Source organism: Lissotriton vulgaris, chromosome 4_1, assembly GCF_964263255.1.
Source record: "Lissotriton vulgaris chromosome 4_1, aLisVul1.2, whole genome shotgun sequence".
Taxonomy (NCBI): Eukaryota; Metazoa; Chordata; class Amphibia; order Caudata; family Salamandridae; genus Lissotriton; species Lissotriton vulgaris.
Window position 1 is genome coordinate 761,611,760 of NC_141691.1, and position 576,716 is coordinate 762,188,475.

General features: G+C 44.0%; 2 protein-coding genes and 1 long non-coding RNA gene across 5 annotated transcripts; 2 read left to right on the forward strand and 1 right to left on the reverse strand.

Annotated features, from left to right (window-relative positions):
* Positions 1-2,153: 2,153 nt before the first annotated feature.
* LOC147722549 (serpin B6-like) lies at positions 2,154-327,864 on the reverse strand. 3 transcript variants are annotated; one of them, XM_086965075.1, is made up of 7 exons: positions 327,771-327,864; positions 314,558-314,735; positions 295,019-295,156; positions 247,130-247,247; positions 241,990-242,132; positions 186,279-186,446; positions 2,154-7,381 (listed from the first exon to the last, which is right to left on the reverse strand). In XM_086965075.1, the coding sequence occupies exons 2-7, from the start codon at positions 314,723-314,725 to the stop codon at positions 6,977-6,979; spliced, it is 1,140 nt and encodes a 379-aa protein (XP_086821201.1). In that variant the 5' UTR covers positions 314,726-314,735; positions 327,771-327,864; the 3' UTR covers positions 2,154-6,976. The 3 variants fall into 3 exon arrangements, with proteins under 3 accessions (XP_086821201.1, XP_086821202.1, XP_086821203.1); XM_086965076.1 differs by lacking the exon at positions 2,154-7,381 and adding an exon at positions 45,336-45,783; XM_086965077.1 differs by lacking the exon at positions 2,154-7,381 and adding an exon at positions 124,402-124,518.
* Positions 327,865-361,846: 33,982 nt separating this feature from the next.
* Positions 361,847-366,348, forward strand: LOC147722550 (uncharacterized). Its single transcript, XR_015310036.1, has 3 exons — positions 361,847-361,984; positions 365,307-365,418; positions 366,262-366,348. It is a non-coding gene; the product is annotated as an uncharacterized LOC147722550 (long non-coding RNA).
* On the forward strand, positions 366,342-368,804 carry LOC147722551 (zinc finger MYM-type protein 1-like). Its single transcript, XM_086966859.1, has 2 exons — positions 366,342-366,373; positions 366,496-368,804. The coding sequence occupies exon 2, from the start codon at positions 366,519-366,521 to the stop codon at positions 368,628-368,630; it is 2,112 nt and encodes a 703-aa protein (XP_086822985.1). The 5' UTR covers positions 366,342-366,373; positions 366,496-366,518; the 3' UTR covers positions 368,631-368,804.
* Positions 368,805-576,716: the final 207,912 nt, after the last annotated feature.

Below are 576,716 nucleotides of genomic sequence, written 5' to 3' on the forward strand. Positions count from 1 at the left end.
CTAGGTAGTTTCTCTCTACCTACATATGCCACCATGTCTCCCCTCGCCTGTTGCGAGGTTTCTGCTGGATTCTCTGGTTCTTCCTCATCTGAGGTTTCTTTATCGTCTGACCCAGAATGCCTTTCAGATTCTTGTCGGGCATGTATTGCTACTATTTCTTTACGGATCTTTCTAATCATAGCATGTATACATTTCTCTCTAGCATGTTTACCCTCTGCAATATTCTGACTCCATTTTGACAATCTCTCCATCTCTTCTTGTGGAAAGCTGGGCTGGTCTTGTTCCCTTATCAAACAATTAATCAAAAATCGCATTATTAAACCTTGTGTCTCAACTTTCTGATGTGCCATGGCTTCACTAATACACTCCGGTCTTTCTCCTGTTCTAATAAAATGATATATATTGTCTAGATGGTCTGGCATTTCTGGTAATAACATCAAGTAATCTGTAACACGTCTTAAACGTAGGGATGCTAACATCATGGGTCCTGTTTTTCCAGGCACTGTATCATATCTGCAATCTGTAAGCTGTTCTTTAAGCTTTTCGGCTGGGGCTGCTTTAGGTGTACGCTGCATTGCTAATTCTCTCATTGTCATTCGTTGTAAATGTGGCGGGGTGCGATAACCTCCTGTAGCACCTCCCGAGGCGGAGGCGTGAGCATAACCTGGCTGTAGGGTCGGTATCTGTAACGGAGTTGGACCCTGAGCAGCGCCAGGCCCAAAGGGATTAAGCAGATGAATACCAGGGAGAACAATAGGGGAAGTGACAACAGGTGCGGGAAGCGGTGCGGGAGGGGTCTGCTGTTGCGGACCTGGGAGCGGATGATCAGCAGGTGGTACAGGTGGTACGGGTGCAGGTGGTACGGGTACATTGATGGGTACGTTGGTATATGCGGGAGCTACGTCGTCTAAATAGGAAGAAAGGAAAATGTCTGCTGCTGTCTTATGACGTAATTGAGTCGGAACCAATGGAGGGGGCAGGTCTTTCGGTATTTCCGGGGTCGCCTTGGGCAGGCCCTCAGCCAGGACTGGATACAGTCCTGTCATGATTGCGTTGCTCTGTCTTTCGTGTTGTTCTATTCTGACTCGCTGTCCTTCTTCTAGTAGTTCTTTTTTTTTAGCTTTTTCGGAATCCTCTCTACTTTTCTGAGCGCCTTCTCTGTCCGTCTATGTGATTCTTTACGCCATAATTCAATGGCGTCTTTCTGTGATTGTCTGGCTTTCTTTTTCCATAACGCTTCCTCTACTCTCATGATGCACTCGGCATCCCATGTCCCTGTAACGGGCCATCTCTGATTCTCTGCTAAGTCTTTCGTATAATCCACCCACAAGTCTAGGTATAATATGGCATCTAAGCCGTGCTTGTGGTACATAAAATGCCCAGGAGTGACCCTGGGTGGGATGGGAACTGCTTCTTCGAGTATCCCTTTCCTAGTTCCTATCTGTCGTAACTTCGAAAATAAAGGCATAGCTACCTCGGTCTAGACACAATAAACACAGTAAGAAAATGCAAACAATCACTCATACCACGACATTAAAACACATTGAAACATTTCAAAACGAACACCAATAACTGGATAACTGAATACTAGATGCACTGCTAAACAGTACAGATACACTGCTAAAACAGTGCAGACCGGATCTGTGTACCCAAACCCGTCTAGACCGGACACAAATTAATGCACCCGTCTTGATGCGTCCCCAGCAACGGTACTCACCGGGAAGCACGGAACGGAAGGCCTCGGAAACTCGACTGGACTGGACCACTACGACGTCACTGCTGCTGCTGCGCACTACGCATGTGCCTCGACACTACTGGTGGGCCTCTCGATACCTCGGACACTGCTCTCTCGGCTGGGCTCTGGTCAGGATCCTCCGCACTCCTCACCGCCTCGTCTGGATGTCGACCGCAGTCTCCGTCACCTCCGTAGGCCTGAGGGAGATACAGGAAAACCTGCAGATGCGCATGGGGTCCGTCACAGCTGTAGTCGGGGGCAAAGCCTGCGACGCATCACCGGCGCGTGAGGTGGGGGAGGTGTCCCTATTCGGGCGCCAAATTATGTGGTAAATATTTTACCGTATACAAGTTTGCCAGATAATTTCGGACAAGTAAAGAAATAGCTCAATCAAATGAGAGGCAGAGTCCGTGGTGTCTGAGTCATAAGGGCTTTAATCATAAATGATGACTCGAGCCATGGAAATCTATTCCATCAATACAAGGGTTCGGGTATGCAATGATGGCAGGAAAGATGTCAACGATTTATTAACAGTACATGACATATATAGTAAAATGACACAGTAGCATTGAATACAGTAGGCGTGACAAGTGAAATGTATATGATAAGAACACATGTGCGTAGCAAAAAGGCGTGAACAAGGGTGTGCACATAGGCGTGTACTAGAAACGTCACAGAAAAGTGTCACAAGTGGGTGGATGCTTAGAGAAATCTTGCAGTCAGCTGAAACCTGTGGCCTGAATGCGCGTGCAGCTAATATGACGTGTGATTGACGTACATCTAGAGGAAGCTAAGGGTCTGACTTGTAGCACTAGTAGAGGAGACAGAAGTCTGGCATGTCAGATCGACCTGTCCCTATAACATATCTGATATCTAGTATTTGGAGGATGTTTAATCTAGAGTAAAAGGTCTCTTGGGCAGAGGCTACTCTATACTGAGTGTTAGTGCGTGTATAGGTGTCTATGTGTCTACGTGCAGGGCCATGGGCCTACTCTGGCAATGGGAACTGTAAATTACTTGCACGGAGACAGGAAGACTTGCTCTTTTTCTCTGCAGCCGGGGATATGTTTACCTAAATCACTAGAGAGGAATGTGTTTTCAAGGAGCTGAGCTGGCTACGCTGATAACTTGAAGGTAAAATACTGTTTTTGGCAAGCAGACCAGGCCGAGCCGGGCACCGCTCGCTTGGCAGGAAGTAAGGCAGAGGTCAGGGATGCATCTCCATGCTGCAACTTTCAGAGGCAGAGACAGACGTGGCTTGAAGACAGAAATCAGGGCCTAGCTCGGCAGAGCCAGGAAAAACGTGAAAGTGCACCATGTAAAGACGGTGGCACGGCATACTTAGGAACCGAATTATCGATCCATTCATGGTGGATCTGATAGAGGACATGTTAACATTGGACGCAAATGTATTTGCGTCTTCAGATTCGGTCGTGGAGGGAAATTACATGTACTTGAAACTCGTACATGGAGCCGTTGGGGTACACGTTAGGGGACACAATTGACCATAAAAATTTCAATTACCTCAATTCTCTGGACTGCTGCTGCAGGATGTGCCGGCGTTGGACTCCTTTTGGTCTGCTACGCCGGGAGAGGAGAGGGCCCACAGACTTCGGTTGATTGGAAAACCCGAGTTCCGCGTTTCTTCGCTGCGTGGGATTCATCATCAAACTTTTGGATCACTCTTGCCAAGCGGGTTACTAACTCTCCGCATTTCTGCCTTACCCCTATGCGTTCTGTGACTGACATCTTAGCGGCCTGCTTGGTTGCCGTCCCTGCCTCCACTGAAACGTTGCGGCACATTTTCAATATATCGAGTGCCCGAACCAATATTATTCTGGGCGATTTCGCGGCCCACGAATTTTGCCCTTTGTGTACTGTTCTTTCAGACTCCATTACCCCGATTCATTCCCGAATTACTACCTACAATATCACGCAGGGTGATTTATGGTAAAAATAATATGACATGCAAACGTATCTTAGTTGCTCCTAGCCATTACCGTACGATGTTGTTGCCCTCTGGTTGGTTATTTTCCTGCGGGAATTCCTCCTGGCCCTATATTCCTGCAAATATTTCCGGCGGTCCATGTGCTATCACCAGACTGAGTTTATTGATGTTTTCTTCACATCCCAATACCCATTCCCGTGTAGTCCGTGATTCTATGATGTTACATGAAGACTGTGATTCTTCCCTTCATCTTTATTCTAAATCTGAATATCTAAGTTTAGCTATTTCCATTATTGGTGTCCCGGCGTTGGCAGTTTATAACGCCAAGTCCATTGGTAAAATGGCCTGTTGGATGGTAAAATCGATTAATCAAACCTCTACCATTCTATCTGACATGTTATTAGATGCCCAGGGTGAACACAGAGCCATTCTGCAGAACCGCGCAGCCATCGACTTCCTCTTGTTAAAGCATGGACATGATTGTTCTGACTTTGAGGGTCTTTGCTGCTTCAACTTATCCGACCACACCAAATCTGTTCAAGCCCATATTGATAAACTTCACGACTTGACTGCAGAAGTTAGAAAACATATTGATCAGGGTTGGTTTGACTGGCTCTTCAATTGGTTACCTGACTTACATTCTCTACGACAGATATTAGGGGGTATTGTGATTTCTATTTGTATTTTAGTAGCTATTTGCTGATTTATTCAGTGCATTCCTTCTCTACTCCATTATTGTAGATTTGGCAAGAGAAATAGATCAGTTAATTTTGTTTCTTATTATTGTTCCACAGATGTTAGTTCCATATAGAACATGGTTAATAGACTGGAGTCAAGGGTGAAGTGTTCTGACCGACTTTTTCGGCCCTCTTTGGAGGGAGAATGATGGAAGATGCCTCCAGCCTATTACCCTTCTAGTACAGGGATTAGAACTATAAACAGGACTTATCCATAAGGCACAGTAGTGCATTTTCGTACCCTTTTTCTTAGATCAGGGCTTATAAACTTAAGTTAGGGGATAGATTCATTAGTATTAGTGATGATCCGTCCTTTTGCAAGAGTGTTAGTATACCTTCTATGGAGTTATGCTTATTTCGGGCCTTGTAGGCCTCAAACGGGAGAAACTCCATCTTGATTTCTGCCCGGCAGCTTGAGAGGCTTTCTAGGTCAAGTGTAATGTTTTAGTTTCGAAGTGTTGTTCGCTTGGAGAGAACCGGCTCAGGCTGGCCCTTATTGAAAGACTGCATTTTTCTCCACTCCGAAGACACAACTTCAGGCCGGCCGGCCGGCTGGGAACATGTCCTTGGTACGGGGAGGTACAAGAATTTGGTGGGCGGCAGGTTACTGGCCGTAACTTTCCATGAAAGGACAAGCTTCCATATTAGCGAAAGTGTTAGGCAGTGAGTCAGGCAGACCGTAGGCGGCAGCTAGCCGTTAGCATCTATGCCATTAATTATTTCCAGGCAGACAGTCGCCATTTTGAAGTCTGAGACAGATCATGAAACGGAGACTCTCTGAGAAAGACTGAAGGAGAAGGAGAAGTAGCGCAGAGCGATCAGAGACAGAGAGAGACATCAGTTAATAACGAGAGAGGTTCCAGTGACTTGGAGGGAAGCAGAGGCGATCGAGCATAGCGGTGCAGACGTGTACTCGTGACTGCTAAGGTGTGACCCAAGACGAGCCAAGGCACAGAGACGAGAAGGGAACCTAGATGACTGCCGAACCCCGACTTCACGTTAATAAGGTGACCTCCGCCCTTTCCCCTATAGTGTGCACATTCTAACCTTTCACTTTTCTTTGCAGAATATATATATATTATCGTATAGTATCGTGTTTATAATCATTGTAATAAAATACCCCAGTTCTTAGTGAACCGACATGTGCCTTGTATTCTTGTTCAATCAGGGTAACCTGGTCTTCTAGTCAGACATTGTTTGCATGAACGGATGTAAATCCCGGTCAGGTAAGAGGTGACTGAGCAATGAGGGAGAAGGGGAACGTTTGATGCCAAGAGCAGAAGGTACATATTTCAATTTGGAAAGCCGCACTAACTTTTATTATTGTAGTATTATCCTGAGTAGACAATGAGAGATCTCTTCCATAGGTGTTCATAGGAAAGTGATCGTCGTTGGTACGCGGCGTTAATGAGAGCACCGGGAGGACACGGTGTGTAGATCCGCCGGATTGTGGATCGTGTTGGAAGTGAGTGAGAGCACAGGGAGGACACGGTGTGTAGGTCCGCCAGATTGTGGACCGGATGAGAGAGAGAGCACTGGGACTGCAGGCCCGTGTGTAGACACGCCGGATTGCGTGTCGAGTGAGCACTGAGAGTGATCAGTGTGTAATGGTACATAATCAGACCTGCCCTAGGGTAGATTAGTCTGGGCCTAAGTGGCCGTGAGACTAGTTGGTATGAATAGGATATTGTAGAAAAACCTATGCATGTTTATTGCTATTTTCCCCATCCTTAGGTACGAGATGTACATACATATATCTATACCCATTGTAAATACGTTCTAAGGAGGGAAGTGAGTACGTTCCGACTGGGTTAGAGGGGCTCCTAGGAGCTGATTCCATCTGGTCCGAAAATCCGGTCGTTACACCTAGCCATGCTTGAAAGAGAGGAACAAACACGTGGCATGATTTAAACACTGTGGTTGTGCGTGGATTTTTGGAGAAATATTTTTGGTGAACAAATGGCATGCACAGATCTCGAGATCCACTTCAAAATGAGCAGAAAAAGAGCAACTGACATCAGTACTCAGTGGTGATGCCTACATGAGAGTCCATGTTGTGTGCTACGGAGGCAGGATGGAGTCATGACTTAGGCCTATAGCACCACCTCAGCATGCAAGAGATATTGTGTTTCCTGTTCCATTCTGGCACCTAGGAGGAATTCACAAAGTGAGGAATCTGCAGATAGAAGTATCTATCAGAAATAATTTTTTCAGGCATATATATTTTAGTTTACATTCAGTAGCAGTTACTCCTGAAAGACACCCATACAACACTAAATAGCATTGAAATGCATCAACACAAAACAACCCATGCCTTGCTCCAAAAAAATCCCTGGATGTCAGCATGTAACAATGAATAATAACAGTCAAATGTTGCATTGCAAAGGGTTTCTCAGTAATTTTGTTGAAGATTTACGTGATGCCAATGACTATATTACAAATCTAATTTGACTAGATGGTATGTCCTATCAGTCAAGACAAAACCCACCAATCAGTCAGGAGTGAAACATAATATTTTCTGGAATGGAAGTAGTCATGTTTATGGCATTTTTCCTTTTATGGAGAGCAGAAGCGGCCACAGAAAAGGAGGTTGCGTGTCTTATTGTGTCTGATAAAAAACAGGAAAGGATGATCTACCATGAATCTTTTCACAATGATTAGACATTCCACCATCATGAAAGCAGCAGTTGTAGCAGCAGCTTCTGTGCCTTCCTCGTTCACATCCACAAATGCCTTGTTAACCACCTTGGACAGGACCAGATCATTACTCTCAGACATTCCAGAAAAATCAGAATTGACCACATCAAATGCATCCCTCATTCTCAAACTTTTGAGGGATGATTTCAGATCATCATTCTCCTCCAGCTTAAATCGGTGTAGATATAGCTTCACCTCATCAGTCTTCATCATTTCTGGGTTTGTCCAATCTGCAAATTTCTCATATATAAGTTGTTGTTCAAGCTGAAAAAAAAACAAGAACTGATTTGCAAAAGAGTATAAATTGCTTAGTCAAACGCATTCTTCTGATTTTAACAACTTTATACCTTTCTAAATGCCAACATTTTCAATAATATGTAGACTCAGAAATGCAAAAGCTCTTACTTTGTAATACGGCTGTGTTAGCTACAAAATCCCTTAAATTGACAAAAAGCAGTATAAGATAGGATGATAACATTTAAGTCAGAACTACATAGATTAGCAAAAGCTTTCACAAGATTAGAACAGATTGAAAACCGGATTTATTTAAATATGTCACATAGGTAGCACCCAGTATTTACTAGAAACAAATACTCTTATATGTGGTCTTCCTCCTCAAAAAACACAACAGACACTAATTGGCTTGAGAAAATATGAAGCGTCCAAAATTTCCTCAAACCAGTGCAACCTGTATTGCAAGACAACACATTATATCAAAATGTGTATTATCTTCTAAGCCTTCCAGGCCTAAGCTTCTACTTCTATCACACACTGTCTCAGAAGATACAATCTTTGTCTTTCTTCGTTCTTCCACAGCCAACCTACAAGAGGTACCAACATTCATCAAAAACAATTAGTGGCTACAGCTTCGTAGTATACTTGGCCAAGCTATGCCACTCTCTTTTGGAAGCAATCAGACATGAATCTACCATCCTTTAATTTAGATGTTCTGTCAAAACCTGGCTGACTTTTTTTTTTTTTGCAAGCTTGTCTATCATCTCAAATACTGCTAGCACTGCCTGCTCTTACATGTCTAGCACCAAGAAACCAGGGGTTAACATATACTTTAAATAACAAAATAATATACCCTTAACAAGGACTAGTTCATCAGGGTTGCTAGTGTTATGGCTTTACTTATGGATGGTGTGGAATGGGATCCACAATTGAAATCAGAACAATTTAGGAATGTTGAAAATAATATTGCGGACCTGAAAAGCATACACAATATTCAATACATACACCATGAGTTACAAAAATATGTATTTTTTATTCTTATTTTATATATTAGTCATATTTTTATGTAGTTTAAGAACAAGAGAAACAAAATATGCTTGAGGGAATGATGTGCTCTGTAAAAGTGTATCATATTTACACATTTAGTTACATCAATAGTTCTAGACCGAGGATACAGTGATTTCTATTGTATCTGAAATTCATTCAACATTTGTCAAGATATTTTACAAATTCTTATTCGATGTTGTAATTAGGAACACAAATTCATTTTGGGCATGGCTCTGGAAATTTTTAGATCATACGCACATTTCGGCTTGGAACCTTCATCAGGACGCTATGTACATATATCATATAAAACCTAAACAGGGTATATGTAAACAAAAACATATATCCATGTTGCGTATAGGTCCTGTTTACAAAATGTGACCCCAAAGTGGGGTATTCACAAAGGCTTTTTACTGAATTAACATATCATTTTAAAAACACTAGTCACAAAAGAGCACAAACATTTCGAAAAAGGAACATTTAATATGTGCAACTTCTCTATATATTTTTGTGACTTAAACACCTCATAACCTCATAACCATCACCAAGTGCAAAATTCCATAACATGAAACTTAGAAGTGTGACTTAGACTAAGTATTCAAGATACAATGTGTCAAGAGAGAAGAAGAAAAGTTATTAAGAAATATATAACAAGAAATATATAATCTGGCCCAATGCTTATTTATAGAATTCAGACTTTGTTATTGAGATAGGTTGGATGTGGAGTTAGACTAAACGAAGACAGGTGATTACCTCTTTATTTTATAGTAGGTGCTTTGACCTCTGGGAAAGTTTAAATACGGTAGGAGTCTAGTATGTGAAATGCTGTAAATCCTCAATTCCTACGTGAAGATCTGTAAATCATAAAAAAGTGTGATATTGAGCATATAAGAATAGGTATGGAAGAGATACGAAATTATGGACCTAAATGTCCTATCATTACCTTGAATCAATATCTATTATCAAGAGCGCAATTATAATGATGTCCTTTTTGATGTCCGATAATTCCTGTCTGTATGTTTAATCAGCAAGTCACAATGTGTGCACTATAAAAACAGAGACATAAAGAACATAAATGAAGGACGTGTTTTAAACATGAAAACTATGGATTTTTCAACTAGAATATGTAAAAAGGTTGTGCTAATGGTTAAATTCTAAAGCGTTTACACAACTCTAAGTATTAAGGGAATTCTAGTTGAATATACTTTCTCTATTTAAATTATCTCAGAGCCGAAGAGAAACTTTAAATTCTTTATAATAGCTGAATAGGAAGAACGGCTGGAATGACATGGTCCGGCTGTTTCTAAACAAACAGAGGCCATGATCATGCCTCTACGATCCACATTCACTATCAGTGGGCTATGGCTAACCCATCAAATCTCGTTAATTGTTTATATATGGAATGCCCCCTTCAAAGACAAGCTTTTAAATATATTGGCTTAAGAATTGAAATATTGTGGAGGGGTATCATACAAAAGATATTAAATAATTTGAAAGATACCTGCTATTAAAGGTGCCAATGTCAATAATGACAATATCTGATACGACAATGCACAGTCCAAAACAGCTATTGTTAAAAAGACAGACATGCTGAATAATCTATGTAATGTTAAAAGAGGACAGATGTAAATTGACATGCAAATGCTTACCCACTATGGAAACATAACGTGTGAATATTGTTTTAATTCCGTGGGATGGGATCCATATAACTAGTATCTAAAGGTCTGGCTTTAGCGATGGTGGCCCCCAGTGCGCAACTCTTTGGTGGCAATTCCCAATGACCTCCTTCTCCAATGATTCCCTTGCAACCACACTTAGCAGTGCTAGTCATCTCTCCATAGCCCCTCTCTTATATGTATATTATTTGTTTTTATAGCACTACTCCTACCAGTGTACAGAGCACTTTACTTCACAGACACACACACACATTATACAGAGAAAATGAATCATGTGTGTAAATCAGTGTGTAGGAAATGTTACATAAGACAATGAGAGAAAGAAAGTGTAGGAATCACACATCATCCATAATAGCAGGCAGTATATTTTAAGGGTGCTTGGTCTGGATAAGAACAAATTCAGGATTTAAAATTTAGCACAGGGGTTGAAGTTGGCTTCAATAAGAGTTTACTTCTACCCAAGGGAACCCTTTTTAGCAACATTAGGACAATGAAAGACTAGGTGAAAAAACAATGTTTAACCTATACTTTGCAGTTTGTATGCAGCTGTTTGAGCACAGATCTTAGCTTACTGTTCTATATTAGGATTATAATTTATGAACTACAAGTAACAAAAAGGTACCTGTGACAAAGGCAGAAAACAACTGAGCTATCCACATAAAATACAGTTCTGTGATGTGCATAGTACACGTTCTTTGCAGCAGGCATACTAACCCCTTGTGCGGCTTTATTTACGAGTCAAAACTTCCACTGGATAAAACTCTGATCTATCCCCAGCAGGACCATTAATCACCAGAGTTATCTTGACACGTACTGCTGCCTGAAAATTGCTGGACAAACAACAAATCTGCAACAGGTACATTTAAACCTATCAAAGATTTCAAAACACAGCGCTCCCCAAGCTCTGCGCACAGTGAGATGGTATCGGTTGCACCGCTCGGAGTATCTACTAATCTATGGCAGAGAAATATGTCAAAACACAAATGTCTTTCAGCAAGTTGCACAGGAATACACGTTTTGTAAAACAGTATACATGGGTCTCATAAAATGTAGGGTCTGGGTTCAGCGCAGTGCACATACATGGTAAATGAGTGGGGTCGGTACATAAAAGATGTAAGCAACTTTGGCGATTCAGAGCCTGCCAGGAACTCTAGGTTTAAGAAGTTATGTTTTATTGAAACGTATCCTGCCCTAATCCTGGAAGAAAATATTATTGAGCAGTATCCGGTCCTAATCCTGCAATAAATTAAACAAAATACAACACGGGATTGGGCAGTAAATTATTCCAGATGACCATGTTCTGGGCTTCGTGAACTTTCTCCTAAAGACAATGCCACAGAGATGTTGCTGGAAGTGCCTACTCTTTTAGGCTCCCATGCAAGGCAGACGAGAAATAAATTAGAATTTTCCTTGACGAGATGGACAAGTGCTTCTTTTATGAACATGTTAATTGGGGGTTTAACTAGGACATGACAGTGGCAACTGTGCTAAGAAAGCTACAAAAACAAACTACTAACAAATAAACATCGCCGATTCTTTTGGTTTCTTAATTACTCTGCCTTTTGAAGTAATAATCTCTATCACATAAGTTTCTTGAACAGTATCCAAAAGTTCTTGTTCAACTGCAATATTTTCTGGGACCAGACTCTCTGAAATATGATTTTTGTGGTCTAACCACCAATAGTGGTTAGCTTTAGTTTTCTCTACTTTACCATCACTAACTATATTTCTTAGCAAGGCAAGGCAACTCAAATGCCATACTTTATCCATACTTTGTTTGGATAAGTTATTTTCTGAAGATGCTTCTGGCTTTAGAGTTGGATGAAATGAGCCGCATTTTATTGGGGGCAGTCAACCCAAGAAAAACACAGGAAGTTTTCAGTGCAGAAAGAGCACATGAATATGTGCCCTGTCTTCGATCCCAGGTTCTCCACGGTATGCTGGATCAGAATGTACTTTGAACATTTTGAATTTTAGTTTGAAGATGTCAAGTTTGTATGTCAGAAGGTGCATCCATGCTAAAAATCCTTTGTCCCTCCAATTAGTCTTTATCACAGTTACAGTTTGGTGCTTTTAACTAAAAAGAACTGCTACAAGTACGGTGCATGAGATCTGGAATGATGTGCTTGCATTACCCCAAAAATGTTTTAAATGTTTTCATAAGAACACTTAAATGCACAATTCCTACATTGCTTGTAATGGCCAAGTGTGTTCTTTCCAAAGACATACCTTGTATGTATCATACTATGTGCTTTATAATTCTAATATAATACTATTTAATTTGGAATGTTCCTGTAAAGGAGATGAGAGTATTTATGCATATGTTTACACATGTTCCAGACTTTGGTGTAGAAGAGGCCTTGTGAGGTCACAAAAAATGAGCATGTGCTACTTGTGGGGAAAGGACTGGAAAATGTAATACGCTGATCAATTTGCCATGAAAAATTATTTGTTAAAAACTGGGAACTCAGACAGTTTTCCAATTCAAATGATTTACCTTAGCCAATTGTATGCTCTCCTTGAGAGTCTTGTTTACTCTCTCGACAGCCCCCTTGGTTTCTGGATGATAAACTGAACTTCTTTTAGGATAATGCCACAAACCTTGAGGTGCATAAGCCAACGGAAATTGTATCAAATAAACAGCAGCAACCTCCTAATTTGTATGACTTTATTTCGCCCTGAACTTAATAAAAATAATTTAAAAAAAACAAAAAACTGGGAGCTCATTTATGATATGATATGCATTACATTGACTTTTTTTTAGCCCTAAAGCCACCAGTGGGTGTAAATCTTCCTACTATTTTAAGAACTTCAACAAAGTAGGTTTTAGTAGTAGGATTAAGATCTGTAGATAACAGAAATTATTTGTGTACACCATAAATATATTCACTAATTATGAGTTTATGAAGTAAGGAATGTTATAATTAGTGCATTATGATTTTAAAAGTTGTGAATTCTTTTTTAAAGTAATTTAACTGAGTTTATTTAAAACCATGACAATAGAATAAATAGAAGATACTTCCAACAGTAACAATTGAGAAACAAGTATATACCTAAATTAAATAAAGAAAAAGATGTATGAACCCTAGGCCCAGTGCTCATTAAAGAAAGTAAAATATATGTTATTTGGAGGTCGTAGGAAAAGAGCCTATTTTTATATAGCCATTCGGGTATTAAAACAATTGCAAAAATACATTAATTAAAAGCCAGTATGCGAGTCTTAGCCCTAACCTCAATGCAAAATTGAGGAATGTATTAGTCACAGGGCTCTGAAGGAAATCTAAAAATGTCTGTTATTTAATTATGATACAGTGCATTATATAATTGTAAAAAAATTAACCAGACCAGCAATTAGCATGCCATCTTCGCCTTTAAAAATAGCCTGAATGGTACTGGAAATTCCTGGAGGCCAGCAGCGGCTCCTCCACTAAGGCAGAGGAGCGTCTCCTCACTGCTTTTCAGCAGTGAAAAATCAAAATTAAAATGATAATAACAAAGGTTATCATTTCATCTTCCTCGCTCACTTCTTTCAGTTCGAAGGCAGGGAGGGGCTGTCCATTTTCATACAGCTGCAGGAAGGAGTGGTTGCACTGCTTCAAGTGCGCATGGCAGTTTGGCCGGCCGTCAAAAGCTGGCCAAACCGTTGGGTGCACTTTGAGCTCTCCACCCGAGCTGTGCTGTACAGCCAGGTGGCAAGCAAGTACAGGGTCGGAGACCCTTAGTGAGCGTCTAAATAGGGTTCTCACACCAATCACAGAGCTGCTTTCATGTTGGGTAAAACCAGCGTGAGACAAGCATCTGCATTGGTATAAGGGAGCCAGTGGAATTCCGGGAGTCACGGAGCAGAGGCCAGAAGAGCACAGATGCTGCAGATGGCAGGTAAGCATTTGTTTAATTCTTTTACCCACTCTGTGCCCCCCACCCCGCGCTGCCCCAAAAGCCACCCCTGCTAAGCTTTGGAGCCAATGATTGGGCCTGGCTGCCTGGGAAGCACCAAGGGAAATTGATGCTCTCAAACAATAACAAAAGCGACATCTAATGCTGTGACTGTTATATTTGCCTTAGTTCTCCCACATCAAAAGATGTATAGCTGCATAAATACCACTTTTACCTGCACGATGTTGCGTATACTTAATATGGCTGGCAGGCTATTGGCAGGAACCAGTACTAATAAATGAAGGCCAATTATCAACTTTATTTGTGTTGTATTTGCCCAGATAGAAGTCATTTGGCAGATCGACAGGAGATCGTACTGTATATATTTTAAGACAGCATGCACTAGTAGTGGTTGTGCACATATGTATCATTCAATTACCGGACTGTCATAACTCGCGCTTCTTTGGAAAAATAACATGTGATAATTGCTCTGCAAGGTACAGGAGCAGGATAAATTATACACCCACCAACTAATGCCAATTATTGTTGTCAACAGCTTGTACTACAAAGTCAAGTGCATGGCTTTCTAATCCCTGGGATTTCTCGTTAGCATGTAGTTGTAATCACCAGCTCTGCTATAAAACTGCTTGGTGCTGCTGTTCATTCAATGTTGTTCAAAATCTGGCTATTCTCGTCAATGCTGAATAATGCAAATTTGTCGCATTGTGTCAATTATTGTTGTCAAAAGTATTTGTTGCATAGGGTGACCAAATTTTCAGAACAAAAAAAACGGATAGCATTTGACATAGAAATAAGACTAAATGTTGGCAATATCAGGGCAGTCTCAAGATTTTGCCTTATTTCTAGGTCAATGGCTCCTCCAATAAATAAATATATTCCATTTTGACGTACTCCAATTGGGGCACCCTTTGGAACTACTGTTGCACCACAGGATGCATGCACTTGCATGATTTATGATTCACCTGATAGACTGTTTTAAAATGACGTTTTCTTCTTTTTGGCTCAATTTGGTTATTTTTTTTCAATCAGTTTTATTTGTATAACACATGAATTCCAATGTTTCCATTTAATTTAGGCGACAAAACTTTTTTTCTTTGTTATGTTGTTTGACATGTGAAGTCTTCTTTTGAATCTGAGCGGTACTACTCTTTTTAAGAGCACCTAAAGTGTTTTACCCATGTTTATCATTCAAGTAACAGTGTCTGTCTGGCTTATAGAGAACACTTCTACAACGTTTATCCAGCTTTGATAAAGATCGCAAGGTCAAAACACGTCAGCGATAATAAACTGCTTTTTGGACTATACCTGGTGTGCGGACTTCCTTGCAGCAGCGTCAACGTCAACAAGGGATTGTGAGAATATATCAGGACAGCCATATGGAACACACTGCAGCATGGCCAAGGAAGTCTTTAACTTTCATGCTACAGAAACACACACCTCTATAGCATGAAAATTAAAGACTTCCTATGCCATGCTGGTATGTGTGTTGCAAAGGGGCACTTTGTGATTCTAGCCTGAGGTCATGGGCTCTGAAGGGCTTGATTCACCCCAGCACCCCCAATAAATCCTACTGTCTTGCCTGAATTAAGTCAGGCATCACACTAGGAGATTTTTTTTTAAACAAAACTCTGTCCCCTAATGTAATGAGAGGGTGGGTGTGAACGTGAGCATTCTGAGCACAGCAAAAATTGTGCATGCTCACCAGACCCCCTCTCAAAACCGGGACATTTACCTATTGTTGTAACAAGTGTCAGAACACCGGGACAATCATCAAAAAACCAGGACTGTCTGGCCACCCTAGTGCTGCAGTCACATACACGTTTTTACTAAATTCCCGGAATTGCTCATAGGCATAGAATTATGGTGGCCAGCTCTGCTGATGTATTATTTGTACTTCTGTTTCCTTTCAGCATTTCTCACGGTTTAAGGGCAGTTGTTGGTTTGGCGTTTCGCACTAGCAGCTTGTGCTATACCATCAGATGTAGGTCTCGCATATACCTGAGACTCCTTAATATGCCATTCTGATAACAGCACTCCTATGAAGGTATGTGATAATTCAGTACCATTCAATATTAATCTCTACTTATGAATACTGAGTAATCAACATTGTAAATCTTTCCAAACACAAATAAAATGCACAAAACAGAACAATTCAATGCTTCTCTGTTTCAATGTTAGTGGTTCCCTCTTTTGATTTTGTATTCACCTCAATGAGTGCTCACAATTAAATGTATGTGCTAAAATCAAAATGTCCTTGTAGTAATCCTCCCAGAATAACTCCACCCTCGAAGGTCCGATAAAGTATCTTCTTTATTCCACATCAAAGATAAGTCTTTCCTCAGCGTCCCAACCAGCAACATTCCTAACCACACTTAATATAACTACAATTAAGATTGAACAATAACAAAATGAAGACTGCAGCAGATGGGCATTGAAATATACACACTAAGCAAATGTAATAGTAAATAATTGAAAACTCCCCTTCTTTTTAAGATTGTTTTTACAACTGTGCAAATAAAGCTACAAAAACAAACTACTAACAAATAAACATCACCAATCTTTTTGGTTTCTTAATTACTCTGCCGTTTGAAGTATTAATCTTTTTCACATAAGTTTCCTAACATTATCCAAAAGTTCTTTTCAACTGCAAGGTGTGTTATCTTTACACCCAACTGTAACATTTTGATTACTTTCAACAGCACAATTTTCTGGGACCAGACTCTCTGAAATAAGATTTTTGTGGTCTAACCAGGGCCGGACTGTGAACCAAAACCGGGCCTGGCAAAGTGGTCTGCCGGCCACCCGGGGAGTAGGGGCTGTGGCCATGCTGTGTGTGCAGGGTCGATTTCAGCTTATTTTGTTATAGGAGGCGATGCTGAAAAAACAGCCCTGTAACAAAATTAGACCCCAGGGGTCCACTGGGGAAATGCCCAGTGCCCGCTACAGCTAGTCCAGCACTGGGCCTAACTACCAATAGTGGATAGCTTTAGTTTTCTTTGCTTTATTATCGCCAACCCTATTTCTTGGCACGGCGACTCAAATGCCATACTTCAACCTTGTCTAACGCAGCAGTGTTGTTCATTACTTTTGTCACTCTCTTAGGTTCATTGAATTTACTTTCACCTTTTGCTACTTGCTCCCATTGATCGGCACTTAATTATACTTGTATTGTACCATGTGTACAATCATAGTAGGACTTGTTCCTGCTGTGGGACTCTATGGTAAATGTCTTTACATTCTGGATATCACACTCTACCATTTCACTTTTCCTCATACTACCAGGATTGATTATAGAGTACAGTACTCTACTTCTCATCAATGAAAATAGATCCTCACCAATTGAACTGTGGCAGGTAGTCCTGGATGCCCCCACCATTTTCTTAATTTCATCTTCCCAAGACATGTTGCTATTATTAGAAAGTTGCAAAATACCTTTGATGCTTCTATTCACCCTTTCTACCATACCATTCCCACTTGGGTGATATAGAGCAGAAAACGTTTGTTCCACGCCTGATGCTTTTGAATATTCCTTTCAACTGAACGCCATTGTCGGACAGTATAACTGCAGCAAATCTTCCCTCTAAAACACTTTATTTCAAACATTCTATCACCGTGGTGGTGTTCACCTTATCCACAATTCCCACTTCTAACCAATGTGAGAACATGTCCACTAGAACTACAATGCATTTGCACGTACCATCCTGAAGATTAACAGGTCCCATAATGTCCAAGGCCAGCTCCTCCCGAGGTAATCTATGACACTTAATGGGGATTGAACATTTTTGGAGATATATCAGTGCTTTGACATTTAGCACACAACCTGACAAATCTTTTAACTTCTAAATCTACTTTGGGCCGCCAATACAACTTTTTCAATTTTTTTTGTTTGAGTAATCCCTGAATGACCTTCATGACAAAGGTTGATTATCTTTTCTCTCAAACCTTTGGGAGGAATTATTATTTTCCCATGTAATACAAACGGTTCCTCAAAACTAAGTCAGTCTCCGACTTCCCAAAATCCTCTGTTTTCATCATTCACACTTTTGTTTTTCAAAACACTCCATCTATTTCCTATTTTACCCTTAATTTCACTCTAAACCTCATCCTTACTCTCAGCTTCAACCATTCCTTGCTGTCATAGATGTTCCGAAGTACATCATCTCGTGAAATATTAGCTACTGAAAATTGATTCCATGATGTCTTGTCCATTTCCATGAAGGTAACAACATTCTGCTAAAAAACCAAAAAAACATTGGCTGTGAAATCTTTTACACCCGGAACATACTAAATGTCTTACCTGTAACCTTGCAGTTGCATGGAGACCCTCGCAATTCTAGAAGTGGCCCTCAAAATTCCATCTGTTGTCAATAGCTTTGTCAAAGGTTTGTGGTCACTATGTAGTGTAAATTCCTTCCCCATAAAAATGTTCAAGCGCCCACACGCATGCCAATGTTTCTCATTCCTTGACTGAGAACCTCTCTTCTATGGGAGTATGTGAATGGGAAGCAAACATTACTACAACCTCATTTCCTTCCACCACAACTTGTGTAAGCACGCTGCCTAACCCTTTACCACTGGCATCAGTAGTAACAACTGAACTTGCCTTAGGATCAAACCCTTGAAGGTGTGGTGCTCTGCTAATGGCGTTCATGATTTCCACATATGATTGTTGACAGTCAACATTCTAAACAAATTGTACATTGTTGTTTAGTAGTGTTCTCATAGCATGATTTTTTTCAGAACATTTACTCACAAACTTTGCGTAACACTCTGCCAATCATAAGAATGACCCAAGATCGTCCTTAGAGTTAAGGGAAGGTGCATCCACAATAGCTCTCACCAACTTTTCCTCAGGTTAAATCCTAATTTTATGAGTCATCTTCCTTTCAGCAAATTTACATTTCGAGGTCTCTGCAGTTGAACCTTTTTCTGGTAGTACACTCATGGCCTTTCTCAATCTGTTATTATGCATTGCTTTGTCACTGCTCATAACCAAGATATCATTCTGGAATCACACAACTCTGGGCATATCACCAAATAGCTTTGTTAAGTCTCTTAAACACAGAAGCAGCAGACGCTAGTCCAAAAGACATTCGATGGAACCGAAAACAGACAAAGTTTGGTGAGGTCCAATGAGGAAAACCACAGAGAATTCCTAGTCAAAGAAAGCATTTTGTCACTTCTTGGCAATGGACACTGATCTACAAGTACGTGGTCATTAAAATACCTGCGGTAAACACAGATTCAAATTTTTCCATTGGCACGTCTGGAGACATCCTTTCAAAAGCTTCAACAGGCTCAATTATGCCTGCATCCAACAGCTTCTTGAGTTCAGACTTAACTTCATCCTTAACAATTAGAGGTATGTTGCATAATTTGTATATCCTTGGGGCAGCCAATGTTTTTAGTCTGATTTTGTGAGTGAACCCTTTGAGTTTCCCAATTTAGCTACTAAACTTGTCAGGAAATTCTTTCAGCACCCAACTCTTTGTTTATTCATCCTCACATGCAACCAAAACCTGTTCAGGACTGTTGAGATGATCTAGAAGAACATGGAAAGCTCTATGGTCCTTCCAGCCTAACACCGATGGGCTGCCACATACAGCTTACACTTGACCCTCCTGCTTTTGAATTAAAAAATCAGTACTATAAAACCTAATATATTGATTATTTCACCTGTGAAGCACTATGGTTTAATATGTGTGTCTTCTAAATGAGAGCCAATAACCTTAACAAAGTTGTCTTCCCATACAGAGCAGGGTGTAATGATGAAAGGAGACCCTGAATATGTGCCACCTGTAAAGGAATACCACCAAAAGTAATAACACATATATAGGCGTGTTACAATCACTACTGTTCAATTTTCGGACAACACTTCTATTGCTACTACTACTTTTTTGCATCCAAATCATCTGTGACATCATTTGACTCATAAGAGTCAGAAGCACTTGCAGCAGGACAAGCATTTGACGATTTGATCTCTTATCAACTCATCATGTAAATTTCCGAACCTGCATTTGATAGCCTGATTTTTAAGGCAGAAACATAATCCATCACAGTTTCTTTTTTTATTAATCTTTTTATTAAGCCAGCTCATTACACTTCACAAGGCTGAAAGTGTTTACATGTACATCACTAGGTTGAGTTTGATAACAATAATCCATATTATGGCATCATACAATTATAATCATTATGGGAACAATCAGCATATTCACTTGTGCAGTTCTACCTTGCATGGGGGATGGGTCGCATCTGGCCTACTTTCTTTCATTCTGAGGCGAGTATAAGCATATGTCGGGGGCTCAAGGTCCTTCTATATACCCCTTTAGTTCCGCCATGTAGACCATATCTTTTCCCACTTCTTTAGGTACCCGCTGCTTTGGTATACTACTTCCTCCGCTCGTTGGCACCAGCCTAGATCAATCTCCCATTCTGCCACTGATGGGGGAGGCACGCCTCCCAACGTCTCACTATATTGCGCTTTGCCACTCCTGCAGACAATGTCAGCCAAAGCCCGCTATGTCGAGGTCAGTCTTCCACACCCTTGATCATCAGTAGGAGCCACCTGGCATCAATCGTCACCTCTATCTCCAACACCCTTGACATAATCCGCCACAGATTTGTTATGCTCTTGTTTCGGTTGAAAGAAGGCACATCTAGTGACAGTGACACATACAAAAAGTGAGTAATGTTCATCAAGTTCTAAAATAGCATTCTTAAATGCATCTGAGTCGCCCACTCTTTCAGGTCATCTGGCTATATACTCTGAGACCCTCTGGACCCAAACAGTTTAATAGTATTCTTTTTTTCCTGTCAGTTGACATAACACAACCATTAACTTCCAAAGTTGCGATGTAATTAACAAAGTACTCTTTCCATTTGACATTCCTTGGAAAAGTATGCCCACATTAGAAGTAACACCTGAACATGAACTTGAGCTACCTTCCATGACACTGTATTCGCTCTGGTTGTATGAGGAAAAGAAACCAGTTATACAGTAATATCAAAACACCAGAAAAGTTTGTTACTAAGGCATGAAGGTTGCTTTCCCAAATTCATAGGGTGATGTGAAATGCTCAGTACAATTTCAGCAGTTAAAATGTGGAACGCAAATTAACTAATAAACTACAAAGCTGATAGCGTATGAAGTTGAAGCAGAATGGCAACCATGCAAGTCATGTAGCATAGCCTTTCGTGCAGATGTGCTATAAGAACAAGAGATTCGAAGAGAGGTTCACATTGCCGCACAATGGAAGCAGCTGACTCTTTGTACGAGTGAGGATTTCTGAAGAACAGGTCACACTGCTGCACGGGATCTCACAATGGAAGTACTCGTGCACAAACAATCTCCTGGAACGTGCAGGCTACTTCGCAGATAAACACAACTTTTGTGTTAAGTAAAGGGAAGAAATTGTAAAAAATAGTACCATACCTAAAACGATTCCCAGTAAGATGCATACGCCAATTTTCACACTGTATGGCGCCTGCAAAGTGTCTCCAGACAGAAAGATACGTTTGCTGATTTTTCCCACAAAGCTTATGGGTTGATCGTGTGGATCCCATGAGGTTCTGAAAGTATGCAAATCTGAGCAAGACAGATACACCAATTGTCATCAATTTGTGTAGTAATACTCCCAGAATAACTCCACATGTTCTTGACTAAGGCTTGCTTGAATGGCCTCAGAAAACCCAGTAGCATGCATCCATGCGTGGGTTGAAGGCATGGTGACCATAGCCCAGGCAGCAAAATCCATGTTGGTAGGGCCCAACTGTAAAATATATTTTGCCATGTCCTTGCCATCCTGTACTGTCTGCACAAAGGAGTTTTGTAAGAGTTCTGACAAAGCAGGTGCAACCACACCCACCATGTCCCAACAGGCATGAGTGTAGTAACACACGTGAAAATCAGCATCATGTATAAAGGCACTAGGCTAGTTGAAGAAACTCTCTCTTGACCATAGGATCTCTTCAATTTGAATCTTGGTCTGTGAAGCAGCAAAAAAATAATTTGTATTGACCTTGCTCTGTAATACTAGGCTCGCACGATTAAGATGCTGTGTTAGGAAAATCAGATCACCTTGCACAGGCATGTGTCATCTTAATAAGGTGACTTAATGAGAGGGTCTAGGTGAGCTTAGAGCAGGCCCCCAAGACTAACTCAGTCAAGACCTGCTTCGATTGTTAAATGACGGTAAGGATTATGAAGTCACAGGCCGGGGCTGCAAACTTTCCATCAAGGGGATGATCTTAGCCTTTCATGCACTCTTTTCCATTGAGGGAATTCAGTTCCATTTCTGCTGAAGAATCCAAGGGTCTAAAATTTGGGACTTCAAGATACAAGCCTGCGTCAATATAATGAGAAGGGAGCAAGCAGTCAGCCTCCTCATCATCATTTTCATTAGCTGAACAAGTTCAAGACCTTTACGAGCATCCAGATCAAAGACCAAGAGGACCTCCATTCTCCTAAAATATTGCCTCCAATGCAATGGAACAGAAGGAAAGTCTTTCTTAAACTGAGGTTGCGTTTTGTTTATCATATATCAAAACAATTGGAGAGGAGTCTGTAACAAGTGCCTCTGAAACCAGCGCCATCTCCAATAAGGGAACTGTTTGACCCTGTGGAAAAGGACTCGAGGCACCAACTGGCACCAGAGGTAGAATGGCCTCAATTTGTTTGGGTCAGTTCGGGGAGGACCTAATGACAGGAACTCTTCTTGAGACCCTGCCTGAGTTGTGCGGCCCACAAGAACACCAAAAGGTATCCGAAACAGCCTTCAAGAGCTGCAGTACCACCTCCTTGAATGCTGTTATTTGCTGCGGTTTCAACTGCATCAGCTCCTTAACCCCTTCCATGCGGCCGCGATTCCCTGGTGTGCTGTAAACAGCACGAACAGGGGCGGGCCGTGACGAACCCCAGCCGTCATCAGCACACGAGCACCGTAGTGCATGACGGCTGGGGTTCGTCATCAGCATGGAAGGGGTTAACTGGAAACGAATCAGAATCAGATGTCAAAGCCAGAATCAGGACTAGAGCACTGATTATGAGGCCTCTCCTTGAAGCAGGAGCATTGAAAAATCCAAGGACCTGATTTAGATCCCATCTGCCGAAATATAAATCCCATAGGATATAATGATATTTACATTTTCGCAGACGGGATATCTGTCACTGTTATGGCTGAGTAACCCATCGTCCAACATCAAAATAAGGCCCTAAGAGTTTTGCGTGGACTTCTTGTGTTTTCTATTCAACATCTGTCCCCAATGTGTTTTAGATATACCTGAAGAGGGTGAATGCGACAGGGTAGGGCCTACGACTTGGTGTGGAATTGACAAACTTTTCCTATATTTGGCTATGTAGAGTACTTTTTTTGCTTTTTGATGGCCTTTAGATGCATCAAGGATCATTTGACACAGGACTTAGTCATGCTTGAAGCATAGGAACCAACACCCTAAGCGTGGAAGGGTATTCTCAGATGTGAGACCCTTGCTCATTGCACCATCAGGATTCAAGCAAACCGGGCCGAAGACGGCTGTAATGCCAGAAACCGGTCCCCGGGAGCTTGTTTCCTTCCCAGTGTAAGAATTGGCTTTTGTAGTTTGGTTTGCCCTGTTCCCATCATGCACTGGGACAGGAACAGACTAATTTGCATACAGCCAGGTTCTGAAACTGGGATGGTGCAGTGAGCTAAAAAACGGTGTTGGATCTAGCCCTGATCTCTTGACTGGGTGAGAGCTTTCTGCTTAATTCAGAGACTCTGTCCCTCACCACCCCTTGTTGTAAATATAGGAACCAACACATGGCATGGTTTGAACACTGTGGCTGTGTGAGGATTTTGAGAAATATTTTTGGTGAACATATGGCATGGGCAGACCTCCAGATCCACTTCAAAGTGTGCAGAAAAAGAGGAACTGATATAAGTGGTTATGCCTATATGTGGCTCTGTCTCAACTTCCGGAGGCAGGATGGAGTCACAACTGAGGCATATAGTACCACCTCTAAGCATGCCAGAGATATTGGGTTTCCTGTTCAAGTATGGCACCTGGGAGGGATTCACAAGTTGAATAATGTGTGGACGAAGTATCTATCAGAATTAATTTTTCCAGGTGTTTGTATGTATATTATATATATATCCGCATAGTCCAATTCTTCCGACCATATGGGCGCCTCTGTGGTGGTGCGTTTCTGAATACCCCAGGACCAAGCTTTTTCCAATTGCCACACTTTACCGCAAGGGGTTACCTCACCACACTCACAGCTCCGCGTATTTCCAGATTTCAAATTCAATTAATCACAATCACATTCGTATGCTGTAGCTCAAGGGTATTTAATATCAAAAGCTTGCCAACACACCCAAAGCATTTCGATCTCGTCCAAGATCTTGTTCACAGGGGTTACCTTGTGGGGGAGCTATGTTTAGCTGGTGCACGCAGCGAGGCGAGGGCAGGTTCTCGCAAAATATTATCCACAATAAGATAAAACACGCAGCACTCCTCTTGGCTGATAAGATTGATTTATTCAAGCTGTATCTCTCCTGTTCCTATGTGTTCCGAACTCCTAGTTCCTGGTCACGTTTCGAACTCCTAGTTCCTGGTCACGGTAGTTAAACAGAGTCCTTCTTTACTTTCTGCTATATATACTCTCACCCATATTAGCCTATATTGAGGCATTATGGGGGTAGTAGTTCTTCAAATACAATCATACCGATTGCGACTGTTATATTCGACTTGCTCCACGCAGCGATCCCAATGCCCACTCGGCACTATGAATATTATATCACCTAATTGAGCATGTTAGTTCTGTGCACTATATCAGTTATAGAAAGTTGCACAGTTAATAGTGCTTCAAGCGTTGTGACAAATTGCCAAGTACCCAGACAATAGTTGTCACGGGTATCGTGCAATTTGTTCCTAATGCTCTTCGATAGACTGAGTGTCATAATAATTAATATATACCTGGTTGAGTGCCCTAGTTCATAGCTCAAATGTGCCACCGGGTGCCCTGCCGGCATACAGCCTACGTAACAAACAAATTACCGTCCCTATTACACAATTTGTTTCTCTTCTACTCAACATCAGTTCTCAATTATAATTAGTACTGCCAGTACAAATAAGAATCCAATTATCAAATCAAATTCCAATGTTGCTTATAAAAAAAGGGTTATTTGAGGTTCATGAGATACTAATAGTTCTTATTATTTCAGTCTTACAAATGCACATACATCTCTTCATCCCCTTTTAATCCATGGGGCATCCTTGTTTTGACCCTTATTATGAGTCTGGATTCCAATCATCTCAGTTTGTGTTCTATTACCTCCCCTTTCATGTGGCAGTATGGTGGCTAGTCCAGAAAACTTCATGTCCAGCCATGTATTTCCCTCGTGCATGCACAAGTGTTTTGTAATGGTATAGGTATGATCACAGTTCTGTATCGCTCTAATATGTTCAAGTAATTGTTTTTTTTAAAGGACAGATGGTGCTTCCTAAGTATCTTCTTCCACAAAAACATTCTAACATATACACTGCATAGGTCGATTCGCAAGAAATGGTTTCTCTAATTTCAAAGACTTTCCCTCTAGGATCATCCAATGATTTCAATTTTTTCAATATTTCAAGCCTTGCAGGGGGAACATTTATTGAAACCTTTTCATCCTAATTGTAGCCACGATTCTGTTTTTTTCTCTTCAAAGTGACTATTTACTGAAGAGTCAGATAATGCAGGTGCTTTTCTGTATGACACTAGAGGATGATTTCCAATTTTTCTACCTATGTCAGGATCCTTTCGTAAGACATTCCAATACTTGACTAGAATCCTAAAGCTTTCTTTGCTGTAGGTCAATATTAGACGTGGTGGTCTTTCGTTTGACTTCACTTAATCCTTCCCTTTTGTTTTTTTCTTGTCCACCAGGGTCTGTGCTCTCGTTTTCTGCCTTGCTTTCTCTTCACCACGTTTTAGATCTGTAAACTTGTATCCTCTTTTTATAAAATGTGACTTGGTTTTCTCAAATTCTCTCCATCTCTTTTTGTTCTGAGCAGTTTCTTTTCATTCTCAAGAACTCCCCGTAGGGTATACTTCTTTTTGATGATTGGGGATGGAAACTTGACCCATGAAGCAGGCTATTGGTCGCAGTTTCGTTTTCAGTTGAGTGTATTTGGCTGGATTTAATGTAGACCTTGGTTTCCTGGAAGTCTATTTCTCGAATTGATGTTATGAGTAAATCTTAATCCAACTTGATTATCTTTAAAAACCGCTAGATATGCCAGAAATCCTGCCTCAGTCCCCTTCCATAGGAGAAAGAGGTTGTCAATGAACCGTAGGCAAACAGCTACATTCATTGTGTATTGGTCGTTCTCCTCTCTCCAAGCTATGCTCCTCTCCCACCACCCCATCACAAGATTTGATAGCTTGGAGAGAGCAAAACTCCCATCCCGGTTCCACAACTTTGAGAGTAGATCTTCTTATTAAACAGAAAGATGTTGTTCTTCAAACATAGATCGATCATGTCTATCGACATGTTGGTATGTTGAAGTTCAGTTATAGGTCTTTGTTGACGGAAATACATGATGGCATTTTTTCCCATTTCATGATTGATTGAGGTGTACAGCGACACCACGTCGATTCTCACAAGCAGATAGTCATGTTGCCAATGGGTGCCAATTAGTATTCTGAGGAAGTTGCTAGTGTCCTTGATATACAAACTCAGAGTAGGGACAATTGGTGCCAAGAAGACGTCCACATGTGAGGCTACATTTTCATACAAACCCCCACAACTAGATATGATTGGGCGTCCTGGAGGCTTGTTCAGAGCCTTATGAACTTTTGGTAAAAAGTCAAATATCCACCATTAAAAAACTTTTTTCTTCTCCAGTTAGGAGGCCTTTCTCAAAACCAGATCTCCAATAGATTCTTTAAATCATTAGTCAAATTATTAATGGGGTTTTTATTCAAAACCTTATAGTTCTTTCCTCACATAGTTGGCACATTGCTTCATCTACATAGCTTTGTTTATCCATGACAACTATATTTCCGCCTTTAATCGGCAGGCTTTATTTCAATTAAGTTGTTGCATTTCAGTGTATTGAATGCTTCACGTTCCTTCTTCGATACATTTTTCTTTTTGTCATGGTTTTTGACATTCTTCATTACGTCTAGTTCAGCCATCACTAGATGATAAAAAGTGTCAATTCAATTTCATGGATGAAGTGCTGGGCAAAATTCAGATTGTTTCTTGAATTGAGTTGGAACACATTTGGCCACTTTGACACCCATTTCTTCAGGGATTTGTGTATCCGTTAGCTGTGTTGCATTTACTACATTTGCTAGTTCTTAGGCTTGGAGCCTCTGAAATTGAGTAAGTTTCCTGCTGCTCGGATGTTATTATATTGCCAATTCTTGATGGTATCCTGGCAAAATATTTCTTTAATTTCAATTTTCTGATGTATTTAATACATCGATCTTCCTCTCCACAAAGTCTTGATGCTTCTCTGGGCAGAATGTCAAACCTCTATTTAAGAGGCTGCATTCTGCTTCTGTCAAAGTGTATTTTGATAGATTAATGATTACATTTTATGTCTCCAATGGTTGTTTTACAGGGTTCACTTCCTCATTACTGTTAGATTCCTCAATCGATAACCTTAGTTTCTTTCTGGTGCCTCTTCTGGTCTTCCGTCGTATTCTCTGTTGGAGAATATTCCCCTTCCTCTCGCTCTGGTTCTTCCTGATCCCCGTCCTCTTGTTCTGTTCTTTGGGGTTTTCTGCTCTTGATAGAGCAGCTTCATTTCCTCTAAAAAAAAAAAAAAAAAAGAGAGTTGGCGTGTTCCACTTGATTTTGATTCCCCCTTACTGAGATCTGATTCGCTCTGAGTTGTTTTAGGGGATTCGCATACATTTGCTTTCTTGGTGTCTAGTTGTTGCCTTAAGAACTCAAATTTTTGAAATGTAAAGATGGTTCCATATTCATAGTCCTATTGATCCCTGCAGAACTTACGTTGCTTGCATTCTTGTACCTCATTCTCGTGTGTCAAGGTTTCGCTCCATGTCTGCTCTTAGTTTTCTCAGAGTCTCACCATCTTCATTAGATGTCTTAATTTGGGACTCTATTTCTGTTATTTTGAGATTTAAGTCTTCTACATCTTTTCTTCCATATTTGATGATAATTAACATCATATTGCGCGAGCAGTCCATGTTGTTCCTACCCCACTCCTTGAGCATCTCTGGTTTTGTATCTGGGTGACTGGGTAGGGTTAATATGAGCAGGCCCCTCCCGCAATCTACATACTTCTCTAATGTAATTATCACCCAGCTTCTCGAAATTTCCTTACGCAGCAATCTTTCCAATTGGATAAAGATCACGGCGACTTCTTGGGCCACGCCCCCCTGCCAGCGATCACATAACAAGCGCCAAATAACCGAGCGCCTCACAGTCCTGAGACACACTCCGCAGACAACACGCCGGGAGCGTTTTTAGCAACTTTTTAAAAATTATTGAACTACTTGTGATTAACTCTGTGTACCGAATACTAGCATCCTACCTTCCACTTTAAACAGCCGAGAACGCTCCTCAGCGCCGGCTGCAACGAACGATCACGGCGATTTCTTGGGCCACGCCCACCTCGCAGGCCACGCCCCCTTGCCAGCGATCACATAAAAAGCGCCAAATAACCGAGCGCCTCACAGTCCTGAGACACACTCCGCAGGCAACACGCCGGGAGCGTTTTTAGCAACTTTTTAAAAATTATTGAACTGCTTGTGATTAACTCTGTGTACCGAATACTAGCATCCTACCTTCCACTTTAAAAAGCCGAGAACGCTCCTCAGCGCTGGCTGCAACGAACGATCACGGCGACTTCTTGGGCCACGCCCACCTCACAGGCCACGCCCCCTTGCCAGCGATCACATAAAAAGCGCCAAATAACCGAGCGCCTCACAGTCCTGAGACACACTCCACAGGCAACACGCCGGGAGCGTTTTTAGCAACTTTTTAAAAATTATTGAACTGCTTGTGATTAACTCTGTGTACCGAATACTAGCATCCTACCTTCCACTTTAAACAGCCGAGAACGCTCCTCAGTGCCGGCTGCAACGAACGATCACGGCGACTTCTTGGGCCACGCCCACCTCGCAGGCCACGCCTCCTTTGCCGCCTACATCATGTGCTGTCACCGGAAGCGCAGCGGACGAGCGCAGCGGGAGCGCCGTTTGCGCGCCGAAGGCGCACCTAAGGCAAGCCCGTCTGCGCCCGTCCACGCCAAGACCGCGCCAGGCGCAGGAACCCCTGCCCGAATCCTTCCTATCATCAGGTATGCTCCCAACGACCTTCACCAACTCCGAGGCGGATTCAGCTGCCCCTGTAAGTTTGATCTATCAAAAGTACTCGGCTCCACCACTTGCAATAAATGTCGCTGGACACTCAATTTCGATTCTGAGCAGCCAATCTCACACAAAACCCAGCGACCCTTCTTTACAGGTGGCCTGATAAACGCCAGGTCGATGTGCAAACATAGTCAGGACATCCACGACCTTATCACCGACCATGACCTTGATTGCCTCATGATCACGGAGACTTGGCTCACTGAAGACAGTAACCCCGTCATAGCCATTGCCCTCCCCTTGCGCTACTCCTTCCATAGGCAGGATAGACAGAAAGGTAGAGGAGGAGGTGTTGCAATCATTCTGAGGAACACCTTTAGCTGCCACACCTTCTGCCTCGACCCCCTCACTGACACAGAGGGACTAGGTTTTTCCATCAAACTCAGTCAAGCTCTCTCCCTCTCCGGTGGCCTGATCTACCGCCCTCCCGGTAATGCTACCAAATTCCTCGACTCCCTTAACGATGCTCTTGGACACTTCTTACTCCGTTACCCACACTTTACCCTCCTGGGTGATTTCAACCTGCACCTCGAGACCTCAGTCGACTCTCACACTAGGAACTTCCTAGAGACATTGGATATCTTTAATCTACAACAAAGCGTCAAGCTGCCTACCCACTCCCTTGGCCATACCTTGGACGGTGTTTGCTCCAACTTCCCGTCCATCACCACCCGGCCCCCCATACCTCTGATCTGGACTGATCACTGTCTGATCCCCTTCCATATTTCTAGCTGTCACCCCCCTACCAGCAAAAAACGCACTCTTCAACACGCCCACTCCATAAATTGGAACACTGTCCAGAAAAATCTTATTCTTCATCCCTTTTTCCCAACCAATGCCCCCTCTCTTTCCGGTAACATCGACAGAGATGCAGTTCACCTCAACAACTGGCTCTCACAAGAAATCACCAAACGATGCCCACCCAATCAACAGGACAGTACTTTGAAGAAAACTAAAATCAAAGCCCCCTGGTATAAGCCTGACCTAGCAGCCGCTCATCTACTCTGCAGGAAAGCGGAACGCAAATGGCGCAGATCCTACGATAATAGCGACCGTAATAATTATATTCTACAGAGGAAAAACTATCTCTCCACCATCAAATTAGCTAAGAGAATTTATTACGTAAACGTCATTAAAGAAGCCAGCCAAAAGCAAAAAACCCTTTTCACAATAGTAAAAACCTTCATCAACCCCAAAGCTCTCCAACCTGAAATCCCCCCATCTCAAGAGCTATGTGACAAAATTTCCGACTACTTCGACGATAAAATCACTTCCATTCAAAAAAACTTCCCCCCCCCCCCCCCCTCCAGCACACTCAACCCCGGATCCGGACCAACTGTGCCTGACCGCTAACAGTCTCAAAAACTTCACCCCGGTAACTCTGACTCAGACCAGAGAAGCGATCCTTTCCTGTAAATCAGGCTCACCTTCCGACCCCTGTCCCCCCAAGATTCTCCACCTTATCATTGATGAAGTCAACCCCATCATCAATGAAATAATCAACCTTTCCCTCAATTCCGGCCTTGTCCCCCTCTCTTGGAAAAAAGGTGTGGTTAAGCCACTTATGAAAAAGGCGAACAAACCCCCAACGGACTTGACCAACCTCCGTCCCATCACCCTGTTACCCGCCCTGGGTAAAATAACAGAACAGTTAGTTCACAAAGAGCTCAAGACCTTTCTGGATTCCCACAACCTACTTCATCCCCAGCAATCTGGGTTCCGGTCTAAACACTCAACCGAAACCGCCCTGATCGAGCTGACCGATTCCATCAAAACCCTTCAAGATCAAAGGAGGAAGGCTATTCTGATCCTCCTTGACCTCACGGCAGCATTTGATACCATTTCCCACTCCATCCTGATAAATAGACTTATGGACATCGGCATCACCAACTCAGCCCTATCATGGATTAGATCGTTTCTCAGCGATAGGTACCAAACCGTCACCCTTGGCTCCTTCCAATCCAATGAGAAAAAGGTGTCCTCCGGAGTTCCTCAAGGTTCCATCCTAAGTCCCCTCCTCTTCAACATTTATCTGATCCCTCTTCTTACCCTTATAGAATCGTTCGGCATAACCGTCACCTCTTATGCCGACGATACTCAGCTTATCATCCCCCTAGATGACAATTCCAACAAGGCAGAGCTCAATCTTAAACACTGCCTAACAGCTGTCTTTCAATGGATGGATGCTAACCACCTCCGCTGCAACTCAAATAAAACCGAGATCCTCCCCATTGGAAAGAATGCTTCTTTTTGCCCTGCCCTGTGGTGGCCTGACAACTCTGCAGCTCCTCCTCAAACAGTTTCATCGGCCAGAAACCTCGGGGTCCTCTTCGATTCCGAACTCTCTTTCGATCTCCACGTCTCGACCGTAGCAGGAAAATGCTTCGGCATAATTAAGTCCTTGAGAAAGTTTTTTGACTTTCTCCCTCTTGACTCCAGAAAGACTGTTGCGGTAGCCCTTATACTCTCACGAGTGGACTACTGCAATGGCCTTCTGGCAGGGACCAAAAAGTCCACCCTCTCGAAACTGCAAAGTGTTCTGCATACTGCTGCCCGCCTTGTCCTAAAACTGCCACGCAAATCATCAATTTCTGCAGCCCTTAAAACCTTACATTGGCTCCCCTTGCACAAAAGAATACTCTTCAAGATTCTCACCATAGCCTTCCGAGCCTTTAACAAATCTGGCCCGTCCTACTTATCCAGACGCTTCCCTCATTACAATCCGTGTAGCTCCCTCAGATCCTCACAAGAAAACTTCATGACCCCCTCCAAATTTAATCTGAAGTCTAAAGGTGGAAAAACCCTCAGCACTCTGGCTATTAGAGCCTGGAACACCATGCCTAGGCATCTCAGACTTCAGACTCTTGAGAAGCCTTTTAGGAAGCTCCTCAAAACGTGGATTTTTAATCTCCCCGATGACTGGACAAAAGCGGCTATCTAGCCCCCTCTTCCTTTCACTCTGCGATCTGGTTTCTAGGACTTACAGCGCCATGATGCTCCTTCCGGAGCAAACGCTGCGCTTTATAAATACCCCTCCAAATATCCAAATAAATAGGTGTTTGATCATTGTGACATTAGTTTTAATTGCTCTTCCTCCCTCAGTTGTTTCCTTAGAGGTTCCCTTCTGGAACATGCTTTCTGCTTTGAATGGGCATCTAGCAGCTCTCTCCTCCATATTTCAGATTAATCACAGTTCTTATTATGACTCAATTCACTACTATGTTTTTTCAAATGTAAAAAAAAAGTTGTTATTGGATTGCAGGACTTGTACTTTCTTGGACTTGGAGAGTGTTTCTGTTACATGGGGGCTGAATGACTAGCCCAATTACAGTCTTTTTAATCTGCCAAGAGAGTTTGTGACTATTATCGTCAAAAAAACCCACCTGCAGTCAAGTGGCTGTGTAGGTGGGCTTCCTCGCTACAGCACAGGCGATCTTAACCACAAAGAAATACTGAGAACGCTCTTACCTGGGAGACTCTGTTTAACTACTCTGACCAGGAACTAGGAGTTTGAAACGAGTAGGAACAGAAGAGATACGGCTTGAATAAATCAATCTTATCAGCCAAGATGAGTGCTGTGGGTTTTATCTTATTGTGGAATATATATTATATATATGTTATGTATTCACTGAAAAAACCATAGGTTTCACACCAGTTATAGTTAGCTGGAAATTTTACTGACATAAAACCATTGAAATTCCACGTTATAGTTAGTTGGACTCACTATAACTTGCGCGCCTGCAATGCACTGCTGATGACGTCACATATTACATCACTCATGACATGGTCAGTGACATCACTCATGACATCACTGATGACACCATCCAGTGAATGTGTGTCTTTCTGAAAAATAAATATGTTTTATATATGTATTTGTAAAGGTCGATCGAAGAATAATGTTGAAATAAGTGTGTAAATGGATGTTTTTTAAATGAAAAATTGATTGGTTAACTGGCTTATTAAGTGTATCTTAGTGAATACATATATTAGCAAGTAATTTTTAAATATTTAAATATATGCATCAGTGTTTCACTGTGTATAAGTGGCTGCATGGGTTGGTGACTGACTCACTGTATGTGTTTTGAAGACAGCATATGTGCAGGACTGTATGGGTGGATGAGTGTGTATATAAGTGTGTTAGTGAGTGAATGCCTGCCTCACTAGTGTCTTTGAGTAACTACATATGTTTTAATCTAGTATATGCGAGTATTGATGTTTATAAGTGAGTATATGTGAGAGTGAGAGATTGTAAGAGTTCCTGTTTAAATAAGTATGTCTTTCTTATAAGTGATTGTTTAAGAGAGTAAGTACGTGTAAGTTTCCTTAGAAGTAATGTGCTAGTGTGTGTATAGCTGTATATGCAAATAAATGAATGTTCAATAGTTTATTTGCATGTGTGAGTATGTGTGTGAGTAACTTTTGGAAGACTGTCGGTGTGTAACAGGATGTATATATGTATCACTACATATGATGAGTGAGTATATGTATGAGTGACTATATAGAACTGTTGAGTGGATGTGTATATAGATGGTGGTATTACTGGATTGGTTGTTGTAACTGGTATGGGTATCTCTATTTATATGAAAATTTTAGTTTCTATTTTTGAATATGTGTTTCAAGGGTTACATTACACTGAAAGGAGGTCTGTCACTCTGTCACAAGGATGGTGTCATCAGTGATGTCATGAGTGATGTCACTGACCATGTCATGAGTGATGTAATATGTGACGTCATCAGCAGTGCATTGCAGGCGCGCAAGTTATAGTGAGTCCAACTAACTATAGTGTGGAATTTCAATGGTTTTATGTCAGTAAAATTTCCAGCTAACTATAACTGGTGTGAAACCTATGGTTTTTTCAGTGAATTTCAAAGGCTTTTTAAAAGCTAATTCCTTTCTATATCTAGTTTCTAACCTACAATTTTTTTATAAATTTGCTGTTTTGTGTAAGTATTATTTATTATTTTTTATAATAATATTTACATTTTTTTTTTAAAATAAAATTTTTTCCTGGAGCGCTCTGGGTGCGCGCACCGGTAAGCTCTCCGGAAAGCGCACTCAGAGCGCTACTTGCGTTCGTGAAAAAAAATATGAATGAAAAGTAAATATTAACGCAAGACATTTAGTACCATACATATAAAAGCAGTTTTTTTGAATAAGGAAATGAAAATGATTTTGCATTTCCGTGACACTATCAAAACGTCACTTAGGCGCGCCGCATAAGCGCCCCCGGAAGCGCCTTCGTTCGCACTGCGTATGCGCCCACGGAAGCGCCTACGTTCTCGCCGCGTTACCGCCCCCGGAAGCACTTCGGTGCGCGCAGCGTAAGCGCGTCAAGTCATGTGACCTTACAATAACACTTTTCATTGGTTGCTAACAGTTTTTTTTTTTTTACAAAGAATGAAATCCCCACCCATTTCCTTCACTTCTTCTTTCACTTTTGTGACTGAAAGACCTGCCTTTTTGCTCTCGGTTCTTTGTTTGATATCTTGGATTATCATGGCTGCCAGACCATCCAGCAGTGAAGATGACTAATTATTTCATTGATGAAGAGCCTCCTCAGCCGAAGGTCAAAGAACATTTCATCTGGAATTTTTTTTCCATACCTGATGACCAGAAGAAGGTAAATGCTCCAAAAGTGGAGTGCAGGATCTGTCACACAGTCCTGTCACTGGGTGACCCCACTAAAAAATATTCTTTTGGGAACTCCACAATGATTCGCCATGTGGAGAAGAGGCACCCCCAGAATTTTCTCAGTGATGGGGCCGCTACATCAACCGGAGGACCAACAACATCAGTGAGGGGGAGATCACAAGAGCTGGTTCCGAACATTAAGCCTGCATTTAACAAAGGCGTCCTTAAAAGCAGATACTGTGATCATCTACTTTGCTTTGGGGAGCAAAGTGTTCTGCTCATGGTTCGATCATTGGAGAACCATCGCTGCCGTTCCCAGCCCTAATTTTTTTTATTTTTTTTCTCCTGTTGAGCAGTTTCCATTCCCTGTTTTTGTTTAAAAAAAAGAAAAAAGAAGAAAAAAAAAAGTTCTTTTAAGAACTACCTCCAATTCTCATCAAAGAGCTATATTCTTAAAAAAATGAAAAAGAGTAAGTGAAGTGGAGTGCATTGATAAAGGAAAGGAAAATGAGTAAGAAAGAACAGAAAGGTATGAGAGGAGAAAGGAAGTGAAGTAGGGGGACTGAAAGAAGGTGAGTGTTGGGAAGGAAAGTAAGGAGAAGGAGAGTGAACATGGGGAATGTAGATATTCAAAGAAAATGTAGAAAAGGAACAGGGGTGTGGAAGGGTAAGAAAAGATGCATTGCTGGAGTTGCATCATTTTTGTGACGCACTCCAGCAATGCATCACTTTTGCGCTTACAGATACATCTGAAATACTGACGTATCTGTAAGTACTTGCGACATAATATGTCATATATTTAATATGACGCATGAGTAGAAGACTGAAGGCCTCATTTATGAGGCCATGCGTCACTTTTACGCCACCGGTACGTCACTTTTTGTGACGCACCAGTGCTGTTAAAAATGCACCTTATTGAGTCATATTTACAAAGTGATGCATCTAGGTAGATGCGTCACTTTGTAAACCCCTGCGCCACATTATACCTACGTAAGATGTAATGTATGCAAAAGGGATGTATTGACGCAAGAAAGGGTTGTAGAGGTGACGCAGTGAAATCTACGAGATATCTCTGCGTCACTTATGACGCTGTTGCGTCCAAATCTTGCGCCTGTTTCACATCAGGCGTAAGACTGATGCAGGCCCTTTCACATGGGCCTGGCCCCATGAGAAAGGATGCATTGCTGGAGTTGCATCATTTTTGTGACACACTCCAGCAATGCATCACTTTTGCGCTTACAGATACGTCTGAAAACGGGACGTATCTGTAAGTACTTGCGACATAATACGTCATATATTTAATATGACGCATGAGTAGAAGACTGAAGGCCTCATTTATAAGGCCATGCGTCACTTTTACGCCACGGTACGTCACTTTTTGTGACGCACCAGTGCTGTTAAAAATGCACCTTATTGAGTCATATTTACAAAGTGATGCATCTAGGTAGATGCGTCACTTTGTACTTTTACGCCACCGGTACGTCACTTTTTGTGACGCATCAGCAGCGTAAAACATGCACCTTATTGAGTTATATTTACAAAGTGACCATCTAGGTAGATGCGTCACTTTGTAAACCCTTGCGCCACATTATACCTACGTCCGGTGTAATGTATGTAAAAGGGGCGTATTGACGCAAAAAAAGGGTTGTAGAGGTGACGCAGTGAATAAACTGGGTTTTCCCCATGCTACGCTCCCCGGTCCGCTCCCCGGTGCTCGTACCGGGCGCTCCCCCCGCGAAAATCGATTTTTTTTCTCCCACGGAGCCCTTTTATAGCCCCCACATCAAACCTAGGGGGTTAGGGGGGGGTCTACTCTGCCCCCTTATGGTCATTTCCCCCTTTGTTTTTACCACCTCTTGTGTCTCGATCTTACCGAGACATAAGTTGGCGGCCGCTCCGGACTGTTTCGAATGCTTACAGACACCCGAGAGCCAATCAGCTTTCCGCTCGCAAGTCGTGTAGCGCTCCCCGGAGCAGCCATAGATATATATATTTTTTTGAAACTAAATTACTCAAAAACCACTGGAGCACATATCTTGAGACATAGCAAAGGCACATCGGGCTACCAGTCCCTACAATTTTGCCAAGTTTGGTGGAAATCCATTCAGCCGTTCGGGCTAAAAGTGAGGTGACCGCCCTATGGAAATTAACATGGGGAAAACACGTTTTGGGACCCCCCTTTTATCTTGGCCCCTGCTTGACGAATCCCCCCTAAACTTTCAGGGAAGGACCGGAGCGCCGCGAGGCAAATTTGAGGAAATTTTCAGGCAGATTCCTCAACCGGCGCCAAAGTTATTCCCAATTGAATGTTGCAATTTTGCATTGAAAATAATCCTAACTATAACTACCTATATATATTATCTCCCAACTTAATGATCTGAACTGCTATAGACATAGTGACATTTCGTTGGTCAAAAAAGCTCAGGAGGACTTCCATTCCTTGCTCATGGGGTGGAGATCCTTTGGTCTCCTGAGTATGGATGAGTTGAAATACCTTAAGAACAATCATCCAATCATGCCAGTCCTTTACCTAATCCCAAAAATCCACAAAAATCCTAACAAGCCCCCGGGAAGACCAATAATTGCAGCATGTGGGGGCTTGTTAGAGAAGACCACTATCTACGTGGATTCTTTCTTACAGGAATTTGTACAGGAGTTACCTTCATATGTACAGGATTCCAATGACTTTGTAAGAAAGATACAGGGAATAGAGTGGGGTAGGAACATGTGGCTCATCACACTAGACGTCACGTCTTTGTATACCAGCATCAATCACCAAGACGGACTTAGAGCCATAGAATTCTACCTAGGACTGAGACCCATCATCATGGCTGATCACAACCGCATGTTACTGTCTATGATTTCTTTTTGTCTGCACCACAATTTTTTCTTGTTTAACAATAGATATTACCAACAGGTCAGGGGCGTAGCTATGGGGGCCTGCTTCTCTCCCAGTTATGCCTGTCTGCATATGGGCTACTGGGAGAGGCAGGTTCTCCATGGCACGCACGCCGACATTTCCAGTCAATCTATTGTTAGGTGGTATCGTTATATTGACGACGTGTTCCTTGTCTGGAAGGGCACTCGTCAGGAGGCTGAACACTTTGTTGACACCATCAATGAGAATGACTATAATCTGCACTTTACCTCTAATATCAGCAGGGATCAGGTGCACTTTTTGGACATGACAATTACACCAGGAGCTACTAGTCTTGAAACTAGGCTATACCGTAAGGAAACGGCAGGAAACACGATCCTCCATGCCAGCAGCCATCATCCTGCTCATCTTATACGTAGTATACCGTATGGAGAAATGCTGCGTATAAGACGCTTAAGTAGTACAGAAGTCCAGTGCCAACGGGCACAACAAGCCAGCAGGTCCAGATTCTTGGCCAGGGGATACCAGGCAGCAACGGTGGATAAAGCCATAGCTAGAGCGAATTCCATCCCACGCAGTCAGGCCCTGGAGCCCAAGGTCCATACCAAACCAACCACCTCCAATGATCAACCAGTTAGATTGATTTGGGCCTTTAATAGGCAACAGGCCGCGCTGGGGAAGATAATTTCTAAACACTGGAGCCTTGTAAAATGTGACCCAGTGATAGGGGACAAAATACCCAGGACCCCCTCCATCACATATAGGCGAGCGTACTCCATGCAGAATGCCCTAGTCAAGTCTAGCCCGGAAATGTTAACCAGTAAAAATTGGCTAGGAAAAAGCAGGGGCTTTAGAAAGTGTTCATCCTGCAAGGCTTGCCAGCATGGATTGAACAAAACAGAGTACACTATCCCATTCACTCCTGAGCCACGGAAGATCAAACAACAGCTCACCTGTAAGAGTGAATATGTGGTGTATGTGCTGGAGTGTCCGTGTGCCCTGCGTTACGTTGGTAGTACCAAACTGCAGGTGCACAAGAGGATACTCCAGCACATCAGGGCCATCAACACCAGTGACCCGGCATACCCGGTGGCCCGTCACTTCAAGGAACATCATAACAACAACAGTTCCCTTTTGCGCTATTATGCGATTGATTGTGTTAGTCCCAATAGGAGAGGAGGTGATAGGGACGGGGCCCTTAGAAAACTGGAAACCAGGTATATCCTGGATATGGACTGTCGAGCTCCGGGGGGACTGAACTCGACAGAAGATTTTTACACATGTTTATGACAATTCCATACTGTCATACACGGTCTTCTGTCTCTCCTGTTGAGCAGTAGCTGCTTCGGTATTGCTTCTATATTGTGATTTATTTGTCTGTCCTCCTACTGTGATTGGTGTCGTCAACACGGTATAGAACAGAGGGTTGGATGGTTCCAAACAGTGGGGTGCAGCCTAGGCTTAGGCTGCACTAAGATGTACCAAGAACTTTGCTCACTGGTTAAGAACTTATCAGCCCGATTTATTGTATATGAATAGGAGAAAACAATATCACAAAGTCACAGAAAAAAGTATTGAAAAAAACATCACATAAAAAAAGTGCACTTGATTATTTTTCTTGTTATTCACTATTCACTGTGGTACAGCTATCTCTGAGTTGTGGTTGCATTGGGAAATTCATGAGTATAGTGGATGGGAGTCGGGCAGTGGCTGCGAGGGTTTCCTCTCTTTTCCTCTCTCTCTTTTGGGAGGGGTCAACTTCTCCTCTGCCCGTCATCTATCCAGCTCAGTGCACGTGTAGACAATATTGTGCATTTCAATATGGGATGCTGCGATCTGAGTATTTACACATCTATATTATTAGACTGATCCTCTAGACTATAGATCTCATCCCAAATTAAAGGTGTCGTGCTTATCTGCATTTTTACTCATAGTTGGATTGAAAGGTCATGGTTTTAAATATATTTATATATTTATGATATATATTTTTGTATTTATTAACTTATTATGATGTTTAATATGACCCTGTGTACAGAACACATATTGTATATAGTATACATCTGTGAAGTATGATCTTCTAGTAGCGCCTTGCACTTTTTACAATGTTTGGCTATTTGCTATGTCGTATACAGTATACATCTGTGAAGTAGGATCTTCAGGCAGCACTATGCACTTTGTACACCGTTTGCTATTTGCACAAGTGGATTTATCCAGTAATTTTTGTTTACTTTACGTGTCTTCATGAATTTGCATGTTTTCACCTTACTGACATAATTTCCATCAGCGCAACATGATTCAAGCCAAGGGATTATCCCGAGATGTGGTTATGATTATAAAGTCTGTTGTCAGTATCCATGCTCATGTACATCATGTGACCATAAACTCACCAATAGGAATGTATCCCCACTCAACACTAGCACTTTAAATATTGCCTTTCCCCAGCGTGCGTCATGTGATCAAGGCCTCTGTGTAGGCCGAAACGTCATGCTGTGTGCCGCTTCCTCGAGGGTACAATAAATATGATAATTGCTCACTGCACCTGAGGTCTCCGTCTTCCTTCCTGCGCATTGGGTTCCTGCATTGGGCTCCGAGCGAGAGGTTGCTGAGGATTGTTTTATATATATATATATATATACACTGAAAAAACCATAGGTTATAGACCATGTATAGTTAGAGATTAGCATTTACAAAACCTTATTTTACTCGCACAAAACCATTGAAATTCGCATATATAGTTAGTTGCACTAACTATATGTCGCGCACCCGCAATCCACTGCTGATGATGTCACATATTACATCATTCATGACATGGTCAGTGACATCACTGATGACATCACTGATGACAACTCAAATGACATCACTGATGACATCATCCAGTGACTATGTTTCTGTAAAGTTAAAATATGTTTTACATATTGAAGAATGAGTGGATGTATAAGTGTCTGGGTGAAGGATTTAGTAGATGCATTACAGACTGTATGAGAGAGTGATTAAATGTGTCTCACTGAGTGCATGGGTTAGTGACTAAACTGTCCTAATTTGTGCATCATTATGTCTGTTGTTCTGTAAACTGCTGCATGTGTTGATCAGTAGCTATATGAGTAACTATATGGGTTATTGATTGGTTGCCCAAGTATTTGTATGGGAGAGTGAGTGTGTGTGTGTGGGTGGCTGGGAGGTGTGTGACTCTGTGCATAAATGTGTGAACAGTTGATTCACTAAATGTATGGGTTCAAAACTGCATGTGGAAACAGCTGTATGGGTGGTTGACTGTGTGCATGAGTGTATTGGTGAGTGAATGGATATCTCAGTGCTACATGTCAAAGTAAGTACATATATAAAACACAGTACATGTGAGAGTTGACATATATAAATTACTGTGTATAATAGCTAGTGAATGTGTGAGTGGCTGCATGGATCATTGAAAACTAGTATCAGTGATTGTATAAGAGAGTAAATATGTGTTAGAATAAGTTTCAATAAGTAAGGTGTGTATAACTGTATAGTTGAGGAAATGGAGGTGTGATTGATTCTTTGCATGACTGACTAGGTGTATGAGTAACTATGGATGAGTGACAATCTGTGAGTGTCTGTTTACACTGAGTGTATCTAAGGTTATATTAGAGTCTGAAGAGGTTAATCGTATAATCACATGAATGACGTCATCAGTGATGTTGTCAGTGATGTCATTTGAGTTGTCATCAGTGATGTCATCAGTGATGTCACTGACCATGTCATGAATGATGTAATATGTGACATCAGCAGTGGATTGCGGGTGCACGATATATAGTTAGTGCAACTAACTATATATGCGAATTTCAATGGTTTTGTGCGAGTAAATAAGGTTTTGTAAATGCTAATTCCTAACTATATATGGTCTATATCCTATGGTTTTTTTCAGTGAATTTCAATGGTTTTTTAATAGTAAATATTATTGCGTTACAACATTCAAGACATCTACAGAAGAGATGGTGTGCACTTCCCCGATGAAGGGAATAGAATATTCGTCCTTTATTTAAAAGTGTGCATTGGAACATACTTGTAGGTACCTAAATTAGCGACAGAACCCAATAGCTCTTTTCGGAGCTACCTTACCTCTGATTATTCAAAAAGTTTATCTTTTTCTTACTTTTTTTTTTTTCACCATAGTACGCTCCCCGGTTCGCTTACTGGTGCGCGTACCGGGCGCTCCCCCGCATGAGCATGAGAGCACTACCATCTCGTAGCTCCGTCGTGGCCATTTCACGAGCAGACATGGCAGCCACTCCCCACCAGAAGCCTGCGGGAGTCGGGGGCCCCCAAGACTTTTGTAGAATCTTCAAGGCTGAGGGGACGCTTTCGAGAATGGGACCCAAGCCCTATCAGGGAAGCGTCCGAGTTCCAAGGTGTCCCAGGGCCATTTTAGTGGACCAGGCCTAAAACCGAAGAGCCGGCCGCCATTTTGAGAGTCCTGTGGCAGCCGCCTGTCGCTGCACCGCAAGAGCGGGAGCAACTTAACTACATGGTGAGCGAGACGCTGTAGTCGCAAGAGCGGGCGGTAAACAGCTGAATGGCGGAAGAGGCACAGTGTAGCAAAAGCGGGCGGAATGGCAACTAAAACGGTAAAGAGGCGCCCCACTACAGCGTGTCTTCAGGTCAAACGGATTGTGGGACAAAGTCCAGAATAGAAGAGTCATCAAAAGGCAAAAAGTTCCGCCGGACCCCGGGAGCCGGCCGCCTATGTCGGGGGCGATCTCAGGCTACACCAGTGCTATAAGACTTGGGGAGGGGGTCGGAGCCAAGCGTCTTCTCTGAGTCCGTGCCATCACACCGCCCCTCGGGGGCCTCCGTCAAGCGGTTTAGGGAGGTACCATATAGCATTGTTTTCAAATGCAGTCAGGTCCACAAACGACCCTCACTTACTTTGAGAATAGTGAAGCTGCAGTAGGTGGAAATAAGCTTCAGACAGTCTTACAAGCACTGCTTTTGTAAACATTTTTTGATTTTTTTGTATTTTTGCACAGTTTTATATATTTTTTTGTTTTTGATGGAGGGGAAACAACAAAGCACAGGCATTGAAAAAGGCTCAAACTCCGAACTCTGAACTATGGCACCCAACATCCAGGACTTTCCATCCGGATCTTGGCGCCTTGTGCTACTTCCGACCTATTCACACATCGGTCCACTACTGACATCATCTTATAAACCAACGTTATGTAAATAGTTATTTAATAAAATGTTTTACCCTGTTTCTTTGCTGGTGTGTTGTCTATATTTTTAATATTTGCATAGGGTTTGTCGTTATTTTGGGCGGGATGGGTGACGGAGCCGAGCTGTCTTGCAGCCCTCATGGTGTGGAGCTCAGTTCATCTCACTATTTTCGTATTTCTCATGAAGGGTTGTTCCTAATATTTCTATTTTAGCGAGGTCAAAAAGAGATCCAATTAGTGGCCTACTGATTTTGCTCGATTACTTTTATTTTTTTACACGATTTTTCACTATCTGCAAAGACTAAACAGAGTATTGCGAGTTTGTGCTTGTTTGTAAATAGAGAATGAACTAAAGAGAATCAATTCTAAAACAGTAAATGCTTGGACAACAATCAATCAAATGGAGAGACAAGCAGGCACGACGGATTACAACGGGGGCAAAGGCCTGCGTTAACTACTGTTCAGTATCTGCAAAGAGAGAGTACTACTAAGAGAAAAGAGGGGAGGGGGGGGGCAGCGTTCAAAGCACATCAGCGTGCATAAATACGAAAATGTTTTTATCTATCACGTACTTGACATTTTAAAGCTTTTCATATTTGCTATTAAAAAACCAATGAAATTCACAGAAAAAACCATAGGTTATAGTGGATATATAGTTAGGAATTTGCACTTACAAAACCTTGAAAATTCAATGAAAAAACCATTGGTTTTAGGCCATATATAGTTAGGGATTTGCATTTACAAAACCTTATTTTACTCGCATAAAACCATTGAAATTCCATATATAGTTATAAGCGCTAACTATATATCGCGCACCCGCAATCCACTGCTGATGATGTCACATATTACATCATTCATGACATGGTTAGTGACATCACTGATGACATCACTGATGACATCTCAAATGACATCACTGATGACATCACTGAAAACATCTCATTTGACATGACTGATAACATCACTGATGATATCATTCATGTGATAATACCATGAACCTCTTCAGACTCTAATATAACCTTAGATACAATCAGTGTAAACAGACAGTCACAGACTGTCACTCATCCATGGAGTTACTCACACACCTAGTCAGTTATGCCAAAAATCAATCACACCTCCATTTTCTCAACTATACAGTTATACACACCTTACTTATTCAAACATATACTAACACATATTTACTTTACTCTCTTATACAATCTCTGATACATGTTCTCAATGATCCATACAGCCACTCACACATTCACTGGCTCTTATGCACAGTTATTTATAGATGTCAACTCTCACATGTACTGTGTTTTACATATGTACTTAATTTGATATGTAGCACTGACATATCCATTCACTCACTAATACACTCATGCACAGTCAACCGCCTATACAGCTGTTTCCACATACACTTTTGAATCCATACATATAGTGAATCAACTACTCACACATCTATGTACAGTCACACACCTCCCAGCCACCCATACACACACACTCAGTTTCCCATACAAATACTTGGACAACCAATGAATAACCCATACAGTTACTCATATAGCTACTGATCAACACATGCAGCAGTTTACAGAACAACAGACATAATGATGCACAAATTAAAACAGTTTAGTCACTAACCCATGCACTCAGTGAGACACATTTAATCACTCACTCATACAGTCAGTCATGCACCTACTAAATCCTTCATCCAGACACTTATACATCCACTCATTCTTCAATATGTAAGACATATTTTAACTTTACAGAAACATACAGTCACTGGATGTTGTCATCAGTGATGTCATCAGTGATGTCACTAACCATGTCATGAATGATGTAATATGTGACATCATCAGCAGTGGATTGCGGGTGCGCGATATATAGTTAGCGGTTATAACTATATATGGAATTTCAATGGTTTTATGCGAGTAAAATAAGGTTTTGTAAATGCAAATCCCTAACTATATATGGCCTAAAACCAATGGTTTTTTCATTGAATATATATATATATATATATATATATATAAGTTTACATTCTGTAGCAGTTCCTATAGAAAGGCCAACCATACAACACTATATGGAAATGCATCAACGAAATAGAACCCATGCTTGCTCCAACAAAAGTACTGGCATGACAGTATTTAACAATGAACAACAAGATGGTGTGTCCCAAAATATCATCTTAACAGTCAAATGTTGAATTGCAAAAGGTTCCTCAATATCTTTGTTAAAGATTTACTTGAGGCCAATGACTATATTACACATTTCTTTCAGACTAGGAGATATGCCTTAGCAGTCAAAGACAAAACACACGCATCACTTAGCAGTGAAAGATAATATTTATTGGAATCGAAGTAGGCATGTTTATGACATTGTTCCTTTCACGGAGAGCAGAATCGGCCACAGAACAGGAGGTTGCGGGTCTTATTGTGTCTGATATAAAACAGGAAAGGATGGTCTACCATGATATCAAGTGCTCGAAAATAGTTCTGGTCAACTGCAGGAGCAGCTTCTGTGCCTTCCTCGTTCACTTCCACAAATGCCTTGTGAACCACCTTGGACAGGGCCAGGTAATTTTTATCTGACATTCCAGAGAAATCAGAATTGACCACATTAAATGCATTCCTCATTCCCAAACTTTTGAGGGATGATTTCAGATCATAATTCTCCTCCAGCTTAAATCGGGGTAGATATATCTCCACGTCATAAAACTCCATAAATTCTGGGTCTGTCCAATTTGCAAATTTCGGATAGGTAAGTTGCTGTTCAAGCTGAAAAAAAGACATGAACTGATTTCAAAAGAGCATAAATTGCTTAGTCAAACCATTCTACTGATTTAACTTTATATTTTGTTCTACATACCAACGTTTTCAATAACATGTAGACTCAGAAATGCAAAAGCTCTTACTTTGTAATACAGCAGTATTAGCCCCAAAAAATCCCATAAAATGACAAAAAGTAGTATGACATAGGATGAGAATATTTAAATCAAAAATACCTACATTAACAAAAGCAGATTAAAAGCCAGATTTATTTAAATATGTCACATAGGTAGCAGCCTGTATTTACTAGGAACAAATATTCTAATATGTGTTGTTCATCCTCATAAAATACAACATACACCGATTGCCTTGAGAAAACATGAGGCGTCCAAGATTTGATCTAACCAGTGCAAACAGTATTGCAAGACAAGACATTTATATCAAAATGTGTATTATCTTCTAATCCCTCGAGGCCTAAGCTTCTACTTCCATCATACGCTGTGTGAGAAGATACCATCTTTGTCATTTTCTTCGTTCATCCACCGCTAACCCCAAGAGCTACGAAAATTCATCAAAAACAGAATTAGTGGGCACAGCTTCGCAGTATACTCGGCCAAGCTATGGCAGTCTCTTCCAGCAGCATTCCAACATGAATCTACCATCCTTTAATTTAAATGTTATGTAAAAATGTTATGTAAAAAACTGGCTGTTTTATTTTTTTTTTCAAGCTTGTCTATCATCTCTGATACTGCTAGCACTGCCTGCTCTTACATGCCCAGCACCAAGAAATCAGGAGTGAACATATACTTTAAAAATATAAAAATATGCCCTTAACAAGGACTTGTTGATCAGGGTAGCTAGTTAAAGGCTTTCTTTATGAATGGTGTGGGATGGATTCCACACAACTAGGATCTACAGGTCCGGCTCTAGCGATGGTGGCGTGCGGTGCGCCAATCTTTGGTGACTCCTCCCAATGACCTTCTCCACTGATCCCCTCGCTACCGCCCTCTAGCAGTGCCCGTCATCTCTCCATAGCCCCTCTCCTATATGTATATAATTTGTTTCTATAGCACTACCCACGCCAGTGTATGGTGTGAGAGCACTTTACAACACACACACGCACACACGCACACATGCACACACATTATACAGAGACAATGAATCATATGTGTGTTAATCAGTGTATAGGAAATGTTACTTAGGACAATTGGGAAAAGAAGTGTTGGAATCACATCATTCATACTAGAAGGCAGTATATTTTAAGAGAGCTTGGTCTGGAGAAGCACAAATTCAGGATTTAAAACTTAGCACAAGTTGGCTTTAATATTAAGAGTTTATTTCTACCCAAAGAAAAAACAATGTTTAATCTATACTTTGCCGTTTGCATGCAGCTGTTTGAAGATAGTTCATAGCTCACTGTGCTATATTAGGATTATAATTTATGAACTACAAGTAACAAAAGGGTCCTTGTGACAAAGGCAGTAAACAACTGAGCTATCCACATAAAATACAGTTCTGTGATGTGCATAGTACACGCTATTTGTAGCAGGCATACTCTTGTGCAGCTTTGTTTATAAATCAAAACTCCCACTAGGAAAAAAAACACGGATATATCCCCTGCAGTTATCTTGACACTTATGGTTGCCTGAATATTGCTGGACACACAACAACGCTGCAGCAGGTACCTCTAAACCCATAAAAGATATCAAAACACAGCACTCTTCAAGCTCCACGCACTGTGCAATGGCATTGGTTGCACGGCCTGGAGTATCTACAAGACTATGGCAGAGAAAAACGTCAAAAATAAATGTCTTTATGCAAATTGCAAGAAAAATACTTTTGTTGTAAAACCGTATGCATGGGTCTCATAAAATGAAGGGTCTGGGAACAGCGCAGTGCACATACAAGGTAAATGAGTGGGGTCGGTATATAAAAGGTTTGGCGATTCAGAGCCTGCCAGGAACTCTAGGTTGAAGAAGTTATGTTTTATTGAGCAGTATTCCTGCCCTAATCCTGCAAGAAAATGTTATTGAGCAGTATCCTGTCCTAATCCTGCAATAAATTAAACAATAGACAACAGGGGATTGGGCAGTAAACTATTTCAGATGACCAGGTTCTGGGCTTCGTGATTTGCCATGGAGATGTTGCTGGAAGTCCCTACTCTTTTAGGCTCTCGTGCAGGACAGACGAGAAATAAATTAGAATTTTCCTTGAAGAGATGGAAGCGTCCTTTTATGAACATGTGAATTGGGGGTTTAACTAGGAAATGGCAGTGGCAAAAACTATCCTTTTTTTGGGAAAGTTATTTTCCTAAGATGGTTCTGGGCTAAGAGGTGGATGAAATGAGCCACATTTTGTTGGGAGTAGTCAAGCCAAGAAAAACACAGGAAGTTTTCAGTGCAGATAGAGCAAATGAATATGTGCCCTATCTGCGATCCCAGGTTCTCTAAGATATGCTGCATCAGAATGCACTTTGAACATTTTGAATTTATTTAAAGATGTAAAAGTTGCATGTCAGAAGGTGCTTGCATGCTAAAACTCCTTTGTGCTTCCAACTATCGTATTCAGTGTCTGTGTCTGTGTCCCTCCTGAGGCGGAAGCCGGGAGATTTTGTAGCTCTTTGTGACTGCACTTTTAATCTCATTTGTAACAAGCGAAATACGGCTTGAAATCTGTGTTTTTAAATTTACTCGCAAGGTTGCTGTAACTGCTTGACTTAATGAGGTTTTGCCTTCCCTTTCCTTTCCACTGCCCTAGGGCCACTCCCAGCCGAGTATTGACGCTGTGGAGTTGGTCCCAGGCACAGAACAACGGTGTCATCTTGAGTCGGTTGCAATTATTCGCGCTCTAGCTGCTGATAAAAAGGACGGACATGTCTCCGCGCAGCGGACGCGATCAGCGGCCGCACCGGATCTGCGCCGGAGTCGTGCCAGAGTCCTGCCCGTCTGCGCCCATCCGCGGTCGTACGGGTCCAGGGGTCAGGAATGCTGCCACTTCTCTTACCTACTCTCCCTCCGCCCTCATGAATCTACAATCTGCACATTGCGTTTTATCTCCGGCAAGCCTAGATTGTGTTTCATCACTCTGCATTGCACGCAAAGTATCTCTCCCACGCTCTAGCTACAAGTCCTCAGCCTGCCCCAGTACCAGCGAAACATGCATTCGTGTATTCTACCTAAACACACGTTCATTTGTAAAACACCAAGCTGATCTCTTTCTTCTTCTCACCGATGAAAGCCCCGATATCCTTTTAATCACTGAGACCTGGCTGACCGATGATTATCTCCCTGACATCCTGGCAGCATTGCCCCCAGACTACTACATGCTCAATATGAACCCACCACCTGGTCGCGCTGGTGGTGGGGTGGCAGCTGTCATACGAAAGAAGTTCAAATTCATCTCCATGTCTTCTTTCACCCTCGCTGATGTGGACAACCTCATCATCAGCCTGGAAACTGCAGAGGGAGCTCTTAACCCTTATGGTTCTCTATCCTCCCCCCACTCTATGCCTCTCAGCGAACAGCTAGCCAACCTGATTACTTCATCTGCCCGAGTCGCTATCCTTGGCGACTTTAACTACTGGTACAATGATAGCGACGCTGGCCCCCATGCGGCCGAACTGTTTGAAGTTCTTTCCAACCTCAACATGACCCAACTTGTCACTTCTCCCACCCACACCAGAGGCCATATTCTAGATCATATTTGGACCCACAACCTCACGCTCTCCTGTCCTGTAGTCACTCCTTGCATCTGGTCGGATCATCATATTATCGACACTGTGATTACAGTCAGGGGTTGTGTAAAGGTTCCTCATCTGGCAGGTGGGGTCGCTCGTAAATGGAGTGCCCTTGATTCTCAAGGTTCTCTTTCCTTCCTGGCTGAGTCTCGCCCCCCCCCCCCCACGCTGCGCTGTATCGCGACTGTCCATACTCTGGAGGATGATTTCTTCAGCTGGATCACCAAAACCAGCAACCATTTCACCCCCCTCTCCAGATTCCCTTGCTCCCGGCACAGTAAATCACACAGGTGGTTCAATACCACCCTGAAAACTCAGCAACTTGAACTGCGCCAGACGGAACGCAGGTGGAGACGTAATTACTAGCCAACCGATAGAGAGCCATACGTCGCTGCACGGATAAAATATAAAAGTGCAATTATAGCAGCAAAATCCTCACATATTTCTGAAAGGCTCCTCATTGCCCCTAATAAGTCTAAGGAGATCTTCAGAATCATGAGCGAGCTTACGTCTGACGCTAGAACCCTCCCTTCTCAGGCTCCCACCCAAGAATCCTGCAATGCCTTAAATAGTTTTTTCATTGAAAAAATTACTAAGATTAAGAATACTATCCCTCCTGCCTCTTACGCGGCTTCATTAGCTTCCTCTCTTGGAAACCCACTCTCACTATCACATTTCCCCGTCCTTGATCCTATCACTCTGGCCAAACTCCCTGTCCGAGTCAAATCCAGCTCGCCCAATCATTGTTGTCCCCCCTCCGTTTTCCACGATATTTGCCTGGCTCTGCCGGATTGCATCCTGCCTCTGTTAAACACCTCCCTTGAGACGGACACAGTACCAAACTCCTTTAAGGAGGCTGTTTTGGCGCCCCTGCTGAAAAAAACCCGGAGCCGATCTGGAGGACCTTGCCAGCTATCGGCCTATTTCCCTTCTGCCTTACCTATCCAAACTCTTGGAGGCACACGTCACCACTTGCCTCTCCCAATTTATCGAGTGTTCCAACTACCTCGAGCCCAACCAAGCCAGTTTTAGACCAGCCCACTCCACCGAGGCTGTGATCCTAGCAGTTATGGATTCTTTAAGGGGCAATGCCGATAAAGGGGCACCTAAGGCGCTCGTCTTATTGGATTTGTCGGCGGCATTCGACATGGTTGACCATAAAATCCTTCTCCACCGTGTCGAGCAGGCCGGCATTCGGGGCCTGGCCTCTGCCTGGATCAAATCTTTGTCGGGTAGAGCTCAGGCGGTCCGTTTAGGCCCTTTTACGGCTGCTAAGGAACTATCCACCTGCGGAGTGCCCCAGGGATCATCCCTGTCCCCTCAGCTTTTCAATCTTTACCTCCAACCGCTCATCCATTCTTTGAAGAGGTGGGACATCACTGTCTTCAATTATGCAGACGATCAGCAAATTATTTTTCCCCTCGACACTCCCAATGCAGCTCTTGATTGTCAAGCGGTTATGTTACACATCCAGCAACGGATGAATCTGAACCAGCTCAAGCTGAACACGGGGAAAACAGAGCTAATCCTCCCGAGCAACAGCCCCACTTATTGGGGTCCACAGTTCTGGCCAGTGGAGCTTGGCCCCCCGCCTGCTCCAGTTAAGTCAGCAAAGAGTCTCGGGGTTATCATTGACACAGATCTTTCTCTCAAGCCTCAGGTGGGTGCTGTTGTGTCATCATGCATGTTCCAGCTAAGGAAAATTAGGAAAGTTTCCCATCTCCTCACACCTGAGGCTCTGATACAAGTTCGGATTGCCCTGGTGCTCTCTCGCCTGGATATTTCAAATTCTCTGTACCATGGTCTACCCAAATTCCTTCTCCACAGGCTCCAAATGGTGCAGAAACAGGCAGCCAGATTGGCCTATAAAATCCCGAAGTGGCAGTCTGTGAAACCATTACTTCGCAAACTCCACTGGCTGCCGGTTGAACAGAGGGCTGCGTTAAAGTTCGGCTGCTTGACATTCATAGCTGTGCCTGGGACTTCTCCTGCCTTCCTTAAATCCTTGGTCACTCCCTACTGCCCGGTACGTAACCTACGGTCCTCTCATAGTCGGCTCTTAGTCGCCCCCCCAATCAAGCTCAAAAAATTTGGCGGCCGCAGGTTTGCTCATTTGGCTCCCAAACTCTGGAACCCGCTGTCTCTCCCGCTTAAATCTTCCAACTCCCTGCTGGATTTCAGAAAACTCCTGAAAACTAGTCTCTTCACACAGTCTGGCTAGATCTCCTCCTTTACAGCTCTCAGTACCCAATTAGCGCCAGGAAACTTACGGTGTCAGAGCGCTATAGAAAACCCCCTTAAGATAAGATAAGAACTAGTCCTTATCGCAGTTCCAGTTTGGTACTTTTAACTAAAAAGAACATCTACAAGTATGTTGCATCAGATCTGGATTGATGTAGGTTTGCATTACCCTAAAAAAAATTTTCATAAGAACACTTAAATACAAAATTCTTACATTGCCTAGAATGGCCAAAGGGTCTTCTTTCCAAGAACATACCTTGTATGTATTATATACTATGTGCTTTATAACTCTATTATAATACTATTAAATGTGGAATGTTCCTGTAAAGGAGATGCGATTGTGAGTGTGTTTACACCTGTTCCAGACTTTGTTGTAGAAGAGGCCTTGTGAGGTCACAAAAATGAGCATGTGCTGCTTGCGGGGAAAGGACTGGAAAATGTAACACGCTGATCAATTTGCCATGATAAATTCTTTGTTAAAAAACTGGGAACCCGTTGATATGATATGCATTAAATTGCCTTTTTAGACCTAAAAACACCAAAATCTTCCTACCATTTTAAGAACTTCGACAACAAAGTAGGTTTTAGTAGTAGGATGAAGATTTGTAGATTACAAAAATGATTTGGGTAGGCCATAAATATATTAACTTATTGCGACTTTATGGAATAAGGAATGTTATAATTAGTGCATTATGATTTAAAAAGTTGTGAATTTTCTTTAAATACATTTTTCTGAGATTATTTAAAACCATGTCAATAGAATAAATATAAGATACCTCCAACAGTAACAATTGAGAAACAAGTATACACATAAATTAAAAGAATAAAGAGGCAGGAAACCTAGGCCTGTACTCATTAAAGAAAGTAAAATATATGTTATTTGGAGGGCATGCGATTCTTAGCCCTGGACCTCAATGAAAAAGTGTGGAATGTATTAGTCACGGGGCTTGGAAGGAAATCTAACCAGAATTGGTAAATGCATTAGGGTTCGCCCATGTGATTAATGAGCTGATTTAAGTTGTAGCTGGCTGATTAGTTTCACAATATAAATTACAGAAAGTCTGTTAAAGTGGTATGACTTGTTTATGTACAAAAAGACAATATATTGTGCTGTTACTAGTGGTATAGTGCGGATAAGTAATAGCAAAATTCCGAAAAATGAAATGAAAGAGGGATGTAATAGAATTAATTTCTATAATAGAAATATTATGTGTTTAGAGTAGTTCTGACAAATGTTGGGCCTGGGGCCACTGTACCGGCTGCACCATTCAAATTATGCTCCTATTACATGTAAGGTAACTGCACTTGTGATTGCCTGTTTACTAGTAAAATATTGCAATATTTGGTGTTTGGAGGGGTTCTTAGAGCTTAGGGTCCCGAGTCCCTGCACCTACAGCACCATTGAAATCATGATCCTAGTGCCTGCAAGGTAACTACACTTGTGACTGCTTATTTCGCAGTTGAATATAGCAATATTTGGTGTTTAGAGGAGTTCTGGCAACTTTTGGGCCCACTGCTACTGCACCTACAGCACCATTGAATTCATGGCCCTAGTGCCTGCTAGATACTGCACTTTTGACTGCCTGTTTAGTAGTAATAGTTAGCAATATTCTGTGTTTAGTGGGGTTCCCATCGCTTTTGGCCCAGGTGCCACTGCACCTGCTGTACCATTCAAATCAAGCCTCTTAACTGCAAGATAACTGCATCTGCCTGTATAGTAGTAAATTATAGCAATATTGGGTGTTTCGAGGAGGTCATGACAAATTCTGGGCCCAGTGCCACTGCACCATTCAAATCATAACCCTGTTATCTGCAAGGTAACTGCACTTGTGACTACCTGTTTAGTAGTAAAATATAGCAATATTAGGTGTTTAGTGGGGCGTCTAGAGCTTTTGGTCCGGGTGTTACTCCACCTGCAACACCATTCAAATCATGACCCTATTGGTTGCTAGATAAATGCACTTGTGACTGTCTTGTTTAGTACAAAATTTTTGCAATAATATAGGTTTAATGGGGTCCCGAGAACTTTACGCTCACGAGCCCCTGCACCTGCTGCACCAGTCCCTTTTAACTGCAAGATAACTGCAATTGGGACTGCCTGTTTAGTAGGCAAATATAGAAATATTTGGCGTTTAGTGGAGTAATGACAACTTTTGGTCCCAGTGCCACTGCACCTGCTGCACCATTTAAATCAAGCCCCTTTCAACTACAAGGCGACTAATTGTGACTGCCTGTTCAGCAGTAAAATATAGCAATATTAGGTGTTTAGAGGGGGTCTGACCACTTTTAGGCCAAGCGCCACTGCGCCTGTTGCACCATTCAAATGACCCTGTTGTTTGCAAGGTAGCTGCGCTTGTGCCTGCCTGTTTAGTCATAAAACATAGCATAGCTCTTGTATATTAACTTTATTTTTAACGTGCAATGTTTATTACAACATGATCATAATGACCAAATGGATAAAGTTGAAAAAAAACATTAGAAAGTGCTAAGAAAAGTACTGAGGCATGATCGGGAAATGCCACAAATGTTCTAAAGCTAAACCATCTGCTTTACAGAACTAAGGGCCTGATTACGATGTCGTTTAGAAGGACTCCGAATCAGATTTTGCTTTCCTGGATCAGATGCATAGTCCTTGTTTCTGACCGAATCGTACACAGTTCCGAACAACCAAGTATGATGCGAACATTGCGTATGCGTCAACCGAATCGTTTTGGAACCCGAACCGGTCCATAGGACTTATTTGTAGCTGGAGCCGAATTCCAACCTAGCGAGTACGATGCACAATTTGGACATCCGCTTTGCCTTGGTCTCAGCGAGATGAAACAGCTGTCGGAATCATACTTTAGGGTGGGGGCCATAGCCAGCCCCATGACCCGGGGCCCTCTGAATCTGTCACGAGGGTGTGCCCGTGGGTACCCCGATCTAGGCATGCACAGTGTGGCGGGCAGCAAGGGGTCCCCGCTACAGGATATACGCTTTCCCCCACCCACCCCTTTACTGCTATGGGAGCCTGTGTACGCATCTGTACACAGGCTCCGAGCGAACCGAGTACATAAGCATATGGCTGCATGGTACTCGCTCAGACTCCCGGAGCACGTTTCGCCCGGAAAGCCCTCCGGATCCAAGTCATATGGAGGGCTTTCCTCGCGAGATCGTAATCGGGCCCTAAATGATAAAAAGCAAGTGGGAAGAGATTTTAACTTGAAAGTGAATGAGACTGAAGTACAAGCATTGTAAATGCATGCATCCAGGGGAAGTTAATGAAAAAAAAAGTTTCACACAAGGCGAACAAACACAGAAATTCGGCAATGGGACCTGATAAGAGGCACCTTTTAAGATATATTAAATACAAGAGATTTCACGAGCACAGTGCAAGATAAACCTAAATAAAAATGTGTATGATTGTGATTTAATTGCGATATAGTACTGTATACAATTATCAAAAATGTTACCAAATCAGCAATTAGGATGCCATCTTCACCTTTAAACATAGGCTGAATGGTACTGGAAATGCCTTGCAGTTCACCCTGCTACGGATGGAGCTAAGTATGGTGGCCTGGCTGACAACCATGAGAAATAGGTACTCTCAAACAATTACAAAAGAGGCGTTAATCAACCAAAGTCATAGCTGCATAAATATCACTCCTACCCACCTCCAAGTTGCGTTTACTGAATACGGCTGGCAAGCTATTGGCATTACTCGGCCATGTGTTGCTCCAGTAACCAGTACCAATAAATGAATGTCAGCTATCGACCTTATTGATGTTGTATTTGCCCAGATAGATGTCATTTTGCAGATGGACAGGAGATCGTACTGTATACATTTTAAGACAGCATGCACTAGTAGTGGTTGTGCAAATATGTATCATTCAATTCCCTCACTGTCATAACTCACGCCGTTTATAACAAAAAAAATTGATAATCGTTCTGCATGGTACAGAAGCAGAATAATTTATACACTGTCCAAATAATGCTAACTATCGTTGCAATAAGAGAAAGGGGGGGGGGTTTGGCCCTGTGGGAAAAAGGGTAGGTTGGGCCTATTGAAGTACCAAAGGGGGGAATTTTACCTATGCCTCTATTAGCAATTGTGGAAAAAACAATTAATGCTGAACAAAGGGAAAACCATTATTAATTAGTTCACCCAGACATTTAATTTATGTCATTTACTTTTTTTTTAAATTGTGTATTTAAACATTTAAAGACAGGGAGAGTACACTATCAACTTCACATTGAGCCAACCATCATCATTTGAAAGAAAAAAGAAGAAGAACAATGTATACAATTAATGTGTAGAAACAAATAAACATACAATACAAATGTGCATTTAAAAATTTTCCAGTTGTCATTAAACAGTTGCCAGAAAAACAGTACACAAAAACACTGTCATTAACCCATACATTGAGTTTCAGGGGGTAAACCTTATTCAATACCACCCAACATTCCTGTGACAATGTTACTAAAGTTCATAATATTTGACATCAGGAATGGAATAAATGCCGATGGCAAAATTTGCACAAGTATAATAACTTCATGCCGACGCGTTTCGAATCCCAATGTCTTAATCATCGGATTCTCATCAGGGCGGGAAGTTTATCCGCGGGAACTGTTTAAAGAGAAGAAGGGGAATTATTTAGAGAGAGTCCACCTCTCTTGAAAGTGAAATAACTTTTTCAAATGAACGCATACCTTGTGTGACCAAAGGTTTTTTGGTCTTAAAGACTCTTTATTGGAATGTCATCAACAACTGTGGGTGTCAACCTGCAGGAGAGTGAGATTGTTGTAATCACTTATTAAATCACGAGTAAAAGCTGCCACAACTGCGTGGGCGGAGTGCAAATGTGGTGGATTTACCTTCAAATTTGGTACATCCACACGGAACTCGAGAAACAAAAAGAAGAGTTGTGGTCCCAATGTCATGTCCTCTTTATAAATCTACGAAAGAAATTTTTGAATAGTCTTAAAAACGGGGACTACCTTGATAAATAAAAGAAGCCACTGCTAGAAACGGGAAATGGTTTACTTGTTTGTTGACTTGATTTAAGGAAGAGATGATTATTTCTCTCAAGTGTCCTGTGAAGGAAAAACAAGGAAAACCAGTGATTTTCGGTGTTTTTAAACATAAGTGTACTAACAGAGACAAGTGTAACTTGTTAGGGAACCGCTGAGCGTCTTACCGGTAATTGTGACACTTGATGCGGTGTATTTTTGTTTTGACGCCAAGTTCGGAGAAAATAACTTCAATTTGAATTCCAGGATTCAGTCCTGAAACAAACCAACGCAAGTGAGTCAGTTACTTGGCTCATTATTTAAAACGAAAAATGCGTCTGTGTTAGCGATACGGAGACAAGTCTTACCGTTAGTTAAACATCTTAACGCGGTGTCAGCCGACAGCGGTATGAAGCAACAGAGTGCATGCGCGAGTGTACTGAAAGAGGTTCACCATTCCATCACATGGTATCGCGAGCCAATCAGGCATACCAGAAGCATGGACTGTGGCGACAATGAATTATGGGAGTTGTAGTTTGCGTTTAGAAAAAACATTTTATAAACGGACGACATTGGGATTTAGTGAATTCTGCAAGGAAATTATATCCTATTTACTTCACTCAACACGTTCAAGCCATTATTTACACTATTGAATCTCATGATAAGACATGCCTCTTTACGCAAAAGTGCAGCCTCAATGTTTTGTGATTGGTGTTTGGGGTCAACCCATGCAAGTACTGTCCACTTGAAGTCATTTTCCCCATGGTTGTTACCCACAAAATTTTCAACCATGGGTGCAGATACCACTTTTTTCTTTATTCTTGAGCGGTGTTGCGTAATTCGTCCATTCACTGGTTGACAAGTTTTGCCAATGTACACTCTATTGCAGGGACATACCACGGCATAGATGACATTCTTGGTCCTGCAATTTGTGAACATCTCATGCTTCCATTCGACCCCGTCATGGTCAAACACGTTTCCTTCCACTGTAGTTGAACATGATACACAATTGCCACACTTGTGGTGCCCGCATATAGGTTTTAGATTCCACTGTGCTATCAAATCACTCCTCTGTTTGGGAATGTAGCGGTCTGCTTTTAACAATTGTTGCCAATGCTCATATTTTTTTAACGGATGTTCTAAATTTTCCAATAAGTGCCAATTATTCAAAATGATGCGTTTGAACTGGTTTGTGTGTGACCCAAAAGTTGTGACACAAACCAATTCATTGAATTCACCTTTTTCTTTTTTCTGAAGGAGATTTTCCCTCGGGGTGAATCTCGCACGTTTCTTTGAATGGTTTAAGAGTTTTTTTGGGTAACCCCTTTTCGCCATTTCAGCACAAAAATGTGTTGCATGATGTTCATAGTCTGCCAAATCCGTGCAGTTTCGCCTTATTCCTAACATTTGTCCTAAAGGAAGATTTTCTTTTAAGCACCGTGGGTGCGAGCTTTTATAATGGAAGATGGTATTCCTATCAGTTGCTTTTTTGTGTAAGGTTGTTGTTAGAATGTCATCGCGGATGCCTACTGTGATGTCGAGGAAAGTCATTTCGCTTTTACTAGACTCTATTGAGAAACTGATGTCAATATGTCTTGAGTTTAGCCAATTATAGAACTGGTCGAGTTCGGTCTGGCTCCCCTGCCACTTGCAAAGTTCACTAAATCCCAATGCGTCCGTTTATAAAATATGTTTTTTCTAAAAGCAAACTACAACTCCCATAATTCATAGTCGCCACAGTCCATGCTTCTGGTATGCCTGATTGGCTCGCGATACCATGTGATGGAACGGTGAACCTCTTTCAGTACACTCGCGGCTGCACTCTGTTGCTCCATACCGCTGTCGGCTGACACCGCGTTAAGATGTTTAACTAACGGTAAGACTTGTCTCCGTATCGCTAACACAGACGCATTTTTCGTTTTAAATAATGAGCCAAGTAACTGACTCACTTGCGTTGGTCTGTTTCAGGACTGAATCCTGGAATTCAAATTGAAGTTATTTTCTCCGAACTTGGCGTCAAAACAAAAATACACCGCATCAAGTGTCACAAATACCGGTAAGACGCTCAGCGGTTCCCTGACAAGTTACACTTGTCTCCGTTAGTACACTTCTGTTTAAAAACACCGAAAATCACTGGTTTTCCTCGTTTTTCCTTCACAGGACACTTGAGAGAAATATTCATCTCTTCCTTAAATCAAGTCAACAAACAAGTAAGCCATTTCCCGTTTCTAGCAGTGGCTTCTTTTATTTATCAAGGTAGTCCCCGTTTTTAAGACTATTCAAAAATTTCTTTCGTAGATTTATAAAGAGGACATGACATTGGGACCACAACTCTTCTTTTTGTTTCTCGAGTTCCGTGTGGATGTACCAAATTTGAAGGTAAATCAACCACATTTGCACTCCGCCCACGCAGTTGTGGCAGCTTTTACTCGTGATTTAAAAAGTGATTACAACAATCTCACTCTCCTGCAGGTTGACACCCACGGTTGTTGATGACATTCCAATAAAGAGTCTTTAAGACCAAAAAACCTTTGGTCACACAAGGTATGCTGCATCTTCGGATGCGTTCATTTGAAAAAGTTATTTCACTTTCAAGAGAGGTGGACTCTCTCTAAATAATTCCCCTTCTCTTTAAACAGTTCCCGCGGATAAACTTCCCGCCCTGATGAGAATCCGATGATTAAGACATTGGGATTCGAAACTCGTCGGCATTAAGTTATTTTACTTGTGAAAATGTTGCCATCGGCATTTATTCCATTCCTGATGTCAAATAATATGAACTTTAGTAACATTGTCACAGGAATGTTGGGTGGTATTGAATAAGGTTTACCCCCTGAAACTCAATGTATGGGTTAATGACAGTGTTTTTGTGTACTGTTTTTCTGGCAACTGTTTAATGACAACTGGAAAATTTTTAAATGCACATTTGTATTGTATGTTTATTTGTTTCTACACATTAATTGTATACATCGTTCTTTTTTCTTTCAAATAATGATGGTTGGCTCAATGTGAAGTTGATAGCGTACTCTCCCTGTCTTTAAATGTTTAAATATACAATAAAAAAAAAAGTAAATGACATAAATTAAATGTCTGGGTGAACTAATTAATAGTGGTTTTCCCTTTGTTCAGCATTAATTGTTTTTTCCACAATTGCTAATAGAGGCATAGGTAAAATTCCCCCCTTTTGTAACTATCGTTGCAGACAGCACGTACTGCCAAATCGAGTGCACAGCTTTGCAGTGCCTGGGATCTCTCTAGTTGGTATGTTATTGTAATCCTAAGAGCTGCTATAAAATTACTTGCTAAGTAATGCTAATTTGACGTGTTGCGCCAATGATTGTCAACAATCTGTGCTGCATTCAGTGACTGCATTTTCAGGGGAAAAGAACGGGATAGCCATTGACATAGAAATAGAACTTAATGGTACTGGTCAGTGCAGTGTCAACATTTATTCCTATTTCTATGTAAGTGGATATGCCGATAGATATATTGCCAAGGAAGTATTTAATGTTCATGCTGCAGAAACACATATCTGTAGCATGAAAATTAAAGCCTTCCTCTGCCAACCTGGGGTGTGTTGCAAGGGGTGCTTCGTGATTCTGGCCTGAAATGATAGTCTTTGAAGGGGTTGATTCACCCCTCATTAAATCATACTGTGCTGCCTGAATTAAATCAGGAAGCACAGTAGGAGACACTTTAAACAAAACTGTTCTCTGGTGTCATGAGAGGTCTGGTGTGAACGTGAGCCTCCAGAGCACAGTGACAAATGTGCGTGCTCACCCGATCAACTCCCAAAACTGGGACATTTATCTATTTTGTAGTAAGCGTAGGAACGCCAGGACAATCATTAAAAAAGCGGGAATATCCAGGCAAATCTGAGACATTTTCTGGAACAGAGGGAAGAATGGTTACATGTGTCATCATATAGAATGATGGATATTTTGGTACGAAACTCTGAATGTAAAGTAAAAAAGATCAGAGATGACAAAATTATTGACACTAATCTGTCGGATGCTATACAAAAAAAAAAAAAATATGACATTATTAAGAAAGAGCTAGCCAATCATCACGTCTATTTTAAAGGCATGAAACAGCAAAAGATACATAGAGATCAGAAGGATTATGAAAGGGGACGCATCTTTACTATCGCTAGGAAGTATGCTGATATCATTGGGAAATCTACATCTGGTTCCTCAAGTGAGATGAGGGCCCCCAAGCATATCTACTAGCAGTACCTCCATTTCTTCTATCGAAAGTGACCCAGGTGAAGGCCCTAGTACAGACATGATTGTGTTCGCGATTGGAACCTATTAGTGTCCCAGACCACATATACCAAGAGGTTAATTAAGAAATTTACACAGGAGAAGAGAGGGAAATAAAGTGCAGTAAGAAAAGAAAAAATTTACCCATCAGCCCACACAATAGTGGAACTTCGTCATCTGGGGTTTTTTTAACAGCTGGTGTCTAGTTAGCTCTTCCACAGGAGAAATCCTGAGGCTAGCTGAACTTAGACCCACAGGTTGTACCATCAACCGAAACCGATGAGAGTTTTGAAGGCTGAAAGGGCAAGTTGCAGTGCTCGAAAGTAGTGAAAAAAATGAAAGAAAAGAGTAATCTTAGTGATTAAAAATACCTGTCTTCATGTCTAAGAAACTTTATTAGGTGCGCCCATCAAGACGGTATGATTAAAAGCAGAGTGAAAATAGTATGGAAGGAATTACTATTCACCATGAATGATATTTGGTCCAAATATCATTCATGGTGAATAGTAATTCCTTTTACTACTTTCGAGCACTGCAACTTGCCCTTTCAGCCTTCAAAACTCATCGGTTTCGGTTGATGGTACAACCTGTGGGTCTAAGTTCAGCTAGCCTCAGTGTTTCTCCTGTGGAACAGCTAACTAGACACCAGCAGTTAAAAAAAACCCAGATGACGAAGTTCCACTATTGTGTGGGCTGATGGGTACATTTTTTCTTTTCTTACTGCACTTTATTTCCCTCTCTTCTCCTGTGTAAATTTCTTAATTAACCTCTTGGTATATGTGGTCTGGGACACTAATAGGTTCCAATCGCGAACACAATCAGAAAGACCCTTGGTATCTCTCGTGTGGTTTATTGTCTAGTTGGGGGACAAGATACAAGCAGGTCTATAAAAACATTTTCCCCTAGGGCCCCCCTCCACCCTTTGTTTTTCGCCCTAGTACAGACATGACAAATCACGACCCACCTTCAGTTTTTTTACGGTAGGTACAACTGTACCGTTTGGGAAACAAAAAGAAAACCTTTGGTGAAGAACAAGGAGGGTGGTGGCAAAAAACACGCGGACAGGCACAAAAGCAAGAACGGATAACAAACAGGATATGAAGTAGATGAGGTTATGCACCACCATGTGGACAGCATTGGTGATGAGTCTACGACTAATGCAGTGAATGTTGTGAATTTGTCCTCTAGAACTTTGAGCAAACAGGAGACAATGGTCCTTTGGAAAGGACTACATTTTTGTCTAACAGAATAACCAGTTTTTGAAAATGTACATCTGGACTTATTTAAGTTTGTAGGCAAGCTAAAATTAATAAACAATTTTTCTGAACATCCATCTGTCATCCAACTATTACTGCACCACGCGACTCTGAATTTACATTAATGTGTTGCACTTGATTGCTACCTTGCATGATGAAGAATCTTTGGCAGATTTAGTTGAATATGCACGTAACCTAAAGGTAGCACAGGATGTGAGGTTTGATAGTGGGTTGCGGAGCACCTCCAAATTCATTCCCCCAAGTGACACCAAGTCTGTGATTGATGAGTTTGCATCCAGGGTTACTCAGGATTTGTACTGTCTGAAAGAACAGTCATGTCAACAATAAGAAATGTTTACACCATCCAAACATTAGATTGGAGAAAATGTCTCTCTTCTCTGCTATACGAGATGATTCTAGTTTGGTAATCTACAAAGCGGATAAAGGCGGCTATATTATGTTGATGTATTACTCTGACTATGCAGCAGAAATCGACCGCCAATTAGCCCAGACCAACTGTTATGCCAAATTGAACTCCAACCCCTACTATGACAATTGAAAATAACATCAATGCTAGACTAATGGAATGGCATGAGTCTAACTCGAATATAAATATCTGTTTGCACAAAATTCAAGACATCCCTGTATCTACGTAGTAGCCCTGAAGAAGTCCGCATGAGGATGAAACGCATTAGCGATCTTGAATTTTAAGAATTTGAAAAAAGAATAAAGAATTTATTCACCTACAATCAAAATCTATCAGTGTTTTTGGGAAGATCTTGACATATTGTTTATTTGTTTTATTGTAATTGTGGATAAGTAAGCTCCATCCATACATAATTTACATACTTGAGTGCTGGGCCACCCTTTGCTAAATCTGAGACATCTGGCCACCCTAGTACATCAGAGTCACATACACGTCTTTACTAATGTCTGGATCTGCTCATAGGCATACAATTGCCATGCCCAACACTGTGGATGTAATATTCTTGTTTGTTTTCTGCATTTGTCGCTGTTTATAAGCACTGTTGATGGGGTCTCACATATACACGAGACTTCGTATCAGTATGCCATTGTGATAACAGCACTCCAATGAAGGTATTGGATAATTCAGTACCATTCAATATTAATCTCTGCTTATGAATACTGAATAATCAATGTAGAAAATCGTCCAGAAAATGCAAAAAACAGAACAATTGGATATGCAGGGCTACACAGTTTCTAGGTCAGTAGTTCCCACTTTTGATATTTTATTCACCCCAATGAGTGTTCACAGTTAATGGTTTGTGCTAAAATTAAAATGTCTTTGTGTGGTTTACTTATGGCTGAGCACTGGACAGTGTTCCTGAGAAGCAGCCAGTACCAGTTATTAGTGCTGGCTTAAGATTAATTGAATAGCATTGCAATTATGTTGCTAATTATTTTGATATGCCACAACATTTTCTGAAAAAGTTGCTCTTCAAATGACATCATTCAGCACTAAGACAGTTTTGCTAGTATGTCTTTGCTGTTCATGAACCATGACGTGAAGATCAATGGGAAATAGAGCACTTTTCAATTACTTTGAGGAAAGATTCTGTGAAGCTGAACATGTTCTATTGAGCACAAACAAATCTATGAAACTGAATTGATGTGCCGCTCTTTGCCTTGCTGCGCTGTTCATAAGGAAGCAGGAACTGTGATTTATGTTGGAAAGAGGCCATGGACTATCACAGGCACCGGCAACGCCAGGCCGTACAACAGCGCAACCTCGGTTACAACATTCGAAGAGGCACAGTGATCTTTGTTGCCAACATCCCGATATCTGAGCTTTCTCAACGCAAAGCTCCACCCCACTTTCAATGAAGGAGGAAGTTATGGTGCCGCTGCTGCTTACCCAGATGAGACGCAAAAGTAGTCCATGAATACTTTGGTCATTTGGTAGCATTAGTCAGCTATTTGGTGGGAGTTTTAGCATCTACAAGATCAAGCTCACATTTTAAAAACAAGTACTGTCCTTTTATGTTGTATTTTAATTTGTAAAGTGTCTAGGCAGCTCTGACACCGCTTCCAAATGCAGCTGCTCAGGAGAATTGAAAAAAGTCAGGAAAAAAAGTGTCTATAACAATGATGTATAGTCACACCTGTATTTTAATATGCTGACACAATAAAAGAGTGATTAGCTTGTAAATGCTTGCGTTACAAGATATGGCTTCACTGCCTTCCTGACATTTCCCGGTTAGATACTTCAGCTAGGTATGGTTCCTGTGCATTCCAATGGAGAAAGGCATATGGGGAAATAGATAAATCACAAAATATTAGCTTCAGATAAGTATAGCTAGATATTTGGAAACTAGTGCTTGTTAACAGTTGTCTTGTAAGACGTTAATTGGTAACACACAATCGGATACACAGTAGTCATTAATTCTATTCCAGGATTTCCTGTCGAAGGTTCTTGTGTTCCCCTTCTCTAAATCTCAGGAAGGATCTAATGTGCTTGCTTCTCGAAGTACTGACATTTTATTATATCGATATCAGAATTATGCATCACTCAAAAACAAGGATTCCTTATTTCATAAAGTTTATCACCAAACATGTTTTTCTATGGGTTTATAAAAACAGGTGTTATCAAAAAGGGATGTGCGTATACTGGGTAACACACTACTTAAATAGAAATATTGTCAACAACAACTATACAATGTCACAAAAAAGATACAGTAATCATGTTTATATTGAATCTTTAACATTAATGTTTTTGAATTCACAGTAAGTAATAACTATTCACAAAGAAGCAAATAAGAAAAAAATACTTTAGTTCTAAATCTAAACTCAAATTATGATTCAACATAAAAAAATGTGTAAACCAACAATTAATGCAGTAGAATCATAGGGCAAATGCATATGAAATAAAGACTAAACGCCGATTTTCCATTGACTTCGTTGAACTCCATTGAGCACATGCTAATGATACTGCTTCTTTGCAAGTAGTCTATTACAGACAGTGCCCACACGCTGTGTCGTATTACAGAAGGAGCAGCAGACGCTTGTGCGCACCCTTCAGTAACATAATGGTACTGGTATTGCCAGTACTATCTTGTGCTATCTTCAGAGGGTGTTTCCTCATTGGCACAGGTGTGTGGCAAACAGGAGGTACACTGAGTGACCACAAAAAGGTGGTGAACTATCAGTGCACCCCCTTGAAGGCATCCAACTGGAGGGGGAGAAGAGTTATGTTATATATACGAATGTCAAACAGAATGTCAAGAACCAGCAAATCAGGAAGGAAAAAACCTCAGTGGACTGGCGGGAGAAACAAGACTGCTGTTGACTGCTGCGAGATTTAGACAAGCTCCTGCTATGCCGAACAAGAATACCATCTTAAATTAATTAATAAGTGTGTACCCATGTATGTGCAGAAACTTTTCCTGGTTTTGGTTTTGAAAATGAATGGGCACACAGCGTAACATAGTGAGTCAAGCATAAGAAAGGCAGACGCTAGGTGCTGTGCACACTGGACTGGTTGAAGATCCATGCAGGGCACCTGGACATGGTTAATATTTGCTTTGATTGATAGTTTAGCACTTTGCAGAAGTACTAAAATAAATGCCATATATTTCATGTTGAAGAATTGTCATTGAGCTATTCTGTTCAAGCAGCTCATATTCTGGGATGCTTAGAGCGCACCCCTTATGCTCTAACCCTAGACATGCTTTTAAAAAGACTAATTGTCCTGGACCTATAAAAGGTGATGGCTTGGACAAATACCAATATCCTCACTAGCCACTATACTGAATTCTGACAGGAGTCTGATGGAAGACTATCCGTTCCTTTTTAAGGGCTTTCAAGTACTTTAGTAGTTCGGGACAACTCAGGAGGCTTGGTTGAAGGGGCGCTTTCATAGCTTTGCCAACCCCTCTACCACAAAGGTTCTGTAGGTTCAATGTTGCCTTCTGCTCAATTCCTAATCTTCTATGTAGAGGCTTTTTTTCCAAATGTGTGCTTGTGGGAGTTGACTAGCCTGCAGTGGAGTAATTTTTGCTTTTGTTCATATAAAGGAGCAACGTTTAGATGAACCAGACCTCAAAACTCTAGATCAGTAAACCTCCAGCACGCCGGTGTCCTGGGTGGACTGCAGTAATCTGTCTAGTGTTTTCCCACCAACTTCTTTTTTCCTCTTATTAAGATAAATCAATTTGTGACTAATGAAAAGGTAACAGTTAATTGGATTTTTAATTAACATAATTTAATAGTTAACTGGATCAGCAAATGTAAAATGTTCAGAGCATTATAATGTTTTGCTAAATAAAAAACACTAGTTTAAGAAACATATTACCATAAGGCAAATATTAATTTTGCATAAGATCTTTATTTAGATTGTATGGAGAAAGAGGACAAGCAAGGCAGCCATTTGTTATATAAGGACACTTTATATTGAAACTATAGTCATCTCTGTAAAATTAAAATATGGTTATTGCTTTGGAGGCTTACTGAGTGCAGTTCAAATGCGATCACTAAATCAACTTAAAGTTAATTCTTGGAATGTTGTTTTTTCAATTCACAAGTCCAGCAGTCTACAATATATTGAGGTTTCTCCAGAAAGGCATACTAAGCAACATTACCCTGCATGAAAATGCTGAATTTATACAACTCCGGCATTGCTTTTATAAGAACGCTTACATGTCCTTAGCGCCAAGAGACCGCTAGGTAAAAGAGCGCTTTATAAGTGTTTTTAAATTCAAAATGTCATCATGATCATGTTTTTGTGTAACATACCTAAACAAGCATTTACAATGCAACGGTCTCACCTTTGCAAAAGTTAGAGCTATTGGCATTGTAAATGACAACATTTTTATGCATGTGTTGGTTTTGAAAACAGATAAATAAATAGCATTGTCATTTACAATACCAATAGCTTAATCTCTCGCAAATGCCACACACAAACATACAGCCCCAAACACACACACAGCCCCACCCCCACACACAGCCCCACCCCCACACACACACAGCCCCCCCACACACACACACAAAGTCCCATAAAGACACAGAGCCCTACCCACACACACAGAGCCCTACCCACACACACAGAGCCCTACCCACACACACAGAGCCCTACCCACACACACAGATCCCCACCCACACACAGATCCCCACCCACACACAGAGCTACACACACACACACACAGAGCCACACACACACACACAGAGCCACACACACAGAGCCACACACACAGAGAGCCAAAACAATGTGCCCTCTGATTCCTCAGGGGCAGAACGCTAAAAGTTTCAAACCAAATCCTTTTCGTCCCTGCCCACCCTCGAGAGTTATCTCCCTGCGAGTAACAAGCACCAGTGTATTAAATAATTGCAATCACATGTGAAAATGTAACAGTCCGCGTGAAAGGCAAAAGAAAAAAAAAGCATTTGCAATGCAATAGGTCTCGCATTAGGAAAGTGTGAGCTATTAGTATTGTAAATGACCATTTTTTTTTAATGTGTTGGCCTTGAAAATATTTAAATTAATAGCATTGTTATTCACAAAGCCAATAGCTTACACTTTCCTAATGAGAGTCCTATTGGCTATGGCAATGCTTGTTGGTAGCAAGAAAGGCCAGTGCTATTGTGGTGCTGAGTGATGATGTGTCTGGGCTGAGTGATGATGTGGCTGGGCTGAGTGATGTGGTGGTGTCCCAGAGTGATGTGACACCCAGATTGTCTACAAACAATGGGAAGTGCACGTGTTGCTTTGGGTAAATGTGCAGCACAATAGTTGCATAAGAAAAACACGTACACAGATTTGAACAATTAGAGTGCAAGGGAAAAAAGACACAGATGTGCAAATCTACAGCTGTAAGCAGGCAAGCAAACCCAATTCAAACATGTATGCAATTTCCCAGTGTGCCTTTACTGAACACTAAATCCAGTTGCGTTCCAGTTTGACTTCCAGTACAACAGATCTATTGACAACTACAAAGACATTTCACAAGTATCAAGTGACTGGATTCACAAATGTGGGTGTAGCTTTACAATGGAGACCCACAGATGACGGATCCAGACACCACTTGTACAGTTAAAGCTCAACTTACCACATATCCACTCAAGACAGTTTCACATGCAATTACAGATCTACTGCATTCTGAAGAGCCACTCCACTACCCGTAAGTGGCTTTTTCTTTCCACTACAGGGTCCCTTTTCCTACCCAGCACTTCAATGCTTTATAGAGAGAAGCACTATACATAATAACACTTATACGGATGAGACTTTCTACTGTATGTTTCTGCATGCAACAGAGCCACAGATGTGTACAAGTGTGTATCACAAATTCCTCATATAACAGATACACACGTGTACACCTTTATGCCAGGCACACATGTAACAAACAGATCTGTGGATAAGGGTACAACCTAATATTTCCCAAGCAACATCCAAAAACAATTTCACAACTCTATAACAGAAGTTACACAGGTGACACCCACAAACAATAATACACCTGTATAATGCGAGCTACATATGTAACCGGTCCACAATCAAGTATACAACTTTTATATTATAATTTACAAATGAATACATCCAGTTGCACACTTCATAATTCCAGATGCACATACAGATCCGAAGAAGTACCTTATGCTCGTTCTAGAAGCACGAACAACAGGAACGTGTGCAATTTTACAATTAAGGCTACTATTTTTCCTTTTTTACTGATTTTTAAAATACTTACTGAAAACTGTTTTATGCAAGTTCTTATGTTTTTAAATATGGCTAAAAACGTACTTTTTTTATATATAACCAATTCCAAATACTGTCAGACATGACTGCGAGGCCAATGCTGAAAGGTAACAAAGTTTAAAAAAACAAGAAGCAAGATGAAAGGGAGATCTTGGGCACGTAAACACATCTTTCCATTGTGGCAAATTATTTCTGAGCAAATGAGGAATACACTTTTTCAGAAATAACCACCACCTATCTTTCTACATGGGATAGGTAATTTGTTTTATTTAGAAGTGCGCGCACAAACTGAGCTGGTAAGCAATACTTACATGAAACAGGTCATTATTACCCCAGCAACACAGTAATCCTTTTACCAACCTGAAACATATGACCTGCTGCATCAAGGGCTCTATGCGCACATGACATAACTAACAACCTTTCTTACCCAGCTGTGGCGCACATTGTCAAATCACCACTGAGCTTCTCTTAAAGCTCATAACGCCTGTAGACACATTTTCCATCCAGTGAGCATTTGGGATGGCATCGCACTCCAGACACAATTTCGAAGTCATTCTATCAAACGCGTCCATAACTCACTAAGGCCTGCGCTGGGTACTGGGCATGGGTCACCTCATACACATTATTAGAAACTGGTGTCTTCAAAGTAAAAGCTGCCCCAATTCCCATCACAATCATGATGGCACCGGACAAATAGCATGACCCTTCACCTGACTGGCATCCTTGGAGCAGAAAGAAGACCGACTAATAAAAAAACAAGGACTACACTTCGGAAAGAAAAAAAACGTACCATTTGTATTAAAAATACATAAAAAAGTACAAGCTCATGCCTGTGACTTAACAAATGTTACTTATTTATGTATTTACAGAACAGCATATCGGTGTAACACTTACTGTTCCACCTTATCCTCTGCTCCTGTTTCAGTTTGTGAAGCGCTTAGGAATGTGCAAGCAAAACAGAAAGCAGCTTGACATCCGGCCCGCGGAGGAGACCTGGGACAGCAAGGGCTGCCCGCGCATGCGCTGTCCTGCAACTTTTGCGTGCCCTGCGGCTCGCACAGGCAGCGGCTGGCCCCTTCCATGGCTCCCGTTCTAAAAGAGAGCCCCGTCGCCAGAGAGGAAGTGCGGGGGCTGAAGTCCCGGGTCCCAGGAGGGGACCCAGGTGAAGAGCAGGATATAGCAGTGCGGCGGGTGAAGAGCAGGATATAGCAGTGCGGGGCTCCCATGCCGATGGAGAGCCCCGCGTTGTGCAGCAGGAACGGTAGAAAAACTTGTTTAGGAGCGCCTCCCCCCCCTGCGCAGACCGGGTGAGTCAATGGCCCGAAAGTTACACTGTTTGGGTAGCCGGACAGGAAATGTGCGCATGGCTGTACGAGCGAAAGTGAAAGTGAATGCTGGCTTGCAAGTAAAAGCGGGAAAGGGGATGTGCGCGTGGCTGGACGTGCGCGTCTACAGACCACAATCAACGTGTGCCCCGGTCTGTCTCCCTTGGGAGGCATCACGCTGTCAATAAGTCTCGCTGGCGACAGCGCTTTTGTGCTGCAACTCCAGGCGAGACCTAAAAACAATAAAATACACCATCCAGCAATCAAAGACAAATCTGGTAACACACACAGATGCAAAAACATCCCGAAAACATTTCACACTTTCTATTGTAAACTCTATTATCCCAAAAGAAAACACAGAAGACTGTCAGGAATACCCCAACAACTTAAAACTCCCATCTCGGCTTGAAAAAAAACATACAATATCAAATAAAGAAAGTTAAAAAAAAATCTGAACCTTACTATCCCTTTATAAAATACAAATCTGTGATCTGCATGGTACACCTTGAAGTAAACATGTAAATCCTCTATGGTACTTTATAAGTCAAAAACTGTGTGGGGACAAAATACAGAACTCTCCCAGAGTTAATTTACTGCTATTATACCCCCTCAAAATTGCTGGGCATCCAGGTATCTCTGCTGGAGATGTCTTAACCCTGTACAAAATTTTAAAATGAAGCCTCTTTGCTGCCACTTAAGTAGCTGGAACAGATTTACTGTCTCATGTGTCAATATCAAAGATCAATGTGGAGGGAAGGGAGGAATTTGTGATCCGACCAATTTCCTATAGTTATATACTCTGATCAAAAGGGGAAGGATCACTTGTCCTGCATAACGTCTGGTATGCCGGAACGGTTCTGACTAATCCCAATACAAAACCCTCATGCATGTGTTGGGTGAGTTTTGCGATGTTAAGCAGTATATCTTGGTTCTCCGCTGTCCCTAACACGTGTCTGCATAATCATAGGGTTTAGTTGTTTATGCAACCTCCATCCAGGAGGGGATACCCTCAGTTAAATACAGTAGTGATCAGTGATAGTGACTGACGTGATAATGGTAAAAATGTCTCTCTCATCCAAAAGAATTTCTTTTATTAATTCTGATTTTCGGAGGCAAAGTTTTTTTAAAAATGTTACCGGTGAATAAGAGTGATTATGACTCTTTCACACTACAGTTATGGTATAGGTCGACATGTTTCAGCCCTAGAATTGCCAAAAGGTCGTGGGGGCTTTAATCAGGACCACGGTGCAAAGTGTATAGAGACCTCTCAAGTCTCTACATGTGAAAGGAAAATTTGATTCTAAAGGAACATGTCGTTATGCTGCTCCTAATAAGGTATATATTGTACCTGTAAAGAAAAAAAAATACATACTAGACAAGGGGAAGGGTATGGGAATAAATAAGGAAGGGAGTTAGAGGGTTATTAGCTAGGCTCGCCCTCCAGGAATTAAGTCAAACAAAGAAGGTTTCTGTTTCCAGATACCTAAGAGCCTTGCTAGAAAAAACAGCCAGCACACACTGGGGTTGACTGTAGGAATTGTGTATAATATATATAAAAAGGAAAAATGGTTCCTTTTTTAGGTGTCCCCTCACTCACCGGGGTTGCCCCACAGTGACATGCTTCATCATTGGGGCCATCCCAGTCCTCTACGGGCTGGGGCGTGCTACGACTTGCGAAGTTACGTAGGAGCACTTTTATGGACTATGTGTGGTGCATGTGTATTTGTGGGGAGTGGACTATGTGATGTGGGTTAAAAATACCTGCCCAGTAGGTTTTCAATAAGATGTATTCTGACCTCTAGGTGGTAATATTAAAAACGGGGTGGGGAGATAGGCTGCCCTAAACTTAATGTGTCCAGATGTACCTATCAACTCCTAAGTCGACATGTTTCGTGCATACCCCAAGCACTTCTTCGGGACTACACAGGGACCAGCCCTGTGTTCGCCACTCCTTAGCTCTTTCACTGAGATATTTATAGAAAAAGACTTTCAACTGCAGCAAACTCTACTAAGTGCATGCAATAATACCTACGTATTTTGTTCCAAAAAACACGTAGTTCCTGAAAGATAAAAAACAACTTGAAAGGTCACGGGGTGATTAACCCCATATGTTATCACACACAGTTTTTTGGCAGAAAATGTGATGGTTTTCTGTGATCAGAAAGCGGACTTGTTGGCCGTGGTTGTTTTCATGCACAAAAACGTGATTCATTTCGTGCATTTTTGAACGTGATTAAAAAACACACCTCGCTCTGTGACACACCCAAGCATTCATCAGTCATACACACTCATACATACTTTTCACGAGACCTAACTGGGCCCCATGGAGTCGGAGGGGTATCGGTATCCTAGCAACTCTAGTGGGAGAGAAACAAAGTTGGTAAATCACCCAACAATGCGCGCTTCTTGGCGATGTTATAATAACCCATTGGCGGTCCTTGGTGCCCTGTTCTCACTTACTTGTGCTCCGGTTACCTCCTGCATTCAGGCACCTACTTGTCTCCCTCCGGTCCGGATGTTATCGGACTGGGGGTTTCAGTGGTGTTTTTAAGGAGATGCCGTTCGCGGTTTGTTTGCGCTGGCGTGGGAACGCCCTCACGCGAACTAGAGCGTGTGGTTCCATACTGTATCATGCATTCGTGGCGGCCATCTTGGGGGTACCGATTGCGTCCTCTGTTATGAGAAGGTACTCAGTTGGGACTTAACGGGCTTAAGCACACCTCTAAAATAATTTGGGGTGTTGTATATGGAATTCAGCGTATTATCAGGGTACATGTTGGCCTGGTCATTTTAAAGGGGATAAACTCGAAAAAATTATCTGACGCACCAGGTTCACCAATAATGCCCTCTGGGTTACTTATAATCTCTCACATCCATGAAGTCATTAGCTATGAATGGCAGAAAAAACCTTGATACCCCATCATGGTTCATGCAACAGTTCGAGTAGGTGGTAGTATTTATGTATGTGAAACTCTATGAGTTTTTTACACTATGGATCTGTTCTCGTGTAGCACATGTTTACCCTTTAGGTAAACTGTCCCCAGGGAATATCGTCATTTAATCCCACAATGTGCGAGCGGAGTCTCAACACCCAACGTTGCTCTTTTTCCAGTAGTTTCTTTTCCATGTCAGCATGGGGTTGCTGAATTTCCAGCACTACCCAACGCATATCATTGGGTGTGTGTGCCTTTTCCAGGAAGTGTGTTGTCATTTTTGTATTTGAGTGTTTGCACCTAAAGTTACTGCGATGTTCAACCATTCTTGTGTTTACCTTTCTGGTTGTCATTCCTATGTAGTGCAAATTGCACACACATGTGATCATGTAAACGACCCCTGATGTATTGCAGTTTAAGAAGTTTTTCAAATCCCATACGAGGTCTGTGTTACATGTCACCTGTTTGGTGGTTTCAGTAAGGTGGCACACACTACAATTGGAACACGGGTGGTGTCCAGCTGGCAGAGGGTGTAAACGTCGGATAGGGCCTTCCATATTCCGTGGACGTGTATGTACCACTAAATCCTTCAGATTTTTCCCTTTCCGATGACTGAACATCGGTTGGGTGATGTTCAGACCTCCACTGTTCAGTGTTCTCCAATGTTTCTTTACGATTTTTGTCACCTGCTGTGAAGCTACCGTGTAGGTAGTAATACAGATAGGTCTTCTTTCAGAGGTGTCTGATGGTGGTTCCTTGAGTTTTGACTCCAAGAGTGCATCCCTGTTATTATTGGATGCTCTTTTCTTTGCTTTTTGGACAATCCTTTTGGATACTGTCTTTGGTGTAGTTTGTCGCACAGTTCCTTGGCCTGCACTTCATAGTCACATTTCTCAGAACAGTTCCTCCTTAGTCTTAGAAACTGTCCAAATGGCAGATTTTCACGAAGTTGACGCGGGTGGAAGCTCTCAAAACTAAGTAGGCAATTCCTTGATGTTGGTTTAAAATGTGTTGTGGTTGTTAGTATCCCTCTTTCAGCCTTAATGTTTAGATCCAGAAAGAACAGTTGTTCACAACTCATTGTTGAGGTGAACTTTAGAAAAGGGTCCTGTAGATTTAGCCAATTAAGGAAATCATTTGCCTCCTGCTCATTTCCATTCCAGATGAGGATGACGTCATCGATGTAACGTCTCCACATCTGGATTTTGGTGGAGTAGGGGTTGTCTGTACTCAAGATCTTCTTTATCTCCAGCCAGTGCACATACAATCCCGCCACGCTCGGCGCGAATGTGCTTCCCATGCTGGTTCCATGGGTTTGTTTATATATGGTTTGCTGGAAGAGAAAGAAATTCTCGGTTAATGCGAGGCGACAACATTCTAGCACTACATGCCTTGGTGTTTTGTAATCCCACTGGTTTTCAAATAGGATGTCCTCCAGAATTTGTAGTGTCTCTCTGTGTGGCAAGCTTATATAGAGGCTCTCTACGTCGAGACCAATTAGTATCTGTGTGGAGGGGTCAAAAGTAAGGTCCTTTATGAGGCACAGTACTGATTTCGTGTCCTGTAGGTATGTCTCTGTTTTTTGTACTAGTGGTCTCAAGAAAGCGTCTGCAAACTTGGACAGGGGCTCTAGTATTGATCCTATGCCTGAGACGATTGGTCTCCCGGGTGGTTTTTCCAATCTTTTGTGGATCTTAGGGATCGTATAAAAATACGGAGTCCTTGGGTGTTTATTATCCAGAAAATCTGCTTCCTTTTTAGTTAACCAGTCATTGACCAGACATTCTTCCACCATCCCTGCGATCTCAATTCTCAGACGTTCTGTAGGGTCCGCCCTCAAAACCTCATAATTCCTTTGGTCAGCTAGTAATCTCAGACATTCATTCTCATAATATGCTGAATTCTGTATCACAATAGCCCCGCCCTTATCGGCTGGCTTTATTGTAATCGTCGTGTCATTAGCTAGTTCATAGATGGCTTCCTTTTCAGCTCTACTGGTGTTATGAAATGTTTTCAAAGACCCAGTGTCCAAATCCATTACATCCTTGAGGATTGCCTTTGCAAATGCCAGTAGTTCTACTGGTAAGCTATTGGTAGGGGGGGTGAAAGATGATTTTTTCTTTAGTCCTGTGTCACTCACAGTTCCCACTGGTTGTGGTTTATCTTTAAAATAAACCTGTAATTTAATGCTGCGAACAAATTCCTTTAGTTCACAGTACAGCTTGAATTTATCCAAAGTTGTAGTGGGGACAAATCCTAAGCCTTTTTCCAACACTCTATTTTTAACCGGTGTCAAAACTTTGTCAGAGAGGTTTACCACTAGGCTTAGATGTTGCTGGTTGATGGTGTTGTTACCGGTCCCTGGCTCCTTGTGTGCGTTCTGCTGGTTTCCAGAGGTTGGGCCCATTGTACTTGCTGTCCTCTGGTTTTGCCTCGGCCTGGTCTTTTGCCCCTCCCTAAAAAAGGCTGTTGTGGTATTCCGGACATCTGGGAATTGTCCCAAAATGGGAAAGGTTGTTGTGGGTATGGTTGTTGGAAAGGGGGATGTCCGTAGAAGAACTGCGGTGGAGGTCCTTGGTAGGGTTGCCAAGGGTTTCCCCTGTTCATTCTCCTCCCCGCTCTGCCTCGTCTATTTCGTGGTTGGTTACGATTGTAACTGCTGTCAGAAGAATCTGATCCTGTGTCCGAAGCCCCGCTGTCACTGTTGTAGCCTGGGTTCCTACCAGAAAGTACATACTCAGCTTTAATGTACAGGTATACCTTTTCATGAGAGAAGGTTTTTTTATCTTTATAGAATTTAGCATATTTCGTATCTTTCAATGATACCTCGAATTCAGTCATTGACTTGTTCAGTTCGTCCAGTCTTTTCTTGAGTTCAGCTGGTGATTGGTACGATTTCAATTTAACTTCCAAATCCTGAATCTGCACCTTCAGTGCCTCAGCTCTGCGTGCCGCGGTTTTAACAATAAGGACTAGCCAGTCCCTGGTGCAGTGCCAGCTGATCAGTGACCAGTCTTTTTTAAAAATGAGATCGTCTTGGAAGATAAATGGTTCGTTATTCACTATTAGGCCGCGCGGTGCTGCGTTGGCCCTGTGATACTCACTCATCATTATCCCATGAATTATGGTTTTAACTAGGTTGCGCTTGAGTTCTGTTACTTCATCCCAGCTCTGTTGGGACTCACTAGTGTCTTTGTAGGTAGTGCTAGAATGTGGGAGCATGGAGGCTATTATCCTATCTGCCTCATCTTCTGTGAAGGAGAGCCCTGTGATCCCAGCCATTCTGATCTTTCTTCAGTTTGTACTCGTGTTTAGACTAGAAAGTGGGTGTGTGTCACTATGTAGGTGTCTTGATAGACTCCGGCAGCTGCGCGCTGCAACGTGTCAATAAATAAGGAAGGGAGTTAGAGGGTTATTAGCTAGGCTCGCCCTCCAGGAATTAAGTCAAACAAAGAAGGTTTCTGTTTCCAGATACCTAAGAGCCTTGCTAGAAAAAACAGCCAGCACACACTGGGGTTGACTGTAGGAATTGTGTATAATGTATATAAAAAGGAAAAATTGTTCCTTTTTTAGGTGTCCCCTCACTCACCGGGGTTGCCCCACAGTGACATGCTTCATCATTGGGGCCATCCCAGTCCTCTACGGGCTGGGGCGTGCTACGACTTGCGAAGTTACGTAGGAGCACTTTTATGGACTATGTGTGGTGCATGTGTATTTGTGGGGAGTGGACTATGTGATGTGGGTTAAAAATACCTGCCCAGTAGGTTTTCAATAAAATTTATTCTGACCTCTAGGTGGTAATATTAAAAACGGGGTGGGGAGATAGGCTGCCCTAAACTTAATGTGTCCAGATGTACCTATCAACTCCTAAGTCGACATGTTTCGTGCATACCCCAAGCACTTCTTCGGGACTACACAGGGACCAGCCCTGTGTTCGCCACTCTTTAGCTCTTTCACTGAGATATTTATAGAAAAAGACTTTCAACTGCAGCAAACTCTACTAAGTGCATGCAATAATACCTACGTATTTTGTTCCAAAAAACACGTGGTTCCTGAAAGATAAAAAACAACTTGAAAGGTCACGGGGTGATTAACCCCATATGTTATCACACACAGTTTTTAGGCAGAAAATGTTTTCTGTGATCAGAAAGCGGACCTGTTGGCCGTGGTTGTTTTCATGCACAAAAACGTGATTCATTTCGCGCATTTTTGAACGTGAATAAAAAACACACCTCGCTCTGTGACACACCCAAGCATTCATCAGTCATACACACTCATACATACTTTTCACGAGACCTAACTGGGCCCCATGGAGTCGGAGGGGTATCGGTATCCTAGCAACTCTAGTGGGAGAGAAACAAAGTTGGTAAATCACCCAACAATGCGCGCTTCTTGGCGATGTTATAATAACCCAATGGCGGTCCTTGGTGCCCTGTTCTCACTTACTTGTGCTCCGGTTACCTCCTGCATTCAGGCACCTACTTGTCTCCCACCTCCCCCGAGCGCTCCCATCCGTAATGGGTGACGCCCCCCCATAGGGATCTTCCAATTACTGCTCACCGATCATGACCTTACCGCCACAGGCCGGATAGTTGACCAGCTATCCGGACCCCCCACTCCTGCCTAAAGGTCATGTTTCAAACCCTTCAACCAAGCTATGAGGTCTCCTATGAGTAACTCATTCCCCACCCGGGACAAATGAACCCCGTCCCCCAAATACATACTGTCCCCTTTGATACAACCATGCGAAACAGAATGCAGTGTACTTGAACGAAACAGTCTACTCACTTTGTTATTTATTTTCCTTACTGAATGATTCAGAGCAGAAACCGAAATAGCCCCCCGCCACACTTTCCGTGGGATCATATGGGACCATGCAATCGTGCACCCTGGAACTCTTCTAGCCAACCAACTTACTGTGGAAAGCATTGCCTCAAGAAGAAGTCGTCTACCAGTTGCCACCAAATCGTTGCCCCCAAGATGGACTATGATTATAGACGGCGGTGACCTTGTCCGCCCTAATAAACCCTCGAAAAAGGATTGAAACTGGTCAATACAGAGCCCGCCCTTTCCGTAGAAGGACACCCTGTACCCGTATTCCCCAGCCACGTGAAACATATCACCTGCATTGAATACGTCCGCGGCACGCCTCACGTATGAGTGGCCCACGACCCACACCTCCTTTTTCGCAGTCGGTGATTTCTGACCGCTGGTCCCCAGGTGCCGGGTCGACTGCACAGTCCGCCCCGCTTCGTAAGCTTGCGCAACTAAAACCAAACAAAAAACAAGAAGCGTGAGTATATCATTACAGCTTCACAACATGTGCAACCGCACATACCTTTTATAACAGTTCGAGGACCAACGCCCCACACGTTTTACTTCCTCTACACTCAGACCCTTGGCTGTAGCCTCAGTAGCAGCCCCTATCCGAAAGGAATGGGTCCCGAACTCGCCGGGGTTCAAGCCCGCGGCCGAAAGTGACATCGCAAGCACCCTCTGGAACTGAAACCTCGTCAGTGGGGTGGCGTCAGCGTGTCGCAACAAGGTCCCCCCCCATGCTGCCACCCTCTGCGCTAAGCATTGCTCTACGCACACCACAGGGCACATGGAAGAACCGGGGATCCTCTGAATGATTACGCAGTCCCCGATTGCACCCTGATCGGATTTGGACCTAACAAAAGAGACCGTCATCGTCTCCCCCCTGACCTGAATGTGCTCCCGGCACAGTCCCCCCATCGTATCCCGCTTGTTCTTCGCCACTAATTCACTTACCCGCATAGCCCCATGGAATGCTAATGCAAATGCGGCTTGGAACAACACTGCTTCGTACTGGGATGAACACGTTGCCGGGAGTACGGACCATAACAGGGTCAGCCTATCCAGACCTATCGGGTGCCTCTCATCTACTCTGCGACCCTCAAGGCGTTGCCACCCACGTAGCGCTTTCTGCACAACGAAAGACGCTGTCGGGTCCTGGATCCCATGAGCCTTTGCCATAAAGGAAATGGCGGCCCAATGCCTCTGGGCCGTAGCTACTGATTTGCCTGCCTGATGTAAAGAGCAGAAATTTCACTACAGACTCTTCCTGACCCCAAAGTTCCCCCCTAGCAGTACCCAAAAAGGCCCAATAGGAACGGAACGCCCCTTCATATGCCTTCCTCGTCCTGGGTGCTAAACTCTCTCCCACGAGGTTTTGTAGTTCGGGGCACCGAGAGACCAGAGAGCTTCGGGAAAGGGTGCCGCCACCGGGTCCGCTGTGGGCAGAAAACCCCAGAAGGCCTGCATACGGAAACGAGAAAGCGCATCAGCCGCTTGGTTCATCACCCCCGGCACATGTCTTGCCCTAAACAGTACATTCAGTTGCATGCATAACAACACAATTTCCTTGAGCAGTCTCAGAATCAATTTGCATCGTGCTGCCTGACTATTGATACACTCAACCACGGTCATGTTATCAGACCAGAACACCACAGAGTGATCACGGAACCCCTCGGGCCAAGTTTTTAGTGCCACCAAAATAGGGAAAAGTTCGAGAAAAGCAATGTTACTTGTCAACCCGCACTCGTGCCACCATGACGGCCATTTTTGAGCCGACCATTGTGCACCAAATATGGCACCAAAACCTATACTCCCCGCCGAATCTGTCCACAGCCCCAGCTCCTCGGAGGACACTGCCGGCCTGTTCCAGACAACTCGACCATTGAAATCCGCCAGGAATGCCAACCAAATGCGCATGTCCTGGCGAACCTCTGCCGAGAGCCTCGTGCGATGATGGCCTTCCTTCAGGCCGACCATGGCTTGTCCAATCGAGTGGGAAAAGGGGCGCGCCATTGGCATCACTCTCAGGGCAAAATTCAACTGACCCACCACCTGTTGCAATTGATGCAGGTTTACTTTTGTTGCACGAATACATATCTCAAGGGATAACCTGAATTTTAACACTTTTTCCTTGGGTAATCGAAAACAACCTTCTACCGAGTCGAGCTCGATCCCCAGAAACTCGAGCAAGGTCGAGGGCCCCACAGTCTTACCTGGTGCCAATGGCACACCGAATTGGTTCATTAAGACACGAAATTCATGCAAAGCCTGCCCACACTCAGGATCCCCAGCTGCCCCCAAAAACAGAAAGTCATCGAGATAGTGCATAACATGTTGAAAACCTGTCTTCCTTGTGATTACCCATTGCAGAAAACAACTGAACTTCTCGAAATAGGTACAGGAAATCGAGCACCCCATTGGCATACATTTATCCATGTAATAGCGACCCTGAAACTGAAAACCAAGGAGACGCTGATCGTCTGGGTGTACCTGGAGCAACCGGAACGCTGACTCGATGTCCGATTTTGCCATCAGCGTCCCGGGCCCCAGGCGATTCAACATGGCAACGGCCTCATCGAAAGATGCGTACCGCACCGAACACACTTCCGGGTCTATCGCGTCATTCACGGAAAGACCACGTGGGGTCGATAAGTTATGTATCAGCCGAAACTCACCCGGGTCCCTCTTGGGGACCACCCCTAGAGGGGAACAAACAAAGTTAGCAACCGGTGGCAAATCGAATGGACCGGCGACGCGACCTCGAGTCATCTCCTTCCCAATCTTTACCTGTACCACCGCCGTGTGCTGCAAGACCGACAGTTGATTCTTACAATTTGCTACACCCCGAAAATCCCCCACTGGGATGCGGAAACCATATGAAAACCCGTTTCGCAACACCCCAGCGGAAGCATGACCCGGGTATTCGTTGAGCCAAGGAATCATTGCCATGGTATCAATCGGGGTAGGTAAAGGCGCCCCTCGGACTAGATCAGACCTGTTTGGCGCCTCCCTTGCCACCGTTATCACCCGTTTTGGCTCTGCACATGGACTCAGGATGGGATGGCTGCCCACACCCCCCACACTCATGTCTGAATTTGCATGACCCCTGGGGCCTCGTACATTTCCCTCTGTTAAAATTCCAACAGATCCCCCTTTTACCTGTGTTGCCACTCGGCTTCGAGTGGTACTCGTTACCTGCACCCGTCCGAAAGGGTGTCCCAGAGTTCTGGCGGGAAGATTCCCCCCCGCTACTCCCTAACAATGGTACCTTCAACATTCCTGTACTCTCCATTTTTTGCCATGACACGGAGTCGTAACAATCCCAAGTCAAAAATGGGTCGTGTTCCTTAGCTTTTCTAAAAAGAGTGTCATAGCAGAACCACTGATTGCCCCCATATGCTACGGAATACTCCATGATACGTGATTGATAAATTGGCAACTCGGTCAACAACTCGGGCCTGCGCTCGCCCATGATGGAGGTAAAAATGCCCCACGCTCTGCCCCAAGTACCAATGTTTTCGTCAACCTTAAAGGCGGCCATTTTTGCGCGCCAAACACTCGGATGCATGAGCTCCTTTTGGCTCTTTACGTGCTCCATCTCGTAATGATCGGTAAGCAAAGAAAAAATGTTCACATACTTATTCGCCCAAATCTTTTCCTTAACTTCCAGTGGAACATGCTGAGCCACCTTTTCCCTTCGTGAAGGTACAGACCCCTCCCCCGCAATCGGCAATGGTCGCTTACCTGAACCAGACGCTGCATCTGCCACCGGACCTGGGCCTGATGCGTTAACCGAAGATGGTGCCTTCGCAGCCTCCCTAGATTCCCGCAGTTGCCTCATTACTGCGCGGGCGTCGTCAGCCGTGGTGCCCTCGCTATCTTTTCCCAACCACGCTGCCAATTGCGCCGCTAACTCAGGAGGCATATCCTCCCCGTTCACGGGGGTGACCACCACGGGGATCGGATTCCCTCCTTTCGGCACTGGGGTTGGCTCCTCAAGTGGGGTATCGGGAATCGGGGTTTCCCCCCCTCCCGAGTGCCCCCCTTCTGGACCTTTTGCCTCTTCCACCGGGGACTACTCCCGGCAAAGGCCGTTTCGGTCCTCCCTCCCCGTCCTTAGCCGCCATCTGCTTCTTCAAATCGGCTACCTCTTTCATGAGCATGCGAAGCATCTGATCCGTACTGACCCGCTTCCCGACTTTCTTGGGCATTCTCAGACGGAATATCTGTAAGCCAAAAGAAAGATTACAACGTTCAAAATTGGCTCTTCGTTCCGTCTCGAGCTCACGTGCAGCGGGGAGGTGCAGCTTCAGAACACAGGAACAAGAGGATGCTTCCTTGGCTTCTTGCTCCTTTTATCCGTCTTCAGGGCGGGCGTAAACCCGCCCCCGCCTGCCTCCGAGGGCGTGGCCGGCCGTGTCAGTGTCTAGGACAACCCACTCTAGGGCGGGAAAAAGGCGCGCCCCGGCTACGCCGCTTCGGGCATACCAGCCGAGACTCGCTTCCCGCCCAAGATGGCTTCCCGGGGGGATCGTGGTACTCCACCATACGTTCGGGGGGACCGAATGGTCGCCCCTTTCCAAAAGTGCTCCTACGTAACTTCGCAAGTCGTAGCACGCCCCAGCCCGTAGAGGACTGGGATGGCCCCGATGAAGCATGTCACTGTGGGGCAACCCCGGTGAGTGAGGGGACACCTAAAAAAAGGAACAATTTTTCCTTTTTATATACATTATACACAATTCCTACAGTCAACCCCAGTGTGTGCTGGCTGTTTTTTCTAGCAAGGCTCTTAGGTATCTGGAAACAGAAACCTTCTTTGTTTGACTTAATTCCTGGAGGGCGAGCCTAGCTAATAACCCTCTAACTCCCTTCCTTATTTATTGACACGTTGCAGCGCGCAGCTGCGGGAGTCTATCAAGACACCTACATAGTGACACACACCCACTTTCTAGTCTAAACACGAGTACAAACTGAAGAAAGATCAGAATGGCTGAGATCACAGGGCTCTCCTTCACAGAAGATGAGGCAGATAGGATAATAGCCTCCATGCTCCCACATTCTAGCACTACCTACAAAGACACTAGTGAGTCCCAACAGAGCTGGGATGAAGTAACAGAACTCAAGCGCAACCTAGTTAAAACCATAATTCATGGGATAATGATGAGTGAGTATCACAGGGCCAACGCAGCACCGCGCGGCCTTATAGTGAATAACGAACCATTTATCTTCCAAGACGATCTCATTTTTAAAAAAGACTGGTCACTGATCAGCTGGCACTGCACCAGGGACTGGCTAGTCCTTATTGTTAAAACCGCGGCACGCAGAGCTGAGGCACTGAAGGTGCAGATTCAGGATTTGGAAGTTAAATTGAAATCGTACCAATCACCAGCTGAACTCAAGAAAAGACTGGACGAACTGAACAAGTCAATGACTGAATTCGAGGTATCATTGAAAGATACGAAATATGCTAAATTCTATAAAGATAAAAAAACCTTCTCTCATGAAAAGGTATACCCGTACATTAAAGCTGAGTATGTACTTTCTGGTAGGAACCCAGGCTACAACAGTGACAGCGGGGCTTCGGACACAGGATCAGATTCTTCTGACAGCAGTTACAATCGTAACCAACCACGAAATAGACGAGGCAGAGCGGGGAGGAGAATGAACAGGGGAAACCCTTGGCAACCCTACCAAGGACCTCCACCACAGTTCTTCTACGGACATCCCCCTTTCCAACAACCATACCCACAACAACCTTTCCCATTTTGGGACAATTCCCAGATGTCAGGAATACCACAACAGCCTTTTTTAGGGAGGGGCAAAAGACCAGGCCGAGGCAAAACCAGAGGACAGCAAGTACAATGGGCCCAACCTCTGGAAACCAGCAGAACGCACACAAGGAGCCAGGGACCGGTAACAACACCATCAACCAGCAACATCAAAGCCTAGTGGTAAACCTCTCTGACAAAGTTTTGACACCGGTTCAAAATAGAGTGTTGGAAAAAGGCTTAGGATTTGTCCCCACTACAACTTTGGATAAATTCAAGCTGTACTGTGAACTAAAGGAATTTGTTCGCAGCATTAAATTGCAGGTTTATTTTAAAGATAAACCACAACCAGTGGGAACTGTGAGTGACACAGGACTAAAGAAAAAATCATCTTTCATCGCCCCTACCAAAATCGTACCAGTAGAACTACTGGCATTTGAAAAGGCAATCCTCAAGGATGTAATGGATTTGGACACTGGGTCTTTGAAAACATTTCATAACACCAGTAGAGCTGAAAAGGAAGCCATCTATGAACTAGCTAATGACACGACGATTACAATAAAGCCAGCCGATAAGGGCGGGGCTTTTGTGATACAGAATTCAGCAGATTATGAGAATGAATGTCTGAGATTACTAGCTGACCAAAGGAATTATGAGGTTTTGAGGGCGGACCCGACAGAACGTCTGAGAATTGAGATCGCAGGGATGGTGGAAGAATGTCTGGTCAATGACTGGTTAACTAAAAAGGAAGCAGATTTTCTGGATAATAAACACCCAAGGACTCCGTATTTTTATACGATCCCTAAGATCCACAAAAGATTGGAAAAACCACCCGGGAGACCAATCGTCTCAGGCATAGGATCAATACTAGAGCCCCTGTCCAAGAGTTGCAGACGCTTTCTTGAGACCACTAGTACAAAAAACAGAGACATACCTACAGGACACGAAATCAGTACTGTGCCTCATAAAGGACCTTACTTTTGACCCCTCCACACAGATACTAATTGGTCTCGACGTAGAGAGCCTCTATACAAGCTTGCCACACAGAGAGACACTACAAATTCTAGAGGACATCCTATTTGAAAACCAGTGGGATTACAAAACACCAAGGCATGTAGTGCTAGAATGTTGTCGCCTCGCATTAACCGAGAATTTCTCTCTTCCAGCAAACCATATATAAACAAACCCATGGAACCAGCATGGGAAGCACATTCGCGCCGAGCGTGGCGGGATTGTATGTGCACTGGCTGGAGACAAAGAAGATCTTGAGTACAGACAACCCCTACTCCACCAAAATCCAGATGTGGAGACGTTACATCGATGACGTCATCCTCATCTGGAATGGAAATGAGCAGGAGGCAAATGATTTCCTTAATTGGCTAAATCTACAGGACCCTTTTCTAAAGTTCACCTCAACAATGAGTCGTGAACAACTGGTCTTTCTGGATCTAAACATTAAGGCTGAAAGAGGGATACTAACAACCACAACACATTTTAAACCAACATCAAGGAATTGCCTACTTAGTTTTGAGAGCTTCCACCCGCGTCAACTTCGTGAAAATCTGCCATTTGGACAGTTTCTAAGACTAAGGAGGAACTGTTCTGAGAAATGTGACTATGAAGTGCAGGCCAAGGAACTGTGCGACAAACTACACCAAAGACAGTATCCCAAAAGGATTGTCCAAAAAGCAAAGAAAAGAGCATCCAATAATAACAGGGATGCACTCTTGGAGTCAAAACCCAAGGAACCACCATCAGACACCTCTGAAAGAAGACCTATCTGTATTACTACCTACACGGTAGCTTCACAGCAGGTGACAAAATTCGTAAAGAAACATTGAAGAACACTGAACAGTGGAGGTCTGAACATCACCCAACCGATGTTCAGTCATCGGAAAGGGAAAAATCTGAAGGATTTAGTGGTACATACACGTCCACGGAATATGGAAGGCCCTATCCGACGTTTACACCCTTTGCCAGCTGGACACCACCCGTGTTCCAATTGTAGTGTGTGCCACCTTACTGAAACCACCAAACAGGTGACATGTAACACAGGCCTCGTATGGGATTTGAAAAACTTCTCAAACTGCAATACATCAGGGGTCGTTTACATGATCACATGTGTGTGCAATTTGCACTACATAGGAATGACAACCAGAAAGGTAAACACAAGATTGGTTGAACATCGCAGTAACTTTAGGTGCAAACACTCAAATACAAAAATGACAACACACTTCCTGGAAAAGGCACACACACCCAATGATATGCGTTGGGTAGTGCTGGAAATTCAGCAACCCCATGCTGACATGGAAAAGAAACTACTGGAAAAAGAGCAACGTTGGGTGTTGAGACTCCGCTCGCACAATGTGGGATTAAATGACGATATTCCCTGGGGACAGTTTACCTAAAGGGTAAACATGTGCTACACGAGAACAGATCCATAGTGTAAAAAACTCATAGAGTTTCACATACATAAATACTACCACCTACTCGAACTGTTGCATGAACCATGATGGGGTATCAAGGTTTTTTCTGCCATTCATAGCTAATGACTTCGTGGATGTGAGAGATTATAAGTAACCCAGAGGGCATTATTGGTGAACCTGGTGCGTCAGATAATTTTTTCGAGTTTATCCCCTTTAAAATGACCAGGCCAACATGTACCCTGATAATACGCTGAATTCCATATACAACACCCCAAATTATTTTAGAGGTGTGCTTAAGCCCGTTAAGTCCCAACTGAGTACCTTCTCATAACAGAGGACGCAATCGGTACCCCCAAGATGGCCGCCACGAATGCATGATACAGTATGGAACCACACGCTCTAGTTCGCGTGAGGGCGTTCCCACGCCAGCGCAAACAAACCGCGAACGGCATCTCCTTAAAAACACCACTGAAACCCCCAGTCCGATAACATCCGGACCGGAGGGAGACAAGTAGGTGCCTGAATGCAGGAGGTAACCGGAGCACAAGTAAGTGAGAACAGGGCACCAAGGACCGCCAATGGGTTATTATAACATCGCCAAGAAGCGCGCATTGTTGGGTGATTTACCAACTTTGTTTCTCTCCCACTAGAGTTGCTAGGATACCGATACCCCTCCGACTCCATGGGGCCCAGTTAGGTCTCGTGAAAAGTATGTATGAGTGTGTATGACTGATGAATGCTTGGGTGTGTCACAGAGCGAGGTGTGTTTTTTAATCACGTTCAAAAATGCACGAAATGAATCACGTTTTTGTGCATGAAAACAACCACGGCCAACAAGTCCGCTTTCTGATCACAGAAAACCATCACATTTTCTGCCTAAAAACTGTGTGTGATAACATATGGGGTTAATCACCCCGTGACCTTTCAAGTTGTTTTTTATCTTTCAGGAACTACGTGTTTTTTGGAACAAAATACGTAGGTATTATTGCATGCACTTAGTAGAGTTTGCTGCAGTTGAAAGTCTTTTTCTATAAATATCTCAGTGAAAGAGCTAAGGAGTGGCGAACACAGGGCTGGTCCCTGTGTAGTCCCGAAGAAGTGCTTGGGGTATGCACGAAACATGTCGACTTAGGAGTTGATAGGTACATCTGGACACATTAAGTTTAGGGCAGCCTATCTCCCCACCCCGTTTTTAATATTACCACCTAGAGGTCAGAATAAATTTTATTGAAAACCTACTGGGCAGGTATTTTTAACCCACATCACATAGTCCACTCCCCACAAATACACATGCACCACACATAGTCCATAAAAGTGCTCCTACGTAACTTCGCAAGTCGTAGCACGCCCCAGCCCGTAGAGGACTGGGATGGCCCCAATGATGAAGCATGTCACTGTGGGGCAACTCCGGTGAGTGAGGGGACACCTAAAAAAGGAACAATTTTTCCCTTTTTTATACATTATACACAATTCCTACAGTCAACCCCAGTGTGTGCTGGCTGTTTTTTCTAGCAAGGCTCTTAGGTATCTGGAAACAGAAACCTTCTTTGTTTGAAGGGTATGGGAAAACATTAAAGACTAGTCTACTGGTTTAAATTACCAGGAACATATATAACGCACAATGGCGTCGCAACTAAAAAATGGCAATACTTCCATCTGACTACCCTCAGCCTAGAGTAGGGTCAACTCTCTAATTGTTAGCGTTTCAACATTATGAATTGTTATTAAGTGGATTGGAACTTGGTGGTAAGTCTAGGAATTTAAAATGTGTTCCAGATAAATATCCACTTTATTGTGCATGTTGCTAATCGATTTTCTCTCAAGAATGTGGAAATTCAATCAATTATGGGATGGCCGAATTGTGCGCTTTTGTTGTATCTCATACTTAATTTGTTTTGCTTAGCGAGTAATAATCTCTTAGAAATTCACGTGTACAGCTTTAACACATATCATTCTCATTCATCTGTGTCACTCATCAAAGTGCCTTCGTTAATGAATATATTGTACCCTATAGGCATCTGGAAACGTGGCGTATTTAGATCTTAAGAATGATTCCCTTGCATACATCGTTCTCATTCAACTATCTAATTCACAAACGTACCTTCGTTGTTGACAAGGTAACCCATCGCTGCGTGTAACCGCCCTGCTGAATGCGTTGTGATTTCTTTTAACTTCCCGTTTTTGTATTTGATTTAAAAATAATTTACAGTAACCCGGTTTTTAAATAACCTCTCCACACACTTGCACCGTAAATTGTGCCCTCACCGCGATTTAGCGAGTCTCCTGCGCGTTCCTCGTTACCCTCCACGCCATCTTAGGGGTTAGAAAGGGACGCTGGAGGCCATTGCAGGTTAGCGCTCCAGCAGTCAGGTTGACTGGTCTGAGGCAAGCGCGAAGTGCATTTAAGGCCAGAACTTAGGTAAGGTCAGCATTGACAAGGTAACCCATCACTGCGTGTAACCGCCCTGCTGAATGCGCTGTGATTTCTTTTAACTTCCCGTTTTTGTATTTGATTTAAAAATAATTTACAGTAACCCTGTTTTTAAATAACCTCTCCACACACTTGCATCGTAAATTGTGCCCTCACCGCGATTTAGCGGGTCTCCTGCGCGTTCCTCGTTACCCTCCACGCCATCTTAGGGGTTAGAAAGGGACGCTGGAGGCCATTGCAGGTTAGCGCTCCAGCAGTCAGGTTGACTAGCCTGAGCCCTATTTTAAGACAAGGATGCTAGCGCACGGCGCATGCGCACGGCGTATGTGCCGCAGTAACGCCGGAGTCACGCCAGAGTCCAGCCATTCTGCGCCCGTCCGCGCGACGGACGAGCTGGACGAGGGGGCGCCTAGTGACAATGAAACTGGCCTTAGTCGACCTAGGAATCTCTATCAGGTCTTGTTAGATCTGAGACCTGCTCGACTATCCTGTCATAACAAGCTTACCCCAGAGGCTCTGCATTCATCTCCCATTTGTAGTTGCTCTAGGTCCTATCGTCCTGCCCATGCGTCTTCTCCACCGCTTTCTAATGTAATTCCTTTACTTAATCCCCCAAAACCCTTAACCAGAGAGCATGGCTATCTGATTAATGCTAGATCTTTAATCAAGAATAACGTTTCCTTTAAAGACTTTGTTGTGGTAAATAAACCCTCCTGGGTCTTCATAACGGAAACATGGACCAAAGACTCCTCCGGGCAAGATCTTGTGGAGGCAGTCCCAGATGGCTACACTTTAGTCAGGTTAGACAGAGTGGGTCGTATTGGTGGAGGGCTTGGCATTTTACAAAAGGACTCCCACTCGTGTCATACGATACCTTTATCAGCTCAGCATGAAGCCATCCAGGCCCTGCATTTCTCTATTAATGCATCCTATACCAGCCCGTTTAAGGGCGTGCTCATGTACAGACCGCCAGGGCCTAGAGTGGATTTTATTCAGCATTTGCTTAGTACTTTAGAACCCTATTATAGCTAGGAGTCCGTCACAGTTCTGGGAGACATAAATTTTCATTTAGAAAACTTAGAGGCTAAAGATACTCTTTGTCTCCTTGACACTTTATCTGCATGCGGTCTGCAGCAATTAGTTAAGGGTGCTACCCATCAGGCAGGCCACACACTAGATGGGGTCTTTTCAAACGATAGACGTCTGTCAGTTGATGTCCCCGTGCACTTTCTTGGTCAGATTATGCCATCCCGCTGCAATTGGATACCACCTCTACCATTAATATTCCGGGGGGTCCCAGTAAAATGGAACTCAGGCGGAACCTGAGGAAGGTTACCAATGCTTCACTGGCCCCATTTATTTCCTCCTTGGTAATCTCAAAGGACGAGGATGTATTTTCTGCGTTAGAGGTTTGAAGATGTTACCTCTGCTGCAGTGGATGAGCTCACACCTCCCACTTTGCGTTACACTGCTAGAAAAAGGCCATCGGCCCCTTGGTATGCCGAGTCCTTAAGGCTACTAAGACAAGCCTGCAGAAAGCAGGAACGTTGTTGGAGATCTAGTGGGAACTTGCAAGACAGGCTAACTCATAAATCCCTTTTGAGAGAATATAGGGCGGAAGTCATAAGAACTAAGCAGGAATATTTTTCAAATCTCACTGGGGCCCTCACCTCACCGAAAGAGCTTTTTAACATCGTGGACTCAGTTCACAACAGCTTTGTGATAACATAGCCAAATTCTTACACGATAAAATTGCTGGGATTGTCTCGGCCCTCGAGCTCCAAAGGATCTCAGCACCCTCCCCTACCTCTTCCACTTCTCAGATTCCTTTCATTTTAGGGTCTGTTAGACCTATAAATTCGATCACGCTGTCTAGCTTTCCTCGGCTCTTCTTACAGGAACTCAAAGCCCTCTTGGCTAAGACCAAGTCTGGTTCACCTCTTGACCCTTGTCCCCTCCATCTTCTTAAACAATGTAAGGAAATGCTTTTGCCCCCGCTACTTCAGATCATGAATAAGGCCCTGAAGGATGGCATCTTTCCTTCCCAATGGAAGAAAGCAGTGGTGAAGCCGCTCTTGAAGAAGCCGTCGCTGGACCCAGAGGTGCTTAAAAATTTCCGTCCCATCTCGCTGCTTCCAGCCCCAGCAAAGATGCTGGAAATCCATCTACACCAGCATCTTTCTTCCTTTCTGGAATCCTCTGGTCTTCTGGATCATTCGCAGCATGGCTTCCGGAAGGGGCGCAGCACGGAATCCGCCCTGACTGTGGTGCTCGATAACATCCGCACCACAGTCGACAGGGGTGATAGTACGTTGCTGGTCATTCTGGACCTTTCTGCTGCATTTGATACCCTGTCTCCCCTTGTTTTAACATCTCGTCTAAGGGAGATAGGGGTGGAGGGGCACGCATTAAGCTTGTTGGCTTCTTTCCTGGACCAGAGGGAACAGAGATTGAAGCTGGGAGATTTCCTATCTCCATCCCTGCCGCTGAAGTGGGGGGGTTCCACAGGGGTCGGCGTTAAGCCCGACCCTGTTTAACATCTACGTAACCCCCCTGGCCAGGCTTATAAGATCTTTTGGGATGGAGGTAGTGTTGTACGCCGATGACACGCAGATCTTGCTGTCCCTCACCCAGCCTGTCAGCTCTTCTGCCTCCAAGTTTAGACTCTGTATGGAGGCAGTCGCCCATTGGATGATCAACAATTCATTGCGACTAAATGGCGAAAAGACAGAGATCCTTGTGTTCGGCGAGAAGGAAAACATCTGGACGGCGTAATGGTGGCCCGAATCCCTTGGGACCTGTCCGGCTCCCACCCTTGCAGCACGAAACCTGGGGGTTATGATTGACCCTGCCCTTGACATGGCCCTCCAAGTAAAGCGGACTATATCCACCTGTTGGGGCATTATCGCAATCTTGAGGAAAATCAAGCACTACCTGTCCGTGCAAGCCCGGAAACCAACTGTGGTAGCTTTGATAACATCTCAGCTTGATTATTGTAATGCCCTATACGCGGGAGCCAACAAAGGCCTGCTGCAAGCTCTTCAATCGGTGCAAAATGCAGCGGCGAAGTTTGTACTGGACCTTCCTAAAAGGTCGTCAGCCACCGCTGCCAGAAAATCTTTGCACTGGCTTCCCATCGACGCCAGGATTTCATTTAAAGTGTGATGCTTGGTGTTCTGTGCTCAAAACAGGAAAGAGAATGGAGGTGTAAAAGATCTGATCCCTTATGCTCCGGTTAGGAACCTTCGTTCCTCCTCGAAATTGCTCCTCACTGCTCCTCGAGTGCGTAGAGCTAAATGGGGAGGTAGAGCCTTTTCAAATTTGGCTCCAAGATGGTGGAACACTGTCCCCTTAGAAATCAGGAGGCAACCCTCAATACAAACCTTCAGAAAGGCCCTTAAAACATGGCTCTTTGGCAAAGCTTAACCTTAGCTTTTGGTTCTGCCTTCTCACTTTTTCATTTTTTTTGTAGGCGCCTTGATGCCTGCGGGCAAAGTTGCGCGTTTATAAGTTTTATTTTTATTTATAAGTTTTATTTCATTCATTCATTCATTCATTCATTCATTCATTAATAGCTATGATGATGAATAAGGGTTCAGTTGGAGGTCAAAATTATACAAATACGTTACGGTTTCGCCGTGTTCTGCTCTTCGCGCTACCTCTGCCACTCCGTTAGTTACTTGTTCTGACACTGCCAACGCTGGTCCCGGAAACAGGTTGTTGTTCCGGGAATGCGTATTTGATGTCGTGAACAGAAGAGATGGAAAACAGACTTCCGGGTGTCACGTTTTAGTCTGTTTTTTGATCCATTTTTTGATCTAGTACAAAATTGTATGGAATTAATTGCCAAATAAGATAGTTATAAGAGTGTTGTTATTTCTACACTCAGTATTACTGCATTGATCCTAATAGATTAGCAAAGTTAATGGTAATGGTCTAGGTTAACTTATGCACACAAAATAGATGGAAAACAGACTATTACTGAAAATTGGCAATGTTACTGTGGCCGATCTGATTAATCCAAATGTTCTTAGATGCAGTTAATTATTTACAAGTCAACTGCGCTCGTGTCGCCAGTTTGACATTACTTGAATTAGTATAGGACAGTTCATGTAAAGAGCAGTAAGGTACAAACTTGTAGGGTGTATATTGCGGATGGGTCCCTTGACAGATCTATTGGATCAGTGATTAATATCTAGATTCAGCCGCATGGTATTGATTGTGAGCAATTACAGAGTCATGGTGATTGACATAATTCCGGGGTATCTTCTCAGTTAATTTCAGATATTGTTCTCATGTATTTTGCTTCTTGCTGCTTGTAACCAGGCGTGTTACCATCATCTGTAAATGTTGCTCCATGGTATGTTATCATTTAATCCATTCTGGTCAGTGCCAAGTCTGTGTACCCAGCGTTGCTCTTTTTCAAAGAGAATTCTTTCTGCATTATGGTCTTTCTTTTGTAATGTTTCAAAAACTATCCACTTCAGATCATTGACAGTATGCCCTGCTGCTAAATAGTGGTTGGACATCTTTGTTGTAATTTTTTGCACTTAACGTTGCTTCGATGTTCACACAAACGTTGTTTGATCTTTCTGCTTGTCATTCCTATGTAGCTTTTGTTACATGGGCATGTGATCATATAGATCACATGACTCTTATTGCAGTTCGTGTGGTTAAGAAGTCTCCATTTGAAATCAGGCAGTAATTGAATCTCTTTTGTGGCTTTTGTCAAAGGGCAAACTGAACATGACCCGCATGGGTAATGGCCAGTTACAGGGCTCATGTCCCATGGTGAATTCGTGAAGTAGTGTGGCTCACTGGTTAGAGGCGGCAGACCCGAGAGCAGAGGACGGCCCGGGACCAGGGTTAGATTCCCGGCGCGGCAGGTTTCTGGACCAGGGTCAGCGGACTCGATAATTCTCTCGCCTCGGTGCCCACTCTGATCAGCAATCACACTCGGCAACTCTGGGCATTAGCTTGCCTCATCTTCACTAACGGCCCCACCAGACCGCCGGGGATGCCTGGTCTCACCCTGGAGATACCCATTAAGGGACCATCTCTCAGGGAAGCCAGGAAGGGTTTCGCAGCGGTCGAAGCGCCTTGGGACCCTACGGGTAAGTAGTGCGCTATATAAATGCCTATACATACATACATACATTCGTGATTGCCAATGGTTTCTTGGGAGGGGGTCTTGTGTGGACCAAAATATCTTTAAGGTTGCAGGTTCTCTTACTTGCAAACCTTAGTTTGGGCTATTGGATGTTGGCTGAAGTCAGGATCCTCCAATTTTTGTTTACAATCTTTTTCAGTTTGTTGCTTGCAGGGCCATATGTTGTTACACAGTAGTCACATCTGGTTCTGGTTCCCTTAGTGTGGTTTCAAGGAGACCGTCCCTATGTTGATTGCGAGCTCTTTTTTTGCATTTATCGATGATTCTTTTAGGGTAGTACCTTTCTTCAAGTTTTCCACTCAGATCGTTGGCTTGTTGTCTGTATTCTGTTAGTTTGCTACAATTTCTTCGCAGCCTCAGAAATTGGCTATAAGGGCGATTCTCCCTTAATGGTCTGGGGTGAAAGCTATGAAAAGAAAGTAGGCTGTTTTTTGACGTAGGTTTGGAGTACGTCTTTGTTTGTAAAGTCTGACCTTCTGCGTAGATAGTGATGTCTAAAAAATCAATTTGTTTATTGTTGGCTGTATAGGTGAATTTGAGCAATTCAAAGGGTATTGACCCAGGTGTGAAAGTTGATGAGACTTTCCAGATCTCCTTTCCAGATGAGAATGACATCATCGATATAGCGAATAATATTTGTTCATGGTAAGGATTCCTGGGATTGTTGATGTGTTCCTCTTCAAAATTTCTTACGTATAGCCCGGCTACGCTGGGCGCAAATGTACTTCCCATGGAAGTTCCATGGCATTGTTGAAACATGGTGTTGTATTTGAAATAGTTTTCAGTAAAAGCCATTCTGCAACATTCTAGAACAAAATGTCTGGGTGTCTTATGGTCCCAATCCATATTGTAGATTATGTTCTCAAGAGTCTCCAGTGTCTTTTGTTGGGGCAGACTGGTGTAGAGATTCTCTACATCGAGTCCTACTAGAATCATGTTCTCCTCTGAATAGTTGAAGATCTTTAGGAGGTTGAGAAGGTCCCTGGCGTCCTTCAGATAGGTTGGAGCTTTTTGAACTATAGGCTTGAGATATTGGTCAGCAAATTGTGATAATGGTTCAAGGACCGAACCGATACCAGACACAATTGGCCTCCCTGGAAGTGGTAAGCGAGGTTTATGTGTTTTGGGTAAGGAGTAAAAGTAGGGTATCCGTGGGTTAGTAGTCTCCAGTAATTCAGCCTCTTTTTTTTTTTTAGAGATCCAGTCATTCGTTTCGGCTTCAGTTATCATCAATGTAATAGTCCTCTGTAATCTTGGTTGGTCGTTGGGTCCACGTTTATTTCCTTGTAGAATTTTTGATCCGAGAGTAGATCTAAGCATTGTTGATCATAGCCTTCTCTAGAGAGGAGAACTACTCCTCCCCTTTGTCTGCTAATTTTATGATGATGTTTTCATCATTATTCAAAGCCTGTAATTCTGCTAGGGAAAAGTTCTGAAAAGGTTTGTTGGTATTGTCTGTTAAGCCATCTATTTCCTTCATAATGGCTTGCTCGAACGCAACTATCTCAATTGGTACCTGCGTGTTCAGAGGGCAAAACGTGGACTTTTTACGCAGATTGGTATCTCTATCAGGTGGCTGGGGAGTTTAATTGTTAAAGAAGGCTTTAAGCTTGAGCTTCCTACAGAATTCAGCGATCTCACATTTCATTTTGAAGGTGTAGAGACTCGGTGTAGGGGCATAACCAAGACCCTTGTTGAGAACTTCTTCGTGATCTTTCGTCAATATTTTGTCTGTAAGGTTCACGAGGGAGTTGTGCTTGTTCCTGCTTTTCCTCTGGTCACGCTCCTGGTTTGGACCTGGCGTGCTTGATCCTGCCAGGTTGCACCTTTTTGTTTTGATCCTCGATTGTTCTGGCCTCTCCCTAAAAAAGGCGATCCTTGTTGGTAGTTGCCTCTCATAGGTTGTTGCATTTTGTGGCTCATCTGGGGGGGGACCCTGGTAGTATGGATCTACCCAACTTTGAAAATGAGGGTTAAAGGGAGGAAACAGGATCATTGGTGGGTTCATGGAGTATTGAGGTGTTCCCCAGTAGTTGCGACCTCGTCGCTTGCCTCTCCTGTTACGATTCCTACCTCTATGGTTGTTAGTAAAATCGTCTCCACTCCAATCAGAGCCATCCGTGGAAGACCCGCTATTTGAGCTATTGTTGGACGCATTGTCATTGGGATTATAATCCTTATGGCTGTAAGGGTGTATCCATTCCAGAGAGAATTTTCCTAAGTTCCTTTCCTAATTTTTGTAATTTCTGCTGGGGCAGGAATTCTTGGGATAGACTCATCTCTTTGTTTATTTCTTCCAGTCGTTGTTTGTATATGGTCACATGGACCATGTTATTCAGTTTGGTCTCTATGATTTGGATCTTTATGGTTAGCTCATCAGTGATCTTGATGGCAGTCTTTATTATTAGTACTAGGTAGTCCCTTGTACAGTTCCAGGATATTGCTGACCAATCCTTGCGGAACGCCAGATCTTTTAGGAAGATACGTGGTGCATTAGTCACCCATAGGCCTTTAGGCGCTGCATTGACTCCAAGATATTCTATCATGATTATACCATGTACAGCTGTCCTTACATGCTCTTTTTTGAGCTCAGAAAGTTCATCCCATTCATCGTTCACCAAGGTATGAGAGAGGTCCTTGTCTAGAAGTAGTGGTGGTCGAGCGAGTATCTCATCAATTTCTGCTGTTGAGTAGCTCAATCCAAGGTTGTCTGCCATGCTGGAACCCCTTCTTTGTTTAAAGGGGATTGCAAGTCGCAACCAGTTTTTCCCACAGCTGCATGCTGCTAAAGTCAAAGATCAATGTGGAATAAAGGAAGGAATTTATGATCCGACCAATTTCCTATAGTTATATACTCAGATCAAAAGGGGAAGGATCACTTGTCCTGCATAACGTTGGGTATGCCGGAACGGTTCTGACTAATTGTGGAGCGGGGGTTAGGGCGGGCCGGAATAACAGGCGTGAAGGCCGTATGAAGTGCGCTATGATTAGCGAGAACTTTATTGGTTACAAATAAAACTTAGTTCAGGAGGTACGGTGATCCGGGTGGAAGTCCAGGTATGGGTGTAGGGACGAGGTTCCGGGAAGATGTCGTCGGGATGTCCGCCGCTGGGCTGAGGTCGTCGTTCCGTGGTGTAGGTAACGGTGAGCCCCTCGGAGGTAAAAAGAACGAGACAGGGCGGTTAGTCCAGAGGACAACGAATGTTGTAATACTGTCACCAGCACCGGGAAGTGAGAGGGGTTGAAATGGTCGTGAGGGAGGGTGGTATGGTAGACAGAGATGAGGGAAAAATGGGTAACGGGAAGAGAGTGCGACCGGGAGGGGAAAACAGTGCGCAATTCTATACAGTGTCGGTGCACGTTTATACAGTGAGTGTGGTTCGGGAGACTATTTACGCTATGTACACTGCTACAAGGGGGAAACACGGAGAAAGGTAACATGGTACTCACGTGCCCCGCCGTAACTCTCCTCCGAGTTACGGCCGCTCTCCAGCCACCTCCTGAGGACGCCACAAGTCCTCACACCAAACGTCTTCTTCGTCTTCTTCTTTTCGGCTCTTCGTTTCTTCTTCGCTTTCCGCTGCTGGTTCTCCGCGTTCTGCTAACTCCTGCCACAAGTCTGCTGCTGGGAACCCAGAGTCCTCCAAGTCGCCGGCTTTTCTACCATCCAGCCGGAATCCAGTAGAACGACTTCCGGGGTCAGGTGTGGTCACTTCCGGTCCTTCACTACCCTCCACACTTCCGGGGTCACGGAAGGTCGTTTCCGGTCCGCCATGTACCGGGGTTACCGACGGCGCCTGTGGGGAGACAGAGAGGAGTAGTTCCGAAGGTATGAGAGTCCACATCAGTCCGCTGCCCCCTCGAGGTAAGGGTCGACCCTTCACATTCCCTTTCCCTAGGAGTGTTTCTTGTAGGGTTTGTGGGTGGCGGATACCGGGAGAGGTAGTCCGCATTGCCCTGCTCTAGTCCTTTCAGGTGCAATGTTCGGAAGCGAAAGGGTTGGAGAGAGAGGAACCACCTAAGCACCCGATCATTATGTCCTCTGTTGCGAGCCATTCATTCAAGTGGAGCGTGATCGGTATACAAAAGGAATTCCCGACCCTCAAGGTAGTAATGAAGGCTTTCCACCGCCCATTTTATAGCGAGTGCTTCCTTTTCAACAACAGAATAGTTGGTCTCTCTGGGAAAAAGCTTTCTGCTAAGGTAAAGGATGGGCTTTTCTGCTCCTTCTGAATCTTTTTGGGACAGTACTGCCCCCAAGCCTTGATCCGACGCGTCGGTTTGTAGAATGAAAGGCTGGGTATAATCAGGACTCATTAGCACAGGTTCAGAAGTCAGGGCTTTTTGAGGAGGTTAAAGGCACGCAAGAGTACAGGAGACGGTTGTTTGAGGATCTCCTCTGTTTTTGCCGACTTCTTTAGGAGGTCAGTTAGGGGAGCTGCAGTATGTGAAAAGTTGGGGATGAACCTCCTATAATAACCCAACATACCCAGAAAGGCACGGAGGTCTTTTCGTGTTTGGGGAAAGGGTATTGCTTGTATTGTCTTTACCTTGCTCTCTTGAGGACGAATGTGTCCTTCACCCAACAAGTAACCTAGGTATTTTACACTCTGGGCCGCTAAAGTGGTCTTTGACGGATTGATGGTGAAGCCGTATTTGCCCAGGGAGGAGACAACAGATCGCAAATGGGAAAGGTGCTGTTCCCAGGTATCGCTGTATATGACTATGTCATCAAGATAAGCGCCTGAGTACTGTGCATGAGGTCGTAAAACCAGGTTCATGGCCCTCTGAAAGGTCGCGGGGGCCCCATGTAGCCCGAAGGGCATCACTTTAAACTGGAACAAGCCTTCTGGGGTGGAGAAGGAGGTCTTATGTTTGTCTTCTACTTTCAATGGGATCTGCCAATAGCCCTTGCACAGATCAAGGGTGCTGATGTACCGTGCCTTGCCTATGCGCTCTACCATCTCGTCAACACGAGGTAGGGGATACGAATCGAAGGCAGAGATCTTGTTCACCTCCCTAAAATCGATGCAGAATCTGGTAGAGCCATCGGGCTTAGGGACTAAAACAATGGGCGAGTTCCAGCTACTGCTGGAGGGCTCTATGATGCCCATTTTTAACATCTGGTTTGTTTCCTCTTGGATGACGGCTCTACGGGCTTCAGGGATGCGGTATGGGCGTTGTCTTACTGTCTTTCCGGGTTCTGTGTGAATGGCATGTTCCACCACATTAGTATGTCCCGGTAACGAGGAGAAGACTGCTTGTAAGGATGACAAGGACCAGCAGAGATCCTTTCTCTTGCACTCTGGTAGGTCTGCATCGAAACATCCCTCAAACGGGAAGGGGGCACTACCGGATAGGACAGGACGCGGACCCTTCCATTTCTTTAGGAGGTTGATATGATAGATTTGATTACTTCCTCGGCTGGCATCCGTTTCAATTTCGTATGTGACCGGAGTCACTTGCTTTACAACAGTAAACCGACCCTGCCACTGTCCTAGTAGCTTATGATCCGAAGATGGGATGAGCAATAGAACCTGGTCTCCGGGAACAAAGGACCGTACTTTGGTTCCTTTGTCCTATTGGGTTTTCTGGGTAGACTGAGCTGCCAAGAGATTCTGTCTCACGATCTCCCTGATTTCTCCTAAGTGTGTCTTGAGATTATCTATGTATTCGGGAAGAGGACGGGTTCGGTCAGGCTCTGCTTCCCAAGCTTCGCAAGCCATGTCCAACAGTGTCCTGGGTGCTCGGCCATATAACAGTTCGTATGGTGAGTAGCCAGTACTGCTTTGTACCTTGCAGCGGATGGCAAAAAGGGTGAGGGGGAGCATTTCCTCCCATCGTTTACTCTCAAGTCCCAACAGTTTTTTTAGGGTAGTTTTCAAGGTTGCGTTATACCGTTCTACTAACCCGTCTGTTTGGGGGTGGTAAGCGGAGGTTCTTATTTGCTTGATCCCCAGAGTAGAACAGACTTGGCGCATGAGAGAGGAGACAAAGGGTGTACCCTGATCGGTTAATATCTATCGGGGAAATCCTACTCTAGAAAAGATGGAAATGAGGGCTTTGGCTATGTTCTGAGTGGTGGGTTGACGGAGAGGTACTGCTTCAGGGAACCGGGTGGCATAGTCCACTAACACTAGAGCATACCTACATCCACTCTTGGATGGTAAGAGAGGACCTATAAGGTCCATTCCTACTCTAGAAAAGGGGACATCTATGAGAGGGAGGGGTTGGAGGGGAACCCTTGGAGGCCTATATCGACTGGTTTTCCGGCACACCGGGCACTCCCGGCAGTAACGTTTAATCTGTGCGTATACTGCTGGCTAGTAAAACTTCTCCAATATTGCTTCACCAGTCTTTTCATCGCTGAAATGTCCACCCAGTAGGTGACTGTGGGCCAGAAAGAGTACCTTCTCCCGAAATAGTCCAGGAATAACTAGCTGGGCGTTTGTCTGGGGTCCTCCCTTCCTATATAGGAGTCCATTCTTTGTGAAAAAATAAGGACATACTTGCAATGGATCCTCATTGGGGAGAGCACGCCCCCATGCGTCTTGGAGAACCGGATCTTCTTGCTGTGCAGCACGAAACTCTTGATCTGTTTCCCATGGATGTGGGTCTACCTGAGCAGGGTAAGCCAGGGCGAAGTCTATTTTTTCCTTTTTTTTTTTGAGTTTTGGACTTCAATGGTTTGGGGGAGTAGTCTGAAGCAGAGGAGTCACGCAAAAAAGGAGCTTCAGCCCACCATTTCTTCAGTGAGTCAGTAGTGTCCTGTAGGAGATGGGGCAGACCACTATAGTCGCTACCCAGGATGGCTTGTTCGGGTAGATTGGGTACCAGTCCGACTGTTAGGGGGCTCCCTTTATTGCTGGGGTGTTGTACATATACTCTGGCGGTCGGGTAGCATTTTGTATCGCCGTGGACACACTTGATGGCCACGGTTCCTGTCACAGGTTCCAAAGAGTGGGGTAGATCTTGTGGTCGCAGGACACTATGTCGGCATCCTGTGTCGGCAAGGGCCATCATCTGATGTCCGTCAATCTGTACGGGACAGCGGAAGGGTGGAGGGGTGGATTCTGTAGTGAGCCACACATAGTTCTTAGCCAGGCCTATTTCCATCGGTTCCTCCTTCTGTGGGCAAATGCGTGCTATGTGTCCATATCCCCCACAATGATAACATTGTGGACCGGGTTGCGGTGGTCTAGGCATGACGGGGTATGGCATCAAGGGTACTGTGTCGGGTTTTCGGACCACTGGAGGAGGTCTTGGTGGCCGCGTTGGGACTCGCTAAGCAAAACAAATTAAGTATGAGATACAACAAAAGCGCACAATTCGGCCATCCCATAATTGATTGAATTTCCACATTCTTGAGAGAAAATCGATTAGCAACATGCACAATAAAGTGGATATTTATCTGGAACACATTTTAAATTCCTAGACTTACCACCAAGTTCCAATCCACGTAATAACAATTCATAATGTTGAAATGCTAACAATGAGAGAGTTGACCCTACTCTAGGCTGAGGGTAGTCAGTTCGAAGTATTGCCATTTTTTAGTTGCGACGCCATTGTGCGTTATATATGTTCCTGGTAATTTAAACTAGTAGACTAGTATTTAATGTTTTCCCATACCCTTCCCCTTGTCTAGTATGTCTTTTTTTCTTTACAGGTACAATATATACCTTATTAGGAGCAGCAAAACGACATGTTCCTTCAGAATCAAATTTTCCTTTCACATGTAGAGACGTGAGAGGTCTCTACACACTTTGCACCGTGGTCCTGATGAAAGCCCCCATGAACTTTTGGCGATTCTAGGGCTGAAACATGTCTACCTATACCACAACTGTAGTGTGAAAGAGTCATAATCACTCTTATTCACCGGTAACATTTAAAAAAAAAAAAACTTTGCCTCCGAAAATCAGAATTAATAAAAGAAATTCTTCTGGATGAGAGAGACATTTTTACCATTATCACGTCAGTCACTATCACTGATCACTACTGTTTTTAACTGAGGGTATCACCTCCTGGATGGAGGTTGCATAAACAACTAAACTCTATGATTATGTAGACACGTGTGAGGGACAGCCGAGAACCAAGATATACCGCTTAACATCGCAAAACTCACCAACACGTGCATGAGGGTTTTTTATTGGGATTAGTCAGAACCGTTTCGGCATACCCGACGTCATGTGTCAATATGCCAAAGGTATTTACAGCAGTTTTATTTTTTAAATAAATGTATAAGTCTTCAAGCTCCACCACTTTTTTTTTGTAAACAGATTTTATTGTTGTCCACATTCGAAAAAAATATGCAGGGCACAAACCGCCAACAGGCCCACGCAGGGGCCCATAAGACAAGGAGCATTGCATTCAAAGCTTAGCCAGGTTAAGGGGTCGATAATTAACCACGACTCAAGACACCCCTGGTCCATGCACAGTAAGTCTATAACAGTCATCGCTCGGGCTGCCAGGGTCGAGTCTCAGCAAAGTCCAGAAGGAAGAGTCCGCCAGGACCATGACGCATCACAATACTCCTGTGTAGGGCAGGCCCTTCCAACCACAACCCTCCAGCCATACCAGTGAGAGCCTTTGCCCTTCTCGCGTTCCCAGAGCGCCAGGACCGCTAAAGGTGGACATTTTACCCTCAACACATGAACCCCAGAACCCTCAACTACCCTCCCCCCCTCCCCCAAACGCCCTCTCCCACCCCCCAGTGGTGAAAGTGCCCTACAGTGTCGCATCATCCCTCGAGGCCTGTGTACTGTTTCTAAAACTGGAACAAGTGTAAGGCCCTGATTGTAGAGGGGCATACCGCAGATGGGAGGCCCTTAGAGAGGAACGAGACCAGTGGCCCCCAGCGATAATCTAAGTTCTTGAAGTCCTCACGGGAAATGTCGGACATGCGTTCCAGGCTGAGCAGTTGCCACAGGCGGGAGTGCCACAGGGACATCGCTGGTGCCCCCTTTTGTTTCCAGGCTTTTGCAATGGCTAGCTTAGCTGCCCCCAAGCATAACCACATAATCCTTTTATCTGCCCTGGTTTGGTGCTCTAACTGGGGGTGCCGAAGGCCCAGAAGTGCTTCTGCCATCGTGGTCGGGACCGGATACCCTAAAATGGATTTTACCTGAGCAAGGATCTCCTCCCAGAACGGCCTAATGGAGGGGCAGTCCCACCATATGTGTTGGAAGTCGCCCAGTAGTCCGCACCCCCTCCAACACCTATCAGATGTCCTCGGGAAGATCTTAGCCAGTCTAGTCAGGTACAGGTACCAGTCTGCCATTACCTTTATGTGTGCCTCCCTCAGTTTCGTGGAGCGATTAAAGCGAAATATATCTGCCCATAGGTGCTTCCAATCCTCCTCCCCAATGTCCCGCTGCGCCAAATCCTCCCACCACGACATATAGCGTGGCCGTGGTGCAGTCTCGGTAGAGAGTAGGAGCTTATACAATGCCGAGATTGCCCCCTTCATGGACTTGGCCTTGAGCAGGAATAACTCGAGTGAGGTAAGAGGTCTGGTGGCACCATCCCTAACCTGCGGACTCAGGGCCCAGTGAAGGAGTTGTGCGTGGTGATACCGCTCCCTGTCCCCCACCCCATAATCCCTCTTGCAGCTGTCAAAAGTAAGTGGGTCGTAGTTGTGGAACAGGTGAGTGAGTGCGAGACAGCCCCCTTTCCTCCAGGCATCACAAGGCCCCTCTCGGAGTGCCGGAGGAAAGGAAGAGGTGAAATGGATCGGGGTGAGAGGCGATGGGAAGGACGTCCAGCCCTCCCTTTCAGCCACAGTGTCCAACACTTTTAGGGTAGTGCGTGTTGGGGTGCTGATGTACGCATTGAGGGGCCTGCCTTTCTTAGCGCGCCATATCAGATCCCAGATTGTTCTGCCCGCTACGCTGCGGTCCATATGGAGCCAGTGTTTTTCCGACTCCATCTGTGCCCATTCAACCAGGATGCGCAATTGAGCTGCCTTATAGTAGAGACGAAGGTCTGGAAGCCCTGCAAGCCCTGCCCCCCTCACGCTGCGGACGCCTTAGCATGTAAAAGGAGAAACGCGCCCTCCCCCCCTGCCATACAAACTTCAGGAGCATGGTCTTGAGACGTGTGAAGAAGTCCTCTTCCAGCTCTATAGGAAGTGCTTGGAACAAATAGAGTAATTTAGGTAGGAGGGTCATTTTGATGGCGTGTATGCAACCCAGCCAGGAGAGGAAGAGCGGCTTCCAACGGGAGAGTTCTCGTTGGAGTCGGGTGATGAGCTCGGGGTAGTTGGCCGAATATAATTGGTTGAGCTTGGGAGTCAATTGGACCCCCAGATACTGTAACGAGGAGGGCGCCCAGTTGAGTGGAGCTAGCGCTCTAAGCTGCGAGGCCTCAGCTGGAGAAAGAGTCAGGTTGAGAATGGAGGACTTGGTCAGGTTGACCCTAAAGCCTGCTACCCCCTCAAAGGAGACGAGCACCTCCTGTAAATGTGGGAGGGAACCCAGCGGATTGGACAGAGAAAGGAGGACATCATCCGTGAAGAGCGAGATTTTGTGGGCCTCACCAGTGAAGGGTAGACCCTCTATTCCCTGGTGTTCCCGGATAGCTAAAGCCAGGGGTTCTATGCTAAGGGCGAAGAGTAAGGGGGACAGAGGGCAACCCTGCCTCGTCCCCCTGGAGTGGCCAAAGGGGGCCGATTGCACCCCATTGATTGAGACCCTAGAGCGCGGGTACAAGATAATAGAGAGGCGCACTCGATGAAGTCAATAGCACAAAAAGTTCATTAAATGTGTGAATCTTCTGTTCTTTTCTTTAATGTATTCTTTATTTTCCTTTTAAAATACAACGGCACAGCCAACGCGTTTCATTCCCTTTCGTGCCTAGAGAATTTCATCAAGGCATATAATAGATAGTCAAGTAGGTACGGTAGTCCTAGTAGTAGGTACACCTAGGAAGCTGATGTAGAAGAATGATCACAATTGACCTCAAAGTATTCCTGAATAAACTTGGCCCTCAATTCCAAATGGAATGATGGTTCGAATCCCCCAAGTTAGCTGCGATGTCAGGTTGAGAAAGTCGAGAAGTATATATATCCTGGACCCCTTAAAGGAACGGCAAGGCGGAGGGGGGTCAGCATGCTCAGGATAATAACTGGCGTTTAAAATAGTTACGATAGAGTTCGTATGGTACGGTACCTATGATAAGGTCTCCGTAGTCCACTGCTCCTCCCCATGGATTACTGGAAGCCTAGAGCGCGGGTGCCTATAGTTGGCCTAGAGCATGGTAATAAAGTGAGGGGAGAATCCAAACCACTGCAAGGTGGACCACAGGAAGTTCCAATCCACTCGGTCGAACGCTTTTTCAGCATCCAGACCGATCAACACTGCGGGGATTTTGAATCTATTGGCCTTCTCTATTAAATGGATGATGCGCCTAGTGTTGTTGTGGGTTTGCCTCCCTTTGATGAAGCCAGACTGGTCAGGGTGGATGATAAGGGGCATAAGGTCGCCCAGTCTTGTGGCCAGGATAGAGGAGTAAAGTTTGGCATCCACGTTAAGGAGGGCAATTGGCCTATATGAGGCGCAGTGGGAGGGATCCTTGCCTGGCTTGGGGATGACCGAGATCCCCGACTCGCACATGGAGGCCACTGAATTGCCCTCCGTGGCCATGCAATTGAAAAGGCGGACCAGGTGGGGCGCAATCTCGGTGGTAAAGGCTTTATAGAAGACTGCTGTGTACCCATCTGTCCCCAGTGCTTTATGAGCCTTGAGGGATTTGATCGCCGCTAGGACTTCCTCTAGTGTGATAGGGGCTACGAGGATGTCGTTCCACTCCGGGGACACCAGAGGGACGGGCAGGTCCCTCAAGAAGGCGCCCTGACTGTCTGAGTCTGGGGTGTCCGCTGTATACAGGGACGCATAGAACTCCCCAAAGAGATCAGCCTTGTCCTCATACCTGTGCTGTAGGTCCCCTGCACTATCTCGTATGCCCCCGATATATTCCCTCTCTCTCTTATCCTTCAACTGTCTGGCCAGATGTTTACCCACCTTGTCCCCCTGTTGATATAGGCTAGGCTGCGCAATTTGAGGAGGGTGAACTCCGCCCTATTGTTGTATATGGCTCGTAATTTACCTCTAAGGGCCGTGAGTGCTCTCTGCGTCTGCCTGGTGGGGGTCTGCTTGTGTGTTTGTTCGGCCTTCGATTGCTCCTGTTCCAGGCCTTCCCTCTCTTTAGCGCGCTGTTTATTAAGGGCCGAGTTAAGCGCAGTGCATTTACCCCTAATAACCGCCTTGAACGTGTCCCATGTGTTATATTCAGAGGTCTCCTCCGGGTTATTGAAGGAGAAGAACTCCCCGATGGCCTCCCTCAGTTGAATGCACAATTCCTTGTCTCTCACTAACGCTTCCGGGAAGTACCACTGCGCTGGTTTCGGGGCACAACCCAGCCAGGTCAAACAGATAGTGTACATCCCATGGTCCGAAACAGAGATGGGGAGGATCTTTGCGTCTTGTAAGGAACCCCGGAGGGACTGGCTGAAGAAGATGTATTCTAGGCGGGAGTAGGTTTGGTGTACATGGGAGTAGAATGAAAAGTCTCGAGTGTTCGGGTGCGCCACTCGCCAGCTATCTAGGAGCCCCATGTCCTCCATCAGCGCCTGGGTAGAGTCCGGGAATATGCCCATGTCAGCTCTTCTAGTGTGTGTTCTATCTAGTGTTGGGTGCCAAACTAGGTTGAAGTCTCCCAAAAGTAGAACAGGCCCCTCTGCAAAATCTGTCACTTTACCCAGAAGTGTAAGCAAAAAACTCTTTTGGCCAGTATTGGGGGCATAAATTGACACCAGAGTGCACACTTTACCTTTCAAACGACCCTTGACCATGAGCCATCTCCCTTCTTTGTCACTCTGAGTGCACATAGGTTCAAACTGTGCGGCCGGACTAAACAGCAGCGCTACCCCTTTCTGCTTAGTGGTCGCGGAGGCTTTATATATAAGGGGGTATTTCTTGTGTTTGAGGCGATGGTCTTCCGACTTCAGGAGATGTGTTTCCTGCAACGCAACAATGTCTAAGTGTTGGTCTAGCACATATTTCCACACTTTCTGGCGCTTCTGCGGGGAGTTTAGGCCCTTAACATTTCATGTCCCGATCGTTATAGGCATTTAGGGACAGATCCGGACCAATCCGCTATAGGTGCCCTCCCCTGCCCCGCTCTCCCAAACCAGGGCATCTCTACAATCCTCGCGTCCCGTCCCCACAACCCACCATGGCCAGCGGAGGCGCCGGGATAGCCCTCCAGGGTCACTATTTCAATTCCGCCCCTGCACGGGCCCCTGTCCACCCCCACTCCACAGATATCAGAAGGCCCCGGGAACCACAATGCAGCAGCACCTCATCACATAATTTCCCCCCAACCCTCCCCCCAACAAAAGAACAGAACGACAAACCCCAACTGGAGATCCAAAGTCCGGGCCAGAACTTCTGACCCCATCTTTCCAGTTCAGAACTGCCGTCAAGAAAGTACTTGTAGTGGGTATTTGGCAGTGGCGGCTCGACGGTTCGAGACTCCCCGCCCTACTCCCCATCCCTCGAGCTGCAGGTTTCCATGTATAACCCCCCTTACCGGGCCTCATGTACCAGCACCTGTGTCTCTGGAGACTTCTTGAATCGCTGCTGCCTTCTCCTGCTCCATAGTCTTTAGGTCAGGCTTGAGCGGTTTCCTCGATGAGCGGCCGCGTCGTACCTTCTGCCAGCCGTCGCTCGTCGCTTGTGAGGATGTGGCCGGAGACCCCGTAGCGCCGCCAGTCCCATCAAGGCCGAGTTGGGGCTCCTCGTACGAGATCCCCAGCACTGAGCAAGTGTCTTTCAAGGAGCACAATTGATGGAGGGTTCCATTCCAGCGAAAGATCAGTCTAAAGGGGTGACCCCAGGAATACTGGACCCCTTCGTTGCGCAGGAACGTGGTTGCGGGTTTGAAGGCTCTTCTCTTTTGCAGTGTGATCACTGAGAGGTCCTGAAAGAGCTCCAGTGCGTGGCCCTGGTATTGAATGGGCTGTTTGAGGCGTGCCGCCTTCAAGATGCGTTCTTTTAAGGCGTAGTCGGGCAGAAAAGCCAGGATGTCAGGGGGAGGCCCCTGGGATCTACGGGCAGGGCCCACCCGATGTGCCCTATCGATGCAGATCTCGAAGTCGTCACCCACCTAGGGGACTGCCCGGAACAGACCCTGGAGATAGCATGCAACATCTCCCCCCTCCGCCGAGGAGGGCACGGTCCGAACCCTGATGTTGTTCCGCCTGGAACGATTCTCTAGGTCCTCCGTATGGAACTGGAGGTCGGTCTGCTGATCATTAAGCCGGACAATTTCCTGTCGGAGGAATTCCACTTCTTCGCTCCTAGCTTGTCCAGAAAGCTCATTAGCTGCCACTCGTTCCCCTAGGTCATCCACATCGCGGCGCAGCTCCCTGTACTCCCCCGCCATGTCCTGTCGGAGGGATTGAATGTCCTCCTTGAGAGAGTTGAAGAGCGTCTCCATGAAAGCTTTGGTCGCCGGGGCTTCTCCCCCGTCTCGATCGGCGCCCTTAGCTGGGGGCCCTTGAGCCTGCTTGTCCGGGCTTTAATCGGATTTGGGATTCCCTTTCGACAACAGGTCCGTGATGGTGCGGTTCCCCTTGCGGTTGTTGGCCGCCATCTTCCCGCACTCCAGCCACCACCGCCCGGGTCTCCGCTTGCTCGTCGGGAGTGCAGACGATCTGTCTGGGGCTAAGGACGTGTCAGGAGCCCAGCACGATCAGAAAATCCAGCGAGCCCTCAGTGCGTCACGGCTCCCAGTCCAGCGCCCTCCTCTGTGGCCCCTTCAGTGGCTCCTGGGCCGCAGTGTCCCCCCTGCTGCCGCCGCTCTCCTGAAGGCAGGAGGTCACCCCTCAAAGTGCGGAGCAGGGGTTATCGTCGACTCGTGGTTGCTTCCCTGTTCCGCGATTCCGCTGCAGGCCCCCTCACCTCGACCGTTGGGGCCCCGGTCTCGTCGTGGGTACTGGGGAGTGATCCAAGCCCCCCCGTCTTCACACGATGTCGCAGGGGTGTTCACCCGGAGTTCAGCCGCCCAGCTCCAAGATGCCAGAGCAATGGGGTGCCCGATGTCGTCGAGGGGGGCCCCCTCCTGTCGCAATGCTAGCAATGTCCCCGTTCAGCCCTTTCAGCGTCTCTCCGTAGAGGCGATGGTCCCCACAGGGGTCAACCGCGGGGCCCAGCCTCCCCCTCACTCACCGGATGCCCCCGGCGGTGCAGCTCCTTCGCTCCCTCCTTCATGGACGGCCTCGCCGCAGGCCACCAGGCCACGTGTCCCCCTCTCTACAGTCCCGGGCTTGTGGTCTCCCTGCGGTTAGGCCGCAGCCGGGGCCTTTCCTGGCGGCTCTCGCCGGGTCCCGCAGTGCCTCTTTCTGCCCTCAGCTCACCTGGGGTCTCGGAGCCGGGCCGGCCCCCTTCAGCTCCTGAGCACTCCGCTAGCACTCCCCAGGCAGTAGGAGCGCCGCCGTCCCTCCAGGCCGCACTGAAGGACGGGGGCGGGCGGCTCTCCCCTCCGGTCGCAGGGCCGCAGCCGGGGCCTTTCCTAGCCGCCCCCGGCCGGGTAGCCCGACGCCCGCTTGTGCGGGCCTCTTCCTCAATCCCCGGGCTCAGCTCTGGTGTCCACTCACGGCGGGCCCCCCAGGGCGCCCAAGGCAGCTCCGACACCCTCCTCTGGAGCTGTACGGCCGCCGCCGACCTCCCGGTCCAGTTTGCTGCACGGGAAACGGTCCGCCCCCTGTCTCTCTCGGGCCGACGCCGCTTGCTGGGTCTTCAGAGGCTCTTCACCGTCGGTTGGCAGCCGAGATGCCGTCCGTGTGCTGTCCCCTACTCCCGGTTCCAAAGCTCCGGGTCTGGCTGCAGGGTAGTTAGTGGCTTAGGTAGGACCTGGGGGCTCAGGACGGGGAGCCTCCGGATAACACGTCCTCCTAAGCCGCCATCTTGGCCACGCCAAGCTCCACCACTTTCGTCTCCATCCCTTTCCTCTGCCACACCTTGACCCAATATATGGGTTCCAGAAGTATTTTTCCAATTCCAGCACTGACTAAAATCCATAAAGTGTCCTAAAATTTAAAAACAAGAAAATCTGAATGTATTAAAACGATGTGGCCTTATTTCGGATTTCTCCCCCTTTGAAAATCAAACACTTCATTACAGGTCAATTAGGATATTGATACATTTCCCCGATTCACTTGCCTAAACCTGGGGCATTGGCGTGTATGCTCAAGGCGTCACATACGATACGCAGCAACTTACATCCTTCAAAACATATTTGAAAAGTGTACTGCAAACGGAACTAACTCGCAGCAATTTTTTTCTAGAAATAGGAAACCGCTGCCAACGCGCACCTGGCGTTAAAAATTAGAACAAAAAAACAATACTACAGTTCCCCGATATTGATAAGGAAATACTAGCGCTAGCCCGGCTCTGTACACATCCCTACGCTTTCATCAGAAAAGCTAGTAGTCGTCAACTTTGTCGCCATCCCTTTGCGGTTCTTTAAAGGCTCTGCCGCGAGAAGGCCCTAACTAGCAATGTTAGCCCCAAAAAGCCTTCTTCCAAGCTCAAAGTTCCAAGACAACCTCCAGTCCAGCTCGGCTCCGTACACCTGCCACTACCAGTCCCTCGCACAACTTCACCTCCAATAACGTAGTGTCCCACACACGCTGCAATGACAGAGCGTCGTAGCTCCTATTTCGATTGGTTAATGTTTGCCAGTTATGAAATGCCACGCCTGTGAATGGCCAGGGTGACTGCCCATCAAATGTTCAATGAGAGGGCGGGCCATTGTCACAAATAATACTACCCCTGTGTCTAACGACGTACGTCGCGCTTTTTGTCTTGTAACGTGACTGTGCTGGTGGCTGGGCTGTTACGAAACTTCACTAGCCACGAAGTGAAAATAAACCTCCCAGGGGGGGTCCGCTGCCGAGACAGCGCAGAGAGCTGCGAGGGCCATGAAGGCCAAGGACACCGAGCTCTGAGAGAGCCTCATCCTGTGGGTGAGTGACGGGACGGGCAGGGGGCGCTGTGTTGAGGTTGGGGGCGAAAAATACACTGTTTGGGAAGCTGGACAGGAAATGTGCACGTGGCTGTACGCGCGAAAGTGAAACCATATTCTGGCTTGCCAGCAAAAGCTGGACAGGTGATGTGCGCGTGCCTGGAAGTGCGGGTCCACAGACCACAATCTGCACGTGCATGTCTGTCTCCCTTGGGAGGCATCACGCGGACAATAAGTCTTGCTGGCGACAGCACTTTCAAGCTGCAACGCCAGGCTTGACCTAAAAAGACGTGTTAATTTGTGGTCTGTTACCCTGAAATTTAAAGTTTGTTCACCATTTTCACAGCTTTGAAGGGATGAAAAGTAAAACGGTTGACTCAGTATTGTGCATTATAGTTCTATATAGTTATCAAAGTCCATTATGAATTTTACAGCTATGCGCTAGCACCATTGCGGTTCTGGGTTGATCCAACAAGAAATTACGTAACTTGCTGGGAGGTGTTATGGTATGATTATTAATGGTCATGGGGTAATAAGAGCGCAGTATGTGATTGTATGCTGAGGAATAAAGAAGTACAATTCAGTGCTCCTTGTGTGGTGTATTCCATTGCGCTCCCGGGGCTAGGGAGGACGTTACAACTGTTACATCAAACCTAATTTCTTTGAAGGTGTGCGATTTCTGAAATCAAATCTGGACGATAAGAAACCAAATTGCTTTCCTGCTGACTGATCAGTAAAGAAGTGAAAATGGAACAGGGTGACTTTCATAATTTCTTGTGAAACGTAGCAGTTTAACATTGTTGCGCTTAGTGCATTTCTCTTAATTAACCGTGGCCATACCCTGACAGAAATGGCTGTTTGAGACAGTTTTGCTTCAGTAAAGCACGAGCACGTCGAACATTAATCTAGAAAGTAAATCTTCGTTCCAACGACGTCCGTTAAACCGCTTTATGACTTAAGTACATCTTCTTCCAATATTCCAATAATGGAAAAATCGAATCGATTTCTGTGATCCAGATTGTTTAGGTTTAATGTGGTTTTGTGGGTGTGGTCTTATTGGTTTGATTTTTTCTTACAAACTTGATGTGCTCTTTGACATGTGTTGGAGCTTCGTTTCGTAGGAAATTATGGCAACAGTAAATCATGCGTATTCAAGCCATCCAACATTTAAATGTAAACTTTGCCTGCTGGTTCAGGATACGCCTGCGCAATGCCATTGGCTGACGAGGGTAGTTTTCGGTTGAGTTTACCAATCAGGAGCCTCGTGTCGATATATTTCCTGTGCAGACCGGAAACGGACAAAAATTTCGCAATTGCGCTATATTGTATACTCTGAACTCCACAGCTGTCGGGGTACAGTCGTTGACCGTCTGTGGAACAGGGATCATGGTGGATGGAGACAACCGTAGCAGCAACCTGCTGGTAAGCAACGAATGGGAGGGCGTTAGTTCACTGATCCTATACGTAGATTGCCTTAAGAGCTCAGTAACTAAGGGTGAGTAAGCAGTTTTCTGGGCTAGCTCAGAAGGAAGGGAAAATCGAGTGCTATTGACTGAGGCTGTTAATTTATAAGAGCGGCTTACGTGGCTCTGTATGAGGAGATGGGCACGGTGTAGTCTCCGAGCTGAAGTCCGTGAAGGGATCCGGACTTTTGTGGCCCTTTTAGAATAATTAAAGCGAACGCCATAAGGGGACTGACTGGGGTTGCAATAGAAGGATTACAGCGCTACAAAGGGGAACCTACTCTACGGGGCATTGGGTTAAGGAGAAGTGGACTGTTCTATGAAGAAAGCGGGTTTGGGGAGTAAGTGAGACAAGGCTGTTAGGCTCTGGGCTGCCGGAACAAATGTTCGAAGTTATCGGACGTTTTACAGATTGGGGGGGTGGTGTAGCGTAAAGGGCAGAGATGCCTACTTTGGAAACGGGGGAGGGGCGAAAGTTACTGTTTGGGAAGCCGGACAGGCGGCGTGGGCGTGGCTGTATGCACGAAAGTGAAACTGTATGCTGGCTTGCCAGCGAAAGCGGGACAGGCGATGTGCGCGTGGCTGGACGTGCGCGTCCACAGACCACAATCTGCGCATGCCCCGGCCTGTCTCCATTGGGAGGCATCACGCGGACAATAAGTCTTGCTGGCGACAGTGCGTTCACGCTGCAACACCAGGCGAGACCTAAAAATTACTGCTTTCATACAGGAAATATTTTTCTTCATTTACCAATGAAGAACAAAATGAAGTGTGTTCTGCATTCTGACCATAGCGGTTAAAAAGTGCACCGTAAAGGCAATTAGATTTATAAACTTTTGCAACATTTACAATTTTCTTTGTAAAATGTATGTGAAGCCAATCACATTATTACAAACTACTGTGAAATTAAGGTTTACTTCTTGGAGTCCAAGACAACATCCACATATCAGTTAGGAACAAAACATATTTTGAGGAGGTGCAGAGGGTCGTTTTATAGTATTTTTCCATTTATGGAGAGCAGAATCGGCCACAGAAAAGGATGTTGCGTGTCTTGTTGTGCCTGATAAAGAACAGGAAAGGATGGCCTGCCATGAACCTTGGAACTCTGATCATTGCACAGCGCAACATCATGACTGCTGCGGTGGCAGCAGCCGCTTCTGTGCCTTCCTCATTGACATCAACAAATGCCTTGTGAACCACCTTTGACAGCACCAGATCATTGCTATCTGATATTCCAGAGAAGTCAGATTTCACTACATCAAATGCATCCAGCATTCCCAGGCTGGTGAGAAATGTTTTCAAATCCTAATTCTCGTCCAGGTTAAACCGGGGTAAAAATAGCTCAACCTCATTTGTGTCCATCATTTCTGGGTTTGTCCAGTCTGCAAATTTCTCATAGGTAACTTCTCTTTCAAGCTGAAAAGGGAGACAAGAATGGTTTTTCCAATACAAAAAAATATATAACTTAGTTTGTCAAAGGCAGTTTAAAGGCCTTTAAAACGTCATGACTTTTCTAAATATACAGGCACCAAAGTTTTCAATAATTTCAGGGACCAGACCCAATGCCCTCATTGTGCAACCTAGTTGTACTTCACTGTCACAAAATTCCCTCTGTTACAGTTAATCAAAAAGAGTGACACAGAATGAAAATGTTGACATCAGTAAAACTAGCCTAAAGCTCCTTCTACTATATTAAAATAAAAGGGATTCCATAAAGGTAATGGCAAGAAATATAAATTTCCAAGGACAAAATTAAACACAGGATATGGATTACAACCTGAACATGCCATAAACACATGTGGTTATGTGTTCTTCACCCTATAAAAACGCAAGGACCTTGTCTGCCTTAAGGAAATATAAGTATTCCAAAACTAGGTCAACATTTTAGAAGTACGAGACAAAGGATTCCACATTGTTAGGATAAAATGTGTGTACATGTATATTTGTTACACAGAGCAAATCTAACCACATAGTAACGAAGCACTGTATATGATCGGGTTGACAAAATAATGTTCTATAAGTGTGTAGTGAAAAATCAAACAGAGTATGTCAGTAAAGTAGTAAATGACATATGTTAATTAAAACAAAGGGATTCCAAAGAGCAAATCATTTCAGCAACGGGGTACAGATTTTCAGTAATCCTATTGCACTTTTATGGTTTTCCTTATATATTGTGCTTGGTGCCATTCCAACAACTATTATGCACGTGGTTATAACAAAGTCAAACAGCAAAGCAAATGTCATTCAGCAATTTGTATATAAATATATTTTTCCGCAACATACTATGATTAAGAAGAATGTAAAATAAGGGGGTTGTGAATAGCACAGTGCAAATACATGGTAAATGAGTGAGGGTGGTACATAAAAAGTGTAAACAACTTTGACAAGTAAGTGACTGTCAGAAACAGACAATTCAACGCCAGATATAGGAATATGTTGCCTCAGTCTAAAGAAATGCATCAACTAACAACACTGTTTCGGTGGCAAACTATTTCAGAGGACCTTGCTAAGGACATGATGATTTTTTACTAAAGGTGATTTCAGTAACTATAATTAACTATATGGTTGTAGACTTTCATTGCTAGGGAGGGTTCTGGTATAACAGGTGGATCAAATAAGTAAGATTTTAATGCGGATAGTAAACCGGAATAACATTTCTGTTTCTGCTCCATTTAGCCACAGTAATAGTTCTTGAGTTCCAGCATTCTTTGATCTATATTTGATCCAGGTAATGCATAGATCAGTTAATCATTTTAAGTTGAATCAGGATGTACTTTGAGATATTTTTAAAATGTAAAAGATGTACACATATGCTCAGACTCATTTGTGGATTTACCGACTACATGAGTGAAACTCCTTTTTGTCATCACCTTACAAGAACTACACCAGAGACAATTTTGTATTGGATCTGGATTGAACTGATACCATGAACGCAATATGTTTACTGGTATTTTCGGATTTAAAAAATGCATTCAAATGAAAACTTAAATACTGAGGGGCTTACTGACAAAAGCAAATGGGAGTATGGGAGGTAGAACTACAGGAGTTCTCCTTTAGATATTTCCTTCTTCCTTTAGGGCCGAACTGGCCGTAGTGGGCACATGGGGATCTAACAGCCAAAAATGTGTCCCCTTTTTTTACATAGCAGGGAACCTGTTGATATAATGGATGCAATAACTATTTCGCCCAGAAACTCCTAGTAGGTGCAATCCCCTCCTAAAATGGTCAGGACGTCATACTAAACTAGGATAATGTAGAAGGGTTAGGTAGTGTAAATCGTGGTTATTATTTCATGAATGACAAACATTTGTTATAGTATTATGCAGTTTACACTCCAATATATTATGACTGTTTATGTGATTGAAACGGATAAATTGAAATTTAACAATTGGTATTATTAAACTAGTTGTGTATAGAGGATAATGTATTTCTTTTATGCTTTTAATTGTTACAGATTTGAATATGAATCAACAGATTTATTTCTGTGGCCTCATTGACTATTTGTCAAGGTTTTTATAAACCAAGGATAAATGAGTTTTAATATATGCCTTCATTAGGACAGCAATGACTATTTGAAAAGTCTACAAGGTATGAAGATATCTTATAATGTAAACTCGCCAAGTTTAATGACAGTACGACTCTACCCAGTAGTCATGGTGCCATACCACAACAGGGCCATCTTATAGAGACACTTGACATGTGAAAGGTGCATTGTCTCTCTGTAGGTAGGTCCCAGGTAGGAGGATAATCCCAAAAGGCAAAAAATCTGTGGCAATCTAGTAGCTCTTGTTTAAAGAGGACTATTAATTCAGAAGTAGATAAACAAGGCACCCATATATATATATGTCATCCCTCACCTGGTCTCCCACCTTCTCTGCTGGACTTCTTGACTTTTGCTCTGTTCTGACCGACACTTTGCTGCTGTTCTCGGACAGTTTCTCTGGGCTCTGGCCCCCTACCATGCCCCTGGCCTCAGCCCTTCTCACTGTGGATGACCCTCAAATGTTTCCTCCCTGTTGTGCTTCCCCTTCTCTCCATGCCCTTGCATCCCTCCCACCCTCCCTTTGTGCTGTGGCTGCATCCACACTTATGGAACTCTGCTTTGTCTTGTGTAGTGACTCTAGTTAATGGTATCTGCTTTAGACCTAGCACCATATACCATGCCTATGTGACTCTTGGAGTTTATCCAGTCATATCCCCTCCCTATGTGTGTAGAGATGACTCTAATCATTAGTGTATGCAGTAGACCTTTGACCGATTGCAATAATGTTAAGCTTTGGTATTCGCTGAAGTCCTTACACCATATACCACCCCTATGCGTCTTCTAGAGTTTGGCCAGTCATATCCCTTCCTATGTGTACGTAATTGACCCTTATCACTAGTGTTTGCGGTGGACCTATGTATTCTCTACCACCCCTATGTGACCCTTAGAGTGTTTCCAGTCCAAGCGCGGAGAGAAACTTGGAGACAGAGAGCTCACTTGGTTGCTGCTGGGATTGAGATTTCCGTCATGACTTCAAACAAATTAGTTGTAAAGGGGCAGCTGAAATTCCAGGAGACTAGTCCCGACAGCTCGACGACTTCGGAGGGCTGGAAGAGGTCCCCCGCTACACGGCGGAGGAGGGCACTGGACATCGAAGGCTGTCCTATGTAAAGCGCTTTGATAACCTAATCGGTTCAAGATCCTGAAATGTGCAACGTAACTGATTCTATGTAAACTGCTGTGATAACTTGTAACGGAACTGGTGCTATGTAAAGCGCTCTGATAACCTAATCGGTTCAAGTTCGCGCTATAGAAAACTCTAAAAATAAATAAAAATAAATAAATCTCACGGACATCAGGCAGACTGACTATCTAAGCCAGAAAATCCAGTAAAAGATGCATAGTGGCAGAAAACAATGGAAAACGTATTGTGGTGCATATTCTACTTGTCAATGCCTTATTTATATATGAATCAAACAGAACTGACATCACAAGAAAAGACACATTTCATCTCGATTGGGATGCTCACTCAGGGATCCTGAGTAGACAGCGTCTTGGAAATGGCATTTCTAAGACCTTGTACGCACCTTTCTTCCATACACACAAAGATACACAACGAAGACCAAGTTTGACAACCTAAGTCTAATACCGAACTCTGAAGTCTTGCCACAGCTCCTCCCACCTGCATGTCCTTACAAGATTCACAGCACCCCTCACAGTGACTACCTGCAGAAACAATGGTCTGGTCCAATCTCGGAGGACAGCCAGCCACATGCTCAACATGGAGTCCTACAATCGGTTTCTTGGTTGTGCTATAAGTGGACTGTCGTCCACTGCACTCTCAACACTCAAAGCAAGTGCCTAGCACATGGTAACTTCAAGCAAAATGTCACAGGATTAATCTGATGGTGAATGACAAAAAGGACACAAATGTTGTGGCCAGTGAAGGAAGAAAAAAAGACGATAGTTAAACTTTAATTCCAGGAACAAAAGAACAGTTTGTTCGAAACCAATTGTCAATGTTTCAGTAGCTCATTCAAATGATCTGTAGCCACAGGAACTTAAGGGTCCATGCAAAGAGAAGAAGGAACAACTCTTGGCTGAAAAGCCTTACATACAGGAAAAAAAGGTAAACTTTTGCTAGCCCTGCGAGTCCCATTGCTGTAAGAAAATCCGGTAACTGGTAATCAAAAAGCCCAAATATCCTGAGTTGCATTAAAATACCATTGCAGAAACTGTCCAACCTTTAATTGGTTCGCCCTGGTTGCCTGTTAGATGGGAATGATAACCAGAGGAAATTGCTTGTTTAATTTGTTAACACTTTACACAGAGCCTTCCATAAATGTGAAAGATCTGGAGTTTGACAAAAATATTTATATGAGGTAATCCATGATGATGAAATCAGTCAATTCAAAAACAATGAGCCATTTCATTTGATGTAGGTAACATAGGTACAAAAGAAAAACTGGCCTTCTTAAAAAGGTGTCTATTGTAGCCATTATTATCTGAAATCCTCCTGAAGGAAGAAGATCCATTGTAGAAATCAATCCAATGTTCACAGGCCATTGGTAAAGACAGTTAACATCTTGGAATGTGAGGATGTATGATGGGCAGACATTGGGCAGGTAAGAACGTATTATTGAACACCAGAAGGAACAGCTCGCCACCAGAAAGGTAGTAAAATTCAAAGTAGTCCAAGGCACTTCTAAATGTGAGAAATAGCAGAATGACAAAACATTTTCATCACATCTTGCTGAATTTCTTTTGTTGGATAAATGGCCAGTTGATTGAAATACAACTCATTTCAACAAACTAAAAGATTCCTACCATGAAGGTCTTAATTATTTTGCCTCAATTTGTTCTTAAGCCATCTCATTTTGTTTAACTCCATGGCTGCTAAGGCAATTCCCCTCCTGTGCTGGGAAATTGCTATATTCATTGTTTTATGACGAGCTGGGCTCGTCATCAGTGTATGAGGAGGCTACACCATGACGAGCCCAGCTCGTCATGAGTGTGGAAGGGGTTAAGAAAGAATAGACATTTACTTTTTATTTTATGCAGCCTATGTCCATCTACACACCCTGAGGATTACAACAATGTATTGGGTGTGTGGATTGGCGCTGTGGTTCCCGAGTTTACCTTGCCTAAAGGTTTCTGTTCTTTCTTTATAATAGTAGTATAGAAGTATGGAGATATATATATATATATATATATATATATATATATATATATATATATATATGAATTTCCTTGACAGGGTTTAACACATTTTTTATGTAGTTGTTCACCAGTATTTTAAAACTTTATTTATAATTGTATTTATTGAGTTTTAACATATTTATTGCCTATATTTGCACTGTCATTTTTAAACATCAAGTATTTTGTCACGGTCTATGTTTGAAACTACTCCAGCTGAACCCATTTGAATATTTGCACTATAAATGCCTTTGTTTGTGTCTATGACACGTTCTAGCACCGAGACACCTCCTTGTGAGGTAGCTGTTCGCGCTTTATAAAATGCTGTATTATTATTATCAAGCCTCGTTGGTGGAGGCGAAACGCATCATGGTGGATTGCAGGCTGATAATTTGGCACAAATAAATCACTGAAAACGGCACGTACTTGGTGGTTCTGCTCCTTTCGTTATTCTGCGCGAAGCGGATGTGAATGGCGACTTTCTGGAGCTAATAGTACCTGGGAGCTTCCTGGTTACGAGCGGAACCCCTCTCTGATGTTTGGGCGATAACACGGCAGGAAGCTGGGATTCCGTGAACCGGAATCGAAACCCGACTCCGGTAGGGGGAAGCTGTGGATGCCCCTGCGAGTAAGCACACGTCTGTCTGGAATTCAAGGAGCCGATATCACTGAATAAGGAATGAGGTGTGCGGCAGCCCTATCCAGGTAAGACCGCGTACGCATAGCGCAGTGGAGAGTGTGCCTGACGGGAGCGTGGAAACCTTCAAACACGCAGCCCGCCGGTGTTTTCGGTGAGCCGCATTTAAAATTAGCCATAACAAGCAATGTCCGCCGCCGTGTTAAGACACAGGAAGCAGGCTGCTGAATCGGTCTTCGAAACCCCGGCTGGGGGAGACTCTGCCTCTATCACTCAACAACCCGATAAGGGGAACGCGAATCCAACAATTAGGGATTTGTTTCGCAAATTGGAGAAGCTCACCAAGAAGGAACAGGCGAAATGGTGGGAAAACAAATCCCTCTCCCGGTACTTTGAAGTGGGACGTGTCCCGAGGGGTCTCCGCATTACGCTGGCACCGAGCTATGACAGTCCGGACCCACTAGTGCTGGAAGAGTGGGCTGCGGCGAATCTGGAGTCCTCCGCAAAACTAATGAGGATTTTAGTTAAATATGCGGAAAGTGATAGGGTAAAATTGCAAACTGAAATTGAGACATTGGAAGTGGAGCTGGCAAAAGTCGATATTGATGACAACATCAAAAAAATGAGGGAGGACATGGAAATTCGATTGGCTAAGGAGGAAGATATTATCAAAAAGCGAAAAGCCTTCAAATTTGAGCGAGACAGACTGGATTATTTGAATGGACATATTTTCACCTTTGCACGCAGATATGATGGTATTAAGGCACGAATCGGTAAAATGGGGCAGAAGCCACGAGAAATGGCGTCTACATCTGCCTCCTCTACTGATTTGAGCTCAGCGGCAGAAAGTGAAACAGAGGGAGGTCCTTCAAAAGGCCAGGGATTGGGGTTTACAAAACTTACCCCTGCACAGGAGGTGAGTTGTCTGTCCGAAAATCGAAGGGACACTGAGATCGAGTTCGCACCCAAAAGCCTCTCAAGGAAACAAAGGGCAAACCGCAAATGGCTCGAGCGCCGGAAATGCCAAAAAAGCAGGTGGAGAGAGAAAAAGCAATCGGGGCAAGTGGAACAAAAAGCGGGGACAGACACTAGCGCCCCCTCAATAATTAACCTGACAGATGTTTTGTTAACATCAAAGGAGATTACCATCCTATCCCTGGGACTTTCATACTGTCCACCTAGGGACTTAAACTACGCAAACACAAGGATGGATGCCTTTAAATATATATCAGGAAATTGAAACTTAGCGAATTCCACCGCCAACAACCTTATAAAAAGCCCAAAACGAGGACGGTACAAAGCCCCTCTTTATTAACTGCGGGCGAAGGACCTGCATTTCAGGAAATTTGGACGTTACAACATGAGTCTGGATACAGATTTGGGTGTTGATAACAATGCAACGTGTGGTACTGGGATCAGCACTACACCATTCAAACCCAAGTCCACGTTCCTGCCAATATCATCTCATGATAACTTGGATATCTATCACAAACTCATCATAGAGGACTTGAAAAAATTATACACTGCTTCCAACAAAAAGCAACTGGCCATCAACAGGCAAAATCATAGCTATAATAACTTGGTCAGAAAGCTCAAAGCCGACAACAAAATAATAGTGAAACCAGCCGACAAAGGGGGAAATATCGTCCTTTGGAAACAAGGAGAATACATAAAAGAGGCTGAGCGGCAATTGGGAGACACGGAATGCTACAGAAAGTGCAATCTTTCCATAATTAAGTCGGCATGGAATGACCAAAATTCAAAGTTGATGGCATGGCGGAGCAGTGGTTTAATTTCCTTTGATGAATTCAAATATCTGAAAAAAGATCATCCGGTCATCCCCACCTTCTACTGTCATATAGTTACTGCTTTTTCTATATACTGTGTTAAGTTAGCATGAGTTTATTAAATGTTTAAACAACATATTTTCCTTCGGCTTCAGTTTGCACACGACACATAATTGTTATTGTAGCTTTCAACCTAGACGAAAGATGTGATTTATTTGAGAATATTATGTTATTGCTCTGATATCAGTTGTGCTTGGTACACTTGGTACACTGTCTGCACACAGAGCTGAACCCTCTAAGAATAACCTAACACAAGGTTGCTGGGAGGCCTGATCCTCGCACCATATTAGACATAACACAAATAAAGTTGCTGCCAACATTGGGCATAAGCGGATTTAAGATAGAGTTACTGAGAATGCACAAACACACTTGATGGTGCTTCGCATGCAGAGAGCTGGGAGCTGATGATGTGTACTTCTCCTACTGACATTTAGAAGTATGGGCCCGCCCTGCTAAAACCCAAATGAGACCTTCTTAGATATAATATAGTATGCCAAATAGGGTGCGCGAAATATAGGTGATACAGATTTCTATTGAGTTTTGCATTATAATATGCTATCACCGTTCGCTTACTATGGATTAGTGACTATGCTGATAACTCTGATTTTTATAATATGTATTCTGGTATTATATAAGATACTGCGTTTGAGAACCTTGCATTGAAAAATAAATATTTCAAACTTGCACGTGTCTTCTTTTACTCCCCGTTCTGGTTTGAAATGATTATAGAGCGAAAGAGTGTTCATGTGTTCCACGATACCCGAGGTAACCTAAGTTCATGTTCTGGTTTGTCTAAGTCATTGGGAGTTTGTTATGACCAATGAGACACTGTAGCTAGTTCGGTAAGGGGATTTGGATACTAAGGTGGGTTTTGGGTCACCCTAATTCACCGAGGTTCTAGATCTCTGTGCACAGTTCTGTGGGATAACAGAAACCCTGCTACACTACCTTCTGCCCAAAGTGCATAAGGATGCCTCGATGCCACCAGGGAGGCCAATCATTTCGGCTATAGACTGTTCCACTGAAAATATCTCTTGTAATATTGACTATTTTTTACAGGAGTGGGTGAAAAAAACTGGACTCCTATGTGAAGAACACTACTGACTTTATTTGTAAATTGGCCTCAATAGACTGGAATGATGATTTTCTCCTAATGACTTTGGATGTGTCCTCACTTTATACGTCGATTAAACACTGTGATGGTGTGAAGGCAGTAGAGCATTACCTTGACAAACGCCCCATAGAATGTGTACAACATAATAAAATGATTGTTGGTATGTTAAGGCTATGCCTAGAACAGAACTTTTTTACATTCAACAATCAGATATATCAGCAAATGAGAGGGGTAGCTATGGGGGCCTGCTTCTCTCCTAGCTTCGCATGTTTGCACATGGGGCTGTGGGAGGAGCGGGTCCTCATGGGCCAACATGGGGATACCATGACTAGCAAGGTGATGTTATACCTCAGATATATAGATGATCTGTTTAGGATTTGGAGGGGGTCATCTGAGGAAGCCACAGAATTTGTAAGAGAACTAAATGTCAACAATCTGAACTTACAATTCACCTCACAGATTCACAAGGAAACTGACATTTTTAGACGTGGAGGTCTACATAAAAGATAACAGTGCAAACAAAACTACATAGAAAATCAACCGCAGGGAATACGTTGCTTCATGTTTGGTTTGCCCTGTTCCCATGATGCACTGGGCCAGGGACAGAATAATTTGCATATAGCCAGGTTCTGAGCTGGGATGGTGCAGTGAGCTAAAAAACGGTGTTGGATTAAGCCCTGATCTCTTGACTGGGTGAGAGTATTCTGCTTAATTCAGAGACTCTGTCCATCACCACCCCCTGTTTAATTATTTTGTCCACCATAAGCGTGGAAGGGTATACTCAGACGTGAGTCCCTTGCTCATTGCACCATCAGGATTCAAGCAAGCCGGGCCGAAGACGGCTGAAATGCCAGAAACCGGTCCCCGGTAGCTTGTTTCCTTCCCAGTGAAAGAATTGGCTTGGTAGTTTGGTTTGGTTTGCCCTGTTCCCATGATGCACTGGGCCAGGGACAGACTAATTTGCATATAGCCAGGTTCTGAGCTGGGGTGGTGCAGTGAGCTAAAAAACAGTGTTGGATTAAGCCCTGATCGCTTGACTGGGTGAGAGTATTCTGCTTAATTCAGAGACTCTGTCCATCACCACCCCCTGTTGTTTAATCATGCAACAAGCCAGCATCCACAACATCTCATCCGCAGTATCCCCTATGGGGAGATGCTTAGGTTTGGGAGAATATGTAGTTCGGATACGGAATGTGACTTAGCCCAGCAAGCGAGTAAAATAAGGTTCCTCAACAGGGGGTACAGCAATGAAATATTAGATGGGGCTATCAAACGCACTTAGAAAATCTTAAGAGACCAAGCCTTAGTACCCAAAATAAAACCTGACACTATGGGGAGTGACAATGAACAAATACAAGCTAGAGCCATTGTCACCTACAGCAACCAACATTCAGAAATTAGGAAAATCTTCAACAAAAACTGGAACCTGGTCAAGGGGGACCCAGTTATAGGGGGTCTGGTATCTAACAAACCGAACCTCACATTTCGTAGATCCCCCACCATGGCCAATGCTTTGGTAAGCAGTAGTTTGGATACCTCAAAATCTTGGACGGATCACATTACAGGTTTTAAAAAGTGCCAATCTTGCAAGGCTTGTCGCCATGGGATAAATAAGACGTACATTTCTAGTCCTTTCCTGGAGAAGCCAATTACCATCAACAAGAGACTCACATGTAAGACCGAATATGTGGTCTATGTTCTGCAATGTCCTTGTGGACTCCAATATGTGGCCAGTACACGTCTGCCCGCCCACAAGTGCATATTGCAACACCTTAGGGCAATCTCAGAAAAGGATCAAACTTACCCAGTGGCCAGGCACTTCGAATCTGTGCACAATAGTGACCCCAGCAGTCTTCAATATTTTCTCGTCGATTCCATCCTACCTCTTAAGAGAGGTGGTAACAGGGATGCTAAGTTGCGCCTATTAGAGACAAGATATATTTTAGAGCTTAACAGTAAAAATCCTAGAGGTTTAAGCGCCAGTGAGGATATGTACACCTGCCTCTAATTCTTTTTAGCTCACTCCTGTAGTATATAAGTCATAAGATGAATATGTAATAATGAGATCTTCCGAAGGGAGTTTTTCGTGATCAGATTGGGTAGCCTGCTAAAATTCTGTAGAATGATTTTAATGTAGCACTTGCACTTTCACTTAATACACTTTAAATATCTGCAGTACCCCAAGGAGGGCATTATAGGGGGAGTAAATGGAATGGGATTTAAGTTTTTGTCTGGTATGATTTTTTCTTAACCCACTTGGGTTGAATGTTCATGACAGTGATGATTGTAATTCGATTTTGAGACAACTGTGAATGTCACCATAAGGCTCCGCTATTTGTCATGTTGTTGTAATTGCCTTGTACATAGTGTAATTAGTCTGCATATAAATGAAATGTACATATATGAAATTTTTGGATTTTCTGCGGGTTTTTAACTAGGGTGTAAATATATGAAATTATTCATTTGTATTATAAATGTAATTAGGATCAACCCAAAAATCAACTAATGATTATTTATCAGTTGAACCTTATGGGCACTATGCCCTTTACTGTCGTTTTTAAACATCAAGTATTTTGTCACTGTCTATGTTTGAAAATACACCAGCTGAACCCATTTGAATATTTTCACTATAAATGCCTTTGTTTGTGTCTATGACACGTCATGTGATCAAGCCTCGTTGGTGGAGGCGAAACGCGTCATGGTGGATTGCAGGCTGATAATTTGGCACAAATAAATCACTGAAAACGGCACGTACTTGGTGGTTCTGCTCTTTTCGTTATTCGGCGCGAAGCGGCTGTGAATGGCGACTTTCTGGATATATATATATATATATATATATATATATATATATATAGATAGATATATATATATATAGAGAGAGAGAGAGAGAGAGAGACTGTGTTAGGACAATGTATATTAATTTCCTTGACAGGTTTTAACACATTTTTTATGTAGTTGATCACCAGTATTTTAAAACTTTATTTATAATTGTATTTATTGAGTTTTAACATATTTATTGCCTATATTTGCACAGTTCCTGCTTCACTTGTAAAAAGGAGCCCATTACAGGCATGTATACAGCGTTGTCCAACCCTATCCTAATCTAGTGGTTACAACCTTTCTATGTCTATCAGTACGGCATACGTGAAACCTAATGAACCTAATTTTCACATGTCACACCCTTCTGTTTCTTTGCAAGTTATTACCATCTTATGTCCATTTGTCAGAATCTAGCTGCCTTGCTGAGGCATTCCTGCAGGCTGGAGGGGCTCTCAGCTCTCAGCATAGAATGGTTTTATTACTGAATCATCTTTGGTCTAGGAGAATATGAAAGGAGGTTTTGTTAAATAAGAACTACATAATTTCAAAGACATTTGGTATTGGTGTTTTCAAAGCAGACAGAATTAAAAAATGGTTACATTATATAAGATGATTTTATGAATGTGTGCTGAATGTGAAAGTGTTCAAATATGGTAGATCTGACCAAAGACTTTTGTTCAACAAGAAAATAATCTTGTGATGAAACCTTAAAGGAAATGCACTAAAGATAAACACTATAGAGACAGGTTTTCCAGTGGTGTCCGTTGATTACATTTGGATCGCTTTAGCAGTGCATCTTCGCAATAAAGAGAATTATCTGCTGCAAATACAAATGGCTAAAAACTATATGTGCATCCTCAGGAACTGGATGATAGCTGAACGCCCCTCAGCAGACAATGGCAGAAACAAGTGTCCAGAATAAGGGAAGAGAGAATTAATTTAATTCAGTCACTTAATATTTGCTTATGGTTCAAATGTACATATTTAAACACTTGTTCCCCAAGAACACAGGGAAAAGTACCTATCCATTCAAACGAATATTTCCCAGTAGATTCATTCATAAATCTTTATTTAGTTTTAGTAAGCAAAACCATATAAAATACAATTCATAACAGCTTAAAATACCCAAGGATTAAACATGCATATAAAAATACTAGCACCTTGCTATCAGCCACCCCACCAACAAGGTCATTGTTAGAATCCTATTGTTAGTTGATTAATGCTTACAGGACATTAAATATTACATGATAGCTTATAAAGGAAAACAATTGCATAAACATTTAAAATCAATGAAATAACTATACACTGACACAATCTCATCAAATCAATTATCAAGCGACGTTTTAATAGCTTTTGCAGAGGATAAAGGACAACCAAACCCTACATGGGCAGAAAATAAAAAATTGTACCAGGACTTGTGGGGACATATGCCTTCAATTGACAAAGACAGTTGTATGAAGTTCAACCTAAAACGTGTTAGTAAAAAACTATGTCTGGAGGTGGTGACCCGGAATAAATCGGGCTCGGCATGGGGAAACAGTCTTGAGAAACACATATTCTTTGACCGAAGGCTTAGAGAGTTCTAGGTCTTACCCATCGGCCTAGCACGTTAACATACAAGTCACCCTAATCAAAACCAGGTCTGATTTACTGATTTTCTCTTGATAAACAAATAAATCCCAACGGCCCAGCTGGGAAAACATTTTGTCTAAATATTTTAACCAAGGAACATGCTCTGCTTTGTCCAATGAAAGACAATCCTTCAGTTTAGCTTGGTTCAATAATGTCTTTGTTAAACCAAATTGTAAGCTATCCCAGAAGAGGACACATGGCCAAAATATCAGACAGTTAGCACAGACTCAGCTTTTAATGAGCAGTAGCCACAGGGTGGATACAGTATATTCAATAATCAACAACCATTTATTTTCTGCAACCTGCAATGAAAAGGAGTCAGAATAGCTCATTATGTCGCTACCACATGTCACGGCAGAGACACTTTTAACCTGATTAATTGCCAATGAAGTCACTGATTTTATTCCTAAAATCTAGATTCAAAATCAAAGACAGAACCATAAAAATACATTTTCTTGGCTTTTAAAAGAGAGGATCAAGTTCCATCCAAGTTAAACATGAATCCAAGGTATGTGAAATAATTTAGTATAGTTAATTCCTTGTCACATGCATGAAAGGTCCTTCACCTGGTAGACTTAATGGCCAACTACCATTAAATAAGACTTTCTGTAGTTGGTTGTCAGGTCAAGGCTGTCCATAAATGCCAATTAAGAATTGAAAATGCTTGGAAGCCTTGGTCTGGTTCTTGTAGGGAGGACTCAGTCGCATTGCCCAATACATTTCTAGTGACATACACTTCCTTCAGGGGGTTTGGATTTCAATTTTCATGGATAAAGCAAAAAAACAGACATAATTAAGGCTAGGACAAGATTTAAAGATGAACTTCGAAAAGGCCTATCTTAATGTAAGGACTTCAGCAGGTCATTCTTTCATGATGCCACCAGTTCAAATTACCACAGTCAGGTCAGATCCACATAAAAGTTTCCAGAGGAAATGTATGGTTGGACATTCTTTGCTTTTTCAGTGATTATTTCTTCTATGACCCTTCTACTTTTCAGACACGAAATGCATATTGCTTCTCATTTAGGTTTCTTGGTCAAACTGTATCCAGTTTATCGATCCAATGTGTTTCTCACTTTAATGTTTTCGAAGATTTATTATTTTATTTTTTTTTTAATTGTCAGAACCAGCAAAGACAGGAGTCCAAATACATTAATTTGTACAATACGCAAACACTTTCATATATAATATATTCTCATAATGATAAAGATAGAAAGTAAAGCAAGAAAAAAAAAGGAGGGTTGGCGAGTTAAAAAATTAGTAAAAATAGGAGAGTATGACAAAAAACAAAAAAAAAACAAAAAAAAGGAAAGAGGGCGGAAATCAATCAATCATAAGAGAAAACATATTATAGTGATTTATTATCACTCTGAGCAGAGCCCCCTTCTCCAGTTAGTGATGGATTGCCAAATTGCCTTGCATTGCAGATTTTAGCCCTCTAGTGGAATAGATGGTGCTTTCCTGGTTAAAGACACCAAGAAAGCGGGCTAACCACATTTAAAAACTCAGCGGATCCGAGTCTTTCCACAGCGCTGCTAGTATTACCCCGAGGACCGCCGCTCCGATAAAAAGCATGGCCTCTTCATCCCTATTTAGGTTAAGTGTGTTATCAGTGCCTAGCAGATTTAGCGTGGGGGAGTCAGGTATCTTATGGCCAAACACTTCTTCCCAGAATTCACCGATAATTTGTTTTAATAAGTGTTAATTGGTAACACTCACTGAACATGTGTATTAATGTAGCGGGGCCTTAAAGACATCTAGGGCAATGGGCATTCTCTCTTTTGCCCCAGGCAAATAATTTAGCCGAGGTAAAATATAAATTATATATAGTTTTATACGTCTGGGCTTTTAAACTAGCTGACATAAGGAGACGTGATGATAGGTAAAGACTCATGTCAATATCTACATTTGTATTGTCGAGTTTGTCTGCCCAAACAGTTTCCGTATGCTGTATATCGTCTTGTAGCTTATCCAGCAGTTGCCCATAAATTTAACCTATTCTTGTAGTTTTTTTACCTCTAATATCGATATTTTCAATTCTCGAAAAGTCGATATTGGGGGCCTTGTGTTGAAGAAGAGAATGAATCTGCAAAAATTTGAGGTAGTGCCCATTTGGAAGGTGAAATTTTTGTTGTAGGTCTGCAAAGGTAGAAGCCTGGTTCGTACCCAAAAAGTCGCCTATTGTAATAATGCCAATGGATTGCCATTTCTTTGAGATAGCGTTGTTCCCTAGTTCGGGAAATAGGTTAGAATGCCATAATGGAGAGTATCTATTAAATTTTGAAATATGCATATATTTCGCTGTTTTGAGCCATATTTTCCATGCACTGGTGATAACTTTGAATTTATTCTTTTTATAATAGCTTCTCTCCACTTGCCTCAGAAAGAGATCTTTAGCTTTTTCACCTAGAGATAGCTCATAGATAGATGGGAGAAGTTCAGCCTCGAGAGTCTCTGGATTGGGATTGACATTAAGAAGCGGAGCCATCTGTTGCAGAAATGAAGCCCAGAGGTAGAACAGAATATTTGAAACTGCTAATCCTCCTTTGTTCTGAGGAAGCAACAGAAGCTTCAAGGATCTTCTAATTTTACACTGTTGCCACATAAATTTAGACATAACCTAATCTAGTATTTGGAGGACCTTCTCCTCGGGAATGAAAGGAATAGCTCTGAACAAATAGAGCACCCTAGGAAGGCTATTCACTTTTGAAAAGTTTCCTCTGCCGATTATAGATAACTGTAGGCTATTTACCCGGTCTAGGTCTTTTTTTATAGTATTTAGTAAGGGCTCATAGTTGAGTCTGGGGATTTGTGTGACATCGGGGCTTATGCTGACACCTAGGTATGTAGCACTATTGGTTTTCCTACGATCGCTGCAGATGATATCAGTGCACAGCACAATTGTTTTTTCTTTATTTAATGAATACCCAGAGTAAATTCCATATGCATGTGTTATTGCCTCGATTTCAGATATTGCCTCAGAGGGGTTCGTCTTAATACCACAATGTCATCGGCATAGGCCAATACTTTAGTTTCAAATTGATTAACCACTATAGGTATGATTCGAGGGTTCTCTAGAAGTTTCAAAATTAGAGGGTTAATATAAAGGGCAAATAATATTGGGGAACAATGGCAGTCTTGTTGTGTGCCTCTGGATACTCTAATTATACTTGATTCAGAGCCCATTATTTGTAATTTTGCTATCGGTTCAATATACATAGCCATTATAGATTTGACAAATTTGGGGCCGAAATTGTAGCGGGTCAGTGCTGCCCATAAAAAATTCCAAGACACCCAGTCAAAGGCCTTCTCTGCATCCAAAAGAATCATTGACATATGACCTCCTGTTGCAGACATTATGTCAAACAGGGAAATAACTCTTTGAGTGTGGTCGGTCATGCCCTTGCCGGGGATGAAACCATGCTGCCATGGGGAGACTAGCTGTTCGATGACCCGACCGAGCCGGATGGCCGTTATTTTGGCATATAATTTGGAGTCAGAATGGATTCATGAAATTGGACGGTAGGATGATAGTTGATCCAGAGGCTTGCCCTTTTTTGGAAAGATAATTATATTAGTTAAGATCGTAAATAAGTGGACCTACGGTATGACTAAGAATTTTATATAATTCAAGAGGGATTTTATCAGGACCTGCCGCTTTCCCAGATGCCAGTGAGGACAAGGCAAGCTGAACTTCTAGAAGTGTAATTTCTTTCTCAAGATCCTCTCGGATGTTATCATCTAGAGTCTTATTTGCCTCTGGGTGTTCAAGAAGATTATTCAAAAACAGGTCTGAGTCTGCCCTACTAGTTTTATTATCATCCTGATAGAGGGTTTGATAGTATTGTTGGAAAGCATCAGGTGTTTGTTTAAGCGTCTACCGTCCTAGTTTTATCTTTGTGATAGCATTATAGGAGATTTGTTGACGTGTATGTAGTGCAAGTTGTTTGCCAACCTTTTCCCCATTCTTGTATATTTCTTTCTGATGTGTTTTATACGTCTCGGCAGCTTTCGGAGTCAAGCCAGAATTCAGTTCGGTTTTTAACACCAGCAGGTGGTACATAGCCAATTTCCCATTTTCCCCTTGTGCTATTTGCGCAGTGTGTTATTCCTCAGCTCTAGCCAGATCAGTCAGTTTCGGATGATACCCCATGCTAGTTTGCTTCCGTATTCTAGCTTGGTAGCTTGTTGTTTCGCCTCTTAGAGCCGCTTTAAAACAGTCCCACACTACAGTCCTAGAAGCACTATATCTGTTCATATCGAAGAACTCTTAAGCCCAACTAGTAATGTGAGTAATATATTCCTTGTTGGCGAGCAGCTTCCTATCAAGGGTCCAGCTTCTGTGTTCCCTCTTAATGGATGTAAGCTTGACTGTGAGAGTTAAAGCATTATGGTCGGAGATAATTTTAGGTTCCTTTACGATTGTGGAGTTGTTCACCAGATCGTTTGTGGTAAATAGATAATCAATCCTCACATATTTGCTATGGGGACAGGAATAATAGGTGTAGCCTGGGTCCGGGTAGTTTTTAAGCTCCCATAGGTCATTTAAACCAAAGCTGTTGCAGAGTCCAGAAATAGCTTTAAAAACTCGGGGCTTACGGCCAATATAGTGTTGATGTGTATGGCTGCTGAATTGAGGGTCTAGCGAAATGTTTAGGTCGCCACATAGTATAAGTGGGCCCTGTATAGCTGCTAGTTCGAGCTCAAGTATCTCAAATATAGTCGGATCATCTTGGTTAGATCCGTAAATAGAGCAGATAGTAAAGCCAAGGCCCAGTTTAATAATAACCCATCTGCCCTGAGTGTCTACTAATTTATGGGTAGCTTGTCCCAGAAATTTTTTAGCAAGCACTGCTACCCCCCTAGTATTAGATGTTTTGAGGTACACGCTAATAAGTTATATCCCCTAATTTTAAGAAGGTGCCTCTTATCCCAGGGCAGGTGCGTTTCTTGTAGGCAGATAATATCTACTGGGTTTTGGTATACTATCTCGCTCAGCCGTTGGCGTTTATCTCTATCTAAGAGACCTGAAACATTCCAGGTTCGAATAGTTAACTTCGCCATAATCCTATATTTCGTGGCCCATAATATGTCTGTGATCTCAACTGATAATGATGGTATGTTTGTTTTAATTTACTTTTGATTACCTTGTTCCCAGAGAGTAGTATTAATATAGTATAAGAAGTGGCGCCTGTCTTAATTCTGATTTTTTTTATTTTTTTAAATGCTCCCCCCTTCCCCTCCCAACCACCCCTGCCCCCCCACCTCACCTACCTGCGAGACGTCCTGGGTCATAGGGCACTCCGATGTAGGTGGCGGTGTGGGCAGTACGTCCCAGCACGCAGCGTGGCCTGATCAGCAATATATACATTTCGGGTTGATAGAATAAAAATAAGTTACTTCACTTTGTTATCATCACAACCCAAACTATAGAAAGTAAGATGCTTTCCCCCTCTATTTAGTCTTTTATCGATGTATTGCTAGTGTCCAGTCTTTTCTTCTGTGCCGTTATTTTCCGGTGTTATGCTTGGCTGTCTAAGTGATTTGTCTTTCAGGTAGGATTCGGCCTGGATTTCGCTTATGAAGCTTTTAGTTGTTCTTTATAAATGACTTTAAGACGAGCCGGGTTTTGCAAGAACACGGTTGCTTCGATTTGGTCAAAAGGGGCAAACAGTTGCCTCATTCGCCATCTTCGCTCTACTGTGGCGTGGGCGAAGTCCGGGCGAGCGAGAAAGGTAAATCGCTTGTATTCTTTTTTTATTTGAGGGTCAGGCAATATCGTAGACTTTTTCCCTTAATATAAAGTTCCCGAAGTAAACCAACATTGCTCTCGGATACTGTGGGGTTTTATGTGTGTGTTTGGAGAGTACCAAGGGGAAGCGGTGCGTGCATTGAATCTCTTTATTCATATTCCAGGCTTGGAGTTCGGGAAAGGATGTTCTTCGAAGATCGGCCATGAACCCTCTTGGATGTTCACCCTCGGCGCCCTCGGGATGCCGAGGAAGCGCAGGTTGTTTCTCCTGCCTCTGTTCTCCAGATCTTCTACCTTTTACATCAAATCTTTGATAATGCAGTCATGCTCTTTTTCCTGGGATTGAAGTTTGGTGACCTTGGACTCCAGATTTTCAGTATGGGTTTCGACAGAGGCCATTCGATTAGCTATTTCGGTATATGTTTGGCCAATTTTATGAACAGCACCTTGCAATTTTTGTATGGCCGCATGATTCCTATTGCTGTCCATTTTGACATCCTTATGAAAAAGTTTGATGGAGTTAAATACTACGCTCATAGATGGCTCATCTGTATTTCCAGGTCTGTCATCGTACTCTTCATTTTGTACTGGGGTCATCCCCTCTGGAACCCCCATAGCGCACACATGTGATACAGGTTTTCTAGGATTTTTAGATGTGAAGTCATTCTGTGTATGCTTAGGTCTTTCTTTAGCATGCTCCACATTGCTCCCGGGATTTGAGGTTTCGTCATAGGATGTTTTGCGGTGCCTTCTGTGTCTTGTTCTTTTCTTTCCAACTTTTTCTTTGGAGTTGGATTTTGACAAAATGCCCCTGATTTCCCTGGGAATGTGTTGTCGGATACCTCCAGGGTTGTTACTACTAACTTAAGGCTAGAGCTTCTTTTGCTTGGGTCATCTTCGCTTGAGTCACTTGTCACGCTAGAGATAGATACTCCTGTCTCATAAATGTCCGAATCAGACTCAGCGACAGATACTTTGAACTCCAGAAATAGGTTTCTACATGTTGAGGATGTAAGTGCCAGGTGTTCGGGTCTCAGGGGTTCAATTGGGAGTATAGGCAGAGGGTCCTTCTCATCTTGTGCTGATGAAGTTGTGTTTTCCTTCTCTTTTAACTTAAGATTTTTTGTTGGTTTGTTTTGCCCATCCTTGGATATTGGGATAAATATGTTAGAGATCCGGGGCTGGGAATCTACCTGTAGACCCGTGGTTTTAGCAGCCGCTTTCAGGTTTTTAATAGTCTCTAATCTTCTTGCTTTTTTGGCCATTAGTTCAGAGTTATCATCGTCGTGGGCCCGTTGTTCAGTAGCCATTGCTCTGTCATTCTGAATTGTAATCTCATTACTCTCCATTTTATCCTTGTCTTTGTCCTTATCTTTATTAGTGTTTCTCTCCGGCTTTTTGTCAAGGGCCTTGTCTGTGCCTTTTTCCATATTTAAATTTTTGTTCTTGTTTTTAGATTTTTCCACAATGCAGCTGCTACTGCTGTTTTTCTCGGCTACTTTTTCTTTGGCCCTTGACCCTCTAGTTTCGGGTTGTTGCTGTCCATCTTTTGCCTTCTGGGCATTATTAGAGTTTTGTTTCTCTAAATTTGCTTGTCGAGGCTCTTTGGGAGCTCCCGGGTCATTTAGATGGATAGTTGACTCAGTTCAGTTAAATGTTCAGATACTTGTTCACGTACTGGCTCAGATCCTTGCCTCTCAGCCCCAGCCCTAGCGCTATCCGACATGTTGTATGTCTGACTGTTTCTCTGAAGCCTAATTGAGCTTTGATCTGGAATTTGCCTGCTCAGCTTCCTGCTCAGCTGTGTCTGAGTCCATCTTGGAGTTCTTAGCTTACTTGATGAGTGTTATAGTAGTTATGTTCACAATGTGCAGTTTAGAGAGTTTTGATTCCTTTGCTACCACTACCACAGAAGCCACTAATGCCGCTCTACTATTTTTTATGGATGGCAGTGGATCTCAGGCAGCCCGCCTTGTTGTGGTGAATCTGTCTCTTGGTTCTCCCCAGCAGCAACAGAGGTAACGCGGTATTGGTCCGGCTGGGCGGGATTTGGCAGGAACAGTAGTCTGAGCTGACTGTGGTTTAATCCTCACAGTCACACGAGTGCCTATTATTGGTGAAAAAGCTACCCCCCCCCCCAGCTTTTGATATGACCCTGTGACCTGTCTGTCACAAGCCTTCCCCAAAACCTTCCATGAAGGGACATGATTTCTGCTTGCCTGCTTGCTTACCTGCTTGCTTGGTTGCTTAGCTGGTTGTCAGTAGCTTATCGATTCACAATCACAAGTCACAACTCCGTGTTAGCATTCACGCCCCTGTGGTTTTTTTTTGGGGGGGGGGGGGGGAAGGCCTTTTGCTTCTTTATTTCTTTGCTCCTCTACTTCTTTTACCACTTTGTCTCTTCTTTGTCTCCTTGCCTGCTGCCAGATGTCAAAAGTCAAATGCCACCCCACAGCTCAGGATCAGAGCGCAATAGCATACCAACACATTAAGATTATATGATAAGACAAAAGCACAAGTAGCACAGGTAGCGCAGATAGTACAGTTCCAGTCACTGTTAGTGCGGATTTAGCCCTTTTTCTCTTTGCTCTTTGCTCTGTTGCTCTTCGCTGCCCTCTGATTTGGGTTTGGCTGTAGTAATTACAATGACTCCAAATGAGACACTGCAAGGACCGGCTACCGGCTGCCAGGTTGTCAATTTGTGCTGACTCAGCCTCGGGCTTCCAACTAACCCCTGCACACCCCTGTAAACTAGAATTCGTGAACACAGCCACCAACTGCCTCGGTGCTTAAGGTTAAAGTTTTTCGGGTTAGGGTGAATTATGCCAAATGTCCCTTTCATCTTCGTATCATAGTTTTTTTCTTCTTCTTTACTGATGCCGTTGTCGTTGCCAAATGCCGAAAATAAGCCTGTCTCTCAACCGGCCGAATGATTGATGCGGAAATGACAATGTGTGCGCGGTGCGTCGCCTGGGACAGCGCAGGAAGCCGTGGAGATCGAGCAACAGATCAACCGGCCGTTTCTCCATGCACAATGCAGCCCGCAGCTCCTCACTCTTTACCTGCTACGGCTGCCGAGTGAGGGCTGCCATTAACATTAGCAGGTTAGCAGATTAGCAGGTAGGATTTTGGGATGCGGGATGCAGGGCAGAGCGGGGTTATGTGCCAATATGTACCAATAGGATGCGGTACGAGGTAGTGAGAGATGGAGCTTGGCAGGAGCAGGGGCAGCGGGTTGAAGAGCTCACATGGATCTCTCTCGGCAGGGTAAGAGAGAATTGGGGTGAAAAATGCCTGACAGTAGAGCAGTACTCACGATTGACAAGTACCAGCTCTCACGTGTACAGGCCGCTGAGTCTTCCCTGCCTTTTCACCGGCAGTCCACACTTGGTCTAAATCCAATCACAAACACGAGGGGCAGAAGTCGGGGTTCCACAGACTACCATGCTACCGTGCTACCATGCTTCAACGCCTCCTCTCAGAGCTTTCTCTTTGTATGGTTCGTTGTTCTAAAAGGAAAAACAGCCCGGAGAAAAGCTTTTCCCGCAGGACCGCAACTCTGTAAGCTTGGCAGGCCTCAATGCGCCCATATTCACGTGTGCCGGGCAGAGATCAGTGCCTGTCCTTTAGTTCTTTAGTCCTTAATCCTTTAGCCTCTAAGCATCATAACACCATCATTGCACCATTGGCAGCTGGCAGCGTGCAGAATTTGTCATTCCGATACTGCCGACATTGCTGGGAGGATTTCTGAGAAGCTGATCAGGCTCACGGATCGAACTGTCGACATGTCCTCTCACCCCGGCGCCATTTTCCGTCAAAGATGTAGTTCTTGCAGATATATAGTAAGGAATCCGATATTTCATTGGCTGCACCTTTTTCAATAAACTGTCTCATAAGTGGGGTATTCATATTCACAGGCCTAAGTTTATTCTTGTGCTAGTTTTATTGAGTTTTCACTTTTTTTCCCCATCTTTCCAATGTAAAAAAGTCTCTATAAGACCATTTACTGTGTAAACTGCCTATCTTCATCATTAAAAACATCTGGAGGATGAATTCGGAACACATCCTTGCTACAATGCAGTCGTTCTTGGGGTCAAACCCAATCTCTTTGGAATGCCCTACATGAAGATCTCCAACATATGAAGTTGATTTCTTAATGCTTTCCTATTTCTTCTGTGCCTTCCATCTTCATGTACCTCATCATATCTTTTAAGGTTACCTACTGCCACCTACCTCCACCGTCTCTTTTCTTTATTCAAATCGTCCTTGATTCCCAAGTGTTCAATTATTGCCTTATCTTTTCCTCACCTTTGACGTAAGTCTTACCCTCTGTTTGTTCCCATCTTGTTCTCTTGCCTCAACTTTTTCACTCTTGAAAAGCCTCTTCCGCTATCTTGTGCTATAACATCTTTATCCTCTCTAGACCAAACTACCTCCCTCCCCTAAATCATCCCTCTTACCCATATCTGCTTCACCTGGCATATCTACCTCTCTCTCATCTTGCTGTTAGTATATGATCTTTCATATAGGCCCCCTCTAGGCAACTGATTTACGATAACATTTAATGTTCATACTTTTTTGCAAGCAGGTTTCAATTCCCCAATGTTGTTTTACTTGTAAAGCACATCAAAGCTCTGCTTGCTTTGAGTTGTGCCACATAAAAATGGGAAATAAAGTTTTAAAAAAAAATCAAATGCAGTCATGTAGGATTTCACTTTATTGCTTTGCCCTATGTGGGTGCTAAACCATATCGGATTTCACTACATGTTTATAATAATTAAGAAGGGAAGATTGCATTTGTATTGTGTATTATGATTCTGAGGATTAAACCAAACCTTTTAAGTTCCTAGTTATTTTGTAAGCAAGAACATATCAACTACGAAAGAGGTGTTCAGTTTCTAAATCATATTGTTAGATAGACAATGTTTATGAATTATACACTTAGGTTGATCTGATTCAGACAATTATGAAAGAAGTCAACAGGGAGCTGGCAGTGAGTGGAAATTTCCAAGATGTAATAAATGATTTTTGTCTATCTTTCACACAGTTCTTTCAATAACGCCTATGTAGACCAAGACATTCAAAAAAGTTAAGACTATGCTTACTCATTTTGATTTGATCATAACTGGATTTAAATTCCACATTACCGGTCCGGAGCTCTCCCGAATGTCTGCTCAGCAAATCGATTGGTCATTCATTTTTCAAAGATGGATTTTTATGTTTTGTTTTCGCCAAATGTATTTACAATTGAAACCTCACCAAGTTAAATGTGTGTAGGGTGGGGCCCTGTTGTACTTCAGCAATGCGTTAGCTATTTGGAAGAAGAATTTGTGTTTCTGCTGAAAATAGCTGTATTGCCGAATTATATGGCCATAACTCATATTATATTAGCCCCCTTTTAGAATGTTAATCTTTAGAGGTTCTATCCCCTAGGAATGTGAAATAGTATGCAAGGGTATCCTATCCATGGTGCAGAATATCATTTTTAGAGGACAAATTATCTTTTGCAATATTTCCCCAAAACTGCTTTTGCAACACTTAAATAGGTCTTTATCATGTATTTATTTTATATATAAAAATTATACCAGAGATGCTGGAATGTTGCAGAATGAAAGTCATACGTGACACTAGAAGATAGTGGTGGCACTTTTAAATGCTTGTGAAGTTTTCAAGCTTGTGTCTGATGGATGTTTAGGGATTATGTAGCATCAAAAGATTAAGTTTTCTGTGACATGTTCCCAATGAAATGTATTTCTCAAAGGTATATAAGCAGAGGTGCCAATGTAATTATTCAATTATTACATGATTAAGAATAAGGAAAGACCCTGAACACGGGCAGATCACATGACTAGACAATATTCATTTGAAAGTTTTTAGTTACCTATGTTCATAGAACAATGTTTTAATGTACACTTATGAACTAAAAGTAGGCAGATAAATGTGGCTATCTCCGAGTTTTGAAGAATTGCTTGAAGCTACAGGGTACAATTTATGTGGCGAATACCAATGTTACAACAAAGTTGATATTTAGATATCGAATTTACTAACTACATAGGCACGGATACAAATTCCCAAAAAACATGCATATAGCTTATCAAAACTAGGACAGCAGTCTTTAAAATAAAGTTGCAAAGAATTACACATGCGATATTTTATTAATATTTATAAAGCGCACTATCACCAGTGAGAGTATCCTGGCGCTGGGCAGGTGTTTATGTTATAGCAGGTTAATTGAAAAGTCATGTCTTTAGCTTCTTGCAGAATTCAAGAAGAGAGGAGATGGCTGTGATGTGGAGTGGGGTGCCATTCCACGCTTTAGGAGTAATATAAAGTAAAAATGCTGAAGTGTTAGCGGACGGCTGGCTCGGAAACGAGAGTCAGACATCCCAGGCTGGTGTGCTGCGGTGCGGTGATCGGGAGCCGCTGGAAGCAGACTCCAGTACTTGCGGTGCAACGGTGAGTCACTGAGGAGCAGGCATTGCGCTCCCACCTTAGCTCAATAAGCTCCTAGCTACAACACTATTTTGGCCCCAATATCCTTGATCCCCCTGACCTCCTTGATTCATTTGGGGAGACCTGAGCCGCGTTGTGCCCACTCTATTGTGCTTTGAGGTCTGTTCCAATAGTTGAAGCATGTAGAGAGCTCCCCAGGCACAATGACTTCACACTTTTGTGGGTACTACGCAGCATCTATTAATTCATTACTGGTGACCGCTTGGAGTCACTGCGACTGGCTCCACCTTCTAATCTCTCCGATCCCTTGGTAAAGGGCTTTGATACTTCTGGATCTAACTAGCGCTATTTTCTGCAGAAATCCGACGATGCCCCATGGGTAGAAACCAAAACTGTTTGTACATCCCTCGGAGACCAATTACCCTTGGCTGCTGCCCGGTGGAGCTGTCCTAAGCAGCTACAGAGGAGTCTGGACCCCTTAGCCGTCACCTACCCAGCTGAACTTTGGACATTGTTATTCATGGTTCTTCTTGGCTTATCTGTCTCTCACACTGACTGCTTAGTTCCCCCTGATGGACTTTCCCCCTCCTACCTACCTTGACTATATCCGCATTCCTCTCCAATGTTTTCCTTTCCCTCTCTCTGTTCCGCTACACACTAGCAATACATACTACTGTGCTATTGTGGTTTCATCAGGTGTCCTTATATGCTATTCGCTAATAACTCTTGTCGTTCATATGTGATCATTGTGTAACGTATGTAAAATGTGTAACTTGCAACTCGCTGTTCCTTATGTAAAGCACTCTGATACCTCCGGGTCTAGCCAGCGCTATATAAAACTCAAGATAAATAAATAAATGTAAGAGAATGCCTCCAGATCTGGTACTGTGTATGCGTGGGATGTGTGTATAAGAAGCAACTGTTTAGGTATGCTGAGCCTACGTTATGTAGTGTCTTTTATGTGTGCGAAAGGAGTTTGAAATTAGCACATTTGTATATCGGGAGCCAGTAGAGCTCCATGAGGTCTGGTGTGATTCGAGTTCTGTGTGGGAGGTTGTGATCGAGTCTGGCTGCTGAGTTCTGGATGGTTTGTAGTCTTTCTAGTGATTTACTTGGTGTGCCCAGGATGGAGGGTGTTCTCTTAACCAAACTTCCTAGGGATTAGGACATAAGTGTTACTTGGGAGCCACTTGAAAATCATTTTCAGGCTGTGGAAGCAGTGACCGCATTAACTTGTGCGATCATGTCCAGTTTGCAGTTAATGATTCTTCTCAGGTTCCTGGTGTGTGTGTGGCTCGAGTTCAGCTGGCCACCAGCTGGAGTGCCATGGTGAGGTGTTCTTGCTGAAGATCACTACTTTTGTCTTGTCGGTGCTGAGCTCAAGACAGTTGGCTTTCATCCATTTAGTCTACTTGGTCATGCAGGCAGTGAACTGTTTCTCGTATTGGTGATCTTGTCTGAGAGGGAAATTATGAGTTGTGTTTCTGTGACGTAGGAGAGGGTGTGGATGTTGTGTGCGCGGATGACGTTGGACAGAGGGATAATTTATGAGTAGAGTGGGGCTGGGCGATAAACCTTGAGGCTTTTCGCAGATGAGTTTGCGGGCTTCCGAGAAGTAAGGTGCCAGTCTGACAGCAGGTGTTCTATCCATTCAGAAGGAGCAGATCCAACAGAGAGCAGGTGCTTGGATGCCAATCTTTTACAGGTGTCTGAAAAGGATGGAGTGTCAAAAACTATCAAACGCTGCAGAGCTGTCCAGGAGAATGAGGGCTGCCATCTCTCATCTGTCAAAGATCATGCTGGTGGTGAGTGAGGTTTCTGTCCTGTGGTTAGGCCTGAATCCAGACTGCTTGGCGTCGAGGAGCTGATGGTTGCAGAGGTTGTTGATGAGGTGTTTATTGATTAACTTCATTGCTCCAGGATAACTACTGTTCAATAACAGTTATCCCCCAATGACTCAAGTAATGATCAAATGAGTATGAACAGGGCCACTGACATTTTTTGACAGGGAAGGACCAAATTATGCGGCATGGTTGGCTAAATTATGTGGCAAGAAAAAGCAAATTATGCAGCACCATGAACCACATTTTGTGAACGTATTGCTATATTATTTTGTCATATTTATACCGGTTAACACTGTCTGGGCAAGGTTTTACATGATTAGTACTAGCTTAACACCAACATGCTGCAATAAGCAACAGAAATGTGAGCAGTACAACCTGGCAAAGGGTCTTCCACTGCGTGCAAACATGTCACTGAGCTTTTGTAGCTCCGCTAAGAGAAGCTGAGAAGACTTGAGGTTTGTTGAAAGCTGGAGCCTGAAGACATGGTGTGCTAAAGGCTAACCGTTGGTGACTGTGGGGTCTAAAGTCCCAGGTATCCCAGGGAGAAATGATCAGTGCCACTATGTTGTTGTGGTGGATCGGAAAGCAAGTAGCTGGTATTAAAAAAAACACTAGTGTGGAATGCATCGGTCCAAGAGCTGTTTTTTCGAATGTCCAAGCCTAGGGCACAAGTAAAAAATCAGAGTTGGAGAGGGTGTCCTTGTGCATTGTGGACAAACGTCTTCAAAGAAAAACAAGTTGAAAACATTTGGGCCCAACACCAGATGGCAGGAGTATGCAGAGCATGAGTATCTACAGCAATACATACTATGAACACTGTGTTCTAGATCAGAATTATCAGAACCGTTGAAACAAGACTGCTCATGCTGACAGCTCAGACTGGATTTCAGAATGACTTTTTGCCAAGGCCCAACTACCTGGACATATTTTGCCTTGCACATGTCTATATCGCTATTTCAAGCTGTTCTGTGTCTGCTGCTGGACTACCTCAGTGCCTGCTGTCCTGTTAGAGTTCTGATAGGAGTCTAATGAAAGACAACCTGCTACAATGTAAAAGACACCGAGAACCTTAAAAGTTAGGGACAGTTCAGGAGGCTTGGCTGAAGTGGTGTCTTGCATTCTTTTCAGGTCCCTAACTACAAAGGAAATGTTGTTTCCCCGTTTACTTTCTAATCTCCGACAGGCACTTTGCACAAGTGTGTGTTTGTTAGTTTGTAGTTAGCACCGTGAATTTAGAAGGGTAATTTTTTGGGTTTTAGTGTGGTTCATTTGCATTAAGATGGTTGTGGGGAATCTGAGCTCAAAAGCGCAGATAAGTGAACTATCGCTGATTCCACATACTGGACACAGTAATCATTGGTCCATGGTGATCGTTAAAGTCCCCTGTATTTCTGAAACTGTCCAACCCAATTTTTGCCTCAAATGGGAGCAGTAAATTTGACTATTAACAAAAACTATGTTAAAGTTCATTACGCAATGCATTGGAAGATGCACAGATGTTCACAGTATCCCAATGCCTTACAGAAAGTAAATATATACCCATACCACAACATGTACATGACCCTAACTCCAATATTCACTTGACATTATATAATCTTAATGTGGATGAATACATGAATACGGACAAGCAAAGAAGCCACATGTTTTAGGATAACACTTTTTACTGACACTATTGTCTTCTTAGCAGAACACAAAGGAGGGTAATTGCCATGTTGACATAATTGCAGCGACAGAACAAGTTTGAACACTTAAAATATTAGAAAGTTAAGTTTTTAGGTGCGAGTGTTTCCACTTGCATTGCTAGCAGTTTATCTTTTACTGAGAGGCCAAGTGAAAGACCTGACACCAAAGAATAACAGGCACGTGTAAAATCAAAGTCTGGTTTTTACAAAAAAGTCACCTTGTCAAGTTGATCATCATTTTTCTATAATATGATACTAAAAATTGTGCCCATAATGTTAAAATGCTGCGTTTGACGGCATTGGAAAATGGTACGCTAATAATTAAGTTCTTTTTTTTTTTATGTCTTTTTATTGAAAGATTTTACTATTACATACAGGGCACAGCAATGTTACTAACAAAATACATCACATTGAGAGAAAAAGCAGATAAAGCAACAACAAAAATAATAAAAGGAGCTACATCCAGTTAGAGGAAAGAGATAAAGAAATTTGATCAAAAATATCAATCCAAGTTCTACAACATAAAACTAATCAAGCAAAGTTTCCATTCTATAATGTTTCCATAAAGTCACTTATATCTCTCACAATATTACCAACATAGCAATTAATACCTTATATGTAGCCCCAAATCACCCGGATTTTACTCACATCTAGGTTTTATTCTATTGCACCCTCCTTCCATCGCGTAATAGGATCCCATATTCGCTTACCCAGCTTCCTTCCCCTTTTTCCTTTCCGTGCATAGATCTCTTTCTCCACATTGTATGTTGTTATTAATTTGGCCAACCATTTATGGAAAGTAGGTGGTATAGGGTCAATCCATGCCGAGGCTATGCATAATCTCATAACAGATAATGCTACGAATAAAAATTCCCTCCCGCTAGGTAATTGTTCATCCTCCAGATTTACTCCTAATATAGTTCCGGGAGTTAACACAATTTCGGTTCCTAAAATATTATTTATGAAACCTTCAATATCTTTCTTTAGAGAATCTAGATGTGGACACGTTGCAAATACATGTTTTAGATCAGCATCAAAACTTCCACACCTATAACACTTAATACCCACAGTGCCTCCCCATTGTGGTATTTTTGCAGGGGTATAGTATAAATGATACAACGTTTTATAATGTTGCGCCTGCAAGGGTGCTGAGCATAACAAAGAGTATCCCTTTTCTAGAGAGATACCAAAACTTTCCCCGCTTATATTAAGATTATCCTTCCATTTTTCGTTCCATTTTTCGTAATCATCCTGTTTTGATTTTATCAATTCAGCATAAAACCTCTTAATAGTGCAATCTTCCCCTCTTTGAACTACTTCCATAATTGGATCGCGCCTAAAACCCAAAACACCTCCCTTTTTGTTCAAAAGGAAACTCCTAATTTGTAGGTATTTAAAGAATTGCCTGGTATCTAACTTAAATCTAGCCTGTAATTCTGAGAATTGAAAAATCCCCTGATCCCCCATTACATCCCCTATGGTTCTAATTCCCTTGTTTTCCCACTCAATAAATGTGGGACCCGAGAAAATATCTTGTGGAAGATTTGGGTTATTTGAGAGTCTGGTATACACATATTTCCTCAAACCTATTCTTTTAGAAAAACTTTTCCAAATTGTATATGCTGCTATGAGCGTCTTAAACTTTGTCCTCTTGTAGTAACTAGCCTCTGTAAATTTCAACAACACATTTTGCACTTCCATTCCCAAAGTTAGTCCATAAATTGCCAGTGTTCCAAATTTACTCCAACCTTCTGATTCTGCCCCTCCAAGCATGCCAATCATATTTTGGAGAGCAGCTGCCCAATAATAAAGTTTTACTTCTGGTACTCCCCAGCCTCCCCTATCTCTCGGGAGTGTCATAAATCTAAGGGCTCTTCTCGTTTTCCTCTTTGCCCAAATAAATCTATTAATTATGCACTCTAGTTTTTTAAATATTTTGACTTCAAATAACAAAGGTATTGCTCTAAATAAATATAAAAATTTTGGGAGAACCAGCATTTTTATTATATTTGTCCGCCCCACAATTGACATGTGCAAGTTGTCCCACCTGTCCAGGTCTTTCTCTACTTTCTTAATTAAAGGGATAATATTCTTTTCTACTAACGCGTCCAAATCTGCCAAGATAATAACCCCTAAATATGTGCCTTCCTGCGTCACTTGATTATCTATACAGGGAGTAAAAGAGTTTTTTATTATCTGCGTTTTGGATGCATTTAATTTATACCCCGATATCTTTCCAAATTTCATCGCCTCAGTTTCCAGATATTCTATGGATTCAGTAGGATTTGGAGTGATTACAGCAATATCATCTGCATAGGCTAAGATTTTATAATGCCCGATGAGTGTTAGGGGTATAATCATCCCAGATGCCTCTATTCTACAGATTAATGGATCCATGTATATAGCAAACAATAGCGGTGAGCAAGGGCACCCCTGTCTAGTACCTCTTTTTATTCAAAATGGACCCGTATTCCCACCATTCACACGTAGAGTTGCTACCGGATTTAAGTATAGAGTCTGTAATGCTTTAATATATCCTTGTTTAATGCCTGTTCTTTCTAAAGCATACCAAAGATAGCCCCAGGAGACCCGATCAAATGCTTTTTCTGCATCAAGTAACATTACTGCCATCGGGTCTCCTGTGACTGATGTAACATCAAATAAAGTTATTACTTTACGTATATGGTGAGTGGTCCCTCTACCCGGTATAAACCCATGTTGAGAACTGCTGACTATTTTGTGGATTACTCTGGCAAGCCTTGATGCCAATGCCTTGGAGAACACTTTCACGTCCGCATTCAGTAAAGTGATGGGTCTGTAAGATCCTGGTTCTTCCGGATTTTTCCCTTTTTTTTTTTTAATATTACTACCACCTCAGCACTCCCCCATGACTTGGGTGCTGATTTACCCAACTGTGCCAGTTGCATAACCTTCATTATCTCTTCTCCCAACATATCCCAAAACACTTTATAGAACTCTATAGGTATTTGGTCAGGGCCCGCTGCTTTACCTGAGGGAAGTTTCCATACTGCCTCCTTAATTTCTTCTGTCAGCAAGACCCCCTCTAGACCATCTGCCTCATCCTCCTCCACTATATCTATAGGGATCTCTTGAATATACTCCTTCATATCCTCTTTATCTCTTCGAATGTCTCGCCCCTCTAATTCATCATCATATAACTTCTCATAAAAAGTCCTAAATACTTCCCTTATTTCATTCGACTCTGAGTACACCCTACCCGATGTATCCCTAATTTCTCTAACTGTACCCACCGCTTCTTGTTGCCTTGTCCGGGTAGCCAAAATTCTCCCTACTGACTCACTCAATTCATAACAGTCAATACAGTGCTAGCTTGGTGATGTGTTCAGACGTTGAGAGCACACATATTTGCATTTAATTTTATATCCTCATGCCCAGAAGGATTTCCAGCTTAGCACCACCTACATTGATAAAAAGAAGACATTCAGACAAGAGAGAGTGAGACACCACATACCAATTGGCTTTCAATATGTGAAGCCATTCACATCAATACAAATCTGTTTAAAATAAGGAACTACATCTTTGCAATCAAGGACAAATTCTGCATATCAGTCATCAGGGGGAGCAGAAACGGCCACAGAATAGGTTGTTGCGTGTTTTTTTTTGCCTGATAAAGAACAGTTGCCTTGTCCGGGTAGGTCAAATGCATGGACCATTCCCAGGGTTATCAGAAATGATTTCAGATCATAATCCTCCTCCAGCATATATCGGGGTAAAAAAAGCTCAACTTCAGTTGTGTCCATCATTTCTGGATTTGTCCAATCTGCAAATTTCTCAAAATTAATTTCCCTTTCAAGCTGAACAAGCATTTACAATGCAATAGGTTTCACATTTATGCGAGTTGGAGCTATTGACATTGCAAATACAAATGCCTTTTATTTTTGTTTTTGTTTTAAAAACATAAATAGGAGACAGTCATTTACAATGCCAATTGCTTAAACTTGAGTAACTGCGAGACCTATTGTACTACAAATGCTTGTTTTTGGGTTCTCTCTAGAGCCCAGTCAGCTGTAGCAGGGTTTCTTAATGAGAGCCTGAATGATATCTCAACTCTAAGGCCATCCTGCATATCCTTAGGGGAAGACCTCGACTTTTGCACATTGAATAAATATTCGCTGAGAATAGTAAGTTTCTCTCACATGGTCATGTTACATTGACTTGTATTGAGAGAAACTGAGTAAACATATTAGGTGTATTTTACATGTTTTTCCGCTGTCAGCTGCAAGTGACAGAAGTAACTTTTTATTGTAGCAGTGCAAGGGTTATGCAATATGGCACCAGGGACTTTTTGGGGGCATTTCAATGGAAGTTCAGTACCCCAGTACTGCACTAAGGCCAGCATTACGAGATCCGCTGTAATACTGAAACAATAAAACTGCACCCAGACTTACCATTACAGATGATTTGACCATGAGAAACTTGTTCAGAAACTGCATTGCTTACTGGATGTTTGACCATAGGCTGAACACTTTTGAGCGGACATATTCCACTGGGTTTTGATTGGCCAATATAGGTCTGTGAGGGTACAGTCTTGTGACATTCCTCATAAAACAGATTGGGTGGAAATTCGCATTTCTTCTCACATCGGGATCACAGACAATCAGTTAACAACAGCCCTAGGCTTCAGAGTACATTTGTTTTTTTTTTTTAAACTTGTATTAATTCAGTAATGGCACAGTGTAAAATACCACAGAATGGAACATACAGTATGCAGTAGCACAACAGGCAGTACATTATAACCCGATACAGCCAGCATTATACACGAAGCATACATTCTGGTGATCCAATGTTGTAGACCATGGCTCTCTTCATCAGGCAGTCTTGGGAAACCACAACCATATGCAATAAAATCACAACTGGCGCAGCGCAGGTGCATAGTAGTGCGAGAATATCATGCCGTAGGGTGATAGGAAGCAAACAATGCATGAATTTAAAGAATAAACCCCTCCAAACAATAATGCAATAACTAACAGTAGTGGCAGTAGCACACCAACAAGTGTTTGCCCTCCCAGGGCAGTTGTACATAAGGGGGGGGGAGGGCAGAATCAGGGACACAGGGGTCTTGGTGAGGGCTAAGTCATCCTCCACTAAGGGGCGGTGGGAGGCTCTCCGGGAGGCAGGAGCCAGATGGCCAAGGAGATTCAGAGCCCACCCACCGAAAACTACTGTACTCCCACTGACACAGCCCCTGCAGCAACTACAGAGATAGACCTATACCCAATCAGACTCAGCCTATGGATATAAAATTATAGACACTCACACACTCCCCCCCTCATCTGTCCATCCACACAACCCCAAACACTCAGATCCGCTACACACTGTTCAGCGATCTAGGGAATCAGCCATTGAGGCCCCCGGGAGCACAGCCTACTCTGTGACCTGTGAACGCCCAGAGGGTGCAGCTTGCTGCGTCTCCTCGGCTTCCAGTCCTTCCAGCATATCACCCATATCTCCAGCTCCTTCTATGCACTCTCATCAGTGTGGACACATTTTAGCTGTCGCTCCTCCGCCATACTCCACTCACACAAGTCTGCTCTCAATCTGACCAACTGTGGGGGGGCAGGGACGCGTCCAACGTATTGCAATGTGATGCATGGCCAGCACCAGTCCCAGAAAGACGAATTTATGTTGCACTTGTGTCACCGTTGTTGTGGTCTGTAGTACGCCGAGCAGGCAGTACTTGACTGAGGACTCTATCTGGACTCACAGGACCTCCCACTGCACGCACTACACTACATGCCTATAAACTTGCAGCCTTGCACAGTCCCAAGTCATAACAAGTCGGCCTGGAGCACGACTTGGAAGAGACGCAGGAGGGCAGGAGCGTGACGCCGTGAGCATGCACGTTGGCGTTCCCTGCGGCTCGCACGTTCACAGACCGGTGTCTGCGCGTTCACCGGTCTGTACCATTTGGGGAGGCAAGACAATGACAATAAAGCTCGCTAGTGGCAGCGAGGCAATCCCTAAAAAGGAGACAAAAATGATTTTTCAATTCAAAACAGTCAAAATCAGCCAGAAAATATGAATGACTTAATATTAATTTATTAAATACATGAATCCCATCATTTTATGAATTTTTGGAATGCAGAAACATGATCCAACTGTTTCAAACATACTACCCTTCTATCACATAAAAATCAAAAAGGATGCCAGAGAATGGAAATCTTTCACAGAACAGAGCAACTTAGCCTAGCAAAAACCTTGTCCACTTTCTAAAACTAGGTAAAAAGAAAAATACACTTAATGCAAGTGCAAGAAAAAAACTATGTGACCATGTTTAGCACTCAATATACACAGGTCACCTGTATTTTTTAACAGAATAATATTTCTGATGTCCTTTTTTCCAATCAAAACCTCTCACAAAGTGGCATGCTAACAACTTTTCCAAGTAGTGGCATAACACAAACTCCTTTACATTTATTCTGTTCATCCTGTAAATGATACACAATATTGAAATTGCACATTAAGATTGTACATTATTCATACTTTCAGTACTACCTTTTCTGTAACTTCATTTCACATTCTTGTGATTTTGTAAAATGGGCCACATTTTTATTCTTTCCTCTCTGCAGCCACCATTATTTCATCCCATCAATGGAACTTAACATTGCTGGAATTTTTATGTCTACCACGTTAATGTTTTTAATAAAGAATATTAAAGTTATACAATTCTAATTTTACAATCATAATCAACCAACAGTTTTACTTTTTCTGGCCCTTACTATACAATTATAATTTTTCCAATTTGTAAGCACTTAAATTTGTGACTTTTGTCGGCTATGGAGACACACCACATACAGATAGACAATGTTAATTCTCAAAAGGCATTTGGTATATAAATTACTGTTTTAGGAAGTCTAATATATTAAATTACATATCATATTATTCATTATTTCAAAAGGTCACAGGCTGATCACCTTATATAGGGCAACCATGGACTTGGCAATGTCAGTGTCTTTTTTCATTTCTTTTAGCATCGTTTCATCATGGGGGCCAAACAGATGCTCACTATCAAAAGGGACATGCACAAGGTGCTGTTGCACCTGGGTCCGAAATTTGGAATTTCTGAGTTAGGCAGATCTGGTGATAAACCCTAAAGTAGCAGTATCTGACCCATCAGTGATGCATAGAATATATCAAAGTTAAAACACATCAATGTTAATATGTATTACATTTCCATTATGAAATGTCACAAAAAACATTAAATCTTCAAATTTTTTCAAATCTTGTAGTGTATCTATATTATTTAGCCAACATATTCTGTGATCGTAGTTTATATATGTTTTTCTATGTGGTATGCTGTAATTTAAGTATAGAGACTGCAATGCAAAACCCGGTTTCGAAACAGAAAATGTGAGATTACTTGTCCGAAAACTTGTTGAAAAATGTTTTAATAACTTTAAATGGAGGTATTTATATTCTGTAATCCAGTAATTATCTTTAGCTCAGTTGACCACTGAAACATTCAAAGAGTCAATAGGTTCTTAAGTAAGTAATTGATACGCCCAAATTTAATTGTAAATGGGAGCCCATTCAAAGGAAGGGGAGCACTTTTACAGGCATAATACTAATTGTAAGGTGCGCCAAGCAGGGATATGTTTCTAGCAATTCAGGCAAAATATGGACAAGCAGTCAATATGGATTATACTCTGTAGCCAAATGCAATTCATGTTATAATAAAACATAGGGAGTGGTCATAGGATTTCTAAATTCTCATAGAATTCCACTGTGCAAACTATTTCCTCTAGAAAATTACCAATTTAACTTTATTTTTCCATTGCTAACATAATATGGGAGGGTGAATATAGTAAGGGGTTATAATTTTGAAACAAAGAATAATCAATAACAAAATATCTACATTTTACTGTTAAAGCTTGGACCTACCTAAAATAATTGCAATTCTGCTCATAAAAGGGGGGTTTACACAAATACTTTACAAATGTATGGCACAGTAGGCTGGTGATGAATCGGATAGGAAATGGAAGAGCACATTCGTAGCAAAGAACAAACAAGAGATAAAAGAAAAAAAACAATTAAAATCAGGGTTTAATTAAATCGGATGAGAGTGGGATTTTGGAAGGCAATTTAGTTTGGCAACAGGTATGTCCACTGAAGGGACTAATATAATAGTAGCTTTGGTATGGTGTTGATAATAGTTGCCAGATGTATGCCTTTCTTATGAAGCATAGCATGGGGGATTCACACCAACATTCACCTAACTATGACAGAAAAATATAGCAAAGAAAATGTTACCCAGCAATTTGTATATAAATGCAATTCTTTTAACAATGCAATATGTTTACAATTAATATAAAATATTAAATATGTGGTGTGAGAACAGTGTAACACACAAGGTTAAACAAGTATTGGCAATGCCGGTAGGTCTGGCTTTAGAGAAATGCTGCCTCGTAATATGAAGCATTATAAGTAAACAGCATGAGAATAGAGATGTATTTCTGTAGATTAACACTAGTGTAGGTTAAAAGATCAGGTGACAATTGCACAGTCAAGTCATACCTAAAAATCCATATAAGTTAATGACTGCCCTCCTTCCATCTGAGAAAAGCAACACAAATGATCTAGTTATCTAAGAAGCTTTAATGGTATCCCAATTGTATGTATGTGACCCTGTAAGTTCAAGCATAGGCGGAGAGATAAATCAACAAAATAATCACCACAGCTGCCTCGAGGGCAATCACTTTTTTGTCAAAGCACACAACTTCGGCACAATCAAAAGGAACTTGTGACCCTCAACTTGGAGGTGGAGCAAAAGCCCTCCTCTAGTGATGATCACATAACTGTCTGGCAACAGCTGCACTTTCGAGTAAGACCAAGAAATAGTGTTTGGTAGGTATAGGATATTGGCAACTTTGGCAGTTGACGGATCTTGAGAAACTGATGAATCAAATGGCTCGCACCATACAGAGTAGCATACTATCCTGAGCCATAAAGATTTTCTTTTATTGCGTTCTGTGGTAAGATATTGCAGTTAGCCTTCCTCAAAGGATGATGGGTTTCGTTTTTTAAAAGACAATACCAAACAAATATTGCTAGTTGTTCTTTATTTCCTATGTATTTGTGCTGAATTAGAAGCAACATACATTCCATTTTCTTAAAGGGAGTTTCATTAAAGAACTGGTTAGTCAGAGATGTAAAAGTTAAGGCAGGTTTAAAGATTACCCACAGATCGTACATAGAAAAAAATAATAGGGGATCAGTCAGTACCAAAGCAATCATAGGACAATCTTGTTAAATCGAAATCAAAAAGGAGACTATTTGGAAATCAAAATAGGATTAACACAATCCAGTGAGAATCATTTCAAAACAGCAAACGTAAATCAGCCATTCCATTTGAGGAAAAAATACCCATAGCTGCGACTTCAGGCGCAAAGAAATGTCCATGTGAATCCACAAATAATCATCTTGCAGAAAAGCAGCCAAAAAGAAAAAAACTATTAAAAATAATACAAATTAAAAGTATCCACCTGATACATTTTAGAGTAGCAAATATCACCGGAGGACTCAATTAAATGAAAGATGAATGATCTAATTTTCCATGAAAGAAGCCTATTGTGAAATTGTTAGAACTGGCTATTTCTGGTTGGCTAAAGCCGACGCCAAAGCTAGGCAGAAACCACCATTCTAGTCAGGGCAAGGGAGTCACATGCCAAGATAACCCCTGCTCACCCCCTTGGTAGCTTGGCACGAGCAGACAGGCTTATCCCGGAGGCAATGTGTAAAGCATTTGCGCACGCACACAACAGCAACAACATCCTAGGCACACCACAAAAGGAACTCCACACAAGGTTATATAAAAATAACTTTTGTATTGTCAAAACACATCAGATAGTATCACACAATATACATGGTGCCAACTGGCACGGTCAATATTCACAAGGGAATATTTACACCAGTAAGGACCACATGGGCCACTGTCAGAATCAGCACTTAGTAGAAATAGCACTTCTAGAACTTAGAATAAGTATAGCACAAAATAACAATTATAGATTGTTAGACCTGTCTGCCTTTGGGTAGTCCCTCCAATTTATTATTTATTTTGTCCCCTTTTTGCCCCTCTTACCTCTTAATTTTTATGTCCACTGGATATTTTTGTGGTGTTGGACTGGAGGATAGATGCTCTTTCTGCCCTCATAGTTTCTTACAACAAAGCCAGGAGCCTTTTCTGACTAGAATTCACCCAGACCTACAAAATGGTGGCCATCAACTGCCACAACTGCCATCCTCTGAGGAAGTCCCATAGGATAGCATTGAGGCCTTCTAGAATCTTCTGGATCCTGCTGGACCCTGTGTGGCCAGCCTATAAATAGGGCAGGGGCCAGGTAGCCATTTTGTGTAGAAAGTGACCAGAAGGAGAGCGAGGTGGACAGGGACAGGAGGGAGGCGGCTTTGTAAGGAGGACAGCGCTTCTGCAGGAATAGACCGACTTGTGGGCCGGCTGATTTCCCAAAGCGACGCTGCCCCTTGTAAATTGACCAAACCCTGACCTGAGTGTTCTAATACTAAATCTCGGAAGAGATCTCGCATCTGCCTTCCCTGAGTCTTGTGAAGGGAGAACTAGAACCCAAGGACTGACCAGCGGTGAGAGATTACCACCGGGAGATCGCTGTGGTCGTAAAGGCAAATACCCCACACAGAACTGACTGTGGAGAGTGCACATTTGTCGGTGGAGATTGCGCAGTGCACGCAGGCACAAAACTTACTGGCGGATGACGTGAGGCGTCAGCTGTCATCACTTCAGCGAGCTGGTTGCCCCATCTCGTCGAGTCAGTTTCCGACCGCTGAGAAGAAGAAGGCGCGGCTGGGCGGAAGCCGCCTGTGAGGAGGTGGAGTCCCACGGTGACGTCGAGAGTGAGAGGCGGGGAGACGCTGAGCGAAGCCGAGCGGAGTCCGGGACCTGACCCAGGAAGTCTCAGTCATCGTCTGGAGAGGTGGAGCCGACATCGGAGGAATCCCCGGACGTGAGGCAGCGCGAGCAGGGAAGAGCGGCCCCCGTATCCTTGGAGGAGCCTTGCCATCTCCGGCAGGAAATTGAGTGACCGGAGCACCGTAGAATCTCAAGTCGAGCCAGATCCTCCGTGTAAAAGTAAGCTGGGAAATGTGTGGGGAAGCGGGAGGCGGCTCCGCGAGAGACCAGGGACCTGTGAACTGCCGGAGCCAAAAGTAACTGCCAAAAGGCTTACCGGTTGGAACTCTGCTTGCTAGTGAGCGGATCCTTTATATAAAGGAGCGGCACGGTGACCTGGGTACTCTGAGGAACAACCCCCCCTCTCCCATGAGAGAAAGGAATTTGGATCGTAGGGCTACACTAGAGTCCAAAGAGCAGTGATTTAGAAATTCCCCAGTGGTTGGAGTGACCCAGTGTTTCTCCACTATAAATTATGCTCAAGTAAAGCCATAAGAATTGTATGAGTAATCTGCCTATCTTCTTTTGATTGTGTAGTTGGCTGTATCTTCGGCTGGGGACGCTGCTGGGGGTAGAACACGGTGCAGCTGTACATCAAGCTAACTTGGCCACTAAGTTCTTGTGGGTAATGAACTTGACTGGATACATGTCAAAGAGCCTTAATCTAGTGCTGTGACCTAACTAGACTATACTGTTTAGGCTAAAAAGAGATGGTCAAAGCTGTGAATATTGCGGTTTAATCTAAACTGAATGTATTCTCTAATGAAATGAAATAATTGATGAATATTGCCAATTGATGGTGCACATTTCTAATGAATTGAATGTATGTACTTGTTTTTGAACTGTAGAAGAAGAAAAAAAGAAAAGGTACAAAGAGAAACTTTCATAAATGGTACTGGTATTTTTCTACAAAGGCGTGGTGTCTTATTTTTAGTGGTAGGTCATTGAGTCACTGAGTGAATTGTAAGCATTACACTAAAGCCACGGAGGTTAGCTGTCTCCACTCTGTGCCAGGCTACCCTATGTAACCTGGGTGTTCCCTAGGTCCAACATCGATCACAACCAGTAACCACTGGTAACAGGTAAGTACCACCTACGCAACCCTAACCACCTAAGAGAATGTCACGCAGGGAACCAGGACCTCACTAGGACCACCTGTACTAGAAAGAACAACCAACTAAGTATCACAATACAATTAGGGGTATAAGCAAGAACACATTACACATGATGCATCACAACATTCAGAGGTGTAGGGAAGGAAAACACATGATGCATAAAACATACATTCAGAGGTGTCAGAACAAGGCACATGATGCATCAAAATCACATTCAGGGGTGCAGGGAAGGAAAAACACATGATGCATAAACCAACAGAGGTGTAAGATCAAGGTGCGTAATCATATTAAATGCATTACATTTCCTAGCACCACATCACATTGCGCAAAACTCACATTAGGCAATTACCATCACATAGATAATCACATTGCGCCTAAATAAAATCACATACCAGCCCCCATCTAATAAAGGGACTAAAGAGCCCTGTGTCCAGAATATCAGGGCACGCTGCCAATGCAGCCCAAGTCAGGGGTGCGCCACCGGCGCAAAACCTAAATGTTGCAGGTGCCCACTACTTGCTGGGCACCTGGGAACAATCACTAGGGCCTAAACGTTGCAGCTGGCACTAAGTGCTGCGCAGCTGTAGCAGGCCTGGCACCACTGTGCCACCTCTGTCCCACAGGGACTCTCTCTCCAATTGCGCCTAAACGGTGCAGCTTCCCACTAATTGCTGGGCAGCTGGGGACAAAACTGCGACAGGGCTCTCACTAGCCCTCAGGACAAACCTGCGCCTCTGTTGGAGCCCCACAGGCTCTGACACTCTGCACACATTGGAGCCATTCAGGCCCTAAAACAAATATGCCCTAAGCCCCTCGGGGGGACTCTAAAAATCAATGTGGGCAGGGAGCCTCGTGGGCTCTGAAACTGCTAAATGCCCGCTAGAGCCCTCGTGGCTCTAAACAACTGTGGGGCCATGGAGCCGCTCAGGGCTCAAACTACAAATGTCCCTTGAGCCTCACAGGCTCTGAAGAAACATGCGGCGTCGGTGGAGCCCCTCCTCGGGGGACTCGATAACAGAAATGCCCCCAGAGCCCCACTGGGCTCTGGAAAAAGGTGGGGCGGCCCACTGCCATTCGGGGCTGCCCGAAATGCCACCGACACAATGTGCCTCATGCTCGCACCCGCCTGGAGCCCCCTCGCCACCGGTGCCATGCTCCTCATCGCTGCCGAGCCTTCAGAGTGGAGACGCTAGGCTCCAGGGCAACTTCTCCTCCGGGGCTCCCTCCCAGCTCACGGGGGCCCCGGGCGGCCATTCCTCGGTCGGCTGCTTCTCTCCCCTCATCGGACGGGCACCAGCCAATCTCAACGCGGCAGCGGGCGGGACTTCCACGCAAAACCGGAAGTCGCGCCCCGAGTCAGGGGCTTTGGTGCCTGCCTTCCTGTTTTGCGGCGCGAGGGCCGCGGCGGTAGTTTAAAGGGGCACAGCGAGGGGTGGGCACCCTCGGTTACAAAAAAAAAAAAAATGTATAAACGGGGTGAGCACCCGTTAGGCAATTAAATAAATGGGGTGGCACCCATCAATAAACAATAAATGCAACTTAGCAAAAAGGGGCAGGAGCACTTCCATTCAAGGGAAAACTACAGCTCTCCGTCCCAGCAAGGCAAATGAAGGGCTCTCAAGGCGCTGGGGGCATAGGTAGCACCCACAGGCCCCTAGAAATGTCCCCTTATAGCAAGAAGGGTCCAAAGAAGTTCTGGAGAATCAAGATGGAGCCCAGCAGCTCCCAGCAAGGCAATTCCTCCAGCATCCAAGTCCATCAGGCATCCAGGGGCTGGGCAGGGCTCAGGGAGGTAAGCCTTCCCCTGAGCCCAAGCAGCAGCACGCCCCTGGCAGGATTCAAGTCAGAAACAAGAACATTTTGTAAGGCGACACAGCCCCTTTATATACAGAGAAATCCTTCGTCTAGCAGGGTGCAGGCCGTGTGAGAAACAGCTACAACTGGTTATGGGGAATTCCTTTCACTGGCCAGGCTAGGGACATCAGACGCACCCCAGGGGGTGGAGCCAGCATTGTGTGGGGAAAACCCAGCCTCATTCAGGACCCTCAAACCAGACTGTCAATCCACAAGCAGGCCCAGGGTCACTCCTCCCTTCACATCAGCATGCTAAACACTCCATTCACCACCGGGGCAGACCCTCCCAGACTCATGGCGACAGGCTCACCAGCCAGCCTCAGTCAATCACAGACCAGATACAAATTACACAAATATGCCAACTTCTAAAAGTGGCACTTCTACAAGAGGCACAATCATGCCGCATATATCATTGGGCAGCATTCAATCTCACAAGTTCGCACATACCAAACTCGACCCTGCACTCCCCACACATCAGGAACTACCATGGTCATACATATTCCCCATGCATTCCTAAGAGGGGGCAGGTCACTCACCACACCTACACAGAGAGCTCACGCACTTTACACTGTACCACAGTGAAAAAGGGTGCAGAGGCCTAAAATCACCAACACCAAGTCACAGAAACAGGCTAGGAAAAAGCAAAAAGTTTCGGGGTGAACCTGCCAAAAGGGCCAGGTCCAACAGAAATCACGATATATTCCACATTTTTACAACATCTACTACAGTGCACTTAGGTGAGATAATTACAAATACAGCCTATTGGATAAAAAAGGACACTATTTAAGTTATAATTGAAAAGATAATGTGAGAAAGACTTTGGGGTATACACGTGTGAGAGTAGATCTTGCAGTTATAAAATAAAGGGACCAACATTTCCTGAGTTCTGTCTTCTTTATAAAAAGGTGGTTTTGAAAGATATTTGCCATTCAACAGCACTAACTGAACGCCGTGATGAAATAGCTTCTCTGCATTAAATGTTAAACATGAAATTACTATTGGCTGTAGAATGGCAGACTATTGTATGGATCGTGCTATATATTTTGTAAATCTAATGCAACACCATATTATTTGGAATGCTCAAGTGATGGTTAGTATATGTGAGTATGTATGCATATACATTTGGGACACATTCAAGTTTTGTTGTAATCAGGGGAGATATACCCAAAAAATGTGTTGCATAAACAGGAATTGGACGATGTACTCCACTGTAATCAATTTAGTGATTTAAAGGCAAACAGCAGACAATTGTTCTGGGTCTTCTTTGGAATGGAGTACAGAACCTTATATATAGGCTTTAAGACAAAAGTAGTACCACTTTAGGATTAGGTGCTATACACCAATGGTGGATGATAATACTGAAAAAAATGTGTGGTGTACTTTGCGGAAGCAACCAAGCCTGACTTCCGAGAATTTTTAAGGGCACATTGTGCGCTCACACATGTATTTTCTAAGAAGTCATAACACCTGAAAGGGCACTCTAGTAGTTTTTACACTACTTTAATGGTGTTCAAGCAATGATTCCTTAGGAGTGTTGCAGGTTTGCCCATCCCGAATACATTTGAGAAAATGATAGCAAAATGGTGAATCCTGCACCAATCCGACAATTGTTAGGATCAGAATTATACCAAAAAATGTTTACATCTTGCAACAGAAATGCATGTTTCATTATCTGGGAATCACCAATCACTTCCTCAAGAATAGAAAATTATATAATCCATAAGTCCAAACGGTTTTATCCTGTGGTACATACCTTCACAATAGAAATGTATATTCATGCTGTAATGTATATCAGCAGTTATATCAATTAGCTATTTGGGACTTACTATTTACATCAAGTGTATATCACCAACAAACCACTTCCCAAGAACATGATCAAAAAGGCCTCAATAAGAAGCTCCAGTTGATCACAGAGTGCTATTCTTGCCCTCTGTGTACGGATTCCTATATTGTATTGTTGAATTATATTTATTGCAAAAGGAACAAATGACGTACGGAATTCTGAACAATTTAAACATTCACCCCTAGTTGCATAGATCTGGGGTTTAATCCATTGTTCTTTTGATCACCGCGCCACCCCAGTTTAGACCCAACTATATGCAAATCAGTCTTGAACCTGTGCCTCATGGGAACAGTCCAGCCCGAACTGCCAAGCCAGGTCCTCCCTAGACCAGAAACAAGCAACCTGGCACCGGTTTCTGGGCAGCACCCCTCATCTGTGGGAAGACAGGAGGTTAGGGGTGCCCACCCCAAGGAGGAGTTCATATGTGCTATGATAAATGCACTATCCATGGTCAAACATTGTACGGAAATATGTGAATTGATCGAAACCCAAGACATAGATTGATTGTTACTGAAACCTGGGCTAAGGAAGATCTGGACCTGATTTAGTGGCAGCTACCCCTCTGGAGTACACTATTGCTAGACTTGATCAATCGTTTCACAGAGGAGGGGGATTTGATTTCATTTAGAAAAACGCGTTTGTTGGACCTAGATTACCCAAGCCTACATATGGTAGCTTGGCACAGTAGTGGTCTACAGCTAACTCAAGGCGTTGGCTAAGTACTTACAAGTCTTACCCACAGTAACACAGTGATGAACCACTAAAATAAAGACACAACACCTCTGTTTGGAAAAATACCGTTACCTTTATAAAAATAATATGTCTCTTTGGATTTAAGTTATACAAGATGCAATATTAGTTTCTTTCAGGAGTCAACATTACACTTTTACTTCAAGAAATTACTTTTTACTCCTCCTGCTGTGGAAAAAGGGCAATAAACCACATTCTTTTGTCAATGGTACAGTAAAGCATAAGGATAACTCTTTGGTTGGTTAAGCGAATCTCAGTAGCTTCACACTCTGTAAGGTTACTTCACATTAACATACAATGACACATTACTCCACCAATAAAACTACTGAAAAGAAGATGCAGACTGATAATGCAATACGTTTTTACAGGTTCATTAATAGGTACTTTACCCCACAGCTCTTAAGCACTGTTTAACTCAACAGCAAGACCTGAAGGTAGATGTTTACTGTATAACCCACCAGTTATGTGCTAAAAGGGAAGACACAATAATTTTAGTAAGGGTTCCCCCCCCCCTCTGATTGACAGGCACACCTAGCTGGTTGAGAGTCTACTTCTTCACCTATTACTAACTGTAGGGGTCTTCACCCAGGAACCCTGTGGTTCCCTGCACCACTTCCACCTTTCGGTTCCAGTTACTTATGGGTTATTTTAGTTAGCTTTGGGCTGAACACTAGCCCGTTCTCTTCATTTGCGCTTCCTTGTACAGTTCAGTTTGTGTCCCAAGGGCAGTCCCACCGTCTCGTTTCTTTCCCCGGTGCTGCCGCCTCCCGTCCCCACTCTACCCGGCTTACTTGGACGCTCCTAGATGTGATGCGAGTGCTCCTCCCACTCGCGCTGAAGCCTGGCAGCAGTCGGCGGTCGGGAGAGATCGAGGGAGCTTCTCTGGCCCACCGGCTCCTTACTGTGACGACTGTAGTGGCGCTTCTGCCTCCTCAGGTGGGGGGAAACAGCTACCGGTGCTCCGACGCGATCGGCTCTCCTCAGTCACACCGCTCAGCTGGGCATGCGCGATCGCGCTCACTCTTCTTCCGCTTCTGCGCGCTGGCTCCCAGGGAGGACGTCGTTCGCCACGCAGACGCTGCTCTGTCTCCTCCAGGCCTGCTCACCCTAGGCCCCTCCTGCCTCCACAGAAGCGTTTACACGCTGGACATGCGCGGAAGCGCCTACCTTCTCCCTTGACGCGGCCGGTGCCCCCGGGGTCCCGATGCCGATCGGAGCAGCGCCGCTGCTTCCCTTCAGTCACTTCTTACTTTGGCCTCACAGGAAGGATGTCCACACACGGCGCCCTCGCTCCTCAGGTCGCCAGGGTGCCACAGTTCCCCAACCACACCAAGGCGCTTCAAGGGATCCACAACTGACTCGACACCCTGGTAGGTGCAGCGCTGGGCAGGGGATATGGGATTAGGTTTCAGAAGGAAGGTCCTGTCAGTTTTTACAGGAATGCTGATTAAGAAGGGTCTTCCTTCTCACGTAGCTCGATTTCTTTATCAATAGTTGATGTCTTGAGAGAGGGATCGGTCAAAGGCTGAAGGGGGAACAATCCTCTGAAGTAACTGTCAGCCTCAGTGACAAACTAGCTGCTCTCAGTGTGTCCACCTCCTCTCACCACTGCCTCACTCCTCTACTCTGGGGTCAGCACAAAATGGCTGCTGGTCACTGGCCTTATATAGGGTGGCCTGAGACCTGCAGAAGTCTCTAGTTGATTCCAGAAAGTTCCCTAATGTTACCCTATGGACCTGTCCTCCAGTAGTGTCCGTTATGGCAGTTGGTGGACACCATTTTAGGTCTCTGGAGATCCCTAAGGTTTCAAGGGGGTGACTAGGCCTCACAAGTGATGAGGGAAAAATGGCGTCATCGCCAAGGAACACCTAGCCTCCTGACAGCATTAAAAAAAACTCCTGATGGACACATGTAAAAAATAAAAATAGAAACTCTGGGAGGCTAAGGGGGACAAAAATATATCATGGTGGTTAGAGTCTTCCCAGAAGCAGACAGGTCTAACACGCGTCCCCCCCAGCTGAAAGTGGGGAGAACTACCCAACCCCTTGGGAGTCCTCATCACTAAGGCGGAAATACCTGGATAGACCGTCTGCGTTGGCATGGTCTGCCCCAGGTCGATGTTCCACCCTAAAGTCCATTCCCTGTAGGGAGATGGACCACCTTAGCAACTTGGGATTCTCCCCCTTCATTTGCATCAGCCAACGAAGGGGGCGATGGTCAGTCTGAACTAGGAAGTGCGAACCAAACAGGTATGGTCGCAGCTTCTTCAGAGCCCAGACCACCGCAAAGGCTTCTCTCTCAATTGTACTCCACCCCCTTTCCCTGGGGAGTAGTCTCCTGGACAGGAAGACCACGGGTTGATCCAAGCCCTCATCATTTAGCTGCGATAACACTGCCCCAATGCCATGTTCTGACGCATCTGTTTGGACAATGAATTCTCTAGCAAAATCAGGGGCTTTGAGAATGGGAGCGGAACATAATGCTTGTTTCAAGGTCATGAAGGCTCGCTGGCAAGCCTCCGTCCAGACTACCCGTCGAGGTTGCTTCTTGGAAGTAAGCTCAGTGAGGGGGGCCACGATAGTGCCATACCCCTTCACGAAGCGACGGTAGTATCCAGTGAGGCCCAGGAAGGCTCGGACCTCTGTTTGAGTCTTGGGGGGCTCCCAGGCGATGATAGCCTCAATCTTTGCCTGGAGGGGCTGCACCGTCCCTCTGCCCACCAAGTGACCTAGGTACACCACCGACCCCTGTCCGATCTGACACTTGCTGGCCTTGATTGTCAATCCAGCCTGTTGCAGGGCATGAAGAACAGCTTGCAAGTGCTGCAAATGGTCCTCCCAGCTGCTACTGAAGACAGCAATGTCGTCCAGGTATGCAGCAGAAAAAGCTTCCATTCCAGAAAGGACCCTGTTCACCAGCCGCTGAAAAGTGGCAGGGGCATTCTTGAGCCCAAAGGGCATCACACGAAATTGGTAGTGTCCCTCAGGTGTAGAGAAGGCTGACCTTTCCTTCGCCTCCTCGGTAAGGGAAATCTGCCAGTACCCTGAAGTTAGGTCAAAGGTACTTAAGTATTGAGCAGCTCCCAGCCGGTCAATCAGCTCATCCGCCCGTGGGATGGGATGTGCATCAGTTTTGGTCACTGAGTTCAAGCCTCGGTAGTCCACACAGAATCTCAATTCAGGTGTGGTGCCTGGTGGGGCAGCCTTTGGTACCAAAACCACCGGGCTAGACCAAGGGCTTCCAGAAGGTTCAATTACTCCCAGTTCCAGCATCTTGGCGACTTCACCCTTGATGCTGGCCTTCACCTTGTCCGACAGCCGGTAGATTTTAGACTTCACAGGTGGGCTGTCTCCTGTGTCCACGTCATGGGTACACAGGGTCCTACCCGGGACAAGGGAGAACAGAGAAGAAAATTGCTCCAGGATCTGGCGGCAATCACTCTGCTGTTCAGGAGTTAGGGATGGCGAGAGAATTACTCCCTCCACCGACCCATCCTTTTCTTGGGACGAGAGAAGATCAGGGAGAGGTTCGCTTTCTTCTTCCTCTGCTCCATCGGTTACCATCATCAAGACAACCGCGGGCCTCTCATGATGTGGCTTGAGGCGATTGGCATGTAGCACCCTGTGGGGCTGCCTCGGGGCCTTAAGATCCACCAAGTAGGTGGACTTCCCCCTTCTTTTCCAACACCTCAAAGGGGCCTGTCCAACGGTCCTGGAGGGCATTTAGCTCTCCAGGTTCCATCACCCACACCTTCTGACCAGGCTCCAGTTCCACTGGGTGAGCGTTGTGGTCATACCACTCTTTCATCACTGCTTGGCTGGCCTCCAAGTTGTCTGAAGCTTGCTTCCACAACTTAGCCATTTGGCTTCGGAAGGCCAGCATGTAGCTCACCACGTCCTGGGGAAGCTTTCTGGGAGTCCGTTCCCATCCGTCTTTCACCAGGCTGAGAGGTCCCCGTACAGGGTGCCCGTACAAAAGTTCGAAGGGGCTGAAGCCCACTCCCTTTTGTGGCACTTCCCTGTAAGAAAACAAGAGACAGGGTAGGAGGATGTCCCATTTCCTCCGCAGGCTCTCAGGTAGACTCCGTATCATACCTTTCAAGGTTTTGTTAAACCTTTCCACAAGACCATTGGTTTGTGGGTGATAAGGAGTGGTAAACCGATAGGTAACTCCGCACTCCTTCCACATAGCCCGCATGTACGCTGAAAGGAAGTTAGTCCCCCTGTCGGACACAACCTCCTTGGGGAAACCCACTCGGGTAAAGATCCCCATCAGGGCCCTTGCCACCACAGGTGCAGTGATGGTCCTCAGAGGTATTGCCTCTGGGTACCGCGTGGCATGATCCACCAAAACCAGTATGAACCGGTGACCAGCCGAAGTTGGTGGATCCAATGGCCCTACAATGTCGATGCCCACCCTCTCAAAGGGGGTGCTAACGACAGGCAGTGGTTCCAGGGGAGCTTTAAGCTTCACTCCTGTTTTCCCACTAGCTTGGCAGGACACACACGTCCGACAATATGTATCAGACGCCACTTTCATTCGAGGCCAGTAGAAGTGGGGGACAAGCCGGGCAAAGGTCTTGTCCTGTCCTAGATGTCCTGCCAATGGTATCTCATGAGCCAATTCCAGTAGAAAGGCTCTAAAGCATTGAGGGACCACCAAGGCTCTGGCTGAACCGTGGCCAGGTGCCTTGGGCTCACTGTAGAGGAGTCCATCCTCCCAGTAAATCCGGTAACTCCCTTCAATGTTTCCTGCTGCCTGGGCGTTGGCCTGTTGCCGCAGCCCCTCGAGAGTAGGACACTCTTTCTGAGCTTCACAGAATTCTTCCCTGGAAGGACCTCCCTCCACATGCCATTCAGTAGGGATGGGTAGGTTCTCCAAGGAAGCAATATTCTCCCCTGTGGACTCCAGATCCACCTCCGCAGGTGGTCCAGCTGTCTCACGAGGTGGAGATGTCGAGGCAGGGTCCTCCGGCCTCTTGTCCTTCTCCTCTCTGGCAGCCGGCTGGGCCATTGTTCCAGGCTCCAGCGTAAGCAAACTTCCCCTTCGGGCAGTCGCTGACCTTGTGCTGACACAAGTCCAGTCAGGGGGTCCCAGCATCGCAGAGTGAGTCTGGTACTCCACCCTCCTCCAAGCATTGTGCTCCATATCATTCCCTAACAGGCAGTCAACAGGCACGGCAGGGCTTACGGCAACTCGAAGTGGACCTGCAACCCCTCCCCACTCAAAGGGAACCTCAGCCACAGTGTAGTGGCCCAATCTGCCGTCAGCCATTACGGCGGGATGGAGTACATCTGGGATGACCTGCTCTGGAGACACCAGCTGACTCCTCACCATAGTCATGCTGGCTCCTGTGTCTCTCAGAGCCTCCCCTCTACGGCCATTGATGGTGACCCACTGCTCATACTTAATAGTATTTGAGGGCAGCTGGGTCTTGGGAACCATCTCCTTATCTCCCAGGGACACTAAGGTGACACCCGCCCGCTCCCCTCCATTAACCAAAGGCATCTCCTCCCCGAGCACTACACTAGTGATTCCCGGGATTTTTCCTCCAGTGGGAGGGGGTGGTCTTTTTGGGCACCTCACATCTCCTTTATAGTGTCCCACACCACCACACTCAAAACAATGAACAACCCTTGGCTGCTGGCTTTGGCCAGGGGTAGGGTTGCGAGGGGGGTTACTCTTGGGGATGAATCCTCTGCCCCTTCCTTGCGAAGTATTTTGTGGCCCTTTTGAGAACTCCCTCTTAGTTTCCCCTCCCTCTTTCTTCTGGGGGGCGCCCTGTCCTTGCTTCTGGGAATTCCCTCCAGTCCCCTTAGTCGACACCCGGGTACTAACCCAGATGTCCGCCTCCTCAGCAAGCTTCCTGGGGCTGGTCAGCTTGCTGTCCACCAGATGCTGTCTTAGCTCGGGAAGACACTTCTCGAGTAGGTGTTCCTTGAGTATGAGGTCATATAGTCCCTCATAGTCTCCTACTTCGCTGCCTCTTACCCAACCCTCCAGGGCCTTCCTGGAGTAGTCCAAGAAATCTACCCAGTTTTGTGTGCCCAGCTTGTAGCTGCCCCGGAACTTTTGTCTATATTTCTCAGGGGTCAACCCAAACTTCTTGAGCAGCGCTAATTTCATAGCCGGATAGTAGGTCTGTTCACTCTGGTCAAGGGCCAACAAAGTATCCCTGCCAGTGGGGGGCATGTATTTGTATAACCCACCTCCCCAGTGGACTTCCAGAATCCCATGGGCCCTCAGCGAGACCTCGTAGGCGGCTAGCCATTTAGCAATGTCGTCACTGGGTACATAACAAGCCATAATGTCTTTTGGTAGGTACGGTCTAGGTTCTCTGGTGTTGGTTTGGTTATCGCTGCCACCATTCTCTGGTTTGGGGGTACGTAAATTCAGGGCCTGCAAATCCATCTCTTTGATGGTCCGTTCATGCTCCAACCTCTTTTCCTCCCTCACCATGTCCATCCTGGCCAGTTCTATTCTCATCCTCCTCTCCTCCCTCCTGTCTTCTAATTCGGCGTCGGTCAGGCCCCTCTCTGACACACTACTGCCCACTCTAGAAGGTGTTCTAGGACCTGTTACAAGGTTCTCCCCTCCCGCCTGGTACAGTGTTGCGGTCTCCAGGACAGTGTCCTTGTCACTCTCTTCAGGATCTACCTCCTCCCCGGAATGAGCCTCTACCCATGCCCGAATACTGGTCAGCAGCTCAACTTTTCTGGCGCCTTTCTTGAAAAACACCCCCTGCTGCTGACACCATTCCTTCAATTGGGTCACAGTATAATTGTCTAGCTCTTCCACATTTATCTCCATTCTTATTTGAAGTATAAAATGCTACACAGGAGAAATCCACAGAGTGACCTGAGGTCAACCTCCACCCACCGCCAGAAGTCAATTTAGAAAAATCAAAAATTGTAAATTAGGAGGGCCGCAGGGAGAAAACTCCAGGTGGGGTCTCGTGGTTGGCACTGCGTTACTAATAAGTAAGTGTAAGTACAAATCCGCTATCCCACCGCTGAAACACCAATTATGTTGGACCTAGATTACCCAAGCCTACATATGGTAGCTTGGCACAGTAGTGGTCTACAGCTAACTCAAGGCGTTGGCTAAGTACTTACAAGTCTTACCCACAGTAACACAGTGATGAACCACTAAAATAAAGACACAACACCTCTGTTTGGAAAAATACCGTTACCTTTATAAAAATAATATGTCTCTTTGGATTTAAGTTATACAAGATGCAATATTAGTCTTTCAGGAGTCAACATTACACTTTTACTTCAAGAAATTACTTTTTACTCCTCCTGCTGTGGAAAAAGGGCAATAAACCACATTCTTTTGTCAATGGTACAGTAAAGCATAAGGATAACTCTTTGGTTGGTTAAGCGAATCTCAGTAGCTTCACACTCTGTAAGGTTACTTCACATTAACATACAATGACACATTACTCCACCAATAAAACTACTGAAAAGAAGATGCAGACTGATAATGCAATACGTTTTTACAGGTTCATTAATAGGTACTTTACCCCACAGCTCTTAAGCACTGTTTAACTCAACAGCAAGACCTGAAGGTAGATGTTTACTGTATAACCCACCAGTTATGTGCTAAAAGGGAAGACACAATAATTTTAGTAAGGGTTCCCCCCCCCCCCTCTGATTGACAGGCACACCTAGCTGGTTGAGAGTCTACTTCTTCACCTATTACTAACTGTAGGGGTCTTCACCCAGGAACCCTGTGGTTCCCTGCACCACTTCCACCTTTCGGTTCCAGTTACTTATGGGTTATTTTAGTTAGCTTTGGGCTGAACACTAGCCCGTTCTCTTCATTTGCGCTTCCTTGTACAGTTCAGTTTGTGTCCCAAGGGCAGTCCCACCGTCTCGTTTCTTTCCCCGGTGCTGCCGCCTCCCGTCCCCACTCTACCCGGCTTACTTGGACGCTCCTAGATGTGATGCGAGTGCTCCTCCCACTCGCGCTGAAGCCTGGCAGCAGTCGGCGGTCGGGAGAGATCGAGGGAGCTTCTCTGGCCCACCGGCTCCTTACTGTGACGACTGTAGTGGCGCTTCTGCCTCCTCAGGTGGGGGGAAACAGCTACCGGTGCTCCGACGCGATCGGCTCTCCTCAGTCACACCGCTCAGCTGGGCATGCGCGATCGCGCTCACTCTTCTTCCGCTTCTGCGCGCTGGCTCCCAGGGAGGACGTCGTTCGCCACGCAGACGCTGCTCTGTCTCCTCCAGGCCTGCTCGACCCTAGGCCCCTCCTGCCTCCACAGAAGCGTTTACACGCTGGACATGCGCGGAAGCGCCTACCTTCTCCCTTGACGCGGCCGGTGCCCCCGGGGTCCCGATGCCGATCGGAGCAGCGCCGCTGCTTCCCTTCAGTCACTTCTTACTTTGGCCTCACAGGAAGGATGTCCACACACGGCGCCCTCGCTCCTCAGGTCGCCAGGGTGCCACAGTTCCCCAACCACACCAAGGCGCTTCAAGGGATCCACAACTGACTCGACACCCTGGTAGGTGCAGCGCTGGGCAGGGGATATGGGATTAGGTTTCAGAAGGAAGGTCCTGTCAGTTTTTACAGGAATGCTGATTAAGAAGGGTCTTCCTTCTCACGTAGCTCGATTTCTTTATCAATAGTTGATGTCTTGAGAGAGGGATCGGTCAAAGGCTGAAGGGGGAACAATCCTCTGAAGTAACTGTCAGCCTCAGTGACAAACTAGCTGCTCTCAGTGTGTCCACCTCCTCTCACCACTGCCTCACTCCTCTACTCTGGGGTCAGCACAAAATGGCTGCTGGTCACTGGCCTTATATAGGGTGGCCTGAGACCTGCAGAAGTCTCTAGTTGATTCCAGAAAGTTCCCTAATGTTACCCTATGGACCTGTCCTCCAGTAGTGTCCGTTATGGCAGTTGGTGGACACCATTTTAGGTCTCTGGAGATCCCTAAGGTTTCAAGGGGGTGACTAGGCCTCACAAGTGATGAGGGAAAAATGGCGTCATCGCCAAGGAACACCTAGCCTCCTGACAGCATTAAAAAAAACTCCTGATGGACACATGTAAAAAATAAAAATAGAAACTCTGGGAGGCTAAGGGGGACAAAAATAAATCATGGTGGTTAGAGTCTTCCCAGAAGCAGACAGGTCTAACAGCGTTCAACTGCACTTTGCCCCCATTAGCTCAGACCCACAAGACACATGCGAGGTAGTGCAGTATAGACAAATAATACGCTTTTCCCCTGGCTCTTGAACTCAGTTTATTGAGGCCTGGGATTAAGTCCTGAAATCCTATATTAGAAACTCTTTTCACTATATTGGGTGATTTTATCTTCTATTTGGAAGATACGGAATGCATTGACGTTGCTTTTTTTTGTTGTTTTTGGAACTTATGAATAACTGTTTTTTCCCAAATCCAAATCCCCCACCCACACTGACGGCTAAATGCTGGATGGAATCTTTGCCAATCACTCGGTCTTACAGGTGGGCAACATTCTCCTGCTATCCTGGTCAGACAACCTAGTGGTAACTTTTAGAATCATACTGCAGAAGGGAATAGAACAGACACTGCGTAAGCCCGCATCTTGGAGTAAAAGTTACCCCATAGATTTGGAATTAGCCCTTTGTGAAATACTAGTGAAAAAGAACAAGTTACAGGACCCTATGACAGATGATTTCAATGTTTGGGTGACGGCCACAACTAAACAAGTTTCTCAACTTGAATACCAGACTGGCACTATAACTAAAGCACTCACACTCTGGTTACTAGATGAGCTTAAAGACTGCAATGTCGGAAGCAAGAACGGAGGTGGAGGGCCACTCTCACTTCAGAGGAGAAATTAAAACAAAGAGCTGATTGCTACATACAAACGCACCAGTCAGGCTGCAAAAGCATTATACTATGCCAACAAAATAAGACCTGCAAGCAATACTCCCAATGAACCCTTCAAAGTGGTGAAAGAGCTCTCTACTTTGTCGGTCCAGCACTGGTTTAACTCGCAAAGCTTCTGCAATAATGTCACAGTTTATTTCACAGAGAAGATACTGAAGATCTTCTGGGATTTTAAGATTAATGAGGATAGTCCTCCACTCATTATGGGTGCAGAAGTTCTCGTTGATCGGGATTCCATCACAACAATTTCCACTTTTCCCCCCATAACCTGAATGAAGGTAAAAAAAATCTTCTTATGCACCTAACTTCAGGCTCACCTGGGGAAACCTGTGCTCCCCAGCCCTCGCACTCGCCCCTGGGATTTACAACTTGCACCAGATCGGATTGCAACTTTTCGGGAAAGGGTCTACAACCAGATGATTACTATGGAAACAGGCAGAAGTTATTAACCTAAAAAAAGCCTGACAGGGTCCAGATGACCTTAAAAACTTGTGCCCAATCTTGCTCGCCTGCACTGGCCAAAATCTTTGAAAAATATATTAACCAGCTATTGGGCAAGTTTATCACCACCCCAAGACTTTCTGGATCCCTCATAGATTAGCTTCCAGAGTAGTAACAAGACTGAATTGTCACTGGTTGCTGCGGCAGATTCCATCAGTTACCAGGTGGCTCAACATGGCACGGCTATCTTGGTAATGCTGGATCTGTTAGCTGAATTTGATGAGATATCCCCATCCCGCTTGGTGCAAAAATTGCACAAGGCAGGGTTGAAGGATAGCGCTCTGGACCTACTGGGTTCCTTTCTGCCAATAGAACGCAGACGGTCAACTGCAAGGACTTCAAGGCAGAACAGTTTCAGCTCCTTTGTGGGGTTCCGCAGAGGTCTTCTCTCAGCCCCACCCTGTTTAAGCTTTCTGGACCACTGGCAAAATTAGTGTGATTATTCAGCTTCTAGGTTCTATCCTATGCGAACGAGACCCATACCATTATCTTGATATCTGATATGTTATCAGTTGCAGATAAAGTCAAACTCTGTAGGATGAATATCAGCATCTGGATGAAAGAACTGTCAGAAATTAAATGCTAAAGAGACTGATATCCTTGTCTTTTGGGCACATTTAGTACGGTCAGAACGGTGGTGGCCAAAGATGTGTGGTCCCTTACCTACACCAGTTGTCTTCGCTAAAAACCTAGTAGTCATCTTCAACAATACCCTTACCTTTGATACCCAGGTCAATAGGATGCTTCCTCATCAAAATCCTTAAAAAGATTTTTCCTCCTATACCAGTTGAGTTCTGAATAGCAGTGGTTATTGCGCTAATTACATCTCGCCTTGAACATCGCAATGCATTATATTTAAACATTAATAAGTCCTCACTCAACAAACGACAGTCATTTAAAATGTGGCAGCCTGTCTGAAATTCAATGTTCCTAAATGCCTTTCAGTCAGGGAAGGTGTGCGCTCCCTGCACTAGCTGCTGGTTAGAAAGTGGGTGACTTTAAAGTGCTTGTATGGTCCATTAGGCGCAGGGGTAGTTACCCTCGAGGAAAGTATTTCACTGGTCCTCACATAGTAAAAGCTGAGATCTTACTATCCGACGAAGGTGCACATTCCTAGATTTCAGAAGGCCAAAAGGGGTTGTCACTCCTTTTCTGTAATAGCGGCTGCAATTTGGAACCCGCTGACGATTCACATTGCTAACTTAAACTCTAAGGGCCTTCAAGGAATTGAAAACTTGGCTATTCTGTGACTGTAGTGCTGTGGCCTCCCTTGGCAGCTTTTCTCCAATGGTAGCGCTTTGACGCTTACATGCATAATGCGCTTTATGAATTTAAATACAAATACAAGTGGATGGCTGTCCTGGAACAATACTTAAGTAGTGGAAGCTTATTACACCTTTCGATAAAAAGGTGAGAAAACTTATTAGCTTTGTGTACTCACACTAAATGCACCAAATGGTTCACTGGCACTTCTTAGGTTGTGCACCTCCATTTTGCATCATATTTAACAATAAGTTTGGTAAGAAAGCAGGAAACGTGTTGTGTCACATGAGGTGCAAATATATTTACAGCAAATACTAGGATTAAACAGGATTGTTCACATCAACATGTTCCCTTTCCTGCCACTTCATGCACCCTCCTATGTCTCAGTGTTCAGCTCCTGAAGTCTTCCCCAGTCTGCTTTCTCAACCTGATGCAGATAATACTTTTTTTGTATTATACTATTTCAGATTACCTTCAACTGTGCTGGGTACTAGAGCATATACTGCAAGCCCAGGTCTCTTAACTTCTTCCTTAACCCAAAGGATCTTTCTTGTTTCTGCACCAATAGTTTAAATCTGGGAAAAGGAAGATCCTCACATAATTCTTAGGTAATTTACTTGACCTTATACCCCAAAGCTATATCTCTGTATTTCAAGAAGCACAAGTTACTTACCTTCTGTAACGATATATCTGTAAGAAACAGTAGTTAGTGTTAGATTCCTTACCTTAGAATATCCCCAGGTGTCAGATTGGATCCAAAAAGTTTGTCAGCAGTACTCCTGCGCGTCGGTAGGTGTTGTCTGCAGCTCCGCGTCAGTCGGCGGCGGCATCGCCAGATTGACGTTGTCGGAGTACTTAGACGGCGCCCTCGCGCGCGGACGTCAGTTCTGTACATAGCTTTCCGTGCCAGGAACGCAGAGCCATGAAAGAAACAGACACTGGTGCCAGGAAACTAGGGCCCTGAAAGGGATGTCCTTAACCCTAGATATCGGTTCGCAGAACAGGGGAGGATGGGTGGGGCGGTAAGGAATCTAACAATAACCGTTTCTTACAGATATATTGTTACCGAAGGAATTGAAAGTACAACCCTCTATTGGTTCTTTTAGGAAGGTATTAAAAACATGGCTTTTCGCAGAGGATTATCTGTAAGTTGGTGTCCGGTATATATGTTTTCTTTTATTTCTGTTAGGCGCCTTGATGCCCACGGGCTAAGTCTGCGCAATACAGGATGTGTTTCATTCATTAAAGTAACTTGCGCATCTGAAAGAAACAGATTAGTTTTAGATTCCTTACCTTAGAATAGATACCCCAGCAATACCAACCCCAGTGGTGGGTCTGCGAACCAAGATCACACCAGAAATTCCTGGAGAACGGAACGGCCGAAAAAGCCATCTCTCCAGACTTGGCTGTCCAGGCAGTAATGTCTAGCAAACGTGTGTAGCGAGGCCCACGCAGCTGCCTGACAGATGTCCTGCAAGGGGATTCCCCGACCCAGGGCAGTAGTAGCTGCCGTGGCCCGAGTGGAATGGGCACGCAGCCCAACAGGAGGCTCCTTTTTTGCCAAAGAGTAGCAAACCTTGATGCACAAGATGACCCATCGAGAGATGGTCTGCTTGTGCACCGCCCGTCCCTTCTTTGCGCCCACGTAACCAACGAAGAGCTGGTCATCCACCCGGAGCTGGGGTGTGCGATCTAGATAGAAGGAGAGTGCACGTTTTGGGTCCAGACGGTGAAGCCTCTCTTCCTCCTTTGAGGGATGCGGAGGCAGATAGAAGGTGGGCAAGGTGATGGACTGCCCGATATGAAAGGCTGTGACCACCTTGGGCAGGAAAGAAGGACGAGTCCTTAGAAAAACCTTGTCATGGACAGAGAGGAAAGGAGGTTTAGAAGATAGAGCCTGGAGCTCACTCACACTCCTGGCAGAGGTGATGGCAACCAGGAAGGCAGTCTTAAAAGTCAGAAGACGAAGAGGACAGTTATGAAGTAGCTCAAAAGGAGCTCACATCAGATACTTAGAACAAGATTTCGGGAGGAAACGTGTGTGTGTGATGCCTTTCAAGAATCAATTTACAACAGGGGACTTGAAAAGAGAAGGCTGATCAGGAAGCCTTAAGAAGGCTGAAATGGCCGAGAGATAGCCCTTGATAGTGCCCAGAGCAGAGCCCTGCTGGGCAAGAGAAAGAAGAAAGAGGAGAACCTCTGAAAGGGGGGGGCAGAGAGTGGATCCACATCCTTTGCTGTGCACCATGCCACAAATTTGTTCCACCTGCAGCCGTATACCATGTTCGTGGAGGGACGTCTGGCTGCCAGAATAACATCACAAACTTCAGGAGGCAAGTCAAATGGCCTCAACTGCCGCCGCTCAATCTCCACGCAAGAAGGTGGAGACTGGACGGGTTCGGGTGGAGGACAGTCCCCTGCTGCTGCGACAGAAGGTCCTCCTGAAGAGGCAGACAAATCGGGAGATCGACTGACATGCTGAGTAGCTCGGGATACCAGTATCTTTGTGCCCAATCCGGAGCCACAAGGATGACTTGGGCCCGGTCTAGCCTGATCTTCTTCAGCACTCTGGGCAGAAGTGGTATAGGCGGAAAGGCGTACAACAGACAGCACCTCCACTCATGATGAAAAGCGTCGCCGAGCGAGTGACGCCTCGGAAATTCCAACGCGCAGAACTGCTGACATTGCGCGTTCTCTTCGGTGGCGAAAAGCTCTAACCAAGCCTCTCCCCACTGCTGAAAGAGACCTTGCGCCACGTCCGAGTTCAGACGCCATTCGTGATCCATCATGCACCGGCGGCTGAGTTAGTCCGCCCTGGCGTTCAGAGAACCTGCCAGGTGTTGAACCACCAGGGTGACGCCCTGGTGTTCCAGCCATTGCCAGAGGCGTAGAGCCTCTGGACAAAGGGACCACAACCCCACCCCACCCTATTTGTTGCAATACCACATGGCGGTGGTGCTGTCCATGAACACATGCACTACACTTCCCCGGACAGAAGGAAGGTATGCCTGCAAGACGGATCGCCCGCAGCTCCAGAAGGTTGATATGGAGTTGTGACTACGCCGGAGACCAGAGGCCTCCGATCTCCCTCTCTCCCATGTGGTTCCCCATCCCAGGAGGGACGCATCCATCACCACTACGTGCTTCGGTTGGGGTAGGGAGAGAGATCTGCCGCTGACCCAATCGTGGTTCGTGAGCCACCACTGCAACTGACTCGCAGTGCCCTCCGAGATCAGGACGTGGTCGAACAGGAGGCCATCAGCCGCAGGAGCCGCAGCCTCAACCTGACCGAGACTCGGGATAAAGGCTGAAAGAGCGGAATCAGAGCCTGAATAAGCCTAACCCGCTGTTCAGGGGATAAACCTGAAACTGTGCCGAGTCCAGAACCTCTCCGATGAAAAGGAGCTTCTGAGAGTGGCACAGGTGTGACTTTGGCACATTGATGGAGAACCCCAGCGAGTGCAGGAGGTCGGCCGTAGTCTGGAGGTGGAAGACTATTGTTTGGGGCTAGCCCACCTTCAACAACCAATCGTCGAGATAGGGGAAGACTGAAACCCCTGATCTGCGCAGATGAGCTGCGACCACCACCATCACTTTCGTGAACACCCGAAGGGCACTGGCAAGGCCGAAGGGAAGCACGGTAAACTGAAAGTGCTCGTGGCCTACCGTGAGCTGCAGGTAACGCCGGTGGGCTGGCAGGACAGGGATGTGGAAATACGAGTCCTGCAAGTCCAACACTACCATCCAGTCTCCTGGGTCCAGGGCAGCTAGGACCTGAGCAAAGTCAGCATCTTGAACTTCTCCTTCCGGAGGAAGCAGTTGATGCTCCGTAGGTCCAAGATAGGATGTAGGCCTCCTTTGCCCTTCTTGGGCACCAGAAAGTAGTGGGAATAGCAACCACGTCCTACTTCTGGCCCAGGAACGTGCTCGATGGCCACCTTGGGCAAGAGGGCCGAAACTTCCTCCTGCATAAGCTGCAAGTGATCCCCCAACACGCGGTGGTACTGCAGTGGCACGGCAGTGGCATGGCTGGAGGGGTCGCCTCGAAGGGGAGGGAGTAGCCCCTTTGGACGATTTGCAGCACCCACCTGTCCGACATGATGCTACACCAGTGGAGGAGGTGATGACGGACCCTGCCCCCCACTAGCGTCAAATGAGCCTGAAATGCCAGACTAGGAAGGCTTAGAGGCAGATGCTGCGGGGCAGGTGTGGACTGACCCTGCCGGTGTCCCCCGGAACCGCAGGGCAGTAACCACGTCCGCGCTGAGACTGGTTCTGCAGCCTGTGGCTTGCTAGACGTGTAGGGGCGCCCCTTTCTTGGCCATGAAAGGGGCAAAAAGCGGATGGTTGCTGGCGTTGGCCTGGGCCCAAGGACTTGGCCGTTGCCCTGGAGTCCTTAAAACGCTCCAGCGCACTATCCGCTTTGTTGCCAAAAAGACGATGGCCATCGAACTGCATGTCCATGAGCGTGGCTTGGACATCCCCCGAAAAGTTGGCGGACCTCAACCAGCCATGGCGGCGAACCACCACTGTTGTTGCAATCGCTCTACCCAGCGAGTCCGTGGTGTCAAGTCCACACCGGATCGAGTAGCATGCTGCATCTCGCCCTTTAGCCAGGGCTTGGGCGAGCCGTGTCCGGGCCTCCTCCGGGCACTGTGTCAGCACCTCCACAACCGTATCCCACAGAAAGTGGGTGTAACGGCCCAAAAGGCAGGCGGTGTTGACAGACCGCAGCCCCAAACTCAGGGAGAACAGTTTCTTCCCAAACTGATCATACCTTTTGGATTCCCGATCCAGAGGAGCGGTCAGGAATGCTGTCTGGGACATAGAGGCCTGGATCAGAAGGCTCTTGGGGTGGGGTGAATGGACAGAAAGCAGGGGTCGCCCGTAGCCGGGCGGTGGGCCACATTCCGATCCACAGGTAGGCCTGTGGAGAGCTTGGACCCAGTACCCATCAGAACCTCGGTGAGGGCTTAGTTAAACAGCAGTAGAGGCTCGGAGGAGCTTGCCTGCAGTCTGAGCACCTCAGTGAGGTTAGTCCCCACGGCCGCGACAGGGAGCTCAGAGCCAAGGCCTTGGCCGCCCTGTTCAACACCACACTGTAAGCAGCCTCCTCCTCCGAAGCCACGGAGGGAGGAGAGACAAATCCAGTGTTGGGCGAAGTGTCCAGACCACTGGCCTCCCCCAGCTCATCTGCCCAGTACTAAGACCTCTCCCAGTCCTCCTCGTCATCCATCTCCTGATAAACAGGCACAGATGATGGAGCCGGGTCGTAGGTGAAGGCCTCACCCATCGACTTTAGAGACGACACCCTTGGGGTCGGTGCTAGCGGAGGAGTCGCGAGGTCGACTGGCGATGACCCGGATCCAGGCCTGGATCCTGCGGGGCCCAGTGGCATCGTGACCGGAGTCGACGACGGCGCCGGGGCCAAAGCACCAGACGGCGCCGGGGCCGCTGGCCCGCTAGCTCTCCCAGTCCAACCCGCGGGCCAGAAGGTGCCTTGGCAGGTTCCGACAGAGGGAAGTGCGACCTCATGGCCGTGAGGAAAGCACTGATATCCGGCGTCGCTTGCACCCAAGGGACCGGCAAGTATGGAGCTGGACGCGGCGCCTGCGGCTCCGATGGAGCGGCGCGGGCGGTGTCGCCCGAACCCCCGGCCGAGTAGCGCGAGCCTCAGGGTGAATCAGAAGAGTGATGACGCCTCTTCGACTTCTTATTCGAATGCCTCGACTTACCCGAGGACTTGGTGCCCGACGAGTGGTGGTGACTCAACGAGCGAGATGACTGCGGCTCCGCGACCGGCCCCTCGACTTCCTCCTCGAGCGGCGCAGAGCTAACTGCAGGAGCTCAAGCAGCTTACGGGACCACTCCCGGCTAGCCTACGAGGTCAAGGTCCGGCAGTCGAGGCACGACTTGTCATCATGTTTGGCCTCGAGGCAATAAAGGCACCGACGGTGAGGTTCGGTCACCAACATTAGGTGGTGACAGGCCTTGCAAGGTTTAAAACCAGGCATCCCTAGCGGCACCACGAGTCGAAGGTCAACTCGAAAAGGGATCAAAAAAGTTTAGTCAAAAAGTGACTAGAGTACTGCTTTTCCTGGATCTGCGCTTGCTGGCACGGAAAAAAGAACTGACGTCAGCGTGCAAGGGCGGCGTCTATGTACTATGACGTCATTCCGGCTATCACGACGCCGACGACTGACGCGGAGCTGCAGTCGACGCCTACCAACGCGCAGGGGTACTGCCGACGCAAACTTTCCGGATCCAGTCTGATGCCTGGGGATATTCTGAGGTAAGGAATCTAACACTAACCTGTTTCTTTCAGATCCTTGCAATAAGTTACATGGGGTAATGTAGGCAGTATAAGGGTTGCATTCTAAACATAAGGCATTGGACCACACCTTCAAGCAGATATTGCTATATTAGGGACACATTCACTTTCTCACCACCAATACGGTTCCTGAGGAATCTCTGGACTCAATAATGGCTTTCAACATAATGCCTACAAAGTAGCAAAGGTGGTGACTAGGCCAGTAGGTCCACTGTAATCAATTACCATATTTTACTTTCTCCATGTAATATCAGTCGATTTTGTGTAATTGTATGCAGCAGTTACTGGTGTTTCTAGACTTCCACTCACGGTTCCTAGGCCTTACATTACATTTCCCACTGCATACAGTCAACCACATTGGCCCCACACTTTCTTCCTTTTGAGCAGTGGTTGGGAAAATAGAGTTCACTGGGGGCCTGCAAAAGCATGGTTATTCACCAAACACCTTTCAGTGATGATGCTTTTGATAACGCTCATTATGGAGGCTGAAGGAGGGGCAGAGGAAGAGGTCCCGTCATGCCCAGACCCACCTGCACCTTGCTGCTTTCTTTGCTCCAGTCCATGGAGCCTGATCTTCTGTCTGTCCTTCAGGGTCCTGTTGGAAAACTGCTGGCAGATCTCACAAGCCTCAGGGACGTGAGAAGAAGGGAGACACACCCTGTGTGGATCGGATTTTGCCTTCTTCCTGGCACACACAGGACATTTATCAAATAAGGCAGGCATATTTGACAAAAGAGCAGGCAAAAACACCAGAAAACTCCAGCAAAGTGAAGAAGAAGCAAAAATACATCGAGTGAACCCACTAACACTTTAAAAGTGCCAAAAAATACACAAAACACCCCTAAAGGGAGAGCTCAATGCTCCAGGGTACTGCTAGCAGGAGCCGGAAAAAAAAGAACTGAAAGTAAAAGGAGTGGGCTGTGCATGCTGGGATACAGAGGGTCTCTATAGAGTTCCTTAAAGGCACTGTATCCCTTTTCCAGACACATAATGGCAGCCTATGGAGGCTTGTCTGTCCATCCCTTCCTCACTATCATTTCAAGGACTTGGTGAGGGGAGGAGAGTTTCTCCAGGGTGGAAACTTGACAGATTGTGTTAAATGTGTTGGTAATATCCTTGGCATTTCTAGTTGAAGTACTGGACAGTGTAGCCTTGTAGGTACAGGCTGCATTATTGTCTTTAATTTTCTCTTAAGTGTCTATGCAGGACTGCAATGAAGACAGCTGAAGAGATTATTTTTGATTGCTCCAGGGTCCACGCACATGGGCGGGACTATTCACTAGATTAGGACTATACACAGAGATCCCCTACTACAGAATTAAGGTTATGTTCTCACCATGTATCACATAATGCATGAATAGTACAGTTGTATATTTTAAAACAGTACTACTGCTTTATATAAATGAAATGCATTACTATACGGTATTTTGCATGAAGACGTTTTTTTAAGCATAGATCATGGTTTACGCAGTGAAACATTTAATAGTAGAAGGTTAAACTGTACTAGATATCCATGGGAACGGAGGCTCATGAATATGGAGCCACATACGGATGATGTCTGCAACAAACTTTGTGATGAAACTTTGCAAGTTGCATGTTATTTTGTGGGAAAGGAAGGGCTGGACTAGTTCTCAGACGAACACTTGTGTTTGATTGGATCCGAGGAGGAGAGACCCACTACCCACTTTCCAACAATATTTTATATTAGTGAGTGTTTCCAATTAGTTTCTCTGCTTTTTGGCAAAATGCTTCTCTGCACACTTTTTCCCAGACCCTTAGCAACTGTGGGTACCTCCGCTGTTAATCCTTTGCCTTACTATTTGATGCTCTATTTGACGGATTGCTATTGCAAATGTGTGCGGATTTACTCAAAATGCAGACTAGGCTTTCTGGGGAGTTCAGCTGCCTTGATCTAACTCTTGGGCTTTATGTTCATATCTCACTCTTTTGCTTCTGAATACAAACTCCTCGTGTGTTCTACTGATCTAAAATTCTGATCTTAATCTTTATAATTTGATTTAATTGTATATTTATATAGCGCGACAATCACCCGAGGGCATCAAGGCACAAGAGAAAGTCCGCAGATAACACATCGACCAGAAGAGGCATGGAAGAGCTTCAGCTCACCGTATGCCTGAGAACAGCCAGGTCTTAAGGACTTTTCTAAACGGAAGCAGAAGAGGAACAGGGAATATTTCCTTTATGGAACACGTTAAGCATGGGCGGAAAATCCGTTACCTTCGCGAGTTTTCGGTAAATTCGCAATCCGCGAGATTCGCGAATTTCCCGCAAAATCCGCAAGCGGGACGGATTGGGTCAAAAGTTCAAGCTGACTTTTGTAACTTTTAGAATGGCGCCGGCAAGCTGCCAGAGCCATTCTAAAAAAGTTACAAAAGTTAGCTTCAACAGGAAGCTCTAATAGATAAAGTAAAGCAGGTGCTCAAGTTGAAGCTCAAATTCAGTTACACAATCATTAATCACCCCAAACTTGGGGTGATTAATGATTGTGTAACTTAATTTGACCTTCAACTCTAGCACCTGCTTTACTTTATGTATTAGTGCTTCCTGTTGAAGCTCTTTGTAGCTATTTTAGAATGGCGCTGGCAGCTTGCCGGGGCCATTCTAAGTGGGGCTGAGGGCAGAAGGGCACAAAAGTGGGACAGAGGGCAGAAGGGGACAAAAAATGAGTGGGGCAGATGGCAGAAGGGCACAGAAACGAGTGGTACAGAGGGCAGAAGGGCATAAAAAACGAGAGAGTGGCAGTGATTAAACAGGCAAAAAAAAAAAACTCGAACACGCAAAGCGCCCGCAAACACGCAGAGCGCCCGCAAACACGCAAAAATAAAAAAATCTGCAAATTCGCACGAACTCACGAATTTTGCGGATCGCGAATTCGCAAAATTCACCCTTGCTTAGAACACGCTTCATGCATTATTTGATGATTTGTTCTAACCATTCTTTGTGATGAGATTTTTGTAAAATGAGTTTATTTTATTGACTAATCTGAATAAAAAGAATAAAACGATAATTACTAATCTCTTTAAGAGAAACAAAAGTTTTAAAACTATTTCAAACTCATCATTGACTGAACTTAAACTGTTAATGCGATTTGACTTGCGATGATGAAATGGGTCCAGCTTCAAAATACGGCGGCAAAGGTCCATCTCCCAAGGCGATTGAGAAGAAGTGGTAATAGGAGAAAGGCTAAATTTTATTTATTTAGATTTTCCCCTGATCCACACTATCACTTTCAATGCTGCCACACTTCTAACCTGCTTGCAGAATACAGCTAGATGGCTACTAGTGCCTACTGGACTTCAATTTTATCTCACCACAATGTCTATAGACTATTAGAGAACCTGGGAATAGTTTCAGCCACCCAAAGCATAAAGCAAACAGCAAGTCCAGTATTTTAAATAATGAGGCAGATATTCAGACATTATTCCTCTTACAGATCCTTACATTTCAGGGACCATAATCCAGTCATGGAATCCTAAGCAGGAGTCATTTATGCTGCTCTCCGTGCACAAGACGAGCTACATCTAGTTGTTTCACCATAGTGAGACAACTGCATCAGGCCGACCAACAATCCTGGCTGTTCATCTTCTCTTAGCATGCGCTTCAGCATCACTGCATACCAATGTCGGAGGGCTGATTGCTGGTGCAACATACAGGACAATGCTATTTATCTTCTCAAGCCCAGCACCACTCTGGTTGTTGGGTGCCTCTTCTCTCGTGTGGTCCTGAAAGCGTATGAAGTTTTTTCTTTTTTCTTTTTGTTTTTTAATTTTGAAGTTTCGTTTATTTGTGTAAGTTAATTAAAACCATTGCATACCAATAAAATGACCAAGACAGATACTTAAATCTACAATAGCATTTAAAAGCCAAGTACTCAGGGATCCGTTTAAACGTTTAGTTTGAAACAATACATTTGATTCTAGCCTTAAAAATTGCTTGTAGGTGGTATTGCACCATCTCATCACCCGTGAACATATCCCCCGTTGGAGACCCGTCGACACTCTGTTACTAGTCTCCGCCCCTTCACCCACAAGCACTTGGCTAGAAGTCCCTTTAACTGTTAAAATGTGTGTGCTTTGTGCAGTTTGGGCTATGTACAGTAGAAAGGTCTGTAACTAGTGTGCATAGATGATTAAAGGAGCGGCACATTGTAATGCATAGCAATAGGGAAAAGTACTAGTGCCATTTATAGTCATTTAATGAAATGCAATTGAGGGTCCCCTTGCTGAAGTTCTTAGCTCTGGAATGGGTACCGATTTTGTGAAGTTGCTCTAGGCTCCTGCCGCGAGCTCGCTTTTATGATACTGAATGACCTAAGATGGTCAATGCGGTGGAGAGGTTTGTTTATCTCCCTGTATCTTCGTAGTAAAGTCCGATATCAGTTTCTGGGTTTTGTAGGGGCATTGAGAGGATCCAGGATCAGGATCAGGATGAAGAGCATTGCTACGTCTTTGTACAAATCTTCCACAACGGGCCAAGGTGGAGGCATGTGTGTGTGAAAAGCCTTTAGCCAAAGCCTCTAAGCAAGTGCCTGCTCCATTTCTCAGTAATAGTTCCCTGAGTAAAGTTCTTTTTTCACGGGCTATGTTGGGGCAGCAGCACAGAAGGTGCAACCATGATTCCAATTTGTAGTTGCATGATCCGTTTTTCTGGTTAGCCCAGGCTCGGTTGAAGTCTGGTATTTGTAAAGCCAGCATTCACATGCACATGATCTCTCTTCGAATTTTGCAGTAAAGGGAAGCAGAAATATAAGGCTGGGTTTTGGATACCAGATACGAAGAGTTTAACGAAGCCAAGATGGAGGTTGACTTTAATGAAGCCTGACCTTGCTGAAATGAAGCCAGTTGCACTCGTCTGTTTATGGTCTTTTTCTAAGTTGTGTAGGAAATGGAGGTTAGTGCTAGTGTTGATGGATTTATCTCTGTGGTTGCTGGAGCTAACTTAAGCTGCTTGTTACATGGGGAGCCAGTTTTGTTCAAAAATATATCTAAGACAGGGCTTTAGGAAATTTTCCAGAGCCTTTCAGATACAGATGTAATATTTAAGAAAATCAGCCTCAGTGTTAAGAGCTTTCTTTACCAGCCCAAATTCCAGTCTGAGTAGGTATTTCGGTAATTTGAAGTCTTTTTTGTAGCCCACACACTGAGCCTGCTCCAGAATTTCAGAGAAGGCTCAGAGAAAAGCTTGGTGTCCATATTTGCGCATTGGGAGGAGGGATGCTTGAATTACTTTCTTTATTCCTTCTGCAGATGGGCAGTTTAGGTTGTTATTAAGCCTAATCAAGCCATTAGTGATTGCAATTGATTTCTTTTTCAGAGCATTTTTAAGGGCGGATGGTTGAGCGTACATGAACCACACCCCCAGATATTTTTATTTGGGGGCCGATGTGTTGGTTGTGGGGTCCATAGTGCATGAGATTGGTTTGTTATTTTTATAACGGCAGACTACAAGTATTTCCGTCTTGTGTGGATTGATGGTAAGAGAATTTGTGATGCTGTATTCCTGTAGTCCGATCATTGCTCGTTGGATCCCCACTTTGGTGTGGTCCATAATGACTACATTGTCTGTGTTTTGAGAAATGTGAAGGGGTCTGTGGCCTGGATGGGCTGGAGCCAGGCAACTGGGGGTGAGGCTTTTCCCAAGTCAGCTGTGTATAGATTGAAAAGTAGGGGTGCCAACATGCAGCATTGTTTCAAACCCCCAGTGCTCTGTTGCGATCTACCCAGTTCACACACAACTGTCTCCAATCCCTTAATGTCCACAGGGCTAAGCTGCAACACCATCTTCCTTCTTAGCCATCATGCAACATGGCAGGAAGGACTCACTATACCTGCTTCAGGTACAGCTACTCACTCGCACAGGGCACCATCGAGGACACAAACATTTACCTACTTTCAGCGAAAGACACAAGACACCGCCACCCCCTCACCAATGCCAATGTCTCCGATTAAATACAAATTCTGTGGATTTGGATCACTTTTATTGATTGAGGGTATTTACAAATTTAGGGTGGGGGTTCATGGCAGATACATTCCCAATTTGCATGAGCAGCTCATGAAGGAAGAAATTCATATTAACTCTATTTCACACTATCATTGCATCACGTTGTCACATTATAAATAGGGCTCCCGGTTTTCCGTTTAAACGGATTTTTACATATAAATACAGACGGAAAACAAGTTTTCCTTTGTCTGTATTTATATGTAAAAACGGGTAAATACTAGCTCATTTTGCAGCGCTGCCGTGCTCCAGCAGAGTTGCAAAACAGGATGGTATGGTGATTGCTCACAGAGTAATTGTTCCAGCGCGATGCAGGGGCTCTAGAAGGGGTGAAAAACAACAAAGCCTCGTTAGCGAGTGAATGGTCTTTTAAAGACCTGTTAAATGCTCGGGTGCAGACCTGTGAAGTGTTCGGGTGCGGCTGGCAGCACAAAAACTGTCAGTGTGTGTGCCCAGAGAGGCTGTCCAGGGCCGGACTCACACACACAACGTGGGGGGGGGGGGGGGGGGGGGGAGAGAGGGAGGGGTCTGAAATATATGATAAAATACATCCATGGATTGAGGAAATGCTTACAGGAGTTTTCGTCTAACTTTAAGGTCACATGCTTGAATCCTTGTAGGCCAACTCAGCCTTCCTTCCTTACTTTCGATGTTGATAACATGATGTAATTGAAACAGACATGGCTTAGAGTGCCAAAACACCGTCCATTCCGTTGGTATGTTCCATTCATTTTATTAAATCAAATGCAGGCATCTTTCTACGGTGCTCCACGCGTGCCTCTCTTATCTGAAGCAGCAGGGAATAATAGATGACTAACACTGAGCCCAGGAGGAAGGTGAGCCAGCTCGTCCTTTAAGTACAAAAATGCCAGCCTTGATGAAAGTCATACCAGAGCTTCTGAAAACTTTGTAACTTGATAACAGTCTTCAGAAGGGCAGCGGACTCTGGCAGCCGACCTCACTTGCCAGTATTCTGCTATTAACACATCTTTATCTGTCCAAGGGATATCTGCACTTCCTTGGAGCACCCCAGGGTCCCCGCCTGCTTAAAGTGAGCAGATTCAACAATGGTGTGCAGAGGAGGGCTAGGTTTGTGGGGATAAGAGAGCGCCCACAGACTAAACCACCATCAAAACCATCTTAGGTGTATCGCCTGACTCACAGCCACATCCAGCATATTTATAAGACATGTAATAACCGTAAAAAAAAAAAAACATACAGACTAAAACTTTCTAAAACAGACAAACACCAGAAGACAGTCTGCAATAAAATCCTCGAAAGCAGAGAAGGTCTAAAATCGAATGGTAGCAGAAAATGGTAGAAATTCGTGCCATGTAGATAAAACATAACATAAAAGTTATATTTGGTACATTCTGCGAATGGTAAAGTTTTCAGATTAATGTATTGACCAATAACAAACGATTGTATGTGTGCATTGTCAATTTAAATAAATGTGGAAAAATACTAGCTGCAGCGATGTCTTTTACTTATGGGAAAAATAAATATGGATAAATACAGAAAAAATGTACAAAAAATAAATATGGATAAATACAGACGGAAATGGCAAAAAAATAAATACCATAAAACCGGGAGCCCTAATTATAAAGCATAACAAGACCAAACTTTTAGTAGTCCTGATTAAAGAAAATGACCTGGTGACCATGGTTTGAAAGGTGGGCTTAAAAGAATGGATGCATTAATTTGTTTTGGAAACTTGTACTGTGTGTGATTTGCTTTATGTCAGATTTAGTTTCTCATTGGAATGTATTACAGGGATGGTATAATATGAAAGCACGTTTGACCAGCTGCAAGGCTTTCCTTAGCAATATGCCAATTAGATGTTACTAGATAGCAAGCAGACATTGATGCTAAGGATGGATTAGATCCTCTAGACCCAATCCTGTGAACATCATTCATTCGGTGTTCTACCTTTTAAAAACTCCACCCTCATGCACATTGGTGGGTGATACTGAAAGGATCCACTACAGCCCAAAGAAAGCTGGCAGTTGTTTTAAAGATCTTTAATATAAGATCTATAGAGTTCATTAAGATAGAAAACTGTGAGCCATGTCAGGCAGCAGCCTGGGGTATTAGCAATATAGGATAACATTTGTTCGCAGGAATTAATTTCACTAAATAGATGGCACAGAACAAAACCATCCGCCATATACAACACCTCTGGAGATGCGAGTGCGTTGTCTTCATGCACTGCTTCTCCAGAGTGAGAAATCTAGGAGCCAAGTGGAAGTACATTAGGCCTAGACTTCAGAACACTAAGAGGACTGCAGAAAGCAGAGGGAGCACGTACACACACACAGTATTGCCCGCTTTCTATAACAAAGGCTTAATATCCCCTTCTACTCCAGAAACCTTATACTTTGTGGTATTGTCCCCTGATTTCAGTTTTAGATGGCTGACCACCCTGCTAAGCTCAGGCAGGTAAGTGGGATGAAGTTTGGCACCCTTTCTGCCCAGCATGTTTTCTTGTAAGGTTGACTCAAACTGTATACCAGCCATGGAGCAGTCAATCTAACAGAGGTTGTTTTGGACAAGTGGGATAAACTGAACCCTGAAGAGCCAACTTCCTTGAACCATATAGTTAATGTGCCAACATGAGGACTGCCCCACCTGCAGTAAAATGCTAATATGGTAACACTGTGTAACTGATGCAGTTTATGGTTTTACACGTTTCCATCTGGTGTTAACAAGGCATCTGAGTGCAGTAATTTCATGGTCTGATCCTGCTTAAAATGGTGCATCCAAAAAAACTCAGTAACAGGTCAAATTTCTTCTTAATAAATCAAGAAACATTCTTGTGAGGAAGAGCACCATTTTGAAAAGTGCCATTTTAGCATATTAACATGAAGGTATAATGAGGTTTAACTAAGAATTAAGCATTGAAAGAAAAGTTCTCAATTAGCCACGTCTGATCCATGTTGCTAGTCCAGCCTATTCACTTTGGCACTACTGGAATTTCCTACCTTTTCCAAGCCAGTAGAATCGTCGTTGATGTCTTCGGGAAGCATTACAATCATGCTCAGCTCTTCATCTTCATAAGGCAGCTCAATGATCAAGGTCTCTAGTTTTTTGACATAAGTTATAGGATATAGTCCCGTTCCAAACATCATTTGGACTGGCTTGGTTTCATTCTGGAGATAGAAAAAAGACCTGTTTAGTTCCATTTCTTAACCAGATAATCTGTCCATACTCTCTACCTCAGAGGTGGGTGCATGCCGTCTCGCTACATGTATTAGGAAACTCTTGGGGCCTTGCTGTCATAGGCAAGCAAATGAACATGCACAGTGGGAGTTATGGCTGCGCATAAATTACTGGTTTCCAGATATGGCCTAAGTTTTAGCTGTGGCATCAGCACTAAACAACCTATTTCATCCGGTTAAACATCGCAGCTCATCAATTTCTTTCTCTAAAAACTGTAATCACATTTGTAAAGAGTTCTACAGAAATGTGATGAAATGTAAACACGGGACATTTACATAGAGGACTTCTCAGCAATGCCAGAGGTGACTTCTTCTAAACTGAGACAAGTAATGTAACTACCCCAATATGATAATCTTTTGGACCCTCACAGACAGGATTTGCCGACAGAAAACAATATAGCACCACCAATTTGTACAGGTTCATGTCTAAGACTGCTTCATTCCCAGTCTTGCAGCATGAGCACACCTAGATTGAGAGACAGTGAAAGCACTTGGAAGCAAAGGGGCTAGGCGCTGTAAGAGCATCAGTAGTGTGCGGTTTATTGAGGAGCTGCGCAATACACCCATACCTGCCTCCTCACATGGTGTCACTGTGTGACACGATCAGCTCCTATCACACAGTCTCTCTCGGTGAGGAGCTGATATCACACGGTGGCAGGGAAAACGAGCTGAAAACCAACATAAACACTGCTTTTCCAGCTTGTTTTCTGAGGCTTTGAACTGCCGACGTCCATTTACAGGTCATCAGCACGAGCCTCAGCAAGTTTTTTTTTTTTTTTTTTTTTAAGGAGGGGGCTTGGGGTCGGGGTTCAAAGTGCCTCATAGGTACCTCTCAGCACGATGCCCCATCCCTTTCAAGGCCCCACCCTCCTCCTCACACCAGTGCTCGTCACTGGCGACCTACGGCACAAATGGTTAACCAAAAGCCTTCGACGGCCCAGTCAGGTGAGAAGCACTCCAGGTGACACAGCTGAAAACTGGATGTTCTGGAATAAGAAGGGACATGCGCCCTTCGCAATGCCTTCATCCAAGTTTCCCGACTTAATGAGTGTGGGCACGCTGCAACTACCAACACTGTTGTTTACTGGTGGCGTGGCACTCGGATGAACGTGGATGGCGAATTGAGAGCATAGTTGACAACAATATTGGACTAAAAGAGGTACGATGTTCTGTATTCAAATTGCTAATTAGCATAATGATGACATCACCGGAAATTATATCACCTGATTATTTTCACTGTAATATTGGTGTAAATTATAACTTGACACTCAGGAAGGAGCTGTCCTAGTCAGACACATGATGCAGAGGGCAGTCGTTGATAAAAATTGTTCTGGTAAAAGCAGTTTCAGCAAGATTAGGCACAGCTGAAAGGTGTGGGGGACCTTTTAATGGTTATTGCAAGCATGACAAAAATATAGGGAAATCTGCCATTTCCTTAACGTGTCGGACATGTACGCTACTACAATTTTACATTTAAAAATAAACAATTGTAATAAAATGGTATGTGTGCTTCCTAGCAGGCCGGTGTACTTAGAAATATGTACTAAGATTATTTTCAGTTTCAAAGCACGTCACAGTGACACGATTACTGGTGCAAAGAAATGCCACAATTGGCTTAGATTTACTGTAACCTGAAGACATAGTTTAAACATAAAGGCAAAAAAAAAATACTAAAATAATGCAAATAAATAAAACATGTGTACCGGACTGTGTGTGCAGGAGGCAAAGCCCTTTGAAATATAAGTGAGGCTGGGTACAACTCCTCCCACTCATCTAGCCAGAAAGGCCATCCTGTCATTTAGGTTACTGTCTGGAAGCAACACACAAAACCCCAACAGCGGAGCCATTTTACAGTCTCGTGACCCAGGACATGTGCAGAAGGCACAAATGGTTAGGACATAAAAACGCTAACTTTCTAAAAGTGATATTTTCAGAATTGGGACCTAAAATCCGACTAGACCACCAAAGAGGATTTAAAATTACAATTAATTTGCGTGCAAAAGTATATTTCTACGTACTCCCAATCTAAATTTATCACTTATTAAATATAACGAGGTAACTCAGTGTTTTTCAATGGAAGAGATAGCCATTGCATCAGTGAAAAAAGAATTTAGGAGATTTTCCATGCCAGGACATGTATAACTGAAGCACACATATCCTGGCAAAAGGTTTATTTTGCTAGGTCGAAATACAAGTTTAAAACTATACTACAGGCTGCAGTCACAGGCCTGAGGCATGTTTAATAGGCTACTTTAGTGGGTGGCACAATGACTGTTGCGGGTCCACTAGTAGCATTTAACCTACAGGTACTCGGTACATATAGGACCATTTACCATGGACTTACAACTAAACTGAATGTGCCAATTAGGTGTATGCCGATTTACCATGTTAATAGGAGAGAGCACAAGCTCTTTTGGCCTGATTAGCAGTGGTTAAGTGCACTGAGTCCTAAAGCCAAAAAGAAAAGTCAGCAAAACAGGAGTAGTAGCTCACTCCCTAATTCTCACTCACATATTCTCACTAATTCAAATTCACTCTGACTCAATCACACTTTCTCACTCCAATTTGCACTTAATCTTGCTCTCACTACCTCTTACACTCACACACATTGATTCGCACAATCTCTAACACTCCCTCACATTAATAATTCTCACACAAAGGCACTCTTACTCTCATCTCGCCCATTCTCTCTTGTATTTACTGGCACTCAATCTCTCACATTATTGCTCACAAACTTTTACTTCGTGCTGGTTGGTTTTGACCTAATATGAAGCTCATATATGCAGGCTAATGTAAATGTTGATGCCCAACATGTACACATTGTGTTGTTACTTTGAACTGCAACCGCAAAAAAGAGTAAAAAGGGAATGGTTATTGTTGCACAAATTGTCAACATCATCAGTTAGTGATACATTGTTTACACCATGTTTTATTTTTTCCAGTGCCCCTGAAGAAGGGAACCCCCCGAAATGCATTGGGCCTTTTCCTCAGCTGTGTTTTATAATTTCATCAAAAAATGTTTTTCTTTGAGCTGTAATTATTATAGTATGACAACTGGGTGACAATGTTTTTACAACAGTTCATAGGATGTTGATTTTTTCAATTCCTGTATAAACTTGCTTTTGAACTTCTGAAATTGCAATGTTAATGTATTGATTCAAATATTACATGACTTTTTTTCGTAAAAAGAATTTTTCTGAGTGATTACTTGGTGAAATAAATAACAGATAATAGTTCCTTAAAATTGTTATACTTTAATAATCTTGGAGTGCGTTTGGTAAACTAGTGGAATTTCCACCAGCGGTTGATTTGTGTCTTGGGCTGGCTGCCTTTCAACCAAACAGCACACAAACATAGCACTAACAGTCTTTCTTAAATTGAGTACTTTGACGTAAACAAGGGAGTGCGCAGGCAAACAATTTTTTTGTTGCCACGAATGGAGCATGCCAAAAATCAGTGGGTGAGGCTTCCTCATTCAATCTAGTTGGCACTCTGTGGTTGAGTATATCCCTTTTGTGATCGCCTTAAGGGCCATCACTTACCATAGATCTGCAGGGTGCATAGTTAGGCATTACAGTGATTGCCATCACATTCTTTTTGTGGTTTATATAAAGTCCAATTGCAAAACAATGCAAATTCCAAACTGAATTAGAAAAATAGATTAAAATGTAATATTCAAAATGACAAAAGTCAAATAAGGGGAAACGAGAGATGCAAGTTTTAAATTGGGAGTAGAGCCAATAAGCACAAAGTGTCAATGAGAATGTTTATGGTAGACCAGAACTTAGGTGCACATTGAGGCTAGCCACCATTCAGCGGTGACAGATGCACCAACCAGGTTCATCTCAGTCAAATATGTTTCTATGGGTCTTAGCCCTTCAACTCACAATCCACCTTAACCGTACACTTCTAAAGCCATCCAGAAACTCATAGGAAGGCCCTTAGAGACTCCCATAGTGCCAGGCAGAGGTCTACAGGAGGTTCCAGTCTCCATGCAGTTGCTACTCATCAGCAGGCAGTTGCAGAAAAGGCCTCTTATAGCTTGCTGCATCCCTGTAGCTTGAACAGGAGGTCAACATTATGACCCTTGGAGTCCACTACTTTGTCCGGAGTACAAGAGGGAGCATGTCCAGATGTCCAGTTGTTCAGGGCTCCCCTCAGGCCAGCGAGTAGGTACAGTCCTCTTCTGTTCTTCCTCCAGTATTGGAAGTGGATGTCTGGAGATGCTACATTTATGTCTGACACTAGCGAGTGGGTGGAAATGACTCCAGGCATGGCCTAACTAATTGGGTAAAGTGTAATTGGCCAAGCCTATCCACTCTGAGCAAGATAGCTGAAGCCTTGTTCCACACTAAACCTGTGCTCCGAGGACTTAGGTTATGGGTGGGAAGTGTACTATGGAAATCCTGTGACATCTCACATCTAACTCTAAAATCCAGTGTAAGGCAGCCACCAAGTTCACAATAAACCCTGACCGGAATCTGGCACCTGAAGTACCCTGCCTTTTTCATATTAGAGAGTGGATGCACAAGAATTGTCTTGACATCTTTTTATCTGTCTTTTAAGTGTGCCACAAGTGTTCTATGTAAACCAAACAGACCTGTCAAGCAGAATTTGATACTCCAGCAGGATCTGAAACTGGAGTGTCATAAAAGATGCATACGGCCCCCACTATGCATATTCTGGAAGGGTCAGAGAAGTCCTCTCTGTCCATTCAGGTCAGCCTATTGTGTGAACCTTGGAGGTAGTTCAGTCCTTTTGCACATGGAGGCCTTTCATTCTTTTTGCACATCTACATACATGCTAAAAACTGGCTGAGGGAAGTTGGCAAGCAAAATAAATATTAGATGACAGGAACTTAAGGCAGGGAAAAAGTAACTCTTAAAAGTTACTTTTTCATAGTATCTATTGATTCATCATTGAATTGGATTTTTAACAGCCACTGAAAGTTTTTAAATTATTGTTCTAGCTAGTCCCATTTCCAAGATACAGTATTATGATTTTAATACATACTCTGGTTTTCTTCATGGGACAGCTAAGTGTGCAGCAGTGAAAAATAGTTTGACGATACTAGTCACTGTAGGAACATGTTTATATGAATTTTCTCTATCTCTTTCTTTTAAATACCATGTAGCATGCCGTGTGGGCTACTTGGCCTACATAGGACTCGCTAATTAATATTTAAAAGGAAGATTTTAACCTCACAAAATGGTTTGACAGGAAGACCTACAGCTTTTACACAGTTACAATCAGGCTACAATGGTAGGCTGGAAGCCAGGTTTGCACTGAAACTGTAATATATTGGCACAATAAATGCTCCAGTCAACGAGTAGCATTTAAGTTCTAGGACCTGGGTATATTTTATACCATATTCTAGGGACCTATAGGAAAGTTTAATATCCCAATTGGGAGTATGTCAATTTGAACATGTTAAAAAAAGGCACACAAGTACTTCACTACTGGTTAGTAGAGGTAAAGCGCACAGAGTTCTAAAGCCAGCAAAAATATTGGGTTCCACCAAAAGGCAAATGTATTTGTGGTTACCCTGCAAAAACAGTGGATTTACTACAAGGACAAGATCTACAAGTGGGTACAAATAAGAATGCGATTGTAAATGGTGGCAAAGCAGTGAAGTAGAGCAGTAGTCCTGTGAAACTTGTAATGGAGGAAGGCTGGTAGTAGGCGTCTAACATGCAAAGTGGCATGCATGACTTCCAAATCCATACATTTAGGACTGATCAGCTAAAATAAAAGTCCACATTTCACCACACGAAAATTACAAAAGCATTAGAAGCAAATCTTAATTACGAAGATGCGAATCCTAATTTTGAAAAACCCCTAAGTTTGCCCCTTTCCTCTGGGGTGCAAAGGCCCAGTCTACGCCTAACATGTAACCAAGGAATTGGAGGGTGCCCTTCAAATTCTTACATTCGTACCTGCGGAAGTGCATTCACTATGAAAATTCCTTTCAAGTGAGTGTTGTGTTCGTGTGCATTTGTTAGGAAAGAGAAAGATATGAAGACGGCCATAAAACATCGTGGATGTTGAGTAAACCATGGAGATTATGTTTTGGATTCCCTGACAGATGCACAGACATAACAGCTCAACCATCAGATGCTCTTGCCAGTCAAGAGCTTGGTGATTTAATGGGATACAGCGATTAGTGGAAGTTTAAGATACTGGGCTTTTAGGTTCAATTTGTTATTCTCCCTCAGGTCAGCTACATCATCATTAATGGTAGACACAAGGTGCCTATATAATCCTTTGTCTTTGTTTGGCCAGCACCTGGCAAGACATCAATAACATTTTAATTAAGGTGTTTGGCTTGCTAGTATAATTGTTGATACCAATGGTCTGAGGCCAGGTATCTTATGTCTATTATGACAGCTTCTAGTTCCTGACGTTTTTTCACCCGTGTGTGGAATAGTATGAGCCATGGAATATAGCTGTGGGAGTGCTCACTGAAATGATGTCGTTAGTTTAACATGCATCATCATCAAAAATCCATTTCGACTGAAAATGCATTCCTACTCCTCCTGCAAAGCACAACATCCATGTCATAGCGTCAGAGAAGTACAATCTGTAACAAACATGAAGATTGCACTGTGTCAAATCCCCAATAGAGACTCTGTGCCCACTGAAGTATCATGGAAGCATGCCTCCAGTTGCAAGGTATTAGTGTATGACTATTATTTTGCACCTTGTAAGTGCTGGTGTGGGAGGAGTATTTACTGTTTAAACAGAGGGCTAACATAGCATGCAAAGAAGCAATGTTGCCAATATGGTGTGCCACAGTCAATCCAGCCATTCACTGTTGGGACCTTGGCTTTTTGATTCACCTCTATGTTCTGGGATTCAGCTAAAACTATTAATGCACACAGATTATTGGTGGAATAATCTTCTTAAATGGCCTTCCTTTTGAGGCTTTCTTTCTCATGCCAGACGATAGAAGCCTTTCTGGATCATTTTCACACCATACTTCAGGTTTGAGAGCTCGGACCATGTAAGCAAATTAGATTTGCTAGCCACAGTTGAGGTTTCAGATGACCAAGAGGCCAGTCAGATATATGAAGTGGGTCATTATCACAGCTTTTGTAGAATTTCCTGTCGCCTCCTAGTTGCTGTGAATCTTATTGTTAGATTACAGGTGCACCAACTCCTCAGGTCATGCCTGGCAAGCGGATGTGGCAAACCTCTGCAGAATACTAGGGATTTTATTTGTGAAGTGTGCCTCCATTGTCATCGCATCTGTAAGTTCATTTTTGTCAAGTGGTGCCAAGAGTTCACAAAAGTGTTCTGCCTGGTTCGCTCAGGATGTGGACATATCTTGTAAGACTGATTGCTTGAAAGAGGAGGAGTTTATCTCTTCAACTATATGATGGAATTTTCAGCATTTTACATGTTGAGCATAGAACAAAAAGGTGTTTATCGCTTCATTAGGCCTCCGTCTAGCTCTTCTCAGGCTCAAAGTCTCAAAGAAATATCCTGCTGAGCTCTGAGGTATGTTGTTAGAACTACTGCTACAGCTATACCGCTGGAAGCATCTCCAGCGATGAGAAGAGACTTAAAAGCAGAGATACTGTTGGCAATGGCCTTTTCTCCAAGGTTACACCAGATTTTCGATTTCCTAGGCTGGTCCAACTTTTTTTTTGTTTGTCTTAGAATGCTGCAAACTTTACCCCTGCTACCCAGAGTTAAAGTGCTTGTGCTCTCCATTTTTAACCTGATAAAAGCGATATACCCGCACTGGTACATTTAATTTTCTTATAAATCGCTAGTAAACGGTCTAGCTGATTTGTACAACATAGACCGAAACGTCGACACACCTACTTCTATGCAAAACTGTTGTTTTTAAGGAACTGTTGTTTTAATCAGTCACATTTCCTTACTATGCTCATTGTAAGAGGTGTCCACATTGGGGACTAAGAGGTGTTTTTACTATGAAATGATTTGTAAACCTCAGTTACTTTGTGCAGTTTTATTTAGAAATTTGTATTAGCTTTTTGGTACCCTTTAAAAAAAAAAAAATGTTTTAATTATAAACTGAATTTCAAAAAACAATTACACCTGCACAAGATATACGTTTTACCGATCGATTCTAGTACAAATGATTTGAAATAATCATTTAACACAAGTGACTGCTCAAAGCTTGTCAAGAATATTAGTATGCTAAATGTTCAAACTGTGACTGTTAGAAAGTTAGCATTTTCCTGCCTAAACGAAATTTGTTTTCCGCTTTGTCCATGGTCATTTGAATGTTAATAGCTCTCTTTATGGGGGAATGTATATTTTTCCCCCGACAGGGGGCAAGGGGCTTGGGTATGAAGAAGTAAGTTTTTTTCTGACAGGACGGCTGATTAGTAGTTGTGTCCTTGCCCCGATTGCCCTTTAAAGAACAGGTTAGGGCTACACTCATTCCTTCCAGACTTCAGAAGTCTACCAGCAGATGGGGCTCACACTTGCTAGCCCTTTCTTTCAATATCCAGGCTGGAGCCAGGTCTTGAGGAAAGGGAAGTACCGGCCAGAAGCAGTTTTAGAGTCCAGAGAGCTGAACTAAATTCAGAACACTCTTGGAACTTTGAAAACTCAGAATAAGGACTGCCCTGCAGTCTGGTGGAAGTATGGACCGGCTTGCCTTGAACCCAACTCCCAGAAGTGATTTCAAGGGTAAGTTGGCTGACCTACTGTGTGAACAGGGACACAAGTTTCCAGAGACCTTTCCTGCTTACCACACCCAACTATAATCACCATGGTCCCCTCTGCTGGCACGAATCCTGAACCCCAAAGTTCAGTACCCAAGGTCCTGGACCCTTGACTGGAGTGCAAGTGCACGTCTCCCTGCATCACTGAAGGTTTGACCAGATCTGATTCAGAGGAATGCCAAGTCCCGTGGAGCTGCACAGCTCCTGACTGAAGCTTCCACTGGTGCTGAGCTCTCCAGAGTTGAGAGCTCCTAACCAAAGGCTTCCCTGGATCCACCGCAGAGCGGTGCTGAGCAGCTTCCGACAAACAGCCTAACAGGGTCTGACACAGAGTGAAGCCAAACCCTGGCCTACAGAGTCACACAGCTCTTAGGTGAAGGCGGCACCAGACAAGGCTGAGTGAAGCAAAGCCTCATAACACGGTGCTGCAGTCCTTGTACCAAAGTTTAGAAACAAGGGCTGGAGGGGCTGCATTGGCACGAAGCCGGGCCAGGAATGCATCAGATTCGGTGCCTCTCAGACATTGCCTAAGCATTGACCAAAACTCACATAGCAGTGGTGATTTGGAGGCACTCCATCGGCAAAGCCGGGGCTACGTTGTAAGTCGAGGCCAATGAGCTGCGCAGTCGGTGAGCAGTGTCCATGGCTTTGGAGCAGGCAGTGGTGTTTTTGGAGAATGCGCCAGCCCTGAACAATGCTTCGGGGTTGATGCATTTGTTTCTTGGGTTGCAGCACCAAACACTCACTTCCAAGGACACAGGACATGATTTGGCACCACTTTGGAGGGCAGGACTCACAGCAGATGCTGGTAGCCAGATACTGGTGATGTCTTTGATATCCCTGAGACTTCAGAAACAGGAGACAAGCCCAACAATCCTGAGGAGAACATTTAGAGACGCAGGACGTAGAGAGCCGTGTCCAGTCCACTAACTCCTAGGCAAGAAGTAGCATGCCAACACAGCAAAGCAAGCAGCAAAGTGGCAGCCTCTCCGGACAGCACAACTGCTCTTCTTCCTGGTAGAATGCCCTCAGTTCCAGAAGTATTCAGAGTATATGGTGTCAGAGGTCCAGTACTTATATCCATTTTAACCATTGAAATACAGAGACTTCAAAGAAAAGCATTTGTAGTGCAAAGGACCCTGCCCTTTCCTGCCTCGGCTCAAGACATACTACAGGGAGGTATGCAACTCTTTGTGTGGGGACAGGCACACCCCAATTCAGGTTGAAGAGTCAGATTCCCCATCACTGTAGCTCAGGAAGACTCATCAGACTAGTGATGAGCCATTAGGATATGCAGTATTTACAACAAGGGGTGGTGAGGGACAGAGTCTCTGAATTAAGCAGAAAGCTCTCACCCAGTCAAGAGATCAGGGCTAGATACAACACAGTTTTTTAGCTCACTGCACCATCCCAGTTTCAGAACCTGGCTGTATGCAAATTAGTCTGTTCCTGTCCCAGTGCATGATGGGAACAGGGCAAACCAAACTACAAAAGCCAATTCTTACACTGGGAAGGAAACAAGCTCCCGGGGACCGGTTTCTGGCATTACAGCCGTCTTCGGCCCGGTTTGCTTGAATCCTGATGGTGCAATGAGCAAGGGTCTCACATCTGAGAATACCCTTCCACGCTTAGGGTGGACAAAAATATTTACAACAAGGGGTGGTGAGGGACAGAGTCTCTGAATTAAGCAGAAAGCTCTCACCCAGTCAAGAGATCAGGGCTAGATCCAACACCGTTTTTTAGCTCACTGCACCATCCCAGTTTCAGAACCTGGCTGTATGCAAATTAGTCTGTTCCTGTCCCAGTGCATGATGGGAACAGGGCAACCCAAACTACAAAAGCCAATTCTTACACTGGGAAGGAAACAAGCTCCCGGGGACCGGTTTCTGGCATTACAGCCGTCTTCGGCAGTGAGATAAATAACGGTGATGGATCAAGCCCTGATCTTTGGACTGGGTAAGAGTGGTCTGCTCAATTCAGACACTCTGTTCATCACCACCCCCTTTTCTGAATCGATTTTGGCCACTATAGGTTTGGCAGGGTATACTCAGACATGAGTCCCTTTCTCACTGCTCCATCAGGATTCAAGCAAGCCGGGCCGAAGACGGCTGAAATGCCAGAAACCGGTCCCCGGTAGCTTGTTTCCTTTCTGGTGAAGAATTGGCTTGGTAGTTTAGTCTGCCCTGTTCCCATGATGCACTGGGCCAGGGACAGACTGATTTGCATATAGCCAGGTTCTGAGCTGGGATGGGGCAGTGAGATAAATAACGGTGATGGATCAAGCCCTGATCTTTGGACTGGGTAAGAGTGGTCTGCTCAATTCAGACACTCTGTTCATCACCACCCCCTTTTCTGAATCGATTAGGATATGCAGGGCACACCTCAACTCACTTTGTGTGCGACTGTCTAGAGGGAATGCACAAATCTCAGCTATCGCCCAGCCCAGACGTGTATTCTAGAAACAGGCAGAAGCACAGAATGGTTAAAGTAAAAAAATGCCAACTTTCTCAAAGAGGCATTTTCAGACCTGCAATTTAAAGACCAACTTCACTAAAAGATGTGCTTTTCAGTTGTGATTTCGGACACACCAAACTTAGTCTTGCCATCTTCTCCCAATCGGAAGGCAGCTCCAATGCAAATCTATAGGAGTGATCGGCCTTGCTGTATTGAAAAACGAATTCTGTAGTTTTTCACTACCAGTACATGTAAAACTCTAAAGTATGTCCTACCTTTTAAATAAACTGCACCCTTCCCATTGGGATACTGAGGATCTACCTTAGGGGCGACCTATATAGAATAAAAGGAAAGGTATGGGCCTGGCAAGTAGGTGAACTTGTCAGGTCGAAATGGCAGTTTAAAAATGCACACAAAGGCTCTGCAGTGGCAGGCCTGAGACAGGTTTGAAAGGCTGCTCTTGTGAGTGGATGAGGCCCACTAGTAGCAATTGATTTAGGCCCTGGGCACATGCAGAGCACTGTACTAGAGACTTATTAGTAAATCAAACATGCCTAATATGGAAAACTAAATGCCATTACATATTAGACACAGAGCACAATCACTTTAGTACTGGTCAATAGTGAAAAAGTACTAGGAGTCCTAAAGCCTGCAAAAACAAAGTTCAACACAGCCATAAAAAGGCTGTCAGAAGGCAGAAATAGGGGAAATAACACCAAAAGAGGTCAGGTCTTATACTTGCTATCCCATATTTTGATATAATTATACCTTTTCAGGTAAGAAGCACACAAAAGAAAAAGCATTCTTCAAACTGCAGTCCCCTACTCCCTCCCGCCCCCTAATCAGAGTCACTCTCTTCATCTGGCATTGGTGGATCGCACAGATAGCCTCTATATTCATTCCAGGCACCCCAAATTTTATCCCATTTTTGGGGGCAACCAAAATGGGATAAAATTTGGGGTGCCTGGAATGAATATAGAGGTTATCTGTGCGATCCACCAATGCCAGATGCAGGTACACCACTCTCTCCGCCAACATTGCTGCATCAAGATCCCTACACCAGTCAATAAGTGCGGGTACCTCTCCGGATCCCCAACATTTGGCTATATTTCGTTTGGCGTACATTACACCCAGTGTTACCCAATCCTGAGTAGGGTGGGTAAGATCGTTTGGCTCCCATATGTTCAACAGAGAGCGATTCGTCTCCGGGAGCACAGATTCCCTCACCGCCTGCGACATTGTTCTCATGATCTTAGCCCAATACGCTGTGATCCGAGGGAATTGCCATATGGTGTGAAAAAATGTTCTCTCCTCCCCGCAACCTCTCAGGCAAAGGCGGTGCGTGGCCCTCCCTATGGTGTGCAAAGGTGACCCTTGTGTAATACACTTGATGAAGTATCTTCAGCTGTACCAGACTGAGTCTAGAGGGTATGGCCACCTCCAGCGGGGAAGACAGTGCTGTTTGGCAGTCCGCCTCATCTAATTTCACCAAATCAGTAGACCAGCTGTGCTTTAGTTTCAGTATTGTGTCCGGCATGTTATTGACTAGTTTGAGATATGTGAAGGAAGTCGCTTTTTTGGGCATGTGTTCAGTAAGTAGTCTGTCCTCCAACGGGGTGGCTTCGGGCACATCAGTGCCTGGTGGGATAACCGACCCCAGGGCATGACTAATCTGCAAATACCAGAATTTCTCAGTGGGCGCTAAATCATACTGGATCTGAAGCTGGTCAAATGACAGTACAGCACCTTCCTTCTATAGGTCACCCACCGTAGAGATACCTATCTGGTTTCACGCTCTGAAACCCTTGCTATTGCAAAGTCTGCACAGCCGTCGTGTGGACCAAAGCAGAGTCATTTAGGTAATAGTGTCCTTGCATTTAAGAGGGGTCTGCGCATCATACCAAATGCCCACTGTGTGTGCCTTTGGGCCCAGAAGGGATGAAGTGCCCCCTTTATCATATAGTGCGGAAAGAATTCCTGCCTCTCCCAACTCATACCTGTCCGCTTAGAATGCTGGTTCTGTTTGGGGTGTGTGTAACCATTGATTTATTATTTTTAAGTGGGCAGCCCAACAATATAACTGGATGTCCGGTAGAGCAGCACCCACATCGTACCAGCCCCTAATTAGCTTGCCACATGATATGCGCGCTGGCTTATTACCCCAGAGCAGACGCGAGACTAACACAACTATAATTTTAAAATAATTTATGGGGACCGGAAATGGAGTGTTTTCCAATACATACAACAGCCGAGGAAGTTTGAATTGAATTGAAATAAATTTGAGCGCCATTGCTGCACGGGGGCGTCCAAGCGCTGAGATGAGACGGAGAGACGAGATGGACCACCGGGTTTAGAGCTCGGAGGCTTTGGCAAATAGTAATGTCTTCAGCTTTTTCCGGAATGAGAGCAGGTCTGGGTTGGAACGAAGTGAGAAGGGGAGGGTATTCCAAAGCTTAGCGGTGTTCAGCGAGAACAGCTACCCCCAGATCTGGCTCTCTTCACTCTAGGAACCACTGCCAAGAAAGCCTCAGTGGAGCGGAGGTTCCTGTTTGGGTGGTAGGTGATGACAAGGTTGTTGTTGATTGCGGGTCCAGTCTTCCAAAAGGCCCGGTGCGCAATACACAGCGCCTTGAATGCCACTCTGTGCTTCACTGGCAACCAGTGAAGACTTTTCAATGCAGGTCTAGCTGACTGGGTTAGTGGAATCTGCAGCAGGGTGCGTGCGGCGCAGTTTTGCACCACCTGCAGCTTCCGGAGAGTCATCTCAGGAGCCCCTACATATAGGGCATTATTTGAGTCCAGGCGGGACTGGATGAGACCTTGTACTGCCACTTTCTTGGCTTCTAGAGGCAGAAGTGGGAGGACCTTCCTCAAGGTTCTAAGTATGCCAAAGCAGGTGGCGGGCAGCTTGGTGGCCTGGGTGGAAAAGGAAAGCTTCTTGTCCAGCCACACTCCTAGGCTTTTAACGCTTTCCTTGGGAGTTGGGGGAACGCCCAGAACTTGGGGCCACAAGTCAGCACGATGCCCCATCCCTTTCAAGGCCCCACCCTCCTCCTCACACCAGTGCTCGTCACTGGCGACCTACGGCACAAATGGTTAACCAAAAGCCTTCGACGGCCCAGTCAGGTGAGAAGCACTCCAGGTGACACAGCTGAAAACTGGATGTTCTGGAATAAGAAGGGACATGCGCCCTTCGCAATGCCTTCATCCGAGTTTCCCGACTTAATGAGTGTGGGCACGCTGCAACTACCAACACTGTTGTTTACTGGTGGCGTGGCACTCGGATGAACGTGGATGGCGAATTGAGAGCATAGTTGACAACAATATTGGACTAAAAGAGGTACGATGTTCTGTATTCAAATTGCTAATTAGCATAATGATGACATCACCGGAAATTATATCACCTGATTATTTTCACTGTAATATTGGTGTAAATTATAACTTGACACTCAGGAAGGAGCTGTCCTAGTCAGACACATGATGCAGAGGGCAGTCGTTGATAAAAATTGTTCTGGTAAAAGCAGTTTCAGCAAGATTAGGCACAGCTGAAAGGTGTGGGGGACCTTTTAATGGTTATTGCAAGCATGACAAAAATATAGGGAAATCTGCCATTTCCTTAACGTGTCGGACATGTACGCTACTACAATTTTACATTTAAAAATAAACAATTGTAATAAAATGGTATGTGTGCTTCCTAGCAGGCCGGTGTACTTAGAAATATGTACTAAGATTATTTTCAGTTTCAAAGCACGTCACAGTGACACGATTACTGGTGCAAAGAAATGCCACAATTGGCTTAGATTTACTGTAACCTGAAGACATAGTTTAAACATAAAGGCAAAAAAAAATACTAAAATAATGCAAATAAATAAAACATGTGTACCGGACTGTGTGTGCAGGAGGCAAAGCCCTCTGAAATATAAGTGAGGCTGGGTACAGCTCCTCCCACTCATCTAGCCAGAAAGGCCATCCTGTCATTTAGGTTACTGTCTGGAAGCAACACACAAAACCCCAACAGCGGAGCCATTTTACAGTCTCGTGACCCAGGACATGTGCAGAAGGCACAAATGGTTAGGACATAAAAACGCTAACTTTCTAAAAGTGATATTTTCAGAATTGGGACCTAAAATCCGACTAGACCACCAAAGAGGATTTAAAATTACAATTAATTTGCGTGCAAAAGTATATTTCTACGTACTCCCAATCTAAATTTATCACTTATTAAATGTAACAAGGTAACTCAGTGTTTTTCAATGGAAGAGATAGCTATTGCATCAGTGAAAAAAGAATTTAGGAGATTTTCCATGCCAGGACATGTATAACTGAAGCACACATATCCTGGCAAAAGGTTTATTTTGCTAGGTCGAAATACAAGTTTAAAACTATACTACAGGCTGCAGTCACAGGCCTGAGGCATGTTTAATAGGCTACTTTAGTGGGTGGCACAATGACTGTTGCGGGTCCACTAGTAGCATTTAACCTACAGGTACTCGGTACATATAGGACCATTTACCATGGACTTACAACTAAACTGAATGTGCCAATTAGGTGTATGCCGATTTACCATGTTAATAGGAGAGAGCACAAGCTCTTTTGGCCTGATTAGCAGTGGTTAAGTGCACTGAGTCCTAAAGCCAAAAAGAAAAGTCAGCAAAACAGGAGTAGTAGCTCACTCCCTAATTCTCACTCACATATTCTCACTAATTCAAATTCACTCTGACTCAATCACACTTTCTCACTCCAATTTGCACTTAATCTTGCTCTCACTACCTCTTACTCTCACACACATTGATTCGCACAATCTCTAACACTCCCTCACATTAATAATTCTCACACAAAGGCACTCTTACTCTCATCTCGCCCATTCTCTCTTGTATTTACTGGCACTCAATCTCTCACATTATTGCTCACAAACTTTTACTTCGTGCTGGTTGGTTTTGACCTAATATGAAGCTCATATATGCAGGCTAATGTAAATGTTGATGCCCAACATGTACACATTGTGTTGTTGTTACTTTGAACTGCAACCGCAAAAAAGAGTAAAAAGGGAATGGTTATTGTTGCATAAATTGTCAACATCATCAGTTAGTGATACATTGTTTACACCATGTTTTATTTTTTCCAGTGCCCCTGAAGAAGGGAACCCCCCGAAATGCATTGGGCCTTTTCCTCAGCTGTGTTTTATAATTTCATCAAAAAATGTTTTTCTTTGAGCTGTAATTATTATAGTATGACAACTGGGTGACAATGTTTTTACAACAGTTCATAGGATGTTGATTTTTTCAATTCCTGTATAAACTTGCTTTTGAACTTCTGAAATTGCAATGTTAATGTATTGATTCAAATATTACATGACTTTTTTTCGTAAAAAGAATTTTTCTGAGTGATTACTTGGTGAAATAAATAACAGATAATAGTTCCTTAAAATTGTTATACTTTAATAATCTTGGAGTGCGTTTGGTAAACTAGTGGAATTTCCACCAGCGGTTGATTTGTGTCTTGGGCTGGCTGCCTTTCAACCAAACAGCACACAAACATAGCACTAACAGTCTTTCTTAAATTGAGTACTTTGACGTAAACAAGGGAGTGCGCAGGCAAACAATTTTTTTGTTGCCACGAATGGAGCATGCCAAAAATCAGTGGGTGAGGCTTCCTCATTCAATCTAGTTGGCACTCTGTGGTTGAGTATATCCCTTTTGTGATCGCCTTAAGGGCCATCACTTACCATAGATCTGCAGGGTGCATAGTTAGGCATTACAGTGATTGCCATCACATTCTTTTTGTGGTTTATATAAAGTCCAATTGCAAAACAATGCAAATTCCAAACTGAATTAGAAAAATAGATTAAAATGTAATAATCAAAATGACAAAAGTCAAATAAGGGGAAACGAGAGATGCAAGTTTTAAATTGGGAGTAGAGCCAATAAGCACAAAGTGTCAATGAGAATGTTTATGGTAGACCAGAACTTAGGTGCACATTGAGGCTAGCCACCATTCAGCGGTGACAGATGCACCAACCAGGTTCATCTCAGTCAAATATGTTTCTATGGGTCTTAGCCCTTCAACTCACAATCCACCTTAACCGTACACTTCTAAAGCCATCCAGAAACTCATAGGAAGGCCCTTAGAGACTCCCATAGTGCCAGGCAGAGGTCTACAGGAGGTTCCAGTCTCCATACAGTTGCTACTCATCAGCAGGCAGTTGCAGAAAAGGCCTCTTATAGCTTGCTGCATCCCTGTAGCTTGAACAGGAGGTCAACATTATGACCCTTGGAGTCCACTACTTTGTCCGGAGTACAAGAGGGAGCATGTCCAGTTGTTCAGGGCTCCCCTCAGGCCAGCGAGTAGGTACAGTCCTCTTCTGTTCTTCCTCCAGTATTGGAAGTGGATGTCTGGAGATGCTACATTTATGTCTGACACTAGCGAGTGGGTGGAAATGACTCCAGGCATGGCCTAACTAATTGGGTAAAGTGTAATTGGCCAAGCCTATCCACTCTGAGCAAGATAGCTGAAGCCTTGTTCCACACTAAACCTGTGCTCCGAGGACTTAGGTTATGGGTGGGAAGTGTACTATGGAAATCCTGTGACATCTCACATCTAACTCTAAAATCCAGTGTAAGGCAGCCACCAAGTTCACAATAAACCCTGACCGGAATCTGGCACCTGAAGTACCCTGCCTTTTTCATATTAGAGAGTGGATGCACAAGAATTGTCTTGACATCTTTTTATCTGTCTTTTAAGTGTGCCACAAGTGTTCTATGTAAACCAAACAGACCTGTCAAGCAGAATTTGATACTCCAGCAGGATCTGAAACTGGAGTGTCATAAAAGATGCATACGGCCCCCACTATGCATATTCTGGAAGGGTCAGAGAAGTCCTCTGTCCATTCAGGTCAGCCTATTGTGTGAACCTTGGAGGTAGTTCAGTCCTTTTGCACATGGAGGCCTTTCATTCTTTTTGCACATCTACATACATGCTAAAAACTGGCTGAGGGAAGTTGGCAAGCAAAATAAATATTAGATGACAGGAACTTAAGGCAGGGAAAAAGTAACTCTTAAAAGTTACTTTTTCATAGTATCTATTGATTCATCATTGAATTGGATTTTTAACAGCCACTGAAAGTTTTTAAATTATTGTTCTAGCTATTCCCATTTCCAAGATACAGTATTATGATTTTAATACATACTCTGGTTTTCTTCATGGGACAGCTAAGTGTGCAGCAGTGAAAAATAGTTTGACGATCCTAGTCACTGTAGGAACATGTTTATATAAATTTTCTCTCTTTCTTTTAAATACCATGTAGCATGCCGTGTGGGCTACTTGGCCTACATAGGACTCGCTAATTAATATTTAAAAGGAAGATTTTAACCTCACAAAATGGTTTGACAGGAAGACCTACAGCTTTTACACAGTTACAATCAGGCTACAATGTAGGCTGGAAGCCAGGTTTGCACTGAAACTGTAATATATTGGCACAATAAATGCTCCAGTCAACGAGTAGCATTTAAGTTCTAGGACCTGGGTATATTTTATACCATATTCTAGGGACCTATAGGAAAGTTTAATATCCCAATTGGGAGTATGTCAATTTGAACATGTTAAAAAAAGGCACACAAGTACTTCACTACTGGTTAGTAGAGGTAAAGCGCACAGAGTTCTAAAGCCAGCAAAAATATTGGGTTCCACCAAAAGGCAAATGTATTTGTGGTTACCCTGCAAAAACAGTGGATTTACTACAAGGACAAGATCTACAAGTGGGTACAAATAAGAATGCGATTGTAAATGGTGGCAAAGCAGTGAAGTAGAGCAGTAGTCCTGTGAAACTTGTAATGGAGGAAGGCTGGTAGTAGGCTTCTAACATGTAAAGTGGCATGCATGACTTCCAAATCCATACATTTAGGACTGATCAGCTAAAATAAAAGTCCACATTTCACCACACGAAAATTACAAAAGCATTAGAAGCAAATCTTAATTACGAAGATGCGAATCCTAATTTTGAAAAACCCCTAAGTTTGCCCCTTTCCTCTGGGGTGCAAAGGCCCAGTCTACGCCTAACATGTAACCAAGGAATTTGAGGGTGCCCTTCAAATTCTTACATTCGTACCTGCGGAAGTGCATTCACTATGAAAATTCCTTTCAAGTGAGTGTTGTGTTCGTGTGCATTTGTTAGGAAAGAGAAAGATATGAAGACGGCCATAAAACATCGTGGATGTTGAGTAAACCATGGAGATTATGTTTTGGATTCCCTGACAGATGCACAGACATAACAGCTCAACCATCAGATGCTCTTGCCAGTCAAGAGCTTGGTGATTTAATGGGATACAGCGATTAGTGGAAGTTTAAGATACTGGGCTTTTAGGTTCAATTTGTTATTCTCCCTCAGGTCAGCTACATCATCATTAATGGTAGACACAGGGTGCCTATATAATCCTTTGTCTTTGTTTGGCCAGCACCTGGCAAGACATCAATAACATTTTAATTAAGGTGTTTGGCTTGCTAGTATAATTGTTGATACCAATGGTCTGAGGCCAGGTATCTTATGTCTATTATGACAGCTTCTAGTTCCTGACGTTTTTTCACCCGTGTGTGGAATAGTATGAGCCATGGAATATAGCTGTGGGAGTGCTCACTGAAATGATGTCGTTAGTTTAACATGCATCATCATCAAAAATCCATTTCGACTGAAAATGCATTCCTACTCCTCCTGCAAAGCACAACATCCATGTCATAGCGTCAGAGAAGTACAATCTGTAACAAACATGAAGATTGCACTGTGTCAAATCCCCAATAGAGACTCTGTGCCCACTGAAGTATCATGGAAGCATGCCTCCAGTTGCAAGGTATTAGTGTATGACTATTATTTTGCACCTTGTAAGTGCTGGTGTGGGAGGAGTATTTACTGTTTAAACAGAGGGCTAACATAGCATGCAAAGAAGCAATGTTGCCAATATGGTGTGCCACAGTCAATCCAGCCATTCACTGTTGGGACCTTGGCTTTTTGATTCACCTCTATGTTCTGGGATTCAGCTAAAACTATTAATGCACACAGATTATTGGTGGAATAATCTTCTTAAATGGCCTTCCTTTTGAGGCTTTCTTTCTCATGCCAGACGATAGAAGCCTTTCTGGATCATTTTCACACCATACTTCAGGTTTGAGAGCTCGGACCATGTAAGCAAATTAGATTTGCTAGCCACAGTTGAGGTTTCAGATGACCAAGAGGCCAGTCAGATATATGAAGTGGGTCATTATCACAGCTTTTGTAGAATTTCCTGTCGCCTCCTAGTTGCTGTGAATCTTATTGTTAGATTACAGGTGCACCAACTCCTCAGGTCATGCCTGGCAAGCGGATGTGGCAAACCTCTGCAGAATACTAGGGATTTTATTTGTGAAGTGTGCCTCCATTGTCATCGCATCTGTAAGTTCATTTTTGTCAAGTGGTGCCAAGAGTTCACAAAAGTGTTCTGCCTGGTTCGCTCAGGATGTGGACATATCTTGTAAGACTGATTGCTTGAAAGAGGAGGAGTTTATCTCTTCAACTATATGATGGAATTTTCAGCATTTTACATGTTGAGCATAGAACAAAAAGGTGTTTATCGCTTCATTAGGCCTCCGTCTAGCTCTTCTCAGGCTCAAAGTCTCAAAGAAATATCCTGCTGAGCTCTGAGGTATGTTGTTAGAACTACTGCTACAGCTATACCGCTGGAAGCATCTCCAGCGATGAGAAGAGACTTAAAAGCAGAGATACTGTTGGCAATGGCCTTTTCTCCAAGGTTACACCAGATTTTCGATTTCCTAGGCTGGTCCAACTTTTTTTTTGTTTGTCTTAGAATGCTGCAAACTTTACCCCTGCTACCCAGAGTTAAAGTGCTTGTGCTCTCCATTTTTAACCTGATAAAAGCGATATACCCGCACTGGTACATTTAATTTTCTTATAAATCGCTAGTAAACGGTCTAGCTGATTTGTACAACATAGACCGAAACGTCGACACACCTACTTCTATGCAAAACTGTTGTTTTTAAGGAACTGTTGTTTTAATCAGTCACATTTCCTTACTATGCTCATTGTAAGAGGTGTCCACATTGGGGACTAAGAGGTGTTTTTACTATGAAATGATTTGTAAACCTCAGTTACTTTGTGCAGTTTTATTTAGAAATTTGTATTAGCTTTTTGGTACCCTTTAAAAAAAAAAAAAATTTTTTAATTATAAACTGAATTTCAAAAAACAATTACACCTGCACAAGATATACGTTTTACCGATCGATTCTAGTACAAATGATTTGAAATAATCATTTAACACAAGTGACTGCTCAAAGCTTGTCAAGAATATTAGTATGCTAAATGTTCAAACTGTGACTGTTAGAAAGTTAGCATTTTCCTGCCTAAACGAAATTTGTTTTCCGCTTTGTCCATGGTCATTTGAATGTTAATAGCTCTCTTTATGGGGGAATGTATATTTTTCCCCCGACAGGGGGCAAGGGGCTTGGGTATGAAGAAGTAAGTTTTTTTCTGACAGGACGGCTGATTAGTAGTTGTGTCCTTGCCCCGATTGCCCTTTAAAGAACAGGTTAGGGCTACACTCATTCCTTCCAGACTTCAGAAGTCTACCAGCAGATGGGGCTCACACTTGCTAGCCCTTTCTTTCAATATCCAGGCTGGAGCCAGGTCTTGAGGAAAGGGAAGTACCGGCCAGAAGCAGTTTTAGAGTCCAGAGAGCTGAACTAAATTCAGAACACTCTTGGAACTTTGAAAACTCAGAATAAGGACTGCCCTGCAGTCTGGTGGAAGTATGGACCGGCTTGCCTTGAACCCAACTCCCAGAAGTGATTTCAAGGGTAAGTTGGCTGACCTACTGTGTGAACAGGGACACAAGTTTCCAGAGACCTTTCCTGCTTACCACACCCAACTATAATCACCATGGTCCCCTCTGCTGGCACGAATCCTGAACCCCAAAGTTCAGTACCCAAGGTCCTGGACCCTTGACTGGAGTGCAAGTGCACGTCTCCCTGCATCACTGAAGGTTTGACCAGATCTGATTCAGAGGAATGCCAAGTCCCGTGGAGCTGCACAGCTCCTGACTGAAGCTTCCACTGGTGCTGAGCTCTCCAGAGTTGAGAGCTCCTAACCAAAGGCTTCCCTGGATCCACCGCAGAGCGGTGCTGAGCAGCTTCCGACAAACAGCCTAACAGGGTCTGACACAGAGTGAAGCCAAACCCTGGCCTACAGAGTCACACAGCTCTTAGGTGAAGGCGGCACCAGACAAGGCTGAGTGAAGCAAAGCCTCATAACACTGTGCTGCAGTCCTTGTACCAAAGTTTAGAAACAAGGGCTGGAGGGGCTGCATTGGCACGAAGCCGGGCCAGGAATGCATCAGATTCGGTGCCTCTCAGACATTGCCTAAGCATTGACCAAAACTCACATAGCAGTGGTGATTTGGAGGCACTCCATCGGCAAAGCCGGGGCTACGTTGTAAGTCGAGGCCAATGAGCTGCGCAGTCGGTGAGCAGTGTCCATGGCTTTGGAGCAGGCAGTGGTGTTTTTGGAGAATGCGCCAGCCCTGAACAATGCTTCGGGGTTGATGCATTTGTTTCTTGGGTTGCAGCACCAAACACTCACTTCCAAGGACACAGGACATGATTTGGCACCACTTTGGAGGGCAGGACTCACAGCAGATGCTGGTAGCCAGATACTGGTGATGTCTTTGATATCCCTGAGACTTCAGAAACAGGAGACAAGCCCAACAATCCTGAGGAGAACATTTAGAGACGCAGGACGTAGAGAGCCGTGTCCAGTCCACTAACTCCTAGGCAAGAAGTAGCATGCCAACACAGCAAAGCAAGCAGCAAAGTGGCAGCCTCTCCGGACAGCACAACTGCTCTTCTTCCTGGTAGAATGCCCTCAGTTCCAGAAGTATTCAGAGTATATGGTGTCAGAGGTCCAGTACTTATATCCATTTTAACCATTGAAAAACAGAGACTTCAAAGAAAAGCATTTGTAGTGCAAAGGACCCTGCCCTTTCCTGCCTCGGCTCAAGACATACTACAGGGAGGTATGCAACTCTTTGTGTGGGGACAGGCACACCCCAATTCAGGTTGAAGAGTCAGATTCCCCATCACTGTAGCTCAGGAAGACTCATCAGACTAGTGATGAGCCATTAGGATATGCAGTATTTACAACAAGGGGTGGTGAGGGACAGAGTCTCTGAATTAAGCAGAAAGCTCTCACCCAGTCAAGAGATCAGGGCTAGATACAACACAGTTTTTTAGCTCACTGCACCATCCCAGTTTCAGAACCTGGCTGTATGCAAATTAGTCTGTTCCTGTCCCAGTGCATGATGGGAACAGGGCAAACCAAACTACAAAAGCCAATTCTTACACTGGGAAGGAAACAAGCTCCCGGGGACCGGTTTCTGGCATTACAGCCGTCTTCGGCCCGGTTTGCTTGAATCCTGATGGTGCAATGAGCAAGGGTCTCACATCTGAGAATACCCTTCCACGCTTAGGGTGGACAAAAATATTTACAACAAGGGGTGGTGAGGGACAGAGTCTCTGAATTAAGCAGAAAGCTCTCACCCAGTCAAGAGATCAGGGCTAGATCCAACACCGTTTTTTAGCTCACTGCACCATCCCAGTTTCAGAACCTGGCTGTATGCAAATTAGTCTGTTCCTGTCCCAGTGCATGATGGGAACAGGGCAACCCAAACTACAAAAGCCAATTCTTACACTGGGAAGGAAACAAGCTCCCGGGGACCGGTTTCTGGCATTACAGCCGTCTTCGGCAGTGAGATAAATAACGGTGATGGATCAAGCCCTGATCTTTGGACTGGGTAAGAGTGGTCTGCTCAATTCAGACACTCTGTTCATCACCACCCCCTTTTCTGAATCGATTTTGGCCACTATAGGTTTGGCAGGGTATACTCAGACATGAGTCCCTTTCTCACTGCTCCATCAGGATTCAAGCAAGCCGGGCCGAAGACGGCTGAAATGCCAGAAACCGGTCCCCGGTAGCTTGTTTCCTTTCTGGTGAAGAATTGGCTTGGTAGTTTAGTCTGCCCTGTTCCCATGATGCACTGGGCCAGGGACAGACTGATTTGCATATAGCCAGGTTCTGAGCTGGGATGGGGCAGTGAGATAAATAACGGTGATGGATCAAGCCCTGATCTTTGGACTGGGTAAGAGTGGTCTGCTCAATTCAGACACTCTGTTCATCACCACCCCCTTTTCTGAATCGATTAGGATATGCAGGGCACACCTCAACTCACTTTGTGTGCGACTGTCTAGAGGGAATGCACAAATCTCAGCTATCGCCCAGCCCAGACGTGTATTCTAGAAACAGGCAGAAGCACAGAATGGTTAAAGTAAAAAAATGCCAACTTTCTCAAAGAGGCATTTTCAGACCTGCAATTTAAAGACCAACTTCACTAAAAGATGTGCTTTTCAGTTGTGATTTCGGACACACCAAACTTAGTCTTGCCATCTTCTCCCAATCGGAAGGCAGCTCCAATGCAAATCTATAGGAGTGATCGGCCTTGCTGTATTGAAAAACGAATTCTGTAGTTTTTCACTACCAGTACATGTAAAACTCTAAAGTATGTCCTACCTTTTAAATAAACTGCACCCTTCCCATTGGGATACTGAGGATCTACCTTAGGGGCGACCTATATAGAATAAAAGGAAAGGTATGGGCCTGGCAAGTAGGTGAACTTGTCAGGTCGAAATGGCAGTTTAAAAATGCACACAAAGGCTCTGCAGTGGCAGGCCTGAGACAGGTTTGAAAGGCTGCTCTTGTGAGTGGATGAGGCCCACTAGTAGCAATTGATTTAGGCCCTGGGCACATGCAGAGCACTGTACTAGAGACTTATTAGTAAATCAAACATGCCTAATATGGAAAACTAAATGCCATTACATATTAGACACAGAGCACAATCACTTTAGTACTGGTCAATAGTGAAAAAGTACTAGGAGTCCTAAAGCCTGCAAAAACAAAGTTCAACACAGCCATAAAAAGGCTGTCAGAAGGCAGAAATAGGGGAAAGAACACCAAAAGAGGTCAGGTCTTATACTTGCTATCCCATATTTTGATATAATTATACCTTTTCAGGTAAGAAGCACACAAAAGAAAAAGCATTCTTCAAACTGCAGTCCCCTACTCCCTCCCGCCCCCTAATCAGAGTCACTCTCTTCATCTGGCATTGGTGGATCGCACAGATAGCCTCTATATTCATTCCAGGCACCCCAAATTTTATCCCATTTTTGGGGGCAACCAAAATGGGATAAAATTTGGGGTGCCTGGAATGAATATAGAGGTTATCTGTGCGATCCACCAATGCCAGATGCAGGTACACCACTCTCTCCGCCAACATTGCTGCATCAAGATCCCTACACCAGTCAATAAGTGCGGGTACCTCTCCGGATCCCCAACATTTGGCTATATTTCGTTTGGCGTACATTACACCCAGTGTTACCCAATCCTGAGTAGGGTGGGTAAGATCGTTTGGCTCCCATATGTTCAACAGAGAGCGATTCGTCTCCGGGAGCACAGATTCCCTCACCGCCTGCGACATTGTTCTCATGATCTTAGCCCAATACGCTGTGATCCGAGGGAATTGCCATATGGTGTGAAAAAATGTTCTCTCCTCCCCGCAACCTCTCAGGCAAAGGCGGTGCGTGGCCCTCCCTATGGTGTGCAAAGGTGACCCTTGTGTAATACACTTGATGAAGTATCTTCAGCTGTACCAGACTGAGTCTAGAGGGTATGGCCACCTCCAGCGGGGAAGACAGTGCTGTTTGGCAGTCCGCCTCATCTAATTTCACCAAATCAGTAGACCAGCTGTGCTTTAGTTTCAGTATTGTGTCCGGCATGTTATTGACTAGTTTGAGATATGTGAAGGAAGTCGCTTTTTTGGGCATGTGTTCAGTAAGTAGTCTGTCCTCCAACGGGGTGGCTTCGGGCACATCAGTGCCTGGTGGGATAACCGACCCCAGGGCATGACTAATCTGCAAATACCAGAATTTCTCAGTGGGCGCTAAATCATACTGGATCTGAAGCTGGTCAAATGACAGTACAGCACCTTCCTTCTATAGGTCACCCACCGTAGAGATACCTATCTGGTTTCACGCTCTGAAACCCTTGCTATTGCAAAGGCTGCACAGCCGTCGTGTGGACCAAAGCAGAGTCATTTAGGTAATAGTGTCCTTGCATTTAAGAGGGGTCTGCGCATCATACCAAATGCCCACTGTGTGTGCCTTTGGGCCCAGAAGGGATGAAGTGCCCCCTTTATCATATAGTGCGGAAAGAATTCCTGCCTCTCCCAACTCATACCTGTCCGCTTAGAATGCTGGTTCTGTTTGGGGTGTGTGTAACCATTGATTTATTATTTTTAAGTGGGCAGCCCAACAATATAACTGGATGTCCGGTAGAGCAGCACCCACATCGTACCAGCCCCTAATTAGCTTGCCACATGATATGCGCGCTGGCTTATTACCCCAGAGCAGACGCGAGACTAACACAACTATAATTTTAAAATAATTTATGGGGACCGGAAATGGAGTGTTTTCCAATACATACAACAGCCGAGGAAGTTTGAATTGAATTGAAATAAATTTGAGCGCCATTGCTGCACGGGGGCGTCCAAGCGCTGAGATGAGCCGGAGAGACGAGATGGACCACCGGGTTTAGAGCTCGGAGGCTTTGGCAAATAGTAATGTCTTCAGCTTTTTCCGGAATGAGAGCAGGTCTGGGTTGGAACGAAGTGAGAAGGGGAGGGTATTCCAAAGCTTAGCGGTGTTCAGCGAGAACAGCTACCCCCAGATCTGGCTCTCTTCACTCTAGGAACCACTGCCAAGAAAGCCTCAGTGGAGCGGAGGTTCCTGTTTGGGTGGTAGGTGATGACAAGGTTGTTGTTGATTGCGGGTCCAGTCTTCCAAAAGGCCCGGTGCGCAATACACAGCGCCTTGAATGCCACTCTGTGCTTCACTGGCAACCAGTGAAGACTTTTCAATGCAGGTCTAGCTGACTGGGTTAGTGGAATCTGCAGCAGGGTGCGTGCGGCGCAGTTTTGCACCACCTGCAGCTTCCGGAGAGTCATCTCAGGAGCCCCTACATATAGGGCATTATTTGAGTCCAGGCGGGACTGGATGAGACCTTGTACTGCCACTTTCTTGGCTTCTAGAGGCAGAAGTGGGAGGACCTTCCTCAAGGTTCTAAGTATGCCAAAGCAGGTGGCGGGCAGCTTGGTGGCCTGGGTGGAAAAGGAAAGCTTCTTGTCCAGCCACACTCCTAGGCTTTTAACGCTTTCCTTGGGAGTTGGGGGAACGCCCAGAACTTGGGGCCACAAGGAAATGAAAGGTACTGGCGAGGCTGGGCCTAGAAGCATGAGCTCTGTTTTTTCTCCGTTCAGTTTGAGGGAGGAGTTGGTCATCCACTCCTTGACGTCCTCTAGGCAATTCAGCAAACCTCCTTGGGGTTGCCTGATGTTCTCTTGGGCCAATGAAACCACTAACTGAGTATCGTCGGCGTACGACACGATTTTGATACCGTACGGTTCGACGATCCCAGCCAGTGGTTTCATATAAACATTAAATAGTACAGGGCTCAAGGAAGAGCCCTGTGGTACTCCGCAACTAAGAGGTTTGCTGATTGATATTGTGTCACCGTCGAAGATCTGAAAAGATCTCTCCGACAGGAAGGAATCGAACCACCTTAAAGCGTCGCCTCAGACTCCGATGACCCGGAGACGGTTCAGCAGGGTGGCATAGCTGACCGTGTCGAAGGCGGCGCTTAGATCAAGGAGGATCACTGCCACTGATCCTCCCCGATCCAGAACCCTTCGAGATTCTTCGGCGACCGCTAATAAGGCTGTTTCGGTGCCGTGCTTCGGTCTAAAACCTGTCTGGGACGTATCCAATAAGGAGTGGTTTTCAATAAACTGGACCAGCTGGACATTTATGTATTTCTCCAGCACCTTGCTAGCCCAAGGGAGCAGTGAGATGGGGCGATAATTGGAGTGGTCATCGGGGTCCAGGTTGGGTTTCTTCAACAGCGACCGCACCATGGCTTGCTTCCATGCTGTGGGGACTGAACATGCGGATATGGACACGTTTAGAAGTTCCAGGATTACAGGCAGGATGGCTTCGTGTGCTTTTATCAGAACTTCTGGTGGGGCTGGATCACGTGGGGAGCCCGATTTAACTTGGCGTGCTATTTTGCCAAGAGTGTCGAGGTCCAGAGGGAGGAAGTGCTCAAGGGTTGGCTGGTCTGGGAAGGGCGGGATTCTCGAAGAGGGTAGATCGGTTGTCTCCGGAGATGTGACTCCTGTTGGAAAGGTGGAGTAGATTTTCAGAACTTTATTGTGGAAGAATTCCGCAAGCTCATTACATTGGTCCTGAGTTTTGCTCGGAGGGGGGGCAGTAGTGACACTGGTACAATGTTTTATTATTTGAAAAATTTCCCTGGGCTTCGATTTTGCCTCCAGGATTTTATCAGAGTAGTAGGTAGCCTTCGCCGTCCTAACCCCTTCTCTGTAAGCTTTTATCGCCTCTTTGTAGGATGCCTTTTTTTCCGGGAGAAAGTCTAATCGCCAGGCTCTCTCTTGTTGCCTACAACAGCGTTTTAGCTCTCTTAGAGAGTCAGAAAACCAGGGCGCTGATTTCTGCATTCTCTTAGAGGAGGATCTGCGGAGAAGGAGGATCGTATCTAATGAGTTTGTGATCCAGCTAACATAGTTTCCGTTTGCTACACCGGGGTCTGGGCAGGGGGGCGGGCGGGTAGAGTCCAGGCTGTGCATCCAGGATTCCAGATGGAGTTTTGTCCAGTTCCTCCTAGTTGTGACCCGGGGGGGGGGTAGCTGGGGGACCTTGTGGGTGACCCAGGTGAACGGAATCAGAAAATGATCTGACCATGGGAGGGGGATAGGATGGTCAGTCAGATCGCTACAGTTGCTGAAAATAGGATCGAGCAAATTGCCCTTCTCATGGGTTAGGGCTGTAACCAACTGGGACAGTTGAAGAGCTCCAAGGTCGTCTATTAGCTCCTTGGCAATGTTGTCTGAAGGGGAGTTAAAATGGAGATTAAGGTCCCCTAAGACTGTGTGATTAGCAGAGGATAAAGTTCTTTTCGCTATAATCTCTGGGAGCGACCTATGGAACAATTTTGCTGGTTCAGGGGGGCGATAAATCAGGGTGCCTGAGAATGAACTATTAGCGTTGAACTCTATGCAGAATTCTAAACTCTCGCACTCGGGATGCTTTCTGCTGTGGTGCGGCAACGGTACTGGCTCTTAAGTATGATAGCCAGACCAAAAGTGTCATTTTATAAAGGACCGTCTTGCCCGGAAGGGTCAGGGGCAGGTTATGCCAGTGTTTCACATCACTTCGGAACCGCTCGAGGGGGGGCTCATAATTTTTAAGGAGGAAGGCACTCTGATTGGGCGTCACCCACACACCCAGATATTTAAAGCACTCTTCCGTAATCTTTAGGGGGCAATCTGCCGGAAGTAGCGGGGCGGGCCTTTAAGAACAAATAAGACAGACTTGGACCAATTGATGTTCTAGCCGGATGCATTTTGCAAATATTCAAGAGCACTATGATAGACCGTCTGGGGGAAGTCAAGTATAATAGGACGTCATCCGCAGAGAGATGCGGTCCTCCCATGTAGCAGTCCAGTGTAGTCCCCTAATCATGGGGACCCATCGAATCCAGGCCGCCAATGGCTCCAATGCCAACGCGAAGAGCAAAGGACACAACAGGCAGCCCTGGCTCGTGCCACGACTCAACGAGAAGTCCCTAGAAATATGGCCATTGGCTACTACGTGTGCCAGGGGATGTGAGTATAACAATTTCACCCATGCACAAAATTTGGGACCAAAGCCTACATGCCTGAGGACAGCGAACAAATATGGCCATTCCACCATATCAAATGACATTCGAGCATCTAAAGAAAGGATGACAGCGGGCTCCTGAAGACACAGCATGCGCGCCACTACTGCGTGTACCCTCCGCAGGTTAAGTGCGGTATTCCTATTGGGCATAAACCCAGACTGGTCCGGGTGGATCAGAGTCTCGAGATGTGGAGTTAGTCGGACGGCAATAATTTTAGCCAGAATCTTAACTTCAGCATTGAACAAAGATATTGAACGGTACGACGAACACTCATCTAGGGTCTTGACCGGTTTTGGCACTGCAACTACAGTAGCCATTCGTTGGTCACGCAGCAGTTCCTTGGCCTCAAAGCAGTTCCCCGGCCTCCAAGCTATTTAGAAACATTGTCAGGAGATGTGGGGCTGTTCAGTCAGATGTGCATTTATAAAGTTCAATGGGGATCCCATTGGGCCCCGTAGCTTTTCCAGACTGCAAAGAGTGGATGGCAGACAGGATTTCATCTGTTGTGAAGACAGCCTCTAGAGATAGGGTCGCGTCTAACAGAGCCGGCATTTGGATATCTTTAATGTAAGTTTGAGCCTCCTCAGTTGTCATGTGAGAGTTAGAGGTGTAAACCTGTTCAAAATATTCAGCCGAGGTGTATACTATCTCTTCGGGGGCTGTAACGAGTATGCCAGTCGAGGTGCGGAATTGAGCTATTGTTCTCTGCGCTCTTTCCCTCCTGTCTAACCACGCCAAGAGCCTGCCCGTCTTGTCTCCTACCTCAGACAGTATGCCGTGTAGCCTGGAGCCGCAATTTAACCTGTTCGCCTTGGTATTCTTTAAGTGTGCACTGTTTAAGACGTAGGTTGTGCGCAGTCTCCTGAGACTGGTTCCGTTCAGGTTGTGCCTGAAGCTCGGCCAGTTCAGCCTCAAGTACATCCAACTCGCATCTTGCCGCACGCCTATGGCCAGTTATTGAGGCGATTGCCTGTCCTCTCACCACAGCCTTGTATGCTTCCTATTAGACACCAGGGGACTGTACAGAGTTCACATTTTCTTGAAAATATTGCTTTGCAGCCGTAACTAGATCTGGGACCAGCCCCATGTTTTATGTTTTTTGTCTGATAACGCGAACCAAGTGTTCCCAGTGAGATTTACTAAAGATCAAGTGAGCAAGGAATTGTCCTCTAAATCTAAAAACAACTACACACGGGAGTCGCTCCCAGCAGCCCAGGTGGCTCAAATGGTTAGGCCACACATTTATAGAAGGCCCATTATCTATACGTACCCCGCCTCAACCTATAATGTCTAAAGATGAAAATCCATATATTCTCGATCTGCTCCCTAGTTGCGCTTTTATTGGGGGTTCCCCACTATCACAAGGTCTTAAGGAAACTTCTCTGGACCTTATTCACAAGGCCACTCACTGGTGTAACAATAACTCGGTTAATGGTCCAAACATAACCTCTGATATTATTATGGCCAGAAGAGTAGGATGGATTGGACGCAAAACAAAATTAATGTAGAGTGGGATTGCGCAGTTGTCAAGCAACCTGAGCAGGCTAAGGCGCAAGTGGGATGCCACTATAGGAATAGCACAGCATCTATAATCAGAACTGCTTCCTTACAGTTTTTTTTTATCTCTCCAAGCAGTCCTAAGCCAATCTCCAATGGCAGTTGCCCTTTAAACTGGTTAGGCCTGGTCAAATAAGAAATATCGACACAATTATACCCATGACTAACCGCTTCCAACCCCTGGCAAGTCTACAGGGCCCTAACGAAAACAACTGACTAAAGCAGGTGGTTGAATAGACTCAGGGCAACAAATTGCCACTTAAGTTCATTAACAACCCAACCTCACAAGCATCCATGCCTGAACAAATATTTGATAAATCCCCTAACACTCTCTCCACATCCGTCATCTCTGGTGTCCCCTGTGTGAAGGCACTCTTGTGGAATATAGCTGGCCTTCGGTCAAAAAGGGCAATATATCTTGGGAAAATTTTCTTTTAACACATCATAATTTTGCCCTACAAGAAACTTGGGAGACTAATGACAGTTTTATTTAGATGGCTTTATCTCATTCTATAAATATGCAACCTCTTCAAATATGGGAAGAGCAAAGGGGGGCCTGCTCTTAATGTTTTCACCTAAAATTTCATGCAAGACCAAAATGATAGAATGTTGATCACCCAATATGCTAGCAATATAATTGTCATTAAAGGATCTTCACACCCTGCTAGTTATTAATTTGTATAATTCCGTTTTCTAGAAGCCACAAGTTAGAACACCTTCTAGCTTTAGAGGAATCATTCGAACACTATGGGGAAGGCAAACAAGCTTACCACAATTTGATCATTTTAGGGGATTTCAACATTCACCAATGTTATCTAAATTGCTTTAGAGCAGGGGGATTCCTTATTCACAAATCATTTTGGAGTACACACGGTCTGGAATTTTTTTTTTTAGAAGGTCTTCTCTCAGCCTATAACCTACGTTGCTTACTGCCCTAGTATTATTGACTATATCATGCTCTCCGCACCATTAGTTTTGGTCGTATAGAACCTGAACGTCTCTTGAAACTGCCATAGCAACCATAATCCTCACAAATGATTTGTCTTATTCTGCTGCTCTAAATGGGGTGGCGACTAGTTGCACCACAAATATTAGTACCAAAGATCAAGCACGTAGGTTGAAGTGGGAAAGGATTACCCCAGAAATTTTCTTGGATAATCTGTATGACGTTTGTGCCACAGAAGTCCAAGCCTGTATGGACCCTACCATGCACGATAGAGCCATTCTAGAGGCCTTTGATGTAATAACCAAGCAGATAGCATCTAACTTAACCACTGTGAGCAGGATAAGACGCCGAGGTAGACGCCCAAAGGCCACTTGTTCTGTGGTCACAGGGAGCTTTTGCAGGCATTTACGCATAACCCAAGGGATGAAGTAGTAGTCAGGAGTAGTAGAAAGGCACATATTCCTGAAGGGCTGGAGAGGAAGAAGCTGATAAGAGAGCAGGCTTGGGAGGCCCTCGGGCAAGCAAGGTCTTGGCAGATAGCTCCAAATTCTGGTCTGCGGTAAATAGCCATTTCTTCTCCGATTCGACAAACTCCAACACAGACTGTACAATTCCTGCTGAGGTTTGGGTACAGCATTTTGGTAATGTCTATAGCGGCATCAGTTTAGGAGAACCTGAGGGACAAATGGTCAGCGACCCAGCTAGCACTCGCCTTCAAATTTGCATAGATGAGGTCCATAAAGCCATCATGTCGACATCCGGGGGTAAGGCTCCTGGTCCAGACGGGGTACCTGCAAGCCTATATAAGGCAGACCCAAATGTCTGGGCAAAGATATTAGCTCACGTTTTTAATACAGCCTGTTCTTGTGATTCCCCCCCCCCCTCATAGGCAACAGCTGTTATCACCAATAAAAAGGGTGCACAGGACGATCCCGCATGCTAGAGACTAATCTCGCTTTTTGATTCTGCTGCTAAAATTATGGGCAAAGTGATACTGGATCGTCTAACAGTGTGGCTCGATCATTTTATTGAGTTGGTGGCTTTTTTACACACTGCCCACGAATACGCCATGGCAGCGGTTAGATCCAATGGGGATGGTGGTATGACAGACACCTGGGCAGGTAAGAGAGTGTTTGGACAGGGGTGCATCTTGGCCCCCTTGCTGTTTACGCTCTATATTAACAAGCTAGTGGATTTTTAAATATCAAGCTGTAAAGACATCCCAAGGCTGGTACCAAGATGATCCCTGCACTCCTGTATACAGTTGACACAGTCCTACTTGCTAGAACAGCTATGGGCCTCCAAATACTTTTAAATGGTTTTATAGCTTTTATGGATTCATTAGACCTGACCACAAACTTCACTAAATTACACACTATGTCCATAGGCTCCCTAAAGGCTGCGAAGACTAAATTTTACTGCAAGGGGGCTGAGCAAACTAAAGTGTCCACTTTTCCCTATCTAGGGGTACTATTTGATGAAAGAGGGTCCTGGTGCGCACAAATAACGCATTAAAAGAACATTTAGGCCAGAGCGGCGGGGGCCACTCTGAACTTTGCAAAAAGACTAGGGTCAAAACCTTTTCCTGCCCTGCTGAAGATCTAAAAAGAAAAATGTATCCCAATTGCAACATATGAATGCGATGTTTGGGGTTACAAGGATGTAAAGGATATTCAGAGGGCTGAGAACAAATTCATGCATAAGCTCCTTTCAGTCCATTTCGCTACCCCGGCATATATTTTACACAAAGAACTGGGGGTGGGACACATCTTGGATCTGATAGCCATAGCTCCTCTGCTGTATAGTATGAGAATCTGGGCCTGTCCCACCACTAACTTAAATCAACCTTTAATTACAGACTGTACAGCACTGGAGGGCTCTCTACACATTCCCTGGCTAAAATATGTAATAGAACCTGAGCCCTAAGCTGTTGGGTAAAGTAGCTGCTAGAAACATCAAACTGTTGGTACTGTAACCAGCCTTGCATTACAGGAAGGGTACATCACCAAACAGGAATTTGATTTTCTAAACAATAAATATCCACGCATGCCAACGATTTACACGCTCCCTAAGGTGCATAAACGCCTAGAGGATCCACAGGGGAGACCCATCATTTCAGGGTGTGGTTCCGTTTTGGAACCACTGTGTAAATATATAGATATATTTCTTAAACCTATAGCGATTTCTACCCCCACCTACTTACGCGACACCACGGCAACTATACAGTTGGTAGATGGACTCCAGTATCATCCGGAAACCTGCCTGCTTGCGACAATGGACATCACTGCCCTATACACTAACATTCCTCAGCAGGCAGCATTAGATTGCATAGAAATTGTTTTGAACCGCAGACCGGCCCCACACAGGGTTCCTACTGAGTTTATTCTTAAACTCTTAAATATAGCCATGACACAGAACTTCTTCACGTTCCAAGGAAAATTTTATATACAGACCAAGGGCGTGGCTATGGGGGCGAGCTTTGCACCCAATCTAGCTATTATATTCATGAACGAATATGAACACATGTTTGTGCCGAGTCAAAAAAACCCATATAGAGACCAAATCCAACTTTGGACCAGGTACATCGATGATGTCCTTATCTGGAATGGTAGTAAATCATCCTTGACTGAATTCCACAACTGGCTTAACCAACAACTGGCCAATATCCAATTTACCCTAGAGTGTGATAACCATACGATTAGCTTTTTGGACATACAAATAAGGTCCGATCGTGGATATCTGTACACTACTTTATACAGGAAGAGTAGTGAGCGTAACACGCTCCTTAGGTATTCGAGTCACCACCCTCGGAACCTCAGGGACAATCTGCCCTTTGGGCAGTTCCTGAGGCTCCGAAGGAATTGTACAAGGAAGGAGGACTTCGACGAGTCATCTCTCTTGATAGCTAGACTAAGTGAGAGGGGTTACCCCATACGCCTACTCAAGAAGGCACGGAAGCGTGCTTGGCACAACCACCGGGATCAATTACTTAAGGTACAAGAGAAGAATAAAAGTGAAGAAAGGTTGGTTTGTGTAACAACGTTTAATACCAGAAGCAATCAGATTAAAAAAGCCATAAATCGGCATTGGCATCTGGTACAAGACGAAGTGGGTGGACTTCAAACACCCTTACACGCTTTCAGAAAAGGGAAAAGCATCAGGGACCACTTAATTAAATCACTCCTTCCTGTAACGACAGTCCCCTCCCAGACCACACTGTGGGGCTTACCCCCAGTAATGGGACATAAAAAATGCGGGAATTGTAAAGCATGCCCCTTGACTGTGGAATGTACCACCTTCTCACACAACGATCAGACACACACGTTGAAAGTACACAGTAACTAACACCACAGGGGTGATCTATGCCATATTGTGCCCCTGTGGTTTTATGTACGTTGGACAAACAATACAGAGAATAAAATGTAGGATTCTCCAACATGTCAGTCGGATACGGTGTAAAACTGTGGGAGCTCCTCTCGTGCAACATTTCACGACATTCGCACATCCACCTGAGAGTATCAAATGGTGGGTTGTTGAGAAGGTACAAGTAAATCCAAGAGGAGGTGATCTCCAAAGTATTTTGAGCAGAAGGGAATGTCGTTGGATATACCTTCTTGACATGGCTAATAAGGGTCTAAATGAATTGGAGGAAATTAATAGACAGGTGGCAATTCTCTAATTTTATCCCTAGCCACTGAAGACAATGACTATATGAAACACTGATATAGGTTTGTTTTTCTGTTAAGTAATTTGTAAATACTGTGAAAAGTGTTTTGTGGTAAAATGTCCTTGTAAATATGTACATTTAAAAAAGGTTTTTAATTGTGTACACCAATGGGAATTGTTGGTGCATATTTGCATTCCCAAACCAAGATGGCCGCCACATTTTCCATCATTGTTGGATACCACCTTGGTAATTCTGTGTATAATCTGTGAATACTTATACAACTGTTTATATTTATTTAGGAGTGGTTTGTTTACAATATCCAAAATACAAAGGCTCATTTAGTGCGTTTTTTTATAATAACCGGTAATGGTGGGACAAAACCATAATGATCTTTTGGAACATTAATAAATGAGGTCCTCAGTCATTCCGCCCGTCTTGGGGTGTTTAAATGACGAAAAACGGAGATTGCCAAAAGACCGGCGTAGTCCTTCTTCGCTGTTCATTAACAGGAAGGACACCGACTAAAACAAACGTGGGGCTGGGCAACGCCGCGGTTCACCCGCGAGCAGTTGTCTCAGGTTTTCCGATAGACGCGTGTCCAGTCAAAGGAACTCCGCATTACTTAACGGTAAGCACCGCATGAGGCCTCCGTTCACCCGTTATGAACACCAACCCCCGGTTTCAATTCAAGACAGGCACTCATGATGGGCTCTTTTCATTTCAGCTGCCTGATTGTTTATTTAAATATCGGCAAGTGACCAACCCTTAGCTCCTCGACACAGCTACAGAATTGACCAATTCAGGTAATGGCAATCTGTGAGGTGTTTAATTTACTTATTTGGAAGCACCATAATACTGGGTGGGTTTCCTCACCATCTGGTCCTTCATCCCTCACGTTTTTTACAACGTGAGGAGTTGCCCTACCAAAATTATACATTGAAACTGCCCAATACTCATGATTGGAATCTAAATATAAGGTGAGCCCCCTTTTTGAAATTAGTGATGAGTTATAATTTGGTCCGTTTGTTTCAATTCTTTTACACGTGCTGTTATAATTATTACAGCCTCCTGTTTTCAAGACATGTAGTGGAACATGTACATCCATCTAGGATAGGAAACCCTAGAATATTGAAGAGGTAATCATTTAATAATTTTACTCCGATGTGAATGTTTTGAATTTATTATGGACCTTACATAAAAATTATACATAGGCTCCCCATTGGTTTTCCAGAATACCTGGACAATAAGATTTTTCTGGATACATATGGACTGAGCCCAATTGGAGTGGAAATAACGACCACTACATCCCGAGAAGGGTAAGCACTCTTGGACTTCTGCCCTTGTTTTAGTGATTAGGCAACAGCCCCAATCCTCATGGTCATTTATATCTTTCACAGGGTCAACAATGAGATCCCTGTGTTGTCCCGTCCAATATGTCCTGAAGAAGACTCGCATGGCCCAGGCATAATCAACCGCAAGGCCGCAAGACGAGTCGAAACGTCGACACTTACTAAAAACCTGGACCACCAACTATATCTCCCTCTGTGATATAGTGCAGACATTTTTTACATCCTATGCCTCAGAATAACATTAGGGATTGTATGCGGACTAATTGAAGTGGCCAGGATGTACTGTTCCGGCTTTCATTGGCTGGTGTTTTTTGAATCATTTAAATTACCTTTATAATTTTGTGTGATTTCCTTTCCTTTCACCTTATCACCTTCACGCTCTTTTGACACCCTTTGCTTTACTGCACGCTCTAATACGGGGCAATGTATATAATACTGTGAATTCGCTTTCAATACTTTAATATGACAATAGATTAAAAATATTGCATATATATTTGGAGTGTGTTGCTGTTGCCTATTTCTTTTATGTTCATCATTGATTGAGCAGGGCTGTTTAAATAACATACGCCTTTCAATTGAATAAGTTTTGATCCATTGCTTGTTTAGAAATATATAGGTCTCGGACCGTTGTTTGTTTATATTAGAAACATCAAACAGCAGTTCTTGGACAAAAGACAGGGGTCCAGGAGCTAACAAAGCCCACTGCTATAAGGTTGGTCACACTGACTTTGAGCCAACATGTTCAACCGTATCTACCCTAAGTTAGTAACGCGCAGCATAGTTTTGTGTGGACTAGATACCGTCTGCATTTGGTCCACTGGCTATTGGCGTTTCCCCAAGAATTTACAAAACCTGGCACTTTAAAACCTTGCCCATGTGACAACTTCTCAGAGCAAGACAACCTACATTTTTCTGTGACTATTATAACCCATTGCGCAGAGAGTCTATACTTCTCAGAGATCGCCAATTTACCCAAGTCAGGCTTTCACTATTATACCTTCAAATGCTATCTTCTCCAATGGTCTGCTTTGGGGTTGCAAGTGTTTTAACTGGGGCTATTAGACACAGGAAAACGCTGTCCTTGTAGTAGCTAGCCTGTTTCTCTTCTTTCGTGCTCAAGGATCTCATCGTGTTAGCATGTGCACTTTATGTTATATTGCCCACAGTATCTGGTTTTAGCTTTAGCACCGTTGCACATTATATAGCCTGTAAGTGTAAAACTTGTACCTTGGCTGCTTTTATTGACTCAAAAAGCTGTTCATAGTTTATCTTTTGATGGGATTTTGGTTTTATAAATTGAATGTAGCCTGACGAAATGTATTCTTTTTAAAATGTCTGCTTTTATGGATTTTAGTTGCCGAATAAAGTACCTTTTGACTGGACTCGAAAAAATTCTAGTGAATTTATTTCCAAGCAGTATTGCATACATGTGTATAGTCTGATATAAATGGAAACTATCTACATTTTAATAATTTAACACCACAAAAATACACAAAGTTAACAGGGAAATTGGACACAGTAGTAATATCACATTTAGTTCCCTTTGTGCATCTGCATGTGAGAAAGTAAGAGGTGTAAAAAGAGACAACACATTATTGTGACTCGTGTTGCTTTTTCAAGGCTACAATTAACCAAAAGGAAAAGAGGCACTGTCCTCAAAAGTAGAACTTTTAATAGTCATTCACAAAGATTTACAATGAGTTCCTCTATTAGGTAAACAACTGTTTTGACATTGGTAACCTATCAGTTAATCCTAAAAGCAATGCACAACTTTAACACAAACGTAGAACAGTTATTCCCTTTTTCCATCATGAGGCGAATTCGACCACTGAAATTGATTCTCCACACACATCTATACGTTTTCCTCATATGTTCATCCATTTATAATTCCTCAAGTTTATGCCAAAACAATATTTAACTGAAGTCTACAGTAATTGCATAAATCAATCGCAATGACAAGGCATATTTGCATTAATTCTTCAGTTCTTTTGAAAACAAAAGTAAGGACCAGGTGCTCTCACTACATATTTAATTTAAGGTGGCACGACACAGACTGAATTTTAAAATGTGTCAGATGATTTTAAGTTATAAAAACAGCGATTTTTTGTTTTAAATAACTTTCAGGCATATTGGACAGTAGCTGCTGTACAACTTGGCTGAAAGCTTAAAAAAGAAGAAGTCGCTATGACGCAGCCAGCATTGACTGCGTCATAGCTCTTTTATTTTATTTTCTTTCAGCCATGTTGCACACAACTGAAAATCATTGACAAAGTCAAAGATGTTGCATAGTTGAGACATCTTGGCTTTGGTTTATGGAAAGTTACAAACTACATAGGTCTGTTTTAGATTGTGTTGATTAACCTACTAACAGAGCAGATCGAAGATCGTATGTCGTGACTAACAGCAGATGTTTAATTTGCTATGTAAGGAGTAAATAAGCTTGTTATGGATTTTATTTCAGCTACTGACTTGGATGGTTTTGTCAATTACTTTTCCATCACTAGGCTTGACAACCAATTTATTTGTCAAATTCAATGTCATCACAGAGACAACAACTGACTTTCACTAACTATTTTAGGTTGCCACAGACTCAAGAGAACCGATATTGAGACTGCTGCCAAGATTCCTTGATGAGAGGGGGAGAGAGAGGGGCGGCGGAGAGAGAGGGGTGGGGGAGAGAGAGGGATAGAGGGAGAGGGAAGGGTAGCGTTTCTTCAAGTCAACATTCCTTGGCTCCATCCACAGTCCCAAATCCATTTTGAGACGGAGAGGTGCTGCAATGCCATTTGTACACGTTACTTATACTGTGAGGCCCCAGACAGTTTTTTTACTGTATTGCCTATGCTATGCTACATTCACATTATGAGTAAGCCTTTTATTACATTCTGTAAGTGTTCTATGTTGTTGAATTTGGGCATAATCGTGCTTTGCACACAAGAATGTATAATAGAATTCAAATGTTTGTTATTTTTTTCACCATACATCACGGACACCCTCTTGTGCTTCACATGGAGAAATGCTACACATAGGACACCATGCTTTATTTCAGCAGAGAGGGCATTTGCTCACTCTAGCAGGGCAGAACTGGGAATTTTAGATCAGCCTTGCTGACAATTCTAAATGTAGCCCCCATGTGCAGAAGAACTAATGTGCGCTAGAACCAGAGCAACTCTTTCAAGTTTCCACCAGGGTCGCATAACGTGGCCGAAACCTCCTGTGGCTCCAGCCTCCCAGGGGATTGCCCCCTTGCCCGGCTGGCCAATCCAGCCATGCACTCCAGACAGGATAATCACACCCAAGGACAACTGGCCAACTTGGCCTTCACAAAACCTGGGGTGTGTTAATTGAGGGTTGCTTGCTCTTGCATAACGTACACAAGTTATGTACTCCACATATCAAAATGGGAGATTATCTAGCTGCTAATGATTAGCAGCTGCAAGAAAAAGACATTCCAACTACTATCATGTTTGCATAATGGAAGAACTTTAATTAAAGCTAACACATTATGTACTAGTTTGACTTCGAACAAAAACCTCTACTAGTTCAGATGTCTGGTGTGTTTGCTTCATCAGAGGAAAAAAGTAAGGGAGGCTCCTCTAACTAACCCTGGGCGAAGAACTACGCTCTGTTCGCGGAGTTTCGGCAACTCCGCGGAGAACGCGAAGTTGTCGAATACTCCACAAACTGCTGCGTAGCGTAGTTCTCGCGCACTCAATAGCATTTTCGGCTGCGCGAGGATGCTGGTCGGTAAGATCGAGTTGCCGAACACGCAGAAACTGCAATCTGGCACAGAATAACTCGCGAACACGTTAGTAGTGACCGGAAATAAGGGGACGCGAGCGGGCGGGACAAACCTCATGGGTAACTTTGCGCGCTACACATCCCGAGCATGCAGGCAATCAATCAATCAATCAATCAATCAATCAATCAATCAGGATATTTGTATAGCGCGCTACTCACCCAGAGGGTCTCAAGGCGCTTGGGGGAGGGGGGTCCGCTACTGCTCGAACAGCCATGTCTTGAGTTGCTTCCTGAAGCAGAGGTGGTCTTGGGTCATGCGGAGGTGGATGGGGAGGGAGTTCCAAGTCTTGGCTGCCAGGTAGGAGAAAGATCTTCTGCCCATGGTGGATCTTCGGATGCGTGGCACGGCGGCGAGGGCGTGGCTGGTCGATCGTAGCTGGCGGGTGGGAGTGTAGAAGGTCAGGCGGTTGTTGCGGTACCTGGAGCCCAGGTCGTGGAGGGCCTTGTGTGCGTGGGTGAGGAGTTGGAACGTGATTCTCTTGCTGACGGGGAGCCAGTGAAGGTCTCTCAGGTGTCCGGAGATGTGGCTGTGTCGGGGGATGTCCAAGATGAGTCGTGCGGAGGCGTTCTGGATGTGTTAGAGTCTTTTCTGGAGTTTGGCTGTGGTTCCGGTATAGAGGGTGTTTCCGTAGTCCAGTCGGCTGGTGACGAGTGCCTGTGTGACCGTCTTCCTGGTTTCGGTGGCGAGCTATTGGAAGATCTTTCGGAGCATGCGTAGGATTTTGAAGCATGATGATGAGACGGCGTTGACTTGTCTGGTCATTGAGAGGGAGGAGTCCAGGATGAAGCCCAGGTTGCGTGCGTGGTCTGTTGGTTTGGGTGCGCTGCCCAGGGCAGGGGGCCACAAGGAGTCGTCCCAGGCGGAGGGTGATGATCCAAGGATGAGGACTTCCGTCTTGTCTGAGTTCAGTTTCAGGCGGCTGTTCCTCATCCACTCGACTACGTCTTTCATCCCTTCGTGTAGGTTGGTTCTGGCGGTTCCTGGGTTGTTGGTGAGGGAGAGGATCAGCTGGGTGTCGTCGGCGTAGGAGATGATGTTGAGGTTGTGTTGGCGTACGATGGCTGCGAGGGGGCTCATGTAGACGTTGAAGAGGGTGGGGCTGAGTGATGATCCTTGTGGTACGCCGCATATGACTTCGGTGGCCTTGGATCTGTACGGGGGGAGGTGGACTCTCTGGGTTCTTCCAGTGAGGAACGAGATGATCCACTCCAGTGCCTTCTCTTGGATTCCGATGTTGCTGAGGTGCTGCACTAGGGTGCGGTGGCAGACCGTATCGAATGCTGCGGAGAGGTCCAGGAGGATGAGGGCCGCTGTTTCCCAATTGTCGAGCAGGGCTCGGATGTCGTCAGTGGCTGCGATGAGGGCGGTGCTGTGGTTGGCGCGGAAGCCGGACTGCGAGTGGTCGAGGCTGGTTGGGCGAGCGCAATTGGTGATCCACTGTGTGAGGTTGTTGGCTGCTTGGTTGGGGTCCGTTGAGCTGGCGGGAGGGTTCTGGCTCAGTGAAGTGGTGAGCTGGTTGGTGGTGATCTTGTTCCAGTTCCTGCGGGGAACCTGTTGCGGGTGGTGGTGAGTCGTGGTCTTTCTGAAGCTGAAGTGGACGCAGCTGTGGTCTGTCCAGTGGAGTCCGGTGGAGTGGCTGAAGGAGATGTACTTGCTGGAGGAGAAGACTGGGTCAAGCGTGTGTCCGGCGTAGTGGGTGGGGGTGTTCACCAGTTGCATGAGTCCGAGGTTGGCGAGGTTGTCCAGCAGGGTGGTGGTGGTGTCGTCGTTGTTGTTCTCCAGGTGGAAGTTGAGGTCCCCTAGGAGGATGTAGTCAGCGGAGGCGAGGGCGTGCGGGCTGATGAAGTCTGCGATGTCTTCGCTGAATTGCGTGCGAGGTCCTGGGGGTCTGTAGATGAGGGTGCCTCTGAGTGTGGTCTTGGGGTCGGTGTGTATCTGGAAGTGAAGATGTTAAGCGGCTGTGAGGGTGTCGTCTGAGTTGGTCGTGATGCGGATGGTGTTCTTGTGGACGATGGCGATGCCTCCTCCTGTCTCGTTGACGCGGTCTCTCCGGGTGATCTTGTATCCGTCCGGGATGGTGATGGCGATGTCGGGCGCTGAGGAGGCGTTCATCCATGTTTCCGTGAGGCAGGCGACATCTGGAGATGTGGTGTCGAGCAGGTTCCAGAGTTCCACGGCGCTCCCGAAGACGAAAAATGGCTCGCGAACGGGTCAAGCAAGCTACTACGCATGCTCGCGGAGCTATGCGTAGTTAGCGGAGTGCAAGTGCATCTTCGCGTAGCTCCGCGGAGTGCGGCTACGCGAACTACGCCCAGGCTTACCTCTAACTGGCATATCTCAGGCGAGTTTAATTGCTGTAGCAATATGGATCCTTTTTCAGGCTCATCATACGAGAGGTTTCAAAAAACACTGGTCCATTTTATCTGCTTCATAAGGTAGGCCCACGACGTGTGGGCCAAGAGAAATCCACAGGTTTGCTCAAGATTTCTTGTCATTGCACCAGCAGCACCATCACTGCTGCCTCCCTTTGACTCCCCGTGGTCTGCACAGACCATAGGCAACGGTTGTAGAGGAAAATAGAGCTACAACACATCGAGTTGGCTTTCATGCCTCCTTCAGGTTCATGCACACTGAAGGAAGAAATGAAATTAGACCACACTTCGCAGCAGCTCTGTCAGTGTCACAGAACTGCTGCATTTTACTGCAGCTGCTCAAGGAGAGATGGAGTGTATCAAGTGCTGTGGGTCAGGTGGCAGGATGCCAGACATTCGTTGGCTGGGGGAAAGGGGGGGAGTTTGAGGATGGCATGGTAGAACATGCAGACGGAGAATTATAATGCTGGCAAGAGGTGAAGTAAAAGTCAATGTTTGCGTGGGGGGATGGGGGGAGATGCAGAGATAAGTGCTGCAGGACACCAAGTATTTTTTAATGTAGATTTCATTGAACATAAATGAGGGGATGTGACATGAGCCCCACTATATTGTTTTGTGGGAGTGGGAACAGCTGATAGGACATTTCAATTATTGCTGCCCCATTGTACTCCTCTACTCCTCACTTATGTCTTATGCCATATGCACTTGCACATGGGTAAGTATCAAAAAGAGGAAGTTTTTTTCCTCTGGGTTTCATGAAATAAAACAGGGGTATCAAAGGATGCCAGGTAGAGACCCGGTCTTCAGTTACCATCTTGTGTTCAAGTCTTGTTTTTAGATTTCTTACAGAATACTCCTAAAGCATGGAACAACCTCAGACATCAGTACTGCCTCCACTCTTCTTGAGTTGTGCATGAAGCTGAAGACCTGGCTTTTTGAATGGCCCCGCCGAGGTGAGGATAGACTTACCTGCTTAGCAACAAGATACCCTCCTGGGTAATAGTGCACTGCACTTAACAAATCGACATAACAAATAACTCTTTATTCTGCATAGAAAACTACTAAGGATCCTATTCAAAATGGTAAACTTAGACCCAGAGTCAGAGTTTAGATCTGACCTGAAGTCAAAGTTAAGACGGAACATGCAATCAAAGTTTCTTTTTAATGCAAATCCTTTCAGAGAAGGGGAAAAAAGGCAACAATGTACATCACCACAAAGACCCAGTCCCTTGGACACACCTCTATTTCCATCTCAAAAGACTATTTGGAATAGGCTAAACAAATGGAGCTCTAACATGGTGATTTTTTTTCTTCTCTGGTATAGTAAAATAAAGTGCTAAAAGATGATTGAATAATCTCAGTGTGCGCATAAGATTTATAGCTCTTAGCTGCAGGAGTTTCTTGGGTTCTGCCAACAGTGCCATAAGATAGGATGAACAGGAGAGGTGAAGAGGGGATCACGATGAGGACTGAAACCCTGGTCATCCAATGACCGGAACGAAGGGACCTTTGTGACCCACTCTCCGGCCTAAGCTTCTCTCTCTCTAGCACATCTCCTCTGTATCGAAGATGAAAGATATCGGATAGAAAATGTGGTTAGGTGTCTCCTGCTCAGAGCTGTAACTGCTCGTTTCCTTTTGACTTTGCCTGATCTATTCTGTCAGACCCTGCAGTACGAAAACCCTCAAAATAATTTAGAGACCTGGATCTGTAAAGGTTGGTGCCCGCATTCAAAATATTGCACTACTCTGGAGGACGAGCAGTTTGAGCTTGAGCAAAGTGGAGCAAGGAGCACGGTTGAGGCGAGGCGAGGCTCCGAAGGAAGGAAGGTCGTGAGGAGCTGGGACGAATCAAGGAAGCCTCCGTCCCGATCCTGAGCCTGAGCCTGAGCCGAGCCAAGCTCCGACCCGAGTGAAACCCAGCGCCCGGTTTCGAGTGTTCAGCATAGCGGGAGCATTAAGAGAAGAGGCGAGTGGTGAACGACTAGCGGTGAGCGCGGGCAGGTGAGTTAGTTGGTGGTTCCCTGCCCGCGGCCCCGACCCACACACTCCCCGCGTTGTTAGATTTCACGGCGCCCGGCACCGGTACGGCACCAGTCACCGTGCTAAACACCTGTGGAGCATTGGGGGGGCCTGGAGAGAGTGGGAGGAGAGCAGTGGACCGGAGGGAGGCGAGCGCGGGCGGTGAAACTGCTCCTGGTCTCCTATTCCACCCGCACCCTCTGACCTCCATCCTTCCCTTCGCCTCTTCGCCTCTACGTCCACTTCTACTTCCTTGGATCGGACTTCTTTGGATCGGACTGATCAGCTGAAAAAAGGCGGTTAAGCAGGAGGGAGTTTGTTTGTTCTTGCTCGTTCACTCCTTCCCTTTCCGTGCCTGTCCCTCCCTGCTACTTGCCTGATACGGTCTGCTACTAGCCTGCCGCCCAGAAGACATCACCTCCAAGGATAATTAAAGGACAGCATTATTGTAGTACCAAACAACTACTACTAAAGGCGCACTTGAATAAATAATTAAATGCGGCCGAACAACTTATCAGCAGCAAACCAAACAACCTGGCTAAAAATTCTGTAATTAGATAGGATTAAAGTGTAACGGTAAACAGCCATTAATCGAAATATTTTATCATTCAGCATAATCAGGAAAACAGGAAAAATAATAATTCAAACTAAACAAATAATCAAATTAAACAAATAAAACAAAACAAACTGAGGTAAACTGAGGCATAACCAAGTAATAACCAAGGAAATTCACAACAAAACACACTTGATAAAAAAAAACGCAAGCATCTTACGGCAACTCAACGCAATTTGCCATTCAAGAGGAGCGCTTTGGGATCAATGACAATACAAGAGTTCAAGGTAGACAAAGGTTCTGCGATAAGGCATAGCAAAATCATAAACGCAACCAACAACTGTTAAGCAATTAAAATTCCGCCGGTTGCAATTTACGACACCCAATACACAAAGACCCACAACAAAAGAGCCAAGCACGTCATGAGGTCAGGGAGTATCAGGAAAGCAACAGACGGAGTTCCAGCCAAACGGCGTAAGGCCAATAAACGCAAACTCACCACCGATACAGGCGCCATGATGATAGAACAAGAAGAGCCCCTATTACTAATTCAGACGCCCGAAACTGCTGAAAGAAATGGCTTAAACACCAGCAAAACAGAAAGAAAGTGTTCTCAACCAAAAATGTATTCTGTTTTTTCATTTCTGAAAGAACCAGGCTCTTATCTAAGCACCACTAATAGCAAACTCAAGGGATTGCCCTCGCCAATGGCACAGGAAGGGCACTTGCAAAGTAATCACATTGAAGGCACGGAAGTCAAGAAAGGCGATAAAATGTGGAATTTCGACACACCAATGGAATGCAGCACACAAGAAAGCGCAACTAATTGCGTCAGCAGGGTGGACAAAGACACGATTACAGATAGTAGTAACAAAAGGTGTTTCCCCCTAGAGCCAAATATTGTAATACAGACAATCTCGCAGCCTCAAACCAAATCAATAGTGGCCGAGAACAGTAGCGATGAGTTCAACATCGAGAGTAAAATAGACCCACCAGGAACCAGTGAGCCAAAAACTCCAATGCAGGCAGATTTGGTCCCCCCAAATGTGCTGGAACAAACAAACAAAATAATACTCAGCTTAGAAGGTAACACTAGCACGAGGTTGGCTCAGGCCACAGATCGGGATCAGGACATCAATCTGGGGATCCAGGCAGGCCAAGAACATGCCCACATGGGGTGGGAGAGAAAATTAGAAACCACGCCAGAAAGAGAACTAAGCGAAGCAATCAAACTCACAGAAACAAAATCGGATTACCTGACCCAGTCCACACGGTGTGGGGCAGAGAGTCTGAAAAAACACAGGAAAGGGAGTCAATAGAAGTAACTGAACTCACAGAAAAAAACAGAACAATCGACGCAAGCCAGGCACGTATCCAACCAGCACTCTTGAATACTGAAGATAACTCCCAGTTAACAACAGAAGAGTGGGAGAGGCTGGTAGCATCATACTCACCAGCTATCATACAGCCAGACGGCCTCACATCAGAAAGTAAACAAGACTTCGAGAAGACTCTACCAACTGAAGATCCCCCAAAAAGCGCTGAAGTCTATGGTCATCGTTGCTAAGCACGCTTCAATTATCAACGAAGGCCATGCAGTATCATTCCGACAAAATGGACATTCAACTATCCCTCTTAAACTTCTTGGCCATACATGTAGCCAAAATTGACAATAAGTTGGCTGACATGAACTGTATGATAAAGAGGATACAAGCTGAAACAAAAATAGAGCAGCCGAGTTGTGCATGTTATTCAATAGTGGATAAACTTACCACAATCCCTCAACTCCTGGGAGCGATCCTGACGGATCTAAAACAGGCAACGGAAAACACAATCATAAGTAACAGAGCTGTTGGGAAAGAGGGCCTAAAAATCAGACATCATACTTCCTAGAGAACATTTACTGATTGCAAATTCACAGAACCCATTAATTGTGCCGAATAGACAAAGAGGAGAATCCGAGTCAACCAGCTCAATTGGCCCAGAAGCCAACAAACCGGTTTATGACACCTACGCGGAGGCCACAGGGAAATCCTTAAGGCAGCTTCCTGCTAATCAAAGGAGCGAAGCCCAGGCGCAAACAAACATACAACCTGGACACACGCAAGGGCTAGAACCAGTCACCGCAATAAGCCACCACAATGAAATCATCGGGAATGCGAGCGAGGAAGAATGCAGGGCAGAAAACAAAATACCTCAAAAACAAAAAAGGAAAGGAAGAAAAAAGACGGCCAACATAAAAACATTCTTCAAAAGGTTAACTTTGGCCCCAGAAGAAGAAGCAGTAGAAGCCCCAGAAGAAAAAGCAATAGAAGAGATAGAAAGCCCGTTTACGACCCAAAAAAAATCTCCGCCCAGGAAGTTGGAAAAGTCGTCACAAAGGGAGATCCCCACCCATTCAATATCAAGGGGGCGTCCATTGGCAGATGGAAGCAAGGACTCTCTCTCGAAACAAGATTCCAGAGCAATGCTCAACATGATAAACCATGAAGGGCAGAGGGAGGTCCCAAAACCTGACAAGAGACACGATAGCCCACAGTCTCAAACAGGCACAGAAGACCGCAAAAATTGGGTGATCGGTCAGGCAGAAACTGACAGTGGAATTATTCTGTTCATTCCTGAATACAAGTCAAGAGGCAGAGGGGATACCCTCAATCGAGGTAATATCTCACACCTACTTTCAACCTTCAGCAGTCTGACTGATATCAGCACTAACGACCTAGCGGCAGTGGAATTTATCCACAGTAAACATCCGTCAGATCTGGAGGTCACAAAAACAACATGGGCAAGGAATGAAACAGCAACGAGAATAATGGAATTCGAACCACACTTTCTATCCTGGGGAATGCACTTAAAAAGAATGGAAAAAACTGGGTACCCAGAACCACTATGCCAGGTATATAATGAGACAAGCCCAAAATTTAATATACAAACAATTGCCAGAATAAACTGAAAGCGTCCTGAAGGGGGCCAGAAGCCTTTCAGTGTCCAAGATGACCTCTCAGACCAATAGGCAAGTGCAAAGTCTAGCTGGACATGATGACTGGAACTGGATAGCGAGGACAATCAGTACAAGGGCCCCAAAGCTCTGACAAAAAACCCAACAAAATACGGCAACACAGCATCAACTAAGAATATGTTCCTGGAACATAAATGGCCTAGGAAACAAAAGAGATGATACTCAGCTATTTTCCTACCTCCAGAAATTCGACATAATAGCTCTTCAGGAGACTTGGCTAGAACAACCACATCAAATCCAGGGCTTCAATAAATACCATCTCCCAGCAATAAGAAATGCCAAATATGGCCACCTAAAAGGCGGCCTAACAATATATACTGCCATAAAGAGCTTCAACGAATCCAAGCATACAAATATTAAACAGATAGGCAACAATTGCACTCTCACAATAGAACTGGAAGTGAGGGGAAAAGTCCTAAAGCAAAGATTAAGTCTGATGAATGTATACCTACATCCCAGGGAAAAAAAAACAGGAATGAACCTCTTGATGGAAGAAATTTCAAAAAATTGGCAGAAACACCAACTCCCAACCTTATAGTAACAGGGGGATTTTAATATGTTCCTAGGAGGGCCGCAAGCAAGGGACACATCGCTGGAAGAGCAGTTCCTGGCTTGGGACATTCCACAACAAGCAACAAGCAAAGGGGGCAAACAAAATCAGCTGACAAGGTCAAGCCTAAAGGATCTAGAACACCTCAATTTGGCAGCCTTAAACGGCCGCTTTACAAATGACAGCCCCCCGGCAGCGACTTTTCACAATTCAACCGCTAGCTCTACCTTAGACTTTACATTCGTATCTCTCTAACTATTTGGGAAAATTACGGACTTCCGAATAGGCACAATGTCAGTCAGCGACCACCAGCCGCAAGAATTTGGCCTCAACTTCCAGGGGACCGTGCTATCTAGGCCGGCGACAAACTTGGGATGGTCACTGTCGGTGGTACAGAAAATAATAAAATGCAGCACGTCAAATTTAGAAGGCTTCACAATTGACGCAAAACATCGGTGGGAAAAGAGTCTCACAAACCAGCCTGATCATCTAAATGCCTGGGAGCAATTCACGAGCAGCCTGGGACAGGCACACACTAGGAAAGCTAAGACCCACTCAAAGCTGGATCACCAAAGCTCCAAAAACCAAAAAAAGAGACCGGACTCAGCTGGCATTTGTGGCAAGGCCTTAAACCAAAACATCAAGATCAAGCTCCTCAAAAGAAATATTAACAAACTATTGAGGAAATTACACCATGACGGACCCGACATTGCGACTCAAACAGAACTACAGAACTTAAAACAGTGCAAAAAGAAAATAATCTGGAATGAAAAAAGGGAAGCAGAGGATGAGCTATGGGCAAGACTTCTCCATGACGCTAAAGGAACCAACACAAGCGGAAGATTCTGGAAGACAGTAAATACACTCCAGAGTTCTAGAAGTCCCACCATTGATTCTTACGTGACTGAAGAAACTTGGACCAACTATCTTCAGGAACATTTCAACACAGTGCAACAGTTTGGAACATCTAGCCGACTGGATAAGGCTAAAAAAGGTCCAGCTCGCACTCCGCAATTGGTCAGTACTGCATTCAACCCAACCGAAAAACAATTATGAGTAGGATCGCGAAGGGGAAGGCGGAGGGGGCGCCAGGCCCCTACGGGATCCCTACAATATTGTACAAACAAAACCCGGAATACTGGGCAGCGGCCTTAGTGCCACTTTTCAAACGGATAATAGACACTGTAACAATCCCAGCGTCATGGAAAGGCTCTATAATAGTGCCAATACACAAGAAGGGCAACATAAAGGATCCAAAAAATTACAGATTAGTAGCCTTAATCGATATCGAAGCCAAATACTATGCTGGTCTGCTTTTAGAGGAGCTCTTGGAATGGTCAGAAGAAAATGCAGTGAGCCCCATAACCCAGACAGGTTTCCGTAAACAAATGGGTACAACGTCAAACATGATGGCTCTCTCGCTCCTCATCGATGCCACAAAGACAGCCAATCTACCCCTGTATGTATGCTTTATCGATTTTACTTCAGCGTTTGACACCATCAACAGAAACTTACAATGGTCGAAGATGCAAGAAAGGAACATTCCTCCAGGGCTACTCACACAGCTGATCCTATTACACAAGGACACATGGGTCCAAGTCAAGCTAGGGCCTGGAGACCTCCTGTCAAGAAAAATAATGACCAAAAAAGGCCTAAAACAAGGTTGTGTGCTAGCGCCAACATTATTCAACATCTTTTTGTCCGACCTTGCACAGCAGCTGGATGAAACCAACTCTCACGCTCCAAGCTTAGGTGGTCTTACTCTCTCTAACCTAATGTATGCTGACGATATTGTGCTAATTAGCAGAACACCAATAGGATTACAACATCTGATCAGCACAACGCTCAAGTACTCAACTGAGAACGGCTTATGCATTAACCTCTCAAAATCCAAAGTAATGAGGATTAACGCAAAAACAACATCAGAAGGATTTCGCTGGACATGGGAGGGAGCACACTGGAAATAGTGGAGGAGTACAGGTACCTAGGGGTAATCCTTGACAGTAAGGGCTCATTCCAACAGCAAAAGGAAGCAATAAAACGGAGGGACATCAGCATAGCGATTGCACTAAGGAGCCTCAAAACGAAAGCAGTAGGACGAAGCTTCACCCCCCTGCTTCAAGTACTTCAGGCAAAACTAACATCAGCAGTAACTTACGGAAGCGAATGCCTCCGAGGGAGGGACGCTCAGCTATTGAACAGTAAAACCGCGAAGGCGATGCGAATGATTTTCAGCCGGCCCAACTACACCTCTCAGGCTCAAATAAGGCTGGAATTCGACCTGAGAAACCAATCGACGGAGCGAATGGGTGCCTACGTCAAAAGATGGCATAAGATCCAGAGAGGTGAAGCCGTAAGCCTAAATCACTATCTATGGAATGAGATAGAAAGTAAGAGCAATAGTGCGGCCGCAAAATATCTTAAGCACTCAATAAACTCCTTGGGTGTACAAGAAGCCTGGAAGCTCAGTGGGTCTCACAACACCTTTAAACAGCTAGTCAACAAATCAGTAAGATCTATCTCGCAAATTGAGGATAAAGCAAGCCTAGCTAACCGGGCACATGGCTGGTTAGTCATCCAAAGCTACACAAGTAGTCTCTGCCAAAGCTATTTAGGAGTCGGGTTCACCAGGCGCACACAGGAGAAGTTCTAACGCTTACGGCTGGGCCAACTTCCAGCACAAAACCATCTTCCCCCTTGGAAAAGGCCCCAAGTAACAACCAATTGCCGAATATGTGGGACCGCAAAAGAAGATATCCAGCACCTAATATGCATCTGTAAAGGCCTGGACAAAGAGCGCAGATCTCTCCTAAAATTGCCTTTCAACCGGCTGGGCATAAGAACCTGCCGAAAGGCGGTTAAGGCTTGCTTTGATGGAAAAGATATTCAACTAGCTTGCCATGTTGTCAAATTCCTGGAGGAAGCAGAAAAGAAACAAGAACGACAGAGGGCAGATACTGGATGTTCCTAACCCAAGAGGCAAAACTGAAAGGGACTACGACCAGGAATCAACTATTCAACACGGGCAACGATCAGACTCCAGAACGCGAATCATCACATAATAAAACATTAGGGGATCGCTTCGGACTAATAAGACTCTGGTGAAAACACGTTCTTTTTTCACGTTTGAATTATATATTACAGTTTGGTCTAATGCCAGACGCAAGCTGTCTTGACATAGCCAGTACCTGCAAAACAAGTGACTTACTCTATTTTTATGCTATGCTCAGCCTGAAAGAAGCATATATTTTTATATTAACTAACATATCTGTTTAATACAATGTCATTCTCATTATATATATATATATCTTTTTTAACAGTATTTAACTAATGTATATGTCAAAATTTGCAATGGTTTTAATTAACTGAGCAATAAAGATTACTTACTTACTACTCTGGAGGACCCAGACATTCACTACCATATTTTATTATAGTAACTGCAACCTTAGATATGTTCAACTCCTCCTTTGTGAAAGGTGCAAATTATCAAAAAAATGCAGATCAAGCTGTATAGCATTTGTAAAGTTCAAGAAACGCAATCATTAAGTATGAATACGCTAGACTGAATAACACCCCAAGGTCAACATACAACAGTCACAGTAACAAACCAGAATCCTACCTCCTCAGTTGGCCCCCTAAAGTAAATGGATAAAATCAGAAAATCATTTTAGGAATCTGGAAAATGGTATAGGTTGGAGGGAAACAGGAAGTGGAGGGCCTCCCAGGAACACAGAGAAAGGAAATATCACAGATATGACATTTTAAAACATTACCATATCAACATGGATGGTGTCCAAAAGAATTCTGAGAGGTATCAGTTGCTGGAGTATCAAATATATAATAATGCGGTCAGTAGGGAGAAGGTGCAACTAATTACCTTACTTCAGAACATAGGAGGTAATGCAGAGAGAAATTGTGAAATTTGATATTTTGCCTCAGTGTAACTGTAATAAGTGCAGCCATCTTTTTGCTCCCTGCTAACCAACGCAACAAAGTCTGTGCCGGTTTCTGATGTGGAAATCCTCTGTCTCTTAAATGGGATTGTAACAGACATTTTTGCAAAGCTAGCTCAGTGCTTTATTTAAAAGTTTACTATTTCTGTATCTGTTTGAAGACCGTTTGAATAATATCCAATTGTTTAAGATCCAGCATCAGTGTATTGTCTTTGGGGCCGATTAAGATTGTGGAAGGCCTGTCACCGCCAGCCATGCGTTGGCGGTCCTTCCGCAATCTGACCGCAATATTCCCCCTGCCACATTACAATGGGAATTGCGCTTGGACAGTGGCAGACGCAAAGACCATCCTCCACAGGACCACCAGAAGCAATCATACAGATTGGCTGGTGGACGACCCAGATAGCCTTAAATGGTGGCGGGCCTAGCAGGGCACCGTCCACCAAATTAGGATGCTGGCTACGGCCGGCCATGGAAAGGCTGGTGGGGATTTGTTATGAGGGCCGTTGCGGACCCCCCTAGTGGTGGGTGGAGTTGTGGATGCACTGGGGGATACCCATGGTACCCCCCCTACATTTCACAGCACTAAGTGGCAGGCACCAAACTATGATTTGAAGACTGATTTGTCTTTTGTTAATAAACACTTGCAGACTACGGATTACCATATGCATATGTTTTCTTTTATAGATTGAAGTGTTTTTGCAGATGTTAAGAAACAAAATTGTTTCATGGTTGAGACAGACAGGAGTACAGTTATACTAGGGCATGGCACTCCCGAAAAGCAAGATTGTCTTTTGTAGGGTACTTGCAGCAGCTACTGGCAAGAAGGAGAGAGATCTATTTTTCTTGTGTAGAAGCAGGCTAAAGAGTTCTAGAAAAAGTTGTGGAGTGAGCACTAGGTTTTTGCTTGGTGCAAACGCCACAGGTTTTCCTCACTTTGATATTGTGCCATTGCTTATGTAATGTGAAACTAACAAATGTAAAGGTTGTGTAAAATGTGAAATGACTGGGGAGCAGTGACTCAAGCTTCATACAAGTCCTTCAGTAACGACATGGGCAGACTTCATTGGTCTGGTGCTGCTTTTGTTCAATTGTCACTCTGTGTAATCATGTGTTTGTTATCCAAGTAAAAGAATGGACAAAAAGGAATGTAACTTAAAACTGAGACGTTCTAGTTAAGAGGGTAATTCAATAATTAAGATACTCGATTACAGGATACACCTGTGATATTAAGAGCTGAGCTAATATAAATTCTTGAATGAATGGCCATTGACGTCTGTATAACAAAATTCAATGAAAATTGATTCTGATCAGAAGAACTTCAATTCTTTTCATATATTAAAAGATTTTTCCAGCCAACGTCTGAATATATTGAGCTCATCCAAGATTTTATAAACACAGCTGCCACCCTAATAGTTAGCTCATCTTTTAGTAGCCCATCCTTCTCAGTTCTTGACCACAGAGATGAAAAATAGCAACCCCTATTGTTTACAATGCTGACATGTGTGTTGTTGGAGTCAGAGATAGGAACTGTACTGGAAATAAGCAGCACTGCAAATGACTATCCTCCAAGAGCAGACCACCACTCCGAGCACGATTACAGTATACATGCTCAATAATCTGTGACACATTTTCAATGCACCGCTTACCTTGTTAATTCTGAAAGGCATTTCCTGAGTATGATCCTTCTTGAACTGGTCTCTCCAGTTTCCTTTGAAGTAGATTGCATTCACCAGGACTAATCTGGTAAGTGAATCAATCGTTCCCTCGACTAAAAGGTTCTGGATTTTGCCTAACAGAAGGAATGAAGACAACATTGATAAGAAACATACATTTACCAGAAGACCTTCTTACAGATGTTTCACCTTTTGACATCTGAGGGCCCCCACTGAATCACTACTTGAAGCTAGGGACCCCAGCCAAAGCAATATCTACAATTCGAACCACAAAACAATACCAGAAATGCAGAAATAAGCATACATCAAACAAGTACATAAATAATGAAATTATTTAATTCACTAACTGTTTAGTTTTTATAAAAACTCATAATTGTAATGGGAAAGTTAGAGCTTTTCAAAACTAGTTTTTATTGCTGAAAGATTAAGCAATAGGCTAGACTGTAGCATATCACTTTGTTTTCCCTCTAATGAATACTGTCTTTTTGCAAAACACTCCAGCATGTTAATTGAATCTCCTAATCATCATACTAGATTCCGATTGCTGTTCTTTTGCAGCTTTAAAAAAAAAACATCAAGCTAAGTATACCAACTTAATTTTTTGCCTCCGCTTACAAAATCTCACATTTATAGAGTTCTGAAATTCTCAATTTTACATTAAATATATATTTTGTATATTGGCATGTAGTCGTCAAAGGAGTGCAAAGAAAAAGGGAGGGTCCAAAAATACGTTTTTTCCACCAATGCTTTTTCCATAGATGTTGCACTCTAGAGTACAGTGAAAATGGATAGTCTGATTTTAATGAAATATAACAGGAATAGGTTTTATGGTGTGCAGTTGATCCTTTTTTGTTGCCGAGTTAAGTAGGGTAACTTTTTTAAAGTTACAAGTCATTAAAATATGGTGATATCGCAGGCTGTGAAATTTCATAAAATACTGCAAAATTACCATGATATTTCATGGTACATGCCAATGACAAGGCAGTATATTATTGGGTAATGGCTGACTTTACAAAAGTAAAAGGCAGCCTTATTGTTTTACGAACACTTTGACTGTGTATGCAGTTAAGACCTTAGATGTAGGCAAGCAGTATGTTTTATATATTCCCCTACCTATTACCATTCTAATAAAGTGGCAATAGGAAAGGAAAATAATTCACAGGTTTCTACCTTGTAAGCAGCGCAGAGCTAAACAAATATAAAACCAAAATGTAATATGTAAAATATAAGTGTACTACACTGTATTTCACAAATATATTGTATTTTAATTTTTTTGTACATATTTAATTCCCCCCCCCAACAAGGCCCCAAGGTGAATTTTTGAACAATTAGTATTTCAACAACCCTAGTCATTGGGCAAAGACCAGGCAGTGTACAGTAAAGGGCAACCTTATCATTTAGTCAAAACTTGTTTTGAGCAGTTCATTCAAACATTATAAAAGAAGGTTGGCTTGACAGTCTGTTTTTTCACTTGAAAGGTCATTGTATGGTCAACGCGTTTCGAACCCAGAAAGTCGTTTGTGAGTTCTCATCAGGACCTAGAACAAGAGCTTAGTCTGAGGTCGGCCGATCTCAGATCATATTATTTAGAGAAGAAACAATCTTAGTTGCTGTGTTATACATCACGTTTTTAATAAGAATTTTGAAACTCCAGGGATGGTAAAATGTGGGAGGGCAGCTATTTTGATGGGCGTAGTGAATTTGATTTTGGAACAAAAACGAGAATGGATTGAAGACGCTGTAAATTCAAGATACCTTTAGGTTATTTAAAGGGTTATTGTGGAGCGCAAGGATAAACTCCCTCCCATCTTAGAGTCGCCCTTTTAGACGGTGCAGTGTCACTTACTGGAAGCACCTGGTGGGCTAGTTGGCCCTCAGGATTGAAGGGGAATTAATACCCTAACTTAAAAAACAGGCCAAGGGGTGTGTTTGCACACATCACCTCAGGCCCCGTCCCTTACCTTCACCACTGTGTAAACGCGCCCTGTGACCGTTCCAAGTTGGGAGATTAAGTCCCTTTGAATTATGACTGTTCCTAAGGTCCAACTAGCTCACTAGGTACCTCTAGTAAGTGCCACAGAGCTGCATTGCAGAGAAGTGTAAAAAGGAGCACAGTCTGGACCACCTCTCTGCAACGCAGCGCAGTGGCGCTTACTGGAAGCACCTGGTGGGATAGTTAGCCCCTAGGGGCCTTCAGGATTGAAGAGGAATTATTACCCCAACTTAAAACTCGCCACAGGGCGTGTATGCACATGTCACCTCAGGCCCCGTCCCCTCCCTTCACCACTGCGTAAATGCGCCCTGTGGCCATTCTAGGTTGGGAGATTAAGTCCCCTTGAATCCTAAGGGTCCCTAGGGTCAAACTAGCTCACTAGGTACCTCCAGTAAGCGCCACAGAGCTGCGTTGCAGAAAGGTGTAAAAAGGGGCGTGGCCTCTAAACACCTGTCTGCAACGCAGATCCCTGGCGCATACTGGATATATCAGGTGGGCTAGCTGGCCCTCAGGGACCATCAGTATTGAAAGAGAATTAATTCCCCAACTTACAACTCGCCACGGGGCGCTTTTGAACAATGGTGAAGGAAGAGGGCGGGCCTGAGGTAACATGTCTGCAAGCACGCCTTTGGCGCTTTTTAATTTGGGGAATTAATTCCTCTTCAATCCGGAGAGTCCCTGGGGCCAACTAGCCCACCAGGTACCTCCTGTATGCACCATTTTGGGAGTTTTATTGTTTTGCATTTTTACTTTACTAATGCATAATTACTTTACACATTGCCCTATGGTAAGCTTTTTCCATAGCTACCAGGGGGTTGTGTTCATGTTAATTCAGTTCCTTTGAATGCTCACCCGAACGTGGTCACCCACCCCAAATAATAGTGGGTTGTAGACAGGGCGTCGAAGGCTGTTTCAGCTTTGAGGCTGTTCGACGTCAACTGAAGTTTTGACTCTCAAGTGCCCATAGGTGACGGAGCTAAGACCCCAGAGGTTGTTGAGGGAGCTGTCGGCATGGATGTGGGCAGTGTTTTAGGCTGCTGGCTCAGCACCAGGTGTAGAGTTATATCTGAAGTCATAGATCAGTGCTGCTTATTGCTGGGAGGCAGTGGCAGCCCAAAAGACTGTGTCCCCTATTTTGGGTTTGAAGCCTGGCCCTAGTGGGGCGGTGAGTGAGTTAATGGTGAAAACTCATACTTACTGTTGTCATCTTCCTACGATGTCCTGGCGTGGGCTGCAGGTCTGGGATCTCAGAGTCAGAAGGTGAATCGGGTTCTGGACTAAAGGCTGCAGCTTGCTCAACCTCACCTTCCACTTCTTCTCAGACATCTTCCCTAATGATTTTGGGAATATCACCATCTTGGTACAGTTCCATTGTGCAGCAAGTATTCCTATGATACTGATGGTCCTTTTGGAGCGGAAGGCGAAGCAGGCACAATAGGAGTACTTGTTATGCTCCTGTGGTGGGAAGAGGTTACAAGCTGCATGTTGATTTGCCCACTCGTACTTGGAAAGGCACTGAACAGTGGCGAAAGGACATTTTTGCCATTACTTTGATTGCATTCTCGATCCAATTGAATTAGCCCAAGAGGGGCAAAGGCACGAGCAGGGTGTTGACGAAACCAAAGACACAGATGCATTGGAGGAACCGCCGCAGAGGTGGTGAAAACTCAGTGCAAAGACTGATCTTCCAAAGGTGTTGTGAGTTGAAGACTCAAGAAGCCCTGATGAAGAGCTCCACATGGCGTCAAATCAGCGGCTCAGCGGAGCATGTCCAACCTCAATCGCATAGGAAAATATGGAGTCGATGCCCATGTGCATGCATATCTACAGCTCTACATGCCATGAACATGTTTTTCAAGTTACAAGCTTCCTATCAACAATAAGTTAAGTGCCAAATGGATGTTAATTGAGCATGGAAAAAAGAGATAAGACAAAAACGAGGCATGGATATTCACAATAAGACAGTTTTCCCTAGGATTCGTATCTAATCTGATTACATTTGAAATTAACGCCAAGTGCTAGCTGTGTTGGTGACTGTTCACCAACCGGTGAGTTGCATTCTCTGAGAAGATACTTGCAAGTGAACATAGCTTTTGCAAATCAACTAACATTTGGTTGTAAGCTAATGGACATTTAAGTTTATGGCCCCATTGTTTTCCAATGAGAAAATTCAACTAAAGTTTGTCTGAGTGACGACTAACAGGCTACATTATTAAGAACAGAACACATCTGGTTAAGAGTTTTTCACTAGTTTGGATATATGGTGCAAATAAAGTGGACCATATATTATCCTTGCAAAAACATCAATACAATTTAACAGTGTCCACACTTCTTCATTTTCACCGTGGAGTCTGCATTTCAAGTCTGGTGCAAAATAGACTCCACTCCAATGCATAGCTAAGCAGCTCTGGAAAACTAGAATAAAGAGCAGCTTGCACCATGTACCTGAAATGTTCCAGATGAAAGGAAATAAAGGATGTCTCTGTAAATATACGTTTCTTGAACGGTTAGTACAGACCCATCAGTCTGAGAACAGAAGTGGGGTCTGTCACTCAAAATGGCATCACCAATGTTCACGTTTCTACCGGATATATGGAAATGGATTCAAGTGCGAGGGTTGGTAGAAGCGGTTTTAAGCAGACTAGAGAATGCCCCCTCCTGCAAGATTAAAGACTCGGGTAAGCGCATCAAAAGGGTTACTAGTTTCCAGCTTTGGAGATCACTGGTCATCTTGGCAAAAATGAAGCTGAGGACTCGAGATAGTAAATGATAAAGAGGAATAGGAGATATATCGCTCATCTAGAATTTTTAGGGAACTCATTGCAAGTAAAAGATAGCACACTCAATTTCCAGTTCCTTAAATTGTACCACATTTTAAAAACTTGTGCAGCTCTATTTAAAAAGAAAAAACATAAATAAATCCCGTTTGTGAAATGCCGGGACACTCTTTTAGAGTAGCCGAGCGCTATATAAACGCATTTTAACATAACATAACAAATGTAACTTTTCATTTGAAAGAACTGATTATTATGGACTTCAGCTCAAAACAGGTTCTGCAGACCTTTCCTGTAGCATGCACCAATTCTGAAGATAATATGTGGGTGATAAGGAGGTGCTCACCTTCCGTTTTCTCTTCAACCCAGTTATTAATTCGTCCTCTGGCTCCTTCATATTCCTGTTGGAAGTCAACTTGCTCTAGCCCTGAAAGGTAGTATTTATTGCAAGAATCCAGGAATTCCTGAAAAAAGGAGAAAGAGGTCAAAATGGGGGGTTACCAAGAGATCAGTCAAAATTTCTGTTTACGTGTGGAACATAGTAGCCTCGGTCGAAAATATCAACAAGGAGGTAACTGCAGAAATGACCAAAGATGCAAACCTCTCATGAGAGAAGCCTGCAGAGTGGACAGAAGGTACAAGATAGCTGGGTCAGTAAAGTGACTAGAAGAGGCTTAAAGGTGGAAAGTGTGCATGCTTCTTTTCAAGGGCAGAAACGTCAAGGTAGGGATGTAAAATACTGAGGAAGCAATAGTAAAATCAAAGGTGAGAAGCAGCAAAAGATCGAAGTGACAACTATCAGGAGGTGGAAGAATAGTCATGAGAGATTAGGTGGAGATTTCAGTATAAAATACACTGGTGTGTGAGTGAAGGGCGAAGACAGTTACAAGAACACGGTGCTGCAGAGCAGGGCTAGAATTACAGATCTGGCACAAGTGTAACTGCACTGTCACCAGTAAGTAGTAGTAGTAGTAGAATTGTATTTGTTGATTAATTAAAATTACAAACGAGAAAATAACCAAAAAAACAAGCAAACAAATATACACAAAGCTAATAACATCCTTAAAATAATCCACCAATTATGAGTTGATAAATAACATTGACAAAATATTAAAACATTACATAAAAATATTTAAAATGCATTATACTTGCTAAAGTGTCCTATGCTAGCAGCAAATACTATTTTAGCAGCATTTAACTAAAGTGACATGTGTTAGCAGTAGGTATTATAAATACAAATGTTTAGCTGTTTTCCATTCACAAGCAATAATGAAGTGCAATGTGCATCACTAGATTAGATTGTACTACTAGTTCCTTAAGCTAGTATAACATTATACTTCAAACAGCTCTCCAGTTATATTCCCAAGATATTTTACCGCGAAATACATTTACTTAGTCCATCAACTCTTTTGAATTTCTTTTCTGCAATTATGATGAACAAAAAAATGAATAAGTTTATTATCGACCCCAATAATTGCATTCATACATGTTCTAACTCCTAGTTCATTAGGAATCTATTTAATGATAGACTTCCGAGCGTCTGCCAAGGCTGGGCATAAAGTTAGAATATGCATTAGTGTTTTCTCACTTAGCCCACAAAAGCCTGCAAATACTCGATGACCATTTATTATCCCATTTTGGAATTCATCTTTTGTCAGATATCTTCCCAACCTCAAGTGCATACATTTATTCTTAATCAAAGGTCTTTGATGATATGACAGATAGGGTTGGGGCGAAACCTACCAAAAGAGTTAGCAATTGACCAGAAATTATTTTTTTTCCTTAAGTCCTCCTGATCCGCTATAGTCGTTAGTAATGCGGCCGTTTGATTAATTTCTTTCTTAAAAACTATTCTACTCCTCATTTAATCTTCTAATTTTGAGCATTCAAAATTACATAAGCCTTCATTTAAGTACAGCTGCCAATTCTTCGAATATTCACCTTCTGAAATTTCGAGCCAACACAGCTTTGCTAAAGATCAGCAGCACTTTGAACCCTATTGGCAAAATCACCCTTTTAACAGGTAGGAAAACCTTATTTGAAATAGTAAATAAGTCACTCTTCAGCAAATTTCAAATGTCACATGCTTGTTCTCCCAGTGATTAGACACATAATGATATTGTCACTGGTCAAAAGTAGGTGTAAAATACACATGAAAACTGCCCCAAAGAAGATCCAATGGCTGGAAGTGGGAATGGATTTCTTCACCTGGCAGGAAGACCAGTTGGGGTGGCCCCAGGAACTTAACTTTAAAGGGTCCAGTCCTGCAACAAGCAAATGCTAGATGACACCTGGAAAACCCCAGCTTTTGTTTCCATCATGAAGCTTGCACCAAACGCCGTGGGAGAAAAGCTACCACCAGAACCATTTTCTAGTGACCATAGAGGAGAAGACTGCTCTTTATCCAGGCCACAACTCAGGGTTGACACTCGGGCACTGCACAAGGGGAAGCAGGGTTTGCCCAGTCTTAGCTCGGAAGAATATGCTACCAAAAAAGGGTGCCTGTCTGGATTTCATTCACGTAATATACCTCAACATTACAGGGCCTCTTTACAAACGGATTTTCAGAATAATTCAAGTGGTACTTTTTAATGTAGTCTTACATGCATTCAGGAAAATCTAAAATGGTAATATTCAGGGAATATTCATACAGTTAGCACAAACAGAAAGAGCTGTGCTCTATTTGCTCTTTTACCAATTGAGACATTTCAGGGCTGATTCATAAAGACATGTGAAAGAACCCCACTGTAGTACTACTTCCCCACTCAAATAATTTTCTGAATCTCCCACAGTCTGAATTGCTCTACTTTACATTGGCCAGTCTACCTTGTTTTCTGTAAGTTGTAGCGCCATGAAGCCGCTGGCGAACGTGCGCTTAATAAATAATTTTAAATTCAAATTCAAATACATGTTTTACTACATTAAAGCTTGTATTCAATTCACTTTAAATGGAGGTTCCAGTTGTTCCCAGTCAATGGTACGGTGACTTTCTCACCCTAGGTCCTTCGAAAGGGAACTGACTAGAATCTACAATTCCAAGATAATCATGAGTGCGATCTTTCAGTCCCCTAGCCATCAACAAAAATGCTTGACAAGAGCATCTTTTTGACAGAGAAACAATACCATGTACTAAGGAAAATGATGACTAATGTAACTTACTGAATCTATGAAGTAGAAAATGAGACGCTAGAGTTAAAAAAAGAAAAATGTCCTAAGAGGGACAATATATTAAAACGTAAGCAATCGCAAACAATATTACATCCCTAAATATTTAATAATGGTGGCACCTTACTGCAACTTATCTCCACCTAGATTCTGGATTTCCATACCACTAACACATGCCTTCTAACCTGCCAAGGTACACAAGTAATATGCACAGGCTTGATAGGCAATGAAGAAACGAAAGCAAACATCATTGTTCATATATACAAAGTGAGCATTCATAGTGAAGGGGCAGGGCTGCACCTGGAGACACTTTTTTTACTGTACAGAATGGAAAACAAACAAAAGCAGAAAAAATGCTTTAAAAGTATTGAAAGAATTCTCATATAGAGGTTATTACTGTATAAGTTGCTGTGAATAAAAAAAAGATACATTTATTGGCAGTCTTCTTAGAAGCAAGCTCTGCATACAGGTCAGCAGCTGAACTGGCTCAGTGTATCTACTGTATGAGGGAGTAGGGCAGTATGGGATACAAGATACCTGGTGGAGATTCAGTGGAGTAAGTAATACTTTATTGCACAGTTAATAAAAAACATTACAAAACCAGCAACAATAAAAACAGTTATGAATATTTATAGCAGCATAGGGAGTGGTACTTGAGGTAAGTTAAAAGAGAAAAAAAAGTAGCTTCAGTTTGGACAATACTAAAAATTAGAATTAAAAATGGTTAAAAAGGAAGTGTTCGTCCGCCACTGGGCGCTTCTGCATTTCCTCGGAGAAGGTTTCTTTTGTCTATCCTAGCCTCCTTTCCCATTCAAGGGCGTATTTGCAGTCTCCGTTCCTTATGGGGGGGGGGGGGGGGCAGGCCGTCTTTTTCCCTGTATCCTCGTGGCTTGTAGTAATCTTTTGTTGTTTAATTTTATTAGCCAGTTGTGACTCTGAGCAGTCTTAATGTTTTAGCTCTAGGGGTGTGGAGGGTGCGCTGTCTTTATCCGTTTGTTCTTTCCTTGTATTGATTCTGATTTCTGCGGCTTCGAAATATTTTACCAGTTGGCAGGCCATTTGGACTTCGTCGCCCGAAAAGCAGGCCAGGGCTGCTTGTCTAGACGACCGGATTCCATTTTTAATAAATAAGGGCCTCAACAGGTTCCTCATGGTTCCCGCACAGGCGGCATTTTGCTGGTTTAGGGACGCAGCCAAGGGGGCCATGTGGTCTGCTGAGGGCAATACTCCTAGCCGATGTTTTAGGAATGACTTTTTTTGGTGAAGCTGGTGAAAAGATATATGTCTGTGGTGTGAGTTTATTGTAAGTTTGTACAGTTAGCCAGCCGTGTGCTCGCTACGTTAGTGAAGCTTTGTCTTGTAGGAGAGATTCTTTCCTGACAATGTTTACTGCTTTTTTAAAGCCTGCCAGGTTCCCTTGCAGATCCCACAATTGTTGCACCCCCAATTGTTTTATTGAGTCCTCCAGAAAAAGCCTTGCTGGGCTGTTATCTTTACTTTGTAGGTCTTTCCAGAGGAGTGCGTTGAGGGTGTTTAACTCTCCCCTTCTCATTTTGTACCAGCTTTTGAGGTATGCTCCCTTGCGTGCAAGCTCTTCCTTTGCCAACCCAAATTAGAGTCGGATCTGCGCTGGAGAAGTGTATCACGGGAGGCCAAACATCATCAGCATCGCTCTTGTTATTACTCCTAATGGTCCGGCGTCCCTGCCTCATTGCTTCGCTTCCATATTTAATAGATGGTATCAATTTAGCTTGGATCTGTTTTAGTAGTGGGGAGAAATTTGGACCAGTGATCTGGATTTTCAGATTCCTTAGAGATACAGCTGTCATTAAGCCTCTCTTTTTTATTTCCTCACGCTGTGGTGTAAAGCTCCCCTGTGATCTATAGTCACTCCCAGGTAACGATATTGGTTTGTAACTTCAAATTTCATTGTGTCCAAGTACCTGCTAAATGTTGATGTCTATTTGCGATGGTTAAGGTACATGACTTTTGTTTTGTTATAGTTGATCCTGAGTTTATTTGTTTTGGAGTATTGCGAGGTGATGTCGAGGAGCCGCTGTAAGACAATCGGAGTAGAATAGATTAGACAGCAGGGTGCCCTCTAATTTTTCATTTAGTGTGGTTGATAGTTCGGCCATAAAGAGGCCATAAAGAGGTTAAATAAAATTGGCGCTAACATGCATCCTTGCTTTACTCCTGTGCTGGTTGGGATTTTCTTAGTTAAGAAGTCCCCAGTTCCTAGTTTAACCTGGACCCACGTGTCGCTGTGCAAGAGGATTAGTTGATTCAGCAGTGTTGAAGGAATTTTCATTCTCTTTAGGTTTTTGCCACAGCAGATTTCTGTTTACGTGATCGAAGCCGGAGCTGTAATCGATATAACACAGGTATAGGGGCTGTTTTCCCTCTAGCGCTGAATCAATCAGAAGTGACAAGGCTAGAATATTTGTGGTCGTCTCCATGTTTTTCCTGAAGACGGTTTGATTGAATGGGATTGATGATGTTTCTTCCGCCCACGATGTCAGCTTCTGAAGTAAGAGGCCCGCATAGTACTTTGCCTTGTTATCTAGTAAGGCTATTAACCGGTAGCTTCTAGGGTCTTTTCGATCACCTTTTTTGAATATTGGTGAGAATTTTGCCCCCCTCCATGATTGTGGAATTGTTGAGGTCTGCCATATTTTTTCAAACATGGGTTTGAAGGCAGTGGCCCAGTATTCTGGTTCTTGTTTGAATATGATTTGGGGTATTCCATTTGGGCCAGGGGCTCCCTCTGTTCTCCCTTTCGAGATTCTGTTGGTTATTTGTAACTTTGTGATTAGTAGTTCCCTATCACTTATGGAGGTTTCTTTGTGTGAGGACATATGTTCTTTGCTCCCGATATTAGCGTTGCCGGTTACATTCCGCGATTCTTGGGTGTCGCAGAAGGGTGTGCTAATATAAGTTGTCCAGGCATCTTCCATCATGTGGGATTCAATCCCCTGGCTTTGCTCATTGATCACATTATTGATTTTTTAGCAAAACTGTGCGCTCTTATTTGTTTTGGCATCATGTAGGAGTTTTCCCCAGAAGGCCTCGTCCGTGTCCTTTTTTAGTAGCCATATTAGTTTCCTGCGGTTGCCTTTTAGCTGTCTCAGCGCTTGGCAGGCAGTGGGGTTTGTTTTTACTCTTCGCAGGGTGTGATTGATCTGAGTCTTCAGCCTTTTTAGCCTGATGTCCTTTCTGAAATTATAATGGCTCGTGTGTCGCGGTGCTTCCCTTTCCATCTGGCTTTGTGTGCCCATTTCTTTCAGCTGTGTCTAATTTTTATGTGAATAACTCCCAGCATATAATTAGATTTGGGGATGCGGATTGTGCCTCAACAAGAGCTTGGTTAGCTTGCGCTAAAAAGTTTTGTGGGTCGATTGTTTTGCACTTTATCCGACTTTCATTTATTGTGAAGCCCAAGCCTAGTTTGCTGGCGCCTGGCGGACTTGGTATTTTCGGTGTATCTATTGTTGTTTCCTGGGGCAGGTGGTCGCTGTAGTCCATTGGCCAGATGTGAAAGTCTCTTACCCTGTGGTACAAACTACAAGAGAAGAATGTGAAATTAATTGTGGAGCTTGCCAGTGTACTGTGTAATGTTGCGGATTGTGGTCGGTCGCCTGAAAATCTGCCGTTAAGTGCCCTGAAGCCCAGCTCTACTAGTTTGGCCAACAGGCTCCTGGATGTATTTGTGCTTCTGCCTCTCGAAGCACAGTCTTGACGGTTTTGCTCCCAGGCAAACGGATCCTCCTCGTCTGTGGTTTCCGAGGCCAAGATGCTAAGCATATTTAGGTTGAAGTCCCCTGTGACGATTATGCTGTTTGTTTTCTCGGTTTTTATCAGTTTTGCGAGTTCTTCCTTCAGCTGTTGTGCTCCCTTCATTTTCTCCCTGGGATGCAAATAGAGGTTTATTAGAATTATATCCCCTTTGGTTTCTTGCTTACGGAGTCACAGTCGTAGTACTTGTATTGCGTTTGGGGCGGCTGTATTGTAAACAAATGGAAATGCTTCAGTTATCACTGATAATGCACTGTAAATGGCAAGACCACCTTGCTTATGGCCAAACAGTGAGCTCTGAGTAGACGGTAGAAAATTCAAATTGTATCCCGACAATGCTGGGGGAGAGTCGGACCAGGTTTTTTGCAAAGAAATGATTGCACATTTTTTGCAACTAGATGTTTAAGTCCATTTTTCTCCCAAGCCGTTGATGTTCCATGAACATAAGCTTAGGGTACTGATTGTGTTGGTTGATTTTGTGTTTTGTCATTTTTTTGACTTTCACATTTAGGGTGTGGTAAATATTTGATTTACCGTCTTAATTTCTATGCAGGTAAGTACTCAATCAATAATAACTCAATCGGAAAGAAAGACGCAGAGTCCGTGGTGTTAGAGTTCTTAGGGGTTTTATTCCTTAAAAAGGAATGGTCATGACCGGATATCTGGTTCCTGCCACCACTGAGGGTGCAGGAAGGGATAGAGCAATATTTTATTGACAATACATAGCTTATATACTTGAGTTACATTATAGAAACCAATATAGTAGGCGTAACAGCTGAGAGAAACAAGATAAAACACACACGTGGTAGTGATACATAATTAGAAGGCGTGAACTAGGCGTGAACATAGAGGTGTGTGCGAGAAATGTCACAGGTAGGTGTCATAAGTGGGTGGCAACAAAAGCAGAATCTTGCAATGTCAGCAGAAATCTGAGGCCTGGATGTGCGCGCAGCTGCATGACGTGTGACTGACGTAAAGCTGAAGGGTGCAGGGGACTTGACATTTTAACTAACGGAAAGAGACAGAAGTCTGGCATGTCAGATCAACTTGTGCTTTTGTCATATCTGATATCTGATGTTTAGGAACTGAGCTATCTGGACGGAAAGGTCTCTGGGGCAGAAGCTATTCTATACTGACTGTGAGTGCGTGTATAAGCGCCTAAGTGTCTGCATGAGAAGCGTGGGGGCATGGGCCTTCCATGGGAACATGGTAACAGAAGCTATGAATTACTTGCACAGAGACAGTAAGGCCAGGCCCTTCGCTCTGCAGCTGGGGGGATGTTTACTTAAACTAGTAGGCAGGAATGCATTTTCGGAGAGGGAAACAGATAACTCGAAGGTTGAATTCATTCTTGGCAGGCAGCAGGCTGAGCTAAACGCGGTGGGCCGCGCTGGAAGTAAGGCAGAGTTCACAGGTACAGGGGCAGCCTGGGCTGAGGCTTTCAGAGTCAGAAGGCAGGAAAAAGGCTCGATGGCAGAATTCAGGGCCTACTTTGCCAGAGCTGAAAAACGTGTAAAGTACACCACAAAAAGACGTTGGCATGGCATACTTAGGAACAGACTATTCAACCCATTCAGGGTGGGTCTGAAAGAGGACATGTTAACGTTGGACGCAAATGTATTTGCGTCTTCATAGCTGGCACAGGAGGGAAGTTACATGCACTTTAAGCTCGTACATGGAGACGGTGGGGTACACGATAGGGAACATAACTTGACCAAAAATTTATATTTCCTCATTCCCTCCTTGTTCCCTACGGACCCTTCATGATATCTCGATCATCATGAATCGATCAGTCTGTTCTTGTAACATCATTTGCTCGTCTCTCTTCCGTTGTCGGTTTGAGAGAAAACTGGAATGTTCAATGCACGATGTGGCGCACAGTCCACAAAATCGCCGGCCCACACTGTAGGCACAGGCAGCAACTGAATACTATGACAAGGGCAATGCCTAGGAAGGATAGGATCTTCCATCCCCAAGCGGTCAACGTTGTCCAGAACCAACCGGACCAAGTTCAGGTGCCTGGATTCTGATGTATTAAACTTGCAATCTTATGAAGACGTGTAATAGCTTTGTATACAGATGGCGCGTTTTCTGGAATGAAAACACAGCAACTTGACCCGATGACCTTACAAGCTCCACCTCTATCTGCCAAGATGACGTCAATAACAAGACGATTTTGAAGGACAACAATCCGCATAGCAGACTGCTCCTCTGTTAAGTTACCTAGGGCGGAGGCAGTTTCATGTACTACTGCTTCAAGGGTTCTGGTTAATCTACGTATCAATTTACTGTTTTGGACGGGGCCTGTGAAGAAAAAGAATCCTTTATTAAAATCTGTGTATTGTTCCCATGCCGTTTCAGTATAGTCGACAATCGGGAGACCTCTTCGGAATCTATCTTTTACTAGATTTGTATTTCTATGATAATCAGGAGGAGCTAGAAAAACAGGGGGCAGAAGGAAAGCAATGTAACAGGTACCATCCCAATCTGGAGGTAAACGTATGTATGCGGTATGGCCACAAACAAAATATGAATGACGTGTAGCTCGGAATGAGGACCTGCCCTCATCAGTGAATTCGACCACAGTAGTACATTTACTATGACCTAAGTGTACTGAACCTTTCTTTCTAACACAAAGATGACCAGTGACTGGTAATACTGACATAGCGGGGAGAATGGGTGCAGCTTCGGACTCGATAGTAAGGATCATGAGGTTAACTGTGTAATTACCTAATCCATATACTTCGTTTTCTAGATCAGTTCCTATTCTAACGGATCGTCCACTTCCATCAGGGTAACAGACGTCGAACAGAACTGAATTCAGGTTTCCCCAAACCCAGCCCCCCTCGCGGGTAACAGCAATATCAGAATCTAAAGAATTAATCAATCTACTCCATGCACCACAGGAGCCATTGTGAGTGAACGGATACGGAAAGAGGGGCAGAACTCCCTTGTATTTCTGATGGGGAGGGAGTCGGCCACATATCCAACAGTTTGTAGCATTGCTCGTCTGATGGGAGTGATGTAACATGCTAATGAATGTGTTGTTGCGCAGCGCAAGTCTGTAAGACAATTCGTGAGGGGGTAATGTACTAAAAGAATGTTCAGCAGAAACATTGTAAGCAGGTTGTTCACGCTTGAAGATAGGGTAGTATATGGGAAGCAGTATACTCGCCACAATAATCAGAAGACTTAGAAAAAACATAATTAATAAAGTCACTATACAGTGGCTGCGGAGTGATTTGCAATATGCACGTTTCTTGAATTCTCTCTCTCTCTATCTCGATCTAGGGGATACATGTCAGAAACTATTTAACCGATTCACCTAGGGCAGGACTTAAACAATTAAACTGTCTGACTTGCTAGATCGAAGCTTCAGTTTATACTCCTCTTGGGGAGTTTGCTCTCGTTCGGGAACCTTAAAGTCACTAGGTTTAATACAGTCTTTGGTGGGGGTGGACGAGTCAGGGTCGGGTTTCAGTTCGTTGCACTTTTTAATATGACTCGTATGTATCCACCCCTTTCTGCCTTCCACTTTGATTGCTGTCCTCGTAGTGAGCAGGACGGTCTTCGGCTCTTTCCAGCGGGGTTCCAGCGGACTTTTCCTGTCAAAGTTCCTTATTAAGACGGTGTCACCTGGTCGGACATCGTGCGGCTTTACATCAGTGTTGTCAGGGAAGGCTGCGGCAACCTGTGAACGACATGATTGGAGTGCAGACATCAAGGAGGCAAGGTAATCTGTCAGCATATTACAATCGACATCAGTAATTTTCTTAGGCATGGGCGTCCCCCACATATTCGGTGGTCTGCCAAAGACCACTTCGTACGGGGATAGTCCTGATCTCGAATGGGCAACCATTCTCATATAGAACAATGCAACTGGCAGGGCGACTATCCAGTCGACCCCTTTCTCTTTACAAACTTTAGCAAGGCGGGTCTTTAATGTCTGGTTATGCCTTTCTACAAGGCCTGCGGCTTCGGGATGTCGGACACAATGGAATCTCCACTGATATCCTAGCAGAAGGGAGACATGCTTCATGAGTTCGGATGAGAACGGCTGTCCGTTATCTGAGTACACGACACAAGGCAAGCCGTATCGTGGGAAGAATTCTCGAACCAGCTGCCTGGCAGTGGTCGGGGCAGTGTAATCTGAGACTGGGTATGCTTCGGTCCAACGGGAAAGTGCACAAACAACTACGAGGACATATTTGAATCCCCGACAACGGTCCATCTGGATATAATCCATCTGGAGGACTTCAAAAGGGTGATCGGGAGGATGAAATCCACCTTGCTCTACAGGAACGCTTTTACCTGGATTGAACTGACAACAGATCATGCAAGTACGCACTTTCTGTTTTGCTGCTGCTCGTAAGTGTTTGTTGTACCAGAGATTCTGTAAACTGTCTAACATAGCTTTCTCTCCTAGATGTGCAGGACTATGTGCTGTATTTATCATGATTTGGACCATAGAGTCGGGGAGAAACCATGTAGATTTTCCCTTTGTGACCCATCCTTGATCTGTCTGGATCCCTCCTAGTTCAGTCCATTTCTTTATTTCATCTGGAGTGGCATGTGTCTGAATATCGATTACGTCTAGGGTGGGATCCCTGACTGACATACACCGAGTTGGTACTATTGTCTTTGTCACATCAGTAGTCTGGGTGTGAGTCAATGCTGTATGTTTTGCTGTCTGGTCTGCCAGGTCATTACCCTGGGAAACAGAATCCGTAACTTTAGTATGTGCTTTACACTTCATGACTGATATGCCCGAGGGCAAATGTATTGCTTCTAACAGTGCTTGAATGAGGGAACCGTGTTGGATCTTGGCACCATGAGAGGTCAAGAAACCTCTTTCTCGCCATAACATTCCGAAGTCGTGTACGACTCCGAACGCATAACGGGAATCAGTGTATATGTTAACATTTCTGTTCTTGGCTAGTATACAAGCTCGGGTCAGAGCGATGAGCTCTGCCGCTTGAGCAGACAGTGTGTCAATACGATGTGTTTCTTTAACTTCAGTTTCAGTGGTCACTGCATACGCGGCCACTAATTCTCCTGTACTTGTTCTCATGCATGAACCGTCCACATAAAGTGTCAGGTCTGGATTTGTCAGTGGAACATCTGTTAAGTCTCGTCGAGGTTTTGTTACTGTATTAATGATCTCTATGCAATCATGCGGGGTTGGATGGGTCATAATTGTAGGTAACAATGTTGCGGGGTTCAGAATGCTACAGCGTCTGATTTCTATGTGTGGCTGGAAGAGTGTCAATTTATAACCTGTCAGTCGTGCTATAGTCAAGTGCTGAGTCTGAGTTCTGTTTAAAAGAACCTCTACAGAATGTGGAACTTGAACTGTTAATGGGTGTCCTAAAACAATTGAGTCGCTCTGTCTGATTGCTAGTGCTGTTGCTGCTACTGACTTCAAGCACGCAGGGAGTGCCTGAGCTACTGAATCCAATGTACTTGAAAAATAAGCGCAAGGCTTATGTGAACCTGCTTGATCTTGAGTGAGGACAGACAATGCTGTACCCTCACGTTCTGTAACAAAAAGTGTAAAAGGTTTGCTGTAACATGGTGTCGCTAGAACTGGTGCTTGACATAAAGCTTTCTTTAATTCTTCAAAAGCCTGTGTATGTTCCTGAGTCCAAGGAAGGGCAGTCGAAGTCGCTGCCTCCTGTGTTGTTAACTGGATGAGTGGTTTAGCTAGAAATGCATACTGGGGAATCCATTGTCTGCAGTACGAGGTGAGGCCTATAAAGGCCCGTACTTCCTTTTGTGTCTGTGGTTGTGGCATATTTACAATTAACTGAATGCGATCGGGAGTGAGCTGTCTCCCCACTTTGGACAGCAAGTGACCCAAGTACACAACTTGCTGAACACAGAATTGTAGCTTCGAAGGAGACACCTTGTGTCCCTTGTCGGCCAGAAAATGTAAAACTGTCAGTGATGCTTGTTCACATTCGGGCTCACTTCGTGCGGTGATCAGCAGATCATCGACGTATTGCAGTAAAGCGGTGTTAACTGGCATAATGATACAATCAAGTTGTCTTTTCAGTGCTTGGCTATAGATGCTGGGGCTTTCTGTGAATCCTTGAGGTGCGCGTGAAAATTTGAAACTTCGTCCATTTAAACTGAATCCGAAGAGATATTGGCTCTCTGGATCAATAGGTACACTGAAGAAGGCGTTCTTGAGGTCAATTACAGTAAAGAACGTTGCTTCTGAATCAATAGCCGTCAATAAGGATGAGATGTCGGGAACCACAGGGTACTGTGGAATAATGCATTTATTCAATTCTCTTAAATCAATCACCAGCCGATATACTGGCGGTGCATTGGGATCAGTACGTTTAAGAATCGGAATGATGGGTGAATTACAGATATTTGAGTCGGTTTCTACGACCACTCCTTGGGCAATGAGCTCTTCAATGATTTCCAGTAAAGCCACTACAGCATCGGGTGGTAACTTGTATTGTCTGATTCTGGGTAAAACAACACCTGGTTTGAGTGTAACACGGTATGGTGTAATGTGCATACAACCTACATCAGTTGGGCCTTTCGCCCACAACTGATCTGGTACATTTTTCAATCTGACATCAAACTCTCGTAACACATAATGACCCTTAAAGTCTCTCAAGAAAAGTCTAACTCCTTCCGGGGAGCAACATATAACAGCTCCTAGAGCTTTCAATGTCTTTATTCCTAACAGATTTTCTGGACATGATTTCGTGAGTAACAGGTCTGTAACACGTGATAATGGACCCACAGCCAGGGGGACTGGTTTCGATACCTCATTTACAATAGGCTGTCCTGAAAAACCAAGGGAAACATTCTGTGAGCCTGAGAGGGGTGCCCCTGGGACTTCATCATGGCTGATTGTGGTGCGACTTGCCCCTGTATCAATTAAAAACTTTCTGTCTTTTCCCAATACTTGACTGTGTACATAAGGACCCTCTTGATCTACAGGAATCTCAATAAGAGGCAAGCCACCCTCCCTCTCTAGGCTGTTTCATGTGTATCGTTGATAATCGGGATAATCAGATTGGGCATACTGGTACATCTGTTGCGAAACTTGCTGAGTCGCGGCAATGGGCTGTGGCTGTGACTGTGACTGTCTCTGTGGTACCGCTACTGTCTGTGCTGTATGTGATGGAACATGCATAGGCTGTGTATTCTGCATGGGCTGTATATTCTGTGAAGACTGATGCTGATTATGATCTTGTCTAGGCGGGTGCGGTCTTTCTTTAGTTTTACCTGTCGCTATATTATGTTTCAGAACTGGGCATTCATGTACATAGTGACCTGGCTGCTTGCAATAGTTGCATGTCCCTTTAACGGGAGCTGCGGAATGGCCTGTCTGGGTCGTACCCTTTCTCTGGCCGTCGGCTGGAACCGATTGGGCCACTAACATTTTCATTTTCGTGTCTTTCATGCGTTTCTGTTCCTGATCCTGTTCTTCTCTAATTCTGTTCTGATGATATTGTAACATCTGTAACATCTGGGATGGCGTGTTTGCCTGCCAAGTACTTTCAACTTTATACACGCGGTTCTTAACTAATGGCAGGGAATTCTCGACTAATTTTGATACAAAAAGATGCGGGTATGACTCACTACTTGGTTTAAGGCCACTATTAATAATGAAACATTTCTCGAATCTTGAATAGAAGTCACTAGTATCTTCATCGTGTTTCTGTTTACAGGACGAGATTGCGTCCCAATCTTCCTTTCTAGTTGTCAGTAATCTTGGGAGAACCTGTACTATTAAACCTGGTAATGCTTTAGTTTTCTCCCCAAGGCCTAGCCCTGGGGTACGTTTTTCCTCCTCTTCTTCTATTTCTGCCCATACAATCTTTTTGTCTCCCACTTCCCATTCTTTTTCCTTGAGTTTCTCGTAGATGCCCGTGGGCAGCAGTACCTTTAACATTTTCATGATATCTTCATATGTGTAATCCCCCATCAGTAACATGTCTTTAAGTTCTCTATGAAAACCTGCAGGGTCTTTATCATGACAGGGTACTAGTTTCTTCATTTCCAATAGTTCTAACTTGGTCAGAGGCGTGTGTACATACACACGTTTCAGATTATGATCGGTACCCATGACTGGATGTACTTCTCGTAAGGGGTTCTGACTTTCAATGCCATGCAGGCGCTCCATATGATACATTTTTCTTTCTGGGGGCGGAGCAGGAACATATTGTGAACCCAGGAAAGTGTTATGTCTGTGTCGTTGTTCTAGAATTATTTGAATTAATTTGGTACTTAAACCTCTCCATCTATCCATGAGTAGTGCTTCTAATGTATCGTGTAAGGGACCTGGGTCAGCGTGTTGATATCTGAATAGCGTGAGGAGGTGTTGAATCATGTATACACCTGCTAACTTCTGCTCGTCTGGGGAAAGGTTCAGAAATGTCTGTGCTACGGTGTCATCATTGTATATATTCGGGTTGTCAGCCCATAGTACAGCTGACCGGGCTAGTTCTTGTTCATCCATAGAATTGAGTACATGGTACCCCATTCGTTCTCGAAGCCTTTTATCAGACTCCTGGAACTGATGTTCAGGAGAATTCGGTTTTGTTATGCCAGAGAGGAAAACTCTCTTGCTTTCTGGACGAATGCCTTTCCTAAGGTAAGTTCCCTTACCTACATATGCTATCTTATCTGTAGTCTTTTCTGGTTCTTCAGGTTCTTCCTCCTCCTCGGAGGAGGCATTCTCTTTCTCTTTTTTGTGGATCTCTATTACTTCTTTTCTTATTTTCTTGTACATACTGGCTATGCAACCCCCTTTATCATGTTTTCCTTCAGATATGTTTTGACCCCACTTGTTGAGTCCATCTAATTCCTCCTGTTCTGTCTCAGGCCTATCTCGTTCTCTTATTAAGCAATTTATGAAAAAACGTAGTAGATACGCTTGAGTGTCGACTTTCTGATGTGCCATGGCTTCCTTAATACTGTCAGGGTCTTCCCCAGTCCGGACAAAATTGTATATTCTATCTAGATACTCTTTCATTCCTGAGAAGTACAGTAGGTAATCTGTAGCTTGTCGTAAGCGTAGTGATGCTATGAACATCCTATCATCTTTACCGGGTACTGGGTCGTATCTGCAAACTTGAAGCGGTTCTTTGAGTGGGTCGAGGCGGGGTGAGTGGAGCATAAAGGGCTTCTGCAAGTGTAATCTGCGTGTTGGCGGCGGGGTCTGGGGACCCCCGGACGCACCTCCTGAGGCTGAAGCTTGAGCGTTCTCTTTGTGGAGTCTGTATCGGTACTTGAATTTGTCTTTTAGTAGGATCAGGTAGAAGCGGTTTCGATAGATTAATTTTAGGTGCGGGAAGTGGTGGAGGTGGTGGAACAGGGGGAACCTGTCGGACGGGAGAACCTTGCTGTGGTACTGGCGGGATACGATCTCGGGGCGGGTTACCACCCCCGTCACCGTCGGTAGGCGGGACGCGGACAGGCAGATTGGTGTAAGCGGGAGCTACATCCTCTAGATAGGAATTCAGGAATATGTCTTTAGTGGTCCTGTGAGTTACTTTAGTTGGAATTAATGGTGGCGGCAGATTTCGGTATTTCTGAAGTGGCCTCTGGCGAACCCTCGGCCACGAGATACATGCCATTTACGAGATTGTTTCGTGCGTGGTCTATTTGCTCTGATTTTACTCGGATCCCCTCAGTAACTAATTCGTTTTCTTGAGCTTTATCCGATTCTTTAAGTCTGTCTTCTCTACGGAGTGCTTTTTCAGCACGCTTATGTGATTCCTTACGCCAAAATTCTATGGCGTCTTTCTGAGATGGTCTGGCTTTCTTTTTCCATAATGCTTCTTCTACCTTCATGATGCACTCGGCATCCCATGTTCCGGTAACGGGCCATCTGTGTCTTTCGTCTAGATGCTTAGTATAATCGGCCCATAAATCTAGATACAGTATGGCGTCTATGCCATGTTTATGGTACATGAAATTTCCAGGAGTGTCCCTAGGGGGGATAGGAATTTCTTCCTCTAGCATCCCTTTCCTAGTTCCTATCTGCTTTAACTTGTTGAAAAACTGCATCTTGTTTACTTAATACTGAATGCTCAATCCTTGCTACTTAATACTGAATACAGCTAGTTACACAAGAACACAATAATGTACATAAAAAAACAGTCACTCATACAACGACATTAATCACATGGAAAAAGACATTTAAAAACACTTATTACTACCCCCTATACCGGATGTACTGCTAAACAGCACAGATACACTGCTGAGAACAGTGCAAGAAATTGAATCATCGGATATACTGCTAAATAGTACAGATACACTGTCTAAAACAGTGCAGACCGGACTTGTGTACCCAAACCCGTCTAGAGACGTCCCAGCAATGGTACTCACCGGGAAGCACGGAAAACAGAAGGCCTCGGAAAACTCGACTGGACTGGACCGGACTCGACTCGACACGTGGATACTTCGGAAAACTGGTGGGCCTCTTGACACCTCGGACCTTCCTTCTATCGGTTAGGCTCTGTTCGGGATCCTCCGCGCTCCTCACCGCCTCGTCTGGGTGCTAATTGCAGTCTTCGTCACCTCCGTGGGCCAGAGGGAGATACAGGAAACCCTGCCGGTACGCGTAGTTTCCGTCTAACTGATGGCAGGGGACAGAGTTTGCAACGCACCAACCGGCGCGTGAGGTGGGGGAGGGGTCCCTGTTCGGGCGCCAAAATAATGTGGTGAATATTTGATTTACAGTCTTAATTTCTATGCAGGTAAGTACTCAATCAATAATAACTCAATCGGAAAGAAAGACGCAGAGTCCGTGGTGTTAGAGTTCTTAGGGGTTTTATTCCTTAAAAAGGAATGGTCATGGCCGGATATCTGGTTCCTGCCACCACTGAGGGTGCAGGAAGGGATAGAGCAATATTTTATTGACAATACATAGCTTATATACTTGAGTTACATTATAGAAACCAATATAGTAGGCGTAACAGCTGAGAGAAACAAGATAAAACACACACGTGGTAGTGATACGTAATTAGAAGGCGTGAACATAGATGTGTGTGCGAGAAACGTCACAGGTAGGTGTCATAGGTGGGTGGCAACAAAAGCAGAATCTTGCAATGTCAGCAGAAATCTGAGGCCTGGATGCGCGCGCAGCTGCATGACGTGTGACTGACGTAAAGCTGAAGGGTGCAGGGGACTTGACATTTTAACTAACGGAAAGAGACAGAAGTCTGGCATGTCAGATCAACTTGTGCTTTTATCATATCTGATATCTGATGTTTAGGAACTGAGCTATCTGGACGGAAAGGTCTCTGGGGCAGAAGCTATTCTATACTGACTGTGAGTGCGTGTATAAGCGCCTAAGTGTCTGCATGAGAAGCGTGGGGGCATGGGCCTTCCATGGGAGCATGGTAACAGAAGCTATGAATTACTTCCACAGAGACAGTAAGGCCAGGCCCTTCGCTCTGCAGCTGGGGGGATGTTTACTTAAACTAGTAGGCAGGAATGCATTTTCGGAGAGGGAAACAGATAACTCGAAGGTTGAATTCATTCTTGGCAGGCAGCAGGCTGAGCTAAACGCGGTGGGCCGCGCTGGAAGTAAGGCAGAGTTCACAGGTACAGGGGCAGCCTGGGCTGAGGCTTTCAGAGTCAGAAGGCAGGAAAAAGGCTCGATGGCAGAATTCAGGGCCTACTTTGCCAGAGCTGAAAAATGTGTAAAGTACACCACAAAAAGACGTTGGCATGGCATACTTAGGAACAGACTATTCAACCCATTCAGGGTGGGTCTGAAAGAGGACATGTTAACGTTGGACGCAAATGTATTTGCGTCTTCATAGCTGGCACAGGAGGGAAGTTACATGCACTTTAAGCTCGTACATGGAGACGGTGGGGTACACGATAGGGAACATAACTTGACCAAAAATTTATATTTCCTCAAGGGTCCTAGAGAGCCAGCTCCAATTAGGCGAGGGCAGACTGTCGTTAACCGATGTTCTAATGTCGTGCTGGTCTCGATGCACTAAGTTCTCTGGGGTTTTACTTCAAGCTCCTCTTAGGACAGTTTTTTTAAGAGATGGTTCTTTAGTTTTTTCCCTTTGTTAACTGTCCTACAGTAGAGAATCTGGATATCTGGATTGAAAGAAAGGCTGTAATTTTATTCCCCAGGAGTCAAACTTTGCTTTTTCTTTTAGTAGTCTCTCCGGGAATTCTGCTGTGACCCATACTGTTTTTGTTGATTCTACTCCGGGGTGCCCCAAGCGTTCCACAAATTCTACTGATCCCAAGTCAGTTGATGATAGGTTATTGAGGCCGTCTATGGTTTGCAGTAGTCGTAGTATGTTTCCCCTATTTAGGATATCCATTGGGCCTCTTGATTGATACTCTGGGTGAAACATTACTTTGTTCCTACCGACTTGCCCCCTATTGTATGTCTGGATATTGTCAATGTTATTGATTGAGGCTTCCCCTCGACCGAGCGATTCCTTGATTCCTACTGCATTACATTTGTCTATCATTTTACTGCTTTTCTTCAGTTCTTGTCTAGGGTTGTTTACCCTGGTTGTCGTGACCCGCTCGGGGCTTGTTCGAGGTTGCTTATCATCCCTTATCTGAGGGGGATTTTTGGTGTGGCTTTGATCGCACAGTCGAATTCTTTCGAAGTTTTCCCTGTCAATTGGATCAGTAGCTACTTGTGGGTTGTGCCCCTTTTCAGTATCGTCTTGGCCGGTTTTCTTCAGTGCTTGTGGTGAGTTTGGTGTAACTTTCTCGCTTTTGGTAGGGGGGCTGTTGGTAGGCCTTCTCTAGTGACGGGTTGGTTTCAACTTTTTTCCCCGTTCCTTTTTTATTTTCTGTGTTAGTGCACTCATGGTCTGATGCATCTCTCCTCTCGGTCAGCCTGACTTGTAGTGGATTTTCTGCTGATTTCTCACTGGTGGAGCCCTTGCACCATGCTATAACCCCTGTTTTCCTTTGATTTCTTCCCTTCCTGTTCTGTTTTCTTCCCGCTTTTCCTTGTTGGAGAAGGGTTGACGCTCTGTCTTTTTGACAAGTTTTTTCGGAATGCGCTGTACTCTCTATAGGGGGAGTTTGGGCTCCTTCAGGTTGTTGTTTGTTATTGGCCGGTATGTTCTTATCGTTTAATTTTTCCCTAAATGGAAGTGGGTCTGAGGTTATCTTTGGGTTCTCCTGATTTAGAGGCTGTGGTTCAGTTTGTGAAGACAATGAGTTTCCTGTCTGCTCTCGACGTGATTGCTTGGATGGTTGTTTTTGACTGCGACCCTAATGTCGGAGAGGAGATTATCCAATGCTATTGGTAGTGTTACCAATTTATCCACTATTGTAATGCAAGAGCAGTTCGGCTATATTAATTGTCTCAGCGTGCGCCCTTTTTATCATGCCATTCAGCTCTGCTAACTTGCCGCCAATATTGGCAACAAATATTGACAGGGAGTTAAGGACAGAGAGTTGTAAGTCCATCTTATCAGACTGGTATTGAATTGCATTTGCTGATAGTTGCATTGTGTGCAGAAGGGATGCCCAGATGTCTTCCTTAGCATTTGGTCGTTCCTGCTTCGATTCCGCATGGTAGGATGCTACCAGTTCTTCCCACTCTTCCGGAGTGAGGTACAAGGTTTGGAAATAGTTTATCCTGGGAATTGAAAGTCCTGTACTGGGTTGCGTATTAGAGGCAATTAATTGACTCAGGATATTTGTTCCGGTTAATATTGGGGCACAACCTTGCTCAGCGCCGTCCTTTTGCAGCTCTGGTTTATCGAGTTTCTCATGTAGTTGGTCATTAAGTTGGAGTGAGCACTGACCCTGGTCTCTTGTTTCCTGGGTTATTATGGTGGTTGGTTGCCCTGCTGCGTTAGAATCTGCCCTTGTTGTTGATTCTTTCATGTCCCTGGGTGCAAGCATTCCTTGTCTGTCCGCTGGCGTTGTCACTATGTATTTGCGGGTTGATTTTTATTTTTGTGTTGTTTGGTCTATGTTCTGTGTAAGTTCACTCATCTGCGTGTCGTCCTTAAAGGGTAGATCCTGGGGCCCTCAGTTTGTTGACCTGTCTGGTCCGCCGTGGCCCGCAGAGGTTCCTGGTGAGCCTTGCATTCTCCTCTGGGGTGCTGGGCGTTCATGGTATTCCTCCTCAGTGCCATTGTGTATTTAATTTTGTCTCATAAAGCTTGTGGAGGTTGTGAACCGCCTCTCCCTGCCTGCTTGCCTTTGGTCCGGCTTTTATAATTTCTTTTGAGTGGTCTTGCACATTGCCTTTTGCTGTTATTTCTGCGTTTGGGTCAGCCCACTCTTGTCTTATACCATGGGCCTGTGCTGGTTGGTCCCCCGGGATCCATTGTTCATTTCTCCGCTGGTTGCAGATGCGCCCTCCTCAGAGATGTGTTCCCTCTTTTGGGGATCGGCTTGGTTCATTTCCTCCTTCGCCACTCGTTCTAGCTCCTCCTCTAGGAATTGTCCTGTTTGTTTTGGTTGGTTGGAGCGGTGTTGGTAAATCGCTTATGCTTGCATTATTCAAGTAGAGGACTGTGTTGGGAACTTTAATGAATGCGAATTTTGGTTGAAAACCCAGTTTATTGCTGGAAGGGCTGTGTAAATAATCACAAGCTCTAGAGCCTCCAGGACTGGTTGACCGGGGGGAAAATCAGGGAGGGTTCTCCTTCCTCGCCTTCGTTCTTTCCCTTGGCCTTTCCATTTCCAGTTACTTCGTTACACACATCCATTAAATCCCTTTTGAGGTTCTTTGCTTTTCTTAATCTTTTCGGGGGATTTGTAGGTGCTGCGTTGTTCCTTGGCTTCCCAGACTTCATTCCGTGTTTTTTCCTCTTCTCTTTGTCCTTTGTCCTTTCATATCCTTATATCTCCTTGTGTCTCCTGTTTTCCCCCTTTTCTCAGCTGCTTTTGGATTAATAAGGGGTTGATAGGAGTTGATGGGAGTTCAGAGTGGAATTTAGCAAGAGTTAGTGAGGGTTAATGGCTCCCTGCTGTAACTAACACAAACGGCTACTGCCACCGCAGTAGTTTCACCCCTTTTATACAACCCCCTCAGCCTCTCTAGGGTTTTTTCCTGCCCCCGACTCAAACCTCGAGCTTCTAGCTCCTGTATCACTGCTTAGGCACAGGAGTGAGGGGGAGGGGGGAGGATGGGAGGGCAGGAGGTGCTGGGGGTGTAGGGGGGAGCGGCAAGTGGATTGGTTTGGCAGCTTAGCTTAGCCCATTTTAATTAGGCTTAAAAACTTGAGTTGGACAGATTTCAGTTTTTAAGTTGGTATTTCCCCTTTAATGGCAATGCCTGGCAGCAGGGGACGAAAGCAGCACAAACGCAGGAGGGAGAACGCTCACCGGTTGCAGCTTGGCTTGGCCCGGCTCATGTCTGGCTCGTGTATCGAGAAAGGCGGGGCTGCGGGCCTCACCATCCCCTTTGCTCATGCCGCCTGCTCGCTCCTCCGCCGCTCACTCCTCCAGCGGCTACCCCCGCAGGCAACAGGGCCGTCGGTCTCTGCACCCCCGAGTGCACCAGGTGCCGTAGGCTGTGCGCGGTATGTTTTGTTCCGCGTACCGAGAGCCGTGTGCCTGGGTCGTATGCTTGACACCAGTGCGACTCTTTGTCAGGGCACAGGGCACAGCGCTCGGACCTCGGACTCTCTGCCGCTACTTCTGCCCCAGCCCGCCGCTCCAGCACCTCTCCTGACTCCTGACTCTATGCACTGTGCACTGTGCTGCTGCTGCTCAATAGCGCCCAGAGATTCAGTGGAGACTTGTGTTGCTCCCTGATGCTCCCATCATCCCACCCTTCTATTCCTAAGTCCTATAGTTAGGCAAAGCATATGCTCCATTGGAAGCGGTGCAGTATCTGGGAGTCGTTTTCAACAGCTTTATTACTTGAGCCCCATGCAAATGCGGACACTAAAAATGCCAACTGCCTACCATCTGCATCGACTGTCCCAAAGGGAACACATGGCAAAATTCCGACAAAGTAACGTTATGGTGCAGGTGGCATTAGGGCTGGATTTCCCACCATGTGAACTGAATGAAGTATGAAGAAAAGGATTACATCAGCTGTACTGCTTTGCACAACCCTCGGTGAGCCACAGTTATAAGTGGCGGAAGGGAGCACTACGTTGTACTTTCTGTTAGAAAGGATGAGGAAATCGAGCGGAGGTAATGAGTCACTACTTGCTACGATCTAATTGGTGTGTTCCTGCAAGGGAGATACTACTGAGAGAGGTAATGTGAGCTCTGGACGTTTCCTGAGATGCTGAGTACAAACTATGAAGTGATGGAAGGACTCTTAAGACCCAAGGGCTGGATGGTCTTCAACTTCGTCAAATTCTAGCAGGGCCGACTGACAATACTGACGTTGGCCACAACGTCATCTGACTTCCAAAGATCACTGAGAGTTGACTAAGTCAACTAATCAATTACCTTGTGGTCACCATGATTATAAACTAAAATAATCATCTACGGATGAACGAAGTGGAAGTTTAACTTCATGTAGACCCTGTAAACATTTCTACGTATAATTACTTGGGAGTGTGGCAATAACAAGCAAAATCGAAAATGCAACATATGTGGTAAAGATTAAATTGATCTACTTTCAACACGCACAACGGAAGATACATTTTAAGTTGCATTAGAAAACTGTTGATTTAAATCTAGCACCATTAAAAGCTACATTTTCCAGTGATATTATACAGTGCATTGCTTTTAGGTCGCCAAATGAGTATGATGCTAGAAAAAAAGCTTTTGTAAATGTCTCAAATATATTTTCCATCTTCTCACTTTGTGTTCAGTGAGGCAGCTGAGACTGGAGCTTAGTCTGGATTGAGTAGCCCATATTTTGGCCTCACTGTCTATTTAATATTTGTAGTTTGTGCCAAGTGGCACTTAGTTCTCTCAAATTAATTCCAGCAATCAAAAACTTATTTTTCAATCACAAAACTTTAAACCAAATTGTTGATCAGTTCACGATTGCTGTTTGGGAGGACACGTAATCCGTTGATCAATTCAACAACATGATTAAGGAGAAGATACACAAACTTTTCTTTGATGCAGATATCTACAGTTTAAGTTAACTTAGGAAAGTATATTTTAAACAGTCTACATACCTTCCTTTGAGCAGGCAAACTTACATTTTCTTCTCTTTGAAACAACAAACTCATGCCAGGAACAGGAAGTTTTGTTTACCCCTTCACATCATAGTGGACATAATGTTTGGCTTGGGCTACACAATCCACAATTAAATGCTGATGTTGAAGACTGTGTAGATCCAAGACAGTATCAATAACTCACTTGCTATGTATTTGTTTTTCACAACTGAATGAACGAAGAAGACTTTAGTTTGAAAATTGGAACAATAGAACAAGTTATCCAGCATTGTATAATTGCCACAAATATTTAACACATGTACGAAATTATGGTCATCAAGGTACACTTTTATGTGTGCCGTTCTACTGCTTGTCAGAAGACTGTGCAATACCTTTAACATATTTCCTGGACCACTGCATGACTACTAGGGAACTTTGTGGTTGCATATTTTTCTTGGTGTTCTAGACATTGAGGAGTAGGCTCCCAAAACCCTGTGTACCTTCAAGAAAATAATCTACATTCTCAGTGGGCTCTCATATGTTTCAGTGCGTTTTACGGTCTAAAGTGACTGGAATTAAAAAGGCTCCAAGATCATGGTACGACTCAAAATAATGATTTTTTAAAATATTAGTTCGATCTGTTTTGGAAACAAAAACTGTGGGAGAAGGACTGCATTTGTGTATACATTTAACCCCTTGGCTGCGGGGCTGCTTCACCCCGCTGTGCTGGGGGAGGGGGAGGCGCGCACAGCGCCCCGGTGCTCATGACGAGCTGAGCTCGTCATGACCACACCCGTTTGTGGGGGAACGCTCAGCACAGCAGGGGAATTCACCCAGCATGAAAGCATTCCACGGCTCATGACTAGCTCAGCTCGTCATGAGCACATGGGAACCGTGGCTCATGACGAGCTGAGCTCGTCAGGAGAATAGATGGAGTTAAGGCACTTAAATATCTGCATATAGGTCGACCACAACACTTTGCCCGACGTCATTGAAATGCTGAACAAGTTTAGGGGACATATGTGGTCTAATATTAATCAATATAACCTCAACTATGAACAATTGCGGTTACATTGTGACGCTAGACCCCACAAATCCTGCTTTAGTCCTATAGGTGCATCCAGATATTGCAAGATGCCATTTGCATTAGCCTCAGCTGTGGCTTTAATCAAGTGTATTGTGCAAAAAATCCTGGATGCTTTTAAGAAGAGATCATAGTCCTTGGGAGTGATGTAACCAACATAACATCCTGCATAAGGTTTTGGGCAAATAGAAGGAAGTATGCCTTACTTTGAAAAAAAAGTAGTGCAAACTGGAGTGAGATCTGTAACCTACTCAGGACATATTTTATCTAAAGGTGACTTCAGGTCTAAAATCTTCTTGGTCAAGGCAATTAGGAAAGCACCTTCACCAATTGATAAAGAGCAACTTAATTATTTCCATGGCTTAGTCAAGTTTTGGTTTAAAAAGGATTTTGGCAGTCTTATATAGACCATCTGAGGCACCTGTAAACAATGAGCCCATTTCATTTGGTACGATCAATTACAAGAAGTGTTTACAATCTGAGGTCCCTTTAAACAATGGGCCCCTTTTTATTCGGCCTGATTAATACCAGGTAGTGCTTACAAAAGTCAAATAAGAAATTTCCAAAGTTCCCACCCTGCGAAGTTCTGCCTCCACTCTGCACACAGTTTTGATCACAGTACCAAGGGATTAGTGAGCTTTCCTAATTCTGATACATTCTGAAATATTTGCTGAGTTCATTTACAAACATTTAAATGTTGTTGTGTGCTAGAATAAAAACTTTCCTTTCCACACCCCCAGTAGTTCAGCAAGATGGTCAGATAATTCCAATCACTTGGAATTCAAGGAAAGCAAAGTAAACATTTGGCGTCTGTCTTTGAATGCACAGCAAATGTTACAAGATAAGAACAAGATTTAAAGGCCTTTTTACTGGAAGCGAGCCCTCATTGAAGAATATAGTAAACAGGCTCGGTTCCACAGAAGGTATACACTCATGCTGGACAGCCTAAAACAAATAAAGCCAGCGAAAAGAAACAAAGCAAATGTGAGCTACGAACCAAAAAGTCAATGATAAGCAATGGGTGGAATGCATTCTCATGGAACTTTTCAGAATGCCCCCACGATTTCTTTAGCAAACCAGAAAGCTGCGGTGTCTGGTAGGCAGCAAATTAAAAAAAGATTAAATACACTCAATGTTTTTGTTCCAAACTTTGACCAGTAGGTGCTTAAAAATAATCCATAGAGGGGGTGCACACTTGAATCACTATCAAGCTTACAAAACCAAGCTTACAAAACCAAGCTTGCTGTATCTGAGCTGCACTCCTTGAATCTTTTTGTTATGTACCCAAGTGAAACTTAGGTGAATAATTAAAGCCTTTCACGGAGGTAAAAACCATTGTAAGTAGGATTTACTCACACAAATATTCCACCAGTATGTGGTCTTCGGAATGACTGTGTACTGATTTACACAGAGTGTAAACTTTTTATCTAGTTCCAACTGTAAAGTCGGAGTGCACCCAACAAACTCACGTTTGTAGTTATTCACTTGTTGCAGGCAGTTTACTCTGCTCAAAGACAGCAGCAAATGCATATAGAGAGGGAGAATGGTAAGACCTCCTCCACCTCCTCAAAGCGGACCAGAAACTAGTAGGAAAATAGGTTCCTCCACGCAGATGGGGGTGGGATGTTCCCAATGGAGTAAAAATGTTAAAATTAAAAATACATATTTACGTCACGTTTCACATCAGTATACATACACACCTCTACATTTCTGTGCATTTCAGTATGCCTTCTGATGAGACTTTTGGGAATCTGCAAAAAAACTCGTAGGCTTTCATGATCTGAATTCTTTCTAAAGTTCTTTAAAATTGGTATTGTACTGCAGGCCTAAGGGAGACAATGTCAGACTTCATGAATTGGGCAGTAGCTTATTAAGGATGCTGCGATTCCTCGTCCAAGCAAGGACAATCGCCCCTTAGACTGGAGTCGAGTGAAATACAGCAATTATCAGGGTTCACGGGGGTCCTCAGGACTCTGGTAAACTGCACCTGCTGCACGAATGGTACCTACACCCGTGGAAACGTGCTCATGACATGGACATGGACTATGGTCTCATATGCTGACGACACTCAGCTAGCGGTTACGATCAGCGGGGATGCGGACCGGGATGCCCCCAGGTTTCAGAGCGGACTTAGGGCGGTGGCGAGCTGGATGAAGAACAACTGTCTCCAGCTCAACGCTAAGAAAACAGAGATCATGATCGTCGTCAAGAGATCGGAGCTATGGGGGGACAGGTGGTGGCCTACGGAGCTGGGGCCGGCCCCCCTTCCGGTCACGGAATTAAAGAACTTAGGAGTATGGATGGATCCCTCCCTCAGCTTTGTAGGCCACACGAAGAAAACCGCGGCCTGTTGCTTTGGTATCTTACAGTCGCTTCGCCCTGTTCTGAAGTTCTTTGACCATCGCACCAGGCAGCTGATAGTCCAGGCGAGATAACACTGTAGCCTGGACTATGCCAGCTCTCTTCTTGTAGGGTCCAATGTGGCTGAGGTTACCCGCCTCCAACGCGTCCAGAACGCTGCGGCGAGAGCTATTGTTGGCCTACCCCGTACTTGTTCTGTCTCCAGCACATTGAGATCACTGCACTGGTTGCCTATCAGGGCCAGAATTCAGTTTAAAGTGCTGTGTATGGCGTTCAAGATTTTGAGGGGGGGTAGGTCCCCCAATTCTTGCGGACCTTCTGTCTTGGTATGTGCCTACTCGGCCCCCGAGATCCTTGGGTCATGCACTTACTGTGATTCCCCGATACAGACTGTGTCGGGTCGGTGGCCGTTCTTTCCGGGTCAGAGCAGCCGAGCTCTGGAACTCCCTTCCTGTAGAGATGCGGCTGTTAGACGATCTTTTAGTCTTTCGTAAAGTCTTAAAAACCTTTTTGTTTTAATAAATCACTTCCCTCCTTTCTGTTATGTTTCCTGTGGTTTTGCATTTTTACCTGCCATGCGCCTGGACGCCCCTTAGCTGGGGCAGCAGTGCGCATTACAAATGTATGCAACATAACATAATAAAATAGCAGAAGCAGTCTACTGAAAAGGATCAGCCATAGAAAGAACTTTGCAGGCCTCCAGAGCAAACTCGAAATGCAAACCTTTCAGCAGAATGCAATCACCAAAGTAAGGCTGCTAAAGCGGACATGTACAGATAAAGGAACCAAAAGCAGAAGGAACGAAATCGTGGGTCAAAACACGAATTCAAACAAAACCGCATTCGGCACAGTCAGCTCCGCAGTTTTCTTGTAAATAATACAGTAAGGAAACCAAGCTAAAGGATGGGATGTCTATCCTGATAACTACACAAAGTGTAAACAGAGCAGGAACTGAATCACATCAGATATTAAATTACATACAAACCACTTAATACAGCTACTCAAAGCCATGTTCTCAGCTCAGAAAAAATGCAAAAAAGAGAAGGCATATGAAACGGCACGGAACTCCCATAAAACAAAATCATTAAAGTGACATACTGAACACAACATAAAGACCATCCTATCACTGTACAGGAAGTAAATGTAACAAAAACTTGGACTCTGGCTGATAGCCTTTTGGCTTGGTCGATGCTTCTTTTGCATTGTTATATTTTTGTAAAACATTGCTGTAGGGGAGCTGCTGGGCCCTCAACAATATAAAAAGAAAACATTGGCTAAAAGCAAAAATATATTATGGTCTCAAAAACCATGCTTTGCTACAGTAGTCCCTGGCACTGGGGTAACTTCTTTGGGCCAGTTTCCGATGTCGTTCGGAGGGTCTCCAAATCGGATTTTGCTTTGCCGGATCCGATTCGTAGCCCTGGTTTCAGATCGAATCGTACACAGGTCCGACCGACCAAGTATGATGCGAAGATCGCGTAAGCGCCGACCAAATAATTTCTGGACCCGAACGCTCCGTACGACTCGTTCGTACATGAATCGTGCCACGCAATGGAGCCGAATTCAGACCGAGCACGATGCACGATTCAGACAGCCACTTTGCCTCGGTCTCAGCAAGACGAAACAGCTGTTGGAAGCGTACTTTGGGGGTCTTAGCAGGCCCCCCTTCACCCCAGGCCCACCAAATCTGTCACCGGGTGTATCTATGGGTCCCCCTGAAACAGGCATGCACAGTGTGGTGGTCACCATGGGATGCCCGCCACAGAGTGTACGCGTTTCCCCACCCACCTCTTTTCTGCTATTGGAGCCTGTGTACGAGTCTGTACTCAGGCTTCCATAGAATTCAATGGGAGTCCGAGCGAACCGAGTCCCTAAGCCTACAGGCAGCACCGTACTCGCTCACCCGGACTCCCGGAGCAAGTTTCGCTTGGAAAGTCCTCCGGATCTGAGTCGTATGGAGGGCTTATCTAGCGAGATCAGAATCGGGCCCTTAGTGTGTAGATGTGCTCCTTGTGAAAGAGCAACGCATTGTCGCTCAGTAAACTTAAACAATGGCTAAAATGGGCTGACTCACTGCCCTAAGATGTATGTAAGAAAACATGAATGACAGCAACAGAGCAATTTAAAAGGGCTGGCTAAAAGCCCCTATAAATATGTATACTGCCCATATAATGCCAGACCTAAAACCTCAACACACTGAACAACAACTTAAGTAACTTGAACAAAACAGCAGGGTGCCCTTGTATAGTAGTGCAGGGAACAATAGGAATAAGATATTTTGCCATGGGCAATGTGGTTAGGCATTGTCAAACAAGAGATTTTGTGTTTAGAACTTTTTTTCTATATATTTCGATAATGGCATGCGTCTCACTGGGCTTGAAGCTCGGTGAAAGAAATTAAAGGTGGTGATGAACAGTGGTTAATTTGTAAAAATGAAAGTGAGAGGGCTCCTGGTATTCCACTGTAGTTGACAACACCCGCAGCTCTCATCACTGCAACTGAATGCCAGTGCTGGCATTACATACTAACCATCACATAAAGCAAGTGTAACATTTTGGCCTATTGAAAGTATTGATGCATTACCAAAACAGTAATAGTGTGAAAAGCACATGACAAGAAAAAACCCAAAACAATTAAAAAAATAGAGTAAACCTTAATAAATAAAATGACACCACAAGTAATATCCAATAAAAGGAACCAGAGATAAGATGTTTAAAGCAAGCTGAAGGTTAAAAGTAGCGACACAAAAGGTTAAGCACCAACGACGATTAACTAGTTGCAGTAAATTTGGACCTAGGTAAGTATTGAGGCCAACCGTGATAAAGCACAGGTCAGCTTCAGAAACTAAGTTCGACCAGATCAGAAGTTTTGCATTCAGACTTAGTTACTGAAATAGAAGTTTAAAATCTTCAGCGAGGCAAGGCAGCAGGCTTTGGCAAACAAGGGCTCCATGAGTTCCCACAGCCATTGGATGAGGTACATGTAAATCCATTGATGTTTGCCGGGAAAGCGCAAAGTGGGATACATTTGAATTTTGCACCCACGGAACATCCCTCTCCGGCTTGATACTTTTGGTGACTTTTTCCAGTGAAGATTTCCAATTGGGCAAAGCTGCAGCCTATAGCCAAAGACGGCTTCCCATGGCCAGATAACTTCTCCATAAGGTCCCGCTGAATCAGATTTGCTCCTGCGGGAAAGCTCAGAGTGGGTGAAAACTGAATCTTCAACCCAGTGGCAACACACATTGGTCAGATCAGCTTGCCAGGTTTGTCCCGATCCACCGGAGAACATTGGAGTCCCAAATTTCTCTAGATGTTAGAAGCAGTACACATGGACACAGTCCAGGATTCTAGAAGTCAGGAACAGCACTTGGGGTTCAAGACTCACTCCAGCAGAAGCTATCAACAGGGTCCAGGGTAGATCCAGTTGGATCTGGTCAGCTGGGCAGTTCCAGAAAAGGCAACAAAAGGGGGGTTGCTGGACTGTTCCAATGGGAGATTGAGGGAGATCTAACTGGCGTGACCAAGGGTGTAGGAGTAACACCCTGGGGCATCCATTTTGTTGGATGGATTTGCCTCACACACCCAGAAGGGTGTCATGCTTCATCATCGGTGGTTGCTCCTCGTCGGGGAGGCGGTGCAATCCCCGACGGGCTCACCTCAAAGAGGGGCTCTTTGGCGGAGATCTTTTAATCCAACAGCCTTATGGTGAGGTGTGGGTGTGTGGGCGGGGATGATGTGTGATAGTGAATGGGGTATTAAAATGTAGACAGGGGTACCGGAATTCACTTTATTCTGGGGGTCCCCTGGCTGCAATTAAAAGTAAGGGGCTAGTTCACTAGGTGTCAACAAGTTAGGTCAGGTGACTCTAGATGAGACTAGGGGTGAAGGTGGTCGACATGTTTCTCGCATTGGGTAATTACCCGCGATTCATCAGGACCTTACAGGGGTGAAAAACAACATGCTAGTGTAATGTGTATACTGGTGTATGTTACCTCTTGTGGGTTGTCCTATGCCCAATGGTCTAAAACTAAAGGCCACATGAGGGGTCGGCGGGGCGAGACATCAGGGATGAGCCCTTAGGTTTTAGCTCGAATCTCCTGTGCCCAGTCTCTGTGACCTACCCTTCTCCGCTCGGCGAGCGGAGAAGGGTAGGTCACAGAGACTGGGCACAGGAGATTCGAGCTAAAACCTAAGGGCTCATCCCTGATGTCTCGCCCCGCCGACCCCTCATGTGGCCTTTAGTTTTAGACCATTGGGCATAGGACAACCCACAAGAGGTAACATACACCAGTATACACATTACACTAGCATGTTGTTTTTCACCCCTGTAAGGTCCTGATGAATCGCGGGTAATTACCCAATGCGAGAAACATGTCGACCACCTTCACCCCTAGTCTCATCTAGAGTCACCTGACCTAACTTGTTGACACCTAGTGAACTAGCCTCTTACTTTTAATTGCAGCCAGGGGACCCCCAGAATAAAGTGAATTCCGGTACCCCTGTCTACATTTTAATACCCCATTCACTATCACACATCATCCCCGCCCACACACCCACACCTCACCATAAGGCTGTTGGATTAAAAGATCTCCGCCAAAGAGCCCCTCTTTGAGGTGAGCCTGTCGGGGATTGCACCGCCTCCCCGACGAGGAGCAACCACCGATGATGAAGCATGACACCCTTCTGGGTGTGTGAGGCAAATCCATCCAACAAAATGGATGCCCCAGGGTGTTACTCCTACACCCTTGGTCACGCCAGTTAGATCTCCCTCAATCTCCCATTGGAACAGTCCAGCAACCCCCCTTTTGTTGCATTCTCAGATACGGACACACGCTGTGACTGGACCTGCCACCACTCCGAGTGGTAAACAGTGTCTGTTGATCAAGTGATCACTTTGTCTTCCTCCCTCCTTTTGACAAGACAGTTCCAGAAAAGGCCACTTGTAGCTGGTTGTGTCTCTGTGGCTTGAACAGTAGGTCAGCTTTATGAACCTTCAAGTCCACTTCTCTGTCCTGGGTACAAAAGGGAGAGCAGGTCTAGTCCTTCAGGGCTCTTCTCAGGTCTCAGACAGCATGTTCAATCCTCTTCTGATCTCCCTAAATCAGATCCAGAAAGCATTCGGAGGAAGGTGCTGGGTATGCCACATTTATGCTTGGTACTAGCAAGTGGGTGGGGTGGCTCCTGACTTCCGCCTAACCAATGAAGTAAATGTTCCCAGGGTTTACCCTACCCACTTTCGCAGCATTTCATGTGTGCCCTACTGCAAATAATACTGCAGTGCCCATCTCTACCTAAATCCAAGATGGTGAAAGCCCTCTTCCCTTGTGTACAACCTGTGTGACCAAGGTAGAGGTGCGGCTACATAATTAGCAACCCCTCCTCTGTGATCCCTTCAAACCAGTTCGAAGGGCAGCCCTCCCCAGAGCAATTAGAGCTTAGCTGACTGGACAAACAAAGAAGGGGCTGCACAAGTGTCATCTGACATCTGCCTGTGATGAAAGGTGCCTCTGAAAATAAAGTTCCTGGGAACTACCCAAATGGCCACCCTGCCTGATGAACAGAACAGATCCTCACACACAAGCCTTTGTCTTCTGCTCTGGGTGCAAATTTCACACCTCATTCAGGGTTAAGCACGCAGAGGGCTGTAGCTGGAGGCTAACGCAAGTGGGCCTACAGAGTTTAGGCAAGACAAATGTAACTTTTTAAAAGTAAATTGGACTTAGTATTTATTTAAAAAAAAATATAATCAGACTTCAACGGTGTGTTGGTATTTCAATTCAAATCAATTCATTATGTCTTTATTTCGAATAAAATTCAAAAAAGACATACAATAAAAAAAAATATATAAAAGCTACTGCAGACAAGTCCCCAATTTAAAAAAAGAGTGAGGCAAGTAAACAACATCAGATCATATCATAGCAATTAATTTAAAAAAGTGTTCCATTTCTTTGTACGGATCAGCCACGCCCAAACCAGAAATTTAGCTACACAAATCACAGACATTTCAGTTCTAATATCACGTAATTTCTGGAAGGCTTCACGATGTCCCCTATAATCCAAAGTTACACATATAGGTTTCAGCCATTTAAGTCGAGGGGATCGATATGCTGGACATGCAAAGAACAAATGGCCAATGCTTTCTACCTGGTCGGGACATCAAAAGCATTTATTGCTTGCATTCTTCGCCCACTTAGTAGTAAAGGAGTTGATGGGTAATGTACCTACACGGAACTGGTGATACAGTTTACGGTCTAAGGTTTTGCAGATCAAATCCCAGTAAGGCTCAAGGGACGGAGTTACCTTATGTGTTAAAGAGTGCCGTTAAGTTATTGTCCGAAGAGTGGGTGACCAGTATAGATTTTTTCGAAGCCCAGAAGAGATCCTTAAACTCTTGTTTTGATGGAAAACTGGTGCACCCAGGGTTTATCCATAGCTCAGGGAGACCCATTGTATACAGTATTTGTTTGACTTACCTGATCCATGGGATTCTATGAGCGCCCCACAGTGATTTCACCTCATCCAGTTCATGGGCGAAGAGGCTAAGTTCTGGAGTCGTCCAGAGCCGACGCCAGAGTGCCACTAGACGAAACTGTGCCATCTCGTCTAAAGGTCTACAACCTAGGTCTAATAGCAGTGGTGTAATGGGTGAGGATTGTGGAAGCCCTACCAGGTTCCGTAGGAACCTGTTCTGTGCTATAGCCAAAGCTGACAAGTCCTTATAACCCCATATGTCGGCTCCGTACAGGGTTGCTGCATTGACCTTGGCCTCAGATTTTTAGTGCTGGGGTTATGCGTTTGGTCAAGGATTTTTTTTGTTCCTGCAGTAAGCAGCCCGTTAGGTGGACTAATTTGAGTTTTAGTGCCTCCAACTGGGGGTTCCAACTAAGTTGATGATCAAGGGTCACGCCCAGATACGTCATGACCTTGACCTGTTCAATTGGGACACCATTCAAAGTAACCGAACTTTAAATTGGGGATTTCTTGTTAAAAACCATAAATTTAGTTTTATCAACGTTGATCTGCAAGTCGTTGATCTTACAGAACTCTGCAAACCTATTCAGGGCTGCCTGTAACTCGCTCCGGGTTTTAGAAAGGAGCAGGGTGTCGTCGGCGAAGATTAACATAGGATATTTTGATCCGCCCAGGGTAGGTGCATCAGTCTGTGTATTATTAAAAAAATGGACTACCTGGTTGATAAATAGGAGAAACAGGGCAGGGGCCAACACGCAGCCCTGGCGCACCCCTCGGACTGGGAAGCTGTTGGTCACCTGACCCTGCCTCCCCCACCTTACCTGAGCGAAATTGTCCTCATGTAATCGCCTAACTGATTCCAGGAGTTCAACAGGAAGGCCCATAAGTCTGAGAGCTTCCCATAGTTTCACCCTAGGAACTGAGTCGAAAGCCGACTTAAGATCAACGAATGCGGCATAGATAACCCCGCCACCCAGGAAAACCACCTTCCAATAGAGCATGGTGAATCGAAACACCTGGTCTAAAGTGCTGGTGCCTAATCTAAACCCTGCCTGCATAGGGGAAAGTATATTGTTCTCCTCAATCCACCCCTGAATTCTAGCTAAAGCAATTCTTGATACTATTTTTTGGATCGAAGCGATCAGGCTTATGGGGCGATAGTTATTTGGCAATGATCGATCCCCTTTTTTATATACTGGCAGTTTCTCAGCCCCTTTCCAGGATTGAGGAATTCTTGCCCCTGCTGCGATAGTATGTAATAGGGTGATGTATGGGACCCATAAATCAAGGTTTAGTTTGAAAATGTCCGCTGGTATGGCGTCTAAACCTGGGGCTTTACCAGACTGGACAGAACCTAAGGCATGTAGCGTGTCTGAAGCGGAAAATTTGAGCCTATCCCCCGGGTTTATAGGTATTGCCCCCACCACGGGCTCGGTTGCCAGTTCGTGCTCGGCACTCATGTCTTTAAATTGCGCAAAAAAAAAAATTCCACCCAGTCCAGAGCAGAAACGTGGTTGACCGATATTTGGGAGTCAGGGTCCCTACCCCATCTGACTCTCCCAAAATTTCACTTGATTAGATGACTCACAGGCTTTAAGGAGATCTAACCAGTAGGAATCGTCCCAATCCCGCTTAGCTGCCCAAAGGACTGGTTTATAAAGCTGCCTAGCAATCCTAATATCATGAGTAATCCTGGATTTAACAGCAGCTATTAATTTGCTGTGGGCTTCTCTACAGCTCTTATTGTACCAGCTTTTGTGTGATTTAACTATCTTATTTGATGGCTTGGTGAGGAGATTTTGAAGTTCCGTAAAACACTTCTCATGAAGATTAATAGTTAAGGAATCGGCTCCACCAGAGGGGGATAAAGCAATCATCCTATCCCTCGTTTCTAAGACCAACTCCTCTATTTTACGGATAAGCTCTGGGTCAGCTATGACCCTAGACCATTTAACTCGTCTCCTGTTGTCACACAAAACTAAGTCGGACGTTAGGCAAGTTGTTTCCATTTGGGGGATCACCCAGTCCGGGAACCCTGAGCCCCAAGGAGAGGGGGTTGTGATCACTCTCTGGCCTAGACTCTACCACCATATCTATTACATGTGGCCAGGATTCTATGTTGACCAAAATATAGTCAATTCGACTTGCGCTGGTCCCATTATCAAAAGTTGGCCTCCCTATGTTGTCAGACGGAGTGCGGCCATTCACTGCCCGAAGACCCCACTCCAGGCAGAGTCCCAGGCAGCGGAGGGCCGCCTCCGTGCCCCTGACACCCTTACTTATGGTTAGAGGGGGAATATTACAGGCAGTATCTTCATCTATTCCCACATCTTCTGCTAGACTAAAGATGGGTTCGAATGAGCAGTTCAGGTCACCTGCTACTATGACAAAATGGTCGCCCTTGTGCTCCTTCAGAAGATGTTCTAAATCATTCAGGACTGGTTGCTTCCTCCCACCCTGACAACCTCGGGCATAGATATTAATTAGGAGAATGTCTTTGCTATTATCCTTACTCAGGCTGATACATAGGAGGTTGGCATTCTCTACCAGGATTTCCCTAACACGGAATCCCAGGGTATTTCTAAGCCACACCGCAAGTCCTCCTGAAGCCCTACCCCTAAGGCCCTGTTTGGCCGGTTTGTGATAGTTCAGGAAGCCTACTCTAAATAGAGGGACGGTTGTCCAAGTTTCCTGGAAAACGACGATGTCATATGTGTCGATAAAATCGACCCAGGCATCGTTGTCCAGGCGACCCCTTAGTCCTGCAATATTCCATGAGGCCACCCTGAGTGTATCTACTGGGCTATTAAGTGGGTTGGTCTGCGGTAAGCCCAGGTCCCCTATCCTGATCTTAGTTGGGGTATTAACATGACCCAGGCTGAAGCCTTTGGAAAGGGTTGAACAATCCATACAGGTTACTAGAGGTGTTGGGGGAACAGTCACCTGAGGGGGAATGAGTTCTGTGGGATGCACAAGGGCGTCAATCAACCTCATCCAAACAGCCGAACATATTAGAAGTTGGAGCCCCTTGCCACCAGTTGTTTTGATTTTGCCAGCCATCCCTTCGACCTTTCCGTCTAGAATTTTGAACAGTTGACCAGGTCCCCTCCATCTCATACTGCTGCCGTGGTGGGTAGAAAAAAGTAAGGGGTCTGACTACAATGGAAGGGTCGTCATCTCGAGAGGCCCATGAACAGAGATGCTGAGCTGTATGTGGATCTGCAAAGGATACTACTATACAATCACCGGCAATAGACTTACATGTAGGGCCTACCCAAGGTACTCTACGTACCATTAGTACCCAGCTTCTTTGATGGTTAGGGAGCTGTCTATTTACATTAAGCCAGTAAATGACCTTATTCTTTAGGGACCAATGGTTCTCTTGGGTTTGTGGACCCAGGGCGGGCACGCCAGCTAACACAATAACATAGGGCCCAGCTTCTGGTGGCAAGTCGATAAAACCCCCACGAAAATTCGAACGACTGGATTGCTGAGAATGTGTATTCATGGTTGCTGGCCGATTAGGCTGGTGAGGAGCAGCTTGTGGCCTTGGGATAGAGGGTGCTATACTTTGGGGGGGACGGGTACTTGGGACTGTAGATGTTGGTATTTCAATAAATGTCACAACAGTCCAAGAAGGAACTTTTTGCCCTTTCTAGAGATAGCATTATTAAATGTAATATTGCATCCAAGTCTTCCTATGGAACCACCAGCCTTCCAACAGTGAAAATAGCTTTTGGTGGCTTTTCACTGTAAGGGCATAAGTAAAACTACAGTTCTACATGTCCTACTTTCAAATGCCATTCACTCTCCTTTCTGGGCAGTAGGGCCCTTCTTAGGGGGTGACTTAATATTTAATGGGATTATATTGATAGATAGAATTAAAATTTAAAAGCTACTTTAGTGAGGCTACAATAGTAGGCCTGAAGTCACTGTTGTGGATGGCACAATGTGTACTGCAGTCCGCTAGTTACATTAAAATTACAGGCCCTGGGTAGAGGTATACAAATGTCATCATACTGAAAGGAAGAGCGGATAAACCTTAACACTGGTTAGCATTGGTCAAGTGCACGGTCCTACAGCCAGCAAAAACAGTGAAGGCAAAAATCTGTGGGTTCACAAAGCAAAAGATGGCCGTTTCCTACACACAGTAACAGCCTATGCACTAAATGGATTGAAGTATATGCCAGAAGTGCTAAGCAAAAAAAAATCAGGCATTCATTGATTTACCAAAGTGTGCTTCTTAATGATATTTCTACTAACACACATTTTATGTGCTAAATTGTCAATTTTTTTGCTGTTCCTAATATAACACCCAGAGAAGAATATTTCCATTTGCATGCTTTTTATGATAGCTAGAATCCTGCTTGCATAGTAATCTAGTACAAATTCAGTGCCAGTGGAGTTAAATGATACAATGTAGCCAGCTTTCTTATGCTTCCTAATAAACTAAAAAGAGCACAGTTGTGTGCCCTGTCTAACAATTGCAGGGTGAGAGTGTAAGGAAGACGCTCTTGTCCCATGCACCTCATGCACGTAAAAGGTATAAAACACCCTAGCAAACAATGAGGGGCAAGCAAACTGACTAGCTGATGGGGAGAGATGCTGCAAATCTAGGGCTCCAATTTGAGGCCTATTGGCATACAGATATGTTGAGTGGAATTAAGATTTGCACAACTCTGCAAGTGTTATGATGTAATGTATTAAGCAGTGGACAAACTAACAGGTTAGGTAGTTGTGATTGACTATGCTTGGGTTGCATTAGGATTTAACCCTGATTTCACTTCTGTTTGCCAGGATGTTTATTATTATGCTGATTAATTGTACTCACCAGATTTATGTGGGAATAGCACAAAAAGAATCGATACATTGTAAAATACCACTATGTGTGCACTAGTTCAAGGGGGTTAAGGGAGAGGCTGTGCAATATTACCCGCAGATGTAAGAGGTCCTAGGACCAGTTTGTCGGACTTCTAACATCGACACTCAATAATAGCATCATTCTTTGGGAGCTGCAAGACCTTCGACAGTTTAACTTTTCTCCCGAAAGGTCATCGTTTCCTGTTGAGGCTTTGAAAATCAAGTATGTGTGATCTCATGATAGGAATGAAAGAGGCTTAGCAAAAAGTGAAAGGGGTATCCACAGAATAAAGAGCTATGTTTTTATTGATTATACGGGGAAATGTATACAACACAAGCCAGAGATCTCACTGGAGGCATACTTGGGCAGTCAAAACACAAGAAAAGTCAAGGGATTAATAATGGTACATAAGGCAGAAGGAAGAATCTGCAGTGTTTTGTTACGCAGACTAAGTGGCGGTCCGACTAATAAGGCCTTTCTAGTGGAGGTGGAACAACGCTGATGAAATGGAGTGGTGAGATACAGTTCAAGTTTTCTGGGAGGAATTTTATTAATTGTTCTTCTAATGTTCAATGTGTAACATATGGGCTTTTGGAGAAGATTAAATGAGTAACAGATCGGCATTGGAAGCATCACAGGGGTGGAGAAATTTGACCTCTAAGTTAGGAATGGAGTTTGGCTGCAACATTTTTCCCAGAAGGCAGCCCTCCACAGAGACTGTAATAGTACCTTAGGTAAGACAGGCCGGGGGCAATCATTGCTAGGACATTCGCTGGTACTATGGAGCATGGAAATATACTGACAAAATACAGGTGGGAAGAGTAGATTCTCACTCTCGATATTGTTTCAGATATGCACACTGCCAGATTCGTTACTGTCTGTGAAGGGAGAGGCTATTGGCCTAGGAAGGGTTTGGGGTGGTGCAGCGGAAGGCAAGCACATTGGAGAACAGGTGGCCAGGGAGGATTTTTTAAGTTGCTGTGCACTTAGTTAACCTTGAGATAAAATGCCAATATATACTTTACTACGTGGGAGGTTTGGTTGGGCAATGTTCTGTTGATTTTAAGAATAATGTACGTGTCATGTGCATAGTTTTAGAAGGTAGGCCAGAGGGATGGAAACAGGAATACCAATGAGGCAGGTAGTTGATCACGATATTAGAGGAAGAAGACAGTCATTAGTCCAGCAGTGGGGAAGCTTGAAGGATTGAAACGGTATACAAAAAGGTATACAATATGCAATTCAACAGACATAGAAGAGGGGACTGAATTGGATGTTGCTGCGTCTATCCACAGGATAGAGTTTGTCTCCAGGTATATCAGGATTGCCCATATCAAAGTCTGTTGCGATGTCCATAGTACAAAACCTCATCATATTCTTAGTTTACTTCAATGCTAAGGTATTCAAAGATTGACACAATAATCGTCTCCTTGCCTCAGTTGAGCAGGAAGCCTGCTGGAGCCAACTCCAGTAGAAGGGTGCTTCGAGTCATGTTTGTAGTTGCCCAGATGCTAACGTGCTCATTCTGTGCCCCCTTGAAAAACTAAAGTCAATCTCATAATGTTAATTCATGATTTTAGATTCCAGGTTGAGCACAATTGGGCTTGTTAGAAAACAATGTTTGTGCCCATTTATTGTGCATCATTTTTTGTTCGTGGTGATTTGGTTAGTTGTTTTTTGTGCTGCTATGCTTTTCTGTGCTACATTATAGCAATGTGATGTGTTGCACTGCGATTGTGGAGGAAACGCCTACACAGCTCAAAAGAAAAGATACATTGGTATCACTAGTGTCAAACGTATTCAAGGGTGCATTGTCTTTGAATTCATGCACTTACCTGGTTGGGGTGCGATGGAGGTGTGCCAACTTCCCAGAGTGCCATGTAGCACAAGTAGGGGGAGGGCGGGACAGTCAGGGCCCCATAAGACTCAAGGAGGACGGTAAAGGTCTCCAGATCAGGCTAGCATGGCCTGCTTGGCAAGAGAGCAACAGAGTAAAATATAAAAACACAAAAGATGTTACAGAGTGGGATTTGCTCACCTAGGATTCAAAACTGTACTTGCATTACGATAAAAACCCAATAACGTGTTATAAAAGCACTGAACTTGCATAGGTAAATCTCATGCAGTCCATCACTAGTGTGTCGTATGAGAGGCACAGTGGTTGTTTGTGAAAGCATGCATCCAAAAAGGTCACGTTTTCAGCTTCATGCCTCACTCTCACTGAAAAGGGTACAACAGGTTTGGTAGCACTAGGTTAAGCAAACAGAGCTTCTGCAGGATTAGTGCTAGCCAAAGGTTGTAGGCAGGATATGTAGTCCAGACTGCTGCTGCAATTCAGCAACAAGGGGTCCATGCAGGTCTAATGTCCGAGAATGATCAGAGAGCTGCTGGGCAGCTCAACATTATATTTACAAAAGTGGGCATTTGGCTGAAGCACAATGATACATCAATAACCAGTATATCTCACAGTTTCGAAGTGCTGCCTAATAAGAGAGTAAAGGTTCCCTCCTTGGAGAGGAGTCTGGTATAGGAGACATCACTGCCTAAGTGGAGACGCTGCAGGGATGCCCTCCAAGTGCTTCTATGGTGGCAAGCTATGTGTATAGTGCCCACAGTAGCTCAAACGAGAAAAATTCAAGTTTATTATTTTGTTTTTACCTATAAAGTTTTATATAGCTAACATGATCCTTGTGGATTTCTGAGCGCTTTACAATGTTCAAGCGGTACAAAAGGGGGTGGTGATGGACAGAGCATCTGAATCAAACACTCCCACCCAGTCAAAAGATCTGGGTTTAATCCATCACCGGACGGAGCATCTGAATCAAACACTCACACCCAGTCAAAAGATCTGGGTTTAATCCATCACAGTTCTTTAGCCCACTCTGCCACCCCAGTTCAGACATGGCTATATGTAAATCAGTCTGACCCTGTGCCTCATGGGAACAGTCCAGCCCGAACTGCCAAGCCATGTCTTCCATGGAACGGAAACAAGCTTCAGAGGACCGGTTTCTGGCATTTCAGCCGTCTTCAGCCCGGCTTGCCTGAATCCAGTGGCAAAGTGAGCAAGGGACTCACGTCTGAGCATAGCCTGCCGCACGTATGGCGGCCAAAAGCGGTCCTAAAGGGGGTGTTGATGGATGGAGCATCTGAATCAATCAAACACTCACACCCAGTCAAAAGATCTGGGTTTAATCCATCACCGTTCTTTAGCCCACTCTGCCACCCCAGTTCAGACATGGCTATATGCACATCAGTCTGACCCTGTGCCTCATGGGAACAGTCCAGCCCGAACTGCCAAGCTCCGTCCATCCCCACCCCCTTTTGTACCGCTTTTGGCCGCCATAAGTGTGGCAGGGTATGCTCAGACGCGAGTTCCTTGCTCACTTTGCCACTGGATTCAGGCAAGCCGGGCTGAAGACGGCTGGAATGCCAGAAACCGGTCCAGGGAAGACATGGCTTGGCAGGTCGGGCTGGACTGTTCCCATGAGTTGAATTTATCTAACATCCACTATCACACATCCGCAGATGACAAACAACTGTACCTGAAAAGGTATTCAGTCTCGACACAACCATTAAAAAGAAAAATTCTGGCTGACCTGTAACCACCTCAAACTAAACACTTTCAATTGCCCCACCCGAACACTCACCAGACACCGCAGGATGGTGAAACAACTAACTGCTTTTAACTGCTTGCCACACATTATAGATTCAATGAGAACTCTGGGAAAAACGCTTGACAAGAACCTGAACATGCAGGATTCCATCAGCTCTGCCACCAAAGGAGCAAGTGTCCACATGAACATCTTAAGAAAAATAAGACTCTTCCTACTGCCTCATGAGTTCAAATCAAATGTTCAAGCCCTAGTGATTACCAGGTTGGACTATGGAAGTGCAACCCTTTGCGGCCTACCCAAATCTAATTAAAGAAACCTGGATTCCAACGTTGAATATTGTTCCAATTGTTTTCAAATCACTTCTACGTTGTTTACTTTATGTTGTATGTATGCACAGGACTGTTGCTACTTTTATAGGTGGTAGGATTTTCCTCCACAAATTAAGGAGGTTATTAGGGTTTCCCCTTCCCAGTTAGTAACGTACCTAATTGTTTCAGGTCTAACACAACGTTAATTAGCTGAGCGCCATCACTTCCTGTATACAAAAACCCTGTTCTCTTGTATCGTTTTACGGAGTTAGTTTGGAATGAATTTGAGAAGGTAGTGTTCGCCATTGTTGGATAAAAGTCTTTATGGGGTGGTACATATTGTGTATTGTGGCTAGTATTTGCCGTCTGTTTCCCTCTGTATCTTCCGAATGTGGATGTGGTGCACGTTAGTGGTGGAAGGGGACTGTGGAGTCAACGTTAAGAGCTTTGAAGGCTTAGGTGGCTGTTAGTCCTTTATTTCTGTGTTACACAACTGATTTTGGTCCCGTGAGGAATAAGACTGAGTGGAAAGGTGTAGTAAAAGGTTGTGATGTCCTAAGCCTCACTGTTCTTTGTTGCGGTGGATGTGCAAGATGTTGTGATATGTGCCAAAGGTAGAGGGGAAGTAGGATTAGTTAGAAGTATAAAAGAGGGTGGGTTTAATATATGATTAATAAGATTTTGAAAAAAGTGATTAGCTATATCTTTGGGTATGTGGGTGACAGAGGGTAGCTTACCCAGTGGTTGTGTTAGGTAGGAGGCAGTTGTGAAGGCGTAGGTGACTGGATGGTAGTTGTGATGAGATGGAAAGCAGATGTTGGGGTCGGTCAACTTATGTTGAGTGAGGATGGAGAGGTTGGTTTATTGTTGAGGACTGATTGCAGAGACGGTGTGCAGAGAACTGGCGGAAGTGTATTAGTAGTAGATTGTAAAATGTGTGTTTCTTATATGAGTGCTTGTGGGTCTGGGGGTTTTAAAAAGGAGAGGACAGGTGTGGGGAAAGAAGACAGAATTGAATGATGGAAGCATTATCTTGGGTGATGTTTGTAATAAGAGGAAGGCTGGTCTGCTTTCATCCTTACTGTGAGTGGTCAGTAGATGTGTGGAATGTAATAACTGAAGGAATATTCTAGCTGGGAGGCTCTAATCAACTAGGAGGTTTGTAGGGTTGTTAGCACGTATAGAGGTGTTAGGCGGAGAGGTGGTCTGATATGTGGGACGATGACAAGGGGCATGGAGAGGTGGGGTGTTGCAAGTGGAACTATGAGATGGTGTGTGAATTGGGAAAGCATTGGAGGACAGATCAGTATGTACAGGTTGTGAGTGATATTAGGGTGATGAGGGACGTAATGGGTGACATCAAGTGTTAATGAGCCTTGTGTCTGTGTGTACATAATAGAGTTGCAATATCTAGTAGTTATTCAGTAGTGGGATAAAGACATGTGTGGACTGGGTGCAGTGCATAGAATGGAGTGGACTGGATTACCACCGCTCTTTAGCTGCCTGGCAATTCTGGATTAGAGTTTCTGACCCCAACTACTTTCCATGCCCAACAAGAAGAGACCCTTAGCCTTCCACTCTTTGCACGGACGCCAAGACCAGAAGCCCTAGGAAGAGAAGTTTAACAGTACAAGACTTGAGGGTGGTGATGGGGGTAAGACCCTTGCTGATGAAATGGGTCAAATTACCCCAGGTAAGCATAACCAATACAGCATACATATGTACCAGAGTGTGGTCTATGGGAGAGAGATCAGGCTTTTCAGACAATCAAAAAACCCACTAGGTCAAAACAGGAAGTTAGAAAGCCCTCAGATTTGCAGTAAATCCTCTTTTAATATACAAAACGGTATGCATGCACATGTTTCAAGGTGAATAGCAGAACTTAAGCTATATTCTGTTTTTTAACCTAGTATTCCTTTCCATTTCCTAGATTGAGAGCAAGGATGTGTACATGGTGGCTGCAGTGGTCTAGGGTATGTAGATAAGCAAGATAAAATGAGGCGTTCTGAGAACCCAAGGAAACACCTGGATGTTTGCAAAGAGGAAGATCATGATTGTATTACAAGTTTCCAAAGCTATGGATAAAGCAAACAATACTGAGTGAATCTATTGAGCCAAGCATGAAATCTTGGGTCAGTTTCTTACATTCAATGCAGTTTTAGGTGAAAGGTTTTGTTTTCAGTGTTCAGAGAGCTGCATTTTTGCTTTGAACAGCAGGCAAAGTTGCACTAGTGAGCTCTTTTCTTGGATCACTATGTTTTGGTGCTGCATGCAAGCGATGAAGGAAGTTTGAGGTGTTCTGTGGGATATTAGAAAGGATAGTCTAGAGCATTTGAGGTGTTACAAACATGTTTGTAACGTGGTGCATAGAGTTGTGTATTAAAATCATGGTAGAGTGGGCAAGAGGGAATGGGCGGTCACTTGTGGGTGGCAGGAGATGTGAAGGACTCAAAGCTTTCTACCATTAGTGTCAGCACTTTGGACATGCCGTGTTTGATGTAGTGGGTAATGCACGTACTGGCAAGGTGGAGTAACATCTTTTAGGAGGAGCAGGCAATATGTTCACGTGGGTGTCCACTTTTCAGATTAGTGTGTGGTAGGCAGGAAAGCAAGGTAGATATGTCTAGGGGTTGGCTTGGGTGTGGAGGAAAGTATACTTGATCCAGCAGGGGATTTTATCTTACTTGGGTGTGCTTTCTATTATAAAGCAGGTGGCTAACTGGAGGCGGTTTTTCTTTTTTTTCTTTAAGAGTTTTATATAGCGCAAACTAGATCTGAAGATACCGCATATCAGAGCGCTTTACATGAGCACCAGTTTCGTTATATAAGGACACATTCATTTTTCTTTTTTTTTTTTTTGTTAGGCACAGGGAAATTAAGTGATTTACCCAGAATCACAGGATGTTCAGCGTTGTTGCAGAGACTCTAACCCGGTTTCCCAGCTTCGAGGTTGACCGCTCTAGCCATAAGGCCATATCCTCTGTTGGGTTGGCATGGGGTGGGTGTTAATGTTGTGCTCGTGCAGAGAGACATATCTTCAGTTAGGGAGATGGTGTTCTCATAAGAAGCTTATTTTAAGACTTCTTTCAGAAGTAGGATCTCTAAGCCTCTTGATGCATTACCTAGAAGTGGTCTATAATATGAGGTTCAAGGAAGGAGGACTCCCTGGTGTTGTGTTAAAAAAGACTGATCACAAGCTGGCATTGCACACTCCAGCTATTGGAGTTGATGGAACATCCTTTGCCCTTATAGTCTGATGAGTTACCACAGTGCACTTCTGGGATAACACCTTACGTGAAGTGCCAGATTCTGTTTCTCTAGTACCAAGCATTTAGATTACTTGGAAACCTGGCAGCTTTATATGCTTGGAAGATGCAGGATAGACTTCTCTTAGAACAGAATGTCTTGACCAAGTCTTGAATGTACTGATTAGAGATGATCAGTTCAACTGAGTCCCCGATGTACTGCAAATCAAACAGTCTGCCACATCTGTGGTGTTCACCATTTTGTTTTTAGCAAGAAGGAACAATGTTTGGTAGAGAGTGACACCTGGCTCCAAGACAATGAAACCAGAATAGCACATTGCCTGGGCACTTTATTGCCACTGCTGGCTATCCTACTGCTTGTTTTCCAAACCTGGACCAACTGAAAGACCCCCCCCCTTTATTTAATACAGAGCAACAATACCCTTTACCTCGAAGGAGTAGGTTGATGCCACACCAAAACACACTAGACAATTTATTTCCTGTCTAAGCCAATAGGTCTTCTGAGAACCTTCCTGAAAAAGTTTCCCTACTAGCGGGCCTTACCAGGAGAGAAGAATCCAATTGTATTGGTCAATGTAGGGCTACTCCAGTGAAGAGGATTAGCTCATTCTCGCTGATGTGAGATTACAAAATAGCCAATTCACAAAGGAGTCCTTCCTGGGCTCATTCAAATCTCACACAATCTGCACCCTTGACAGAAGTGGCATCTCTAGTTTATTCCTTTGCGTATATATTTTTTAAACTAGTGTACTGAAACACATTTAGGAACTGAATAAAAACTGACTGTGATGGTTATGAAATGTATTAAAACTCACATTTGGAAAATATTCAAAACATGCCAATATATTAATTCATGTAAAGTCCATGAAATTCGATATTGCATGTGTGCAATCAGCAGACAACCGAGATTGACAAGCTGCTTCTGCTAACAGTTTCGTGGCACTACACCAAGCTGTGAGTAAATGTAAACCATTATCAGTAATTTCCCTTTGTCACAAAAATTATTTAAGTGAACGTTTTAACTTTAAACGGAAACTATTTTTGAAAATCATTTAGTTACACTTATCATGATTGTTTTCAATGGGTAAAGTCTGCTCATGGCCTTTGCCAAGGCAGAAAAGTAAAAACAATCCTCCTGTCAGGATTTGAAGTACATTACAAGTGACTATAGGCAGTCAGAGTTGGTGCCATTAAAAATATATTAAGCTAAAGAACATATATAGATCTGAATTCGACTTAGCCCAGGATTAGCCAACATTTGTGCTAGGGCGAAATCCATGAAACATTTTCTGAAAAATAATTGTGTACATGATCCCCTTTTAGTTTAATTATATGAAAATGTATCCTAAGTGAATAGTCTCAAAAATTGGCACCCAAATCTCTTAGACCAAGCCTGCAACAGGGAGGTAAACACTGGAATATACTGCAAAATGAAAGACCACCATCCAGGTTTCTGTAGGCGCGGAAATATGTTGAAATAGCAGGTGCAATGTGGTGGATTTTCACATACTAGTCTAATTTACTCATTTATCTCACATTTTGCTGCATTTAGACAGCACCAATATACGCATTTGGGAGGTAATTTGTGCTCTGTAAGTAATCTTAATGTAACAGGTAATAGCACATGGCTATAAAAGCATGATGAAAAGCCTGCCAAGCCACATGTTTGGATTCACTGCATTGAGACCCTGTTCTGCAAAAGGAAAAGTGCATTGATGCCATACATAAAGGTACACTGAGAACCATAATTTAGTGAAGCAGTAAGCGGTCCCTTCGAGTGGCTGCCTCCATCCCAATACTAGAAGCTGCGCCACACTTAGTAGCAGCTGTTCGCATAGATAGGTTCTGCTCCAGAAGTGTATACTGTAAGCCATGAGAAGCCAATAATAATTCAATGCTTTTATATTGCATGGGCATTTGCATATCTGAATGGATCAATGACAATGGAAGCTGTGTTCCCCTAAATGAGAAGGGGCTTCTCACGCATATCTCACAAGTCGCAATAGGAACTGCATATTACACTGCAAATTTAATTCACTGAGAATAGGGATTATAAAGCCACAAAACCAGAAATTTTTGCCAGGCTTACGAAGCAATAAAATAAGGTTTGGTTCATTTGAAGACTATTTTCATTACATCACTACGGAACCATGTCTGAAGTGCAATAGGTTAAAAAAAATTTGGAACATGAATTACGTGCATCTTACGTCAAGGAGTAAAATAGTAAAAAATCAACACAACTTACAGTGTTGAATGGGTAGCTCTTCTCCCCAAATAGTCTGTTGGCACTCCAAAGTAGGTATTTCGTGCAAGATTTGTTAATTTCGGAGGTCAAGGACTGGAACCCGCGGTGGACATCTTTGGCCTTGTGCAGCTGGAGGGCCTGGGAAGGAAGAAGATGGTCATTTATTCTCTTGATTGAAGACCCTTGCAGAGTATCTTCACTTACAGTCATGACAACGGAGTCTCTTTAGCCCCTTACTTGCCAGAAAAGTGAGTTGGGCAGATCTAAAATGGATTAAAAGAGGTTCCTTATTAAAGTGCCTGTCCAAACCCACAATGTTTTAATTTCTGGATTCTTTCTCCTAAGCTCCACATTTCTGCTGATTTAAGTCAAACTGGTTTGATTCTTGTGTGCACCATTTTATTTAACAGCGGCTCATTTGTGATGGTGGCACGGAACGAGGCCACCTTAACCTATGTAGCCTCATTACACGTGGCCTTTCTATTTACAATGGGTCTGTAAAAAAGTTATTAACCATATGGAATTATGAGATCTGTGGCAACTATGAATCTTTGGTGTTTTATCGGTAGACTCCAACTGCCAAAAGCAGGTGGCGTCTTCCAAATGAAATAACGGGGAAAAATAAAGAATTACAAGGAAATCAGGAATAACATTCCTGACACTCCCAGTAATTCCTCTTTTTCTAAGGAGGTCCTCTGGGTTACACTCTTAATCTCACAATAACTTTGGGTGTGGAGGGAAGGGGTGGAAATAAGGGAGAAGGGGCACCAATAGTTTAATGGGGCACTTGAAAAAGACAACTTGTTTGGTAATTAGAAATTACAGTATTATATTTGTAATAGAAACTGGATTAAGCAACATATTTTATGTTTCTATATTGCGATAAATGGATTGAGGCCCATTTATGCTAAATTTCGGTGACTAACAGAGGTAGAGGAGCCCTATAGATCAGGATTTAGAAGATCACTTTTGTTACTCAAATTTATGCTACACATTGACTTGTGGTAGTTGGAAGAAATGTGCGAAGCTTTTTAACTCTGGCCACTCAATGATAGGAAACATTCCTATCTGATAACGCGCAATAAAACAAGACAATTATTTTACAAGTGCAATTATTTGCTTTCAGTGCAGAATTTGTACACGGCCATCAAATAACCTTGTACTGAAAACCCGAACTGGACCGTTCTTTTTCCTCTAATCCTCAGCCACCTACCAGGGCCAGCTTTAGCATTGGCAGCGCCGGGTGCAACAAAATTTGTTGGTGCTCGGTCGTGACCTCCTTCCTTATGGATTCCCTCACTACCACCCTCCAAGGGTGCCCCTCATCTCTCCATAGCCCCTCTCTCACATGTATTTCTTTTGTGGTGTTCAGCATAGTATTTCAGACAGACAAACATTATACAAAGACGATAAGTCTTTCAAGTGTGTAAATTGTTGTATATGAAATGCTACAAAAGACAATGAGCACTACTAGGCGTAGAAGTTACAGTTCATCCATAATGGTGGGCATCATATTTTGAGAGAGCTTGGTCTGGAGAAGCACAAACTCAGGATTTAAAACATAACACAGTGGTTGGGGTTGCCTTTACTAATAAGAATTTATTTCTACCCAAATAAACCTTTTTGAACAACGAAAGACTAGGCAGAAAAACATAAGATTATAAACCTATGCACTTCAATTCATATGCAGTTCTTTGATGGCAGTTCCTAGCACAGAGTCAAAAGACCTTTTATAATTTGAGGTGCTGTATTAGTCCTCTCCATGCCACTAGAGTCAAACTAGCCTGGCTGATGAGGGGCGACACTATCAAACCGGTCCTAGGATGCTGGTTTCCAGTCCAGGGAGGACCTGGCCTGGTAGTTCCCATAGGGAACAGGGTCAAGACTGATATGCATATGGCTGGGTCTAAACTGGAATGGCATGGGGAACAATAACAATTATGGATTTAGGCCCAGATCTTTGCACCGAGGTAAAATGCATGGCATCGTTTAGCTTTCTGTCCATCAATGGTTCTTTTTGCATTTGTCACCCAGAGTGGGACGGGTATGCCTAGACGTGGGCCAGTGATCTTCATGCCACTGAGTCAAGCTAGCCTGGTTCATTGGGAGGTGGGGGGAATACTCTGAAACCGGTCCTAGGATACTTGTTTCCAGTCCAGGAAGGACCTGGCCTGGAAGTTCAGGCTGGACTGTTTCCAAGGGGAACAGGGTCAGGACTGATTCGCATATAGCTGGGTCTAAACTGGAATGGCATGTGGAGCAAAAAAACGATGGATTTAGGCCCAGATCTCTGTACTGGGGCGAATGCATGGCATTGTTCAGCCTTCTGTCCATCAATTATTCTTTTTGTATTAGTGGCAATTGGCAAAGATTTAGGTGTCCAGCTTTGGGGTAGAATCTCCACCATTCGAATTTGGGATGATTTTCCCTTTTGGCCATGACTATTCACAACTGACTCATTGGATTGGATCGCTGCATAAATTAATAATCATTTTTCATAAAGAACCATGGGTGGACGGTGCGTACAACTGGGTTGGTTGAGTGATTTCTGGAGCAGGCTGGTAATTTATGGACCTTGATGAGTGAGAAGATGGGTGTGCAAAGGTAGAGTATGAAAGGAAACACTTCAGGTTAGTCTCAGATAGGGAACTTAAATGTAATGTTTCAGTCGGGAAGGAGGTTGAAAGAGATTGAATAGATTTAGAGTAGATTGTAAGGTGATAATATTATGGTTAGAGTAGGCAGCATTGCATTAAGATTGTAGGAGCCGTCAAGTTAGAATCACGCAGATCTGGGTGGGTGGTGAGACGGTCACTGTGGTGGAGCTCCAACAACGCAGATGCAATGAAGCAATGTGAGGTGCATGCCACACAATTAAGTTGAAGGGTACAGTTCATAGTGCAACAGTCACTCAGATATAAAGGGGTGTACCTCCTACCCCTGTGCAGTTTGCAGATTCGTGCACTGAACCCCTATAAAACTGTGGGGTGTAGTGCATTTGAGTGTGATGTGCACCTTTTTGAGCCAGGTTCTGCACTTTGCACCAACCTCCTGCATTTGAGTGGGTGGTGCCTTTAACCTCTGAATAGTGACCTACACCTTGTAGTTTACAGGAGTGCAGGATACCAATCACTGAACTGCATAGATGTCGAAAAGCGTTAAGGTAATTTGCTAGCTTTAATTCAGCTTTTGAAACAAAGACAGGGCCCTCAAAGAGGAGGACACTCTACCAGTCGAGAAGCAAGACATATCCATTAATCGTTACAAATCACCTACATTCCTAAAAGGTCAGCTTTCAGTCTTGCATAGCTACAGAACATCCTGAGGCACAAGCATCTCCCTCTAAAAAGGCTGAGTGGTGCCCTGATGGCCTACATTAGTAACTGAAATGCCTCACTACAAACCACCCCTTGATCATAATGCAAACCCTCAACAGCAAACCAGTGACTAGATATGAAACCTACCAATGTTCACACTTTTTTCCTCTAGCACAAAAACTATTAAATACTGCTGGTCTGTCAGCCCAGTGATCAAAATATCTTCAATGTTTCGCTTGTGTTAGTAAGTCTTCTAGGCACAGAAAAGCATACTATGTTAACACCATTTCATGATAAACAGAGGAGACAGCGGTTCATACAAACTACTATCCGAGCTGTCTACCATCCTCTATGGAGATTCCCAAAACAGGTTTTACCTCAAAACCTCTGGCCATGTGGAAGAAAATAACCTCCTCAGTAAATTAGTTTCAGATTTCTGACCATGTTGGGGTACACATACAACTTAAACAACATCAGGTAGAACTGCTCACGGTGAGTAGCCCTGCAAGGACCTCACATTGGTCTTCCCTAATTGGTGTGCCTCCTTGGATGTATGGAGCAGAAAATCCTGCCCCTTGACTAGATTTGAAGGGATGGACTTCAGTAGTTTTATTCATTCAGGTCAAACATTACCCAACAAACAAATGCTGCCTGTTCTTCTGCAAATATCCCAAATTGTTTTGAAAGTGCAGGAGACACCAGTGTTTGGCTTTAACTGCCATATCAAATCCTATATCATGCCTAGACAGAACCAAGATCTGCATTTGGATATCTAAAGATAAGTGAAATAGCAATACTCTTGACTGTCACTTGTAAGCTTAAAAATAGAAAACAGCAAAAGGCAAGCCAGGCAGAATTGACCAGGATGGAGGCGGAAGTGATAACGTTAGGGAAGCGTGTAGCTGGGTCTGCTGATCCGGGTGCTCAACACTCGCTGAAGTTACAACAAGAGGAATATCGAAACCTCTCCAGGGAGCAGGCAATTTCCCAAGATCGTGCCCTGCAAAGTCGGATTTATGAACATGGTGAAAAGTCTGGCAAGCTAATTGCTCGGTTGGAACGTAGGGAGTGGGCCTCTAGGTTAGTACCGGAGATAGAGGGGCCAGGCTCTGATATGGTCACAGACCCGCTGGCAGTGGCGGATGTGTTTTCTGACTATTTTAAGGAAGTGTATGCCTCGGTGGGGGGGGGTGGTACACGTAGGCTGACAGTGGGGAGCTGCTCAAGGATATTGCCATGCAGAGTCTTTCAGAAGACAATAGGAATTATCTAGACTCCTCTTTCACGGATGATGAAGTTTCACAGGCAATCAGAGGCATAAAATCTTGGAAAGCAACGGGTCCAAATGGGATCCAGATAGAGCTCTACAAATTGAATGCGCATAAGATCGCCCCGTTTATTCGTGCCATGTTTCTAGAAAGTAGGGAGTTTGGACAGCTTCCATACGATCAGCGAGTGGCGAATAATAGGGTAATTCACAAGACAGGTAAGATTAAGACTGCTCCTTCCTCGTATAGGCCCAGAGATCAGATCTTAAAGACACAGCCCATACCATTTCTATCTTTGAGGGACAAAGCTTCGACAAGGTGACCCAGTTTCGGGTCACCTTGGATATTGAAGCTTTGTACACAAATATCCCACAACATGATACTATTGCAGTGATATCCTCCATCCTAGAAGGAGTAGACCTTTATGGGGAAAATAAGAAATTCATCATGGGATGCGTGGAGCTAGTTTTAAAAAAATAACATCTTTCTGTTTAAGGAAGAACTGTATAAGCAGGTGAAGGGGACCAGCATGGGGGCCACTTGTGCCCCCAGTCTGGCATGTCTCTATGTCACGAATTTTGAACAGAAAAACACATCTACAATGAGATGGCACCATATTTTAAGAACATAGCCCACTGGCACCGTTTCATAGACTACATAATCTTTGTCTGGAACGGTGCCAGTGAGGATCTGGTCTCTTTTTTAGAGTGGTTGAACTTAGGGGACAAAAATCTGAAGTTCACGGCACACTACAGTAATAGCAGTGTGGACTTCTTAGACATTAAAATAAAAGAATTAAATGGCAAACTCAAGGTCGAACTTTTTACAAAGCCAACAGATAAAAACAGTCTGCTCCAATATCGCAGCAACCATCCCCGATCGCAAAAGGATTATATCCCTTTTGGGGAATTTTTAAGATTGAGGCGCAACTGCACAACCTTGGAAGATTTTTACTACCATGCAGAAATCATGGATAGAAAATTACGTGAGCGAGGATACCCCAAAAAATTTGTGAAACAATCTTTAAAAAAGGTCCAGGTTTTATAACAGAGATGCTCTGTTAGATATTAACAGACAGAAAATAAATAAAACACAAGATATAATAGTGTTGGTTAGTCAATACTCAGCAATAAAATTAACAACATTGTAAACAGCAATTGGAAGATTCTGAATAGTGAGTCCGCAATACCTATGCCCAAACCGTTATTCTCCTTCAGACGTAACAAAACCCCACGAAATACCTTGGTGCACACTTATAATAACCAAGCAACAAATTCCCAAACCACTCTCACAGGACAAGGATAAGCAGTGGGGAATTTTAGATGTGGGTCATGCTCTATCTGCCCAAACTGCAAGGAGAGCAAGACTTTAAACGTCAACGGTAAAACAATGATCCCTAAAAGCTTGAACAATTGCAGAAGCAAAAATGTAATTTACCTCATAGTCTGCCCATGCGGGTTAGGCTATGTAGGCGAGACGGGAAGAGAACTCAGTGTTAGACTACTAGAACACAGATCAGCAAACAAGAATCAAAAGGAAAATGCTCCACTCACGGATCATTTCAAAATAAATAACCACGATTGCAATCAATTCTTGTGGTTTATTCTGGAGAAAGTCCATATTAGTAGGAGGGGAGGCAATTTAGCGGCATTCAGAAAGGCACATGAACAGTGGTTCATATGCCACCTCGACACAATCAGGAGAGGTCTGAACTCAAAGGAGGACTGGATGAAAATAGTGGCGAGCAATTAGAAGCCCAAAAAGTAATCTAGAAAAAAATATGACAGAAACAACATGATCGAATCTAACCCCTAGCCAACACTCCGTAAATATGTATATGATCTGCGGTAATTAATATTTTTGGATGCTGCAATAAATGGGGCTCTAAACATAAATAGCTTTTTTTTTGGGGATAGTGAAGTGTGATACTCCCCTAATTGTAAACCGGATCAATAGAAACGATATCGGGAGATGGAAAAAAGAAAACAATTATTCTCTCCCTAAAAAGGTTCTTATTACAACAACATCCTTTGATTGTGTGATTTTTACACTGGCCATGAATAATATACATCGTGGGCACTCCACAACAAAAATAAAAAATTTGTTTAGGGGGAGAGGGCGTTTTGCAGTGTAGGTAAAGCCCTAAGAAAAATACGGTAGCGTTTGAAAATGAGGTTTGGAACCTAGTCCCAAGGAGGGAATGAACAGAGATTGTACATAAACAAACCAATGACAATATGGCCGTGCTCGATAACAAGGGTTGGAACCTGTGCTGAACAAAATCAGGCAGGGCACAAAGCAACAAAATATGGCCGTGTTTGAAAACCAGGCTTGGAACTCGTTTCCTAAGGAGCTACATCGAGGCTGAGACGCGACTTAGTAAAAAGAGCACGGGGGATTACTAACGCGATGCCAAAATTATTAGATTCAGCTGTCAGGTTGTAGAGGGAGCCAATAACAGCCCGAATCAGTCTGTTTAAATAACACTCGAGACGGTTTGAACGTACTTTTCAAACCGGGATTGCTGAATCGGACTCAATGAGTGGCGTGACGGGAACAAGAAGGGAGTGAACGCTTCGACTTAGGCGACCGCCGGTAAGGAACCTGCCCCACCCCGACCTTTTGGCTTTCCTCGGATATGCGGGGATAACATTTTAATCAATATTCCCTTGCATTTGCTTTACTAGATAGAAAGACGCCCAAGAAGACTGTTACAGAATCCACTCCCTGTTTCAAGTCTTGCCCCAACACACACGGTAAGACGTGGGGGATTAACTTTAGAGAAATCCTAGGCAGTGGTGCTTTTAAAAGAATGATAGGTTTATATAATAACGCCACCCTGTTATATATTACAGTAACAAGTACGGGGCGATTCAACAGGACTGGGAAAATCAAAAGAAAAGAGTCCGCCAAGGCAAATTCCAATCAACAATCGCATCACATTAAGGTAAATGTGAAGGAATTAAAAAACAACGCAAGGAAGTATAGATCCAATAAATCAAAGTAGGGAAGCTAACCTTACCCTCCCACATATATTTTATAGGTAATAAGTTGCATAAACCCAAGAGAGATGACAGGCGGATTCGAAGAGCAATTGCATCTGCCCAAAGGTAACTCTTAGAAATGTATAACAACTCATATAAACGTGAGTAGCCAATTGAAAAAAATATATATTGATTCAAAAAAATTTTTTAGAAAGCAATGTAGAGAAGGACCAAACGCCTGAAGTCTGACACTGTGAAAAAAAAACCAAGATAAAGTGTTATGTGATCAGGTAAAGGGAACAAGTGCTCTTATACATGGTCAATGTGGCAAGGGGGATTTGTTTGTGATGGGAGAGGTGAAATTCACGCCCCAAGAGCAAATGGAATAAAAACCTTCAGGAAGATAGAGCAATATGAAAAGACAAAGTGTCTCATGTACATAGCGGGGTACCAAACAGGTGTCAGAAAAGGTAAAAGTCTCTCATCTCAGAAACAAATTAGCATAACATCGTAGGGGATAACAGTGGAATAACTAATTAGAGTTCATGGACCACAGTAGCAGTTTATATGCACCAGTGTATGGTTCCAGATAGCGCGATAAGTTGAGAGATAGAGGTAACAAGCGATAAGTTGAGAGATAGAGGTAACAAGCAACTATCAATGAGCACCAAAAGAATATGATATTAAGTAAGGATCATGGATACAGGAATGCACAGCATAGAGAAGCATAGGACTGAAGAGGGGCTGTCCCGCATTAGAAAGGGTGTTATCATACGTAGAGCAAGCATGTAAATAAAGTATCCATGTAATGTCAAGTGATTTCTATGCACAAAACGCTGATAGAACATGGTTTATTCGCAGGAAAATTCCTGTCAGTGGCAACCAACCAGTGCCTAGAATTTAGGCTTGATAAAGATGGCAGAATATCAATGGTAGCCATCGAAACGCGTTGACGCCACCGATACACAATCAAGAGAACAAATCTATCCTGTAGTCAAGAAAATAAGGGGCCCAGGTTTAGATTTCGAATTGGTTAGGGTCTCAGATGTGTAACACTCAATGACTAAATACTAATGTCTTTTGTATGTTTCTCCTTTTATGTAATTTTTCTTTATAACTAGTGTGAAAAATTGATTCACTGCGTTTTTAACCATTTTAGTGTGTATAATTATGCCTATGAATTGTAATATGTTGCATTGTGAATATTTTCTGTGTTTATGAATTTTTAGAGTGTTTTTAAATAAAGAATTTTATAAAAAGAATAAATGTGTCAAACTATATAATTTGTGTGCGGGTGTATTGTAGTGCATGGGACCAAGTGTCTCTATATAAATCATTTCTCATGAACACATGTGCATGTAATTATAATTGTGTTAGCCAAGGGAAAACCCTTTTTTTAAAACTGCTTGCTGCCAGGTTGGTCAAGGTCATAACAACCCTGATACATCCAGACCAATCCGGCTTTATGCCACGTCGAAACACAGCCCTGAACCTATGAAGGCTACATGGGGTCTTGGGCGGCTCCCCATAGATATTGGAGCCAGCTGTCTTCGTGTTCCTGGATGCCACCATGGCATTCAATAGGGTCGAATGGGCTTACTTGTTCGCCGTTCCGGCCAAATTAGGCTTTGGTCCGGGGTTTATTGGGTGTGTCAGATTGCTCTATGCCGCTCCCATCACCAGGGTGGTAGTCAATAATTGTAAGTATACAGATTTTTCCGTTAGAAGGGGAACGAGACAGGGGTGTCAGCTGTCCCTACTCCTCTTCGCACTGGCGCTGGAGCTCCCAGCGGCCTGGGTCAGGTAGGACTGGTCAATACTTGGCTTGCGGTGGACGCCTGAATGGGAGGATGAAATTTCGCTTTATGCGGATTACATCCTGTTGTAACTCATCAACCCCGGAGCGTCCTTAAGTAATTTTTTAGATGTCCTTGCTGTATTTGGCAGGTATTCGGGGTTTGCCATTAACTGGTCAAAGTCGGTGTTGTTTGTCTTGTCAGGAGCTCCGCCTGTGATTCCAAAATCGTGTCCGATAAAGGTTGAGTTGGTGGGGTTCACCTATTTGGGCATATATATGTGTCCTTAGATCCAAAGATGAGGTACGCTAATAATCTGAAGACCCCCTTGAATCGATTTCATAGGGATGTGGAACAATGGAAAGCGCTTCCTCTTTCGTTGCTTGGAAGAGCGGTATTATTTAAGATGCTGGCCTTACCCCGGTTCCTATATATGCTCCAAAACACAATGGATCCAGTGCCACTGTTCTATTTTAAGGAGATTGAGACTTCAGCGACAGCTACTCTGGGACAGCAGGCCAAATCTAGCCTTCAACAAATTAACCCTCCCGTGGTATGACGGGGGCAAGGGTCTCCCAGACTTGAGGAAAAATTATTGGGCCACACACCTTGCAGCAGTGGACCACGTGGTCGTTGGAACTTAACTTTGCCATTCCTTTGAACCAATCTGCTGCCGCTCACTTTTCTGGGACCACAGACCCCTTGGACCAACACAGCAACTCACCGGACCCACTTCGCGGGTCCCGCAGCGCGGTCTTAACCGCAGGGAGCTGCTGCTGACAGCTAGGGGTGCACAGCGGACTCCGGCAGGGCTGCGAGCGGAAGGCAGGGACTCCGTGGACCAGGAGACCATGCGCGCATGATCTTTCCCACCTGGGCTGCTCTCCCTGCCGGCCCCACCCACCCGCCAATCACGCCCCTAATCGGCTACTTTAGAAGGTCGTGCACCCGCTGCGCGGGAGCGCCAGGGGCTAAGCCCGGGCAAAGGGCGGGCCCTCTGAGGCCCTCAGAGACCGAAAGAGGCCGGGCAGGGCCCAGTCTCTTCAATTTTGTATCCTGTCAGTTCTTTGTATTTTGATGGCTCTAAGTCCGGGGAAATTGCTTCATGAGAAGGTAGGGTCTACAATTAATGGTCCTTTAGATAACTATTTCACGAAGGCTCTTGTGGACCAAGATAAGGAGAAAATGTTGGCAGTTCGTAGAGCAGAGCGCCGTCGCTCTATCGAAGGTTTGAAGAACACAACCCCTGCTGCTTCTCCACTCAAAGACCTGGAGATTATTTCTGAGGGGTCTTCATCCACTGAAGATCCCTTATGTTTGGAAAGCTTTCCACTATTGCTACGTGACTCTACCCCAACTCCCATGGGTCAAACTGGACAAAATGCATCATAAATTTCACCTTCTATAACTGTATTGCCTGATGCTAACTTGTGTACTCGGCCACTGACAAGACCAAAGCAAGTTGTTGTAAGTAAGCAGAGGAAAATTGTGCAGGTTAAAAGCCATGGGCCACCGCCTGCTAAAAAAAGAAGGAAGGGGGTGGTTCTGCAAAAGCCAAAAATTAGTCATTCGGACTTTGGAAAATCTAACAAAGACATTAATAACATTGCTAAAAACCCCCTTGCTGAACAACCCAATAGGTCATCTCAGATTAGCATGCCTCTTTCTCCTACAGTTGTTCAGGTGGAGAGTGTCGCTGTTCCAATAGCTGAAATGGTCTACATTCTTCAAGTGGATAATCCTCCAGTAGCTTCACTTGATAATATGGAACATTTAATTAGATCATTTATTTTACCTATTATTGAGAGACTGAGGAGGGTGGAGAAAAAAACTCGAAGCAATTGAGACAGCAGTTCATAATCATCATGGTTCAATTGAGGCTGTGGGGAGTGGGGTTTTGAAACCACCAGTTATGGGGTCTACATGTACTCCTAGTGTCTTAAAAAATTCTGACCAACCGACAACCTCAATTATTACTACGAATCAAATAGTTCCACCACCCAAACAGACCACTAGTACAGTTCCTAAACCAGTAAATATAGCACAGACAGGATCTGCAAAACCTCCAATGGATGTTTCTCAACAACCAAAAGGAGATCCAACTAGATATACCAGGCCACCACCCCGTAGAAACCCCCAAGTAGAATTGCCCCCAGAAGCGACCCCGTATGTAGTTGTTTTGATGGGGGTACCTAGCTTACCAACCAATAAGAGGGAGGGATATTTCCAACTTAAAAATAAGATCATGCACTGGTTATCACAATATAGACCACTATCACATGACATTGATGGTGACATAGTGCATGTTAGACGACTCCCTTGGTTGGGCAGCAGGGTTAAGGACACGAATGGTGATCTTGTAGTGATTAATTTTCGAGATCCCCGAGCAGTAACCTATATTCTGAATTGGCCGCAGGGTGGAGGTGGTAATTCAATTATAACACGCCCCCTGACTTATTTTTATCTTAGGTCCCTGGTCTTTCCCCGTAACCACACTGGTGCCCAGATTCCCAACCAGATTGTTCCCCCTTTATTGTCCATCAATTCCGGGTTCTCATTAGAACCTCGACAATATCATCCAGTCGCAGACCCTTTTGGGTGGAATAAGGTACCATCTAGGTCTACTAGAAACTCAAATAGGAGGATGGAACATCCGAGACCCTTTACACCTTTGGAAACAGCAAATAGATATGATATCTTCTCAGGGCTAGATGAATGTGATTGAAGATCACTGAATGACCAACAATTAGTTGGCCATATCAATCCAACAGTGGTCACTGTGGGTGGATGTAAAACGGGACAGAAATTATTACAATCTTTGCCAAAGAGCATAGGTGTTATCCATTCTAACCCTCTAGTATCCGTTACATGTAACATAGTTTACGATTCACTATCGACGCCCATCCCTGTTGATGAGTCATTGACCGGATACCTTCTAGGTCAAACCATATGGAAGGAGTTATGGAAACTGGAGGTGTTTTGAAATCAGGGCAGTCAACTGGTAACTCAGTTCCTTCTGTGGCAGGGTCCATATTGGGGGCTTGCAACAATGTGGCCATGAATCAGGGGTTATCTCCTGTAGGGGTAAAACCAGTATCGGGAGGGATAAGATCAACCACAATAGAAAATATAATTTTAATATCTTGGAATATAGCTGGTTTGGCTAAAAACCTCTCTGATCCCGATTGGGCGGAATATATAGATTCTTGTGATATTTGCCTGCTCCAAGAGACTTGGTCCCTTGAAATGCCACATAGGATGGGTTACAGGACTTACAATATTGCGGCAATTCCATCAGTCAGGGGGAGACCATCAGGGGGGGCTCACAATCTGAATTAGTGTCTCCCTGGAGGTTAAAATTAAGCAACTAACCACAGACTCTGCTGATATACTGGGTCTTTTAGTTAAGCTGATTGACGGAAAGTGTATTGTGTTGTGTAATGTCTATAATCGTCCCTGTGGGTTAGCAAAGGAATCTGAAATTTTTAACAAATTGGATAAACTTCTTACTGAAATCGTAGAGGCACCTACTGGTATAATTGTATGTGGTGATTTTAATTGTAATTTCGAACCGATTACAGGTTTTGGTGATGTTTTCTCAGAGGAGGATGGAGCCAATAATATTCCCCCATTCTCATATATAGAGGGGGTGAGTTGCACGACATTAGCTACTCCGATTATGAGATTGGTAGCAGTACACGGCCTGAGGGCTTGTAATGGTCGTTTTCCATCCGATTCTCCGAAAGCACCAACTTTTGTAAAAAACAACTATCAAAGTCGGATTGATTACATTTTGGTCTCTTGACATCTGGAACTTTATTAGATTTCGAAATTAACCATAGATATGAAAGTGACCATCGACCACTGCGCTTGTCAATAGATAATAGCCTAGTCCCTAGCTCTAGTTTTCTGTGACGCAAAATATTATGGATAATCCAATCAATACTGGCCCTTTAATAGGTAATAATAGGAGATCACTTAAATGGGCTAATTTACTAAGTAACAAGGAGGCATTATCCAGTATTTATTCACTCTTTGCGGATACTTTTGATAAACACTTAGTCCAACCAGTAGAGGGTGATTTTTTTGGTGCCTTGGTACCAATTGTGACGAAAATGCGGCAAAAAAAAAAAAAAGGTTGAATAAAACTAGTTCCTTTGGTACCAAGCAATGGTATAATAAAGAATGTTGCAATTGTAAGAGTAAACTCCTAGAGGCAATAAAGAATCTCAATAAACACTATCAGGACCCTAAGACAAGAGTATAAGAGAGTGCAGCGAATGGCAAGAACTGCATGGGATGAGGAATGTTGGGAGAAGATGCTTTTAGCTGTTAAACTCAAGGATAATGTGGGTTTTTGGCAACTTGCTGCTAATGAGAATATAGGAGGAAGATCACCGGATGATGTGTTTATTAATGAGCAAACTTGGGTTGATCATTTCACCAATTTGTATAAAGCCCCTGATAGTGCAGAGGTTGTAAATAGACTATGGCTGGAATCGTCAACTAATATTGTAGAGTTTAGTCTCGAGGAAACCGAGTTAGCACTAAATGCTGTGAAAAATGGGAAAGCCCCCGGTTTAGATAAAATACCAGGGGATTTATATAAACATGAGACCAGCATTTGGGCGGCATATATAAATAAGCTTTTTAACGTAATAGTTGCCAGTGGGAAATTACCACACAGTTGGCGGGGAGCAGAAATTATATTAGTTTTTAAAAAGGGGGATCGACATGATCCTTCTAACTACCGTCCCATCTGTCTTTTAGACATTTTGCAAAAAAATGTTTCTAGGCATCTTTTAAATCGAATGGAAACATGGATTGATGAGAATGAGATTCTTACCAAGTTTCAAGCAGGCTTTAGACGTAAGATAAGTACGATAGATCAGGTTTTTAGGTTTTGTTGCATTTGTTGGAAATATGTCTCTTTGTTAAAAGGACATTTATGTAGCGTTTGTTGATCTTAGGGCAGCTTTTGATTTAGTTTCGCGGGATCGTTTATGGGATTGTTTATTTGCAATTGGTTTACCCACATGTATACTCCAGCAGATAATAAGATTACATGATAATAATTTTGCTAGAATGCGCTGGGGCCCGAAAGGGGAATTAACAGAACCCATACCTATTAGACGCGGGGTTCGTCAAGGATGTGTGTTGGCCCCTACACTTTTTTCCTTATTTGTCAACGACATCCCAGAAATCTTAGATAGGTGTGGCAACGACTCACCAAAACTAAACGGTGTGAGGGTCCCATCCCTGTTTTTTGCGGACGATACTATCCTGATCTCGCAAACGCCCATGGGCCTTCAAACCCTATTGAACACTTTTAAAACATATTGTGATTCTAAAGGTCTTGAAATAAATGCGAAAAAAACAAAATGTATGTCTATAAATCCACATAAAACCTTTAAGGGACAATTTTTCCTAAATAACCAAAGGCTTGATCTGGTCACAAATTTTTCGTATTTGGGTGTTACCCTAGATTCAAAAACCTCATGGAGTACATAAATTGAAAAGAGCAAAACCATATATAATCAGAGCTCTCTACCAATTCTAAAGCGCCATGGAGCCAGTTTAAGTAAATCCATTTCACAAGCACTAGAAGTTTACAAATTTAAGGCGCAGTCTGGTGCTTTGTATGGAGCAGAAATCTGGGGCATAAAAGCAGGTAACATCTTTATGAACTGCGAAAACAATTTCTTTAGAAGGCTATTGAAGTTGCCCAGACATACACCCCTTGTACCCTTGTTTTTGGATTTAAATACGAAAAGAACGGATCATATCGCATTACTTAGGCCACTGTTTTGGGTCAGAATCTGGAGTACTCCAGAACTCACAGATTACAGACAAGGTATTATAGAAGTCAGGAGTCTGGATGATTATAATACAATCTCATGGCTTAATCATGTTAATCATTGGTTGCATCGAATAGGCCTTGCTCATTATTGGGATGACCCAGCAAGCTTGACGCAAAGATGTAAGACTGAGGTTAAGAATCGATTTTGGTTTTATATAATACACCATTACCAAAATAATCTTCCTTGTGGGTCCATTACTCGCAGTTTTCTTGATTTTAAGAATGTTCCATTGTTCGAGGAATTTTTAAATGAGATACAACCAGCCCTAGCAAAAAGCCTGTACCTAAAATTTAGATATGGTATATTAAAAACAAAAGTAGTACTAGCTAAATGGGATAAGTCCCCAGGTCAATCAAAAAGTACAAATTGTACATGTTGTGATTTAAACTTAAAAGACGACAATATCCACATATTGTTTTTTTGTACTGCCTATGAACATGCTAGGAAAAAATGGATCAAACCCCTGTGTAAAGCCTTAGGCATTCGTGCATATCAGGAAGCATATAGGATTGTCAAAACTGACACTAGACGCCTTATAGTGTTTTGTCTTAGCAGATTCCTTTTGAATGTTGGGTATACACATAAAATCATGGCCTTAGATCTATAGATAATATAAATGTGCATATCTGATGCAGGCTAGGTTGTTTTAGATGTGTTAGAGATGGAAACTGTTAATATACTTGATTTTATTTTCATGCCTTTTTAACGGGGATGTTTAATTTTTATTGTCTGGAATGTTCAGTTTCTGCTTCCAATTGATTGTGTAATTACTAAGTACAATGCAGGTTTTATTGTCTGAAATGTACAGTTTTTGCTTCAAATTGATTCGGTAATCACTATGTATAATGTGTTGTGTTAAAATGTATCTTTTATGGCTAAAAATAGCCGAAATAAAGATTAAAATGAAAGAAAAAAAATGAAAATGAACCACGTGGTCTTTGGACCCCTCGGGGACCCAGGCTATGCTATGGATCGTGGACAGGCACCAGGTGGCGACATTCTCAAAGCCTTATATGCTAGACCCGGTTAGATTTGCATTGGTAGGCCCGACAGCACATGCTGTGCATGTTTGGCACGCGGCTACCAGAAGTTTAGGGTGGGAGGGAAAGTGGACGTTGGCTACCCCACTAGTTTGTTCAGAGAAGCTGGGGAGCCTGTGGAAGACTAAAGGATTTGATAAGTGGGACCCCATTGGAATCAGCCAGATTAAGGATGTATGGGGGAAAGACGGTGTGTTGACGTTTGAATCTTTACAGATGCAATACAGTTTGAATGCTGCTAAACATTTTCGATACAGGCAGGTTAGACAGGCTCTCCTCACTCACGTGCCTGGAGGGGCAGAACTTCCGGAGACATCTCCTCTTGAGGACCGTGTGCAAGATGGTTACGTGCCAGAGAAGACTATCTCCTTGATCTACAGGAAGCTTATAAATAATATGGAGGACCCCTTGGGAAGTATTCGGATAGCGCGGGGAGCGGATGGACTGGAATTGGACGATGAGGACTGGGTAGAGGCGGTCTCCTCCCCTAAAAGGGTTGCAATTCAGATGAGACTCGGACTGGTACAGCTTAAAATTTTACATCGGTCATATATCACAGGGCCTAGGCTAGTGCACATGGGACGGGCGATGAGTGGCGAGTGCAGGAGGGGATGTGGTGAGCTGTGCACCTTTATACATATCGTGTGGCACTGTGGAGAGATACAGACCTACTGAGCGGCAATACATGACAAACTTAAAGAGGTGTTGGGGGAGGGGATACAACCGGAGGCGTCTGTCGAATGTATGGGAACCCACAGACTTGAATGGGTATTTGAAACAATGGGTGACGTCGACATACATTGTGGCGAAGCGAAACATTGCTCAGCTATGGTTGGCCACTCAACCTCCCCGGATTTTTTTTATTTTTTTTTATTTTATTTATTTATTGAGGGAATGCACAACAAGGAAAACAATGTCAGATGTACGGCCGGGTAGGTGACGGCCGAGGGGGTGAAACGAGGGCCAGACTCCTCTTTAGCTGCATATGACAGCTGCACAGGGCATCTGCCAAGGTTGCTTGTGCATCGAGGTGAGTACAAACAGTTTTGGTATCTGCCCAGGGGGCGTCATCAAAGCACCTCCCTGGATTTTCTAAGTGGGCTGAGGACCTAGACTGGTGCATGTTCAGGCAAAGGGCGGTGTATATAGCATGGGGTTGTACGGAGAAGTGGTGGAAGGTATGGGGAGCATGGAATGGTTATTGTGGCGATATATGTACACCCCACGGAGGCGAAGGGAAGTAGAATCACCGGAATCACTTTGATCCCAAATTATAGATGATCAGTAATTGGTGAAGTTAAATGTACGACAACTAATGCCTCATAATGATGTCAATTAATGTTCACCCGATACAGATTTTTTTTTCTTTTGTATTAGAATAAAAAGAAAATTATAGAAACAGCTTCTGCAGGAGTGGTGATAAAACTAAAATCTTTCTTCTAGTCGTGGGAGACCTTGCTTGAGTCCATTTCACAGACACTCTATTGGGTACCTTCAGCTCGCATCTAGCCTTTTTAACAAGCTAAAACCGTAATGTCAGGAACTTGGGGGATCATCTCTAGAGTTTATCTAACTTTCAAGATAACATGACCAAACACAGGCTCATCCATTTTTATCAACTTCAGGGATCCTCACACTATTGCTTACTCAACACCACGTTGGCTTCCTCCTTGCAGTGGCCCTCTTGCGCATCAAGTGCAATCATGCAGGTTTTCCAGCGTAGATGAGGAGCAAGCTCCAAGGAACTTAAAAACTGCTCACTTGCACTGATGTCACTCTACAGGTTGCCGAAACAATGGATCCATTTTAAAAGTGAACATTTTGTCCATAATGAATTTACAACAGCATGGTGGAGAACCTGATCATTCAGTTTCTCCTCTACTACCCAAGCAGATTCCACGGATGGCCTTCCAAATGTGTCTCTCAGATCCCTTTGGCATACAAAGAGTTAAGAGAAAGATCCCTGCTTTTCTAAGGCCCTACCTTTTAGACCTTCTTATCATTGCCTCCTGACCCAAGGTGGACTTCAAAATGTAGACAATTAAAGACCAGTCTCTTCGGACAAGCTTGAAATAATAAAAATTGTTTCTCTGTTCTTGTGCTCTCCCACACCTGTCACTACAGCTGTTGTACCCGCATCCTGAAAACATCCATCGTGTTGCACTATAGCTGTACAATTGTTACAAATAAAATCAAAGAAAAATAGGATTTACCAAAATAAGACTGTGTATACACAGCAACTGTAGAATAGGGACTCTAGCTTTCCATTGCCCTGGATCCAAAAATGCCATGGGGTTAATGTTCTGTTTTGCTTAGTTACTCAACTTTCTATATTAAGTTTCACCCCTGTTTAGCATTAGATTCTTTCTTTAGCAATGCAACTGAACTTGGTCAGACTACAGTAGGTGTAGGAGTTTCATGGCACACTAGAGCCCTTGGATTTTATTAAAAGATTTTCTTACAAAAAACCTTGGGACGATCCGCATGTGTGCCAAAAGGCAAAATTCAGTAATCATTTCTAGGGCTCGTAGAGCAATCAGGAAGTTGAGGCAGCCCAAAACTGGCATTCTGGTTATAGTCTGTGCAAATGTTTGGCTGTAGCAGAACCATTACAATTTTACACAATCCCACAAGATACTTCACAATTGAAGATCAATCTTTTAATGATTATATCCAAGCTTCAATAATGCTCTGTGGCCTGACCTGCCCTTCACCTTGGTTGCTATCTCTGGCAGCAGACATTGTGATGTCAGAACTAGACTGCAATAAGTTATAATAGTCTTTTCTTTATTATCAGCACCTGGGTGCGTCACAAGTCGCAGATAATAAAGAAATCAGATACTGCCATTTATAAAGGGATCACAGAATCCCATGTATTAGGTTATTATCACCCAAGTGGTGAGGCATAAACAGCTGGTAATAGCCCTTCCTATCATTATGCACCCTCACAATCCAAACAGGCCCACAAATGCGTGCGTTGGCAATTACTGAATGAAACAAAAAAAGAGGCTTTAGCAGTTCATGAGAATTGATTTCCCAGCTGAAAAATAGAAACCTCCAACGGTAATGGTAACTGAATGTTTCACAAGTCAAGAAAAAAATACAAGCAGCCATAATATTAATAGAAGGTTCATCCACTTCAATGCTAGATCTCCCAACAGCGATAATACCCAATTACTACAGGTATATCAGCAAAGGTTATCTAACAGCTCCCTTTTCACAAGCATATACCTGCACTGCAGCACTTTTACTGTACAATGGAAACAAACATACCTTTACCATCTGGGCTGCTGTGTCCCCATGGGCGCCCAAATAAACCATAGCCAGAGCAGATGAAATACTTATTGGCGAATAAAGTAAATTTTTCTTGTTGTCATTTTCACTCAGTTTTTTCCAGAGGTCAATGGCGAATGAATTATTGGCTTCGCTAAGAGAATCCATTCTTGAGAATCTAGAACAGAAAGAGAAAACTAAAATGTACAAACATATATTTTTTTGTTTTCCTTAGGCAAAGTGAATCTAGAATCAGAACGGATAGCTAAAGAAACATGAAATATTGCATGGCGTGACCACATTCCTCTCAAGTCTGGGTTTTTAAGACATTTAACAAGTTACATGATACCCTCAGCTGAAGGAGTTATTCAAATAAGTGTGCAAATCAGGTAGAAAACACTCTGCTTGGCACCTAAAAGAGCCATCATTACAACAACAGAGCACTGGCACAGGGGCAAGGAACTACGGTATACCAGTTACTGCTGCCTTGTACTCTCGAGCTAGGGAATGTCCCTTTACTAGCATTATTTTGGCCAATGACCAACTTGTCTGGTCACTATGTATTACTGTGGCGAGGGAGGTAGCAGCTCTGGATGAGATGTCCTGGGGCAGTTTGTCACCGCGATAGAGATACAATTTTTTTGTGCAGGCAGCAATTATGAGGCCATCTCCTTTTCTCATTCTTACTTCTCATGGATCATCCATTTTCCCTACTTCTCACTCATCTAACACATTTTTCATCCCTACAGCTCATGAATTATCCAAAATTCTACTTCTCATGCCTATTTCTCAAAGTCCTGTAGACTGAACTTTAAAGTGAAATGCCAACAACCATACCCTCACAAGGTTTGTTTGCCTTACCACCAAGATGAAATAGTTTTTAAACCAACTGATATGCGAGTAGTCAACGTCCCCTCGCTATAACTACGTTAAAGTGTTAACTTTCAGCGTAAAAATACTACAACCAGGTCTCACGAACAAGAAATTCATTAATCAGATTGCTGTTTGACAAATGTCAAAGTCTACATTTGAATTCTATGAAATGAAAAGATTTCCCTTAGGTAAGAAACTAAGCAGGGATGCCCAAAAGTTTAGTCTTGGACACAAGGCTTCACTAAGCAAAAGAATTTAACAAATAAAACAATTATATATAAGTATCAAAATGTATTCAAACATACAATAAAATCATGTTAAAACTCATTGTCATAGATAAAAAGAAACTATTCCTTCACATTGAATAAAAAAAATTTTTGTCAACAAATACACAATTTATACATATTAAAAATACCTATCGTGAAAAAAGTAGAATTAAATCACCTTCCTGTGTATCTAAAGAGCAGATTTTTTAGAAAAGAGAGACATACAAACACTAGGACATAAACAATTTGTCTTTCATCAAGTGCACATCAAAACCCTCTTTTTCTAGCACCCACTACAAGACTTGATTTTTTCTTATGTTCTTGGAGTAGGTTGGGAGATTGGATTGTGCGATGCTAGGCGTCGACGCGTTTCGATGGTTTTGTTTATTCATGTACCATCTTTATCAAGACTACTGAATATGGTTGTCTCTCCTGTAAGGGCACTGGATGGTTGCCTTTACCAACGAATCCTTATTCCATTTTAGATTGTCTGCACACCATATATTGATTCCTTTTTATAGTTTTGCATCTTTTTGCCAGGCGGTTTCTTGTAATCTTTCGATTTGTACGCTGATATCGGTTCAGTTCCAACAAAAAATGGTAGCTTCTAGCGTTCTCACTGTTGGCTCCACTAGGGCGTTGTATCAGTTTAAATCTACTCGCCTTCTAGGACATATCTTATCCCAGGATTCCGTATTTGAATTCTAGCCAGCTTTCTAGATGCAGAAAGTTAATGTTCACAGGATTTCTTATCTTATGTGTGCGCTGGATTACAGCTTTCAGACTTTGGTAGGGTAACCTATAATCTGACCTTCAGGCAGCAACGTGTCCTCTTAGAAGACAAGACAAGTCCTCCTTGAGTACACAAGAACATGTGGCATGCATGTGAAACTAACACACTGGAGAAAACAAATATAGGCAAACATAACATTTGTTCATTCTACTCACTGAGCAAATTGTCCTACCACACGGAGACTTGGAGCGTGGTTCTGGGCTTGGCAGACCTCAGTCTAAATGGAAAAACCATTCCGGTGCAAGAGTGAGTTACCGAAGACTACTGAACTCACAAATGCTTAGTCTGGATGAAGAGCAAGGAGAGCATATGGCTAGCCCCATAATTTAATGGCCTAGATGGGTGTAACAGAATGGAATGGTAATAAGAGGAAGTCTTATTGGTTAGGAAGTGCTCAAACACGTCCGCCAGTCACCTTGTTATTGTACTGCACATCACTCCACTGTCTACATCAAAGAGAGACTCTTCATGATGTGAACCTCTGACCTAGAAAGAATCTTTCTCTGCATGGGCTGCCAAAGTCTAACCCACTCTACATTTCTAAACACCTTAACATAGCATACAAAAGCACATATATATTAGACTTTCGAATAAATGCACAGAAAATGCTCTACACTTGGATAGAATACCATAAAGTCAGATGGAAGACATGCAAGACACCTCTTCAAGCATCCCAATATTATCCATTGCTCAGAGTGTTACTAAGGTTTATCATTTTCAGTTCAGAGATGGATGATATTTTTCATAGAATTGGGAGGTCAACAGACTAACCTGTACCTGAATACGCACAGGCAATGCTATCTGTAGACATTTACCACAACACGCTTTGGATAATACGCTATGAATGAAGAAAGCCTGCCATTGACACTCACAAACCAATCTCAGCCAATTCACATTAGGACTTCTATTATTTGCATCAATGCATGCTTATGGTACTGGTGGGGGTGGTAGCGAGGGGGGGGGGCTGTGTTCTGGAATTGTTCTGTTGTCATTGCAGCTACTAAAAAGCCTTCACGGACTCTCTAGGGAAATTGGCTCGCTGACAATACACCAATTAAATATTAGAGTATTGTCAGTAGGGAAAATACACAAAATAGCGCAGAAAGTATCGTAGACCGTCTCCTTTCCGCTTCTCATTCAACTCCAAAACTAAAATTGTAGAAGTCTTGGTGAGATACAAGTTAATTTCTCTCATCTTCATTAAAATGTTACATCTCTCAGCTCTGTCATACAGCTTTCTCTGGTAAGCTCAAGGGTTTACATTATGATCAAAGTCTAGCATAAATAATAAGGCGCTGGCCATGATTTACTCATCCCCAGTTTTAGGACTGCCGTGCAATGAAACAACGGTACAATGTCTTCACAATTTGTGCTACTTCTGCTGTTACTGCCCGTTTCACAACAGTTTTTAAAAGTTTGACCTCTATTCGTGTTGCTTGTTATCACTGAATTTAAGTGTAGTCATGGAAGAAAGCATAAGCAGAGACGATGGGACACTGAAGCATTTGTAAGATCAAGATCAACAGAGGCCGTAAGAGGATTGGTCCTTCAGGCATATTTGTTTGAATACTTAATATTGGCTTAGTTAAATGAAAGGAAGGGCAAAGTACATTGAGCTCGTTATCAGAAGAGGAAGCAACTCCCACGATGATAAAATCTGTGCCAAAAATCAAAAAATCTACTGATAACATTCAAGTCCCGATTTTGGTCAAATAAATGGTGAAGGGAATCTCAAGAGCCAATGGTCTGTTTCGGATTCAATAGATTATTCAAGATCCATGTCTTGTGACTGCCAGTAAATTTCTCACCTTGGATTACAGAATAGAGAGAAAGGAATTTGTTCAGACACTCACTTGTGTCAAAAGATGAACTTGAAAGTATCACAGTTGCTGCCAGCACACCATTCCATCCAGGTAAAATCACAAACTTCAATCTACCATCGAGCAACATTATTTCAGAAGGAAGCATTTGATTCCATAACAAGGACAATCTATAAGATGAATTTGTCAGGTAGATTCATTGTACTGACTTGGCCTGAAGAACACGATCTGGCTATGAAGTACATCCACATCTGGTTAATTAAGAAATACCTGCGTCTGCATTAGTACCTCTAAAGAGCCAAAACAACATCAGCTGAAGGATGCTAAGGTATGCAACACATGGCTGAAGGATACTAAGGTATGCCACACCACCGATGTCCACAAATATGGGCAGCAAATTTAATTTGGAATTGTATATCACAACGAAGGCTCAATCACTAGAATTACTCAAAAAGGTAATACTTCCCCTACTTTTGAACTCCAAACAAGGCACTGAACTTCTGAGATGATTGGTCTTGACTAGTGTATCTCTGCAAGTACTGGAAAATCTACAGCCATGATGCAGACAGTGTAAAATAGCCTAACAAAGTGGTGATAAGAAACTTCAGCTTCAAACTTGAACAAATAATCCAATACTATAGAATACTCTACTGGTTCCCAATAAAGAAAATATTAAAATGCAAGTTGTAGACAACAAAATTGGTTTTCCTGGGTCATGGCCCAAAGGATCAGAAAAGACTACTACAGCATCCATTTAAGAGCACTCTCATTTGCCATTTAAGAAGTCTTTATTCGATTATTTCATCTTAAAAGACGTACATACAAAATATACATGATAAAATAACAAATTCACATAAAATCAGTTGTAACCGACATTCTTATAATGGGTACAAAACATTAATTCATTGTGGCGTTAAAAAAGTATTAAATCAATTATAACAGACATTCTTATAATGGGTACATAGCAATAATTAGTAATAGAATATAAAAACCTGGAAGACCTAGATCTACAATTAAAAGTCACATTAGAATGTTCACAGGCAAGCCTAGCACTGACTGTTTTTTAAATACCTAGTTCTAATCACCCACGCCCATCTAAGGAATTTAGCCACACCAGTAACAATAAGAGGGGTTAGGTCGGTTCTTAAGAGTCTGCTAGCCTCAATAGCTGAGCGAGTACCCAGGGATCTGCAAACAGGGCCAAGCCATTTGGACCTTGGAGCAGCATACAGTGGGCAAACAAACAGTGATCAACACTTTCGCTCAAAACTTGACAATGAGGACAACATTCAGACCCACTTGAACACCATTTGTTGGTAAATACCCTTAAAGGCAACGTACCACATCTAAGGTGATGGAACAATTTGCGATCCATTGGTTTGGTGATTAGGTCCCAATATTTTTCAAGCTTGGGGGCATCTTTGAGATCAATGAACTTACTAGAAAGGTTATTGGCAGGCAATCTCTGACGGTTTGAGGTCACCCAGTCCCAATACAGTGCTTTTAATATTTTCTTTGTGGGGAAGACTGCCGAATAAGGGGCCACCCATAGATTACTTAACCCCAAGGCATAAAGTGACGATTTAAGATCTCTAAACCAACTTATGTTCGATGAACCAGAGGTATTTCTAGACAGGCCCTGGCATACAGTATAAGTTCCGGCGTCGTCCATAGGTGCCTCCAGAACGCCAATGGGCGAAATCTAGCCTGCTCCTCAACCGGAAGACACCCTAGATCATACATAAGTGGGATCCTTGGGGTTGATTGCGGCAGACCTGAGGCCACCCTGAGAAATTTGTTTTGGGCTAATCTCAGCGGGTCCAAGTTGCTAAACCCCCAAAGTTCTGCCCCATAAAGAACAGAGGGAAGAACCTTGGATCCATAGATCTTAATAAGGGGCGAGATAGGCCTAGTAAAGGAGCGTTTGTGCTCTTTAATCAGCGCACCTCCAATCTGCAGATGTTTCAAGGCCATAAGCTCAATCTGGGGGGTCCAGCTTAGGGAGTCACTAAATGTAACTCCTAAATATGTAAACAACTTCAATTGTTCTAAGGGCAAACCCCCCATTGTGACCCTTGCGGAAATCTGATTATGGCATCTTAAGACCATAAATTTAGTCTTAGAAACGTTTACCTCCAACTCATGTTCGTGACAGAAAAGCTCAAACCTAGAGAGGGCCTGCTGGAGACCCGGTCTGGTTTTAGATATTAAAAGGGTATCATCAGCGAACATGAGTAGAGGTATTTTCATTCCTGCTAATGAAGGGGCATCTGTGGGGTGATTAGCAAAGTAGTTGACAACCCTATTAATATATAAGGAAAAAAGGGTAGGGGCTAAAACACAGCCTTGTCTAACACCTTTAGCCACAGAAAACCTTTCAGTCACCTCCCCAGGTTTGCCCCAACGCACCTGGGCATAGGTATTCCTATGTAAGCTAATTAACAAATTGACAATAGGGGCTGGCATGCCCATATCTAAAAGGCACTTCCATAAACCAGCCCTCGGTACAAGGTCAAAAGCAGACCTGAGATCTACAAATGCTGCATATAGGTTGCCCTTGCCTAAAAAGACCGTCTTCCAGAAAAGTAACATAAAATGATAAGCCTGGTCTAAAGTGCTTACATGGGACCTGAATCCAGCCTGTAGTGGAGTCAGAATATTTTCTGAATCTATCCAATCATGAATCCTAACAAGGACAAGACGGGCTATAATTTTTTGTACTGCATCTATTAGGCTGATAGGTCGATTCCTTCGAACTATCACCTTTCTTATATATAGGCAATATTTCAGCCCCAGCCCAGGAATCAGGAACTCTGGCACCAGAGGCCAGAGCGTGAACCAAGTGTACCAGATATGGAACTAATAGATCTTGATCCTGGAGGAATAGGTCGGCTGGGATGCAATCTGGTCCAGGAGCCTTCCCTCTCGGGATAAGTGGAGAAGTGTGGCTCACTGGTTAGAGCAGGCAGACCCTGAAGCAGAGGTCAGACCCGGGACCAGGGTTCAATTCCCGACGCGGCAGGGTCTTGAGCTCAAATGTCCACGGACTCGATAATTCTCGCTTCGGTGCCTGACCTAATCATGGGTTCACACTCTGCAACTCTGGGCATTAAGCTTGCTTAATCTCCACAACGGCCCCCCGCGGCGGGATGCCTGGCTTTCACCTTGGGGATGCCCGTTAGGGGCTATCTCACAGGGAAAAGCCAGGACGGGTTCCCAAGGCAAGCGCCGAGATGCCTCCGGGTAGTCGAGCGCTATATAAGAACATAAAAAAAAAAAAAAAAAAAAAAAAAAAAGACAGATTTCACTTCTATAGAGGTAAACACTAGGGGGTCTGCTGATAAAGGCCAACAAATGTTATTTAGAGAACAATCTGGACCCTTAAATTGGTTCCCAAAGTAGCTAACCCACTGTTGTTCACCCACCGATGAAGGGCTCGGCCGATCATCCTGAGACAGGCCCCATCTAAGTAAATGCCAGAACTGCTGGAGATTCTTGGAGCTACATGCATCAGCCAGTGTGGACCACCTTTCTTCATCCCATTTCACCCTGGCTCTATGTTTCGCTGCGTTAAAAGCCTTCCTACAATCCCTTATGAGGCACAGATCCTTCAGTTTAAGGGCCTTGAACAATTCGGCATGGGTTCGACGACACTCATATTCGAACCAATTTAACCTTTTTGTACACCCCCTTCCCCCCCTTTTAGTGAGGGATTTAATGAAAAGTTTCTTTAGAGACCCAAACATAAGAGTGTGAGCATCAGTGATCATAGAGTTAATTGCCTCCTGAGTTTCACATTTGGAAATGTTATCCAGGGAATCGCATACTACAGCTCTGATAGTTTTACAGGCTTCAGGATCTGCACTAATTTTTGGCCAGCGTACTCTTCTTGTGTCATTAGTGAGAGTGGCATTATCCTGTATGACATTAAGAGCATGATTATCTTGGCCTGAGAAACTTGTGTCCCTTAATTCTACCACTAGGGGATCATGATCACTTTCAGGGCGTGATGTTACCTCCATGTCCACCAACAAGTGCCACAATTTAACATCCAGTAAAACATAGTCGATTCTACTACTACGTCTACCATTACTAAAAGTATCCTTTCCTAACCTATCTGAGGTTGTTCTACCGTTGAGGGCACGCAAGCCTTGGTCCAAGCACATACCTTTAATAAAAATAGCCACCTGAGACCACCTTTTAAAATCGGGGCTAGATCCAATTGAGGGATCCCCAGGCCTGGTCTTCGGGCTCAGTAAAAGAGCCGTCATCCTGGCTCAGGGGTTCAAAACAAGAGTTTAAATCACCCATTACAACCTTTAACCCTGGATTTGAAGCTGTACTTAAATAGTCGTCCAGGGTAATAAGGGATGGAGAGATCTTACCTCCCTGAATACCCCTGGCATAAATGTTAATCACCAAAATATCCAAGCCACTTGTGGATTTTATGCTAACAAATAGTATGTCCGGACTATCAATAAAGACTTCTTCAGCTATGATGCCCGCTTTCTGCCTAACCCACACTGTCAGGCCCCCCATGGCACGACCTTTTTGTCCCTTAACAGCCAATTTGCTAAAGGACAAATAGCCAGTAAGGAACAGTGGTTGGAGTGACCAGGTCTCTTGGAAGGACCAAACATCCCCTCTGTGTATAAAACTAACCCAATCCGGTATAGACAATCTAGACTCCAGACCTGCTATATTCCAGCTACCCAGAATAGTGCCATGTCCTCCTGATAAAGCATTAGATATCCCCTTATCGAGAAAACACTCAGCATTTTCAATAGAGATAACAGCTGCCTGCAAACTAGCAACTCCCATTTTAGCAACACTGTCACCCATTTCATCAACTATACCAGAGCCAGAGAGCTCACCCAGAGTGCTTACTGCTAGGGTTCCAGACTCTATAGATGCAATTAATGGTTCTACGGGTTCTAGCACCACTAATGAGTCCCTGGACCCATACAATTCGACAGAAGCAACAGTTACATTGTGAACAGGATGACCAATGGGGTCTAAATCTTTACAGAAATCATTCCGTTTAGAAACTGCAACCCATGGGATTTCCAGACTGCCCACACCAGCCCTTTTAAGGGTAGTTTGTCAATCAATATGATTCAAGTCTGATAGGGGCTCATACAAATTCCTCAGCGGGATATTCCAAAACTCGTTCTGCTGGATGAATTTGCCAGGGTTGTTGAAATTGGGAGGGTGGCTATACTGTCGCCGAGGATTAGGGTAAACATGTGGTGAGGGATAACCCGAGAACTGGGGGTTTGCATTATGGTTAGCCCAGGACGGTGTATAAGTAGAACTGTTGTATGCTGATTGTGAATAGGCATGGTACATGGCTTCTGGGTTGACCTGGGGCCCATTGAATCTGTGGGTGAAATTGGTCCATTTGAGGGGGTAGGGGTTACTTATCGGACGGGATTGTCCTTGTAATTGACCTTGTGGTTTAACCAGGGACTCAGGGTAGAAATAACTTAGATTCCTCGTGGAAATACCACCATCGTAGTTTCCCACAAACCAGTCGGTGAGGTGGGAAACTACCCTGTGATCCCTGAAGTTAATAATCACTATATCTCCCTCAATATCTTTTGGGCGAGGACCCACCCACTGACATCTACGAACTGAAATAATATCCCCATTAAGATGGGCCGGAAGAGGTCTGTTGGTCTTCAACCAAAAGATGACCTTGTTCTTTAGATTAACATTACTTTCCCTATTACCATTTAGGAGTGGAGGGACACCTGTCATAATAATAACATAATTAGCAGACTCAGGTGGAAGATCTACCATATTCCTGCGATTTAAATTGGGTCTAGAAGTGGAATTGACCGGCTTGGCTACACCTGTGTTGTGGGTTGCCTTACTTCCCACAGCCGATGGCTTGGTACTTGGTACGCTCGGCTTATCTTTAACAGTATTGGAAGCACTTTTTGGAGCGATTGGCACTTGCTGTGTTTTAGGTTTATTATGTGTTATACTGTTACTGGTACTGGTACTGGTGGCTCCAGGTTGAGTATTCGAGGGAGCAGTAGTAACACTAGGCTTTGGTTGAGGGGCAAGCTGGCCAACCATGCTCGTGGGTAAAGGTGGAACCCCAGTGAGTAAAAGTTGTTCCATCTTTTCACCTAATAGCCTTACACGTTCCAGGATGGGTAACATAAGATTTCAGGAGTTTCTCAAAGAGGTCATAACACTCCTTGTTAAACCCAGTTGTGGTATCCACCGAGGGCGTTGGTAGATGGGGAGACCCAACGGGAACCTCAATTACAGGAAGTACCGAAAAATCGGTTAACTGCGTGATTGGGGAGGAGGGACAAGTTTGTTGATCTATACCTTTCCTTTTAACACCACCCTTTTTCCTTTTCTTCCTGGGTGGGGGGCAGACAGCTCGTACTTTTCTAGAGGTTTTAGATTCAGAGACAATATTAGAATGGGTCAGCGAATTCCTTCCCTGAGCTTCACTTAAACATGAATGATTAGTAAGGGTTGAATGTAACTCTGGGGCAGCAATCTGCTCAACATGATCAGTAAAATCAATAAGGCTACTCTGGACAGCATTTGGACTATTATGTCGACCCTCGCTATTCATAAGAGAGCAAACAGGAGAACAATTGGGTACACGAAAAATACTCGGTATTTGGTCAGTGCTTGTTAGGTCCAAATCAATAATCGTTTTCCCTTGTACTGCCAAATCTTGGGAATTGTTAGGTGCAGGCTGAGTGGTCAACAATGTTTGTTTCAGGAGTTCAATAGAACGGCGACGATCAGCCCGCTTTTCAGCTAGGAGAAGTTCTTTATCAATCTCCTTAGTGACCTTGTCGAAATATTTATCAAGGGGCCCCTGAAAAGAGACACCCGCACTTGGTGGAAGGGAGCTAGTCATATTGGCAATAGGGCAAAAGATAACCACAAGAGACTAGACCCTCTGACAGCATGCACAAGAGCTATGAACAGGGGAAAGGATAGCACACAATTACTGGATAGGAGTTAGAGACCTGGCCCAGCCCGGCCTCCTTCGGCCACAGACGGTCCCGCCCTGGTCCCGGGCTTCTCCCGCGCAGCGGGACATGGCTGCTACTGATGTACAATCCTAAAAGAAGGGGAGGAGCCTGCAGGGAGAGCGTCCCAGGTGGTGGCGGTTGGGGGTTGCTGGCGCTCCTGCGACTTGTAGTCCTGCGCCGCAACACGCTCGCAGCCCTGCAGAGTCAGCATCCTACAAGGAGCCCCACACGAAGCGGGACCCGCGGAGCGGGTTCCGCGAGCAGTATGGGTGAAGGCAAAGGTAAAAACAGCAGTCCAGGGTCCCAGGCGAGGCAAAAGCAATTTCAAAGTGATCCACAAAGTGATTACTCACTCCTCATGCCTACTTCTCTTCCCTATAACTCATCCATCATCCTTACTTCTCATCCATCACTCCTACTTCTCAATGCTATCTCTCATCCATCATTCTTTTTTCTTATCCGTAATCCCTAATCCTCATCCGTCATCCCCACTTGTCTTCACCATCTCATCCATTGCTACATCTCATTCCCACGTCTCAGCCCTCATAACCACTGCTCATCCTTAATTCTCATCCACCACCCCTGCTTCTCAATCATCATTCCGACTACTACCTCTTATCCCTACTTCTCATCCATAATCCCTACTTCTCATCCATGAACTATCATCTCAATTTCTAATCCTAATTTACCATGCATCATAAATTATCCCTACTTCTCACCCATCATCCGCGCTTTTCATCCATCATTCTTAATTCTACCTCTCATCCCTACTTCATTCATCATCCCAACTTCCCAGCCATCATCCATACTTCTCATCCAAATGCCATCCCTACTTCACATCCTTACTTCTCATGCATCAGCCATTATCCATCATCCCTATTTTTCATCCCTGCTTCCCATGAATCATCCATAATAATAATTCTCATACCCAATTCATAATCCATCATCCCTACATCACACTCCTCCTCCCTCAGTCATACCCGCACACTGTAAATGTGGCCCCCGAGAGAAAGTTTGTGAGTACCCATGCTTTAGACGAACTATTGACTCTTCCATTCTAGGTTTCTACTTTGCATTCTGGGGCTTCTTGTTCTGTTTATCCGATTACCAAATCAGAGACTCCGGGTACAAGTACCAAGATGCAACGAAGACATCCTGGACCGCCTAAACTACTCACGCACACTTCAAGAAAACTGTAAAGTTCGGGGGTGGTCACTCGTCCTAAACACGACGATCTGAGCGGTCTGAATTTGAGAAACGCTGTTTGCACCACACACTACCTCCGTATCAGAAACGGCTGCCATGTAAAATCCCCTTTCCCCGTACGATAATGCAATCTTGTTTGAGACATTGTAGACTGCGGTTTCGAGTTTCTCTGCTTCACCCACTCTTACCCAAAGCGCCATGTCCGTGCAGCACCCCGAGTTACTCCCCTCTCCAACCTGCTACGGGTCGGAATTCTGAACTTTTCATTCCAACAACACTCTGCTTCAAGAAACTCGTTTAATAAATTAATTAAAATCGAGTTCGTCCGTTTACAGAAATAATTAAATACATATTCATAAATATATGCAGAGTTCCTTAAAACTGGCAGATCTCTGCATTATTACATTGCGCCGTGTAACTACCATGCACTGCAAAGTATGTAAACGGCTAAGAGGGAATGTTGAGATAGAAAATCACCTCATGATATCCGAGCATCAGTGGCAAAGGGTTAGACAATAGACTGGGGCATAAGAAGGAATCAAAAGTAGGCAACCTCGGTATTGGACAACCCCAGCTTCAGACTTCTAGAACTCTGCACCCAGCGCCTTTGATTTAGTGGATAAATAGGCATTAGATTTGACGAGGCCAGCACGTGCAACATTTAATTTGTGACACATATCAAGTGGTTAACGTTCGGGTAGGAAAAAAGGGTCAGAGTTCGTTTTAAAGGGTAGGGCGCCACGCCCGCAGCGCTATCCGACGACGAGATATTCCTCCGCTGCCTGTGCAGAGAGGAGATGGCACCTTTGGACGGTCCCACAAATCTACCCCGCCCACCGTTTGCGAGTTTGAATACATTGTATCCCGCGCTGACAGCCTCTCTGCGCGAGCGGCAATTATGAAGCTCTAGTATGTGCACTAAAGCGGTGTATTCACTTGTGAAATAACAACCACACATTTGGACTCTTCTGCGTTGTGTAGGAGGCTCAGGACTGACAAGGGGCTCGGGACTGACACGCAATCACTCAGTCAATTTTGAACGCCAAATGCGTTGGTTTTCTAGTTACGTTTTGAGGTTCGCAGTTCAAAACAGGCAATTATTTGCAGATCACGTGTATAAGGGGGGGTTATAGAGCGAGGGTGTGAACTTCGAATATAAAGATCGTGTTCATGGCCCTACCCTGAACTCCTAGTGTAAGACTTAATGGCCCGTGCGGTCAGGGAGAATGTATCACTCCTCACCTGCTTCGGGACGGGCGTGTATTCTTCTTGGAGTCTCCCTGGGCGTGGACCGTCACAGCGGGATTCTATTACAGGACCGGAGGCTTCAGATTATGCTTCTCTTTCTTTTATTTGCTACTCACAGCAGCCAATTAAAACGTTTTGTATGCAAATAAAACTACATTTCCCATGATGCTTGTCCATACATTATATCCTGTATAGCCCTATAAGAGCCACTGCATCCTGTTTCTCCTTTTTAAATTTTTTTTATTTATTTAATACGATTTTATATAGCGCAAACTTTACGCGAAGGTGTCAGAACGCTTTACATAAGAACCAGTTGCAAAACATGAGGAATTAGGATTACATGTGTTACATAAAAGATACACACAGAAAAAAATTGCAAATGTACAAGATGTAAAGTCACACAAAGAAGAGACTGGTGATTATAAATATCTCTATATACATAGGGAAGTGATATGAATGGATATACTCTAAGAGTCACATAGGAATGGTAGAGAGTACAATGGTCTACTGCATATACTAGTGATTAGAGTGCTTACGCAGAGAGTTAAGTGCTCGAAAGTTACACTATGATTACTCTCTAATATTGACTGTTTAGTTGGCTTGTAGTCACTTTTGCAGGCAGTGCCTGCACGTTTATTTGTGCTTAAAAGTTACAGTATGTTTACGATCAATATTGCCTGCTTAGTCGGCTTCTAGTCATTATTGCAGTTAGTGCGCACGCACATGTTGTGCTGGGTTTTACTGTTCCTTTTTTGTTTACTTATATATTTGTTTGCATTATCGTGCTGTGTGCCCCGCATGCTTTGTACGGAGTTGCGGAGTGCTCGGACGTTAGCTCTTATCTCGCGCTGTAATTATCGAGCCTCCGGCAGTAAATGGCTCCTGCTGGAAGCAGTTAAGTAATGCGAATGTGCTCCCTGCTGGGAGCGACAAATTTCTTGAATGCGGGTGGCCCGATCAGGCTTTACTTCCTTCCCGATGACCTCAGAGTACCGCGCGGCCCTCGACAGTTTACATTCACAGTTTTCCCTCCTCACGTTTACAAGCTGAAGGGGGGACCTGGGGAGAGCCATGCGCGAGCCGGTCTCTCCCCGGGTAGGTTCGCGCTAGGAGATGGCCACGACAGGTGGGGTCCTGATTAGTGAGGGACAGGTGGGGCAATTAGGGTCAGCGCGAGGCAAGGGTTCATTGCGCACTAGGGAGGGAGGCGGGCGGAGAGGTTCGTTTCTGTCGTTTCTGTGCGCGCTTTCTTTCTTTTTCCTCACTGCGGATGGCGGACTCAGAGGAAGTGCGGAGGGCGGTCCGGGTCCTTTGCCAGGCTGGGCGTAGATTTGCTGTGCCCTGGAGTCTCTGGCGTGGCCTGGGTGGGGCTTGCCCGCCCCGTTCGTAGGGCGGCTGGTGGAGTCGCGAGGGCTGTGACAATTTGACAATTTTATTAATAAACTGCATGATTACTTAAAATCTTTACAGTATAAGATAAAAATAAAAAAAAAATAAAAAAGAAGCTTTATGAACGTCCCGACTCCCCCCTTCACAAGTCCCATCCACACATAAAAGTGAAAGTCACTTTAAGTTAAATATTAACATATTAGTTCTGATTAGCTGTCCAAAGCAGAGTTCTTTTAAAAGGAGTGATGTATAGGTTGTACCAGTGTTTCCCAACTGATAAGGGGAGGCACATGAAAGTTCGGTAGAGTCAATTCATGTACCAAGGGCTGTTGACGAAAGATGGATTCTTCGTGGGTCTTTAAACCAGCCCAGGTTGGATAACTGGGGCGGAAGGCTTCCAGTTACTTTGCAGACAATGCCGTTAAGTGGGAGTCGAGTGCCATTTTTACCTGGTGTATAAATTTCACAACTCTGGCTATCAAACAGGTCGTGGAGACTGAGAGGCACCAGTCCGAAGCCTCTCTGCAAGTTCTATAGTCCGTATTCCGTAAAATCGGAAGCAGCAGGCGATGGCGATCATTGGCCAGCTTTGTGCAGCAGCACAGCAAGTGTAGCCAGGATTCTCTGCGGTAGTTGCATAGACGACAGGCCAGGGTGCCATCCGTACGGGCCCATTTGGGTTTGAAGTCCATGATCCTGAGGGCCAAAAGTCGAAAGTACAAAATTTTCTTTCTCGCGCAAGTGGATACTGGATCTTGCAGGTAAGGTTGGGGTTTACCTGGAATATATGATTTGTCCAGGGCCTGAGTTAGTGGATTTTGCCGAAGAGATGCAAGGTCAAGTCCAAAGGAGATGATCTGGACTTGGCGCTTAACTGCTTGGGCCCAGGCTGAAAAAGGAATTTCGTGCAGGGGCAAACTCCTTTCGATTTTCAATGCTGCAATAGCTTGTCCTACCTTTGAGTACCAGGGGGAGCCCACCTCATCAAAGATTGATTTTAGGGAGTGCTTTAGCGAATGTTCTGGTGCTTTCAATACTCTAATATAGAGTTTTAAAAGGTCCCCCAGTAATACCAGCTCAGGTCGCTTGAGGCCTATTTCTAGCCTTAATCTAGTGTTCCTTGCGTATCTAGGGGCCTGTAGCACCATCTTATAGGCTTTGGCTTGGGCCGCGTTTACCACTTTGTCAAATGCACCAGGGTAGGCTATGTGCCCATATGCAATGGCAGGGATCAGTTTTGCCCGGAGCACTGTCAACATTGGTTCTGCTGAGGGACTGTCCAAGCGGTGGCATAAGCGTCTTAGCGACAGAATGGTTTTGTCAATTTTAGGTTTAAGCTCCTTCAGATATTTGACTGCAGAGGCACTCTCAGAGACCCAGGTGCCCAGATAGTTGTAGGATGGGGCAGTGACGATACGGTGCTCCCCCAGAGACCATGAAGCTTCTTTTTTGAGGGGGTATTTGCCAAAAATGACGATTTTGGTCTTGCTCACGTTGATCCGTAAGTCATTTGACTTATTGTATAAGGCCAAACTGCTTAAGGCTCTTTGGAGCCCCACCCTAGTGTGGTCCATGATCACCGTGTCGTCTGCATACTGGAGTGTTCCCAAGACGAGCCTCCCCAGTTTTGGAGGTGCTAAGTTGGCATCTTTCAGAGCTGTCCCCATGTCCGCAGTATACAAGTTGAAAAGCATGGGGGCCAAGACGCACCCCTGCTTGAGGCCCGAGTTGGTTTCAATTCTTTCGGTTGTTATTGTAGGGCTTAGCTTCACCTTGACCCAGGTGCCCTCATAGAGCGCTTTAATAGCTTTTAGCAGAGCCTGTGGTAGCCCCCACGAGTCAAGTTTTGCCCAGAGCCGGCCCCTGTTCACTCGGTCAAAGGCTGTGGAGTAGTCTATGAAACAGCAGAACAGGGGCGGTTTGTTCCTCGTATTGGCCTTCTTCGCGAGGTAGGAAAGGGCTAAGATGTTGTCAAGAGTGGAGCTATGGGCCCTAAAGCCGGTCTGCGTGGGCGGAAGAATGCCGTTCTTGTCCACCCAATCCTCCAGATCCCTGAGAAGAAGGCGGGCGTATATCTTTGCTTCTACGTCGAGGAGAGCTATAAGCCTATAATTGGCCGGGTTCGTATGGTCCCCCTTTTTATGGATGGGGAATAGAATAGAACCTTTCCAAGAGGATGGCAACATTGCTGTGGCAAAAGAATGGTTAAATAAAGGGGTGAGTCTGGATGCAAAAAAGGCTGAGGCAGTTTTCAGAACCTGGGCCGGAATCCCATTTGGGCCTGGAGCGCCATCAGTTCTTAAGGCCTTGATGCACTTTAGTACCTCCATTTCTGTGAACGATCCGGTGCAGGTCGAGTTTACGCCTTCTGACGTAGCTCTTTCGGGTTCGATAATTTCCGCCGCCACCTTGGACCACGCACGGCTTCCTGCAGTGGCCTGATTTGACTCGCAGGTATACAGCCCCTTGGCATACTGTTCCCACACTTTCCCTGCAACACAATTTTCCTTTTGCTCTCCTCTGGGGGTCAGACTGTTAATGAAATGCCAAAGCTTGCTATTGTCATTACCTTTAATTAAGGAGAACACAGTCAACCAATTCTGTTCAGTCTGCAGTTTTTTGTGGGCCCAGACTTTCTTTTTATAGTCTGTTCGCAGAGCAGCAATGGAGTATCTCCCTGACAAATGAGTGCCTTTCTTTTGTGCCCTGATTGCCTTATTTAGAGCACGCTTACACTGTGACAGGCACCACGATGTTGCACGGCGAGGATCAGAGTGGAATTGGCGACTTCTTGGATGATGGTTATTGCCCAGACGTTCCAAGAAGTCAGAGGTCAGAGTTTCCCAAAGGTGGATGATGTTCTTAGTTTGAACTGGGTTAGGTTCTTCCTCCCTTCTAGCTACATAGTCTAGCAGGCTATGACTGAGATTGGTTGACCATTTTATTCTTTTAAGCACATTGTGATGTTCTTCCCCCGTGGTAGTTCCAATAACAGCTTGTAATTCTGCTTGTACCCGCGCCAGATTGAATGTGGCGCGGAGGGGCCTATGATCGCTTTCCTCTCTGTCGTCCACTGTGAAGTTGCAAAGATTGTGGGCAAGCCCTTCATTGATAAAAATGTAGTCTATAGTAGAGACATTTCTAAAGGTCGGAATGGTGGTCCATTCAGGTTGGGTCTTTTTTTGTATTCTATGGGTGGAGTGCAGCTTAAAATTTGCGAGACATTCAGTCAGTGGGACTGACTTCTTGCTTGATGGAGTCTCCGAAATTAAACCCAAGCCTCTGTGATTGAAGTCGCCCGCGATTATTACGTCTTGGTCCTTCCAATTTATTAAAAGATCTTCCAAAATTGAAATAAGTGATTCCATGGCCTGGGAGGATTGATACTTAATTGGGTTGAAATAACAATTAATTAGTAGAAGGGGGCGAGATTTTCGACCCGATGACAACCCAATGATTAGGATGGCTTGAAGATCAGGAGACCCCAACTTTAATTCAGTTGTGTTAATTTTGCACGCATGACTTACGTAGATAGAGAGGCCCCCTGACGGGCGTCCAAAGATTGTCCTTTTGGTCGCTGGTTTAAAATGTTCGTAAAAGCCACCAATGGCGGTCGTTGCCCTTGCCCAGGTTTCCTGAATACACAGTATGTCCCCCTGTGCGAGGTATTCAGGTGTAGTTATGTTCCTAAAGATGTTGCTCATCCCCCCAATATTCCATGAGATAATGGATAACTCACGGACTAGGCCCCTAAGTGGATTTGAACAGGCGTTATTTACATGGCTGTTTATTAGGTTAGGGACACTGTCTCCATGTGGCCTCCAGGTGATCCGATGTCTGGAAATGCCGCTGCACGCTCCGTTGCCCGTCGTTTTGCTGGATTTTGATTTTTAGCGGGGTTTTTGCCCGCCCTGATTTCGCCCCTATTTCTGGGCGGGTGTGCCTTATGCCTTTAAGAATGGATGACGGTTCTGGGGTGTCCTGTTGCGGCAACAGGACGTGTGGATATTTCAGTGTACTTGGTGCAACAACTTCAATGCCCCATTCAGCGAACAGTGTTGCTTCCTTAAGGACAGCCTGTTGGACTTGCTGACTCGCAAGTCCGATTATGGTGGAATCGTCATGAGTGTCTGTCTCCAGTCTCTTGAATATCACCCACTCAATATTTTCTGAGGTGATTTGGGCCAGGGAGGCAATATGGCCAAAGAGGCGGACAATGTTGGACCTGTTCAAGATGTCAAATGAGCCTTTTGCTGTGTACCTTGGGGTTAACTGCAGCTCATAGGTGGATTGTTTTTTTTTTTGTGTGATGGACCACAAACTCACCCCTTCTCCCTGGAGCTTTAGCCTCTGGTAACTGAAATTTAAAGGGTTTTTGTGAGTGGGTTCTGGCTGCTGCCCATTGGGCCCCATGCTTGATTGGCCTTCCACACTCGGACATCCTTGCCACTCCCCCTGGTCTGATGCTAAATGTAGGTAATTTTTGAGTGCGACTCCTGGTTGCTGATTCCCTTGCCCCTCAGTTGGTTGACCTACCACTCTAGACTGTACTGGCTGTGCGCCCTGTTGTAGTTTGGGATTTGTTACAGACTCATGTTTCAGAACCCAACCAGAAGGGCTGGGGGCACTTAATGGTGCGGCGACGGCCACCTGTGAAGGCCTTTGTTGGAGAGGCTCATTGGTTTGACCCTCCATGAGAGGGATTTGTTGACTTTGGGCCTCACCGCGAACAAGAGGTGCGTCACATGACTTGCCCATTTTAGACACCTGCTTGGGTATGAAAATGGGGAAGAGTGGTTTAGGGATACGTTTAGTTTCAGTGTCGCCCAGGGTTGATACCACCAAGGGTGTGTTTCTGCTTCTAGCTTTGGACTTCTTAAGTTGTTTTTGAGTCTTTTTTTGGCTCTCCTTGATAACGGGTCTTTGGCACTTGCTAATGCTCCTTCGACCCTCTCCACCTGAGAGGTAGTGACAGACAGGTCATCACTAACGGTCTCGAGATCCGAGACCTCGGGGTCACCATTCCCTTTATTAGCCAAAGTAAAGTTAATGCGGGGCCCTACTAGGGGAACCTTTGAGGCGCTATTGCCAGTTGTGCTAAGGGTTGCTGTTTCGGCATGCTCTGTCGTCTGTGGTGGTAGCTTTTGTGCGGCTTGTTCTTGCGTGGTTGTCTCGCCCTGACCCTTGGCTAATGCAAGCATCTCTTTTAAGACTTCAGGTAGACTTGCCCATTTATCAATTAAGACGTCACAGGAATTGGTGCTGGCGGCATGAGCTTGTTGGACGTTAAGTTGGACTTCCAGCTTTGCCAGCTGTGTCGGCCTGCCTTTTCACGCAGGCAGACAGCGAGGATGATGGCGAGGCGGCAATGCCGAAGGCGGAGTCTTCGGGAGAGGCGGTTCCCCCGAGGCTGCTGCCAGCCCCCTCCGGAGCATCGGGCCCCCTGTAGCAGGTATGTCCTGCCCCTCGTGGGGCTGCTGGCTTGCGTGGGGTGTCCGGGGGGGGGGGCGGGGGCGCTCCGTTGGAAGACCCTGAAACTGGTGGGTGGCGTTTTTTCTCTGTGACAGCCATTAATCCTGCCTCGGGTGTTGGAGGCAGGTGGGGGGCGGAGTTTGATGCCCAGAGGCTCGCCCTGTGAGCCCCTTGTACGGTCTGCTTCTGTTCCTGCCCACACTGAATTATTGGGGGCCCCCAGGCCTGGTTTAGGGGCATTCTGGTGTTTAATGGGAAGCTCTATTTTCTTTCACTTGCCCCACGTGCTGTCACTGGTGTTCCTGCGATTCCTGCGGTGTTACCTGGTCATGTTGAGAATGTGGTGGGGCAGGTTGCCTTTTTTGCCCAATGTTTCTTTACCCTTTACCCAGGGTAGTCATGCTGCCAGTGCGGAGCTCAGCCCCCATGCTGTTCAAGTGAGTGGGGGTTGACCTGGTGCCTCCTGGGGAGGCTGTTGGACCCCCCCCTGCTTCCCGCTGTTTTTCCCCAGCCTTTCGGGGGGGGTGCATATCGTTGGGGATGCCTCGGCTGCCCCCATTAACCCCCCTCCTGTGTCTTTCCCCAAGCCTAAGGGGGCGCCCCTTTATTTTTCTGTCCGGCGGCATAGGGCTTTGGGTGGCGGCCGCTGGGTGTGGTTGGGCGCTGGTGGGGTTCAGGCGGTGGCTCCTCTGGGTGCGGATGGGGGGGTTAGGCGCTTCGGTGACAACGCCGTCCGGTCTGAGCGGCCTTCGGCGTACAGCACCTGCTACAGCAAGTCATTCTGTTTTAATACCAAGTGGTTTGCGGGCTGCCCCAATGGCGGTTTCTGGGGAGGGGAGAGCGGAAGGGGTTTCTGGAGCGGATTCCTCTTTTCAGCGGCAGGGTGGGGAGGTTGGTAATGTTGCACCGGTTTGGACACACCTTTTTTCCCTTGTACCACACAGTTTTTCCTCTCACATTTTGTTTGCCTTTGATACTTGCACAGGTACCCCCATTGCATACGTTACGTTTATGCTGGTGCCTGGTTGTCTAGCTTATATTGCAGTATTAAACCTCTACTTGTTCTTGGTTTTCCTTTGTAACCTGCACTTTTGTTACTTTTTCCTCCTGGCGCTTTTACTACCCATGTATTTTGTTTTCTCACAATTGTCGCTTTTACCTCATGTTACTTAAAGTCTGCTTTTGTAATCTGTTCACGTGTAATGTTCTCCTCATGTATCAGTCTGTTCTTTTTGGGGAGCACTCTGGCGACTTCGGGTGGGGTTTGCGCTTTCTGGAAACCAGTGAATGGCTGACTAACTACATACATATATAACTTTAAGTTTTGCATAAGTTGCAGGGGGGATGCACAGAGGGAACTTGTGCGGGTGCTGGCTGTAGGGTCGCACATTGAGGAGGCTGGTGCTTATAGTTATCTCCGTATACATGGGATGGGTTACGCAGGGGTATACTCTACGTGTTACTTAGGAATTGTAGAGTTCAGATGGCTAATGCATATACTAGTGCTTAGAGTTATCTCTATATACATAGGGAGGGGATGCGAATGGATCTACTGTAAGCGTCCAATCGGCATGGTTCTGGTTACAATGGCCCCTCCTCGTGCCACTGTTTCTCCGGTGTGTAGTTAGGCTGGCTAGGTTTTCGCTACGTCTCTCCAATTAATTGGCAGGGCTTATGTGCTGTCCCCCTCTCCCAGCAGGTTCAGCCTGGGGCCCTTGGTTCACTGGTTTCCTCCGTCGGCTTGTTTGTGGGGCATGGGGGTGTGTTGCCACCGAGCTACGCTCCTTTTCCTTTGGGTAGCAAGGTGGTTGGGCCTGACTCTATGCATGCTGCGGTGTCCTTGTCCGGGAGCCTGCTCCAGGTGGCGATTCATGCATGGTTGTTTCCACTGCTGCGGCGGCGGTTTGTTGGTATATCAGTATGGTGCAGTCTGTCTTGAGCGGCTACAACGGCAAGGATACAGCTACAGTGCGTCGGTCCTCGGCTGACAGGACACAGTTACGGGCTGAGCAGGAGGCGTTTCAGTCTGGGGTGGAGGGCACTGGAAGGGGATCTGGAGCGGATTTCTCTTCTGGAATGTGAGGCGCAGTGAAGTTATCTACTGGCATTCTACCGTTGTCGAACTTAGTGATGGCAAGTTGCCTAGGGGCTGTGGGGTTTATGTTGGACATGATGATGACCTTATTTTGGATGTCTCTAATGATAACAGGGAGGGTGGTGAATTACAAACTGAGGATGTTGCACATGTTCAAGTCACAAATTAGAGTGGTGGGTTGGGGCACTCTGTTTCTCTCAGTATTTTGCAGGAGTCCTGTGCCGACCATGCAAACGCTCAAGTCTCATCGTCCATCAAGTCGCGTCAAGGGGACCCTGAGTTGTTTCAACAGAGAATGACGTGGTGTCGAAAAGTAAGGAAGGCTGGTGGTCTGTTTGGCAACAAGGGGAGAGTCTCCCAGTTTCGTACTAGCTCTATTGGTATTGGGGATGAGGTTGTTGGGGAGCAAGTTGCTCTTCACACGCTGCTTGTGCAGCAAGCTGATGTTAATTATAAGTTTGGAGGGGACGATGCCGCCATTTTACGTGAGCGGACAGGGGACTCTGTTGCGGGCTGCCCCAACGGCGGTTTTTTGGGGAGGGGAGAGCGGAAGAGGTTTCTGGAGCGGATTCCTCTTTTCAGGAGCAGGGCGCAGTGCTGGTATCCAATGGGAGTATTACGACGGAGGTGTGGGAGATGGGGAGATTCCTGGTGGAAGTGGAAATTATGTGGAGGATGATGTCTTGCATTGGGATATGGACGATGATGATTTGGACGAAGGAGAAGTACGTGATGGGGAGGTTAGAAATGTTTTCATAAGGGTTTGGAAAGGGGGTGTGGGGCAATCCCATGTTGTTAGTTTTTTGCAGGAGTCTGGTGCGGAACACGCAAAAGTGAGTTCCATCTTCAATAAAGCCACGCCAAGGGGATTTCTGCGGTGTTTCGACAAAAGTTGGCGCAGTTGCCTAAAGGTCAGGATGGGTGGTGGTCTGTGTGGGGGGGAAAAAAAAGCAACAAGGGAAGAGTTTCCCCATCAAACGTACTCGTTCTCTTGGTGTTGGGGATGGGGATGTTGGTGAGCTTACCAAGTTGTCTGAGCGGCATGTTGCTGTGAATAAAGTCACAAGGGAAAGGGATGATACCGCCGTTCGAGCGGGGCTGACAGGGGATCATGCTCACACAATGACTTCAAGTGAAGGGGACTAATCGGTTCACAAAAAGTTGCCTTACTCTGGAATTGGTATGCCGTTAGGTTCACACTTATCGGAGAAACCCAAGTCTAGGATTTGGAGTTACAAGTTTGTTGATGTTTTCAGTTGCCATCTCTGGCCCATTGGCGGGGTCTCTTTTTATGGGCTGCTGCGGTGGGGAAGAGATCCGGTGGGGGGGGGTGTTGGTCAAGGTTTTGAAGGGCCTGGGTAGGCTGCAGTCTGTTTCCAGGTGTTTGCGCCGGCCGGTCACTTTGGATTGCTCCAACAAATGTTGTTTCAATTAAGGGGTTGCTGTTATGATGAGTTTGAGTATTTCAAATTTAGGGTGTGTTTTTGTGTGGTTGTTTTTTCGGGGGGCCTTCCGGGCCTCTGAGCTTTTGGGCTTGCGCACCAGGGTGGGCATGACCAGTGAGGAAGTGGTTCTTGAATCAGATAGGTTGCGCTGTTTGCGCGCTTCCAAAACGGACCAGCTGGGTAGGGGTAAGTGGGTTTTTCTGGTATGAGTGATGTTGTGGCTTGTTGCCCGGTGTGTGAGTAGGAGTGTTTGTGAAGCCTGGTGCTTTTTCGTCTGGTGTGATCTTTTGTCAGGCTGATAGCAGTCCCGTTACAGTTGTCCAGTTATTGGCTGTACTACGGAAGGTACTGTTGACTTAGGGGTTGGAGCCTTCGCAGTTTGGCACTCATTCATTTAGGATTGGGGCGGTGACGGAGGCTGCCCGGCTGGGGTGGGATTGGTCTCAGATCCGGAGAATTGGGAGGTGGAGGTCCAGGTGTTGCGAGAAATATGTGCGAAAGTAGCCCATCGTTTCTTCGTTAACATTTCTTTTTCTCCTAGGTCCATGGCTCAGGCTGGCTGGCTTGAAACGGAGGGTGTGGATAATTCGACACTCCTTCGTGATATGGGCCCCAGTGGCTGCAGAAGGGCAACTCTGTGGGCGATCTTTGGGTCTTAACAGTTCAACACATGTGGTGTTTGGCATGGTATTGGGGGTATGCGTTGGGGGGGGGGTTGTTTCCTTTGCTGACTTCTCTTTGTGTTACGGGTGGGGGCCCGCATGACCTGTTAGTCATTCATCTGGGCGAGAACGCCCTGGTCTCTTTATCTGCCTTAACTTTGATTAAAACAATGCAAATGGATCTGAAAGTACTCCGAGACACATGGGCGAGCACCATGATGATCTGGGCAGAATTTGTGCCTCGACTTCACTGGACTGGTGCTCGGAAGGATTCTGCGATGGACAAGGCGCGGAAGAAGCTGAACCGTTCTATGCGATTGTTGTGTAAAGATTTGGGTATTTATGCTTTGCCTTAACCTCATTTGCAGGTTTCGAATGGCACCTATTTCGTGCGGATGGTGTCCACCTTTCTCGCATGGGTCAATCAATTTATCTTTTAGAATTACGCCATTTAATTGCAAAAGTTCTTGATGTTCAATTGTGGTGCCCTCAGAGTTCAATTTAACTGTTGGGGTGGGGCAGGAAAACTCTAAAGGTTTTCCTGGGTGGCGGATTTAGTGGGGGGTGGGCAGCCTGGAGCGGGTTGGTCCATCCTCAACAGACAGTTGTAGGAAAGGAAGGGGTATACATAAGAGTTAGGGGCTTCTGGTTTGGTTAGGTTTAACTTGGTGGGGGGTTTATCAGTGGGTAGGAATGACCTGTTAGGCTGAGAGCAATTTGAATTAATAATTAAATGAATAAATAAAGAAGTGGTTTCATGTTTTGTCTATAACCTGTCTTAATAAAGTGACCTTTCTTGCTGACTAAGAAGTTGTGTGACATGGACTTTATTGCGCGAGGGGGGACCCGGGGAGAGCCGTGCGCGAGCCGGTCTCTCCCCGGGTAGGTTCGCGCTAGGAGATGGCCACGACAGGTGGGGTCCTGATTAGTGAGGGACAGGTGGGGCAATTAGGGTCAGCGCGAGGCAAGGGTTCATTGCGCACTAGGGAGGCGGGCAAGGAGGTTCGTTTTTGTCCCAGCCACCCTCCCCCTTTTTTATTTAGGCCTTTTTTGTTATTTCCAGTGCTTTCCGTGCTGGTTTAGTTGTTTTTTATGTTTGCCACTTTAAGATAGGTTGTTCTCCTTTGTAGGCGGATTTAGTGGGGGGTGGGCAGCCTGGAGCGGGTTGGTCCATCCTCAATAGACAATTGTAGGAAAGGAAGGGGTATACATAAGAGTTAGGGGCTTCTGGTTTGGTTAGGTTTAACTTGGTGGGGGGTTTATCAGTGGGTAGGAATGACCTGTTAGGCTGAGAGCAATTTGAATTAATAATTAAATGAATAAATAAAGAAGTGGTTTGATGTTTTGTCTATAACCTGTCTTAATAAAGTGGCCTTTCTTGCTGACTAAGAGGTTGTGGACATGGACTTTATCGCGCGATGGATTCTGATGAGTCATGTGGCCTAGGGGCAAGGTCTATGACTCCTACTCCATAGGTTCTGGGTTCGAATCCTAGCTCTCCTCGTTGTGTTTTGTCAGGTTACAAAATATATTTCAGTTTAACTGTATATTTACATTTTAGTACATATTACAATTTGAGCTTGATGTTTTCTGATGCATGTGTTTAACATTAATACTGCACTGGCTTGTGTGTGCGCCATAGCGCTCTTAGTTTAGCACGCCTGGGCCCAGAATAAGGTTGTTCCCACGGGAGCAGTGATGTTCCGATGTTAATTGCCTGTTGCATATCGGTTTGGGCCTGCGATTGATTTCACGAGGAAGACTTGACACAGCCACACACAGAATCAAAGCGCTCCCTCAAGAGCGGAGATACCACGCTGTTGTTTACAGCATTAGTAGAGTCACTGTGGGACAGTGATTAAGGTCCAGATTTGTACTCAAAGGAGTTAGGTGTCCAAATAATGGTATTTCAGTGAATATGGTGAATATGGTTTTCTGCTTTAACATTATTCCTGTCACTTCCATAGGTTTGTTCTCTTAACTGCGCGGTCTCACGCTTCCCGCCACAGGCTTTTCCTAGTAGCTGAGTGCGGTTATGGAGTCTTAACGCTCCGGTGTGCGTAGCCCAATTGGGCTACATTTAGGCGTTCTTTTGGCCTACGCCGTCGCAGGCGTCCCCTGTTTGTTTCAAGATTCATGGTGCCTTGAGCTTTTTTTTCCTGGTACGCCTTCCCGGCGTTAATAATAGGCTGGCCCTTGGAGTGCGCACACGCTCCTGGTATTTCACTATGACTCTGATGCCCTTTGGGCTGCAATGATTGACTACAGCTTTGCTGAGGAGCCTATACATTATTAATTTACAATTTTCATGTGCACAGGGTTGGCTCCCCCTTTACTCCTCCATTACACTGTGCTTTCCACTACGATATTAAAGACGGATATCCCTTGACGATGTATGGTGGGGATATATAAGGAGGATGCCACCTATTCGAAAGGAGCGCACTGCCTCCTAAGATAAATTTATTGACACTCGAGTTCTTGAGTGGTCAACAGGGCCCCAGATATGACTGTCCCTACCTCAGGGTAGCAAGGCTTGATTGACGCCTATCTTATTTATTTATTTATTTTTGGAGTTTTCTATAGCGCTAGCCAGACCTGGAGGTATCAGAGCACTTTACAACATTGTTATAAACAGATTACGTTGTTATAAATGGATTGTTACACCAAGAGTGCCCAGGTAAATAGTGAGTCCAAGGTCTAAGGAGGTTCGTTAATCCGCTTTGACGTAGTTTCTGGGTCTTTTGTCTTGTGGTCGGGAGTTAAAGAGGATCCGTTTTTACTTTGTGAGGATTTGATTGAGGAAGAGCTGTCTCTTGAAGGCTCTGTAGGAAGAGTTCGTCCTAATATGTATGGGAATGGCATTCCAGATTTGGGTGCATTTCCGGAGAAGGACCTAGATAGAGTCTTTTGTTTGCTGGTTTTTCGGAGCCATGAGAAGCATAGAGTTAGTGCTTCTGAGGTTTCTTGTCTGTCCCGCTTTCTTGAGTTTGGCAGCTAGATAGGTCAGTTAGCGCAGGAGTGATGTGTTCATATTTCTTCACTCCCGACACATTCTGGCTGCTGCATTTAGTGTTGTTCTAAGTGGAGCCAGGTGTAGTTTGGCCGTGCCTGTGAGCGTGGCGATCCCATAGTCTAATCTGGATAGGACAAGGGACTGTGTGGCTTGTTTGAGGTCCGTTGGTGGGATGAAGGGTTTGGATAGCTTTAGGTTGAAGAAGGCACCTTTTGCAGTGCTCTTGATGTGTTTAATCATATCCAAGTTAGGGTCCAGAGTGATACCCAATGAATTCACTGAGTCTGCTGGGATGAGGGTGCAGTCTAGAGCATCAATAGCCTTTAACCATTCTGTGATTTGCGGGGTCTTTTCCTTGCTGGCTAGGAGAAGAATTTCCGTTTTGTTTTGATTTAGTTTCAGATGGTTGCGGGACAACCACTCTTGTACTTCTCTTAGGGTGATGTTTAGTCTTTGCATGTCTGCTAGGGCGGAGGTTTCTAGGTATATTTGGGTGTCGTCGACATAGAGATGGAAGGGAATGTTGGCTTGTTTGAGGATGATGGTGAGTGGCTCCATGTAGGTTTTGAATAGTGCGGGTGATAGCACTGACCCTTGGGGGACACCTCTAGTTATAGGGTGTAGGTCGGACGTGAAGTTTCCTATTTTTATTCTTTGAGATCGGTTTTGTAGGAAGGAGGTGAACCACTGTGCAACCACCCCATTGGCACCTACCCTATCTGTGAGAGTGTTGATGAGTAGTTTGTGGTCGACCGTGTCAAAGGCTGCCGAAAGGTCGAGGAGTATGAGTGGACAGCAGCGGTTCTTGTCCAGTGATTTGTGCATATCATCTATGACATTTAGGATGGCAGTCTCTGTGCTACATCCTTTCCTGACGCCTGATTGGTGTGGGTCGAGGATTTTGTTGATGTCCATGTGGTGGGTGAGCTGACGGGGAACACATTTTTCTAGTAATTTTGCTAGGAAAGGAAGATTGGATACAGGTCTGTAGTTGCTAAGATCGTTGGGGTCAGCACCAGCCTTTTTTATTAGTGGTGTTACCTGGCCTATTTTGAGGCAGTCAGGTATGATTCCTGTTTCCAGTGAGCTGTTAATGATCCTATTCCAGGTGGGGGCTAAGGAGTATTTGAGTTGTTTTGCCAGTTGCGCGGGGAGGGGGTCTTCAAGGTGCGATGAGGGTTTGGATCCGGTGGTTAGTTCAATAATTTCAGTTACAGTAGTGGGAGTGAAGGTTAGCCAGTTGTAGGTAGGTTGGCTGGGTGGGTTTGCATAATCTTTACTGAGTAGCGGGCCAGTCTTTGATGGAGGTGGATGGGCCGTCAGTGAGAGCTCAATCTTTAGAATTTTATCGCTGAAGAAATTAGCAAATTTGTTGCATAGCTCTTTGGAGGCCGGAATAGCAGCCGGAGTTGGTTTAGATGTTTGTTGTCTGATTATGTTGAAGAGTTCTTTGGGGCGTTTTTTTGCATTGTTCAGTGCGTCGCAAAAGAAGGAGGATTTTTCGTGCGCGATGTGCTTGTTATACATCCTACGTTTTGTTTTGAGTAGTTCGAGGTGAGTTGACGAGGGGTTATTGTGCCAGAGTCTTTCAGTTGCTCTTAGCTGTCTTTTTTCCACGTTTAGTTCAGAGTTGAACCACGATCTCGATGGTAGGGTCTTGCTCTTTTTTTGTTTCATGGGTGCTAATTTGTCCAACATGTCGGTAAGGGCCTCGTTCTACAGTGGACCTTTCTTCTTCATTGGGGGGGAAGAGTGAGTTCAGACTTTCTTCTAGTTCTTCCAAGGGGATCTGTCTCAGGTTTCTTGTCCAGTGGAAGTGATCATTCCTGCCAGGAATTTGATGCGTTTTTTGATTGATGTGGAAGAGGATGAGATGATGGTCTGACCAGTTGACTGGGAGGGTGCGAATGATGGTGATTGCCTCCTCATGGGCTATGATGGCATCTAGGATTGAGCCTTTGTCGTGAGTTTGTTCAGTGCAGTGTTGAATCAAGTTGTTGTTGTGAAGGAGATCGTTTAAGGTTTGTATTAGAGGGTTGTTTGTCTCATTCCAGTGAAGGTTTAGGTCTCCTAGTATCAGGATGTTCTCATTTGAGAGTGAGCAGTGCGAGATCAGGTCGGCCAGCTGTTCACCAAAATTAGTATTGTTTCCTGGTGGTCTATAGATGAGGTGGCAGTGAAGTCTTTTGTTGTCAGATATGTTGATGTTGACTGACAGGTTCCAGATTATGATATTTTAGGGAGTCGATTTCTGTTATAGAGATGTTCTTTTTAAATATGATTGCCGCCCCTCCCCCTCTTTGGTTGTTCCTGTCCTTGTTGAGGATAGAGAATCCTGGGGGTACAAGCATGTCAAAGATAGGTGGGGAGGTTTCATTCAGCCAGGTTTCAGTGATGAACAGGATGTCTAAGTCATGTGTTAAGATGGTTTCTGCCAGTTCGGTTGCGTGTTTATTCGCAGATCTGCAGTTGATGAGCATGCAGTTGGCCATTTTCTTGTTGTTTAGCTCTAAGATTGGGGGGGCCCTAGGAATGTTTATGAGGTGCGCTGGAGGTCTCATTAATTTTGAGGTTGTGGTTTCTCTCCCGAGACCGATAATTACTGGGATCCTAGCACTTGTGGTGGAGGTTGGCTTTGCTTTATAGGATTCAGCAAGGTCCCTCGCCTCTTGCATGGACATTGCAGCGCTCGTTCGCTTGGGTCTGTATGGATGGTTACTGAGGAGGGTTGTCTTCCAACTCAGTCGTGAATTTATGTGGTGGAGTCTAAGTTTGTTGAGGGGGCCAGGGAGTGAAAGGGGTAGGCCTTGAGTAGAGGGGATGTTAAGTTTAGATAAGATTATGTTAATATTTTGAGTCGCTATTCCTAGTTGGAGTTCTAGTCGAGCCAATCTTTGGGTTATGCTCAAGGATGGAGGGGTAGGGGGGTTGGGGCTTTGTGTGTCCCGCGTCCGATCCTTGGTTGTTGGAGGGAGATTAGTATGGTAGGTGGAGAAAGTGAATCTGTGTGGGAGTTCCTCACTCTGTCTGTGATCTTATTGTGGTTTATGGGGGTAATCCCTGGTATCGGTGGGGTTACTGGGTTTAGAGTGGGCAGGGCATTTAGGACAGTTAGCAGTGGGTCGGTTTCTTTAGTTACTGGATGGGGGTAGGGGAGACCCTTGTGCTGGAGAGGGGTTGGGGTGTGTTGTCTTGTGAGAGTCTAGAGATGGGAGAGCATAAGCGGGATGAATATTGCGGGCTCAGGAAGGCGTTGAGGTGAATGATGGAGCTAGGGGGCGGTAGGTTGGCGGTACCCACGGGGGGGTTGAGTGGGTGCAAGGGTTGGGAGGTTCTCGTCTTGTGTGTGGTTTGAGACTAGGGAGTCTTTCGCGTTGGTCTGGGATGGATGGGTGAGGTCAAGGCGTAATGTGGGGAAGAGTGAGTCAAAGGCCTCTAGGTTGTCGTTGTTGGCTTGGATCAGGATCGTGCCATTGTTGTATATGGTCACAAAGGAGTTTTCACAGCGAGTGCGGTGGTTGGGGATTAGCAACGTTAGTTTGCAGCTAGAAGGGGTGGTGGTCGTTTTATATATGTGGAGGTGGGATTTGAGGATGGAGTTCCACCGCCTAGGATTCTGTGTGTGGAAGATGAGATCCGTTTTCCGTAATCCTTTTGAGGCGCAGTGGTATAGGTCTGCAATTAGGCATTCTTGATGTTGTCTTAGTTGCCTTTGCTTAAAATTTCTTTTCACTTTGTGCGATAGGTTGGGAGGGTACATGATGGAGCAGGAGTTTCTGCCATGTGGTTTTAAGCCATGTGCTGAGTTGGTTTGAGGGAGAGTCAGTCTGACCTGCGGTCCCTTAATTCGGTTCTGTGGGCGCATTATGGACCGCAGGGGGGCTGGGGGATAGGGTGTGTTGGAGTCAGCTATGTTCGAGGATAGGTTAAGGGCATTCAGCATGGTCTTGTTATCTGAATTTATCGTTCATGTGTTGAGGAGTTAAGTCAATTGGATGCTTTTTCCTTGCCAAGTTCTGGTTTAGCCCAGGTTTAGGATTGTACAACTTGTGCTGAATGAAGTGTGACCTTCAGGTTTTAGTTATTGTTTGGCTTTCTTAGCTTCACTGGTCAGGTGACTGCTTGGGTTCACTCGAGTTGTTTAGGCACATGGACAGATGTGTTGTCTGTGTGGATTTCCCTGTGTGACCGTCATTTTGGGATCAGGCTGCTTCGATGAGCTAATGGAGGGGTGATCAGGCTTCCCTGTTTTGCCAGGACGGTCCCTGTTTTTCACCAGCTGTCTCAGCAAATTTCAAGAAATTTAGCTCATGTCCTGGTTTTTGTCGAGGGTCGACTGTAAACAGTGGGAGGTGTTATTATGTTTTATGGCAGTTAGCAGCTATTTTTTTTTCAAGAAAGCAATTTAATTACCAGACAAGCTACTGGGCTTAAAAATTGCATTGTATATAGGATCTTACAGCATGTTCTGTAATTCTCTGTTGAGGAGTGCTCTCATCGTGTGAAGTAAAATTGAAGTCCTTCTTCTATTTTAGTGAAATGTTCTGGTTTCTGGCTTTATAGTCCTTCTTCTATTATTGTGTCAAGATCCGGTTTTTGGCTTTCTAGTCCTTCTTCTATTTTTGTGAATTGTCCCGGTGTTTTGGCTTTATAATTCAGGTGCTCCTAGCTAATGGTGTTCCTTAGATGTGCTGCTGTGACTGGTGAGGTTTTGGGGTAGCTTGAGATGCCTTGGATGATGGCGGGACCTGTTATGGATTCAGATCGCGACAGTATCTGGGCTTACAGTTTAACTGTCCTAAGCGATCGCCATTTTGGGGTCAGGCACCGGGATTCACCGCTCCTGTGAGCGTCTCCTCGCCTCATTGGGAGGATCGCTGTTGTCTGGCTTGTGTCCGATTGCCTCTCCTCGGAGATTACGGGAGCGGGAGCTTGGTGGCAAGCAGGACGGCGGCTCACCTTTGGTGCTGGCTTTCATGCGGCGATTGGAGTATGCAGGGGACCGGAGGTTCTGGTTTCGCAGTGGTGTAACTCGCTGGTCGTTCCTCCGTGTAGGGGGGAGACGAGGTGCGAATCATCGGGCACTTTTCCGGGCGTGCACACACCTCCTTCAGGCTACTCGTATCTTTGGCAGGTACGTTTTCCCTTTGTTATGTTCCACTTATTGCCCGATGTTCGCGAGGATTTCCCCTGTTTCGTGATCCTGGCGACGGGAGCTCCGGGTCAGTGCTCCATCTTCGCGGGAACAAATCCTTGGCCATGATTGTTTTTTCCCTAACTCACCAACACAACGGATATCGGGGCACCCGCGCGTGTACGACGGGGCTTAGTCAAGGGCACACTAGTTTACAGTTAGAGGCGCTGCGGCCGATTTTTTCAGATTATAGTTGGAGAATTGCCCGACGTCGACGCCAGTCTCCTTCTTTTCTAGTTGTCACAAAAAAGGGTTTACCCGGACCTGACAGGATGCTGAGACGCAATCCTAGTCATAAGTCTGCCACACACAGTGGTAGGCGTCTGTATGACGCCGTCTGTGCCAGCTCTTCCGAGAGTCACAATTCCTTCCATAAGGATGGACAACCTTAACATTTCGACTCCGCTGGCCCCTTGAGATGGATCCCTCTGGGACAGCTTCGTTATTGGTCACTTCTATATTGTGTAGACATATTTTGCTTGTGGTCACACTCACTGGAATTAGCGTCAAGGAGGGCATCTAGTTGTCGCCTTTTTTCCCTTCCTTTCATTCGCGGCCGTTCCAATGACGGACCTGATGGTTGATGATATATTTTTTCTTCCTGGTCCTTCAGCTCTCTAGTGCTCACCAAGTTTCTAAATAGGTGATTTCTCTCCAAGGGAACAGGGCATCCTCCACTCTTGCTTAGCAGTATATATATATATATATATATATATATATATATATATATATATATATATATATATATATATATATATATATATATATATATATATATATATATATATATATATATATATATATATATATATATATATATATATATATATATATATATATATATATAGGTTTATCTTACCACAGTCATAGGCCTTAGCCTCACACCTTTCCCGATGCCACATTCCCTCTTCGGCTTCCACTTGTCCTCAGATTTGCAAATGTACTGGCCTACTCCGGTTATAATTCAATATACTTGTGTCTCTTGGATACGTTCTTCCAGGGTTTTAACATTCCTATAAAGTTCAGCTATAGCTTTCAGGCTCCAAAGAGCCATTTCTGATGTTACCCTTGCAGAGGGTTCCATTGCGGGCGGTTGCCAACGTAGTGGTGTGCTTAGCATCAGCAATCGAACAGTTTTTCCTGCCTTGCAGTCATACGGGTCCTTTCCCGCACAGGCCTGTGGATACATACTACTCCTATTATTTCGGCTGTGAGAGCTGTCAACAAGTATAGGACTACAAGGTCATCTTCCTAGTGTTGATCATGAACTTTTGGCATTCTGCCGGAATTCTCAGATTTCGGGTGTTGCAGAATACATCCTAGGGCAAAAAGGACAGGGGCGGTTTGGTATTTCTGTTATCTTCAGATGGCGATGGGTGGCAGCTTCACCAGTAAGGCATTCCGTAGTTGTAAACCTTTTTCCGGGTTATTGTTCCACAGACCCTTTTAGTGGCAGGACTGATATGTCAGTTACAGACGTTCCAGCTGGAGGTCAGACCCTTTGGGAAAAGGATGCAGGCCTTGTCTCACGTAAGTCGGTGGGACTGAATTGGGTTCTCCTTCCTATTTTGGGAATGGGGACGCAATTTATATGCTGGTTAAGTGGAAGTGATCTTTGCAGTTCTCAGGAAGTCTCCATTTTGTATTACCAGTACTCCTTTAGATGGTGGCGTCCTTCGCAGAGTCCTCTGTGACCCCTTTTACAACTATTCCAGGTTCTAATGCTGAAGCCCTCATGTAAATTGGGGCAGCTGTCCTTTATAATATACCAATGTGCTACAGCTCGCAGGTTCGTCGGGTGCCTTTAGGTAGCACAGGATCAGGGTTAGAAACATGTCACTGCAGTAAATACAATTGTCCCTGGTGGTATATTCCAAACATTGTTTTTCGGTTACAATGTAAGTTTTTTTCTTTTGTTTTTCGGGCATCAACGACAAATTGCCAGGTTTTTTCTGACACACTACTGGTGCTCATTTAGTGGCCCTGGGTTCTTCCACTCACGCACATTTTGTTTTGGCATCAGAAGGGTACATGTGTTGGTACGTACACCACGCGTCAGCTCTGGGAGAACTGATCTTTCCTTCTTTGTGAATGTTTTATCAGGTAATGTACTTGGATTTCAGAAGTGTTCACTGCACAGCGTCCCTTTTGGCCGTTTTGCGACTCACTCTCAGATTGCTGAACGTGCGATGGGGTTCTTTCGGGTACTTTGGTAGCGTAACACACAAGAACAGAATAATCCTCGCTGGAGGTTCACTCGCTTTCATTACTTGAAAAGTTGCCAAATAATGATATGTCGACAAGAAACCACCTATTGTCAGGCTGTGTTACGAGGCCTTTCCGCCTCGCTGTGTCCCTACGCGAGACATGCCCTTGATTTACAGGTACAGTAGCTTTTCTAGCAAATTTGCACTATATGTAATGGCAGGACAATATATGGTCAGGGCCTGTTCACAAGAAGTTTTTTGAAATACTGCAATTGTATGTGTGTTTTCCATGCCTTAAAGCTTACAAGGGTGATCCTCGGTGTTAATACCTGAGGTTTTTCATATAGCTGTTGATATAACGGTTGGTTACATGACAGACACCTTTTACATATGTGTCCGAAGTTATTATAGCCGGTGGTTGATGGCAATTTTGCCAGGATACGGTATTCATATCCAAATGTTTGAGACACAGACTGTTCGAGGGACCATACTTCTCAATGTTGTTCGATGATTTCCATTGCTCAAGACATTTAAAAATGTTACTGATTGACTTCTCAGTCTATATTCAAACAATTTATTATGAACCGGTGGGTGATATGCCTGTAGTTATGTTGGATAAGCGTTAAACTAGCATAATCCGAAGCCTCCGGTCCTGTAATAGAATCAAGAAATTGGTAGCATTCGCGCCAATAATTTTCAAATCTATTAAGGACAACGGAGGCGAGGATCATCCCACCCGGTTTTATTACAATATTGGTAATAATTACCCACCCGCTTGTATTGATATTCTACATAAGCAGAAGTTACGGGTTGTCCCTGTCTCATTCCTTTAAAGATGTTAGAAAAAGAGGACGGAGCAGGTGTAATTCTGATGTAGAAGTCGTAAACTTTCCAGTTTGAATATGGCTCTTCCACATTGGAGGATGATTATTGGGACTCTCATCAGGGGCGTAACACAAGCCCCCGCAACCCCCGCGTTGCGGGGGGGCCCCGCACTCCAGGGGATCCCGCCGAGGCCACTCACTGACTGAATGCAATGCATTGAGATTTAAAAAATATGGACGGTCGTGGCCGGGGCCCCGTGGCGTGAAGGCGAGGCTACCGGACGGTGCGGGGGCCCCGGCCAGGGCCCATGGGGCAGGCTGGCAGAGTGGCAGTGTGGCAGCAGAATGGGCCGGGCCAGGGCCCCGGCGGGGGCCCCGTGAGGCTGGCAGCAGGATGGTGCGGGGCCCCGGCCGGGGCCCGTGTGTGGCTGGCACTGGCAATGGCATCGGCTGCACTGCAGTGCTGAGGCCGCTGTCTTCAGTCTGAGCAGAGTAAGGTGAGCACGAATGGTGCGGGGCCCCGGCCGGGCCGAAGTGTGTGACTGAGACTACTGGATGCCATTAGCCATTGCTGCAGCAGGAATGGTGCGACTGCGGGCCTGCGCGGGGCCACTGTGAGAGTAGTCTTATTGGTGGTGGTGGGTGTGGGTGTGGATCAATGGCGGCACGGCACGCAGGGCAGCCAGGGTTGTTTACTTTACTCCTACTTTCACTTTCCTTTCTGCGGCCTTTCGGGACGCGCATATGCGTGCCGCGGGGCACTGGGCGGGGGGGGCGGGTGGCCAGTTTGACTGACCAATGGCCTTATATCATGTCAGGGGGGCAGGAACAACACATACGCATTGCGCAGGACCAGGTCATGACGACACACGGAAATAAGCGCGGCCGCGTTACAGTTATAGTGTGTAAGGTGTGGCTGGCATCAGGGGCGCGGAGCAGAAGACAAAAGGAAAGGAAGCCTGAACTTAAGCCCCACCACGCTCACCTGCCCACGCTGACCGTTGACGGACGCTCGCCGCTCAGGACTAAGGGTCATCAGGCCCAAAACCCGACTGCAACTGGATTCCCCATCCATTAGCCCGAGCTGTTTGTGACACATAAGGTAACAATCGTCGTAGTGTAAAATATCACAGCTGTTAACGTCTATGAGGCTTTGCTGACTGTTTGCATACCCAGCTGGCAATGCATTATGCAAAGTGTTCACCTGCTCTCAGAAGATAACTACTGTCTGCAATATCTTGGGATGGCACACGGAGGGAAACTCGAGGAAAATATTGGCATTGGTTAACAGGGCACTCGAGCTCCGAGTACCATTGAAGGCCTGTTCTTTCCGGTTCTGGCGAGAGTCTACTTCAGATTTTCGTGTGAATCTCCCTGCTCTTTACTACCCCAGCAAGGCTTCATGGACTGGACAGAGATAAAGCTCTCACTTCTCACTCATTTGGCGGACGTCACCTTTCTTAGACTTGTCTTCACCAGACTCCCAAACATGTCGCCCACAGACTTCACTGCGATCAACAGCACTGAAAACTTTACATGTCTCCCCCCCAAAAATTCATCCATTTGATTAAATTCAATAGGTTCTCCCTCCCAAACCACCCCATCGCTGGAGACTCCAAATGTTGATCGGTGTGGCGGAGCCTGTACTTTGCTTCGAGCCGCTGAGAGGCACCCAGTGTACTTACGGCCCGTGACCAGATGTCCACGGAGCAGACATAGCTGCACCACGAGCGGCAGCAGCATCCTCGGCCTGGGGTCGGAGGGCCTCTCTGCCAGGGCCGCTAAGGCCGGTCTCTTCAGCGCTCCTTCTCCCTTCCTTTGTCCGAGTACAGAATGAAACTCGAGTTAGCTTCACTGTCCAAAACAAATGTAAGTGCTGTACCAGTGGCTCCGAATCGGTGGACACTAAGAGAGTGGGGTCATTTGTAGCAGTGACAGGGGGGAGTTCCTTAAGAAGTTCAAATTTAAGCCTATTCAAAATGCTGTTCTCCTGGGGTACTGTAAAGACCAGTGTGTTTCATTGAGGGTTGGATAGGAGTTTAGTAGTCTTGTTATAAAGGATCGTGACCCGTTGTTTGTGACTCTGTGGACCTTGGAAAGCGTTTGTGATAGATGATAATGTGGAGGAGTGTGTGTGCATGCATGAATAAAAAGTGATAACATTTGCATGAGTTTATTTTGGCATTAAGGATCTTGACAAAATTAATTTTTTTATTATTAATGTTGTGGTTGTTGCTGTTATTTTGATCATTTCAGTTAAGGTTGCATGCCAATTCAGGCATCACAGAACTGTGCAGTAGTTACAACGAAAACAGTAAAATTATGTACAATAGTAGCAAGTAGATAACAGTCTCTGGCCCTGATTATGAGTCGGTCATTGTGTTTTCAGCACCTGAGCAAACCCCAGTTTGTGCTTGGGTGGAATCCTCAGTTTGGTGTTAGTTATTGCACCCAGTAATTGAGTGCTCACCCTTCCTGAAATTTTGGCATGTCAAACATTCTGGAATTTAACAGAGGAAAACAGTATACTTTTGACCAAAAATGGGGATTTTAAAGCACTCTGTCTCAAATACTTGCAATAGTTGCCATTTATTGCACTCAATAAACTACAAGCCCCATGGTGTCCGATTTTGGAAATAGCTCCTACTCTCCTGACACATTTGGAATCGGGGCCTCCATGTGCTCAGGATGAGTGTAACTAACTTGCCCATCCCCCCTGGTTACCCTTTTCTGGAGTAAATCCCCAGGGATTTCCAGAGACAGACGGGTTCTTAGACGAGTTTGTGAATGTCAACTAACTCACAGATTTGTGGGTGGTCATAAACTCCCAAGGAAAACCAAGCTTAAACATCCCCCTCTCCATGCATTAGACTTTCTCAAGTGAAGTTTCCACAATCATGGTGCACCCTTTTAACCCTCTACTTCTCATTAGACTGATGTGTTGCCAGTTTTGTTTTTCACCCAATATTCCTTGCAAATTCACTTTTCACACTGTTATTTTTATTCTGCAAGTACCAACTTCCTTACCACTCAGGACAGGCTGAAAGCAGCCCCCCGAACTTGAGGCTAGTGAATAGCTGTGAAATAACCCTTTCTGTGACAGGCTAACATAAAATGCTGTCATCATTAAAGGCATATTGAATAACTAATAATATTATTATATTTCATTTGGCTGCTTCGAAACACAAAAGATGAATAATAGGTGTAAAACGAGATCCTTTGAACAAGGATAAGGAACCAGCCAGTATCTGCATTGCCAGCTCTGACGTGATGTGAACCAGCGAGAAGATTGGGCAATGGATGGATGGATGGATGAATGAGTGGATGGATGGAAGGGTGGGTGGCTGGAGGGGTGGGTGGGTGGATGGATGGATGGAGGGGTGGGTGGATGGATGAGTGGATAGATAGATGGAGGGTTGGGTGGATGGATGAATGGAGGGGTGGGTGGATGGATGAGTGGATGGATGGAGGGGTGGGTGGCTAGATGAGTGGATGGATGGAGGGGTGGATGGATGGAGGGGTGGATGGATGGAGGGGTAGGTGGATGGATGGGTGTGAATGGATGAGTGGATGGATGGGTGGGTGGATGGGTGGGGGATAGATTGTTGCCAATGGAATAGTGTGTATGTTGAGAGTGTTTCCCACTTTCTCACTAGAACTTACAGAAAGACAACATAGAGGCATTTCACTTAAATGTTGGAGGTTTCAAAGCAATATATGCTAGATTTCTGGGAGGTAGGGCAAAGGAGTAGATGGTGGGCCATCCCGCCGGGGGGAGGCATGGTGGGCCGCGCCACAGGGGGGGGGCTCCATGTGCTTTGCAAGGGGGCCCCCTCAAGTTTCGTGACGCCAGTGACTCTTATTCCTTGTTTTGGACTGAAATTATTAATGTGATTGACTGTAAAGTTCGAGCAAAGAAAGAGGAGGAGAAACAGGATACAGTGGCTCTTATAGGGCTATACAGGATATGATGTATGGACAAGCATCATGGGAAATGTAGTTTTATTTGCATACAAAACGTTTTCATTGGCTGCTGTGAATAGCAAATAAAAGAAAGAGAAGCATAATCCGAAGTCTCCGTTGTCCTTAATAGAATGAAAATTCTTGGCGCGAATGCTAGCAAATTTTTGACTCTGCTGCCCTGCAGACACAAGCACAAAAGAGCTTGAAAAATGCCCAGACAAGCCCTGCCCCTGCACGGATGCATAAAGCCCAACGGGTAAAGTTGCTCGTAACACAGCCCTCCTATGTTAAGAATAATTTAACTAATTTTCATATGAGTCTGTATATTAGTCTGCTACTTCTTGTACTTAAAAGAAGCTTTAAAATGGCGGTCCTGAGACTTAGCATGTTCATTGCCAATGGCAGCGCTGGGAAGTACAAGCAAATGTCACAGCCATCTTGAAATAGTACATATTCTATTTTCTTTTTTAATTCTCCTTTTTCGGAGTTAGAGATTCCAGGCTGTTAAACGAGGAAGTGGGCAAAAAGTGGAAGACGCAAATAAAATACATACGCTCATTTAAGAAAATATTTTCCCCAATTATTTTAAAACAACTAGAGCGAACGTTCAATAAACTTTAAGGTTCTAAGATGACCTTTATTTGCAAAAAATGTAAATCGTGGCCAGACCGTTTACCTACACATTCGTGTGCGTTCACTCCTTTCTGTTTACACTGCAATTGGCCTCATCATCACCTGAAACCCTTAGCAATTCCCGGCCTTTTATCCTGCAGTACTGTGCACAGGGGTGCCACGCCCAGTGGGCTAAAAGGGCTTCAGCTCCTCGCGTCTGCGTCCCAGCCCGGGTTGCGGCAGGCAGCTTCCAGGACAGCCGCAGGTTTTTATCTGATCTGTGCTTGAGATGGGACCTTAATGACAGCTCAGATGTCTGTGTGTAACCAGACGGTTACACAACTGAATCCTGGTTTGTGCTTGCTAGAATAGTGATCTGTAATTATAGTGCTACACTGTCACAGCCCGGGACTGAAAGCACTGTGAATATGCAAGTTTCTGTGAATATTGTACACTATATAAGATAGTCTCCTGCAAAACGTGCTGAGATTCATGGGCAGATTTACTACCTGTTTTCGCGCAATAAGAACAACCACACCAAATATTTGCACTTAGCATAAAAGGTCACTTTATTAGGCCAGGCAACATAAATTATAAACTTGCTACAATAAACATTATTGGAACAAATACCCCATTGTCATTACTCTTGAAACTTTTTGCTATTCAACCAAATATTCCCCACAAGACTTCTCATCAAAAATACCCCATGAAATGCACAATCCCAATCAACCTTTCCAACCCCCCTCCCCCACCCCAGATGGAAGGATAAACCCGCTCCAGACCATCCAAACCCCAAGAAAAAACGCCACCCAGGAAAATCAGGGAGTTTTCCAGGTCCCCACCCCCTTAAACAAGCAATTGTTTGCTGCCACAAACCTTAGTGAATATTAAAGGAACACCACAGATTCTCGCACCAAAAATCCGCGAATAGATCTCTCTACTCCATTAAATAATATGCCTGACCCATTTGTGACAAGTGCACCCGTCTTCCCTTGAAAGATGATATTCCGCACCCGTGATGTTATCATGAGCCAAAAACTTTATACCCATTGCAGAACAAAATATTTTCATTTCCCGATTGAGTTTCCTGCGAGCTCTTTCCATCGCTATGTGGTTGCGAGCTCCCCTCCAAAGGTGCCTGTAAATAAATTCAGTCCAAACCAGAGTTGTACCTATCCAGTTATTCTTGAGCACAGCCAAGTCCAATTTCATTTTCTTCAAAAGGGATAAACCAGATAATGCCACCAAATCATTCTCCCCCAAATGAATTATTAATAAATCAGGGAAACCTCTAGCAGAAGACAGCTCAAAAAGCATAGGAAATAAATAATCCCACTTCATCCCCCCTTTACCCTGCCATACAACTTCATGTCCCTTGCTAGGCAAAACAAGAGCTCGGCCATAAATCTGCTGCTGAGCGAAGCTGGCTGACCATTTTACAAACAAAATGGCCCACTATCCATGTCCGCCTCATTGATACTGAACTTTTAACAAAACCTATGTGGGAAAAAAACTAAATTAGTCCGCATAGTAAATAGCAACTCATTTCCTTACATAACGTGTGCAGCAATCAGATTTCCATCTCCCAATCTTTTTAATGTTATCCAAACCCCAACCCAATCTGTCCGCTTCAGTCGCTGCCCCTATCCGAAAACAGTGAGTCCCAAAAAGTGCGGGGTTTTTACCCAACAATGCCAACGTTTTACGTAAAACTGCCAAAAGTTGTCCACTAGTCATTTTGCTCCCATTCTAGTGAATGAATATGTCCCCACGTTGCCAGCGTAAGGACACAAAAATTGACTCCCACTCCTTTACTGGACAACAATCCTGCACTCTGCTACCCTTTAGAAAGATACAAGTGCCTTTACCCAGCTGATCAGTTTTTGACTTCCTCAAAAGAATCCTAACCGACCCACCTTGCACTTGAATATCGTCTACCTGCATGCCTTTCTGATCCTGCACACCTAACAACTCGGAAACTCTAAAAGCACCAAACAACAGCCAAATCATACAAAGCCTAAAACGTGAAACCTTCCACAAATCATAACAACACACTGTTAACTGCTTTAGAATTTGTTGCAAAATGTGAAAAGTGATTGGCTCACACAATTCTGAAGAAAAAGAACGTTCCCTCCCCAAACCCTTCAAAATACGCCTTAATAAAACATCCCCCGTAAACTCCTGTCCCCACCGCAAGTGACTATAAAAAGAAATGCCGGCCAATTTTTCTGAGATTGTTGTATGAGATAACCCCAAATTAACCAAATGCAAAACCAACCGTAACATAACCTCTCTGCTACCCTCAGTAGAAAAAAACATTTTGTGCAACTTAACATAACTTAAAAACTCCAACCAGGCCTGACGATAACTGCGTCTAGTAGAAGGGGCTATAGAGTTTTCCACCAGATCAACGATTCTCATTCTCCCAGCGCCCAGATATCTTTCGGGATCGTAGTTTTGCAGCCATCCACCCATGGCGCCAAACTGTGAAATTTCTGCCAATTGAATCGAGACAGAGCATCCGCAATTGAGTTATTAACACCTGGAATGTGTCTAGCTCGAAACACAATGTTTAATCTGAGACTCTGCAGCATAAAAACACGCAACAGGTGTAATACACGCACATCATTTGCCTTTTGCTTGTTAATTAGCTCCACAACAGCCATATTGTCAGTAAGAAAAAGAACATTCCTGTCCTTAAACTCCACCCCCAAACGAAAACAGCCACTATGAGAGGGAACAATGCAAGAAAGGCTATGCTTCGGCCCTGTTTTAGCCAACGTAGATGCCATTTTTCCGCATACCAACGATCCTCCCAAAAAATGCTGAAGCCATGTGCTCCAGAGGCATCTGAAAAAGTTTGAAAATGCCAGATGCTATCATCCTCCACAAAATATAGAGAGACTCCATTAAAATCCCTCAAAAATTGCAGCCAAATTAGTAAATCCTCCTTAATCTGTTTAGTGAGCCTAATCCTGTAATGAGGAAGAAATGCCCCTGACTTCGCCATCCCCAAACGTCTACAGAAGGTCCTGCCAGCACGCACCACACGGCAAGTGAAATTCAAATAGCCCAAAAGACGTTGAACCTGCCTGAGCTGAATTTTTCCTTGTCAAAGATCTCCAATAAAAAGGACCTAATCTCCCTCACCTTAGTCGCTGGCAACCTTGCCATCAAAAGTTCTGTGTCAATTACAATACCTAAGAATGTAAGTTTGGTACCCAGACCCTCAGTTTTCTCCGGAGCCAAAGGAACGCCGTACTCCTCACTTGGTTGGCAAAACACTGGATGATGGCATGTTTCCCACCGCACTGTGAACGTTCGTGCTTAAACCTGCAAAATTGCCTGATGCAGGAACCTCGATTAAAGTTCCAACAGGAACCCGTAACTGGTAGTTGTCCTCTACCCACAACACCCGCCCCAAATTGGGTGGGGCGAGGCAGAAAGGGCTGATAAGTAATTGGGAGCCCGCTTGCAGTATGCGTTGTCGCGGGCGTTTGAGTCAAGGACATCCACTGAAGCCACAGTTCCTGATCCACATCCCCCCAACGCTTATCATGGAAAAGACTTACTCTAGCCTAAACTCCTCATAATAGTTGAGCCATGCGAACCCCCCGGACTGTAAGTGTGCCTTGCGTGTGATATCGATATACTTAAACATTGGGACAGCCCTGTCCTGATGTTTTTCACAATAGACGCTTGCATAGATTAAAAATGCTTCCGTCCAATTTTCGATATTTTTTGGAACCCTAGGACGTCTCAAAAGCTCCCACTCTTCTTCCTTGGACCCCTCCTTTGCCTGAATATCCCTATGAAGGAGCTTGAATACATCAACAAATTGGTGGTCCCAAATCCTCTTCTTAGTTTTCTCAGCCAAATGCGTTCCCAAGGGCATGGACAAACCCATGTTCGGTAATTTTTTTATGTATGGGGTGAACGGCACCTGAAACTTGCCCAGATGAGGGTTCAGACCCATCCAAAACCTGCTTATCAGTGCTAACCTGTTTATCAGTGTTTGTCGCCTTATTTGATCCCACAGCACCTGAACCCACTCTCGCCTGTTCTGCAGATTTACCAACCGTCTCCCCCTCCCGAAACCCGAAGCTACCTTCACTGAGTCATCGCCCACCCCCACTGAACGTACACTGGGATGACTGTCAAAGGTTGCGGCCACGAAGACCACCATTGAGGCCTACCTGATGTCAATTGAGTAGCCCGCTTCTGGAATTCCTTTGAATCTTCTCGCCGTTGTTGCCCCCGAAACCGTTTTTGCTCCGCTGTCTTGTCCGCTCGTGACCTCTGAAAAATACTAGCAACAACAGTTGACCCGACCCCTTTTTTGACAACACTTGTTCTTGACCCATAGCTCTTGAATCAGAAATCCCATCATCAAAGAGAAAACCTTCCTGTATATTTTCATCCACGAAACCTTGACCAGCATTTTCATCAGGTATGACGAAATCAGTATTACGCCCACTCGGCATTTCCCCATCACCCACCCCGTCATCATGACAATCTCAATTGGTCACAGCAAAATCCGCCTTTGATCTGCTCTGTGAAACAACAGCCACTTACCAACACCCTGCTTCACCTTCTTGTACTTGGAAAAGCCCGCCGCCATCTGCGGGGCCTTGTAAGATGAAGATTTCCAGCCGCTCGTGCCAGACGTCGCTACCAACTTATTACCATCTCGAACCTGCGTGACACAGCCCGTTGCGAAAGATGAAGGAGTGGCATGATCCACCCAGACCCATTGCCCTCGACTTGGCCCTAATGCAGAGTCAAAAGAAATCTGTGAGAAAGAAGGAGGAGAACGGGACTACGGAAACATAGCTTCCAATCCTCAAGAATATCCAGGAGGTTCAGATCGTGACGTAGGGTATATATTATGAAACAGGGAGTCAACTCCATCCAAATCCTGAACCTCCTCAAAAGCTGCTTCTGTTAAATCATCAGCTAAATTGTTCGCATTGTCTTGTAAATATGAGTTGACATACTCCCGAGGCGGGCCCCTAGGAACCGGAGCCAAAAACACCTCAGGAACGGCTCCCTCCCCTGCAGAACCCTGCACCTGAGCAAAAATATAGTTCAGGCTATTGTGATTTCCAGTTGCCAAAATTTGCACCCCGTCACTGTCATCACGACTGTCACTGGAATAATCCACCAAAACAGCAGAGCGTCCCTCAAAAGATACAGGAGGCGCAATATTAATGGAAGACATTCCTTCGAAATTATATGTACAGCAACAAGGACCCCCTGATTAGAATCAACTTCCTGGGTCAGGGCAAGTAATATATGTGAGTAAAACACCCAGGCAAATTCCCAATAACTACTAGCACATGAAAGGTGGTAATCACCACACAAAAAATAATCGGCTACTGTTTTTACACATAGAACACAATTTAATTCCTCATACAAAATATAATGTTTGATAAAATCGATACACAATTATAGACTATTGATAAAACATTTTGGCATTATAGCATATGCATTTTTTTCCCATACACACAACACTTAATGAATATAAAAATTATTAGATGGTTTCCTGTCTACGCGTTTCGACACCAGGGTTTGTCTTCCTCAGGACTGTCTCATACAACAATGGCCTGCTCCTGAGCAGCTCAACGGCTAACAAAGGAAGAATTTACTCTTGTGGTAGAGAGAGTATCTATCTTCTATCCACAGTATTACACACCGTTGGGATTTTCAGCCCGGCAATGTTGCCAAGACGTGTGTATGTATATCAGTATCACCACCACGCTACATATATGTCCTCCCTTCCATATGTGAAAAAAGGGGAGGGGAGGTTGACAGTGCCTCACGGAAGCAACACCAAGGAGAGGATTGTATCAGACTGGTACTCGCCTGATTCCTCACTTCTCATCATCGGCTACTGTCAACCTTAAAGAAATGGGAGAAAATCAAACATAAAGAAAGTGCATATAGGTCAAGCAACCGTGAGGTGTTGTGAGTGCTGAGGACCCAGTGTGATATTTCCGTGCCCAATTAAGTGAAAAAACAACAAAAATTACCACTATAAAAAGAGTAAGACTAACTGGCAACTCATGACTTTATTCTGTGCTGTTAGCTCACTCTGATTAAAAGTCAACCGACATGTTTCATCACTTTGCCTTACAGTGATTTCTTCAGGGTTTGTTGGTGGGTCAGCGTTTAACATGCACCTTTCAAAGTCTTCCCTTATTGTACCTGTAGCGAGTGGTGGGACACAACAGACAAACACAACAAATGTTAAAAAGTCTCAGCGGGTAGCACCGAGCCCGGTGCTCACTTGCACATGACAAATTCCAGCTATATAGATTTACCAGGTGGCCTTCTGTGATGAGCCTACCCGGCCCCCGTGGAAGACTGCGTCACGTGTATCGTTCCCTGTCTCTGTACTGGGACGCTTTGAACCGCCAAACGGTCGGTATCTGTGGCAAAAGATGAAGGCGAGAAGTTTTATTTTAATGCACCTCGCTTAGCTTATGCCCAGTGGCGGTTTTACCATTTGGGCGGTGGGGCGTTGCCCCACTAATAATTATCGGGCAATTTATTCGAGCGGCGCGTTAATAAAAGTTTTATAAATTTACGCGCCGCTCGAATAAATTACCCGATAATTATTGCCCTGCGCCTGCGGCCGTGCGTGGTGTCAAGCTGAAGCTTCACTCGTCGTCATCATGTACTTTTTGAGTCTGACAGTGGGTGGCGCTGGACTGGAGAACACCGGCACAGTGCGCACTGCGCATGTGGTGTCTGCCCGACTTCCTTTGAGCAGCTAGTAAAGTAAATGGTTTGGGAAAAGCAAGCACTGCAGAGTACGGGGTTCGCGTTTGCAACGCTCCCCAGTGCTTAAAAAAAGAGCGGCGTTTTTTTCGTGCTCAGTCGAATCCTGATGCTGCTCTCTTTAGAGAGCAGTTCTCCTCTAAAGAGAGCAGCATCAGGATTGGCTACTGTGTGTACTGTACTCTAGTGTCCCAGTACAGTACAGACTTACTCGTCTTCACGGTCTAGTGTCTCACCGCGGGGGTGGGACATCTAACACATGGTGGGGCAAGCAATGCCCAATCACTGTAGTGGCTTAGTGTTAAGCCATTCAGTGATTGGGCATTTCTAGGTGCTGGGCAAATCGGGCCGGCCCAAGGACAGTTGTGTCACTCAGACCCTCCTTCCCTTCTTCCTCCTTGTGGTGTCCTGAGTCCTCGTGGTCGACTCGTGCGTCTGGTGACTGTCTGAGGCCTCTCACTTCACCTAGTGTAGTCGCCGTCGTCGAGTCTGTGGAGCGTTCAGAGACAGATCACAGATTCTAATCCTGGACCTGTGTGCACTGTGCAGGTATGGACCTGAAAAATAAAATAATGTTAAACTTAAGTTGACGGTGTTTGGCCGCCTTGGCATCATACGGTGGGTTGGAGCCCCAGAGGTGGCCGCAGTACTAGGTTTTGTTGGAAGAACTGTCATTGGCCATTAAAATGAGCTAGGAAATAAATGACCCGCCGGCTCCTCTGGGAAGAGTGAGTTTTGCTTCTTTCTAGGGTCTGATTCTTAACCAGAGGATGGCGCTGTGTGTATCGCTCCTGACAAGACATTCAGACATTTACTGAACGTCTCTCCTGGTAAATTTCATCAGTTTGGCCACAAACTCCATTCTAGTACGTGACGTTACAGAAGTTACTGCACATATCTGAATCAACAAGGGTAATCGTAATCGAGGCCCGGGTCAAGTTGAGGTCGGACGTAAAAACCTCCTGGGGAAATAGTTTTCAGGCCCATTTTAGATCCTGATTCGAAGTTTTGCGCTGTGCACTGGGCAATGATCTTACAAATACCGTGTTTACCCCTCGTATGCGATTTCTTTCAGGTGGTAACTGCATGTGAAAGTCGGGGCTGGGAGGGGTTTGCTTGAAACCCGGGGCTGTAAATAGATGCACAAGCAGAGTGTGTGCTGTTAGGCTTACCACGACCCTCGCGTGAGGCTGAAGAAGACTGTGGTATTAAGCCTTTCTGGGGGTCGCTTAAAATACAAGCCTGCACCATGCCTGCCCCCACCAAGCTACCCCCGCAAGGCGTGGGGATTCAGAGGAGGCAGGGGGGTGCTTAGAAGGGGGGGCTTGTTCAACGTATTTTGGCTGTTTTTTTCATGACACGAAATATACAGCAAGGCCACCATCTGCTAAAATGACTGATCTGTAGAGATGGGCGTGGCTGGTTTTTACTGCGGTAAAGTGAACCGGATTTAATTGTCACCATTGGGTTGCGGTGCAATGGAGAGGCCGGTTTGAAAGCATTTCATGATTTGGTTTACCAGCCTTGAGTTTTGGGGAAAGGGGCGGGGCTATGTTCCCACCATTTTATTGTGGTAGAGTGGGTGGGGCTGGTTTGGCGCTATTGTATTTTGAAGCCGCCCGGTCCCGGGTCAGAACAGGCACAGTATTGTCCACCGGGGCTCCCCACCGCCGCTTACCTGACACCAGCCGAGTTCAAAGGGCACCGATCCCCGCAAGCAATGTCCTCTTTTTACACCAAACAAGACTTACCCAAGGGTTTTTAGTTCAACAGTGGACACACAATGGGTGACAGGTGAAGTATGGCCTTCCGGATGCGGAGATGGAAGGGATGTCATTGTGTGATCTTGCACAAGTGAAAGGGAATACCTAGCCTCAGGGACCTTTGTTAAATTCTGTTCTGGTCATTTTTCAAATTCATGTTAAAGATTTTTTAGTGGGGATTAGCCATTGCATTCTGGCTCTATCAGTAGCACGCACTTAGAGTTACCCTCAACCCTAACTCTGGTCTCCCCTTGCCACCCGGGCAGATGCATTAAGCTCTCGAGGGAGAGTTATCCCAACTTTTCTCTTTCTCCGCCCAAAACGCACCCCTCCTTTGCCCCCCTGTGTAATTTAATGGCACTTTTAACCTCCCAAGTGCTAACAGATGTCCGAGCGTGTGCTCTCATAGACCATTTTGGTCACATGCATTAATCAGTTGCTTGGACTCCCACTGATTTCTGTGCATTGTGGTTGTATTTGGTTTCGCGGTCTGCCTAAACAATCAAATACAATTAACAACAACTCGAGCTAAGGTAACTTTCCTCTGAAATGCTTGCTTTTGGTGTCTGGTGTGGTCAGTTTCAGCTGCGTGGCAATAAGGGCATGGTAGGTAGTTTTATGAAAACATGAAGCATTTTTGTTAATGCACTCTAGGTTATGTTAATTTTGTTATAATAAATTAAGTTATGACTTATCATGTAGCACTTACCACAACTCCTCTGCTTCTAATCTATGTAGCTAAACTTGCACCTGATCAGTTCACTGAGCTCAAAAGGGTAGAAGGATGAGTTGGCCATGCAGAGATTCGAATATATGACCTGCATGCCACCACATTTCTCAGTGGTGAGTGTTTAACTCTCTGGGCCATCCCGGCCAGCCATTTACATGGCCTCTCGGCGCTATCTGAGGAACCTCCCGCATGGTGACGAGTTGTGCATCGCAGGCAGGGATGTAAGCCATCATCTAAGATGTTGTAGTTTTGTCTTTTAGTATTTCCTAGGACCGGTTTCTGGCATTTCAGCCAGGCTTGCTTGAATCCAGTGACAAAGTGAGCAAGGGACTCACGTCTGAGCATACCCTGCCAACTTATATGTAAATTGATACTTGTATAGCGCACTACTCACCCGCAAGGGTCTCAAGGCGCTTGTACGAATACCGCTGTGGAACCCATCCTGGCTTTCCCTGTGAGGCGCCCACTCCTGGGCACCCCCAAGGTGGAGGCCAGGCATCCTTAGCGTTGTGGGGGCCGTTGTGGAGATTAAGCAAGCTATTGCCCAGAGTTGCAGAGTGGGACTCCATGATTGGAATAGGCACCGAGGCGAGAATTATCAGGTCCGTGGAATTTTTTGAGCCCAAGACCCGCCGAGGCGGGGAATTGAACCCTGGTCCCGGGCCAGACCTCTGCATCAGGGTCTGCCGCTCTAACCAACTTATGGCGAACAAAGCGGTACAAAAGGGGGTGGTGTTGGACGGAGCATCTGAACAAATCAAACACTCACACCCAGTCATCGTATTTGGGTTTAATCCATCATCGTTCTTTAGCCCACTCTGCCACCCCAGTTCAGACATGGCCATATGCAAATCAGTCTGACCCTGTGCCTAATGGAAACAGTCCAGCCCGAACTGCCAAGCCATGTCTTTCCTGGACCGGAATCAAGCCATGCCTTCCGTCCATCATCACCCCCTTTTGTACCGTATCTTGTGGATAGTCACTGGCAATGTAGACTTAAAAGTTAGACGATAATAATTTTAATGATCGCATTCAAAAAGAGTAATATCATAAGAGTAAGTATGATGTTACTTGTTGTATCCTATATCTGGATGCAATGACAAAAACAACAACATACCAGTTTTGAGTCTTCCTTTGAATTTGTATTTGTTGCATATTTTCCATAGTGCATGTATTGTTTCAAAGGAAGATTAATTTTCACTGGAGAAGATTTTACCTCTATAGTTTATAGATCAACCGCTAACTACATGCTACAGGGGGGGCTCATTTTGCGTTACACCACTGTACATGCCTGCCCATATTTTACAGTTTGAATGCTTTTGTTAAAAGTCTGTGTGTTTGGTTGACACAACTACATTTTGTTGTATTTGCTTTTCAGCATTTGGTAAAGCCTCAGGCTGCCGAACTAATTTTTGGGCAAATCAAGCAAAGAAGAAGAGACGCCAACCTCCTTTTCTGCTACAACGCAGCAAACAACCCCAGTGTTTAAGGTAAGGAAACTGCTGCTATATTTTACATTCTAGTAGTCAAGGGCTATGTAAGTTGTGTACATGGTGGGTGGCGTCAAATACCAGTGTTCAGTCTTCTTTTGAATTTGTATTTCTTGCATATTTTCCATAGTGCATGTATTGTTTCAAAGGTAGATTAATTTTCACTGGAGAAGATTTTACCTCTATAGTTTATAGATCAACCGCTAACTACGTGCTACAGGGGGGCTCATTTTGCGTTTGTCCTCCTGGTTCCAGTGTCTGTTTTCCTAATGGCATGTCTATGACTGTGACATGTTCATCTCCAGACTACAGAGCTTATGCCAGCTTGCCCACGTGAACCTTCTAAAAGTCCACATGGCCTACAAAAACAATGCTAAGGCAGGCTTAACCACTTTCCAGGAGTGTGATCTGAGTCCCTTAATAATTCAGATGATCGTCGTCTGCATATAGACTACACATAGGAACCAAAAGTGTGCCCCCTAGAGTGTACTGGTCAATGGAAGGAATTGCATTAGCCCACTTAGTAAAATTCAAGTGTATTGTTCTAAGAAGGTGAAACCTGATGTATAACCCAAATGTAATGTGCAGTGTACAGGGTCAAGTCTTTGTGGATCACTTAAGCCAAGGGTCTCCAACTTTTTCTGTAATAAGAGGCACTTATGATCAAAGAAATGCATCGTGATCTGATCACTAAGGGGTGCTTCAGCACATTCTGCAAGGGAGGGGGCTCATTTTGCGTTACACCACTGTACATGCCTGCCCATATTTTACAGTTTGAATGCTTTTGTTAAAAGTCTGTGTGTTTGGTTGACACAACTACATTTTGTTGTATTTGCTTTTCAGCATTTGGTAAAGCCTCAGGCTGCCGAACTAATTTTTGGGCAAATCAAGCAAAGAAGAAGAGACGCCAACCTCCTTTTCTGCTACAACACAGCCAACAACCCCAGTGTTTAAGGTAAGGAAACTGCTGCTATATTTTACATTCTAGTAGTCAAGGGCTATGTAAGTTGTGTACATGGTGGGTGGCGTCTAAATACATGCACCAAACCTCATACGTTGTACTTTGATTATTGACAGGTAACACTAACATTGGTAACACCATGAATACAGTAGAGCATCTATTTGCAAAGCCGTTCCTTGGACTGAAACGTGAAGACAAACTAATTGTAAAACAATTAGGACCTCACCGGCCAGACCTAAACCTACAACAACGTTCCCTAGACAGAGGGAAGCCTTACACACGTTCTTTCACAAACACCTGGTACAAAAAAGTTGATTGGCTTACAGGATGTCCTTCAACAAATACTCTGTTCTGCTTCCCCTGCCTGCTGTTTGGTGGTGAAACTCCTTGGACCAAAAAAGGAGTGAAAGACTTAAAACATTTGTCAGATAAAGTAAAGAGGCATGCACACACGAAAACACATATGGAAAATCTGACAAGACTGGGAATGTTGGGAGATAAACCGATTGAAGCCCACTTAAGCGAGGCCTACCAAACAAATATACGGAAGCACAATGAAGCAGTTGATAGGAATAGACACGTGCTGTCAAAAATCATTGACTGCATTCGTTTCTGTGGTGATTTTGAACTGGCTTTACGAGGGCATGATGAATCGGAAGGCTCTGCAAATCCTGGTATATTCTTAGGGCTTGTGGACTTAATAGCAAGCATAGACCATGTATTCGAAGCACATCTATCAACTGCTACAGTCTTCAAGGGCACCTCGAAAATCATACAAAATGAACTGCTTGAGTGCATGCTAGAGATTGTAAAAAGCACTATCGTACAACAGCTGAAAAACACAGACTTTGTGGCTATTCAGGCTGATGACACCACTGATGTGGCCACAAATACACAGTCAGTATTGGTCTTTCGGTACCTAGACAGTGACAACAAAGTTGTGGAACGCTTCTATGGATTCACCCATTTAAAAGACGCTTGTGCAGAAAGCATTTCTTCAGTTATTCTACAGGAACTAAACTTCATTTTTCCAGAGCAGCATCAAAAACAAAAACTGATTGCACAAAGCTACGATGGTGCTGCAGTAATGAGTGGAACCTCCGGTGGAGTACAAAAAAAAATTAAAGATGTCTACCCTAATGCCCATTACGTGCACTGTTATGCCCACCAACTAAATCTGATTATGCAACAATCAGTAGGAAAGATCTCTGAGGCAAAGATATTCTTCCTGGATGTAGGCGGAATGGCAGCATTCTTCTCACGCTCCCCCAAAAGAACGGAGTTACTTCATACCATTGTTAACAGAAGGATTCCAAAGGGAGGCCCAACTCGTTGGAATTTTCACATCCGTACAATCCGCCTAATATACCAATATAGGGTTGATCTTGAGAAATGTTTTGACACCATAGAAGCAAATCAAGACTTTGACTACAAAAGCCGGAATGAGGCCCGTGGCTTTGCTAGAACACTGCAAGACAGGGAGTTTCAGTTTTTGCTGTTTTTGTTTTTTCAAATAATGCTAAAAGTTGAAGCACTGTATGAAACGTTGCAAAAACGTGAAATAGATACTATCCATGTGGAAACATCTATCAACAGCTTTGTCACAAGCATAACGGAAATCAGAGAAGACGTTGACAATTTAGACAGCACACTGCCAAATGATTCTACTTTCTCTAACCGCAGAAAAGACATCAGCAGTCTAGTCCGAATTTCCAAAGAGATATGTGACACTATAATTATGCAGGCAAAGGAACGCTTTTCTTTTAAAAAGCATTTGGTGAGTGCCACATTACTAAAAAGTGATCTGTTTGCTAAACATGATATTTCCTTCCCTGAGCAAGCACTGAATACCGCTGCTGATGCTTACCCTATGCTCAACAAAGAGGATCTGAGAACAGAACTAACTGTACTGTATGGAATGCATGTATACCGGCAGGCCACTAATGCAATTAATTTGCTTGCTTTAATTCTGAACCTTAACATGCAAAACACACTAACAGAAACAGTGACTTTATTAAAAATACTCATCACCACACCGATGACAACAGCAGAGTCGGAACGTTCATTTTCCGCTTTGAACAGAATAAAAACATTCCTAAGAAACACCATGATACAGGACAGGCTGAATGCCTTAGCAATGCTTTCCATCGAGAGTGAGTTAGTTAAACGAATACCAGACTTCAATGGTCAAGTCATTGAGAAGTTTGCTTCCATGAAAAACAGACGTGCGGATTTTCATTACAAAAAGTGAACACTATTTAAATGCTGCTAGTTGGCGTCCTGTTTATTTGTTTGTTATTAAAATACATCTGTGAGGTACTCAGCAATGCATTGTGTTTCAAAGTCTGTTATGAAGCTCTGTGGTTATGATGAAGAAGAATAAGCAGCTACCTATGTTATATGACACCACTTTATTAATGTAATAACTGCACTTTCACAATTGCTTTATTAACCTTCCTGCTTTCACAAATTTGCATGAAAATGCACCATTTGTCCACTCTTTTTTCAAAATTTTCTCGGGGGGAATTCCCCCCGAAGCCTCCTTAAGGGGTTCGGGCTCGCTCGCTACGCTCGCTCGCTACGGTGCAGTACGACTTTCATTTTACGCCCCACCACTTTCAAATGTCACCAGCCGCCACTGCTTATGCCTTAAATTGGGGGCGGACGTGATTCTATCCGGTCCCTCTTTCCCTTTAGTTACAGCCCCTGCTCCCTCTATCCTTTAGCAGCCTGGTTACAAAACTCCTTACCGCATACGCGTGCAGGTGTGGTCTCGGCTCACCCCTCGTGTGCTGTAGCGGTGCCGGCCGGCTGTTTACAAAGTCCGTTTCCGGGTCACGTGGACCAGGTTGACGTGCTACGTCACGTCAAACAGCGGGCGCCATCTTTGAACGGGAAAGTATCTCGAAGGGTGCGCTATTGTCGCCCCTGTGGGATACACTCGGCTTGATGTTCCTAGTTGGATAAATTAGCGGAAACCAGCCCTAGGGACTCGTGGAATTGAATACTTCTTTCCAGTATTTAAAATGTGAAGCAAATTAGTAAATCCCTAATGGTGTTGTTCACCTCTCTGCATGACATACCGCCACGTTAATACAGCGATTGACATCTTCGAGTGGGACACTCATATCCATTAGGTCCCTGTCATTAAAAAAAGCACAGTGGAATATGACACAATAATTTTATAGGGATCCCACATCAAGAGCTTTTGTGGTTACTTGACATTCGGGTACATGCTCCTATTGTCACCATACCACAGATATTTATTATGCAGTAAAGGTTGACTTAACAGCAGGTGGTGTGAAACTTCTACATAGGGTCCCCTATGGGTGATACACCTTACCATGTTCATACTAGATGGGGGGCCACTAGTCTCAGTGTTATGCTGTTTGTTCATGTGTTGATTCATCAAGATCGCACTCTAGGTCATTGAGACCTTGTTCCACTCAATAATGTCATTGAGGCCTTGGTCAGCTGTTAACTCTTCATAGATCCATCGTGCCTCTTTCTTTAATAATCTACTGCTCATATTGTGTGTGTCACCTTGCACTCTCTCTAACACGGTCCAGCGGAGGTCTCTGGGTTTGTGTTTCAAGCTGTTAAAATGTTGTACCAGTTTGGTTGAGAGTTTTGCTGTCTTTAGGGTGCTGAGATGTTCCTGAATTCTCACCTTGATTTTTCTGGTGGTGAGCCCTATATAGTGCAATCCACATGGACAGTTTAGTCTGTATATCACGTTACACGTGTTACAGTTACTGAAGCTGTTTAGATGCCATGTGCTTCCATTAGTCCTAGTGATGGAGTTTGTTTTCATAGTTAGAGGACAGATGGTACATTCTCCGCACGGGTAGTGGCCAGGCGGAAGATTAGAGTGGGGCAGCTTAACTTGTGGTCTTGTATGGACCAGCCGGTCCTTCAAACTGGAGGATCGCTTGAAGGCGAACCTGGGTGGTGGCATTCGCATAGAGTTGGTGCTCAGGATATGCCAGTGTTTTCTCACTATTTGGCGGATTTTGGTGGAGTGAGGTCCAAAAGTAGTGATCACTGGAATACAATCTTCGGTTTCCTTCGGTTGTCGCTCGAGTAGAGCTTCTCTTGGTGTATTCGGTGCTCGTTTCTTGGCCTGTTTTATCGTTTTCCGGGGGTATGCTCTGGCGATAAGTTTATCAGCCAGTTCTTCAGATTGTTCCATGTAGCTGTTGGTAGTTGTGCAATTTCTCCGGTACCTCATGAATTGTCCCACAGGAAGGTTGTCTCGCAAAGCCCTGGGATGGAATGATTTATAGTGTAACAACGAGTTCTTGTCTGTGGGTTTTTGATGTACAGATGTTGCCAATTTGTTGTCTATGGCACTGATATCCAGGTCCAAATAGGTGGCTTTGTATCGGTCTATATTCCAGGTGAACCTGAGACATCTGTCCAGTGTGTTAAGCCATGTTAGAAAACAGTCCAATGTCTCAGGTGTTCCTCTCCAGATGCACAGAATGTCATCTATGTATCTCTTCCAGAGGACAATGTTCCCCTGGAAGAGATTGGTAGCGTGATAGATGTGATTGGCTTCAAATTGGCCGACATAGATACATGCCAGGCTGGGGGCAAAAGTTGCCCCCATTGAAGTCCCTGAGGTCTGCAGAAACAGTTGGTCTTTGTGTGCAAAGAAATTGCGGGTCAAAGCTAATTCGATGCACTGCAGTACTAGAGTCTGTGCTGTGTCATAAAACCATTCTAGCTCCCCCAGGGAGCGGGCTGCTGCCACCAGCGTCGCCTCCTGGGGTATGCTAGTATAGAGTGACTCAATATCAATCGTCACCAATAGATTTTCCTCAGGATTATATGTGACCGTTTGGAGATGTCTCAAGACGTCTGTGGTGTCTTGCACGTATGAAGGTTGTGTAATAACACACTCACGCAGGAAAAAATCCGCAAACTGGGAGAGCGGCTCAAGTACAGAATTTATACCTGAGACTATTGGCCTTCCAGGCGGTGGACGTTGTGGCTTGTGAATTTTGGGCACAATATAGAATGCTGGTATTCTAGGGGATGGATTGATCAAGAAATCAGCCTCTTTTACTGTGATCCATTTCTTTTCTCGGGCAGCTGCCACCATGGTCTGTATAGTCGTTTGTAGGTCAGGTGTAGGGTCTCTAGCCAGCGGTTGGTAATGTTCCGTGACTCCTAGGAGTCTGTTGCACTCGGCCTCATAGTCGGAGGTATTCATTACCACCACTGCCCCGCCCTTATCGGCCGGTTTAATGGTGATAAGGTCATTGCTTTGCAGCGATTTAACTGCCAGCCAGTCAGTTTTTGACATGTTGCTTGGTTTGTTAGGGTATTGTTGTTTCTCCAGGTCCGCAATGTCCTGCAGGACTTTCTGCTCAAAAACTGTCACCTCGGGGCCCACTTGCTGATTCAAAGGTGTAAAGTTTGAGGGACGCCTTAGATCTGTGGAGAAATCTGTGTTGGAGGTGGTGTTTTCTTTCCCCTCAAAGAATTTGCGTAATTTAATTTTTCTCATTACTCCATTGAGTTCACCTCGTAATTGGAAACTATCATGCTTGGGGGTGGGGACGAAGCCGAGACCTTTATTCAGCACAGCGTTTTCATGTGGTGTCAATTGGTAATCAGATAGATTTACCACTATGTTCTCTGTAGGAGTTATATTGGCGTGCGACCCCTGCTGCGGGTGATCCTTGGGGAGTGGGTTTGTTGGTTTGTGTTGGTTATATGTCGGGCCCTTCCTCTGCCTCTGCCTCTCGTGTTGGCCCCTCTCTGGTTGGACTGGTGCTGCCCTAAAAAAGCTCTAAATAGGGCTCCTAGGTCCTGGTCAGAGGTGCCTTGAGGTTGAAACCTCACCCGGGCATTGCCCTGTGGGGCTTGCATCTCCAGATCATCCTCCTCGCTACTTGTATTATCAAAGGCCCAGTTCTGTGGCGTTCAGGACTGTACCATCGTACTGCTGTAAGGAAATATATTTAAAAGAATTTTTTTCAATTATGTAGTTCAGTGCAAAAACAGTATATATTATAAACATGATGGCATGTGCTAGGTTATGGTTATACAACTACAATGATAGTACCGCCTAGGGACATATAATCACTTTTTAAAATCTTCATATCGGATACTTAAAACCCAATTCTATTTCAATACACATATACATATTGGACATATTTATCATATCCGTATAAATGTGTGTACAAAATGATACCATTACATATGATCTCCTCTTTCAATTTAACAGTAACAGTCTTTTAAATATATTTCCTTACAGCAGTACGATTGTACAGTCCTGAGGAAGACACACCCTGGTGTCGAAACGCGTAGACAGGAAACCATCTAATAATTTTTATATTCATTAAGTGTTGTGTGTATGGGAAAAAAATGCATATGCTATAATGCCAAAATGTGTTATCAATTGTCACTAATTGTGTATCGATTTTATCAAACATTATATTTTGTATGAGGAATTAAATTGTATTCTATGTGTAAAAACAGCAGTTGATTATTTTTTGTGTGGTGATTACCACCTTTCATGTGCTAGTAGGTATTGGGAATTTGCCTGGGTGTTTTACTCACATATATTCCTTCAAAATTAGCAATGTTTGTGAGCACCTTGCCACTGACATGCTCTCCCCTAAAAACAGACGGAGGTAGCGGCAAAACCAAATTTTCCTTCACCCCAATGTCATAACAACCCCCTTCCCCCTGCTTGACAGGGAACTTGTTGTAGTAAGGCTTCTGAAGAAAGAACCACCTCTCCCCTGTACTCTCCTCTTAGCACGACCCATGCGGAGAGCGGATACTGCCCTCAACTGACCTGAAGACTTTTCAGGAAGCGAGTGACATCTGGTAGCCTGTGACCTGATGGCTCCACTGCATCGTGCCGCACGACCTCTATGTTGCAGCGTAGATGGCTTCACCTCAGCACGACCCACAGCCCCTTGCGACAGGCTCTTGGTAAACAACCTGCCACTGCTTCTGAAACTCCTTGAGCTGCCATCCGCTTCGGGCGTCTCCCCACTGCTGCTAAAACTGTTGAAACGCCATTCTGCAATAGGTCCTCACGACCTGCATCATAAATAATGTGCAGTGCCTCCTTCACAGCCACTGACTCTGCCATTCTAAAGCAAAGCCGAAAGAAAAACCCACCAAAAACTAGCAGAAAATGTGGGGTTAAAGCCAAAGCTTGTGCCACAAAAAAGACAGCCTCCCAATCTCCTCACATAAAAAACCCACCAAAGACTAGCAGAAAAAATGAGGGGTTAAAAGCAAGTCTTGAATCACAAAAAGACAGCCTCCCAATCACCTCACATAAAAACCTCACCAAACAAATAGCAGAAAAATGAAGGGGTTAAAAGCAAGGCTTGCCTCACAAAAAGACAGCCTCCCAATCTCTTCACATAACCTCCGTTTTCCCTAACTGTCTCCTGCCTTGCTTGAGCTGATAAGCCCCGCCCCCTGCCTGCCCAGAGCCCTCACGCTCTGTGTGGACTGTTCCACCGTGCAAACTTCCCCAAGAGGACAGCAGCTCATGCTGCGATCCCCTTGGGACCCCAATGGAATGCAGCGAGCAGCCAAAGTTGTGTTACGTTGCATGAAAAGGAGGGTTGAACGGCCAGGGTTGGATTGAGATATAAAATAGGCCCTGGTGACGCTAAAAAAAAGGTGTCCGGGCATCATTAAAGAGACATCTTTTCTTAACTTCATTTAGATAAAAAACAAGCATTGACATAGGCAATAAGTCTCGCATTTAGGACCTTATTAGTGTTTAGTTATCCAGCACAATATCCTTGGTGCAACAACATCAAGGGTTGCATGGCTAAACACTTATAAGGTCCCAAAGGCGAGACCTATTGGCTATGCCAATGCTTGTAATACATACTTATGGAAAAATATTTGTAGTGCAGTGTCATTGCCTCCAAAACTGAGCCAATTACATATTTCGCACTAAAAAGCACCTAAAATGCAAGCGTCGCAAAGAAGAGCTGTTCGTGTCTGTCTTTTCATGTTGTTATGGCCCTTACAGGGCTCTGCAATAGTGTTTGGTTTTTTAGCCCGGGTGTCCCGCGGAAATTCCATGTGGCGTTATATCGCAGAATTTCGAAAAATTATAACAAAATGACGGGAATTATATAAATCACACCAGCGTAATTAAAATGTCACCTAGGCTCAATTTTAAACCTTTCTGTTAGGGCTGTAACTATTAAATGTCAAAGCCAGAGTCCTGCCCGTCTGCGCCCGTCCTCGCTAATGAGGCGCTTAGCGCTAGAGAGGACTCTATCTCTTCGCCGCCTAATGGAGGTATGTACTCTAGGGAGGAATTGCTGAGTGTCCGGCACATGCTTTCATATTGTGCTGTGGACTCCATAGATCCGTTCTCCAGTCCTTTTTACTGTGCCTGTCAGAACTTCTCTCTTCCTAAGCCGGCTCCTATCGCATCTTGCATTGACTCTATTACCTCGCCCCTGACCTTAGCTTCCCACACCATTCCTTCCACTTCCAAAGACCTTATTACCTGGAACCTTAATGTTAGGTCACTGCCTAAGCACCATTCGGAGATCTATGATCTTATTACGGATGAGTCTCCGGACATATTTTTTCTGACGGAAACGTGGTTACAGGACAATGATACGGCGATAGTTAATCTTGCTCTGCCTCCTGACTACTCTATTTATACCCACAATCGTAAGTCTAGAGGGGGGGGATCGCCGCGATTGTTAAGTCCTGTTACCCGTGTACTTGGAAGGCCCAGAATGTGACTGGCTGTGAAAGTGCGTATTTCCGCATAACAATCAGCCACCACTTTACATTGGCTGTACTGCTGAACTATCGCCCTCCAGGCAATGACACTGCCTTTAGAAGCTCTCTTCCTGAAATAGCCGGCTCGCTTGCAATGGACTCTGCAAATTTCTGTATTATTGGAGACCTCAATCTTCACTTTGATCTCTGTCAAAATTCTACTATTAGCAGATTTGGAGGCACTTTAGCTCCACCAGTTGGTCTCTTACCCCACGCATGTAGGGGGACACATATTAGATCCTATCTTTACGAACCTGACAAAGGCAAAGGAGCCGCAGCCAAGCCCAGTGGCATGGTCCGACCTCTTCCTGGTGAAACTATATATTACGATCAAGTATTTGCCTTTTGAACCCTTAGATAGAGTTGTCCTAAAGCGTCCCTGGAAAAAACTTAAGCTAGAGGATTTTCATCGTCTGCTCGAGGTTAACCCACCGGTTCAGTCCATCGATGTCGAAGCTGGGTATGATCTCTTCTGTAATTGGATCACTGAGGCCCTTGATACCTTAATTCCTGCCTCCTGGAGCAGAGTTCGTTCTTTGAAACCCAGTCCATGGTACGATGATTCTCTTCTGCTCTTAAAGAAAGCTTGCAAACAAGCTGAAAGGCACTGGCGTAAGTCGAATGAGGTAGGGAAAAAAATACTGTATCTCTCTAGGGTTAAAAGTTATCATAGAGCTGTATGCAGGGCCCGTGCTGCATATTACGCTAAAGAGCTTAAGAGCAGTCCTACCCCTGCCAAGCTGGCCTTTAAGGTTCTTAAAGATCTGACTGCTAAAAGAGCTCCCGCAGCTGAAATCTGCTCGGTGTCTCACTGTGAAGACCTTGCAGCTTTTTTATTGGAGAAGGTTCAGACAATCTATTGTTCCTTTACCAATACTCCTTCTGAGACTCCTAGGCTTAATGTAAACACTCCTGAGACTTTTGCCTCCCTCCCCGCTATCTCAGCAGAGGTGTTTGACAGGCTAGTTATTAAGGTGAAATCGGGATCCCCGGCTGATCCCCTCAGACCGGCGCAATTCAGAGAACTATACACCCTCTGTCTTCCCTCTGTGTGTCATCTAATCAACCTGTCTTTATCCTCTGGCTCAGTTCCGATTAAATGGAAGCATGCGGTGGTCACTCCTATTCTTAAGAAGCCCACACTAGATCCTCTTGGGCTGGAAAACTACCGTCCGGTCTCACTCCTTCCTTGGGCTGCGAAAGTAGCTGAGGCCCATGTCAATGTCCTTAATAGAACTAACTCGCTCGTAATTTTAAAAATTGTTCTGTACCCCCGCGCTTCTAGGGACTGCTCTATTATCAGTCCAGTTAATCATCTGCCTTGCTGTGGACCTTGCAGCCGAGTAGGCGCTGCTCCGGTGACAGACTCGAATCACCGCCATCTTGGGTGGGGAGCAGGAGCAGGCGAGCGGTCCAGTGCTCCGCCTCTCCTGCCCTCACTGGTACAAAATGGCCCCTCTACTCAGGGAGCGCAGCGGGCGCGCCGGCGGCGCGCCGAAGGCGCGCCAAAGGAAAGCTCGTCTGCGCCCGTCCGCGCCCTGACGGGCCCCGGGACACGCCACGCTGCTGGGTCAAATGTTTATACCCATGACGAGCTGTCCTCCTGCAACACCGGTCACGGCCATTTTAATGAACTTTCACCCAATCGAGCCCAGAGACTGGGGATCCTTGGTCATAGTATACCTACCATGGACACCGCTACCACGATCACGGTGGGTCACGACAGTCATACAGAGCCCGACTCCTGTCCCCCATTTATGTCCATAGTTTACTTAAATACTCGTTCTATGGTTAAACACAATCTGGACCTCTTCCTCTTATTGGACGAGGACAAACCCGATCTCCTGCTACTTACCGAGACGTGGCTGACTCAAGACTCAGCCCCAGACATTATCTCGGCCTTACCACCAAACTACCGTATTATCCACTCCGACCGGGGATCTTCTAAACCTGGTGGGGGAGTGGCAGCAATCTTTCGCCACGACCTGAGCGTCACAGCCTTGACTAATCTGAACTTATCAGACTCTGAAAACCTAGTATTTAAAATTGAAACGTCCTATTCCTCCATAGCCTGTGTCCTTCTTTATAGCAACTGGCGGACATGCCAGAAAATGGAACTCTTTAGTCAAGCCTGATTTTATACAAACCATGGCTGCCTCCATCCCCCTCCACCACCCTGATATCAATGTAGCTGAAAGCAACCTCTCTCACTGGCTGCAAGAAGCCAGCGATGTGAATGCCCCGTACAAAACAATTAAACTTGCCCGTAGAGCTGATGCCCAAAAATGGTTCTCCCCAGACCTGAAGGCAAAGAAACTAGCCCTTCGCCAACTTGAACGATCCTGGCGCCGCAATTACGCTTCTGACGCTAAAATCCGATACATTAGTGCCAGGAAGGAATACATGAAATCCATCTTAGTAGCTAAAACCACTTACTTCTCTGCCCGTATCACCAATTCGACGAATAAATCTAAAGATATCTTTTCAATCCTCAATGAATTAACCAACTTGGACAATGCCCGTCCCAGTCTGCCACCGACCCAGGCTCTGTGTGACTCACTCAACCTCTTTTGTACTGAGAAAATTGCCACCATCAAATCCAGTATTCCTCAATGCTCAAATTTCTCTCTCCTAGAGTCAGACCCCTCTCTCCTAGAGTCAGGTCCCAAAGCCACCGGCTCACTGTGTGAATTCACTCCTATCACTCCAGAACTATTCCAGGAATTATTGATAAGAGTGAAATCAGGCGCCCCTTCTGACAAATGCCCCCCTTACATCTTAAAAGACTGTTTATCAGTGATTCTGGCACCCGCCTGCACTCTTTTGAATGGCTCACTGACCACTGGACAAGTTCCACGCGCCTTCAAAGAAGCAACAGTAATACCCCTCTTGAAGAAACCGGGCGCAGACCCCACCTGTAACTTAAATTACTGACCTATCTCCCTCCTCCCCTTCCTAGCGAAGGTATTGGAGGCGCATGTTGCCAACTGCTTGTCTAATTTTATCGAGACATCAAACTGCCTAGACATCCATCAAGCGGGCTTTCGCCCTGCGCATTCAACAGAGGCTGTGGTAGTGGCAGTCATGGACACCCTTAGGGACTGTGCAGACAACCGTATTCCGCAGGCCTTAGTGCTCCTGGATTTGTCAGCCGCATTTGACACGGTCGACCACACCATCTTGATCGACCGTGTCGCAGAGGCTGGCATCCAGGGCACGGCAGCGGCTTGGCTGAAGTCCTTCTTGACGAACCGCTCTAAAGCAGTTCGGCTGGGTAATTTAGTGGGCACTAAACAAGCCATCACCTGCGGCGTACCTCAGGGCTCGTCCCTATCACCACACCTGTTCAACCTTTACATCTCCCCCCTAATTCAGGCCCTTAGAAAGAAACAGGTTACGGTGCTGAATTATGTGGACGACCTACAGCTCCTATTTACAATTGACAACTCAGAAACGTCCATTGCTTTTTTCCAGTCTACAATGAGGTTCATCCAAGCCTGGATGAAGCAGAATCATCTGAAACTGAACCCTGGGAAAACCGAGCTGGTCCTGACTGGGGACAGTGTCAAGTACTGGGGTCCACACTACTAGCCAACAGACATGGGTCTAGCCCCGTCCCCCTCACCATCGGCAAAGACGCTTGGCATTACCTTAAATAGCGACCTCTCGCTTAAAACGCAAGTAGGTCAGGTAGTTTCCAAATGCCTTTTCCAATTAAGGAAAATCCGGAAGGTTTGTCGCCTTCTGACCCGCGAAGCCCTGATACAGGTGGTGAGCGCTACTGTGATCTCTCACTTAGATTACGCCAACTCGATTTACCTAGGTCTTCCTCAGTTCCTCCTAAAACGCTTGCAGATGGTGCAGAACCATGCAGCAAGACTAATTCTAAGCCAGCCTAGATGGCACCCAGCAACCCCCCTTTTGAAAACACTCCACTGGCTTCCGGTAACCCAGCGCTGCATTTTTAAAGTCAGCTGGATGATGTTTAAAGCACTCTATGGCAAAAGCCCCAAATTCATCTCTAAATTGATCATAAAATACGCTCCGCCCGAAGCTTACGTTCAGCACATCACTGTCTTCTACAAACACCCTCCTTCAAACGCAAGCGATCTGGTGGCTGCAGATTTGGCACCCTGGCACCTCGCCTATGGAACTCCCTTCCTCTTGAGATCAGGCTATGTCCTGACCTCCTGTCATTGAGGAGACTCCTAAAGACCTGGCTTTACCTACAAGCATACCACTAACCCCATAAACTTTCAACTCTGACCACACTCTTTCTTTACAGCGCCAGGAAACCAACCGGTGTCAGTGCGCTATACAAACCATTGTTAACATAACATAACATAACAATGTCCTCCTGTCTGAGCATCTCCAAAGGGCAAACATTCTAGACCCTTCACAGAACGGTTTTCGTGCCGGCCACAGCACTGAGACTGCCCTTCTCGCAATGACGGAACACCTGCGGGCCGTGGTCGATTCTGGTCATACAGTGGCACTGGTGCTTCTTGACCTCAGTGCCGCGTTCGACACGGTCTCGCATCCGATATTGCTGCATCGTCTTAGAGAAGTTGGTATCTGCGGCCTGGCACTAAAATGGTTCCAGTCTTTTCTGACTGACCGTTCATTACGGGTCGCCACCCCACCTTTTGAGTCCAAATCTTATCCTTTAGAACTTGGTGTGCCTCAGGGGTCGGCTTTAAGTCCCACACTCTTCAACCTTTATGTTCACCCGTTGGCTGCGGTCACCAAACAGTGGGACATGACCATCGTTTCCTACGCTGATGATACGCAGCTGGCGGTTCTGCTGAGTGGGAAGCCAGACATTGAGGCCCCCATGTTCAGTGCAGGGCTCTTGGCGGTGGCTGACTGGATGACAGCCAACTGTCTTCAGTTGAATGCCAAGAAGACTGAGATACTGGTTGTTGGCAAACATCCTGACAGGTGGAGTGATGAGTGGTGGCCCCCCGAGCTAGGTGTTACGCCTAACCCGGTATCGGAGGTAAAAAACTTAGGGATCTGGCTAGACTCTGCCCTTAGTTTTTGCGCTCATACCAAAAAAGTCGCAGCCACTTGCTTCGGGATTCTTCGAGGACTCAGACCCATCTTGAAGTTCTTTGACGCCGCTACTAGGCAGTTGGTCATTCAAGCCACCATTCTGTCTCGGCTCGATTACGCCAGTTCGCTCCTGTTAGGGGGAACCGGGTGGAAATTGCCCAGATGCAGCGCATCCAAAATGCGGCGGCCAGAGCACTGGTGGGGCTTCCGAGGTTCTGCTCTGCGAGTGCAACCATTCGGTCTCTGCATTGGCTGCATGTGGCATAGAGGATCGACTTTAAAACTCTGTGTCTTTCTTTTAAGATCCTCAAGCTGTCCTCCCCTCAGATTCTTGAGAATCTGCTTATCCCCTATGCTCCCTCTCGCTCCTTGAGATCTGCCTGTCAAAATTTGGTGGTAGTGCCTCGGTTCAAGTTGTGTAGAGCTGGAGGCCGGTCCTTCCGGGTCATGGCGGCCAAACTTTGGAACTCGCTTCCGCCCCATATCCGTGCATTTGACAATTTGCTTGCATTCAGGAGGGCCATTAAAACTCATCTGTTTCCTAAGGCTGTTTAATTTTTTTCCCTTCCTGCTCCTATCCGTAATCTGTGTGGCGTTATGCATGTTATCTGCCTGTTCAAAAGCGCCGGGACGCCCCTTTGCTGGGGCAGCTGTAAGCTATAAAAATCCCTATAACATAACATAACATAACATAACATAACAAATCGGCGGCACCTTTTGAGGAACCAATGTGCAGTGACTGTTTTCCATAAATCCTGAATTTATACAGTGGACTTGCATATTAAGCTTGCTGGCAATCATGTGTAAACCGGCTAAAGTTTATGGCACTGCGTTAATTTACATTTCCCACCTATGTCAACGAAGAATATGGAAAAAGGAGGAAAATATTTATATCAGGGTACACAGATGCACACCTTTCCACCTAATAATTAAATGGCCACACAATCTGCTTGTTTTGTGGTTCAAAACTTGATGCAAATGACCTGGGTGGATCTCGCCCACATGCTGTCATAATGCCACTACAAACCACCTAGTGTTTGATAAAGCAACGTCAGGGTGAACACTAATTATTCTGTGTCTGGGCACCTGTTGTTTACAATTCCAGAATGAGATTGTGTGTAGCCATGTGCTTACTTTAATCCCAATCTCCAGCATCCTGGTATTTACCATCAATATAAGGATAACACCAAATAGGTATTGTCTCTTTTTGCAACGGATGCTGGCGTTGAGACTGAAAGCCATTTCTTTTATAATGCCACGCGCATTGGGCACAGTTTTGTGCCATTTTAATTGCACAACATGGAATAAAACGTAAATGAAGCACTTTATGTATGCTTAAAAGAAGAACTATATGCTGCTGTTTCCTGGTGCAGCTCCTAGCCAAACAGCTTATTTGGCCATTCCAACATTTATTGGATTCTCGTCTGTGTGTTTTTTGTCAGATTGCTACCTCAAGGGATTTACCTGATTTTCTTCTTTCCCTCAGTGTTGTTGCGCTATTGACTCTAAAAGGTCAACAGCAATGTTTTCTTGACAGAACCTTTCTTTAATTTGCAAAAATGTTGCGCCTCCCAGTGTACCCATATATTTATAACTGTTTCCAGAGGTAGCCTTTGAGTGAGCCCTGTGTGTTCAGCTAATGCCCAAGGATGTTTGCAACGTTCTGCTAGGTAAGCAACTTGTTTACAAGTTATGCGTGAATTGAGCTACAATTCCACTGACGTGTACCGCTCAAGGCCATACTACTAAACTAAAAATCCAGTCTTAGTTTTCACAGCCCTAGAACTAATTCTAAATGCAGTGGTTCAGTAATAGCTCACAGCTTAAAACCTGCAACTGGAAAAGGGAGCTCAGGAATGCTGTGGAATGCTGGTCGATAGAGTGGGGTATTGTCTAAGCTAAAAAACAAATTCCTGGTATTCAGCATCCCAGGATAATAGCTCACAGCTTAAAACCCGCCACTGGAAAATGGAGCAGATGAACGCTGTGGAATGCTGTTCGTTAGAGTGCAGTATTGTTTAAGCTAAAAAACAAATTCCTGGTATTCAGCATCCCAGGAGTTAACATGGAGGGTGTATGGGCTTAAGATAAGCAAGGGTGATATGGAAGGCAGGGTCGAGAAAGAAGTGGGGGTGGGTGCCAATCATCAGACCCTACCGGCGTACTCAAGCGGCTGTGAAAAAATGAAAGTGAAACCGTACGGACAAAAAAATACGCGTGCGTGTTCACATCCCTATGCAAACAAAGATGGTATCGGGCTGTCCACATGCCCGTGCATTTTTTTGCCCATACGCGACGGCGAGAGCAGCCATCTTTGTGCATCTGGACGCACGTGCATTCAGCTTTGGCTGAATTGATCGCAAAAGGTCCTCGCATGGCGAGACAGCGCATGCGCGTTGCTAATGCCAGGCCACCTAAAAACGCATGGATAAGTTCACACCTGTGAACTGCACCTGAATACAAGTGAGACCACTTCTGCAGGGCCCCAGCCAGCTCAATCTTCATACATTAATGGGCCATCCCAGCAAGAGAAATGGAGTGACAGCTCTGCTGCGTTGGTAACAAGGAGGAAACAGAGGCCCAATTGTCTCCAGAAAGGCTGTGCTTAATTTGTAAAACAATAAGTGCCAGGGCTCTCGTCAAGATGTTACTGGAGCTTGTACAACTCATTGCCCTGCCAGCGATGCTAGTGAGAGTACCAACACAAATAATAACCATCACACTCCTACAAGTGTGACAATTCAGACTATTCCAGGTCCTCAAAGCCATAAGAATGGCTTGGGCAGCAGATAGTTGTAATTTTTTATGTATTTTGAATTAATAAACAATTGTTGTTCATTCCTTTCTAAAAAGGAAAAACAGCCAAAGTGTTGGTCTTAACAATTAAGTGCCGGTGTTGACCATTAAGTGCCGGTGCCGAGCACCAGAAACCACTGGCTCAAATTAAGCACTACAGAAAGGCCACTCAGGTACCCACTGGGGGCATCCAAACAACACAGACACCGCCCACATTGGCTCCCAGGCTACCCAAACAACTAACCATCACACTCCTACAAGTGTGACAATTCAGACTATTCCAGGTCCTCAAAGCCATAAGAATGGCTTGGGTGGCAGATAGTCATAATTTTTTATGTATTTTGAATTAATAAACAACTGTTGTTCACTCCTTTCTAAATAGGACAAACAGCCAATGTGTTGGTCTTAACAATTAAGTGCTGGTGTTGACCATTAAGTGCCGGTGCCGAGAACCAGAAACCAAAGGCTCAAATTAAGCACTGCAGAAAGGCCACTCAGGCACACACTGGGGGCATCCAAACAGCACAGACACCTCCCACATTGGCTCCCAGGCTGCCCAAAAAAGCAGCCCTAAACTGGAACTCAGATACCTGTCCGTCTGCCATTGTCCGAGTGCCCCCTTACCAATTCGACCCTGAGAACAGTACATCTAATAAATTATGGTGAATATCCCCATAGCTATAAAGATTGTTTCATTGTTTTCCAGGAGGTTAAAATTCGGGACAAAACTTCGGGACAAAAGATTCGTTTTACAGACACATCAGAGGAGGTCGCACAATAGAATATAATTAAGGCCATCCACATCCAAACATATTCAATCATTTGCAAACCTATCAATCATGTATCCTTCCATCCATCATTTCACACATCCATCCACCCATTCACTCATCCATCCATCCATCCATCCATCCATCCATCCACCCTTTCACCCTATCCATTAGTAGACTCATCCCTCCACTCGTCCACCCATCCATTCACTCATCCATCCAGCCTTTTAGCCTTTCACCCATCCAGCCATCCTTTCACTTACTCATCCATCCACCTAGTCACTCGTCCTTCCGTCCATTCACCCTTTCAATCATCCATACATCCTCCCTTTCTCTCACCATCGACCCTTTCACTTAACCATCCTTCCTATCAACCAATCCATCTACTCATCCACTCATGAATCCATCCAGAGGGTCTTCTACTTGGTCCCTCTCGCTAAGGTAGGTGGTTATTTCCAATAATTCATTCTAGTAGGGAGATGTATATTTATCTCATGTCTATTTGATATCTCCAGGGACCGCTTCTTCCGTGTAGCGCCAGCCGTGATGGTCATGATTGGCACTACGCGGAAGAAGCTGGCCCTGGAGATAACAAATAGACATGGCCAAATACCCATCTCCGTACTTGAATGAATTATTGGAAAAAACCTGAACAAGCTATGCTTACATTGCTAAAGTACTTGGATAAACATTAGGTCTAACTGGAATTCCTACCTGAGGGAGAGGGAACAAGTAAAAGTTAGAAAAAACACAGAAATGAATTAAGAAATACTGCTATGATTGAGACTGCCCTGAAAAAGATCTTCTGAGTCGAAACGCGTTGGCTACCGTCATTTTTAGGAAGATTTTTTCAATAAAGAAACCAAGAAATAGGAACCTGCTGTATTCATGTGCCACTTCTTACTTTGCCTATATTTGCAAATTGCACTCATCTATTGACCTATTGAAGTGCTGATTCGCTGTTTTTATTGCAAATTCATTGGATTTATTTCCTCTGAGGTTTAAGGGGTATTGAGCCACTGATTCTTTGCACACGTAAATACTGTAAAAAAATTAACCTTTGACATCGAGATAGGTGCATTGATAGTTACCCCATACACTTGCTTGCTGTTTATAAAAAATCTGTGCTTAGTATTGTGTACCACCTGACTGGTATTTTGCCTCTTCTGTCATTGTATCCAGATATATATATAACAACAAGTAACTTTACACCTACAACAAGCCAGAACTATTGGCATTGTCAATGGTTGTTAGTTGCATAAAAAAAGTAGCAATCCTGGCTTCTTTGGATATACTATTAAAAGTGTATCAGTTCTAAAAGGGCGAGACTGTGAAAGAACTCTAGCCCCTTCTTTTTAACTTTTTTTAGCAGCTTCTTTTTTTTAACTGGATTCTCATGTAGCAGCATTGCCGTTTTTGCACATTTCTTCTGTCTGACAGAATGCCCTGCCCTAGAGAGAGGCTGGAGGAGACCCACCACATGCTTTATCAGCCCAGACTGGCCCATTATCATTCTGTATGTGGCAATAAGCCAGCATACAGAATGATAATGGGTGGGTGGGGCTGCTCTTGTGCCCCAAGGAGGAGTGCAAGGCGGCCCCATCAGGGAGTTGAGGCTTCAAGCAGAGGACAGTGCTGTTCCCTGCAATGCCCAAAATCACAGATAAAAGACGTCAGTAAAAAGGATCCTCAAGGACAACAGACATGAGGTCCAAATTACGGATGGTCCGTGAAATTTACTGACGGTTGGTCACCCTAGTACAGGTGTGTGTTTTCTGGCAAACATAGGTACTCCTCCAATACAAAATACTGTGCTGAGACATAGTTTAACACTTTTCCCACTTGGTATGTGTGCTTTATCGTGAAGCATGCATGCAAAGTGGGAAGAACTTGGAAAAAAAAAACATTTTCGACAAAGTCAAAGTCAGCGTCAAAAGTGTGTCATTTTTTTGTGCAAAGCCCTGTCCCCAAATATTAATTTAGGGCTTTGCGTTAAAAACAATGGGTGGGTGCATGGGAACAGCCATGTACCACCGGTGCTAAGCCACCTTGACTCAAAGCAGCACTGGGCTACTTGTGTAACTAAAGGCCTACTTTCCAGCACAACTTATGGGGTTCTTGTGTAACTTAAGGCGTACTTTCCAGCACAAATTATGTTTTGCACTGAAAAGTAAATCCCAAATCAATTGTTTGTATTGGATAGTGTCACTTTTGCAATGCCAACCCAGCACAAACTGTTAGTAAATCTGTTCAGCGTCATAAAAAACAAGTGTGTTAAATATATAGTTTTTAGTAATACACAATCAGACTGTACCTTGCATAAAGCTCTTTTAATAAGTTTCCATTAGAAGGATACACTCCAAGAAACAGCTAATAACAATGTTACATTACATCTCAAAAACAATAAACATTTGTCACAATGAGGCCTGAAATGACACCATCAATTAAGGCGATATACAAGCTCTCAAGTACCCTTTGGATTTGTGATTACCCAACTGCTCATGTTTGTATTCTTTTCAGGTAGCTGACACCTTGGCAAGTAGGTTTGTTCCTTCTTTTGCTGCGTGGCTCTCAATTTGCTTTACAGAACAGAAGATCTCCTTCCCCCCACTCATTTCCTTTCAGGCAGAAGCACCTGAAGGTGGTAGTCATTCTGCAATTGTTGCAGTTTTTTTCTCTTGAAAAAAGTATGGAAACCTATTGGAAAAATTATATAAGATTGGGAATGATGTTCCAAATAGATCCCGCCCACTTCAACCACTGAGTTCATCCAAAATCAATTTATTGGTAGAGGAGGCGTTGTTTGTTTTCATTTCTTCTCATGCCTCTGGTGTTGCACTCTCTCTGCCTACTCAGCAACCTACAAGATGGCCATAAAAGGCATAGGCACTGACTGGAAACTGCAGAGCCGAATTCACATGTAGAAACCCATTCCACACAATTATAAAAGGCCCAGTGTTCCTGCTCCCAGATTTTCTGGGCACAGAAACAACAAATCCGATTTTACAGACCGGAAAATACAGCAGCTAATATCAGTGTCAGAAAAGGATGGATTGTAGTCAGGACCCTTTCTGTGCTCCCTTTCCAAACCTCAGACAAGCCACAAGATTCTCCCCTGGCAGCCAACATTCTCCAATCCTTCTTTCACCCGTCTCACACCCTTCATCTACCCCTGCCTTAAAACAGCCCCCTGATCACTTTTAGCGCAACACGCTGCCTGCTTTTGTATCCATTAAACCCAACTGAAAAGGGGATACAATGTACAATACCACCAGGTAATATTAGTAATTTCACATTCTGTGGGGATTAACTTGTAATTACATATGGGTGGGTTGTTACCGCCCAGTACTGGTAATTACTGATGTGGAGTTTGCACACCAGAGTACATTGCAACTTGTAATTGGGGCTATTTAAAGTGCCAGTGGATAGATCAGCAGGGTTAAAAGATCTAGTTATCACATCCCACCGCCTCTACAAATACATAGAAGGTTTATTCATCACATGTTACCATCAACAAAAAGACAGAGAAGGCAATATTCAATCATATATTGTGTGTAGTTTTTCAATATAGTTTAGTGATGAGTTATGTCTTCTTTCTTTGGAGATGGTGCATTGTCATCTGAGGGATTCCAGGTGACAGGCGCCTGACTTGTGGATAGATTGGGAGATAGCTCATCTATGTGAAGCTTCAACATATAATTTATGTCTAATGAGAAGCATATCTCTCCCACCGAAAGAACACACCTCCATGATCATTTTCTCAGGGCAAGGGAGTAGTCAGAACATTTAAATACCCCCCACTTGAAACATGAACCATACATTTATTCACCCAGTTCGTGAATGGGCAAACTCAACCCTCCTTAGAAGTGTTCCATTCACCCTTCTATTCATCAATCATTTCTCTCTCCCATCTAATAATTTCCATCCATTCATGCATCTGTCCATCCCTTCACGTTTTCATCCATCTATCCAACCATATTTTCTTCCATCCAACCATCCTTTCAAGCTTTCATATATACATCCTTCATTTCAACGATCCACCCATCAATATATTCATTAAAAATCCTTTCATCCATCTACTATTCTCCTTTTATTGTCCCTTCACCAACATTTCACTTGTGCTAATACTTCCATTTGTATAGTCTGTCGCCTAGAAATCTTCTCACTCTTACATCCATCCATCCTTTCACCTTTGCACTAATCCATCCTTGCCCACTTCAATTAAAACTTTCCTCTTTTCTTCCCCCTTTCCTTTCAAGTTTCCTTCCTTTCATCCTTCTTTATTCTCTCAATTTTCTACCTCTACCCATCTTTATTCTCATGCCTACTTTTTTCTCTCTTACCTTTGTTTCTCATGCTTACTTTTTAGGTCTCGCCTACGCAGCTCCTGCGCTGGGCATAAAGCTCTGCCTGCTTTCTGCTCATCCTTTTAATTGGTTGCTGTACTTGTCCTTTATAAATGGTGGCTTTTCATTAGGCAATAGGCTTAGTAGTGCCTCCTTAGTACTGCCTTTTCTTTTCTTGTAACCTCTCATGAGGACACCCTCTGTTACATGTGTTGTTACTCCCTAGGTTTTAATTACAGCCTCAATGCACTATTTTCTTAAAAGGCTTTGGGCAGGACACACACTTGGTCCTAAGCTAGGCTGGCAGTTGTTATTTCACTCACTAGAACATCTCAAATTTACACAAGACCGTCTATAAATTTACCTTCATCAGCTCCTCACAGAGTACAACCTAATCCAAAATAAATGTAATAATTCTTTTGTCACATTTCAAAGCTACTTATCGTAGACATGACATAGCTATTTGAATGTTCTCGTAGTACTGTCTTGCATTCAATGCATTATAGGTAGGGTGGATTTGCCATATCTTCTGCAGGGTGCATTACCATATGTGACCAAAAGAGTCCCCCTTTGTCCACATATGGTACTGCACCCTTCAACAGGGATAGGTAAAAAACATTGCCATTTATAATGCCAATAACTCCAACTTTGTAGACATGCAGTGCTGGTGCCTTGCTCACTAGGGACCTCTTGGAGCAGCTTGCCGTACTTCACTTAGACATGCAGAGCTGGTGCCTTGCTCACTAGGGACCTCTAGGAAAAGCTTGCAGTACTGCACCGAAATATGCAGTGCTAGTACCTTGCTCACTTGGGACCGCTAGGAGCAGCTTGCGGAACTGCACCTAGACAGGCAGTTCTGGTGCCTTGATCACTCTGGACCTCTAGGAGCAGCTTGCGGTACTGCACCTAGACATCCAGTGAGCTCACTAGGGACCTCTAAGAGCAGCTTGGAGTACTGCACCTAGACATGCAGTGCTGGTGCCTTGCTCACTAGGGACCTCTAGGAGCATCTTGCAGAACTGCACCTAGACATGCAGTGCTGGTGCCTTGCTCAAGAGACCTCTAGGAGTAGCTTGCTTTACTGCACCTAGACATGCAGTGATTGTGCCTTGCTCACTAGGGACCTCTAGGAGCAACTTGGGGTACTGCACCTAGACATGCAGTGCTGGTGCCTTGCTTACTAGGGACCTTTAGAAGCAGCTTGCAGAACTGCACTGAGACATACAATGCTGGTGCCTGGCTCACTACGCAAACATTTGCAATGCACCAGGTCTCTCATTACTGAAAGTATGAGCTATTGGTGCTGTATTATTATTTGCAATGCCAATACCTCAAACTATCAGTAATGAGAGACCTGCATTGCAAATGCTTGTTCTATATGTCCCCAGCTGTATTTTCCCATATTTTCCTTATTTTTTCTTTTCTTTCCTTTACTGTGCAGCAGCCCATAGGCCTTCTGTCTTTTTTTTAAACATATTTTATTATTAAGATTTTCAGGTTGATGCTGGAACAATAGTTTTACATAATGCCCCTGTACATGCTTTCTGGTGGTACATGCAAAGTTGTTGGTATCCAGTACAAAAAAAGGAATTTACAGAAGCAGTGCAATGGAACGGCCATCATAATCAGACATTCGCAATAATAAAGTAAGGAAATAAGGAACAATCGCCAAAACTCCCTAGCCTCCCCCCCCGAACGAGTTTGGGTGGTCCTCATGCTGTCGAGATTTCAATAGGGGGGAGTGTAAGGGGCCCATGTGGCACAAGAGGTGGCAGGATACCTAAGTATTTGACTTCTAGGATACAGGAAAGGGTGTTCTACTACATACTTCATGTCTCAGATATGTGTTCTCTGAACTGTTCCAGCTGTATGGCCCAATCCAATAAAAACGGATTCTCACGAACACCCCTGTGTTCCTCATGTCACAATGCTTCGCTTTCAGCAGAACCCCAGTGCAGCACTTTCTCTCCCCAGGGCCCTTCTCTAGGAGCTCTTTGCCAGAAGTAATAAAAGGTTGACAAAGTGTTGCATCACTTTAGCTGTTTTAGGCAGTGGGACAGACCCAATATACAGAACTCTAACAATGTCCAGGTATGTACTCCCATCAGCGTGACAGTACCTCTGAAACCTCCCCGCAGTACCCTGTTCGTGAAGGGCAAGACCAACGCATATGTATAAGTTCTGCATTGGGAGAGCGAACGTGGGCACTCGGATGTGGCTGCAGGGTACATCGCATGTCAAATACGCTCTGTGTTGTTTTGAAAACTGTATACATTTAAATCAGGTGTTACAGGAAATGCGCTTGGGGTACTCTAAAATATAGGCCCATTCTTTGTCTGTCAGTTCCCTTGCCAGATCAGATTCCCATTTAAGTTTGAGGGGGTGTAACAAAACCATGAGGTGTTCCCTCAGACCACGCTAAAGCCAGCGTACCAAATGGCTCCGATGCCCCATTGCATATAGTGCTTGAAGCAACTCAAAGTAGCAGATTTCTTATTATATACTACAATTTTTGCAAAAAAATTGAGAATACTGGTGTGAGTTAGAGATAAAGAGTTGGGCAACCAGTGGACTTGTGCACACTCCTCATGGGGCAGGAGAACTCCGTCCATGAACAGGGATCCAACTGACATCACCCCAGCCTGATCCCAGGAAGCTAGCCTTGGGCCGTCAATGTGCCAATTGACATGAACAAATCCTGGGCACACGTATAGACTCAAAAGTTAATACAATCCGATACACTCCTTCGGCGAGAGACGAGCAACGGCATGGCCCCTGCATTACAAGGCTCCACTCCATACGTACTTACCCCCCGTTTTAAATTCTTCATTACCAGGCGTCCATACTACTGCTGTCTCGAAACCCGCTAACCGGGTTGGAATAATCACCGGTCCTTCAATACCCGCACTACGCGCTCTAAGCCCTAAAGAGTCACAGGCATTGACCTGTTGACGAAACACGTGTCGGCTGGCGTTTTGTTTTCCTCATGAACATCTTCACATAAACATCCCTTAAGAAAACCACTGGTGTCAACTGTATTACTTTTAAAAAATTGTATTAACTTTTGAGTCTATACATGTTCCCAGGATTTGTTCATGTTTGTTTTGCCAAGGGCTATCAGCTCTTCCCCCATTCAGGGGTTTTGGGTCTACCGCTGACCTGGCAGCAACACATGCTTTTGTTCTTTATTCGGTCAATACCTGACGAGGTTACCTGCACGTGCACCACTTCCCTGCTACCCTAAAACCCTGCGCAGAATCAACTAATGTGCCGATTGACGTCGGGAGACTGCAGAGTGGAATGTTCGGTGCACACAGCATATGTGTTAGAGTATTTTAAGGCCATTTTCCAATACATCAGGGCAGTTTGCAATAATAGTGAATCTACTTGTGATAACGAGGACTCTGGGCATAACAGTGTGTGGAGCTTTTCTTGCTGCAATTGCATGGTTGGGTATCCTATTTCAAACAGAGTATGGTCTGCTAACCACTCTGATAACCATTGCAGTTGTCCGACTATATAGTAGGGTTTAAAATCTGGGGCTTCCATTCCCCCCTGGATGCTGGCAGCTGCAGTTTAGACAGGCTTATTCTGCGGGGTTGATTCTTTCAGACTAGATTGATCTGTATGGAGTTCACAAGCCTAAATACCCAAGTGGGGACCACCAGCAGGATATTGTACAGTAACCGCGGGAACATCACCATTTTTGCCAATGCCAATCGGCCAGAAATAGGGAAGGGTAACCTGACCCAGAATGACACCTGCAACCTCAGGGAATTAACCGTACACACCAGATTTCCCTCTAGTATATCCCATGTTTCCCCATAAAAGTGGATACCTAAATAGCAGAAAGAATGAGGTTCCGTTTTCAATCATAGCTCACCAAAGGGGAGAGTTGGCTCTTTATAAGTACCATAGAAGGAATATCCACAAGACTTAGTGGTGTTTATTTGATGCTGGAACAATAGTATTACGTAGTGACGCCATCCATGCTTTCTGGTGGTACATGCAAAGTTGTTGCATGTACTACCAACATGAACTGTGAGAATAGCTGGGCCAGTGCAGCCATATCAGTCCAGAGATCCTAAAGATATAGGAGCACATCGTCGGCGTACAAGGACACCAAATGAATAACCTGTTTCACAGGGATTCCAATGGCCGGCCTAATATGACGGATATGCTGGGCAAGTCACTCCACCTCCAGCAGAAAGAGGAGCAGGGACAGGGGGCACCCTTGACGGGTCCCATGAAGTATCTGATAAGGTTGGAATATATATTGGCCAGTTTTGGCTCCAGCCGTGGGTAAAGAAGACAATAGTTAAGATACTTCTGGAGGGATCCCATACAACCGTAGTGTTGCAAGCATATACTTCCACCCCAAAGTGTCAAAAGTTTGCTGGATATCCAAGGAGGCAGCCAGCATAGAGGTATTGATCACAGGCTGCATCCATTATCTTAAATAGTCGACATATATTCGGTAAAGTACTACAGTGGGGCACAAAAAAACATTGGTCAGTATGTATCAACCTAGGGAGCAACAGAAGCAGGCGGCGTGCCAGAATTTTACAGAGTATTCTGTACTCTGTATTAAGAACTGATAAAGGTCTATACAAGAACAATTCGGTAGGTGGCTTATCTGGCTTCAACAGAGAGGTCACTAACAGTTCCCTGACAGTGGGGGGAATGTTCCCTCTGTGAGGGGTGCACCATAATGTTTTTCTAACTGTGGTGCGACCTGTGACACAAAGGTAGATTTAAATTCTATAAGCAGGTCCGAACCTGGCACTTTGTTACGAACCAGGTCTTTGGTGGCCCCTTGTTTCTCCATAAGTGTGATAGTGGTCGTCAGGTCCCTTTTATCAGTGTCTTGGACAGTTGGCAGGGATGCAGTAGACATAAAGTTGGTCAGCGCCTCTGGGGCAGGCGGCAGAGGTGCAGAGTAAAGTTCTGTATAATAATCGCAGAATGTCATATTGGTCTCAACCTGTATATTCACTAAACCTTGAGTGAGTGTGGCAAGGGATAAGTTAGGTGTGGGGGAGTTAATGGCCGAATTAAGCAGGCTAGTATGGTGCAGGAACCTATTCGCTACAGAGTGTGTCTGTTGTATATAGGACCTCTGATCAATTAATCGCAGTTGTTCTAAGAGATCAGCATATAAAATCCTAGCCTCATGCAACTTACCTGCATTTGTTGCATTTTCCTGGGCTGCCACATCCAGGATGCCCAGTTTGCCTTTAAGCTCCGCAATGTCTCTAGTGACCTCCCGTCTAGCTCCCACCACCGCACCCATTGAGGCTATGTGAACTACCACCTTAACCTCCCACTCTATCAAACATGAGGAAGCTGTGGCAGTATTCGCAGAGAAATACGTAGTAATGGTCGAGGCTAAGGTGCCCCCGAATACTGAATCTTCAAGTAGTTGAGGCTGCAAATGCCACGTCAGAATTGGAGCAGGGATTAGTCCCCAAGTAAGTGTAAGCTCAAGAGGGTTATGGGCTGATACAGTTTTCCAAATATATGTAGTGTGAGTCAGAGAGGAGAGTAAGGCATGTGTGCAGAGGAATTTCTCCAAGCAGGAGTGCAGGGCATGGGGACATGAATAAAAGGAATATTCACGCAGTCCAATATTACAGTCCTGCGATATATATCCGCCAGTTCCCACCTATTCACCCAGCGATGTAATTCAATGGCTTGATTCATTATAGACGTGAAAGGGGTGGAGGGTCCAAGTCAGTATCAAATACTGCATTAAAATCCCCCCAGGAGCCAGGGGTAATGTGACCAATCCACCAAATCGGTCGAGAAGTGGGTCAGAAATTCACCTTGGTCTGAGTTGGGTGCATTTATACATCTCACGACCATCTGTTTCCCATCAAGTGTACCCCTGAGTAGGACATAGCATCCCTGAGTATCAGTTTTGGATTCTGACACTGCAAATAGGACCCCTGCGCATATCCACACAGCTGCCCGTGAGTATGCGGAATAGGTAGTTTAATGTAATTGCCCTCCCCACTGATTGCACAGTTTATGTACTTCAGAGGCTACCAAGTGGGTTTCTTGAAGGAACACTATTTGTGCGTTGCGTCTTTGTAATTGTGCAAGTACTCTGTGCGGTTTGTGGATTGAACTCATACCCCCGACATTCCAAGTGATAAAGAGGTAAGATTCAGCTACTGTCGACATGAGGGAACTGTGAGAATGTAGTACAAACATACACCCCAAAGCTAGGCTCACCCACCCCAGTGTTATCATGAAAAATTACCAGTCCAAACAGTAAAAGCCAAAAAATCCCACATTACTTCATTATTTGACCAAACAGGAAACCAGACTGTAACATTATAAAATGAGAAATAAAATGTGGCTTCGCCATAAAGGCGGGCAAAGAGCTCTCATCAAGCTGGAGTGTTAGATTTTGGGGTCTCTAGATGTCAGAGGTAGGTACCATTGACCAATTAGGGACCCTTGCGTCTAGTCACGGTAAGGGGCTACACTCCTAACATAACTCCTGCTCACCCCCTTGGTAGCTTGGCACAAGCAGGCAGGTTTATCTCAGAGGCAATGTGTAAAGCATTTGTGAACACATACAGTAATACAGTGACAACACTACAGATGGACACCACACAGGTTGTATAATAAAAATAAGCATTTTTATATAGACTTAACACAAGACCAAAGGAAAAAAAAGTCCACAATACTGTACTCAAAAATAGAATTAAAAATAGTTGAAAATATTTCAGTTCTCTCAAGTTGTAAATGAAACACTTTACTCTCAATGTACCTGGGATGCGTAACACAAAGAAACCAAAAGGGTCGCAGAGAAGGTGATGCGTCGGGTCCCTACACTCAGGGGAGTGGATGTGTTGGTTCCTTACTGCTGCGCAGGGGAGTTGATGCTCGCTTCCTTACTGTGTGGGGAGGTGATGCGTCGGTTTCTTACTGCTCTCTGGTACGATGCGACAAGATGGCACCTCGATGCGATACTCTTTTCTGGTGCGATGTGACAAACTGGCGTCTTGGTTACGATGCAAAAACGTTGATGCGATGTGTGCACGCCCGACAGCCGTGCAGCGATTCGATGATCTTTGGAGACGCGACAGGCCCTGCAACGTGCTTCTCCGGTGATGCGACGGCAACCCCTGTGGCGACAGCATGCTTCTCCGGTGATGTACCGCGCTTCGGCGATGAGATGATGACAGCGGCGGCTCGCTTCTTCGGCGATGCGACGATAGCTGCTGCAGCAGCGACGCGCTTTTTGTCGTTGCGTCGCGCTTCTAGCATCCAGATACACGCAGTCTCTCAGAAGGCCCTGCACAACAGCATGCACTTCAATTCCCAGTAAGGGAATTCAGGGGGAGCTGGTTGGTAAAGTCTTGTATTCCTGAGACTTCAGGCAGGAGGCAAGCTCTAGTTCAAGCCCTTGGAGATTCTTCTTCAAGTTGATGAAAAGAACACTCAGTCCTCTTCTCTTTTCTTTGGCAATCAAGCAACCACTGCAGGCCAACCCCTTAAACACACAGCACAGAGCTAGTCTCCTTCTTCAGCTTCCTGGTTCTTCTCCTCAGCAAAAGGCCGTCTTGGTTCCCAGAAGTGATCTAAAGTTCTGGGATCTGGGTCCCCACTTTTATACACCAAAACCCTTTGTCTCTATAGGCAGAGAGTTTCTTTACCTAACCAGTTCTGGTCAGTCTTGGAGCACTTTGTTTACAGGACTCCTTCTCTTCCTTAGACAGTGTATGCCAGGGAAATCAGACGCACCACAGTAGGTGGAGCCAGCATTGTGGAAGGCAGGCACAGCCCTATTCAGGTCCCAGGTGCTACCCTCCCACCACTCTACATGCAGATGGGTCTCTTCAGCCCTGTGCTGACTCACTCTGTCTCCTGGAAACCCCCAGCCTCTGTCACTCAAACGCCAGACAGAGAATACACAACCAAGCAGAGGCAGGCTTGGACAGTTAGGCAAGAAAATACCTACTTTCTAAAAGTACTAAACACAAAATGTTAAAACCGTCACTAAAAGATGTATTTTATCATTCTGAGTTCAAGCATACTCAACTCAAATTTCTACCTAGTTCCCTGAGTCAGTTAGGGTTATAAGAGGTTATAATCAAACTGCCCATTCTGGCCTATGGGGAACAGGTAGCCTTGCAATAGTGAAAAACGAAAATGGCACACACATCAGGGAATGTCCTACCTTTTACTTACAATGCACGCTGCCCCTGGGCCTACCTTAGGGGTGACTAATATGTTTAAAATGGAAGGTTTAGAGACTGGAAAGTGGGTACACTTTCCAGTCAACATGGCAGTAACAGACTGCACACAGGCTCTGCAATGGCAGACCTGAGACACACTTTACAAGCTGCTCCGGTGGGTGGCACAATCAGTGCTGCAAGCCCACCAGCAGCATTTGATTTACAAGCCCTGGGCACACGTAGTGCACTGTACTAGGGTCTGACAAGTAAACCAAACAAGCCAATCATGGAGTTACTAATCCATACATCAATTTACCATAGGATGCTCTTGCATTGTGCCCAAAAGGATCTAAAACCAGCAAAAACATAAGAGGCAACAGCAAAAAATGGAAGGCCCATGCCAATAGTGCCAGGTCTAACAGGGAGTAAGTGAGTTACCAACATATGGTGATAAAACACAGTACCAACAGGACCCTGGACGTTAAACAGTGCACAATCCAGATATAATTCTATATCCAATTTACATATGTGCATAAAAAAAGGGTGCAAACATGGTTACGGCAACCCCCTCTACGCAGGAATCAATAGAAATCTCCTACACAGACTACAGACCATCCAGAACGCCAAAGCCAGACTCATCCTTGGAACCCCATGGCACAAGCACATGACCCAGCACCTACGTAATCTCCACTGGCTCCTTGTGAGAAGACAGTTACATTCAAACTGCTCACCCACGCCTACAAGTCCCTCCACAACATCGGACCCAAATACCTCAACGAGAAGGTCTCCTTCCATGTACCCAAGAAGACCTCGCCCTTGCAGAGATCCCCCACATCCACAGGAGGAAGAGCGTTCTCCTACGTCGCAGCCAAAACCTGGAATGAGCTCCCAGTGCCCATCAGACTCTCCCGCACCCTCCACACCTTCAGGAAGAACCTCAAGACCTGGCTCTTCGAGTGATCCAGAACTGCACTCCCCCCTTCCAGCTCCTTGAGACCCTCAGAGGTGAGTACCGCGCTTAATGAATCCCCTGATTAATTGATTGATGATCCATCATCAACAGAAATATATACAGTGGTGGTCAGTCTGTACATACTACACCTGTTGTGTGCATCAATGAGCACCAGGGCCACCCGGGAGGCCCTGCCTAGACGTCAAACAACCACCTGCCGGCATTGGTGTGAAGGATCTACCCACCTCAATCAGTCCAAGGGATCATTACTCAGCTGTGTGGACATCGAGGGAAACAGTGCCATGCTTCCCGAAAAGTCCAAGTCTGAAGCATTATTGTGCGAGGAACTGGAACTGATTGGCGGCTGAGCGGATCGCAGCGCAGAAGCTGAATAGAGCACCTCTTGCCGGCCCTCCAGGGCCTGTCATGGGGAAGGCACGCCTTCAATACTGTCTTGTGTAGTTAGCCCTTTTCTGCGTCTACGGTGGGCATGCAGTGATCTTGGTGACGCCACCCCATGAAGTTCTCACCTTGTGGAGTTTGGAAATTGTTGCTCCAACCAGTCCTAAGCACTCTCAGGAGTATAAAAAAAATGGGAGTGTTGACCATGGAGAAATTTTATGGGGCTGGGAAAAGAAGAGCATAAGTGAGGTCAGCTGCGCATAAGTGGGTTTTTATGCCCTGAAATGTGGAACATTTAGGCTCCCTGCTGTGGTATTACAAAGAAATATGGAGACTTTTGCATCATTGACCAATATGGGGCTGTTGTCGCGGGCTGCTTGTAAAAGCATATCACGGTCTCTGAAGTTAAGAATGTTAGCGATGATAGGGCACGCATTTGCACCAGGAATCAGCTTCTTAGAGGGCACCCGATGCTCCCTCTCCACAGTGAACAGTTCAGAGAGTCTAGAGAGGGCCACCTCTGTCTTGAGCCACTTCTATATATGTAATGTTAAGCGTGGGCCATCTGTTCCTTCAGGGAGATCTACTAGACACAGATTATTCCATCAGGATCTCCCTTCAGCATCATTTGCATGTGCCTGAAGATGCTCAACCTGTTGGCGCAGTCACAAAAGCTGGGCAGTGTGTTTCTTTGCGCACTGAGCTATTTTCTCAAAGACCAATTAGTTGGCCTTGACACAGTCTTCCATTCTGCGGTTGTCATCCTTCAGCAGGCTGAGATCCATAGTAATCACCCCAAACTGTTGCGCCATTGCTGTTCTAGACCCCCGGATCTTTTGAAGAATAACATCTAATTGGTCCACAGAGGAGGCCGGGGAAGTGCCAACTTCGGGTAGAGAATGAGTAGGAGAGCTCTCTGATGGTGAGAAGTGAGAGCGGATTTGAGCCATAGGTGTCTCTGTCTTGGGTTTAGTGTGCCCCATAACTGATACTCAGACTGCAACCTCGTTTAGGCAATGGCTGAATGGAAACTATAAGGGTGAGCGCAGGGGTGGGCAAAGGGGTCACTGTGATAGGGTCTGTGCAGGCTCTGCCAAGCCTCAGAGTAAATCGGTGCTATGCCAGTCACCGTCTAGAGCCCCACAGCTGTTCAGCCCACTAGGTGTAACCCAGGTGCCTTAAGGTGGATTGGTTAGGTTCTCACAGTGTATGTGATCTGGTTCCAGGCGATTACCTGGGGTCACTAAAGTCTTCTTACTGAACAGCACTGTAGTCGGCTGGTGGGCCTCGGCCCTCCAGGACTGATCCTGCGACTTGGGCAAACCGCCTGCACAGCCCGTGCAGTGGAGTCTATGATAACCCTGGGTGGAACACTACGCTACGCTTTCGCTGTGCAATCATTGAGAACAGCATTTTCCCTACCGCACTAAGCAGTTTGCTTAGCTACGTGTAGCGTGCGTAGTGCGAAGTGCACTTTGCGTAGCTACGCGTAGTGCTACTATGCGAACTACGCCCAGGGTTAGTCTATGGGAGCGTCTATACCTTCTTGCAGGATGGGCAGCAGGTGTAGTGCACACAAGGGGGCCCCACAATCACCTAGACAGCACCCCCACCAAAAGCATGCCGGTTATGGATATCCTCTTCTATGTAGTTATCAGTGGCGAGCCCCAATGGCAGTCTAGTGCATCCCCAATTCCCACGTGTCACTCCAATCCCAAGTGCCAGGGGGGATCAATAGATTACAGTGCCAGTGCAGCCCTGCATGAGTCCCGAGCTGCGCCCTCGTTCGCCTCAGTATCCACTCTTGGGCAGCGCTCAAGGGCATACCAGTGGTTCAACACAGCAGGATTGCGAGTTAGGAACAGTATTATTATTCCTGGGTCAGGGAGAGTGACAACTAAGTGACCACCATCTTGGGCTGCTAGCCACACCCCCGCCAATAAGATTTCTGTCATGGTTTTTCCTAACTCATGTTTGTGAGATTTTTTTCTGCAGACAGATGAGGCCCACAAAAAACAAGTTAATGTTCTAGTGGAACGCAGTTCAGCAGAGGATACAGCCAAAAGGCCACCTCCGCTTAGCTGCTAGAGTGGGGGGTTCCCTACACCAAACTAAGGCTGAGTCCTTCAAAATCAGCATAAATCTGATATTGGGTGTAATATGTGTCCAGAGCAAAAACATTGTACAATGAAAACAGTACTTGGTGCACTGCTTGTTACTTTATTACCATAAAAAACTGGCAACCATGTTGCCTACCTTGTTTCTCTCTTGTGGCCCATTGAAGGCTAGCCTCTTCCTCTACCTAGGTCAGGCTGATTGCTATACTTAGTATATACTTTATGTGCAACCATTATAGAGAATATGGTAAATCTTTTCAAAGGAATTTTGGGGAAGTTTGAAATAAATGTTGCATTTTGTAACGTACATTGTCTCTGCACAATATTGATATTTTTCTGAGGTTTCACTTTATGTGCTAGGGTTTCAAGACACAGTGAGAAACATGGTTTAAGTGGCTCAATTTTTGTTTCTGTTGGAGTGACCTTTTTGTTGGACATTAATCATCAGCCACACTTTCTATATGTTCTGGAGCTTGAAGGAAAAGGTATGTCCTTTGTATGCTATAACTGTGATCTAAAGTTATTCAAGGGTAGAGGTGTCGCTGGCTGAATATGGGCACATCTCTTATCCAAATAAATTTCCCCCAGGTCAAAAACTGGGGTCAGGACAGGGTGTGGCAACTTCACTATCTGGAGAGGCCCAGGGGCACACAACAAAGAGAGCAGGCCTTTGACGCTTCCTGCCTTGGAGTGCCCTTCCTGCATGGAGGGGGTGTGAACACCTCCGCCCAGATCAAGTTTTGTTCCTGTCCTCCGAGAACAAAAGCTCTCACCTCAAAAGGTCAAAAACCTGTCTATGTTGGCTGGCTGGTTGAGATCAGTCAGTCAACATACTAGTAGTCGGTAGCTGTGTGCATTTATGAACAAATCCAGAAATGGCATTAGTGTGGGTTTATTAAGACTAGGTGTGAAGCCATCATATAGATGGGAAACTCGTAATGACGAGTGTCCAGCTCATGTTTTGTTATGGTTTCCCTGTGCACTGGTAACATTTAAGGATGAACTTTGATATTACCAGGACATATCTATTCTTGCAGATATGCCCTTACGTGGGTATAGTGCACCCTGCCTTAAAGATGTACGACCTGCCATAATGGTGACTTACCTATACCACATGTAGTAGAGTGGTGTGGCTCACTGGTTAGAGGCGCAGTCCCGAGCAGAGGTCGGCCCGGGACTAGGGTTCAATTCCCGACGCGGCAGGGTCTTGGGCCATGGTCAGCGGACTCGATAATTCTCCCCTTCGTGCCTACTCCAACCATGAGTCCCACTCAGCAACTCTGGGCAATAGCTTGCTTAATCTCTTCTAACGGCCCCATCAGCGCCAGGGATGCTTGTCTTCACCTTGGAGATGTCCAGGAGGGACCATCTCACAGGGAAAGCCAGGATGGGTTCCCCAGCGGTATACAGCGCCGGGACGCCCCTTTGCTGGGGCAGCTGTGCGCTTTACAAGTATACGACATTTAACAATAAACATTTAGTGCTGGCTGGCTTGGCACACATGGATGTGTGCCATGTCGTCTCTTCGATTTTCTCCGCGCCAAGACATGGAGGTTGCAATGACAGTTTGCATGAGCTTGGTGATTGGTCCCTTAGGGTGTAACAATTTGTGTTGCAGCCCTTAAGGGCCCTCTTCCGGTCCAATGCCCTAGGTACCAGGGGTACAATTTATTAGCAGCTTACAAGGGGCATAAAGGGGGTGCCAATTGTGGAACAATCGCACAGTTCATGGAAATGACACTGCTGCGGCGGACCTGGTTAGTGGGAACCCAGCACACTTTCAGTCAAAGTTGCACCAGACATCAGGCAAAAAAGTGTGTGTGTGTGTGGGGGGGGACAAGGGGGTGGCCCTGCAAGAACCCAGTCTCCTACAGTGAGAATAAATGAGAGTGACTGAGAATGGGTGTGAGTGAGTGAATGTAAGTGAGCATGAGTGAGAATGTGGTGTTATGCTTATGAGTCTGTAATTGGCATTGGCATACCAAAGGCACCAATGGCAAAATACTAGTGCTGCAATACTGTAGGTAATTCTTAGCATGATTTGCACCTATGACTAAATTCTCTCACTGGGATACTAATGGTAATATTTGGAATATGGGACACCCATATTACAGTTCTGTCACGGGCATACTGCAGATATAACAGGCACCTGTGACAAACATTTAACAATGACATACTGGAGGTATGAACCAACACTATCAACAAGAGAGATAGGGCGCGAGTAGACACTCCTGTACCCCAATGAATATATCATAAACAACTAAGGAGTGATTCAGTGTGAAATAAATTACGTGTAACTAAAAATGAAAAGTGTGTTGAGCTATACAGAGTCCCCTACCCGGTCGAGGTAACTGCGAGATTGGAAAATTCCAATCCTAACAACCAGGAGGTCACCAACCAGTGGATTAGTGAGACTAGGCACAACTGGAAAGGACAAGTCAACCTCTTAGTTAGAAGGACCCTCACTCACCACTAGTTGGTGACATGCTTCATCATTGGTTCCCCGCTGGGGTGGCCGAATGCCTCCCCAGCGTGCTACAACGCCTGATTTACAGCGGAGCGGGTTGGTGTGCATACAGTGATTTAACTAAAAAAATGTGCAATATATGTGAATGCAGAATTAAAAAATACAGGATTGAAACCCAAACAAAATATTTAATGCGGGTCAATCTGTATTGAGATTAAAAACGTGGTTGGGCGGACAAACTGGGTTCTGAATTAGGAGACCTGTGTCCTTAAATCAGATATAAGGTCAACATGTTTCTGCTGTAAAAATGCAGGATCGCACAGCATTCGTCAGGACCACAGACAGATTGGGCTCCGGTGGTATGTGCGCGCTAAGGTACACCCTCCCGTGAGGCACTTTATGTGAAAAATTAAAAATTTTTATAGTGAAATTACTCACGGATATTGCCCGTGCCGGCACACTGTTGATCACAGTAGCCCAAGTTACCTGTAAAGAAAGGAAAGGGAAATACTAACACACAAACACACAAACCAACATGTAATCCATTTGTGCAACATGTTGCAAAGCAACGTGAAAGATGTCATATCGCCTTAATATCCTTAACACCCTATAAAAGTGGTGGGATGTAGTGCCCTCTTAATCAAGGATTGTATACAGAAGGGTGTCTTGTTATAGATTATAGAGGAACCAAAGAAAAAGTTCCTAACACGCAATAGATTTATTTAAATCAGCGTGTCTCAGGCTTAAGCATTAGAAAGGCTAAGAATTCCTTACCCCTCTTTAACTTATAATGTAGCCAAGTAATTACAGAATGATTGAATGAAAAGTAGTGCAGAGACTTATGAACAGCAACAAAGGGGGGGGGGGCTTCGCAAAGTGGATCCCAGCGGGACAACATGCATTTACTAGATAACCTCGTTAGCGTGTCAGTAGTGGTTTAAACGCACTTACAGCTAGAAAGAAGGAAATTCTCTTCCTGGGTCAAGTATGCGCGGGAAATTTTCACTCGGGGTAAAATCTGGCATGCATGGAGGAAAACAAGATGTTACCAAACCCTCCATAGTGAAACGGTCTTCAAGGCAGGAGAAAACCACACGGTAGAGCAGCGGTTCACAAACTTACTTTTCCACTCGGTACTCCCCGCCCAAGACCTACGCTACAGGACTGCCGTCTGCCCGGAGGTAATGGAGGACTCAAGGCTAGCTCTTTTACCTCCAAAGTTGTTCCCGCCACGTGAATGGCGTGCCCGGACGTAAAGGGGCGTGACACAGGACGTGACTGGGGGCGGTGAAGCCTTAAAGGGACCAGGCTCCTTTGATCACCCTTAAAGAAAAGCGGTTCGGGACCCCATTCCGCTGCGTTAGCAAAATAGAAAAGTAATTCAAAATGTTGTGTAGGGAGACCCCCAGATCCCATAAAAATGTACGTAATACTCAGAACAATGGGAAAAAGGGGAAAACCCTGTGTTAGTTAGAACGGGCCGGTCTAATAGTAAAAGGCTACGGTGTTATAGCTGGTTCAATTTTGTAAGTAGCCAGTCTATCAGAACAACCAACAAGTTCAGTAATAAAGTATACGGGCAAATGGAATTGCAATCTACAGAGCCATCTCTGGAATACTATGAGCCCGAGTCCAGGGTTCCTCGCTAGAATATTAAAAGCGTGACAACCTCCAATGACAGTGTAGTCGCCAGACCCATTGTTACAGGGGTCGTCAAGAGATACTAACAAGCTACCATCAAAAGAGTTATTATATATGTTCAAGAAAACAAAAAAGACAACCAGAGCAAGAGTAGCTTAATAATGGCTGTCAATATTAAGTAAAGCCAGCAAGACCCACAGGGACGGATCCACTCGTGGTGGGGGTGTCAGTTGGTGTCATCAGCGCCTCAACACCGAACCCCACGGGATATCGTCATTAAGCCCAGTTTTGTTGGTGGACAGACGATAAATCCAACGTTGCTCTTTTACAAACAACGTGGCTTCAGATCCAGTTGGCAGATGTTCTAAGATTGTCCAATGCATGTCGTTCGGGGTATGTTGTTTTTCCACAAAGTGGGCAGTCATCTTAGTTGTTGATTTACGACAGTGGATATGGCTGCGATGTTCTCCTATTCTCAATTTGATGCGCCTGGATGTCATACCAATGTATTGTAGGCCACAAGGGCATGTTATTAGGTAAACAACGTTGGTCGTATTACAACTCGTGTGGCATCGTTGTTCCCATCGTTGCCCATTGGTCAGACTCAGTGATTTTGTATGAGTGGTAAGGTGGTAGATGTTGCAATTCCCACAGGGGAAATGGCCCGTGACTGCTGGTAGGCCCCGAGCATTCAACACAGTAGCGACCTGCTTGATTGCTGTCAGGACACGAGGGCGCGTGTGCACTAGAGAGTCTTTCAAGCTTGTAACTCTTTCATATGAAAAGAGAGGTTTCTCCCACTTGTGTTTATTGCTGGTTATTATCTTCCACTGTTTGGCAATACTCCTACTGACCGCATTGGACAGCGGGTTATACGTTGTAACACATGTTAGTGGGATTTCAACATTTTCGGTCCGGGGAGCAACATCCAGAAGTGTATCTCTCTGTTGGTTTCTTGCACGTCTTTGACTTTTGTTGATTATTCCGTGTGGGTATCCTCTGTTTTGCAGCTTAGTTGATAGATCCTCTGCTTGCTGTTTGTAGTCAGGCAGTTTACTACAGTTCCGGCGTAACCGTAGAAACTGGCTGTAAGGGAGATTCTCCCGCAGGGCCCTGGGGTGGTAACTCGTAAAGTGTAACAAGTTATTCTTTGCGGTGGGTTTGGAATACATTTTCGTCTCCAGTTGAGTATTCTGTCTGCTAATAGTAACATCCAGAAATGTGATGGTATCAGTGGAGTATTCATGTGTAAACTTAAGATGCTGATCACAGGTGTTGATCCATGTAAACAAATTCAGTAGAATGTGCTCCACCCCCTTCCATATCATCAGCACATCATCAATATAGCGTTGCCAAAAGATGATGTTGGCAACGAAAGGGTTCGTAGGGCCCAGAATGTTATTGACCTCAAAATTGACCACGTACAGGCCTGCCACCGAAGGGGCAAAAGTGCTGCCCATTGAAGTGCCTGTGGCCTGGAGGTAGATCTTACCCTCATGTTCAAAATAGTTCTTCTTAAGAGCCAAAGTGGCACAGTCCACAACAAAGGAACGAGATGTTGTAAAGTCCCAAGGTGCGTTGTCCAGTGCCTCTTTTACAACTCTGATGGTTTCATCCTGTGGAATACAGGTGTAGAGACTTTCAATGTCCATTGTGACAAGAAAGCAAGGCTCTTCTGGCAGGGTGATGGTTCTCAGCATAGAAAGTAGACTCTTTGTGTCTTTAAGGTATGTATTGGTGGATTCTATGATGGGTCTCAGGAAGAAGTCACAATATTTGGAAAGGGGTTCCAAAAGAGAACCGATCCCCGAGACGATCGGGCACCCTGGTGGAGGCAACACATTTTTGTCAGACTTTAGCAATATGTAAAAATATGGCACCCGTCTGTCAGATGTCATCAGAAAGTCAGCCTCTTTCTTAGAAATCAGGCCATCTCTCTCGGCAGTGGTAACCAGTTCGCAGATTTCTTCATGTAGACCTGTTGTTGGGTCCTCCGCGAGTGGAACATAATTGGTAGCATTACTCAGTAGGCGTTTGCACTCAATATTGTAGTCCGCTTTGTCCTGGATGACAACGCCACCCCCTTTATCTGCACTTTTGATGATGATACCTTCATTCTGTTTTATGGACTGTATGGCCTGGAATTCTGCTGTAGTCAAATTCTTGTAGGGTGTAGGCTCCTGTAATTGTTCAACCTCCTGGAAGACTGCCTGTTCAAACGCCAGGATCTCCGGTGGAATCGTGTTTGGAGGGGGAGTTAAAGTAGACTTCAGTCTGAAATCTGTATCACTCTTAGTCGATTGACGGCTCATTTCCCTGTTTTCAAAAAAGCTCTTCAGTCGCAATTTCCTAAAGAATTCATTCAGTTCGCAGTGTAATTTGAACCGATCTAATTTGGGAGTAGGGATAAAGCCCAGTCCTTTTTCCAGGACGTCTTTTTCGGCCTTGTTTAGACTTTAAGATGAAAGATTAGTTATTAGGGTTTCACACTGCTTGGGCCTGCTCTCTGTTCCCCTGACTTGCTCCGGGTGTTGTCCCCCACTGCTTCTGGTTGTTCCCAATGTACCTGTACATTGCCCTTCTGTCGTCCCCTGCCCCGTCTGCCTCTGTCTAAAAAAGGATGCGGTAGGGTTGTGAATTGAACTGTGGGTGTGGGACTAAAGGTGCATTCTAGCCCAACATATAGGGAAAAGGCGACTGGAAGGCATTCTGGTGATATGGTACCATCCCAGGTTGTGGGTAGGGTGGTTGCCAGCCTTGGAAGGGGTAAGGTGGTTGGGGTTGTTGCCCTCGTCCACTACCACGTCCTCTTCCTCTCCCTCTCTTGCCTGTGCTGTCATTGCTTGACACACTAGTATTTGATTCTACAGAAGTATCGGAATTATATCCCGATACCGGTGTAGGTCCAATCTCGCAGTTACCTCATACTGGAGGTATGGTCAACCCATGGAAAAATTCTGACAGTAGCATACTTAACAACATTCTTGGTGTGTGTCCATCTGTGGCAAAATGCTGATGCTACCATGCATTATGAACCAGGTCTTTTATGGCCCCTTGCTTCTTCATAAGTGTGATAGTGGTCGTCAGGTCCTTTTTATCAGTGTCTTGGACAGTTGGCAGGGATGCAGTAGACATAAAGTTGGTCAGCGCCTCTGGGGCGGGCGGCAGAGGAGCAGAGTAAAGTTCTGTATAATAATCGCAGAATGTCATATTGGTCTCAACCTGTGTAGTCACTAAACCTTGAGTGAGTGTTTCAAGGGATAATTTAGGTGTGGGGAAGTTAATGGCCGAATTAAGCAGGCTAGTATGGTGCAGAAACCTGTTCGCTACAGAGTGTGTTGGTTGTATATAGGACCTCTGATCAATTAATCGCAGTTGTTCTAGGAGTTCAGCATATAAAATCCTAGCCTCATGCAACTTACCTGCATTTGTTGCATTTTCCTGGGCTGCCACATCCAGGATGCCCAGTTTGCCTTCAAGCTCCCCAATGTCTCTAGTGACCTCCCGCCTAGCTCCCACCACCGCACCCATTGAGGCTATGCGAACTACCACCTTAAAGGCCTCCCACTTTATCAAACATGAGGAAGCTGTGGAAGCATTCTCAGAGAAATACGTAGTAATGGTCGAGGCTAAGGTGTCACCGAATACTGAATCTTCAAGTAGTTGAGGCTGCAAATGCCACGTCAGAATTGGAGCAGGGATTAGTCCCCAAGTAAGTGTAAGCTCAAGAGGGTTTTGGGCTGATATAGTTTTCCAAATATATGTAGTCTGAGTCAGAGAGGAGAGTAAGGCATGTGTGCAGAGGAATCTCTCCAAGCAGGAGTGCAGGGCATGGGGACATGAATAAAAGGAATATTCACGCATTCCAATATTACAGTCCTGCCCTATATTCGCCAGTTCCCACCTATTCACCCAGCGATGTAATTCACTGGCTTGATTCATTATAGACGTGCCCGGGGGCGGGGGGGGGGTTTGGGGGAGGGTTCAAGTCATTATCAAATACTGCATTAAAATCCCCCCAGGAGCCAGGGGTAATGTGACCAATCCACCAAATCGGTCGATAAGTGGGTCAGAAATTCACCTTGGTCTGAGTTGGGTGCATTTATACATCTCACGACCATCTGTTTCCCATCAAGTGTACCCCTGAGTAGGACATAGCATCCCTGAGTATCAATTTTGGATTCTGACACTGCAAATAGGACCCCTGCGCATATCCACACAATTGCCCCTCATGAGTATGCGGAATAGGTAGTTTAATGTAATTGCCCTCCCCACTGATTGCACAGTTTATGTACTTCAGAGGCTACCAAGTGGGTTTCTTGAAGGAACACTATTTGTGCGTTGCGTCTTTGTAACTGTGCAAGTACTCTGTGCTGTTTGTGGATTGAACTCATACCCCCGACATTACAAGTGATAAAGAGTTAAGATTTAGCTACTGTCGACATGAGGAAACTGAGAGAATGTAGTACAAACATTCAACCCAAAGCTAGGCCCACCAACCCCAGTGTTATCATGAAAAATGACCAGTCCAAACAGTAAAAGCCAAAAAATCCCACATTACTTCATTATTTGACCAAACAGGAAACCAGACTGTAACATTATAAAAGGAGAAATAAAATGTGGCTTCGCCATAGAGGCGGACAAAGAGCTCTCATCAAGCTGGAGTGTTAGATTTTGGGGTCTCTAGATGTCAGAAGTAGGTACCATTGACCAAATAGGGACCCTTGCATCTAGTCAGGGTAAGGGGCTACACTCCTAAAATAACTCCTGCTCACCCCCTTGGTAGCTTGGCACAAGCAGGCAGGCTTATCTCAGAGGCAGTGTCTAAAGCATTTGTGAACACATACAGTAATACAGTGACAACACTACAGATGGACACCACACAGGTTGTATAATAAAAATAAGCATTTTTATATAGACTTAACACAAGACCAAAGGAAAAAAGTCCACAATACTGTACTCAAAAATAGACTTTAAAATAGTTGAAAATAGCTCAGTTCTCTCAAGTTGTAAATGCAACACTTTACTCTCAATGTACCTGGGATGCGTAACGCAAAGAAACCAAAAGGGTCGCAGAAAAGGAGATGCGTCGGTTCCTTACACTCAGGGGAGTGAATGCGTTGGTTTCTTACTGCTGCGCAGGGGAGTTGATGCTCACTTCCTTACTGTGTGGGGAGGTTATGCGTCGGTTTCTTACTGCTCTCCTGTACGATGCGACAAGATGGCACCTTGATGCGATACTCTTTTCTGGTGCGATGTGACAAACTGGCGTCTTGGTTACGATGCGACAACGATGATGCGATGTGTGCACACCCGACCGCCGTGCGGCGACTCGATGATCTTTGGATACGCGACAGGCCCTGCGACGCGCTTCTCCGGTGATGCGACGGCAACCCCTGCGGCGACAGCATGCTTCTCCGGTGATGTGCCGCGATTCGGCGACGAGATGATGACAGCGGCGGCTCGCTTCTTCGGCGATGCGACAATGACAGCTGCTGCGGCAGCGACGCACTTATTGTTGTTGCGTTGAGCTTTTAGCACCCAGCTACACGCAGTCTCTCAGAAGGCCCTGCACAACAACATGCACTTCAATTCCCAGTTAGGGAATTCAGGGGGAGCTGGTTGGTAAAGTCTTGTATCCCTGAGACTTCAGGCAGGAGGCAAGCTCTAGTTCAAACCCTTGGAGATTTTTCTTCAAGTTGATGAAAAGCACACTCAGTCCTCTTCTCCTTTCTTTGGCAAACAAGCAACCACTGCAGGCCAACCCCTTAAACACACAGCACAGAGGTAGTCGCCCAGATTGTGCACTTGGACCTTGTACTCACTCACCTGAGCGAATCAGAGAGAGCGTTGTTGCGAAGCAGGAGCTTGGAGCAGGAGCTTGGTGCCGGTGCCGGAGCTTGGAACTCGGAGTGGGAATTACATCGCTGCTCCAAGCAGAACGGCAGGCAGACTGGCAGAAAGTTTTTTCGGCCGACTCCCGATTTCCGGAGGTGACGGACCGCCTTAGGCTCCATGGCTCGTTAACCCCACTGGACTAATCGACCTGCAGCCGACAGCCCCAGCCCCAGCCTCACCCCCGCAGGAGGTGCAGGAGCGCACCCGGCAGGCGGATTCAGAGAGGTGCGAGTTGGGACACCAACACTGATTGTATCACTGGGATACGGGACATTGCACCGCGCTACCCTCGTACCACTCCGATCCTGCAATCACTACAGGTGAGCCGAAAGGCGAGCGTTGGATGTCAGGAGCCAGGAGCCAGGCGCCATACGGCAGGGGGTCGGAGAGGAGGAGAGGAGCGGCAGTACCTTGCATCCTGTACCCTGCTCGCACATACTCTGCCCACGCTCCTGATATCAGCTTATCTTGGCCCCTCTTAGTTTTGGACAGCTCTTTTAGCCTCAGATCACCACCTGCTTGCCTGCTCACCTGCCACTCACCTAAGTGGAGGAACGGCGAGGTGGTGAAACGCTGAACACAACCTTGCATTTTTTTTTTCTCTTTTTTTCACCGGTATCTTTAATCCTGGCTTGGAGAGTCACATGAATAAATATATGATGTATGGACCGCTCCAAATTTAAGTAAAGACTTTCTACAGAGCACGTCTAAGATACTAGTAGTGAGCCTAAAAAGTCCTTCTGATCCAATAGATGCACAGAACTATCCTTCAGACTTTAACTGAATCAACTTTTATAGAGTAAGGATAAAAACAGAACTCATCAGGTGAAATAAGGGAGACCAAGCCCCGGCGAGCTCTAACAGCGCTGGGTGAAAGCCAATTATGGCCTCAAAATAGGGAAAAAACTGGTAGAACATAACTTGAGACCAAGACTCAACACTGTAAACACTATAAATGCGGCAAGCCCGGGCAGCTTGGAAGAGAGCAGTGAGTGTTTGGAATTAACACCGAAAACTAAAAAGAAAGGAGCCAAAAGACCAAAGGTGACGGCCAAAACCCCGGGTAGTGCAGCGTCAAACTCAATAAAGGAGTTTATGGGAAGCACTTTTTAAAAAGGTGTTTTCACCTGCAAAAGACAAAGACATTACAACTAGTAAAGTGGCATCCCTGAATGCAAGCCAAGAGGGGAAGAAGAACGCAGGGGCCTCCCTACCCCTGGAGATACATGGGTCCAACTCCCTCAATTTGGCTAATCAATCGCTACAGCTTTTACTAGACCAGGGGGGCCTAATCCCGCCACGGCTGTCATCATCACCTCGTCTATCCTTCTCCTATGAAGTGGAGGGAGGATCCTTGGACAGCCCAATCCCATTGGACAGCCCAATACTTCGGGTAGGAATGGAGAAAGGAACAGAAACCTCCCTGAATAAAAGGACAAGTCAGAACAGGAGCCAAAATAAATGTCCATCGGAAACTGGAAACACCAGCTCAAGACACTGCCTAACTGGATAAAACATCTGAATTTAAACCTCGAACCTAATCGCGACCTTTCATCATTGTCAGCCACATCAATGCTGGACCTAATGTTAATGCTACAAAGGACCCTGCAAGGCCTCTTAGAGGTCTCCTTGTCTAATAACTCTATTTTTAAAACTCAGAAAACATATCTTGCTAATATAGAGGGGGAGCTGCGGGGGATTAAATCACATATGCCAAACATGATAAGACAAATCCCCGATCCGGAGACCCAAATTCAGGCACAGGGAGAAACCGTAAAAAATCCAAAGGGAAATGAGAATACACCAAGTACGGCAGGCAAAACCCCTAACCCTGATCCTGCCCCGCAGAGGGAGGTCCCGCCCCAATCCGACAAACAATCCAATGAGGGCCACCAGATATATATTTCGAAGTGGCCAATGAGGATAATAAGAAGGGCAGAGCAGACAAGACGTGGGCCAATAAATAGAGTAAGAGGAGCAGGAACTAAACCAGTAAGGAAGGTGTGCCCCTCCTTGGAGGAAGTAGTCACGACGCAAGAGGAAGATAGGATTACTGGAAAGGAAATAAAGGGTCCCCACCTGCAGATGAGCATCCCAAAATCGAACAACACAAAGCCTCAGGAAAAAGTTGTAGGCCCACACAAACCCCTGAAGAAGACAGTCGCCAACAAACACATAAGCCAGCCGAAGGGGGGGGGGGGGGGGGGGAGAAACTGGGAGGAAACTTAGAGGCTTGGGTAACACAGGAGGTGAGAGTAAACAGACCCTATATCCAGTCAGAAAAGGTAGATATGAATGAACATCCTATACCCAGCAGGTCAAGGAAAGATGAAAACGATAATATGAGGCTATACCTTGAACAAATCCCGCAAAGGCTAGGGGGAAAAAAGCTAGGTTAGAGGCGGCCTCTGAATAGGTCTCAACTCCTGCAAGGCTTTTCCAAATGCCAGAAGCTGAAAGCGATAAGAACGAGCGACATTAGGGAAGTGGGTTTTAGACAAAATAGAGAAGGAAAAGAGATTACTAGAATCACGTTGTACTCAAACCTGGTAAAAGACACAATTGAAAAGGCAGTAAACAAGTTATAAAAAGAAGGTATCCGCCCACTAAATGAGAACGAAGTTTTAGTAGAAGTAGAAGGAAAGGGATGGCAGGGAAACAACTTTCTAAAATGCCACGCAGGGCTAGGAAAGGGACAGGTTAGGTTATGTGACCTGGAGGACGAGGAGGTATTGCCCCTAGGAAACATAAAAATAGTTGCAAACAATTCAGAGATGGCACATGGGTGGGGAAACTAGAGTAAGGAGTTTGACCAGGCAGGACCCTCATCAAGACACACAAATGACTGAGGGGAGGAAGGTTGGCTAGATGATATCGAATAGGGAAAAGGTATGCCACAAAGCATAAGGATAATCTGCTGGAATATAAATTACCTACGAAATGACTTGAAACAAAATAATATAAGGGAATTGGGGGAAAATACAGAAATTATGTGTATCCAGGAGACTTGGCTATGTGGCAAGACCCCGATTTTTGATGGCTTCTACCAGCTAAACCGACCTGCAAAGAAATGTAGATTCGGGCGTTCTGCTGGTGGAATTATGACTCTGGTATTGACTAAGATCATGGAGAAAGTAATTGAAATAAATGTGAAATGCAAATGGTTGTTGGCATGTAGAATAATAGTATCAGGGTGTATAAAAATGGATACAATTCTAATGTTAAATGTGTACATGCAATGGGCCACCACAGAGCATTATGTAGAGGAAATGGCTCTCTTTAAGGAAGATATAGATTACCTTGGTGAAAAATACAGCAGGGATATGCTTATTCTCGTGGGCGACTTTAATCACAAACTTCACCCCGAGAAGGTAGATTGTTGGTTTCTAGACATATTGGAGGCCTATGAAATACCTCAAGCAACTTTCCCTGAAAGTATATCTAGTGCTAAAGATTTGCAGTTGGGAAACCTCCTGGGAACAAAAAACCTGTTCGGTTTAAATGGAAGATGCGAGCTAGACTGCCCCGCTAAAAAAACATTTAAACCAGGCTCTCAAATCTACCCCATAGATTATGCCTTTACCACACCTTGGAATTTTAGATTAATCTCAGGATTCAGAATTGTGAATAGAGCTGGAAGTGACCATACCATGGTAGCCTTGGAGATCCCGGGTGTGCACTTCGAATCTGGCCCAAAGGTTATGGAACAAGAGGCGGATTATCCCAGACGCCGCACAACTAGGTTTACAGAAGAATATGTTGCCAAATTAATAAAATTACAACAGAACCTAGACCTGAAGTTGGCAAGGGGTCGAAACCTCGATTGGTATGTACGAAAAATCGAGGAGGTGGTTCAAACTCTTAGTATAGGTCTAAAAAATATAAATAGAGGCAAAAACAAAAATAAAGCGAAAAGTGAGAAGATAGAGAAACTTACCGGCTGGTTCACTAGAGAATGCCAGGAGAAAAAAAGGGAAGTTAGGAGAATGACCCGCCGCATTCAGCAAAAGAGTGACCAAGATAATGTAAACACCCTAGTGGGCCTAAAAAGAGAATATAACATGCTTATCAGAAGGGCAAAAAGGGAATTTAAAGAGGGATGCTGGCAAAAATTACTCGAGGCAATAGAAACTAAGAACTTACAAAACTTCTGGAAGTTAGTCCACTCAGCAGCAGATCGCCAACCAGGGAAAATGAACTGCATTGTAGAAGAGTCCGCATGGGAGGAGTATTTACACGACCTGTATAGCCCAGGGAAAGACCGGGAAGAAAATCTGTACACAGACTGGAGCGGTCTGGTAGCAGATATAAAACCCGTTTTTTCCGCCCTAGAGGTTAAAAAGACGATAAAAGGTTTGAATCTCACAAGAGCGGCAGGCCCAGATAACCTCCCGGCTCAAATAATCAAAACTCACGTAGATTGGTGGGCGGAATGTTTTGCAAATATGTTTGAAGTCATCTTAGATACTAGCAAACTCCCCGATAACTGGAATGGGGCTATAATAAGGCCAATACATAAGAAAGGAGAGATGAACAACCCGCAAAAATTATAGATTAATTAATCTACTGGACATTGGGGAGAAAATATTTGCAAAAATAGTTCTTGGCAAATTAAAGGACTGGGTGGTAGAGCATTCAATTATCCAGGTGGAACAGGGAGGCTTTAAAGAAGGGCACTCCACAGTGGATCACTGTTATGCCTTCTGGGCCCTTGCCCGGAAGTCGATAGAACAAAAGAGGAACCTGTTTTGCTGTTTCGTCGACTTCCGGGCAGCCTTTGATTCAGTGGACCGGGGGAAACTCTGGGAGTGCCTGATTAAATATGAAATCCCGGTGTGCTTACTTGAAATCTTGAAAGAATTACACAGAGGGAACTGGGCCCAAGTCATTAAAGATATACAAGGGGCGCTGACAAAGAAAATTGAAATAGGGAATGGACTGAGACAGGGCTGCGTCCTAGCTCCGCTCCTTTTTTCAATATTTCCAGCGGATCTCCCAGCAGCACTAGAGGTGGAAAGAAGCGCGAGCCCGAGAACAAATAGTAGAAAGGTTTCTTGCTTGCTGTATGCAGACGATATTGTGATTACTGACCAGACAGAGCTTGGGCTACAAAGAAAACTAAATGTATTCCATGATTACTGTAAGGATAAATTGCTGACAGTGAACATGGAAAAAGCAAAGATCATGTGCTTCGGTAAAGGGACCAAGAATTTTAGCTGGTGCCTAGATAAAATAAAATTAGAAATGGTAAAAGAATATAAATATCTTGGTCTTTGGTTTGAATCCTCCTTAAAATGGGACATACATTTGGCACACCAAAACGCAAAAGCATCTTCCTCCATTTGTGGCCTGAAAAAATTCAATAAAAACTATGGGGATATGCCACACAAACCGTTATTAAAAGAATACGAGGCCATGATACCGCCCCAAGTATTGTATGGTGCAGAAGTGCTCCTTCTAAGCGGAAAGGGAGGCTGGGATCGGGAGGAAGGCAAGACCTTGAAAACATTATTGTCACTACCTAAGTCATCTATGATACAGGCAATTAGACTGGAAACAGATATGATTGGATGGAATACTCAGGCCAAAATGGCGATGGTAAGATTCTGGAAACGCCAATCCCAGGGGGTTGGGGAAAAGGTCTCACATTGGTGTAGTGAAGAAATCCGCCACAGTAACCTAAGATGGGCACTAGACGCAAAAAGAAAAATAAAGGAAATAATCAGGAATCTAAAAGTGGGAGTAAACCAAAATTCTCTAGATGTAGAGTTCACGAAGAGTGCACTCAGAGTACAAGGAAGGGAGTACTCCAGAAGGCAGGATATAGGATATCTAAGAAACAAAGAATCAGTGGTAAATATGATAGAATCATGGGAAAACGAGACTGGGTACCCATACTTAGAAACCCTGCCAAATTATGCATTTAGGTGGGAGAAACTGAAAATCCGAATTGGCACCATCCCTTGGCTAATGGAAGGGAGAGTTAAGGCAGAAATGTTATATCCAGATGGTATATGTAAATGTGGCCTGGGGGCCAAGTGTGAAATGCTGCACATACTACTTGACTGCTTGACATGTCTAGAAGTGAGAAAACGGTTCTTACGAACTTTATTTCTAAAATATGGCACAAGACAACGTGTACAAGCGACAAACTTATTGATAGGAATGGAAAATCTGGAAATAGCAATTGCACTTGGGAACTTTCTGAAAAAGGTGAATCGCATAGCACAGGAACAGCAAAATAAATCAAATTGAGGAACCTATATTGATAGATACAAGTAAAAGCTAAGTTACGAGGGATTGCAAGCCTATAAGATATCGGATAGTACTGTAATGAGAAACATATCGAAATTACCTATTTTTAATGTAATATCTTCCAGTTTTATTATGTATAGCATGTGTTTTAAAATTCTTCCTAACATTTTTATGTCTGTGCTACCCATAGAATTCCTTTTCCTTTTAAATTTTGTATAACATATAGAAAGCGGCATGGAGAGTAACAGCCTGATTTTATAAATTTTGTATGGTTTTGATATTGATGTGATGCATTTTGATCTCATTGTTTAAAGACCACGGTCTAAATAAACAGAGTTTCTCTCTCTCTAGTCTCCTCCTTCAGCTTCCTGGTTCTTCTCCTTAGCAAAGGGCCGTCTTGGTTCCCAGAAGTGATCTAAAGTTCTGGGATCTGGGTCCCCTCTTTTATACACCAAAACCCTTTGTCTCTATAGGCAGAGTGTCTTTACCTAACCCAAACCAGTTCTGGTCAGTCCTGGAGCACTTTGTTTACAGGACTCCTTCTCTTCCTTTGACAGTGTATGCAGGGAAATCAGACGCACCACAGGAGGTTGAGCCAGCATTGTGGAAGGAAGGCACAGCCCTATTCAGGTCCCAGGTGCTCCCCTCCCACCACTCTACATGCAGATGGGTCTCTTCTGCCGTGTGCTGACTCACCCTGTCTCCTGGAAACCCCCAGCCTCTGTCACTCAAACTCCAGACAGAGAATACACAACCCAGCAGAGGTAGGCTTGGACAGTTAGGCAAGAAAATACCTACTTTCTAAAAGTAGTAAACCGTCACTAAAAGATGTATTTTATCATTCTGAGTTGAAGCATACTCAACTCAAATTTCTACCTAGTTCCCTGAGTCAGTTAGGGTTATAAGAGGTTATAATCAAACTGCCCATTCTGGCCTATGGGGAACAGGTAGCCTTGCGATAGTAAAAAATGAAAATGGCACACACATCAGGGAATGTCCTACCTTTTACTTACAATGCACCCTGCCCCTGGGCCTACCTTAGGGGTGACTAATATGTATAAAAGGGAAGGTTTAGGGACTGGCAAGTGGGTACACTTTCCAGTCAACATGGCAGTAACAGACTGCACACAGGCTCTGCAATGGCAGACCTGAGACACACTTTACAAGCTGCTCCAGTGGGTGGCACAATCAGTGCTGCAAGCCCACCAGCAGCATTTGATTTACAAGCCCTGGGCACACGTAGTGCACTGTACTAGGGTCTGACAACTAAACCAATTAAGCCAATCATGGAGTTACTAATCCATACATCAATTTACCATAGGGAGCTCTATTGTGCCCAAAAGATCTAAAACCAGCAAAAACATAAGAGGCAACAGCAAAAAATGGAAGGGAGACCCACGCCAATAGTGCCCGGTCTAACAGGGAGTAAGTGAGTTACCAACATATGGTGATAAAACACAGTACCAATAGGACCATGGACGTTAAACAGTGCACGATCCAGATATAATTCTATATCCAATTTACATATGTGCATAAAAAGAGGGTGCAAACATGGTTACGGCAACGCCCTCTACGCAGGAATCAATAGAAATCTCCTACACAGACTACAGATCATTCAGAACGTCAAAGCCAGACTCGTCCTTGGAACCCCATGGCACAAGCACATGACCAAGCACCTACCTAATCTCCACTGGCTCCTCTTTGAGAAGACAGTTACCTTCAAACTGCTCACCCATGCCTACAAGTCCCTCCACAACATCGGACCCAAATACCTCAACGAGAAGGTCTCCTTCCATGTACCCAAGAAGACCTCGCCCTTGCAGAGATCCCCCACATCCACAGGAGGAAGAGCGTTCTCCTACGTCGCAGCCAAAACCTGGAATGAGCTCCCAGTGCCCATCAGACTCTCCCCCACCCTCCACACCTTCAGGAAGAACCTCAAGACCTGGCTCTGCAAGTGATCAGGAACTGCACCCCCCCTTCCAGCGCCTTGAGACCCTCAGAGGTGAGTACCGCGCTTTATAAAAATCCCGATAAATTGATTGATGATCCATAATCAACAGAAATATATACAGTGGTGGTCAGTCTGTACATACTACACCTGTTGTGTGCATCAATGAGCACCAGGGACCCCCGGGAGCCACTGCCTAGACTTCAAACAACCACCTGCCGGCATTGGTGTGAAGGATCTACCCACCTCAATCAGTCCAAAAGATCATTACTCAGCTGTGTGGATATCGAGGGAAACAGTGCCATGCTTCCCGCTGAGTCCAAGTCTGAAGCATTATTGTGCGAGGAACTGGAACTGATGGGCGGCTGAGCGGATTGCAGCGCAGAAGCTGAATAGAGCACCTCATGCCGGCCCTCCAGGGCCTGTCATGGGGAAGGCACGCCTCCAATACTGTCTTGTGTAGTTAGCCCTTTTCTGCGTCTACGGTGGGCATGCTGTGATCTTGGTGATGCCACTCCATGAAGTTCTCGTCTTATGGAGTTTGGAAGTTGTTGCTCCAACCAGTCCAAAGCATTCTCAGGAGTATAAAAAAATGGGAGTGTTGACCATGGAGAAATTTTTATGGGGCTGGGAAAAGAAGAGCATAAGTGAGGCCAGCTGCGCATAAGTAGGTTTTTATGCCCTGAAATGCGGAACGCTTAGGCTGCATGCTGTGGTATTACCAAGAAATATGGAGACTTTTGCATCATTGACCAATATGGGGCTGTTGTCGCGGGCTGCTTGTAAAAGCATATCACGGTCTCTGAAGTTAAGAATTTTTAGCGATGATGCTCCCTCTCCACAGTGAACAGTTCAGAGAGTCTAGAGAGGGTCACCTTTGTCTTGAGCCACTTTTATATATGTAATGTCAAGCGTGGGCCATCTGTTCCTTCAGGGAGATCTACTAGACACAGATTATTCCATCGGGATCTCCCTTCAGCATCATTTGCCCGTGCCTGAAGATGCACAACCTGTTGGCACAGTCACAAAAGCTGGGCAGTGTGTTTCTTTGCGCACTGAGCTATTGTCTCGAATACCAATTCGTTGGCCTTGACACAGTCTTCCATTCTGCGGTTGTCATCCTTCAGCAGGCTGAGATCCATAGCAATCACCCCAAACTGCTGCGCAATGCTGTTCTAGACTCCCAGATTTTTTGAAGAATAACATCTAATTGGTCCACCGAGGAGGCCGGGGAAGTGTCAACTTCAGGTAGAGAATGAGTAGGAGAGCTCTCTGATGGTGAGAAGTGAGAGCGGATTTGAGCCATAGGTGTCTCTGTCTTGGGTTTAGTGTGCCCCATAACTGATACTCAGACTGCAACCTCTTTTAGGCAATGGCTGAATGGAAACTATAAGGGTGAGCGCAGGGGTGGGCAAAGGGGGCACTCCGATAGGGTCCGCGTAGGCTCTGCCAAGTCTCAGAGTAAATCGGTGCTATGCCAGTCACCGTCTAGAGCCCCACAGCAGTTCAGCCCACTAGGTGTAACCCAGGGAGAAGTGGAGAAGTGTGGCTCAATGGTTAGAGCGTCAGACCATGATGCAGAGGTCTAGCCCGGGACCAGGGTTCAATTCCCCGCCTCGGCGGGTCTTGGGCTCAAAATTCCACGGACCTGATAATTCTCGCCTCGGTGCCTATTCCAATCATAGAGGCCCACTCTGCAACTCTGGGCAATAGCTTGCTTAATCTCCACAACGGCCCCCACAACGCTAAGGATGGCTGGCCTTCACCCTGGGGGTACCCAGGAGTGGACGCCTCACAGGGAAAGCTAGGACGGGTTCCACAGCGGTATTCGTTCAAGCGCCTTGAGACCCTTGCGGGTGAGTAATGCGCTATAGAAGTATCAATTTACATTTACATTTTTAGGGAGCCTTAAGGTGGATTGGTTAGGTTCTCACAGTGCATGTGATCTGGTTCCAGGCGATTAGCTGGGGTCACTAAAGTCTTCTTACTGAAAAGTACTGTAGTCGGCTGGTGGGCCTCAGCCCTCGAGGACTGATCCTGCGACTTGGGCAAACCGCCTGCACAGCCCTTGCAGTGGAGTCTATGATAACCCTGGGCGGAACACTACGCTATGCTTTCGCTGTGCAATCATTGTGAACATCATTTTCCCTACCACACTAAGCAGTTTGCGTAGCTACGTGTAGGGTGCGTAGTGCGAAGTGCACTTTGCGTAGCTACGTAGTTCTACTATGCGAACTACGCCCAGGGTTAGTCTATGGGAGCGTCTATACCTTCTTGCTGGATGGGCAGCAGGTGTAGTGCACACAAGGGGGCCCCACAAGCACCTTGACAGCACCCCCACCAAAAGCATGCCGGTTATGGATATCCTCTTCTATGTAGTTATCAGTGGCGAGCCCCAATGGCAGTCTAGTGCATCCCCAATTTCCACGTGTCACTCCAATCCCAAGTGCCAGGGGGGATCAGTAGATTACAGTGCCAGTGCAGCCCTGCATGAGTCCCGAGCTGCGCCCTCGTTCGCCTCAGTATCGATCAGACAGCAAGGCCGCGTCCTAGCAGGCGCCTTTTCCAGACTGCATCTGGTTCTGCCAAGGCACAGCACAGGCCGCCAGTTCAAGCATCCAATAGAGTGGCAGGTAAGAAGAGTGGCCAGAGGGTCCTCTCACTAGCCCGTGCCCTTTTAGGTAGGCTCTCAGGCTATACTGAAACTACAGCAGACCCACTCAGGCCACCACAGCGATGGGAGAAAGAGCTTCCACCAGTCCACATTTCATTTCATTTCACACTGGTTAGGGCCACCTGACTCTATCTGCTGCAACGTCCGTCGATGATCTGGCACAATCTACGACTTCATCTGCCGATCGCCTGTGTGTTCCCCTGCTGCAGCTTCCTTCGTCACTGCAGGGTTCCCCTGCCTCCAGGCAGCTTCGCGTCAGCTGCTGTGCAGTACCACCTCACAGCCTCCGCAGCACAGACCCGCACCAGACTCTGCATCCACTCTTGGGCAGCGCTCAAGGGCACACCAGTGGTTCAACACAGCAGGATTGCGAGTTAGGAACAGTATTATTATTCCTGATTCAGGGAGAGTGACAACTAAGTGACCACCATCTTGGGCTACTAGCCACACCACCGCCAATAAGATCTCTGCCATGGTTTTTCCTAACTCGTGTGTGTGAGAATTTTTTCTGTAGACATATGAGGCCCACAAAAAACAAGTTAATGTTCTAGTGGGACGCAGTCGATACAGCCAAAAGGCCTCCTCTGCTTAGCTGCTAGAGTGGGGGGTTCCCTACACCAAACTAAGGCTGAGTCCTTCAAAATCAGCATAAATCTGATATTGGGTGTAATATGTGACCAGAGCAAAAACATTGTACAATGAAAACAGTACTTGGTGCCCTGCTTGTTACTTTATTACCATAAAAAACTGGCAACCATGTTGCCTACCTTATTTCTCTCTTGTGGCCCATTGAAGGCTAGCCTCTTCCTCTACCTAGGTCAGGCTGATTGCTATAGTTAGTATATACTTTATGTGCAACCATTATAGAGAATATGGTAAATCTTTTCAAAGGAATTTTGGGGAAGTTTGAAATAAATGTTGCATTTTGTAACGTACATTGTCTCTGCACAATATTGATATTTTTGTGAGGTTTCACTTTATGTGCTAGGGTTTCAAGACAAAGTGAGAAACATGGTTTAAGTGGCACAATTTTTGTTTCTGTTGGATTGACCTTTTTGTTGGACATTATTCATTAGATAAACTTTCTATATGTTCTGGAGCTTGAAGGAAAAGGCATGTCCTTTGTATGCTAGAACTGTGATCTAAAGATATTCAAAGATAGGGGTGTCGCTGGCTGAATGTGGGCACACCTCTTATCCAAATAAATGTCCCGCCAGGTCAAAAAGTGGGGTCAGGACAGGGTGTGGCAACTTCACTATCTGGAGAGGCCCAGGGGCACACAACAAAGACAGCAGGCCTTTGACGCTTCCTGTTTGGAGTGCCCTTCCGCCCAGATCAAGTTTTGTTCTTGTCCTCCGAGAACAAAAGCTCTCACCTAAAAAGGTCAAAAACCTGTCTATGTTGGCTGACTGGTTGAGACCAGTCAGTCAACATTCTAGTAATCGGTAGCTGTGTGCATTTATGAATAAATCCAGAAATGGTATTAGTGTGGGTTTATTAAGACTAGGTGTGAAGCCATCATATAGATGGGAAACTCGTAATGATGAGTGTCCAGCCCATGTTTTGTTATGGTTTCCCTGTGCACTGGTAACATCTAAGGATGAACTTTGATATTACCGGGACATATCTATTCTTGCAGATATGCCCTTACGTGGGTATAGTGAACCCTGCCTTAAAGATGTACGACCTGCCAAAGTAGTGACTTACCTATACCACATGTAGTGGAGTGGTGTGGCTCCCTGGTTAGAGGCGCAGCCCCGGAAGCAGAGGTCAGCCCGGGACCAGGGTTCGATACCCGATGCGGCAGGGACTTGGGCCGTGGTCAGCGGACTCGATAATTCTCGCCTTGGTGCCTACTCCAACCATGTGTCCCACTCAGCAACTCTGGGCAATAGCTTGCTTAATCTCTACTAACGGCCCCATCAGCGCTTGGGATGCTTGTCTTCACCTTGGAGATGCCCAGGAGGGACCATCTCACAAGGAAAGCCAGGATGGGTTCCCCAGCGGTATACAGCGCCGGGACGCCCCTTTGCTGGGGCAGCTGTGCGCTTTACAAGTATATGACATTTAACAATTAACATTTAGTGCTGGCTGGCTTGGCACACATGGACGTGTCAAGTAAACAACGAGGACTGGCCCACTGTGTTGGAGTGTTGGAATCTAGTTAGTATTCCATGTCACCTGTAAGCGTAGCTGTATCAGCTGGGCACAAGCAGTCTTTGTTTAAAAACCCCTCACACACCAACCTGGTTGGTGTCATGCTTCATCATCGGGGTCCAGCCAGGCAGCCGAGTGACACCTGGCTGTGCTTCAACGCCTGACTACAGCGGAGCGGGTGTCGTGCAATAGTGTGAAGTGAATGAGAAGTGAATGTTAAAATACACCTCTGGGAATCCTTGCCTGGTAATTTTATTCGTGGCGGCCCAGGGTGTTGATTAAGAACTATGTGTTGCAACTAGTAGTAAAAAAATTATGATTACTCAGTTGACTTAGTTCCGTTCTACATGTTTCAGTCCCTGTAGAGTCTGGGCGGGACTTTCTTCAGGACCAGGGTGAGTGAGTGGCAAAAAGGAAGGCCACGTGTTTAGATCTCCTACCCACGCGCTAAGGTGTGTGGAAAAGAGGTGGTGGAAGGTGCGTCTGTGAGTTACAGGCACCTTCAAGGAAGCGAAAAAATCCTGTTGGAAGGAAGAACAAACAATGCACATCAGTGTGTTAAGAAGATTGTTGCCAGCGTGCGTTCGCTATATTATAACAGGTGTACGATGGCTTGCAAGGTCGTTGCTGCTATAAGAGAGAACAAGTGACAGTGGGTAGAGCACAGTATGCTGTGAGTGCTACCATGCCTGTGCTGTAGATTAATACGGTGGCGCTATGGGGCCTGGTAGGTGTTCTCAGTAACCTAGGTGCCCCCAGTGTCTTAGCCATGGTGGTGCCGTCACCTATGGCAGCTAGCCTTAGCGCCACTAAGGAGTTGAGTACAGGATGCGTAGGATCAAATGCTCTAGAGCACAATAACATCGTTTTTAAATGTGCTATTACAGTGAGACTCACATACATTTAAAAATTACGTAGTGACAGACATACATATAAAAGTTATATGGTGGGACACACAAACAATTAAAAATTGCCAAAAATAAAATGCCAATAATTACATCGCTACTTAGGAAGATCCAGAGAATCGGGGCACAGTGGGGGAGCCACCCTGTCACTATCTAGAGATAAGTGAGGGAAATAATTGGTCAAAGCCCCCGTTGTGAAGAGAAGGCAAGTCTGTCGCCATGGAGGCGAAAATTATGCTGTCGCCGTGCCGGCGGCGATTTTTGAAAGAGAGGCGAGGCCTTACTTGTGAATGTGGAGTGCTCCGCGGTAAACCTAGCTTTGGTCCTCCGTGGCCCGGCACTTAGTAGGAAGAGATTCCTATGTATGAGTTTTTGGTTTAGTCAACGTTGAAGGATACAGTATTCCAAAAATATTGTGCACCTAATCTTTGTTTCCTTGAAACTTGATCTGCAACAAAAAACTCTCATAAAACAATGTCAGCACATGGCGACAACAACGAAACCGGTGATGTCACAGTAAATGTGAATCAACCAGGTGCAGATCTCACAGGGTTTAATGATAACGAACAAGATGCAATCAGCATCCCGGAAAACGTAAGGAGAACTATAACTCTTAAACTTATAAAAAATGGACTGACATCACGTGGTGGTACAGTCATATTCATGGTAGAGGCCAATGAATATCGGCAGACAGAGGTATTCTATTCATGGATACACTTTCCAGCAGCAAACTCTATAACAAAAGAATTCCACTATTATAAAATAGAGAAACCTCCGGATATATACACTCCTTTCGAGGACGTTGAAATCCCACTAAATTACCCAAAGCACCTGCTCTGGTTTAATGGCGCCCTAAAACATAATAATCACATCACCAGGCATGGTCCACTAGGTAGACTGGGAGCAACGTAGCCACTAGCCAGCTACACACCACATCCAGACATTGATCAAATGCAAGCCCAGGAACTTTCAGTTCAACTAAAACTATTAATTAAAATACATAGACAATTGGTCCAATATGTCATGCAGACTTCAACAGTCCAACCAATAGTTAACATTCCACAGCTGACCCCTCATCAGGGGAACATAAACAAAATTACACCACAGAACATACAATCATGTCTTGGTAAAGTACCCACAAAACGGGAACAAATTCATTCTGGTTGGCACAGAAAATTACTCAAATAGAGGCAGTATTTTCAGAGACTACTCCTACTGAAAAACACAGAATTCTGACTGTCTTCCAATGGGGATCGCACCACATGTGGAAGACTGTGACACTTGAGGCACAGTCTTTGCTTCAATATACACAAAAACACATGGTGTTCCGTCCATGGCGGTTATACCAGATGTTCTTAGACAGATTCAAAATGAATACGGTCCAGAACCTGCTTTAACTCTGGGTATGAAATTACTGAAAGACTTCAAGCAGGTCTCTGCTATATTATTAGCCAACATAAAAGGAGAAGCAGCATCTGTGGCGATCCGCCAGAAATTGAAGGAGACAGATATAGCAGAACAGCCATCTAAACTTGCCAGAATAATAGAAAAATCCTATGAAGAACTAGGGCGAGAGATAGTTTGGGTGGGAAACCGGTAAAACCCCAACTAACTGAAAATCCTGAAAAAACCTTTATTAAAAATAATCTGAATACTCCAAAAAGGAGCTGGAAGGGTAATAAACAGTCCACTCCCAGGAAAAAACGATTCCAGTCCAGAGGAAGGTCTCCTCAACGGAGAGAAAAATCTCCAGACCGAGGAAACAAGTCTCCCCAAAGGGAGCCCTCTGAAAAAAGATACAACCTTAGTGATAGGGATAAATTAAGAAAACCTGATAGATATCAAGATATTGATACACGTCCCTCTCGATCCTTCTCACTCAATCTTTCTCGATCTTCCTCACAGAAATCGGAAAGAAGAGGACGGTCAGAACACAGAGAAGAGCACGTCAAGTCCAAAGACAAGGAACCTGCTCATCAAAGTAAAAAGTTACAGTATCCAAGAAAGAAGGTAGCAAGTATTAAAATTAAACATGCCGAGGATACTGAGGACACAGCTGAAAAACGGAGAGTGGGCCCAGACAATGCTAGACAGCGCAACAGAAGTGACCATAGCTCGCAAGATCCTAATGAATCATCTGGAGACAGTGGACACGAATGAATACATTCGGGTGGAAACTGCAGATACCAGGGTTAGCAAACCCCATAACATATACGAAATAACATTACGTATAGATAGGGACAAGACAAGAAAAATAATGGGTCTCTTTTGGGATAACCTTTCGAAAGGCTATGACATCCTGTTAGCTGAAAATGACTGGCCACCAGAGTTTGTCAGGGACTGCCCTCATGGCGAAGAAATAATATGCCTGCCTTCTCTAATCATATACCAATTCATAAAAAATATACACTTGCTAGAAAATGGGCAGTAGCCCAAGCTCCAGCTTTATATAAAAACCATGTAGGATGGGATGAGGATTCACCTCACCACAAAATCCAGTTAAAAAATCAGCCCACTGCACAAAGGCAGTACCCAGTCAAACAAGAAGCTAAAAAGCAAATCAAAGAGATTTTTGATCAACTTGAATATCAAGGGGTGATTGAAACATGCACCTCACAAATGAATAATCCTTTGTTTCCTGTCTCCAAACCAGACGATTAATATCGTCTAGTTTTGGACTACAGACACCTTAACTCCTGTTGTAAAACATTTGCAGTACAAAACTCACATAGTGCAGCACTAATGAATAACATTGTGCGCAAAAAATATAAAACAACATTAGACATCTCTAATGGATTCTTTTGTCAAAACATTGCACCTGAAAGCAGGTATTTTACCGCTTTCTCAATAATGGGGTCACAAAAACACTTCTGTCGAATCCCACAGGGATTCAAGAATAGCCCAGGATTATTCTCAGCAAGGGTAACAGAGGTACTACAAATGTATGAGGATGAGGCATTATCCTATGTCGATGACATCTATCTCACAGATGATGACCTGGAGACTCACTTGAAAAGAGTGAACACCATAATACTAGGGTTAGCTTCAGAGGGTTACAAATTCAACTTTAAAAAGTCACGAATTGCCCATCTAACTGTCCTGTTTTTAGGATACAAATTATTAAGTGAAGGTAAGACCCTAGCAGACAATTTCTTAGAGAAATGTGCTGTACTCCAAGCACCAAAAACACTGAAGAATTTACAATCAATACTAGGTTTCCTGAATTTCGGAAGAACATACATACTAAATTATGCAGAGAAAGTTAAACCTCTCTATGAATTAATAAGACCTGATTTCAAACCAATAAATTGGACTCAGAAACACACAGAAATTTTAAGATCTCTACAAACAGACATGTTAACTAAAACAAAATTGCAAACACGTGAAAACACACGCAATCTTGTAATCCGAGTCATCCCAGGAAGATGCAGATTCACATACCTGACTTCTAATGAGGGAGAAACGGTACCTATAGCTTACAAATCACATTTGTACACTAAAGCTGAAATAAAATCCAGTTCTACAGAAGAGATTCTGTTAGCGGTTCAAACTGCTGTAGCAAAAGAAAGAGCCCAAGCCCAAGGCAGAAGGATAACTGTTTTTACAGTAGAATCAGCCCTTGAGGCATTAACATTTACATGCAATTTAAATGCTGTGGCATTAGATCCAGAATGGATACAATGGGAAAATTCTCTTGCTACAGAAGACGTGAAATACTATTTTGACCCGAAACTGAAGAAACTAGATGATCTAGAGTACGAACAAGAATATCCTCTGCCAATCGAAATTCTTCCTCTAGAAAAGTACACTTGTGTAATCTACATGGACAGATTTGCACAACACTACAATGTAGTGGAAAAATCGTACAAAGCAGCGTGCGCGATTGTCAAAGGTCGCTGGGGCTCTGGTAAATTCATACCGATGATTACCAAAACTGAATCAATCAGAAACTGTTCAGCTGAACGAGCTGAAACAAGATCTTTAAAGATGGCGCTTGAAAATGCTGATCGTGAATTCCCGACACTAATAGTGTGCGATTCGCATTTCTGCGTCAAGTCTTACAACAGTGACATGCAGACATGGAGTAAAAACGGTTACAAAGATGACACAGGTGCCACAATAAAGCATGAATCGCTTTGGGAACAAGTAGTTCTTTTAAAGAAAGAACTACAGAAGACTCACGTGATACACACACTGAGTCATCAACGTGATGCGTTCACGTTGCAGGGAATCATTGGCTAACACAGCCTCAGCGAAAGAGGTTCAACCGGCTTCCTTAGCCACTAAAAAGCGTTCAGAAAAACACATAGATGGGGAAACCATGCTGGCGGTAAAAGACTCATCAATAGGCAATTATGCAGCATTACCTCTCAACTATCCACTCAGTAATACATACATTTTGATGCAAACTCCGTTCCTTTTGCTCAAATCCCTGGAGTGGGGGATAGAGTAATTCCAAACACGAACCGGAGAGTTTTCTTGATTGAAAGCGCACACATGGGACTAGGTCCGAGGCACCAACAGATCTTGAAATCTTTAATAGAATTACAATCAGAGTACTGGTGGCCGGGAATGAGCATGCAAATTTACAAATTTGCAATGGATTATCCAGACTGCAACAGAGATCGCAGCTGTGAACCGGACCAGGATGCTGCCCGGACATCTTTTTTAGAAAGCTTCAGACATTCTATGATACAGAAAACCAACCAGAGAAATGCGTCCCACTAATTATTAAGACAAATTAACTTGATTATGTAGACCAGCAGCATTCGGCTGACGCCAGAACTGTTATAAAAAGATTTGCGAGTCTTTATCGGCATATATGCAATTGGCATGACACATTCTGATCAGGGTCCTGCGTTTAGCTCTCGAGCTTACAAAGAGGCCATGAACAGCATGGGCATCGCATTGCGGTACTCTTCTCCCTGCCATCCTGAGGGAAATGCGGTAGTGGAAAGAAAAAACTGGGACAGAAAGCAATCTATAACGGCGAGGGTTTTAGGTTTGGGTGATGAGTGGGTCAAACATTTAACAAGTGTCCAACGTAGTCTTAATAATCTGCCAAGAAATTCTCTAAAAGGTCTCACTCCATACGAACTATTGTTCGGTACTAGAATGCTAATTCAGGATCTTGACTGTCACACTTCAGTGGTTGAAGAAAAATGCTTTGATATCAAAGACCGTTTGGCTGTTTTACAGGATCTAAATGAAACAAGAAAAAGCCTGAGTAACATAAAATTGAAACAACAGCCAACAACTACTGAAGAAAAACCACCTGTCCCAGCAAGACCTGTCTGGATTCCAAAGATTGGGGATCTGGTCAGAGAAAAGATCGCGGTAAACAAGGAATTTGGGCCTTCTTACAGAAAAGCTGTACCTGTCTTAGCCATCAGCGGAACGAGATCAGTTGTACTACCGCCCCTTGCTGGTAAAAAAGAGAACCGAGTTGTATCCATTGACCTGGTAAAACCACAATCATGTGGCCAATAATAAGTAGTAGGCCCAGTGGACTCCCAAGAAATAGCAGAATACCGAAATTTGCTACAATCCAAGAGGCTTATGCTGAGAGACTAATAAAATTTGATAAACCTGCAGTGAATAAAAAATGACTATGCAGTGATGCCATGGAACTTGTGCCTCTTGAAACCCAAATAGTAACAGTTCGTCAAGAAACATCAATCTACAATGATGTAGCCTCTGACTATTCTAAAAACAAAGAAAAATGCAAAAGCAAATGAAAATCTGGAAAAATCCCAACAATTGACAGAACTGCATCTGGTTACTTCATCAACTTCGACGACTTCTCAGAAGATCCAAGTGAGCATGAAAAAAAGCCTGTAACAAAAACATTCAAAGACAAAGTAATTGAACTTTCTCTCCAACTAAAAGAAACATATCTGATTTCACCATGGATTGAATTATGGATTGTGTTAGGTGTACTTACTCTCCTGCTTTGGCTCATCATGGCTCTATGTTTGGGAAAATTCATTGATGGGAAATATAGTACAATGGACACAGCAAGTCAGAACATCAACTTGGTCTTAAAGCCTCATCCTCCCACATCGAGCAAAGAGAACTATCATCAGTAAACATCTCAGCCAAACTAATACCCTATGGGGTAGCATGGGACAGAACTGAATATGAAATTTTTGGCCTGGTTGAGCTCTTGAAGTATCCACACCAGTTCAAGGTTTCATTAAGTGACTTTGTGACACCAAGTACTTTCTCTGATGATTGGGACTTTGAAAACATTAATAATATGATGTCAGATTTAGTAATGTCAGCCAAATTTACTGAACATGATTACTTACAGGGTTCATCGAATTATGAAGAGCTATACTGTTATGACCACTTTGGTGATCACTATTTGCATAAAACTGCACAGCCTAGAAATGTTTTATCTTATAACCAATGGGAACACTGTCCAACAACGCCAAAGGGCAGCTCGAAAACATTTTATGAGAAATTCCAGTTCTTCTCAGGGTTTAACAACAGTGATCCAAAAACGTTTTATTTTAACCCCTACAGTGCTGCGCGAATTCCGCTGCGGTGCTGAAGGTTCTAAAGAATCTATGGACTCATGACGGAACGGTTCCGTCATGAGCACAGGCCAACCGACGCTCATGACGGAACCGTTCCGTCATGAGCACCAAAGGGGTTAAAATGTTAAATAGGACAGGATTGAAAACAATGTTGACAAATACTAAATTAATTTATTCTGAAAAATTTTATGACAAAATGTCTACATTTGGTTTCGAAACAACATTGAAACAAAAACAATCAGGGGTACCAAAGATTGGCAAGTACAAGGCCTAGAAGCATTATTTATGGCCTGCATGATCCCAGAACAAATTATATTTTTGAATGACACAATTCAACAAACTACTTGTCTTGGCCTAGCTAAGATAAAAGACTTAAATAATCCGTCTATTCCGAAACCCACTACCAATAGTGATAGCACTACGGATGTGGAGATAGACGTATCCCATATTTTACACCATAGCAGAACACATCCTGATTGGAAAAAGTGGTTGATCTGACCAACAGACACGAATAACTGTCAAGATAGATTCCTGAACAAAACACAGGGGTTAAAATGACCAGGCCAGACCCAAGATACTCCCAGAGACTACATCCAGGGATAGTTACAACATATAGTGTAAGGAAGCTATGCCTTGAGTGGCTACAGAAATCCACACTGGCTGAAATTAAGCAATACTTGACTTTACTTAAAGACGGTGCTGACTTGCGTGATTTCATAATGGGACCACGCAAACAGCGTCAAAAACGTTTCATAGCTACCGGTATATACGCTGCATACAACGAAGCTTGGAAAGTAATGCAAATTGAAACAGCAGAAATAAATACGAGAAATTGATCGTATTAATTTGGAAAAATCACTTTCTGTGGTAGACAATGGGTTAACGACTCTGTCCTCCAGAATATATTCATTGGACAGCATTGTATCATCTGCCGTTGATATAGTAGAACAGGACTTACTAATGTTACAACATGGTCAGTCTCAATTACGTTCTATTGTACAGCTTGGTTGGACGTTGCAAAATCTGCGTTCAGGCTACGTACCATGGCGTTTAATTAACACAACGTCATTATTCGGTATCTTTAAACTTACTGATAAACAAATCAGTTTGGCACAAAAAGGAGCAGATTATACAATTCTGAGCATTGAAAACCTTGAGAGATTACCCTTGACAATGTCAGAGAGACCTATCATTGAATGGATAATACAGGGAACAATTTCAATTCCGATAACAACTTTCCAGTTTAAATACTGCCAAGAGTATATACCTGCAGGCCAGTATGAAAAGTTGGGTAAAGAATACATCAAATCAACATGGGATTTACCCTATACACACAGATGTTATAGTGAAGGGAAAATAAATGTATTCCTTAGTGGTAACAAATGTAAAAAATCAGTAAGCGGTACACTTCTGTGTCAAGGTATTAACTTGCATGGAGCCTGCGAAGGGTCTTCAAATAACCTTTCATGTCACCTGCATGGCACGCCTGCAAAACAGATAGAGCCATTTTTCAAACAGCTTAGTAACGGGAGTTACATTTTAATAAGTGACCACAGCTGTTGTGGGATGGTGCCAGGGAAAGCTTATCTTGTGACCGTAACTTCCAGGGTTGTTTGCTGTATGCAAGTATTGTATCCACACAGCAATCCAGACACGGGGGCTGGGTTGTGGCCTTCGTTGAATATCTCTTCTATTCAAATTGATACTTTAAGCAGAATGAAGTCTATTCTTTTACAGACAACTGTGCCTCTAACGTCATCAAAAGAAACATATGATCTGCAAAAGGCAAGGACATCGGCAGAGATACATTCTCTTTAATCGACAAACTGCCCCGCGCATTTCACAGAAATGTTAAGCCAAAACATGTCTGATACCAGTGGCATTCACATGTATTTAAGACAGTTTTTTTCAGGACTGTTAGCAACCTTTGAAACAGTTCTGGGCATCTTCCCGAATTTTGTCCATTCGGTCTTTGGTGGCCTACCATTAATCTTGGGACTCGTGGCAGGGATTTTATTTTTGTTCCTTCTGCTCTGATATGGCAAGCCAATCCACAGACAAGACTCTAGCAACGATGGAAGAAACAATCCTAGCAATACGATACCGAGACCGTATCACTAAGGTCCTCGGATTGGCCCGGCTTAGAGATCTAAGTACAACCTGGTTTCTTTCATTCAGAATAATCTGGCAGGATTGCATCTTACCTGTGCTTCGATGTCTGCTATGCGGAGAAGAATGCGTGTTAGACACCTGTCTTACACTATCATCAGCAGTACCAAAGGATATCGATACTTTGCTAGGTCCGGTAACGACTCATGCATCGTGTTGTCCCCAGCGGCTACCTATTATAATGACGGCATTCGTTGAGACTTCACCACTACGAGTAGGTGGCAGTGAGGTACGAGAGGAAAGCAGCACCATACAGGTACAACCTTCTGTGAGCATTGCTGATCCAAACATCGATGATAGCAATCACGCTCCAAACTGCACAGTCGCAGCATTTTCGAACTTGGTTGAACTTTCATCTGATGTTGTAGACCACTTTTTTGCGAGTCTGTCTGATATGATGTTCTCTCCAGTCAACGAGAATAATTCTTAAAAAACAATGAGCACACAGCGTTCCCTGAACTCAGAATTCGGCCTTCATTTTTTATAAACAAAGCTACTGAAAACATTTGGAACTATTTTTTCCCCTGAAAACGAAAAAAAAATTCCAATTCCAAAATATTTACTTTTTTGTCACATGGTACTCTGCTTAAAGTAGAACTATTTTTGAGAACAGAGCTTCTATTTTTAGGATACTAGAGACAAACTTTTACCTCAGCCTCTAGCACATACAGAATTTTGTATAAATATGTGATGGAATGGTCTCGACCTTCTTTTCTGTATTCAGAGCCATTTCATGTTTAAATTTTCGCAAATCATTCAGCTGATATATTTATGCATTTAACTGAATGATGACACTGCTTGAAAAGCGTACAGTATCAATACTCATTTTTCATGTATTTACCATATACCATTTCAAATGCGAAATATGTATTTTGGGGTGGGTTGGAAAACACACATGCATTGTTAGATGTTTATTATTGCTTAGTTTTTTAGTAATGATGGACATTAATCCGTGGAGTGGGTGTTGTATTTCTATCTAGGACCCTAATTCGATATTCCCGATTCATGCCCTTGTGCGGTTATAATCAATAATATCCTTACAAAGGCATAAGAATCAAATCCATATGCTGCAATAGCCCATGCAGTCCAAAGCACAGCACGGCTACTCCCATAGACTCCTAGAAAGTACAACGCCTTCTTTAGACAAACCAAGCCTCCAGCAGCCCGGGAAATCCCCCCCTGCTTTTGTTTTGATTTGAACAAGAACTCCTGGAGTCCAGCAAGAACTGTTAGTTCTTAGTGACATCTTATGTCCAACCTTACGTCCAACCCGGCACCTTTCAGGTATAAAATACCAACAGTTGTCTTAAGCAAACACACGGTGGTTTGGAGCAGAGCAGCTATCTACTTGCCCCAGAGCCCAGCTGATGCGAGAGCCCACGGAAGGCGCCCCTCCTCTTTGACGCGCTGGAGAAGCTACTATTTCTCATGCCGAGAAAATCCAGCTCCGGTGTTCCAGAGTCACCCTTGCGGGTTGCTGGGAGATCGAGTCCTGAAGAACGAGATACCAGACCTCCCACATTCTATTACTAAGGTACGGAGCTGACTAAACCCTTAAGGAGAATTCTTGAATCAGATCCTTGGCAAAAACAATCTTAACCAACTTAACTTAAACTGCTATTTACTTACTCCTTCCCAAGTATTAGGCATAGGTCAGGTACATCGGGGTAGGCGTAGTTAGAAGCACCAGTTGAGTACGTTAGTCAATGGTTTTATGTATGTATATATATTTTATCTATTTTAAGTATCATATGGCTAAGAAACCATATCAATTCTTTTACAGTATTATTTCGTAATACTACTTTTACTGTACGCACTTTACTTCATAATAAGTATTGCAATTGTGGCAATTCATTTCTCTTGCATGAGAAGGAAGACTGCTCAATAAAATAACACCTTTTTATTGAAAACGCCTGTCTCTCTATTTCTCTGAACTCTGGTGAAACTAAGTACGCACGATTGACTGAGTGAAATAGCTGCCCATTGTTTTCACACGACTCTAGAGATACACTCTTTATTCTGAGGGAGCAAAGTTGTCATGTTTATGCGGTTGTCAGAAACTGAATCCCTTCTTGTCTGAACCAGGGAAGTTAACCCCTCCCTATTCATTCTAGAAAGTTTCTAGTGACCTCTGAGCTAGCTGGCAAACCTGAATTAAGTCTAACATAGTCAGTAGAGGCCTAGATGAACTCAGTCCTACGTCTACACTGCTGTTTATCATATTCCAATGTGCAGAGCCTATTGGGAAAATAGGAACTACACTACAATGGCATCATCTGTGTATAGGAGCACCAGCACCATACAGTCTCCTACATGCGGGATATCCGGACTCGCCTCTACAAGGGATTTTTCCAAAGCATTAATAAAGAGGGTGAATAGCAAGGGTGCCAATATATGCCACTGCTAGACGCCCATCTCTGATTTAAAAGGCCTACTGCGTTTGCCATCCTGTGAGATCCAAACAGTTGCTAAGAGGTCCAGGTGGAGATCAGCCAAAAAATAAACTAAACACAGCTTGATCCCCATTTCTAACAGGATATTCCACAGCTTTGACCTGTTAACCAGGTCGAAGGCTGAGGATAAATCCATAAATGCCATCAAAGGGGATTTTGAAGTAATTTTTAACATAGTGGTCCAGCATGGTGCTAGAGTGTAGCATTTGAGTCAGCAGAAACTGTGTTTTTTCACTGAAAAGTGTGCTTGTATTGCACATCTCTCGCTTTGTGAAAAAGCTTTTGCTCAATACACTAGGACTGTGTTTGTTTGTTTTGATCAAGCCAATTATCAAGGCTTTAGAACTCATCTGTTTCTTGAAAAAATACTATAAAGATAGTAAAGCTGATATATTTGTTGTCAAAAGCATGTTAAAATCAATAGGCATTTAGGGGTGGATTGTTATTATTCTGTATTGAGGCCTGTAGAGATGTATTTTGTTGTATGGACTTTCACAGATTACAGTAGTAGGCAAGACTTCGTTGTTGGTGGCACTCTCTGGAAAACTGTAGAGATGGATTTGCACTGTGATAATCCTTGATATGCCTTTTAGGAGATATGCTATTTTGCTTTGCTATCTGTAATAATGTGTAAATTTGTAATATTAATGACCAAATGCCAGAGTGTCAAGTTTCGTACACCATAAAAGGACTTTCATTTTTAATAGGTTCCCTTGTTTGAATTGTAATATAGTGAATTATGTCATAATTGTCTGTATTTTGATTTTCTGCAACTATGCACGTTCTACAATATTTGAATTACACAGTTTTTAATATTAATTTATACCAATAAAAATGGAAATATTTTCAATATATGTTTAGTGCACTGTAGTTTATTAATACACTAATGTTGTAGGTCGGTATATGACTAGATAATTGCCTAGGTTTTTGCCAATGGACCATCTAACATCCGAACAGAGCAGGTGGACTTCCAAGTAGGTGGTCTGTGACATATTCGAAAAAAGGCATAGCAGGACCAGATCTGCCAAGATCTAAATCATGCCCTTAAAGATGATTGCTGGTCCAATGGTTATTTCTGTACGTTAAAAGGAACTGCTGTCACATGTAGATCCACAATATGTTCTTGAGACAATCTAGAGGGTGCAGGGTCAGAATGCACAGGCATTTGGTTGCAGGACTTTTAGGATAATTCCTGTTGTGCACAACCTTCTGAGGCCAAGCTTTCAGGACAACCGCTCCTGCGGAAGTCCTCCACCCTGTGCAGTGGAGGTTGGATGCACAGGAGATACAACCATCACTGTGCGCATAAAGGGGCACTGATAGTTTGCCTCCTTTTTGTGAAGTACTGTCAGTGCGCCTCCTAAGGCCATGTTTGCCTCTGTCCCCCATCCAAAATATGTCATGGACTCAGAGTTAAAGTGATTCCCTTATTTGCAGTGGGCCATGCCCGCATGAAAATGAGGGAATGTCTTCTGAAGATAGCACTGGTGTTACATGTTTTCAAGCATTTGCTGCCCCTTCCATAATACCATACTGCCCGAGGGCACAAACAGCAGGTACACACGCCCGTTGTGCCCCTGGGACACTATCTATAATACAGCGCAAGGCCCTTTCTCGCACTGTGAGGAAAAAGTTTATACACCAATAAGATGTTTGTCTCAGAGCAGCAATTAAATTGTGGTCTAGTGATTGGTCAAACTGAAAGCCTCACCGCACCAACACAGAAGAACCAAATGAGTAAATTAGGGATTTTATTTCTCGGCCCAACTTCACACACTTTTGATTGCTCATTTGGAGACCTACAGTCTAATCATGTATCTTTAGCCATGGAACGTGAACTCCCAAATGGCCATCATGGATTGCATCATGTCAGGTTTTAAAGTTTGTTGAAGAATATGCAAATTATTTTCCATTCATAGGGATTTAAGTAGATTTAACTCATGAAAATGAATAGTGACAATGCTGAATTTTCCTATAATAATATCTGGTATCAGCAAGATTGATTCAGATGTGCGAATTTTGCAACGATTCCACTGTGATTGATGTTTGTCGTTTGATTATAGATACGGCATTAAACTAATGTAAACAGCTTCACAAATGTCATTTTTATTTGCAAAAGATTTCTCTTGAAATTACATATGATAGGAAGAGTTATAAGATTGTTACTACTGTGGTTCAGACTTAGTTCTGTTGATTCCTGCAAATGTCAGAGGCCCAGTTTTTAACAGTTCAATGTGACTTACTCCTGGTAATCCAAAGCATATCAATAGTAACTGACACCTACTCACCTCAAAATATTTGCTAATTGTACCCAGAGTCAAGAAATATGTGCAAGGCGGAGTGGACTGAGCGAGGCGGGGCTGCGAGCGCGGGTGCTGGGACTCTGTTTCCCAGGAGCACCCGCCTGCCTGATTGTGACCACCTGGGCTGCTCTCCCCGACCCCTCCCCCCCGCCCTCGAGCCTTCTTAAACTTTTGTGCCTGGACTGCCCAGCGGGACTCACTGCAGAACGGACGCTGCATTTGGGACCTTGCTGATTACCTTTCTTGCTGATCACCTTTCTCCTCCACCCCTCGCGGTACCCGCTCCGCGGGTCCCGCATCGCAAGGGGAGTTTGACCATCACCGGGGGCCACTGCTGAGGGACGTGCAAGGCGGAGTGGACTGAGCGAGGCGGGGCTGCGAGCGCGGGTGCTGGGACTCTGTTTCCCAGGAGCACCCGCCTGCCTGATTGTGACCACCTGGGCTGCTCTCCCCGACCCCTCCCCCCCGCCCTCGAGCCTTCTTAAACTTTTGTGCCTGGACTGCCCAGCGGGACGCACTGCAGAACGGACGCTGCATTTGGGACCTTGCTGATTACCTTTCTTGCTGATCACCTTTCTCCTCCACCCCTCGCGGTACCCACTCCGCGGGTCCCGCATCGCAAGGGGAGTTTGACCATCACCGGGGGCCACTGCTGAGGGACGTGCAAGGCGGAGTGGACTGAGCGAGGCGGGGCTGCGAGCGCGGGTGCTGGGACTCTGTTTCCCAGGAGCACCCGCCTGCCTGATTGTGACCACCTGGGCTGCTCTCCCCGACCCCTCCCCCCCCTAGTCAGTGATTACCATATCTGGAGGCCAGTTCTCCCGCGGCGCGGGAGCACGCGGGAGGGCGCCGGGAGAAGCCCGGGACAAGGGCGGGACCGTCCTAGGCCGTCAGTGGCCGAAGGAGGCCGGGCTGGGCCCTCTCTCTTGATTCCTTCCTGCGCCATAACCAAGGAAATGCCCTCGCCTACACACCGGGAAACCCCCTCAAGGGATGGAGCCTCCAGCTCCGGGACTTTGGATAACTATTTCAAACCCAATAAAGGTGAGGCGGACATGGACGGTTCACTTGAGAAACGCAGGGCGGACCGCAGGCGCTCCATTGAATCTATAAAAAACAGGCCCTTGATCGACATCAGCCCCTTCCCCACCACTCAAGAGGGAGGCGTGCTATCCAGCAGTCTAAATATTTCGACACTAGAGGATTTCCCTGTCCTATTAAGGGAAATCCCCCCCACCCCAGGGATAGCGCTTGCACAAAACATAGAGCCAGTCCCCCCAGAGACCTCTCATTCTCCCGTCAACCTGGTAACCCAAATTCCACCTATCCAATTGGCCAATAAGAGCAAGCCTAAAATAAATGTAGTGGTGGAGTTACATAGGCCCCCACCCAGTAAACGTGCTCGGAAAACAACGGGGGGGCGGGGGAAACCCAAAATATCCCATTTGGATTTTGGCAAGAAACGGCCAAATATTGCTCTACCGGGGAAGCATACGGAGATAGTGCCTCCTTCTAAGCTCTCAAACACCGGAACCACTGCCACCACCAAAGAACAAGAGGGCACTACGCCAAATCCAAATAATCAACTCTCTGCTAAGGGGAACATTGAATTCCTACTCCGCTCCCTTCTACAGCCCATCACCGACAGCTTAAAAAAGGTCGAGATTAGGCTTACCTTACTAGAAACTTCTCTTACCACCCTGAGCACTCTAGTAAGTAAGCAGACAAAGTTAGTGGAAATCCCTCCCCCGGCTGAGGAACCTTCCAAAGAAGATGCCGCAATTAATGCCAATAGAGCCCCCCCCCAGAAGCATGCCATCTGCTCCCCCTCTGCAACCCCTTATGGCCATTCAAACACAGGCACGGCACAACAACCAAAGCCCCAGACCTACTCATCATGCGGCTTTAACCCCACATAGCTCACATATAGAGTCCTCCGGAATGCATCAAGGCCAGGTCAATGCTCCCCCACTCACGCCCGTTTGTCCAACTCCCAGACCCCGGAGGCCAGATCTTCCACCTGAGGCCAACAGATTAATGGTGGTTCTAGCGGGTGCCCCTCACTTAAGATCAGGGGAAAATGAGGATTACCAGTCACTCAAGAAAAAGGTAATCAAATGGCTCAATTGGAACCGACCTTTGCCTCCCCAGTATAATAACGAAATCATCATGGTGAGAAGGGTCCCATGGCTAGGGAAGACCAGGAAAACTATAGTGGGGGACTGTATCATGGTAACCTTTAAGGATCCAGGCACGGTTCGACATATCTGCAGAGGAATGAACCGTTCCCTGGACTCCACCATACAGACCCTCCCAGTATCTTTTTTCTTTCCCCCGATTCCTAAGCGTCAGGCCCCAATATACGATGACTGGACAAGGGTGGAACATAGACGTAATCACAAAGGCTCTGTACAACCCCTGTATTTTCAACCACCGGATACACCTTTTTGCGATTTCAATCGCTTCAACTGTCTGGACGGCTTGGATGGGGTCGACTGACTTACTGCCTGTAAGACAGCGTCAGGGGTTTTGGGTTCTCGTGGGTCGTTGGAGCATTTCACTTTGTCCTCCGGCCCAAGTTTTGGCCTATTGAATGACCCACCTGCCATAGATCACGGCAGAATCGAATTCTCTCACCTAGCCACTGATGGAGTAGTTGCTGCCGAGGGGATAACTTTGGTTCCCCTCCCTGTTGGCGAGGGGGAGAGGGGAGCCATGGTGCCATTTGTAACTTACGCTGCTCTCGCTCCAGGCTTTGCAACACAAGAGGAGCCAGGACCTACCTCTTCCAACTCTTGCGTTTTGACACCTCCCACTTCTGAACATCTGAGGATAATCTCCTGGAACATCGCGGGATTAGCAAACAAATTGGAAGAGCCGACCTGGGAAAAGTATATAGAAACTGGCGACATATGCATGTTCCAGGAAACCTGGGCTAGAGAGGACCATGGACACCAAGGCTACACATCATTCTTTATTCCAGCTAGGTGGGAAGGTAAAGGCCGCCCTTCAGGGGGCCTTGTGACATGGGTTGCTGTCCATCTGGGCTGTGTGGCATCACGGCTCCCATGTAACTCTGATGACATCCTGGTGGTCTCATTAACATGGCCAAACAAAGCAAACCTCTTGTTGGTTAACATCTATTCCAGGCCGATGGGAAAGGCAAAAGAATCACCGACTTTTAATGAACTCTCGAACTTTTTATCTGAACTGTCGACTGATTCATACTATGTGGTGGGTGGGGATTTTAATTCTCACTTTGAGCCACTCCCCGGCCTTCAGGAAGGGTTTTTATCAGATGAAGAAGCTAGGTGGGCAGTACCAGGGGTTGATGTTCCATCTCCGAAAGCTTGGACCCCATTAGCGTTGCAAATCATTGCCCTTACCTTAAGGTATGGACTTAGAGCGTGCAATGGGAGAGTTAAATCGGACACACCAGGTAAAAATACCTACAACCGCCGGGGAAGAGAGTCACACTTGGACTACATTCTGGTCCAACTAGCAAGGTGGTCAACTATACAGGATTTTAGGGTAATAGATAGGTTGGATAGTGACCACAATGCCCTTGAGTTAGATCTTGTTCATCCAGCACCTCAGGGCTTAGTGCTATGTGAGGCATGCTGTATCTCGTCAGGATGCTTAGACCACGCTTTCTATTTGTTACCTCTTGTGCCTTTCTGAATTCCTTTCTTCTTATTGGTAAAATGTTGCTCTTTGGCCCTACTATGTGTGTGTTTTTAACTTTGTGGATTCTACCCTGTTACATGTCCCCTTACACTCTGATGTATTTTTTGTTTGTTTGGCGCACTCCTTTTTTCACTGAATTAAAAATCTGCGAACATTCGTGACAAGAATTTTCAATTCTATTACGGACAACGGCGGCGAGGATTATGCTTCTCATTTATTTACTAGAAGCTCACAGCAGCCAATGAAAACACATATAGAAAAACCATGTGACAACACTAGAGTCCTAGGGTATATAAGGTCCCTGCATGCACAGAATCCTCTTTCTTTGTAACAGTTAAGTCCATTCACAACATGCTCCTGAAGGATCACCGACAGATAAGGATTTCTCCAACCAAGAACTGAAGGCCCAACAGGGCTGTATGCTCAAACTGGATCCCGATCCAGACAACTCATTCTTGTGCAGAACACAGAACTGTAAACCAGCCAACCACAGCTGAACCATATTCAGGCTGTATTTGCTGTCAGCACCTCAAATAAAGAAGAATCCCCCGTAAAAGCCATTCCAAACCGTTTGGTAATTGTCAACATAAGCTAATACAAGAGAAAGGGTGGGAACATTCAAATTAATGCAAATATTTAGCATGATCAAGCAGATAATATGTGACAAAATAAATCATGTTCTCTGGGTGGGATAATGCTCGCCTCGGTTGTCCTTAATAGAATTGAAAATTCTTGTCACAAATGTTTGCAAATGTTTTATTCTATGTCAGGACCGGAGGCTCCGATTATGCTTGTTCAATGCTTAGCCACCACAACTGAAGCAACATCGACAATAGGTTTATAATAAAACACTTTAAAGGTATGTTTGCTAGACCAGTCAGCTGCGTTCATGATGTCTGAAAGGCTGACACCCGCTGAATATGCTTTTGAAGCAATAGCTCCATGGGCTGAATGAGCCTCAATTGGAAATATCAATTCCTGCTTCGCCCAGAAGCCAGCGCATCCATCGAGACAAGGTAGCCGGAGCCACCAGGCGAAATGGTTTCTGCAGAGCGATTAACAATTGACCTTGCATATTAGTACGAAATTCTGTGGTACTCACCTCGTAATCTTTAAGGCATAGCACGACGTACAGCTTGGTATTATTTGAAAAACCTGGGTACGTGACAGAAGTAGTGTTACACTTAGTTCTTTTGGACAAAGTAAAGGGTAAACCTTCTGGGGGAAATCTATGTCCCGCTAAATCCAGCGCACGCACGTCAGAGACAAGTTTGCAAGAAACTAGAAATAAGAGCATTGTTAACTTGGCCGAGAGTTGTTTACGAGACAAGAACTTATTGGAAAGCCAGGCTTCCAGAAATTTAAGGACAATGGAGACATCCCACAACTGAGTATATTTAGGACAAGGAGGATTTACCATCCTGACTCCCCTAAGCAATTTGCATGCCAATGGCTGTTCCCCTATGAGTTTGCCCTCCAAAGGCAAATGCCCCGCCGATATAGCAGGCCGAAAGTTGTTGACTGTCCTGTAAGCCAAATCTGAGGATGCAATAGAGGCTAGAAAATTAACTAATAAAGACACATGTGCTTTAGAGGGATCCACTTCCCGTTGAGCGCACCAATCACACCATCTCTTCCATGAGGAGGAATATCTTGTGTGGGTGTTTGCCGACCAGGCCTCATTGATAAATCTGTTAGCCTCGCTTGAAAGGCCCATGACTTTCCATCTATCCCTGAAACCCGCCAGGCTACTAGAGGAAGTTGGCCCGATATCACCAAAGGATGAGGATTCTGAAAAGGGTCATGTAACCGGGGAAGAAGAACTGGGATCGCACAACTCATCTCCAGGATGACTGGGAACCATGCTTAAGCTCTCCACAGTGGAGTGATCAAGATGAGCTCCGCCCAATAAGCCCTTGTTCGCGCGAGAACTCTGGGGATCATGAGGGGAAACGCATAGCACAGGGACATCGGCCATTCTTGCAGGAATACATCCGTGGCCAGGGTCTCTGGATCCGGCCTCCAACTGAAAAACTGGGGAAATTGTCTGTTGAGTCGGGATGCAAACAAGTCTATCTGACAAGGACCCCAAAGACGGGTCAGGTTTTGAAATACTATGGGTAATAGCATTGAATCGCTGGGATCCTGCAGATGCCAGGAGTGCCAATCTGCTACTTTGTTGCTGTATCCCGGAAGGTTTTCTGCAGCTACCGAGATTCTGTTCTGAAGACAGTAGTGCCAAAAGTCCTTGGCAATCATTGCCAGCATCTGTGATTTGATACCACCTAATTTGTTGACATACCGTACCTCCGATATGTTGGAAGGGTACAACAATCTGTTTTCTGAGGCGAAAGATATCTGATTGCGAAGGAACCAGCTAACAGTTCCAGGCAGTTGATATGCAAATGCAGTTCTTCCGGTCTCCCTAACAGAGGCTCTAACAAATGTGTTTACCATCCCCCCGTGTAAGGTAGGGAAGAAAGGAGGTGTAAAGCAAGGTAACGGATGGTACACACAAATATGTAGGGTACACAAATCAAGACTTGTAGAGGCAGTGAAACTCAAATCCCACCCTGATATATTGGAAGCAAGGAAAGCTTATAATAGATCTCTTAAATTTGCTAAGAAGGAGTGGGAAGAGAAATTTTGGGAGGACCTACTTCTGGCCAGCAAAAGTAAAGACTCAAGGGGGTTTTGGAACCTTGTAGGCTCCCGGAACAGGCCCGACGAAGCTATGAGACCCTGTAATATCCCCCCACAAAGCTGGGTAAAACACTTTGGGGCTTTATACCTCCCGGCGGATGGGGCACTAAATGTCAGGGTGCTCCCCCCATTAGTATCTGAACCTCATGGCTACAATCTCTTTACAGCTCTAGAGATTGAAAAGGTAATTGGGTGGGTAGCCCCCCGGAAGGCAGCAGGCCCAGATGGCTTACCGGGGGATCTCATGCGGGCATATCCAGTGGCATGGGGAAGGGTTATTGCAGCACTCCTAAATGATATTATGAAGGGGGGGGCCAGTGCCCGATTCCTGGAAAGGGGCGGTGGTGGTCCCAATTTATAAAAAAGTATGTAGAGAAATTCCGGGGAACTATCGCCTCATAAGTCTTATTGACTCCACCCAAAAGATAGCAGGCAAAGCTATACTTGGTAGTATTCTTCATTGGGTGGGGGAAAATAAAATACTATCAGACTTCCAGGCAGGGTTCCGGGCAGGAACAGGGACGATAGAGCAGGTGTTTAGGCTAGCACTCCTTGGCTGGAAGGTGGTGGAGCTAGGCAAGGGCAGTCTATACTTGGCTTTTATAGATCTGAGGACTGCCTTTGACCTAGTTCCTCGGGAGGAGTTATGGAGGGTGCTTTATGGGTTGGGACTGCCTCCTTACATCTTGTCCCTCCTTATTAGCCTTCACGCCCATACCTTTGCTCAGGTTCGCTGGGGGAGAAATGGAGAGTTAACTGAGAAAATCCCAGTGTCTAGGGGTGTGAGACAGGGATGCGTCCTAGCGCCCACCCTCTTTTCACTATATGTTAATGGGGTGGTGGAATATCTCCAGCAAGAACCAGCCGACGCTCCTTGTCTCGGGGGAGTGCGGATTCCAACCCTACTTTTTGCGGACGATACGCTCTTGATTTCCAAGACTCCGCAAGGCCTCCAGAAGTTGCTAACCCGTTTCCAGAACTTTTGCGTTTCAAGGGGCTTGGTAATCAACGTGGATAAAACCAAGTTTTTAATTCTAAACCCTCCAAGGAAACTGGGCCGCCCACCTATTCTCAACTGTGTTCCCTTGGAGAAAGTATCCGAATTTGATTACCTTGGAATACGGATTACGGATAGCATGAACTGGTCACCTCACATTGCCAAGATGGTCTTGAACCACAAGAGAGTAGGAGGTGCCCTGCTGAGGGAATTCCGGGCATCACCAAGGAGGTCGCTTGCCCCAGCAATTGACATTTACAAGGCTAAGGGAGTAACATCAGCCTTGTATGGGGCAGAGCTGTGGGGGCATTGCTGCCTAGATTCCCTGGCAACAGCAGAGAGCAAGCTTTTGAAATCTTTAATCGCCCTCCCTCCGAGCACTCCAACAGTGCCTGTGCTGTTGGACACAGGCTGTAAGAATATCAAAGACCAAGCCCGGCTTTGTCCGCTCCTTCTATGGGCACGTATCTGGAGGGGTGAAGAGCTAAAATCATATGCTGAAGGGTTGGCTGAGATAATGAGCCTGGGGGGTTGGGCGAAGATTAAGTGGCTGAGAGATACCAAAAAGCTTTTGGAGGAACTTGGGCTGGGGGACTGTTGGTCATCAAGAACGGCTCCACCAAAAGATGTTCTGAAAAAAATTATACTGGAACTGGGTTGCGGATCAGCTAGTTATAAATTCTAGTCATTGTAAATCTACAGTTGCCTTTTTAACAATAAAAGATGTAGTAGTTTACGAACCTTACCTGGACCTAATTACCCTTCCAGCTGATCGAGCACTGTATTTTAAATTAAGAGTGGGCTACCTTCCAATTGGGGCCCTGGTGTCAAAGTGGAAATCAGGTGCCCACACGTCACCCTTTTGTGCCCGTTGTACCACTAGGACTGAGTCTATACCGCATATCCTGTTCGAATGTCCGGACTATGCTAAGCCCAGGAGTTTTTGGCTCAAACCCCTTTGTTGCAATATGGGTATGCGTAGTTATCTGGTAGCCCTTCGCATCCTAATGACGGACACTCCCCCCCCCCATTGTTTGTGGTGTAGCCAAATTTTCTAAAGCATTTCTGGCTGATTCGTTGCAAGAGATTGTCAATAGCGGTTTAATTCGTTTTTTTAGCTAATTTATTCTGGCATCATATGGCTTTTTATCTTTCTTAAATGTACATTCAGTATTGCTTTTTAAAAATGTTTTTTTCTAGTTCTGTAAATGCTGTATTCTGTGTACGCTTTCAAGATATCTTGCATATCGAATAAAAGCTTCAACCAACCAACTAATAAAGACACATGTGCTTTAGAGGGATCCACTTCCCGTTGAGCGCACCAATCACACCATCTCTTCCATGAGGAGGAATATCTTGTGTGGGTGTTTGCCGACCAGGCCTCATTGATAAATCTGTTAGGCTCGCTTGAAAGGCCCATGACTTTCCATCTATCCCTGAAACCCGCCAGGCTACTAGAGGAAGTTGGCCCGATATCACCAAAGGATGAGGATTCTGAAAAGGGTCCTGTAACCGGGGAAGAAGAACTGGGATCGCACAACTCATCTCCAGGATGACTGGGAACCATGCTTAAGCTCTCCACAGTGGAGTGATCAAGATGAGCTCCGCCCAATAAGCCCTTGTTCGCACGAGAACTCTGGGGATCATGAGGAATGGGGGAAACGCATAGCACAGGGACATCGGCCATTCTTGCAGGAATACATCCGTGGCCAGGGTCTCTGGATCCGGCCTCCAACTGACAAACTGGGGAAATTGTCTGTTGAGTCGGGATGCAAACAAGTCTATCTGACAAGGACCCCAAAGATGGGTCAGGTTTTGAAATACTATGGGTAATAGCATTCAATCGCTGGGATCCTGCAGATGCCAGGAGTGCCAATCTGCTACTTCGTTGCTGTATCCCGGAAGGTTTTCTGCAGCTACCGAGATTCTGTTCTGAAGACAGTAGTGCCAAAAGTCCTTGGCAATCATTGCCAGCATCTGTGATTTGATACCACCTAATTTGTTGACATACCGTACCTCCGATATGTTGGAAGGGTACAACAATCTGTTTTCTGAGGCGAAAGATATCTGATTGCGAAGAAACCAGCTAACAGTTCCAGGCAGTTGATATGCAAATGCAGTTCTTCCGGCCACCAAGGACCACCCGTGGACAATGGGCCGCAACGGACTCCCCACCCCACCAGCTGGCATCCGATTCAATTACCACATCCGGGGCTGATCTGATAAGCGCTCAGCTGTTCCAGGCCTCCATGTGGTTTAACCACCAGTTCATCTCCAGCCTCGCCTCCTCTGAGAGAGGAATCTGTTCTGAGTAACTGAGACCTTTCCGGAGATGGCGGATCTTGAGCCGCTGAAGGGCCCAGAAATGAAGGGGCCCCGGGAAGATCACCTGAATGGAAGAAGCCAAAAGACCCAGTATGCGGGCTAACGATCTCGGGATGTCGTCTTCTTGTGAAATGTAGACCTCAATTCCCGTTTGATGGCCCTGATTTTTGGCATTAGCAGCAGTAGCTGACAAGTCAATGAGTTGACCAGAAAGCCCAGGAACTCAATGGACTGAGAAGGGGTCAGTACCAATTTCGGCGGGTTTACAATGAACCCCAAATTCTGCAACAGACTGATCGTCCAATTGATATGCGTTTGAACTACCTGAAAGGAGGACACCAAAATTATGATGTCGTCCAGACATATTATGAGGCGGACTCCCTGAGCTCTGAGTGACTGTACCACTGGTCTCAGGAGCTTCATGAAGCACCACGGTGCTGATGACAAGCCGAACTGAAGAACTTTGTACTCGTAGCACACCTTGTTCCATACAAACTGAAAACCGCCGATGAGGGGGAAATATGGCAAAGGACAAATACGCATCCTTCAGGTCCAGGCGGACCATCCAGTCCCTTTCCTGGAGGAGATCCAGGATACCTTCCATCTTGAAATGCCTGTAAACAATCCATGAGTTGAACTCTTTGAGGTTTAACACCAACCTGGAACCACCCCCTTTCTTCTCCACTAGGAAGACATTGCTCAGAAAACCATGAGGGTGAATTACAGAAGGCACAATCACATCTTTCCGCAACAAGGACTCAATTTCTGCTGGGATAAAGCTCTGATCTCGTTGGGAAAAAGACAGAGGGAGTGGGTGAACATCCTGCGAAGAGGATTCATACAGTTCTAGCCTGTACCCTGCACTGTTTGCAACACCCACGCATCCTGCGAGATTTCGTGCCAGTTGCTGAGAAAACAACCCACTCTGCCCCCCAACATTACTTTGGAACAAGGAATCAGGCTCACCTGAGTTTCCGGCATCTTGTTGATTATTGGAGTCGCCACCAAATCTGCCATCTTTGCGGAACCTTTTTTGCAATCGTTGAGTGGGGTAGAAGGAGGAGGTATTGGAATTGTTCTCTTGATGTCCTCCTCTTTGCTGACCATGCTGGGCGCCTTGATTGTACCGCCAGCCGAACGAGCGCCCACGAAAGCGTCCGGCCCTGTCAAAAAACGGGCGGAAAGCCCGTTTGAGCGATCCTTGGGCTTTATCTAGCCCGCTGAATGTAGCCACGAACTTTGTTAACTCTTTCAAGAAGAGTTGTCCAAACAGGAGACCTTGGGCTAGAGGACCCGATTCCGATGTGGACAATTTGGCCAGCTTGGTGTCCAGCTTTATGAGAATGGACCGGCGGCGCTCCTTCGAAAGACCACAACTGGCATTGACAAGTTGGCACACCGCCCTCTGGGCCCAGCCAATTAGCTCGTCAGGATCAATGGCAAGGGATGACTCTTTGGCCCTAAAGCCAAGCTCTAGAATCTTGGTCAGCGGACCCACTATGTCCAATAGCTTATTTTGACAGGACCTGAAAGATCTTTCCAGGCCTTTCTTGGGGTCCTTAGAATGTTTCTTCAGGTAAGTTAGCATTGAAGGGTCAACCTCCAGGGTTTCCGCTACTTTATCTGCCTGGTCAGGCCTAAGGCATTCCGACCACAGTTGTGCATGCACCTCTTTATCAAACGCCTGCCGCAGATGGGACAGGACATGATCCACCATTTCCTGGGGTGGAAGCTAAGCTGTAGAGTTAGGGTAGATAATGTCAGCAGGCTCAAAATTGAGAACTTTTGGGGACGAGGTCTCTCCTGAATGTTTCTCCTTCCTTGCCTTTTTGGAAGGGCAAGGAACCTCCTCCTGGTCAGTGGAAGGGTCCGAGGAGGTGTCCTGGTCATCATCCTCCTGAGATATCTCAGTAATCGTGGCTTCTCTACTGGGAGTCAAGCGTTCCTGATCAGCCATTGATTTAGCCAGTCTAGCAAAGTCTGACTCATGGGTGTTCGCCCTTACTTTACCCCCAGATCTAGCTCGGGAACCTAAAGAGGGAAGCCAGCCCTGTTACTTGGCGTAGGTACAAAGGTGACGTTTCAAGGGTGCAATTGCCCTCACCAGCACCAAATTCACAAAATGTTGGACACCCGCGTCCAGTGCCTCCACGAGTTCATGCTCGATAGACCCAGAGGATTCCTCCTCATAATAATAATAGTCCTCCTCATAGTGCTCAGATATCTTCAACACAAGTGTGTATTCACCGACCCTGGAGGACTGCCTGTGACTGTGCAGAGTAATTATTATCAACAAAAGAGCGCCCGAAGAAAAAACAGTGAACCCCTATCTCACAGTGAAAACAAGGTGACATTTTTTTTACCTAGGATGTAAGGTGTAAATGGTCACTAAATATTGTAAAAGGCAAACAAATGGAAAATTTATTATTTTCTAAAAGAACCCTCACTCACCCTAGAGGTGACATGCTTCATCATGGGGTTCTGTCACAGGGGGGGCTGACTATCCCCTCCTGTGTGCTACCACGCCTGCAAGTGCAGCGGAGCTGGTGAGAGTGAAAGTGGTGATCAGTGAAAAAGGTGTATTAAAAGATCACAACTGCGCCTTAACAAACTTTATTAGGGGCCAGTTGCTCACATTAAAAACTGTGTAGTCATTGGATTTTAAATTTTTATCCAATGATTTCAAAAAGTGACTGGTCAACATGTTTCTGCTGTAAAAGCTAAAGTCAGCTCAGCTTTCTTCAGGACCAAAATTAAAATGAAAAAAATTCCTACGGGGGTCCAGGCACGCTAAGGTCTGCCCACACCGTTAGGAATTAGGAATGAGGGTAGATAAACAATTAGTACTCTCCTCTGGTTAACTCACGGTTTACCCGTCCATAAGACTCCTGCTACTCATCAGGCGGAGTATCTGTAGATAAACAGACATATCAATTCTTATAACACATGCCCTTATGTATTGCATGACCATTATTCAACACCATTATTCTGTTCATAAGTTGCATTTTAACTCTCCCTTTGATTATTCATCATGGAATTCGTATTAATGATGTTTTCTTTATCTTAAATCACAGATTATTATTTTAGCGTTTTATGCTATCATAGATTTAGAATGTATCAGTTCATGTTTTATGCTGAAACATCTATTTCGTGAACAATTCATATCAACAGCAAAGTATAATTCGCATATGGCTCTCAAAATCCATTAGTAGTGACTAGATAGTCAGAGAGGAAGTTTTAGCAGTTCTTAGGGGAAAATGTTGCACTTACATTATTTTATGGTGCAACCCGCTTCATGGGCTGAAAGGGATAGGCAAATCTTCACTCACAGTTACCACCTATTTGAACCCAAAATTGAGCGTTTCAGTTACGGCATAGATTACAATTATTGAGCATCTAGACGCTCTCATTTTAACAAAATTAGTACTCTTTCTAGTGAACCGCTCCATTGCATGTTTTACTCACTTCGTTCTGTGAGGCTCGCCGTCTTTACACCTATTTGGTTTTCCCAATGGCCCGTAACGAGATGATCACAGCGTTCCTTGCCCGTTAATACTGATTCTATGCCGAAGGGCGTGTGACGTCACGCGTCACGGAACGTCAACTCTGCACGTGACCGGAAGAGATTGCCCTACGGGTGTCTCTGGAATAGGACCGAAAAGGCCGTTTTAGATATTTATTATGTTATTTTGTTTTTGACAAGCTTAACCCCACATGAAAAAACGGGTTTAGTTAAATACTGAGCGTTTCCTTGATTACATAACGCGAACAGGGTTCCGGATGTGAGTAACTATCCACTTCCGCATGCTCGTTACCACAACTAGACCGCCAACCCTTACCCAGTTCCGGGTTGAGTCAAAAATTCATTCTTAAGATTCCAAGTTATTGATAAGGAGAGGCACGCAGTGGCCTCCGAGTTTTATATATATATATATATATATATATATATATATATATATATATATATATATATATATATATATATATATATATATATATATATATATATATATATATATATATATATATATATATATATATATATAGAAAGAGACAATGGGTACCTCTCTTATGATCATCATAGACAAGGACTCTGATAGTGTGCACAGATCAGGGTTTCTTTCTCTCGCTGGGACAGTGAACATAGTGGCAGTGTTACCTGAAAATATTACCCTATGGGATATCATCGTTCAATCCCACATGGTGGGTAGACAGACGATGTATCCATCTCTGTTCTAGTTCAAATAACCTTTCTTCATTGGCCCCTGTAGGATGTTCTATAATGGTCCAATGAAAACTGTCCTGGGAATGTTTGTGCTCTAAGAAGTGTGAAGTCATTTTGGTGTTGTTCTTCCCACAGCGTATGCTGCTCCTATGCTCACACATACGGAGTTTCACCATTCTTTTGCGTCATTCCCACATATTTCAAACCACATGGGCATGTTATTAGATACACCACATTTGTAGTGTTACAGTTTGTGTGGGTTATTTGTTCCCAAACTTTATCGGGTTCTAGGGATAAAGTTTTTGAAGGGCTTGTAAGTGGGCAAACACTACAATTACCACAGGGATAGTGGCCGATTACTGGTGGTAATCCCCACATGTTCAAGACATTTTGGGCAGACTCCTGTCTCTTTCTAGGGCGAGTGTGAACTAGAGCATCCTTAAGGCTTCTGGCCCTTTTATAGGAGACTGAGACCAGTGAGGTACCACTTACCTGTGTGACAACATTTAACACAGCTTCTAACATGGTGGCACGTAGCATTTCCAAACACTGGAGGATATTGACATCCAATTCCTGTAACTGGGAGAAACCTTTATTCTCCTATAAAAGGGCCAGAAGCCTTAAGGATGCTCTAGTTCACACTCGCCCTAGAAAGAGACAGGAGTCTGCCCAAAATGTCTTGAACATGTGGGGATTACCACCAGTAATCGGCCACTATCCCTGTGGTAATTGTAGTGTTTGCCCACTTACAAGCCCTTCAAAAACTTTATCCCTAGAACCCGATAAAGTTTGGGAACAAAGAACCCACACAAACTGTAACACTACAAATGTGGTGTATCTAATAACATGCCCATGTGGTTTGAAATATGTGGGAATGACGAAAAGAATGGTGAAACTCCGTATGTGTGAGCATAGGAGCAGCATACGCTGTGGGAAGAACAACACCAAAATGACTTCACACTTCTTAGAGCACACACATTCCCAGGACAGTTTTCATTGGACCATTATAGAACATCCTACAAGGGCCAATGAACAAAGGTTATTTGAACTAGAACAGAGATGGATACATCGTCTGTCTACCCACCATGTGGGATTGAACGATGATATCCCATGGGGTAATATTTTCAGGTAACACTGCCACTATGTTCGCTGTCCCAGCGAGAGAAAGAAACCCTGATCTGTGCACATTATCAGAGTCCTTGTCTATGATGATCATAAGAGAGGTACCCATTGTCTCTTTCTATATATATAGAGATATATATATATATATATAAAAAAACTCGGAGGCCACTGCGTGCCTCTCCTTATCAATAACTTGGAATCTTAAGAATGAATTTTTGACTCAACCCGGAACTGGGTAAGGGTTGGCAGTCTAGTTGTGGTAACGAGCATGCGGAAGTGGATAGTTACTCACATCCGGAACCCTGTTCGCGTTATGTAATCAAGGAAATGCTCAGTATTTAACTAAACCCGTTTTTTCATGTGGGGTTAAGCTTGTCAAAAACAAAATAACATAATAAATATCTAAAACGGCCTTTTCGGTCCTATTCCAGAGACACCCGTAGGGCAATCTCTTCCGGTCACGTGCAGAGTTGACGTTCCGTGACGCGTGACGTCACACGCCCTTCGGCATAGAATCAGTATTAACGGGCAAGGAACGCTGTGATCATCTCGTTACGGGCCATTGGGAAAACCAAATAGGTGTAAAGACGGCGAGCCTCACAGAACGAAGTGAGTAAAACATGCAATGGAGCGGTTCACTAGAAAGAGTACTAATTTTGTTAAAATGAGAGCGTCTAGATGCTCAATAATTGTAATCTATGCCGTAACTGAAACGCTCAATTTTGGGTTCAAATAGGTGGTAACTGTGAGTGAAGATTTGCCTATCCCTTTCAGCCCATGAAGCGGGTTGCACCATAAAATAATGTAAGTGCAACATTTTCCCCTAAGAACTGCTAAAACTTCCTCTCTGACTATCTAGTCACTACTAATGGATTTTGAGAGCCATATGCGAATTATACTTTGCTGTTGATATGAATTGTTCACGAAATAGATGTTTCAGCATAAAACATGAACTGATACATTCTAAATCTATGATAGCATAAAACACTAAAATAATAATCTGTGATTTAAGATAAAGAAAACATCATTAATACGAATTCCATGATGAATAATCAAAGGGAGAGTTAAAATGCAACTTATGAACAGAATAATGGTGTTGAATAATGGTCATGCAATACATAGGGGCATGTGTTATAAGAATTGATATGTCTGTTTATCTACAGATACTCCGCCTGATGAGTAGCAGGAGTCTTATGGACGGGTAAACCGTGAGTTAACCAGAGGAGAGTACTAATTGTTTATCTACCCTCATTCCTAATTCCTAACGGTGTGGGCAGACCTTAGAGTGCCTGGACCCCCGTAGGAATTTTTTTCATTTTAATTTTGGTCCTGAAGAAAGCTGAGCTGACTTTAGCTTTTACAGCAGAAACATGTTGACCAGTCACTTTTTGAAATCATTGGATAAAAATTAAAAATCCAATGCCTACACAGTTTTTAATGTGAGCAACTGGCCCCTAATAAAGTTTGTTAAGGCGCAGTTGTGATCTTTTAATACACCTTTTTCACTGATCACCACTTTCACTCTCACCAGCTCCGCTGCACTTGCAGGCGTGGTAGCACACAGGAGGGGATAGTCAGCCCCCCCTGTGACAGAACCCCATGATGAAGCATGTCACCTCTAGGGTGAGTGAGGGTTCTTTTAGAAAATAATTAATTTTCCATTTGTTTGCCTTTTACAATATTTAGTGGCCATTTTCACCTTACATCCTAGGTAAAAAAAAATTCACCTTGTTTTCACTGTGAGATAGGGGTTCACTGTTTTTTCTTCGGGCGCTCTTTTGTTGATAATAATTATTTAAACTAGGGGTAGGAGAGTAGCCGTCATTCCCTTCCTCTCTTGTTGTATATACACACTGTGCAGAGTAAACCAGGTAGGTAGAATATGCAAAGGAGGTCCGGGTGAGTGGTAACCCCAGGCAAGCCCTAGATTAGTCACAAAAAGTGAGAAAAATACCATTTTAGGATGTGGAGGGAGGGAGGGCTTGCTGACTCCACTCTAGGCAAAGCCTATGCTCAATTGTGCAGCCCCACTGCGTGTCTGTATACAGTAGGGCATATGAAGAGCCAAAACGAGCATTTTTCCGCGCTGAAAGAAATATATACAATGTTCAGAAGCATAAAACGCTGCTTTGGCGTTCACTCAATGCCCGCAATTGCAGCAAATGGGCAAAAATGGCTGCCGCGAATGCGCGCAGGCCGTGGCTCGCTGAAAGTAGAGGACTGCGCGTCACTCAGACACGCGTCCCTGCTCCTCGTCACCTCCAACTCCACTAATGCCTGTGAAAACAATCAACGTGATCAACCGCATTGTGCTGGAAGCACGGGAGCGGACATAGATCAAAGGCCCAAACAATAGAGATGCGGAAACAAGAGGTGAGCGCACGCAGCGCGTCAGAGGTCCCGCAAAGGCAAATACCAATCAAGGCACACCGGCACCAATTAGATATCAAATAGGCATAGAAATCGCTCGCAGCGATCGCCCACATAAGCCACCAGTAAGCAGCACATACAATAGGCATGCAATCGCAAATAACAACAAACCACAGTACAATAGCTATAACTCTTTCCCAGTATGAGTAAAACTAGAAGGCACTTAAGTGGCTGCAGAGCAGCAAAGAAAGAGGAATCTATGTGCATGCAGGGACCTTATATACCCTGGGACTCTATGGTTGTCACATGGTTTTTCTATCTGTGTTTTCATTGGCTGCTGTGAGCTTCTACTAAAGAAATGAGAAGCATAATCGGAGCCTCCAGTCCTGACATAGAATTGGTCCTGTGCCATGAACACAGCTTCAACAAGGCTGCACTATTTTTTTCAACACTTTATTGGTTACTGCCTGGCCAGCAGACAGCAGGCATGTCAGGCATGTCTGGGAGAACAGGCAGCTTTGCTAGCACACACTGGCCGACCTCAGGGATGCTGCTCTCTTCAGGACAGCCAGAAAAGTCTTCAGGAAGATTGGCCTGTCTCCCATTGCACACTGGCCTCCACCCTCTGCCCTGCTGTGATTACTGGCACCAGCTGGCCTTACATGGCTCCAGATTAAGCCATGTAAGGCGAGGGGCCCTTTGGGCACTCCAGGTATGCAAAGGAACACACAGCGATAAAAACATGTAAACAAGTGCATTGTAGTTACTGTCATGTTAAAAATATGCAACACTGACATCTATGCTGGGTTTTTTTTTAATGCTGTAGGATACTTAACTTTAATATGCCTCTCTATAGTTTTATTTATTTCACTCTATCTTATATCTCTTTCCCATCTACCTGCCCCTTCATTGTCACCATGCCCACCCCTTCACTTTTCTTCTCTCTACCTTCCAGTCTCTCCTCTCCTCTCCTCTCCTCTCCTCTCCTCTCCTCTGCTCTCCTCCCCTTCCCTCCCCCTTCCCTCTTAAGAAGCCATACAATGCGGCAGTGTACTTTGTTTGGGTTACTGCAGTGCAAGGTATTTTCTTTCCCCATCATTTCTCATGATCCCAGCAGTGATTGATTGCAAACATATAGATGAAGGCACATTTCATGTCTGCGATGGAGGATATCGCCTAAAAAGGGTATATTAAAGACAGTGTGTGCACCATAATTAGTAGAAGCAATGAACAGATAGTTGAGCACTCGCCCAGCCCCCTCTGAACACACGAGCAGGGCCGAGGCTTGCAAGCCATTATACATTTCTGCTATGCAGGCTGCATGTCAGGAGACTCGCCCTGGCACTCAATAAAGATAAAAGAAAATAGATTCTGGTTTCATCCACTTTAAGACGCTAAGAAATTATTTTTTAGGTTCCGTAATAAATAGACTTAAGACCTTCTTCAAGTTTATATGTTTTTTTTAGGACAGTCTCTTTTGCTTCATTTCTTGTGTGGGTGTGCTTTGTTTTGGGTGGAGTTTTATTTATTTTGGCAGATAGTTGCTTTGCTTTGATTGTATTCTATGCATAGCAAGAACATGCTTTAAATACTTTGTGAACAAAAAAATAAACTGTTGTCAGTAGCTGTGTACAGTAGTGCACTTGTACAGCATTGGCACCACTTTGGTGCAGGCTTCTCAACCAGTACATATGGCAACATCACACTATTCAAAACTTTTCTGAAAACAGTTGGCTGGTTGTGCCACCAGACCATAAAACAGGCACACAAACATTACATGCAAAATCCATTCATGGACTACTAGGAGCAACCCATCTGGCACTACCTGATTGCTGTATAGGCAGGGCCACTCGAATTATGCAGGAGAGAGGGCCATATTATCCGGCAGGATTGAGTAAATTATGCGGCAATGAAAAGGCAAATGATGCAGCATAATGCAGCCCATTTTGAAATTGTATTACTTCTTTATTCAGTCAGGTCAAAAACAAAAATTAAGGATGCTATATTAAATGTGTTAATGCTTGAACAACACCTTTAAGTACAGATAAGGACATCTCCTTAATAAGCTTTTAAAAGGTCCTAAAAGTGAAACCTATTGGCTATACCAAAGCTTGTACTAGTTTATTGATTCCCCCACCCGCTCCTCTATTGCTCGTACACCAACTACTTTTTTCTCAGCTAGAATAGAACTGGAAATGAATAAAATCAGGGAGATTTTTTAAATAGTCAGTGACTTCTCTTTGCCTGCAGCTGCTGTTAAGCCTTTTACCCCTACGGAGGAATGGACTGGCCATATGGCCGCTCATTTCCATGACACGATCAAAGATATCCAGGAGTCCTTTTTGACAACTTCGGCGGCATGTAATGACAGTGCTATGCCTGTCTTCTCATGTACACAAGCCAAAGTACCCTCTTTCGAACAGTTCCTGAGTATCTCCATGGAAAAGTCTTTAGGCATTATGAAAGGCCTTAAATCCAACTCTCCCTCCAATCCTTGCCCTGCTCCCATTCTGGCATTGACCACAGAGATTATGAATCCAGCGGTCAACCGGGTTCTCAGTCTCTCTTTTGAGTCGGGGCAGGTCCCAGATAGGTGGAAAAGTGCTACAATTCTACCCCCACTCAAAAAACCTACACTGGACCCAAAGTTAGTCTCCAATTACAGGCCACTATCTCTGCTCCCCTTTGTCTCCAAAGCTCTCGAAAAAGCGGTGAATATTACAACTATCGCTTTTGTTGAGACTAACTCATTATTACATCTGAGCCATTCCGGATTCAGGGCCAATTTCAGCACAGAGACTGCAATGCTGGACGTCTCTGAGGCTATAAAGGAGGTTATGGACAGAGGCATACTCATACTGCTAGATCTATATGTGGCCTTTGCACCATCCCCCATGACCGACTCCTGCTGAGACTCCCGGAGTACGGGTTTGGGGGCACCGGTATTTAATTGGTTTTCCTCATTTATTAAAGACCGCCAGCAAACAGTATGGTCTCCTCCTTTCGTTGCCCCTATTCCTCCTTTAGAGGTGGGTGTACCTCAGGGCTCCATTTGTAGCCTGACTATTTTTAATATATATATGACACCCATAGCGACTCTAGCAGAGGAATAAGGAGCCAAAATCGTACCATCCGCGGATGATACGCAGTTGCTATTCACCTGCAAAAAAGAATGGATTTTAAGGAGACAGGATTAACAGCTGCCTAGCAAAAGTGTTCTCTTGGTTTCAGTGCAATCAGCTTAGCTGCAATCTTGGGAAGTCGGAGATCATCTTCTTTAGCCACCACCCCAGTAATATCTCGCGTAGCTGGTGGCCCACTGACATGTCCCCTCCCACTACATCCTTAAAATCTGTGTAAAATCAGGGGGTGAAGTTGGATGAGGACCTTTCCATGCAGAGGACCTTTCCATGCAGCCACAGATCCAGTCAGTGGTGAGTACTGGCGTTGGCATGCTTAGGATGCTGAAGCAGTTCCTACCTCTCTTGCCTATCCCCCATAGAAAAACGGTGGTCCAAGCCTTAATAATTTCTAGGCTGGACTACGTGAATGCACTTTACTTAGGGCTACCAGAGTATTTACTGGCTAGACTGCAGGTGGCCCGGAACGCAGCAGCCAGGGCAATAATGATGCTTGGCCCTAGAGTTTGCATGACCACACAATTGAGATCCTTGCATTGGCCTCCCGTCCACAAGAGGATCCAATTTACGTCCTTGGTTCTCACCTTTAAGGCTTTCCATGGCAGTGGCGCTGGGTACATTGCGAAGAGAGTGCAATTCTACCATCCTCTTCGCACTCTCAGGTCTTCAGCACTCCAACTGGCTCGTACTCCTAGATATCTGCGAGCTCGCATTGGGGGACGTTCCTTCCAGGTGCAATCTGCAAAACTGTGGAATAAGATGCCGTTGGAACTAAGGATGATGCCGGGTCTCTTGGCATTTAGGAAAACTATGAAAACGTGGTTGTTTCAGCTGTAATGTCTTGATCAGCGGTTACTGAGGCTTAGCGATATCAGTCATCATGCCAAGCTCCAGGACACTCAATTGAGTAGCTGTGCGCTTAACAAAACCCATTTAACATATTATAACACCACACCAGTCCTGTTTTTGTATTTAATTTTCTTGGAAGGCCAGGCAGCATATTGAAGCAAGCTCCTTCACCTCAAAAGAGCACTTTCACACTACCTCAATTTATTTTCTTTTTTATATAGTGCCATCACATAATTTTATAGCCATATGCATGCATGGTGATGCATGCGGGTGTTTGCATTATGAAGCATGCATGCGCATGTGTCATCACAAATGCATAACATAAAAATGATGGTGCGGCTTCATTGCACCCTTCTTTTTGCCAATGCTTTACAGTGTCTGCAGAAAATGCATTTTTCTCACACAGTAGTCCTCTTGTGGGAAGAAGGTCGCCTTTAACCCATTGCATGCTCATGACGAGCTCAGCTCGTCATGGCATACACCTCTCGCATGCTCATGACGAGCTGAGCAGGGAAGGGGTTAAAAGTAATTAAAATAAAACTTACATTAACAAACACGAAGCAGCTCCCAACCGCGAGGTTCCTTCTTCAAAAATGACCCAAACAACGATGTAGATAGACTAAAAAGTGAACTACACAAAACAAAATGGCAGCATAATTAAAACAAAAATAGGACTTAATCCCCATATAAAGCAATGAAAAAATTAAAAAAATGTTTGCAAATGTTTATTTTGAAATTGTTATAACTTTCTAAATGTTTACAATAAACATATGAATAATGTAAAATATACATTAATTTTGTATGTGAAAATATACATTAAAAAAATTAATGTATATTAAAAATATGTTTATTAAATTAAATGTGTATTTATTTATAATATTGAAATGTTAACAATTTTATGTATATACTTTTTTAAATACCAAATATTTGTAAATTAATTAACATATTACATTTCTATAAACTTTTGAAAAATTTAATATGCTAATTAATAAAAAATTACAATGCATATGTTACAAATACTGCAATGTTATATATCACTAAATGCAAATATATTTTTGTTTAAAAATGTTTAAATGTTTCAATCTAAAAACAAAACTAAAACAATAATTACTGTTTATTTTACAAGAATGTATTACTATTGTACATTATAAATGTACATGCTTGTGATATAAATTTAAAATGTTATAAAAATGTGTAATTGATCTTTATACATATGTCATTAAATATAATCTTAAATACTTCAAAATAATTCCAATAATATTGATATATTTTATTAATAAATAATACTTATTTATTTTAATATTGTGTAAAAAAACATTAATAATTTATTATTCTAACTCCAAATCCAACATAACTCCGGGAAAGTGCTGGACAGTAAACCATAATAATTTACTATTCTAACTCCAAATCCAACATAACTCAGGGAATATGCTGGACAGTAAACCATAATAATTTGCTATTCTAACTCCAAATCCAACATAACTCAGGGAAAGTGCTGGACATTAAACGATAATAATTTACTATTCTAACTCCAAATCCAACATAAGTCAGGGAAAGTGCTGGACAGTAAACCATAATAATTTACTATTCTAACTCCAAATCCAACATAACTCAGGGAAAGTGCTGGACAGTGAACCATAATAATTTACTATTCTAACTCCAAATCCAACATAACTTAGGGAAAGTGCTGGACAGTGAACCATAATAATTTACTATTCTAACTCCAAATCCAACATAACTCAGGGAAAATGCTGGACAGTCAACCATAATAATTTACTATTCTAACTCAAAATCCAACATAACTCAGGGAAAGTGCTGGACAGTAAACCATAATAATTTACTATTCTAAATCCAAATCCAACATAACTCAGGGAAAGTGCTGGAAAGTAAACCATAATAATTTACATTTCTAACTCGAAATCCAACATAACTCAGGGAAAGTGCTGGACAGTAAATCTTAATAATTTACTATTCTAACTCCAAATCCAACATAACTCAGGGAAAATGCTGGACAGTAAACCACATAAATGTACAATTCTAACTCACCCTTACCCCCTATAAACCCAACTAACAATTCCTACAACATTTTTAATGTTTCGAAAATATCAACTTAAAAAATGTATCACATTATTTCTCTTTTTTAATTTTAAAATTCGATTTTACCAATTATTTTTTCTAAAATGTTGTTACATTTATAAAATGTTCACAAACAATTTTACATTTCTAACCACACTTATACCCTATAAAACAAACAACCCACTACTAAAACATTCACACACTTAATTTAATATAAAATAGGATAATATCATTAATATTTTCGATTTTAAAAATGTTAATTTCTTTTTTTATTACAATAGTAAATTGAATTAAATACTTTACACACTATATTTCAATTACTACCCACCCTTATCCCCTATATTACCAACAACCCACTACTAAAACATTCACAAACGTAATTTAATACACATTTTTTAAATATCTACATTAATTTCGATTTTCTACATTGAAATTTCGTAATTAAATTTCATTTTATTGCAATTGTAAATTTAAATAAAATAATAACACACATTTTTTAAATTACTACCCACCCTTATCCCATATATAACCAACAACCTGCTACTAAAACAATCACACGCTTAATTTAATTAAAATTTTTAAAATATCTTAATTTCAAATTTCTATTTTCAAATTTCAAATTTCGAAATTACATTTTATTGTATTACAATTTTATTTAAAAATAATAAATGAACACACTATTTTTTAATTACTACCCACCCTTATCCCCTATATAACCAACAACCCACTACTAAAATAATCACACACTTAATTTAATTAAAAAAAAATTAATATCTTAATTTCAAATTTTAAATTTCAAATTTCGAAATTAAATTTTATTTTATTACAATTTTATTGTAAAATAATAAATTAACACACAATTTTTAAATTACTACCCACCCTTATACCCTAAATAACCAACAACCCGCTACTAAAACATTCACACACTTAATTTAATTTACATTTTTAAAATATCTTAATTAATTTCAAATTTCAAATTTCAAAATTCTAATTTCATTATTTTTTTCTTAAAAATTGTAAATTGAATGAAAAAAATTACCACACAATTTTTAAATTACTACCCACCCTTATACCCTATAAAACCAAGAACCTGCTCCTAAAAAATTTACTAAGAATTTATTAAAAATATAAAACTTTGTCTTTTATTAATCACAGAAAAAATGAAAATATGAATAAATAATTATAATAAATACATATTAATAAACAAATTATAACACAAATTAACATTATATCGATATTATTTACATCGATATTTATCTCATCTATATTTTCTACAACAATATTTAACAATGTCGATATTTCTGCTATTCTAAACAAACGATATTTACTACATCGATATCTAATTCGTCGATATTTAACACAGTCGATATTCTTACCTCGATATTTCTGCTAGTCAATATTTCCACGTCGATATTCAAGCTGTATACCTAAAAATCCCACATTACTTTGATAATAACATAAAATTGAGAAAATACCAAAATGCATTCAATATAACTTAAAAAACTTAATACATTACACTTTCCCAAAATGTCAAAATGTCAACAACCCCCTGGAAAGGAATATAAAAAGACACTCAAATTTGTCATTTAGTTTTTAATTTGCAATCATAGACAGCACACCGCAGAGGAATTAATTCTCTGTCTTCGTATATTTACTGTCTTTGACCAATTTAACAGAAATTCCAGCGTCAATGCGTTTTAGTGGATTAAATCAATCTGGCAACCTTCATCAGGACAAACATGTCATTCAATCTCCTCCTTTCTGCTTTTTAAAAAAAATAAGATTTTTATTAAAAACCTATTATATAAAATACCCGCAAAGCAGCACAAACATAAAATGATAATAACTTAAAGTTATTATCACTTTATATTTTCTCTTCTCGTACTGCTTGAAAGCAGTGAGACAACGCTCCTCCCCCATAGCGGAGGAGCCGCCACTGGATAGGGGGAGTTAGAGGTCAGTTTTCATTGCCTACCACGCCGAGAATTCCTGGCGGTAAGGAGCAGTGAAAACTGCTAAATGCTCCTGTTTCCATTTGAGAGGACTCCCACAGCGAGGGGAGCATTTTCTTTTTTACTTTCAAAAAGGAAATCCAGCTTCAAGATTTTCTTTATGAAATATTATTTGAAAGTTTGGCTAGGCCTCCATCATGTTGACGGTAACTCTACACCAAACTCTAAACCACATAGACAGGAACCACTGTGACGGTGGTTCCTACAAATGCTTTAGAAATGATGGCCAGCTTGGCGGTCATTTCTAAATTAGGCGGCCGGTACCTTCATCAAGGAGATGGAGTAATTTATGAGCCACCACAACAACTAAATTAGGCCCTAATTCTAATGTTGCATGTGAATCTCAGTTAAAAAGGCCATAGAGAGAAGTAGGACGCAAAGAAAGATGAGATGGGATGGGAAGTTGCAGTAAAAAGGAAGAAATCAACTTAAAAGTTTAATGAAACAAGCATTTCAATGCAATCAGTCTTGCATTTGTGAATGTTAGAGATATTGGCGTTGCAAATGGTATTATTTTTTTCTTATGTTTTTTGTTTGTAGTGGAGTGGATGTATGTTGTTTGCTATTTGTGGAGGTACTGTATAGTCATGCATGGAGTACAGTGAGCACTGAAACCCTTTGATACGGGAACTGACTGAAGAGCTCACAAATGACATCATGAATTGAGAGCTCTATTACCCCTTCTTGTTAATACATAGTGATTTGATAGTGCGCATTCAGTTCTCATTCCGACATCTTTGTTGTCGGCAAAACATTTTCAGAGTACCTTTTGTTGGTTTCTTGTAAATATGTGGAAGGACGCGAACATAGTTTAAAAAATCCATGTGAGCCTAGAAGAGCTTTCCTTAATTAGACATGAGTGGGTCCAGATATACATATATACATATATATATATATATATATTACCTACTGGCGGACGCCAGTAGGTATATATAGTTAGGATTTTTTCTCTATGGCATTTCTGAAAATTCTATGTCTAATAACTTTGGCGTTTGTGGACGGAATCGGCTGAAATTTTCAGGAAAATGGCACATTTTGTTTCTGAGCAGCCCCTGAAAATTTGGGGGGGGTCGTCAAGGGGGGGCCGAGAAAAAAGGGGGGTCCCAAAACGCGTTTTTCCCATGTTAATTTCCATAGGGCGGTTGGACTCACTTTTAGCCCGAACGGCTGAATGGATTTTCACGAAACTTGGCAAAATTGTAGGGACTGTTAGCCCGATGTGCCTTTGCTAGGTCTCAATATATGTGCTTCAGTGGATTTTGAGAAATTAACGTTTAAATCAAGATATATATCTGTAACAGCGCTCCGGGTAGCGATCCGGTTAGCGAACTTTTCGCGTATCGGAGCTTTGCGATGCGAAGCTGATTGGCCCTCCGGTGTCTGTCAACATTCTAAACTGTCCAGAGCGGCCGCCATCTTGTCTCTCGGTAGGATCGAGAGACAAGAGGAGGCCAAAACAAAGGGGGAAATTACCATAAGGGGGCATAGTAGATCCTCGTTGACCTCCTAGGTTTTATGTGGAGGTTTTAAAAGGGCCTAGGAGGGTCCAAAAAAAAATATATATATCTTTTTTTTTTGCGTGGTAAGCGCAAAGTTCGCGAACCGGAAAGCGTTCTGGGCAGCGTACTTTCAGGATAAAAGAATGATAGACTTTTCTAATATTGTATGTTAATTATTTGTTGTTTTTGTTCGTTTTTTTTTATTTATTTATTTATTTTGATTTAAAAAAAAATTATTTATTATTTTCATAGTTCATTAAAACTTCCAGCATTATATCATCTGGTATCTCGTCAAACATGGATGTTTCTGTCTCTTGTAAGGTTTGAATAAAGTGTTCGTCAAAAGATTGATCCATAAAATCTTCATCCACATTTTCTTCAGGTAAAATGTCTTCGGATGTAATCTCGAAGGAAACATTAGTTTTTTCTTGCTCCCCTTCCATTTTTTTGCTGTAAATTGCATAAAAAAATAATTATATTAGAAGAGTTAGGGCACTGTTGGGTTTAAGTTCAGACATGTAGTTCTGTTTTTTTAACAGTGAAGTTAAAGTAAGTAAATTCATAATTATAGCAGAGAAGTGTAAGTCAATCAATAAATGTAACAGAGGAGGTTATCTGTATCTATAACTATAGCAGGGGGACAGTAAATAATTATCAATAAACGTTTTTACAAATTAATTTAAAGTGCCACTTACAAATTATCAAATAAATTTACAGGGAGGTGAAAAGGCTCTTGAAATGTAGTTCAGGAAGTAGCAGTGAAAATGGCTGTGTTTCCTTTTCTCCCTTTATATATATTCAGGTATATAACCAATCAAATGTCAGGTAATAAAAATTGTAAATGAAATAAAGTTTTCATTGGTTGTCAATTCCAATATTTTAGATGTGTTTTGTGAAGTAATTTACCTCAGGGTATTTAGATAGGTCTACAGGCTAAATGGCTAAATGAAATTTCAATCAAATTTGTGAGAATGAAAGGGATTGTTAGGTAGTATGAGCTAATCTATATTTGGTGAGAGTGTCTCTAGTCGTTTTTTCTGCTAATTACTTTCCCACCTTTTTCAAGGACCGCTTTCTGGAAAGCGGCCCGGTTAGCGAACCTTAAGCGTCACGGGAGTCCACCATTTTGTGTTTCGGTCGCATTAAGATACAAGATGGAGGGCAAATAATGTTCAGAATGTGTAGAAGGGGGCACGGTAGACTTATCTTGACCCCCTAGGTTTTCTGAGGGTGGCTGAGGAGGCTTAAATGTGCGAAAAAAAACATTTTTTTAAAAAATTCCGCGAGGTTAGCTTTCGGTTAGCGAACCGGGGAGCGTATTTTGTGGAAAATTAGTGAAAAAAGTTAGAAAAAAATAATAATTGTGAGTGATTAGATGAAGGGTAGCTCTGAGAAGAGCTTTTGGGTTTATGGTACATTTAGGTACTTATAAGTAGGTACCAATGCACATTCTTAAATTCAGAATGAAAATTCTGTTGCCCTCATCTGAGAAGTGAACTCCATCTCCTCTGTAGATATCTTGCATGTAGTAACGCAAGTTATTATTGTACAGGGAGCCCATTCCATGGTCTCTCATGAAAGCTGAAACAGATTTGTTTACATGCTTCCTCGACTTCTCAATTTGTGGACAAAATTGGTTGGACCACCTCCATTTCTGTCTTTGGCATATATTGGAATATACCAAGGCAGTTTGAGGAAAAAGTGCCATTAATTGCTCAAAGGTGTCCTTTAAAAGCATTTCCAGACCTACCCCTGTCAAAGTGCCCAAATCATTACCTCCACAGTGCACTATTAACAGGTCAGGTTTTGGCAAATGCATAAAGGTTTTCACCATTGGTATCAATTGGTGACATTTTAATCCTCTTTGGCCCAACCACTTAATTTCCACATCTTGTAAATTGAGGTTGTGTAAATTTCTGTTCTCAGCATACCTTTGAGCCCAGTGGATGTAACTATGTCCAACAATCCAGACGTTAAACATGGTGGGAGAAGGTTGGGCTGCAGTCAGATGAAGTGTGGTAATGAAAGGGCAGTTGAAACAGTAGGAGTTTGTAAAGAAAAAAAACTGTGGATTTCCAATGCTAATGATTCATTAGCAGTGATTGGTGCATTTCCATTTCTGAAAACAGAAAGTTAGGGTGCATGGATGTGTTCTTCGAAAGATGTAATTTGAATGGTCAAGGAAGAAACTTTTAATGAAAGATTGCACTGGATACGCAGGTGCACCGAGAGTTCAGAGTTCAATTGAAACATTGTTGTGTGAATTTGCAAACATGAGAGGTCTTCCAGGAGGTCGTTGCTATGGAAAAAAGGCAGAGAGGGCAGAGGGGGGAAGGGTTTTGATTTGAAAAAAGTGAGGGAAGAGTTATGATTGGCTAATATGAGAGATATGTGAAATGAATATCTGTATTTCTGTGCTTTCAATAGCTGCAGACTCTGGAGTGCATCCTTTTTCTTCTGCTGAAGACAATTTGGTGTATTTCTGAGACTGTTTTCAAAACTCAAAAAGTATTTGCTAAGGTGAGAAAAGATTTATTTATTTTAGATAGAGAATAGTATGAATTAAGGAGAAAATGATGAAGAAAGCTGTGGTTTTAAACTGTGGCTTTGTCTGTAGTGATATAGAAATAGATTGTGTTACTTTGAGAAATTGTAATTGCATATTCGGTGTAGCATTCTGGCATGCAGTAACACAAGTTATTGTTGTATATGAAGCCCATTCCATGGTCTCTTATGTAAGCTGAAACAGATATGTTGTTTATAAAAATAATTTTTGAAATCAATTACATTTCTGCATATGTACTGCTAGAGCTTCATAGGTTGTTTTGGGTCATATTTATAAGGCATTTGAGTGTCTTTGATGTTATTTTTCCTTTTTAAATGGAAAGCATTCCTCATGGGGCAAGTGTCTTGTAAATACGCTCTCACCTGCGCTTGGCAAATTTAGATTTTGATTATGGGAGTTACATAGCCATGTTAATAATGTCGAAAAAATGGTGCTAGGGCATTCCAGAAAACGCTTTCATGTGTCTCAAGGACATTTTCAGTCATTTCCTCTTGAATACAGGTATACAATTGATTTATATGCTGTGTTTAAAAACGATTCTTTTCTATGATGTTATTTTTTCCTTTTTAAATGGAAAGCGTTCCTCATGGGGCCCTGAGCAGTTCTTAGCCATGTTATTTAATGGGAAGTGGATAACATGGCTAAGAGCATTTGCTGGAAAATGCATGAATATCGTTGACTTTTCAGCGATATTCATGCATTGCGGCCGCTTTTTATCGCATTTGCGAGCAGTTCTTAGCCATGTTATCCAATGAGAGGTGGATAACATGGCTAAGAGCATTTGCTGGATAATGCATGAATATTGCTGACTTTTCAGCGATATTCATGCATTGCGGCCGTTTTTTATCGCATTTGCGATAAACCTTGCTAATAGCAAGGTTTATCTGCAATAAAAATCGCCGATGTGCGGCGATAATTTTTGTCTCTAAAGAGGTTATCGCTAGTGGTTGGTAATATACCCCCGCGTTTTTGGTTGCAGGAATCGGGAGGCGGGAGAGTAGCACTGAAATCAGTAGTCTGACGCCTGAATCGGGAGGGTTGGTATGTGTGGATTCTCTACAGCTGGGGCTAGGTGATAGCCTGGGACCGGCCTGGCATCTAAAATGGCTACCGTGCACGACAAAATTGTGGCATTGTAAAAAAGACAAGATGGCGCAGACAATGTTTATTAATAAGGATTCAGTTATAACGAAATATTTTATCGCACTGACAAATTGGTTGTCAACACTTCCTGATTTCCTTCGAATCGAACGTTAACAGATGTGACGCAGCAAAGAAAAAAAAAAGCTCACGCACAGTCGCTGGAACACATGTATCAACATATATGAGCCTCCTCAGCCACCCTCAGAAAATATAAGGGATTAGGATATGTCTCCCGCACCCCCTTATACTTAGTAATTTAATTAAAACGAAGCACAAAATGGTCTCCCGCACCCCCTTATACCTATTCCCGTTTCGCCAGCAGTTTGCGGCCCAGTTCGGTGTTCGGAAAGCGCTTCTACCGTGAAAAATATATTTTTTTTATTTTCCCCACGGGACCCTTTAAAAACCCCAACAACATTCCTAGGGGGTTAAGAGGGGTATACCTTGCCCCCTTTCATTAAATTTCCCCTTCGTTTTTCACCTCTTCTTCTCTCTCGATCCTACCGAGAGATAAGATGGCGGCCGCTCCGGTCTGTTTAGAATGTTGACAGACACCGGGGAGGCAATCAGCTTCGCATCGCAAAGTTCCGTTTCGCAGGTGGGAGCGTATTTATAAGAAACTTGCACCATGAAGAACGCTTTCCATTTAAAAAGGAAAAATAACATTATAGACACTCATATGCCTTATAAATATGACCCAAAGCAACCTATAAAGCTCTAGCAGTACATATCCAGAAATGTTATTGATTTCAAAAAATCGTTTTTAAACACAGGACATAAATCAATTGTATACCTGCATTCAAGAGGAAATGACTGAAAATGTCCTTGTGATGCAGTGCTGGTGCAAAAGATTTTCTATGTTAAATAATAAGTAGGGCGTTAAGTTTTTGATGACTGTTATTCATTTACTGTTTGGTAATAGTGGTTAATAACATTTTTTATTATATTTTTCCACAGATTCAACTGCAGATCTTTTTTAAATTTGAAAAATGCCTACGAAAAATAGAATTAGAAAGGCTAGAAAACGTCAAAGACAGCAGGATGATGTTTTATTGCAGCAGTCCTCTTCCCCAAATACTTATCAAAACACCAAGAAAGCTCCGGGTAAGAGCACAAAATCATTCTTAAAAAATATTTTTAGTAAAAAAAGTATTTTTCGCCAAAATGTTTCAGTTCAGAAAAAGAAGAGTAATTTAAATGGAAAGGAAAGACCAATCGAAAATGTTACTGGTAGAGGAAGAGATAACTCTGTGAATGATAGTAGAAGGAAACAACAGTTTTGTGACATTCGAAAACGAATGTTTCGTAACAGGATAATAGTTAATTTATTAAGAAATATTAAAAAAGGCCAACAGAAAGCGGCATTTTATAAGAAGAAGAAAAATGTAGAGAAAATTATTGATCATGCTTTTGAAATTAAGCGAAAGTTGTTTATTTTGGTAATCAATAGAATTAGGAAACTAAGCAAGGTAATTTCTGATTTTAAAACAAACAGTAGATTGAAGAGAGTAGTAAATCGTAGTAACTTTTGTGAAGTTTTTTTCCGGAGAATGGATGCATAGTTCAAGTTCTGAGGCATTTTTTAATGAGGAGAGTTATTTTCAGGATAATGATTTGATGTTTGCAGTTGACACCAGTGGTCGAGCTTATGAAGTGAAGGATGGTTGTCCAGTTGAAAAAGAAAAACTTGTGACAACAGAGACAGAAGAGGTGCTAAGTGATGAGGTTTTAGGAAGACGTCCTAAGGGTCCTGTGTACATTTGGAAGTGTAGTTCTATTTGCAGTGTGCGACAGGTTTCCATCAATTTGCTTTGTGATTTTATACGGACATTTAATAAGAAAAGTTTGAAGCAGAAAATGAAGTTGTTGCAAGATTTAGATCCTTGCAGAGTGAGACAAATGACAGGTTTGCGTGGTCATTCACTGGCTTGTCTTTCCAGGAGAGTATGCCAGAGTGTTTTTCATCATTTCAGGATGCTAGCAGTGCATCATAATAAAGTGAGAAAATTAGTGAGAATGTTGTATTATGCTAAGAGTCCAGCAATTATGCTTAAACAATTATGTGCTGCTCTTTTGCATGGTTCTGAAATAGATGTGAAGAATATTTGTGAAGAAATTGAGTTTTGTTACTTTAGTAGTAAAGATGAGAATGTTCAAATTGACTGAAGTAGAGGGTAATGTTGAAGATAATGTACAGGTTTCCAGTACAGATAATTTTCAGAAGGAAATTGCCACTTTTCAGATGAAATCAAGTGAGAGGCCTAATTTCACTTGTGTATGTTGTCGACGCACTTATTATAAGAATCAGACTAAGGTAGTGGATTTATATGCAAAAAGTGAAAGGGAAAATAATAGTGAATGGAAGGATTTTGCCACATACTTGATGGCAGAAAATTATTTTGATTTAGGATTGGATCAACGTGTGTGTACTTATTGTTGTAATAAATTAAACCAAAACCAGATGCCTGCTAGGGCAGTTCATAATAATCTGGAATTGGTTGAGATTCCTTCTGAATTGAAGGATTTAAATACTTATGAATGTATTTTGATTCAAAGTATCCATCCCTTTCAGGCTATTGTAAGAATGGAGCCAAAGACAGGGAAGTTGCCTCCAGCAGATTTACAGAGAGGATTAAAGGGAAGAGTTGTTTATTTGCCTCTAGATTTGAACAAAAACATTAACACAATTGGAATAGAAAAAGTGGAAGAGGAACCTCTGGTTATCTTAGTTAATGGGGTTCCGACAAAGAATAAGAAAATATGGCAAGATTTAGTGGATGTTAGGAAAGTCAAAAAGGCAACAGTGTATTTGAAGACAAATAATAAGTACTATAAGAATGTATATGTTGCAGAAGAGGAAGTAAGTGATGAAGAGGATAGCGATTTGTGTGCTGGCCAAATTGAGAAAGTAGAAGCCTCTAAAAGTGAAGAAATATATGAACATTATAGTGTTCATCCTTTGCATTCCAAGGAAGTCATGGGGAATGCTATTGAATTGTTTCAAATGAAACAAGCTAAAGGGAGTCCCATTAGTGTTTGGGAGGAAAGTTTGGAAGCTCGGTGTTTCCCACAGCTATTTCCCACAGGTCGAGGAGGAAGATATGATGAGCGACCTCATCAAATTCCTGCGTCTGAATACCGGACTTTACGATTGTATGCAGACGATCCTAGGTTTCGTCAATGCATTCCCTATTTGTTTCATCTCCTGTTTGAAAGCGATCTGTCTGGACTGTCATATGCAGTGAACCACATCTTAAAAAGTGGTATACAGATGCGAAATATCTCGGCAAGGGACTTTATGCATAAAGTCAATGTCCAAGACAGTATTTTGGATTCTCACTTAATTAATCTCATGGCGTGTCAGCGTGGTACTAATGAGTACTGGTACCGTCGTCATGGTGATTTAAAATGTATGCTGAGGAACTTAGGAACTCCGACATGGTTCCTCACTCTGAGCTGTGCCGAGTATGGCTGGGAAGACTTACTTGAATTTCTACGAGAGGCAAATGGAAATATTGAAAACATTGAATTCAAGACACCTGGAGAACTGTGTTCTTTGGATCCTGTGAATGTATGCAGGTACTTCAATCATAGATCTGAAGCTATGATGTCTTTCATCACAAATAAGAAGAATCCACCTCTTGGAGAGGTGTTGGATTTCTTCTGGAGAAAGGAGTACCAAGCAAGAGGTGCTCCTCATATACATATGTTGTTGTGGATCAAGGATGCACCTAAATTTGGAACAGATCCGGATGACTTAGTGATGAATTTCATAGAACAGTATTCTACGTGTGCTGTTCCAAACGCAACGGAGAAGAAAAGCCTAAGAGAACAAGTTCTACGTTTCCAAAGCCATCGTTGTGGAAAGTACTGTCGTCGTAAATTCAGAAACAAGGACAAGTTCTACACCAAATGTCGTTTCAACTTTCCACGACCGGTGATTTCTAAAGGAAAAGTGAACAGTTTGATGTCTTCACTGCGACATAATGTGACGAGGAAATCACCCAAAAATACATACAATTTGAAAAGGAACGAAGAGTCCAAGTACATCAACGACTACAACCCAGTGATTTTGTCCATGTGGAATGCTAACATGGATATACAGTTTGTGGGTGACAACTGTATGGCTGTGGCTCGGTATGTGACATCTTACATCACCAAAAAAGAAAAGACAGAACTGAAGGATATGTGGGAGGACATTTCCCATGAAAAGAGCCTCAGCAAGAAGTTGTACAGTTTCAGTCTGAAGATGTTGTCGCATCGAGAAATCGGAGCTTACGAATGTTCAGATCGATTGTCTTCAGCAAGTCTCTATGCCAAATCCAGGAGTATTGTTTGGGCGAGTCTTGGTCTTGCTGCAACGCGAAATCGGGTTCTAAAACCTGTCCGGGAAATTGAATATTTGGCAGAAAAGGAACCAAACAGTACCGACATTTTGAAGACCAACATGTTGGATACATATTATCCAAATCAAAGCAGTCACCTTGAGAATGTTTGTCTATATGAGGTTCTACAAAATTATATATTCAAGAGGAACATCAAAGAAGATATTGAGAAAGGAGTGTATGCTGTTATTGGAAGTGAGGGATGCCTGGTCAAGCAAAGAAAATGCCAATTAGTAAACCATCGAAAATTGAGTGGCGAATCTTCAGAAAAAAAGGAGTTTTTCTATTTAGCACTTTTGCAACTTTTCAAGCCTTGGCGTGCAGAAGAGGAACTGCTTGGAGATTTCCTCTGTTACGAAGACTCTTTCACTGCTGCTAAGGATAGCATAGAATGTCCTGCTTTTCCCAAATATCAAGAAATGCTAACTTTGGAAATTGAGCAGGAAGCAACGATTGCAGCCGAGATTGCCAGAGACAGTTCTCAGGACAGTCAGAGTTCTGTTTCATTGAGTCAAGATCCACTTGGAGGACCTATTATCGAAAATGAAGCTGCCACTGCTATGAATGAAGTGGAAAGAGCCATGGCACATGCTCAGGAGGATTCAGTTAACTTAGAAGACTTGGAAAAACAACTCAACGTTGAGCAGAGGAAAATATATGATGAAGTTACCAAGCAAATTGAGCATGGATTAAGTCATGAGAAGAAAGAGTGCTCATGTACATCGTTGAAGCCTGTCCTACTGTATGTCAGTGGAGAAGCGGGAACTGGAAAAAGTTTCCTCATTAAAGCAATTTCATGCTATCTGCAGGAAAGGACTGAGTCATCGCTGTCTTGTGTTGTCACCGCTCCTACTGGACTTGCAGCACATAACATTAAAGGTATTACTTTGCATCGTCTACTGATGCTGCCGGTGGAGCATGACAACAAATTACAATATCACAAGTTATCTGGGGATGCTTGCTGTGAAGTTTCAAGAGTCTTGAGGAAAATGAAACTACTTATCATTGACGAAGTAAGCATGGTTTCCAATGTCATGCTTGCCTTTGTGCATTTGAGAATGCAAGAAGTACTTAAAACTGAATATGATGTGTTATTTGGTGGCAAACACATCATTGTTTTCGGAGATCTTCTGCAGCTGACACCAGTAAAAGGAGAACCTGTGTTCAAAATACTCACGCATGAAGATACCAGGAAGTGCCTAGGGAGCATTGGCAACGTCAATATATGGTTAAACTTCAATTATGCTGAACTGCATGAAAATATGCGTCAGGCAAAAGATGAAGATTACAAGAATATTCTACAAGATATTAGAATTGGAAAAGTGACCGAGCATGGAAAAGAAGCTTTGAATGCACGATTACTTTCAAATTTATATCCCGAACAAGAGATTGTGGCTGAGAATATTTTTCAGAAAATTACTGAGAAGAAATCCGGAATATGTTTGATGCCAACTCTTGCAGAATGTGCCATCTTCAACAACAAAATGTTGAATTTAGAAAAGCAAGAGATTGTGAAACTTGAAGCTATTGACAAAATAGAGCACATGGGATCAACAATTATTTTGTCAGAAAATTTGAAATCAAAATTGGATTCATTAGAGAAGACTATATCTAAAACAGCGGGTTTTGAAAAGACTTTGAATGTGTGTTTAAATTGCCGAATCATTTTGAGAAGAAATTTACATGTTGAAAGAGGTCTGGTAAATGGATCAATGGGTAATGTTGTTGATTTTGAGAAATACAGAAATAGAGATGGAATAGAATTTTTAAAAATTAAATTTGATGGCATTGAGGAAGTACAGCTAATTGGTCGTTGTTCTGCTAGGTTTTTGCTTGTTAAAGACTTATATGTTCGCCGTAAACAGTTTCCTGTTTGCTTGGCATATGCGGTAACAATTCATAAATCTCAAGGTTTAAGTGTAGACAGTGCATTGGTGAATATTGGCAGTTCTGTGTTCAAGGAGGGTATGGCATATGTGGCATTGTCACGAGTTAGAACTTTATCAGGATTTTACTTGATTGACTGTGATGTCACAAACATTTGTGCGGATCTAGATTGTGTTAAGGAATACAATAGGTTAAGAAGAGAGTATGCGCCACATTTGCCTCAATATCCTTTGTTTGAGAAACGTGTGGTAGGCCGGAAACGTAGAAATATCAGTAATAGTAGGGAGGTTGTTGCAAAAAGACTAAAAGTCAATGAACCGAAAATTGTTAGCAGAAAGAAAGTGGATTCTGTTGAAGATGTTGTCGGTTTTCAATTTGAAAACAGTTCTGGTGTCAACTGCTATGCAAATGTAGTGGTTAATGTTCTCTTTTCACTAGAGAGTTTAAAAGAACAGATTATGTTGAATTCAGAACAAATTTTATGCTGTTTATTGAATTCTGTTTTCGAGAAATGTAGCAGTGATCGAACAAAAGTAGAAAGTGTGTCTGAAGTTCGTTATCTGTTAGATGAATGTTCAGGGCAAACAGACTTCTCTGAAAATAATCAGCAAGATTGTCAGGAGTTTTTAATGTATATGCTTGATGTATTGCAAGATGAGGGTGTAGATGTAGATCACCTGTTTGGGCTTTCTTATCAATGGCAGCATGACTGCGAGAATTGTAGGGTATCAAGTACTACTAGTGTAGACTCAGAAAGATTTATATATTTAACTTTGCCAGACAGTAAATCAGTCTCCTTTAATAAGCTAGTAAATGCAGCGGATCACAACATGGAGTGTAGCCAATGTAAATCTGAAATGATGTCAACATTATTTATACGTAGATATGGACAGTATGTCATTTTAATGATTCAATGATGTAGGCCTGATGGATCGAAATTGTCAACTTTAATAAAAAAATTTGTGGCTTCTCAGCTTTCAATATCAGGAAGGACTTTTGTAACTGTAGCAATTATCTATCACGATGGTCCTTCAACAACATCAGGACATTATACAGCTTATTTAAAGTCTCGAAACGGCTGGTCATTTTGCAATGATTCCGTTGTAACTTTCAAAAAAAAATTGCCGTTTGACCTTAAAAATTCTTACCTGGTGTTTTTAAAATCAAAATTTTAATGAAAGAATCTCGGGATTTCCTGTGAAGAATTGCAAAAGGTTCATGAAGTAGAGGGAATGTAAGTCTGCAATGCTGTCTAGATTATTGGTCCAAAACTTTTAATTATAATGTCAATTTAAAAATCCAACTATATAAACCTGATGCAAGTAAGTCTGCTTCATAGTAAGCAGTATCAGTGTCATAGGAAAAGGAGAACATGAGTGACAAAGAAGGGTAAGATATTAGTAGTCCAGGATTGTGAAAATAATCTTAAATGTATTCTTTTTGAAAGTTGCGAAAATAGAAAATGTCGGGATTTGATTGGAAGAATTACAAGAGTAGCGAATCGCGGCAACATGATTAGGCCTAGTGGAAACATGTGATAGAATGAGAGAAGTCTTTTCTTCTATGTAACATATTTTTCGTATCGATGGAGGTTTTCTTTCAGAAAGTGGCGGGCTGAAAATATTTATAGCACAACAGAGTGAATGCTGTTCATAGGAGATCCTTCGACGTCATTGAAAGTAAGTTAATTTTAAGGAGTTTTGAAATCAGATTTCTTAGGTTGTATGGGTTTTTTAAACACAGTCATTTTGATTGTGTTTTTTTTTCCCCGCTGTTACATGATGAATACGTTCAAGTCACTGATTTAAGTGAAATTTGATACATTCTGAGAACAGCAAAAATAAACCATATAACATGTATAATTAATGTTCTTCTGTTTGTACTTATGATATACATTTAGAAATGTGAGGTAGATATGGAGAAACTGAGTCTTCTGTAAGTGTCAATTTTAATGCTTATAGTGCTGTATTTCCGGGTACTGTTTTTTTAAAAAAAAAGGAATAGGCCTCACATTAAAGAAAGCTCTTCAAAGCACACATCTTATTTGCATCCTGAAACTATCATTTAAAATATTAGAGACAATTTTATGATGGCTTTACATCTTTTTTGCGCTGCTATTGCATCACTATTGTGAGACATCAGCAGTGCAAAAGAAGTACCATGTTCCAAAATAGGTCTCAGTTCATCAGCATGAAGATACTGTTTATTTAAAATATATATCTTTAGGATTGTGTAGGGGACGTAGAGAAGCAGAGGCTTCTGTAAATGTCAAAATTGTTGAAAAAGTGTTTCTTCTTGAACCTTTTCCCTTTTCTTTTGTAATTTTTAAATACATGTAGTAATATTTTTGGAAATGTTTGTTTTCTCTTTTACAGATTGAAAGTATGAAAAAATATTTAAAAAAGGTAACAAGAATTATAAGGTAAATGTTTTCTACTCTTTTTACCCGCAATGCACTGCTGATGATGTCACTGACCATGTCATGAATGATGTAATACGAGGACATGATTTACTTTATTTGTAGGCCTTCACATGCTTTATCTGCTCTGTATTCTTCAACAAGTGTAAAATTGATCTGTAACCCTGAGTAGGTCTCACCTTAAACAAACCTCACGAGACCTCACACCTTATCGTCATCCTGAATTAATAAATAGATCTATTAAACACTATCTCTGATTTACTCTCTATAGCTGTCTTTCTTTTTACATTACTCTCTGTTTACTTCCCTTATACTAACTCTTCTTTTTTTTAAAAAAATATTTTTTTGGTTCGCTTCAAGTTCGCGAACCGGGCAGCGAACTTGAAGCGAACCAAAAGAAATAGAGCTTGCTAGAGTGCTAAATATTCTAGCAATTTTATTTGAAAGGGGAGGTAGTTCTGAAAAGAACTTTTTTTTATGTTTTTGTTCTTTTATTTATTTTTTATTTTTTTCAGAACATTTTTTGGTTTTTTTTGTATTTTTAGAACAGTTTTATGTTTTTTTAGTGTTTTTCATGGAGGGGAAACAACAAAAAAACAGGCATTGAAAAGGGCTCAACAGGAGCAAAGAAAAAATTACTGCTTGGGTGGGTTAGGGCAGTTATGGTTATCAAACACCAAGTTTATTAAGTTTACGCTCATGTTGCCACATGAGAGCAAAGCACCACAATGTATGCACGTTAACTTCATGTGCTTGAAGTTTGGCTGTATGTTTGGCACAGTTTCCTGTGCCTCTCTTACAGTCAAAGATATATTAGAAGTTGATTTGGCCACAGGAGTTGTTGGGGGATTATCTTGCAGATCCCTTAACTCTGCCCGGCTGTAATTTAATGGATGCCACCTGACCATATGGCGATGCATAGTATAGTTGCCCATACTATACTTTTTCTCTGTGCCTCGAGATAATCTTTTTTTGCAAATTAGGCAGGTGGCATATTTGGCATTAACCTTCTTCTCCCCTCGAGGAATTGAGAAAAATTGCCAAATGAAACTTGTTTTCCTTCTGGAAACACGGGGCAACTCCTGAATAAATTCAGGTTCATCAGTGTCCTCTTCTTCTAAGTCGTCTTCTTCCTCTTCTCTGTTTGAGATGAATTGAGATGGTGGTCCTCTCTTGTCATGAGGAGGTTGAGGTGGTGGTGGGGGTCCACCAGCTGAAGCAAAGATAGAAGCCATTGCAATCAAAATGGAAAATGGTCTTTCTCTCACCAAGATGAAAGTCAGAGTGAGGAAAGAAGAAGGGGTTTACGTGATTTTGGAAAAGCAAACGTTCGGAACCAATGAAAAGTGTTATTTTTAGGTCACATGACCTAGTCATACATCATTTGGAAACCAAAAGTGAAATGAACCAATGAAAACTTTGATAAACAAGTCACATGACTTGTTCCGCTCACGTTACGCGGTGCGCGCCGCGTCCCGCACTGTTTCCGGTTCGCGGTCCCGAGCACTTTCGGGAGCGCAAAAGCGGCGCGTCATAAGACGCATTACGCGACAATGATACGTCGCGCTTCCGCGACGCGTCACAGTTCCGCTAACGTAATGTTTACCGGTTCGCGTACTAGATCGCGGCATCAAGATGAGCTACCGGAAAGCTTCTCGGTTCGCTTACCGGAAGCGAAGAAAAAAAATATTTCAATAAAAATTATCAATAAACATCTAAAATATATTTTGGGTTTTAAAGTAGAATACATTTTACAGGTACAGATGTTAGCTTTTAAAAAACCAATGAAATTCACAGAAAAAACCATAGGTTATAGTCCATATATAGTTAGGAATTTGCATTTACAAAACCTTGAAAATTCAATGAAAAAACCATTGGTTATAGAACATATATAGTTAGGAATTTGCATTTACAAAACCTTATTTTACTCGCATAAAACCATTGAAATTCCATATATAGTTAGAAGCGCTAACTATATATCGCGCACCCGCAATCCACTGCTGATGATGTCACGTATTACATCATTCATGACATGGTCAGTGACATCACTGATGACATCACTGATGACATCTCAAATGACATCACTGATGACATCACTGGTGACATCTCAAATGACATCACTGATAACATCTCAAATGACATCACTGATGACATCACTGATGACATCTCAAATGACATCACTGATGTCATTACTGATGATATCATTCATGTGACAATACAATGCATCTCCTCACACTTTAATATAACCTCTGTTACATCCAGTGTAAAATACAGAATATAATTTTTTTAAACTATTGACCCACCAATACTAGTTACTACATACACACTCACTGATTCCAATGTCTACACACAGATTCACTCATTCACCCATACAATCATTCATACATACAATCACTCATCTTTACAACACTATCATATGCACTCATACACCTATACAGACACTCACACTCTGCCACTCATCCATGGAGTTACTCACACACCTAGTCAGTCCTGTAAAGAATCAATCACACTTCCATTTTCTAATCAATACAGTTAAACATAGAGTACCTTACATTTTCAAACATATACTAACACATACTTACTCTCTTATACAATCATTGATACAAGAACACAGTGATCTCCACAGTCATACATCTCCTAGCCAGCCACACACACACTCAGTCTCCCATACAAATACTTCGACAATCAATCAATAACCCATATAGTTACTCATATAGCTACTGATCAACACATGCAGCAGTTTACAGAACAACAGACATAATGATGCACAAATTAAGACAGTTTAGTCACTAACCCATGCACTCAGTGAGACACATTTAATCACTCACTCATACAGTCAGTCATGCACCTACTAAATACTTCATCCAGACACTTATACATCCACTCATTCTTCAATATGTAAGACATATTTTAACTTTTCAGAAACATACAGTCACTGGATGTTGTCATCAGTGATGTCATCAGTGATGTCATTTGAGATGTCATCAGTGATGTCATCAGTGATGTCACTGACCATGTCATGAATTATGTAATATGTGACATCATCAGCAGTGGATTGCGGGTGCGCGATATATAGTTAGCGCTTCTAACTATATATGGAATTTCAATGGTTTTATGCGAGTAAAATAAGGTTTTGTAAATGCAAATTCCTAACTATATATGTTCTATAACCAATGGTTTTTTCATTGAATATATATATATATATATATATATATATATATATATATATATATATATATATATATGAAAGTGCATGTGAATGTAGCAACAATTAAGGAGCGGATGAAAAGGTAGTGTAGCGGCTCGGGGTTAGCGTTCCCTCTGATGCCACGTGGTGAGGCCGAGCGGGGAATGTGTTGGTACAAAGAATATGCACACACTACTTGGGATGTAAGGGCCAAGAACACGAGTGGTCATGCTCCTGTTTATTTATACCCTTTGGGCGAGCCCGCCCTCCGGGGTGCTGTACAGTGACAATGTATGGTGCGGGCTGGGTGCCTCCCACACTACATCCCTCCTTTTCTTCAGCTGCTTACTAAACAGTCAGTCCTGTGATTCTTCTCAAAGCATGCAGCACAAAAAGTCTTGCAGCCTTTGGTTTAGGGCTGTGTTTGGCCGAAGACCATACATCTGGCTCCATGTGTTGCCACTCGGCTCCACTCGAGTCGGGGTGTTGACAGGCAGCGATTTGCTCTGGACTGCCTGAGGTCATCCCACTGCGGCGACAGCTCTTTCAGTCCTTGTGTCTCTGGACATCTCCGTGAGTGGGTGATGACACCACAGCATCTTCCTCCAACTCTTCATGTTTGGGGTCTTCCCCCCTCTCAGTCTAGAGCGGGGCCACTTTCTTGAACCACAACTCATTCCGGGCAACGGTGTGCAAGCCCCTTTTTTCAGACATCATGGTCTCTTATATGTCTGTCACCTCTCATACCTCAGGCTCAAAGGGTGTCCAGGACAAGGGTGTTGCGCCTGACAGGAAGCATCCAAAATCGATGCAGATGTGGCACCACGGCTCCCGGCAGGGGTCGTCTGTCAGAACTGGATCTGGCACGGGGTCCCAGCCAGTGATCGCACAAGAGTGGTATGTTTGGATCATGTTGTCAACCATGGCCTCCATTCCAGAGAACCAGACCTTACTGCGAAGGCGGGCCTTCTTCTTAGCTAGTCTTTTGTGTCCTATGTGTGTTAGACTGACCTCTTGGTGCTGCAGGCTTCGAGGTATGATGATGGCAGACCCTCTTAGCACTATCCCATGGGGTCTGGTGTTAAGTTCATTGCGAAGATTCCATAGTTGTTGTCTGGCTGCCTTATCCTCTTCATTTAGCGCTTGGAACCCATCTCGGAAGTTTGCCATCTCTGGTCTGGCTTTCTCCAGATTCTCGTTGAATGCTGTTGCAGCACCTATTTCCTCCAGGGACAGTGTCTTGGGGCAGGCTTTTTGCATGATCATGTGCACCAGTTCTTCAGTATCTTCTTCATCAGTGGTGACTCCTTGTTGTTCAGACCCCATAGGATGTCGTGATAGAAAGTTGGCAGGATTGTTGGCCCCTGGCCAAATTTCCAATTAAAAATGGTACACTTGGAGATGCACCACCCACCTCTTGATCCTTGGTGGGGCCAGGCGTGTTGTCCTTGCAAAGAGGAGGATGAACGGTTTGTGATCCGTCATAACTCTGAAGTCTCGCCCATAGAGGTACAGGTGAAAATGCTGGAAGGCCAACTTGATGGCGAGGGCCTCTCTTTCTTTCTGCATGTACCTCGTCTCCATCTCTGACAGTGCCCTGCTGGCATAGGTCACTCTCTGCCAGCGGTCCCTTGGAGGTTGACAGCGCCTAGTCCGATGGAACTGGCATCGACGACCACCTAGGTGCGTCGTCCTGGGTGGAAATTCACCATCACTATCTCGTCCATTAGGGCCACCTTGAAGTCTTGAAATTCTTTGTGGGTCTCTTTGGTCCCGTTTCACGGCACACCAGTTTTTGTGAGGGCTCTTTGAGGTTCCGACAGGGACACCAGATTCGGGATGAATTGGCAGCAGTAGGTGGCCATTCACAGAAAACTGCAGACTTCGGTCGGGGAGGTGGGTACTGGCGCAGCACAGATGGCAACCTCCTTCCTCAGGTCAACTTGCAGCCCCTCTCAGGTGAAGACATAACCGATGAAGTCAACTGATTCTTTGTTGAAGGAGCATTTGGACTTGTTGAGAGTGAGGCTGCTGTCCTTGAGACATTGGAGCATGTGTCTCAAGTGTGTGTGGTGTTCCTCAAGAGTCCCTGAGAAGACGAGATCACTCCTCGTCCTTGCAGGCCAGAAAGAGTTTCCTGAATGGCATTCCGGAAGACCTCTGCCGCAGACGACACCCCAAAACTCAGTCATTTATACATTCTCAGCCCCACATGCGTGGAGAAAGTAGTTATGTACCTACTTTCTGGGGCAATTTCGAGCTGATGGTATCCAGCATTTAAGTCCAGCTTGGAAAACCATTTAGCTTTGTTGAGGTTGGCCACGATGTCGTCCATTGTTGGTGTTAGGTGCCGTTCTCTCTTCACTGCTTGGTTGGGAAGGCGCATGTCAAGTCGACACACAGCCTGATGGCCCCAGGCTGTTTGAGTTTGGGGGCTACGATGAGCAGCGATACTCACAGGGTGGGGCCGGAAACTTTTTCGATTAACCCCAATTATTCCAGTTTCCTCAGATCTTCTTTCACTTAGGGGGCACAAATGAAAAGGCACACTTCAATGCCATAGGACTGTTAGTCGGACTGAGGAGTCAATGTGTAACTTGACTTGTTTTCCTTTGAGACGTCTTAGGCCTTCAAACAGCTTGGAGAACTCCCGCATGATGGCATCTAAGTGGGAGTTATGAACTTGGTTGGCGAAAAAGACCAATTCTAGATCTTTAGCCGTGTGACAGCTAAGAAGAGTGCCCCTCTTGCCTTCCGTGACATGGAATCTCGTGGGGGCGCTGTGTCCTTCACTGGCTACTTCCACATCCATCACTCCTCTTAGGGGGAGTGGCTCAGTACCGCCATACATGTAGATCCTTGCCTTGCATGGCAAAATGGGAGGCCTGTGTGAGAGTCGTTTGTATTGCACACTGTCCCTGACGTTGCCATATGCCCCGGTGTCAATAAGAGCCTTTACGCTGGAGCCGGCCATGAGAATTGAGCATATGGGAGGCGGCCCCTGGCTCTGGTCTGTGCGACTGACAAACCATACAAATAAGACCTGGCAGGGCGGGCCGGCAGGGTGGCGTCATCTCATCCTGTGGGATCCTCCAGGGACAGCTGCCTGATGGCGGCCAAGGCTCCATGCTAGCTGTTGGTGGTTGTTTTTGACCGTCCACCTCGGCACACTTTGGTGAAGTGGTTTAGCTTACCACACCTGGAGCATGTCTTGCCCCTCGCAAAGCACGTGCTTGTTGGAGGATGCTTGAAGCTGCAGTTTCCACAGTTTCCACAGGCTCCTCTTGCGGGCATCTTCAGGCTTGTGTGGGAGCCACTGGGTGTCTCTTAATGGCATCTACTCTCTCCCCTTTAACGGAAGTTGTCCAAGTGGGTCCGGATGCAGTGATGTGCCTGTTCAGGGCTTCTTCCATTTCATCCGCCATTTCGTTCGATAACTCATGTGACCTCACCAGTACCAGTATTTCATTTAACAATATTCCAGGTTCTCTGAGTATTATTCGACGCAGTAACACCGACCTGCATCCCTGTATGATCTGCACCCTTATCTCCTCCTGTTGATCTTGGAATGTGCATAGAAGATGTTGATTGATTCAGTTTCTGGTTGCTTGGCCTGGCGCTGTTTGAACCGCTTGAAATCGGGGGTGATTTGAGGATCAAAATGTCAATTTAGTGCTGCCACTGCCACATCATAGTCATTGTTAGCTCCTCTGTTTGGTAGCCTTTCGACCAGATCGTACAGTGTGCCTCCTCTGTAGCACATGAGTAGTGAGCTCTTAACTGTTCATCTGTTTCACGCATCCCAGTGAAGTAATGGTCTAGGTTCCCGGTCCACGATGTCCAGCGTGGGGCTTCTGTCACGGGATTTGCGAGCTCACTGAACTGTGGAAGGGGCAACGCTGCTGCATGGCCCGACCGATGCTGTGGTGCTGGCTGTGCGGCGCCTGCCTGCGGGAGTGGCTGTGCGGTGCCAGCCTGCGGGTCAGCAGCTCCTGCCTGGGCTGATAGACTCATGCCTGTTCGGTTGAGTGGATAAGCTCTCCGCCCTCTGTGCCTTTATGCAGTTCAAATGTTGCTACGTATCTGGTTCTGCGGGCCTCCTGCTCTCTCAGTGCTGGCCTCCTGCACACTATATGTGTGGATCTTCCCCTCCCTGAGGGCAGTGTGACTCTCTATGCCCTCACTCTTCCTTTCACTTTCCTCCTCTGGTTTATTTTTTCTCTTTTTCTCTGTCCTTAATTTAACGGTAGGAGGCCATTATGCCTCCAGCGCACCTTCGCGCTGTCTGCAGTGTGGAAGGGGTGCTCAGGAACGAGACACTAGAGAAGAGGGAGAGAGAGAGAGAGAGAGTGGCGCTCAGTGGCTGCCTCCAGGCGAGCGTGCTTCCTTGGGGCACTGACCTGTTGTGTGGGAGGCGCCCGTCCGGCCTAGCAGGATAAAAACAGCGGAGGCCTTGACATGCTGGCATTGCAGAGGCGGGTGAACCGCAGTGCTGCCGGGATCACACAGGGCACGGTTCTGCAATGGTCCAGTGGCAGCGGCAGCCTGCGCGGAGCTGTGACGGGGGCAGGATATGGCCACAGCAGCAGGACGACGGAGCGCTTTCAGACAGAGCGGGCAGGTCAGTTTGAAGCAGAGGTGCATGCGCGGGTAAGATCCCACCCTCATCGCCAATATAGTGGCCCAGGGGTTAGCGTTCCCTCCGGTGCCTCATGGTGAGGCCTAGCAGGGAATTTGTTGGTACAAATAAAACACACATGCTACTTGGGAAGTAAGGGCCAAGACCATGAGCGGTCATGCGCCCATTTATTTATAACCTTTGGGCGAGCCCGCCCTCCGAGGTGCTGTACAGCGACAATGTATGGTGTGGGCCAGTGGCTCACACACTACAGGTTTCAATGGAATCAAGATATCCTGGCTGAAGAGTGGTGAAACACTGAAACCAGTCCTAGGATGCTTGTTTCCATTCCAGGGAGAACCTAGCTTGGCAGTTCGGACTGGACTGTTTCCATGAGGCACAGGGTCAAGACTGATTTGCATATAGCTGGGTCCAAACTGGAATGGCATGGTGAGCAAAACAACAATGGATTTAATCCCCGATCTCTGTACTGGGGTCAATGTATGACATTGTTCTGCATTCTGTCCATCAACTGTTGTTTTTGCATTTGTCACCCCGAGTGAGACCGGTATGCTCAGATGTGAGTCCCGTGCTCTCCATGCCACTGGAATCAAGCTACCCTGGCTGAAGAGGGGTGAAACCCCGAAACCGGTCCTAGGATTCTTGTTTCCAGGCCAGGGAGGACCTGGCTTGGCAATTCGGGCTGGACTGTTCCTAAGAGGCACATGGTCAAGACTGATTTGCATATGGCTGGGTCCAAACTGGAATGGCAAGGTGAGCAAAAAAACGATGGATTTACGCCCCAATCTCTGTACTGGGGTCAATGTATGATATTGTTCTGCATTCTGTCCATCAACTGTTGTTTTTGCATTTGTCACCCGAGAGGAACGTGTTGCTCAATAGTGAGTCCCGTGCTCTCCATGCCACTGGAATCAAGCTATCCTGTCTGAAGAGGGGTGAACTCCCGAAACCGGTCCTATGATGCTTGTTTCAAGTCCAGGGAGGACCTGGCTTGGCAGTTCAGGCTGGACTGTTCCCATTGGGCGCAGGGCCAAGACTGATTTACATATGGCTGGTTCCAAACTGGAATGGCATGGTGAGCAAAAAAACGATGGATTTAAGCCCAGATCTCTGTACTGGGGTGAATGTATGACATTGTTCTGCATTCTGTCCATCAACTGTTGTTTTTTCACACACTACAGGTAGCAGCCACAGCCCCTCTGTAGTGATTGCTACAGGGGAAGCAATCAACAACAGGGGAGCAGTTGCACAGTGCCATGCAAAAATAAAGGCACGTGTTATGAAACATGGCGCTCAGGTCTTGTAGTTAAATTTAAATTGCAAGCGGCGCCATTGATAAATAATTGAAGGTGCGCTTAAAGTCAAAGCAGCGCTGTTTATAAATACATGAAAACAAGCTTAAAGTCAAAGCAGCGCCATTCATAAAGGCGCATGGCCATGCTATGTCGGGACGTCTGCTTTGAAGGAAAGTCAACAAACAACATTCCAAGCTAACTTTCATGGTGTTATTCAGGCTTTTGTCGTTCTGTGACAAGATATTTAGTCCCAGGTTACCTATCATGTTTGTTGTTTGTAAGATCTCTCGTCTAGTGGTGTTGTCATGTATATTCTCCTGTACCTATCAAACACTTGTGTTCTCTCCATAGTGTAATACATCAAATGAAGACATAACAAGTGCGGGTTGCCACAGCTTGCTTTCCTAACGAACAAACCTTCCCACACCCACTCTGCACCACTGGGCAAAGCTTTTCCACTTCACCATTATCAAAATAAGTGATTGCCCATATTAAAGTGTAGGTTGTGCATAAAATGTGCGTGCCAGCAGCATGCATTTCCACAGACGTCCCAGCACAACTAAATTGATGTTCAAAGAGATGTGTATAATACCGTGGAGCTCCATATCATCACACAATCAAGCAAATAGTTTTTGAGCTTTGAAATGTCATTGTTTAAAATTCAGTGATTCAGCAGTCCAGTGGCCACCCAATCGACATAAGGCTACTTGAGGTATAAAATGCATATTGTAGATATTCATGGCCTGGTTTTACTCAATGTCAGTTAAAATGGGGCACTCTGCTTCCGCTGATTGGGTATTTTCTCCTAAGTTCCCTCATCGCCTCTGCTTGATGCTGAATTGTTCGATCCCATACTTTGACATCGTCTTGTGATTCTATAGAACAATCTTTAGTTTTGCTGGATATGACAACACATTTTAGGCTTAGTTTCCCCTCCGCAGTAGTTTGACTGTCAGGAATGTATATTTTGCATGAAGTCAGGGAACAGTGATTGTTTCATGGCTCTGAGAGCAGGGCATGCGCTTGACCAGGTCCTGTGCTCTCCAGAGAAGAGTGCTCCTTGGGCAGTCCCATTCCATGTAACAGAACATATATCAAGAAGGCTGTAGAAGAGCCACAGTGACCAGACGGTACAGGAGCAGCCTGGCGGAGGGGTGAAAATGCCAGGTAAACACATCCTCTTCCCTGTCAGACTCGACCCATAGCAAGCATGGATTTAAGGGTAGGGTTTAACTCAAAAGCACCCATTCCCACACTCAAGGAAAGTCTTAAGGAAGACCCATAAAAAGGTTTATCCTTGCCAGATAAAGCTCCAGGGAAGGAAGGGGTGGGATTCACAATGTGATCAAACATACTGTCCTCAAAGAAGCAGGGGGATAAACACTGACCTTAAGACTGCCCCCGACCCATCTACACCCTAATTGGGGGCATTTTAAAGACACCGAAAGGCAGCACCTTTGGAGATACATTGAACAGTGCTTGGAAATGGTGACCTGCTTGGTCAGAAGGAAACAGGGCGGAGATAGTCCCTCAAGGGCTCTGGTAGGGGAAACACATCTGCAACTATAACCACAGACTGTCTCTAGTTGTGAAGATGAACATCCAGCTTGAAGCTGAACATGCAAATACATTAGTGAAAGCTCTCGGATGAGAAAGCAAAAACCTTGGCTAATTGTCTAGAAATAACACAGCTAACACTTAAAGGAAGGCACTATTCTCATCAGAACGTATAAGTGGAACAAAGGACCACTTTGAAAGGGGGCAGCCCCTTAGAGAAAAAAGATCACCACTGTCTGCGCAGCTTCCTCTTTTCGCTGACGAGCTGGTCAGATAAGGTCGGAGAATAAAGGAACCATAACCATAACCAAAGAAAATGCCAAAGTCCAGGAACAGACATCTTGAATCCGAGGAATCCAGGAAGGTTGTCCAACAGGAGGCCCAGGAGAAGGATCCAGACGTACCGGCAGGAAGGGCCGTTGAGGCGAAGCACGGAGAAGGAGAGAAGTCTTCCTACGACGATGCAGGCGGCTGATCCGGATTCGCTGAAGGGAGGGAGAACACAAATTAGAAGTGTAGCAGTGGGATAGTACTCGCCTCTGTGTCTTTAATAAAATTAAGACTTTCCATCATAACCACTAGGAAAATCTACATGTTATGGCTAGACCGGAGGCTCCTATTATGCTTGTTTAAAGCATATCAACAACAACAGAAGCCACCGTATTGATTGGTGTGCAATAGAACATGCGAAAAACATTATCATTGGTCCAATCTGCTGATCTCAGAATGTCCTCTAGTCGGGAGCCTGACAAAAAGGCCACACAGGCCATGGCTCCTCTGGTAGAATGAGCTCCGAAAACGGAGATATCAATGCCTGCAAGGGACATGATCCAAAGAACCCACCGGGCAAGGGTAGGGGAGGAGACAGGAAGGTGGAGCTTACGGAAAGAGATAAGCAGTTGGGAGTGAGAGGGGGCTCTGAGATCAGAAGTTCATTGTTCATACATTTTTAAACACTGTCCGACACCTTGTTTAGGGTGTGCAGGAAAATTAGGATAAAACACAGAGTCTAAATGAGTTTCTGTCCGTCTGTGAATCTGGAACACAACACCTGCAGGGGAAAACTGACGAGCAGAAATATCTAAAGCTCTAACATCAGAAACACGTTTGATAGAAACCAAACAAAATAACATTGTAAGTTTAGCAGATAACATTTTGAGTGAAAGAGCAGAATTATCTGGCCAATCTGAAAAAAGTTTAAGAACAACTGAAACATCCAATAAATAGGAATACTTAGCCAATGGAGGTTTGGAACAGTGGACTCCTTTGAGCAGATGGCAAATCAAAGGATAGGAGCCAGCTGGTTTGCCTTCAATAGGGGCATAATTGAGGGAGGTAGCTGATCGATACAGATTAATGGTGCGATAAGACTTACCCGAACTAGCCTCAGAAGCCAAAAAATTAACCACAAAGTTCAGAGGTGGTGAAAGGGGATCGATATTCCGTTCCAGACACCAGCTTGCCCAAAGAGACCAGGCGGACTTGTAAGCTTTGGAAGTTCCAGGAGCCCAGGCCTGGCTGATAAAGAGAAAAACCAAAGGGGATGATGGACGGAGCGTTGACAGTACAAACACTCACCCCCAGTCAACTGATCTGGGTTTAATCCATCACCGTTCTTTAGCTCACTCCGCCACCCCAGTTCAGACATGGCCATATGCAAATCAGTCTGACCCTGTGCCTCATGGGAACAGTCCAGCCCGAACTGCCAAGCCATGTCTTCCCTGGACCGGAATCAAGCTTCCCAGGACCGGTTTCTGGCATTACAACCATCTTCAGCCGGGTTTGCTTGAATCCAGTGGCAAAGTGAGCAAGGGATTTACGTCTAAGCATACCCTGCCAACTTAGGGCGAACAAAGAAAAACCAAAGGGGATGATGGACGGAGTGTTGACAGTACAAACACTCACCCCCAGTCAACTGATCTGGGTTTAATCCATCACCGTTCTTTAGCTCACTCCGCCAACCCTTTGGATTGCAAAGGAACCTGCAAGCATCTCTAAACAGTTGATGTGCAATTTGGACTCCTCTTGAGACCATGTACCTCCAGTCGATATTGGACCATAACGGGCGCCTCAACTCGACAGGCTGGCATCGGATTCTAACACAAGATCTGGGGCCGAAGCGAAGATAGTGTGCCCGTTCCAAGCATCTAAATGGTCTATCCACCATTGAAGTTCGTCGTGTGACTCTAGGTCCAGAGCAATAAGATCGGCGTAGGCAAGGCCTTCATGCAGGTGTCTGATGTTTAGACTTTGGAGAGCACGATAATGCAGTGAACCTGGGAAGATGGCTTGGATGGAAGAGGAGAGAAGACCTACGATCCTTGCCAACGACCGAAGAGATAGGAGAGACATTCGGAGAACAGAAGAGATCTCCGCTTTGATCCTCAAAACTTTTGACTGAGGAAGGCGGAGAGATGCCGCCACGGAATCTACGTGAAAACCCAAGAATTCCATGTTTTGGGAAGGAGCCAGAGAAGATTTCTCGAAGTTGAGGAGGAGCCCTAGATCCAGAAGGAGGGACTGGGTAGTCTGCAGATTGGACAGCAGTTGCTGTTTGTCGGAATTCATGATCAGGATGTCGTCTAGATAAAAGAGGAGTCTGATTCCAAGAGAACGGAGAGAAGCGACAACAGGTTTCAGGAGTTTGGTAAAGCACCACGGAGGGGAAGAGAGACCGAAAGGAAGAGAAGTAAACCTGTAAGTCACGCCCGGCCACTGGAATTGAAGGAATTTTGAGTGGGAGGGATGGATGGGAACAGTAAGGTAAGCTTCTTGTAAATCCAAGCGAAACATCCAATCGCCGGGGCGAAGCGTGTCTCTTAAATGGAGAATAGTCTCCATTTTTAAGTGGCGATACACCACAAATTGATTGAACAACTTCAAGTTGATTACTGGCCGCAACTTTTTGTTCTTCCTTTGAACCAGAAAAATGGAGCTGAGAAAGCCTGAGGAGTCGAAGGGAGAAATCTGGATGACCTGTTTTAGAAGAAGAGATTGGATCTCGCCTGAGATCAGAAGAGCCATGTCTGAGGAGAAAACCAGAGGAGGAGGGAAAGAAGTTTGGATAGGAGGAGAATAGAGTTCTATAAGATAACCCTGAACTGTGTTTAGTACCCAAGGGTCTGTACTGATGGTTTGCCATTTTGTCCAAAACAGTTTTAGTCGTCCTCTACAGGGGGAAGAGGTGAGTGACTTAGCGTGTTGATTGGAGTTGGAGTTACGGAAGTTCTTCTGTCCTCTACCCCTGAAGCTCTACCCCGTTGGGGATGGAACTGGGGTTTGTAGTCCTGGGAATTATTGTAGGAACCTCTGGAGCCTTGATTGTTGTATGGACGGCCGGAAGACCGACCCTTTCCTCTGCCGGCCCGAGCAAAAACCTTTTTGATAGACTGTTAGGCCTTGTCTAGAGATGCAAACGTGGAAACAAATCGATTGAGATCTAGGACAAGATTGTCTCCGAAAAGGAGTCCATTAGCCTTGGGACCTGGATCTAAAGGAGCGAGAATGGCTAACTTTGGATCCAATTTAATAAGGAGGCCTTTGCGCCGTTCATGAGTGACCGCAGCGTTGGCATTGCCCAGCAGGCAGAAGGCACGTTAAGCCCACATAGAAATATCCTCAGCTGAGAGGTCTGAACCATCCAGACGGGCTGATTCCACCATATCAAAAATGCGGGCCAGAAGACCCACCACATCCAGCAACTTGTCCTGGCACGTAGATCAAGCTTTCTCCACCCCTTTACGAGGGTCCTTACCAAACTTAGAAAAGAAAGTGAGAAGGGGCTGATCAATAGAAGGGACCAAGGTAATTTTGTCTGGTAATGCAGGCTTAGGACACTCGGATTTGAGTCTAGACCTCACAGCAGCCTCTAAGGGAAGGCGAAGTCTGGCAGAAATATATTCACTTACATGGTTGGAAGGTAGTCACTCGGTCGAATTAGGGTGACGGATGGATGAGGGGTCGAACATAGGGAACCCTTCCGAATCAAACAAAGGCTCAAAGGTAAAGGAATCTGACTTAGTCTGTTTGAGAGGGGGGGGTCAGTAACATCAAACACATCAAATAAATCAACATCATCAGCGTCAGGCATGTCATCATCGGTGTCCATGACGGTGGAAATAACCAATTTCTGTTTTGGCAACTCTGAATGCTTCATCTTTTGTTTTCGCTTGCGCTCGGAACCAACAAACCCCTCCAATACAGGAGGCCTGGGAGGCACTTTGTCCTCAATCAAACGCGAGGAACCCTCGCTAGTCAAAACTTATGCAGTTTTTGAAGCATGGAGTGAGGCAGAGGAAACCACCTTTCTCTTTCTGCTATCCCCCGCAGAATGGGCCAAAGCCTTGGACAACATGCTCAGCATTGAATTTTCCACATTTTTGGACATGCGTCTCAATAATATTTCTACAGCATTCCCAACAGAGGAGTTTATAAATGTATTCAAATCCTTTTTGAAGGCTTCGCCCTCGTCATTAACATTCACCATTTCAGGTGAACTCTCGTCTTCCATAGTGCTGAAGCACAGAACCTGGGGCAGCCGAGGGTTAGTATGAACAGAAGGGGAGTTGCAAAGCTGAAAAACCCACTCCCAGGGGCGTGTTTAGGGAGGGTGGCGCTCCCAGAGGGCAGACTGTAGCTAAGGAATGAAGGAGGAGGAAGGAGAAGGGGCGAGGAAGGCTCTGGCAAAATTCAGAAGAGCCGGTGAGGAAAAAAACGCTAGGAGATAAGCTTGCGTCACCAAAGGCCTCAGAGGGTGAAGGCAGAGCATCAACGAGCTAGCGCGAGGCTAGAGCTTCAGCTTTAGCTGTGAGCGCGGGGGGGGGACCTGTGCGTGCCTGAAATGATGAAAACGGCAAGGCAAGAGGGGGGGTCAGCGGTAGCAAGCGCTAGAAAGAGCGCAGAGCGGGGCACATAGAAAGATGAAATAACCACAAAAGTAATAGAAAACCGACAATACAATGCACAATAATATGGAGCAAAAGATAAGAGGCACTTATCTGACTGCGAGCAGCAAGTTAAGAGGAAGCTGCGCAGTCAGTGGTGCCTCTTATTACTATACTGCATGGTGATTGGTAGTGATGTTATCAGCTTTTACGTTCCCATTGGTCAGCTTTTCGCCTGACCCTCTGTGAACTGTAGTTTTTTCTTACTTATCTTGCCTGCTGTGTGGTAATAAAGCAAGATTAGTAAGCATAATAGGAGCCTCCGGTCTTGCCATAAAATGTAAAACTACACTACAGTCTTTGGTGGCAGACCAAAGCATATTTTACAGTGCCACTTTATTGGTTGAACAATGAGTGCTGCAATTCACTAGCAGCATTTATTTGCAGGTCCTGGGTACATTCAGGGGTATGAGGATGGCTGACCTGTGGCATAAAAGAACTGTGTATGTGGCAGATTCTGTGTTGCTACAACCCAAAGAACTGTGGGGCATATTATCAAGGGGCTTTATCTCTGCTTTTTTGGCTTTAAAAGCCAAGAAAGCGGAGATAAAATTATCTCCCTATTACCTAGCTGTCGCTAACACCAGTTAGCGACAGCTAGTAGGAGATAGCGACCATCTTGGACCCACTTTGCATGTCAGAGAAATTTATCACTAATGACATGCAAAGTGGGCGTGCCAAGATGTTAGCGACTGGAAACAATCGCTAACATCGCTATCTCCAATTATCAACTTTTGGAGATATTCGCGCTAAGCGCGAATATCTCCAAAAGCTAACACCTGCCCTGAGCAGTTCTTAGCCATGTTATCCAATGGGAGGTGGATAACATGGCTAAGAGCATTAGCTTGGTAATGCATGAATATCGCTGACTTTTCAGCGATATTCATGCATTGCGGCCGATTTTTATCGCATTTACGATAAACCTTGCTAATACCAAGGTTTATCTGTGATAAAAATCGCCGCAGGTCGGCGATACATTTTTGTCTCTAACCAAGCAATAGCGAGAATTATCGCTATTGCTTGGTAATATCCCCTGTGATCTTGGCCACTGTGGCCCAAAGAATTGGTATTAAAGCTTTGCGTCGCTGCACTTCATTCAAACACTGAATCTTACCTGTATGCCACTAGGCCCAAAATGACCATGGTCTAGCCTAAGCCACTATCACCAAGGAGCTCAACGAGTTAATGAGCTAATTGGGCTTGTGTAGAGCACCTAAAAACGAGGCCAGAGAGTGGCAATGTTGAAAATTACCATCTTTTGCTTTCTATTTGCTCTCATTTCCTAAGCCTGTTTTGTTCGCAAAAGGACTCTGCACACCGAACCCCTGCAAACCAATGGTAACATGTGTGTGCTCTTCCTTTTATGCCTAGCAAAATTGGCACATACCTACTTGGTGCATTTAATTTACTTATAAGTCCCTAGCATGTGGTACTATACGTACCCAGATCATGCAAATAAATGCTACCACTGGGCCTACATTCGCATAGGATAGGGTGCATGGTATTTTAAAAGTAGGACATGCATAATTAATGTTTACATGTCCTGGCATTAAAACACCTCCAAAGTTCTTTCTCATTGTGCAAAGGCTGGTTTCCCCTAGGAAAACACAGGGATCCACTATAACAGCTTAAAGTGCTTAGTTTCAGTTTCTGAGCAGCTAGAAAGATGATTCAAAAACGTATTTTAATAGTAATAGTAGTGAAGTCTGATTTTATACTACTTATCTGGAACCACACTTTTAGAAAGTTGTAATTTTCTAGCCTAAGCTAAATTGGCCTTTCAGTCAGTTTTGAGCATTAACTGACCTACTGATGGCTTTCCTGTGGTGAAATGTGGATTGTTCCCAATCAGTGGACCACGGGCTTGGATGTGTAGAGGTGATTTCCTTCCTTGAGCAGGATAGCCTTGAGGCTGTCTCAAGCCCCTTCCTGGGCTTTAAACAATACCTACCCTGTCACTGGAAGATGTAGCTCACACCTAGGCCTGCCTCTCTTTTGTGTTGCTAGCCAACTTGACTCCTAACCCAGTGGAATGTTGTGCCCATTTTGATAGCCACCCTTCGTGTTGGGCACAGGGAGCACTGACAAGGAGAGAAAGGCTCTGACATGTTGGTTTTAGGGAAAGAGGGATACTGTGGGATAGTTTACAATAAAACACACAGGATGTGCTGAAAACATGGGTTGGGTGATCCCTGGGAACTTTTACTCCATTGATTAGGAAATAGGAGCCAGGAGTTTCCCCCACCAACAGGCTGGCACTTGGCATACATGTGCCATTGCCAGTAACCTCCTCAGGACACTCTTTGTCAAGTGAAGAATTGGAAGAAGGACTGCCCTGCTGTCTGAAGATCTTGAATAAAGACTAAACCTGCTTGCCTGTAACCCAGGGCTCCAGTTGGCTGACCTCCCGTTTGAGCTACATGGACAGAGCAAGCCTTTGGAGGACCCCCTCCCTGCAAGTGCCAAGCTGACCAGTTCCAACAGGAAATTACCTCAACCCTGGTGCTGGCCTCTTTAGAGTGAGTTCTAACCCCCAAGGGGTGCCCCTGGTTCTGGACCCTTGGCTGGTGTTAGAGTGTACTCCTTCTTTCCACAATGCAAAAGCTGGGACGCAGAAACTTTTGGCCAGCATTCTGGCTAGAGACCCTTCTGACACTTGGATGACTGACGATGCTATAGCTGTCGATGTCAATTCTCCTATGAGCCTCAGCTTGCTGGTTCGCCCTGCTGAAAGAGATCTGACATCCAGAAAAGTTCCTAAGCCGGACATAGGCTAAACGCGGTGGAAATTGAGGGCCTCATTTACAAGAAAGTGCTGCAGCATGGTACTGCAAGCCCTTTCGCTGCGCAACCCTGCAGCACTTTCAAAGCACTGGGATGTGACTTATTTACAATATTATGTTGCATTCCTGTGCTCTCCCCTGCGCTGGCGTCCAGTGGGCTGCCATGCGCCGACACAGGCATGTTTGCACCATGGTGCAAGGATACCTGCGTCACAGGGATGATTGTTTATGTGCACCAAGGGATCAGAAATTGCATTTTTCCAACTTTTATGTGTGCTGCATTAGCACACATAGAACTTGCAAAACATCATTTTTTTAATGATTGTTTATGTGCAGGAAGGTACACCTTCCTGTACATAAACAATCACCAGAGGTGATTTCCTCGTTCTATGTGTGCTGCAGAATGCAGCACACATAGAAAGAGAAAGAAAATGAGGAGAAATTAACACCTTGGCTGCTAAGCAGATCCCCCTCCTGTGCTGAAATTTACAGAATGCCCTTTTACATGACGAGCTCAGCTCGTCATGAGCACACAAGAGGTGTACCTCATGACAAGCTGAGCTCGTCATGAGCATCAAAGGGGTTAATACATTTCTCCCTGTTGCGCCTACCTACTCCTCCCCTGGGAACAGCCACAGCAACACCCATGGAATGCCCCTTTCACACAAAGTGCTCCGTGCCAAGGGGCCATATTTACAAGGACAAGAAAATGTATGCAGGGTTACCTTTCCTGTCCTTGTAGATATGGAGCAGTAAAATGCACCGCCGGTGCATTACAAAAAGTGACGCACCAGTGGCGCAAGTGGCTTGTAAATAAGCCCCTACATTTACAAGGACAACAAAATGTACGCAGGATGAGTTTTCCTGTCCTTGTAAATATGGGCAGTAAAATGCACCGCCGGTGCATCACAAATGGTGACGCACCAGTGGCGCAAGGGGCTTGTAATTTAGACATTTTTTTATACCCTCGGTTCTATTTATAGGATTGAGTAGCTTTAGTGTCATTTTATTTATTAAAGTTTACTCTAGTTTTTTCAATGGTCTGTGGTTTTTCTTGTGTTGTGTTTTCGATTTAATTACTGTTTGAGTACTGCATAAATACTTTACACATTGCCTTTATATTAAGCCTTACTGCTTAGTGCCAAGCTACCAAAGGGTTACCTACAGGTTTGTTGTGTAACTTTTGTGTTTCACCTTGATAAGGATTGTGATTATTATTTGAGGTGGTTTCTCCTTGGTATTTCCTATCTGGTTATGTACCTGCTGAGGATGCTAATCCTGCCCTGTCTGTAAATTCCCTTCTATAGTGCTAGTTGTCTACAGATCTTGGTGCTGTGAGCGAAGGTCAGCATAGGTCTACTAAAGCTGCTACTGACATTATATTAAGAGTAATGAAGAAAAAGCCACGTATGTTATTTATACCTACTAATTGAGGAAAGCTTTGCACTCGGACAATCTTGGTACTTCCATCACTTCCAACGATAAAGGAATAGGCCATCATATATTCCTTCTGAATTAAACAGTAAACACCCACATAATCGTATCTCCTGCTCCAATCTTCAGAGTGGCCTACATTCTGATACTGTAACTTTGCATTCATTTTACAAAAACTTGCTTTTAGTTTCTCAAAGGGGATATTCAACTTAAATTAATGACCTCCTCTGTCTTTATTACTCATAAAATAAGTATTCAAAGGCTACTGGGAAATTATTGGAAATTTCAGGAAATGCAAAGCTGTATTTCAGTGCGCTTGATTCACAAGGCGCTAGGCTGCTGGTGAAGTGTGCGCTCGTGTTCGCACTGCTTTTAAACTTAGAATCTGTTACTTGTGCATTATTAGGGTGTATTTTAAACTTCACTTCACTTGAACTTGCAGGGACTATTTGCTCCTCACCTGTCTCTCTCCGGTCGGCACCTCGTTCCACCGCGGCAAGTGCCGTTTTTTTGTGGAGGGCGGTCACGACCTTGGGCACGCCCTCGGAGGGTGTTTTCTCTGCCAGTGGCGGGGACGGTGCCTATTTAGGCTAATTGACATCTTCCCGCGCAGCGGACGCGCTTGATTCACAAGGCGCTAGGCTGCTGGTGAAGTGTGCTCTCGTGTTCGCACTGCTTTTAAACTTAGAATTTGTTACTGTTGTTTTTGCATTTGTCACCCCGAGTGAGACCGGTATGCTCAGATGTGAGTCCCGTGCTCTCCATGCCACTGGAATCAAGCTACCCTGGCTGAAGAGGGGTGAAACCCCGAAACCGGTCCTAGGATTCTTGTTTCCAGGCCAGGGAGGACCTGGCTTGGCAATTCGGGCTGGACTGTTCCTAAGAGGCACATGGTCAAGACTGATTTGCATATGGCTGGGTCCAAACTGGAATGGCATGGTGAGCAAAAAAACGATGGATTTACGCCCCAATCTCTGTACTGGGGTCAATGTATGATATTGTTCTGCATTCTGTCCATCAACTGTTGTTTTTGCATTTGTCACCCGAGAGGAACGTGTTGCTCAATAGTGAGTCCCGTGCTCTCCATGCCACTGGAATCAAGCTATCCTGTCTGAAGAGGGGTGAACTCCCGAAACCGGTCCTATGATGCTTGTTTCAAGTCCAGGGAGGACCTGGCTTGGCAGTTCAGGCTGGACTGTTCCCATTGGGCGCAGGGCCAAGACTGATTTACATATGGCTGGTTCCAAACTGGAATGGCATGGTGAGCAAAAAAACGATGGATTTAAGCCCAGATCTCTGTACTGGGGTGAATGTATGACATTGTTCTGCATTCTGTCCATCAACTGTTGTTTTTTCACACACTACAGGTAGCAGCCACAGCCCCTCTGTAGTGATTGCTACAGGGGAAGCAATCAACAACAGGGGAGCAGTTGCACAGTGCCATGCAAAAATAAAGGCACGTGTTATGAAACATGGCGCTCAGGTCTTGTAGTTAAATTTAAATTGCAAGCGGCGCCATTGATAAATAATTGAAGGTGCGCTTAAAGTCAAAGCAGCGCTGTTTATAAATACATGAAAACAAGCTTAAAGTCAAAGCAGCGCCATTCATAAAGGCGCATGGCCATGCTATGTCGGGACGTCTGCTTTGAAGGAAAGTCAACAAACAACATTCCAAGCTAACTTTCATGGTGTTATTCAGGCTTTTGTCGTTCTGTGACAAGATATTTAGTCCCAGGTTACCTATCATGTTTGTTGTTTGTAAGATCTCTCGTCTAGTGGTGTTGTCATGTATATTCTCCTGTACCTATCAAACACTTGTGTTCTCTCCATAGTGTAATACATCAAATGAAGACATAACAAGTGCGGGTTGCCACAGCTTGCTTTCCTAACGAACAAACCTTCCCACACCCACTCTGCACCACTGGGCAAAGCTTTTCCACTTCACCATTATCAAAATAAGTGATTGCCCATATTAAAGTGTAGGTTGTGCATAAAATGTGCGTGCCAGCAGCATGCATTTCCACAGACGTCCCAGCACAACTAAATTGATGTTCAAAGAGATGTGTATAATACCGTGGAGCTCCATATCATCACACAATCAAGCAAATAGTTTTTGAGCTTTGAAATGTCATTGTTTAAAATTCAGTGATTCAGCAGTCCAGTGGCCACCCAATCGACATAAGGCTACTTGAGGTATAAAATGCATATTGTAGATATTCATGGCCTGGTTTTACTCAATGTCAGTTAAAATGGGGCACTCTGCTTCCGCTGATTGGGTATTTTCTCCTAAGTTCCCTCATCGCCTCTGCTTGATGCTGAATTGTTCGATCCCATACTTTGACATCGTCTTGTGATTCTATAGAACAATCTTTAGTTTTGCTGGATATGACAACACATTTTAGGCTTAGTTTCCCCTCCGCAGTAGTTTGACTGTCAGGAATGTATATTTTGCATGAAGTCAGGGAACAGTGATTGTTTCATGGCTCTGAGAGCAGGGCATGCGCTTGACCAGGTCCTGTGCTCTCCAGAGAAGAGTGCTCCTTGGGCAGTCCCATTCCATGTAACAGAACATATATCAAGAAGGCTGTAGAAGAGCCACAGTGACCAGACGGTACAGGAGCAGCCTGGCGGAGGGGTGAAAATGCCAGGTAAACACATCCTCTTCCCTGTCAGACTCGACCCATAGCAAGCATGGATTTAAGGGTAGGGTTTAACTCAAAAGCACCCATTCCCACACTCAAGGAAAGTCTTAAGGAAGACCCATAAAAAGGTTTATCCTTGCCAGATAAAGCTCCAGGGAAGGAAGGGGTGGGATTCACAATGTGATCAAACATACTGTCCTCAAAGAAGCAGGGGGATAAACACTGACCTTAAGACTGCCCCCGACCCATCTACACCCTAATTGGGGGCATTTTAAAGACACCGAAAGGCAGCACCTTTGGAGATACATTGAACAGTGCTTGGAAATGGTGACCTGCTTGGTCAGAAGGAAAGAGGGCGGAGATAGTCCCTCAAGGGCTCTGGTAGGGGAAACACATCTGCAACTATAACCACAGACTGTCTCTAGTTGTGAAGATGAACATCCAGCTTGAAGCTGAACATGCAAATACATTAGTGAAAGCTCTCGGATGAGAAAGCAAAAACCTTGGCTAATTGTCTAGAAATAACACAGCTAACACTTAAAGGAAGGCACTATTCTCATCAGAACGTATAAGTGGAACAAAGGACCACTTTGAAAGGGGGCAGCCCCTTAGAGAAAAAAGATCACCACTGTCTGCGCAGCTTCCTCTTTTCGCTGACGAGCTGGTCAGATAAGGTCGGAGAATAAAGGAACCATAACCATAACCAAAGAAAATGCCAAAGTCCAGGAACAGACATCTTGAATCCGAGGAATCCAGGAAGGTTGTCCAACAGGAGGCCCAGGAGAAGGATCCAGACGTACCGGCAGGAAGGGCCGTTGAGGCGAAGCACGGAGAAGGAGAGAAGTCTTCCTACGACGATGCAGGCGGCTGATCCGGATTCGCTGAAGGGAGGGAGAACACAAATTAGAAGTGTAGCAGTGGGATAGTACTCGCCTCTGTGTCTTTAATAAAATTAAGACTTTCCATCATAACCACTAGGAAAATCTACATGTTATGGCTAGACCGGAGGCTCCTATTATGCTTGTTTAAAGCATATCAACAACAACAGAAGCCACCGTATTGATTGGTGTGCAATAGAACATGCGAAAAACATTATCATTGGTCCAATCTGCTGATCTCAGAATGTCCTCTAGTCGGGAGCCTGACAAAAAGGCCACACAGGCCATGGCTCCTCTGGTAGAATGAGCTCCGAAAACGGAGATATCAATGCCTGCAAGGGACATGATCCAAAGAACCCACCTGGCAAGGGTAGGGGAGGAGACAGGAAGGTGGAGCTTACGGAAAGAGATAAGCAGTTGGGAGTGAGAGGGGGCTCTGAGATCAGAAGTTCATTGTTCATACATTTTTAAACACTGTCCGACACCTTGTTTAGGGTGTGCAGGAAAATGAGGATAAAACACAGAGTCTAAATGAGTTTCTGTCCGTCTGTGAATCTGGAACACAACACCTGCAGGGGAAAACTGACGAGCAGAAATATCTAAAGCTCTAACATCAGAAACACGTTTGATAGAAACCAAACAAAATAACATTGTAAGTTTAGCAGATAACATTTTGAGTGAAAGAGCAGAATTATCTGGCCAATCTGAAAAAAGTTTAAGAACAACTGAAACATCCAATAAATAGGAATACTTAGCCAATGGAGGTTTGGAACAGTGGACTCCTTTGAGCAGACGGCAAATCAAAGGATAGGAGCCAGCTGGTTTGCCTTCAATAGGGGCATAATTGAGGGAGGTAGCTGATCGATACAGATTAATGGTGCGATAAGACTTACCCGAACTAGCCTCAGAAGCCAAAAAATTAACCACAAAGTTCAGAGGTGGTGAAAGGGGATCGATATTCCGTTCCAGACACCAGCTTGCCCAAAGAGACCAGGCGGACTTGTAAGCTTTGGAAGTTCCAGGAGCCCAGGCCTGGCTGATAAAGAGAAAAACCAAAGGGGATGATGGACGGAGCGTTGACAGTACAAACACTCACCCCCAGTCAACTGATCTGGGTTTAATCCATCACCGTTCTTTAGCTCACTCCGCCACCCCAGTTCAGACATGGCCATATGCAAATCAGTCTGACCCTGTGCCTCATGGGAACAGTCCAGCCCGAACTGCCAAGCCATGTCTTCCCTGGACCGGAATCAAGCTTCCCAGGACCGGTTTCTGGCATTACAACCATCTTCAGCCGGGTTTGCTTGAATCCAGTGGCAAAGTGAGCAAGGGATTTACGTCTAAGCATACCCTGCCAACTTAGGGCGAACAAAGAAAAACCAAAGGGGATGATGGACGGAGTGTTGACAGTACAAACACTCACCCCCAGTCAACTGATCTGGGTTTAATCCATCACCGTTCTTTAGCTCACTCCGCCAACCCTTTGGATTGCAAAGGAACCTGCAAGCATCTCTAAACAGTTGATGTGCAATTTGGACTCCTCTTGAGACCATGTACCTCCAGTCGATATTGGACCATAACGGGCGCCTCAACTCGACAGGCTGGCATCGGATTCTAACACAAGATCTGGGGCCGAAGCGAAGATAGTGTGCCCGTTCCAAGCATCTAAATGGTCTATCCACCATTGAAGTTCGTCGTGTGACTCTAGGTCCAGAGCAATAAGATCGGCGTAGGCAAGGCCTTCATGCAGGTGTCTGATGTTTAGACTTTGGAGAGCACGATAATGCAGTGAACCTGGGAAGATGGCTTGGATGGAAGAGGAGAGAAGACCTACGATCCTTGCCAACGACCGAAGAGATAGGAGAGACATTCGGAGAACAGAAGAGATCTCCGCTTTGATCCTCAAAACTTTTGACTGAGGAAGGCGGAGAGATGCCGCCACGGAATCTACGTGAAAACCCAAGAATTCCATGTTTTGGGAAGGAGCCAGAGAAGATTTCTCGAAGTTGAGGAGGAGCCCTAGATCCAGAAGGAGGGACTGGGTAGTCTGCAGATTGGACAGCAGTTGCTGTTTGTCGGAATTCATGATCAGGATGTCGTCTAGATAAAAGAGGAGTCTGATTCCAAGAGAACGGAGAGAAGCGACAACAGGTTTCAGGAGTTTGGTAAAGCACCACGGAGGGGAAGAGAGACCGAAAGGAAGAGAAGTAAACCTGTAAGTCACGCCCGGCCACTGGAATTGAAGGAATTTTGAGTGGGAGGGATGGATGGGAACAGTAAGGTAAGCTTCTTGTAAATCCAAGCGAACCATCCAATCGCCGGGGCGAAGCGTGTCTCTTAAATGGAGAATAGTCTCCATTTTTAAGTGGCGATACACCACAAATTGATTGAACAACTTCAAGTTGATTACTGGCCGCAACTTTTTGTTCTTCCTTTGAACCAGAAAAATGGAGCTGAGAAAGCCTGAGGAGTCGAAGGGAGAAATCTGGATGACCTGTTTTAGAAGAAGAGATTGGATCTCGCCTGAGATCAGAAGAGCCATGTCTGAGGAGAAAACCAGAGGAGGAGGGAAAGAAGTTTGGATAGGAGGAGAATAGAGTTCTATAAGATAACCCTGAACTGTGTTTAGTACCCAAGGGTCTGTACTGATGGTTTGCCATTTTGTCCAAAACAGTTTTAGTCGTCCTCTACAGGGGGAAGAGGTGAGTGACTTAGCGTGTTGATTGGAGTTGGAGTTACGGAAGTTCTTCTGTCCTCTACCCCTGAAGCTCTACCCCGTTGGGGATGGAACTGGGGTTTGTAGTCCTGGGAATTATTGTAGGAACCTCTGGAGCCTTGATTGTTGTATGGACGGCCGGAAGACCGACCCTTTCCTCTGCCGGCCCGAGCAAAAACCTTTTTGATAGACTGTTAGGCCTTGTCTAGAGATGCAAACGTGGAAACAAATCGATTGAGATCTAGGACAAGATTGTCTCCGAAAAGGAGTCCATTAGCCTTGGGACCTGGATCTAAAGGAGCGAGAATGGCTAACTTTGGATCCAATTTAATAAGGAGGCCTTTGCGCCGTTCATGAGTGACCGCAGCGTTGGCATTGCCCAGCAGGCAGAAGGCACGTTAAGCCCACATAGAAATATCCTCAGCTGAGAGGTCTGAACCATCCAGACGGGCTGATTCCACCATATCAAAAATGCGGGCCAGAAGACCCACCACATCCAGCAACTTGTCCTGGCACGTAGATCAAGCTTTCTCCACCCCTTTACGAGGGTCCTTACCAAACTTAGAAAAGAAAGTGAGAAGGGGCTGATCAATAGAAGGGACCAAGGTAATTTTGTCTGGTAATGCAGGCTTAGGACACTCGGATTTGAGTCTAGACCTCACAGCAGCCTCTAAGGGAAGGCGAAGTCTGGCAGAAATATATTCACTTACATGGTTGGAAGGTAGTCACTCGGTCGAATTAGGGTGACGGATGGATGAGGGGTCGAACATAGGGAACCCTTCCGAATCAAACAAAGGCTCAAAGGTAAAGGAATCTGACTTAGTCTGTTTGAGAGGGGGGGTCAGTAACATCAAACACATCAAATAAATCAACATCATCAGCGTCAGGCATGTCATCATCGGTGTCCATGACGGTGGAAATAACCAATTTCTGTTTTGGCAACTCTGAATGCTTCATCTTTTGTTTTCGCTTGCGCTCGGAACCAACAAACCCCTCCAATACAGGAGGCCTGGGAGGCACTTTGTCCTCAATGAAACGCGAGGAACCCTCGCTAGTCAAAACTTATGCAGTTTTTGAAGCACGGAGTGAGGCAGAGGAAACCACCTTTCTCTTTCTGCTATCCCCCGCAGAATGGGCCAAAGCCTTGGACAACATGCTCAGCATTGAATTTTCCACATTTTTGGACATGCGTCTCAATAATATTTCTACAGCATTCCCAACAGAGGAGTTTATAAATGTATTCAAATCCTTTTTGAAGGCTTCGCCCTCGTCATTAACATTCACCATTTCAGGTGAACTCTCGTCTTCCATAGTGCTGAAGCACAGAACCTGGGGCAGCCGAGGGTTAGTATGAACAGAAGGGGAGTTGCAAAGCTGAAAAACCCACTCCCAGGGGCGTGTTTAGGGAGGGTGGCGCTCCCAGAGGGCAGACTGTAGCTAAGGAATGAAGGAGGAGGAAGGAGAAGGGGCGAGGAAGGCTCTGGCAAAATTCAGAAGAGCCGGTGAGGAAAAAAACGCTAGGAGATAAGCTCGCGTCACCAAAGGCCTCAGAGGGTGAAGGCAGAGCATCAACGAGCTAGCGCGAGGCTAGAGCTTCAGCTTTAGCTGTGAGCGCGGGGGGGGGACCTGTGCGTGCCTGAAATGATGAAAACGGCAAGGCAAGAGGGGGGGTCAGCGGTAGCAAGCGCTAGAAAGAGCGCAGAGCGGGGCACATAGAAAGATGAAATAACCACAAAAGTAATAGAAAACCGACAATACAATGCACAATAATATGGAGCAAAAGATAAGAGGCACTTATCTGACTGCGAGCAGCAAGTTAAGAGGAAGCTGCGCAGTCAGTGGTGCCTCTTATTACTATACTGCATGGTGATTGGTAGTGATGTTATCAGCTTTTACGTTCCCATTGGTCAGCTTTTCGCCTGACCCTCTGTGAACTGTAGTTTTTTCTTACTTATCTTGCCTGCTGTGTGGTAATAAAGCAAGATTAGTAAGCATAACAGGAGCCCCCGGTCTTGCCATAAAATGTAAAACTACACTACAGTCTTTGGTGGCAGACCAAAGCATATTTTACAGTGCCACTTTATTGGTTGAACAATGAGTGCTGCAATTCACTAGCAGCATTTATTTGCAGGTCCTGGGTACATTCAGGGGTATGAGGATGGCTGACCTGTGGCATAAAAGAACTGTGTATGTGGCAGATTCTGTGTTGCTACAACCCAAAGAACTGTGGGGCATATTATCAAGGGGCTTTATCTCTGCTTTTTTGGCTTTAAAAGCCAAGAAAGCGGAGATAAAATTATCTCCCTATTACCTAGCTGTCGCTAACACCAGTTAGCGACAGCTAGTAGGAGATAGCGACCATCTTGGACCCACTTTGCATGTCAGAGAAATTTATCACTAATGACATGCAAAGTGGGCGTGCCAAGATGTTAGCGACTGGAAACAATCGCTAACATCGCTATCTCCAATTACCAACTTTTGGAGATATTCGCGCTAAGCGCAAATATCTCCAAAAGCTAACACCTGCCCTGAGCAGTTCTTAGCCATGTTATCCAATGGGAGGTGGATAACATGGCTAAGAGCATTAGCTTGGTAATGCATGAATATCGCTGACTTTTCAGCGATATTCATGCATTGCGGCCGATTTTTATCGCATTTACAGTAAACCTTGCTAATACCAAGGTTTATCTGTGATAAAAATCGCCGCAGGTCGGCGATACATTTTTGTCTCTAACCAAGCAATAGCGAGAATTATCGCTATTGCTTGGTAATATCCCCTGTGATCTTGGCCACTGTGGCCCAAAGAATTGGTATTAAAGCTTTGCGTCGCTGCACTTCATTCAAACACTGAATCTTACCTGTATGCCACTAGGCCCAAAATGACCATGGTCTAGCCTAAGCCACTATCACCAAGGAGCTCAACGAGTTAATGAGCTAATTGGGCTTGTGTAGAGCACCTAAAAACGAGGCCAGAGAGTGGCAATGTTGAAAATTACCATCTTTTGCTTTCTATTTGCTCTCATTTCCTAAGCCTGTTTTGTTCGCAAAAGGACTCTGCACACCGAACCCCTGCAAACCAATGGTAACATGTGTGTGCTCTTACTTTTATGCCTAGCAAAATTGGCACATACCTACTTGGTGCATTTAATTTACTTATAAGTCCCTAGCATGTGGTACTATACGTACCCAGATCATGCAAATAAATGCTACCACTGGGCCTACATTCGCATAGGATAGGGTGCATGGTATTTTAAAAGTAGGACATGCATAATTAATGTTTACATGTCCTGGCATTAAAACACCTCCAAAGTTCTTTCTCATTGTGCAAAGGCTGGTTTCCCCTAGGAAAACACAGGGATCCACTATAACAGCTTAAAGTGCTTAGTTTCAGTTTCTGAGCAGCTAGAAAGATGATTCAAAAACGTATTTTAATAGTAATAGTAGTGAAGTCTGATTTTATACTACTTTTCTGGAACCACACTTTTAGAAAGTTGTAATTTTCTAGCCTAAGCTAAATTGGCCTTTCAGTCAGTTTTGAGCATTAACTGACCTACTGATGGCTTTCCTGTGGTGAAATGTGGATTGTTCCCAATCAGTGGACCACGGGCTTGGATGTGTAAAGGTGATTTCCTTCCTTGAGCAGGATAGCCTTGAGGCTGTCTCAAGCCCCTTCCTGGGCTTTAAACAATACCTACCCTGTCACTGGAAGATGTAGCTCACACCTAGGCCTGCCTCTCTTTTGTGTTGCTAGCCAACTTGACTCCTAACCCAGTGGAATGTTGTGCCCATTTTGATAGCCACCCTTCGTGTTGGGCACAGGGAGCACTGACAAGGAGAGAAAGGCTCTGACATGTTGGTTTTAGGGAAAGAGGGATACTGTGGGATAGTTTACAATAAAACACACAGGATGTGCTGAAAACATGGGTTGGGTGATCCCTGGGAACTTTTACTCCATTGATTAGGAAATAGGAGCCAGGAGTTTCCCCCACCAACAGGCTGGCACTTGGCATACATGTGCCATTGCCAGTAACCTCCTCAGGACACTCTTTGTCAAGTGAAGAATTGGAAGAAGGACTGCCCTGCTGTCTGAAGATCTTGAATAAAGACTAAACCTGCTTGCCTGTAACCCAGGGCTCCAGTTGGCTGACCTCCCGTTTGAGCTACATGGACAGAGCAAGCCTTTGGAGGACCCCCTCCCTGCAAGTGCCAAGCTGACCAGTTCCAACAGGAAATTACCGCAACCCTGGTGCTGGCCTCTTTAGAGTGAGTTCTAACCCCCAAGGGGTGCCCCTGGTTCTGGACCCTTGGCTGGTGTTAGAGTGTACTCCTTCTTTCCACAATGCAAAAGCTGGGACGCAGAAACTTTTGGCCAGCATTCTGGCTAGAGACCCTTCTGACACTTGGATCACTGACGATGCTATAGCTGTCGATGTCAATTCTCCTATGAGCCTCAGCTTGCTGGTTCGCCCTGCTGAAAGAGATCTGACATCCAGAAAAGTTCCTAAGCCGGACATAGGCTAAACGCGGTGGAAATTGAGGGCCTCATTTACAAGAAAGTGCTGCAGCATGGTACTGCAAGCCCTTTCGCTGCGCAACCCTGCAGCACTTTCAAAGCACTGGGATGTGACTTATTTACAATATTATGTTGCATTCCTGTGCTCTCCCCTGCGCTGGCGTCCAGTGGGCTGCCATGCGCCGACACAGGCATGTTTGCACCATGGTGCAAGGATACCTGCGTCACAGGGATGATTGTTTATGTGCACCAAGGAATCAGAAATTGCATTTTTCCAACTTTTATGTGTGCTGCATTAGCACACATAGAACTTGCAAAACATCATTTTTTTAATGATTGTTTATGTGCAGGAAGGTACACCTTCCTGTACATAAACAATCACCAGAGGTGATGCAGCACACATAGAAAGAGAAAGAAAATGAGGAGAAATTAACACCTTGGCTGCTAAGCAGATCCCCCTCCTGTGCTGAAATTTACAGAATGCCCTTTTACATGACGAGCTCAGCTCGTCATGAGCACACAAGAGGTGTACCTCATGACAAGCTGAGCTCGTCATGAGCATCAAAGGGGTTAATACATTTCTCCCTGTTGCGCCTACCTACGCCTCCCCTGGGAACAGCCACAGCAACACCCATGGAATGCCCCTTTCACACAAAGTGCTCCGTGCCAAGGGGCCATATTTACAAGGACAAGAAAATGTATGCAGGGTTACCTTTCCTGTCCTTGTAGATATGGAGCAGTAAAATGCACCGCCGGTGCATTACAAAAAGTGACGCACCAGTGGCGCAAGTGGCTTGTAAATAAGCCCCTACATTTACAAGGACAACAAAATGTACGCAGGATGAGTTTTCCTGTCCTTGTAAATATGGGCAGTAAAATGCACCGCCGGTGCATCACAAATGGTGACGCACCAGTGGCGCAAGGGGCTTGTAATTTAGACATTTTTTTATACCCTCGGTTCTATTTATAGGATTGAGTAGCTTTAGTGTCATTTTATTTATTAAAGTTTACTCTAGTTTTTTCAATGGTCTGTGGTTTTTCTTGTGTTGTGTTTTCGATTTAATTACTGTTTGAGTACTGCATAAATACTTTACACATTGCCTTTATATTAAGCCTTACTGCTTAGTGCCAAGCTACCAAAGGGTTACCTACAGGTTTGTTGTGTAACTTTTGTGTTTCACCTTGATAAGGATTGTGATTATTATTTGAGGTGGTTTCTCCTTGGTATTTCCTATCTGGTTATGTACCTGCTGAGGATGCTAATCCTGCCCTGTCTGTAAATTCCCTTCTATAGTGCTAGTTGTCTACAGATCTTGGTGCTGTGAGCGAAGGTCAGCATAGGTCTACTAAAGCTGCTACTGACATTATATTAAGAGTAATGAAGAAAAAGCCACGTATGTTATTTATACCTACTAATTGAGGAAAGCTTTGCACGGGGACAATCTTGGTACTTCCATCACTTCCAACGATAAAGGAATAGGCCATCATATATTCCTTCTGAATTAAACAGTAAACACCCACATAATCGTATCTCCTGCTCCAATCTTCAGAGTGGCCTACATTCTGATACTGTAACTTTGCATTCATTTTACAAAAACTTGCTTTTAGTTTCTCAAAGGGGATATTCAACTTAAATTAATGACCTCCTCTGTCTTTATTACTCATAAAATAAGTATTCAAAGGCTACCGGGAAATTATTGGAAATTTCAGGAAATGCAAAGCTGTATTTCAGTGCGCTTGATTCACAAGGCGCTAGGCTGCTGGTGAAGTGTGCGCTCGTGTTCGCACTGCTTTTAAACTTAGAATTTGTTACTTGTGCATTATTAGGGTGTATTTTAAACTTCACTTCACTTGAACTTGCAGGGACTATTTGCTCCTCACCTGTCTCTCTCCGGTCGGCACCTCGTTCCACCGCGGCAAGTGCCGTTTTTTTGTGGAGGGCGGTCACGACCTTGGGCACGCCCTCGGAGGGTGTTTTCTCTGCCAGTGGCGGGGACGGTGCCTATTTAGGCTAATTGACATCTTCCCGCGCAGCGGACGCGCTTGATTCACAAGGCGCTAGGCTGCTGGTGAAGTGTGCTCTCGTGTTCGCACTGCTTTTAAACTTAGAATTTGTTACTTGTGCATTATTAGGGTGTATTTTAAACTTCACTTCACTTGCACTTGCAGGGACTATTTGCTCCTCACCTGTCTCTCTCCGATCGGCGCCTCGTTCCACCGCGGCAAGTGCCGTTTGTTGTGGAGGGCGGTCACGACCTTGGGCACGCCCCTGAGGGTGTTTTCTCTGCCAGAGGCGGGGACGGTGCCTATTTAGGCTAATTGACATCTTCCCACGCAACGGACGCGCGCGCGGGTAGCCGGCGGGACGCTGAAGGCTCGCCAAAGGCGAGCCCGTCTGCGCCCGTCCACGCTAGACCGCTGCCCGTTGCCAGAACCCCTGGTCAGTTCCATAGTACATGGCCACTTACGCCAGGGAGGAGCTATTGGCTCTTCGGCGTGTGGCTGTATATACGACCCATGCACTGTACCCAGGTGCGCTCTGCCTAAGACTTCCACACTCTGGTTATACGGCCATGGAAGCTCCACTGGCTTCAACATCTAGTAAGGTTATGAAGTTAAAGGTGCAGAGCCTGAATTGTAGGTCTCTAGTTAGACATCATGAGGATGTCCATGATCTTCTGGCAGATCAATCTCCTGATCTACTATTTTTAACAGAAACATGGCTCACAAATGATTCTTCGGCCATTTTAACCCTGACACTACCCCTTGGCTATCTGATCCAGACCCAGAATAGACCTAAGAAAAGAGGGGGTGGATTGGCTGTAATTTTTAAATCCATCCATTCCTGTTCGCACTCCCCTATGAACATAACTAACTGCGAATGTGCCCTTTTCAAAATAAAGGTTTCAGATTCTTTTACCCTCACAGGGCTTCTGATTTATCGCCCCCCTGGCCCTGCTATCACTTTCCAGGAATCCCTGGTTTCTGTCACTGCTATGCTAGCGCTGCAGTTGTCGCGTTCTAATCTAGGATCCTGATCGATACTGTGACCTTATGCCCCTATACGGCTATAATCCCTTTGTACCCCTATATTGGCATAACCGATCAAATGCAATATTCAGAAACTCGTCTCTGGCCTCACACGAACAGAGCCGCATTTCAGAATCGCTTCCTCTGCAACTTCCTATGCAGCTCATTAGTGCAAATGACACAGCAGAAGCTACTATCTAAGATTCCTAGATTACACTCCGAGTTCTTCAACAAGATAAAAACTCAGCAACCTGGGAAAGCCCCGCTTGCTATGTTTTGATTAGTAATAGAACTCTAATGAGCACTGAGAGACGATTACTTCATAGTGACATCTTTATTGACGTCTTATGTCCAAAAACTTACGTCAAACCAGGCACCTTTCAGGTATAAATATTACCAATGTTGCCTTAAGCAAATGCTGATGATACCATCGCTGATGCAGCTGATCCTAACACGGCTGCTACTATCGCTACTGCTATCGCTGCTAACGAGCGAACGATGGTGTGGTGTACATAGGAGCAGAACAGCTGTCCCCTGCAAGAGCCCAGCAGATGCAAGCTGCCCGCAGACGCTGCCCCTCCTCCTCTTCCTCGACGCGCTGAGAGAGACGCTGTCTTTTCTCCTGCCGAGAAATCCAGCTCCGGCGTTTCCAGCCCACTCTTGCGAGTGACTGGGATATCGAGTCCCTGGAAGGAGATACCAGACCTCCAACATTCTATTCCAGAGGTATGGTGTTGACTAAACCCTTAGAGAGAATTCTTGAAGCAAACCTTGGCAAAACCAACTTAACTAAAGCTACTTACTTACTCCCATCCAAGTATTAGGCTTAGGTCAGGTACACTGGGGTAGGCGTAGTTAGAAGCACCAGTTGAGTACGTTAGCCTAATGTATATGAATGTATATATGTTTTATTCATTTTAAACCATTGTATGGCTAAGAAACCATATCAATGCTTTTACAGTATTATTTCGCAATACTCATTTTACTGTACGCACTTTTTATAATAACTAGCCTTGCAATTGTGGCAATTCATTTCTCTTGTATGAGAAGAAAGACTGTTCAATAAATAATACCTTTTTATTGAAAATGCCCGTCTCTCTATTTTCTGCATATTGGTGAAAGTAATCTGCCCAAAATTGACTGAGTAAAATAACTGTCTATTGTTTCACACAACTCTAGAGATTGACTCTTATCTGAGGAGCAAAGTTGTCATGTTTATGCGGTTGTTGGAAAACTGAATCCCTTCTTGTCTGTACCAGGGAAGCTGATCACTTCCTATTCAGTCAAGAAAGTTTTCAGTGACCTCTGAGCTAGTTGGTAACAAACCCAATTAAGTTTAGCATAGTCAGTAGAGGCCTGGAAGATCCGCACTTCTACGTCGATACTACTGTTTATGTTATTCCAATGCGCAGGGCCTATTGGGAAAATAGGAACTACACTACATGGCGCCCAAACGTTTGGTAAGGCGATAAACTAACGCAAGACGTGAGAGTAACTCAGTCGTGCATTTTTCACACAGACCCCTTTCTCCCGTAAATACTCCAATAGACGTCTGGAGTGGGTGAAAGGTTAAAATCCGCCCGACCTTAGTAGGAAGAGATTCCTATGTAAAGCTCTGGTTTATTCAACATTGAAGGATACAGTGTTCCAAAATATTGTGTACCTAATCTTTGTCTCCTTGGAGACCTGCTCTGCAGAACCTGCATTTATAAAATGTCAGTAGAAATCAACGGAACTGATGCCGCAGAAGATGCGACTCAGCAGGGTCCCGACGGGACTACTGAACCGGGTGCAATAATCATCCCGGCACATTTAAGAAAATCTATAACGTCAAAACTTATAGAAAATGGACTGACCACACAAGGTGGCACAGTCGTCTTCGTGATAGAGGCACACGAATATCGGCAGACAGAGGTATTCTATTCTTGGATAAAATTTCCAGCGGCAAACGCCGCAACACATGTGTTCCACTATTACAAAATAGGGGATCCACCGGAAGAGTACGCTCCTTTCGAGGAGACTGAAATCCCATTAAAATTCCAAGAGCATTTGCTCTGGTTTAAAGGCGCCCTAAAACACAATGAACATATCACCAGGCTCGGTCCACTAGGTAGACCAGGAGCAACGTGGCCGGTTCTAGCCAGCTACACACCACATCCGGACATTGGAAAAATGTGTAGGGAAGAACTTTTAGCACAGCTAAAAACATTAATCAAAATACATAGGCAATTAGTCCAATATGTAATGCGGACTGCTACAGTCCAATCAGCTGTTAATGTACCACAGCTGACCCCTCATCAGGGGAACATCAATAAAATGACACCACAGAACATACAGTCATGTCTTGGTAAAACACCCATAAAACGGGAACAAATTCCTTTCTGGTTAGCGCAGAAAATCACTCAAATAGAGGCAGTATTTCTGAATACTACCCCTATTGAGAAACATAGGATCCTGACCATCTGCCTTCCTATGGGGGTCGCACCACACGTGGAGGACTGTGACACTTGGGGTACAGTCTTTGCTTCCATTTACACAAAAACACATGGGGCTCGATTCCGATCCGGTTAAAAAAATCCCCCGTAGCATTTGTATTCGTAGCCGTTTCCGTACGACTCGTAAACACACCGTACGACCCGGCGAGTACGATCCGGACCGGGTGATCAGGACGCTATTCGTACGGTCGGCGTCAGGTAAGGGCGATTCGTACGGAAAAGCGCTCAATCACATACACACTGTACGCCGTGTACCCCACATGATCGCCGGGGTACATGGGGTGCGCACCGTACACCCACCGTACATGGGGTACGGTGCGTACCCCATGTACGCTGGGTGTACGCCGCGTACCCCACATGGTCGCAGGGGTACGGCGCGTACCCCGGCGATCATGTGGGGTACGCGGCATCCCCGGGGGGGGGCGTTCTGTACTTGTTTTGGCGCGAACTATGAGTTTACGGCTGTTTCCAGCTCCCGTAAAAAAAAGGGTTGTACGTTGCATACCCAACACGAATCGTACTTGCTGGGTAGTAAAAACCAGCCGCGAACCGTAGCGATGTCACGTACAGCGGGTACCGAGTGAGACTCGTACGGATATTTTAGTCGTACGGAGTCCTGTACGACTCATACGGTCTTTGGCTCCTGGTACGGATCGTACTTCGTCGTACGTACGGGGACGTGTACGGGTACGATTCGTACGGGGAAAATTGCTCCGCATTTTACCGGATCGGAATCGAGCCCATGGTGTTCCGTCAATGGCGGTAATACCAGAAGTGCTAAAACAGATTCAGAATGAATACGGTCCAGAACCTGCTTTAACTCTTGGTATGACCCTTTTTAACATCTATGTGGCCCCCCTTGCAAGACTTATTAAATCTCAGGGGATGGAGGTGGTATCCTATGCAGACGACACGCAGATTATGGTCTCTCTTGCTCACACCTCGGTTAGTACATCTGCCGCCAGCTTCAGGGTTTGCATGCAGTGTGTGGCAGACTGGATGACTATAAACTCCCTGAAGCTGAATGGTGAAAAAACCGAGGTGCTGATATTTGGGAAGAACCAGAATCTGTGGTCGAGCGAGTGGTGGCCCACTTCCCTTGGCATCTGCCCCACTCCCTCCCTATCTGCCAGAAATTTGGGAGTGATATTTGACACCTCACTCTCTATGTCCCTGCAAGTCAACAGGACCGCTTCCACCTGCTGTGGTGTGATCCGGGTACTCAACAAAATCCGTGGGTACCTTTCCCCCCAGGCGCGTAAACAGGTTGCAGTCGCCCTGGTGGGTTCGAGACTGGATTACTGCAACTCCCTCTATATGGAAGTCAACAAAGGGTTGATCCACCGTTTGCAGACTCTTCAGAACTCTGCAGCACGCTTTGTTTTGAATCTCCCCAAAGCCTCCTCTGCCACCTTAGCCAGGAAGGAGCTTCACTGGCTTCCGGTACAACACAGAATCGCCTTCAAAATTCTCTGTCTCACCCACAGAGCATTAATGGATGGTCCTGCTAGTGCCATTGGCTCTCTTCTCTCGCGCTATGTCCCCACAAGAAACCTGCGCTCTGCGGGACTCTGTCAACTAGCTGTCCCCCGCATCAAATTTGTCAGATGGGGAGCCAGAGCCTTTTCCGTCGTCGCTCCGCAATTGTGGAACTCCCTCCCCATGGAGATAAAAACTCTCCCTTCCATCGACTCTTTCAAAAAGGCTCTAAAAACGTATTTCTTTAAGAAGGCCTACTCATGATTAAATAGGACTAGGTAGGGTCTTAAGTTGCTGTATTTAATCTAGGCGCCTTGACGCCCACTGGGCTAAGTACGCGCGATACAAGAAACTCCTCATTCATTCATTCATTCATTCAAATTACTGAAAGACTTCAAGCAGGTCTCGGCTATTACTAGCCAATATAAAAGGAGAAGCAGCATCTGTGGCGATCCGCCAGAAGTTGAAGGAAACAGATATAACAGATCAACCAATTCAGCTTGCCAGAATCATAGAAAAATGCTATGAAGAATTAGGTAGAGACAGCTTGGGTGGAAAACCAGTAAAGCCCCAACTGCTCGAAAATCCTGAAAAATTATTTATTAAAAATAATTCAAACACTCCTAAAAAGAGCTGGGATGGAAATAAACAATCCACTCCCAAGGAAAAAGTTTTCCAGTCCAGAGGAAGGTCTCCTCGACGGAGGGAAAGAACTCCGACTCGAGAACACCAGTCTCCCCAGAGGGAGCCCTCTGTGAAAAGATATAACCTTAGAAATAGGGATAATTTGAAGAAGCCTGATAGATATCAAAGTATTGATACACGTCCCTCTCGATCTTTTTCGCAGAAATCAGAAAGAAGAGGACGGTCAGAGGCAGGAGAGCACACCAAGTCCAAAGACAAGGAGCCTGCTCAGAGTAAAAAATCTCAATTTCCAAAAAAGAAGGTAGCCAGTATTAGAGTAATCGAACATGCCGAGAATACTGAGGACACAGTTGAAAAACGGGGAGTGGGCACAGACAATGCTAGACAGTGCAGCAGAAATCAGTATAGCCCGCAAGATCCTGATGAGTCATCTGGAGACAGTGGACACGAATGAATACATTCAGGTTGAAACTGCCGACACCAGAGTTAGCGAGCCCCATAAGATATACGAAATAACATTGCGTATAAAGGGTGATAAGACTAGGAAAATAAGGGGTCTATTTTGGGATAAACTCTCAAAAGGCTATGATATCCTGTTAGCTGAAAAAGATTGGCCCCCAGAGTTTGTCAGGGAGTGCCCTTGTGGCGAAGAAATGATTATACCTGCCTTCTCGTATCACTTTCCGATTCACAAAAAATATACTTATGCAAGGAAATGGGCAGTAGCCCAGGCACCAGCATTATATAAAAATCATGTAGGATGGGATGAGGACTCTCCTCCTCACAAAATCCAGTTAAAAAGTCAAACGACTGCACAAAGGCAGTATCCCATTAAGCAAGAAGCTAAAAAACAAGTCAGGGAGATTTTAGATCAACTTGAATACCAGGGGGTGATTGAAACATGCACCTCTCAAATGAACAATCCTTTGTTTCCTGTCTCCAAACCAGACAATTCATATCGTCTAGTTTTGGACTAGAGACACCTTAATGCATGTTGCAAAACATTTGCAGTACAAAATTGGCATAGTGCTGCACTAATGAATAACATAGTTAGGAAAAAATATAAAACGACATTAGACATATCTAATGGTTTCTTTTGTCAAAACATTGCACCAGAAAGCAGATACTTAACCGCTTTCTCAGTAATGGGGTCTCAGAAAAATTTCTGTAGGCTCCCACAGGGGTTCAAGAACAGCCCAGGACTATTCTCAGCTAGAGTAACAGAGTTACTACAAATATATGATGATGAGGCATTATCTTACGTAGATGATATCTATCTCACAGACGAAGACTTGGATACTCACTTGAAAAGAGTGAACACCATTATACTTGGGTTTGCAACAGAGGGTTACAAATTCAACTTTAAAAAGTCTCGAATTGCCCATCTGACAGTATTATTTTTAGGATAAGAATTGTCAGGTGAAGGAAAAAGCCTAGCAGACAACTTCTTAGAGAAGTGCGCTGTACTCCATGCTCCAAAAACCCTGAAGAACTTACAATCGATTCTAGGCTTCCTGATTTTCGGTAGAACTTACATTCTAAATTACGCAGAGAGGGTTAAACCTCTCTACGAACTAATTAAACCTGATTTTAAACCAATCAATTGGACTCAAAAACACACAGAAATTTTGAGATCACTGAAAACAGACATGTTAGCAAAAACAAAATTAGATACACGTGACAACACACGCAATCTTGTAATCCGAGTCATCCCAGGAAGATGCGGATTCACGTACCTAACCTCTTATGAGGGAGAAAAGGTACCAATAGCTTACAAATCACATTTGTACACAAAGGCTGAAATAAAATTCAGTTCAACGGAGAAATTATAACTGCGGTTCAGACTGCTGAATCGAAACAAAGGGCCCTAGCACAAGGTAAACGAATAATAATCGTTACACCCATACCGGCTTTAGAAGCGGTAACTAAAGCAAGCATTCCTAATGCTAAGGCTTTGCATCCGAGATGGATCCAGTGGGTTAATTCTCTTGCTGCAACAGACGTAGTTCACTAATTTGATCTTAACTTAAAGACACAGGAATTTTTACAATATGAATATGAATGTCCTCTGCCAATTGAAATCCTACCTCTAGAAGAATACGGAAGTATTATATATACTGACGGATCAGCACAACCCGCAGTTGGGGGCAAACAAGCTTACAGTGCTGCGTGCGCGATTGTTAAAGGTCGTTGGCACAAAGGAAAATTTAGACCAATGGTCACTAAAACACAATCTCTAGGAGATTGCTCAGCTCAACGAGCTGAATTGGTAGCATTTAAGATGGCGCTAGAAAATACCGATCGCGAATTCCCCACACTAATAGTGTGCGATTCTTATTATTGCGTACAATCTTATAATGAATACTTGCAGAATTGGGTGGAAAATGGTTTCAAAGATGCAAAAGGTGGCACAATCAAGCATAAAATGCTTTGGGAACAAGCAGTTCTTTTACAGAAAGAACTACAAAAGACTCACGTGATACACACTCTGAGTCATCAACGTGATGGCGTTCACGTTGCAGGGAATTCATTGGCAGATGAAGCTGCGAAGGCAGCTGTGCAAACGGCTTCCGTAGCTGCGATTACTCGGTCACAAACAAAAATAGACAGCGACATTCTACAAGCTGTCAGTGCGTCAGTAAAAAATGATATGAAAACACTCCCAAAAGGCTTTCCAGAAAAGTACTTATATTTAACAGATACAAATAATGTTCCTTTTGCTCGAATCCCTGGAGTGGGGGATAGAGTAATTCCAAACATGGAATACAGGTTAGGACTAATAAAAGCGGCACACGAAGGGCTTGCTTCTGCACACGCTGACGTTTCCGCAACAATATCACTATTAAAACAGAGATATTGGTGGCCTCGCATGAGAATACAAACTAAGAAGTATGTATGAGAATGCGAAATATGCCAAAGAATGAAAGTATCAACAGTAAAACGACCAGCGCAGACACCCCTTCTCATCTCAGATAAACCATTTGCATGTGTTTACCTGGACCACTGTGGTCCCCTACAAAGGGACGGCAACTATAAATATATTATGGTCGCAGTGGATTCCTGTACGAGATTCATATGGATGTGGCCCCAGCGCTCGGCTGACGCCAGAATGGTTATAAAAGATCTGCGAGTCTTTATTGGCACATACGCAATTGCCATGTTCCATTCTGACCAGGGTCCAGCTTTCAGCTCTCGAGCTTATAAGGAGGCCATGGCCTGCATGGGCGTTGGGTTGCGGTATTCTTGTCCGTCACACCCCGAAGGGAACAGTGTGGTAGAAAGAAAAAACCGGGACATAAAGCAATCTATAACAGCGAAGGTATTAGGTTCAGGTGCTGGGTGGGTCAAACATTTAATAAGTGTCCAATTAAGCCTAAATAACTTGCCAAGAAATTCTCTAAAAGGTTTCAGCCCATACGAACTATTGTTCAGAACTAGAATGCGAATTCAGGACTTAGATAGTCAGGTATCAGTGGTAAAGGATAAGAAAACAGACTTTGACATCAAAGATCGTTTTACAGGACTTGAATGAAACAAGAAAATCCTTAAGCAACATAAAGTTAAAGCAACAGCCAGCTACCACTGACGAGGCACCACCAGCCCCAGCAAGGCCTGTCTGGATTCCAAAGATTGGGGATCTAGTCAGAGAAAAAATAGCGGTGAAGAAGGAATTTGGGCCTTCTTACAGAAAAGCAGTACCTGTCTTAGCAATCAACGGAACAAGATCAGTAGTACTACCGCCCCTTGCTGGTAAAAAGGAGAACAGAGTTGTATCAAACGACCTGGTAAAACCACAAGCATGTGGCCTATAATCAACAGTAGGCACAGTGGACTCCCGAGAAACAACAGAATACCCAAACTTGCAACAATCCAAGAGGTTCAAACTGAAAGACTAATCACATTCGATCAGCCTGCAGTGCACAGAGAGGGACTATGCAATAATGCCATGGAACTCGTGCCTCTTGAGACACAGATTGAAACAGTTCATCAAGAAACACCAGTCTACAATGATGTGGCATCAGAATGTGCTACCGAAAGACAAATTGAAAGAACAATCCCAACAATTGACAGAACTGCCTCTGGCTACTTCATCAACTTCGATAACTTTTCTGAGGATCAAAGCAACCCCGAAGTGATGCCAGAAATAAAAAAGACTTTTAAAGAAAAAGCAACAGAACTCTTTCAACAAATCAAAGAAGTATATCTGGATGCACCATTGATTGAGCATTGGATTATTTCAGGGGTATTTATACTCCTACTATGCCTAATTTTAGTTTTAATTTTAGGAAAGTTTATTACAATTCAATGGACACAGCAAGTCAGAACATCAACTTAGTCCTTAAACCACACAGATCATCCCAAGTGAAGAAAAGAGAACTGTCAACAGTAAATGTCACAGCCATTCCAATACCCGGCGGGGTAGTATGGGAGAAAACTATGAAATCTATGGTCCGGTCGAAATCCTGAAGTATCCTCATCAATTCAAGGTTTCCTTAAGTGACTTTGTAAAACCTAGTACATTCTCTGATGATTGGGACTTTGAAAGTATTAATAATATGATGTCTGATTTAGTAATGTCAGCTAGATCCACAGATCATGATTATTTACAAGGTTCGTCTAGTTATGAACAGATGTTCTGCTACACACACTATGGTGATCATTACTTGCATAAATCTGCACAGCCTAGAAATGTTTTTAAGTATAACCAATGGGAACATTGTGCTACACCACCTAAAAGCAGTTCTAAAACATTCTATGAGAAATTCAAGTACTTCTCAGGGTTTAACACCAGTGATGCAGAAACGTTTTATTACGAACTGTTAGATAAAACAGGATTGAAAACAATGCTGACAAAAACTAAATTGATATATTCAGAAGCATTTTATGAAAAAATGATGACGTTTGGTTTTGATTATTGGAAAAATAACATTGAAACAAAAACAATCTGGGGTACAAAAGATTGGCAGGTATAAGGCCTAGAATCACTATTTTGAGCCTGTATGAACAAATAATGTTTTTAAATGAAACAATTCAACAAACAACCTGTCTTGGCCTAGCTAAGATTAAAGACCTCAACAAACCGTCTATTCCAAATCCAATACCTGATAATGCAACAACAGATATTGAGATAGACGTATCTAAAATTTTACATTTAAACAGAACACATCCTGATTGGAAAAAGTGGTTAATCTGGCCTACTGACACAAACAACTGTCAAGATAGATTCCTGAATAAAACACAGGGGTTAACAATGTCCAGACAAGACCCTAGATACTCCCAGAGACAACATCCAGGGATAGTAACAACATACAATGTATGGAAGCTGTGCCTCGAATGGCTAGAATCATCCACACTGGCTGAAATTAAGCAACACTTGTCTTTACTTAAAGATGGTGCTGATTTGCGCGATTTCATTCTGGGACCTCGCAAACAGCGTCAAAAGTGTTTCATAGCAACCAGTATCTATGCGGTATGCAACGAGGCTTGGAAAGTCACACAAATTGAAACAGCTGAAAAAATACGAGAACTTAATCGTATTAATTTGGAAAAATCACTTTCTGTTGTGGACAATGGGTTAATGACTCTGTCCTCCAGAATATATTCACTGGACAATATTGTATCATCTGCCATAGATATAATAAACAAAGACTTGCTAATGTTACAGCATGGCCAGTCGCAATTGCGTTCTACTGTACAGTTAGGCTGGACACTGCAAAATCTTCGTTCAGGCTATGTGCCTTGGCGTTTAATCAACACAACGTCATTGTTTTCCATCTTTAACCTTACTGATAAACAAATCAGCTTGGCACAGAAAGGAGCAGATTATACAATCCTGAGCATCGAAAAACTTGAGAGATTACCTTTGACAATGTCAGAAAGTCCTGTCATTGAATGGATAATACACAGGATTATCACAATTCCGATAACAACTTTCCAATTTAAAAATTGCCTTGAATACATACCTACTGACCAGTATGAACGATTGGGTAAAGGATACATTAAGTCAACATGGAAATTACCATACACACACACATGCTATAGTGACAGCAACAAAAATGTATTTCTTAGTGGTGAGAACTGTAAACATTCACTAAGCTGTATACTTTTGTACCAGGGTATTAATTTACACGGAGCCTGTGAAGGTAATTCTTACAACCTTTCATGCCACCAGCATGTCACACCTGCAACGCAGATAGAGCCTTTCTTTATGCAACTCGTAAATGGGAGTTACATTCTAAGAACGGATCACAGATGTTGTGGCCTTTTGCCAGGAAAAGCCTATCTCGTAAGCGTAACATCCATGGTCAAATGCTGGATGCAAGCATTGTTCCCGAGCGGCCCTGGAGACACTGAGACTCCCATCTGGCCTCGTTTGAATTTCTCTTCTATACGAATTGATACTTTAAGCAGAATGAAGTCTGTGCTTTTGCAGACAACAGTGCCCATCACGTCATCAAAAGAGACGTATGATCTCCTAGTTGCAAGGACGGCTACAGAGATTCATGACCGTTCATCAACAAATTGCCCCGTGCATTTCGTAGAAATGCTTAGCCAAATTCTTAACATGTCTAGTGCCATAGGCATCCCAGGCGTATTTAAGACCATTTTTACAGGACTGCTAACACCATTTCAAGCAATTCTGGGAACCATTCCTAATTTTGTCCATTCAGTCTTTGGCGGCATACCCCTATTTTTGGGACTTGTAGCAGGGATTTTATTTTTGACCCTACTGCTCCGATATGGCAAGCCAAAGCTCAGACATGACTCCTATAAGGATGGAAGAAACGATCCTAGCAATCCGCTACCGGGACAGAATAACTAGAGTCCTTGGATTGGCCAGGCTGAGAGATCTAAACATGACCTGGTTTCTTTCATTCAGACCGATATGGCAATCTTGCATCTTACCTGTGCTTCGATGTATGCTATGCGGAGATGAGTGCGTGTTGGACATCTGTCTTGCACTTCCATCAGCAGTACCAATGGATATCGATACTTTGCTAAGTCCGATAACGGCTCACGCATTGTGTTGTCCCCAGCGGCTACCAATCCTGATGACGGCATTCGTTGAGACTCCTGTGCTACGACTAGGAGGTGACAGTGGAGCGAAAAACAAAAGCAACATCACCCAGGTACGACCATCTGTGAGCATTGCTGATCCAGACTTTGATGATAGCAATCATTCTCACACCTGCCAAGTTACAGCACTATCGAACTTAGTCAAACTGTCACCTGATTTTGTAGACCAATTCTTTGAGAGCCTGTCTGATATGATGTTCTCACCTGAACAGAAACAATAACTTTAGAAAAGCGTTCCGACACACAGCGTACCCATGAACTCTGAATTCGGCCTTCAGTTTTGATCAACAAAAACTGCAAAAAAGCGTTGGAACTCTATTCCCCCGTTCAACAACAATTTTTTTGAATTGAACACTTTTAAAAAATATTCACCTTTTTTTTCTGGCACGAAAATTCTTTGCTTAAAGTAGACCTATTGATAAAGAACAGAAGCTTCTACTTCTATTTTTAGGTAAATCTAGAGACGTAATAACTTTACATCAGCCTCTAGCACATTTTACTGCAATGCATTTATATGTGATGAAATTATCTCGCACCTTCTTTTCTGTATTAAGAGATATTTCATGTGTAATTTTTTCGCAAAATCGTTCATTGATTACATATGCTATAATTTTGAATGATTTCTATGCTTAAAGACGTACAGTACCAAAATTACCACGTATTACGAATACGCCATTTCAAATGCATGTATGTATTTTGGGGTGGGTAATGTTGCACATGCATCTTTTCCTATATAGTTTTAGTAAATTGATGGACATAAATTCATGGAGTGGGTGTCGCGTTCTAATCTAGGACACTGATCGATACTGTGACCTTATGCCCCAATACGGCTATAATCCCTTTGTACCCCTATATTGGCATAACCGATGAAATGCAATATTCAGAAACTCGTCTCTGGCCTCACACGAACAGAGCCACATTTCAGAATCGCTTCCTCTGCAACTTCCTTTGCAGCTCATTAGTGCAAATGACACAGCAGAAGCTACTATCTAAGATTCCTAGATTACACTCCGAGTTCTTCAACAAGATAAAAACTCAGCAACCTGGGAAAGCCCTGCTTGCTATGTTTTGATTAGTAATAGAACTCTAATGAGCACTGAGAGACGATCACTTCCTAGTGACATCTTTATTTACGTCTTATGTCCAAAAACGTACGTCAAACCAGGCACCTTTCAGGTATAAATATTACCAACGTTGCCTTAAGCAAATGCTGATGATACCATCGCTGATGCAGCTGATCCTAACACGGCTGCTACTATCGCTACTGCTATCGCTGCTAACGAGCGAACAATGGTGTGGTGTACATAGGAGCAGAACAGCTGTCCCCTGCAAGAGCCCAGCAGATGCAAGCTGCCCGCGGACGCTGCCCCTCCTCCTCTTCCTCGACGCGCTGAGAGAGACGCTGTCTTTTCTCCTGCTGAGAAATCCAGCTCCGGCGTTTCCAGCCCACTCTTGCGAGTGACTGGGATATCGAGTCCCTGGAAGGAGATACCAGACCTCCAACATTCTATTCCAGAGGTATGGTGTTGACTAAACCCTTAGAGAGAATTCTTGAAGCAAACCTTGGCAAAACCAACTTAACTAAAGCTACCTACTTACTCCCTCCCAAGTATTAGGCTTAGCTCAGGTACACTGGGGTAGGCATAGTTAGAAGCACCAGTTGAGTACTTTAGCCTAAGGTATATGAATTTATATATGTTTTATTCATTTTAAACCATTGTATGGCTAAGAAACCATATCAATGCTTTTACAGTATTATTTCGCAATACTCATTTTACTGTACGCACTTTTTATAATAACTAGTCTTGCAATTGTGGCAATTCATTTCTCTTGTATGAGAAGAAAGACTGTTCAATAAATAATACCTTTTTATTGAAAACGCCCGTCTCTCTATTCTCTGCATATTGGTGAAAGTAATCTGCACAAAACTGACTGAGTAAAATAACTGTCTATTGTTTCACACGACTCTAGAGATTGACTCTTATCTGAGGAGCAAAGTTGTCATGTTTATGCGGTTGTTGGAAAACTGAATCCCTTCTTGTCTGTACCAGTGAAGCTGATCACTTCCTATTCAGTCAAGAAAGTTTCCAGTGACCTCTGAGCTAGTTGGTAACAAACCCAATTAAGTTTAGCATAGTCAGTAGAGGCCTGGAAGATCCGACTTCTACGTCGATACTACTGTTTATGTTATTCCAATGCGCAGGGCCTATTGGGAAAATAGGAACTTCACTACACAGTCTGCTAACTTCAACATACTTGGGGATTTGAATCTCCATCTTGAGTGCTGCAAGTCTCCTACTGTACGAGAGCTTCTGGGTGATCTTGAAGCCTGCCAACTCACTCAGCTAGTTAAAGAGCCATCACATTTAGCCGGTCATTTGCTTGATCCGATATTTTCCGACATTCCTGGCGTTTCAGCTGCCATTCCTAGTCCCTTTAGCTGGTTGGACCATTTTTTGGTCCAAATCTCTATTAAAATCCCAGCTAGCTCCAAGAAGCAGTCCCTTCGGCCTCTCTGGAGGCGTCCTTGGCATAAACTAGACGGAACTTTGTTTGAGACTAGTCTGATTAATTCCCGTCCAGATTGGCCGGAAAACCCGGAAGAAGCCGACATAACATATAGAGACTGGGTTAATTCATCTCTCAACAACTTTATCCCTAAGAAATTGTCTAGACCAAAGCGCGAGCAATCCCATCCTTGGTATTTCGTGGTACTGGCTGACCAGAAAAAGCAATGCAAACTACTAGAGCGAACTTGGAGGCGATCTTATGATTCCCTGGCAAAAGCCAATTTCAGATCAGCTACTAAAACTGATAAAGAAAGTTAAGGCTAACTACTACACTGAACTAATCAGCTCTAGTACTAACCGTTCCAAGACCATCTTTTCCTTGGTAAAAGATATGAATAAGTCACCGGTGGGATGTAATCGTTCAATAACATCTGACCTACAATGTGAAGAGATCGCTGTTTTTTTTGTCAGTAAAGTTCAAGGGATCTATAATTCTTTTAAATCTGGTGAGTCTGCTTTGTTCCCACTTCAAACTCCAGACTCACCAGAACTCTTATACTCCCTTCATACCCTCCCTCTCATCTCACAGACCAATATGGAACTTCTGGTGCTAAAAGTTAAGTCTGGGTCTCCGGAGGACCCTGTTAAACCTGAAATGTTCAATCTATTTTCAAATTCCATTCGGGCGGAGGGTCGGGAGCTGATTAATAAACCCTTTCAGTCTTCCACCATCCCAAAATCGTGGAAACATGCTAAGGTTGTCCCTTTATTAAAAAAACCCACCTTGGATCCCTCTATGCCAGAAAGCTTTAGACCCATCTCTCTGCTCCCTTACTTGGCCAAGCTGGCAGAAGCTCACGTGAATGATGTCTTGACCAACTATTTGGAGAGCAATAAGATTCTAGATATGTCACAAAATGGGTTCCGGCCTAACCACAGCACGGAATCTGCCCTGCTGGCCGTTACTGAACAACTGAGGCTGACACAAGATCTGGGTGGTACGTTGGCTCTTGTCCTGTTGGATTTGAGTGCGGCGTTCAACACGGTCTCCCACAGGATTCTACTCAGAAGACTGTGGGAGATCGGAGTTCGAGATGGAGCTGTGGACTGGTTCGCGTCTTTTCTTTCAGACCATTCCTTTCAGGTTCTTGCTCCACCGTTCTCATCCAGCAGGTTTCCATTGAGTTGCGGTGTTCCGCAGGGGTCTGCCCTTAGTCCCACATTGTTCAACGTATACGTCCGCCCTCTGGCAGAGATGGCCAGAGAACGTAATATCAAATTAACTTCGTATGCGGATGATACGCAACTTGTCTTTTCCTTTTCCAATGACATCGAAACAGACCTGGCCGAGTTTCAAGATCATATTTTGGCTATCTCTAGTTGGATGAACGCGAACTGCCTGCAGTTGAATTCATCAAAAACTGAGGTGCTTCTGATTGGTAAGGAAACACACAAAAGGGGATGATCACTGGTGGCCCTCCATTTTAGGTCCTCCCCCCACCCCTAAGACGGAAGTAAAAAACCTGGGTGTGTCTATGGACAATTCCCTCACCTTAGAGTCGCACGCAAAAAGAGTGGCTGGCGTGTGCTATGGTCGCCTTCGGTCGCTTAAACCAATTTTTTTTTTTTTATCCCTCTGTACGTCAAACAATAGTCCAAGCCCTTGTTTTATCACATATAGACTACTGTAACGTACTAATGTTGGGCTCTAATCGGACAGCAATCAAAAGACTTCAAAGGGCCCAAAATGCAGCTGCTCGCATTTTGTTTGCTCTGCCCAAACAATGTCATGTGTCCCACATTTTGCGGCGTCTACACTGGCTTCCAGTGCAACAACGCATCCAATTTAAAGCCCTCTGTTTATCTCATAAAATCCTTCATTGCTCTGGCCCCCCAATCTTGCAGGGTCCGTGTTCCTTCTATGTTCCCACACGTGCCCTCCGTTCAGGAGATCTCCATCTCGCCTGTACCATCAAAATTAGAAGGAGTGGAGCTGGTGGCCGCTCCTTCAGGTATCTGGCTCCGAAGCTGTGGAATTCGATCCCCCTGGAGATGCGTGCCACTAACAACTACCTGTCATTTAGAAAGCAAATTAGAACATGGTTGTTTTCGCTTAGTTAGGGTCTTGAAGTATTGCCACACGCTCTCTCCTGGGGCCTAGTTGTTTTGTTTCAAACTGTCCACAAGCGCTGGGACGCCCTGTTGCTGGGGTAGCCATGCGTTATACAAGCGTTTTTAACATAACATAACATACATCTAGTGCAGAATGTGTCCTTGTATTCATTTTAACATCAAGGTGCATTTCAGCTAGTAGTTTTCTCCTCTTTCTATGTGCGCTGCATTCTGAAGCACACATACAAAGGGGAAAACGCCTCCCTGGATGATTTTTTGTGACCATAGTGCAAGGGTGCTTGAATTGCCGCTAGGTAGCCCCTAGTGCACCAGCGAAGTGAAAAGCACAGGAATGCAATGAATTGCCTTAAATACAGCGCATTCCTGCCTTTGCCCTTTCCCATTGACGCAGTGAAGCAAGGCGACCTGCTGCGTTGCCCCTTTTTTTCATAACTGTGGCCCCCAGAGTCTAAAGTGCACAGGCCGGCCTATGTAGAGGCAGACGGACAGGAAGAGGCGTGGATGTGTGGATTCAGGCCTCTCTTCTCCTAAACCTTTACACCCTTCGATAACAAAATCACGTTTCAATTACGGCAATACTGGATGTTAATATCCAATCAGCCCTTGGCTTCGCCTTCGAGACAAATCCATTCTAAGGCTGAAGCAATGCTTCATTCTCCAAGCCCACTGACCCATTGAACCATTTCTTTCGGTAGAATGATTCCTAGGGGTAAAGATGCAGTGTGCCCATTCGATCCTTGCCATCTTTACTCAAATCAAAGTTATTTTTAATACTGAGCTATGGCACATGTATTTTTGCCAGATTCTACTATCTGCACAAAGCACTTTGCCCCCAGACTTGGACTGTCCCTTTTCAAGGTCTTACTGTCAAGAACAATGTTTATTTGAATTGCATGATGACAATAACTGCGTAAATGTATTGATTTCTTTTATTAAAACCTGGTACAGAAAATATGGTACTTCACTTCACAAGGAGTCAAAAAGGACCCCCCTCCCCTCCCCACCACCACCAATTGTCTGACAAGCTCATGGACTCCTCCTAAGTTTCTAGGGTTAAATGGTACCTTAACTTGTTTTATGATAAGTTAAAGCATTCAAAGTGCACCGGAGTGCTGCAGAACCCAAAGGGTGCAAATTGAAGTCTTAAATATCCAGGCTCGTGTGAAAGAGTAAGACCCCTTTCCCTTTTGTGCCACACAGCAACATAGCGCTGCATGCATCTCACATACAAGGGAGACTAGCGCTTTAGGACCGGTATCTGTCAGCTACACAAGAAGCAGGTAACTCGTCTATTTATAAAAACACTTGGAAGGCCATCACAAGTTTGTTTTACCATTCTGTACAAAATGTAATATTGCTGTCCATTTCCCAGTCTATGGAATCGCAATAACTCTGAAATCTTTTTAAATAGTGTTTACCAAAGCAGGTTTTCTATTTCATAACAGTGCAAATTACATGTTGTACCTACCAAGCCTAGAGTATGAGTTAGGGCTCAGTAGTAATGGGAAATCCTCGGTTTTCTGGACCAAATAGGAATTACCAATATTCAGTAGACTAAATTTCCTACACAATAATAGCTATGGAGGAGGAAATCGCCCCCAGCTGCATGTCCCCCACCCCCGATGCAGCATCTGCCCCAGATATTGGATGTTTTCCCATTTCCGCCTGAAGTTCTGGATATCAGCCTCAGACGGATGAAGTGCGAAACAGTCACACAAACTTCTGCCATGTCGGCACACACAGCTGTCTGACCTGCTTTAAAAAGGCATTTAGGTGCCAGAAACAGCAAACAATGCCCCCCTATTGTGGGTGGTGCCTGGAAATAACAGCTGTATCAGGTGCCCCCACAGAGGCTGGTCACTGCCTTCCTTCACTGTCCCAGGACGGTGCACATTACTCTGCAGTGAAGGTGTACAGATCAGCAGTGACCCCAGGACATGGCCGGACAGACAGACTTCCTAGGAGGCTGATATCAGAGCTTCCCACCCCACCCAACTCCAGGTATTCCTCTGTCTGGAAGGGAAATGTCACCTTTAACGTGATTAATAAAGGGAAAGTTTACACAGCAGTGTCTGCTGCTGTAATGATAATATTACAACAGGTCTGTTATGATAATATTACAATGGGCTTCTTTCAGGGAAGTGTCTAGTATTACACCTTTTCATAAGGACGAGCACTTCTCTCAGAAAAAACACGCCTTCCCCTTCGTTTCTGTATTCAGAGACTTCTGGAAGTTCCAGACTCTTTTTCTTGAAACCCTCTCCTCGTTATCAGTCAGGCAGATATGTTTCGGCTCACAAGATTCATATCTTTACGTTCCCAGGCCCTTCTTCTGTGGTCACTGTGACATGGCAAGGGTAGCATGGACTCAAATGCAAGGAAATAAATATATTGTGTCTCCAACCCTGGAATGGTTTTGAAAAAAAGAAAGTTATAAGAGCAAAGCGGTTCTCTAACAGGCACGGACGCCGTGCAACTGCACCTGATGCGCTATTGATAGCCATGTCCCTGCGGCAGCGGCCTGTCCTCTCTCCAGGCTAGGCCAGGGTGCAAGGCTCTGACATGGCTCGAAGCTGCTGCTCCTTCTGCACAGCTGCAGACCTGTCCAGCGACCCTCCCCACTCACACACACACACGCACAAAGCCTCTGGAATTCTGCTTGCTGCCCTTCACCCCTTAGATCTGGGGGTTCAGTACCTGCTGGAGCCTGTTTCAGTGGCAGTGATCGTAGCCCCCACCTTGCCATCGGAGAAGAACCAGGGACAGGCCCGGGAGGGGCAGGCAGGGGTTAGAAGCTTCTGAGCTGGCAGGGGCAGTTCGCTGTATGCAAGAAATCAACTCCAACAACAAGGCTCCTAAATCACATGAGGCGCATGATGGCGGATTCAGTTCAAAAGGTGAAAAAGGAATAATAAAAGGACACAAAAATAATAATGCAAGAATCAACATATACAAAACAAGCATCTCCAAAAGTGCTTTGCTGTCCCATGGCGATTCCCATCGGCCTCTTACACATCCGGGGATTGACCCGTGTGAGGCAACGCTGCCAGGTGCCCTCTTCTGTGTGCTTTTCATGCAGCTCAGTCTGAAAATTCAAGGCGAGAAGGACTAGACTCCCTGGGACAGAGGCCTGTAGGTGATGACGCATGATGCTATCTTGGAATGACCACCTATCCCTCGCAAAGCAATGCGTGAAAACCAAGGATCGGGTAAATCGTGCAGCATGAACATTTAATAAGTATATAGAGAAGAAATATGAGAAAATAAGTTTTGTATTGCCTTGGATGCCGTGTGTTTTTTAAAGGTCATATAATTCAAAAATAAAAGCATGATTTGAGAGCTTTTCCTCGCTCAGCTTGTTTCTCCCCTGTCCCAGCGTAACTGCAGCTCAAGCAAGCACTGAGGGGCGAATGGCCACACTCTTCTGAGTGCTTCAAAGTGAAAGCAGGCATGGCCTGCTAGCTGTAAGCACAGACTTATCCTGCTTGAAGAAGGCTCGGACAGCCGGAGGGGTGGCACGGGAACAAAGTAGTGCTCAGGAAACATGCAGTAAAGGGGCCAATAGCCGTGGAAGGAGACATGGCCATCCTAAGGCGGGACTAGCAACCTGCAAACCAATTAGAAGGCAGCATTTAGAAAGCAAAAATCCACCAGCCAATGAAAAAGTGGGTGGGGGAGTGGGCGGAGCTTCCCTCACCTATAGCGAATGCTGCATGCCTCGCAAAGCAAGCAGCGCATGCGGTGCTCCACTAGGCGTGACCTAAAAACGAGGGACGCGAGGTGATGTTGTGGGAACGGCACTGGAGATTAACTGAACTGGGACAGCAGCAAGGAGAGAACAGAAAGATAAAGTAGTGCACTGAAGCAAAACATACTTAGTGAAAGGATCCATGTAGCAGGGGAAGTCTCCAGGGTGTAACAAAACAGCCCAAAGGTGGGACAAATCTACGCTATTGACCAGTGAAAACAAGTAAATTTGTAAAGGTACACGAAAACACCAATGGAAAGTGCTGGGCTTGTTTAAAGCCCATAGACTGAATACCACATGTATTAAAGACAGCGCATGCACTGCCTAGGCAAGATCTAAAAATAGTAGAGAATATAATTTGATGGGACTTTCATCAAACCATCCATCACACTGCTCATTAAAGGCCACAGTGACCGTAAAAGGATCACACTTTTGCGCATATCCAAATCATAATGATTTTTTACCGATTCTCTTTAAAGAAATTATCCGTACTACATGTTCTCTGCCAATGCATTATGGGAAAAAAGGAAGGCGTGGAGCCTCTTTGTTATATTACGATGGATTAGGTGTTTCTTTCACTTAAAACACATCTCCATGAGGATTTCTTCCTAGAGGTCCCTAAACTCAGCTTGAAAGGAAAGATCACGGCTCCCTTCTAAAACGTAATAGGTCATGCATGTTGAAATGTAAAAGTAGTGTTAGTTTTAGGAAGGTAAAACCAACCTCAATGAGGGATGCTTAGAAGCCGAGTGTAATGTACATTGTTCGAAAAAATATATAATGTGTACATTTGCAACAACATTCATTTTATTAAAGCATAATATAGAATTCTTACCTATGGACAGTGAAAGATATTTTAGTCATGAGGAAAGAAAATAGCGTAGCTAGACGTTATCCCATCGGTGGTGTTCCCTGCTTTTGCCAGGAGGTGAGGTTCTGCGATTTCTGATTTTGTCCCGTATCTAGCCGCCATTCTGTGTCCTGCCGCCATTTTGTGCTGCCCTCACTCAGGCAGCACGGCAGACGGTGTGTTTTTGAGTTTCCAGCTGCTACGTGTCCTTTTAGTTGAAAAGTAACTCCATTGATCTTGTTTACGAAACCCGATGTCAGGGTCGGGCTGAGTTCGTTAATCTATGTCTGGCTCGATTAATCCCTGTCTCGACCGACTATTTGCCTTTTCCTATTCTTTCCTTATATTACCTTATCCGACTGGCCTTCGCTATTCTCTCCTTGTATTCTCCTGTTACACAACTATCCTTTGAGGCACACAAATATGTCCGGCCACCTGCAAGAGGGGATTGTTGACGCCATCACTGATTAATTTGTTGGGAGGGGTAGTGCACAGGGTCTAAGAGAGGGGCGTATTTGAGACACCTGATAGCTTGTTTTTCAACTTTTCTCATTGGTCCATTCTATATACGAAAGGAGTAAATAATTGTAAATATGTTACTATAAGAGATTGTGCACCACGGATTGAAGTGGCAGTCTCCTTAGAACCCACCTCATGTGTAACTTCTAGGATAACTGTGCTTAGCTGCAGTTAATAAACCTGGCTTCCACGCTCAACGGAGTGTCTTGCGTCTCTGTTTTATACAAGGCAGGTGAACTCGGGGATTAAGGCGTGCCCTGCGCCGCCCCGCCCATAAGGCCCGGTTCTCCAACTGGCGCCCTCAGTGGGGCGGTTTCAGTGGTAGCGGTTCAGCCCGAGGGTTGTGAGAAGCCCCGCAAGAAAATTCCGGAGGATTTGCGATCCACTCAAGCGACTCCTGTATGTCGAAGTGGACCAAAGGTCTTTTGCAGCGTGGCTACTCCTTTCCTAAGGCTGCTGATGACTGCTGCCCTGACTACCGCCCTGCCTTGGACCCTCTGGTGATGACTGGTATCGCGAGATGTTAGACGGTGTGAGAAGACCATTTAGTTAAGTATTCGTGGGTAGCGCCCACTTCTTTGTTTTGTTTTTGACTTTTGTTATTTGACTGTTGCAATAGCCGAAGCCGAGGGGTGAGTACATTTGTACTGTGTTCTTTGCTTTCACTCCTTGAAGTTGGTAAGCGGATCAGTGTGCTTAACATGCCTGGTTTGAGCGGATTTAGGAAGCTTTGTTGCTTTTGCTGTACTAGGGATTCCCGGTTCGAGGATTCATGTCCGATTCCTCCGGTTGGAACTCCCACTTATGAGCTTGATTCTAAACATGGTGTTGCCTTTAATGAGGCATGGATCTGAGACACGAAGAAAGATGGTATTTTGCTGTGGCCACAATATGGTAGCTTTGAGCCCGATATATTAGATAATTTGGAATCAATTCTGTTTAAAAGAAAAGCCCGGCCGGCAATGGTTGACTCTTTCCGCCTTTGGCGTAAGGAAGCCAAACAGAGAGAAATTAAACAAGCAAAACGAGATTAGAAAACTAAAGATATGACGGTTATACAGGCTGCCCAGCAGTTCAAAGACGATGAGACGGATCGAGCGATTGAGGTTTCAGATAGACAGCATCGGATGGCAATTGATAGGTGCTATCCCGTGTTGCCTCCACAGCGCAAGGATCTTGATGAAGATCCCTTAATGTCCCATTTGTTGAAATTACCTCCGCCTTATGCACCTGTATTATTACCACCTGTGCAGCAACCTGTTGTTCAGCCAGGAGCTCCAGCTCCTACCCAATTGCCTCTCCCCGTATTGCCACCTGCACCTCCTTTGCCACCGACTTCTGTACCTCAGTCTCCTTCGCCTTCAGTTTCTCTTGTAACGGCTAGTTCTTCTCTTCCTTTGCTTAATACTGCGTCTCCAGTTTTACTCCCTACTTCTTCTCCGATTGGTAATCGGTTAGTTGATACTGTCTCTGGTCTTTTCTCCCCCCTTTTTGGGCCGTTTAATAGGACTCCTGTTTTTTCCTGATGGCAATCCTGTTGTCAAATTCCAGATTCCGAGGAACGAGTTGAATTTGACTCTCTCGCTCATAAATGGATGATGAATGGTCCACTGTATAGGGTACCTGATATACTGAATACCTTTCTCCAGTGGAATGCGCCTACGCAGTGGTACGTTTTTAATGTTATGTGTGAAGCACTTATTAAAGGATGGGAGGATATGGAGTTGGATTTAACTCCTCAGGGTCTATTGGATATACAGGATAGGTTTGATAAAGGACTCATTGTGGGTCCTGATGTTGAGGGTGCTATAAAGACACTTGTTACTTTTAGGTCCTTGTATTCTTTCCAGACTATTTCTGAACCTGATCCTGCAGTTAGACAGAGAACGAAGAATTATCCTATGCGAGAAGTTCCTCCAGTATGGAGAGAAGCAGTTTAGCAAGCAGGCGCTGTTCCGGGTGTCCCTGCTCATTTCCAGCGTATATGGATACATGTCCCTTGGAAACGAGCTGAAGTTTTAGCACTTAAGCAGTCTTTGCAGGACCCTCGTAAAAATCCAGCTGGATATTATAAAGAGCTGTCCCAGACTGTTGATGCATGTATTATGAACCTGACCGATATTGATATGCTGATGGGGAATGTAGTTCCACAAGCATTGTGGGCTCGGATTCGTAGAGAGGATCACGACCAAGCTTTAAGTGGTAATTGGGCTGCTATAACTGCCGCAGATGCAGCACAAGTGGGTGGTGCTAAGCCAGATGACTTGATTGCACAGTTGCCTGGTAGAATCATTTCTTTAATGAAGACGATGATGCCTGCCTTACGCGTTAATTGGGATAAGTTAGCTGCATGTAAGCAGAGGAAAGATGAGAGTGTCTCCGATTTCGTTACTCGGTTCGAGGAGACATTTATCGATCATAGTGGTCAGGATATGAGTACTGAGGGTGGACAGCGATTATTTGTAGATACATTTGTATTTAATTTACTTCCAGAATTGTTGCATAAGTTAAAGAATTCGGAAAGTTCTTGGGCTGTTTCTTCGTCTGCACAGATACTGGCCACTGCTCAGTATTATGAGAATAGGGAGAAAGAAGAGAAAGATAAGGCTGAGAAGAAAACTAGAGATTTAAAAACGAAGGTTCTTCTTCAGCAGGCTTATCTACCTCGTTCTGACCAGCGTCAGTTCCAGCAACCTCTCCAGCTTCAGAGGTTGCTACAGAAACCTGAGCCTTTTGTTCCGCGACCTTTGCTTGGTCCTAATCAGTGTGCCTATTGTAAGGAGGAAGGCCATTTTAAGAATAGTTGTCCGGCTTTATTGCAGCGTAATGGTGGATTTCAGGGATCACGAGGCCGTGGTGGTTTTCAATCAGCACCTAGGGGTAGAGGGCGAGGTGCGTTGCCTCAGGGACAGCGTTCCTTTTCCCCTCAGAATTCTTCGAATTATTTAGATCAGCAGAATATTCAGTCTGTGCAATATTACAATGATGATTACTGTGTTGAGAGTGAGGTTCAAGATTTTCATTCTAGTTAGGACAGCCATGGACAAAGTAAGGGAGTCGTATCAGTTCCAGTGGATCAGAATGGACCTTATGTTGAAGTAGTTGCATTGGGTGTTGCAGAGCCATTTCTCTTGGATACTGGTGCAATGAGAAGTTCTATCATTAATTCCAAAATCCCTGGGGCACCTTTGTCTGGCTTAACAAACGTTTCTGTAGGATTTTCTGGCGCCCCAGTTACTAACCCGGTTTCTTGTCCTTTACAGCTTTCAATTGGTCCTTGCGATTTGGAAGCTCCACTTATTTTAACGACTGGTTGCGGAGAAAACTTGTTGGGTTTGGATCTATTGAAACATCTTCATGCAACGTTGTATTGTTCCCCCTCTGGTGTGCATCTTACTTTGGGTGAGAAATTAGTTTCTCCTACAAACCTATCGGAAGATAGCTTTCCGCCGGAGTTGCAGTTCCTTCCGGCTACACTTTGGGCTACAGGTCCAAATGATGTTGGTTTGTTGCAGATTCCTCCTTATGAGGTTACTATTAAGCCTGATGTTAAGTTGTACACGTATTCCACAGTACAAGATTTCTAATGATGGTGAACAAGCTTTGATGGCTATTATCCATGATCTGGTTCAGAAGGGTGGGGTCGATGAAACGAGAGGTAATGTTTGTAACAGTCCTGTTCTACCAGTCCTTAACCGCACTGATCCTTGTCAGCCTCCTGTATATTGTTTTGTGAGCAATCTTCGAGAGGTCAACAAGATTGTTGTCCCCCAGCTTCCTGTTGTCACAGATATCGCTGCCTTGCTTACTATGATACTCGCCTCAGCGGCATGGTTTTCTGTTATTGATCTAAAGAATGCTTTCTTTAGTATTCCTATTGCTGTAGAGAGTAGAGATATTTTTGGCTTCTCTCTCGGAGGCCGAAGTTTTCGGTTCAAGCGTGCTCCTCAAGGTTATTGCGAAAGTCCCTCCCTTTACAGTCAGGCTTTGAAATCTCAGCTTGATGCTTTCATTCTACCTCCAGGTGCCACTTTGATTCAATACGTTGACTATTTGTTAGTTGCTGCTGATTCGGAGGATATTTGTAAGGATGTGACTGTGTCTTTGTTACGACATTTGTCTGATCTGCATCACAAGGTGTCCCCTTCTAAATTGCAATATTGCCGCCAAGAGGTTACCTATTTAGGTCATCTCTTGTCGAAGGAGGGAAGACGATTGACTCCGGAACGGATTCAAGCGATTGCACAAATGTCTGAGCCAGCCACACAAAGGGAGGTACGTGCCTTTTTGGGCATTACCTCCTATTGTAGACAATGGATTCCGAATTTTTCTTTGCTGGCTAAACCTTTGCTGGCACTTACGTTGAAAGATACGCCACAACCTCTCCCTTGGACTGACGAATGTCAGAAGAGTATTTCTGACTTACGTATTGCCCTGTGTTCTGCTCCTGTGTTAGGTACTCCAGATTAATGTAAATGTAAATGTAAATGTACATGTATTTATATAGCGCAAATCACCCACATCGCAGGCATCTATGCGCTTGCTTAGGAAACCCGTCCTGGTATTCCCCTGTGAGATAACCCCGGCAGGGTATCCACAAGGTGAAAGCCAGGCATCTCGCCGCGAGGGGCCGTTGTGGAGATTAAGCAAGATATTGCCCAGAGTTGCAGAGTGTGAACCCGTGAGTCGAGTAGGCACCGGAGCGAGAATTATCAAGTCAGTGGAATTATTGAGCCCAACCCCCGTCGAGGCGGGGAATTGAACCCTGGTCCAGGGCCAATCTCAGCTTCCGGGTCTGCCGCCTCTAACCCCTGAGCCACACTTCTCCACAGTACATTACAGTAAGCCTTTCACACTCTACGTTCACACGTGGAGACAAACAACGGCCATGTGCCTATTTTTCGGCTACGTTGGATCCAGTAGCTAAGACGTTGCCTAGTTGTCTCAGAGCTACAGCAGCGGCAGCAATTTCTATTCGTCAATCTGCTGGATTGGTATTGGACAACACTCTTGTTGTTATGGTACCACATGCAGTAGATACTCTCTTGAACAGAATGAAAACACAACACCTCACGAGTGCTCGCTTGTCTGGATATGAGCTGACGCTTTTGGCCAGCTTTATACATATCAAGCGGTGTAACACTTTGAACCCAGCAACACTGTTGCCCATCCCGGATGAAAAAGGCATTCAAAAACAGCATGATTGTTTTCTCCGAACAGAGGAGGAAACGAAAGGGAGAATAGATTTAAAAGACACACCACTTGTGGACCCGGATTGGATCCTATGGGTAGATGGGTCTTGCTTCAAGCTTCCAAATGGTGAGACGACTGCAGCTTATGCTGTTACCACCTTGCATACGGTAGTAGAGACAGCACGCATTCCACAGAATTCAGCCCAAGCAGCTGAATTAATTGCCTTGACGAGAGCATGTGTGTTAGCAAAAGAAAAGAGAGTGAAGGTTTACACTGATAGGTAATATGCTTTCGGTGTGGCCCATAGTTTCGGCCGTTTTTGGAAGGAAAGAGGATTCTTTACCTCCCATGGGACTAAAATACAGCATGGTCAGTTGGTGACTGACCTTCTCGAATCACTTGCTTTGCCTACACAAATAGCAATAATCAAGTGTAGTGCTCATAAAAAGATTACTGATGATGAATGCTTTTGCAGATGAGACAGCGAAAGAGACAGCAAGAGATGTTACGAGTCGCATGTGTGTTGCGGGGCCTGCAAGGTGGGTCAGAGAAGGAGGAATGTGTGAGGACACAATAGAAAGTGTGAGAATGATTCAAGAAGAGGCTACTGAGAAAGAATTGAGTAAGTGGAGAGAAAGTACGGGAATGTTGTTCGACGAGCGGTGTTGGACGGAATTGTCAGAACATCAGCGATGGTTGTTACCAGACGCCTATGTACTATCTGTAGTTACTATGGCGCATTGTCCAGCCCACATCAGTGCAAAAGGCATATGTAAGATTTTGGCTCCTGTGTATCAGAATGAAGGAATTCCTAAATTTGCAGAAAACGTGGTGAAGCATTGCATTGTTTGTTTAAGGCATAATCCAGGAAAGGGAACCCCAACTCCAGCAGGTAATTTTGCTCCCCCTACGTATCCCTTCGAGGTATTACAAATCGATTATATTCATATGGATCGTTATAATAACCTCAAGTATGTTCTGGTGGTGGTGTGTGCCTTTTCCAGATGGATAGAGGCCTACCCCCTAAAGGACAATACTGCTTTGTCTACTGCCAAAGTCCTTTTGAAGGAGTTTTTCCCGAGATTTGGTTTGCCACGCATTGTCTGGTCTGACAATGGGAGTGAATTCGTAGGCCAAATTATGCAGAAAGTGTGTACAGGTCTTGGTATTAAACAAAAATTCCATGCGGCAAACCATCCTCAGTCAGCAGGATTGGTAGAGTGCTAAAATGGCACTCTCAAGCTCAAATTGGCAAAGATTCAAGCGAGCACAGGTCTCGCTTGGCCTGATGCCTTACCATTGGCACTCTTGTCTACGAGAACTACTGTGCATTCTCGTTTAGGTCTGAGTCCGTATGAGGTCGTTTTTGGGCACCCAGCTAATGTTTGGGGAGTCCCTCGACCTAAAAAGTATTCTGACATCCCATACCCAATGCTGATTGACTATTTGCATGACCTCACCACTAAATTACGTGTTCTTCATCAACAGGTTCAAAATGCTTTGCCGGAGGCCTCCACAGATCCAGGTCACTCCATCCAACCTGGGGACTGGATCTGTGTAAAGAATTTTCAGCGGAAAAAGAATCTGGAACCTCGTTGGGGCCCGCCGCGGCAAGTCTTGTTAGTGAAAGTCGTTGGGAAAAAGAACTGGGTCCATGGCGTGCACTGTAAAATGGTACCTTTGCCTTTACCCTTTGACAAATGGATTCGTAAGGGCATAGGTGATAGCGAAAGTGAAAAAGTACCTAGATTTGTACCGCTCAGTAGTGCACGCCTGGACCAAACGAACTCTGAGAAAGAAGACGACGATGTGTTGCAAGAGGCTGTACCATCGCATCTACGTTTGAATACAGCAAATCCAGAAGCTTTGTTTAAGGACCAGACGATTTCTAATAAGACTCAATATAATTTACGGCCAAGAGTGAATCAAGAGAATTAAACCTTTTCTTTTTCTGATTTTTCTGATTATACTTTTTTTGAAAGACATTTATGTAAGTTTTTTCTTCCACTATCCATCAAGTTGCAGGGTCACGGTAGGAGTCTTAAGCTGTGACCTGAGAAGCGACATAGGTCTGCAGGACTTGCAGTGTCATAGGACGGCTAACAACCACAGCTAAGTGATCTAGAAAGATTGCCATGAGCAACGCTTTAGAGTAATGGATATTAAAGTGGGAAAGAATGATAATAGTGTAAAGATGAAAAGAAAATGTACAGGACTAATGATTAGTCCATGTGGTATAATTTTATGTATTTTAATATGTTTATGTATTTCATTAGCCTGTGTAAGCTGGGTTGTTTATATTATACAGCAAGCACCTGTTCCAACCTTTGCCTCTTTATGTTTTCCTACTACTGCCTCCCCACACCTGTTTTATACACTTTCAGAACACGAACATTTTAGGAGAACCGAATATTTCAATAATTCATTTATTCAGTTATTGCGTCAGCATCAACTGGTAATGAATACTACTGATTGTTGGGTCTGTGGGCTCATGCCTCATAATACAGAGAGAGGTATGCCGTATTTAGTCTTTCCATTTTCTCATTAAGGCTCCGCCTGGGCTTATTTGGCTATGTTCTCGAACATCTATCAGAATCAGCTACGGTATCCTCCTGGTAGTCCATATGGTGGTGGAGCAGATTCCAGTCACAGTTCCTTGATTAAGGGAATAGTGACTATGGCTAAAATTGCTCAGATCAGTAAGATTCCCATAGATGAGAAAAGAGCATATGATGGTTGGAATATAACACGATATGTTACTAGCCTCACAGAAAAGGCTAGACGAAGGAGCTCTCCACCAATTTGGACTGTACCTCATCGAGGTAATTTTTGCTTACAAATTAATGGTCAGAATCTTAAAAATCAACAGGAAAAGAGTGTCTGTTCTCATACTTATGTCTATACACCTCAGATTCCCTCACCACTAGTGCCATCACAAGGCACATATTTTATCTGTCACGACAGAGCTTATACATGGCTTCCTACTTATTTTTCAGGAACTTTTTATGTGGCTTTTCTCCTTCCCCCAATGTATACTGCTCCTTCAGGTCATTTCAGGAAAAGACATGGCAGGGGAGTTATTGATCAGAAAGACACAGCAGGACAGGAGGGTGGTGACTTTATTAAATGGTTGCTTCCTTTCCGGGGCCCCTTTGGCCAATAGCAGAGACATCAGACAATTAGTTCATGTTGTTGAGGCTACCATAAATGAAACCTCTGGAGCCTTGAGTAATCTGACAGCCGAACTTCAGGCGGATCGTCTTATGACGATGCAAAATCGGATAGTTTTAGACATTATCTTTGCAGATCGTGGAAGAGTCTGTAAATTGATCGGGTCTAGTTGCTGTGTTTACATTCCTGATAATGCCCCTACAGTATATCATGCTATCTCTAAGTTACATATCATCTCCGAGTCTATACATCAGGACACAGGAGATTGGTCTGTGATGGGATGGTTCTGGGGACTACTGTCCACATGGGGATGGAAGATATTAACGTTCCTTGGAATGATTTTGGCCATCATTTTCTCCTGTTGTCTCTGTGTACAGTATGGACCTGCAATATGTGGTATTTGTGCCACTATGTGTGTCACGAAGCCCGTGTCACAGAAAACAGAGAATATTAGAATGATGTTACAGCAACAGCTCGATGACCTCATGGCCATTGATATTGACTCAGATTGACTTGAGTCTCCCTGGTGTTTGCCTGAGTAATGGCAAAAGGAGGGTCTGAGGTTCTGTGATTTCTGATTTCATCCAGTATCTAGCCGCCATTTTGTTTCCTGCCACTATTTTGTGTTGCCCTCACTCAGGCAGCATGGTGGACGGTGTGTTTTTGCGTTTCCAGCTGCTGCGTGTCCTTTTAGTTGAAAAGTAACTTCATTGCTCTTGTTTACCAAACATGATGTCAGGGTCTGGCTGAGTTCGTTAATCTATGTCTGGCTCGATTGATCCCTGTCTTGACCGACTATTTGCCTTCTCCTATTCTTTCCTTATATTATCTTATCCGACTGGCCTTCGCTATTCTCTCCTTGTATTCTTCTGTTACACAACTATCCTTTGAGTCACACAAATATGTCCGGCCACCTGCAAGAGGGGATTGTTGACGCCATCACTGATTAATTTGTTGGGAGGGGTAGCACACGGGGTCTGAGAGAAGGGAGTATTTGAGACACCTGATAGCTTGTTTTTCAACTTTTCTCATTGGTCCGTTCTATATACGAAAGGAGTAAATGATTCTAAATATGATACTATAAGAGATTGTGCACCACGGATTGAAGAGGCAGTCTCCTTAGAACCCACCTCGTGTGTAACTTCTAGGATAACTGGGCTTAGCTGCAGCTAATAAACCTGGCTTCCACGCTCAACGGAGTGTCTTGTGTCTCTGTTTTATACAAGGCAGGTGAACTCAGGGATTAAGGCGTGCCCTGCGCCGCCCGGCCCATAACGCCCGGTTATCCAACGGGGACTGGGGGGGGTGCTGGCAATTCCTGCAACAGCCACCCCGCATGGCCACAGGTAAGAGCGGGGGGAGGCTGCTGCCACCTGGACTGCACCCCCTGGCCACCCCTTGCTAAGCCACTGTGGAGTACCTAGCCACCAAATCAGGCACTAAAACATGTTAAAAAAGCCTGCCGCAGTGAGACAAACTAAGACAAAAATTGATTTTTTGTGTAGAATGCATGTATGAAGTAAATAATTTAATGTGTGATTAACTTGGCGTGATTTCAAAATGTAAAATAGTCCCGAATGCATTGCAAGGCAAGCATTTAATAGAAAGTGGAATGATACATCAAACAGCTAGTAGAATGAGTACCCCGATGAATAACTTAAAGGCTGGATTGGACTTGCGATAGGATGAATTGCTTTTTATCCACTCCGAACCTCCCCAGTATGCTAGAACACATGACTTAGGACCCACAGAGATGTGTGAACTCCCGAGGGGTATTGCATATTTGAATGGTGTTCGAGTCCCCAGGACTATTTCATGTTGGTTTAATTTAGTTTTATGCATTATGGCACTGATGAGTTAAGTCCTACAGCTCCCTATAAAAAAGTTTATACAGAGAGCACATCATAATAGCGGATATGAGAATAGACATGCGCACTGACTAATCAACCAGATGTCCATAGGAAGAAGTTGAATGGTGTCTACTTGAGGCAGGGTTATGTCATAAATGTGTACCTTAACAAATGTTAGCTTTATGATAAGATTTTCATTGCCACTTGAGACATATAATGACTGTCCTAATAATATGTTTTCCTGAACTGGCACGGTGGAAGATTGCTGGACTCCCGCATATGCTTTTGTAATATGCTGAAGGCTACTCTTACACAATTTCATGTATCACTGTTAAAATGGCAATAAAATATGTAAAAACAAAATAGGTCATAGAATGAGGTTAGGGAAAGACAGTACTCCAGATGGAGCAAAAGCTCACTCTATCAATAGTCATATAGACAGCTACATCTTCAAATCAGATCTAATGAAGCCATTAATTACATCAGTGAATCACAGGAGTCTTCGTGAAAGATAGCAGATCTTGGCTGTCACCCAAAATTTCTAATGCCCCAGACTCTTTCTATTTATATATATATTGTAATGCTTCCTATATATTGTTGTAGACAATGTATGTCACTTTAGAATGTATAATTAGGGATCTCTGATTCCATATTTACTGCTTTTTATAGATAAATACAGATAGAAACCATTTGCTTTCCTGTCTTATTTATTTTTAATATGGATGAAAACATAAATTAGATTTTTTTTTCAAACATAATTTGTATTGTTTTGTTGCCAACTTACAATGCAGTACTTGTACATGTCATAACAATCTTGTATATCGGCAGTCCCCAGTGTACTCAGTAAGAAACAGAATCATTTATACTGTTAAGTCTATTGCTTTGTCTGCAGCCGTCTCGATCTTCCGGTCCTGGCGCAGTTTGTGAGCGGGTGCAGTGCTAGTATCCATTCTTAACTGCCCCCCCAACCCCAATCCCAGCCCCAACTCGGTCACTCCCAACCACCTCCCTCCTTCCCTCCCCACCCCCCAGGCATGTCATAGTGGAGCATTCGCCGCTGCCTTGAAGGGCCAAAATCATGAGTGTTCTATGCAACGGGATCAATGAAAGCGCTGAGGTATTAAGCGTCCCACATGTGGGGTGAGTGCAGACGATAATCCATAGCATAACCCTACCCAAAACTGTGTTGTGCTATGTCGTGTGTGCCTCGGGCTATCTACTCGTACATCATCATCTGCATCTTCAGAGGCTGTAAGTTCCATAACTAGTCTCTCCCAGGCTCTCGCCCTCTCCAATACCTTCTCATTGCCCGTTCTAGGTGCAATTTGTAACCGGACAGTACCCTCACACTCAGCCCACTTTTGGAATTCCGCCTTCCACTTATCTATACTAGGGCCCTTTTTCTGGCCAATAGGAATCCCAAATCTATGAATTTGCTAGTGATTTTGTTCTTTGAGATGTGGGGAAAACCAATGTAGGATACAATGTGCCATGGAGGGTTGTAGGTCTCCCTCAGTTACAGCCATCAACAGGGCCTTCACCTCCCTCCAAAAGAGGTCAAGAGATGGACAGTCCCAAAACATGTGTTTAAAATCCGCTTCAGCCATGGCGCACCTCGGACAGGACGCAGACTGGGTCGGGAAATATTTATGCAAGCGGGCTGGTTTTAAGTATGCTCTATGTAGGATGTGAAAGTGCACTAACTGAAATCGTGCATTTCTTGTGCTATTCCAGGCCCTCTCTACTATCCCACTCCATGCTGCATCTGGGATGTCCTTCTCTATGTCCCGTTCCCATTTATGCTTCAGGGCTGCCATTGGCGACATGGATTCATGTGTCATGCACCTATACAGACTTGTCACCGCCTTTATGGTGCCCGCCGCCACCACAACATATTGGCACCCCATGGAAGTGGGTGGCTCTGTACGGCCGGTTTTCCAGTGCTTTCTAATAGCTGTTGTGAGTGCAGTGTATTGCAGAAAGTCGCCACTTGGCAGGTTATATCGGGCTCGAAGATCGTCAAAAGGTATCAGGGCTCCGCCCTCGTAAAGGTCCCCTATTGTCAGTAATCCCTGCTGAGCCCAGGTCTCCAATTTCTGCCAGGTGCCCCCATGCGGTGGGGCCCTGCACATCTTCAGCGGTCTGTCAGGGGCGTAAGGGGTCCTTATAGTCAGTCTCCACAGGTATCTGTTCCAACATTTCCAGGCTGTGGCAAACTCCAGGGTAAGGTGTGTGGTCCCGAGCGGGAGCCATAGTACTATGCGGGATAGGACGAGCAGGGGACCCGACATCTCGCCGGGTCCACCTTCTTCCCTGGTGGCCCTCGCCACCCATTGTGTAAGCCATTGGAGCTGGGCTGCTAGATAATACATTTCATATTCTGGGACCGCTAGTCCTCCCTCCGCCCTGGGTCTCATGAGTGTGTCTAGGGCTACTCTGCATCTGCCCTTACCCCACAGAAAAGAGATAACCATCGCTCTGAGCCGTTTAAAATAGGCGGTCGGAACCCAGATCGGCAGGGCCCTGAAGAAGTACAGTAGACGCGGAAGGGTCACCATTTTAAGAAGCGCCACACATCCCGCCACTGATAACGGCAAGGTTCCCCAGAATTCAAAGTTAGCCCTTGCCCCCCTGATCGCCTTCCCAACGTTCCCCTCAAGAATATCTGCCTGCTCGTGTTAAATAAGCATTTATTTATTTATTTATGCATTTTTATATAGCGCGGACTTTACCCGAAGGCGTCAGAGCGCTTCACATTAGGAACAGAAATGAAGCATAATGAGAAACATTACAGAAGAGCAGATTACTAAAACATACGTTACTTACATAAGGTAATAGTGACAATTGTGAGCAAACAAAAACATGAGGTAGTAAAAATTGTGAGCAACCGAAAATACATGAGGTAGTAAAGGTAATAGTGACAATTGTGAGCAAACAAAAACATGAGGTAGTAAAAATTGTGAGCAACCATAAATACATGAGGTAGTAAAGGTAATAGTGACAATTGTGAGCAAACAAAATACTTGAGGTAGTCAAAATAGTGAGCAAGCATAAATACATGACGTAGTAAAGGTAATAGTGACAATTGTGAGCAAACAAAATACTTGAGGTAGTAAAAATTGTGAGCAACCAAAAATACATGAGGTAGTAAAGGTAATAGTGACAATTGTGAGCAAACAAAATACTTGAGGTAGTAAAAATTGTGAACAACAAAAAATACATGAGGTAGTCAAAAGTGCACCAGAGGAAAAGTGACAAGTGTGCAGTTAAAAGAGAAAACAGAGTTTAATTTGAGGTATGATACTGCAATAAGTGCTAGGCACAAGAACAGGCGTTACGTAGGCAAGGTGGCACTCGTGCAAGTATCAAAGGTAAAAACATGTGAGAGGTAGCAACCGTGTGTTACAAGGGCAAAGTGTTGTGTGCATGTTACAAAATGGCACCGAACACAAGTACATGGAGAATACTGCAAAAAGGCAGACACTCCCACCACAGGAAAACACTGGGAAGGCACTCCCATGGTCATGGAAAGTAGTAAATATCAGTAGTGGGAAGTCTTCCTCCGAATAGCAAGAGGACGTGAATTACTTTTGGAGGTGTCTCTGGAGGAGGAGAACTTTGAGGTCCCTTTTGAAGGCCTGGGAGGAGGCGGTGGTCCGGAGCTCAGGCGGAAACGAGTTCCAGATTATACCTAGGGAGCATGCCTAAGTAGGGCAAACATCTCTCCTCCTATTTCACCCATTCAGTGGTCTTGGGGCCTAGCCTGCTCTTGCGCACCGGGAGGAGACACGATTTCGCCCAATTGACTTTTAAGCCAGTCCCTCTACTCAGTGCCCGCATCAGGTACTTCGCCCCCAGCAATGCTTCGCCTGTGTCTGCTAGGAACATCAAGAGGTCATCCGCATATAGTGCGATATGGTGGATCTGCCGATAGACATGAAGACCCCGGTACGCCCGCCCCGAACGAGCATGCGCCGCCAGGGGCTCCACTGCCATAGCAAATAATAATGGGGAGAGGGGACACCCTTGTCGCAGGCCCCTCCCCACCCTGCATGTCTCTGTGATTACCCCTCCCGTCCTGACCCTGGCGGTCGAGTCTGCATATAATAGGACCGTCCACCTCACAAATTCAGGGCAGAGGCCCATTTGCGCATCACATGGAATAGGTACTCACACTCTAAGCTGTCGAAGGCTTTCTCTATGTCAATAGCAAATATCGCGGCGGAGGCCACGTTGTAGAAATTCGCTTCCAAGATATGTAGGAGCCTTCGTATATTAAGCGCTGTGTTGCGAGCTGGGATGAACCCAGATTGGTCGGCATGGATGAGGGTAGGCATGTGGGCAAGCAGTCGAGTGGCCAGTATCCTGCTCAGGATTTTGTAACATAAATTAGATGATTTTTTGAGTGATTTTAAATGCTGTTAGTCATGACTGCTAGCCCAGTAGTTGTGCAGATTGACAGGATAGGGGATTAAAAAAAAGACAGTTTAGTAATGAGGCTTAAAAAAGCAGTAGGCATACAAAAGATTGATACTAAATTGTGCAAATTATAATGTAAGTGTTGTGATTTATCACCTGTCGGTGTTAATATTGATGAAACCTGTCAGAAATTCAAGCCAAAGTGTGCATTTATTGGTTAGATTAATGTGGAAACTAGCGTCATTGTTTCACAAATTTCAAAAGAAATATTGAAGAATACAGATAAAAGTAGCAAAATATAAATATGGATAAATGCTGACAGAAATGTAAAAAAAAGAAAAATCTGGGGACCCTAAATATAATACATTGTGGTTTATTGTTTGCATTTTGTTTATATAATAGACACATGCCACTAGACTGCCACATTTAACAACATAACATATAACATATTTTGTATATTGTGTGTTCCTATATGATTTTTTGTATTTCTTTTTTCAGGGTGTTCTCTAGCTCAAACTAGAGCCAAAGAGCACCTTACATAGTGATAGTTACATGGGGTACCCAAGGAAACACAGGAAGATGCAGAAACAGGAGTACAAATTCAATTAAGAGCAGAGTATAGGATACCATAGGTTATTATATATATATTAGGTAGTTATATTTAAGCCGTAGTTTCCATAGGAAACGCGTTTTTTGATTTGCCTATACCTTTGGCACAGTTTGATGTATCCTCGCAAAACTTTCAAAACTAATGGCCCACTCACTTCAGCTGTTGTGTTGAAAGGTTCGGGGTGATCTGTCAAGAGGGGGCCGAGAAAAAGGGGGAGGGGTCCCAAAATGCTTTCTCTCCAAGTTAATTTAATTTCCATATGAAAATTTAGACAGGGCTACAGCCCGATCTGCTGAATGAAATTACGTCAAATTTTGAAAAAGGTAGCTCTTGATTCAGAAAGCACTCTTTTTGTTAAATGGTGTAGTCCATTCAGTAGTTCCTGAGAAATGTAAAAATTTCTCATCCATACAACTGTGGCAGCGTAGGATCCATGAATCCTCCTGATCTCGAGTCTGCAATCTGTTTGGCTGCCAACACTTGAAACCAGGAAGTGCAGGCAGCCATCTTGTGACTCGGTTGAACCGAGCAATACAAAAGGGAATGATGGACGGAGCGTTTGAGCAAATTAAACACTCACCCCAAGTCAACTGATCTGGGTTTAATCCATCACCATTCTTTAGGTCACTCAGCCACCCCAGTTCAGACATGGCCATATGCAAATCAGTCTGACCCTGTGCCTCATGGGAACAGTCCAGCCCGAACTGCCAAGCCATGTCTTCCCTTGACCGGAAACAAGCATCCTGGGACCGGTTTCGGATTCATAATCCTCATCAGCCAGGCTATCTTGAATCCGGTGGGCAAGTGAGCAAGAGACTCACGTCTGAGCATACCCTGGCAACTTAGGGCAAACAAAGCGATACAAAAGTGGTTGATGTTAGGAGCGTTTGAGCAAATCAAACACTCTCCCCCAGTCAACTGATCTGGGTTTAATCCATCACCATTCTTTAGCTCACTCAGCCACCCCAGCCCAGACATGCCATATGCAAATCAGTCTGACCCTGTGCCTGTGATTGGAGTCCAGATATATTGTGGACTTACAGACCAAGAGCCCCGGGGCCCTGAATAGTGGGGAGGAACTGGCAGTACATCTAGGCCTATAGGAAGGAAACAACTGTCATCGTGAGACTAATGAATGACGGTATCTGTAAGGTCAATCCACGAGTGTAACAGGGACATATTGAACAGGATCGACTGTGATTTATGTACTCTTTCTTTTGATTATGTGATTTCACTTTTACTTTCTTTTGACTAGCTGATTACTTGATCTCTTTTTTCGATTTCTTAGATTTTTTGGCCTGAAGAAGACAAATTGACATTTCCTGAAAATTGAATGTTAACATTTAGAATCGACAACAATGTATATGTATATAGGAAAATGAGGTAATAATAACAGGGATTTTGATGATGTGACATGTATATGTGGGTCGATCAACGACCCAATTGGAAACATATTAGGACATAAAAACATCCATTATTGGTTGCAAATGCCGATCCATGGTGAGATCTCAAATGTCATAACTCAATGTTTTGGTTTGCACCTTATTAACCCCTTCCATGCTCATGACGGAACGGTTCCGTCATGAGCATCGGTCGAGCTGTGCTTATGACGGAACCGTTCCGTCATGACCACGCCCGGTTTTATTGGAGCTCAGCACCGGGGGGGAATCGGCGCCGCACAGAAGGGTTTAATGTACATTATTACGAATTGAGGCTTTGTTGATATTTTAACGACTGCCTACATTAGGTGTAAATATGACCATTGCTCAGAATTAATGGGGTATAGTTCCAATATGGCGCTTGTGATTTTGCAAGGCGCTGGTAGTCCTGTTTCTGTTTCCATTATGCAATGTTTACAAATGGCGCAGCACAGCGCGTTACGCATTGACATTGAAGAAGGGAGTCGCCGTTACGAGTCTGTCTGAAAAATAAAGAACACCGCTTTGCATATATTCCTGTGAGTGCTGCCTCTTTTTCCTGTTGATTGGGAGAAACTTTGGAGCTTTAATATATATATATATATATATATATATATATATATTTATATATATATATATATATATATATATATATATATATATTACCTACTGGCGGTCGCCAGTAGGTAGTTATAGTTAGGATTGTTTTCCATAGGAAATCCTCAACATTCTATTTGGAATAACTTTGGCACTGGTGGATGAATATTTGTGAATTTCTCAAAGAAGATGGCTCGGTCCGCTGTGCTCCTTCCCTGAAAGTTTGGGAGGGATTGGTCAAGTGGGGGCTGAGATAAAAGGGGGGTCCCAAAATGTGTTTTCTCCATGTTATTTTCCATAGGACCTTTAGACTCGGCTACAGGTCGAACGGCTGAATGGATTTATAAGAAATTTGGCAAAACTGTAGAGTCTTGTTCGCTGATTACGCTTTTTTTGGAATGGTGTAAATCTGTTCAGTAGTTGTTGAGAAAATTAAAGTTAAAGTCAATTATATATCTATAGGCGCGCATGCGTGCGCGCACCCAAGTGGCTGCGCGTGAGCAGAATTTTTTTTGGCTGCGTGACGTCTGTTAACGTTCGATTCGAAGGAAATCAGGAAGTTTTGTCCGCCATTTTGTCACTGCGAGTAAATATATTGTTCATTTCAAAGTGTTGAAACATGGAAAGGGGAGAAGGTAGAGATTGTTTTGCTGCGTAGGTTTTCTCGGGGTGTGTAGTAAGGCCCTTAAACGCAAAAAAATATTTTTTTTTATCGGGAAAAAATAACGGGGTGCGCGCACTCGGTCGCGCACACCTATTCGCGCACACCTATTCACAAGAGTATGAAAATGGAGATAAATTAGAAGTTTGAGTGCTTAGATATAAAGTGCCTTTGAAAAGAGCCCTTGTGTTAATTGAGTGTTTTCTGCATTTATAAGTAAGTATCGATGCAGAGCCTGATGTTGCAGAGGAAGATTGTGTTTCCCTTATTCGTGAAATGAACACCGTCTCTCCTATAGACGTCTTGCATGTGGTATCTGCTTACTGTATTTTTTTCACTCTAGTGAATATAACTGTGTCCTATTAGACAGACCTTCATTTTTAATGAATTTGTAGTCGTCGTCCGATCGGTTCTGGAAGTGGAATGGTAGTTAAAAGTTGAAATTCTAAATAAAACGAAAAGTAATATTGGGTGTGAAAAAAAGACATGTAACTGAGGTGTGGATTGGCAGGTGTTTCTGGAGGGAAAACAGTCTTCTTAGTTTGTTGTAGGCCGTTGAGATATGAACTTTTGACCTGTGCCTTCAGCAAGGTGCAGAATGAGGTGTTACCATGGAAACAGCCGGAGATGGCAGTTGGTGATGGGTGTCTCTCACGTGAGTCTGAAAATATTGTGAAGGGCAACCAATTGAAATGTAAATTTGATTTAGATGTCTTCACATCTAACATGTGCTTCGATTGGAATTCCACAGAGCATATTATCAAGCCCATTATCGCCGCTTTATCGGCCGTTTTCGGCCGAAAAAGCGGCGATAATTTTAGCGCACAGGCTTGATAATATGCCCCTATATTTTTCTGAAAAGTTTTTTAAAAATATAGGGGCATATTACCAACAACTAGCGATAATTTTTGTCTCTAACTTGTTTAGAGACAAAAATTATCGCCGCACATCGGCGATTTTTATGGCAGATAAACCTTGCTATTAGCAAGGTTTATCGCAAATGCGATAAAAATCGGGCGCAATGCATGAATATCGCTGAAAAGTCAGCGATATTCATGCATTACCGAGCTAATGCTCTTAGCCATGTTATCCACCTCCCATTGGATAACATGGCTAAGAACTGCTCAGGGCAGGTGTTAGCTTTCGGAGATATTTGCGCTTAGCGCGAATATCTCCAAAAGTTGGTAATAGGAGATAGCGATGTTAGGGATTGTTTCCAGTCGCTAACATCTTGGCATACATTCTTTGCATGTCATTAGTGATAAATATCACTGACATGTGAAGCGGAGCCCAAAATGGTTGCTATCTCCTATTAGCTGCCACTAACTGGTGTTAGCGACAGCTTGGTAATAGGGACATAATTTTATCTCCGCTTTCTTGGCTTTTAAAGCCAAAAAAGCGGTGATAAACCCCTTTGATAATATGCCCCATAATTTTATCTCCGCTTTCTTGGCTTTTAAAGCCAAAAAAGCGGTGATAAACCCCTTTGATAATATGCCCCAGAATTTTATAGGAAATTAAAGGAGCAGAGTCGTGTGAGGCGGAAATAAGTAGTTGAGATGCGAAATGGCGTTTATAGTTATAAAAAATTCGTTTAAAATTTACACATTAATTAGGGCACATGTAGCATATATTAGCGAGTTTTGGATCGAGTATGTTTGATTTGTGGTTCTGTGCAAGTGTATTGCTTGCATGTGTATAATGCTGGTCCTGTAGTTTTTCTGTATGGACATGGGGCTTTATTTATGACGGCCTTGCGCCACTAGTGCGTCACTTTTCCCATGCTAAAAGTGACGCAGTGGCGGCGCAATGTTTCATTAATAAGGCTTTTTTTGTTTTGTGAGTTGGCCTTTTACTTTTCATAGCCTACTGTTGTAGGTGCATGAATTTTAACATAAGGAAAAGTGACATATCTGTGGCACAATGCTTTTATAAATGAGAAATTTTGTATTTATTTTTAATGGAGAGTATTTTGGGAATCTTATTACTTATGCTTGTTCAATGCTATAATGATTGTATATTGTGTAGGAAATACGTTTGTAATAAGTTAATAAAATTTTATTATTTCGATTTTTAGAGTGTTTGGTGCCTGAAAGGAACAACCTGCCATTTGAATTGAAATATTGAGAGTATATATTCTTTTTTTCAGGTGAGTTCCTCTTTTTTGCTTTGGCAATTTCTGTGGGTGGTGATGAAAATAATAAAGAATATTTTTTGAAATGTTTAGAACATGATTTTATCTTAAATTTTTCACATGTGGTTCTATCAGATTATAGTAGATATGTTTTTTGAGATGTTCTCCATTGACAGTTCAAATTATGTTTTAATCAGCTTGGGATATGTGATCTTTTGCAAGGAGTTGAGATTTAGAAATCATTGGAGTATAATTCTTTCAGGTTTGTTTTAGTAATACTTGTGAAGTGCTCATTATTTTTAAAATCTTGTTGTATTATGTTTGGCAGTGTTCCATTTTTAATTAGAGAGAGGTATTATGATATGGATCGAAATGTAATGCTCATTTTCCTGCATATCTGTGAATATACTATATATAGGCAGTTTTTTAAATATTAATGTAGAGTTTTATTATGAGGTGGTTGTTCATGGTAAGTATGACATATGCATATGGTAAGACATTGACATGGTGAGTATACTGTTGTAATATAAATGGAACTGTCTCTGTGGGAAGTAGTAATCTGTAAAGTGAATTAAATGGTTTGTATAGTGTGATTATTTTCTTTAGGGTGCATATATTTATATTGCACTTTGTAGTGATAAAATAAAAGAAATGGGTCTCTAAAAATTATTGTATAGGTAATAAATATTTCAAATATGTAGAAAATCTAAAAATACATTTTACAGTGAAATGTCTTTTATCAACAGTAATTATTTAATTTAAAAAAAATACAGTGTCAATGTTTAGAGTTATGTTGCCAATTTCTTTTTCAAAACAAGAGGAATGTGGTATCTTACAATATATAGAGTTAATAAGTTAGAGATTATAAAAATAAATGTAGTTTAAAAATTAGTAAAGGTACTTTTTAGTTATACAGTTATGAAAAAAGATATAATTTAGTCTTTATATTTTTTAAAAAGGATACAGAAGAATAAAAACAAAGTAATTATGGAGAATTTCTTAGAAGACAATCAAATTCATTTTGACATCATTAATGAACTAATGGAGGAAATTTTAGATGCGGTTTATCAAGAGGAAACTGATGAAAATAATGACTTTATGGACTTATCCTTTGATTCAGCTTACTTAGAATTGGTAGAAGGAGATGAGGACAATGGACTTGAAGAAGTCCCTGATGAAATATTATTGGAAATTCTTCTAAATTATGAACTTGTAAATGAATAAAAAAAAATGATAACAAAGCATTCGTGATGACAGTTTTCTTGATATATTCGTCGATGAAGTGCTTTATGAGAGTGATAAGATATGTTCTCATGAAGTGTAAAAGAGATTGTAGAAAAAAAGATTAAAACACTTATGATGACCGATAGTTTTTGAAAAAAGTGTACTGTTTGTATGCTTTTAACATTTTTTTTCAAAATTGTCTATGAAGTTTAAAGAAATATATAGTGGGATAAATTTACAAAGAAAATTCACTACAGGATTTACTACTTTGTTCAGAGATTTTCTGTTATTATGTGTATTTTATAAAAAAATGAATGTGTGGTTTTAATTTGTACGGTATATGGTAGTACTGAACTATAATATTTGTTATTTTTGTGTCTTATAGGTTCACAATCTCATCAAAATTTTAAATTAAGATGCCGACTAGAATTGAAAAAAAGAAACTCTACAAACGGACGTATAGTTTAAAGAAGAAAACTACAGAATTATTTTCAAAGACTGAGAGGACGAATACAAAGAAGAGTATTCCTGGTAAGCAAACTAAAAAGTTTGTGAAAAGTATTTTGGGAAGGAAAAATGTAAATGTAGAAGTTCAGAAGGAGAAAAGGATTTCATCACCTAAAAAGACATCTGGAGTTAAACAAAGTACTATTAGTGCAATTAGGAAAGATGAAAGTCAGTACAGTAAAACCCGGATCAATCAATTTAGTCAAATCAGGAAGCGTATGTTTTACAATAGAGTCGTTGCGAATTTATTACAAAAGGAAAAAGTTTCTAAAAAAAGATCTGTTTTTCTTAAAAAAAAACTATATATAGAGGCTTTTGTTGAGCGCGCATTTGAGACAAAACGAAAGTTATTTATTTTAATACTTAATAGAATAAATATTTTAAATAAGGCGATTCGAGTTTTTAAAAGTAAAAGTAAATGGAAGAGACATATAAATAGGACTAATTTTTGTAAAGTGTTTTCTGGGAAGTGGATGCATACTTCAACTTCTGAGCCATTTTTTAATGAAGAGAGTTACTTTCAAAGTAACGATCTGTTGCATGCAGTTGACACCACTGGTCGTGCGTATGAGGTGAAGGACGGTTGTGTTATTGAGAAAGAGAAAATTGTGGTTAGAAATGCAGAAGATGTTATGGTTAGAGAAGCTGTACAGGGACGTCCTAATGCTCCTGTTTACAGTTGGAATTGTAGTAGCATTTGTAGTGTACGACAGGATTCAATTGATTTCTTTCGCAATTTCTTACGTAAGTACACTAAAGAAAGTCTAAAGAAAAAAATTTAAATGTTGCAAGAATTAGATGAATGCAGAGTACGTGAGAAAATAGGTCTGCAAGGCCATTCTCTGGCTTGTCTCTCTAAAAAAATATGTCAGAGTGTATTTCATCACTTCCGGATGTTAGCAGTGCATCACACTAAAATGAGAAAATTAGTGAGAAAGTTGTACTATGCAAAAAGTCCAGCACTTAAACTTAAACAGTTAAATAGTGCTCTTTTGTATGGATGTGAATTAGATGTTAAGAAGATTTGTGCAGAAATTGAGGTAAGTTATTTTGGTCCCGAGGAAGATAATGTAGAAGGTGATGTAATTATAGAAGGAAATGTGTTTGAAAATGTTGGGAATGTAAATATTGAAAACTTTGAACAAGAAATAATAAAGTTTAAGGTAATTACAGGTGAGAAACCAAATTTTTCTTGTGTCTGTTGGCGACGAATTCATTACAAAACATCAAACGAGGTTAGTTGATTTATATTTAAAAAGTGAAGATGAAAGTAATGGTCAATGGAAAGATTTTGCAACTTATTTGTTGGTGGAAAACTATTTTGATTTGGGTTTTGAGCAACGTGTTTGTAAATATTGTTATAATAAATTAGATGAAAATAAAATGCCTGCTAGAGCTGTTCACAATAATTTAGAGTTGGTAAATATTCCATCTGAATTGATGAATTTAAATACTTATGAGACAATTCTGATTCAATGTGTACATCCTTTTCAGGCTATTGTTCGAATGGAGCCTAAGACTGGTAAATTAAATCCTTCAGATTTACTAAGAGGATTAAAGGGTAGAGTTGTGTATTTGCCTCTTGATCTTAAAAAAAATATGGAAACAATTGGTGTTGAAAATGTAGAAGAGGAACCTCTAGTTATTCTAGTGAATGGTGTACCCACAAAGAGTAAGAAAATCTGGCAAGATTTAGTGGATGTTAGGAAAGTGAAAAAGGCAACGTTGTATTTAGTGCAAAATAATAAGTATTACAAAGATATATACGTAGAACAAGAAGATGTAAGTGAAGAAGAGGATAGTGATTTGTGTAGTGGACAAATTGAAAAAGTTGATGTATCTAGATCTGAAGAAATTTATGAACATTACAGTGTTCATCCATTGCATTCCAAAGAAGCAATAGGGAATGCTATTGAATTATTTCAGATGAGAAAGGCGAAAGGAAATCCTATTAGTGTGTGGGAAGAAAGTTTGGAAGGTCGTTGTCTCCCACAGTTATTTCCTACAGGTAAAGGTACACGATATGATGATCGACCTATGCAGATTCCTGCATCTGAGTACCGGACAACTAGATTATATGCAGAAGATCCAAGGTTTCGCCAATGTATTCCATATCTGTTTCATCTTTTGTTTGAGAGTGACTTATCTGGTTTGTCTTATGCAGTAAATCATATCTTAAAAAGTGGTGTACATCTGCAAAATATTTCAGCAAAGGAATTTATGGATAGAGTGCATCAGAAAGATAGTGTTTTGGATTCTCATTTAATTAATTTAATGGCTTGTCAGCGGGGTACTAATGAGTATTGGTACCGTCGTCATGGAGATTTAAAGTGTATGCTTAGGAACTTAGGAGCACCAACATGGTTTTTAACTCTAAGCTGTGCAGAGTATGCTTGGGAAGATTTAATTGAATTTCTTCGGGAGTCGAATGCAAATATAGAAAATATAAACTACAAGACACCTGGAGAACTGTGTTCATTAGATCCAGTTAATGTTTGCAGGTATTTTAATCATAGATTTGAAGCTATGATGTCTTTCATTACTAACAAGAAAAATCCGCCTCTTGGTGAAGTACTTGATTTCTTTTGGAGAAAAGAATATCAAGCAAGAGGTGCTCCTCATATTCATATGCTACTATGGATCAAGGATGCTCCAAAATTTGGAATAGACTCGGGTGAGACTGTACTGTCTTTTATTGAACAGTATGCCACTTGTGACATACCTAATAGTACCACTGATAAGGACGTAAGAGGAAAAGTGTTACGTTTCCAAAGTCATCGCTGTGGAAAATATTGTCGGCGAAAATTCAAAACGAAGAGCAAATTTTATACCAAATGTCGCTTTGGATTTGCACGACCGGTACTTTCAAAAGGAAGAGTGAACAATTTGATGTCATGTTTGCGACATAATATCAGAAGGAGGTCACCTAAAAATACGTACAATTTAAGAAGAGGTGAAGAATCGAAATATATTAATGACTATAATCCAGTCATTTTGTTCATGTGGAATGCTAACATGGACATACAATATGTTGCAGACAACTCTATTGCTGTGGCTCGATATGTAACGTCTTACATCACGAAATCTGAAAAGACGGAACTGAAGGAGATGTGGGAAGACATTTCTCATGAAAAGAGCCTGAGCAAGAAATTATATACGTACAGTTTGAAGATGCTGTCTCATCGAGAAATTGGAGCATATGAATGTTGTGATAGATTATCATCAGCAAGTCTTTATGCGAAGTCAAGGACTATTCTCTGGGTGAGTTTGGGCCTAGCAGAAACACGAAACCGTGTTCTAAAACCTGTGCAAGAAATTGAGTACCTAGCCCAGAAAGAACCAAACAGTACAGACATTTTGAAAACAAATATGTTGGATACATACTATCCAAATAGAAGTACTCTGCTTGAAAACATTTGTCTGTATGAAATACTTCAAAATTATACTTTTAAGAGAAATGTTACCGAGAATATTGATAAAGGTGTTCATGCTGTAATTGGACATGAAGGATGTCTGGTAAAACAAAGAAAAAGACATTTGATAAATCATTGGAAACTGAGTTGCGAAACACCTGATAAAAGAGAATTTTACTATTTTGCTCTTTTGCAACTCTTTAAACCATGGCGTAGAGAAGAAGAACTACTTGGAGAGTTTGATAGTTATGAAGATTCATTCAACGCATCTAAAAGTAGTATTGAATGTCCTGTTTTCAGCAATTATCTCCAAATGTTGAATGACGAAATAGAGCAAGAAGCAACAATTGCAGCAGAGATTGCTAGAGATAGTTCACAAGATAGTCAAAGTTCGGCATCATTAAGTCAAGATCCACTGGGACAACCAATTATTCAAAATGAAGCAGCCACCGCCATGGATGAGGTGGAAAGCGCAATGCAGCAAGGTCAAGAGGAAGTTATCGACTTAGAAGAATTAAAGAAGCAGTTTAATGTTGAGCAAAGACAGATATATGATGAAGTGACAGAGCACATTGAGCATGGCTTTCGTCATGAGAGAAAAGATTGCTCATGTATGTCATTTGAGCCTATTCGATTATATGTAAGTGGAGAAGCTGGGACTGGTAAAAGTTTCCTAATTAAAGGAATTACTACATATTTACAGCAAACAACTCAGTCAACACTGTTGTGTGTTGTTACTGCTCCAACTGGATTGGCAGCACATAATATAAAAGGTGTAACTTTACATCGTTTGCTGATGCTGCCAGTTGAACATGAAAATAAATTACAATATCAGAAGCTATCTGGAGAAGCTTGTTTTGAAGTTTCTAGAGTCCTTAAAAAAATGAAACTTCTTATTATTGATGAAGTAGCATGGTCTCTAATTTAATGCTTGCTTTTGTGCATTTAAGAATGCAACAGACACTTAAGACAGAGTATGATGTGTTATTTGGAGGTAAACATGTCATAGTTTTTGGAGATCTACTGCAACTGACTCCTGTCAAAGGACAACCTGTATTTGAAACTGTTACACATGAGGAGACCAGAAAGTGCCTGGGCAGTATTGGAAATGTAAATATATGGTCTAATTTCAAATATACTGAACTGATTCAAAATATGCGACAGGCAAAGGATACTAAATATGGAAGTATTCTTCAAGATATTAGGATTGGAAAATAAACTGAAGATGCGAAACAGACTCTACGAACGCGATTACTTTCCAAGCTGTTTCCTAATGAAGATAATGTTCCTGAGAGAATATATAGTAAAGAGGTTGTAGATAAGTCAGTGATATGCTTGATGCCAACTCTGAAAGAATGTTCAGTTTTTAATGAGAAAATGTTGAATTTAGAAAAGCAAGAAATTAAGAAACTGGAAGCTAAAGATAGAATAGAGCATGAAGGTAGTACTATTGTTTTGTCTGAAAAGTTGAAATTGAAATTGGATTCTCTTCAAAAAACTATATCTAAAACTGCTGGTTTAGAGAAAAATCTGTATGTATGTTTAAATTGTCGGATAATTTTAAGAAGAAATTTACATGTAGAAAGAGGATTGGTAAATGGAGCAATGGGTAATGTTGTTGGTTTTGTGAATTATACTAATAGAGATGAGATTGAATTTTTGAGGATAAAATTTGATGGGATTGAGGAAGTTCAACAAATTAGTCGATGTTCAACTCGTTTTTTGCTTGTGAAAGACTTATATGTCCGTCGTAAGCAATTTCCAATTTGTTTGGCATATGCAGTGACTATACATAAATCTCAAGGTTTAAGTGTAGATTGTGCTTTGGTAAATATTGGAAGTACTGTATTCAAAGAGGGTATGGCGTATGTTGCTCTGTCGCGTGTTAGAACTTTATGTGGACTTTATCTAATTGATTATGATGAGACAAAGATTAGTGCAGATTTAAATTGTGTGAAGGAGTACAATAGGTTAAGAAGAGAATATGCTCCAAGTTTACCTCAATATCCTTTAAATGAAAGACGTATAGTTGGTCAGAAAAGGAAAAATGAGGAGAAATGTGCTGAAGTAGTCCAGAAACGACGAAAAAAAGATGTAGCTGTTGTTGGTAGTTCTAGGAAAACTGTTGGTAGTGAAGAGATTGTTGGTTTTAAGTTGGAAAATAGGTGTGGTGTCAACTGCTATGCAAATGTAGTAGTTAATGTTGTTTTCTTTTTGAAAAATGTTAAGGAACAGATTATAGAAAATCAGGAGCATACTTTTTGTCATTCTTTAAATTCTATATTTGAAATGTGTAGTAGTGGTGATAATGAAATAGGAAGTGTTTCGGAATTAAGGAATGTTTTAGATATATGTGCAGAAGTAAATCAGTTTTCTCAGAATATACAGCAAGATTGTCAGGAATTTATTATGTATATGTTTACAGCTTTGGAAGATGAAGGTGTAGATATTGATAGTCTTTTTGGGCTTTCTTATAAATGGGAACATAAGTGTGATAATTGCTCATTTTTAAGTACTACTGAGATACCCAGTGAAAGATTTTTATATTTGACATTACCAGACTGCAAAGAAGTGCCTTTTAATAAACTAGTTAAAGATGCGCATCAAAATATGGTCTGTTCTCAATGCAAGTCTGAAATGTTATCAACTTTATTTATCCATAGATACGGACAATATGTAATTTTAATGTTTCAACGATGCAGAGCTGATGGGAGTAAATTATCCACTTTAATTAAAAATTTTGTGGCTTCTCAAGTTTCTATTTCTAGAAGAACATTTGTAACTGTAGCCATTATTTATCATGAAGGGCATTCTACATCATCAGGACATTATACGGCTTATTTGAAGTGTGCTACTGGCTGGACATTTTGCAATGATAGCCAATTGACTTTTAAAAAACGTTTGCCTTTTGCTTTAAGTAACTCTTATTTGTTATTTTTGGAACCCAAATTTCAGTAGAGTCATTTGCTGTAGGAATATGTATACTATAAAGATCTGAAACTTACTAGTTTAGAAATATAATGTAAATAAGGGTGTACAAATTGATAAATGAAATTTGTGTTTTGCATATTGATAACATCAGGTACAAATTTACTTAATGTTTGATGGTATAAAATATGGTACAAATTTTGATTGTAAAAGTAGAGAAAATAAAAGATGAGACTAAGATTACAAAAATTCAGAAAAAAACTACTTAACTCATAGAATTTGGCCACGTGGAAAAATATGAGAGAAGAAAATGAGTACTTTTGAGAATTATTTAGAAACTTATATGGACGTAAGTGTTTGGGAGAGGTATTTAAAAGATAATGAGTTAGCTTATACAATTTGGCCACGCGGAAAGGTATGAGAGAAGAAACTGTGTCTTTCAAATATATTTTTATAGGAGATTGCTGCACGGGATTTTGTTGAGATATCTTGAAAAATAAGTGGTATACTTTAATTAGATTGTAACTGTGGAAGATGTAGTGTGCTTACTTAAGAAATTGCGAATTTGAGGAAAACATTTATGACATGTTTTTTTCAAGTATTTATAATATGTATGCAGATTTTGTATGGGTTTTTTAAACACAATCATTTTGATTGTGTTTTTTTTCCCGCTGTTATATGATGATTAATGTTGAAATCACTCTTGATAGTGAAAATCAATGTTTTCTGAGGACAGCAAAAATAAATCATTTAATATGTTGTTTACTTATTTTGTTACATTGCATTCAGAAATATGTATTATAACAGATTTTTTTTTTACTCTCCTCCACAGATATTATATTTATAAGGTAAGTTTAATTAATAATATCTGACAGTTTTGTTTGCATCTGTCTTATTGTTTCGTATTGTTTTTTGTATAAATAATATACTTTATAATTTTATTTTTTATTTCTTTCCACAGGTGCTACGTTTTCATAAGAAATTTTTATTTTTTTTATTTTTATTAGGTAAGTATATATAATAAAGAAATTTTTACAACATTGTGTTATTTATTTCTCTATCCTTCTTAAAACAATGTCATCTTTTATATTGAACACTTCCACATAGGATTGGGTGCATTGTTAGAAGGTATGGTTTAAAAGTGATTAAATAAAATGAGCGATATTTCACTGAGTGAGTTTAGGAAAAGTGATATATGAAAACAATGGTGTATATGGTATTAAATGTTACATGGTGTTCTTTGCAGGACTTTAAATCCTGTGTTGCAGTTCCAATTCTGACTCAAGATTAGGGGGCTGGGGGCCTTAGTGGGACTTGCATGGTTATGATTGAGGTACTCCTTTTATGAGTCATGGTTCAAGTGTGTTTATGATAAAGTGGTTCCGTCATGGTCCTACTTAGTAAATAGAACGTGTTAAGGAAGCACAATGTTAGTGTTCTGCATGCACAGCGGCAAGTTCATCACAAATGTTGTCGGTCCTGAGGACAGATCAGGCATTGTTCATGATGGAGCAGGTTTGTGATGAGTATGGAAGCATTTAACAGCTGTTAAAAAAACCTGAAGGGTTTTTATAAAGACGAGATATGTCTGTCATTCTAGAGCCCTGTATCATAAAGAACTGTTCTTCTGAAGTAATACGTATTGAAAGTGGTTGACTGTCATTTATGAGATTTTACTCAGTGACTTTTTGGCCATATTCTTTCAAAACTGTGCATGTGATTGCTGCGTGAAGACGTACGCCTACTTCAATTTGAATATAGAGGTATATTATGAAAGGTGTTTATCTGTGTTTTTTTTATTTAAACGTCAAGAAAGCAGAGATAAAATTATCTCTCTATTACCTAGCTGCTGCTAACACCAGTTAGCAACAATAAGTAGAAGATAGTGAACATTTTGGGTGCATTTATATCTAATGAGATACAAAGTGGGCTTGCCAAGATGTTAGCGACTGAAAATAGTCTTTAACATCGTTATGTCTTATTACTAGCTTTTGGAGATATTTGCGCTAAGCGGAAATATTTCTAAAAGCTAAGACTTCCCCTGAGTAGTTGTTAGCTATGTTATCGAATGGGGGGTGGATAACATGGCTAATAGCATTAGGTTGCTATCTATGAATAATCCTGATTTTTTTGTGATACTTATGCTTTGCAACGTGTTGTAACGCATTTGCGTTAAAGCTCATTATACCAAGGTTTATTTGCGGAAGAAATCGCTGCAGCGCTGCGGTAAATGTTTAGGGGTATATTACCAACAACTAGCGATAATGTTTGTCTCTAACTTGTTTAGAGACAAAAACTATCGCCGCACATCGGCGATTTTTATCGCAGATAAACCTTGCTATTAGCAAGGTTTATCGCAAATGCGATAAAAAACGGCCGCAATGCATGAATATCGCTGAAAAGTCAGCGATTTTCATGCATTATCGAGCAAATGCTCTTAGCCATGTTATCCACCTCCCATTGGATAACATGGCTAAGAACTGCTCATGGCAGGTGTTAGCTTTCGGAGATATTTGCGCTTAGCGCGAATATCTCCAAAAGTTGGTAATAGGAGATAGCGATGTTAGGGATTTTTTCCAGTCGCTAAGATCTTGGCATACACACTTTGCATGTCATTAGTGATAAATATCACTGACATGTAAAGCGGAGCCCAAGATGGTTGCTATCTCCTATTAGCTGTCACTAACTGGTGTTAGCGACAGCTTGGTAATACGGAGATAATTTTATCTTCGCTTTCTTGGCTTGTTAGATGTGAAGACATCTAACATGGGCTTCGATTGGAATTCCACAAAGCATATTATAAAGCCCATTATCGCCGCTTTATCGGCCGTTTTCGGCCGATAAAGCGGCGAGAAAGTTAGCGCACAGGCTTGATAATATGCCCCTAAAACTTTATAATAGCAAGGGCTCTAAACGATAGATATCGACCATTGTCGGTGTACAAAATATCACCGCTATTGGTGGTATTTTCTATGGTGTTAGTGGTTGAAGGAGAATAGTAACATATATGTGAAAAAAAATTCTGTAACAGGCTCAGCATTTCACATTATCACGTGAAAACAAAAGTTTTTCTCACATACTGATAAGTCTTTTATAATTAAGGGACGGAGTGTATCTAGTGCTATTTACTACACTGCTATGTGAACGATGTCGAATGTTTCATAAGGGGAGGCTTTAAAAGTTTTTCGATAAACTGGTTTTCTAGGGAAGTGGGTGGAGTGTTCCGTGTAAATTGCAGAATAGAAACTAGTAAGAACCAATTGGAAGTGTTATTTTAAAGTCACATGACTGCACATGCGTGTCTCAACGCGATAGGCGGGTGCGCGCACCCGGTCGCGCACAAAATGAAAGCGGCGAGAAAATATCAGCTAGAAGTGTTGTTTAGAAGTCACATGACTTCACATGCAAGTCTCAGGCCCTCTACGCGATAGGAGGGTGCGCGCACCTGGTCGCGCACTACAATGAAGTGGCGAAAAAACATGTCAAAAGATGCTCTTTGAGCATGTTTTGATAGCAATAGTTAGTTCTGAAAAGAACTTTTTTTTTTTGGGGGGGGGAAACAAGTGTTATGATGGTTTCGATTTCTTAAAGTTTGTACTACATTTTTCAGTATGTAATACTATGAAAATGAAGTGAAGAAATTTATTTTTTCTTGGGGCATTTATGACTTTCAATTTTGAGTTTAATAAGAACAAGGCTCTGCTCTCCATACAAAAGAATTTCTGCACACTGATTGCATTTCATGTGTACTTTCGCAAGATATGGACTCAAGTCCATCTCAGCACTCGATGGAGATACAGGTCGTCCACCAGAAGATGTGCTGGCCACCTCTGATGGTAATAGCGTTGCCAGGGCTCTTGTAGATGCTTTTGCATAATGCTCAGGGTGCCTTTGTTTAACATGCCGCAGCATGGTGTGTATAGAAAACGAATATTTTTTACTTGGATTTCCCCTTGAGAGCTCCGAATTGCATATCGTGCAGGTTACTTTTGGCGCATTCACTTTCTTTTGATCTTCAGGATAAGTAAAAAATTGCCAAATGAAAGATTCCTTTTTTCTTCTTAACGGTGGTCGCTCATTTCCTTCAGATTCAGAAGATGAATGCAGAACGGCAGCCATTTCAGCAAAGTTTTCCGGAAGATGCTCGACGTTGTTGTCTCTTCAGAGTAGAAAAGATTGTGAGGAAAGTGGGTGGAGTGCTTCGTGTAAATTCCAGAACAGAAACTACTAAGAACCAATTGGAAGTCTTGTTTTGAAGTCACATGACTTTACATGCGCTTTTTAGGACGTGTAGGCGGTGACACTATCTAGTTCCGAACGTGATTTGGAAGTAGCGATGCATTACACGCGCAAGTTATAGTGAGTCCAACTAACTATAACGTGGAATTTCATTGGTTTTATATCAGTAAAATTTCCAGCTAACTATAACTGGTGTCAAACCTATGGTTTTTTCAGTGAATATATATATATATATATATATATATATATATATATATCCAGGCTCACTGCTCCAAATTTCGGGGCACTCTTGCAGCGGGTGCTAGTCTGAGCGTGTCAGAGCTTCGCGCTTAGAATATGAAAGCTCTCTCCCTCCCGGTCCCGGGTGGAAATAAAGACAGCACACTCGGGAATTCTCGTTGGTAGCAACTTTACTCGCACAGACGCGTTTCGGAAGCAACGCTTCCTTCCTCAATGTTTGTTACACCGCAATGCGCGATCTGGCGCCATTTTATTTCAAAATAACAAACAACTCACGTTGGTAAGCATAGAGAGGGGACTGACGCGTAAGCGCCATCTTGCTAGTGCATATAATTCTTACAGTAGCATGAATGAGATTAAATAACACATTCATTTAGTGGTTACTAATGTTAATAAAACATTATTTAAAAACCTCACATATTTACAACGAGGAATTTACAACTGATGTTGCCGTGGATCGGCAAGTAACCCTCTCCTTGATACGGTGGCAATGGAGTGTGATCTCGCCGTGGATCGGCTTGTGGCAACTCGAAGGTTGCCATTTAAATTTCCATTGGCCCCGTATACAGGTTTTTACCAAACAGTGTTGAATGATTAATATCAAAATATTAAAAAAGTTGCCAAATATAGAGCAATAATCCAGAAATTACCAAAAATACTGAACAATTATCAAGTAAATGGTGCCATGTTAGTGAAAAAAACTCTCAATTCATTCTAAAGCACCATAACCATTAGTCACAGAAGAACACATATTGTAGAAACCATAATCATTAAGCTGTGATAACATGAATGTCCATACTTGAGATACTGTAATGTTGGCATTTAACTCCCCAAATGCACAGTCAGTTCCTCCCCACAGTTCAATCCCAAGGGGGCCTTAGTCTGGCAGTCTATAATATAACGGGATTCTAACCTACAAAGTTTTTGCAGTTTGTCCCCTCCCCTTATGTTATCAGAAATTGCGTCCAGGCAGAAATACTGTAACAGATTCCTGTCGCTCTTGTGTTTAATGGAAAAATGTCTTGCGACAGGGTATGTAAAATCTCTGTTTACTATGGCCCGCATATGTTCTAAAATATGCAATTTCACAGGGTTTATAGTACTGCCTATATATCTAAGCCCGCAAGGGCAGAGGAGGCAATAGACTGCAAATGGGGAAGTACAGGTAAGGAATTGATTAATTCTCTTTTTCTTTCTGCAACCCACAAGTTCATAAGAGTAAACCCTTTTACTATTGGCACAGGCCTTGCATCGGCCACATGGGAAGAACCCTTTTGCATCTCTTAATTTGCCTGTACGTGTGGGGATTGGTGACAGGTGACTATGTACCAAAGTATCCCTCAACGAACGCGCCCTTCTAAAAGTTATTAAGGGATTTACAGGTATATCATTCCCAATGATGTTGTCTTTTAGCAATATGTGCCAATGTCTTTTCAGGATGTTCCTCAATTGTTGACAATCTTGAGAGTATGATGTTATCATCCTGAATTTTTCTGTGTCAGTAGTGGGTTTTAGTTTCTTGACGAACAGAGTCTGTCTGGGTTGTGTCCTTACTCTGTCTAAGGTATTGCATAACATTTGCTTGTTATACCCCCTGGCCTCAAATCTAACAATGCTCTCCTGAGCTGCTAGCTCAAAGTCGTCATTGGTGGAACAGTTCCGTTTCAACCGTAGAAGCTCACCATACGGTATGCTCTTGATGAGTTTCTGGGGATGATTACTTGACGCATGTAGCATACTATTTCCCGCTGTGGGCTTCCTGTAGAGGGAAGTTTGAATGCTGTTATCGATAACTTCAATCTTTAGGTCTAGATATACCGCCTCACTTACACTTGCATGACCAGTATATATAAGGTTGCAGTTGTTATCGTTCAACACTTTAACATATTGCCAGGCAGTCTCTACCGAACCGTTCCAAACTATGCACAAATCGTCAATATAACGATACCATGAGACGATACAGCTCGACCACTGTTCTCTCTCGGTGCCCCAGGCTTCCTGCTCCTCCCACCAGCCCACGAATAAATTCGCATAGCTGGGGGCGAAGCAGGAACCCATGGCGGTACCGGAGAGCTGTCTAAATAGGTCATCCTGAAATAAAAAGATGTTGTTAAATAGACAGAATGCAATTAGCTCCATCAACATAACATTATGTTGGGCATATTTCATCGGTCTCTTCCCTAGGAAGTACTGGATCGCCTTCATTCCTTGTGCGTGTTCAATGCTCGTGTAGAGACTTGTGATATCAAGGGTCAATAGACAATAGCCTGGTTGCCATTCAATTGATTCGATCTTCTGAATAAAGTCAGCAGTGTCTCGGATATAAGACTTTAGACCCAAAACCATTTCAAACAGGAAATAGTCCAGAAATTTAGATAGATTCTCGGTTAGGCTGCCCATAGATGAAATAATAGGGCACCCGGGTGGTTTGTCCATCCTCTTATGTACTTTGGGCAAGTAATAAAAGGTAGGGGTAATAGGGTGTGTTGTTTTCAAGAAGAGATACTCTTCGGTATCAAGCATCTGTTTATCATGCCATTTTTTAAGTAGTCCGTGCAGTTCTTCAATACTGGACTGGTATCTTTGCTTGGTAGTCAATTCATAACAAGACTTGTCCTGCAATTGACGCATAGCTTCTTGGACGTAGTCTACACGTGACAGAATAACAACATTACCTCTTTTATCTGAGGGTTTACAGATTATTGATGTATCCTCGGCCAGTGTTTTTATAGCCATTCGTTGTTTTTCAGTTAAGTTGTTCTGACGTCCACAAGGTTTTTTATGTATGCGCATTCTCCTGAGATCCCTTATTACCAACTCTGAGAAAGTGTCTATCATGTCGGTGGCACAAATCTGGACTTTAATTTAAGACCACTCGTGGGAGCCTCTTGTTCGATATCCACAGCCCTTAGTCTCTGAGTCAGGCTGTCCGATGGCATAGGTATCGTGTTTGCTGTGCTCTCCAATCGTAATTCTTCCAACAGTTCCAGAGTAGTCAATTCATTCACTTTCAATAGGTCAGTGTCTTTGTACCGGGATCGGATTATTTTGGTTTCATCCGCTGTTGGTTTAGTCTTGAAGAATTTATGCAGGCGAAGTCTTCTAATGAATTGAAACAAATCAATTCTGGTCTGGGTATACTCGAGGTTACTGTCAGGGCAAAAGGTTAGTCCCAATTTGAGGACTGATTCCTCTGATGGTGAGAGCGCCCTTTCAGATAGATTAATGATGGTAAGATTGTCATTTGTGGTATCAGAGCCTACCATCTGGATCCCCTTTTGGCTCGTGTTTTGCACGTGCGGGGCACCACATCCGTCGCTCTTCCTCTTCCTCTGCCACTTCCGACCGCCCCGTCTGGTTTTTCTTCTTCGTTTTCTGGGGGTTTGTTCTTCCCTCCCCTCAGCCAGTTTAGTCGCATCACTTGTACCTCCGTTTGAAAAGGGGTATCCTCAGTTTGTGGCAGGGTACCTATGTCGTCTCCAGACAGTTCACCTTCCGTAACCTCAGATTCCGATGTCTCCACATTCGTCGGTGCAGCCGCACCTGCAGCTTTGTTTCTTAGTAGGTCCTTCCGTGTTTGGTCGTACTTTTTAGAGAACGTAAGGACTCGTCCCATAGCATAGTCCCTTTCGTCTCTATCAAATTTCTCTTGTTTACGTGTTCGTATTTTATGCTCATATTTTTCCAGGCGTTTCTTCATCTGGGCTCTCAGCTGGTCCTGTTGTTCCTTATCCTCGTTGGTCGCTAGTTCTGCCTCCATGGTTTCAATTTCCTTGAGGACCTTATCTCTGTCGCTCCAAGCGAATTGAACTAGGATTTCTAGCATCCCCTCGCAGGATTTAGCAATATGTGCTGCCCAGGTTTCAAGAAGCTGTGGGTCTGGATGTTCGTATGCGGGAATTGTGAATATCCGCAATCCTCTCGGCACTCTTTTCACTTCTATGTAACCCTGGAGTGATGTGCCCTCCCACCACTTCCGAAGCTCCCGCTCGTATAATTTCTCTAGTTTGGCAAACTGTATAGCCAACTGGCTAGGAGCACTTGTTGTCTTTGTTTTGGTCGCCGGTTGAGCAGTAATGTCCGGATTCTTATTTTTAAACATTCCTGTCGCCAAGTCGCGACGTTGCGAGATGTTAAACATGCTGTTGTTTTAAATTGTTGGGTCTCCCGCTCCCGGGTTACCACGCTTGTTGCTACAGTTCCGTTGAGAATCCCTACGCTGAAACCAACACTCTCGTCGTTCGAAGTATCCCTTTAAAGTTCAAGAAAAACGGGCAGATTATATCTCGGCTTACCCTGGTTCAGTCGGGTGCCGCCGAGTGTTATCTGTCCGTGTGGAAAAAGAACCTCAGGGCGATATTCTTCTCACTCGGTTCCTCTCCTCGAGCGTTGGCGGTGCACTCCGTGTGTTCAATCCAGGCTCACTGCTCCAAATTTCGGGGCACTCTTGCAGCGGGTGCTAGTCTGAGCGCGTCAGAGCTTCGCGCTTAGAATATGAAAGCTCTCTCCCTCCCGATCCCGGGTGGAAATAAAGACAGCACACTCGGGAATTCTCGTTGGTAGCAACTTTACTCGCACAGACGCGTTTCGGAAGCAACGCTTCCTTCCTCAATGTTTCTTACACTGCAATGCGCGATCTGGCGCCATTTTATTTCAAAATAACAAACAACTCACGATGGTAAGCATAGAGAGGGGACTGACGCGTAAGCGCCATCTTGCTAGTGCATATAATTCTTACAGTAGCATGAATGAGATTAAATAACACATTCATTTAGTGGTTACTAATGTTAATAAAACATTATTTAAAAACCTCACATATTTACAACGAGGAATTTACAACTGATGTTGCCGTGGATCGGCAAGTAACCCTCTCCTTGATACGGTGGACATCACACTCCATTGCCCACCGTATCAAGGAGAGGGTTACTTGCCGATCCACGGCAACATCAGTTGTAAATTCCTCGTTGTAAATATGTGAGGTTTTTAAATAATGTTTTATTAACATTAGTAACCACTAAATGAATGTGTTATTTAATCTCATTCATGCTACTGTAAGAATTATATGCACTAGCAAGATGGCGCTTACGCGTCAGTCCCCTCTCTATGCTTACCAACGTGAGTTGTTTGTTATTTTGAAATAAAATGGCGCCAGATCGCGCATTGCGGTGTAACAAACATTGAGGAAGGAAGCGTTGCTTCCGAAACGCGTCTGTGCGAGTAAAGTTGCTACCAACGAGAATTCCCGAGTGTGCTGTCTTTATTTCCACCCGGGACCGGGAGGGAGAGAGCTTTCATATTCTAAGCGCGAAGCTCTGACGCGCTCAGACTAGCACCCGCTGCAAGAGTGCCCCGAAATTTGGAGCAGTGAGCCTGGATTGAACACACGGAGTGCACCGCCAACGCTCGAGGAGAGGAACCGAGTGAGAAGAATATCGCCCTGAGGTTCTTTTTCCACACGGACAGATAACACTCGGCGGCACCCGACTGAACCAGGGTAAGCCGAGATATAATCTGCCCGTTTTTCTTAAACTTTAAAGGGATACTTCGAACGACGAGAGTGTTGGTTTCAGCGTAGGGATTCTCAACGGAACTGTAGCAACAAGCGTGGTAACCCGGGAGCGGGAGACCCAACAATTTAAAACAACAGCATGTTTAACATCTCGCAACGTCGCGACTTGGCGACAGGAATGTTTAAAAATAAGAATCCGGACATTACTGCTCAACCGGCGACCAAAACAAAGACAACAAGTGCTCCTAGCCAGTTGGCTATGCAGTTTGCCAAACTAGAGAAATTATACGAGCGGGAGCTTCGGAAGTGGTGGGAGGGCACATCACTCCAGGGTTACATAGAAGTGAAAAGAGTGCCGAGAGGATTGCGGATATTCACAATTCTCGCATACGAACATCCAGACCCACAGCTTCTTGAAACCTGGGCAGCACATATTGCTAAATCCTGCGAGGGGATGCTAGAAATCCTAGTTCAATTCGCTTGGAGCGACAGAGATAAGGTCCTCAAGGAAATTGAAACCATGGAGGCAGAACTAGCGACCAACGAGGATAAGGAACAACAGGACCAGCTGAGAGCCCAGATGAAGAAACGCCTGGAAAAATATGAGCATAAAATACGAACACGTAAACAAGAGAAATTTGATAGAGACGAAAGGGACTATGCTATGGGACGAGTCCTTACGTTCTCTAAAAAGTACGACCAAACACGGAAGGACCTACTAAGAAACAAAGCTGCAGGTGCGGCTGCACCGACGAATGTGGAGACATCGGAATCTGAGGTTATGGAAGGTGAACTGTCTGGAGACGACATAGGTACCCTGCCACAAACTGAGGATACCCCTTTTCAAACGGAGGTACAAGTGATGCGATTAAACTGGCTGAGGGGAGGGAAGAACAAACCCCCAGAAAACGAAGAAGAAAAACCAGACGGGGCGGTCGGAAGTGGCAGAGGAAGAGGAAGAGCGACGGATGTGGTGCCCCGCACGTGCAAAACACGAGCCAAAAGGGGATCAGATGGTAGGCTCTGATACCACAAATGACAATCTTACCATCATTAATCTTTCTGAAAGGGCGCTCTCACCATCAGAGGAATCAGTCCTCAAATTGGGACTAACCTTTTGCCCTGACAGTAACCTCGAGTATACCCAGACCAGAATTGATTTGTTTCAATTCATTAGAAGACTTCGCCTGCATAAATTCTTCAAGACTAAACCAACAGCGGATGAAACCAAAATAATCCGATCCCGGTACAAAGACACTGACCTATTGAAAGTGAATGAATTGACTACTCTGGAACTGTTGGAAGAATTACGATTGGAGAGCACAGCAAACACGATACCTATGCCATCGGACAGCCTGACTCAGAGACTAAGGGCTGTGGATATCGAACAAGAGGCTCCCACGAGTGGTCTTAAATTAAAGTCCAGATTTGTGCCTCCAACACAAACCGACATGATAGACACTTTCTCAGAGTTGGTAATAAGGGATCTCAGGAGAATGCTCATACATAAAAAACCTTGTGGACGTCAGAACAACTAAACTGAAAAACAACGAATGGCTATAAAAACACTGGCCGAGGATACATCAATAATCTGTAAACCCTCAGATAAAGGAGGTAATGTTGTTATTCTGTCACGTGTAGACTACGTCCAAGAAGCTATGCGTCAATTGCAGGACAAGTCTTGTTATGAATTGACTACCAAGCAAAGATACCAGTCCAGTATTGAAGAACTGCATGGACTACTTAAAAAATGGCATGATAAACAGATGCTTGATACCGAAGAGTATCTCTTCTTGAAAACAACACACCCTATTACCCCTACCTTTTATTACTTGCCCAAAGTACATAAGAGGATGGACAAACCACCCGGGCGCCCTATTATTTCATCTATGGGCAGCCTAACCGAGAATCTATCTAAATTTCTGGACTATTTCCTGTTTGAAATGGTTTTGGGTCTAAAGTCTTATATCCGAGACACTGCTGACTTTATTCAGAAGATCGAATCAATTGAATGGCAACCAGGCTATTGTCTATTGACCCTTGATATCACAAGTCTCTACACGAGCATTGAACACGCACAAGGAATGAAGGCGATCCAGTACTTCCTAGGGAAGAGACCGATGAAATATGCCCAACATAATGTTATGTTGATGGAGCTAATTGCATTCTGTCTATTTAACAACATCTTTTTATTTCAGGATGACCTATTTAGACAGCTCTCCGGTACCGCCATGGGTTCCTGCTTCGCCCCCAGCTATGCGAATTTATTCGTGGGCTGGTGGGAGGAGCAGGAAGCCTGGGGCACCGAGAGAGAACAGTGGTCGAGCTGTATCGTCTCATGGTATCGTTATATTGACGATTTGTGCATAGTTTGGAACGGTTCGGTAGAGACTGCCTGGCAATATGTTAAAGTGTTGAATGATAACAACTGCAACCTTATTTTTACTGGTCATGCAAGTGTAAGTGAGGCGGTATATCAAGACCTAAAGATTGAAGTTATCGATAACAGCATTCAAACTTCCCTCTACAGGAAGCCCACAGCGGGAAATAGTACGCTACATGCGTCAAGTAATCATCCCCAGAAACTCATCAAGAGCATACCGTATGGTGAGCTTCTACGGTTGAAACGGAACTGTTCCACCAATGACGACTTTGAGCTAGCAGCTCAGGAGAGCATTGTTAGATTTGAGGCCAGGGGGTATAACAAGCAAATGTTATGCAATACCTTAGACAGAGTAAGGACACAACCCAGACAGACTCTGTTCGTCAAGAAACTAAAACCCACTACTGACACAGAAAAATTCAGGATGATAACATCATACTCTCAAGATTGTCAACAATTGAGGAACATCCTGAAAAGACATTGGCACATATTGCTAAAAGACAACATCATTGGGAATGATATACCTGTAAATCCCTTAATAACTTTTAGAAGGGCGCGTTCGTTGAGGGATACTTTGGTACATAGTCACCTGTCACCAATCCCCACACGTACAGGCAAATTAAGAGATGCAAAAGGGTTCTTCCCATGTGGCCGATGCAAGGCCTGTGCCAATAGTAAAAGGGTTTACTCTTACGAACTTGTGGGTTGCAGAAAGAAAAAGAGAATTAATCAATTCCTTACCTGTACTTCCCCATTTGCAGTCTATTGCCTCCTCTGCCCTTGCGGGCTTAGATATATAGGCAGTACTATAAACCCTGTGAAATTGCGTATTTTAGAACATATGCGGGCCATAGTAAACAGAGATTTTACATACCCTGTCGCAAGACATGTTTCCATTAAACACAAGAGCGACAGGAATCTGTTACAGTATTTCTGCCTGGACGCAATTTCTGATAACATAAGGGGAGGGGACAAACTGCAAAAACTTCGTAGGTTAGAATCCCGTTATATTATAGACTGCCAGACTAAGGCCCCCTTGGGATTGAACTGTGGGGAGGAACTGACTGTGCATTTGGGGAGTTAAATGCCAACATTGCAGTATCTCAAGTATGGACATTCATGTTATCACAGCTTAATGATTATGGTTTCTACAATATGTGTTCTTCTATGACTAATGGTTATGGTGCTTTAGAATGAATTGAGAGTTTTTTTCACTAACATGGCACCATTTACTTGATAATTGTTCAGTATTTTTGGTAATTTCTGGATTATTGCTCTATATTTGGCAACTTTTTTAATATTTTGATATTAATCATTCAACACTGTTTGGTAAAAACCTGTATACGGGGCCAATGGAAATTTAAATGGCAACCTTCGAGTTGCCACAAGCCGATCCACGGCGAGATCACACTCCATTGCCCACTGTATCAAGGAGAGGGTTACTTGCCGATCCAAGGCAACATCAGTTGTAAATTCCTCGTTGTAAATATGTGAGGTTTTTAAATAATGTTTTATTAACATTAGTAACCACTATATGAATGTGTTATTTAATCTCATTCATGCTACTGTAAGAATTATATGCACTAGCAAGATGGCGCTTACGCGTCAGTCCCCTCTCTATGCTTACCAACGTGAGTTGTTTGTTATTTTGAAATAAAATGGCGCCAGATCGCGCATTGCGGTGTAACAAACATTGAGGAAGGAAGCGTTGCTTCCGAAACGCGTCTGTGCGAGTAAAGTTGCTACCAACGAGAATTCCCGAGTGTGCTGTCTTTATTTCCACCCGGGACCGGGAGGGAGAGAGCTTTCATATATATATATATATATATATATATATATTTTGTTTTTTTGTTTTTTGTTTTTTTTTACTGGAAAAACCATAGGTTTCACACGTGTGATAGTTAGCTGGACATTTCACTCAAACAAAACCATTGAAATTCCCCCGTTATAGTTAACTATAACTCACGCACCCGCAATGCACTGCTTATTACGTCACAAATATCACATCACTCATGACATGATCAGTGACATCACTCATGACGTCACTGATGACATCTCACATGACATCACTGATGACATCACTGATGACATCATCCAGTGAATGTGTGTCTTTCTGAAAAATAAATATGTTTTATATATGTATATCTAAAGGTAGATGGAATAATACATTTGTAAATAAGTGTCTAAATGTCCTTTTTTGTGTCAAAATGATTGTATAAATGACTTATTAAGTGTATCTTAGTGAATGCATGTGTCAGCGAGTAATGTTTAAATATGTACATATCTGTATCGGTGTCTCACTTTGTGTTTAAGTGGCTGCATGGGTTGGTGACTAGCTACATGAGTGTCGACATGGGTTATTAGTTGGTTTTTAGAGTATCAGTATGAGTGTCTGTATGGTTTAGTGGGGGGTATTACTTTCCGCATAGATGCATGAATGTGCGACTCACCGTTTGTATGTGTTTTGAAGACAACATGTGTGCAGGACTGTATGGGTGGATGAGTGTGTGTATGGGTGTGTTAGTGAGTGAATCACTGTCTCAATAGTATCTTTATAAGTAACTACATATGTTTTAAACTAGAATATGTGAGTATTGATGTATATAAGTGATGTATATAAGTGAGTATATGTGAGAGCAAGAGATTGTAAGAGTTCCTGTATAAATAAGTATGAGTTTCTATAAGTGATTGTTTAAGAGAGTAAGTATGTGTACGATTCTGTAGAAGTAAGTGTAGTGGTGGGCGTATAGCTGTATATGCAAGTAAATGGATGTTTGATTTGCATGTGTGAGTTTGTGTGTGAGTAACTCTATAGATGAGTGTCGGTGTGTAATAAGATGTATAGGTGTATGAGTACACATGATGAGTGAGTACATGTATAAGTGCCTATATAGAACTGTTAGTGAATAACTGGATGTGTATGTAGATTTTAGAATTACTGAATAGCTTGTTCTAACTGGAATTGGTTTTTCCATTTTTTTTTTTAATTTTGGTTTCTATTTTTGAATGTGTGTATCAAGGGTTATATTACGCTATTACGCTGAGAGGTCTGTCACTCTATGATAAGGATGATGTCATCAGTGATGTCATCAGTGATGTCATTTGAGATGTCATCAGTGATGTCATGAGTGATGTCACTGACCATGTCATGAGTGATGTAATATGTGCATTGCGGGCGCGTGAGTTATAGTTAACTATAACGGGGGAATTTCAATGGTTTTGTATGAGTGAAATGTCCAGCTAACTATAACACGTGTGAAACTTATGTTTTTGTCAGTGAATTTGTAAGGTTTTTTAAATGCTAATTTTGAACTATAACATGTGTGAAACCTATGGTTTTTTCAGTGAATTTGTAAGGTTTTTTAAATGCTAATTTTTAACTATAACGTGTGTGAAACCTATGGTTTTTTCAGTCAATTTCTAAGGTTTTTTAATTGCTAATTTTTAATTGTAACGTAGGAGAAACCTATGTTATTTTCAGTGAATTTGAAAGGTTTTCTAAATGATAATTCTTAAATGTATTAATTATTTTAAAAAAAACATTTTTTATTAAATTTCCTAATTTTTATAAAAAATATTTACATATTATTTTGTTTCATTTTTATTTCATATTATAATGTAAAATAATAACAAAACAAAACTCAAAAATATTTTTTTTTCACAAATATAAAAATTACATTTTATATAATCCCTTTTTTTTTTTTAGATAGTCGCACCGTAGGCGTACTGTGAACGCACTGACATTTGTACTGTAAATTGTACTCAGCGCGCATGCACACGTCTTGAGTATGTTTTGACGTTACGCGGCGCATCCGTGCTTTTGTATGACATCATCTGCGTTTGTACGACCCCTGGTACGCGCACCTCTGAAAGTTTTATAATGTTAAAAACAATATATTTATTTAATTTTTTTGTAATTTTTAATGGTAGACATTATCTGGGATAATCTAGAAAATGTTTTTTTTTTACTTTTAAGAATCGTATATTACTTTTTAACTTACGAATATCGCGATTGTACGTCCAGCGTACACACACCGTAAGAGCATCATAAGCAAAACGTAAGAGCTCCGTAAGTGTACCGTAAGAGTACGTACAGTCATGTGACATTAAAAGAAGAGATTTCATTGGTCATTGCTTCATAATACTTTCAACTCCAATTGTTGAAAGACACCTCCCATTTTGTTCATTCTACTTGGACTTTCAGACAAGCAGGATCTTTTACATCAAGGTGAAGTTTTGTGCAACTGTACTTTATTAATATGGCTGCTCGATGTCCATAACCATCGGACCACTCTTCTGATGAAAATACTTATCTTCCTGAACCTCCTCCTCAGAAGAAGAAGGAGGTTTTCATTTGGAAATGTTTTACTTTTCCAGAAGAGGAGAAGAAAGTGAATGCTCCAAAGGTTACTTGCAACATCTGCCAAGTGACACTGTCTCGCGGTGACCCAACCAAAAAATATTAATTTGGAACTGCAAGCATGGACCAGCATGTTAAAAATTTGCATCCACACAACTACGCAAG

Coding starts and splice junctions, on each gene's coding strand:
- LOC147722549 (XM_086965075.1), bottom strand. CDS start 314,725: ATGGATTCTCTTAGCGAAGCCAATAATTCATTCGCCATTGACCTCTGG. Junction 295,157..314,557: donor CAGCAGCCCAGATGGTAAAG/GTATGTTTGTTT, acceptor CTTCCTTCCCAG/GCCCTCCAGCTGCACAAGGC. Junction 247,248..295,018: donor AGAGCTACCCATTCAACACT/GTAAGTTGTGTT, acceptor TCCTTTTTTCAG/GAATTCCTGGATTCTTGCAA.
- LOC147722551 (XM_086966859.1), top strand. CDS start 366,519: ATGAATACAGTAGAGCATCTATTTGCAAAGCCGTTCCTTGGACTGAAA.